This window comes from Microplitis mediator, chromosome 3, assembly GCF_029852145.1.
Source record: "Microplitis mediator isolate UGA2020A chromosome 3, iyMicMedi2.1, whole genome shotgun sequence".
NCBI lineage: Eukaryota > Metazoa > Arthropoda > Insecta > Hymenoptera > Braconidae > Microplitis > Microplitis mediator.
Window position 1 is genome coordinate 5,429,462 of NC_079971.1, and position 461,626 is coordinate 5,891,087.

Here is a 461,626-nt window from a genome sequence, read left to right on the forward strand (position 1 = left end):
CCACATTTTTCGTAGCTATATGTCATTATAAAAATTTGTCGGATGAGAAAAAAATTAATAACTTATGAAATAAAAATTTTAAAAATAATTTAAAAAAATTCATCTGTAGATTTTGATGAAATGAAGAGATGAATTTTTTTTTTTTTTCATTTTAGTCATTATTTAAATAGATACAGCTTAATATAAATTCTATAAATTTTATTGAAAAAAAAAAAAAAGTCATCTGTAGTTCGTTTAAAAAGAATGTAAATGGGTTAATTTGATATTTTTTTATTGATATATATTTCTGAAAATGTTCATTAAAGTTTTATTTTAAAAATTATAGCTCCAAAAAAGAAAGTAAGAAAAAAAGAATAAAATCCGTGTAAAGATAATTTGAAAACGAATACATTCCCGAGTCTTAAAATTTTTTAAATCGTTTTTTCGCAGAAATATCGATTGTTGAACTTTTCGATTGTCTGATGTCTGCTACATTCACACTCATGGCACCGCGATAAAACTGGTTGCTCATGCGCACTTGTAGTGTGTTCGGAGCCACTTTTAATTTTAATTTTAAATAAGCAAATAATTTTTTTTTCATTAATTTGACCCATTAATAAAAATACGTAGGATTAAATTTGATAAGCTTCGGAAAAATTTTTGACAAATTCTTTATTTACAAAATTTATAAAATCCCTATGGATGAATTTCGAAATGCGTTGCGAGCAGCTGTAGAGTAGCGCATTTTGGAATGCACCTTTATTAATTATTCTTATTACTTCCGTGGGAAATTTGAATATTTTAAAAATAAATTATTAGAAATTGGAGAAAACTTAAAATCGTATGTCAAAATAAAATGGCGGCAGAATATGATAGAAAAATATTTAAAAAATTAAAAAAAAAACACTTGAGTGTTTGAACAAACCTTGGTGGGGAAATAATATGCAGAAGGGTGTCCTAATACACTTGGAGATTTAATTTAATTTGCTCCAAGTGCATTGCAGCTAAAAAAACGTCACAACTGCTATTTCCCACCAGACGATGCCAGATGATTTTGCTCAGGAACTTGGAAGTTATCAGCATCAGCAATTCGCAACACTTTACACTAGCACTGAACACTCGACACTTAACGACACCATAGACACCTCGCACAATTTAAATTTTACAAACACTGCACATTTTAATTAAACAATGACTATGAGCAATTAATTTTATGAATAATTCCGCGAATTAACCGCAATACTGTTTCAATTTAAACGTAAAGAAGGATCTGGACTACTACTACCGTTGTTGATGATACTGACTGCTGCTATTGGACCGCTAGTTGATACAAAGCAATCGACTTTGCGATTCATTCTCTCACCCTCCACTTTAGCAAAAATTTGAACGTTGAATCCAGCAACACGCAGTAGCGCCATCTTGGCACGAAATTTCAAAATCATAATTTAATAATTTTATTAAAATTTATTTGTGTCAATAATTATATTGATTAAACTAAAAAGTATGCTCAAAATTTGGTATTGTCATCAATATTTTATTAACTGTTCTCATTACTTGCGCGGAAAATTTAAATATTTGAAAAATAACTTATTAGAAATGGGAGAAAAATTAAAAATCTTAAATAAAAAAAAAAATGGCTGTAGAATATGATAGAAATATTTAAAATTAAAAAAAAAAGAAAACACGCAAGTGATTCGCGCAAAAATCTTGCTGCTACTACGTTGCACTTGCACTGTCCGCTGCTGAGCTGCAGCGCATTTCGAAATGCACCCTATATCGCGTAAACGAAGGAATAAACAAAATATTCATTTTCGAATTTTTGGTAAAGGTGCAATCAAAAAACTCTGATTTTTACCAAAAATTGCTCCTTTTATTTAATTAAAAAATAAGTAGTTATTGAAAAAATAAAAAATCCTTCGTTTAATTCCAAGATAAACTTATGTACTCAAGAAATCTTCTTAGTTTTTTTACTTCAGATGAAGCAGTCATGAGTTATCCTGCCTACAGCATGAAGACTTTTTTTAAGGTGACTCGTCTCTCCCTACTACCACTGGCTTATTTTTCAATATTTTTTTATAAAAATTTAGCAAAATGTTTTTGGAATGCTGCTTAATAATGTCTCAAATTTTAAGAATTTTAATAAAGAAGATACTCTAAAAAAAAATCTAAAAATGTCTTCTTATTTTTGTACCTCAGCCCCCTTTCCCTCCTTAAATGGGAATATTTCAAAAGCAAATGTAAAGTAATTAAAATTAAGAGCTGAAACTTTCAATAAATTTCTCATTGTTTACAACAAAATTTTGAAGTGGGAGTGAAATAAAAAATAGTTGTTCCAAACGGACCACCATAATATATGTAAAAAAATATAAATGTATGTATTCAAATAAATAAATGAGGATAAGAGAACGTTAGTAAGTCATTTTTTTTATTTAGTTGCTTATTGCTCTATCATTTCAAATCCAATTGTATGATGTATATCACATACAAAAATGCAATAATGTAATTAAAAAAAAAATAATAATAAACATATAATTTAAAATAGTACATATCAAAAAGACTTAGAGACTAAGATTCAGCAGATGGTGGTCTGGCTAAAATACTATCAAGCTTTTTTACAAGAGCTTGCATAGAAACTTTTGATTGTTTTGACTGTAAATGACTTTTAGATCCAAAAATACGTTTTATCTTTAGGGTTCTTTTATTTAGTTTGGCGGGTGCGGCAGTCTTGTTTTTAAAATCGATAAATCTTCGGAATTTACGAGAACTCATGAGTGTCGTTGTTACATTCATATCATCGAATTCTTCGTATATTGTCTCCAACGTTTTATTTGGCAGGTTTTTAGTACTTTTATCTAAATAATAGGCTTTTCGTTGTGCGTCTGTTTCCGACGTCGAGTAGGAACGTTTTTTTGGACGTGAATTGCACCTGAAATTAAAAAAAAATATATATATATTTATTTATTTTACGAGACATCTATTTTTTATGATCCAGAAGTTAATAGACAATCGGAAATTTTTGAATTTTTTTTACCGGAGAGTGACAGAAAAAAATAAAAAATAAAAAAAATGCGAATGTAGAAAATTTTAAAAACTACAAGTGCAATTTTTTCAAATATTTTTTTTTTAATGATTTATTGCTTTAAAATAATCCAAAAGTTATCAGATGTCGGCCAACTTCCGTTTCATCTATTTTTTTAATATAAAATTAAATATTTATTTTACAAAAAAATTTATATATTTATTTATTTACATATATGCATAAAGACAGGGGGACAAAACGGGTCACTTAAAGAAATACAAAGTTTTCGTGGACTCAAATACGTCAAATCTTTTTTTTTTTATAATTTTTAAAGTAAATAAAAAACTTTTCGGTTATCATTAAAAAAAAGTTCATATCTTGCGGGGAAAATGGCGGACCTCCTAAAAAAATAGTAAATTAAATTTTCTTGTACGTAATCTACATTAAAAAAATTACATTTCATATAATTATTAGATACAAAGGAAGAAAAAAAATTGTAAATATGTTAAAGTTGATTATTGAAATACATCTGAACTAATTTGACATAGGGAGTTCTTTTATTGTAAATTGATAAGAAAAAAAATCAAATTTATTTCACACTTTTTTTTTACAGAAAAAATTTTTCGAAAACCGTGAAAACAAAATTCATAATAATGCTCACTTATATTTTATATGAAAAAATTTTTTATAAAATAGTTTTCGGATTATTTTTAAAACAATAAATTATAAAAAAAATTGCACTTGTAGTTTTTTAAATATTTTACACGCGCATATTTTTATATTTTAAATTTTTGTCATAGATTTGTTTAAAAAAACTCCGAAAATTTTTAACTGGCTATTAACTTTATGACCATAATTTTGAGAGTGCCCCGTTTTGCCCCCTTTCCCTTATAATCATTATAAATAATAATTAACCCTTCGCAATTACAACTTTTCAAAATTTCCAGTTGCGAATTTAAAAAACTTATCAATTATGTTTATGGCCAAAATTATCCTGGTACAGGATAATTTTAGAAACTTTCAAAAATTATAATTTACGTCATCACCTGTCCTGTGGTCTCTGGAATAAATAAATATTTCTTTATGAAATTTAAAAAATTTTAAACCTTCTATTCAGCGGTGAAGTTGGCGCAGGTGTTGGCATTGCAGCTACTCTAGTTCTCAATGAATATCGTGTTGAATTTGAACCCTTTGCCCCTTTGGCATCAACACTTAACTTTTTCATACTAGCAACAACTTCTGGCAAATTTTCATCACAATCCATACCTCCATTAACACTACAACAAGATTTTATTTAAAAATGAATCAAGATAAGAAATGACAGTAAAGTTGGCAGACATCTGACAATTTTTAAAATTTTTAAATAATCAAGTAAAATTTTTTAAACAAAAAAATTTTTAAATGGACTCTTGGAAAATTCTAAAATCAGTTCATGCATTTTTTTTTTTTATCAATTTGATTGTTTAATTTTTTTGTATGTAATTTAAAAATTATCTTATTTACATTCATAGATAAGAAAATTAACAAACATTTAATAATTATTTACGTAAATAAAAACTAACCTCTCAGTTTTAATTTCATCAGCCATAATACTGAATATTTATTTTGAATAAATAAATAAATAAATCACAAGTTCGTTGAATAAATAATATTACAGCAATTGAAAAGTAATTAATTTTTCATTACTAATAAAGAAAATAATCTTGACAAACAAAAAACTGACTTCCCCTATTCAATTGAATCAACCGTTAGGTTAACTTTTAACTTTTTTTCACCAAAAAAAATTAATTAATTGATAAATAACATAATTGTTATAAATGTTTATCTATAACCACTACCTAATTATCATTATGTATTAAATTAAAACATTTTAATTATTATTTACGTAATTTAGATTCTATGACATGAAAATTACAGTTAAAAAAAAAGTTGTTTACAATAACGACCGAAATGACACATGCGCAAAAGATACAAACTTTTTTTTTTATTTTAAAAATATTAGATTCTGAAAATATTAAAATATTTCGAAATATTTAATATTTAATACGCATGCAGAATTACTTTACTATGAGTGCATTCCGAAATGCGTGTTTTTTTTAAATATTTTAAATATTTCTATCATATTCTGCAGCCATTTTATTTTGATTTACGATTTTTAATCTTCCTCCCATTTCCAATAAGTTATTGTTCAAATATTTAAATTTACCGCGCAAGTAATGAGAATAGTTAATAAAATATTGATGACAATACCAAATTTTGAGTATATTTTTAGTCTAATTAATATAAATATTGACACAAATAAATTGTAATAAAATTATTAAATTATAATTTTGAAATTTCGTGCCAAGTTGGCGCTACTGCGTGTTGCTGGATTCAACGTTCAAATTTTTGCTAGAGTGGGGGGTAAGAGAATGAATCGCAAAGTCGATTGCTTTGTATCAACTAGCGGTCCAATAGCAGCAGTCAGTATCATCGACAATGGCAGTAGTAGTCCAGATTCTTCTTTATGTTTAAATTGAAACAGTATTGCGGTTAATTCGCGGAATCATTCATAAAATTAATTGCTCAGTCATTATTTAATTAAAATGTGCAGTGCTTGTAAAATTTAAATTGTGTAAAGTGTCTATGGTGTCGTTAAGTGTCGAGTGTTCAGTGCTAGTGTAAAGTCCTGCGAATTGCTGATGCTGATAACTTCCAAGTTCCTGAGCAAAATCATCTGGCATCGTCTGGTAGGAAATAGCAGTTAAGTGACGTTTTTTTAGCTGCAATGCACTTGGAGCAATTTAAATTAAACCTCTAAGTGTATTAGGACACCCTTCTGCGTATTATTTCCCCGCCAAGGTTTGTTCAAACACTTGCGTGTTTTTTTTTTGTTAATTTTTTAAATATTTTTCTATCATATTCTGCTGCCAATTTATTTTGACGTACGATTTTTAGTTTTCTCCAATTTCTAATAATTTATTTTTGAAATATTTAAATTACCTACGGAAGTAATAAGAATAATTAATAAGGGTGCATTCCGAAATGCGCTACTCTACAGCTGCTTGCAGCGCATTTTGAAATTCATCTTATGTTCTAGAAGTCCAGCAGAAAACAATTTTTTAGAATCCTGGATCCTTCACAGACACAAATCTCTAGGGATCGCGTCCATAGGTCAATTTTATTTTTAATTTTTCAGTTTAAAACGATGAAAAATTCCAGCAGGAAAAAATTTTTTGGTCTCAGAACCATCACAGTTACATGTCACTAAGCATCTTTATGAAAAGTCGATGGAAAGTCTCAGAAAAGTCTATGGGAATCTCCTCTGTGTGTCGATTGATCACTTCTAAAAATTTTTCGGTCCTTAGTCTTTGTAGATAATAGATAAGTTGTCAGGGAAAATAGTAGCATATAAAAGAATAGAAAAAATTTTTCTTATCATAAATTAGTGAGTCTGGACTTACCCCAATTTTTTTTACAGTGTAGATATAAAAGTAATTAAGTGATCGAGTACTGGTTCCCTGATCAGGTACTAGGTCTTTTACCTTAATTTAAAAACAGTACTTACAAGTTAAAAGACCCAGTATTCGATCACGTGTATTTGTATATCTATATTTACTACATTCTATAAAATATAGATATTCAAATACATTAGCGATCGGGTACTAGTTTCCTGATCGGGTACTGGTTCTCTTACCATGTAGACAAAGAATAATTTGATGAGTTTTAAACTATCAATAACACGTCGAAAGCTTTACCATGTAAAATAAATACTATTTTAGTTGTTTTTTCTTCTTTCCCATAGAAATCACATTAGACTTTTAAGGTTCTATAAATTTTATACTATAGTATAAAGGGCTAGCTATAGTCCTAGTAACACGTAAGCAAGACCCCTAGCTGCTAGTGTCTTTTTCTACGTATGTGTCTTTTGCAAGATCGTGTATGAAGAAACCTATGTCAAGATTTGTGTGTCTTGCTCATGGTATCCTACGCAAGAATATTAAAGATATCTTGAACACGGTGCAATGAAAAAGTGTCTGATGTATTTCTTGCACCAGTAACTTACAGTAGGTACTTACGCATGGCTCGCTCAAGATCTGCTCAAGACTCAAGGTCAATTTTGAGCCTTGAGCAGATCCTGAGCAAGCCATGCGCAACTATTTTCAACTATAGTCTTTCTCCAGAACTGAGTTATAATCTGGCACGAATTTCTCGTGTAAGGCTTGCACTAGACTTGCAATTTAAATTCGGTCACAAATATCTGTAGCAAGATACACACGTAGAAAAAGACACTAGCACCTATCGATCTTGAGAGCAGACTTGCTCAAGAATTTAAAAAGATTGTTATATGGGTACATCTCATCAATGGCTCGAGGCGAGTTTTCACCCGTCTTTTTATAAATAAAAAAACTACGTTGCAACTAGATTTATTTTTATACTATCATTATACTATTCCTTAACACGGTTAATTACTAAAAAACGATTGACGAGTGTACAAAATTATTGGTGATGTACCATTTCATAGCATATAAAATCATAAGACTACTTTTTTCAGGCAATCATAATGAACTATAACTAAAGACGAAAGTTTTATAAAAATAAGTTATATGTTATTGTTACATGGGAAACATAAGAAAAAAAATTATTCATTACTTTATATTTATGCATAGAAATAATATTTTCCTTGTGACCGTAATACCATATTTTTAGAATAGTACTAAGAGAAAGATCATTAATTATAACATTTCAGCTATCAACTTTAGACACTCAAGCACCCGAATTTTTTCTTTGTGTCAATTAAATTTTCCTATACAATAACTAGTCATGGCTACTGAAATTTTTTTTCATGACTTCGTCATTTTCAATTTTTTTTCTCTCTACAAGAAAATAAATTACTATAAATTTTACTTGATTATACACAAATTTAAATCAAACATATAAGAAGTATGTAAAATTAAAGTAAATAGTTTGCGCATCATGAAAAATGAAGTAAAATAGATCACTGTCTAAAATCAATAGCTGAAACTTTAGAAATGTTTGACTTATAAACTGATTTATTTTGACAAAATTAAAAATAGCATCTGATTTATTAATAGAATAGCATAAAAAATTTTTTTCAATAAAGGAATTTTTTTTAACTTATTCCATACGGATGCCAATAGAACCTGAAGCACGGGACAGAAAGGTGTATCAGGTTTTTCTTTTTAAATTTAATATGTATATAATTATTATTTATATTATCAATTATAATTAATATATAGTTATGTACAATATTGAATCTCATTCTTTAACAATAACATCAACAACATGATTAAACAACGTTCCTCATTGGTACACAAATTGTAAATTTACAGATAAAAAAGCATTAGATGAGGTCAATGAGGCATTGAAAATGGCGAACGCTCTGCGCCCCAACTTTGTTTTTTTTTTTTTTTTTTTTTTTTTTTTTTTTATACATCTATGGCAATCCCGAATAACATTGAGATTGATCGATTATTATTAGTTATATCCAGCCTTCATCGTAAATTTAATATCTTATTTTTTTTAATCATATTTTTTATATCAGGCTCAGACTTTTTTCACCCATACTCATACATCCACACAGATTACACAATAAGATGCACTCATAGCACGATAAATTGGTTACAATTAATATAACTTCTAATTAATGATTTTTATAATTTTTTAAGAATAAATAAATTCGAGTGCATGATTTCATTATTAAAAAGAGTGCGAATAATTTTTTTTATGATACGTGCGAACCACATCAACTTCAATACAAATTATAATTTTCATAAAAATCTTTAAATTTAAATTCAAATTGATATAATTTACTTTGTAAAAAATCTTCCTCATTAATTTCTTATATTTACGTTTACGATTAAAATTATAATATAAGTTATTAGAATGTTTGTGCACTTATTTAATTTATGTGTTTTTTCATGGGTAAAAAAAAATTATGTAGGGTAAAACGAAACTCGATTGGTTCACAGCTATACGAGATTACGGTTATTCTACAACTTTACACAAGGCGTTTGACATTTTTTTTTACGTAAAATTTATTTCGAATTAACGCATTAATTTAATATTTGAATTTTGATATGTCCCCTCGAGGTGAGGTAATAAAAAACTGTCGATGAATTATTAAATTCCTCGTCAATTATAATAATTATGTAGTTCTTATAATAATCTATGTTCAAGTTTCATTTCTCGAGGGGATCGTCACATGTGTCATTTTTTTTAAAACAAAAATTTAAGTCCAAACACTTTATCTTAACTGATAAAATTCAAAACATCCATTGCAATTCGTTTGAATTTTCCAAGCGGCTATTAGATTTGAATACAATTGATAATACACGTGATTAATTTCTTCGATTATTACTTTTTTAAATTTATTTCATAGTAGAAAATCATACTTAATAATATTTCTTCTTATGATTCACACAATAAATACTGTTAGCTCAAACAATTCTCACATAAATCTCACATCGTTACCATTATTATCATTTAAGTGGCCATATAATGGTATAAATAGAAATATTTTACTCGGGATAGCATTTTTTTCCTTAACTTTCAAAATTTCTTCAGAACTTATCATATTGGATTTAAATAAAAGACTAAAATAAAATTCCATATGATGATGATAAATTAAAGAGAAGATAAATAATTTCTACACTGTAAAAAGAGCGGTGTTAAAATGAAATAACACCGGTGTTGGTGGTGTAATTTGACGGTGTTTAATATTTTATATATAAAATAATATAAATATTTAATGAATATTATCTGGAGGAAATTTAAATTTTGCTATGCTCTCTAAACATGAATTAGTGAATACTCACTTAGTTCTCTTATTCATGTTTAGAGAGTGTACTTATTTAAATAAATATTTATGTCATACGTAATTTATTTAAAAATTATACAATTTCACCCCCACCATTTCAATTACCAATAATTTAATTAATTAATAAAAACACTAATTAACTGTAGTGATCGAGTAAGTAAATGAATTCACAATGTAAAATACATTCAACACCGAAAAATATTTTAACACCGGTAAAGAATATTTACACCTTCGGCGGTATTATTTTAACACCGCTTTCGGTATTGAAATTGTAGTTAAATTTCAACACATAAAATTTCAACACCTACACCGCCTGGACTTACCCCGGTTTTTTTTACAGTGTAGTCTTATATAAATATAAGTGATTCTCAATTATGCTTAAAGCTTCGTTTAAGCTATTTAATTTAACGCAAATCATTGTGTTGAAGGTAGAATTTTTGAAAGTTAAAGTAAACATCACAATATTTATATTCTCGATATATATATACATATATAGGCTAAGTCCTTACTTGAGGTATTTTCTAATTTTGAAGCTCACAGAGTCACTTCATGATATTAAATCAGATCTCTTATTTTACTAATTAGTCTAGAATTCCAAGAGTTAAAACCTATTTGAAAATTTTATTTTTTTTAAAGCATCTTTTTTCAACACGCAAAGAATTTTTGAGTAAAAATTACCCACAAGTAATTACAACATTATTTTTTAAAATAATTTTTGAAAGTATGAATAGAATTCTGCAAAAACAAAAGAAAGTTATTTATTTAAAAATTTTAAAGGTATGCAATCCATTAACCCTTGTTTATTACAAATCTAGTCTGCACATGACTCTACATAACTGCCAGCTACGCGTAGCATTTTATCGCGATAAAATAAAACATTTTAAGGTAAAATGTCGCATATTACTGTAAAAACAGTAAACGAAATCTGCTGGGGTAATAAAATACCGAAACGCGCATTCCTTTTTGAGGACATAAAAAATTTTATCTGTTAAACTAACCCAGAAAATAAGTTTATGAGAATGAATAAAATTCAAATAAGGTAACCTAGCTTTATTGGGCTCATAAAATTGCGCACCCCAGATGCGAAGCATTGAGTGTGCTTCAGTTACGCACATTCAGCGCCATTAATTCTTCCACAAGTCATCTCGTTGGCACTTTTAAAAACTTCAGAATTCCGAGTGCATTCAGATTTAAATAAAATCCGTAATCACTTCCGATTTTTTACGGTGTATTGTTTCAACTGGTTTAACTCTTACGTCAGTCACAATAAAAAATCTATTTTCTGCCACAAATTTCATGTTATTCCGATGGCAAAATTACATGCAGGCACATATCAAATCGAAATAAGAGACCCGAATTGCAGGAAATTTTTTTTTTAATTCCAAGTAGTTTGTGTCCGGATATCAGTGAAATTAAAAAAGACCTCAAGTAGGGACAGCCAATATTTATATACATACATATATATACATAACTCGTACTGCAGTGGCAGTGAACAGTGCACGTGAATATTTGCAACAGCAGCAGTAGCGGCTGTAACAGTAGCGGCAGCAGTTACAAACGGTATTATAGCTACATTTAATATACGAACATGGCAGAATTAACCACAGCTAGTTTATTCAATTCTTTTCATAACCTCACATATTTAATGTTTCTTTCTTCATTAATTTATGTTACTTAATTTTTTCATTTTTCATACTTTCAATGCATTATAATTTTTAATTCTTTCACACAACTCAATTTTTTATCCCCGATAAAGTGACCAGCTGATAGCCATCGCTCATAATTTACACACAATTTTTATAACACTCATTATGTTTTTAAATTTAAACTCATTATACTTCTTCGATCAAAAATATCATGTGTGTTTTTTAGAGTTCCTTAAATAATGTACACGGAGAGAAAAGAATAGTAATTATTACCATTTTACATAGTAACCAGACTTATTTTTTGTAAAATGGTAAATAATGCTACGTAGAATAGAAACCATTACCATTTTTCTAGTAATGATGACTATGTTACATTGAAACAAGTGAAATGGTAAAAATCGCTATCTAACGTGGGAATCAGGGCTATGTAGAATGCTACTCAGTCCCATGCTTGAATGGCTATAATTACAGTTTAATAAATATATATAAGACAACGAAGTAAACAAACCAGGTAAATAAATTGTTTATTACTAAACATTATAATTTTTTAAGGTAGTTGTCGGGTGATGGGCATAGTGTCAGAAAGTTATAAAATTTTTTATACTTATTAAGGGTATTAAGATACAATTACCATTAAAATTTGAAGTCAATTGACCATCTCTAATTTGAATTATTTATAATCATAGTTTTCGTATCATTAACATTGCGAGCAATGAGGAGTATGTGTTTCAAGTCGCGTTCGTGATTCTAATAAAAAAACTAACAGTCAGAAACTTTTGAAAAACTAACAGAAAATTAATGAATTTGTCCTGAATTTATTTAAAAAAAAAAAATTAAGTATTCACCATCTCATTGTTCAAATATAGCAACGCAAAGTTTAACAATAAATGAAAAAATATACATGTCGGTGAATTGGAAAATAACAATCTGACAACACTGCACGCGAGTATACATAGTATTATTTGAGCGGTAAATTTAAACATACTCAGTACACTATACAGCAACTGGCAGAGTATATGCGACGTTGTCAAATTTTAATTTATGAAAATGTTCAATAGTATTTGTGTATACGTATATATGAGTAGTGTGTAGGTAAACTTCTCACGGGTACAGTATCAAACAAAAGCGTGTCTCGTTTTAACTACCACCTAACCTACTCTTACCGCGTATATGACTCATAACTTTTTGACAATATTGTAGCAGGACAACTACCTTAAATTATTCTTTATCTTTTATCAAAAAATGATATTTCATTGTGAGCAATATTTTAATTATTCCAATAGATTAATTCAATTTCCACATATATTTAAAGTAACTTGAGTTATTTATTTTGTCATAACCTTATTTACTAAATATAAAATAAATAAAAGATCGTAAGTGTTGCTAGGTAACATTGTAGTCATGTCCATTTGCATAGTTCTCTCGTCAATGTAGAATGGTAATCATTCCTATGCTAGCATAGCCAACGTTACCATGTAGAATGGGGGAGATTACTCCGTCTCGTGACTCTCGACGCTAAATGTAACATAGTAATGGTTACCATTCTACATAGGATTTATAACTATTCTTTTCTCTCCGTGTAATTGTACGACATGTGTACGCACCCTCTGTATTTTATCAAATTATTTAAATTTAATTATATATATATTTATATATTGAAACTTATACTTATATAATATTATGTCCGCATATATACACGTGAGTTTCACAAAAATATATAAAAGAGACAGAAAAAGTGTTTATATACGCCTATATATCATAATTATTATTACGTATGGTTTTACGACATGTACAATTATAATTATAACCGATTTAACTTACGCATCATTGTGGAAAAGGGTTTTTTTTATTTCTATTTCTGTTATTAAATATTACTATAGTTTTTATGAAATTACGATTTACGTTGTTATGCTAATAAATTTAATTAGTGTTAATACGCAGAGACTCATAGGCTCTTGTGTAATTTTTTTAAATGTTCAATAAAATTATAATGATTTTAAATATTTATCTATTATTATTATTATTATTTTCGTCAGTCGCAAACAAGACACACGAGGTAAAAATACGACCCGCACTTTGCAATGCCGATTAAATATTTCAATTCGTGGTTATTCATTTTGTTGTTTATTTAATATTCACAGTTATCATTTTATTAAAAGAGAAATTTTATCTTCTCTTCGTGAAAATGTTCAAAGTTAATTGTGAAGAATTTATTTATTAATTTATTATGTTTATTTAATTACTTCGATTTTATCACTTGAGACTAAAATATAATCACTGGTGGATTTTCACACGTAAACACTTTCATCGAGGCCTATAATTTTTTTATATATTTTTGATTCACAGTTTCTGTGGTGACATTTCATTACTTTAGATTTTTATAATGAATCAGCTAGTAGGGATCATTACGCCCAATTAGAGTAATTGATTTTCGATTGTCAGCAGATTATGCAAAAAGGATTTTTATGAGTGGACGTAATTCCAGATAAAAAGAGTTTGTGCCTTTCAAACGTACATATTTTCTGTTTAAATACTTTTCAGTTGATGATTAATGAGCAATTTCCATAGTGAGTATAATTTAAAACGTTTAGATTAACTACTTTTGAAGTGTAGCAGCCCTCAGGATAGAATATTCCATAGTATCATTTCCCGATCATTAATCTTCAGTCTTTGTCATTTTTTTAATTGGAAAATAAATTAATAGTTGATGCTAACTCACAAATAAATTCTAACGTGTTTGATACTTTATTTTGAGTTGGATCTCAACTATTAATGTATTTTGGTGGAATTTTTTATTTGTATTAATTTATTAATGTCTGTGGTTCACTCGAGACAAAGATTATAGATGGTCGAGAAATGATAAATGTTGCTTGACAGTTCTTACATCGATTTAGATGTAAGAATACGGTCCATCAGTGAGGGCGCTACACAGCAACAGTCAGGAAGCGTCATCTTTTCCACGAGCTCCTCTGTTCGGTTTGTATTCGAGACCAGGGTCGAACTGCATTAACACGAAAACCTGCGAAAACAATTATTAGTATCAATATATTTATGGATTTCAAATTATACACTGACAAAAATTAACGGAGTGAACGCGGAGCCGATGACTGTTTATTTAATCTCGGTCTCTAATCTCTGAGTTAATGTAATATTGAAAATCCGGTTCGGAGAGAAATTCGCTACAATACAGAAAAAAATAGATGCTGCAGCAGGACGCAGTCCTGTGGAAGCAACAAGTCGAAATCCTGTTGTGGCAACGGGACTTTTCTTGTTGCAGCGACAGGATTTTTCCTGTGGATTCAATAGGATAAGGAACAAATTTCTCAACCGGTATTTTGTCAGTAGGGGAGACTGGGTATGGTTGTCTCACAGGTTGGTTGTCTCAGCGGTCATAACAGAAAACTAAAAGAACGAAATACGAACATTGATCGGAGTCGAAAAGGAGGTGATGCTGTCGCGATTCTTGGACGCCGACCGATGAATCGATCGCCACAAATGACCACTGTGACAACCAACCCTTAAGACAACCATACCCGGTCTCCCCTATAGGAAAAAATTCAAATTTAAAAAAAAAATTCAAATTCTGGATGTGTCCTATTGCTGTAACATGAAAATCTTATTGCTGCAACAGAATTTTGTCCTGTTGCAGCGCTTATTTTTTTTCCGTGAAAAAGAAGTTTATTTGATTATCAAAACTCTGAATCAGAGTGAATTTGGATTTAAATAAAATCAGTCATTAATAACATAATAAATTAGTCATTAACAGGGGTTATCAGATATTTTCGGCTGAGTTTTTTTCGGAAACATAATCTCTAAGTATAAAATACAGATCGTAGATTGATGCACTACTGTCTAATCTAGCGAAGTGCGCTTAAATTGTTTGAAAATATTCGTTTGTTTAAGAGAAAAACTCGGCCAAAGTTTCCATTTACTACACAAGTGCAACAAAGATAGAACCGTTCGTGGACTTGAGTGTAATAGAGAGAGAAGTAAGAACCCCTGTTAATAACAATCGATCAACTATTTTGATGTTTTTTTTATCCATACCTGATCAGTAGGTAATAATGTGAAATCATCAGGTGGATTAGTTATAACATAGCGTTTTGAAGAAGCGTCAGCCGATGAACTCGTATCTCGAAACCTAGAGTAACAATGAAGAAATATTAATCTAGATTTTTAAATTGCACACTACAACACATATTCAAGGCGACGAGCATGTAAAATATTTCAAACACAAATATCTGCGGCGTGGAAGAAGAAGATAGTACTTTTTTAAGCAACCGAATAATTGCGCATTCGTATGCAATTAATGATTATGAATCAAAATAATCTGGATATCAAGTAGGCGCAGTTAATCTATGGGACGTTTCACAACAAAGCCGCGTTTTTCAGTGACCCCTTCCCATTCGGTGAAAATTTTACATGTTAAGCACAATAAGATGCTCATTCATAGTTTTTTTCGGATTTTTTGAACTACTTCTTATTATTCTTTTACTGTTTTTTAACCGTGACCGCAAACCCGCCAGGGCCATTAAAAAATTATATTTAAGAAACCAATTTTATGAAATACTCTCATACAATTATTGCTTATAAAATAATTTACTAATTTTTAATACAATAAGCCCCTAGCGTGCACCAACAACAGAATTACTAATTGATTTAAATACTATACACATATTGTGTGCAAGCTAGAAACATAAAAAAGGAAGCATAACAATAACTATTGAATATAAATATCGCAGTCGACATACACAGAAAGTATAATATATCTACAGAATGCATTACAGCATGATAACAATATTTAACGCTATCTAAGAACTAGTTTGATATTAGATGAAATGGTACACCCAGAAAGGTAATTTTGAATATTCAATGAATTTTCAAGTTTACAAAAGCAACTAATTCTGTTCCCTCTAAAAATGAATTAGTTAAATTCACTGGATTTTAAACGTACTCTCTAAATCTAAAACAGTGAAAACCACTGAAAAACAGTGTATACACACTATTTCACAGCTATACCTAAGTAACACGTGTTTGAGCAAGATTCTAGAGTAAGTATCTTGAGCAAGACCCCCTAGTTGCTAGTGTTTTTTCTACGTATGTGTCTTTAGCAAGATCGTGTATCAAGAAACCTATGTCAAGATTTATGTGTCTTGCTCATGGTATCGTACGCAAGAATATTAAAGGTATCTTGAACACGGTGCAATGAAAAAGTGTCTGATGTATTTCTTGCACCAGTAACTTACAGTAGGTACTTACGCATGGCTCGCTCAAGATCTGCTCAAGGCTCAAAGTCAATTTTGAGCCTTGAGCAGATCCTGAGCAAGCCATGCGCAACTATTTTCAACTATAGTCTTTCTCCAGAACTGAGTTATAATCTGGCACGAATTTCTCGTGTAAGGCTTGCACTAGACTTGTAATTTAAATCTGGCCACAAGTATCTGTAGCAAGACACATACGTAGAAAAAGACACTAGCATCTATCGATCTTGAGAGCAGCCTTGCTCAAGAATTCAAAAAGATTGTTATATGGGTATATCTGATCAATGGCTCAAGGCGAGTTTTCACCCGTCTTTTTATAAATAAAAGAACTACGTTGTAACTAGATTTATTTTTATACTATCATTATACTATTCCTTAACATGGTTAATTACTAAAAAACGATTGACGAGTGTACTAAATTATTGGTGATGTACCATTTCATAGCATATAAGATCATAAGACTACTTTTTTCAGGCAATCATAATGAACTATAACTAAAGACGAAAGTTTTATAAAAAAAATTAGTTACTCTGATTAATCTGATCAACACTATTGAAGAAAAAAAAATTCCGGTACCTGTACCTGTACAATCCAATGCACAGCATTCCATACGATTTTAATGCAGCGACGAATAGGTCACCGTACTTGCCTCCTTCGCCATACTGAGCCAATGGTCCATCGAAAAGCGAGATCTGACCGACTCGACAGCGGTCTCGGTTAGCCAAACTATCCGTAGTACTGTTAAATACAATAGTCGATCATCGCAATGATTATTAGTCAAACATCAGTAGAGAAAACTCATAATTTTCGATCATTTTTAATCAATAATCCATCAATAACCAAATAACTTACCTATATCCACCTCTTAATCCTGCACCTTCAGCAAGAATCAATTCTAATTCAGGTGTAGCTCCACCGGTTATCAACGACCGGATTAAAGTCAATGCGTTCTGATTAAAGTAAGTCTGTAATTAAATCATTAGGATGATTTTTATTATCAATAAATAATAAATATTTATAATCATTTTGATTTAAAATATAAATAAAAGTATAACCGTTGACATGAGCGAGTCTAATACGCTGACAGCAAAGGCAGTGCCACAGGCAAACGGCTGTGTGAGGTAGAGTTCTGTATCGGGGTCATCGTCGTCATCTTGATCAAGGAATTGAACATTACTATCATTTACAAGTTCTGGAAAAACGAATTGGCCATCAACAAACTTTTCAAAACATAAATAATTGAAATAGTGATTTAATTATTTAAATTAACCTGTGATCATCGGCACATTAGCTCCGTAAACTGATCCTCGTCGCTGCAGTACTATAGGGCTTCCGACTGAAAAATTTTTTTTCAATGACTTACAATTTTGAAAATATAAAATACGATATGGTGTTACTTTATTAGTTTGCCCTAAGAATGGTTCTTAAGGAGGCTTCGCTAAAATGTTGATTTGCGTCGCCTTTGTAACATTTCTCGATGATTAATTGGAAAATGGTTTTGAACAATATCTATCATTAATCGAACTCAAACATCACACCGAAGAAATTCGTAAAAAATTTATAAGTTCGCGGTGTAGTGTCAATGATTTGGTGTTAAAATTTTGAAGACTGCCGGTGTGAAAATAACACGCGCATGGTATTAAATTTTGAACCGTGTGAATTAGAACGTTCATACCACCAGTGATATATAAGTATAAGTTCTTTATTAAAAACTTTCGATTACTTCGACACTAGGTATTTAATTTTTATTTAAAAATAATATACATCAATAACACGGCAGCTTATAGTCGTCCGAACGAAAGTTTGCGTTCTTGCCCTATCATAATTATTCCGCCTCTAAGGTAAAAGACCAAGTACCCGATCAGGAAGCTAGTACTCGATAATTGATATAATGTCTACATTTACGGTATCTTAGAGAATTCGATGAAATTTAACATACTGTAAACATAGCTGTGAAACCACTGTGGGAAAATTGTAAAAACTCCGTGAAAATGTGATTGAAATGCAGTAGAAACGTACATTCCCCGGTCAAAAATAAAACTTAGTTTAGACTTGGTCGTCGAACTCACGCAACTCGCCTTGGTTTCGACTTGACTGGTCTTACTCAGTCATGATTTAAGACGACTAAGTCTAAACCAAGTTTTATTTTTGACCCGGGTTGAACGGCACAAAGAAAGCACTGTTTTACAGTACTTTCACGATAGTATAAAGGTATCGCTAAAACTACAAAGTTAAAAGAAAAATTTTTGGAAATCCCTATTATTCTGTCATATGACTAGATATCATCCTTTAAGAACCGCTTTAGTCTGTAGTAACTGCTTTTACACTGAGAGTAAAGTGCATGGTTGTGGTAACTAGAAAGGGAAGGGAATGAAAAAATAGTCATCTTAACTAATATTTCTAGTTTCTTGAACTATATCATAGTGCCCGAAACTATTTGAAAGTAGTAGTTTTAACTAAACATTTGTTTTGTTGTGGTAACTATTTAATATTATTTCTCAGAACTTATACTTCAGCAGAATCACAAATGTTTCAGCAATCGTACGATTATAATTTCATTAATTTAGCATCATTTAAGTCGTCGACAAATATAATTAAGGATTTTAGTTCATTATTTTTTTGTAGTAAGAATACCATTTTTTACTTAGTTACGTTCGCTATTGATATTGTTCATTGAACTATGACACAGTTAAAACAACTACGATATAATCGTACATTTTCTCTCAGTGTATGGTGTAAAAAAAATAGATTTGCATTGCACACAAGAAATCAATTGTTTTATAATTTTCATATAAAATTAAAATCGCCCACCTTGACTTAATACTCCTATTGTATCGTCAAACGTCATCGCTTTAATGTTCAAGGACGCAAGTATTGCCTCTTTGTCGGCGAGGGTTGGATCGTCATTGCTAGGCACTTTTGCCGACAGAATGCAACACATGTCGCAAAGATTTACATTCACGGCACGTAAATCTGCTCTACTCAATGGTGAACCCTGAAAATAAATATTCAAATTAATTTTATTCTAGTATTAAAATTGATTGATCTTGTAACTGTAATTTATTTTTATTTTTCCAATTCGATGATTAAACATTTAAAACTAAAGAAAAGTCGTAATGTGAGGGATTTTTTTGTAGTAAGCAATGACTTTAGTACCAGTCGGAAGCGCACATGCACGAGCCGAAAAATGATACTAAAGACATTGTGTTTTACGAACAATGTTTTTTACTACCCATGTTATGCAATGTACTCTATTTAACTCATGTTAGATTAACCTGATTTATCAAACCTGTAAAACGAAGTTACAGCTGTCATTCAGTGATAAGATAAAGTCGCGCATATCAGATTACAAATTTGGCCGTAAAAATATTTTACAGAAACAATAAATTACTATCAAATATTAACAACCGATAAAAAATTCCGAAGTATGCTACTGTCTTTTATTCCAAAATTATTTCGCATCAAAACTTGTCTGCTTTAATGATAATAATAGAGGCCTTAAATAAAAAAGGCATGAGATGTATGAAGCCTCTTTTCCGATTACTTGATTGGTCGAAAGCAAAAAAATATATACAAACGACCCGAACATATACATTAAAATAAATATATGAAAAACGACATGCTCGCGCTTGCGCGCAAAATATTACGCTAGTACATCTAAGAAGGATGTTCTATAACGGCTTCAAAATAGTGTCATTATGATCTCATTACGTAACGCTTGTAGAAAACCTAAAAATCTGTACTAAATTTTCGTCGATTATAGAACACCGGTCAATAAACGGCCATTTATGGTTCGCTTTACAGTTACGATCGAAAAAATAACCGTACATGTGTTGAATAAAGTAGCATTAGCAACGAAAGTATACTTGAGAGAGTGAAATAGGTGATTTTCAAATGAACTGTTTCCATAGATAAAGATCCAAATCATTAATTAAAATATTTCATTCGATAAGTAAAGTTATTATTTATCGAATGAAATGCTTCTCGTTCGAAAATTTCAGTTTATATCCGAAAACGGCTCATTTGAAATTTCCATTTGCTAATGTAAGTGCAACAGGGGCCGTTTCGTTTATTCACATGTATGTGAGAAATAGAATGGATGGCATATCCTCTTATCTACAAATAACTTAGAAAATAAACTAATTACTATATTTTTACGATACGTACATTGAGTACTGATATTTTTGGTAAGTTTTGTAACATCTTCCACTCGCGTCTTATGTAGTCAACAGACCCAACTATTACTACATGTTTAAGCTCGTGGTAATGGAAATTGGAAGCTCGTAATGGCATAACCAGGTTTCTTAGTCCTATTAAAGGTGAATCAGGATCAGCAAATAGACAAACTACCACGTGACCATTAAGTACTGTCATTGCCGCCTGATTTCGGTCGAGTATACAGTCTTCAAGATTGCGTGAAGGACTCCAATGAAACATCCCTGTTGAGTCATATTTCATTTCCGTCTTCTCGAAATCAAAGTCCTTGGCCTGGTCATCGGCGATTCCGATCTGAAGGCCACCGTTATTGTTGACATTCGTACCTCCTGAGCCTCTACTCGTTGGCCTGTAAGATATTTTTGTAATAAAGGTCATTTATAAAAATCAAACTTAACTTATTCTAACATCATGCTTCAGAGTTTCATATTTCGAATATTTCGAAGCTTTAATGAAGGAATCGTTTCATGGAATTAATCTTTATGGAAAAGTATAAATGTTTTGTGAAATTGTGTTGATTATGGAAAAATAACATCAATCACAAAACTATATACAGAGATTTATTTGTTACTCATGCTAGAAATAAAAAAGTGATCGACTTAAACGAAAATTTTCCAGGATGGATATTATTATTATTTTTAACATAAAGCCCCAGCGGATCCAAATTACCGTATTTTACTGCAAATTTGCCGCAATTTGTGGCATTCTTAATGTAACACAGTAAAATACTTCACTTTACGGTAAAATGCCGTAAATTTTCAGTAATTCTGTAGGTTTACGATGAAATATCGCAATGTTACCGCAAATTTGCGGTAAAAGGCTGCACTTTTACTATAAAATACTGCGGTATCACAGCAAATTTACGGCGAATTAACCGTACTTTTATTGTAAATGACCAAATTTACCGCAATTTACTGCAAAATACGGCAATTTATCGTAATTGTTCCGAATACCGTAATTCGGATCCGCCAGAGAAATATGAAAATAGGTTCCATACCTAATGAACTTTGAAAATTGAACTTTACCAATTTGAACTTGAAAATTTGAACTTTGGCAATTTTAACTTCTGTAAATTTGAACTTTGGCGATTTGAACTTACCTTTTTTCTCAGGTTTTGTGTGGGTGGAAATATAAAGTATGTAAACCTATACGCTTGAAATAGTACGGTGCCTTTTTTTCAGGGGTTTTGTGTGCGTGGACATATAAAATATGTAAACCTATACGCTTGAAAATTAATTCGTTAAATATACTATTGTTATTTTCATAAAAGTTCAAATTTACCGAAGTTTAAATTGCCAAAGTTCAAATTGGTAAAGTTCAATTTTCAAAGTTCATTAGGTCGGTTACCATGAAAATATTCAATATGTTTTCTTTCGATTTCCTCGATTTTTGTGTCGGTCTAAAATTGAGCTGTTTAATTAACTCACAATTAATCCATGATACTTTTCCGTGAATATCAGTTGATATTCATAATATTCTTGCGAACATATTTCATGCAAAAAGCAAAGAGCAAGGATGAATATATCTACTATCTTAATTTTTAATTTTATTGAGAAAAAAAAATATTTTCCACACAGAAAAAAAGGATTTCTCGACGCAAGAAAAACTTTTCATTATGAAATGAAAACAAAAATTTTCTGACTAAAAAAAATTTTTTCTCGCCCCAAAAAAATTTTTAGTTTCAATTCATGATACGAAAAATTTATTAGGGCAAGTAAAAAATTTTCTTCGGGGGAGTAAAAATTGCTTGCGTCAAGAAATCCTTTTTTTTTGTGCAGATACATAAGCGAATGAAATTATATATATTAAAATAATATGAAAATATTTATGTAACACAATACGTGAGACATGTTAACAGCATAAGCGTACATGAGCTTTTTGACTTCGTAGGCGAGATGGTAGCCAGAGTATGCGGACTCCTCTTGTGATCTGCAATCAAAAGGTGACGTACGTCGGTCTTCAACTCGTTATCACCATAGCGATGTTTTGTCTTGTAACTTTATTTTAATCTTTACTTGCATTTAAATTATTTCAACGCCAAAAATTTTTAATGACAAGAAGTAATGAATTAGTCATGAATTGAATGAAAAGGTATCAGATTAAAAAACTGTACAATGAAATGTAGCGTAAAGCAAACTGTAATTTATAAAATACACTTCAATTCATATGATTAATTGAAAAGATGAAAGTAGTAGCTCTGATTGAATTTAATAACTACAAGTCACAAGACTGTTTTTTTGAATTTTAAAAATGAAGGATTCTTTTTATAGAAAAAAATGACAATAATGCGTAAAAACCTGTTACGTGATGCCTTTGGCTTCAGGAAAAAAATAATTTGTTTCATCAATTAACAGGTGATAATGTATAATATTATTTGGTTTCGCTATCTATATTAAATTTATTACTACACTGATGTTGATTAATTGTAACTAAACTACTCATCTGTTAATTCTTTAAAAAAAAAAGGAAGGAAATATCGCTATTATGAATGTAAAAATATGATTATAACTGGATAATCAATGAAGTACTGATAGGTCTATATAAATCATGTGAGACAAAATGGTACTATCCATACGATACCTCTGATTATACGGTTGGTTCGGACTTGACAAACTGTCGTTTGCTGTTCTATTCACGTTTGGCTTAACTTTATTCACTTGTTTCGTCGAATTTATCGTCGTCATTCCTACTGAATTTCGATGATTTCTCATAGCTATAATTTTATACAACAAAACATTTTACTATAATACTTTATTAGTTTCTTATACATCATGTGGAATCGGTATTACCCAAGGAACACATGCTTGAGCAAGATTCTGATGCCAGCACCTTGAGCAAAACCTCTGGTCACTAGTGTCTTTTTCTGCGTGTGGGTCTTACGCAAGATCATGTAGCAAGAAATCATCATCAAGACTTGTGCATGACTTGCTTAAGGCATTGTACACAAGAATATTGAAGAAATCTTAGAAACGGTGCAGTTAAAAAGTTTCTGGCGCATTTCTTGCACCAGTAACTTACGCATGACTTGCTCAAGATCTGCTCAAGATCCAAGGTCAATTTTGAGCCTTGAGCAGATCTTGAGCAAGTCATGCGCAACTGTTTTCAACTATAGTCTTCCTCCAGAATTGAGTTATAATCTGGCACGAATTTCTTGTGTAAGGCTTGCACTAGACTTGCTATTGAAATCTAGCCACGAGTATCTGCAGCAAGACACAAACGTAGAAAAAGACACTAACGTCTATCGAAATTTAGACTACCCAGACAGCATTTAAGTCGGAATGACTGCTTTACAACGTCTTTTCGAAGGCGTCTTCAAGAAGTCTTATAATGACTTCTTAAAGGTTTCATTTTTAAGAACTCTTAATTAAGAGTTCTTGAAGAATCCATAAATAAGGCGTCAGTTTTGTGACGTCTAAATATATTCTTTTTCGAACTTCTTTAGGAGCTCCTAAAAGACGTCATAGTAAATTCATACTGAAGTCTTATTTGCGAAGTCAGAAAAAAGAACTCTTTTTAAAGACGTCTTACTGAGTTCGCTAGGTGGCTCATTCGACATCTTGAGAACTTCTTAAAGACTTCTTTGAGATGTTGATGAGACGTCCAAATCATAAATAGGAACTCATTCAGAACTTATCAAGACGTCATTTTGCTATCTGGGTAGGCTTGCTCAAATCCTGAACAAGATTGTTATATGGGTATACTCGATGTCATTAGATGTTATACAATAGGTTATGTAATGAATGCACAAAGAAAAACGCCGTTGAATGTCCAAAGTACTTTATTACTAAAAAAAGGCTTATACTTTATGGAATTAGATACTTTGTTTAATACTTTTCATTTAACAAAACTTAACTCAATAAAAAAATTCTACTTTGGTGTTATATCATATCCATTAATAGAGATATGTGAGGTTATAAAATTCAGCTGACGTGCCATTGATCTACACATACGTGTGCTTATTAATTAGGTGCGCATATGCAGTCTAGAGACTTTGGTCATGTTAATAAGGCAGCTAAATTCAAGTAACGCCATTTTCCACAAGTTCAGTGGTTTATTGTCATCCTAACAAGAGATTGAACTTCGAGTGTCGTCGAGTTTTACTCCCACTCTGGATGTTCTAGTATTAAATATTCTCCCACTTTTTTGCGCATGCGCAGTTTATAAATGTGCGGTAGTGGGTATGATTTCCAAAGTTCATTCTCTTACTGGGACCACAATAGTATAAAAATGAGTGATTTAATATATATTGGACCACACTTTTGACCAATCAGAAAGGATAGTATTTTAATATAAAATTTTATCAGGCTGACTACTTGACTAGCCACTTAGCGGCGTATTCCTCGGCATGAGTTACACAAATTTTATAATCATACTATAATATTTTCAGTTCTATTATTACTATGATTGTGGAATATCGTTCATTTATTTCACTGGTTTAATTTGCATAATAACTTACCAGTAGGATCATCTCGTTCGCGGCTGATCTCACCTAAAATTCATAAAGGGCGATTAATCGATAATTACTCGAGTACTTATGAAAGCAATTCAATGAAGCACAAATAGTCGATTATGACGTGTGCCACATCACTTTTAGTGTGACATATATTACTCCCCCCGTGATTCGCGAATAAACCTACAGTCTCATGCTCACAGGCGCGCATACCCCATCTCAGACAATAAAAAAAAAACGTTTTACGCCAGAGATTCGCACTTTATTATTTTAAATAACAATAGGACATATTATAGGGAGACGGATATGAATAGAAGCAATTAGAAATTGATATCAATAAATATTGAATAGTTTATCACTTCATTTCGATTTGATCATTAGCGACTATAAAAAAATGAACAAAATATTATTCTTCGTAATCTACTTTCAGGCCACTTACTTTGAAAATTTTTCAACCTCAGGATATGAAGATTGTATTGTTCTTAATTACAGATCATGTTACTATTTTATAGTTAAGACAATAGAACTATATAATGGAAATGTGTTAGATGTGAAATAATTTAATACTGCCTAATTTCCGGAAACTCCCTGATTAAGGTAGTTGTCCTGCTACAATATTGTCAAAAAGTTATGAGCCATATACGCGGTAAGAGTAGGTTAGGTGGTATTTAAAACGAGACATTGCTTTTGTTTGATACTGTACCCGTAAGAAGCTTACCTACACACTACTCATATATACGTATACACAAATACTATTGAACATTTTCTTGAATTAAAATTTGACAACGTCGCATATACTCTGCCAGTTGCTGTATAGTGTACTGAGTATGTTTAAATTTACCGCTCAAATAATACTATGTATACTCGCGTGCAGCGTTGTCAGATTGTTTTTTTCCAATTCACCGACATGTGTATTTTTTCATTTATTGTTGAACTTTGCGGTGCTATATCTCAACAATGAGATGGTGAATACTTAATTTTTTTTCTTAAATAAATTCAGGACAAATTCATTAATTTTCTGTTAGTTTTTCAAAAGTTTCTGACTGTTAGTTTTTTTATTAGAATCACGAACGCGACTTGAAACACATACTCCTCATTGCTCGCAATGTTAATGATACGAACTTTGATTATAAATAATTCAAATTAGAGATGGCCAATCGACTTCAAATATTAATGGTAATTGTATCTTAATACCCTTAATAGGTATAAAAAATTTTATAACTTTCTGACAATATGCCCATCACCCGACAACTACCTTAAAGAAAACGATTTACTCAATGATGAATGTATATCTATACAGTATTAAAATTGAATTGTTTTGAGCTATTTCTTTTAATCAGGGCTGAGAATTATTAAGAAAAATCATAATATTTCGTTCATATTTTGATAGGTGCTGATGAAATGACAATAAAGTGACGAAATGATCAATATTCATCAATATCAACCCCAATTGTTATTATTCACATCCTTTAACCTATGATTAATCCTACGTTATATTTTATGGATACGATAGTAATAAAATCTATAGTTATAAATATTGCTTAGCAACTAATCCCAATAATGTGGCACTACATTTAAACCAATAAACATATTAAAAATAACATGATTTTTTGTAACAATAAAACTAAGTTTATCAAAAGCATGCATTTAAACTCATCTTTCAGCTACACTGTAAAAAATTTTGAGTCCACGGTGTGGTGTGAATGATTTGGTGTTCAAATTTTAGACACTGTCGGTATAAAAGTTATACGACGCACGGTGTTAAATTTTGGACCGTGTGGATTAGAGGGTTTACACCACCAATAGTACGAAAGTACATCGCTTAATATTTCACACCAAAAAAATTTGACACCGAGTAGACCGTTTATCCTCGGGGACCATTTTCACACCAAAAATTTTTTACAGTGTACTTGTAAAATAAAAATAAGAGTTATAAATCTACATAAATAACATAAAATCAATGAAAATAATGATAGAATGTTGTTAAATGATTGGTGTTAAAATATTTAACACAAGTGATGACAAGTGAGTAATGATTTAGTTAATAATAATGTGAGTTAGTGTAATGACAGTGATTTGCAATTAGATAAATAGCTTTTATAATTGCAATATAAATTCGTCAAAAGTTAAATTATTATAATTGATATTATAATAATTTTCGATAATTTATCATAGACATGAGTGCAGCTTGCGAGACTGTAGCATGACTTGACTGAGGTATAACTGTACCTCTCACGTGAACCATCTTGGGCAGTTCTGGCGGAGTGAATGTGGGGGGAGGATGATGGTCGTCTGTAACAAACCACTACACATGTTAGCTACCCTATCTAATAAATAGTATGTATCTAGGACCTATTCTATGTTCTACACTAGTTTGTTTTATTGCATCAAACTTATATATGAGATAGTTCCAGGCAAAAATGAATCGTTTTTACTGAAATTTATTATTTTTTTATTAAAATCTCAAAAGAAGTTAATATTCAATCAAATTGTTTAATTTGTTTGTTCAAGTTTCAATAAACGAGACACTAAATGTCCGAAAATTAGTTAATACTGAGACTATTAGTGGTAAACTGTATGTTTATTGTAAATAACCAATCAAAAATCTGGAACTATCTTCGTAAATATATATAGTTTTTAAATAATACTTGAATTTCGGATGTTATATTTTAATGACAATAATAATTTTTTTTTACGGCACAAAATTATCAGTTGAATTTATGAACTAACATTTTTGTTTATTTTGATAATTTTGACGACCATAATTATAATAAAGAATTTTTCAACGCCAAGTTGGTCAAAAGCAATATGTATTAAATTCACCAATATGAATAGAATAATATATATCTATTTTATCGAGAATATTTCGTCTCTTCGAAAATAGGCCTTCAGACTTGCTGAAGGTGTTAATACCACATATATGTTATTCCATACATATTGTTGAATTTAATATTATACATATTACTTTTGACCAACTTCCCACATAACAATTTTTTTAAATTCTTGAGCAAATCTGCTCTCAAGATCGATAGGTGCTAGTGTCTTTTTCTACGTATGTGTCTTGCTGCAGATACTTGTGACCAGATTTAAATTCCAAGCCTAGTGCAAGCCTTACACAAGAAATTCGTGCTAGATTATAACTCAGTTCTGGAAGAAGACTATAGTTGAAAATAATTGCACATGGCTTGCTCAATATCTGCTCAAGGCTCAAAATTGACCTTGAGCCTTGAGCGGATCTTGAGCGAGCCATGCGTAAGTACCTTCTGTAAGTTACTGGTGCAAGAAATGCGTCAGACACTTTTTCATTGCACCGTACTCAAGATATCTTTAATATTCTTGCGTACGATACCATGAGCAAGACACATAAATCTTGACATAGGTTTCTTGATACACGATCTTGAAAAAGACACTAGCCGCTAGGGGTCTTGCTCAAGATACTTACTCTAGAATCTTGCTCAAACACGTGTTACTAGGGTTGGCATTAAAAAATTTTTTATATTTTTGTTTATATTTGTAAAACTAATATATCTATTCATCAATATTATTGTCACTGTACAAAATATAATGTTTCAACCTGCCTTTTTTTTACTACATGCGCCATGCCGTCATACTTAGAAATTTTTTATTAAAATGAAAAGTTTTTTGATCTCTATTATATTAAATTATTTATTTTTTCTTCTGTTAATTAATTTCAAGTAATCAATTAATTTGCAATCTGCAAATTACTCGATTAAGTTCATTTTCATTTTAATAAAAAAATTAAACTATACGTTTGCATTAATACCTGCGTTTATAAGCTGAACATTAAATGAAAAATACTAATATAAAAAAAAAGTGTCTACACTACAATTACATAATAATCAAATACTACATTATTGAATAGTGTAGGTGTTGTTTACACAGAAAGAATAAAATTTAAAGAATGGAAAATTATTTAAGTTGAAAAAAAAGTCATGCTAATAAGAAAAAGTAGTTGCAGATATGGTGTAATTTCTTTATATTGATTAATTTATCAAATTTATTAATTTTGGAATAACAAAAGAAAAACAGGAAGATATAAGTAAGTAAAGTGAAGTAATGGAATGCATTTTTGTGCTTTTTCTGATGAACTACCAGTACGAAGTAACATTTAGCAGCTGGTGTTGGGTGAAATTTATACATAATTGAGGTTTTTTTTTTAAATTTACCAATTTTCATTTCTCAACTCCTAACTTAAAAATTTGGTAATGCAAATAAATGTATCACTTTTATGAATGAATTATTTTTTTATTAAAAGTTATAGAAATGATCTATAAATCATAAAAATACGGATGTTTACAAATGCACAAAATGAATAAGAAAATCTTTATATTGAGTAATAAAATAGTATGCGATAATTGAGATATCAGATTTACGATCATAAATAAGGAATTAATATAATTTTGTAGTTCTTATTTATGATGCAAAATCTAAATTATATCGGCTGTATGTAACGCGTAGTGCGTTGACAATATTAAATCCTAGTTATTCGTTATTATTATTAGTAATTCAATGTTGCAATTTATGGTAAATTACTAGCGATGATTGATTTCAATTTACGCTGTCTTAGCTTATTGTATTCATTTAGATAAAAAAATCTGATTATACTAACAAATGAGTATCCTTCAAGTTTAAACTTACTTGAGTACGAGAAGTCTTCACCTACGTAGTACATGGAAGACGAAAGGTTCAGGCACATAGACACATAGACGGTTAGTTTATGATAAGTTTTTGCGGCTAATACGTTTGTATTTATGGTTAATTTGTTATGCTGTGTATTACTAATAGTGAGTATTGATTATTAATTCGTGTGAAGGTATGAGAAGATAAAATGATTATTTATTTGTTATACATAAAAAGAAACTTGTTATGATAATGTACAATTATAGCTGACAGCTGTAACTTTAATTTTTTTTTAATATTTTAAAAATCTATACCATATTCAGAAGAATATTTAGTTTTAGGATTAGTATTATTTTTATTGTATTAAATATGTTCTGATGATTTTTTTATTGCCAAATATTTTTGATTTTTCAGAAATCTGTTATAAAATTCTTACAAGTACTGAATAATGCTTTTAACTATTGTTTCTGTTTTATAAATCTATCTGAAGATCGGAACGTTTTTCGCCCAACGAAAATGAAAAAAATTTATATAATTTGACTGCTAAGGGGTAGTTCCGGAAATTGGGTGTGGTCTAAGATTTTCGGCTGACACACCAGCATTCATATGCGAAGCATTTTAGAAATCTAGTTATTCAGTAGATTTTTTACTTTATAACCATACGAAAAAAGTATATATCCGTACATATTCGGGCAAATCTGAATATATGCCGCATATTTTCAATTTTGCCCGTATATATACTTTTTCCGTACGGGTAATTTTTTTTGTTGTTGCCCGAAAAACGTTCGGATCTTCAGGCACATTTTTTTAAAAGCTATTTATTGCCAATGATTATTCATTTATTATTAAAAAAAAATCGCTTTTATATAGAAAATTTAAGTTTCAATTAATAAAGATTTCGGTGTTTTAAAATTTATACTCAATTCATACCCAAAAAATGAGATATACACGGAGAGAAATGTCAAGTAAATATGCCTATGCAGCATAGTAATATAATCACATTACTCTATCGTGTGTGTCACGCCGAACCTATGGAGCTGCTCATACAATCTATAGAGTAATGTAATTATTACTATGCTGCATAGGCAAATTTACTTGAAATTTCTCTCCGTGTAGATCTCATAATTTGGGTATATTTTTGAATTTTTCACACTTAAATGATACTGATAAAATATCTATTCCAAGTTCGACTGGGTTATATATTTTTTAACTATCAATGTATATCAAAAAACTACAATTTATAGTCCTTGTGTTGATTCAATTATTCATTTTTTTCTTTTTTTGTTACATAAAACTACTCCGATATTATGATTTGAGTCCCGGGCTTTGAGTCGGGAGTCGGCCGACTTTTTAAATTTTTGAATGCATTTTTAGATACGAAATTTTTTTTTAATTTTTGTTGTTGTCATTTTTTATTTTACACCTCAGGAATCATAAAAGTAAAAAAAATTTAAGCTGTAAAATATCTGGCAAAGTATAATTCGAATTATATAATTATCGTTATGAACAATAGTTTTAATATCTATCAGTAATTGCATCACATTATCAATAAATTTCTCTTTATGTATAACGTATAGTAAGATATAATTAAATATTTTGTTATTCAATAAATTTTCTGATTACACACATCACTCATTATTAAACTATCTAATATCGTGTTCACTACAATTTATCTCTGCATACAAACACTCATAGCGATTTTTGTATAAAATATATATGTAGTATGAAGAATAGTAAGTACACGTTTTTTAAAATAAAATAATACAACATTTAAAATTGTTATTAAATTAATTCGTTGATAATCGAGCAAACAATTAATTTTAAAACATAATTTGAGGTCATTTCACAATCTTTCTTTTATTCACTACATTTTCCAACACGAAATCTAGAAATATTTAATCAAATTATTATTCGTAAAAACAATTAAAACCACATCACATATATAAAAGTCAAAAACACTAAGATATACTACGCACACGAATAATTTCTCACATCGACATTGCTGTATTTAGTTTGCAGTATTTCATTTATTTGTCAATCAATAGCTTTAATAGTTCGATTTTATTTTATAGTTCGTCGGTGGATTAATGTACTTTTGATGATTGAGTATATTTACAACCAAGATAAACATAAAATGATAGGTTAGGAAGAGTTTAGCTATAAACGAAAGTTAATAAACGTTATTTGCTTGAATGTATACACAAATAATTTGAATATTTGTCAATTTTGTAGTAAAATAAGAGACCCAGTACCCAATCACTCATGTATTTGTATGTCTATATTTTATCAAATTTAGTAAATATTGATATACATATGTATGAAATGATCGGGTACTAGTTCTCTGTCCGGATACTAGTTCCCTATCCAAAACATCCCATAGAATCCATTAGAATGGGTCAAAAGCCGCTTAAAAACCAATACAAGTCTATAGGATTCTATGCGGCTTTTGACCCATTCTAATGGATTCTATGGGATGTTTTGGATAGGGTTCCCTGATCGGGTAGGGGAGAGTGGGGTCAATTGAACCAAGAATACTTTAACATTTTTTTTAGATGAATAAAAGCAAAATGATAACTACTTTTTTTACGAAATTATACTTCATTATATAGACTATCACTTCTCATAAGCACATAACTTAAGGTAGTTCACTCGCAAACTGACTTTTTATAAGAATTTCATGATCAGAATTTTTGATCGTTTGTGAGACGAGATATTAATAATCAAAGTGCACACAGTTAACATGTAGTAGCTTGGACTAACCTAAAAAAAAGTCATATTTTCACGTATATTTCAATTTATTTTGCTTAAGAATTTTTCCAAAAACTAACAGATAGTAGAAAAAAAAAATTCGAATTTTAAAAAATTTAAAAATAATCATACTACCGATTAGTGAAAAAGTTGTAAATATTCAAAGAAATTTGTCTCACAATTTCAAATGAGAAAAAGCGAGTTAACGATATCATGTAAAAGAGGAAGCTATAGCGAGTGAAATAGTAAGCAATAGCACACACTATAGGTCGCGAGTGAACTACCTTAACAAATGATACAAATTTTTAATAAATACGAAATTGTACAACTGCATCAAATGGTTCAATCGTCTCTTCTGCGGGGGCAATTGAACCACTAGTCGGGGACAATTGAACCAAGAGTATTAGAACCACAAACGAATTTTAATGAATAATTTACTATTCATTACAGCTTAAAACTGAAATTACAATACTTCTAATAATATTGATTATTTTATATAACATTATATGTTATAACAATCACTTTTACAACTTCTGTCAATATAATTATTTTTTTTCTTGGTTAGTTTAGCTTTTTTCACATTCAGTCAAGATGCGCGCGCATGTCTGATGCTCACAGTGTGGTTCGTGTGGTTCAACCGTCCCCGAGAGTACTGGTTCACTTGACCCCATATTATTTTATTGAAATAATTAGTTTAAAAAAAAACATTCAAGAACTATTTTACTAGATGTAAAGTTAGAAATTTATGACTAATATATGAAAGAAGGTATTACAAAAAAAATTTTAAGGTTACGTTTGAAAATTAAAACTTATTAAACAATTTGTCAAGAGCTGAAAAAAAAGTTCAGATGCCTAAAAACACAAAAACTTGGATTTTTTAAAATTAATTTATCATATTGGTTCCAAATTTTGGTCAGACTAACGTTTAGTGTATTAAAATATAATTCCAAGAGGACGGCTCATTTATCTATTTTTTTTTTGATTTTTTAAGCTTACTGGTTCAATCGCCCCGTGGTCCAATTGACCCCACTCTCCCCTACTTATAAGTTAAAAGGCCTAGTTCCCGATCAGGGGACTAGTACTCGACCACTCCATGTATTTGTATATCTATATTTACTAAATTTGACTAAATATAGATATTCAAATACGAATATATGGAGTGATCGGATTCTAGTTCCCTGATCAGGTACTAGGTCTGTTACCTTATATTTGACTTTTAATAAAATTGTCAATATAAGATTTTATTTTTCAACCTTAACTCTGCTAGTTTAAAGATTTTTACAAAATCTTGTTAAAAATATTATCTAAAACAAATTTTGTTTTTTGTTCAATTAATGTGAATTACAAAGGATTTGAATAAGTAAAACATATTTTTTTGTTTCGATAGATTTTATAAGCATTTAGCTTTTTGTGTATTGATACTTAAATGATTGTGAAAAAGTTATATATATTTAATTTATATCAAAAATTAAATTTTTTGAAAACAAAAAAAAAACATATTAGCTAAACTTTTCCTAATAATGTAACATTAGATTTAGAAATGTCCGATAGAAAATAATAAATTTATTGTTGGTAACAATTTAATAATGGAGTTAAAGCTAATGACCGAGGAAATAATGAGTATTGTTCAGATTAGCCCGTGTTCATTCTATTGAAGTAGCTTTTGAATAATAAAATTAACAAAATAAGAAGTAATCGAACTAACATTAAATGAAAATAAAATAAATTTTATTAATTGAATTTCAATAATCTAATATTAGAATATATCAGTATTTAATATCTATTAAGATGTATAATAATGGAAAAATTAAAAAAAAACGATAAATGAAAAAACAATTCGAAGAAGAATATTCAGTGGCAGCAGTTGTGATATTCATCGAAACAAGTAGTTCAGACTTCAGCTATTTTCATTTAGGATTTCTGTTTTTTTTTTTTTATTATTTGTATCTGCTAGCCTAGTCTATCCTTATACACTGGTGACAAAAATTAAGGGATTATAAAAAAATTCTAAATTTTTAGGTGATTTTCAAAAGACTGTTAATTTAGAAAAAATGAAAGTATTGCAAAGAAACCTTAATAAAATCGAACCGTTTCAAATTTTTTTATTCAGTTCCGAGTGATTGAAATTGTCAATTTTGCTATAAATGAATTAAAGTATAATTTTTTTTCATTGTTCAGGGTTTGAAATGTTTTTCTTAGCAATAATCTGAATGATTGTCATTAAAAATTGTTAGTTTCTTAAAAAATAGAAAAAAAAACAGTTTTTAAAATTTTCAATTTGAGAACAAGTTTTTCGTTATTTTTCCAGAAAAAATGAACTCAAGATCGACGACTTTTTTTTGCAAAGTAACAGTCTTTTGAAAATCACCTAAAGATTTGGAATTTTTTAATATCCTTCAATTTTTGTGACCTGTGTATAATTATAATTAGAAAAAGAAAATGTACAGTACAACAAATAAACCTGTGAAAATAACAAATTAAAAATAAAGCAAAAGCTACTTCAATACTAGATAATTCAAAACTACACGTGAGACAATATATCACATTATAAGAAATCGAAGTAGGGCTTGAAATAAAACACTCTCACTTTTACATAAAAGAACCACCGATATGGTGTGTAACAGTAATATACAGATACGTGACACAAATTCTATTCTCGTGGGATACGTACTTGCTCTTCCGACCATTTGAACGGCCCGTACGCCTTTCCGGAATGTAGCCACTGCCCGAAGGGAGAAGAATCATAGCTATTAGTTTTCACATTTAAATCAAGTCGTCGTAGATAGTTAGGAATCAAGTTGTCAAAGGGTAGTGCACTACCCGCATGAAAAGAACATATAATTCTAAAATATATTGTCGACTATATAAAAAAATCAGATCATATATAGCGGCAAAATTGCATGTAATACTCAATATTAAGTTTAAATTGAAATATGTCTTCTACACTGTGAAAAATCGGGAGTAAATTCGAAGTAATTACGAATTTTATCTCAATCCGAATTCACTCCGTCACGTGGAGTTTCGGAATTCAATAAAAAATTATTTCGGAGTAAATAGGGAGTTTCTTTTCTCAGCGGAGTAATTTCGCAGTTATCTGGATTTTATTTAAGTCCGCATTCACTTCGATTCGGAGTTTTAATATTAAAATAAACTCCCCTTCAGAGTAAATTTCACTCTAAGGGGATTAAATAAATAGTCATCCGCTCCGCATTGACTCCGGATTTAATCCGCGGTCACTCCACAACTTTTTTACAGTGTATATTTCTTAAAAATATATGTTATTGTATTCTCAACAATATATTTTAGCTGATATGTTTTTGTCTAGAATGTTTATATATATTCCATTTCACATGGAAAATCACACTCCAAAATATATGTTTTTGTTGTATAATCACAAATATATTTAACCTAGTACATATTAATATAAATTTTTCATATGCGCTTGCTACTTATACACTGTAAAAAATTTTCGAACTCGGTGTACTCTACTGATTTGGTGTAAAAATTTTGGTGAGAAAATTACACCAAATATATACACCGTCCAGCTTGTAAATGTGTAATTTATGATAATTTTGCGTTCAAAAGAAATATTCAAAATATTTAAATTTTCAAAAGACTACTTAATATTTGACTAAAATTAATATAGTTATTGGTTAAGTATTTAAAAATATCCAATGATCATTTGTTTCTCATTAATCAAAATTACAACGAGTAACACGGAATGGTGTAAAAAAAAGTAGATTACACCGTTTAAAAATTACACGAATGAATAATTTACACCGAGGATTTTTTACACCATTATTTCACCCTACACGGCCGAGTAAAGTCCTCGGGGCCATTTTTACACGAAAATTTTTTACAGTGTAATCACCGTATGTTATTGACTTTCATAGGTACTATATATGATCCAACGTGACTTAAGACTCAATGACTTAAGACCCTACATAATTTTTTTATTCGTATTAGCAGAAATATCAATAGTACTTCCCAATACCAGAGATTGTTTGTAAAAGCCTCTTTTTTGGCATTTCTGATCAACTATTATATTGCTTTCCCATCGCACAATATATTCACAATACGCTAATTAGTTTTCAAATTCGAATTTTATGTCATTAAAACATGGAGTGATGCAGAGTTCTGAATTGAATTAATTGAAAAGAAGTGACCATCATCTAACCTTCTTAAAAAAGTACTATCAATATTCTTGAAAGAATACTTAAGGTAAAAATGTAATAGTATTTTGTGTAATTTTTCTGATCGGTGAATATAATGTTAATAAAATAATAAAATAATTTATTAGCTTATTCCGATCTTTTCAGTATCGACCCTGATTAAACAACTGAATTCGACCGAATTAAAAATTTTAATTCTGTTATATTCTGTCGAATTCTACAAAACAGAATTCAACTGAATTGAAAATTTGAATTTGAATTAAACAGAATAAAAACGATTTAAAAATTTCAAATTCGTTTCAATTCAGTTTAATTCGGATTCAGAACCAGAAATTGGAGAATTATTTTCGAATTAATCAGAATTAAATCGAACAGAATTATTTAAATTCGTTTTAATTTGGACGAATTCTGGTTTTCCTGCCGAATTAGATAGAATTCATTTTTAAGTTAGGTACTGAATTAACAGAATTTATCTGAATTAAATAGAATTAAAAATTTAATTCTGTTTAATTCGATCGAATTCAGTTGTTTAATCAGGAGATGTACTTTTAGAGATTACATTACAAATTTCAGCAATTACGTTCCATTAACAGTTGGTTAACATGATTTTAAGCAATCAATGACTACCCGAGTTGAAATATTAAACGTTTTTAACGTTTTGAATATAAATTGAACGTCCCGTACGGAAAAAGTATATATCTGTATATATTCGGGCAGATCTGAATATATGTCGCATATATAAGACATATATTCAATTTTCCCCATATATATCCCGGATATATACTTTTTCCGTACGGGATTTTGGACATTAAAATCTTAAACTGACCGCTTTTAACTTATTCAAAACATAGATTGGACTATCACGAATAGTTTAATATTGCTTACACTAAAAAATCGGGAATGAATCCAAAATGAATATGGATTCAAATTAAATCCAAAGCTGTTACCTTCGACCTTCAATTTCATCTCTCTTTACTATTTTTTCTGCATTTTAGCCTACGGCAAATCTCAAGCATACTGTTTTCCTAAACATTATCGTTATTAATCAATCGCTAGTCGCCAGGGCGTCCATCATTTTTCCCATGTACTATTGTCCTTTAGAAAGGACGGTCATGAACCTTTCACTTGTCTCTCTCGAACTATATACCGTCAACAAGAATATATGTTATTTTTATTTGGTAAACGTCGCATTCTTAATCATCACAAAATCTGATCAAAACCTCCAATTGGAAGTCAATCGAAATCAATCGGGCCAATCAAGGCACTTATAAGGTGCCCTCAAGTTCCATTCAGAATCGAATAGAATTTTCAATCAGGACGATTGTCTATCTTTCAAAATTGATAAGTTGATAAGTTAGGGCCCGTTTACAAAATGAATTAACTAAAAAAAATTACGAGAGGCGTTTTAATACGAATCATTGAGATAATTCGTAAGTATCAAAAAGCAATCATCGTTAGATGAAAGGAACAATTGGCAATTACTATTGTCAGATAAACGTTTCCTTCAAGGAAATGGATTCCTTGGGTCAATGTTTAAAACTGGTCTAAAAGTTTTTCTCAGGATACCAGCATCAAAACTTCAAGTTTTAGTGTATCTATAGCCAATCGAAACACGCTAATTTCAGTCCGATGCCGTGAACATGTTGGCGAACACGTGAATTGCGAATGCCTTCAGTTTGCGGGAAGAAACAACTCATGTTTCTGCCCGCTGACTGAAGGCATTCGTAATTTAAACTCTAATACTTATCATTTGTTTTATAGTAATTTCAGACCATGAATTTTAATTACGTAAATGACAGTTCTGGTTTTTTGATTATCCGGGTCAAAATATCTAACCTCAATCTAGCCTCATCGAACCCAAGTAAGCCTCAATCCAGCTTCACTGAGCAAAAAAAGCATTTTGAGCCTCAAATGATGTTCAAAAAGCATCAATGAGCCTCAAATAATGCTCAAAGAGCCTCAAATAATACTAATCGAGTTTAAATTACATAGTCGAGTAGTAGGTTCATTTGAGGCTCATCGAGGCTTCTTGAGGATCTTTGAGAGTCATTTGAGGCTCATTGAGGCTTTTTGAACATCATTTGAGGCTCAAAATGCTTTCTTTACTCAGTGAGGCTGGATTGAGGCTTACTTGGATTTGATCAGGCTAGATTGAGGCTAGATATTTTGACCCGGGTAAATTTTATAAAAATTAGTAGACATAATAAATAGTATCTATTGTTTCTGCTAATAATCAAATTTGCAAATGACAATTTACGCTTACGCTAATAGTTGATCACAACATTGGTCTTAAATTAACTTGTTTCTGACTGACTGCTGATCCTAAAACTTTAAGTTACAATGCAGGTAATCTTGAAAAATATTGTCTGTAACTCAGGATGAAACACAATTTTAGACTGCGGGTGATGTCAGTCCTCGCTTGCGGCTCGAGCAGCCAACTTCACCCTGGTCTGAAATCGTTTTGTTTCGTCCCTTGTTACACAATCGACTATTAATAGCAGTTTGGTTTTATTTTCTTATTCAAAAAGAAATAAAAATAGTAATAAACAAAGGTTTCAATATTATAAGCCGCAGTTATCTGAAAACAGCGCGAAAATTTACAATAACAAATATAATGATAATTTGGTTACGTAGATAATATATAAGAAGAAACATAATACAAAAATAAACTTATTTGAAGCAACATTGAATATATTATCACATAATGATGATTAATATCAAATAAAAGCGTGTATCTATTTTCAATATTATATATTAGTGACACGTAATAACAATAATGTGAACGTATAATACAACAACCAAACAACGTGCTTGACAATATGCACTCTCTGGGAATTAGTAGGCGTTAAATAAGCTTTAATTTTCTCAAACTTTCTTTACTTAGTAATTATTTAATTTAGTAATCAATTTGATACGTTTTTCACACAACTTCAATGATAGAAAACAAAAATTTTTTAGCCGAGCAAACAATGGTTTTTAATGCAACAGCAACCAAAAAATATTATTTATATTATGTTATTATTTTAATGAACGATTATACAGTTAGCACGATAAAATACATTTTGTAAGTAAAGAACCTGATTAATTTGAAAACAAAGAATAGAATCTTATAGCCAATAATTTTTCAACATCCCGAAAAAAGTTATTTTTACACTATTATGGAAGTTAATATAGAAATCGTAAATGTTTTTCGAAAAGATTGTAGATGTGTAAATAAAATTTTTTTTAATTATATCAGTAATTGAAAAATAAAATCATGCATTAATTAATAATGTATTTTCATTGCGAAAAAAGTAAATTTGAGTCAATTACTTATTTTCATCCGTTGATCAAAAAATTGAAAAATAATTTTTTTTCCACCAAAAAGTCACGAATTTTCTAAAAGCTGTATTTAGAATTGAAATTACCGTATTGAATTATAATAAAATGATATTTAGTGACTCATAGGAAGATTTTGAAAAGTAGTTTAATATTTATCGGAATATAGGCTATTACTTGAAAAATCGAGCCAAGCACTAATCGACATTTCTAAATGAGTCGACTGAAAACTTTTGTTATAGAAATGTATTTATATATATTTGGGCCATTTCACCAAGTAACATTTGTTATAAAAAGTGGCCCCGTCGATCGTTTCAAATTTTGTCGAGCTATTCTTTTCATTGAAATGATGATTCACTAAAGATTTGACTTCTTAGTTATAATTACTTTCGTAATATTCATTTTTTAAATTTTGGCATTTTTTTTTAACTGTTAGCATAAGCGTAAATTGTGATTTGTAATTCTTAATTAAGCAGAATAAACAAATTATTTATCATTTACACTCATTTTTGTAAAACTTAATCACCAAGTCATCGATGTCACCTGAATACATAAAATCAGTGATCTGAATTTACTAATAAACAAATAACAAGGATCTGAGCTAAAATCAAGAGTGAAATCAGTTTTCAACGGGCAGGAACATTATTTTGCGACCCTCGCCTTCGGCTTAGATAAGCAATTATACACGCGCGTTGTAATAAGCTCTTTTCTTCCCTTGGTATGTAGTATACTATATCTCTTCAGCATTGGGCTGTAATTACAGTGCTCCCCCCCTAAGATATCATTTTCCCTCATTTTACAACCATTTCCCCTCAATTCAGTTTCCCCACTACACAGTGGAATTTACTTGCGCATGCGCTTGTGCCACTACTATAAGTCAGCTGTTTAAATATACATAGATATACTTATAGATGGTAAGACTGCGCATGCTTCTATTTTTGATAGCTCCACCTTGTAAGAGTAGAAGGGGTACCTCTCTAAGATATTTTTCCTGGAATCAAAGCCCCTAGGCTCATATCTTAGGGGAGGGGGAGCACTGTAGTTTTATTTGATTGACTGTACAGATACTGAAACCTGAATTTTCGATATTGGTATCATGAAAAATATGAAAAGATCCATGGGGGTCACACTCTAAAAAAAATTTCACTTGGTGGAAAGACCCTTATATAAATATATATATCGAAATGATAAATGAACAAATTTTATCCTGATTCGGTTGAAGCTCATTTTAAATACTCAAAAATGAACTGAATGGAATGAAGTCATAGCTTCTTAAAATGAATGAATTTGATTCAAAATGATTTTCTTTAACTGGGATATGATAATTTCAACCCGAATTTGAATCTTTAGAAAATTCTTTGATAGAAAAAAATGATTATGCTTCAATTTTTTATATGATCATTCATGCTTTGTGGATTTTCAAACAAATTCGAATGTTTTGCCATCAAAATTAAAAGTTCCGTAACATTTAAATCAAAACATAAAATATGTTAACCATAACTACACCCTTTTTTCTGTTATAAGTGTTAGGACAAAATTTAGACGAAAGTTAATTTTCCGATAAAAGATCAAATCCTTCGCAAACTTCAAACGTGAAGGTTTGAGCAGAGCTTTATTATCGCATTTAAATTTCTATCCTTTTAAAGTGCAAAACGTGATTGAAATACTCGAATACATCGCACAGAATTTTAATAAATATCTTCCGATTTTTGATATATATATAATAGGCAGGGAAACAATGACTGGAAGGAATTTAGCGTACCATCAAGGTAATTTCTGAAGACAGTATTTCCTTTCACCATTCCAGTCTGCATCAACATCATTCCAACATCTGAAAAAATATAGTTGTCAATCCGCATCTGTGCACAATGTTTATTGAATTTATCCTGGCCTATATTTGGACAATTCAGCTGCAGAAAAGTTTTTATTACTATTCAATAACTTGAATTTTATAAACAATTTAGTTAATAATCCGTTTCTAAAGACTCCGACGATCAACCAGCCCTCTGCGACCAGCCCTGATACTTTCCGATTTTTTTGAGTTTTCCAAACTTACATAAATTTATAATCTTCGAATTAGTATTTTTTATTGAAATATCAAGTTTTCGTTGTTCGGAAACCATAAAGCAAATGAATATTGAGATAGAGTTTTCATTCTGTACAAAAATTTTTATTAGAAACTCCTATTTCTGAATAAAAAATGTGACTATTAACTGAACCCGTGAATCTTTCTGCTGTCTGCAACATTTTCAAGCTCGAAGACACTGTTAGGCGTGTGTTTGTTTGAGATTGACTATATTTCTTTTTCGATAGGTAATCAACTCAATATAATATTCGAAACAACGGAATCTCTCATAAAACCGTATACGGAGAAGAATGAAGTCAAGTAAATATTCCTATGCAGCATAGTATTGGTTACATTACTCTATAGTTTGTATAAGCAGTTACATAAGAGCGGCGTGACACAAACTATAGAGTAATGTAACCATTACTACGCTGCATAGGCATATTTACTTGACATTTCTCTCGGAGTAGGGATTATTTTGGCAACAGCAATAGCTAATTTTCCTCTTAACAATACGAACTGCCTCGAACTATAGAGAGTATTGTCGAGCAAACTATAGTAGAATCCCCCTAATGTGACTTTCCATAATGTTACACTCTAAATTTAACAAGATTCTCTCCCTAATGTTTACAATCCTGTCTCCTACTACGTTTTTTCGCACAACCAATAAAAAAAAACCTTAGTGGCGGGCAATTCAAATCTTCCAACTTGTACCTATACGATTAAATCCTAACCTAAAAATGATTTTTTTTTCGTACATCACGCATTTTCACCGCGCAGACCTGCGCACATAAGACTCGAGTATTGGTATGGTGGCGACGTAGGATTTGTTAACATTACGGAATGGTCCTGGACAGGAGTGTTAACATTACGGAGATTTTACTGCACTGTAAAAGCAATAATAGTTACTTTACTGGTATCTATTGTTAATCCTGTGGACTGTAACTACCATTTTTGGTACTGGACTCTTTTTACTTTACCACTACGTCATGTAGTGCGTTCTTTTCCGCTGAGGCCTCTGTCTAGCACACTAACTATTACTGTCCTAAGTCACTTGCAATTGCTGTTATTTTGATCTGAATGCGAAAAATACGTAACTCTTGTTATCAATTATTTCTTTTTATTGTCGAGAATATAAAAACTTTCATTGAAATATAGTTTGATATTCTGTGAAAAAAACACTTGAATTCTTGTTGAATGTTTATCAATTTTAATGTGAGTATGTGAAATTATTTCTGCAACCACATCAAATTCTCTCTCTGAGAAACTTGTCGGCAATTTAAGACGTTTGGTAGTACAGGAAACTTCTTTTATTTCATTGAAGCATATAAAGTTGTCGAACGAAGTGTTTCAAGAGTTTCTGTTAAATCTCTTAAAAATTAAAATTACGATGTCCCAATTCGCAAGATTGCTACCCTCACCTTCAGCTCGGGTAGGTAATTATACACTCGGTTTGGAATGTTCCACTTTCCTCCCTAGATGTGTAATATACTATTTTACTTCCAACTATTACTTTCTTAATCATATATATAGTTTTCCTCACACATACAAAAAGCTCTCTAATTTTGACAACGAAGGGACTGAAAGTTCTAGAGTTAGAATTACAAAATATACGGCAGTAGACGAATGCTCTTTTCACTTTTTTGTAAAAAATGAGAGGAGAGGATCCAAAGTTAGGGTGTGTAAAAATTATAAAGATTCCGGTGTATAAGAATTCGCCATTACTGATATTTTTTCGAAAATCAACTTTGAAGGGCGTTTCGGAGGCGTCAAAGACGAAAAGACTCCCATTATCTAACTAACAGACCTACACGGAAAGATTGGAACCCGACTGGTTACTGTTCTGCACCCGACTCAGTACGGTTCTGGAAAAAAATGCTCGATTGTGGTGCAGCACCACACTGATTACTGTGCAGGACCTGACTTAGTTGTGTGCGCATATCACTCAGTCAGGTTCCGCACAGTAATCAGTGTGGTGCTGCACCACAATCGAGCATTTTTTTTCAGAACCGTACTGAGTCGCGTGCAGAACAGTAACCAGTCGGGTTCCAATCTTTCCGTGTATAGAAATAAACTTTGGCACCAACGTTCCTGTTAGTTAGAAGAATCCGGCATTTCTTGAGAAGTGTTTTTTGTTCTCTTAGATCGATTTTGCGCTATCCGTTCTGAGTAGATGTTGAAATGAGTAAAGGAACCGTTTTACCAAAATTTCAAGTGTGTAGGATTTATAACTGCAAAATAAGTTTATCTATTTTCGACACCTTTTTTGCTCTTTCAGGAGTTTCTTTTTGCAATATTCGTTCTTTGTAAGCTTAAATGTAATCTAAGAAACATCTCGACCAAATTTTAAGTCAGCTGGATTTATAGTTGCAACCCATGAGTGTTTTCAAATTTGACGCCCCCTCTTTCCCTTTAGAAATTTATTTTCGCAATATCCGTTCTTAGTTAATATGAATGCAGCCTAAAAAACTTCCCTACCGAATTTCAAGTCAGTTGGACTTAATCAGAGTTAAAAAAAAATATTTGATGCCTGATAGGTAAGAAAACTCGTACATTCATAAACTTGTTTTAAACTCATAAACAGTTAACGCCTTTGAAACCCTTTAAAATTATTGTTATATTTCAAAATGAATAGATTTTCAACTTCATATTAAGTTATAAACTTTTTTGAATTTATACATGATATAATGATTTATTAATTTTCACTAATAATGTCAGTTGCCATTAGAGCGAATGAAAAAGGGTATACATCTGCTACTTTTTAAAAATGGCAAATTTATTGAGTACAAAAGAGGGACCCAACACACCCGAGCAGAGGTCATGCGATGCAAAAAAGGTGGTTGAGAGAGGAATCACACGCTAGAGTGCAGGCTAGTTATTTAATAAACTTTTTATATGGTTGGGTAGGTGGTTATACCTGACTGTTAATGAAATTCATACAAGTCATATATTTACAACTCTTTTCATACTTTATTGTATATTTGCTATGGAATTTGATAATTCTGGTTGGTCTTCAATAAATCTTCATTATGAATTTATAGGGAAATATATATTGCAATGTTTCTATTAAATATTAATGTGATACAAAATGGCGAGTGTCGTCCATTTGTATAATTTCATAACGCATCGAAATATTGAATTCGATTATGTATTTATACATATTTAGGGTTAGCAATAAAGCAGCATTGAAATTTTAGTAAAAATAATTTGTTTTTGCAATGTAATAAAACAAAAACGAATATTTAATGTAAATATTTTCATAAAATGAATACACAATAAATAGAAAAACTAAACGCCCTTTTCTGAATTGATAATTACATGGTTCCACTCCTCAAAATCTGGTTAATCTAAATCTGACATTGAAAGTGAATGAATCTTCTCGTTTGAAATCGTAGTGTTAATTGTTCATTTGATTGTGTTATCTCTTTATTTACTTCAATTTACTACTCTCTTAAAATGAATCAGTGAAAAATACTCCAATCAGTGAATATTCACTGCTCAAATAATCCCAAGTATATTACTAATTCAATCAGTGATATACTAGGGACTGATTCTCAGTAAATATTCACTGATTTGCAGCACTTTTCACTGATTCATTTTAAGAGAGTAAATATCATAACAATTTGAGTAAACTATATAGTTAAAATTTGAATTGAACAATTATTCATTAAAAAATTGAACTGTATTTAGTTAAAATCATATTTTACACGGAAAGATTAGAACCCGATTAGTTACTTTTCTGCACCCGACTCAGTCAGCCCTAATTAAAAATTCCGATTAAAACCGCTGAATTCCGATCGGTTCCGATCGAAATCTGATAGACTTTCAATCGGAATTCATTGGTTTCAATCGGAGTTTTTAATCAGAGAGGTCCCGCACAGTAATCAGTGTGGTGCTACACCATAATCGAGCATTTTCTTTCAGCACCGTACTGAGTTGGGTGCAGAACAGTAACCAGTCGGGTTCCAATCTTCCCGTGCAATTTGAAAATAATTTTCTATTGCTTCATTATATTTTTCGGAAACACACTAATATATAAAAGAAATTCATTTTTTCAAAGTGAAGTAATGATTTTAGAGTATGAATAGAGTTGTAATATATGTACATTTATATATATTGTGAGGGAATATGATAGATTAATTAATAATAATTATCGCATTGATAAATGCTCGAACAATTTTTTTGACAGCGATGGAAAGCGCGAATTAATTAGGCAAAGAGTCAAAAAAATGATTATTATTATCAAGATAGCATGAATTAGTAATATATATATATATAGATATATAAACATACATATGTATATATATATATATAAACCGTAATAAGAATGAAATATATAAATAGTAGAAAAAGTTAATAAAATTGTAAATGTATACAGTAGAATGTGTCAAATGAAGAGCGGATGAGGCCAGGCCGGATAATATAGGAATATAATTGAGCGAAAATACAGTGATAAAAAGTATATATACTCAGACGAAAGAAGATTTAAAAGTTTGAGAATAAGCGAGCGATTGAGAGACGTTACCTAAGTCACGGCCCCAGGAGCGCTGCTGCTGCCCCACTAGATCATATATATTAATCATTTTTATCGTTTGCAATTATGTTTTTTTCATTGGTAATTTTTTCATTTATTGCATGCATATATAACACTCAGTTATAATAAAGAAGAGATTAAAAAAATTGAGTCTAATGAATCATTAAATCAGTTTTTAATGACGACAGATTAATCGAGAATTATTGAAGATAATTAAGCAGCTAGAGATTTTTTTTTTTTTTTTCTGAAAATGACGATTTCCTGTATTTAATTAAATATGCTCGAAGATAATACATGATGTTTTGCGAGCCACATGAATCTTTTTTATTACTCCCAATAACAAGTATGCTTATGATTTTTTCATTATTTTTGAGAACTAGAGAATAACAGCATGAATAAATTATTTGCTATGTGAAATGTCTAAGACATGAATATTTCGATCAACGCAAATATTAATAATTTTATGATTATTTTTAAACTATTAACAATAATTTTTTATTATTCCAAAAACACTTTAGTCAAATAATTTATGGGTTTATTTACAATAATTTATACCTTCAGAATTTGAATATTTATTTTTAATTAACACAAAGTTTGAAAACTTTTATCTAACGCATGCCTGATTATCGCGCCTTATTATATCTGCAAAGCAAACCCAAGATGGCCGTTCACCGATTGGTGGTTAATAGTTTCTTAAAAAGCAAATGGCGTCCTGTGTTCCGCAAGAGCGTTTGATTATGGGGGTCATAACCAAACGCACTTGAATCCATATTCTGATAGCAAGACTTTCTGGTCAGAAAGTTGGTGTCAATTAGTTGCGATCAAGTTGACGACAGCTTTAGCTTTTCTAACTGTTGACTACAAGTTGTTACCAACTTTTCCAGAAAGTTGGCGGCAATTACTGCCGTAACCTGTCGCCAACTTTTTGAGAACACTGAAGGCAACCTCCGTCAACTAATGAAATACCAACTTTTGCCATCAGCTTTCTCAGAAAGTAGGCTACCAGTTGCCATCCACTCAGATGCTAATTTTTGCAGTTAACTTGGCGACAGTTCGCTGCCAACTTAGCTATCAGGGTACATTTCTCTAAAATCTCTATCGACCGTTCTTAAAAATAAACTCTACTATTATCACAAGAGCAAATAATTCCGACACTAAATATATTTGGAATGAGTACTACATCAATCTAACAATTTTCATCTCAGTATCTATGCATAAATACGTTCGTTATGTTTTATTAATTAAAATGAAATACAAAATGAGTGGTGAAAGCGGTCAAGAACTAGTATCATACATAACCCCACCTGATTTAGGGTTTACTTTGCTGATATACAAATTCGTAAAATCAGACATTTGTTGAATAAAGTAGTGCATAGCACATGGGCTGTCATTATCCGTCAAACACAATGGTCTTAGCACTCATCATCAGAGTACACTATTCACTAAGCACTCGCTAGCGCTCATGCTTGTGGACCTACGACTCATGTTAAAAACATTGTGCTTCCCGTATAAAGACTCACTTAGCCCACTCGTTATGCAATGTACTATTATTATACTTGAACAGTGATATTTACTTATTTTTTTATATTTTCAATAATAAAAAAAATTTTAAATGACACAACACTGATGTTGATGTAAGTTTGACAAAAGTTTACGCGAAGTGAATTATTTTGTATCTTAATAATTGATACATAACCTTATGATCACGTGACTCGCAAATTACATTATTATGAGAAATCTTTAAGAAATAGATTAAAATACAAATATTAGTTAGTAGAAGTTTGATTTACAAAAGTTATTATTTCATCTTATTAGCATTTTGTTATTTAATTAAATTAAATGACTTACAGTTTTTGCATTTGCATTTCTTGATAAGTGTTTCATCTTTGATGTCCTCGTGGCATGCTTTGCAGTAAAACCATGCCCTGGGTTGGAATGATTAAAAAACAATCGAAAATTAGTTAAGAAATTTAAATACAATACAGTAAGACCTCATCATAAGATTATTAGTTTCTCTCTCAAACTTTCGCGATACCTGGCTTATAAGAAAGACAGCAAATAGTCTTATAACGAGATCCGACTGTATTAATTTTTTTTAAAGCACTTCTAAATATTCAAACCGTTTAACTTCGTCAGCTGATTGAGCAATGAAAAATCCTTGAGTATTGGCAGCGATCTTGGCACCTCGTGGATTAATCGAGATCTTACTATCTGCACCCCCTTCTCCTTTGATCTCTATTGCTAGCAGCAGTAGCTTCAATTTAGTGAAGCACAACCTAGCATAAAGTTATGTATTAAGACTAATTTCTTTTTTTTTGTATTTAACATCTAAGCGTTATTTGAGTTCGTGTTTTACATAAACATAACAAAATTTAATGTAAGAGTAAGAAAATGAATACGGCTGTGTGTTGGTGAAAGAAAAAGAAGAAAAGATCAGAAAAAATTAGTTTAATAGTAAATAGTATTGCTAACTAAGCTTTAATACACAGTAATGTATTAGAATAGTATTATGTTAACAGCAGTATTGTAAACGCATATATATGTTAATACATACATTAACATCGTTTCTTTCTTAATTTTATAATAACGTATTTTTAAAATCAATGCAGAATAAAGTTCAAATTTAAAACTAAATCAAAATTCCATAATCAATCAAAAGACAATATTTAAAATGTAATTTTGAATCCAAAAATATGTATTTAAATAAATATGTTGACATATTACTATTCTATTAAGAAAAAGACCAAATTTATAACAAATCGTTCTATAATTAGAATTTGAATCATGACATCAAAATATAATTAAACACCAATCTACATATATAATGAATAAAATATATAATTCACATAATTTTTGCTCTAATTAAGTTACTGAATAACGAGTTGTAAATTTGTAAAGAACATGTGTACACGGAAAAAAACGGATCTCAAAATTTAGTACAATTACGATGTGGAAAGTAACCCGAAACCATTAATGGATCTGATAGATTTTACTTCTGGCATGAGTGAAAAATTACCATTCCATATGTAAAAGATAGAAACGCTTTGTAATTTTTAATTTTGGATAGCACATTTTACTTATGGAATAGTAATTTTTTACTTTTGTCAAAAATGAAAGCTATTGGATCCTAATAGTGGTTCTGGATTACTTTCGACAGTAATTTTTGCTTACTTTTATTCCGTGTACAAAGAAGATATTTACAATATGAAAATGATCAATGGTATTTTGACAGTGCAGTAGTAGTATTGTATCCAGTTTGGTATTATTATACTGCTGTTGCGGTGGCAGCGATAATTTGCTTTGTGTAAACACCGACTTTTTATTAAAAAAAAAAAATTATTGTATCACTTTTTTTTTATTATATCACTGAAAACTTTCAAATAGGTGCTATAACATTATCAGGGGCACGGTAGTATCTCGCGCCAAGCACGAGATACTACCGCCATATGAGTGTGTATAGCGTTTGCCTACGGTGTTACTTTACCGTAGGCCCAGTGATTGTTACAACAGCAATATAATACCAAGTCTGGACGTATCTACTACTACACAACTTTGTCTTTTAATTGTGGGGTTTGATGATCTTACTATACATGATAAATCACACAAACATCAATCACCATGCCATGCAGATTGAGCTGAAAAAATTTTGTTAAGCAAACAGTACTAGTCTAACATCAAGCTTAATAAATTCAATGCTATAAATATTTTCAATAGTTAATGTTAAGTACATCGTAAGTCACGGAAGGTTCAAAATATATTCCATTGTAAATATTAAATAATATTTTCCATTGTCTTTTTTTTTTCATTATTTAAGCGTTTGGCGGGACGATTTTAAATCCATGAAATATTTTTCAAGGTCTATTAATTATTGTTTGAAAAATAAAAAATAGTATATTACACACTAAGGAAAGAAAGTACTCTCTAAATCTAAAACAGTGACTATTCACTGTTTCACAGCTATGCTTCAGATTTATAAAATAGGACATCCCAATCTGCGTATTTGCCACTCTCGCCTCCGGCTCAAATAGGCAATTATATACGCGGCTTGGAATGTCCAATTTCTTCCCTTGGTGTGTAATATACTATTTTTTTTCATCAAGTAAATAATTTTATTTTCTATTAAAATCAATTATATGAATAATATAAATATAAATTGATATTTTTTTTAAACTCAAATAAAATAATTAATCATACATCGATATTGCAAAATTTAATTTTAGATTTCGTCCTCGAATGAATCCAGAAATTTGTTGTCACATCAGAATATCGAGAAAATTACACGTCTTGTCCTCGTCATTCAAATCGTTATCTTCGTCTACGTTTTCGTTTTCAGAATCATTATTATCTGATTTGAAATTTATAGAATTCCCGCCAAGCGCTCAAATGAAGAGAAGTGATCTCGAAATTTCTTTAAAAAATTTCAGTACAAAAAATTGATGCAGCACGCGTCATTTTTAAAAAATGGAATGATATTGTAGAAATTTTACTTTCCATACTTTTCTTATAATTTCTTAATAGTACGTCTAAAATAATTCCCAATGTAGCTTACGATATATTTCCCTTTAATTGACTACACAAATATAGGAGCTGAAAAACACAACTAAAAAGAGAAGCCAATAAAGCGACAGTTACTAACTCATATATTAGTAGCTCTACAAATTATTATAGTACGAATTCAACTATTTATATATCGTTAACGTAAATCACTATGGATATTTCAACGGCCATTCCAATATTTAATATTTGATGTAGAGGGATGTTCATCAACTACTCGTACTTCGAATAATATACAAACAAAGCTCGGAAATTCGAAGCTAAACGTGCTTAGGTATAATACGTATGCTAAGAAGTTTTATATGAAGGTTCTGAAAGAACTTATGTATTTATCGTAGAGTTCTCGATACAGGATTTTTTTTAAATACACGAAAAGTTATCATAGATATCGCTATTATTATTACTGATATGATAATAATAATAATATAAATAGGAAATGAAAATTCTAAAACTGCATATACATCTTGCAGTTTTTACGACCTTCAAAATAACTTGACCACTCAAAAAAATTGTGCTGTTTTTAGGATGAACAGCAGGCATGCTTGTGCATATAAACTTAAGAGAGGCTTAAATGATAGCTAATAATAATTCGAGACTGATAAATAAACGCTATAGTTTTATCTTGTTATAATTTATATATTTGAAAGATTGATTACTTATTAGTAAATTGAAGTTCATTCATTTTTATACAATTATAAATTTATTGAACAAACTAAACGACTCACGAAAAAACAGATCTGAATTTTACGAATGTATAATAAAGTGAAAATTTGATCTCAAGCAAATTTGAATTGATATTTCTTTAGAGTATATACTTGAGAGTATATACTTGAGAATTTTCTTCAACTGTAGAAAATCGAAATCGAAAAACGTATATAATTATGATACTGAAGTTAGCCGACGTCTAATAATTTTTGGATTTTATTTTAGACAGTAAATTATAAAAAAAATAGAATTTGAAAAAATTGCACCTGTAGTCTTTTAAATTTTCTACATGTGCATATTTTTAGTTTTTTTTTTCTTCAAATTTAATTGTTCAAAAAAAAATCCAAAAATTTATAATTGTCTGCTAACTTCAGGATCGTATATAATTACTTTTATCTCGTTAAATATAAGAAAATATTAAATTGTTTTATCGATTAAAATTGATGAATGTTTAATAACTTTTTAGAATTGCATAAAATTGAAATGTTTATTCTCATTATTTATTAATAAGTAAATATCATACATGGTATATTTATTCAATAAGTATTAATATTTGAAAATTTATGTTTCTTTTTTTTTGTACGTAAAAAAAAACAGTAACCGTTGCTGCAAGGAACAATAATCCAGTCAATATAATATTCGGAACAACGAAATCTTTCATAAAACCGTAAGGATTATTCTGACGATAGCAATAACTAATTGTATTCTATATGATAACAACGATCTCGAACAATAGTAGTAAATATACTGAAGATAGGATTTGTCGGCAATTAAAAGTATTTCTTAGTATTCAAGAAATCATTTATTAAAAATTTGATTTCCCTAGCGGATCTGAATTACCTTGCGACATTTTATGGTAATTTACGGCAAATTACAGTAAAATACCGCAATTTACGACAAACTCACGGCAAAAGTGCGGTATTTTACCGCAAAATGCCTTACTTTACGGTAAAGTGCTATAAAGTATTTTGCGGTAATTTACGGCAAATCACGACAATTTGCAGTATTTAGAAGCATCACCGTAAATTACCGTAATATGCCGTACGATAATTTAGATCCACTAGGGAAAACAAATTTGTAATAAATGATTTCTTGAATACTAAGAAATACATTTAATTGCTGACAAATCCTTCCATCAGTGTACTAACTACTATAGTTCGAGACCGTTCTTATTATAGAAAGGACAATTAGCTATCGCTGTCGTCAGAGTAATCCTTACGGTTTTATGAAAGATTTCGTTGTTCCGAATATTATATTGACTGGATTACTGTTCCACGCGCAATAGTAATTTTTTTTTTTCTTTGCGTAAAAGAATATATAATTGTATAAGATATTGTGCTAGTCATAAAATAGTGCATAACTTAATAAAGATGAATATCAATTAAGCCCATTCTCGAAATAATTTGAACTACTAGACTACTAAATATAAAAGTAAGTACATTAAATAAGACTATCTATAAAGATAAACAAGAAAAAATTGACCCTAGGAAAAATTTGACCACAAACTGAAATAATTTTATAACTGAAATAAACTAATAAATAGGTTTAACTGAACATGAAATTTCCTTTGAAATACACAATTCAAGCTACGGTAGTCACATAGGATCATCTTCTTAACTAAACGTGTTCGACGATACAATAGAATGTAACGATAAGATTTTTTTCCGTGTATGAGTTTCGAGTATAAAATCATACAATATAGGCAATATTCCGATAATATATGGGATTGAGACCCACAATATATAATCTTGATTTCTATGATGAATGTAAGTAACATTTGCATAAGAGATAATTTGGATCACTACCATGACGTGCTTTACTCATTCCTATAAATCTATTTCCGTGCATTAGAATATTTTTCACTCAAATCATGATAATCAAAGATTTCGAAATTTGTTGGATACTTAGTAACAAATCGATTTCAATTGAGTTTATGCTATTGTTAGTACAGAGTAACGGTTTTAAAAGTCTTACGAATGGAGTCGAATGTATGTTAGTCAAAAATTGAAATCATCTTTTTATTACATACATACATATTTAACTGTAAGATTACAAATTGTGACTTTTTTCTCTTTTTCATACCAAAAAAATAGACTTTTTTTTAAATTTTCCACTAAATTTTAAAGATTCCTTAGATCTAGATATCTCTAAATCTTAAAAGTAATAATTATCTTTTTTAGAAGTTACTTTCTTTCAAAACACAACACTGAAAAAAAATATTGCTGTAGAAGCAATACCGTTAGATTATAGTAACCATCTAAAATTTGGAAAATCGTAGATTGTTAATATAGCAATACTTTATTTGCGTAAAGGCTCAATAGCTATTTTATCCATACAATATTTTGTTAAATCAACTATCTGTATACACGGAAAGAAAATTATGGGATCTTTTTCTATGCATTATGGGAATAATTTCCATACCATTATGGGAACCATTCCCATAATAGTATTGGAATAGATCCTATATCAATATGGGAACCGTTCCCATAATATTATGGAAACCATTCCCATACCATTATAGGAACTATTCCAATAGCATTATGAGAACCATTCCTATGATATTATCGGAATAGTTCCCATACTATTATAGGAACCATTCCTATAATTATAGGAACCATTCCTATAATGTTATGGGTAGCATTCCCATAATTATAGGAAGTGTTCCTATAATTATGGGAAACATTCTTATAATTATATAGGAACTGCTCCCATAATTTATGGTCATAATTCCTATGTTGGTATAGGAAAAAATTTATAGAATTATGGGAACCGTTTCCACAATTTTCTTTCCGTGTAGATGGTTGCTACGGCAATACGCATTGATATATTTACAACCCGGATTGCTATATTAACAATTTAGGTTGCTATAATAGCAATCTATAAGAATCGTTAAAACAGCAATACCAAGTATGGGGAATATAACCAAAGAATATCGTTAAATTGACAATACTCTTAATTAAAATTGACGATAGCTAATGCAGTAATCTTGTATTGCCAAGTTAACGATACATTTTGTTATGAAAACTATCTACCACTAGCAATACTTCAGATGGTTACAATAACCACATATTTTTTCAGTGAATGAATATTTTTCAGTTTAAAAAAGAAAAAGAAGTTCAGATTTTTTAAAATACATCCTAACATACGTGTTTAATGTTTGAACGAATAATTAACCACCCACAAGAACAACAAGTTTTTTAGCATAGGTGCACACGACTTAATTTATAAATCGCGCCAATGCGTGAATGCTATTAAAACACGCGAAAATCACCTCTTGAATAAATTACAAATAGGGAACAAACTATACGTAAACTCGGTTAAACACAATTCGTGAGTACATTCAAGAGAACTTTACCTGATTCACGACTGATAGAAAGAACGGAAAAAATATAAATCAAGAGGTAATGAAAGACAAATAAAATAAAAAAGATCATTATAAAATTTTAATATATAAAGTAAAAAAAAATAATATAAATTTTATACAATGGCAATCTATGTATAGAGAATAACTTGAATAATTTTTAATACAATAATCCCAGGGTCTTAAACACAAAAAAAATTTTAGATTACACTACGGGTTCTAGAATAAATATAAAAAAAGTAGAAGAGAAAGGCCGTGTGTGTAATTTGTGAAAAAATAAATTGATAAAAATTATTTTTCTCATGGCAAAAAATGGGTAAGTGTAGTGTGAGTCAATATCTAAGTAGAAAATATTTGTACTAAAGAAAAGATAAAAGTATGAGTAAGTAATCAGTAAGTTGTTGTTGCATGTGTTGGCAGCTGTCAGCGAGAACTTACTCGCTAGCTTGGGGAAAAGTCATCCCTGTAAAGGACGGGGAGAGGGTTTCCGTGTACATCTCGCATCCTGTGCCCTGCAGGTAATCATTCTGCCACGCCTGAGTGTCCGGCGACTGAAACACCAACCAACCAACTCTACGTCATCAAAACTTTTCAGAGCCACGACTAACCACTTGCATTAGTTATTATTCTTATGTAATATAAAATTTTTAATTTATTTTAAAAGAAATTTTTTATATTCTCCATTGTGAGCATGGTGAACATTCGCACGTATTTGAAGATGTTAAGTTCAAACTACAGTGTCAGGGTTACCCTAATAGACCGAAAATTATCGATACAAATTAATCAGTGTAAATAAAATCGGACTGTAATTTATTCGAAAACATAACAAACTCAGTAGAATTTACAGTACAATTACAGTTTTAATGACTCTACAATCTTATTAAGTTCTACTGTAGTTTTTTATGTTTTTCAAGTCACTAAATTCAAAATTTGTTTATTTCTTTCCATGTTATTATATACTGCAATGAATTTATGCTCAAATTTTGGTTACTTTTATACACCAAATTTATATGTTTGATAGGCTTTATTTTATTCCAAGAACAAAATTTCTTTGTGAAACACATATGGGGTTGAAAGTTGAAGTCCATCAATAAAGTTAATAAGTAAGAAAGTGGAACTCGGTATTAAAGATAATACTTTTTAACCACATAATGATTTGCCACGTGATAATCCGAGTACGATAAATTGTACGCTGTCTATACTATACTCTATCAAGTTTACAACGGTAGGGTTAGTTATATCTACTAATCGACTGGAGTAAAAAAATCTATAGTATCGATAACCACACTTGTGATTCTAGCAAAAATACTGTATGCAACGATTACTACTCGTGTGGTCACTTGAACCATTTGAGATAAATTTTGAACCATGTGAGGCAAATTTTACAACATTTGGTGTAAAATAATTACTAGTAAGGTAAGAGACCCATTACACGATCAGGGAACTAGTACCCCATCACTTACGTATTTGTATATCTATATTTACTAAATTTTACTAAATAAAGATATAAAAACATGGAAAAAAATTGTGATTCTTTAAACCACATTATTGTAATAATAAAACGTTGTAGTAGCCAGTACTCCAATATGTGGTATATGATACTACATCAATAGTACTGACATTACTACACGTGTGGTTGAGGTTATTCCAAGTTGGAATTGGCATTTCTTTACTTCAACTTGTAGTTACTTCAACTACAGCTGCTGTTGTAGCAACTACAATTTTTTTCCATGAATACATGGAGTGATCAAGTATAATAGCTCCCTGATCGGGTACTAGGTCTTCTATCTTATGGGTTGGTTGAGATGTCTCTAATGGTAGTAGATTTGACTACTGCATGAACTATTTTTGATTTTCCGAATTTACAAAGTTCAATACGAAATTTAACTTTGTTTGAGCTGAAAGAGATCGAAAACACCGATGTACGTAAGGGTATTGTTCAGCTTGAATAGCTTGAGAATGTTGAGATTAATATTTTTGAGCTCAGAGAGCTGCAAGTTTTGGGCTGGCTCGCGGGGTCAATCGGATTCCAGTTTTTTTTTCTTATAATAACGGTTAGTATGAGCTCCCCAAATTTGAAAAGAAACAATACTTTACCCATTTAAATCCATAATTTAAGTAGTTTTTTTAATGAATATCACAGCTTTTCTTCTATAAAATTTTAATCTTTTATTTTATTCTCTTCAAGTATTTAGAAAGTCATAAATTAAAAGGGTCGGTCCAATATTAATTATGAGACAAGATTTGTAATGAATTTTCTTTTTTTTTTCTATTTTAATCGACAAATAATTCACCCGTTCCTTAAAAATTTTGTTCTATAAAATGATAGTAAATTTCACGTAAAATAAAATTCATAATTAATAAGTTGATATTCTTAAATATTGCTCATTGAAAAAAGTGAAACACGGAGTTACTGAAGCATTTAAGGAGTGGTTTACATCAATTAGGTGTAGCACATATACGACTTTTTTTTACAAAAATAAATAATTATACATATTAAGTTATATAATATAAACATCTTTATTTGATGAGTTTATATATATAATATTTAACAGCGAAGTGGAGCGTAGTGAAATAGACATAGACGAGGCAAAGCGTTTTATACCTTTATTTCCGATTCAAGAGACCAAGAAACGTACAAAAACGATTTCATCAATTTAAATAATTAATATTTTACCTATTATTTTAAAATTCAATATCGTCAATGAATTTATTTCAATGAACATAAATTATTCGGGAGTATCGCTGGAATTCATCGATAATTACACATTATTTTCTTATCGCGGATATGCTTTTTTCAATTTATTGTAATTTAATTTTTAATTTACGTGAGTCTTTTAATTAAATAATTAATACTGGCAAACAATCAAATCCATGGAAGCGACTAAATTAATAAAGCATTTTATAATTATCAAAATTTGCATAAGAATTATAGGATAACGAGACCGATTGCGGAACGCCGTCTGATAACGGAATAATGCGGACAGTAATTATTTTATTTTTTATGTGAAAAAGTATACTCACTATTTTTTATTTGTTTTTGAAAAATATATGAGGCATTTTAGATTGAATAGGAGGCTTGGAAAATTTTAATTTTTTATTTACCTGATTTATCAAAAGTTATTTGTACACGAAGAAATTATTCTTGTTTGAAATGCTATGGTGTTACAGTAAAGCCGGATCATGTTGGCCATCTGACGGAAATTGAAAGAAATACATGCGAAAATTACTTTGGCCACAGTAAAATCGACAATGGTTACAATAATTCGGTATGTAATCGTTGGAAATTTTACTGTGACCATAGTAATTTTCGCATGTGTTTCTTTCAATTTCCGTTAAGAATATTTTCTCCGGGTCCCTATTAAAAAATTTTTCCAGGCAAAGGCCATATTCGTATGAGATATGAGCCAAAGAATCTAAGCACCGATTGACTCAATTTTTTTTCTATAGGTTTACTTTGATGTGAACTATGTTCCCAAAAATTTAAGCTCTTAAAAAAAAAGTATTTTGCTTCGGCAAGACCGTATGTATTAGAGCTAATGGGCTAGAGATTATACAGGAAGCACAATGTTTTCAACACGAGTTGTAGGTGCGCACGCACGAGCGTCGAGTGCTTACTATGCACCGGAAATAAGTACAAAAAACATTGCACTTGACGGATAATGACTTTGTCCACGTGATATACACTACACTTTATTCAACAAGTGTCTGGTTTTTGCGACTCGTTACATTTGCAAAGTATAATCTTCACTACTGTTTGACGATACGGTGCAAGCTATCGGTTATTGGGTGAAAATTAGATTAAATAAAATTCTCCAGTTATCAAATGACTTATAGGCAAGCTCATACAACCTCTTCAATCGCGAATGGGCGCCATTTTTTAATTGTCTTAGAAAATTAGAGTGCCAAATGTTTAAATAGTAGATTATTACTTGAGGGCGGGACAAGTAGGTGTCCGCAGTTGAATATGATATAAATGAAGAGTCCATTTTAAGGTTATTAGGCTTTTCTTAAATTAGAGTAAGTTAAATACGTCAACATTTTAGAACCATATTCTTTATTAAAATTTGAAAATTATCTAAGCTGTCCCGCTATTGGTCTTGCTACCCTAATTGATACGCATTTATTTATTAGTTAAGCTTCTTTAAGTATTAGTTGTGACTCACTGACATTTTTAGTCTTTAATAAAAATTCTAACCAAAAAGTAAACTTTTACTCCATGTATTTTTAGTACATAAAAGCAATACACATGAATCATTTGATCGAATTACTTTGTAAAAAAAAAATAAAAATCCGTCAAACAAAAATGAATCACGAATATGGAATTAGGCCTCTAAAAGAAAATAATTATTGAGTATTAAAAGATGCTCATGTGAGGCAGCTTTTCTGAGCTGTAGGAATTTAAAGTATAGTAAGGTAGTAAAGGCATAGGTACAATGAATCTCGTCTCTTGAATCAGAGCGTTTACACGATTCTGTTAGGATGGTTTTGGTTTAGTCGAGAAAGCGACTTACTCGGTGGCTTTGGCAAAGGGCATTCCGATGAAGGTAGGGCTCAGTGTCTCGGTGTACATCTCCATCCCTGTTCCCCGGAGGTAGTCATTCTGCCAAGCCTGTATATATCGGGTGACTGGTTCCAATCAACCAACTACGTCTTAATTATACGCGTGACTATATATATTTATGTATATATCTATACATATATGTACAGGTGTGTGTATGTTGGTATTTTTCCACAGTGATTCATTAGTGTAACTAATATTTTAAAAGTTATTTTATTCAAGTAATTGTTAAATTATTCACTTTCATCAAAAATAAAAAATTTCTACACTGAAAATAAAATGTATTTTTGATTAAAAAATATATCGCTATCACCGTAAAAATAAAAACAATAATTGATTTGTAAATTCTAAAATCAAACATGAAAGATAGGTTTGTTTCGATTACACCATTGTTTTGAAATATAAAAATAGACTGTAAAACTGATTTCAACAGGAGTCGCATACAATAGTGAGGCGGCGTAAAAGTCAGACCTGAGTGTTCTTTAGATTCATTCTCAAATTTTCTTACAACTAATACAGTAACTAAAATAGTATAGAGCCTTCACTCTTTATAAAGATAACACTTTAATAATCGAGTCTAATTTACTTTAATATACTGTAAATTAAAGTATTTTAATTAAAAATACCCAAGTGTTCTATTGTCATTTAAATACATTGTAGTCAATTTCTAAACGTTTGCAAGTGTTTGATTTAATATTGTGCTTGTCATTAATTTGTTGTTGTGTTCGTCTGGTTTATTAATTGTATCTAGCTGTGTTCATTGGGACGTCATCGTCGTCTAAAAAGCTATATCGCCAGAAAGCCCTCAAGTCACATCATCAAGGTGCCCAGGTAATCACATATTGGCTAACTATCTATGCGTCTGTTGTAAGTGTCAGATCAAAATGGACAGACAATTTTAGTCAATAAAGTATATATATACGTATTTGTAAAGGGAAAAAATATTTGATCATAATCGCTTTTGCTGGAACGTGTCAACACCATGTTTCAAATATTAATTTATTTAATGCCGTAAGATGGATGGTGGAGTCGAATTTGAGATTTGCAACTTGCGATTCCCGACGTCGGGAAACGAGGACTAATCGTGGAAATGGATAGGAAAATCCATGATTATCCTCATCCATCTTCACCCATCTTCATTCATCCTGATTTATCCTAATTTATCCTCATACATTCTCAGTAAATTTCTAAACCGATTCAGTATAATACTTTTGTTTCGAGTACACACAAAACTCTTCTTCACTCAATTTTTGAGTTCTCTTTGAGAACTCAATCCCTAGACAACAATAGACTTTGCCCAAATCTTTTGTCTTGAAAGGTTTCGATGATAATTCCTTCATATCACTCAACCATTCATCATCGTTCGTAGCAATCAGACGTCATCGACATAAATTATAATTCACATCATACTTGTGGCAGTACTCGAAAACCTAATACGCAACTTTTCGACTATTTTATTGTACTACTGTACTCTCTAAAAAAGATATGATGAATTTACGTACAAGTACTTTTTAGTAAGCATACTACTAACAGTATACACAACGACGACCACAGTAACGATATTTGGTTCACACGTGACCTATTACAGTCTACACCTTTTAAAAAATTTTTGTAAAATTTTGAAACGCCGTTATTCGTTATGGACGTCGTCAAATAGTCTTTATATCGACAGGTGGTCAAAATTGTAAAAATAAACTAGATATATGTATGTTTTTTTGTCGCTTTTTTTTTATAAATAAAACTTATTTTCCGAAAAATAATTATGAACAATCAAACAAGAAAATTTATGAAAATATGATGAACTATTCTCGATCCTCTAATACTTTTATGATTGATTTAAGAATAACTTGTTTCTGTTACAAGAATGTTATAAAGCTTGATCGAAGAATTTTTTTAAAATTATAATCATATGATTAATTCAAGCATACAGTTTTTCAGTGTAGATTAACAATGATTTTAAATTGTATTATATGTATCTATATTATACTAAATTTTAATACTGTTTTATATGGCTTATTATTGTGTCTTGTTTGAGAATATTTTTTTGTTTCCACCAGAAAATCGTGTAGAATCTATTGGAAAAGAAAGTTTTCATAAAAGATTTCACTTTAAATTTAAATAGCTCAAAATGTTAGATACCTGCTGAATAGCTATGAAAAATTTTACTAATCCCAAGATTGTTGAGATTAAAAGGAAAGTTCTTATGAAAATAATAAAATTAGTAATGGAAAATGTTGTATTCACTCTCCAAAATTTGAAATAGTGAAAATAGTGACTATTCACTGTTTACTAGTAAGAAGTATGTCACTAATTCAAATACAGTAGAACCTTGATAACTCAAACATCGGTAAGTTCAAAACCTCTGTAATTTAAAATACAAAACCTCGATAACTTAAACAAATATTTTGAGCATTGCCCTCGATAACATTAAATAATATTTTGGTGACCTCCATAACTTAAAGTATTATCAGTGAGTCATCGTACTGAGTATGTATACAAACAAAAGATTTTGCTAAAAGCTTAAGGACGTTCATCCATGAGACTTGATAGTAGATAAAAATTTTTATTTATTAGTTTTGATAAGTTTAAGTATATACTAATTTTTCCTAAAAATTTGGAAGCTCGTTTGTTGCCAAACTTATTTAGCTGTTAAAATTGAGTCAAATCAGTCATCAATTTAAATTTACTGATATCTGCAAATCGCGTGCCAAATGCCAAAAGGGCTTATAAAAGTTATACGTCCTTTTGGCTTTGAAGAACCAAAAGGACGTTTAATTTTTTTTTTTTTTTTTTGGTGCCAATCGTTTTGTAAACATGTTCTAAGCCTCAAAATCAAAAAAAAATTTCCAAAGCCAAAAGGGCGTAAATCTTAAGATACAAAGATCTAAAGATATACGCCCTTTTGGCGATAGTACGTCAAAAATTTTTTTCTGCAGATCTTTACGTTTCGAGCGATTCTAAAAAGAATGCCAAAAAAAATTTTTTATACGCCCTTTTGGCATGGAACCCTATCTAACTGCTGTAATACGCCCTTTTGGCATTTGGCATGCGAAATAAATACTTGAAAAACATTTGATATACATTAATAAAATCGATAAATCATTGTAATATTTTTAATATATATTGGAAATTTTTTCAAGTGCTAAATAAATTTCATAAAAATTTAGTACTCATTTGACTCTAGCGTAGCGAATGAACGTCCTTAATTTATTTTCACTTTAGTCTTTCACTAAATCTCGTAACGTATAGTTGTACGCAAGAAAAATTAATTAACAAGTCCAAAGAAAATAAAATGAAACGGAAATTAAACACTTCAACATATTCTAATAAGTTGAGAGCGATTGAAGCTGTAAAAAGTGGTCATTGGAGAAAACCGTTGAAACTCAAGAAGATGATAATATCATTTGGAATAAATACATGGCTGAGTTCCAGCCTGTGGAATCTCAAAAATGCATGAAACAAAAGAAAATTACTGACTTTTTCTTGAAGAATTGAATTTACTTAAAGAAATAAATAAATAAATAAAAATACATGTCACTTCTATTGAATTAAATGTATCTTCTTTTACTCAAGTTTCCAAAATCGATAAACCTCGTTAAGTTAAAAATTTTGTTTCAATAACCTCTCTAACTTAAACTCTCGATAAGTAAAAAACTCGATAACTCAAATTTTTTAACGTTTCCCTTGAATTTTAACTTATCGAGGTTCTACTGTAGTACACAGAAAAAAACAGATATCTTGAGCCAAGAAAATATTTTTGAAGACAAACGTTTTCGGGAACCAAGTCAAGATTTTCTTGAGCCAAGAGAATTCGTCTTGGTTGGAGAAGATTTCTACTTTATCTGAGAAAATTTAGGTCTCCAAAAAAATTTTCTTGAATCAAGAATATTTACCTTCAGTCGAGAATTTTTTTTTTATGTGTAGTATACTTTTCACTGGCAATAAATTTCATGACTATTCATTGCCAAATAGTGATAGTCACGTAATTTTGATTAATTCGTTTTTAGAAAGCATTCTATTTCATTATCCTTGTAATAAAGTCGATGAAGAACAAAAAAAGATGAAGATGCTACAAGATTTGGAGGTGAAACAAAATACCCCAATTCGGACGTACAATGTCATATTGATGAGTATTACTCTTTAAAATCAAATTAGTAAAAATTCACTGTTTGTAGTGAATTGACACCAATTTACTTAATAAGAGTATGATTTAAAAAGAATAAACAAAAAAGTTTAAAAGTAATTGTAATTTTTCTGAAAGTTTAATAAATATCACTGTGGATTGAAAATGCAGTTTTTAATTTTCTACCGACGTCACGACGTTCACACATGCACAGATAATTATTTTTTTTATATTGACTAAAGGACGATTATACTGACCGTCTTAAAAGATCGCATGGCGAATAAATTGGCCATCATTGTACTAAATCCTGGTGCGAGGCATGACTGCGCTATAAAACCCAATTTGAGTTCCGCCAAACAGATGACATCATCCCCCTGTTTCCAGTCCCATGATGGAATGTTTAATAAGTAGGCCTGAAAAATGAAGAGAATTCATTTGATAAATCTACATATATTGGTTAACTACACGGAAAAAAAACTGTTGCTGCAACAAGATATGGCCCTGTAGCAGCTACAGGACTTAGTTATTTTATTGCTACAGGACTTGCCCTGTAACTGCAACAAGAAAGCCAGGTAGTATTCACAAGATTATTTCTGTTGCAGCCACCGGAATAGACCTGTTGCAGCTATAGGTCTATTCATGTTGTAGTCACAGGAATAGTCTTGGATTCGTAACAAGTATAATAATGTCAATTACTGGAGTTGAGAATAAACGCCGATGAAAAATATTTTTTTACTATATATATATATATATGTTTATAAAATTTTTTATAAAGACAATAACTGCCTAATGTAATTAAGAATACTGATATTTATTTGGTCAGGTAACATGAATAAGAATAATTAATATTACCTAACCAGTACTTGTGGTCGAGTGGATAACACTCTTGTCTTCGAACTTAAGTACTAGCCAGGCTCAGATTCGAATCCCACAGAGAGCAAATGAATTATTTTTCACAAGTTGATATAATACATTGACCTGTGGGATTCGTTTCATATAGCCGCCAGACTGCCACCTGTCTGCAATCTTGCCCACTAAAAACACTTCAATTGCAAAAAAAAAAAATGTTGGAAAATCCAAAAGTGCACACCTCAATCGCTCATTTTATTTTTAATTACTACTTTTATTATATAATATTAATGTTTTTTTTTTTTTTATTATGAACTTTTATTCAACTTAAAAATTATCAATTTGATTTTTTTATTTCTTATTTTCAGTTTAATATTTTTTTACTAACATTTTTTTTTAAATATCCCGCCTTTTGTCTTAGATGTCGTTTTTTTTTTTTCAAACATATTCATACGCTAGTGCTGCCACCATTAGTTGATAGAGAGAAACAATGAAAAAAATAATAACAACAGTAAAAAAATAGCAGCTAAATTTTTTACGAATAATCAATTTTACGTCGTTAATGAATTACAATTATACTAAAAGGATTCAGATAGTAATTTTCATAAGGGTTCTTGTGATAAAAAATACAAAGACAATAAAAAAATAGTTAGGCCGATTAATGGTGTCTATCGAGAGTTATCGTGTTTACGAAGTTTCATACGTAACAATTGACAGCACTGGTTTCTTGAGTTAAAATAATTTATTTTAAACGAATAAAATGATGAATCGACTTAATGTTGGGTTTAAATTGTTCCTTAATAAATTCTCTATATGCTAGTATACAATTTTACCTATCTTGGTAGAATACAAATAGTGTAGAAATATTTTTATATGAGTAAAATAGTCGAATAAAAAAAACCGTCCATAAAGCACACCTGCGCTTTCGCGCTTGAGGTGTGCAAAAATATGGAAACAAAAATGGGAACAGATAGCTAATAATGAGGTAATATTACCTTATTGTGATACTGCATTAATTGAATGATAACACGAATGTCATCAGAATAATTTTTAATGGAGATAACTCTCATAATATTAGCTGCATCTTCTGCATCGGGATCCTGGCAGTATTTATTAGCAAGAACCAGGCATGCATCTGCTTCGTGAACCTAAAAAATAGTTTTTTAATTATTTCATCAAATTCAATCATCAAATTCTCATAGAAATCATAAATAAAATTTTTTTATGGTATATGAGAGTGCTAAGAAATCTTAACTCGATGAATCGATTTTTACTCAGAACCCAAAGATTAAAACGTAATTTAAACTTAATGTATTAATAAAAAAATTTCAAATTTAGCCATTTACTAACTTAAAAAAAATGTCTGACCGACATCACTTATGTCACGCTTGACATTGTTTACCCCTGCGATAATAGATCTTGAGATTAGAAGCAGTGGCTCTATCGTATTGTCGAAGGCCAAACATATTTTGCGCTATTGTGTAAAATTGCGTCATTTAAAAAAATGTATGCGATAACTGAAAATAATATTTATGTGTAAATCTAACACTATGCAGGTTATGTTGACAACGAAGTGTGTGAGTGTATGTGTATGTGTATGATAAGCTTTACTTTATAATACTTGAAAATTGCTAATACATCAATAGTAGAATGAACGTCCTTGAAACGCGAGCACTATTATAGCATGCGGATGAAACTACTGAAAGTAAAGGGTAAACTAGAGACATCAAGGTGGTAAGGAAAAAATGAAACAAAACTAAGAAATAAATGAGTCTAAAGAAATTTTATCATTAACAAATAATTGTTTGTGTTATATTATAAATATTTTCATACACGGAAAAAAAGAAATAGTACTGGTTACTGTTCTGCGCAGTAATTGACGAAAAGTATAGGAGAAAATACATTTTAATATGACTGATTCATATTAGAACAGGAGTCAGTCATTGCTTAACACGTACTATTACTCTTTAAACATGAATAAGTAAAATAAGTGAATATTCACTAATTCGGAGTGCAAATCAAACCACTTTTTGGAATTAGTGGTTCGATTTGCACTTTGAATTAGTTAATATTCACTTGTTTCACTAATTTATGTTTACGGAGTACTTTTTAAACAGTATCCAATGCTGTGTTACACAGTACATGAAACATATGACTGGTTTCTGTTAAAATAGTCGTCGTTCATAGTTCAAGAGTATACAAACCTCTTAGCACAGCTCTTGTTGCACTATAGAATGTAAGAATTTACTATTTAGTGACAGAAATGGTGACTTAGATCTCGTAGTTCTCATTAACATCCAGAACAGTACTCAGTCTCGTTCTGACATGAACGGTTACTAACTTCATATGTGTCTTTACTATTCTTGACAGTGCTGTGCTAAGAAGTTTGTATACTCTTAAACTATGAACGACGACTATTTTAACAGTAACCAGTCATATGTTTCATGTACTGTGTAGTACAGAACTGGTTATTGTTTAAAAAGTAATAGTACGTGTTAAACAATGACTTACTTTTGCTCTAATATGAATCAGTTATATTAAACTGTATTTTTCGTCGATTACTGCGCAGAACAGTAACTAGTACTATCTGTTAATTTCCGTGTACCTTATTCATAATATATGACATCCAAATTCCCCCAAAAAATTTCAACTTCATTCTTAAATTACACTATACTTCTCTGTTGAAGATTAACCAACGTACACGGAGAAAAATGGAGACAAAAAATGTACGAATTTTTATTATATTGTACACTAATTCTTATTGTGAGCCTCTAAATGTTTCTAATTCTCTACTATTATTCCTAATTTAGATAAATACTTTTCATCACAATTTTTTAATAAGTTTAAAGTGCACAGAAAAAAACGTTATCTTGAATAAAGAAAATATTTTGGAAGACAAACGTTTTCGGAAACCAAGTCAAGATTTTCTTGAGCCAAGAATATTTTACCTTCATTCGAGAATTTTGTTTTCTGTGTGTATATTTTTTGTAGTGCAGGTAATAATTTTTTGGTGGCTCAACTTGCTGTTTCAAATTCTGTCGACAACATAATAAAAATTCTTACATTTTTGAAGTCAATTTTTCTCCGTGTATATTAAAACTAATTATTTTTGTAAGAAATATTTATCTGTTTTTCAAAAAAGTTTTTGTAACGGAAAAAATTGAATTTTACCCAAACTTTTTTTTTCTTTCTGTAGAATAATGAATAATAATTGTTTATAAAATATGTGAATATTCATAGGTTTATAGGAAAATAATCCCCAACAAAACAATTGGTATTGGTACATTCAGAAAGGAATAGGAAGGTTTTTAACAATAACTTATGAGTTTCTCATGTAAAGATATTACTTACTGTAACAAAATTTTATCTACATATTTATGTAATTTGACCAGGTGCATATCTATGCTAACAACTACGTATCTAATACGATCCTATTACATCAGGCTTAAAAATATAAGAAAAGAAATGAAAAAAAAATGATGAGAGACACGAACACTTACCCCCTCGGGTTGACAGCAGGCATGGATCCATAAGAACATACCTTAGGACTTTTTATTTTTACTACTGTTTTTTGTCTTACTTTAAGAGAAAAAAAAACAGTTCGAGTGTTTGTTCGTATTTTTTTAAGAAAATAAAATTGGGACATGGGTTGATGAGTACAGTAGACAATGATAAGGTAAAACTTTAAACAGGAAAAGCAAGTATGCGAAATTGATATCATAGTATCATAATAATAGATGTTTATACAGACGTTATGTGGAATTAAAATCAAACCCGAGAAAAAAAGTGAGATCTGCTTCGATCAAATTAGGTTCATGAATAAATATAGATTATTCTGAATCTGGAGGCACATCAGGTTAAATCTGACCCGATCTCACTAGATCTGATCACATAAAACATTCTACAAAAACGTGTAACGGTAAATCAAATCAAACTTGGGTAGATTCCTTTATATCCAATCTAATTTACTTAGATCTAATCAAGTATAAGACGTAGAACTCAAAATTAAATCTAATTGGATCAATTGATGGCTGGATATACTCGAATAAGTCCAATTGAATTGAATATACACTTTGCAAAGGTGTGAATCAGAAACAATGATATTAAATCATAGCAGGCTATATCTCGTAAAATCTCATTCGATATAACATAATTTATTCGTTTATTAGCAGACAAATGTATTAAGATTTAATGGCATCTAAAATGAGTATACTTAAATATGTTCATCGTTTTGTAATTGGTCACTTATGGTTTTTATTATTGGAAGATATCTGCACAAATATGAGAACCTTCTGTTGCAATGAAAATTTTTGAAGGAAACCCGATTTCTATTAACTCAAATTTCGATGCTGTAGTTGTTTTAATGGTTCTCCTAATGAATGATTCATTTAATTCAACGCGTACCTGATTACCGCATTTTTGTAACATTGCGTTATAGATTTTCATTTCAAAAATCGGGCGCGAAAATGAAGGATTTCCTATAGCCATCTCTTGTATCAAAATTTATCTTAAAAAAGGGACAGCAGGCAGTCACTCGAGGACTTAGGCCCTGGTTATCACCTGCAGTAGACCAGTAAAGTGGGGCTGAGGACGCATGGCGAGTTTCCTACTTTACACCCAAGTGAAAGTGATGTTTTTTAATTTTATGAAGGTGAAAAACTTTGGTTAAAAACAAGACAAATCCAGTTGGGTATAATTAGATTAGTTTACACACGGCCAAAATGCAAATTTGATTCAATCTGAGCAGATCTAAACTTTTTTTTTCCAGAAATAAAGTTGTAATGGTAATATGAAAAATATAGCATATATGAAATGAAAGTAAAACGATAATAGGGTATTTTGAGAAGGCTACGATGGGTGTACGTAGATAGCTAGGGATTGACGTCAATGATAGGTGCAACACTTGGTTTGATGTTGGAAGCATTCATCAAAAACATGTTGAGTGTAATACTGGAGTGACAAAGATTTCCCTAATTTTTTTAATTTATGAATCCCACCCAAAACAAGTAAATCAGGTCAAAAAAAAATTAAAGGAATATGAAAATAGTTCAAATTTTCGTAGGGCACAGGCACATTGGTCATTCTGAAGTTTATTTTATCCCAAAAAAAAAAAACGTTTACCCTCACATAAGTACCCGCATGGAAAAGCTATATACTATTAAAAGTATATAAAAAAATATATGGTGAATATGTGATAAATATATAGCGGCAAAAATATCTATATTGAAAAATATATGTTTCTTACATATATTGGATTATATATTTATCATAATATATTTACTTGTATATAATGTTTTGTATTTTTCTATATATATTATCTCATATAATGCTCAATATATTCTTATCATATATGGATAGTATATATATAATTTATAAGTATAATATAATAAACTTGATATATATATATCCATATATTTTGACTCATATAATTAGTGGTATATGGTCTCTATATAATTGATTATATATGAAAGAATTTATATGATTAAATTGGAAAACATATATAAAAAATATAAAAAATACTATATATTAATTAATATACTACTTTCAATATAATATATCAATATAAAAAAGATATATTAAAATATATATGTAAAACATACATAAAAAGTCATATATTGATAAATATATTGATAATATATTCTAGCAATATATTTTTTTTCAATATATTATCATATATTAATACGGCAAAAATATAAATATTATTTTATATATTGTACAATATATCACATTATAATATTCATATATTCTATCATATATGTTTTCACATATAAAGTTTTTTCATGCGGGTACATTTAATCACTTAATATATCTTTTACTAATACGCCAGAAATTCCAACTTTCTGGTCTTGGGCCATAATATACTATTTTTTTATATCTCGATAAACAAAGGCACATTTTTGTATGGTAACAGAATATATTTTCGATAAAGTATTAAAATGTTTTATATGCTTTAACTTGAAAAACAATCAATTGTTTTTTTTTTTTTTTATTATTTAAATTTCCTATTAATTGGTTGGATTTGGCAACGGTTTTAACCAAGAAAGTTTTATTAGATCTTGCAAAAAATAAAATAAATTTTTTTAGGTTACTTCATTACTTTTATGTTGTTTACTAATTAGATATATGTCCTCAGTTTTAAGTAATTGTTAAAATTGAATATAATGCTGTATAAACTAAGAATACCTGCAATCAAAATGACTAATAAAACTCACCTTGACCCGTTGCAGATCAATTGGGTTCATGATGGTTCCCTGAAAGAACTCGACGGTGGTGAAGTGCCGTTTGAAAAGACCCTCCAACTCAAGATCTGGTGGCTTCCTGTTTGGTTTGATATATTATAATTTATAGTGTAACCTTCACCTTTACTAATTGCACCTCACGGATCCATCCGGAGCGATTAATACTAATTATTAATAATAGTATTCATAAAAACATTTAAAATAATTACATAATAATAATAATATAAATTAGAAAATAGAAAGCTTTCATAACTTCTGCTCCTTTTACATCACTCCATAGCTTCAATAATTAAATATATCGTGCTACTAGTAACTATGGAAAAAATTTACGCTATTGCAAAATTAGAAGATAAATAAATAAATAGAAATGATTAGCAATAATATTGAAGAGTAACTATGCAAAAATAAAAATAATTAATTAATCAATTTTTTAGCGTTTCATGACTCTGAATTGCCTAGAATTATATATTTAAAAATATAATATTCAATAAAAATCTACCAGTACACGACAATTTGGCGCAATAATCTAATACAGCATACCATGCGTCATAGAGTCATCACGTGGCTACTTTTCTACATTATATGTAAGGTAAACTATCCAGTCTCCAGCCACCGTGAGAACATCCTTAAAAAATCATTTCGATTATTGAGTCTGTAGATGATTATTTTTGAGTCATCGAGGGAATGTCTTCAATAGAAAAATAAATCGACGGAGTCATAACGAAACGCGACTCGACTGTACATGGCAAGGAATACTGTTAAATAATATCTGCCGGGGGTCCGACCACAGAAACAACGATAATATACTATGGAATTCACCTTAATTTCCGTAGAATGTATACTGTAATTAGTAAAAAATTTAACGTAATGTCCCAAAAATTGCCGTACTGGTTTTTTTTTTTTATCGTATGGTAATATTCGGCAGTGAAATCATAAAGAATAGCCCGATGGCCCCGGTGGATCTAACTCTACAGTAGGATTACTCGGTGGAACACTAAGGCTGATTTCCGCCGTATTTTTGATCCACAGGAGTTGAAATTGCATTTACTTTTACTCTCTATATCTAAAACAGTGACCATTAACTGTTTCACAACTATCAGTATACCAAGTGGTATACTTATACCCATATAACAATTTTTTTCAATTCTTGAGCAAGTCTGCTCTCAAGATCGATAGGTGCTAGTGTCTTTTTCTACGTATGTGTCTTGCTACAGATACTTGTGTCCAGATTTAAATTCCAAGCCTTGTGCAAGCCTTACACAAGAAATTCATGCCAGATTATAACTCAATTCTGGAGGAAGACTATGGTTGAAAATATTTGCGCATGGCTTGCTCAAGATCTGCTCAAGGCTCAAAATTGATCTTGAGCTTTGAGCAGATCTTGAACAAGCCATGCGTAAGTACCTACTGTAAGTTATTGGTGCAAGAAATGCGTTAGACACTTTTTCATTGCACCGAGTTCAAGATATCTTTAATATTCTTGCGTACGATACCATGAGCAAGACATACCCAAATCTTGACATAGGTTTCTTGATACACGATTTTGCGAAAGACACATACATAGAAAAAAACACTACACGGAAAAAAAATAACTGTTGCTGCAACAGGAACGTTCCTGTAGCATGAGTTTGTGGCTGCAACAGGAATAACCTGTGGCTGCAACAGGACTGATCTTGTAGCTGTAACAGGAATATCTTGTAGCTGTACACGGAGAAAATTTAATGGTACTATTTACAATACAAAATTTGTAATTTTAACCATCTAAAATGGTAATAACATTTTATCACCGGTAAAATGATTAGTTTTACTATTAAAAATGATAACAGTTACAATTGATGATGGTAACGGTTACTATTGAAAATGCTAATTATAATTATTAAAGATTGTAATGATAACAATTGATGATGGTAACGGTTACTATCGAAAATGCTAATTTTAATTATTGAAAATTATAATTTTTACAATAGAAGATGGTAACACTTACCATTCCAAGTTGTAAAAATTCTTAACTAAGAATGTGTGTGTGCTCGCGTGAGTGTGTGCATGTGTACGTGTGGGGTATATGTGTGCACGTGTGTGTACATGTGGTCGTGCGGGTGTGTGCGCAACCGTGTGCATGTGTGTGCGCCATGTGTGCGGGTAAGTGTGCGCATGGATGCGCGTGTTTGGGGGTAAGTGTGCGCATGTGTGGAGGTAAGTGTGCGCAACCGTGTGCATGTGTGCGGGTAAGTGTGCGCATGTGTGGGGTAAATGTGCGCATGTGTGCGGGTAAGTGTGCGCATGTGTGGGGTAAGAGTGCGCATGTGTGCGCGTGCATGGGGGTAATGTGCGCATGTGTGCGGGTAAGTGTGCGACCCCGTATTTATGTACATGTGTGCGTGCATGTGCACAAGCGTAGATATATGTATGCATGTGCGTGCGTGTGTGTGTGTGTATGTGTGTGTGAAATTAATCACTTCCCCAGTGAATAAAATTACACATAGTCAAGCGTCAGACTATATAACGTTTATATTTTAATTTTTTATTAGCTTAGATGGTCATCATTATTTTGGCTGATAGTAACCATTACCATCAGGTTATTAAGAATTACGATTTTTTATAATAGTAGAAATTATTTTAGATATTAACAGTTATAATTTCTGATTATCATATATAATTGTAAACTTTACCATACAGATGGTAGACACTACCATTCAGATCGTTTATTTAATAATTTAAATGATATTATCAATCATATAATTCAGTTTAAAAATTGTACTATAACTTGATGGTAACTTTTACCATAAAATTTTCTCCGTGTAACAGAAATATCCTGTTACAGCCACAAACTCATGCTACAGGAACGTTCCTGTTGCAGCAACATTTCTTTTTTTTCCGTGTAGCAACTAGGGATCTTGCAAAAGATACTTCCTCCAGAATCTTGCTCAAACACGTGTTACTAGGGATATAGCTATGAAGTAGTGTATATACACTGTTTTTTAGTGGTTTTCACTGTTTCGGATTTGGAGAGTACGTTAAAAATCCACTCACGAATATTTTTACCGAAAGTACGTCTTTCTTTCCTACCAGATACTATGTATCAGTAAGTGGTTGAAAGTCTGATTTTGCTGTCCACTTGATCAGACCTCAAAAAGTATGAGCTACCGTATTTTAGGATCGCGAGTTCACATTGTGTAAGCAATATATCTTTTAATGGAAAGATCCTCAAAATCTTATAAAAAATTTAATCAACAAGAGGATATTTTACCAATCGAATATTTAGAACAAAATAATAACAATAATTTTAAAAAATGTATTGAATATATTTTAAATAAAATAAATTCATGTCGCTTCTTCATATGAATATTCACTATGCCATACTTAAAAAATTGCTAAAACATATAGAAGTGTCTGTAATTAAGTTAATGTTTCAATGAACAATGAATAATTTCATATCGATTTCAAAATTTTTGTTTTTCAAAAAAAAAATAATAATCGATCCATCAAGTTGTTCCAGATGCAAACTGTAGTATTCCTATAAAAAAAAATTGCACAGTTGTGGAAATGAGGATGAAAGTGATAATTTTGTTTTTGTTTTTTTTTTTTTTTTTTATGCTGCTCTTATCTTGAGAGGATACCTTAACGCGCTCTAGGTCCACAGCATTCATCATGGTACCCTGAAAAAACTCCACCGTGGTGTAATGCCTTTTTAGAAGACCTTCCAGTTCAAGATCTGGTTCTTTCCTGAAAGCACAGGCGACTCCTTATGATTCACCGATAAATTATTTTCATATTCCTTTTTCGGATGTCGTAAGAAAATGGAATTTTAATTAATTTTTTGCACTCAATGTGATATATATGGCATTGACCATTCCTATTGAATAAAATATCTCTGAGAAAATTATTATTATTTATGTACTTACTAAATCGCTAGGGAAGAAAAAATAATAATTATTCTTACGATACGACTGTCATTAATTATTTTTCATATCATTCCAAGTATAATTAATAGAAGAAAAGTGAAATTCGAAAATTTAAAAAAAAAAATAAATCATACCTATGCAGAAAGACGACTTCGACGTCGACATCTTCACGATCCTCGTGTAAAAAGTCCTTCAGGAAATGCGACACTGACTCGTAGGTGATATGGCCGCACACAACAATGTGTCTGCCAACACAATCAACATGTTAATTTTATTCAATAAAAAAAAAAAAGAAAAAAAAAATAGAAAAATGAAGAAAATTTTGTTGGTTTTTATCTACTTAATCTTTTACAAGCCACTACAACCAGATACTATAATATTGATATCTACCCGCTAGCAATTATGTGCTTAAACATACAAATGTGTTCAAAATGAATTATTATGACTTTTCAATTCAAATTCAAATTCGGGTTTATTAATCATAATCCACTTTAGTTTTGATTTTGGTATTAGTCAATTTTTTTCATAAAATCGTTAGACATAAAAAATGTATTATTTGATCAAGTAAAAAATAAATAACTTTCCGGGTCGAAAAATTTGATCGGTTTTCAATAAAATTAAAATGTAAGTTATTTCTATTCAATTTTACTTCTTATTTTTATTTAAATAACAAGGGAAATTTAATCGAATTTTACCCGTACTATTCCTTATTTAGACTATTTTCAGACTTGTTTTCAATCATTTTTAGTCTAGTTTTGGTCGCCTGTAGATCAAAATCATACTTTTTTCTCAAAATATTTTGCCTTCTTTTGTATTTATTCGGACCAAAATTAGACTTTTTCTACGTATTATTGTTTCTTTAGTCTTTTTGATTGTTTTTAGATCGAAAACAGCTTAGAATTTTCATAAAAATTTAAAAATAGATCAACTGTTCAAATATAGTCTAGTTATACTAAAATCAGATCTAATTTTTCGACCCGGGTTAAAAACTAAAACCAAATACTTTGAAACTGAACATAATTTTAGTATAAACAAAAAACTCTAATTATTGCCAGCGCGAGATAACAATCACGAAATAAATAGGGATTCATTAAACAAAAATAAAACCAAATAAATTTATAAAAATATATATGAATATTTTTATAAATTATTTTCGAAATATATGTATATTTAATCGTTTAGAATCCCATTCACAAGATGCAGGAGATATTACTCAAATGTCTAAAAACTTACCAGGATTTATTCTTTAGGAATTTTATGATGTTAGTCGCGAAAACTAGCTAATGTTAACTCGATAATATCTCACTAACTCTACGATGACTTAATTACAAGATCATCAAATCTAATTATACTTATACATATTCATTTAATTGAGGTTGTGTATATTATACATATTACAGTGAGCTTTATTGTGATTATCGTGTGTTAATTAGTGGTATCATGGTATGGTTATTCGTTATAGGCAATCAGGAATGATTAGTGAAGGTGCAGGCTTGTTTGTAATTTAAAAATATTACGTAACTATTAATAAATCACAAAAATTTCAAACATTTCTAGCTAAATTCGTTGCTTGATCTAGATCTACTTAATAATTTTAATCTTATAATTATGTGGTGAATATCAGTGTTATCATAATCATTGTATGTGTGTTATATGTTGGTTTCATTACGAAAATAAAAAAAACCGGGAGATAAAAATAGATCAATTGTAGAAAAAAAAATAATTTTTACTTAAAGTATAGTGATTTCGTACTAATCTAGTTATCATATATTATCATACGTTGAGGTTTTTAATTATTAGAAGTAAAAATTTAGTGAAGAAGAAATTTATTATCAATGTCATGATATTATGGATATGTCGTAACCGTCAGAATTTAGAATTTGACTCTTATAATTATAAAGCGATCGTATTTTATAAGAGTACTAGAAGCATTTAATTTAATAGTTTAAAAATAAATTTTTGGCTTTCATTATTTTATTATCCGGACATTTTTTTTTTTTACTTGTTCTAACATATGCCGACCCGGAGAAAAAGCTTGGGATTTTTCTCCACCATTATAGGGATTGAGAAAGTTGACCTTTATGCCATCTTCCGAGAAAAATTACAAACACAGTGATGGTAAACAGTATTAGTTTAGCTTTATCAGTGTCTTTAATTATTTATTTTTTTTTAATCAAAATAAATTTTCGAGATGTTTTCATCACAAGTATCGTGTTGTATTCGTGGCTGTTCAAATATGCCGTATAAAAATAATACACAGGTGAAATTATATCATTTCTCCGAAAGTTCACTGAACACCGCGAGGATAACCTTCAAACGTCAAAAATACTTACGATAATTGTAACACTGTAAACATTGGAAACACTGGATTGGGCGACAATTGTGCAGGTTATAACCGATTGCTTATTTGCATCTTAGGTTTCTATTACATTTAGAACATGACCAGATTCAAATAATTTTTGTCCTTTTTTATCGTTTTGACCTCTAACCCGATTATTTTTAATCGGTAAAAACCCAAATTTCATTTTTTTTTATTTTTTATAAAAAACTAATACTGTTTACTACAATGTTTACATCACTATGCTTTTTTTTATTTAACACTCGGGCCTTATTGTGATGAGGCAAAATTCCAAACTTTCTATGGGACGACTTTATAGTCGTCATAACAGAAATGCCATAACATGCAAAATCTAGTCGCAAATTGCTTAATTTTTATAAAAAAGAACCCGTAGACAATTCATATTTTTAAATGTTTTCGTAAAATTGAAATAAGATACAAAACTTAGCATGAAATTTATACTTTATTTGTAATCTATGGCAATTTTTCATGTTATGTCGCTTTTTTTCAAAGTTAAAACTTGTCTTAATTTTGTTGCAGCTAATTAATTTAAATATGTTCCTTGAAAAAAATTGATTTATTACAATTCATTAAAATAGTATAGCTGTGTTTTAATAATTATTTAATTTATGCAGCAATTAATATTTTAAAACACAATTTTTAATCTATTAAAGGTTGTAATTTAAATAAAATCAGTTAGTATCTAAAATTTTAATAATTTATATCTTATCAGAACTCTTTGAATATCTCTTACGACATATCTCCAATAAGACAACATTGAAATTATAAAGTATGATAAATAAAAAAAGGTATGAGTATTTTCTGAGTTGCACAAAAATGGTTGAGGTGCAAAGATAAAATTTGTTTGTTGTATCGATTTGAAGTTCGCGATCGACAAGACAATTATTTGTGAAAAAGAAAAGAGAATAAAATTTTATTAAAAAAACAGTGAATAATAGTATGTATGAGGTAAATATGAACGAAATAAAGAGGACAGCTATTCATTCGGTATTATTGAGAAAATTTATACGCGTCACTGTATATGATCAATTGACTATTGACAAGTCCTTTTCTTATTATATCTATCACAGGGTCTGTTTAATTATCAATGTATGCATGTGATTCAGCAATTTTGTAGATAAATTTTTACAACTTACACAAGAAAAATACGGCTTTCGTTACCAAACAATGGCACCACAATATAATAAATACGGTACATGAATTGTGACTGGTCTAGTTTACAAATACTCAAGGTTTTATTATGTTGAGTAAATAAATACTGTTATATATATTAGGGTGACCCAAAAAAAATTTTATTTATTTATTTTCACTCTCACCCTTCAAAAAATTAGTAAATTATATAAAAAAAAATTCTCATCATGTTTAAGTTTAGAAGTTTGAATGTTAGAGGTCGCTTAAGAATTTGGAAATTTTTTAAATATAACGATACTGTGTGTTTTTTTTTTTTTTTTTTTTTCAAATGTTTTCTTTCGTTTTTTTACTGTGACAAATGTTACTGCATAAATAAGAGAGTTTTCTGAAAATTTACCCTAAAATATAAATTTTGAGGCTGTTCAAAAATATCGAAAACTATTCATTGTCTATGCAGTAACATTTACTGACAAAAAAAAATTCGATTTTATCATATGATTTGAATTTACGTTTTTGAAATGAGAGTAAAAATACAAGATCAAATTTTTTTTTCAGGAACTCTAGAATTATACATTTATTTTAACTACTATTTTTTATGACGGCGAGATCCGTTGCAGTAAGGAAGTTAGTAACTTTTGATTAAGTGTAGAGAACTACTTAAAAGTAAATCATTTTAATAAAGTTATATACTAAATATCCAAAATTTTATATTAAGTAAATGAAGAATAAATGTAAACTTTTGACAAAAAAATACGATTTCTCAAAGCTAAATTTCAAAAATAATTTTCTTATTAATTAGATAAACGAACTAAATAATTCACTAGTATTTCGAAAAAAAAGGCATTAGTTAATTTTTTTTTTATTACCACTACTAAAACTAACATAAAAGTCGACAGCAGTATAACTATGATATGCCGTTTTAATATACATATACTATGCTAAAAACTATGCAAATACTGCCCCTATGCAAAAGTTCCCATAGAGTTTACTCAAATGGGTCAAAACCCGCATAGAAAACAATACGTCTATTGGATTCTCTGCGGTTTTTGACCCGTTCGCGTGGATTCTATAGAAACTTTCGGATAGGGGCAGTCCGAGTTGAATTCATTAGAGCTAATCCCGCATCATAATTACTGTTTATAAATTTTGAAAATCACCCTTACATTCGGTTTAATTGATCATACAAAAATAAAAAGTATTTGGATATTTATCTTATAACTAAACATTATTTTGATAATCATAGCATAGTTTTTTAAAAATTAGTCTTCTTAAAATTCGCAAACTAACCTCTTTAACCAAAATAAAATTCCTGTAGTATTCGTATAAATGCTTAAGCAATGAACTTCGTAAGCAAAAGTAACAAAAACATTGTGATGCCTTTTGTTGTTGAAAAAAAAAAACGTTATTTTCTTGGATTCGTTGCAAAAACTTTGATTAGTTACTGAGATAGAATGAGGATTTATTCGTGTGTTGGTGCCACTTGCCTGCGGCTCGCGATGCCAACTTATAGTCGTCCCATAAAAAGTTTGGAATTTTGCCCTACCACAGTTATACCTCCCCTGCCACAATATTTTGGTTTGCACATGCGCAGAATATCTTTTTTCGAATATTATAGTAGAGGGGGAAAGAATAATGCTGGAAAAAGTCCCAAGCTTTCTTCGAGACGACTATACTCAATGCTATAAATTCATCCTCACTTCGTAGCATAATGTACTATTATTATATATTATTAACTTGCATCATTCCGAAAAGTATGGAACGAATTCCGACGCGAGTTGTCAACGCTCTGTTGTTTTTTTTTACTTACAATTGTCTTTAGAAACTTCTAATAAATATAAATTAAAATAAAAAAGATCATATTTAATTGAGTTATGGCGGGAAAATGATAATTATCTCTGCATTTGTTGACAATGAAAACAATGATAAAAAACTCAAATTGATAAGACAAAAATAAAATTTACAGTTGAATTATTAATATTACATGAAATGAGATGAAATCGATAAAAAAACATTAATAGGTAATACTATTATTTTGTGAAATTGTGTAAATCGTAAATGCAATAGTTAGTACTTCTTTTGCTCATCAACTTTATATTTATGTAACAAAATTTGCGCACTGTTTTTTAATTATTTTAAATATATTCGAAAAATTTTAAATATGTATTTTTATTTTATTTATCATATAATTATGCTTCGAAAATAAATTTTTCGTGATACTTTAAAATGTTAAAGTTTACATATGATTATAAATTTTAGGTTAGGTATTTTTTTTCGAATATACTTAAGTACAATTATTAATTGTAATTTTGTTTGTTTATTTTCGACTATTTTAAAAGTAAAAATCACATTGAATAAAAGCTTGTGATTGTAAATTGTAATTGTTGTTAATGAGCTCCTTTATTCCTAATTATAATTAACGGCTTGTATAATTTCTTAACGATTACGGACTGAACTACAGACATTTAATTGTATAAATATACCCACATCCTACAATAAAGACCATATTCTGTATATTAATTTAGAATTTTTTTTTATTGTCAAATTAATTTTAACAGAAGTATTATTTATTATATTATATAACGAAGATGAAAACGATAATTAACATTTATTTATAATATACTGACTAAAATATCAAGATTATGAACATTTAAGTGATTTACAACACTGAGCTGATAGATGCATTCGATGCTGAAGAATACAAAGGTCATGCTAAACATAAAATGACGTTACTTGAAGATAAATACAGCTTATTTTTTTATTTATTCAGAAATTAATATTTTTACTTATCATTGTTAAGTATGATGTTTATTTTTAGCAGTTTTACCCACATGAAAATATATATAGATGCGAAAAATCTATGTAACATATTGTTTTTTCGTGTAAACATATATTTTGGATATATATTAGCATATATTAGCATATGCCAACATAAATATCACCGAATATATGTTAATATATATGTGAACATATACGAAAAACTTATCGAACATATTTGTTTTTCGCGCGCATATATGTAACATATGAAGCATAAAATTTTAGCATTTTTATTTTTCACGCGAGTTAGAAAATTTTACCAAGTGAATTACAATAGAGAAAAAAGTGATTTATTAAAAAAATTAAAATAGCTTCGTAGATAAACAAAATACTGTTTTTCCTTTAGTAAGGAAATAACTAAGTGTATAATTAACTAGTAACATCCTGTGGCAGCAAATTTCAAGACATATTTTAACTTGTTTGTTATACACAGTTGAAAATTTTGTGTTATTGTGTATAAAAATTCAATGGTTAAATATTTTGTGTAAATTATTTGACACCATCAAGTGTTAGTTTAACTACAGTTGGATGTGTTGTCTCCCTTCTTAAAAAATCCGATAGATTCTTATAGCTGTATGTATAAGGCCCTAATATACTTAACTACAGCACTTCTCATAGAACTCATACATTCTTATAAAATCTCTATGGGAAATTATAAAAATCTATTGGATCCTATGAGATTTCCTGAACAGGGCTGTTCTCAATAAGTTTTAAACCTGTATTATTGTTTGACACAAGTATAATGTGTTAAATTAATACAAATTTTTCAACTGTGTATTTTAAAATTAAACAATATTCAAAAGAATGTAAAAAAATTTTCTTATTTCACTAGATTATCCAATGAATTAATTAAAAATATTAACAAATAATAACCTATTCAACTTAAGACCATTCAGTTACTTGAGTGTGATCATTAAAATTTTTTTTCAATGCAATTTTTTTTTTCAAGTTTACTTGTTTCTACTAAAGAAGTAGTATAACAATAAATTTTCGCGGTTAAATTAATTTCTTTAGTGTATAATGTGTGAATGAATTTATAATTTTTTCTCATAGGTATGAGAATGACCCAATAGAAAATAGTTATAACAACCCATGGTATCATATTAAAGCTGTATTTATTCCAAGTGCAGTCTGTGTGAACAAACAAGCTAACACCAGTTGCTAGGTGTAGGTTAGTTTCTGTGGTAGTGATTGGAGCAAGGTTGTACACTCGTTGTAGAATAACATAGAGATCATAGAATCAACATGTGCAAAAGTAAATCAAAGATATATATACATATACATATATACCTATATATATCTTTATACATATAAGTGAAGATAATAAAGGAGTATAGGTTTAAAGAAGTAAAGGTCAAAGGTTATAGGTCAGCATACTAAAATAATTCAAAGTATCAGTTAATCAAAACACTATACGATGTAATAGTTCAGCTTTGAGACTATTTTGATATTTTTTTTATTATATGCTCCATTAGAACCGTTTAATTATTCTAGATTAAAAAACAAATGATAATAGAGAAATATGTTGAATAATTTCTGTAATAGTAAAATTTCATAGTTTTTATTTTAGAAATCAAACATTTTTATCATCTTAATTATGACTTTACGCTTATGATTCAAATTAACTTTACGGTAATGAATTTTGTTTTTTACGAAATTATTTATCGATACTTTTACACCATTTATTATAATTATCACAAAGTTTTAGAAATAATTAACTAGATCTGCGTATTAAATTTTATTTTTGGACAAATTTAATTTTGATATTAATTGTTATTTACAGCAATTTAATTTTCGTATACCTAAAGATAAATATGTATACATATATGTCAACTTTTTTGAAGAACTAGATCCACATTACTCATTTTCGAATAGCAATTAAAACTGTATAATATTAATATATTATAAAAAAAAAAGTCTTGTTATGAAATTCAACAATTATTCTAATCTTGTACACTTTTATACTCACTATATAAATTACGAAAATTAAAAACTTAGAATAAAGACATTTGATAACATATTTTCCATTAACTTGAATATTTTTTTCGATAAAGTGTATTTAGTATTAACTATTTTTTTCGTTAAATTCAGAGTATTCTTTTTCGGGATTTAAATTCGAAATTCAAATAATAATGAATAACAAATATTGTTATTCTATGCACATAAAATTATGACTCTACGTAAATGAAACAAAATCATGTAGTTCATTGCTTAAATAAATTTTCACGCCCCGCTATGCGATCGAATTATAAGGAACGGCTGTGATCCTTCTAAAATTTATTTTATCACTAGATCATTTTTTTGTTTGTTTCAAGTTTTTTTAAAAATTAGTTAAAAGGTGTTCCAAAATAAAAAGGGAGGTTTTGATAAAAAAGCGATTTTATGTTGAATAAAATTAAATGTGATCTCGCTTTCTAAATACGAATTAGCGAAAATCACTATTTGGTAGTGAATAGTCACTGTTTTTACTATTTCATATTTGAGAGACCAAGAGACATTTCCAGTGCTTTAACTTCTTTTTAATTACTAAACTCGTTAATAGAAAATAAAAATATTCTTTAAAAAAACAAACAAAATCATCAAAAGTTAATTCATTAGTATAAAAAAAAAATTAAGAAATTCAATACAAAAAAGAACTATTTGGATTAAACAACTCACAGGGCGTGATTTTGTGAATTTATGTATTTTTTCTTATTATTATATAAAATTTTCCATAAAAAATTTGATCTCATTATCGTAAGTCAATAATTCAGATGGTAAAAATTTTCAAAATAAACCGAAAACTAAAATTTTTTTCTGTAAAATTATCTATTCTTTGAAAAATAAAAAATAAATAAACGATTTATGGGAGGGTAATAAAATGGTTTTTTAAAGGATATTTGAAAGGATTAAACAACATTGTTGGTGTAGTGGTTACTCATTTTTTTACTTTTTTTTTTTTGTGGGAAGCTAATTGGTTTGTGTCTCACCTGCGACCTCGCTCGTTCTTCAAAGTGCCGCCGTACTTGTTTCGCGTCCCGATCAGGTCAATTATCTCGGGGATACAACTGGCGAATATGGCCTACACCACGTGATAGAACAAAACACAACACTCGCATCAATATACATTAGAGAGGATTTTTATTTATTTATTGTCAATAATGTCGAGTCATGTTAATCTGTCCTCAAATTGTTAAATATTAAATTCGTCATAATTATCATTATTATTATTATTTTTATTTTTTATTTTATATATGCTTACGTAAAAGGATTATATAGAGTTACAGATATAAAAAAAAATTATTAAGGGTTGTACAGGGATTAATTGAAATGTGAAGGGGTAAAAGAGATAGCTTAAACTAAATTTAACCAGAGTTAGTAGACACGATCATCTGCGTGCTATACTGTGACCCATTTTTATATTAATTTTATTAATAAATATTTCTTATCATTTTGCAATTTTTGTACTTTTTCAATACCTAGGACAAGGTTGCCTACTCCTAAACCTACTCACGCATCTAAACTTTAGACTACGTGTGCCGTCACGTCTAAAACTTCAATAAAACTAAGAAATCAGAGCTCAAAGTTTAAAACATCCACTGTAAAAAATTGGGAGTAATTACAGACTTTAATTCAATCCGAATTCACTCCGTTACTCGGAGTTCTGGAGTCTTAAAAATTCCTCTGAATACGGAGTAAATACGGAGTTGGTTTTTTCAGCGGAGTGATCTGGATTTTATTTGAATCCGCATTCACTGCGATTCGGAGTTTTAATATTAAAATGAACTCGTTTTAGAAGTGAATTTCACGCTGACCTGGAGTTTCAAAATTAAACTTTCCTTTGGATTTACTCCGCGTTCACTCCGCTAATTTTTTACAGTGTACATTTCATTAAAATTTTCTAATGATCCGGAAGTTAGTAGACAATTATAAATTTTCGGATTTTTTTTTCTAACTAATGAATTACAAAAAAAATCAAAATTAAAAATATGCACATGTAGAAAATTAAAAAAAACAATAGGTGCAATTTTTTAAAATATTTTTTTTATAATTTATCGTTTATAAAAAAATCCAAAAATTATTAGACGTCGCCTAACTTTCGAGGCTCAATAAAAAATTTTCTTTTTAATTAAAAAAAAAAAAACTTGAAACATTTTCAAAATTATTGAACTCACGTCAACTTTGATTTCAATAATTAAAAAGTTTGCAGCTCAAAAATATATCATAAGAGTTCTTGACATCTTTAATAATTATACGAATTCGTTAATTAGAAAAGACGTAGCTGAATGTAATCTTTGCGTTCTATGGGTTAAAAAAATAATAATTAGAGGGGGTATTAAAGTAATCTAATTACTAGACTCTGCGCTCTAATATTTAAATCATTTAACTATATAAATTTAATAAGTTGATATAAATAAATAAACGTCATTCTGGCGTTTGGTAACTTGTGCAGATCGCGCATTGCTGTTTGTTTTATATTTTTGTTTATTTATTTCCGACAAGTGGACTTACTAGTTTAATGATTGATTAATAGTAAATGTTCTATATGTTATTACTGAATATTTTAAAGTTAAAATAAAACATTTATCAATCAAGTCATGTCCGCTCTCGCTTACCTACGCACGCTCAAACTCGCATCGGCATTCAACTAAAATTTTAAATGGAATTAAATTTATTGAGTCGATATCATAACAGATCAACCTTCATTCAATATATAAATACATATATATAAGGGGTGTGTGAATCGGGTTCCAATCGAATATATCTATTCGATTCAAATTTTCAATCAAATCATTCAAATTTTTGAATTATTTGTAACTTTTGAAATTATTCGTCAACATTAGAACTATTCGAAAATTTTTAAATTATTCGTAACTTTTCGAATAATTCGAGTCTCGTATAATTCAAATCTTTTCAAATTATTCGTAACTTTTCAAATCATTCGTTAATATTAGAATTATCCGAAAGTTTTTGTATCTATTATAATTTTTAGTCGTTCAAAAAAAAATTTTGGGATTATTCGTAAATTTCCAAATAATTTGAGAACTTACGAATAATTCGGAAAGTTTCGATTCAATCGAAAAATTACGAATTATTCGAAAATTTACAAATATTCAAAAAATTCGAATTATTTGATTTGAAGTTGGAATCAAATAATTGGATTCGATGCAATACGAATAATTTGTAAGTTCGAACTATTCGCACACCCTTAATATATATGTGGGTATGTATGTATGTAGACATTTAGTCTCTGGATAGCAGTTAGTCATTGTATAATATCAGTGGGTCGAGTAATTTTATTCGATACGCCCGAAGAGTTCTGTAGTAAAGCTTGTAAAAATTGAGAGCAAATCGTTATCGCTAAATGACGTGAATTTAATCACTCGCTCTCCCATGTCACTATTTTCTATTTCATTATTTTATTAACTTCATTTTTATTACGAGCTCATAGCTTATATTTGAGATTTACGTTAACTTCTTTTTATGCACAAAGTACTTGATCATAAACTTCAATAAATATGAAATGAGCTATTGGAGATGAGATTATTTTTCAACATCAATTTACATTGAAATAATACTCCCTATTCGCTCCGTATGCGGAGTGTTTTTTTTCTAAAACTCCGGAACTTCGACTGACGGAGTGAATTCGGATATAAATAAAATCCGTGATCACCCGCATTCACTCCCGATTTTTCACAGTGTATAGAAAAAATGTAAAAAAAAAATTGTATCTGAAAATATATTTAAATTTTACTATTGTATATACATAAGTATATGCCCTTTTCAATAAACTGCAGATAATATAAATTAGGACTTGAAAATAAAGACAGAATGAATAGCAAATGAATGATTAATGAGTGTATGACACGCATATGTAAAATTGTTGAATACATAAATATAAATATTTTACAGAACGCTGTTCAAATAATAGGAAATTATCACTATTTCTTGGGACATATGTTAGTATCGAGTATATTGATATACTTTTAATTAAATATTATATTTGTGATTTTCCAAAACTGTTGAAAATTAATAATCATTTTCACTAAAGTTTGAGCCGGCAAATGTACATCGATGATCGATAACAATCCAATAATAGATAAATTGTTAAAATTTTCAGTGTATGAATGATAACTGTTGATATGACAGTATTCAAAAAATATGTGAGTAAGCATTTGATAAAATTGGGTGCGTGTACGCATTGTTTAATCTCATTTATATTGTTGATATATGATATGTATTCAAAAATGTAGTCAGATAAATCATAATTGTGACTATTTTACTAGACTACCAAGTGCGTCGCAGCCAATGGTAGGATTATTTAATTAATAAATACTTTACTTTTTTACAAAATGGCAAAAAAAAATCACAGGTACAACAGATCCGTAAAAAAATTGCGATTATAAAAAATGAGTATATAATTGACTGTTGTTATTTATGAAAACTATTACTGGTGGTGAAAAAAATTGTTCAAATTCAAATTTATTGTTTTTTTTTCATAAATTGCCATTTTGTTTTCTTTACTGATCTACATAAATAAATCGTAAATGTCATATAAATAATAACATAAAGACGTGCGTTTTCTACGAACCCTAATATTTATATATATATATACTGTAAAAAATTTGGGGTAAATTCGGAATGATTACGGATTTTATTTAAATTTGAATTCACTCCGTCACTCAGAGTTCCAGAATTTAAAAAAAATCACTCCGCAAATGGAGTAAATTGGGAGTTTGTCTTTTCAGAAGAATGATTTCGGAGTGAAGTGAATTTTATTTTCATCCGCATTCACTGCGATTCAGAGTTTTAATATTAAAATAAACTCCCCTTTGGAGTGAATTTTACTCTTAAGGGATTAAATGAATAAAAAGTCATCGACTCCGCATTCACTCCGCAAATTTTTTACTGTGTACATTCGGATGTATTAAGTAAATGACATTTGTTTTTCATCAGGTACCACTTAAAATTTTCAGAGTGATCTAAACAAAAATGTTCGGTGAGAATGAGTATAAGACTAAAAGATTCAGAGAAGTAATTAATCGATAGAAAATCTAACTTCTCTATAAAAAAATTTTTATGCAGCAATCTTGCCAATCTTACTGATGGAAAGTAATTAGCATTGTAATGTTTTAATTGGCTATATATTGGTATTTTTTATGATAAATCTTATTTTTTTTTTTTTATGGGAAATTCATTAATTCATTCATTATCTTAAGCAAAAATGATTGATAAGTTAATATTCCAAACTGAATGAAAGGTTTAGATCCATACAGATTAAAGACAGGAGAGATGCTGCGATTATAACAAAAAAATTCATTTTTCCTATCAATATCATAGTAGTGACAGACAAGTATCTACCCTATTGGGTAGAGGTAGTATTTTTGGCCACTGCTCCATTTTTGAACATTTAATACTTTATTTTAATTAATGAAAACGTATAAAACAAAATTTCTACAGCAATAGTGTGATAAAAGTATCTGTGTACACATTTTCAAAATTAATTATGATATTGCGCTTTTTACAAGATATTTTATTTAAATTTTTCAAGTGTCCAAAACTGGCCCTAAAGTGCACAGAATAAAAGGATTTTTTGTTCCAAGAAAATTTTTACTTGATCCAAGAAAATTTTTGTATTATAAATTACAAACAAAAGTTTTCTTGGGGTGAACAAAAATTTTCTTCGAACAAGAAAAAAATTTTTTAGGCGAGAAAAAAATTCTTGAGCCAAGAAAAATTTTTTTCTTCAATTCGTAATTCAAAATATTTCTTGCGCCAAGTAATTATTTTTTCTGTGTGGCCAATATAGTAAAAAAATACTTCGTACTCGACCAATGTCATTTTTTTCTCAAAAATTAATTACTTATAATAATGATATATAATTAGTTTTCAATTAGCAATGCAACAAATTTCTTAGGGCAAGTAAACATTTTCTTGGGGCGAGTAAAATTTTTTTGCACCAAGAAATCCTTTTTTTTTGTGTGGATAAATATTTCTAAAAGTCTAAACTTTGATAGCAGACCTATTGATTCATAAATCTGAGCTCATATTTTCCCAAACATCTTCTTATAGATAACTCGAAAAATTTTTAGTGGTACCTAGTGAAAAAAGTCGATTTCATTTAATGTGCTCTCATATATATAAGCAGCAATTTATCTACGCTTGTAGAGGGATTCTCTACCAACGCAACTACTTTATATTATTAACGTCATCTCACATATATGATGTAACTATAAAATCGAATTACTATTAATTGTTTAATCAAAAAATGTGCCCTTCAATTTATTTTAAATCACGCTTTATTTTTAATACACAACACTAACTCATGCCACCAAGAAATCCTATATATATTATTATAAAAAATCATTATTACTTCGAAATAAAATATATTACAAAATTATAAAAAATTTACACGGTACTGATATTTAAAATATAAACAAACTAACTCCTTGAAAAATATATTTGGTAATAATAAAAATCAAAAAATACTTTAATTGCTTTCGTTAAAATTTATACTAATGACTAATTTAAAATAAATACACATATCTTTCAGTTATTTGCTTAAATTGTATGAAGATAAAATACAAGAAAAACGTCCAACTACTGATGAATATAAAAAATGGGCACTTATGTCGAGTGCAAAATACTGTTTGCTTTTTAATTATAATTATAATTTAATGAGATGCAATTACAATTAGATAACTTGTGTAATCAATTTTGCCTACTCTATGATTTATTATTAGTGATAAATAAATAATAAATATATACGTATTTTTGGTTTTTTAACATAACTAAAATTTTAAATAAATTAAAATAATGATGACAAATTATTTTCCAAGCATATTTATCAGCAAGTGTAATATAAAAATAAATAAAATTTATCTAACTTTAGAAAAAATGGTTATAGAAGCAGTGAAATAGAAGCGAAGGTTTTAAAATAAGAATATTATTGTTTGGTAGTAAAATCTAAAAAAATTTTAAAAGAACAGATAGAAAAAATTATAATGTTATTTTTACATGACTTTATCCTAAAAGTTAATATCATTGATAACAACAGTGGTCTCAATAAAAAGTAAATAATCAAAAGAAGAAATTTTTAAGAAAGATAAATTTTATTGACAGTGATGTCCTTTTTAATTCAATTTTTATAGTCAAAAATGATAAAAATTACAAAAACATTAAAAAAATTAGTATGAAAAAGTTTGATACTGAGAGGGCATGTGGTAAATATATGAATTTTCCCGAGCACATTGTAAAATATAGTACTCGATACACTGAAAAATTCCCAATTAATTTTACTATGGGTGCATAGTAACACCGGACTATAAGAAAACTGATTCAAAATTTACAAGTGTCCCATAGTAAACGTCTGCGCAGACTACACGATTGTGGCCTATGCGCATACGTTTACTATGGGACACTTGTAAATTTGGACCAGTTTTCTTATAGTCCGGTGTTACTATGCACCGATATTAAAATTTGTTGGGAATTTTTCACAGTGTAGCATATATATGAAGTGCCATTTCTACAAACAACAGTAAAAATTTAGTTACTGGTTAGATGTCATCACAGTACCAAATTTAATGGGTAATTTTTACTACACGGAAAAAAATAGATAGTACTGGTTACTGTTCAGCGCAATACAAATAATGAAAAATACACGTTACTATGACTGATTGATATTAGAACAGAAGTGAGTCATTGCTTAACGTGTACTATGACTTTTTAAACAATAACCAGTGCGTACTACACAGCACATGAATCATTTGACGGGTTACTGTCATTATAGTCGCCGTTCATGGTAAAAGAGTATACGAACCTCTCAGCACAGATCTTGTCACTGTATAGAATGCGAACACTTACTATACATCGATATTATGAATGGTTACTTTGCCTTATATATCTCATTCTCATTAACATTCAGAACAGTACTCAGTGTCTAGTGTCAAGAATAGTAAAGACATATATGAATGTAATAACCGTTCATGTCAGAACCGAACTGAGTACTGTTTTGAATGTTAATCAGATCTACGAGACAAAATAACCATTCCTATCGCTGAATAGTTGTGGTGATAAATGCAATAACATTTCTTACCGTGTAAGTTCTCGCATTCTATACTGCAACAAGAGCTGTGCTGAGAGGTTCGTATACTCTTGAACTATGAATGACGACCATTTTAACACACTGAGAGAAAAGTGCATGGTTGTGGTAACCAGAAAAGGATAAGGATGAAAAAATAGTCATCTAAACTAATATTTATAGTTTCTTGAACTATATCATAGTGCCCGAAACTATTTGGAAGTAGTAGTTTTAGCTAAGCATTTGTTGTGTTGTGGTAACTACTTTATATTATTTCTCAGAACTTATAATTCAGCAGAATCACAAATGTTTCAGCAATTGTACGATTGTATTTTCATTAATTTAGCATCATTTAAGTCGTCAACGAATATAATTAAGGATTTTTCTTCATTATTTTGAACTTCCCGCTAAGAAAATTGTAAATTTTCAAAAATTCGGGAAGTTATTGGTTTCGGTCCGATTTGCAAAAACCGAATTTATATCAGATTTTGACGTTTTGAGGTTCTAGGAAGCTATCCTGACTAATTTCACGATGATGTCCGAGTGTATGTATGTGTGTACGTCATTGTCATTGTTCATTGAACTATAACACAGTTAAAACAACTATGATATCATCATACATTTTACAAGTATATATTAGTTATCTGAACTGAGGGTAATAGTGGAGGCTTCATTGAACTGTGTTTTTCATAGTTCAGAAAACCAATTTTTTCTCTCAGTGCAGTAACCAGTCATATGTTTCATGTGCTGTGTAGCACAGCACTGGTTACTATTTAAAAAGTTATAACTTTTTAAACATAGTGCGTGTTAAGCAATGACTTACTCCTGTTCTAATATGAATCATTCATAGTAAAGTGTATTTTTCTCTATATTTTTCGTCGATTACTGCGCAGAACAGTAACCAGTACTATTCATTTTTTTCCGTGTAAAAAATTTTGACGTGTATCATAAAAATTGATTATTTTTTCGACTCGATATTTTGTACAAAATAAATTATATACTTGAGGCTTAATTGCATTATACTTTCAAGAGACAATAATTATTATTTCTGATTTTTCCTAATACTCGTTCTTTATTTTGACTTAGAACTCATTAACTTTTTCATATTATTATTTACAGAACTTTACTTATAGATATTTGATTTCTCATAAAGTTGAACATTAAAAGCCATCATTTCGTCAATTATGAATATTATAAACAATGTTTTTTTTTTTTATATTCAACTTGACCACTTTATTATCTATGATCGTAATATATAACTTTATACATGTAATATAAAATAAATGAATATATAATTACTATTAATAGTAGTAAAAAAATTAAATTATCAAAACTAACAGGTTTTAAAAGTAAAGGATTACGAATTAAAAAAATAAATAAATAGAAAAATATTAAATTATTCGGAGCTAGTATAATAATAGGGTGTTAATTGTTAATTGCATTATTTTTAGATAAAAGGCTTGTGTCCACATTCAGGTGGATGTTTATTTATTATTGGGGTACCTGCGTCCACGCTCGCGCTTGTACTGGCCACCGTACTTGCAGCGGTTCGCGGCAAGCTCCGTGATCTCAGGGATCCAGCTGGCAAACACCGCCTACACCCACAATAATCCGTTGCCGTAAGATTTCAAAAAAACCTAACTACTATATTTTTTTAAATTATGTTTCATATTATCGAAGCTTATCTTGGATTATCAATCTTGCATTTCTATCTACAATATTAGTAATTAATTGTTCTGATCGTAATTAATCAGAAAATAATTGTATATTTTTAGTTTTCTGTGATTACACGTGATAACCATTTAGTAAATGTCAAAAACTATCGTAAAGGTAAAAAAACTTGTTTATTATATTTAGTAGTCGTCGTGCATATTTATTCTCTTATTCATTCATGTTCGAACAAGTCAATTAGATGTTATAACATAATATAATTTTTATGTGAAATCTAAAACAATTTGAACATTCAAAACAAAAAAAATTAAAATATAGGGCATTCTATAGCAAATTAATTCATCACGAAATTCAAATTTTAAATTTGACTAAAATTTTAGTTGTTTTCTTTCATTATTTTTCCAAAAAATCTTTCTCTATTTTATTAAAAATTTTTTTCTAAATCGGCTATCAAGAATTTTTCAAAAATTAGTTGGAATTCTTTAAAATTATAAATGAATCAATTGAGATTATTTTATATATTGAAAAGTATTTTTAGAAAAAGAAAAAGTGAAAAATATTTTCCCCATAATTTTTGTAAATTTGAAATTTGAAATACTTTTTCTTAAGTCGCGCTTATCTAAATCAATTTTATTCAAATTTGCAAAAATATTGCTATATTACTTCTAAAAATTTGGAACCCATTGCTATCATAGAAAAATTATTCCCTCAGTTTTTTCTAATTTTCGAAGCTTGTCAAATTTTATTTTATTAACAAATACTCAAAATATCAAATTAATAAATATTAACACAGATTGAAATAATGTTCATAACAACCTGCTGACATGATAAAAGAACTTGAAAGTGATAGAAGTAATCGTACTTTCTACTGAACGTAAATTTCTCGCTTAGTTTCGTAAAATTTTACAAATTTCATTATTAGTAATTATCAAATATTTTCGGCTGAGAATTTCTCGGAATCAAAATCTGTATATACAAGCTACAGACTGCAAATTGATGCACTGCTGTCTAATCTAGCGAAGTACGCTTTGATTTTTTGACAAAATTCGTTTGTTTAAGAAAAAAATTCGGCCAAAGTTCCTGATTACTGTATTAGAGCAACAAAGACAATACCCTCCGCCCACTTGGGTGCGAAAGAGAAAAAACTAAGAACTCATGTTAATTTACATTTATCTCAATATAGAACTTTGCATTCATTTTCGCATGTTTATTTATCCATGCGGACTAGATACTTAAAGTAAACAATTGTAGCCAAATCGCAATTTTCAAATTTAACATAAATTCTGTTTGGACTGTGATATATCTATAATGTTCTCTGATTTGAAAAAGTATCAAACACTTTCTCAAAATATCTATTCTATCTGTTGATAAATAAATTTCGCTAACCTTTGAATAGTTTTTCTATCTACGATGATAATAATAATTTTTTTTTTTTCTAAAATAATAATTATTTACTTTTTACTTCAAAGAATTAAATGTCACATTGCCAGTATTTAGTTGGTAAATTTGATACCTCTGGCGCTGGCTTTGTTCTGCACGGCGCGAATAATAACCCTCATAATTTTAAGTATAACTCAGTTTGGCACGTAGCCCTTATGGGACGATAGCCAATAAGGAGAAAAAAAAAACCAAACTCAGTAAGTTTGGCCAACGGATATCATTTACGAGGCCAGCCTACAAAGGCACAAACCAAAAAAAATAAAACTCAGTTAGTAGAATCTACCATAGGTGCCAATAAAATTATTACGAGAATAATAGAGGAACGTTTAGTTGATAAATTATTCAACTACTTAAGAACTTTAGATCTTTCCAGAACATTCTCGCATATTCCATAACCTTTTAAGGCGTAGAGAATTAATTGTAGAAAAAAGTACCATACGGCAGATCAATGCACTATTTCGATTAATAGAAAGAGATACAGATTGAGATAAATTAATTTGTCTGTTCAACCCTCAAGAGAAAAAGCACAATGGTCTTTTTTGCAGATCTTGAACAAGCATCTACACGGAAAAAAAATTATTGTGATTAGAAGTATCTAAAGTATCACTATGCAGGTTTTGTTAAGAGTGCAATCTGTAGCCGGGTCAAAAAATTTGATCTTTTTTGAATCAAATAAAAATTTTAAGGTATTTCTATTCAATTTTTCTTTTTACTAGTTTTTAATTAGCATGTGAACTTTAATTGTGTTTTGCCCGTACTATTCCTTAATTAGATTCTAGATCAAAATTATACTTTTTTCTCTTAATATATTGCCTTCTTTTGTTTTTATCCAGACCAAAATCAGGCTTTTTCGGCCTATTATTTTTATTAGTCTGTTTTTGATCGTTTTAAGATGAAAAACAGCTTAAAAGTTTTATAAAAATTTAAAGACAAACCTATTATTAGTCCAAATACAATCTAGTTAGAAATTACGATCAGATACAAAATTTTTGACCCTAGTATTGCCTTCCATTCATTTACCAGTATTAAAAAATAAAAAATTATTTAATTAGAATGCGAATACTATTTTCACGAAAAAATTGGAATTAGTGTGTTATAAATGTGCTTTTTCCGATCATTGTCCAACATAACAACACATAAATAATTTATTTTACATATATTGTACCCTGCCTGCTATCAATTATTACGGGAAAAGCCATATTTAACAGTGTTAGTGTCCAGCTCTATTGTCATTTTAAAAAAACTATAAAACCCGCGCAATGAAATTCCAATTTCTTGAATCTATTTTTTTTATTAATAATTTAAAAGTAACCCGACTAAAGTTTCTAGGCTACACATACCCATTAAGGCTGGACCATAGTAACTGAATTTTTTAATTTTACTTTTCGTTTGATTTATTAATTATTTGTTATTACACTAACTTTTGTAGCTTCTGAGAAAAAGCACAAGACAGGCTTTTTCGTAAGATTTTTATCATGTAAGTCATACTCATTCAACATGTAATCAGAAAAGTAAAATCCAAAAACTGGTCTAGAACGACTAAGCTTTAATTCAAAGATCTAAAGATCACTACGGGACCATTTTCTGCAAATTAATTGCGTTTTTCTTCTTGCATTCATTACATAAACGATGTTTTTTTTTAGTAACGCGGAATAGTTCAATCTTATCGTCTAGTGACATTGAGTATCACATTCTCGTGTATTGTCTACACCTCACAAGCCCACAATCTAATGTAATAACGTCACAACATATAAAGATATTAACAATCTATTAATATTATGTTTTAATAAAAGATTATTATTAGTTGGGTTTAACCATAAAATCGATCGAAAAATTTTTTAGTAGAAATATTTCCCATGTTAAAATTTCAGTTACTGAAATTTTTTTTTAATAGATAATTTTATCTTCCATAAAAAAATTTTGTGATTAAAAAAGTATCATTAATAAATTATTACTTTGGAATTTATTAAACTAAAATATTCGGTTTATTTAACCAAAGAATACTAAAAAACCGATTTTTAAAAAGTTTGTCCCTTATCATGTTTTGAAATTGGGCAGCCGATTATCGGTGACTATTTAATTTGAGTATTTTTATGACGGAAACATCCTTAATTTGAACTGTATTTTATTTCATCAATATATCCAAATTTCGAAACAATGTTCAATTCATTTATTACCAAATACAATAATAAGAACATCGTAAATCTCATATGTATATCATTTTTTCGATAAAACTATTATCCTTATTATAAAAGTTATTGTAGTATTAAACTCTCTAAACATGAATAAGTGAAATTAGTTAATATTCACTAATTCTGAGTGTCAACCGAACCACCTTTTGGAATTAGTGGTTCGGTTTGCACTTAGAATTAGTGAATATTCATTTACTTTCACTAATTCATGTTTAGAGAGAAGAATAATGAAAATCATCATTAACTAAAAATTCGCGTTTTATAGCTTTAAAATCATCGGAGAGATTGTTCCTTTCAATTCAGAAGAGAAAAAAGATGAAAGACTTTGAGATTGATGGATGTAATATTTGAATACCTCTTTCCGTGTTCCCGCTTGTACTCGCCGCTGTATTTGGACCTACTGCCTACGAGCTCTATTATCTCAGGTATGCTACTAGCAAAAATGGCCTGCAAATAGAAATAACTGAAGGATTCTATTGTTGATGTTATGTATTACACATACATGGTGGTAATTATTTGTAATGTATATGTTAACAGGTTTATCCAAAAAAATATAAATTATTAAGCTCAAAAATAGTAATTCCTTTAACTCGGACAACTTTTAAACAGCGGAAATTTTTCGGGTTTGGCCGTCAGAGTCAACCGTTTTTCAGATTTTTATTAGTTATTTCTTCGAGAACTATTTGAGTTTTGATATAATTTTTATTGCATTATGGGTTATTTGATCGTAGGTTATATTTAATAACTTTTTTTTACTTTTTCACGTTAAACAACTGCTATACATAAAAATAAAGTTAACGTGATTGATTTTAAGATTGACTTAAAAAATTCAATTTTTTGAAGTAAAAATAATGCTGTTATTGATTGTTATTTAGGTCACATCTTTTCTGAAGCAAATACCAAAAATAACTAATGCAATTAAAGATTCAAAATGTAGTTATTAATCCACTGGCGATCAATATAAGCACGTTTCTGAAAATAGATCCGTTTATTAAGAAATCCCCTATATCCGCTCAGTACCACCAGTCGCTCACTTTAACTGTTTAAGGCGTTTGTTTATAATTTTTATAAAAAAAAATTACAACTAAAAATATTATTATTGGTAAATAATTATTTATGAATCTAAATATATTAAAATATGATGTATAAAATTATTTTATAATAGATTATAAATTTAAATTAAATGACTGTTTTCAAAATCGCGCTCAGCCGGGCATTTTTTACTTTGACGTTCATTCGTTAGATTAAATTTAGGTTACGTCAAATTTTTTTTTTTAAGAATTGTTATAACTATATCTTATAAAATACATTTTTAAAATTCATGACATTTTATATTATGAAAGAATAAAGTAGTATAATTTATAAATTATTTGTCCAAATCAATAAACTTATCATAGTTTAATTGATATTGTCTTTGAGCGACTATAGGGCCATGTGTTGGTCGAGTAATGGTACATCACAACTTTTAGTGAGCGACTGTGGGTACACTCAAGGACCTTACTTAAAAAATTAATAATAATTAATTATCTCTATTATTCTTCAAACTTAAATTTTATTCTAATACTCGAAACTTCAAAAAATAACTATAAAAAAAAAATATGGATTTTGATTTTATTTATTAATTTATATTGAGTGATTTAATCTCGCTCCAATGAAAAGTGAGCGGGTATCGGGGCTTTTAACTTAGATCACTGTCGCAAAAAAAAGCATCAAAATTCATAATCATACTCCATTTTCAATCTTATGGAATGAGTTAATTGGCCAAATTTTTTTCTATTATAGTTAAATAATTAACACCATGATGTTGCATTAGTGGTGACAACTGAATTAAATGAAAAATAAAAAATCTTTGTGTGTATGTGTGTGTGTGTGTGTGTGTGTGTGTGTGTGTGTGTGTGTGTGTGTGTGTGTGTGTGTGTGTGTGTGTGTGTGTGTGTGTGTGTGTGTGTGTGTGTGTGTGTTTGAATACTCAAATTATAGTATCAAAAATATGTGTAATTAATTTAAAGTACATTTTATTTTCTTGAATGTTACAAATAATGCAAACAATCAATGCAAATGCTTTTTTTAAGCACGTCTATAAGATAAATAAGACACAATATAGATCGAAATACTGAAAAATTTATAGACAGAGCTAGAGTACAAGTGGTTACTGATAGTAAGCAGTTTAAGCAACGGCCGAATGTTCAATAAAAACAAATATAATATAGTTATAGTGTAATCATAAAATAATATATACAAATATACTTATAATATCTTAATTTCAATGTTCCTGTATATATATTTTTTTTATTTTACTTGACATCATATCCCAATTATTACTAACAAAAAATGGAAACTTCGCCATTTTTTTTTTAAATACAAGTTAACTGAGCTTAAAATATGTGGTTGTATTTGAACAAAGCTCGAAGAACAAATATAGCAAAGAGCTAAAAATATAGGACGAGAAAATTCAAGAAGTGATTTCGAATCAGGCGAGGCTAATTAACGAAGCGCACAAGTAGAGTAGAGTAAATCAGCATTTAGAAAAATTCTCACATCCTATTCATTTTCTCTCTATCTCTCTCTCTTTCTTCTTTCTTGTTATCTATATATATTATATGTAAAACGTTTATTTCGTTCCCTCTTCAAATTATTATTCATTTTCATCTCACAGAAATAAATAAAAAATAAGAGATTAATTAACCTCAGCTTTAAAATTCATTCAATTTCACACGTACTTACATTAGATCTTACGAGTTTGCTATAATAAATGTTATATTCTTAATTTTGACTCATTAGCTAATTCACGAAAAATTCAACTTCACCTCAATAAATTAAAATTTTGTCGCCACTGGTTTTAATTACAGTTTTTCGAAAAACGACAATACAGTAGAACATAAACGCTTTCATAAATACAGTTACTTCTAATGTACTAGTTGACAGCTGGTGCACAATATAATTTAAACAATTAATTATTAGTATTGTTTTGCTAATGATTAATTAAGGAACAAAGGTTGATTATGTTGCTACCTTTTGTTTAAGATATGAGTTGAGAATTGTGGACAATATCGAATGTATACTGAACTTATTGAAATTGTGGATTCGAGTTTTGCTTATAAATTTTGTGAGTCATTATTGTCTATTGCGTTGGAAGCCATTGTCGAGGTCAATTTCATTGAGAATCCAAAGTTTGTATTGTATTTGTTTTTTTGTTTTTATTCAAAATCTATTCTCATACAGCGAAGAATAGATTTTATTATAAAAAAAAAAATCTTTCAATATTTTGTTCCAAAAAAAAGGTGAGATAACGCGAATATTAGTCGTAGTTTTATTTTTATCTTGCCAAGATCCACCAGAATACAAACTAAGGAAAGATCGAAGCACTTTGGTAACCGTAAAACTACACGGAGAGAAAAGAATAGCAATGATTACTATTTTACATAGTAACCAGACTCATTTTTTGTAAAATGGTTAATAATGCTACGTAGAATAGGAATCATTACCATTTTTCTGCTAATGATTACTATGTTGCATTGAAACAAGTGAAATGGTAAAAATCGCTATCTAGCATGGGAATCAGGTCTATGTAGAATGCTACTCAGTCCCATGCTTGAATAGCTGTCATTACAGTTTAATAAATATATATAAGACAACGAAGTAAACAAACGAAGTAAATAAATTGTTTATTACTAAATATTCTAATTTTTTTAATTATTCTTTATCTTTTATCAAAAAATGATATTTCATTATGAGCAATATTTTAATTATTTCAATAGATTAATTCAATTTCTACATATATTTAAAGTAACTTGAGTTATTTATTTTGTCATAACTAGGGACAAGATTTTTGCCTTATTTTTTAAATGAGTAGTTCAAATTTTTGATATTACGGCGAAAATATTGGTCTTATTAAAAAAGTTTTCGAATAAAAGTTGTAGGAAATTTAATTTTATTAAAAAATTGTCTCCTATGATTTTCTTATACGACCAATATTTCCACCGTAATTTAAAAATTAAGATTCATAATGAATGATTCAAAATTTGATTAATTATGAAAATCTTAATTTTGAAATTACGGCTTTCTTATTAGTCCTAAGAAAAAATTATAAGAGACATTCGTTTTAGAAAATTAAATTGCCTACAACTTTTGTTTGAAAAATTTTTTAATAAGACCAATATTTTCCCCATAATGTAAAAAATTTCACACCACTGAGTATTAATTATTTTTAAATTAACGCAAAAATCCTGGCCTTAGTCATAACCTTATCTACTAAATATAAAATAAATAAAAGATCGTAAGTGTTGCTAGGTAACATTGTAGTCATGTCCATTTGCCTAGTTCTCTCGTCAATGTAGAATGCTAATCATTCCTATGCTAGCATAGCCAACGTTACCATGTAGAATGAGGGGATTACTCTGTCCCGTGACTCTCGACGCTAAGAAATCCTCGTTACTATTCAACATAGTAATGGTTACCATTCTACATAGGAATTAAAACTATTCTTTTTTCTCCGTGTACCCTTGCAAAATCTAATCTTTTTTTTTATATAAATTTAATCTAACGATCTTGTTCTTATATTAAAAATATAGGAGCGGTAATTTTAAGAATCTTTATAAGTATCTGTTACGCGTTACATAGTTTTTTTTCTCTCTCCTTTTTTTACTTCACACAATATTTACAATTAGACACTGCAAACTAATTAAAAGTTTAACTCACATCTACTGAAAAAATAAAATAAATATTCAAACTTTTATGTAAACACCCGGGCATTATTTAATTTGGAGTTTTAAAAGAATTTCAAATAAGCTTTGATTGGCTCCCGGCCAAGTTTGCTTCATTGAGCTATAGCTCGATCAATTCACATCGTGTCACAAATCAGAAATGACCTAGCTGGAAAATACTAACTAGGATTTGATCTACTTTTTAACGAGTTTTTCTAGCCAAATTTGGCCTGTCGTGTTCACTAAAGACTTGGCTGTAGAATAGTAATTGCAGTTTTTATTTATACCGAAATAGCTAAGTTACAAATATTATTTTTTATAAAGATCGATCCTACAAGCTGTCAATATAACTTTTCTAAATCAAAACGAATCACCCAATATTTTTTATTGACAAAAAAAAATCCTGGTGGCTGTTGGGCTCGAGCCCGGATCCTTCCGATTTAAAGTATTTGCTGCTATCCATTGCGCTGACCCTCGTGCATCGTCGCGTAATTATAAAAAGTATAATTATTTTCATACCATAGAATTGTGAATTTACGGCGAGTATAACAAGTTACGGGCAGTCTTGCAGTATTTATGGTAGTGTTGCCGTATAATGACCGTAAAGTTTCCCTTTGGCGGTAATTTCGCGCTACTACGGTGAATATACTCTAATTTTACCGTAACTTGAAGTTGTTAGGGGCATACATAGACCATTTTTAATTACTATAGATACTATAGTATAGAAAAAAAACTTAAATTTTGAATTTTTTAGTTTGTATGCATATATAATGAATCTCTAAGTCCATTATAGTAGTAACATAGGTTATTTTTTCTTAATTTTTATTTTTATTACATATAAAGTTATTATATATTCATAAAAAAATAATAATTAAAATTGCATTTATTGAAGCAATGAAATCGTTAAGACCATAAAGTTAAATGTACACTGTAAAAAATTTGCGGAGTGAATCCGGAGTGGATGATTTTTTACTGCAACCCTCTCGGAGTGAATCTCACTCCGATGGGGAGTTTTGGAAAATATTAATCATAAAAAAAATTAGTATTACAAAGGTTAAGTCTTTTATAACTCAGCTCCCTTTCCATATAATCACGAGAAATAATTTCTAAAAATTATAAGCTGCTGATAATTAAAACTTTCACGGTTATGAAGTTAAACAAATTAGATTTTTGATTTGCGATCATTAATTTCATTCCACTGAGTCATATGACATACATTAACCATCCCACGATACATCATTTCATACTGTACCGAATTAAAAAATTCCTACCCACACGGAAAAAGACATATCCGGGAACATATGCCGGCAAAATAGCATACATACGTCAATACTAAAGATGTAAGCCGGATATATACTATTTTGCCGGAATATATATTTTTCGTGCAGGCATAAAAACTACACGGAAAGAAACAGATAGGACTGGTTACAGTTCTGCGCAGTAATCGACGAAAAATATACGGAAAAATACAGTTTGATATGACTGATTCATATGAGAACAGGTGTAAGTCTTTGCTTACGCGTACTATCACTTTTTAAGCAATAACCAGTGCTGTGCTCCACAGTATATGAAACATATGACTGGTTACTGTTAAAATAGTCGTCATTTATAGTTCAAGAGCATAAAAACCTCTTAGCACAGCTCTTGTTGCAGTATAGAATGCGAGAACTTACTATTTAGTTACAGAAATGGTTACTTAGATCTCGTAGTTCTCATTGACATCCAGAACAGTAATCAATCCTGTTTTGACATGAACTATTACTAAATTCATATGTGTCTCTAGTGTCAAGAATAATAAAGACACATATGAAATTAATAACCGTTCATGTCAGAACAAGACTGAGTACTGTTCTGGATGTCAATGAGAACTACGAGATCTAAGTAACCATTTCTGTCACTAAATAGTAAATTATCGCATTCTATACTGCAACAAGAGTTGTGGTAAAAGGTTTGTATACTCTTGAACTATGAACAACGACTGTTTTAACAGTAGCCAGTCATATGTTTCATGTACTGTGAAGCACAGCACTGATTACTGTTTAAAAAGTAATAGTAGGTGTTAAGCAATGACTTACTCTTGTTCTAATATGAATCAGTCATATCAAAATGTATTTTTCCCTATATTCTTCGTCGATCACTGCGAAGATAAGTACCAGTACTGTTTATTGTTTCCGTGTGTGTTACTATAACTACTAAATAATTTAATGTTTCCACTATGTATTATATATATGATTTAATTACTAATACCTGAATCAATTATTTATTGAAATAATTATGTTCCTCATAAACAGTTATTTCTATTAAATAAAAATTTATTCAAATATTATAACTCCGAATTATAGTGAACGTGGATTGAAATAGAATCCGTGTTACTCCGGAATCGCTCAAAAAAATCCCTATTCACTCCGCATACGGATTGATTTTTTTAAAACTCCGGAACTCCGAGTGAATTCGGATTGAAATAAAATCCGTAATCACTCCCGATTTTCTACAGTGTAATTTAATAATTATAAGCAGAAACACCAGCATGACATTTTTAAGAAATCTCATTTAGTTTTTTTAATTTGCCAAAAGTTCAACCTTTTTAATATAACTAACAAAGTCAAGAAGAAGAGTTAGATATTCCCTAGTAGCTATCTTAGTCAAGATCTTGAAATCACAGTATATATCTATGTAATATTTCGCTGTATTCTCCTTAACTTGCTCAATATTTGCTCCAGAATTGAGCAATATTGCCACTATAATTATAGTTTGCATATGACGAATGTATATGTAACCCTATTTAACTTATGTCCTCACATAACTTTGGAATTATTTTCCTTAGAACAATATTACTTTATTTTACCAAACCACGGGTGCAAAAACATTTTAGACTGTTCTGCGATAAATTTTTGAGAATGTAAAAAAAATTAATAGTTGGACCCATAATCCCTACGAATTGATTTCTTCTAAACTGTCGCTTCGGTTTTTACTCATAAAATATAACTCTCATGGTAATAACAAAATTGTTAAAATAATAATATACTTTTAATTGTTTTATTTAAATTTACATCAATGTGTTAACTGTGACTATGCCTACAATTGAGACGCAATTATTCCTATCACTGTCTCAGACTACTATATCTTACACAAAGTTTATTCATAACTAGAAATTTAAAAACCATGACTACCAATTTATTAATTTTGGTCAGTGATTTTCAAACACTTGAGTGTACAGAGAATGAAATTGAATTTTTTTTTTATTTGCGGACAATGACAATGACAACCCTGGTGGATCCAAATAACGGGAATTTACTGCAATTTACGGTAACCTGCGGCGATTTACAGCAATTTAACGTAATCTGCGGTAATTGACGGTGAATTACTATAAAATACGGCAATTTATCGTAATTTGCGGCATTTTTACCGTAAGCGCGGTATGCTTTTTCACTTCTGCATTTTCTACAGTGTAATACTTCACTTTACGGTAAAATACTGCAAGCTTGCCGCAATTTAACGGTAAATTACATTTTTCGTTCTCTTACTGCCAATTTACGGTTAGAATACCATACTTTTGCCGTGAAATATCGTAGGTTCACCATAAAATACCGTATTTTACCGTAAACTATGTTATTTTACGGCAAAGAACCGTATATTGCCGTAAAATACCGTAATTCTTTCGAATACCGTAAATTATGGCAAATTACGGTCATTACCGTAATTGACGGTACTTCAAGCGCGCCAGGGAATCAAATCTCTGCTGTATGAAAAATTTAAATTATCACATTGTAAATTTAAGTTAGCTAATTAAAACGTCTAAGTGATTAAGAAATATCTCAATTAAAAACTCATTGATGATCTGAGTACCGACTGTAGATAACTTATTTTAGAAAATTGGTTATTATACTTATTAATACGGAAAGTATTACATGTTAAGTATTAGTATGTCAAAATAGATAATTAATGTCAGAAATGAAGGAAAATATTTTTGTCGGTATTAATACGATTATAAAATGGATCTATTTTTTGAACAAAACTTAGTGAATGTCAAAAATTCTAAATAAAAAGAACAGCCTAATTGGTCGACCTCTCATTTGTTTTGTGCTATCTGTATTATACTTTTCGATTGTGTACTATAATATCTATAAAAAAAAAAAATATTATTTCTTTATGTGTTTATTCTCATATATTGATTGTCTCCCGTGCTGCCTTGCTCCGCTCGAGGTGCAGGTCATGTTCGGTTAACCGGTTGGTCCATAAGTAAGAGAATGATCAGGAGATGATATATTTTTCAAACAATCGGGCGTCACACGTGAGCTGATCTTTGTGTTGACATTAGCAACCAAAAACAATTCTAAGTAATTGTTTTAATAATTATATTTTATTTTCATTCTATATAATGCACAGCAATCGACGCAAACCCTTTTTGACGAACAACTTCCCTCTCATTTGCAGACGATTTTTTGGATTGTGCGGTTTCATATGTAAACGAAACGAATTATATTTATATACGTTACTTTTTTTTTTTTAATGCGGCTTTCGAAACCGCGTCACGATATTTATCAACTTTATTTCTAATTAAATATATTGTCAACTAAAATTATATGCATCCAAATCAATTTTAAAAAGATGAGATACTGTTTTTTTCAATAGTTATTAAATACTACAAAACTTTCAGTCGGTAACTACACAGTCGGTAATCACGCAGTTGGTAATTACGCAGTCAGTAATTACGCAGTTGGTAATTATGCAGCAGTTGATAAATATCATGAAGATAATCCTCATTTGAACGGTGATACTAGGCGAATGAATTGTTCTTCTAAAAATATTTCAAAGTCTGATTATTTCCTTATCAACAATTTATTACAATATTAAACAACGATTTGTTTTCTTTCAACATAAATAACTTTAATTATTTTTATTCAATTAAATAGCTTTTGAATAAATTTACGCTGCTAGCTGTTATTATCTATTTTTCGGCAGTCATGCATACACCATGCATCACCATTCAAACAAAGCATTCATTTCTCGATATTAATTTATATATTTTCTAAAAATGTCCTGCGATATCACTGCAAAAATCATTGGATTAATGTTTTTCTAAATAAATCAATTTAAAAAAATATTAATATTAATTTCCTATTGATTATGAATATATAATAAAACAAAATATAAATCAATTAGCGCATGGGACATTTTTATACATTTATCAGAATCGGCAGTCTTGTATTGTCAGTTCATATGATTCATTTTATATATTTTAGTTCTAAGCGCGGGAGGGGCAAAATGGGTCAGAGGACAAAATGGCGTACCGTTAAAATTTTTTAAAAAAATTTTTTAGAGGGTACCTCATTTTGCCGCCAAATTTAAAATTTTCTTTTAACGGCAGCTAAAAATTTTTCTATTCACTTTGAAAATCATAAAAAAAAAAATACTTAACATTTTGAGTTCCCGACACTATTTCCTTAAGTACTCCGTTTTGCTCCTCCCGCTCTATATTATTTTTATTTTTACTAATCAAATTTTTTTTTAATTCATGATTAAAATTTTTTTATTTTCTGCTCATGATGAATTGACAAAACTCGTGTTAGCAAAGCATGTAAAACGAACGACCAACATGTATATAGTTTTTAAATTTAAATCGAAACTCTCGTTATCGACTATAAAATTCGCGGTAATCGTTGTATTGGTCCAGTGAATATTGATCCAATTAAATTAAATAATAATTAACAATAACTTTTGTAGTTAACTTTATTTCTGTAAGATGAAGACGAAGTCAAGGTTAACAGCTCACAGTTTTGGTATCTGTAGTAATAGCAGAGTGGTCTATACTATAGTGTGACTGAATTATCATACTGAACAGTCTATAAGCACGCTCTGGATTAAATCATTGCATTGTTATGAAACTTTGTGCGCATTATTTAGCTAAAATTAACTTAGTAACAGATAAAACACCTAATATCTGAATTGTAAATCATGTACATATTGTACAAGTACACTTTCAGATGGACCAATTTCAGGTGGATCGGTACAAAGATAACCAAAGAAACTATAATAAGTTTTTTCTTTATAAAGTATCGCTTAATAAGTAACATATTTTAAAAGAAGTCTACGAAAATTAAGGACTAGATCTAAAAATAAAAATAAAAAAAATTATAGACAAATAAAAAAAAATCGGAAAGTTTACACTGGAAATTTAAGTTTGAAAAAAATTACAACAAAAGTAAAAAAAAAAAAAAGGTTTTAAAAAGATCGTTCGTTCTGCAAGCTCACGAAAGAAATGAAGTTTTGAAAAAATTCCAGCTGTGATTATTAATAATTATTATTGTAAGGGCTGTAATTTTTTGGATAATAATATAAATTATAAAATTTTTTACAGTTGGAATTTTTTCTCCCACTACTCAAGTTTACGCCTAAAAATAATAATGAAAATAAAATAAAAAAAAAAATGTATGAAGAAGAAAAATAAGAAAAATAGAGATAGTAAATAGATTTAGGGAAGACATATATAATAGATTTACAGATATTTATTTATATATATATTTTGTATATATATATATAATAGTAGCGAATTTATTAGCATATAAATTATGATAAATTGAACTTACCAAACCGACAAGTAGAAAAAATACTAGGAATGTACGGCCAAGAATAGTCTGGCAGTAAACATCGCCGTATCCTACCGTTGACATTGTGACGATCAGGAAATAAACGCACGTCCAATAAGAAAGTGGTTGTGGGTTTGCGAACTCGAAAGGGTCTCCTGAGTTTTCAAGCTGTAATCATTGTAAGATAATAAGTATGAAGGAAAAAATTAAAGTAGACACAAAAAAAACTGAAAACAGAAACAGACATAAAATAATAGACCACAAGATTTACTCTGAAACACAAAACAATACAACACTTTTGTTGCTAAAGGGAAAAAGAAAGAAATGAAAAATAAAACAAGTCTCAGTTTTAGTCTTTTTTCTTTATTTTACCAAATGAATGATGCCAGCAGCGGTAAGCCAAACGGAAATGAATATGGAGACGAGTTGGGCGAGACGAATGGAACTCGATGTCTTTAGAATGTTGAGGTACTGGAGAATGTCCGGAACCGTCATCAGTCGTAGGGCTCGAAGAAACCGCAGCCCGATCCACGTTCGATCCAAATAGATCGATACGAAAGACGGTGGTATCGTAAAGTAGTCCACAAATGAGTACATCTCCAGCATGAACCACAGCTTGTCACTGGCGGCGATAAACTGAAGAAATTGTTTTAAAAGTTAATTTTTTATTGATAAACATTTTTAATTTATTTGAATGAATATATACCCAGTCAAAAAAATAAATTGATTTTGGCGTAATTTTAAAAATTGAAAAGAAAGTAAGTCAAGTTTAAGTTATTTTTTTAGTAAATGAAAAACACGTTTAAGATATGAAAACACTTTTGGTTTTGCTAAGTTGTCTAACTCAGTACCGATTTACGCAAAGTCAAAATAAAGTTAAGTTATCTTAGATTTGACTTAAATTTTTAAGTTAAAAAAGTCATATTGAAGTTAGAAAACAAAGTAAGTGTAAAAATCAAGTTAACTAAGTCAAAATCAAGTTATTTTTTTGACCCGGGTAGTGCACAGATCATCTAAAAAAAATGTCTAAATTTAAATCATGTAATAGAAAATTGAATGACAAGGGATAAAACAATATGAATCCAGCCCAAGGTGAAGTTGTCTATCTGAGCCGAAGGCCCTGTCGATATTCCCATAGAATCTATTGGTTTCTATACGGTTTTTAACCCATTCGAGTGAATTCTATGGTAACTTTTGGATAGAGAGGGCTCACATCACCCGTGTCTGTTTTATTTTTCCGAGAAACTGATAATTTTAATAACCTCAAAACCTTAATTTAAAAGTGTCAGTTTTTTCAAAGCCGCCATGTTTTTCTTGGATCTCTAGTCAAACTGGCCAGTTACTAGACAAAAACTCGATTTCATTTCTACTAGGGATGTGTCACTCATCATATTTTTTTTAACACATTATCGAAATTACGCCATTTAGTGCTTATAGTCAGCAGCTAAAAATATTAGATACGTTAAAAAAAAATTCAAGATAAAAAGTTTTTTTCAAACTGATAGTAAAGGGGCCCATCCAACTTACACTTAAACTTTTCGCAGTAATTTTGCTACCTAATTGCGTCAATAAATTTACATCAGCTTACTGTCAACTTTGTTATCCGGAATTCTGGGATATCATAGTGGTGATAAACCTGAAAATCTGCATTGCCCTTTCATTGATTATAGTAAACTGGTCGATAAATGGCCACTTAGGGCTCGCTTTACAGTCATGATAAAACAGGATAACCGTACATGTGTTGAATAAATAACATTTATTGACAACGTTTCGGTTTAAATTACCTAAACTATTGTCAGGTCACTAAAAACAAACATTACAATTCAAATAAGACTTACAGTTGATTTACAATTCAAATGCAAATTAATGACTAAAAGCTATTCACAAATATTTATACTAACACTTTGCATAATTACATTCAAACTCTACTTTACATTTTATGAACATCTTTGAAATTGTTTACAATTTTAAATTCATACGAAAAATTTTTCTCAAGGTATTCGTCTTTATTTGTCATTCATAATAAAAGTAATTATTCAAAGTCCGCCATTTCATTATTTTTCGATAAAATTTTATAATTGTAGTTCCGACCAGAATGACATATCTATAGAATTAATTAGCGTGACGAGACCGAAGTTCACCTCCGTCTTAGGGGAGGCCGTTATCTAACCCTTTGGGCATACACGCGTTACGGGGTCATTCCAATCTTCCGACCCAAATGACACTTTTAGCCGAAAAATATAATCGAGTGACGACTACGGTGGACATTAACCGGAGGTATGACCAAAAATTCTGATTGCGCGTGGTATCTAACCACAGCCACTACGAGCCCTACCTCTGTGGGCCAAACACTACTACACGGAAAGAAATTTTCTTTAAAAATTACCGTTAACTTCACTGTAATCGTGGGACGAATAGCACGACCTAATCGTTTGTTGGTAAATGAGATAAATTCTGATGTTTTTTTGAACAAATTTTGCCGTAGTCCACTGTAAATTTTATTCGGTTTTCGGTAAATTTTATGAAGTTTACCACAGAATAAATAAATATTTTCGTAATTTTTATTTCAAAAATGGTAATATATAAAAGCGCCGCATTATGTTCCACGATTACAGTGAATTTAACGGTAATTTTTAAAGAAAATTTCTTTCCGTGTACCATCTCAGGAAATAAAGAGACTCTGGTCAAAGTGGGCTTGGAAAGGCCCCCGTGGTACCAGTCTCCCAGCGCTGGTGAACATGGTTGCTTATGAATAAGTCGGACGCAACTTCTCCCCATACCCTATGGAAAGGGCTTCCTTCACTACATATCTATAGATTAAGAGTAATTAAGAATTTTTTATTTCAGATGTCCTCAAGAGTCAAAATCACCCGGGCTACCCACGCGCTTTTTTTTGAGGCGCCCACTTCAAGTGACCATAATAATAATAAAACAATATTTTCATGATATCAGCATCAAAACTTGAAGTTTCAGTGTCTCTACAGCCCGTCAAAACAAGCTAATTTCAAGCCGATGCTACAAACAACTGCTAGCGAATTCGTAATTCAAAAGCATCTTTATACAGTGGGCAGAAACATGCGTGTTTCTTCTCTTGGGAAGAAACAATTGTTTCTGCCCGATGTCAATTATATTTAATCTTCATTTGCAGCCTTATTACTCTCATTTGTTTACTTTTCACTTCAGTTAACTCATTTCATTTTTTAAGTGACAATTTTAATTAACCAAATAAAGTTAATAAAAAATCAGTGAAAATAATATTTTTGTCTTATTTACTCTTTAATAAGTGACTGTAAATCACATATTTCTCATTCTCTAACAGTCCTCCGCATCATCGGCTTGAAATTAACTTGTTTCTTACTGGCTGCTGATACAATCTTAAAGTTCCGATGCAGGTAATCATGAAAAATATAGTGTGTGACTCAGGATAAAATACGATTTCAGACTGCGGGTGATGTCAGCCCTCGCCTGTGGCTCGGGCAGCTAACCTCACCCTAGTCTGAAATCGTCTTGTTTCATCACTTGTCACACAATCTACTATTAATTTCTTCAAAAAATTTTTTCTTGTTACCTTAAGATGTAAATAAAAATACATTCAAAATTCAAAACTTTTCATTTGTTCTTTCTCAAAAAACGGCTCCTAAAAATAGGCATGAAAAACGGCGCGAGTTACCAGACTACTGCCTTAAAACTTTTATAAAAAATCGAAAACAGATCAACTTGTTCAAATCCAGACCAATTAGTCCAAATTCAGTTCAATTAGACTGAAATCAGATCAAATTTTTTGACCCGGAATGATCTCGCTAACTTAAAATGTCGACATTAAATTCTGTACCATAAGAGACCATTTGCTAATATTTTACATGGCACTTAATTTATTCATAGAAATGGAACTTCAGTGACCATATCTTCCATGAACGATCCCGAGTCAAAATTTAAATCGTAGATTGAACGTACAGACGTTGAAAACGTAAATTCAACCTTTGAAGACGTTAACAGTCGTAAAACGTATTTTAGACGTAGTTGACGTACGAAAACGTAAATAAGACTTGCGTAATCGTAAATCGTAGATAATACTCTTCAAAACTTGCAATAAAACAATTGAACTATGTCGGAAAAACAATGTCTAGCAGCTAGAAGACAAGAAATAAAAATTCTTAGCAGCTGTCGAAAAATATTTTGGGCCTTGTAGGAGGTAACTCTACTGATGCCCAGTTTCTCGAGCTTTTTTGGGTCTTACAGACTACCTAGAAGCTTGTAGACAAAAATGTTTCCGATATAGTTTAATTGTTTTATTGCCAGTCTTGAAAGGTTGTATCTACAATTTAAGATTACGCAAGTCTTATTTACGTTTTCGAACGTCAACTATACGTCTAAAATACGTTTTACGACTATTTACGTCTTCAAAGGTTGAATTTACGTTTTCAACGTCTTGTACGTTAAATTTCGACTCGGGATGACATTAAATTTATTTACGCTGTATAAAAATGAAAAACTTGCGCACAAAGACGATAATTTAGTATTATTTGTTGAAAGCAAAGATAACAAAGCGAATCGTCCGATCAATAGAGATGATATGATCGATTGTAGTTACGTTGAAGGTTAAACTACAGCGGTTACGTGAAAAGAAAAATGAACAAATTGAATAACATGTTTCATAAAGATACTTACGCGTATAAAAAAGTAGACCATAAAAAATATATTAAAAGCTAAGTCTATCTGCTGAGTAATGTTGTTGCTCCACTTCTGGCAACGTTCGACCTCTTCACTGCAACATAACAAAATGAAAAATAATAATATACAAAAATAGCATACAATTGATCAATACTTTTTTATTTGATACGACTGACATAGTAAAGGGCTGGAAACGATGCCAAGTGAGATGAACAGATAAGAGAAGAGCGAATGAGAATAACGGGAAGAAGGAAAGGAAAAGAGGTAGAAGAAGAGAGCCTCGCAAGGATATCCGAATGGGATATCGACTTTACCCCGTTGTCTGAATAATCATGATGCTTTCAACTATTGGATTCCCGATGAAATTACCCTTTTATTTGTTAGTTTTGCTTGCTACGTTTCTTTGGAATTTTTTTATCCAAGAAAACAAAACTATCAATTACGATTCTTTCTTGTTTTATTGAGATGAATATCATTTTTACTGGTTATTGTCTTCGGCCATAAAAAAGTCAATTAAATGTTAAGTAAAAAAAATTTTTATGGTTAAAGTTGTGTATCAGATTTTGACCTTACAGCTGTTTCAATTTTAGCGGGAAAAATTGAACTCTAGAGAGCAATTGATTCCTTTCATGATAAGAAAAACATTGCACTGAAAAAAATTAGTGGAGTGAACGCGGATTGAATCCGGAGTGAATGCGAAGCGGATGATTTTATTTATTTAATCCCCGCGGAGTGAAATTTACCCCAAAAGGGAGTTTATTTTAATAGTAAAACTCCGGATTGAAATAAAATCCAGACCATTTCGAAATCACGCTGAAAAAACAAATTCCCTATTTACCCGGTATGCCGAGTGATTTTTTTTTAAAACTCGAGTGACAGTGAATCCGGATTTTAATGGAATTCGTCATCACACCGAATTCACTCCCGATTTTTTAGTGTGATTATTTTGAAAATTTTCATTACTTTCACGTTCTAAGTGCCATAGATTTTAAAATAATGTCGATAGATTGACAACGAAATCGATAAACTTGAAATATTTTGAAGTATTGTTACACCGCGAAAAATTGGGAATGAATTCGGAGAGATTTAAAAATCTAAATTGACTCCGTCACTCGAATTTACGGAGTTCTAAGAAAAATTACCCCGCATACGGAGTAAATAGGGAGTTTTTTTCAGCGAAGTGATTTCGGAATGACTGTGAAAAGAAGTGGAATCATGTGGGGGAAGTGTGCGCTGTGGGTAAGTATACGCAAACCCATTGATTTCGGACTAAAATGCACGGGTTCGCGCACACTTGCCCCACATGACTCTTTGTTTTGTTCAATACATCGTCTATATTTTCGTCTTGTATTGGTCTGTTATTGTCATTTTCTAAGACTAATTCGCGATTTTTTACTGCTCGTATTTCATTCCAGGGATTTTGAAATTAATAATAAATTAATGCATAAAACTTTTCCTCGGAGTAAGGAATACTCTGGGGAGATTAAATGAATAAAAAAAAATTCACTCCAGATTTAATCCATGAGTACTTGGCAAATTTTTCACAGTGTAAGCAGTGAAAAGATTGACAATGACTATTTTCGTTATGATTTTAGAATATTATATTGTACTTACTTCGAGGCATCAATAAAATATATTATCAATGACGCGATACTGAGGATAAAGACGAGTACGACCTGAAACAGAAATAGAATTCAGAGTTATTAAATATATGTATTGGTTATGTCTTATTATTGAATATAGAATTTGAAAAATTTTTAATACAAGTGTACATCGAAAAATTTGAAAAATCTTTTATTTGGTCAAACATAGTTATAGAAAGGCATTAAAAATAAGTATAGTGACTTTCGTCAGCAGATAATTCGATCATATTTTTAGAACATGTGTAGATATTTTCAGAATAAAAGATCCTGTAAGTTTCAAAGCATTGATTTCGTGAGTTTTGAGTAACAAAATTTTAAGTTTTGAGCCTTTTAAACTCAAAAATATTTTTTCTATCTTCTAATCACAGAATTTAAAAAAATCTAATGATAATTTTTCAAAGCTTAGTGAAAATGACGAGCTGATGATAGAATTTCGGGTTCATTCGTACACGGTGAGAAATATTTTGCGGATATCACTATGCCAGTATGGGCGTAAACTAGGGATGGGCGATATCTGTTGATATTTCAACTATCGATGTTTTTTTTCTAAAGTATCGATGTTTTCTATCGATATTTTTTGGACAAGATATATCGATACTTGATAATAAAAAACTATCGATGTTACGATATCGATGTTTTTTTTTTCAATACCGCCCATCCCTAGCGTGAACGCTATACTGTATGGTATCGAAGATTTTTATAGGTTATAAAATTGTATGCATGGATTATTTAACCATTGCGGGAATAGTAACATCGGAAATAGTTGTCGCGGACGCCGCAATGTCAGTATGGCCGTCAGGCCTTTACTGCGTTGCCGTATCCACAATGCTTCTGGCCGATAAACCTAGTCTAAAAACATCTATATAGTTTTGGTGGTGATACGATAGTATGCATTGATTGACACGCCAAAAATTATGGCGGGAAAAACTAGTAGCATTGTGCCCTCGGCATTGTAGTATGGGTCTCAGGGCCATGCTGTTTCGTCGTGCCTGCTATGCATACGTGTGAGCAATACAATAGCTCCAGTACTATACAGTATAGTAAATAACGCCATACTTCTGGGACTCGTTACAATACTGTCTTGGAATATTTCACATACTGTTTTAGTATCTGTTTTGAGACCATACCAGCATGGTGTTGAACGCCATGCATTTCTTACCGTGTATGAACTATTGAAAGAAAACTTCAGAAATGAAGTTTAAATGAATTCTTCCAAGTTATAAGAAAAATTAATTTAAAAATTTTATTTTTTTTTATAATTCATATTTTTTCTTTGGATTTTTCACTGTCGTTTCCTGTTGATTGGAACACTAGTTGACTTAGAACTTTGAACCTTACAAAATATCGCTACTGGAATTACATCATCATATCCTAAATTGTATGAATACAATACATCATTGATGTTTTCAAAAATGATTTTATTAATACTACGGAAACCGTGAAAAGTTTAAGAACTTTAATAGATGTAGTTTTCGTGGCATGTTAAATTTATATAATGCAGAATAAATTTATATGAAAGATTAATTTAACAGATCAAGTCGAGCCACATGCCAAACATATATAAGAACGAGACGGTCGATTAAATTAATGAGCGACAAAGCAATTTGCCCGGAATATAGATAAAGCACACAAACGAACTCGATAACAGCAGGTATATCTAAATGGAGAGTCCGCGGATTTATGAAATCTAATCGTTGCTTGACACGAAGCTACAAATTCCGTATGACTTTACGATATGAGCCAAAGTAGACTTCAGATATTACAATGGTGATACCCACGTATTTGGACATGTGCCAGCGTAGTCTGAGGATCACGATCGTTCCAAAAAAATTGCTTTAATGATAACTACAAAATTTACTGACTGTAACTTAAACTGCAACTATAATAATATGATATTTTCATCATAGTATATACATGTAAAAAATTAAAAAAATGGTGCACTCTCTGAGCCATTGGCAAAAATTTTCGCTATTTACGAGCTTAGGACAGATGTTCTGGTGTTAAAAGTACACCGCTTGATATTTAACACCAAACAAATTTCACACCGTCGATTTACACTGAATTTTCGGGGATCATTTTCATACCGATTTTTTTTTTTACAGTGTAGCACTTCTACATATCGACATCTAAAGGAATCTCGATTTACGAAAATCGAACAAGGTCCATATTTGGACTGATACAAACCAACTTCAAACAAAACGACATGTAGATTGTGTAGTTGGTGGTAACTATCCAATTAATGGGGATCAGAAAAGCTAAACGACGTAGGTTAAGTCAACGCAGTGTTCAGAAAAGAAAAGCTAAAATAGATACAGTCGGTGAAATTATGAGAGAACTCAGATTTTATACACAATATTCAGTAATAAGTATTGATAATAAATAGCTTCAATCTAATGATGATCAAGTTGAAGTGAATATACTTGATAAAATTAAATGTATTAAAACTGAGTAAAAATATAAGAAATTTTTGATGATGTTCTGTTTTCGAAACATGTTGATAAAAGAGCAGTAAAAATTCTATTTTGCCAATTTAGTGTTAAAATTACACCCTTTCTACTGAAAAACGGATTTAAATTAAGCATATCTTGAAATAAAAATTGGATACCTAGTGTCGAAGTAATCGAGAATTTAAAATAAATATCTCATACATTTACACCACTGGTGGTGTGAACGTTCTGATTCACACGGTCCAAAATATAACACTGCGTCGTGTAACTTTCACACTGGCAGTGTTGAAAGTTTTATCATCAAATCATTCATACAACACCACGGGCTCAAAATTTTTTACAGTGTGGGGCATAACAATCATGCTTGTAAAGGGATGGCGATTACTTTTTAGGCTATTAATCTAATTGTTTTAAGTTATGATTTCATCTTATCAACTTATTAACGATAAATTACAACTATTCTTAATGTTTGTTTATAAAATTTTATATGTTTTTTTGTACCAAAGGTACAAAATTTGCTTATTTTTCAGGTTATCATTAACATTTTCTAGTTTCGTGCTGCACTGTACTATTTGACATATTTTTTTTTTCATTCTATGTGTTGACTCTTAAGTCAACCACCAAAACTTAAGGTATATGCCTATTTGCCATAATGTTCGTAGTTTCGTCCTGAGTACGTTAACGGACTTGTCAATAAGGCTATGTTAACGCACTCTTGCCTTAGACTACATCTTTTACTAGTACGCGCCGGCGTAAAACTGTGTTGTGGGCTTCAGCCAGACATTATACTAGCAAAGGGAGGCGGATACCATCCAAACTACTTGCAACGAAATGTTAGGTGAGCTGTTGTACACCTTAAAATTAATGAAATAACAAAAATATACCGATTTTCACCATAAAAAAATTCAAACAATTTTTAAACTCTTAGTTAGACCCATAGATCGCTACCATCCATCTTACGGTATTATATAAAATTTTAATTATATATTAGAAAAAATTTAATTTTGAAAATTAGCATGATTTACGTTATTTTTATCAATTTTGTACACTTTAGTTACAAGCTCCGGACAGGTATCTAGTGTTGGAGGCACAAACACATACAGAAAAATTAATCCGCCATGTAGCTGAACACGTGGAAAGAGTTTAATTATAGATATTTAAGGTGTGAGCACTTGGAACTTTGAAAAATGTGTGCAGCCCCACTTCTATACAAATATCATTTTTTTTTTTAAATCATAAATTTAAATATAGAAAGGTAATAAATCATATTTACTTTAGTAAAAACATTAATCAAAAGATGGCAGATTTACAAACTAAAAAAAGTTAATCTTGAAGTAAATTATTGTCAAATATTTCGTCGCGAGTATATTATCAATGGATATTTTTTGAGAACATTTTAGAATACAAGTACCCTGTCATCGGTTTATTTTTGTCGGATTATTATCTTGTAATGCGTAGATGTTTATTTTAAGACATCCGTGGGTCATTATAACGATATTTATAATACTGTTTTTTTTTCCAGTCGTATATTTTTTTCGATAAATAGACTTAAAATAAACGTTAACATGTCAATAACTTTAGCTTAATAGCTTTGGCAGTTAAAAATGAAAAAATTTGATTATAAAATTTAGAGTGTGAACATATCTTTACAATAAATGTGTCAATATATGTTCAATGTTTAACTGTATTAAATCAATAAAACAGTATAAACAGTATAAAACCAGTCGCTCTTAACTGAATTGATTATATAACTAATACTTTACTTAAAGTCCTAATAATATATAACTTATTGAGAACTTAAAAATGATCAAAAATATTGGAATATTATTTTTTATCACAATAATTATTAATGTAACATCAGGTAGAGTTAAAAAAAAAAATTATTTATAAATATCTTTCATGTGTAATTATTGATGAATTCTATTTTTTGAAACAGGATTTTTGATTCATAATAAAACCGTTTATGACATACTGGACAGACTAAGAAATCGATCAACATATGATTTTGGAACAGTAGTTCTTCTGGATGCGCAAAAATCAAAGATAAGTAAGTGTTTTACATTGTGAACTAATTCAAATTCATAATTACTTTAGTAAATAGTTCATTTCTGTAAAATAGTATCCATTATTATTTTTTGATTTATCGCTGAAAGAATTAAATCTTTCTAAACAATATTTTGTGTTAACTTTTCAAGTGTATATTGTTCTAAGTTTAAGAGGATTTGCATCTATTCTCTTTCTCACACACATGTAAAGAAACGAAACAGTCCTGGTTGCACTTACATTAGCAAATGGAAATTTCAAATGAGCCGTTCTCAGATATAAACTGAAATTTTCGAACCGGAAGCATTTAATTCGATAAATAATAGCTTGACGCATCAAATGAAATATTTTATTTAATTATTTGGGCCTTTATCTATTGAGACAATGTGAATTGTCATCTTCTCCCTCAGCCTTGCGGTTCCCATTTTTCCCCGTCTCGTTGCCGTCTGAAACCACCTAAAGCTAGTCATAGTGCCATGGTCACATGACTAGTTATCACCTCAACGCATAACCGTGAGGAGAAGTGGGGAGCGAGCCCAAAAACTCAGCCCTAAGACCCTACGGTTATTGAACTTCACTTCGATCCTGGATCAATTAGTGATAAGACGTATAAATTAGTTTTACTGTCATATACGAGCAATTTATTTGCGACCTTGTTAATACGGATAACTACTTTGTAAATCGGGAAATTAACTTGCGTTACAGTTGTGTTACTAGCAATTCTCTTGAGATATACTTTACTGTCCAAGTTTACTGATTACTATAAATAGAGTTAGTTCCATTAAATATTACTGTACGTTACCGGCGATATATTCGCGATAAAAAATTATACTGTGCCACGAATCTGTCTATATTATATCCAGCATTTTCCTGTAAGTAATTTTGATTATTATAATTGGCAATAAACTTGCAAAGTATTCTGATTAATTCCTTTTATTCCATCTATCACTGTTCATTCTACTTATTCCCTATTTTACTGATAATATTATTAAATAGTCTGATAAAATAAATATTAATTAAGTTACAAATAGTAATTTGACCATCAATAAGAATATTCTATAATTTTATAAGCCGTGAGGTAAGTTGATAAGTTTTCTCATACGTTGCCGAGTTTGAATAAGTGCGGGTCTTTGCTTTGCAAGAACCCCAGCCCACTGCTCTGTCCAAGTAAAATAAAATTTGTTAGAGGCCAGCCTAAGCCAGGGTTCAACCCGCGAATTCTGGTGGCTGCTGGTAAAAATCGCGAAGACAAAAAGCGATTTGTCTCACTATGAAAACGATTCATTTGAAAATCACCTGTTTCACTGTATAATACACTTTAGTCACATTAGCAAACTATTAGTATGGTTTTCTGTAATTTTTCTAAAAAAACCTGAGCTATGAATCATTCTCACGTGAAATGAGAATAAAAAAAATCATTGAACCTGATCACAAAAACATCAAAGCTATCGACGATTATAGTTAATTGTAAATCAATTATAATCTAAGCTTCCATGCCGACAATGCTGCTACAATGATTTGATTTTATGAAATGCTTGACCAAACAATACAAATTTTGTGTTAATTTTTGAATTGCACAAGAAATGTGTTTTATTCCGAAATTGCTGACCGTTTGACATAGAGAATTCATCACGGACCTTTTTGAACACAGATACGCAATATTTTTTATCATGTAAGATCGGAGTGAACAATAACATTCGGATTATCGAATCTCTGTATTACTTCACGATGAAAATTCAACTCACTTTTCAGCATAATTTTTGAATTTATCTAAATCTAGATCACTCTAAGCTATTTTTTTATTTTTATTACTTCCAGGTTATCTTTTTCTCATCAATGCACATCACACTAACTCTACTTTCTTATTTTACAGAAGACGAGGCTAACGATGAAATAGATTTTGGAACAATTTCTAGAATGCCTGGAGAGCGTCATGGACTCAATACAACCGAAAAACAACGTTTACTTAAAATCAAAGAATATTTAGTAAATGATTTCACTGGTATTAGTGGAACTAATAACGCAACAATGTCAGATGATTTCAAAAATATTTTACGACATTAACTTTAACTGATTAGAAAATCGTGTATTTTATTTGCGCAACAGTTTTGAACCACTATGGATACTTATAATTTTACAATCTGTTGTATTGAACTTTTTTTATATACAAATACACTTATCCAAAAAATTAAAGGAACAAGAAAATTTTATAAATTTTTTAGTGATTTTTGGAAGGCTGTATTTTCGTGAAAAATGATCGTATCGAAAAAATAAAAAAAGCAAATTGAAGCTTGAAATCTCTAGTTTGAAGATCTTTCAGCAAAATATTTTTTTGAGCCACGGTTTTTGCGGAATCAGAAGAAATAGGTCGAGACAAAATTTTTCTAAATTTTTTGGTTTCGTTTTTTAGGTCTACGGGGCCGGGAAAAATTTTTTCAAAAAAACGAATCCATAGCTTGTTTAGGAAATTTATTCAGCTACAATTTGCTTTTTTTTGTTTCTCTGTACGACAATTTGCTGCTGAGATATCAGCCTTCAAATGAAAAAGGATCCTTTTGTCTTTGATTATTGATATCTTAGCAAGAAATGGTCACACAGTAATTTAAAGGGCAGTTTAATAAACTTGAATAAATCCCCTACAAGCTCCATTTTTGATTTAAAAAAAAAAAAATTTTTTTTCATCCTTGACATCCATTTGAAAAACCTTTAAAAAATGGCCATTTTCTGGTTTTTTAGTCGACTCATCGCTACTCTGCAAATATTGATAAAAAAAATAATGTTGCCAGGTAATTTTACAGCTTAATGTACCCCCAAAAACCCTGGAAATTTTCAGATTGATCCATTGAACCGTTTGTCCGGTCCGATTGCTCAAAGTTTTACAAAACAATTAAAGGAACAAGTTTTGTTCCTTAATCTGTGTAATCGTTATCAAAATGAAAAAATCATTTTTTTTCGGATTTTCTTTCATTTTTGCGTTAGTTATTCAGTAAATGTAAGGTAAAGAGGAAAAAAAAAAAAATTTTCCAAAAAACGAGACCAAACAAGAATGTTTTCCAATTTTTTTTTTTTATGTTTTATTCGGGGGGTTATTTTTTTTTTCGTTTTTCGGAAAAAAATTTTTTTTTTTCCTCTTTACCTTACATTTACTGAATAACTAACGCAAAAATGAAAGAAAATCCGAAAAAAAATGATTTTTTCATTTTGATAACGATTACACAGATTAAGGAACAAAACTTGTTCCTTTAATTGTTTTGTAAAACTTTGAGCAATCGGACCGGACAAACGGTTCAATGGATCAATCTGAAAATTTCCAGGGTTTTTGGGGGTACATTAAGCTGTAAAATTACCTGGCAACATTATTTTTTTTATCAATATTTGCAGAGTAGCGATGAGTCGACTAAAAAACCAGAAAATGGCCATTTTTTAAAGGTTTTTCAAATGGATGTCAAGGATGAAAAAAAATTTTTTTTTTTTTAAATCAAAAATGGAGCTTGTAGGGGATTTATTCAAGTTTATTAAACTGCCCTTTAAATTACTGTGTGACCATTTCTTGCTAAGATATCAATAATCAAAGACAAAAGGATCCTTTTTCATTTGAAGGCTGATATCTCAGCAGCAAATTGTCGTACAGAGAAACAAAAAAAGCAAATTGTAGCTGAATAAATTTCCTAAATAAGCTATGGATTCGTTTTTTTGAAAAAATTTTTCCCGGCCCCGTAGACCTAAAAAACGAAACCAAAAAATTTAGAAAAATTTTGTCTCGACCTATTTCTTCTGATTCCGCAAAAACCGTGGCTCAAAAAAATATTTTGCTGAAAGATCTTCAAACTAGAGATTTCAAGCTTCAATTTGCTTTTTTTATTTTTTCGATACGATCATTTTTCACGAAAATACAGCCTTCCAAAAATCACTAAAAAATTTATAAAATTTTCTTGTTCCTTTAATTTTTTGGATAAGTGTAGATTTTATTCTAAATATTACATTAAAGTCATTTTTATGACAACGTTGTCAAAATTAAAGTGAGATATATTCTTTTCAAAATTAATCATCTTTTATGTTGTAATTATCAGAATTCGTCAGAATTTGAATGTAACGTCATAGTTTTCGAGATATTCAACAAAAATAAAATATTTGTAACCATTTCGACTGAACTTGTCAATGTTGTTTATTACTAGGAAAAAGTTTAGCTTCATACCCTAATCGTAAGATAAAACCTCCCTTGAATCCCTATAGTGCAGAAACAGAAATAAGTGCAGCACAAAGATTAAAATGAGGTTTTAGAATACGGCCATTAGCAGCCTACATGTGAGATCCAAAATGAGGTCCAATTTTTCGACTTGGATAGAAAAAAATCATCACAATACATCGATCCAGCATAATATGAGAAAACTAAGTGACAAGTACAATATTACAGAATAGGGATGGGCGGTATCTATCGATATTTCAACTATCGATGTTTTTATTCTAAGTATCGATGTTTTCTATGGATATTTGTTGGACACAATATATCGATACTCGATAATAAGAAACTAAAACTATCGATGTTACGATATCGATGTTATTTTTTTCAATATCCCCCAAACCCATTGCAGAATTTCTTGACCTTGAAAAACATAAAAAAGAATGTTTGAATACACTACATCAGTGACTTCACTGAACTCCAGATATATCTAAAAACACTTAAGTCTGATTTTTGAGCCTACAGAACCACTCATTAACATATTAGTTAACTCCTGAACATATTAAATCAGTGATTATTTCCTCGTAATTGCAGCTGATTCCATCCTCTTATTTTACGCTCGACATAACTAATTTGTTTCACGCTTGAAATCATCGACTGGCTAGTAGCCAAAGATTATCAACAACTTTCTACCAAATATGACATTATGGCCTTGGCAAATTTATCAAACTTATTTTGACAAAATTGTTGCCATTATCAATGGTCTCAGTTTATACTCTTTTTTAGCGTTTTGTTCGAATAATATAATAGTCATATGAGGATTTCTTGTTCTAGCGTAATTTGAACAATCAAAAGTCGATTTTGAAAATGATCGCTATTACATAACATAGGGTAAGAAGTACCATTTGTGGCCACTGCTCCATTTTGGAGATTTTAATAACTGGCCCTAACGTGGCCAAAAACGGTACCTTTATCCAATTCAAATTCTTTCGAACCCGTGCATTTCTTTCAAATAGGTAACATCAATTCAAAAAGTTTTGTATAATTTATATTGAATCAAAGAAAGACCTAATAAAATTTGCATAAAATTCCACAGTCAAAATTTACTAAGAATACCTAATACTGTTATATGCAATATAATCTAAGACCAATATAATAATTGATCGCTGAGTCAACAAGTAAAGAAAGAGGTCTCGGTCCCTGTGAGACCTTCATCTCCACATGCGTATTTTATTCCAACGACACAAAAAGAGAAAAATATACACAGAGATATATAGGAGACAGTATTTTAAAATTAGAAGCAACCACGCGGTAGCAAGGCTACAACTTTGGCAAACATACAGTTATAGAGCAACAGCTCTATACGAATACAAAACGTACACTGAAAAAAAATAAACTGTTTTCAAGTATCCGCGTGTTTATGTCCGCCCGAGAAAATTGTTTGTTTAATCTTAGTAAAAATGTACTCCAACCAAGAATATTTTCTTAAAATAAGTATACAAATTCTTAAATCAAAAAAACATCAGTCGGTTGGAGTATATTTATATAGTTAGTTAGTTATACAAACACGCAGATACTTGAAAAAAGTTTTTCTTTTTTTTCAAAAGTAGTTTCCTATCCCGATGAAAAAAGATTTTAGACAATTGTATAGAATTATATATCAATTATATATGGACTATATATAATTATATATAGACTATATATAACTGGATAGAAAAAATGGCCCGATCCAATTGTATACAATTTGTATAGAAAATTGTATACAATTCTATACAAATTGTATATAATTATATAGAATTGTATATAATTTGTATAAAATTGTATATAATTATATAGACTTGTATACAATTTGTGTAGAATCGTATACAATTTCTATACAGTTATATACAATTGGATCGGGCCATTTTTTGTATATAATTTTATACAATTGTATAAAATCTTTTTTCATCGGGATAATACCGAACGTGTTGTGTCAACTCATGGAGCTTGAAAACAGCGGGAAGTTTTAGAGCTGTTCCACAGAGTCAACTGTTTCCCAGATTTTTTTTTTTTTTTGTTCAATTGATGTTTTCATCAATTTTATCCTGTATATCTTCCCAGATCTGGTTTTATCTGGGCAGATGTAGATGAATAAAGAAAACATCATGATCCTGTTAATAGAAATACATGATAAGATTGAAGTAAGTTAAAGATCGAAAAAAATGGAACCTCATTCCTTGGTCATTTTGAAAAACAAAGCTCGATATTTGTTACTTAGCAACTTGAAGATGTTTATAGATCGATCACAAAACAGGACTAAACTATCAAATCCGATCATAAAATTATCAATGCGCGTGCGTATGCGCGCGCAGTGAACTTCTAGTAAGTAAAAATGGAGTTTATATTCTACGTCAGCAGACCGAAATCTATATGTATCATGTAAGGTTTTCAGAAAACTTTTATATCACAGACCGGCGTAATCGAATTCTACTGAGTCTCCATGTAATTCCAAACTCGGAGATAAATATTTAGAGAACTTTACTGCCAAATAGAAGTAAAATTACTAAATTTATAATTGCAATGTTGAAACACTATTGAAATTTTATATCTTTTACTGTCTTGGGAATTTAATTATTTACATTGTTACTTAGTTTATATTAGTACGAAAAAAAAATATGTAATCAGTATTAGTAAACTTGAAAATCTTTTTAATAAATTTTATTATATAGTATAGTACAGATTGTACTCATTTATATCAACTCTTCCCAACGAAAGAGTGTACCTAGAATAAATAATGATAATATAGGAAAGCAATATTGAGAACTGGTGGTGGGACATGTCCGCAGACACTCTCTTGTTGGGACAAAATAACACTTTTTACTCTATTAGAAAGAAATCTAATAAAATTGAATTTTTATTAATATTAGTATTATTTGTGACGTGAGGATTGGCGTTGGGATCAATTTTTATATGATGTCTAAAACTAGCCTCAGTACTGCTTTAAAAATTATTTGGCTTGGCCGAGATTCGAACCCTGACCTACTACAGTGTAAAAAATTTCGGTGTGAAAATATTCCCCGACTTCTCACGGACTGTTCGGTGTGAAATTTTCTTGGTGTGAAATATCAACATGGAGAAATTACTCCTGTTTAAAATTTTATGGTGTCATAGTAAAGTCGGACCATTTTGGCCGCCTGGCGGAAATTGAAATAAACTCATGAAAAAATTATTATGGTCGTAGTAAAATTTGCAACGATTATGCACAAATTAATGTGACCATTGTACATTTTACTGTGGCCATAGTAATTTTTTCATGAGTTTATTTCAATTTTCGCCAGGTGGCCAAAATGGTCCGGCTTTGCTATGACACCATAGCATTTTAAACGAGAATAATTTCTTAGTGAAGCGGTGTACTTTTAACACGGTGTGAGTGTTTTCTTTCACACCGTGTGGTGTTATTGCCTCAAACATTATCTAATAGCCCTTATTAAAAAAAACGATTTAAAACGATTAGAAAAACCAAAATTTTAAATACTTTTTAATGCTTTTGAATAATTTTGAATCGCCTTTCTTATGGGTATTTAGCATTGCAAATCATTTCGAATCATTTCTTTTAATCAGGGAGTATAATCTGTAGTTAAAAATTATCAAATAATATATAGGTTACAATACTAATATATCAAATCATTCATACCACACCGCGGGCTCAAAATTTTTTAGTGTACATATAGATCCTGTGCTCTGTTTATCAATCCAATGTCTCTTTTGGACATAGACCAGGGTTTCCAGATTGTGCTACTTATCGCGAATTAGGCTCATTTTACATGCATGTGCTACCATAAAATTTTTTGTGCGGTAAATCGCAAATTAGGCTATTTCTGAAGATTTATTAGGGGTCATAAATTTTTAAATAAGACAATCGAAATTTTAGTAACTCTACTTAAAGATTTGAATTAAAAAGATTAATACAGATCATTATTTTATTTTCAAGTAAATGAAAAAATACATAAACACTTTTGCGCCGTGTCATGTCAGTTTCACTGGTGGCCGCTTTAGTTTTTCAACGCTGAATACACAAACTACTTATATTTATACAAAGCCAGTTTTTATTTAAAAGTTGCGGTTCATGTGAATTTAAACCTTTGAAAATCAATTCAAAATTTGTCCCAAACAAATAGTAAGCAAAAAACCAAATCTAAATATAAAAATGCACAGTTTCTTTATTTTGAAAGCTTATTGATGACATTTTAATATATCTTTTATGAACTATCGCTACCAATTGTAAATTTTTCTTTATCTTCTTTCAAAAAAATACAAACTCGATAGTAATTTTTAATTTCTGCATAATACCTGATACTATTTATTCATATAATTTGCAGAAATTACGATATAGACAGTAATTTTTGCATTTTATGTAGGATATAATGCACACTTCAAATTAGTTTTTATATTTTTACAGAATGAAAATGGCTATCTAAACTTTTTGGCGAGAAACTTTGGCTATCAGGGATAACTCTACCATCGATGGAAGATAAAAACTAATAAAATAACATAATTACCGACTGAAGATGAAGATTTTAATGAAACTTCGAAAACAAACTTATTCAAATACCTATCCTTGATAGCAAGAGTTTTTCGTCAAAGGTTGACGTCAGCTGCGATCAACTTGACGGCAACTTCACATTTTGCAACTGTTGGCTACAATTTGACTTCAGCTTTCCCAGAAAGTTGGCGTTGATCTTCTGCTGCAACTTGTCGCCAGGTTGACAGAAAGTTTTCGATAAGTTGGCGTCAACTTATTGTGTTCAACTTGGCGATAAGTTGCGGCAATAGATTTAGGCCAACTTACTGTCCGACTTGGATATCAAGATATGATGTCACGGTTTACCCTAAATGGAAAAAAATATCTTCTAGTGAAGATACATTTATTTATGTAGAAAAAAAAAAAAGTAATTGCGCTCATCAACTAATAGATTCCACCCTTTGAAAATAATATATAGAATATAATATTTTTATCCACGGAAGCCGTATCCATTTCCACTGATATTTCACATCTACATATGCGCCATGACCTCTGCACTTATATTTTTCCTTCTATTTCTTTTCATAGCTTCGTCTTTTTCCTATTTCTGTCATCCTCAGCTTCACTCTTTTCGGTCTCCTTTTCGTTTATTATTTACTCTCTTATTTTCGTAGCACTCGAACACGATTGTAGATAGCCGCTACCGAAAGCACCCGAGGTGTAAACCACTTGCTCTCTCATGCACCACCCTAACGACAACCGGATGATCAGAATTTTTAGAGCGTGAACCGAAACCCAGTGCGCCACGAATAACTTTTCGTGATGAAAGATACAAGAAGTCAAGCTCTACTATCGATTTATCTCTATATATTTTTAAACGTCGTATACACGAGTATATTTGTACATTATTTATTATTATATGTCTAAAAAAAACGATAAAAGTATCTACTGTTGAAAAATAATAGCAATAGGAAAAGGTTTTTATGTTTTTATTGTTTTATGATTTTTATTATGATCGTGATCAGAGTATAGCTATTCCATGTTTACTAAACTTTACATATTTAGAAAAAGTATGTATGTAACTTGATACGCGAGTTGGAAGTCACGTTCTTTTGTTGTAGGACAGAATGTAATACAGTGAACGTTTTCAAAATTTTACATCATGTCATGCTCCTAATTTTGTATCACTAAAATAATATTTTTCAACCCTCAAAAATCCCACATAATTATTCAGTACTAATCCTGAAGTAATTCAATTAATGAAATAGATATCGCTCAAAAAAGTAGTTAACAGTAATTAAAAAACATCAATTAATATCCGGGTCGAAAAATTCGATCGGTTTTAAATAAAATAAAAATTTTAAGTTATCCCGAGTCGAAATATTAGACGTAAGTTGAACGTTCTTAACGTTTCAAACGTAAATTGAACGTTCTTAACGTTTTAAACGTAAAGTGAACGTTTTTAACGTTTTGAAAGTAAATTGAACGACTGTTCTGTATTTTGGTTCATAAAAAATTGGTAATTTCATGAGTTATGATTTTAGTTTAATGATAACATTAATTAATTTATTTCCATATTTGTAATCACAATTTTCATAACCTTGATATCATAATATATGAACAGGTATAAATATATAGTGTTATAGGTAGAAGTATGAAACTGAAAAAAATTTTTTTTTAAAATACGAATTTTTTATTTAAGAGCCAGAAAGGCAGACGACAAAATTTTACGGAATTGACGTGATTATAATCGAAGAGTACAAAATCGATGAAAAAAATTTTTTGGTATGCTTATGTTTTCTTATTGTATGTCTAAATAGGTTTTAGTTACGTTTTCGATTTATGATACTCCAATCTACGTTTTGAGTAGGTTGAAAGCTGTCAAATTGAGTTTTTAATGTCCAAAACGTTCAGTTTACGTTCAAAATGTTAAAAACGTTCAAAACGTTGCAAACGTTCAATTTACGTTTAAAACGTTACGAACGTTCAATTTACGTCTAATATTTCGACTCGGGTATTTCTATTCAATTTTACTTTTTATTTTTATTTAATTAACATGGGAAATTCAATCGAATTTTGCCCGTACTATTCCTTATTTAGACTATTTTCAGACTCGTTTTCAATAATTTTTAGTCTAATTTTGGTCGCCTGTAGATCAAAATCATACTTTTTTCTAAAAATATTTTGCCTTGTTTTATTTTTAATCAGACCAAAATTAGACTTTTTCTGCGCATTATTGTTTTTTTTAGTTCGTTTTTGATTGTCTTTAGATCAAAAAGAGCTCAGAATTGTCATAAAAATTTCAAAATAGATCAACTAGTTCAAATACTGACTAATTAGTCCAAATGCAGTCCAGTTACACTAAAATCAGATCAAATTGTACGACCAGGGCTACTATATGCAGGAAAAACAATTTATTTACGTTGGCACCCATCATGGTCCATTGAAATTAATTGGAAAGTAGATTTTATAAACTAATGTTCGTTTGAATATCAATAACTTCAATCTACTGGTGATTTCTTGAACTTTATTAAACATTTTGAAAAAGATTAAAAACGTTTTAAGAAAAATCAAAAAATTTGATTGTGACGTTCAATGATTTTCGAAAAATCGCGAAAGAAAATTAAAAAATTGCTTATTTGTTGATTATTTTTTTACTTTTTACTACAACATGATTGGACTCTACTCGAGATCCAAAGAGCTCAAAAAAATCCATTGTTCGTGAGAATAAATTCGAGCTAGAAGGAGCACAGATAAGAACGTTCTCGAACTCTGTCAAGTTTTGTGGCTGACCTGTGTAAGATCAACTAATTTCTAGATTTTTTTTTAAATTGTAACAAAACTATTAGATTTATGGGAAAACTTCAGAGAAGTTTTTTTCTAGATCGCTAGAATTACCATAAATTACTTCATTTACTACACGAAGAGAAATGTCATGCCGTTATTACTATGCTCGGCAGAAAGTTATGTAAATATTACTTTGCCGTACAGTATTTAATCCACGATAATGAAAACAACGTTCATTACTAGGCTCGTAAAGTAATATCAACTATACTTTTTAAATCACATAGAAATATGTACTTGAAATTTCTCTCCGTGTATTATGATGTCATTCTTATAGTCTTAATTATAATTACTGCAAGTTGTTACATTGGTTTTGAAGTTACTATCATCCAAACATTCAAATAGAGACGTAATTCCCTACTTTTATTGAACATTTCAAAGAGTACGAATCAAAATTGAAAAAACTAAAGCTATTAATTTCGTTAAATGGATTTTTAAGATGAAAAAGTGGTAGAATGAACATGTGACTTCAATTTGGAGAGCTCGAAAACAAAGACGAATTTATAATTGTGTTAACAGAGTTAACCGATACTCAATTTCATTGGTATGAACAAAAGTTTTTTGAGCTTTTCATTCTTAAAACACATGAGCAATTATTAAAATATTTTCTTGGAAACGGCTTTTCCCTACTAGTACACAGTTGACAATTTTGTGTTCTTGTGTATAAAAATTCAATGGTAAAATATTTTGTGTCAATTCCCTGCTTAAAAAATCCGAAAGATTCTTATAGCTGTATGTATAATAGGGTGTCCCAAAAAAACCAACTATTTTTTTTTTTCGAGTCTCTTATAAAAATTGGTTGGTTTAGATGTTTTAAGAAGCCTTTCCAAAAATCAGCTCGGTAAAAAATTTAGAAGAGGTCACTTACGAATTTTGAAAATATAAAAAATGATCGAAATTCGGACTTTTGTGTTCTTAATTTCTTTTTTCTCGTGGCAGTTATAGTTTATGTTTATGAAATCATAACTACGCTGAAAATTTTAGCCCAATATTAAAATATTTAACCGTCGCTCAAGACTTTTGAACGTTTCCAAGTACTGTCTCTTGGACGTTTTCGAGCGACCCTTAGATATTAATAGTAAAGCTTCTCAATTTTTTCACCATCAATTTGTATCATAATGAATAAAAATATAACCTGAGAAATAGAAATAATAAGTTATTATAAGTATGATTTTACAGATATAAAATATTGCTGCCACGAGGAAGAAAAAATTTAGAAACAAAAAATCCGAATTTCAATAATTTTTGATATTTTCAAAATTCGTGAGCGACCTTTTGTAAATTTTTTATCGAGCTGATTTTTGGAGAGGCTTCTTAAAACATCTTAAACCAACAAATTTTCATAAGAGTCTCCAAAAAAAATTGGTCTGTCAGTTGACCCTGCGGGCCAGCCCCAAAACTTCCCGCTGTTTTCGAGCTCAAGAATCTCGAAAACATTATTGTGAATACATTTTCGAGCTCTTCGAGCTTAAAAATACGTTTGTATGCTGTTGTTTTCGAAAAAAAACGTTTTTTACCATTTTTTCTCCAACGATATCTCTCAAACGAATAAACCGATTGAGGCGGTTGAGGTGGCAATCGATGCGTTTTATCAAGTTCTAAAGCTGATCAAATTTTGAAATTGATTTATCGAGTCGATATTGAGATATTTCAAAAAAACCAACAAAAAAAATTTTTTTTAATTCTTTCGACAACGGTTTCTCTTGAACGAATGAAGCGATTTTGATGGTTGAGGTGACATTCGACGCGGCTTATAAAGCTCTAGAGCCCAGTCTATTTTGGAATCAATCCATCGAACACATTAAAAGTTATCCAAAAAAAACATTTTTGAAAAAACTTTATTTTTGGAATATCTCTGAACGAGCCCTACCGATCAAGCTTAATTTTCTAACAGCTTCAAGGTATTGACAAGCCGCGTCGAATGACACCTTAAAGTTCAAAATCGGTTCATCCGTTCAAAAGATACAGGTATTTACATACGTACGGACGTACATACATGCATACATACACTCGGACATCATCTTGAAATTAGTCAGAATAGCTTCCTAGGACCTCAAAACGTCGACATCTGATGAAAATTCGATTTTCGTAAATCGGACCGAAACCAATAACTTCCCGAATTTTTGAAAATTTACAATTTTCTTAGCGGGAAGTTAAAAAAAATAGTCGGTTGTTTTGGGTCACCCTAATGTATAAGGCCCTATATTTAACTAGAGCACTTCTCATAGAACTCATTCATTCTTATAAAATTTCTATAGGAATTTATGAAAATCTATTGGATTCTATGATATTTTCTAAACAGGGTTATTTGACACCACACTGAAAAAAATAATCGCTAGCTGCTAGCGATTTTTTTCTTTAGCAGGTAGCGATTAAAAATCGTTAGCTGCAAGCGATTATTTACTTAGTTATTTGTTCCTTGTATAATAGTATTTGTTTTATTTTCGAGTTATACTGATGCTTAACTTTTTTTTATACAAGGAACCAATAAGTAAGTCTTAGCGAAAAAATCGCTTCCAGCAAGCGATTTTTAATCGCTACCTGCTAAAGGAAAAATCGCTTGCAGCTAACGATTAAAAATCGCTAACTGCTAAAGAAAAAAATCGCTAGCAGCTAGCGATTATTTTTTTCGGTGCATCAAGTGTAAATTTAACTAAAGTTGAATGTGTTATCTGATCTCACCAAGTTTTAAACCTGTATTATTGTTTGACACAAGTATAATGTGTTAAATTAACACAAAAAATTGAGTGGACCGTTTATTGGGACATGTGATTTGTGATCAATTTAACACAAATTTTCCATCTGTGTATCTTTTACTCGGCGATCGCTCAGTTTTTTGCGTGTGTGCGCAGTCAGCTTATAAGTTAGTTGACGTTTGTCATTTATCTACGTACATACTTGATTAACTTATGAAAGTACTGCCGAAACAATCTCCTTGAGGAACTGGAGTGGAGGTACGATTTCGAGATGAGCGAAAAAAAATAGATGGGAAGTAACTTATAACCAGGTTGTACTGTACTATAATTCTATATACGGCCGCTGTTAATTGTGTCTACGATCAAAACCTTGCCAAATTAAAATAAAATAATTGGGTCATATTTCGATCCACACACTGCAAGTCACCAAATTGAACAAGTGTTAAATTTTAAAGCATTGCAGTAACTTTTCCTCACATTAAAGTGTTTTCGTTTTTCCATAAGCGTCCATGTGAAATATAGCTTAATGAGTGTATAAACGATTGCCATACTTTATAACGCAGAGTATAACACTTTCAGTGCAATCTAATATCTAACATGTGCCAAAATTTAGTGGACGCATACAATTTATTCTCTTATGAATATGAATAATCTTCCATGGTTAAAAAACAAAAGATAATAATTATTCAGAACAGAATAATCCCATCGCACTGAAAGTAATAATTTATCATTCATAATCTCGATAAAACTATGCATTCAGGAACATGGATGACAACTGAATCAAAAATGCCTAGAGGCTAAAAACAGCATAGATTTGTCTAAATTTAGCAGTGAATCGAATGGCGTCATGAATACTTACACTGCCAGAGAAATTAAATTAGATTAGATAATTAAGCTCACTATTGAAAATTGTTTAACAAAATATAATAATGGACAAAATCACATATATGATTATTATTTGAATTATATTCATATTTAAAATAAGAATATTAGCTCTGAGATTCAGAATATAAATTCAAGAGAACTAAAATGATTGATTGGTTCACTTTTTGTAATGTCAGGGTATAAGTCGAATGGTAACTGAATATACAGTTGATAATATAACAAAGTACCAAATAATGATTTAGTTATATTTGAATTAGTATTGAATATTAGTTTTTTAAACTAGTGAACTCATATTTTCCTAAAATTGTAAATTGTACATAATTTCGACAATTAAAAATTTAATTACTAACAGCAATGAAAATTGAATCTTAGAAAAGAGATCCATTTGTACGAAACAATAAAACAGGTAATACATAAGGGTGCTAAATAAACTTTTTGATCTGGTGAATTACCGCCAATAGCGCGGAAAATAATAGAATCAGCGTTGCCCGAGAGACCTACTTTGCAACTTTGTATTTCTGTTTTTATCTAATCGAAATAACCAAGTGAGTCAAGTGTAACATATTCTACGTATTTCCATTTCAAAGGCACCTTATAGATAGGTACGTTGCGACAGTCATTAGCCCTGGCAACTGATGCTATTAGTGTTGCTAAACTCAGTCTCGACACTTCAGCTCGCTTTTACTTGGATCCTCGCGTCATATCACTTAAGATATAAGTTGTAAGGTTTAGTTATCACGATCATAATTTAATCATCACTTGAATCTATTAAATGTTGAAACAAATATTTGCTTAAATTGTAAACAATTTTATAGCCATAAAAAAAGTAATAAGCTATTGACAAACATTTAATGTAACTTCTGTTTATCGGAAATTAGTTGTTTAAAAAAACTAGTAGATTCTAAAAATAATATTCTCATATCTGATTCGTAATTTTTGAAAATATGTCCGAAATTTGAAATTTTTCTCGCTAATGTTTCTCGTAAATGAAAATGGGAAAATTCACAACAACGCATTTTTTTTTAGGAAATTTTTGTTACTATCCCGAGTCGAAATATTAGACGTAAATTGAACGTTCTTAACGTTTTGAAAGTAAATTGAACGATTGTTTAGTATTTTGGTTCATAAAAAATTGGTAATTTCATGAGTTATGATTTTAGTTTAATGGTAACATTAATTAATTTATTTTAATATTTGTAATTACAATTTTCATAACCTTGATATCATAATATATAAACAGGTATAAATATATAGTGTTAAAGATAGAAGTATGAAACTGAAAAAAATTTTTTTTCAAAATACGAATTTTTTATTTAAGAGCCAGAGAGATGGACGACAAAATTTTACGGAATTGACGTGATTATAATCCAGGAGTACAAAATCGATGAAAAAAATTTTTCGGTATGCTTATGTTTTCTTATTGTAATCTAAATAGGTTTTAGTTACGTTTTCGATTTATGATACTCCAATCTACGTTTTGAATAAGTTGAAAGCTGTTAAATTGAGTTTTTAATGTCCAAAATGTTCAATTTACGTTCAAAAGGTTCAATTTACGTCTATTATTTCGACTCGGGTAATTTTGGAATCTAAAAAAATTCAGTCCAATGGCCTTATGGCGTTACCCAGATCAAAAATAAAATTTGATTTAGACCTGGTTTAAAAGTCGAAATTTAGAGCTGTTTACCACAAGAAGAACTCGACTTTTCTACGGAAATATGAAATACATTGAGTTTTCGCTTTGGTTTAGACTTAACTGGCTTACTTAGTCACGATGTAAGACGGAAAAGTCGAAATCAAGTCAAAATTGACTTGGTTTAGACTTATTCGACTTAAATTATAGGACGAAGAACTTAAAACTACAGTCGAATAAAGGCGAATAAGTTGAAACTACCCTTATTAAGAAAAATGATTTGATCCCTGCTAAGTGTATATCTATATATTAGTCAATTCGAATTGTTTTAAATCATTCCAAATTGTTTCGAATCATTTCAAATCATTTTTCTTAATCAGGGTAAGATGAAAGAAGTTCTAAAAATTGACAAAAATTTAATTTGATTCAAAAAAGACGAGGTCTTATCGGAAAATCATCGGCAGATCGATAACTTCAAAGAAAATAAGGTGAAGCATGCCTGAATCAAGTTTTATTTTTGACCCGCGTATACTCTCTAAACATGAATTAGTAAAAATGAGTGAACATTCACTTATTTCACTTATTCATCTTTAGAGAGTATAAGATAGTAAAAAAACGCCGCAAGTACACGGAGAAAATGAGTCTCGAAAACATACTAATATTTGGTATACTTTAGTAAAAAATACTAATGTAAATCAACAAATGCATTACTTTTATTATTTATTACCAAATGTAAAGTAAAAATTATAAAATGATAATTAGCACTGTCGATTTTCGAAATTGATATATTATTATTTCGAGTACTGTTTCAAAAGTTTACCCACGAATATTTCCGAACTCAATAGTTTGATCAAATTTAAAGTTTTTTTGAAATGCTACAATATCTTTATTTAAAAATAGAAAAAGTCTTTCTTTTTTCTATGGCTACTTCAAGGTTACATGTTTTTATATAAGCGGATAAATTTATATGCTGCTACTCAATGAGTAGATATTATTGTAAAAAATGACAGGTTTTAATGTGGACAGCAGCCGTGGGGATATTCTGTCCAAGAGAACAAAAACGCGAGACGCGTCTATATGCGCGCACGTCAGATTTGCTCCAGTAAATGTGCATACAAGTTTAAATCGACTTGTTCTACTCCTCATTCCACTCACTTTCTTTTTCTCAATATATTCCAATCATTTCAATCCTATGCATTCTTCCAACTAATTCGTAAAAAACAAGATTATTTTTTATAATTTTCAAATAAATATGAAAGTAGTTTCATTAAGGTCATAATTAAATTATTACACAGAACAAATTGTTAGTAAAATTTACCCTATAATTTAGAATAAGCCTGGGCCAAAAACAAAATGAATACGGAAAAAATAAAAACTGATTCCTGTTGTTTTATTTTCTACTCTTCTTTATTTAAAAACTACTCAAAATTGGGTTTTTTTATTCCATAATTGAACACTATTTAGAAACGGAAAAGTAATTATTCACCCTGGCCCAGTTTTACTCACAATTAACCAGTAAAATTTATTATATAATCCTCCTCGTGTTGAAGTTTTATTATAAATAATTTTCTCACTCAAATAAAGAGTTTCGACTGTGTTCTGCTCGCATATTGAGGTTTTTTCACATACGGTCATGCGTAATTATTCACAGTTTTTTTATTATAAGGTAAAAGACCTAATACCCGATCAGGGAACTAGTACTCGATCACTCCATATATTTGTATATCTTTATTTAGTAAAATTTAGTAAATATAGATAGACAAATACAAGAGCGGGTTTCAATTTACGTTCAAAACGTTAAAAACGTTCAATTTACGTTTAAAACGTTGAAAACGTTCAATTTACGTTTAAAACGTTAAGAACGTTCAATTTACGTTTAAAACGTTAAGAACGTTTAATTTACGTCTAATATTTCGACTCGGGTAGTTCCCTGACCGGGTACTGGGTCTCTTACCTTATTAATGTTTTACTATCACGGAAAAAAAATTTTAGTTGCTACAACAGCATATGTAGTTGAGGTAACTACAAGTTGGAGTAAAGAAATGCCAACTTCAACTTGGAGTAATCTCAGCCACACATGCAGTAACGCTAACTACTATCATCAATATTTACTACAATATTTAGTTGTCAGTACTATTTATGTAGTATCTTTTACCACATATAAGGTAAGAGACCCAGTACTCGATCAGGGAACTACACGGCAAAAATGAACTATATAAATTGAGAACGAAGAATAATATAATGATAAAGTGATCAGTAAATACTATCATTCTAAATAGTAATTTTTTCATTTATGATTAAAACATGAATAATTGCAGTATAAGTATGAAAATTTATTGTCTGTGCAAGAAAAATTACTATTTGAACTTTAAAAATCGTAACTGATACTTAGAAAATTGACGACACGTATTATAAAATTTATTATTTGTAGTGTTAAAATTCCCCATATTGTCACCCGGGTTCCGGGTTATAATTTCAAACACTAATTTTAAAATTTTAATTTTTTCCGTGTTATACCCGATCACTCCATGTATTTCTATACTTATGTTTACTGAATTTTACTAATTATAGATATACAAATACATGGAGTGATCGAGTACTAGTTCCCTGATCGGGTACCATGTCGTATATCTTAGTAAAAAGAAATGATTTCTTAAATAGTAAGAAATCTTTTTGAATGTTAAAAGCCCTTCTATCCTTCTATTTGAAATTAAAAATCTCAGTTGTGAAAATTTCTCTCAGTTGTCACAACAATCATATAACTCACTTTATTTATTCGAGAGATAAAATATTTACACGCATCACTCACACACGCGTGCGTGCTCGCGCGCGCAACGCACATGCTCAGACAATCTTAAAAATAGTCAGAAATTTATTCTGAAACTTCGAAACGTCGATATCCACGAAAACTAACACTTGGACAGTAAAATTAAAATCAATACCTTCTGATGAACCTCACTCCGAAGGGGAGTTTTGGAAATCATTAATTATAAAAAAAATAATTAATGTTACATAGTAAAGTTGGGTCTTTTATGTTCAGACTATTATATTGAGTACGGAAATAACTACGAGCTCCCTTTCCATATATTTATGAGAAATAATTTTTAAAAATATAAGCAGATAATAATGAAAACTTTCACGTTAACGAAGGTAAAGAAATTAGATTCTTTATTTTCCCTTCCATCAGTAATATAATTTCACTGGGTCACAAACTGTCATATGACTTACATATATTATAACCATACCACGAAAAATTTTATATTATACCGAAATATTATGTACCTGAAGATCGAAACGTTTTTCACGCAACGAAAATAAAAAAAATTTATGTAATTTGACTTTAAGGGGTAGTTTGGGGGCTCTGCAATTTTCGGCTGACGTGCGAAACATTTCAAAAATCTAAATCCAGAAGATTTTTTACTTTTCATTTCGTTTTTTTATTTTTGTTCCGTGAAAAAAGTTCCGATCTTCGGGTACATGAGATATCAAAGATTCCCATCAAAACTATATAACATTTTTATAACTATTGAACAATTTAATGTTCTCACTATGTATTATATAACATTATAATTTAATGAGTTTCTACACTGTAAAAAATTTGCAGAGTGAACGCAAATCAACCCGAGTCGAAAAACAAATTCTAGTTTAGTTCTCAAAAGCCTCAATTCCTTTGATGTTTTATTTGCCGGCCAGAAAGTAACTCTACTTTAGTACTAATAATCCTCAATGAGAACTATGAGGTCTAAATGCGAATAATTTATCAATTTTAAAATATAAGTAAGACCTAAAAATCTTCAACGAATGAAAAGTTATGTTTCGGACTTTCAAAAATTTTATATAGAAAAGGGAGGGGAGAGAATACGTCGAATGAGACTTTTGAGGTTTAAATGTGGATAAAATTATTCCTGTATGTTTTGAGTATTTTGAGGCTCTAACCCGAATTATGTTATTCCAGTTTAGTCCTCAAAGTGGTTAAATTGGTGGTAACTACTACTTTGAAGACTAAATTAGGATAACTTTCTATACTGTTGTCAATCTTAAAATTCTAAATGATTCTCAAAAATCTCCTTGAGAACTTTAAGACTTAAATCCGAATTTGATTTTTGACTCGGGAAATCCGGAGTGAATGCGGAGTGGGTGATTGGGTATTTATTCAATTCCCTTGGAGTGAAATTCACTCCAAAGGGAAGTTAATTTAAAAATTTAAACTCCAAATCGTAGTGAGTGGGAATTTAAATAAAATCCGCGTTTCCGAAATCACTTCGCTCAAAAAATTCCTATTCACTTCGCGTGCGGATTTATTTTTTTTTAAGCTTCGGAACTCCAAGTTATTGAGTGAATTCGGATTAAAATAAAATCCGAATTCACTCCCGATTTTTTTCAATGTATGTTACCTCGTAATTGATAAACTATATTTGTCATTAGTAAAATTTACATTAAATTTATTGGTATCGGCTAATAAAATTTTGAACTGGAACACAACATTGATAAAAGAAAGTGAAAAAGCAACAGAAATAAATTTGTTTATCTCCAGCAAGTTTTTACTAAATACCATAAATCAAATCAACGTATTTTTAAATTTGCTATTAATTTATGAAATCCGTAGACTATACGTAAATGTATTTTTATTGACACACATTTATTGTGTGGTCATTAAAAGAGTAGATTATTTGATTATGCTTTAAAGAATTAATATAAATATCTAGACTCATGTCAATCATTCGAAGGGACTGAGGACAACAGAATTATGTTTTCTAGAAGCCAAAGTTACTCGACATGTAACCCAGTTACTAAACAAATACATTGTTATCTCAATTCTGCCGTCTATTTCCTCGGATTTTACTGAGCATAAAAACGTTTTTCGTTTCAACTTCAATACGAAAGCTACAAAAGAAAATAGTCTGACAATTTAGCTTTCGCAAAACTTTCTCTTTTTACTATTCCATGTTTTATTATAACTTTTTTTTATAAGCCTTATTTCTGTCCTCTTAGAAAATCCAACTAGATTCACCCTCTTGCTAAGTAAATTGAAAACTCAAAGTATCTCTTATAAACAAGACTCAAGAAAAAAAGTGATTCTTTTATATCAGAGGGAGAGGGAATAAAAAATTATTGTTCAAGCAACGGCGCACTGTAGTGCGTAGAAAAATCCACCCCTATTTCATAGCAAGAGCTTGTCTAACCTTCTCTCTTTATGTTTTTCCTGTCGTAACGAAAAGAGAAAGAGAATGAAAAAAAAGCCAGTAAAAGTGGGTCAACCAAATAAATTGCGCTAACTATTTTTCAACGGAAAATATACACGATGAGAAAAAAAAGTTTCGTTTACTTCATTAAAATATTTTAAAAAAATATATTTTTCAAGTGTTTATATAAACATAATAATTGCAACTGGAGAATCATTACAAAAAATTTTAAAAAAATCAATAATTTACCGCGTAATGTAAAAAAAAAAAAAATTTTCATAATATTAAATTAAAAAATACTAGGGTAATACTACTTTCTAACATATTTTACTAAATTTAAAAATATACAGAGTCCTAGTTGTGCTATTTTTTAATAATGCCAGAAAAACGCGTCAAGAAATTTCAATAAAAATAAAGGAATAAAGAATAATATTCTTTAGATTAAATTTAAAAAAACGGCAGTTGACCTATTTCTATAAGGAATATAATAATCAAAAGTATTAAAAATTTTTTTAATAACTTAACTCATACCCGAAGTGTCTGCTGATAATCTGACAATGTTACGCGCAAGAGAGCTCTATTGTGTAAGCAAAATAGCGTGGATTTGAATATTAAAAGGTAGATCAATCACTATTCAGCTAAATTTATTTTAAAATAAATTAGATAAAAATATATGTTGAATAAAGTATCAGATTAATAAAAATAAAAATATATTCTGCTTTGTATTACAATGAAAAAATTGGGAGTGATCATGGATTTTTTAAAAATCCGAATTCACTCCGTCACTGGGAATTCCGGAATTTTAGAAAACAGCTTTACGCATACGGAGTCAATAGGGAGTTGGTTTTTTCAGCGATTTCGGAGTGGTCTGGATTTTAATTATATACGCATTCACTCTTTCGTAGTTTTAATATTAAATAAATTCCCTTTAGGAATGAATTTCACTCCGAACCGGAATTTTAAGATTAAAATAAATTCCCTTTAAGAGGAAATTTCACTCCGATTCAGAGTTTTAATATTAAAATAAATTTCTTTTAGGAGTGAATTTCACTCTGAATCGGAGATTTAATATTAAACTAAATTCTCTTTAGAGTGAATTTCACTCCGAACCGGAATTTCAATATTAAAATAAATTCCCTTTAGGAATGAATTTCACTCCAAACTGAAGTTTCAATATTAAAATAAATTCCCTTTTAGAGAGAATTTCACTCCGATTCAGAGTTTTAGTATTAAAATAAAATTTTTTAGGAGTGAATTTCACTCTGAACCGGAGTTTCAATATTAAACTGAATTTCCTTTACAGTGAATTTCACTCCGAACTGAAGTTTCAATATTAAAATAAATTCCCTTTAAGAGGAAATTTCACTCCGATTCAGAGTTCTAATATTAAAATAAATTTCTTTTAGGAGTGAATTTCACTCTGAACCGGAGTTTTGATATTAAACTGAATTCCCTTCAGAGTGAATTTCACTCCGAACCGGAATTTCAATATTAAAATAAATTTCTTTTAAGAGTCAGTTCTATTGCGAACCGGAGTTTCGTTATTAAAATAAATTCTCTTTCCGAGTCAATTTTACTGCGAACCGTAATTTTAATATTAAAATAAATTTCCGTTTGAGAAAATTTCACTCCGAACCGGAATTTCAATTATAAAATAAATTCCCTATAGGAGTGAATTTCACTCTGAATCAGAGTTACAATATTGAAATAAATTCCCGTTAGAATGAATTTCACTCCGAACCGAAATTTTAATATCAAAATAAACTTCCCTTCGGAGTGAATTTTACTCCAAAGGGATTAAATAAATACGCAGTCATTCACTCTGTATTTACTCCGCATTTACTCCAGATTTAATCCGCGTTCACTCCGCAATTTTTTTACAGTGTATTGATTTTTTATAATTAATATACTTCATCAATTACACAATTTTCGACAATTATTAAGTCAATACTTCTTAAAATGAAAATCAAAGTATTTTACAATTTAAAAAATTTAATTCTTCGACAAATCATTTCTCTGTGATATTGACATTTTCCTAACATTTTTTTTTTTATTAAATTGAATTGAATATCACGAAAATACAATAATGTATATAAGTATTCCAAACTAAATAAATATATTAAAGTGTACGACTCTACATATACACAATATATACACCTACTCAGTGCGACGTTGCACGATTGCCACGAAAAACAATATTTGATTGTTGTGTGTTCTTACACAAAAATTCAAAACTTGTAGCATAACTAATGCCGGCATTCTGTGTATGCGCGGTAGAACTTTTTACAGGGATTACTACGATAGTACTACATGATACGATAGAACTAGTTTTTTGTTCGGAATTCGCAAAATTGAATTGAGAAACTGAAAACAAAATTTTTTTGTTTTCATAGTAAAACAATAAATAAAACGTTTTCTATAAAAAAAAAAAAATAACTAATAATAATAACAAAAAGTACAACTTTTTCTATGTATTGTAAATAATTTTATAGCTGGGTCTCACCCAGCGAATTCTCGAATTTTGAATTTCTATTAATTTACTAATTGATCATGACAGCGATTTTTTTATGATTCTGAAGTCAGCAGACAATTCAAAATTTTCGGATTTTTTTTTTCAACAAATCAATTACAAAAAAATAAAAACTAAAAATATGCACATGCAGAAAATTTAATAAACTACAGGTGCAATTTTTTCAAATTTTTTTTTTTTCAAATTTACCGTCTAAAAGAAAATCCAAAAATTATTAGGCGTCTGCTAGCTTTAGTATCGTATTTTTTTTAGCTTCTGGAAAAATGCATAAGACGAATTCCTTCTGACGATTTTCGTCATTCGAATCCCATAAATATTTAAAACGTAATTAAAAATCCGGAAACCGGAAATTCATTTCCTGCTGACTCTTAAGAGGCCAATAAAATTTCTAATAAGATTTTAGTCCAACCCTAACCCACAGAACTTTGAATTTGCAATAAAATACGACGAATGAGCACTAGGACTATAACGTTGACGTTAATTTCTCGTCCCATAGTTCCTGTGGGACCCGAGAGAATTTCCACACTGGATATTTCTCTTCCATAATGAATAGAACATGCCAGTAAAATTGAGAAAGCCGAAATGGGATATAACGAGTATTCCACTGACTCTTAAGCACTCATTCAATTGTCAAGCTTCCAGACTAAATGTCATTACATCCCAACGGAATTGATGTAATTATACACAACTAATGCATCGTCCATTTACTTCACTCAATCAAAAAATACCCTGATAAATTTTTTTATTAATTAAATTTCACTAACGAAAGAAAAAAAATTGATCATAGCAATGATCTGGAAGTTAACAGACAATCCAAAATTTTTGGATTTTTTTTTCACCAAATGAATTACACAAAAAAAAAAAACTAAAAATATGCACATGTAGAGAATTGAAAAAACTCTAAGTGGAATTTTTTAGAATATTTTTTTTTTTAATAATTTATTTTTTTTTTTTAAATCAAAAAGGTATCAGACGACGGCTAACTTCTGTAATGAATGATACTGAAGTTAGCAGACGTCTGACAGTTTTTGAATTTTTTTAAAAACGATTAACTATAAAAAAAAAATATTTTGAATAATTGCGCGTATAGTTTATTAAATTTTCTACATGTGTATTTTTTTAGTTTTTTTTTTTTTTTGTAATTTATTTTGTCGAAAAAAAAATTCAAAAATTTGTTACCGTCTGCTAACTTCAGGATCGTCTGTAATGATTGTGAATGCAGCAGACATTTATCAGTTTTTATAATTTTAAAATAAATCAACAAAATGTGAATAGACTGAAAATAAAAAAATTCACATTTGCAAAATTTAAAAATCGGTATGCGCATTTTTTCTTATTTTTATCTATTTAATTGTTTGATTCATTTATTAATATTTCAAAATCTGTCACATTAACGCTTGTCTTCAGAATCATATCATAGCAACTGTACAAAATAATAAGAATATATATATATATATATAAACTTACCAAGATTCGACCGGTGGTAGTTTGTCCAGAAATAAGTTCACCAGCCCAATCTTTAGCCTCTGTCATAAAGGTACCTTCGAACTCCTTGCTCTGGCGAGCAGCCTTCTGTTCTTTTTGCTTTGGGTCATTTGGAGCGAATTCCGGCTCCTTGCGACACCAAAGGAAGGCAAATGCTCGCCAGAGCAAGACGATCAACAGCCCGGCGAGAAATGTGAAGATGCTTGATAATATAAAGCACCACCATTTCCGTACCAGGAGGCATTCGTCTACCGGAGGCCGCTCGGTCGTCTCGTCGCACGTCATTCCAGCAGATCTCTGCCCCCGGGTCACACATTCACCGGCCCCTATCACCAGCCACTCTTATTATTATACGTTTGATACGATGATGCTTCATAATTTATTCCAGGTAGGTTAAATTATAACTACCACTGTTACCACACTACCACGACAATTACCGTACCTATGGGTGGACTGTCTTATTATATCTATTACTATTATTTCAAGGTTTTTTGTTAAGGCCTCAATAATTATTTATCGAGGTAAATGTCATGTAACTATCAAATAACGTCATCAGTGATGATACTGATGATAATAATGATATCAAAAGGCATAACCAGCGCCGCGTTTTACCCTGGTGCGGTGACCCGGAAGTTGACGAATGCGCGAAGACAATCACGACGACGAGTACGTCCACGTCGTGACTGTTGCGTGCACCACTTTACTCAACCAATAATTATATAAATAATAATAATAATAATTTATAACTCAATAGTAAAACACGTACAAAATCCTTTTATAACGCGAATCTCGTTATAAACGGGATTCTCTATCGCACTATCTATTATTATATTATTTATTTTTTATTTTAGAAACTAGATCATAGACCACCCGCGGATACATGTCGTGATAACTGAGAGCCTATACTGATGGCCTTCACGCGTGGACAAAGGAGGTCGCAAACGTGGATAGTAGGATCTGAGAGAAAAAACCTTACACTGGTCACCACCACCAACAGAACCAGCACAACCACCACCACCATCAACATCAGCACCACTACAACTCTACCACCACTTTTATTTAAGCACTAATAGCAAAGCACGACTGACACACTGCTGACATACACCACTGACGTACACCCTCGTCGACGGTGGTGCCGTTTTCTCCCACTACTTTAGCACGGCAACAAGGGTTTATTGTGGACGAGTATCAAGTAATCGTGTACCCAATGTGTGCGCTATCCTAAACCCAAAAGCGAACCTTTAACACTTTTTTCAAGTACACAGACGAATTACTGACGATTTTAAGGCAGACTAATTCACGATTTCGACTACTGTTCAATTTCGTTTTGCAACAAAAAAATAAACAAAAAAAAATTGAAAAAGTCTAATTTACGAAACTTTTTATTATTTATTAAGCTTTTTATTTTACTCAGCCGCTTTGTATCACGTTGACTTGACTCGTCGCCAGCACGCCATAACCGTCACCGACTACGACGACGACGACGATCAAGTGATTCCCTCGAACGACGACGATGACGATGACTACGACTACTATGACGAAAAGAAAATAGTACCACTACACGACTAACACACTCTGCGGCAATCAATACGTAACAATGCACCGGGACCAATAAGCATTGAGCTTTTCCTGACGTAGACTCCTCGGTGTCCTTGTCTTTCCAAAGCGCCCTCTTGTAAAAGCCCAAACGTAATTCCCACCACCAATACACGTTCAGTTCCACGCTGAGCAAACTCATTACCCATTTGCCCACCACGATTTTAATAACTACACCATCTACTGTCTACGCGTCGGCGCATCGCCAAAAACTATTACACGAGAACGTCTCCCGCGAGATAACTAATGATCGGAATGTTCGGAATTAAATTTTATTCTCTAACCCAACTAACGATTTATAATTTGGATACTCAGAGAATACTCGAATCAATAGGAGTTTAGAAATAGTCGCGGTAGGAAAAGAGTTTCGTCTATTCCCGATACTATAATTGGACACATTTTTTTTTATCACGTTTTTTAAAGTCACAATTTTAAATTTATAATCGTGGAAAAAAAAATTTCACCAAAAAAAGGTCTCTGCGCATTACAACTGATGACTAGAGTGAGTTTTCATGTCATTTTATACAAACTAAAGATAAATAACTGAGTTTGAGACAAACAAAAATAATTTATACAAAGCGCAGACTCCGACTGTTGTCATCTGGGTTACATCTTGAGCTTATAGATATCACAGTGTCTTCAACAAAAATAACATTGATTAATTAATGTTTTTACTGTTACTACATTTTAACATTTTCTGACAGAATTATTTTTTTTTTTGTTACTCTTGTACATTTGCCGGCTTGCGTACATAAGAAAAATGTAACGTGAAAATAACAATGAGCTAAATAAAAAAATTTCATGCCATCAGGTTAGCAGGCAATGAATACTTCCTGGGAATACATAAAATTTGAATGGGCATTTGGGCATGCGCAAAAAATTTAAAAATTACTAACGCATGCGTACATCGATAGAGACATTGGGGCCAAGCACAAATAAAAGCTTTTTAAAGGAGTTCACGATGTTAAATGCCCAGTTCGCGCAGTTCACCGACAGAAATGGCCGACTTTGACCATTTATATTTAAAATTAATTAAAAATTATTATTGTAGAATCACATTTTAGCTGAAAGTCCATTTTTTGTCATTTATTTGATGTTTCAAAAAAAAAAATTGATACCCCGAGACCTAACGAACATTAAGAAACAAATTTTATGAAATTAATTAAAATGTTCCTTGAGTATCATAATTCCTGCTAGAGGGCGAGTTTAGACCGTGGGGTAAAATCAGCCCCCTAAAGATTTTTATAAAACCATTTTGAGGGAGACAAAATTAATCCCCTGAGAATTTTTATGATAATTTTACGATACCAGAAGGATTAAGAGGTAATTTGGAAGCTAGATTATTTTGAAAGAAAAATTGAAAAATCTGAAAATAACTCAAAAATTAAATAGTAATTTCGCAGAAACGCTTTGACAATGACTTTCCCTTCTGACATTATTATTGATTGGTAATTAATGAAAAATTCATTAATTAAAATTCCATGTCTATGCTTCACACAAAAATTCAGAGACAAACAAACTTTTCAAAAATTCCCGGGTCAAAAATAAAACTTGATTCAGGCTCGCTTCACCTTATTTTCTTTTGAAGTTATCGATTTGCCGACGATTTTTCGATAAGATCTCGACTTTTTCGACTTAAATTGCATTTTTTTCAACTTTGTGAACTTTTTTCATCTTACTTTCGACTTATTCGTATTTTTTTTTATCTTAGTTTGAACTTATTCGTCTTTACTTCGAGCACGATAATCATTCGCCTTACTTTCGCCTTAATATATAAAAATTATTTCACCTTAGTTTTGACTTTTTCGCCTTATAATTCAAGTCGAATAAATCTAAACCAAGTCAATTTCGACTTGATTTAAACTTTTTCGTCTTAAATCGTGACTAAGTAAGCCGTGCAAGTCTAAACCAAGGCGAAACTCAATGTATTTTATATCTCCGTAAAAAAAAGTCGAGTTTGTCTTGTGAAAAACGGCTTCAAATTTCGATTTGTTAAGCCAAGTCTAAATCAAGTTTTATTTTTGACCCGGGTTGCGAATCATTTTAGAAATGTTTTGACCAAAAAAAATCTGGCAAACGGTTGATTTTGTAGGCCAGCCCCAAAACTTTCCATAGTTTCCGTTTTTGAGAGGTTCAAAAATATTATTGTATATTCGAGGTTTTTGAATTCTTCGAGCTCGGAAGCCTTTAGTTTTTTTGAACTCTTCAAACTCATGAATGGTTTTGTTTAGATCGATAAAATTAAAAAGCATTTGACGTCTAGTTATTCCAATCATGGATTTTCGAAGTTTAAAATAAAAATCATGTTCATGCCACCATTTTTGAGCTCATCAATACTCACATGTTTGCAAAGAAATGCATTTTTCTTTCCTTCCGACAATATTTCCGGCTCCTTAATTTTCTCCGAGCAAATTGTGATTGAGAGAGTTCTTTACTTTTTTCTCTATTACTCTTGAGTGGACGCACAGTACTATCTTTATTCACTGAGACAAAAAATACTTGTTTTTCTGTCAGCGTTGTATTTGTACAGTAAATGAAAACTTTGCTCACGATTTTCTCTTCGTCAAATAAAAATTTTCGGAAAATAAAAGCGTAGATAATTAAAATAATGCATCAAGCCGGTATCTTTAATTATATATTTTGGGTTTAAAGTTTTGGCTCGAAAGGAAAACGGATAAAAACTACTAAAGACCCAGAGTGAACTTATCTCATGTGAAATTTCTTAATTTTTTATTGTAAAAAAATCAATTTATTAATTTCATTAGGAATTCTGATATTAAGAAGAAAAAAAAACACACGACTGTGCACTTTTTATCTCCATTAGCTGTAAGAGCCAACTAAAAAACATGTTTACATGTCAGGAAATAATAACACCCACGGAGTAAAAATATTTTATCGATAAGACACGTCTTCATTGATTATCTTTTTTTAAACTGAATAGTCAAAAATTTCTACTTGATCGTTTCTCGTAAAGTTAAAAGCTATCAAACATGAAATCACGCTTTCAATTTACGAGATGAATATTTCATAAACCAAAAGTCACACAGTTATTTTACGTGTTTTTACGTCGAGTTAATCACAAGTATTTATCGTCTGAGTATTTCATGATTTTTGATATCAGAGGAGTAAAATCCTAGACTTTAATATCACTACGATTTATCGCATCGATAGATATCGCTGTGATGGAAAAAATACTCTCTGACAATCAGGGTAAGCTAATAAACTTTTATTCAGTGTACTCAACAGACGTATATCATATATCTAGATCGCAGAGACTACCATTGGCTTGATTATAAGAAGTACCCTTAGCTAAGCGAAGACTCTTAAGATCATGAACATCTAAACATGAACATTTAAAAAAGTTTATTTTTTAAATGTTTTTTGAACATTCCAAAATCACTTTTGTAAATATAATTGAGCATCATTTTGAATATTTTTTGTTAAACTTTTTCAAAAATCGAGTGTCAATCGAAAAATGTTAATAGCTTTTGTTTTATGATGAAAACCAAAAAAAATTTTTTTTTCTTTCTTTGCATTCAATAATTGTATAAAATCTAATTTTTCCTTATGTAAATTACTTACAAAAAATTTAATTTAATCAATTTTATTTAATATGCAGAAATTTTTTTTTTCACCAGTTCTAGGGGGCACCCCATTTTGCCCGCAAAAGTGATAACTAGTTTGTTTAAACGACAACTGAAATTTTTGTTTATTTACTTTGAATATCATTAAAAACAAAAAGATTTAGCGTATTTGAGTCCTCGAAATCTTAGTATTTCCTTAAGTACCCCGCTTTGCCCCCCCTCCCCCTATCTTATATTTTTCATCATTATATATATCTTACATATATGTAAATATCTATTTTTTTTTCTATCATTTATTGAAACCAATAAGGGTAAAAATGTTTCATGTGTAAAAACTTTTTACACAGAAAAAAAAGATTTTTTGGCGCGAAAAATTTTTACTTCCCAAGAAATTTTTTGCATTATGAATTGGAAACGAAAATTTTTCGGGGCGAGAACAAATTTTTTGCACCACAAATTCTTTCGTAAATGGATTAATAAACAAACTTTTTTTTTAAGCGAAAAACACCTGGTGCGACCCCAATTGGTATATTCTTGGGTTCGATACCCAAGGAAATTGCAATTTGAAGTATCCATTTTTTTCTTTTTTTGCAATTTACTTATAATCTATTCATCGAGAAGATCTTCTTCTTATCCAACTCAGCTCTTTCTTATTTTTTGTTGCCATAAAAAGTGTGGGAATGCTATTAAAAATTTAGTATACACGGAAAATGGAGACAAGAAACATACGAATTTTTATTATGCTGTCAGCCAAACTTGAAACAGGAAGTTGGGTCGTCAAGAAATTATTATGCTGCACTGTAATTATTATAATAAGCCTCGAAAAATTTTGTATTCTCTACGATAACTTCTAATTTATAGACAAATAATTTTATTACAATTTATCAGTGAGTTTTAAGTGTACAATATTTTTTGTAGTGCAGCATAAGAATTTTTTGGCGACTCAACTTCCTGTTTCAAGTTTGGTTGACAGCATAATAAAAATTCATAAATTTCTTAAGCCCATTTTTTACGTGTACAAGCGTATATTATATATAGAAACTTTATATGTATCGTCATAATTTTATGTCAGAAATATTCAGCGTTTATAAAATGCTTGCATGGGCTGAAAAGACCTAGTAATCATAATGTTTTACAAACAACTTTTACATAACTAGGGTAAATATGCGTATTATTGCGACTGAAAATCAATGGCTGTCTTAAAATCCATATTTTGAAGAGGATATGAGTCAGCTTTTGTTTTCTTCAATCAATATAAAACCTCATTTTAATTAATAACAAAAAAAGTTTTTAAAATATTAATTAACTATTCCCGGGAAAAAATCTTTTTTTAAAATTTCATAAAATTTAAGGAAATAGTTCAGAATTCTGTAATATTTTATATAATTTTATAAAATTTTATGTCATAAACTCAATAGAATTCTATAAATCTTTACAAAGTTCCTTAAAATTTCGTAAAACTGCTACTAAGTAGTAATCAATTTAAAATATTAATTTAATTTATTGGTAGTAATTATTCTTGTTACATTTCTCTAACTCAGGGCATGTTCAGAAATTTACTCTGGAAGAGAAAAATGCAATTTATACGTTCACAAATATTATCTAGTTGAACCAGAGGGACAACTCGAGTACCATAATGCGTTAATAAACTCTGTAGAGAAGGCAAATGCAGTATCTGGTATTCTTTCATTCCTCTAGTTTTAATTAAACCACGTGGCTTTTCATTCACTAACCATCTGGTTAGATACTTATCAATCTCCAGAGTGTTTTCTGAATACGTTATTAGATTAAGAGCCAATATTTAGCGGCTCGCGCCAAGTTCGCGTCTATTAGCTTGGCGCGAAAGCTACCGTCTCTTATATATGAGTTTGTTTACATTTCAATTTTGTTTATTTGAAACTTTAAATTTCAAGAGGTTCTTATCAAAATTTTTCTTAAGTACTTGATGCATATCGATGACTGAACTTATTAAAATTTAATTTTATCATTTAGAACAATGATTACAATGATCCGTCCCTATGTGGGTCACCCAGATTTTTACTAATTTAATTTTCTTGACCGGACAGTAAGGGTATAGATGTCAATGGGTGCCCATATAAATAAGCTCAGTTACACCCTTTATGAAAAATGATATTCGAATTATTTAAAAATTTTATGACAACGATAATTATTATTTAATTATTGCTGTTTATAAATCAATGAAAATACTTTGTTAAATGATTATCATTACTGTGAATTTTATATTGCATGATTTTTATAATTTAAATTATAAAAATTTAATTTTTTTTAATGTAAATTACTTGTAAAAAAAATTTAATTTTATCAAATTCATTTAATATCCAGAAAATTTTTTTTCGCCTTTTTTAGAAGGTGACCCATTTTGCCCGCAAAAAAGAATTTTTTTTTTAACAGCAACAGAAAATTTTTTTCTTTTTCCTTTGAATAATGTAAGTGACCCCTCTATTGGCCAGTTAAGTGTAATTTTTTTTCGAATTAAGAATTAAAATATAAAACACCAATTCATGTATAAAACAATAATAGAACCTCGAAGCTTATACATTTAAATTAAAATAAAAAAAAAAATATATGTAAAATTATTTACTAGAAATTAAACAATAAATGAAAATAACTTCAATTCCTGATGTCCCCTCTATCGGCCACCTTATAGATAAAATTTTAGCTGCTCGGATGTATATAATTTATTTATATATATTCTAAATATTTATATTTATTTTGAAATGTAACTCAATCACTTTGTTTATTTATTTTGACAATAATATAAATTAAATGTTTTGCATGTAAATACTAATAACCTCAAAAAAAATAAAAGTAAAGTGGCCGATAATGCATACAGAGGAATTTGTCTTGTATCTATTCTCAGCCACCCTATTTTTAATATAAATTAGGCAAAAATTATTACATTTTTAACTCCTAAAATTGCTATGAAACGAGTTAATAAGATTACAACAAAAAATCGGACTTTTATTATTATTTTTAATTAGTAATCAGTTATTGAAAAATCAAAAAACCTTAACCTACCTGATAAGAAATCTTAGAAATCACCAGAAATCACATCTGACGCACCACTATTTTTTTTTTAATTATAAAATGAATTTTTACAATAATCAAAGTACGTTTAATCTAAACTAGATTAATTTTACTTTTTTTGAAAAACTATTCACACATGAATCCGTACTTGCGATGAAAATATATCGATTTTTCGACGTAGTGCCCGATGAAGGGGGGCCTAGCCGACAGAGGGGTCACTTATCATTAAAAAAAAAAAAAAAAAAAGATTCAACGTATTTGCGTCCTCAAAAACTTATTCCCTTAAGTACCCGGTTTTGCCCCCCCCCCCCCCCCTCATAAATACATAAGATGTAAAAAATACTATAATAGTAAAAAATAGAATTTTTTTATAACAGGTAACATTTAAATTCAAATTTCTCATACCATCCCTATGGTCTTAAAATTAGCAGACAATTAACAATTTTTGAATTTTCTTTTCAACAGTTTAATTTAAAAAATAAATAAAGATAAAAATATGCACATGTAGAAAATTAAAAAGACTATAGGTACAATTTTTTCAAATATTTTTTTTTTATAATTTATCGTTTTTAAAAGAATTCAAAAATTTTTTGACGTCGGCTGACTTCAGTTTCACATGATCCCTCATATATATATGAATAAAGTATTTTGAATTTTCAGAATACATCTAAAGCAAAAATTAAAAAATACCTCACACGCCATCTGCTGGAAATGATTGTACGCGAGTTGATCGATAAAAAAGAAATAAATTTATAAACTCATAACAAAAAGATACTTGAGATCCAAACAAACAATAAGAAATTAATTTATAAACATGATGTCTGATGAAAAAATTAATTCGTAAGTTAATTATTTAATACTGTAGCGCAATTAGAATTTGTTGAGTAAAATAAACATTTGTCATATAAATAATGCCTGAGAGGTTAGTTCTAGATTTTGTAATTTAGTCATTAATTTCTAACAGTAAGTTTTTATTGTTTGCAGCATGACAGAAAAATTGGACGAAATTGTTCCGGTTATTTCTAATGAAAAATTACAAGAAGTTTCAGAAGATTCTGATAAAATGAAATTAAAAATTGAAGAAAATAATGATAAAGCAAATAGACTTACTAGTAATGGGAATGCCAACGACAACCCCAATTGCTACTGGTAATATTACGATTTTCTATTTTTTTTTTTTAAAGTTAATTGTTGCTGCAATATTTCATTATTTAATGAACACTATTTTTTCTAGCGGAAAAGATCGAAATCTCAATATCGCTGAACTTTTATGTGCCGGTTGTTCAAAATGGTTCCATGAATCTTGCGTTGGCTATCAATTAGGAAAACTGGTACCATTTATGATGAATTATGTGTTCATGTGCAAGAATTGTTCATCAAGTGGACTTGAAAGTTTTAAAAAAATTCAAGCACGTAAGTAATAAGTATCACTGTCACTTAAATATTTTTTAAACTTTTTAATCAAATGATTTTGAATGTGGCAGATATGAGACAATTTATATACTTTTGAAATAAAGGAACAAAATGTAAATAGAATAAAAATACATAAATGCGCATATATATAATTTAAAAATCGGTATGTGTATTTTTTTTTATTTTTATATTTTTGAATTTTTGATATGTTTGTTTATAATTTAAAACTTTTTTCATATCTGTTACATTCACACTCATTTTAATCAAATATTGAGACATGTCAAGTCACTAATTTTAAAAAGATTTATATTTTTATACGTTCTTTGGTTTTAGTCACAAAATTTAGAACTAAAAGGGCGTATAATTTTTTTTTAATTGCTAATCACATTGTAGACATTCTAAAGTAAAAAATGGGAAAAAAATTTTTAATTACAAAATAAGTCTTAAAATTAAAGTATTTTTATTAAAAATTCGTTATTGATTCCCAAATTCGACTATATAAATTCAAAATTATAATTATGCTGACTAATATAATTATTTTATATGATATATACTTTAAAAATTAGTGTTTGAAATTATAACCCGGAACCTGGGTGTCAACATAGGGAATTTTAACATTTCGAATAATATTTTTTTAAGTTCAAGTTACGGTTTTTAAAGTTTAAATATCAATTTTTCCTGCACAAGCAATAAATTTCAATGTTTATTTTATAATTATTTACGTTTTAACCCTAATCCGGTGGCGCTGTTTTTAGCACCCGTAAAACCTATCCAAAAATTTCCATAGAATCCACTCAACTGCGATAAAAACCGCATAGAATCCTATAATTGTATTGGTTTCTATGCGGTTTTTGTCGCATTTGATTGGATTCTATGGGAATTTTTGGACAGTAATCGTTGAATATCCCTGATTAAAAATATTGATTGAAAAGAATTAAGAAGCGGTCACTCCATGCACACTGCATATCTATATATACAAACAAAAAAATTGAAATTATTGAAAAGAATTCGAATTTCATCACTTTTAATTCTTTTCAATCAATATTTTTAAACAGGGATGGGTCATTAGCAGCCACTGCTTATTCAACTATGTTATTCTGTACGGAAAAATCTGAATAAATTCGTATATATCTTCTTTGGACTCCTAACTATGCGATAGAGTTGTTGCCAGTTCCGAAAATTCCTTTTTCATTAAACATTTTAATCAAAATTCGGATGTATGTAGGCTGTTTACAGTAGAATATTTGGACACAAACGACCGATGTTCAAACGATGAGGGTTCATTATAGATAAAAGAATTACTATTTAGAATGATAGCATTTACTGATCACTTTATCATTATATTATTTATTGTTTCTCAATTTGTATAGTTCATTTTTTCCGTGTAAATATTGAAATTTTTAACTTCCCGCCATGAAGATTGTAAATTTTGAAAAAGGGAAGTTATTGGTTTCGAAAATCGAGTTTTCATCAGATCTCATCGTTTTGAGATCCTAGGAAGCTATTCTGACTATTTCCGGATGGACATCCGTGTGTGTGTGTAAACTTTTTTTGTCTGATGATATTTTTGGAACGAATCAATCGATTGGCGGCAATCAAAAGTGCTCACCAAGACTTGAAATTGAAATTTATTAGATTTTGAAGTCGATCGGTCGACTAGTTTACAATTTACACGAAAAATTTTTATTGCATAACTCGTTGGGGGGTTGGCCCCCAGGGTTTTTTTTGTGTAAAAAATGATAACTATAAAAATTTTATATTTATTCATTTTTCTTTTAGAATTTCCTCAAATGTGTGTGACAGCAATAGCAAATCTCTCACAGCTTGCTCAAAAAGATCCTGAACAAAGAATGCTATTTCATAAAGACAGAGATATAATACCATTTATCGAGTGTCATTGGGAAAGTATGACAACAATGTCACGACGTGTAACACAATCCTGGCATGGAACAGTATGTGTATTATACTTATTCAATATCACAAAAAACAATACCTTTTTAATTGAATAATTAAATAATATCTTTATTTAAATTTTGTGTTATTAGATTCACAAAACATTATTAAAAGATGTTGGTACCCTTTTTACAATGGATGAAAATAATACAGACGGGCAATTATTCGGGTTAACAACGCCGGATTTAGTATTAATCAAACCAAACTACGAGGCGATGATTAAAGGCGGACAGATCAAGATTACCGAGATGGGAATACAACACATTGGTAAGCAGCCAAGAATTGCTCAATAATATAAAAATTATCATTATACTATAGATAAAATTAGTTTACCGGATCTTTGGTATAACAATAACTTTTCACGGCACAAGTTCATTAGTTTTTTTTCAATACAAATAAATAGTCGGCTATCTTATCAGTCAATACTTATATTACTTATATGTGTATATATATATGCATGTGTATTAATAGAAAATTATAATATGCTATAGAGATGACTAATATTTTAAGATCTATTCATAATGTATTAAGTCATGTACAAAGACGGTACGTAACTCTGATTGCCTTAATATCTTCTATTAAAAAAAGTTATTAATAAATTATATTAAATTTTCAATACTAATTTAAGTAAAATAAGTATCTAGGTGGCTGTATCGTCTTTACAAATAATCATTTTGAAAGATTTAATTAATGGATATTTTTTTGAATGATCTTAAATGTTGCAATAATTATTCACCTTTAGTTTTTACTCAGAAATTATGTAATACTGATGATAAAATTCTTGATCGATATTTAATAAAAACTATATTTATATATAATCTATTCGACCTCACCCGGAAGGAAAAGACACTTCTTATTCTAATACAGAAATCAATTTTTTTCATTGATTGAGAAATTGAATTTTAAAAAATTTATGAAAATGACATTTCAAAAAAAAGCGAGCAGTCATTAAAATGAGAATTCCAAAAGATAATTTTTACCATACCTGCGCTGAAAGTTTACATCTGCCATGTTTAGAGGGAAGAAAGTCGTTCTTTCCTTTTATGAGAAAATAAATGATAAAAATTAGCGCATGCGCCATTCTTCCCTCAAACAGAGGCCAAAATTTAAACTTTCAGGTGTAGATCTGGTGAAAAATTGTACTGTTGGACCCCGTTTTAAGACTATATTGCTGTCTTTTTTATAAACCAGGTATCGCGATAGTTAGAGAGAGAAAGTAATAGTCTTATAACGAGGTCCTACTGTACATAGTTGAGTCTGCAAAAGAATGGGCTTTTCTCCCACCATTTTTCTACAATTGAGTCTTTACTGCACATGTGCGTTAGTGCACAGGCATTGACTTCATCATTGTCAAATAGTGGAAGAAAAGCCCGTTCTTTTGCGGACTCTATACACACCACCGATGAAGGTGTGCGTCCCGATCCGCGTATTTTCCACCCTCGCCTTCGCCCCGGGTACGCAATTATACACGCGGATTAGAATGCCCGTGAATTTTTTTCATTTTCGTTGCGCGAAAAACGTTCCGATCTTCAGGTACATTTAAGAATTATACTGCTTATTTTCCACCAGATCTACACCTGAAGATTTTAATTTTTACCTCTGTTTGCGGGAAGAATCGCGCATGCGCTAATTTTTATCATTAGTTTTCTCATAAAGGGAAAGAACGACTTTCTTCTCTCTAAACAGGACAGAAATTTAAACTTTCAGGTGTAGCTCTGGTAAAAAATCATAAACATATCATAGAGGAAAGTAGGACGTTCCAATCCGTGTGTTTGTCACCCTCATATTCGGTCCGGGTACGCAATTATACACGCGGGTTAGAATGTCCTACTTTCCTTCCTTGGTGTGTAATATACTGAAATTGAATAATAGTATATTACATACCTAGAGCAGTAAAGTAAGAAATGTCTCAGATCACATGTAATTGTCAACAAACATGTGATCTGAGTCTTTCTTATTTACTACCCTAGGTGTGTAATATACTATTTTTCTCCTCGACGGAGGCGGAAAGCGGCAACTTCGTTTTGCACAGTGGGATGAAAGTTGACGCTTTCCGCCCGGAGACGAGAAAATGAATTTAGTTGATAGTTTTTATGAATACGCGCCATTATTAATGCATAGATAGTAAATAGTAACAAATCATAACTTTCAGCGCCAGTAAACCCTGGAATACGTGGTCGTAATGCAAAACGTAAGTTTCCGGGAGAAGGTACAGGAGCTGGTCCAGGAAAAAAAGGACGTGGTTCTGATTTATCTACACCAAAACTACCCGCCCATGGATACCCACTAGAACACCCTTTCAACAAAGATGGATACAGATATATCTTAGCTGAACCAGATCCCCACGCTCCTTTCCGACAAGTAATTACTTTAAGAAATAATTATTTAATTAAGTTGTAACCAGTGCAGCCAGATCATGCGATGTTTTTACCCCCTCCTCTCATTACACTCCATGCTATTTCACCACGGGAAGGGGTAAAAATATCGCATGATCTGGCTGCACTGGTTGTAACTATTGTCTAAATTAATATATCGCGATATCAAAAGACCTGGGTTCGATTCCCGGACTTAACCACCATTATTTTTTCTCGGTTTCTTTCTATTGTAACATTGAATTCACTCACAAAAAATTAATGTAGTTGTTGATTAAGCAGTTAAATATATTTAATGATCATTTGCTGCTCGTTGATCAAAATTATAACGAGTAACACGGAATGGTGTAAGAAAAGTAGATTACATGGTGTTAAAATTACACCGATAGATAATTTACACCGAGGATTTTTCACATCACACGATCATGTAGAGTTCTCGGGAGCTATTTTTACACAAAAATTTTTGTACATTTAATATAATTTTATAGGAATTCGATGAAAGTAGTGATTGGGCTGGGAAACCAATTCCTGGATGGCTTTATCGAGCTCTAAGTCCCAGTATTGTTTTGTTGGCTCTTCATGACCGTGCTCCGCAAATGAAAATTTCTGAAGATCGTCTGGCTGCAACTGGAGATAAGGGTTACTGTATGGTACGAAGTACACATTCCGTTAGTCGTGGTACTTGGTATTGGGAAGCTACTATTGAAGAAATGCCTGAAGGATCTGCTACAAGATTAGGCTGGGGACAAGAGTATGCTAATTTACAAGCTCCTCTAGGATATGATAAATTTGGTTACTCTTGGAGGTCAAGGTATTTTTAAAAATAATAAAAATAAACTATGATGTCTAAAATACTTATCATAGTGTCAATAATTTGCACTTTTACACGGAAAAAAAATTGAGGTTGCTACAACAGCAGCTGTAGTTGAAGTTATTTTACTACATATTCGAGTACTTGCTACGACAATGTTTTACTATAATATTGTGTTGAGAAGAACTATAATTTTTTTTTCTTTTCCTACAGAAAAGGCACAAAATTTTATGAAAGCCGGGGAAAACACTACAGTTCTGGATATGGGGAAGGAGATACTTTAGGTTTTTTAATTATTTTACCAGACACATATGATACTTCTCACATACCTAATCCCTATAAAGACAGAGTAAGTATTACTTTATATGGTTTATATACGATATTTCTCACAAGTCGTAAGTTATTTGCAATTAACTGAAAAATAAACATAATTAATTTTAAGCAACAAAATTTAGATTATTTAAGAAAATTTTCAGTTAATTGCAAATAACTTATGACTTGTGAGAAATATCGAAATCTTTCTCTGAGATAAGTTATAGGAAATAAAATGCTCTACAAAAAATGTCCTATAAAATTTTCCGATAAAGTTGATGGTTGCGTCAAAAAATTTAAAAAATGTAAAAATTTATCGTCAATCTAACTTTAACTTTGAATAACTTTTGAAGAAATAAAAATATCGAAAAATTATAAGAGACCTTTTTTGTAGAGCGTCAAATTTCCCATAAGAATATATCTTGAACTTTCAAAAGTATTGATCCCACCGTGAGCTACAAAATTCCAAAGCTTAAAAAATAAATTTTCCCATGTTATTTAAACGGGAAATAGAAAATTGCGATGCGGCAGCTGTTAATATTAATATTAAGAGCTCAAACTTTCACAGTATTTTTTTTCGTCATTTCCAATAATATTTTCGATATAATGAAGGAAAAAAAAATTAGTCGATTTTCTTTATACACCGTAATATACATACTATACAGTTTTATCGGAGTATTTGTACTGATAACGCCGACCGAGTTTTCGTTTAAAAATAAATTAATTTGTCGCTTAAAAAAATATGACAGATTTTGAATTCTGATATAAATTATTTTTGTAGAAATTAGTTGTTACATTTATATAATTAATTGGTGTCATTTGCAGACTTGAAAATAGTTTGTCACTTAAGGGGGGAAGCTGGTCTGAGATGCAAAAAAAGAGGATATTTTTGTGATTTTTTTTTCAGAGTACCTTCATTATGAAAATTTTTTTAATTTGTGACATTATTAAGCAACATTCCAAAAATATTCTGCTAAATTTTCATAAAAAAATATTGGAAAATAAGCCAGTGGTAGTGGGGAGAGACAAGTCGACTCCAAAAAAGTCTCCATGCCGTAGGCAGGATAGCTCATGACTGCTTTGTTTGAAATCAAAAAACCAAAAAAAAATTCTGTAGTACATAAGTTTATTTTGGATTTGAACGAAGGATTTTTTTTTTAATAACTACTTATTTTTTAATAAAACAAAAGGAGCAATTTTTGGGAAAAGTCAGAGTTTTTTGATTGCACCTTTACCAAAAATTCAAAAATGAATATTTTGTTTATTCCTTCGTTCAAATCCAAGATAAACTTATGTACTAAAGAAGTCTTTTTGGTTTTTTTATTTCAGATAAGGCAGTCCTGAGTTATCCTGCCTACGGCATGGATACTTTTTTTTAAGTGATTTGGTTCTCCCCACTACCACTGGCTCATTTTGAAATATTTTTTTATGAAAATTTAGCAGAATATTCTTGGAAAGTTGCTTAATAATGTCACAAATTTTAAAAATTTTAATAAAGAAGGTACGATGAAAAAAAAAATCACTAAAATATCCTCTTTTTTTTATTTCTCAGACCAGCTTCCCCCCTTGAATCAAAACGTTGTCTGTATTAATAGCATTGTACACACCTTCGAAGGAAAATAGGAGTGCAAATAATGATCGATCGTTTAGAAATTAATTATTTTTTTTCTCTTAACATACAATTTATCAAAAACTTCGTGGAAATGACACCGACTATTAAATCAGACATCATTATATTTTATTACGAATATTTTTTTTTATAAGTGGACGTTTTACTTCAAGTTTTCTCAATATCAAATTTAGTTAAAATTAATGAGAATTAAAGAATAAAATAAAATTCAAAATTCATTATACGGTTAAATTTAAAAAACGCTGGTGACCGAGATGACCCATTAGACAAAACGACCACGCTTCCCCCTACTATATATTGATAAATAGACAAAAACTGTTGTTTTTATTTTTTATTTCTGAAGAATTAAATTTTGTTTATATATTTCTAATAAAAAATTTTGTTTCATTCAGCCTCTTGTGAAATTCAAAAGTCATTTGTATTATGAAGAGAAAGATCAAGTGCCAGAAGCACTGAAAGCACTTAAACCACTTGAAGGCAGTAAAATTGTTTTTTATAAAAATGGTGAATGTCAAGGAGATGCTTTTATCGACATATGCAGAGGAGCTTATTATCCGACTATATCAATACACAAAAATGCAACAGTGTCTGTAAATTTTGGTCCTAATTTTAAATATCCACCTCAAGATATTAATTTTAGAGGAGTAAATACTTTACATTTATTTTATTTATTTAATTTTTTTGTCAAAATTATATCAATGTATAATTACTTTGAATTTTCAGATGTATGACAAAGCTGAAGAAACAATGATTGAACAATCAATGGCTGATATACTTTATTTGAATGAAAACGATGGAAAGTTAAGATTAGATACATTTACATTATGACATTAATGATTTTTTCAGTTCTATTATATTATTTTTTGCATTATTGTTAGTGTAAGTATGTGGAGAAAGAGTAATAACAACATAATGAACGTGTAATTACAATATTAAATAAAGTATCAATAAGTATAATCGGCGTATAATTAAATTTTTACAACACACAGTAAATTCCAATGAAAAAAAAATTAATAAGATATTCAATGAATTATTACGATAGCACGACTTGTCGCTCACGGGTAAAATATCCCCGATAAAATATCCGAATACGAATTATCAGATAAACAAAATATCCCCGGACTAAATATTCAATAGACAAGAAATTCGTGACAAAATATCCTGTCGATAAATCTTATTCAGAAAAATATATTTTAAGTGAAAAAATAATTAATAGTTTTCGATAAACGGGTACCGTACCGTTCCAAGCATGTGTTGATCTATTTTTAATATCACACTCAAAATTTATGTGCAAATATATTAAACATTTCTGATAAAAAGGTACCGTACTATTTATATTAAAAGTATTTATATTATAAGATATTTAGTCGAGGATATTTTATTTATCGAGTATTTAGTTCGGGGATATTTTGTCTTCGAATAAAAAGTGACAGTACCATTGTTACTGTGGATAATTATTGAATATTAGTGCGAGCATGGATCCAACTTTGATTTTTCTCATACAATCATAGTGATGTAAGTCTCAAAAAACAGAAAATTTATCGGGGACTGAAAAAATGGATAATAGCTTTTCCGAAACCGAATGTTAACCCGTCAGTACTCCCGTGATTTTTAGTATCTCGCTTGCGCGACAGCGACATCCTATAAGTTGAATAGTGTCCTGTGAGCAAAATGCTCATAACGGGAGTGCTGACGGGTTAAGAAGTACAGGCATGTGGTGGCTGTGATTCGACACCACGCGCAATGAGGATTTTTGATTATACCTTCGGTTAATGTCCACCCTTAGTCACTTGATTATATTTTTCGATCAAAAGTGTCGTCTAGGGGTGAAGAAGGGGCATCCGCGAGCATGAATACCTGAAAGAGGTGAGGAAATGGCCTCCCGTAAAACGGAAGTGGACTTAGGTACCGTTACATTAATTAATTATTGAATAATTAGCGACCATTGATTAGGTAAATAAAATAAAATAATTATGATTATTGGCATAATTTATATATTTTTTTATAGAATATTCCTTACAGTCCATCAAAAAATCATGAATTACATTGAGCTAGAATAAATTTTATAGTGAAAACTATAGTAGGCGTATGTACAACAGTCGAAGTTAAAAAATTTTCCTATGTATTTGATGATTATTTTCCAAATCCTCCTCTACATGTTGGACTAGGTGAAACAGTTTTAATACTTTCTTCCCATTGAGCTGGAGTTTTCGCCTAAAAATTAAGTAAATTAATTTTCATGATTAATTTTTTACTGAGTAAATGCAATAAAATAATATTTACGACAATCGACAACGCATGGACGCCGGTTTTTAATTCAGTTTCTAACAATTCATTGACCATTCGATGACGCTAAAAATTGATTTTTAAATAAAAATGTTAATGAAAAAAAAATGTAGTTATAATTAATGAGAAATTTGATTAAAAAATAATAATTACCTTAATCAGAGGTTCATTTTGAAATTTATCTGAAACTACTAAAACTTTAAAATGAGTCTCTGAACCTTTAGGTACATTATGCATATGAGACTCATTTAAAATTTCTAAATACGATGGCTCTAATCCTTTTTCCAATTTAGTTCTGATAGAACTTTCTATTGGTTTGTCACCCAATAAACTCATGTTTCTTTTTATTTGCTGATAAATGCTACATAAATCTTATAAAACAAAAAGTTATCTATTAAATTTTTAGTTTTTATGTTATTTTGAGTTGATTTGTTTAAATTTTATTAAAGTAAAAGACCCTAAGCCCAATAGTGCCATTAATCGCTCACTTTAATATGATACTGAAGTTAGCCGACGTCTAATAATTTTTGGATTTTTTTTCAAACGATAAATTATTAAAAAAAAATATTTGGAAAAATTTCACTTATAGTTTTTTAAATTTTATACCTATATATATTTTTAGTTTATTTTTTTTTTCAACAATTTATCGTTTTTCAGAAAATCTTAAAATTATTAGACGACTTTCAACTGTCATAAGCGTATCAAAATTTTATCAATGAACTGGAAAAAAATTAAAGAATTCATTGATAAAATTTTGATACTTGTAATTCTGTACTTGATATATTATACACAAAAATATATCTGAGTATGAGTGTGAATGTTGCAGACATCAGACAAATTTAAAATTACAAATCAAATAGAGTAAATGATAAAAATTAATATTTATAAAAAATGCTTTTATTAATTTTTGAATTTTTTAAATGCGCATTTTTTAAAAATTTAATTTGATTAATTATGTACTCTATATATTTATAATTTTAAATTTGTCTGATGTCTGCTACATTCACGCTCATAAAATATATTAGACCAAGTAAAAAAATGTTATAATTATTGCAGCATTAAAATATCAGTTATCAATGCTTACAAAAATGTATCTCCGTAAATCTTAGTAGATTTTTTTTATTTTCATTTAAATTTGAAATGGAAAAAAAATAAAAAAGTACAAGCACTATTGTGTAGTTTAGGCAATTATTATTACTTACTTTTGTTTCGTAAGTAAACCCTTTTAATCATTTGGTTTTACGAAATTACTAATATATTAATTGTATTTTTATTTATAAAATTATAGTTGAAAAACGCAACAATCAGCTGATTGTCAACAAATGAGTATATGTGTATATTTTTTTTTCAATAATACTCTTTACAACGCCGCGGTGTAAAAGGAAGACAAAAAAAAAGTAAAATCAACTGTCGATAACGTAGAGTTTTTCAAATGTGAACTGTGGATTTTTTAAAAATTAATTATGGCGCCCAAAAATTAATAAATTATAATAATTCCATGACAATTATTCTTGAAAATCGTAAAATTTTTTATGAGTGTGAATGTAACTGACAATTGTCAATTTTTGAATAAATAAATTAAATGCACCCTTATTAATTTTTGGATTTTTTTAAAGCAATAAATCGTTAAAATAAAAGTTTTTGAAAAAATTGCACCTATAGTTTTTAAAATTTACTACATGTGCATTTTTCAGTTTTTTTTTTTTTTTTTTTTTTTAATTGTCCAGTAAAAAAAAAAAAACCGAAAATTTCCGATTGTCTGTTAACTTCTGGATCATCCTTATTAATTATTCTTATTACTTGTGCGGTACATTTAAATATTTGAAAATTAAATTGGAGAAAATTAAAAATCGTATTTCAAAATAAAGCGGCAGCAGAATATGATAGAAAAATATTTAAAAAATTAAAAAAAAAACACGCAAGTGTTTGAACAAACCTTGGCGGGGAAATAATATGCAGAAGGGTGTCCTTATACACTTGGAGATTTAATTTAAATTGCTCCAAGTGCATTGCAGCTAAAAAAACGTCACTTAACTGCTATTTCCCCCCAGACGATGCCAGATGATTTTGCTCAGGAACTTGGAAGTTATCAGCATCAACAATTCGCAACACTTTACACTAGCACTGAACACTCAACACTTAACGACACCACAGACAATTTGCACAATTTAAATTTTACCAACACTGCACATTTTAATTAAACAATGACTATGAGCAATTAATTTTATGGATGATTCCGCGAATTAACCGCAATACTGTTTCAATTTAAACGTAAAGAAGGATCTGGACTACTACTGCCGTTGTCGATGATACTGACTGCCGCTATCGAACCGTCAGTTGACACAAAGCAATCGAATTTGCGATTCATCGACCGCCCCCACTTTAGCGAAAATTTGAACGTCGAATACAGCGACGCGCAGTAGCGCCAACTTGGCGCGAAATTTCAAAATTAAAATTTAACAATTTCATTAAAATTTACATGTATCAATAAATTATATCAATCAAACTACAAAATATACTCAAAAATTTATATTTTCATCAGTAATTTATTAATTATTCTCATTACTTACGCGGTAAATTTAAATATTTGAAAAATAAATAATTAGAAATTGGAGAAAACTAAAAATCCTGAATCAACATAAAATGGCGCCAGAATATTATATAAATATTTAAAATATTAAAATAAAAAACACTTATTTTGCGCAAAAATCGTGCTGCTTCTACGTTGCACCTTCATGGTTTGCTGCTGAGTTGCGTTTTTACATGACTATTAATAAATTAAATTAAATAAACTTTATTTCCCTCCGTACAACTTTGTAGTCTACTTAAATTACATATATTTATTCAAAAATTTTAAAAACTATCAATTGTCAGTGACATTCACACTCATATATAAAATCTAAAATATTGTCTGACGGTTTGCTGATTTTTCCATATAAAAAAAATACAAATAATAACAATAAATCATATCCTCTTCTTTTTAAATCACAGATTGCACCATCACTGCCATCTGTCAAGTAAAATTAAAATCACCTAAATTTTGTTTATTTCTCAGCCGTCATTTTTATTTATTTTTTTTCTTTTTTTTCTTTTTTTTTTTTTTTTTCAAATAAAAATAATAATCAAACCCGAATAGTTATCAACATTGATGTTGATACTTTTTTTTATTATAATTGACCTTTGACAGCTGCAGTTATGTAAACGCACTCACACTAAATAATTACAAAGAAAAAAAAAACCTATTAGATAACAAATTTAATAACTAAAAGAATAGTTTGAGGTTCTGTCGATGATAACAATCAATGTGTCATGTCAAAATGGCAAATACTGTACTGTTAATATTAACAAATTCATCACGAGTAGGAAAATTATTACCGGAAATAAAAAACCACATATTTAAGACACTTTACATTCAGTATTTTCCTGATAAAAATTTAGCACCAGGTAATTTATCATCCTCATTACTCCAATGGAAGTGTTTACCAAATCATTTTCAAATGATTGCCAATATCTACACATTGGCATCAACATTTCTGTCAAAAATAGACGTCAGAGTGTTAATTTCCAGCGTTAAAAAAAGTTCAAAAATTACCACAGTGCGTCCTATTGAACTGGTCATCTTTGACAAGGACTACAGCAAAGAAGATGCGAAAATTTTTATTGAAAACTGCATTACAAATTCATCAAAACCCTGCAATTATATCACGATTGCTGATGACCACCAAGAGCCGGACAAATGTTTGACTGAAAATTTTGACAGCAATGAAAAAATTTACCGCAATGTAGTTCTTGGCGGTACCTTTGATCGGCTGCATAATGGCCATAAAATTTTGCTCAGTAAAGCGATACTCAAATGCTCAGAGAAATTGACAATCGGAGTGACAGACAGCAGCATGATAACAAGCAAAATACTTTGGGAGTTGATTGAACCCTGTGAGAAAAGAATGACTGCATTGAGAGAATTTCTCAAGGATGTAAATCCAAATTTGATTTACGATATTGTACCGATCAGCGACGTTTATGGGCCTACGAAAGACGATCCGTCATTTGAAATGATCGTCGTTAGTGAAGAAACTAAACGAGGAGCAGCTAAAATAAATGAACTGCGGTGTCAAAAGGGGCTAAGTAGCTTAGATGTTGAGGTGGTTCATTTAATTGAAGATTCTCATCATGGTAAAAATGAAGAGACGAAAATTAGTTCAAGTAATCATAGGATACGACTGCTTGGTACTCGATTAAAAGAACCAGTAAGTCATTTAAATATTAAATAAATATGAGGTAATGATTTCAGCCCGATCAGTATCTTTGTCACTTGGTGTACCGTCAACTGATCCCAACAATTTTATACCACAAGTGATCCCTACAAATTGATCCCATCGACATTCGGTTGAAAATAATAAAGATAAAGGTTTTGAAGATGATAATGAAAGTTATGAAATCTTGATGAAACTGAGGAATTAGAAGATAAGTTGTCTAGTCAGTTGGATCTAGTCTGTGGAATCAGTTGTCTGGGATCAGTTGTCATGGAACCTTGTCGCTCACTTTAACTGATTAATGGGTTTTCAAAATCCTGGCTTCTCCCGCACTTATTTCTATACTTCAACTCCACTAAAAATTGTTCATTTAATTTTGTAATTTTTTATTCCATTAGAATATTAGTGGAAAACCTTTAAAGCCTTATATTATTGGCCTTACTGGTGGAATAGCCAGTGGTAAATCATCAGTAGCTGAGAAACTTAAGTCTCTTGGTGCAGGAATAGTTCATTGTGATAAACTAGCTCATGATTTGTACAATCCAGGTCAACGATGCTTTAATAGTGTCGTAGAGGTGTTTGGAAAAAAAATACTAACACCGGACGGTCAAATTGACCGTAAGGCTTTAGGAAATATTGTCTTCAATGATAAGGTAAATGAAGTCATATTCATTATTTTTATTGGAAAGGTAAAAGACCTAGTACTTGATCAGGGAACTATACATGGTGGCCATACTTCTGAAAAACCTAAAAATGTCAGGGAATTTCGTAACAAGCTGGAAAAATTTTTACTTTTTTTTTTTTTTTTTTTTTTTTGACTGAAAAAGTCCGATAAATTTTTTTTTTTTCTGTCAAAACTGTTCAAAAAGTGGCGCGGCGCGAATGCGATTTTAATATCATTTTGAAAAAAATTAGTAGAAATTGATTCCAATAGCGAAAAGATGAAGCAGTTTGAATTAAAAAGGCCATTAGAAAAAAAAAGTCTTAGTAGAAACTAATTGTCAGGAACTTGAAGCCATTAACATCCATATTGACAAGTTAAAAAACCAAAAACATTAAAAGTATACATAAGTATTGATCTAATAAGTTTCACTATATTCATTATTCGCGTATTTGATTAATATTCTATAAAACGTTCTTATTTATGAAATTTATTCTGGTGAAAATGAACAATTTATTTATATTTTATTATAGAGTAAGTTACATAAAAACAAAGATTTAAAATCAAAAATAAAAAAATGATTCATTTAATAAATAAAAAAAACTTATGAACATTGACAAATAATAAAATGAAGTTCCATTTAACGACAATGATTGATTATTTATTGAACTGACTTATACCATTTTATTTTGAATTAAATAAATATTTCCAATGACTTAATATTACTACATATGATCAGGGAATTTTTTAATTATTTCACTGGAATACCTGGAGAAGTCAGGAAATTTCAGTTTCAAAAATCTTTGGTCACCATGGGTAGTACTCGATCACTCCATGTATTTGTATATCTATATTTATTTAATTTTCTTAAGTATAGATATAAAAATATATGGAGTGATCGAGTACTAGTTCCCTGATCGAGTACTGGGTCTCTTAATAAACTTTTAATAAAAAATATTTTTTAAAATTATAATTATGAAGAAAGAGCTCGACAAATTAAATAAAATTGTGTGGCCAGCAATACTTGATGCTGCAATGGATAAAGTTAAACAATTACAAGCTCAAGGACTCGAGATAATTGTTATGGAAGCGGCTGTTCTTATTCAAGCTAAATGGCAATTTGTTTGCCATGAAATATGGACTTGTATTATTCCCCATGAAGAAGTAAATTATCTATTACTTATTAATTTACGATTAAGAAAAAATATATTAATTAATTTTAATTTATTAAATAGGCAGTGAAAAGACTAATGGAGCGAAATAATTTAAGTAGAGAAGAAGCTGAAATGAGGATCAAGGTCCAGCCGAGTAATGTCGAGCAGGTCAACGAAGCGACTGTCGTCCTATCAACTTTATGGAGTCATGAAATCACTCTTAGCCAAGTGCAAAAAGCTTGGGAATTATTAAAAGAATTTTTATCCAAGCAATAATTGAATGTATGTTAATGGAATTTTTTAATTAGAGAAAAGAGGAACAGGAGGTTGTTAATATAAATATATAATATTGTTACTGTTTTAAAATTGTTTATTTTGTTTTTATTTATCAAGTGTTTAATTGTCCTTTAAGATGATATTCTCTTCTTGGTCGACTTTCTCTTGGATCCTCGTCATCAGAGTACTCAGAAATGTTTGAAAGTCTGTTTTCAATTTATTTCTGTTCTCTTCTAAACTGCAATTTACTTGGGATATTTTAGCGAAGACATTGGCTGTAGAAAAATTTATTATTTTATTATATACCTTCTGATTTAATTTTAATTAGTTAATATACATAAGGTAAGAGACCCAGTACCCGATCACCCATGTATTTGTATATCTATCATTACTAAATATAGATATACAAAAAAATGATTGGGTACTAGGTCTCCTACTTTAAATAAAAAAAAATAAAAGTACTTTGAAAGTAAAAGACCTAGTACTCGATCAAGGAACTAGTACCCGACCATTCATGTATTTTTATATCTATATTTAGTAAAATTTAGTAAATATAGATATTCGAATACGTGGAGTGATCAGGTACTAGGTCTCTTACCATATTTACTAAATTTTACTAAATATAAATATACAAATACATGGAGTGATCGGATACTAGATCTTTTAACTTATAAGTACTTCTTTTTTTAAATCTAAGGTAAAAGACCCAGTACCTGATCAGGGATCTAGTACCCAGTCACTCATGCATTTGTATGTCTATGAGTTAAAATACCTAGACCCGATCACAGAACTAGTAACCGATCACCCCATGTATTCGTATATCTATCTTAACTGAATTTGACTAAATACAGATATACAAATTCCTGGAGTAATCGGGTACTAGGTCTTTTAATGATTCTGAAGTTAGCTGACGTTTAATAATTTTATGATTTTTTCCAAGCCGATAAATAATAAAAAAAAAATTGCACCTATAGATTTTCTATTCTTTTACATGTGCATTTTTGACCGTAATCGGTCGAGCATGGGTCGTTTGTGTCCACATATTCTACTGTAAACAGCCTACTACATGCCTCCGAGTTTTGATGAAAATGTTTATTGAAAAATGGATTTTCGGGGCTGACAACAAATCTATCGCATAGTTAGGAGTCCAAAGAAGATATATTCGAATTTTTCCTTACAAAATAATATAGTTAAATAAGCGGAGGACGCTAATGGCCCATGTTCAAGGTTTACAGATACTGAAAACAGCGACACCAGATTGGGGTTGATTCAATTTTATTTTTTGTAATTGATTTGTTGAAAAAAAAAATCCATAAGTTTTTAACTGTCTGCCAACTTTAGGATCATGGTCTTTTACCATACTTACATAAACGTTTAGGTGCATCGCCAGCTTGTTTATCAGATTCAAAGAAAAAAACGACACAGTCTTTTGGCTCTAATTGTGATTTTAGCACAAAATAGTTGTAAAACTTTTCAAGCTCTTGAATTTGTTCGTCTGTTTTTTTATTATACACAAATATTAGTCCCTGTATATCTTTTTTTATCGCTGACCAACAATCCTCAAATCTAAAAATATTTATTACCTTTAATCTAACTGTTTATTTTTATTTTATAAATAAATTATGAGGGTGAATGTAGCAGACATGAGACAATTTATACATTTTAAATAAATTAATTAAAATAATGAAATTTAAAAAAATGCGCATACGGATGAGTGTGAATGTAGCAGACAAATTTAAAACTATAAACAAATATAGTAATAATTTAAAAAATAAAATTTAAAAAAATGCGCATTTAAAAAATTTCGAAATTAATCAGTGCATTTTTTATAAATATTATTTTTTTAATTATTTATAGTTTTAAATTTGTCTGATGTCTGCTACATTCACACTCTTGAATACGGATCTTGCATTTATCTAAATATGCATTTTTAAATTTTTTCACTTCTTAGGTTTTATTTTAAAATTTAAAAAATTCCCAATTGTCAGCAATAATCACTGATATTAAATTTACTTGTCATCGCCACTGCAATCCCACAACTCAATATCGACTTTAACTTTTTTATTTTTAACATCAACATCCAAAACATCAAACTCTAGTATCCTGACTCCCTGTGTAGGCCGATAATCATAGGCCATTCCTGTCGCATCTGCGAGAAAATTTGCTATCGTTGTTTTCCCGCTCTATTTGTAATTTTAAATTATTAATTAATAATATATTTTTTTTAAACAATAGACAATTTAACTGCAACTTACCGCAACAGGACCAATAATAACTATTTTTACAGCTTTCATACTTATGTTATATTTAATGTTTGGATTGTGACAGGTTGCCATGGTAACAAATAATGATAACAACAATATTTCAATACCAACTGAATATTTTATAAAGTTCAAGTAATAAAACATAATTTTTATAATACTTTGTCATAAAAAAAAAATTTTAGCTACAGTAATTTATATAATGCAAACAAACATAAGTTACACTAGAGTTATTCGTCTATAAAAAAAATTCCAAATTCTACATAATCAGCAAAAAACATGATAGTGAGTCAATAAGAATACGTCTCCTAGTTGACGTAATAAATATTTTTTTTTGTTATTAATGATATGGATTAATATCAACTTATTGTGTAATTTCCTGGACTTGCATCTGGTTTGATTCCTCAGCTTCGGCAGGATAGTCTAGTCCAAAGAGTCCTTTTAGTGCAGCCTTTGCTGCAGCTTTCTTAGCGTCTTTTTTATTTTTAGCTGAAACAAATAAATTAATTTTTCAATTAAGGCCGTACTTACACAGTGCCCCCATTTTTAAAAATTTTTTAACGACAAATGTCATGAGTGAATTTAAATTTCATCAGTTAATTAAAAAAAAAGTTAAATCATTAATTGAAAAAAGGAAATTTTGCTGAGATAAATTTAAACAAAATTAATTAAAGTTGATATCAATTGGAAGTCAAACGAAATTTGAAAAATAGATTTTAATAAAATCTTTATTTCCATTTTGTAATTCGAATTTTGAATTCTATATCTCGGCGAAATTGCAATTACGTTGTCCTTTTTTCAATCAAGTTCCCCTACTTTTTTTAAATATTCAATGACTTTTCAATTTTAATGACCGATACAGAATTCTGATAGTTAGTTAGAAAAAAAAGTTAAAGCATTAATTGAAAAAGGGGCAACGCAGTTATAATTTTACTGAGAGATTTTTAAAAAATGATTTACAGTTGACATCAATTAGGAGTTGAAATTTGAAAAATAAATTTCAGTAAAATCTTCATGTCAATTTTTAAATTTCGTAGGCTAAAATTTATTCAGAAATTTTGTTCAACTCCTTATTGATAACGACTGTAAGTAATTTTTTATGATACCGAAGTTTGCTGACGTCTGATAATTTTTAGATTTTTTTCAAAACGATAAATTATAAAAAAAAAATTTTTTAATTGCATCTGTAGTTTTAAAAATTTTCTACAAATGCATATTTTTTTTTTTTTTTTTTTTTTTTTTTTATAATTCATTTAAAGAAAAAAAAAATCTGAAAATTACAATTATCTGCTAACTTCAACTGATATTTTTTTTAAAATCTATCCCCGCGAAATTGTTCTTTTTTCAATTAATGCTTCAATTTTTTTGAAATTAATTAAGAAAATTTCAATACGGTCATTGGATATTTTCAAAAAGTGGGGGGAGGTAAGGGGTTGGTTCAGAATGCTCTTAAATATAAAAACATTATTTGTTTATATGTAATTTTTTTTACCTTCACCAGTGAAAGATTTTCCATCAATATCAACGGCTAAAGTGAAATATGTATTAGGAGGATTGCCGCGACGACTGACTTCAGTGTAAACAATTCCTGGTTTCATTTGATTGAGCAGCATCACCGGATGAATTGTTTCAGCATTAGCCGGAAGTTTTTTCTCTGCCGGTGGTTTCGGTTCGGATTTAGCTTTGACTGGTTGTTGTAACCCGGGTCTGGGAATTGGTACCACAGAGCCTTGATTCTGCCATTCAACAAACAGTTTGTACAAAGCAAAGCTTGCCAATGAACTCCAGGGTATGTCATCAGACTCTTCATTTCCGGTTACTTCCATCGGAATCGTACCAGTTTCGGAAACATCATCAGCAATTTGAGTGTTGTCTTGAGTTCCTTGGTTGCCTTGACTAGGAGGCTGGCTTCCATCGATAACGTCTTCGAATTTAATTTTTTTAGCTGCTGCGTTCATTTTTTCAAGAAGTAAACTCTTAAGAGCATTTTCAGCAGCATTTTGACGAGCCAGTGGCTTGGAGAGACCTTGGCCGATATAAGTTTTACCTTCAAGCTGCAATAATTTAACATAAAATAATTATTTTTGTCTTTTTAATTTATTCATTTATTTAAAATAAATGAAAAAAAATATACCTCAGCATGAACAAGGAACATTGCGTTCGGTACGGCTTGATTTTCTACAAGATGAAATTTAACACCAGCTTTCATTTCATTCAAAACCATTATCGCATTCTTGGGCATCAAAGTCTTCCTCAAACGCTGATTCATACGTAAGCGCTTAAGCTTCCTGTTTACTTTAACTGTAAATTTTAAAATAATATCGAGTTAATAATCACCAATCGTTGTCAATAATACTTTTAAAGTATGTATTTAATTATCAGATCATCTGTTCACATTGACTCATTTATTAATCAACAATCTCGACAGTAAAGTAACTAATTGTATATAACAAGCTAGTAAGTAAACTATAAAAGAGCTTGGATATAAAGAATCTTCAAATTTGCGCAGTGAATTGTCATCATGATTTTTAAATAAATAGAAATATCATCACTAATTCCAAAAGGACATACTTCAATACGCGTATAATTTTTTTTTCATTGCCACTTTTTTTGTAGACTTTTTTATAGCTAAAAATTTCTTTTCAAAATTTTCAGCTTTAGAATAAGTCTACAATATGCCCCAATAGCCACCAGCTTGAAATTGACAGTAATTCGACGTTAAAATTACCCGAAACTTTCTGCCCGAATTTGCCGATAATTTGACAGCAAAAGTTGGAAAAAAAATTTGCGGTTAATTTTTCCTCAATTTAGAGGTAACTTTTGACTAGAAAAAAAGTCGGTAATTTTCATTCTTTCCATAACAGAAGGTAAGCAAATTGATACATAAAATTGTCTACAATTTGACGGTAAAAAAATACTTAACAATTTTTCAAGTCAAATTAACAATAAATTGATATGAAAATTTGCCTGAAAATTGACAACTTTTATCTTGCCAACTTTTTAAGTGAATTTGCATTCTAATTCGGGCAGTAAATTTACATCAAATTGTCGTCAAAAACGGAAAAGTCCGAAGTAAACTTTTGCTTTAGTAAACTGTGCTATTAGGGTGATTAAGAATTTAAAAAAAAAATTTCCCTTTTGGATTCAAACTTAGTGATCAAAGCCAGTGCGTATAAAATCATGTCCTTGTGAAATCAGTAACGCGATGTATTAATTCACAATAATAAATAATAATATAAAATATAAAAAAATAATAAAATTCACAATTTACCCAACTTACCGCCAGGAACCTTAATACGCTTCCATTTAGGCTGGTCAGTAGAAACTTGAGACATGGTTTCATCATTGGTGTCATTGGCCTCAACTGCCGGCATGGTCGCAGCAGGTTGTTGTTGAACTGCCGGAGTTTGCGGAGCTTGAGCTGGCGGAGCTGCCGGAGTTTGTTTAAGAATAGGCTTCAAACGTTGTGGCTGGCCGACTTGTTGCTGATTAGCCTGACTTTGTGCCTGAATAATATTCTGTTGTTGCTGCTGTAGGATTTGCTGCTGCGACTGCTGGTGTTGTTGCTGCTGTTGCTGCTGCGGCTGTCGTGGATGTTGTTGCTGCGCAGATCCTTTGAATGCCTGGTTCATCGAGTTCCCGGGAGGCTTCTGTGTGTTATTTTGTTGATAGTTACCCTGTTGAAGGTACTGAAAAATAGAGGGTGGGTCGCCGCTACACAAGAACCTCTACGGTTGTACTATCCCACCAGGGCCTAGCATCGCGTTAATTAATTACTGGCAACGTGGGTTTTTTTTTACTACACTTAGCTTAAACTCGCCAGTTATTTTCCCTCAGATTATCATGAAATTAATAGCAACATTGATATACTCAAGTAAAAGTATATGCAAGTTGTTTGTTTTCAAAAATAATCTATACTTAATCATTTTATAAAAATATAAGAACAATAATTTAGGAGTCATCGCTGGCAATTTACACTAGGTGAGTAAATAACGAACTTGCCCCTGGCGAAATGCACCTCCTTGATATTGTTGTATAGCTATTTTAACCTGCTTCAGCAGGATAGGGAAAGGTCGAAGTTGTCTAATTAGTTTTACATGCACAAATAATAATTGAATTAACCTTGCCAGTGTATTGTTTAATCGATTCAAAATCAAAGTACGACTGTTTGATGACATTTTATTTTATAGTTGTCTCGTATAAATTTTATTATAAGTTTAATGAAAAAAAAATAAATCTACCTGCGTTATTTTTACTCATTTTAAAAGTAAAAATTTTTTTAAAATTGAAGCGTTTGTTTGTGGGGTAATTTATTTAAATAATAACCTAGCAAAATTGCTATTAAAATAAAATTAAGTTAAGATTTTTTAAAACTTACGGAATTGTTTTGAGCACCATAAGAAGGATTCAACATCGATCCACGGCCTGAAATTTAAATTACCATAATTTATTAACTTGTTTTAAGTTTTTTTTTTTAACTTCCCGCTATGAAAATTTAAATTTTCAAAAAAAGGGAAGTTATTAATCCGGAAGTTAATCAATTTAAATTAAAAAAAAAAAAAAAAGCATGTGTAGAAAATTTTAAAAAAAACTATAAGTGCAATTTTTTTAAATATTTTTTTTCTGATAATTTGTTTTTAAAAAATTCCAAAAATTTTTAGATGACTGACTTCAGTATCAGAAGATTGGTTTCATTTCGATTTTCAAAAATCGAGTTTTCATCAGATCTCGAGGTTTTGAGGTTCTGGGAAACTAATCTAACTATTTCCGGGTCAACGTCCGACCACGTGCATGTGTAAACTAATTTTCGCCGTACGATAACTTTAAAATATATAGATCGGATAGATTTTAAAATCGATCAGTCCAGTAGTTTCCAAATAATTTAAAAAAAGTATTTTTTATTGTTTTTGTTGCATAACTCGAAATTCGTGTATCCGATTTGTTTGTAAATTTTTTCAAATCTAAGTCTCAAGCTCTTTCGATTGCTGCAGAGCACGTGGAAATTAATTGATTTTTTCCAAAGATGCCGTCAGACAAAAATGACTTTTTTTTTTAGCTAATTTGTATATTTTTTCAATCCAATTATTTTTTAACCTCGAAGGGGTCAAAGTTTAAGAACAATCACGTGTTCGAATTCTTTTTTTATTTTTTTAAATAAATATAGATATATAAATTTAAAATAAATATATCGTCCTGAAGTAGACAATTGACAATCTGTGGATATTTTTCCAAAAAATTATTTAAAAAAAAATAATAAAACAAAATATGCACGTAGAAAATTAAAAAAACTATAGATGCAATTTTTTTTAATCATTTATCGTTTTGAAAAAAATCTAAAAATTATAAAAGATCGGATAAATTCAGTATCATATAAATATTAATATTAAATAATAAATATTTCTAATTTACGTAGCTACAAAAAATGCAAATGTACCTCAATAATTACAAAAAATATCAAAGTATAAAAAAAAAAAATTATCAAAGTATTTGACTGCAGTGCAGTATTGATTTTCTGTGCCCGGTCCTGTAACACTGCGTCATTTTGCTTATCACCGAATTACAATATCAACTATTACTTAAATAATGCATCACTTTGATATAAATGAAGTTTTATATAAATATATAATGCTGATAAATAAAGTTACTTTTATTTATAATATGAAAATATATTTACCTGCACCGTAATTTGTTTTATTTTGGTTTTGATTTTGATTTGGGCCTCCGGTTCCTCTGCTCCTTGTGAACATTGCTTAGTAACTATTTATAACTTCTATTTTAATCTTATCAAAAGCTTATCGGATTATTTAAATTCAACTTTCAAGTTATTTATTTTATTACGTTCAATGAAACGTAGTAACGGATTTTATTTAATTGATCTATTTTAAATAAAATAATACTTTCTGTTAAATTATTTGTCTTGACTGGAATGTGCCGCAATCCACCATTTGCTAACGATGTTTGATCCCGGAATATTTCAGATAAAAGATGAAACACTAAACCGGAAGTGCGATTATTATTTCACTACCGACAGAGTTTCAAAATTTTATATTCAAGTTTAAATATTTTGTAATTGAAAAATTGTTTTAGTAAAATATTCAAATTTGATTTTATTTAAATATTTGATTACTACTTTATTTTATTAAAATATATTTGGTTTTATTGTTTGAATTAAATTTATTTTTTATTTAAATACTTTTTAGTTACCAAAATGGACGCGCGGGGTCAGGTCGTTTGTTTTGAAAACCGGATATGACGATGCATTATTTTTTATTATTTTATTTATTTGCTGTATTGATTGAGATTTTAGTAACTTGATTTGATTTTGTTAATTAAATATTTTAATTTATAATTTATTATTTCTATTAATTTATAAAATGGGAATAACATTTTATTATTAAGGGCAATGACCTTCATTTTAAACGTGATTCAAATTTGGCAACATTGCTTGTCTATTCATTACTATTATTATTGTTATTATTATATTTGTATATTTATATATCTATATTTGTTTTGTAAGAGCTTTTGTAGGGTAAAATGGGGTAAATTGTCTTTTCCTAGACCTTTGAAAAATCTACACTCATAAATCATGGGCGTGTTCAGAAATGCACTCTGGAGATGAAAAATTACCTATCCAGGTGTGATTAGTACCTTTGTAATGTTAAATCGCACCTCTGGTTGCACCAGAGGATATTTCTGAACGCAGGAGTTGAATATTTCTCTTCCAGAGTGTGTTTCTGAACACGCCCCATGATAGTAAAGTTAGCGGACATCTGATGGTTTTTAAAGCTTTGAAATAATAAATTAAAATGATTATAAAATATAAATAAAAAAATCGATGTTTAGAAAATTCAAAATTTAGTAAATGCATTTTTTAAAATTTTATTTTTTTATTTTAATGATTTAATTTTTTTATATGTAATTTAAAAATTTTCGTATGTCTGCTACATTTGCACTCATACATTAATTTCGTAATTAGCTGACGTGTCTAACAATTTTTAGATTTTTTTCAAAAGGATAAATTATAAATAAAAAATAGCACTTCTAGTTTTTTAAATTTTATACATGTGCAATTTTTCAGTATTTCTTTTTTTTTATTGATTTGTTAAAAATATAAATCAGAAAATTATTAATTGTCTGTTAACTTTAGGATCATACAAATTTTGAGATCCTGAAGTTAAAACAGACAATTAACAATTTTCGGGTTTTTTTTTCAACAAATCAATTACAAAAAAAATAACTAAAAATATGCACATGTAAAAAATTAAAAAAGCTATAGTGCAATTGTTTAAAATATTTTTTTTTTCATAGTTTGTGGTTTTTTATAAAAATTTGAGGGCCAGTTTTTCGAACCGAGTTTATTTTTATCCGGTTTTTAATTATCATTGCTTGTATATCTATGTATTATTAATATATAGATATACTAGCAATATTAATTGAAACCCGGATAAAAATAAACTCGGTTTGAAAAACTGGCCCTAATAATTAATAGACGTCGGCTATTTTCAGCATCATCAAATTTTTTTTTCAGATTCTGTGATAATTAAATTTCATCATATTTATAATTTTTGATAAATAATTATAATAAAAAATACAAAAATGTTATATTTCAATAAAATACCAGTGAATTATCATCTTACTTTTTTATTTAAATGGTCATTTAATGGCATGTTATTGGAATATTTTCATTACTTTATAAAAAAAAAAAAAAAATTACCATGGTGGAAATTTTTCGGACTTTTCTCTGAAAAACTCTAAAAAAAAGTCTTGAGAACTTTGAAAAAATCTTTAGAACTTTGGAACAGTTTTTCAGAGAAAATCACGGAAAATTTCCACTAGGGTGATGTTTACTCAAATGATTTATTAAAAAATGTTGAAAATTAGAAAGGTTTCAAGTCAAGGACTCTTCAATTTTTGATCTATGGAAGCTTTTCCAGATTTTATAATAAAAGTTTTGATGAATTTTTTTTGATAAATTAATCTGTTCAAAAGTAATTGGAGTTAGAAGTCAAATTTATAGTGAATTTCGAGATCTTTTTACTTTTCCAGCGAAACTATCAGACTTATCACAAAACGTCATAAGATCTTTTTTGTAGACAATTTTATTCCCTATAAATTATCTCTGATGAAGTTTTTAAAAATTCTGCACTGTTTTCTAGTTATTTTCATTTTAATGTCAAGATCTTTAAATCGATCAGAACACTATTTATTTAAGAGCTTGTCATTAAAATGGAATGATCGCAAGTTAAAAAAATCAATGTACATTTATTTGATCTTTAAAAATTTATTTCAATAGTTACCACATTCCAGATCGCATTTACTTGAGTGAACTTTTTTTCTTAATATGTATCCTAATTAACGATACGATAATCTCAATTCTAGAATAAATAATCAATAAAATCGAGGTTTTACAATAGTACAATTGACTAATTACTAATTAAGGTGATTAAGAATTTTTTTATTAATTTATTGTCTACAGTAAATTAGTAAACTATTTTCTACATTATTATAATCAAATGGCATAGTTTTAATTAATTATATCTTATTTGTGACACTAGTAATGATGACAACATAAATTATAAATATTTTACAAATTAACTTTATACACTATTAAATTTTTAAATCATTTAAATAACAAATTAAAATGAATTTTATAATATAAACTCAATATATCACAATCTCATGACAACCAATAGACTCAAGTATTCAACTAAACAAACAATAAAATTTCCTACATTAAATAATTAAAATGTTTTAACTTGATGGTATGACACTTTATAAGCTCGTGGATAATTATCTTAATAATTACAAATGTAGAAAAAAAAAACTTAGTAATTAAATGATAACTGTTTTGGCACAGGATAAAATAACATTAAATCTATTCTATACGATTGGTATTAAAAATTGCCGTGGAATTAATATCAAAGTTGAATCTTAATCATTACATGATATTTTAAAAGCAGTCTCTAAGGATTAAATCCAATGTATTCAGTCTCATGTGACAAACATAATCAACTATTTTATTTTTTATTCATTAAATTAAGTATATACTTAATGTCATGTAATATTTTATAATCATCATCATTATCCAGCGATGCGCTCATAAAATAAGAGATAAGGACTTGCACAAAGTACATCTGTTAATGATGTGTTTTCAACAATAGTATCCGATGTATAGAGCCATTGTCCTGGACGGTTACCTCGTCGGTAACATACAAAATGCCCGGCATCAACAGGTCCTCGATGTTCTACAACAGCTTGAAGTTTGTAACGATGCTTCCCTTGATTGCTATTGTTATTATTAATTAACATCATTGGTAATGTAGCCTAAAAAATATAATTATTTAAATTATTGTATCATGGAAAGAACAAGATGGCAATGGCTACTATCTCAGATTATACTCAGTTACATCTGAAGTAAAAAAAAATTTCAGATAGTAAACACTTACATCTGGATTATACTCAGTTATATTTCAAATTATACTGGTTGCAATCCTAGACCTTTTAATGCCAAGGCATAAACCGATTGGCAACAATTTTACATAAGATAAATATATTACATAAAAACTACAGAATCGTTATCAAATCGAATAATTGAAGTACACTAATTTATAGTTAATTTATTACTACCGTCTACCTCAAGTTTTAATATAAAATCAAATATTTTATTTTTAAAAACTTGTAAACTACACGAATTTGAAATATCAACTACATACATCTACACTGTAAAAAGAGGGGTGTTAAAATGAAATGACACCGGTATAGATAGTGCAATTTGGCGGTGTTAAATCGATGTAAAAAAAAATTCCACGTATAGAAATTAGAAAAAAAAATGTATTACATGTAAAAAAATATAGAAATTTAATGAATATTATCTGGAGGAAATTTAAATTTTGCTATGTACTTATTTAAATAATTATTTATATTATACGTAATTTATTTAAAAATTACACCATTTTACGCCCGTCATTTCAATCACCAATAATTTAATTAATTAATAAAAATACTGTGTGACTTGTAGTGATCAAGTAAGCAAAAATATTTGCAAAGTTAAATATTTTCAATACCAAAAAATATTTTAACACCGGGAAATTTTTCTAACACCGGTAAAGAATATTTACACATTCGGCTGTCTTATTTTAACACCAGTTTCAGTGTTGAAATTTAACACCGACAATTTTAACACCTACACCGCCTGAACTTTCCCCGTTTTTTTACAGTGTAGATTATACTCAGCTCTATTTCAGATTTAACTCAGTTACATCTAAGGTAGAACTGAGTATAATACAGACGTAAGTGTTTACTGTCTGAAATTTTTTTTTACCTCATATGTAACTGAGCATAATCCGGGATAGTACCCAGTACCATCTTGTTCATCCCGTGACGTTATTGTTGATAAATAAATAAATAGATAGATAAATAAATAAATTAAAACCTGACTACTACGTTTGTTGGACTCAGTAAATGTAAAAGGATCAAGTACAAAAATTTCCGGAAATATCACTGGGTCATCTCGTTTAATAGGAATCCCTGAATTACTCCATGTTGTCCGAGGAATGTGAAGACACAAACATCGAGGTAATTTGCCTAATGTAAGTGTTTTAATGGCTGCGCAACGTGACGTACATCCATTACACTCGACATTGTGTATTACTTCACTGGTGACAAGCCGTGAAAATAATTCAGCAAGTGTATGTCGTCTCCATGTGAGAGCTTCACTGGCTGGTGGTAACGGTAGAGAAATAGTTTCCAATTTATCGTAACGTACTGCCGATTTCCAGTGGCAATTAGTACACTTCAATTGACTTGTCAGTAGTCCAGAAAATGGATGGGTTTCGTGTGACAAAACACAGCTGCTTGTTTGAGGAATAACACAGAGGGAGTTCCAGTTTTTAGATGGACTCTGTATATCCATTGAATCACCCAGTGCTCGACTCAATATTTCTGATGAACGAGCGAGTATCACACCTGGTTTATTGAACAATGAGAAGTGTGGTATCGATCGGGTTGATAGAGTCAAAGGATGGTTTGAATTCTTGTCAAGACGATCTATGGTATGGGAATGCGCTTGGACTTGGGCGATGTCATTGCAAGAGACACTACGCAGCGCCACTGAATCACCTGATCCTTTTACGTCCGGAGCAACTTCTGGACCAGGAAGTGCGTCGGAAAGACAGCCCTTCTACAAGAATTTAAATGAATTGAATATAAAAAATATGTTTCCATCGAATTCATATTATTTATAAATTGAAATTTACTCGGTTGGGAGTTTGAATTTCATTTTGCAACGCGCTGAGAATAACATGAAACAATTCATGGGCGTCCTGGTGACCTGGATCGAAATTCCAAAGAGGTCCAAGGGATGTTATGACTTCTATTGGAGCAACATCGTCGTAAAAGTCTTCAGAGTATCCGTTGATTCCTTTGAAATTATAAATTATCATTAATTGGACAGACAGTGGCCACAAAGAAATGATTTGAAAATTCCGGGTATGATTGATGATTTAAAAAAGAGTTTAAAAAATAAGTAATGAACTTACTGTCAATAACTGAAATTAAATTACTAATAAAACTACTAGACTTCTTTTTCTTCCCTTGTTCATTGAGCCAGGCTGTGAAAGTCGAGCAAGCGGCCAGAGCTTGCAATAAAGAATTCAAAAAACACGTGTACCCTAAATTTGAAATACCAGAAACTTTTCCTAAAAAAATACACAGTATTGAAATTACAATACATCAATTAAGTATATTTATATATAAATATATAATCTCATAAATACCTCGTTTTCTGGGTCTTGGAGTCGGACCCCACAAAACAAAAGCACCAACTGCCAGTGCGAAACCTACACCAGCCACAATCGCCAGTCTCTCAACATCCATCATTAATTAATTAATTAATTAATCAGAAAATTAATTACTAAGCAATCATTAGCTTCAATTACAACAGTAATTACTACAATTTTTCCTTTAAAATTCACCTACAAAATTATCAGTTTTTTATTCACCAAAACATTTTGTCACCATTAAAACTTGTGGTGTCTTTTAAATACTTTTAAAAATAATTATCGATAGTAATTAGTACTTGTTATTGACAGTAATTAATTAATAAATTAATAAATTAAATTTACAAGTAAAATCATTAATTTGTTATCATTTTTTTTCTACGTAAATACCAACGATTTGAAGTGAGCGTTTTGTTTTACTTTGAATCACTTGACACTTCGATATATCGAAACATTGTGATCGATTAGTAGTAAATAAACAAGTGCGCAAGTGCGCATGTCATATTTTTTAGTTGCAATTCGAGTAGTTGGTAAATTCTTGTAGCTCGTAAATTATTTTCAATTTCAATTCATTTTCGTGTTTAATTTTGAGGAAAAAACAACCGGAAGTATTTTAAAATATTCAAATAAATTTATTTAAAATATATGAATCAATGAATATCAATAAAATATTTGTTTAGATAATAAAAGTTGTTGCTGTAACAAGTGGGTAAGAAAAATTAGGGCCGTGGAAAATATTGTCCATGAGAGAGCAATAGGGAGAGGATTGAAAGAGAGAGAGAGAGAGAGGGAGAGAATGAGAAGTGGATGAGGATGAGGATGATGAAAATGTTCCCACGCTCTTGGGGTTCTTAGGTTACAAGTGTATGTATCATGTGCGTGTGAAATTCCAGAGTAAAGATGAACGCATCATCCGGACAAGAACACGGTCACGCTGTCGTTGTGTGGGAGTGGGCGAATAGGCAGGGTCGTTGGAGACCATACAGTCCTGCTGTATCTCAACATCTTGAAAGGGCTCATTTCAAAAAATTAACTAGAGTTTTTCTCAATGATGCTGATCCTACTCTTGACAGGTAACACAATTTATCTGTCTTACTTTTCATTTGTCTAGTTATTGAAGATTTTATGTTTTATTAAATTTGAATTTTTGAATCAGGTACTACATAAATTTGAAAACAAACACTCAGTGCAGTGATGATGGGGAACAGATCCACAATGTGCGCAGACAATTTTATTTACCGAGTTCACCTGCTGGAAAAGGTGCCAAGTGGGAATGGGCAGGTGACACTGAGGATTGGCACACTTATGATATGGATGTTCAATGTTTGATTGAAGAAGCCTGGGCAATTGTAATTATTATTTTTTTTTTTAAATATTTAAGGGCATTCTCAGACAGTGTCCTCCTTTTTTTGAAATTTTCAATGACAACTGTCTTAAGAATGGGTCCCAAGTAGTACAGAGTCAACTTTAAAATGTCTTTTAAAAGAATGAAAACTTTTTTTTTGTCTCAAAGTCACCTTTTTTGGTATAAATGCGACCTACAAATGTTGGTTCTGAAGACAGAGAAAATTTGTGTTGTTTTTCCTGTCCTATGCCAATTGAAAAGTCATTTACATGATTTATTTTACAACTACTTGCAATTGACTTTTTATCGTCACCTGTGTTAAGTCTTTTAAGTAGATATTTTTTCGGTGACATAAATTTCTGATCGTTTTGTCAACATGTTGGTATGTTGTCTTATCGATGTCAAAAAGTAGCCCAAAAACTTCTACCCTGATAGCCACTTTAACCACAAAACTTCAAGCTGCTGCTGTATTCTGAAGCCAATTAAAAGGAAAGTGTTGGAGAACAAGCAGTTACCTTTAAGTTGACAGTAAATTGTCTGTAACTTGAATTTAATTTGACTACAAGTGTTACTGTCAGACAATGACGTTAAGTTTCACTTCAAATTGATGGCGTTTTTCTGTCAAATTACATGCATCAACTTGCACGCAAGTATTATCCAGCCGAGGCTAGCCAGAAACTTGTCGTTAAGTTAGCCGTAAATGTTTCACTGTAGAACTTGCTAAGCAATTATATTTAGAGTGTGGCTATCAGGGTATCTTATAGATGTCTCAAAGGCAAGTGTGCTACTTGGGTTATCAGATAAATTTGTCCAAGCTTTTCTCTGAAATAAAAGCCCTAAACGCAAAAGAAAGACAGACCTGATGCTTTATTCTGTGAATTAACGAAGTGCACTTTAATTTTTTGATAACTTCCATTTGTTTACGAGAAAAACGGACAAAGTTTCTATTTACTGTACAAATGCAACAAAGATTGTACCGTTCATCTACTTGAGAGCGAATAGAGAAACAAATTAAAACGCGTCATAAGCGTATTGAAGTTTTATCAATCAATTAAAATAAAATTAAATATTAATTGAAAAGAGGACAATTTCGCTGAGGTAGAGTTTAAAAAATTACTTAAAATATTTCAAATAACTTAATCTTGGGAATTTCACAATAGGTGAAGATGTTATATATTATAAAATTTTGCAACGCTTCGCTGATTTATTTCAGCTTCATCAGGCGAACTAAGAATAAAAAAATTCTCCTTGTTAATACAAATATTTGACATATGAAACAAAAATAAATAATAATAGTTACTCTTATGGTTAACATCCTCGTCTAGTTTTTACAGTCAATAGATGTAATAGAGTAAAACAGCATATTCATAATCTTAAACATTTCCTCAAATTACAATATCAACAACTTGCTTAGATTCCTCTCAAATACTATTCAAATTAATAAATGAATAAGAAAAAATAAAATTCAACAACGTTTGTCTGTCAAACTTGCAAAATTTTATAATTAACATCTTCACTTATTGTGAAATTCCCAAGATTAAGTTATTTGAAATATTTTGATCATGAACGAGAACTTAAATATTAATTACTTACAATTTTTATCGATTAGGAGTTGAACGAAATTTGGTAATAAGTCCTAATTGATGTCAATTGTAAATAATATTTTTAAAAATCTGTATCTCAGCAAAATTGCCATTTTTTCAATTAATGCTTTAACTTTTTTTTAAGGACATTCTCAGACAGTGCCCTCAATTTTTTAAAAATATTCAGTGACATTTAACTGTCATAACAGTATTAAAATTTTATTAATTAATTTTAAAAAATGAAAGCATTAATTTCAAACAGGATAATTTCGCCGATATAGATTTAAAAAAAAATACAGTTGTTATCAATTAGAAGTTAAAAATTAAACATTCCAAATTTTAATGTTGACATGAAGATTTAACTGAAATTTGTTTTCCAAATTTCGTTCAACTCCTAATTGATATCAACTGTAAATCACTTTTTTAAAAATCTATGTCTCGGTGAAATTGCGACTGCGTTGTCCTTTTTTCAATTAACGCTTAAACTTTTTTAAAATTAATTATCAAAATTTTTGAATATTTAAAACAAGTGGGGGATCTTGTCTCAGAATGTCCTTAAGGTTTTAATTTTTGAAAAATTAATTTACAAAGTATTAATAAAATTATGACAGTTGAGTCATTGCATATTTTTAAAAAGTGGGGTAGGGGAGACTGCCTGAGAATGTCCTTAATTTTTATTCCTTTTAATTGACTTATTTTATTTATTCATTTATCAGGGAGATAAAACTATCGATGTATCAAAAACATATTTGGGTTTTCCATATATTATTAATTTTTGTAATTTAACTCAAGTAAGATGTTGTACTGGATATGTAAGACCGATACGTCGGGTTCAGCAAGCTCCTTATCCTCTAGTCAAAGTAACTCTCGAAGAACTTCAGTCTGCTGTTGGAAGTGGACGGAGACCATTACCGCCGCTCAATGTTAAAAGTCAAAGTAAATCACCGCACAAGAAACAACCCTGTGGCAGTAGCGGTAGTAGTAACAAAAAAACCGCCAAAAAGGTAATCAATTTTTTTTTTTTGTTTCCTCTATCTAGAGAATAAAATAAATAACTTCATATTTATAATTTAAATAGAGTAAGAGCAGCGAAAACAGTCCATCGAATTTAGCTCGAGTGATTTTAAGCAACTTCAATATTTTTACCAGTAAAAATAATACAGAGAACAATCCTCCAGCTGCAGAAGACACCCAAAATAAGCGCAAAACATGGGAGGCTGTTCTTGACGTAGATTCAAGCAGTACAAAAAGTGGAAGACGTCCCAGTGTTGATACCGTGTCAACGTATTTGAGTCATGAGAATCCAGTTGATCTGTTGGACAGCAGCGTAGGAAGTGATGATGCTTTCAAAGACTCGGTGGTTAACGTCGAGCGTACGCCTGATGTCATTTCTCAGTATGTTAAAGTTGTGGAGAGCGATGGGACAGACTCATGTCCAGTTTGTTTGGGTACACCTGAGCCACTGACTGTTGAACTCACTCGTTGTCATCACAGACTTCACTTGGCTTGTTTGAATGCTATGCTCAATACTCAGCAACAACTTATGTATATACAGTGTCCAGTTTGCAGAATGATTTATGGTGAAAAGCGAGGCAATCAACCAGCTGGTACTATGAACTGGACAAGAATTCCTCGTGCTCTTCCTGGATTTCCGCACACCAATACTATTCAAATAACTTATGAGTAAGTTAACTAATTGTTAATTAACCCTTCGTCCTTTCAGTAATTTTTTTTAGAAGATTATTTGGAAAGGACAAATTTCCTAGCCTTTTGAAATTTTATGAGTTCTTCTATACTTTTTAGTATCGAATGAATTAATGATAATTATTTTTCCGATATTTTGAATATTACAAGAAAAATTTTTTTTTCTTGGAAAACCTGAGAAACGCGGCGATTTGCTGCTGACGTGAGTAAACTCGGACGTTGAATTTGTTGCGCAGTTGCCAGTTACCACCAGCGACTCATTTCATTCATCTCTTTCTTTAATATTTTTATTTAATACAAAATTTTTATTTTAGTAAAAAAATTACAATTGTCTAGTCGTATAAACTTGTGTGGTTTTAATTTTGAAAAATCAGAGTTATGATATTTGGCATCACCGCAATGTTAAATACATGGCCGCGGCACGACGAACGAAAAGTGGCAACCCTAGTAAATCCAAATTACGATAAATTACCGCATTTTACGGTAATTTGCGGCAATTTACCGAAATTTATGGCACTTTACCGTAACACAGTGAATACTTCACTGTACGGTAAAATGGCGTAATTTTGCAGTACAGTAGAATCTCGTAATAAGATTATTAGTTTCTCTCTCAAACGTTTCTATCTCTATCGCGATACCTGGTTTACCAAAAAGACAGAATAATATATAATATATAATAGTCTTATAACGAGGCCCGACTGTAAATCTGCACGTTTAAAGTGAAATACCGCAATGTTACCGCAAATTTGCGGTAAAATCCCGCAGAGTTGCCGTAAAATACCGAATTTTACTGCAGATTTGCCAAATTTTTAGGTAATTTGTGGCAATTTTTCCGTATCATAGCGAAATACTTCACTTAACGGTTAAATTCCGTAATTTTGCACGTTGGCTGTGAAATACCGCAATGTTGCCGTAAATTTTCGGTAAAATGCTTCAGAATTGTCGTGAAATTACGGTAATTTAACCGCACCTTTACCATTAAATGCCGTAACTTACCACAAAATACCATATTTTACCATAATTCTTCCGAATATCATAAATTACGGGAATTTGCCGTAATTCAGATCAGCCAGAGAGACCTCGGGACGGCTGGAGGGTTAACATTTTATTTAAAAAATTTATTGCAATATAAATTATTATTAATTACAGCATTCCATCGGGTATTCAAGGACCAGAGCATCCAAATCCTGGTCAAGCATTTTATGCAGTCGGTTTTCCTCGAGTCTGTTATCTACCAGACAATGATCTTGGTCGCAGAGTACTACGATTACTCCAAATCGCTTTCGAGAGACGTTTAATTTTCACCGTAGGCCGGTCAGTAACCACTGGCCGTGAAGATGTCGTTACCTGGAATGAAATTCATCATAAAACTGAACTGGGTCCATCTACGTCAGGTCATGGGTATCCAGATGTTAGTTATCTTGAAAGAACTTTGTATGAATTAGCTGCTCAAGGTGTTTCCGATGAACAATCTTCCAATAGCCTTTATCAAGAGTTACAATAATAGTATCAATAACTATTATTATTATTTCTAATATTATTAATTATTTTTCACTCATTATCGAACACTAATAATTACTTTTATTTTATTATTTATAATTACTTACTTATATTCTTTGGCAATATTAATTTTACTTCTGAAATGAACTGATAGATATTAAAAAATAGAGTTTAATATTATTTTTTTTTCCTCAGTTAGTTTATGAAGTTGAAAGTATAAAATTAGATATGAAGTATTTTATTCGCATGTTTTTACATTTATTAGTTTATTAATAAATAGAAAATCACAAATATATTTATATAGATATATAAACAACCATGCTCAGAATATTTATGATAGTATTATTCTTTAAAATTATTTGTATTCTACTGTAAAACTATGAAAATTATAAATTTATAAAAAAAAATCAACGAACAATTGTATACTATTATTTATTTATATACTCGCTCATTTAATTTAATATCAGGTGAGAAGAGTCAAAGAGAGCTGGCCTTGATACATTCAACACCACGATCATCATCAATAATTTTTACGTAGTGATTGGGGTAATGATGAAAAATTACTGTCATTCTTATGCTGTCAGATCACGAGAAATTGACTGTCTAGTCAAAAATTTTTTGGTCAATTTTTTTATGAAACAATTTTTTGGAAAATACTAAATGTACAAGTACTTGAAATTGTAAGCAAACTGCAAGTCGTATTTCTCAACATAATGTCCAATTTTTTCATTCAAAAAAATTCGTCAAAAACTTTGTCTTCACTTTTGTTGAGATACGAAATGATGGTCAAAATTTTGGGTAGACGTCTATCGCCCAGGATCCAATAGGGAAAGTTGTCGATTGTACAGATCCCAATTATACAGAATCCCGATTGCCTAGATTTTTAAATACCTGAAATACATTTTGTCCAGACTTTAGAGGCTGTAAATATTTTATGATAATAACAAAGACCGTTTTTATAGTACGACAGAATAATAATATTTATAGTTAGCTTCAATTTTGGCCAGAAGATCTTCAAACTAGAGATTTAAAGCTTCAAATTGCTTCTTTCAAATTTTCGATACGACGATTTTTCACAAATATACAGCCTTTCAAAAATCACTATAAAATTTCTAAAATTTTTTCGTTCCTTTAATTTTTTGGATAAGTGTATATGAATTGAAACTGACTACTAATATTGTTATTCTGCCGTCCTATGAAAACGGTCTTTGTTATTATCATAAATTTTTACAGCCTTTAAAGTCTGGATAAAAAGTATTTCGGGTATTTAAAAGTCTAGACAATCGGGATTCAGTATGATTGGGATTCTGGGAGATTGGGATTCTACGCTTTAGGGATTCTGGGTTATAAGATTCTGAGTGATTGGGATCTGTACAATCGGCAACTTTCCCTTTAGATCCTGGGCGATAGACGTCTACTAAAAATTTTTGTCAATTTTTTTTTATACTGAAGTTAATCGACGTCTAATAATTTTTGATTTTTTTAAAAACGATAAATTATAAAAAAAATTGCGTCTATAGCTTCTTTGAGTTTCTGCATGTGCATTTTTTTAGTTTTTTTTTTTTTTTTTATAATTGATTGGTTGACAAAAAATTATTAATTGTCTTCTAACTTCGGGATCATAACTTTTTTATAAAATAATTTTCTGACCAAATTCAAATTGACGCGGTAATCGCGATTAAATTCAAAAAGTAAAAATTGGTTAATTTTCTATTAGTCAATTGACGTCAAAAACAATTCGGTCAATTTTTTATAAAACAATTTCCTGGGAAATATTAAATGTACAAACACTTGTAATTGTAAATAATTATTATAGTTTAAACTACAAGTCGTATCGCTCAACCTAACGTCCGATTTGTTCATTCAAAAAAATTCGTCAAAATTTTATCTTAACTTTTATTCATTCGCGAAATGGTGATCAAAATTTCACAGTCAATTTTTGATAAAATAATTTTCTATGCAAAATTAAGTTTGCGCGGGAATCGCGATCAAATCCAAAAATTGACCGTTAGTCAAATTTCTCATTTCTCTGCCTTACCTATACTTCGGTGCATGCGTGAAAATTTATGACGTCATCATATCAGCTGTAGTAAACAATTTTCATACAAACCTTTTGGCGTCATATATATATGATTATTTTGTTACTTTGCGCGGGAAATTTATTAAAATATTAACATATGTTAATTAGGGACAAACAAAAAAGAGTTTTATAAAATCGTAGTTGTTGTTATATAGAGCGTTGCTAAATAAAAACAAATGCTTTCATAAAATAGTTTATGCGCAGTGGGTGTATATTATTGTAGGTATACATTCACACGTGTATATTTATGTAAACAACAACACATCAAATATATATTTTTTCTCAAAATCGGTAAGTAAAGTTGTTTTGATAAAATGAATAATTTTAATTCTACCTGACAGTGCGCTAACTAATAAAATTTTAAATAAGTAATTTTAATGTAAGGGGAAAAAAGCATAAAATGGATGATGATGATGAAATGATGGATCAAGATCAGGATTGTGATGAGACGCAGGACCGTCAGACAATCCAGTATCAGTATGGTGACCTTTTGCCCAAATTGGGTCGAAGACCTGGATCAAAACCCGCTAAAACTTCTGCTCAACGTCAACGAGAGTACAGGGAACGAAAAAAAAAGCGTGAGAAATGTGATTTAGAGAAAGATTGTTTGCCCAATAATGAAAATACAATTGGTTAGTATTAATGATTATATGATATTTAATTAATATCTATATAACTATTCTATTTGAAATTTAATATCAATTGTATCAAACCCAAATCATTATCTTATTTTTCATTAATATAATTTGAAATGGTATTGAAGTTAGCCGACGTCTAATAATTTTTTGATTTTTTTTAGCCAGTAAATTATAAAAAAAAAAATATTTAAAAAAATTACACCTGTAGCCTTTTAAATTTTCTACATGTGCATATTTTTATTTTTTATTTTTTTGTAATTGATTTGTTGAAAAAAAAAATCCGAAAATTGCTAATTGTCTGCTAACTTCAGGATCATAAATTTGAATTATTTATCGAAATGACAATGGTACTACACTTGTTATTACATAAGTAAATAATTCAGTATTGAACAATTTTATTTAAAAATATATTTTTTAGTGACACTCGGTCAGTCATGATCCTGAAGTCAGAAGACAATTTTCAAATTTTTTTTACTAACAAATCAAATACAAAAAAATAATAAATAAAAATATTCACATGCAGAAAATTTAAAAAGCTTCAGGTGCAATTTTTTTAAATATTTTTTTTTTATAATTTATCGTTTGGAAAAAAATCTTAAACTTACTAGACGTCTGCTAGCTGGAGTATCATCAGGCAGTCGTGAGTGTGAATGTAGTAGACATCAGACAAATTTAAAATTATTAATAAATAAAGTAAATAATTAATAAACTAAAATTTTTAAAACATGCGCACTTGAAAAATTTTGAATGTAATAAGTGCATTTTTTCAAATATTATTTTTTAAATTATTTCCTCTATTTATTTATAATTTTAAATTTGTTTGATGTCTACTACATTTACACTCATCGGGCAGTCACGTATGAAGGAACCGCAGGTTAATTTTCTTTAAAATATTAATTATTTTGATCATTTAAATCGACCGCGCATTTGCTTTACTGACACCTGACGTATCCCACATCTAAGACTCAGGTGATATCGGTTTCTACTGAACTACTCATATATTTTATTGACCTTGAATGATATATATAACCACACATGTTACGTGTTGCCCGCGTTACGACGTTACTTATGTTGTACAGTCGCAATAGCCGGTGTTTTTTAAACCACTTGTTTACAAAGACGTAGTAAAAAATAATAAACAACAAATTTATAATGAAATTACGATAATTAATTTTTGAAAATAAGAAATGGTTTAAATAATTAAATTTAAATAATTTCTTTGTATAAATAATCAAAGTTTATTGGAACTTTAAATTTAAATGAATTACCCTTGATTTAAATCAAGAGGTTATGATCAATACTCCAAAATAAAGTACACGTTTGACACAGATCTATATTCTATAAAATTCAATTTTTATAAAATCTGATTAAAGAAATTTAATTTTATAAGCCAATAAAATGAATAAGAATAATAATAAATACAATAAAAATATAAACAGAGATGTCATTTTTCTAAGTGACGATGAAAATGATTCTATTGATGATTTATTATTTATAAAAATACAAACTTTCAACGATACTTGTACGTATTTTTTTTCCAATTTATAATTATAATTAAATATATGCGATTTACTTATTGGCGAAGTAGAATTTTTTTTTATAATTTAAATAGTTTCTATAATGGGGAATTTTTATGATACTGAAGTTTGCAGACGTCTAATAATTTTTGAATTATTTTAAAATCCATCAATAAAAAAAAATGCACCTAGGGTAAGAGCACCAGTACCCAGCCCCAAACCAGTAGCTAGCCACCTCATGTTAAATTATATCTATATATATTTTGAGCCAATGTTAAAGTATATGACCGGCTGGCTACTGGTTAGGGGCTGGGTACTGGTACTCTTACCCTATAGCTTTTTTAATTTTCTACATACGCATTTTTTTTTTAATTGATTTGTTGAAAAAAAATCCGTAAATTTTTAATTGTCTGTTAATTTTAAGATTACTAATTTTTGTAAATTTTCATTGAATGAATTTTTGAAAATTCAATTTTATCATAATATAAATTTTATAAAAGCAAATTTAATATATAAGACTAAAAAACATATTTTTAGAACTTTCCTGTGACAACAGTAGAGCAATTTTTTTTTTTTTTTTTTTTCAATTCTACCATAATTTTATGAGTGCGAATGTAACAGACGTGAAAAAATTTATGAATTTTAAGTTAATAAATAAATTAATTAAAATAAATTTTGAAAAAAAATTTTTATCTATTTTATATATTTTTTTAAATAGACCCACTGATAAATTATTTGATTTATTCTAAAATGTTATCTAAAAAGTATTAATTTTTTTTATTGTGACATTTGCTGTTACAGGTATCGATAAAAATACTAAAGATGAAATAAGTACTCCGATAAAAAGTTTTCAAAGTTTTGTTGCTGATGAAAACTTACTTCCAAATAAAAAGCCAATTTATGATGACACTTACAACCCACTAAGTCAGATAAAAATAATAAATGTCGAATCATTGAGCGAAAAAAAAAATTGTTGGATGGAAAATGATAGCAGCATTAATACTTATACTACACAGCGGCCACCTTTAATTAGAGTAAAAAGCGAATTCAGTGAGAAGAAGATGATAGAAAGAAAATTTAGTATTGATGAAGATACAAATACTGATTATCAGACTAAAATATTATCGAGTGACACCATCTCTGTGAAAAATATTCCGAAAAAGTATCTTCCTATTGTTTTGCTCCACAGAATTGTCGTACCTAAAAAAAGTCTTGATCCTCCAGCTGTAGTTATCAAGACGGAAAAGGAAGAGCTCGAGAACTTTTCAATTAAAACTGAATATGACGAATCAAAACCTACAGAACGTAAGAATCCATCTGCTGCATTTTACTACCAGGGTGGCCATAAACCGGAAAAGCCGGGAATTTTGAAAAGTATCCAGGAATTAAATTGCGACAGTTCAAAATTTCAAAATAATTCAATAATACACTAGTCACAAAAACGGAGGGATATTAAAAAAATTTCAAATTTTTGAATGATTTTCACTAGATTGTTACTCGAAGAAAATTGGTCGTAAAACAAAAACCTAAAAGGCAAATTGTAGCTCGAGTCTCTAGTTTTCAGAACTGGTCTTTAAATTTTTTATTTGCACAGTTCCGGAGTAATCCCAAGAAAACCATCGAAAAAAAATTTTCAAAATTTTTGCTCGTCTAAAAAACGGTCTGCGGGCTTCAATAAGTTTTTTTCGATAATTATGATTGATTTTTTATTACTCCGGAACCGTGCAAAAAAAATTTAAAGACCAGATCAGAAAACTAGACACTTGGGGCTACAATTTGCCTTTTTTGTTTTTGTTGTACGACCATTTTCCTTCGAGTTACAACCTGGTGAAAATCACTTAAAAATTTTCAATTTTTTTAACATCCCTCCATTTTTATGACTAGTGTATTTTGAATTTATTTTAATCATACAATTTCTTATTAAATATTTTAACTTACATATTTTTAAAATCGAGTAATCAAAAGTAAGCCACATTAATTTAATTTACTGAATTTTTTGGTATCTCGCATGATTTAATCATCAGATTTAATTATTTACAATGAAAATAAAATAAAAACTTTGAATGTCTTAATGATATCAATAAAAATTCCCAATCAGGGAAAAATGTGAAAAACTTCACCGGAAAACCGGGAAATATCGGAATTTTAAAATCATTTCTTTGTGGCCACCCTGAATTATTAAAAAATATTTAGCAAATTATTTCCCGCGCATTTTTCAAACTACTTATTCAAATCATTTATTTCAAAAGAAAAAAATTCAAATTACATGCAAAATCTTACATGGATTTTTTTAAAACATGAAAAATTGAATAGAAGAATTCAAATTTTTAGTCACTAAAGAAATTAATTACTCTTAATATTTCAGAGCCGGTACAGCCGTCAAAAATCAGTAACTCTCATGGTCCAACGGCTTACAAATGTACTAAATGTAACTATACATTTGATGAATCATCTCATTTAATACAACATAAAATAAAGTATCACAATGGACGGCCTTACAGTTGTCATCTTTGTTCTTTTACTAGTTCATCAAGCAGAGGTCTGAAGAATCACATCAATTTTCACAGTAAAAAAGCCCATAAATGCAGTTTTTGTAAATACGCGACTACCAGACCCATACTTCTGAAGGAACACATGAGTAAGCACACTGGCGAAGCTCCATTCAAGTGTCCTCACTGTCCGTTTTCTACTGCCTACCAGAGGAGTCTTAAAACTCACGAACTCATACATGCCGACGAGCCGGGATATTCTTGCAGCGTTTGCCCAAGTAGTTTCTACCAGCCGCAAAATTTGAAACGGCACATCCTGACGCACACTAGAAACAGAGTATTCGAATGCGACTATTGTAAGAAAGTATTCTTCCGCAAATGTCATCTCAAAAATCATATATTTGCTCATATGAACATCAGACGATTTCAATGCGAGATTTGTCAGCTTAAATTCATACAATTGTATCACTTGCAACGTCACAGACGTACGCATTTCAGAGAAAAATTGTATCCGTGTGATGTTTGTCCTGAAAAATTTGATCGGCTGTACAGTTTAAAGCAACACGTTTTCAGTGCACACACTGATAAGAAACGTCAGTACGCATGTGATATCTGTGACTTGAAATTTAATCGCTCGGATTATTTTAAACGACACAATACTATTCATCATGCAGGTCCACGCGATATCGGTAAATACAGACGTTTGTACAGATGCAAAATTTGTCACTACGTTACGACGTCAGCAATTTTCTTTAACGAACACTTCAACAAACACATGGATCGTAACTTGGTAATTTGTAATGAGTGCGGCAGATCATTTGAACAAAGAAAAAATTTGAATGTACATTTGCGCCACCATAAAAAGTTGTCCCAAAATTCGTAGCGGTAATTCTGCTATAGAAATACTTATAAATGTTATGAAAATGTAACCAGTGCTATTATTTTTTTTGTTTTCGTTATGATAATTATTGATGTTAACATATGAGATCTATTTTGAGATGAAAAGATGCTATATTTTAATAATAATGTGGTAAATTTTTTGTAACAAACGTAATTGTTAATGAAACTTTATTGTCTATATTTTTTTTCTTACTATAATAAATATATTTTTATAAATCTTTAAATGACTTGACTATAAATACTTTCTCTGTTTAATTATTAAAGTTTTAACGTTAAGGAGCTTGGCATTAAAAAGGAAATAACTAGAAAACAATGCAGAATTTGGAAAAAATTTATTAACGATAATTTGTAGGAAATGAAATTGTCTACAAAAAAGTTTTAATGACATTTTATGATAAATCCGATAGTTTCGCCGAAAAAGAAAAAAGATCTCGAAATTTATTCTAACTTGACTTCGAGCTCTAATAACTTTTGAACAGATGGATTTATCGAAAAATGATAAGAGACTTTTTTTGTAGAGCGTAGAATTCCCTACAAAAATATATGCTGGGCTTATTTGTACAACGAGCCATTGCCGAGGTAGAAAATTCCAAACTAAAAAAATTTTTTTTTTCCATGTTATTTAAATGGGAAATCAAAAATCACGAAGCGTCACCTCTTAATATTAATATTAAGAGCTCAAACTTTACCAGAATTTTTTTTTATCATCCTTAACGATATTTTCACGGTAACTAAAGAAAAAAAAATTAGTTTTTTTTTTTTTGGCGCACCCTAATATACATACTTATAGTTATTTAAAATATAATTGAAATACTTACTAAGTATATTTTTTTCAACAAATCAATTACAAAAAAATAAAAAATAAAAATATGCACATGTAGAAAATTTTAAAAACTACAGGTGCAATTTTTTTAAATATTTTTTTTTTATCGTTTATCACCTAAAAAAAAATCCAAAAATTATTAGACGTCGGCTAACTTCAGTATTATTATTTAACATCAATTATACGTAGTAAAAAAATTCACGAAAATGACAGCTGGATATGGACTCTATATTATCTAACGACGTTTGCCGTTACTACACATTAACATTATGATACTGAAGTTAGCCGACGTCTAATAATTTTTGGTTTTTTTTTTAAACAATAAATTATAAAAAAAAAAATATTTTAAATAATTGCACTTGTAGTTTTTTAAATTTTCTACATGTGCATATGTTTAGTTTTTTATTTTTTAAAATTGATTTGATCAAAAAAAAAAATCCAAAAATTACTAAGGGTCTGTTAACTTCAGGATCATAGTTAGCAGGCGTCTAATAATTTTTGGATTTTTTTTAGACGATAAATCATAAAAAAAAAATATTTCAAAAAATTTCACTTATGGTTTTTTGAATTTTCTACATGTGCATATTTTTACTTTATTTTTTTGCAATTGATTTGTTGAGAAACAAAAATTGAAAAATTTTTAAATGTCTGATTTCAAGATCATATTAACATTACAAACCGAAAATTTCCGACTATTCCCGACGGCGATTTACTCTCTGTGAAGACTTTATGCCGGAAATAGTTAAAATAACTTCCTAGGATCTCAAAATCTCGAGGTTTAATAAAAACTTTTTAAAAATTTTTTAAAATCGGACTGAAATCAATAACTTCCCTTATTTTGAAAATCTTAAATTTTTATAGTGGGAAGTTAACAAGATGTTTATTGTTTTTTTTTATTGAAACAAAAAAAGATAAATTAAAATTGGAATATATTGATACTTGTTGTTGATCATAATTACTATAGAGAACTTCCTATAGAGAAGAAAGGGAAAAGGAAGCTAGTCGAATGCGATTAGTAGAGTTTCGGAAAACTGTAACCGCACCTAAGTATCCATTTTGAGTTAAGTTGGCATAGAGCTAAGAAATTCAGAGTGCGGTTGTTACACTGGCCAATTAATAATGGGAAGAAAACAATGTAAAAAAGCGCCTCGTGTACAAAATGCAGGTGGTATGAATCGTGATCGTTTGTGGAAAGTTTACAAGTGTTTTAAAGAAAGGCGTGAGCAGATCGATGACGTCAATAAAAGATTCGAATGTTCGGAGTTCGGGTATCCAACTCTTCTGCAACTTAGCATTTACAAGGATGACGAAGAATTTATTGATTATCTTCTGTCAAGAAAAGACATTCAAGTAAATATAACAAATAAAATTTGGGGTTCAACAGTGGATGTGGCTACAGAGCAGGAAAACTTACCAGTAGTCAAGAAGCTATTAGAAGCGGGCGCCGATCTTACTACAATGGTGCCTAAAAGTTCACTCAAGCGCACGCCATTTTGTCTTATCATTATGTTTGCAGATTTTAATGAAGAAATTTCTAATTTGCTGATAAATCACGGCGCTTCCGTTGATGATGTTTGTCTTCTAGTTCAAGGCAGCGATCCATGGACTCCAATAGAAGTTGCAATTCGGTTTAATATTGGTGCACTTGAATATCTTTTGAACCACTGTGCTGTTATACATCGTTCCTTTAAACTTTATAATGATTATTTGCCATTCCTTACATATGGCTTTGGGGTTTTTAAGTTTGAAAAAACCCAAGTAATGAAAAAAGCGTTTGAATCAGTATTTAAACGTTTCATTGTCATTTATCATGCTGCGAACTTTGATGTCGGTGATTTTCATTTGAATGCTGTGCAATTCGATCAAAGCTTTAATACTCTGCGCAGAGAATGTCATATTGAAGTTCAGTTAATGAAAAGACTTTTGGTTGATAATTCTAATATCAATTATTACGATTTGCTGCATAGCTCAACTGAACGTGCCGCTTTAGAACTCATGCATATTGATATTACCAAGGACGCAATGCTTGCAAATGCTGGAAAACTAAAAAACTATAAGACAATGATGACATTCAAAATTGATAAAATATGTTATCGGGTGAGAATGATAAAAAAATATAGTCCTTTGGTGGCTAACTATTTTCATGCCCTACCAACTACTTTAATTGATATAATGGTTCATTATTTGACCATTCCTGACATGGTCAATATCGCTATTGCCCTAAAGAAACTTGTATAAAATTAAATATCTTTATCTTGATCATCCAGTTGTTGGTCATCAATAATAAGGATTTGGATTAAATATTAATTTATAAAATTTCTTTGTGTTTACTGATTTACGTTTCCGTAAAATTTATTTTAGAATTATAAAGACTGCTTTTAAATTATTCTATTGATTGACACAACACTTAACAAGTGAAACAACTTTAAAAATTTTAAACAATTTTATTTAATTATTCAAATACTTGATATTACTACTATTATTATTATTAACAATATTCATTTTATTGGTACTGTCTCCGATCACACTATTGTTTTTACCTGGTGCTTATGGAGTGGTCACTATGCCGTTCAGTGATCGTGAAGGTATAAATATCTTCCTTGATGGTTTTGTGACAACTGAAAATTTACGTTACCATGAAGAATTACTTGTATTCAAAGTGGCTGAGAGTTCTAATGAAGAAGAAATAAAATGTATGAATCACTACAAGTATCAGGCGATGAAAAAACATACAATGAGATCATTTGAATTGAATGTTGAACAAAGACAATTTACGGATTCAGAAATTTTGGTGTTGCTTTGGGAAAATGGTACCGGAAAAACGACATTAATACGAATGTTAGCAGGTAATCTACCACCTGATGATGGATCGGGTAATATTCTAATGCTACATATCAGTTACAAACCGCAGAAAATTAGTCACAAGTTTCAAGGAGTTGTTAGACAGTTATTGTGACGCTTACACACATCCGCAGTTTATAACTGACGTCATGAAACCACTGAAGATCGATGACATTATAGACCGAGAAATACTAAATTTGTCTGGTGGTGAACTTCAACGTGTTGCTTTGGCTCTCTGTCTGGGTAAACCAGCTGACATTTCTTTTAATGCAAAAAAAAAAAAATGGATTAGTTGTTGAGCACGATTTTATAATGACAACTTATCTTGCTGATCGGGTAATCGTCTTCTCCGGCGTACCATCAATGAACACAACTGCTTACTTCCAAAAGTCTTTGCTCAACAGAATAAGCAATTTTCTGGATCTGCTAGGAATCACATTCGGGAGGAATCCTAATAATTTAATACCGTGTATTAATAAGAACCAGTCAGTTAAAGACTTCGATCGAAAGAGAGCGGAGAGTAGGAATATTGTAAACTTGGAATTGGAATATTAAAAATGATAATTGATAATGATCATGATACTAATGGATTACTTCAAGTATACAAGATCATAAATTGTAGTAATTTGAATATAAAAAAAATCAATTTAAAATAATGTTAATTATTGAAATATCTTTTAATAAAATCAATTGTTTCTATTAACAGTAATCATGATTTCATTTTTGGCAATTCATCTTTTTGAGTCTGTAAAAAAAAATTAAATCAATAAAATATAATTATACAATAAAAAATTTAATAAACAAAAATATATATATATATTTTCAGCTATTCATTTTTTTATTTATAAAGTTGTGTAGATCCTTACATATAGGAAACTACTATTTATTTTTGATATTTTAAACTTCCCGCTAAGAAAATTGAAAATTTTCAAAAATTCGGGAAGTTATTGGTTTCGGTCCGATTTTCAAGAAAAAATTTTTTAGAGCTTGGGCACAAATTTATAGTAAATTACGAGATCTTTTTACTTTTTCAGCGAAACTATCAGACTTATCATAAAATGGGCTTTGGCCCCGCTCATAGTCATAAATACGGGAGCCTCCGACTATAAATTTAAAAAAAAATTAACTTTTAATTAATTATAAATTTATGAATTTTTATTTAAAGTAAGAATTCGGGTGTTTTTGATCTTTCACAAAAAATACACGTTTAGAAAATTAAAAAATCTACACGAGTATTTTTTCAAAATTCAAAAATTTTTGTTTTTTTTTAAATTACAAGATATTTTATTTAAAAATAGCCGGTAATGGAAAAATAAAAAAATACTCGTCAAGATTTCGAAAAATTGTATATAAAAATCAAAAAGTAATGAGGTTTGTAAAAATTTTTAAACAAAAAATAAGTAATCTTAAAATTTAATTTCAAATTTTACCTCGAGTTTTTATTTTTTAATCTTTTTAAAAAAATACTCGTCTAGAAAATTGAAAAATCTACACGAGCATTTTTTTTAAATATAAGATTTTTTATTTTTAAAATGGCGGGTGTCCGCTAACTTCACGGTCATAAATTTTTTAGCTTCTTTCACGTAAGTGGAGCTGATTTTTACTTATAATTTTTAAATTATTCATCCTGTTTACTTATAATTTTAAATTTGTCTAATGTCCGCTACACTCATACTCGTTCAAATCAGTGTATGGAAGAATATACAAGTAGTGACATTTGTCGGTAAAAAAAAAAACACTACCCGAATTAAGATAAAAATAAATTTAAACTCCAAACCGCGTGTTCAGTGTCGTCAAATAATATATTTAATTATTTTTGTTATTTATTTATTGTTTTACAGTGATATAGATAAATAAATAATCTAATAATGGCTGGAATGAATTCTTCCAATGCACCACAAATCCAAATTAGATTTGTAACTAAACAAACGCAGTAAGTTATTTAATTTGTATGACCTAGTATAGATTTAGGTTATTATTAACTCTCACTTTATTGTTTTTAAAATGTTTCATTATTTTGAATATTTTATAATTAAATATGAGGGCAGGTATTTTATTTTTTTAAAATTAATTGTTTTTTTCAGGTTCGCTGTTCCAGATAATCCTTTTTCTGTGTCTGTAAATATTATATCAGATGAGCTGAATATTTTAGTAAATGAATTGTTAAAAGGTTTTGTAAAATTCATTGTTTATATAAATTTTTAATTATACTGTAAAAAATCGGGAGTTAATTCGGATTTTATTTAAATCCGGATTAATTCTGTCACTTGGATTTCCGGAGTTTTAGAAAATTACAAAGCGGAGTTTCAATATAAGAATAAATTCTACTTCGGAGTGAATTTTACTCCGTACTGGAATTTAAAATCAAAACAAATTTCCCTCCGAAGTGACTTTCACTTCGAACCGGAGTTTGAATATAAAAATAAATTCCCTTTCAAAATAAATTTCACTTCGAACCGGGGTTTAAATATTAAAATAAACTCCTCTTCGGAGTGAATTTAACTCCGAATCAGAATTTAAAATTAAAATAAATTTCCCTCTGGAGTGAATTTCACTACGAATCGGAGCTTAAAATTTAAATAAATTCCCTTTCAGAGTGAATTCCACTCCGAACCAGACATAATATTAAACCAAATTCCTTTTCGGAGTGAATTTCACTACAAACCGGAGCTTAAAATTCAAATAAATTCCCCTTCAGAATGAATTTCACTCCGGACCGGAGTTTCAAAATTAAAATAAATTCCTTCTCAGAGTGAATTTAACTCCGTACCAGACATAATATTAAACTAAATTCCTTTTCGGAGTGAATTTCACTCCGAACCGAAGTGGAAATATAAAAATAAATTCCCCTTCAGAATAAATTTCACTCCGGACCGGAGTTTAAATATTAAAATAAACTCCTCTTCGGAGTGAATTTTACTTTGAACCCGAGTTTCAATATAAAAATAAATTTCTCTCCAGGAAATTTTACTCCAAGGGGATTAAATAAAAACATAGTCCACTCCGGATTTAATCCGCGATCATTCCGTAAATTTTTTACAGTGTGCATGACATTCAATTAGATAATTTGCATATTAATTAATTTAGGTAGCGGAACTGAAAAGAATAAAGTCGAGTTTGATTTTCTGGTATGCTCCGAATTATTGAGAACTTCATTGTCAGAACACATCAGTGAACGCGGAGTATCCACAGAAGATGTGATTGATGTTGAATACTTAGAAAAACATCCCCCACCCGAACCACAAGATTGTTTGGTACACGATGACTGGGTATCTGCTGTTGCTGTGTCAGAAAAATGGTTAATAATTCATTTATTTTATTGACAGCGATGATACCAATCACTTGCTTTTTGTTCTCATATTTTTATCTCCCGACAGATCTTATTTAATTTTTTATTTTTATAACTGTAGGATTTTGACCGGTTGTTATGACAATACTGTGCAAATTTGGACATCTAAAGGACAACATAAGCTCACTATTCCTGGTCATAGTGCCCCAATAAAATCTGTGGCTTGGATATCAATGGATCTTGAGACAGGGACATTTGTCAGGTAACATAAACAATTAATGAGATCTTTGAAAATAATAATTTACTGATAAAATTTCTTAAAATTTTATTTAGTGCATCGCAGGATCAAACTGCTATCATATGGAAGTGGAATATCGCTAGAAATTCGGTTGATTGCATCCATGTATGTCGAGGTCATGAGCAATCTCTAGAGTCTGTTGGCGTTAACTCAGATGGTGGAGTCATGGCAACTGGATCCTGGGACACGATGCTGAAAATTTGGTCGACTTCTGATGAAGATGAGAATGATAACGATGATGGTGAATCGAGGAGCAAGAGAATGAAGACAGACCGTGGAAAAACTAAGGTATCATCTATATAGTTAAGAAAATCAGGAAAAAGTTTTGGTAGCTTAGGTAAAAGATTTAGTACCCGATCACTCTATGAATTTCTAGGTCTATGTTTAGTAAAATTTAGTAAATTTACTCGAGTAGCACAGTAACAACTTTAAGATGTCAAAAGGATGTCTTTTAAAAGAACAAGACAAATTTTTTTTGTTTCAAAGCCGAGATTTTTTCAGATAAATAAGACGTGCAGATGTTGATCCTTGGAATCATAGGAAATTTGTGCTCTTTTTCCCGTTTTGAAAAAGTCATTTCAATCGACAAGTCGTTCAGATGACACTCGATAAATATTTGTAATTAATTTTTTGCTGCCATTTGTGTCAAGTCTTCTACGCAGATATTTTTTTAGTGTCATAAATTTCTGATCGCTTAGAGTAATATCTTATAGATGTTATAAAGCCAAGTTTCTTACCCCAGTAGCACACTGACAACTTTAAGGTGTCAAAAGGATGTCTTTTTTTTTAACATAAATGTGACGTATAGAAGTTGGTCCTGGGAGTCATAGAAAGTTTGTGTTCTTTTTCCCGCCTTCAAAAAGTCATCAATTGACAGGTTGTTCAGATGACACTTGGTGATCATTTGTAATTTAAATTTTGTCGTCACTTGTGCCAAGTCTTTTACGCAGGTATTTGATGACAAATTTCTGATTTTTTTTTGGTCATCATGTCGGTGGCTTATTTAAAGGTCAAAAAACAGCCTCAAAACTGCTATCTTATAGATGTCATAAAGCCAAGTGTGCTACTTGAGTAGATTTGCAAAGACATGAATGATTGGGTACTAGTTCCCTGATTAGGTACTGGGTCACTTACCTTGTGACTATACCATAAAATCAGCTGATTAAATTCACTGCCATTAGAAAGACATTGGCTTGAATTTGTGTTTTTTAATTTTCTGTAAAATTCTAAATATATTTAAATTAGGCGCTAAAAGATACTCATTAATTTGAATTGAATCAAATTTCAAAAACTGACAAAAATTTTTAATGTGTTTTTTAAAATTGTTTATACATTTATTGACATTTACAGACACCAAAAAGAACATTGAAAGGACATAAAGAAGCAGTAAGCGGAGTTGTATGGTCGGATAAATCAGAAATAATAACTTGCTCTTGGGATCATACACTTAAAGTCTGGGATTCAGAATTAGGTGGAATAAAACACGAGATTCCTGGAAATAAAAGTTTTTTTGATCTTGATTATTCTCCTTTATCACGTGTCGTTATCACTGCTTCAGCTGATAGACACATCAGATTATACGATCCACGGACATCAGGTATGAATTTCATTTTTTAATGAAAAATCAATCGCTGAGTAATAAATATAAATACGACAATTAATGTTTCAGAGGGTTCTATTGTCAAATCAACCTTCAGTTCTCACACACAATGGGTTCAAGCAGTTCGTTGGTCAACAACCGACCAAAATCTTTTTATTTCTGGAGCTTGTGATAATAGTTTGAAATTATGGGATACTCGGAGGTAAAATTAAAATAATTTATAATTTAAAATAAAAGTAATATTATATTTTGATTTAAAGTAAGATACGGATAACAGTGGCTGATTACGGAATTAATACCCGATTATTCATGTATTTGTATATATATTTATATTTACTAAATGTAGATATACAAATACATGGAATGATCAAGTACTAGTTCCCTGATTAAGTACTAGTTCCCTAATTAGGTACTAAGTCCCTTATCGGATACTTGGCTCCTGATCGGATACTAGACCCATGATTAAGTACTAAGTCCCTGATTAAGTACTAAGTCCCTAATTAGGTATAAGTAGCTAAGTCAGGTACTAGTATCTAAGTTAGGTACTAGACTAAGTCCCTGATTAGGCACTAGGCCCCTGATTAAGTGCTAGATCCCTAATTAAGTACTGTCCCCGATCAGGTACTAGTTTTCTGATCGGGTACTAGGTCGTGTACTGTATATTTAAAAAAAAGTACTTACAAGTTAGAAGACCTAGTACCCGATCAAGGAACTAGTACTCGATTACTCCATGCATTTGTATACCGATACTTAGTAAAATTTATTAAATAAGGTGAGAGAACCAGTACCTGATCAGGGAACTAGTACCCGATCATTTATATATTTGTATATTTCCATTTACTAAATACAGATATACAAATAAATGAAGTGATCGTATACTAGATCTTTTACCTTGCGTTTAAAACATTAAAATAATTTTATTTTCAGTCCCAAAGCTCCATTGTACGAACTCTCAGGCCATGAAGACAAAGTTCTTGCTTGCAACTGGTCAAATCCAAAACTCATAGTCTCTGGTGGTGCTGATAATACAGTCAGAATATTTAAATCCTCTTATGCTCTACATTAATATCTATTTATATTTATGTAATTTTTTATGGCTGATAAAAAGAACTCACTCGAAAATAAATTTAACTGATTTGATATTTAAAATATTAAAAAAACGTATTTTAAATATGGCATAAATAAAAGTAATGAACATAAATATAAATAAAAATACCTGAGAAAGAAAAAAAACATTTTTATTTAAAATAAACGACTATAAGAACAAAAAATTTTTTTATAAGAACATTTTTTACAAACTCTATCCCGATAAATTAGAAAAAAAAATAAAATAAAACATAATATCTATAGTTAGGTTATTTATACTAAAGGATAAAACTTCTCTACCTATATGTAAAAAAAGGATAAAAGAAAAGACTTCTGTAAGTTTAATTTTTTTTTCTCTTGGCATTATTTTAATTACTCTTACTTTTAAAAAAATGATGAAAACTATCTATCAAAAAAAAAAATCCTTATGATATCGCTCTCGTTTTTTTTACTCTCTCACACTCTTATCAACGTCAAAAAAAAATTATCTCACACAAAGACTAGCTTTTTTTCTAATGACCCAAAATAAAATAAGGGCACTTTTTTAGTGGCTCATACCCTTTTCTTTCTTATGAAGACTCTAATTACGATAATTGCATAAAACACTTTTTTCATCATAAAATTTTTATAAATTACATTTTTATTTTTTTTTGTTTTTTTTTTCTTCATCAGTTTTTTCGTCATCAATTACAGCACCTATCGACCTCTAAAGATTTTCTAATTATTAACTATGACACACTTGTCTTAATTTATCTACTTTCTTTCACTCCATTCAGACATTCATCATTTCAATAATTTTTTTTTTTACTTAATATTTAAGGGGGAAAGGGGGTCTGAGATACAAAAAAAAGATGAAAAGGAAGTTGGCCGACATCTGATAATTTTTGGATTTTTTTTAAACAATAAATTATTAAAAAAAAAAATATTTCAAAAAATTGCACCTACAGTTTTTTAAATTTTCTACATGTGCATATTTTTAGTTTTTGTTTTTTTTTTGTAATTATCAAGTAAAAAAAAATCCGAAAATTTCCGATTGTCTGTAAACTTCTGGATCATAAAAAAATGATACTGAAGTTAGCCGACGTCTAATAATTTTTGGATTTTTTTTTAAACGATAAATTATAAAAAAAAAAATATTTCAAAAAATTGCACCTATAGTTTTTTAAATTTTCTACATGTGTATATTTTTACTTTTCTTTTTTTTTAAATTTAATTGTTGAAAAAAATAATCCAAAAATTGAGAATTGTCTTCTAACTTCAAAATCATTAAAAAAAAGAGGATATTTTTGAAATTTTTTTTTTCAGAGTACCTTCGTTATTAAAATTTTAAAAATTTGTGACAGTATTAAGCAACATTCCAATAAAGTTCTGCTAAATTTTCATAAAAAAATATTGAAAAATAAGCCGGTGGTAGTGGGGAGAGACGAGTCACTTAAAAAAAAATCTTCATGCCGTAGGCAGGATAACTCATGAGTGTCTCATCTGAAATCAAAAAACCAAAAAGATTTCTTTAGTACATAAGTTTATCTTAGATTTGAACGAAGGATTTTTTTTTTTCAATAACTACTTATTTTTTAATTAAACAAAAGGAGCAATTTTTGGTAAAAATCAGAGTTTTTTGATTGCACCTTTACCAAAAATTCAAAAATGAATATTTTGTTTATTCTTTCGTTCAAAGCCAAGATAAACTTATGTACTAAAGAAATCTTTTTGGTTTTTTGATTTCAGATGAGGCAGTCATGAGTTATCCTGCCTACGGCATGGAGATTTTTTTTTGTGACTCGTCTCTACCCACTACCACTGGCTCATTTTTTAATATTTTTTTATGAAAATTTAGGAGAACATTCTTGGAATGATGCTTAATGATGTCACAAATTTTAATAACGAAGGTACTCTGAAAAAAAGTCACAAAAACATCCTCTTTTTTTTGTCTCAGACCAACTTTCCCCCTTAATAAAATTTTTTTCCTCAGACAAAACTAAAAAAAACAAATTTTATTTCTTTAAATTTAAATAAAAAAAAAAAATTACAGAAAAAAATGCAAGAACGCAGTATGGGAAAAATTTGTTTTACTTAAAACTAAAAATATTAAATAAGAAAAGAAAATGGGAACGTAATTATCGTATAAAATTCACAAAATAAAACGCTCCTTATTTTTCATTTTCCTTCTCTTTTTTTTTTTTTTTTTTTTTTTTTTCTTTTTGCATTACTACAATTCTATATTTTTTAAAAACATTCACACACATTCTTATTTCATCACACTTTAGTTGAAATAATAATATAATTAACTCTCTCTATTAATCTTTCACACTTACACACATTTTTTAAAAATAATGTAAACAATTAATTACGCAAAAGGACTGTACAAAGAGTCTCTTATAGAGCCATTCCTCGTTTTCCCTCCAACAAATAAAATAAAAAATTAATAATCAATAAGAAAAAAAAAATTATAAAACAGAAACTTAAATCCTACATAGAGAATCTTAATATTCTCCCAATCATTTAAACTGATCTATAATAAATCTTAAGCCGTAATTTAAATTGGCCTCCTTCTCTCCCTCTTTTTTCCAACACAAATATCACACGCACATAAATCACTCACACCCACTTAACTTAGACATCTTAATTAACTTAATTCCTTATTAAATTTATCATTAACTTATGTCTTAGCCTAAGGACTACGTCACAACGGACTCTAAGAACTACAAAATGGGTTTTATATTTAAATCTATAATCTATAATTGTGTAATTTGTTCAGTGTCAATGTTTACAATTGTGTTTTGTGTATGTGTACATATGTTTTAATTCATAATTAACATTCACTCTCATTACAATAAACATTCTTAAGCTTTTTTATTCCGCTAAAAAAAAGCTGAAGCGTGAGTTCGGCATCGAGACATTTTATCTACTTCTTCTTCTTCTCTTTCTTCTTCTTCTTCGTTATTTTATTTCATTATTTAAATATAAACACTCATACATACAGTACCCGAATTGCCCAAGCACTTGACCCGCAGTTAAGCAGCAAGCAAAAATATTCTTGCTAAATTATAGATTTTTGTTTTATTTTTTTTAACAATTCTTTACTCGCAATTATTATATTACAGTTTGAATTAATGATGTAGAATAATTAATATATATTAATCATTCATATATATATAAATATATATATATGTAGCCAGTCAGTCTTAACGGGTACAAAGTGCGTAGACTAAACGGTCGTGTTTTTAAAATTCATTGTCAACTTATTTTATAAACTTAAATTATCTGTCTCTGTGTTAATGTCACATTCATATAATTAATATTTAATTTTATTTAAAACTCTCGTCTCTAATAAGTTTCCAGCAAAATATCGTGAGGGAGAGACATCTGAGAATTATCATTTATAATCTACAGTAAGAAGGAATAAAGAGGAGGCATTTATATCCTAACTATCATCTAATTACTATCTACTTAAAATTTATCTTAATCACTAGGCATTTTTTTAAATTTTATTTCTATAAAACCCACAGTTGGTTTTTTTTTTTAATATTTAATGTCTATTCTAAATCCGTAGATAAACGTCTCTACGATCAATATTTTTCGTGACAATTTTTCTCCTATACAATAAAATCATCTCTTCACTCCACCCCCATTATCACTTTATTTCTTCCTCATTTTGTTCATCGTTAGTTTTTTAAGCCAGCCGAAGTCTTTCTTATTCTCCGACGTGTTTGGTCTAGTCGCGTTTATTTATTTATATCAAAGTTCCTCAGTAAAATTATTGAAAAAATTTACTACTCATCACATGGTATCTTTGCCCTTATCATTATCATTTTTTTTTCTAGAGCTACCTGATGTAGTTCTCGATTTTTCAGTCTGAGAACTGATGTACGAAGTATAAAGTTGATTTATAATTATCATCATTTAATAATAATTACTATTATTTATGCTTATCAATTAATTCTTTCATGTTATCCCTCAAAAAATTATTTCTTTTTTTAAATTCCTACTGTTTTATTCATAAATCATTGACTCCTCTTTCGTTTCTCTTATCTTCTTTTAGCACAAACTCGAATCGAGTATAATAATTAGTATCTTAAAAAATAGTTTGACTTTTTTTTAATTTTCATATTTTTTTTTTTTTTTTTTTTTTTTTTTCCACTTTTTTTTATATTATCGCACATAATTTTCAGTCGAGCTTTCTACGCATGCACACAAACTCTCAAAAAAAATGATCAATCATCAGTAAATTAACACAGACAGTATTCATTCTTACGTCAATCAAATTGTGATGTACCAAAATAAACTAAATATATTATTTACTTCAAGTTTTAACAGTGTAAAAATCTTTCATACATTTAGATGACGCTTTTCATTGAACAAATCGTTAATTATTAATTTACGATTTTTTTTGGGATTTTAATTTTGACAGCTAAAATTTTCTGTCATTTACTTTAGTTTTTTTTATTGGTTTATTTAATTATCGAAGTTAGTATTTTTAAGAATCTACCTATCTATGAGTTCGCTCTTGTGTGCAAGGGAAAAGTGTGTGTGCTGCGTGTATACATGATCACACTGGTCGAGTCACCGAGCATCGAAAATTCGTCTTATATTTGGTAGAAAGCTTTGCATTTTTTTTTCATTTTTGCACTGTAGAAAATCGGGAGTAAATTCGGATTTTAATGCAATTCGAATTCACTTGGAGGTCTGGAGTTTTAGAAAAAATCACTCCGCATGCGGAGAAAACACGGAGTTTGTTTCTTTAGCGGAATGATCTGGATTTTATTAAAATCCGCATTCACTCCGATTCGGACTTTCGATAATAAAATAAACTCCGAAAAGGAGTTTATTGAATTCTGCACCGGAACTTAAAGATTTAAGTAAATTTCCCTTCGGAGTGAATTTTCTACTGAACCGGAGTTTCAATAGTAAAATTGACTCCCCTTTGGAGTAAATTTTTCTTGGAACCAGAGTTTCAATAGTAAAATAAACTTTCTTTCGTAGTGAATTTTACTCCCAGTCGGAGTTTGAATATCAAAACTAAATTCTCTTTGAAGTGAATTTAACTTGGAAACGGAGTTTCAATATTAAAATAAACTCCATTTCGCAGTGAATTTCATCCCGAACCGGAGTTTCAATATTTAAATTTACTCCCCTTCGCAGTGAATTTTACTCTGAACCGGAGTTTCAATAGTAAAATCGACTCCCTTTTGGAGTAAATTTTTCTTGGAACCGGAGTTTCAATACTAAAATAAACTCCCTTTCGTAGTGAATTTTACTCCGAGCCGGAATTTGAATATCAAAACTAATTTCTCTTTGAAGTGAATTTTACTGTGAACCGGAGTTTCAATAGTAAAATTGACTTCCCTTCGGAATAAATTTTTCTTGGAACCAGAGTTTCAATATTGAAATAAACTCTTCTTTGGAGTGAATTCTACTTTGAACCGGAGTATCAATATTGAAATAAACTCCCCTTCTAAGTGAATTTTACTACGTACTGGAGTTTAAAATCAAAATAAATTCCCCTTCGAAGAGAATTTCACTGCGAAACGGAGTTTAAATATTAAAATAAACTCCCTTTCAAAGTGAATTTTACTTGTAACTAGAGTGTCAATAGTAAAATAAACTCTTCTTCGGAGTGAATTTTACTCCAAGGGAATTAAATAAATACGCAGTCATCCGCTCCGCATTTACTCCGGATTTAACCCGCGTTCACTCCGTAAATTTTTTTCAGTGTATTTATTTATTTAAAATCTTTACCATCAATATGTTTCCTTCGACAATTATTAAGAAAACTTTATATCACACTAATTTACAAGGTTTTCTTTCCACATGTCTTCCAATTTTTGACTTCATTAGATACAACTCGATAGTTGAAAACTAGAGATAAAGAACGAAGAAGTTAGAGGAAGAAGGACAGGTTCAAAATTTCAAGTGTATTAGAAAATAATTATTTTTTTTTTCAATTACGCAAACTCAAGTAAAATCGTAATAAATAAATTAACTCTCTACAAAGCGCCTCAAATAATCACACGCACACACACTCGCACAATAAAAAAAACTTTTATCATCTATTTTATTTCTTTCCAGACTATTCCTTTTTTATTATGATTCATTTTGTTCATTTATTTATTCACGCTCTTGCATCGCCTCTAATCACTCTACAATATTTATTTTTTTTAACGCGTTTATTTATATTCCTTTCCAACGATCGTGTGACAAAAAGTCTATACGTACAAAATCTACGTCTTTTTTTTAGTTTAACATGAAGAAATAAATGTTTTTTTTTCTTTTCTTATTTATTTATTTTTCTTTGTATATTAGTAATAAATGACAATAAAAAAGTCATAATAAAAAATAATAAACCTCGTAGCAACTAGTGAAAATTTGAAAAATTTGCTCGAGTTATTTCTTATTTAATATCTTTTTTTTATGATTTCAACGACACTAAAAATATATTATTTTAATATGGTTCTTCTTTTATTAATTTTTTCTTCACTTTTTTTATTTTTATTTATTTACTCTCAGCTTTTTTTCATTTTAATAATAAAAATCCCCCCACCCTTGTCTCATTTGTCTAAGCGGATTTTTGTTCTGGAAAGGCACGATTCTAAACAAAAAAATTGTGTTATCTGTACATGAAAAAAAAAAATTAACTTTTAATTGTAAAAATTTTTTTCTGTTTCAACTAAAAAATTCATAAACTTTTGTTTCACTTCTCTTCCTCTTACTCATTCCTTTGAATTTTTTTCTCAATAAACCGTAAAAAAAAAAAATTGACTTTAAGGCAAAATGAAAATTAATTAATAAAAAAAAAAAGACGTGCTCAGCATGGAATGTCTGAACATGAAATGAAAAAAAAGTTGTGTTATTGCGTGCATCGTGTGAATATTTTTTTTTTTATACAATGATTTGATAAAGTGTAGAAAACATGTCAAGTATATTATCATTATCCACTTAACGTTCGGAAGTGTCTAACTACCCCTTTCTTTCTCCCCTCAATGGACTATTATTAATAATCATAATACAACGACTCGAGGCAATGACAATTCAACAGACAATAAAACGTCAAGAAATGAGTTGGTCGTTGCCCCTACGCTACATAAAATGTCTTGGGAAGAGTTCATCTTTGTAATAACTTCTGAGCAGCGTCAGTTATTTTTTTTTTACATTTTCTTTTTACATTTTTTTAAAATTTTTTAATTTTTTTTATAAGTTTTACAGAATTAATTTTTATTTCATTAAAAAAATTTGTTTTTTTTATTTTAAAAATTTCTTTCTTTCACACTTTGTCAGGTTCAGTCTCTCTTTTGTTCTTTCACTCGTGCGTTCTCTCTCTCGTATTCTCACTTTCACTCTTTTCTAGCTCGTGTTAATTTATATTTTATTTTTACCTTTAAAAATTTCTTTTATTTTTTTATAAATAAAATATTTATTCACACTTTCAAGCAGTTAAGCTTCGGCACCTCTCGCATGATCTTTTTGACTTCATAGTCAACTTTTTAAATATATTAATTAAACCTGGAAGCCTATCATCACCCTATGGCCGATTTTTATAAATCATTTTATATAAATAAAAAAAAATACAATTGGCCCATTGGAGATAAAAACCTCCGAGTGTTTTAATTTTTGAAAATTTATTTATTTATTTAGTTAGTTATTTTCTGTTACTATGCACGAATAGTAATTACAAATGATGACACAATCGCACCATTATAATTTATATCGTCAAACATTTATTTATTTTTTTTTTTGTTTCTTCTTATTATCATTTATCTACTTGTTGCAAAATATCAACTACTTTCACCCTATCTTAAATCTCGTTTTTTTTTTTATTTTATTTTGAATAAAATGTATAAAAGATGGCTGGCAAGTCAATTAATTTTAATAATTATTTTTTTTTGTTCATCTTTTTTGTCCATTTATTTTTTTTATGCAGTCCTACAGTCACACCCTGCTCCTCCATTTTATTAAACGTCATTTTTTAAAATCATGAGGAAGAATTTTTAATATAACAAAAAAAAAAGAACTTTTTTTTTATTATACTAAATGTCAATCAAATCAATTCATTTTTATTTATTTAATAAATTTTTTTTTTTCAAACTCAGTGATGAATATTTTCATACGTAATTTCAATAATAAAATTTTTAAATTATTAAACCTGTATGCTTACAAATTTAATGCTTTACATCGCCTCGTTATTCCTCTCTCTATATAATCTTCCTTTTCCTTAATATTTTTTAAATTTACTCTCCCACTTTCTTTTTACACTGTTCTTACGCTGCCCTAACTTATGTAACCTTCGGAATATTCGTACCTAAAACAAAAAAATAATAATAAAATAATAACTAAAAAATTTGAAAAATAATACTAAGAATTCTAATTATCTCCATACGAATATCAACTAATTACATGGCTAGGAAAACTTATTGACTGGAAAAATATTTTCGTTCGATTTATTTTTTTTTTCTTTTCCTTTTTTATCTAAGAAACTATATCCGATCTAACCTATATACTGTTGCCTACTTGGGCTGCTGAGCTTGGTACTGTTGATAAGATTCATCTGGTGACGCTGCGTTGCTCGTTTGTTCGGATTCACCCAAAGGCATGGTGTGGATAATGCTGGGAGGATAAGAGTAAGGATACGGATGCGGACTTGCCGCGATGTACTGTAATAAAAAAAAAAAGTAATTATTATAATATCAATAATGTTAGATAAATAATTGTAAGATAAAAGACTTGATACTAGATCAGGGAACTATTACCCGATCAATCCATGTATTTGTATACATATCATTGGTACTTAATCAGGGATCTAGTACCCAATCAGAGACTTGGTACTTAATCAGGGACCTAGTACCTAATCAGAGACTTGGTACTTAATCAGGGACCTAGTACCTAATCAGGGACTTGGTACTTAATCAGGGATCTAGTACCCAATCAGAGACTTGGTACTTAATCAGGGACCTGGTACCTAATCAGAGACTTGGTACTTAATCAGGGACCTAGTACCTAATCAGGGACTTGGTACTTAATCAGGGACCTAGTATCTGACCTGGGATCTAGTACCTAATTAGGGCACTAGTACCTAATCAGTGAACTAGTACCTAATCAGTAAACTAGTACCTAATCAGTGAACTAGTACCTAATCAGTGAACTAGTACCTAATCAGTGAACTAGTACCGAATCAGGGAATTGGTCCTTAATCAGGGAACTAGTACCTAATCAGGGAACGTATCCGATCAAGAAGTTAGTACCTCATCACTTCATGTATTTATATATCTATATTTAGTAAAAATTTAGTATATATAGAAATACAAATGCATGAAGTAATCGGGTACTAATTTCTGGATCGGGTACTAGGTCTTTTAACTTGGAAGTAATTTTGTTTTTCAATCTAAGGTAAAATACCTAGTACCCGATCAGAGAATTAGTACCCGATTACTCATATATTTGTATATCTATATTCATTAAATTTTACTAAATATAAATACATAAATCTATGAGTGATCAGGTACTAGTTCCTTGACCAGGTTCTAGATCTCGTACCTTAGAAAAAAAATCCATATAAGTTACAAGTAGTATTCGATCACTCATATATTTATATATCTATATTTAATTAATTTTACTCAACACAGATATAAAAACACATCGATTGATTCGGTACTGGGTCTTTTACCTTATAATAAAATTAACATTTATAAAACTCGATGTAAAAATTACACTGGAGTACATATCTAAATATCAGACAATTTTAAAACTATTAAAAAAATACTCAAAACCCTAGTCAATTATCATCATTGCAATGGACATATGTGATAAAATCAGTTAAAAAAATTCTTTTAAATTATCGTCATCATTTTTTGTTGATCAAAGTCCAAGACAAAAAAAACGTCTGTGAATTATTTAACATAATCTGAGTAATTTCTACAAGAAGTTTTACTATTTTTTAATAAACAAAATTACATACAGAACCAGTCCCGAGATGAAGTGTCGACATTTGAGTAGTTAATTGAGGAATCATGCTGTACTGTGGATTGCTGGGATCGGCTGAAGGCATCATCTAAAATATGAAAAATAACAATAATTAATAATTAAATTCAATGTTAGAGTTTTTATCGTTAGTAACTGATCTAGAGCCTCGTGTAGCTCAGGACTCACGTCAACCTGTTGCATATGTGGAGGTCCGGTTTGCAAGACGTAAGGAGTAACCCACGGTGTTCCTGGGACAGTATAACCAGGCACTGCTTGACCATAATGACGACTGTACTGAGCAAGAGTTGCTGCTGGAAGCATGTGTGCTGTTGGTACTCCGTTCTGACCTACTCCACTCGTGTCATAATTTAATGTGATATTCTAAAGATAAATGAATAAATTCATTAATTATAATTAATCGAAAGTATAAAAAAAAAACGATCCAGAAGTTAGTAGACAATTAACAATTTTTTGATTTTTTTTCAACAAATTTACAAAAAAAAAAAATATGCGCATTAGGGTGGTCGTTAAAAATTAAATTTTCTCAGGCGCCCCATAAAAAGCTTCTTTGTAGTGAAAAATACGTGGGCAATTTGGTTTTTTTCGTTTTAAGTAAAAAGAATACGTGCTTTAGGACGATCAAAGTTCATTGTTCGATACAATCGCGTTTTTTTTTAAATATCTCATGAAATATGCAGATTAAAGGAAAAAATCACGAGAACAATTTTGTAGGAAATTAAATTATTGACAAAAAAGGTCATGTTCATTTTTTTTTAAAAATGTGTATTTATGAAGATATTTTTAAAAAACTGTTTTAGATCTTATCAATTGAGCATTTTAAGGATAACGAATGTCAAAAATAACGTTTTTTCTTAAATATAGACAACTTCGTAACTCGTAACATATCAATCATTAATGCTTGTCGTAGTTTCTATATACTTAGAAAAATGTTATTTTCAAAATTTGTAATCCTTAAAACGCTCAATTCATTAGATCTAAAAAAAGTTTTTTTTAAATATTTTCATAAATACACATTTTATAAAAAAAATGAATAGGACCTTTTTTGTCAAGAATTTAATTTCCTACAAAAATGTTCCTATGATTTTTTCCTTTAATCTGCATATTTCATGAGATATTTAAAAAAAACCGCGAGTGTGTCGAAAAATGAACTTTGATTGTCCTGCGGCACGTGTTTTTTTTACTGAAAAAGAAAAAACCAAATTCCCCACGTATTTTTTTTACTAAAAATAAGTTTTTTATGGGGCGCCTGAGAAAATTTAATTTTTCACGACCACCCTAATGCGCTTGTAGACTGAAAAATCTACAGGCGCAATTTTTGAAATATTTTTTTTGTATAATTTATCATTTTTAAAAAAATCCAAAAATTATTAGATGTCTGCTGACTTCAATATCATAAATAAAATTACAAAAAAACTTGAATATTTATTTACATCGCCAGTTTCTCGCCATATTGAACTTTTGTATGGTTTCTTTTTATTACCACCGTCTGCAAATTTAACTAAAAGTGGATCTTTTGCACCCTGTAGAGCTTTGCCATTAAACATTTGAATTATTTGTTCACATTTTTCTTTTGATTCCATCCTAAATAAAATAAAATAAAATTACATTAATATTTAATAAATTTTATTGAATAAATAAATAAATAAATAGACAAAAATTACCGAGCAAAACCGACGCCTTTACTTTGTCCAAGTGTATCACGTAATATCCGTGTAGATATAACTTGACCATGTTGTGCAAGTAAGCCTTCGACATCATTTTCTTTGAAGTTTAGTGGCAAATTCGCAATATAAAGATTAGTAGGATCCTGCTCCTGTTGCTGAGGAATAAAAAAAAAACATCTATGCAAAACAATTGGTATTTAAATTAACATTTTTTTTCCTTAAATATCTTAAATTTTTTTTATTTCTCTACACATTAAAAAAATATATATGCGTTACTTCAATTCGCGTCTTCACTATACAAGTACGGTAGTAAAATTTAATCTTCAATTGATAGTAGAGCAAAGTTCAATTAAAAAAAAAACCTAAAGACGAATGGAAGCAACGCGTTTTTTTCTACAACCTCCATAAATAAATAAATTAAAAAAATAATAATAATAAATAATAAAATGATCAAAATTATTGACTGAATTTTTTTTTTCTATTCTCAAGAATGAATGAATATGAGTAATTTTAAATACTTTGTACATTTTTTTTCAATTTAAAAAAAGAAATGAATGAAAATTAAAAAATAAATAATCAGCAAATTTGAAAAATACTACCACTATAAATCTACGATATAAAACAATCAAATTAAACTATAATAAATAATTTAATTAATTAATTAATTAATTAAAACCAATTATAATCTATATATATGAGTTTTCTAATTTTTAAACGCACTCAGATAATTAGTAGACAGTTTAAATTTAATTTTATTATTAATCTATTTTTAAGTTCTGTTAAATTCTCAAATGGGACTCGATCAAGTATTTCAATAGATTTTGCATGCTTCATGGCATCAATTTACATCGTAACATTCTTGTCTCTACGATAAATCTTGACGTTTACTTTCACCTTAAATTATCATAAGTTAAAAAAAATTTTTTTTTTAAATATTCATGAATATTAGTGATGTGAAGCAGAGAAATTGTCGTCAATTTTTTAATTTAATCGCGATTCCCGCGCCAACTTAATTTTGACCAGAAAACTATTTTTAAAAAAATTGACTGTACAATTTTGATTATTATTTCGCTAAATAGAAGCGAGGAAAAATTTTTTGAATTTTTTGAATGAAAAAATTGGACGTCATGTTGAGTGAAACGACTTGCAGTTTACTTACAATTACAAGTACTTATACATTTAATATTTCCCAGGGAATTATTTTATAAAAAATTGACCGAATCATTTTTGAAGTCAATTGACCAGCAGAAAATTAACCAACGGTCAATATTTGAATTTAATCGCAACTCCCGCACCAACGATTTTGCCAAAAATATTAACGAATTTTCTTGAACGAACAAATCGGATGTTATGTTGAGTCCAGAGAATTATTTTTTAAAAAATTGACTGAATCATTTTTTATGTCAATTGACCAGCGGAAAATTAACTAATGGTCATTTTTTGAATTTAATCGCGATTCCCGCGTCAATTTGATTTTGCCCAAAAAATTGACCGAAAAATTTTTGACGTCAATTGACAGTTTCTCGTGATTTGACTGAACATAAAAATTTACAGTAATTTCGCATCACTAATATGTATCTACATTAGGGTGCTCCGTTTGAAACGAAGATTTTTTTTTTTTCGTTCCCCATCGAAAATCTTGTTCTACATGTAAAAATAAAAATTCAGTGAAATTTCGAGCTCTTAATAACAATTTTAAGAACTGGAACAACGTCGTTGAAGTTTTCCCATGCTAAAAGCATGTAAATTTTGATTTTTTTCATTTTATCGAATAAAACTCAGCCCCATATTCACTTATCTTATCGGTTCAAAGTTTTCTTGGAAGAGAATTGTATGCTCTTTGAAAAAGCCTGTATGTGCTTAGCAGTACCTCCAACTACAGCCCTCGTGGAAGCCTTGAAAGTCTAATTTCCTACGAAATTAGTGGTTTTTTGTTGTTAACTTGTAAACGGTTGACTTTTGGGAAAAAAAGTACATGACATTTTTTGTAGGAAATTTAGTCTTCTACAAAAAAGTTCTTCAAAGTCAAATCTCTGAAATCAATATTTGAAAAGATATGTGAACTTTAACTAAGTAAAATTCGAAATTTTAGCTAAATGTCAAGATTAACGGTTTTATAATTCAAAACCATTACATAAACCATGTTTTTTTTAACATAATCCATCTGTTAGGTCCCGAGGACATCGAAAATTCGAACGAGATTCTTCAATCCTGTGTTTTAATCATTCAATATTTCAAAAGAATTACAAATGAGGTTAGTACTTAAGAACAATTTCGATGAATAATTACGGGCATTTTATATTTTATATAAATATATATTAATTGATACTTACCGTAAGTTAATAACTGAATATATTGTATAGTATTGAACACTGACATTTAGCTAAAATTTCGAATTTTACTTAGTTAAAGTTCATATATCTTTTTAAATATTGATTTTAGAGATTTGACTTATGAGAACTTTTTTGTAGAAGACTGAATTTCCTACAAAAAACATCATGTACTTTTTTTCCCAAAAGTCAACCGTTTACAAGTTAACAACAAAAAACCACTAATTTCGTAGGAAATTAGACTTTCAAGGCTTCCATGAGGGCTGTAGTTGAAGGTACTGCTAAGCACATACAGGCTTTTTCAGAGAGCATACAATTCTCTTCCAAGAAAACTTTGAACCGATAAGATACGTGAATATGGGGCTGAGTTTTATTCGATAAAAAGAAAAGAATCAAAATTTACATGCTTTTAGCATGGGAAAACTTCAACGACGTTGTTCCAGTTCTTAAATTTGTTATTAAGAGCTCAAAATTTTACTGAATTTTTATTTTTACATGTAGAACAAGATTTTCGATGGGGAACGAAAAAAAAAAAATCTTCGTTTCAAACGGAGCACCCTAATCTACATATATATTAATTCAACATGAAGTAAAATATCAAGACTCATCGTCTTCATATACTTTCTCTCAAAATTTTTCCTTCATTATCAAATAAACTATGATAGTTTATAATAAATAATAAATAATATAAATAAAAATAATGATATTAACCATAATTATAATGATTAAATAAAATAAATTGATACGAGAGATAAATAAATCAACCAAATCTACTATTACTTGAATATACTTATACTTTACGACAATTTACTTCAATCTTGCGAATGCATTAACACAAAAACAGAATAAATAATGAAAACATTATGGTATAAGCCAAGCTGATGGCGTATTTTTTTTTTTTAATTATGTATATATTTATTTTTTTAGTATATGATTAGAAAGATAATAAAAGAGTAATGTTTCTTATATAAGTGATTATGTTATCGCGTACTCGGATGGTTAACGATTCATTTCATTTCCAACAAATTGATTAAATTTTTATTACTTACATTCAATTTAATGTTTTTTCAAATTTAATTTATCAAACTTTAATTAATTAATGAATCGTTACCATCCATAATTAATTACATTGTACATTAGCCGAAAACTGCATGTACACTGAAGAATATAAAAAAATAAAAAATAAAAAATTTCCTTAATAAAACTAATAAGAAAATTATTATATTTATATAAATATATATAAGTTAATTAATGTATACTGGTTCATTCAAAATTTTTAAATCATATCACATGCGATTTTATACATCATCACAGCCTGTCGTATAATATATGTATATATATTTATAAAATATATATACATATGTATGTAGATGGGTTACCCCGTGTGCTTTTGTTCACCGCGGGCCAGGTTAGAAGAACCATTCCGTGAAAAGTTAGTTAATATTTTTTAAATTTACCCGCGTAAAAAAAATTTGTTCCAAAAACGTCATGATAGTGAACTTCAAAAATTGAGACTGAACTTTGTTGAACATTTTTGGAACTTTGAAAAAATTTGAAAGTGAACAATTTTAAACTGGTGAAGGTTTTTCCTGCACCCGTTTTTATTTGTTTCGACTCTTACTAGAATTACTCAGGTGTGAATCAAAAAAATAAAAATATTTGAGAAATTTTTTTGACTTTCTTTAGAACTTTTTGGAAGGTCAGTTTTTTTTTCACTTTTTAATTTGTTAAAAAATAGTCCGAAAAAATGAGTGATTGGAACTAATAATGAACTCGTAAAATTATCAATTCAAATCAATTTTGTTTAAAAAATTTCAAAAAAAAGAAGTTAATTAGAAATTATGAACATTTTTTAATCTTACCAGAATTATTCAGGTATGAGTCAAAAAATAAAAATGAATTGAAAAAATATTTATGAAAATTTTTTGACTTTCATTAGAACTTTTTGAGAAGCTCAATTTTTTCACTTTTTGTTTGTTTGAAACATCGTCCAAAAAAATGAGTGACTGAAATTAATTATGAACTCATAAAATTATCAATTTTGCTTAAGAAATTAAAAAAAAAAAAAAAAAAAACCCGCATAAAAAGTCTACAGTAGTTGAAAATTTTTGACACTTCTAATTATTTTAAAATTCTACAAATGTTCAAAAGGTTCAAAATTGTCTCATTTTTTAAAGTTCACTGTGAGAAACATTTTTGGAACGAATTTTTTTTACATGGGCACGTTCTTGTTCTTGTATGTATTTTAATTTGTAGTAAAAAAAAAAAAAAAAAAGAATGATAAGATAATTATTTTTTAGATGACTAAAATGATAGGAAAAAAGACAAAGAATGATAAGAGTATTAAAAATTCGCGTCTCATAAATTTAGTTAATTAAAAAATTTTCATTATTCTAATTATTATTATTTCTTTTACTTATTTATTTATTTATTTTTTTAAAATTAATTTCAAAATGCAGAAAAAAAATACTTAAATACTTTATAAACTACATGTCTGAAAGATGCTGCCATACATCGTAATTTATTATTAAATAAAAAAAGAACAAATAATATTTTATTAAAAAAATAATTTTGTTTGTCGAAAAATAAAAATAGTAAAGGGTATGGCAGTCGTGAATGAAATAGAAGAATAAATTAAAAAATAAATAAATTTTAAACAAAGTCATAAGTTTATATTTTGTATAATAATTTGATGATTATGAAAAATGAAATGATACTGAAGTTAAACGTCTTGTAATTTTTGGATTTTTTTAAAAGCAACAAATTAAAAAAAAAAATATTTTAAAAAATTGCACCTGTAGTTTTTTAAATTTTCTACATGTGTATATTTTTAGTTTTTTTTTTTTTGTCACTGACTTGTTAAAAAAATAATTCCGAAAATTGTTAATTGTCTTTTAACTTCAAGATCACAAGAAAAAAGTGTTTTGGTGATGAGACGCGATAGAAAAAATGTCATTTAGACTTTAAAATACAGCAGTTATAATCAGCGTTTGTGTTTTTGGCCGAGGTATAGCAGCAAGCATCAACATAGGTATTAAGAGACAGTTTTACAGTTGGAGATGACGTTAAATGATAGGATTAATATATCAACTATATTAATTAATAGGTAATACAAAGAAAGGATTTATGGAATTACTTGGTCTTAAGAAGGTACAAATTTTCTCTTGCATTGAGGGAAGGGAAGAAAAAAAAATGGGAGAAATCAGGTAACAGGATACGATCACCATGACCGCGAAGTTGATGTTGGTACCCGGGAGCTGGTTTTGAGATTTAATAAAAAAAAATAAAATAAAATAAAATATTAATAAAAGTAAATAAACAAAATATACGTGATTAGAGGTTCGAGGATTGGAAAAAAGAAATGATAAATAGAGAAAGAGAGATAGAGGTTTACTGTTACTCTGGTATTACTGTACTTGCATGCACAACCAACGTACACTGGCCAGTCTACGATGCAACCAGATACCCACTTTCGCCATCTGTGCTTGGATGCCCTTGGCGACCAGTGCTTTCACAGCACCCTCAGCCGCCACCGGTGATTCAAAGTCTACAAAGCCATAACCTGTAACACAAATTAACAAAAATACATTTAATAATTACTCAGTATATTGATGATGTATTCCGATCTAATTAATTGTAATTTAAATTACTCTTACCCATTCAAAAAAATATATGTCCGAAAATATATGCCGGCAAAATGGCATACATACGACAATACTGAAGATATAAGCCGGATATGTACCATTTTGCCGGGATATATATTTTTTCGTGCGGGTAAGATTATCAGAGCTAAAGGATTCAATAGATTCGTGTATGGTAGCGACACATTTTTACCAAGCGACGTGTTGTGATCAGTTGCCACTTCGAGGCTCTCAAAAATTGTCACACGATCGTGTTCTTGAAGGTCGTAACGTTTTTCGTACAACGAAAATTTAAAAAATTTATGTGATTGGGGGTGGCTGCAATTTTCGGCTGACATCCAGTAGATTTTTTACTTTTAGTTTTTCTATTTTCGTTCCGTGAAAAATGTTCCGATTTACGGGTACATATACAATAAAACTTATCAATATCTTGCTTATAATTCTCATATATTATATGTAATATATTTATTTTACGTAATTTTTATTTAATTTATAGACACTATTGGCTTTGTTTGATTATTATAAGATGCAACTTTTGAGAAATAGATATATTATAATATAATATATATGATTTTTAAGCAAGATATTCATAAGTTTGATTGTGTGATGATTTTTGAAAGTCCGGAAGCGGCAATTAGTCACGAAATGTTTGTTAGTAAAAATGTGTAGCTAATATACGCGAATTTATTGGATCCTTTGCCTCTGATAATCATAAAAGTAACTCAGTAACATATATTTACGTAATACTACAAGACATAGATATTTTAATTTTTATAATATTTTAAAAGCTCCAATAAATTTATATATAAAATACTATTATATATAATAAGTATTTAATTAATTGAGTGCATAAATTAATATATTTTTAAAAATTGTACTTGTGAAAATGAATAATACTTTGGATGAAGTTAAAATAAAATAAAAGATATGGAGATGAATTTTAAAAATATCAAAAAAATAAAATAAATAGTACATATAATATAAACTAAAAAGTGTATAAATCAACTAAGTACCTTTACATTTATTTGTGTTTTTGTCCAGGATCGCTTTTGTAGAAGTTATTGTTCCGTATCTGCAAAGCAAAAAAAAGCATTACCAATATATTAGAACCAACAAATATATCAAAATATAGGATTTTTTTATATTTAACAGAATGCAAATTTTTATGATACTGAAGTTAGCAGACGTCTAATAAATTTTGGATTTTTTTTTAGACGATAAACTATAAAAAAAAAATATTTGAAAAAATTGCACCTGTAGTTTTTTAAATTTTCTATAAGTGCATATTTTTAATTTTTGTTTTTTTGTAAATGTTTTGTTGAAAAAATAGTTTTTGAATTTTTTTTAAATGATAAATTAAAAAAAAAAAATATTTAAAAAAATTGCACCTAGTTTTTAAAATTTTCTACACGTGCATATTTTTAGTTTTTGTTTTTTTAAATTAAATTGTTAATTGTCTGCTAAATTCAGGATCAAAATTATTTACAAAACAATTTTTTTTTAAATTATCACATCCTGCATTAATTCATTTAAGTTGCATAATTTTTTTTTATATTTATTCAATTCTATTTGTTTTACAAATGAATTATTACTTACTGAGAACACATATTAACAAGATCTTTGTCAGTTGTGTTTTGGTTGAGGCCACGGATATACAAATTTGTTTTAGACAGCTGCTCCGGCTGTTGGCCTTGCATTGCGTTATTACTCAAGTTTGTACTGATCGTACCACTTTGGCTGCCAGTCGCACTGCTAGAGCTACTACTCGTGTTAGCTGGCGAAGATGCCGTTGGTACTCTTTGTCCTCCATACTGTAAAATTTAAAAAAATTAAATTAAAGTCTCATACTAAAGATTTCATCAACTAATAAATAAATAGATAAAGATATCAATTAACAAATATAAAATTTATACAAAACCGACGTCTAATAATTTTAGGAGTTTTTTAAAAACGATAAATTATAAGGAAAAAAAAATTTCGAAAATTGAAACTATAGATTTTTAAATTTTCTACATGTGCATATTTTTAATTCTTTTTTTTTTTTTAATTGATTTGTTGGAAAAAAATCAAAATTGTTAATTGTTTATTAACTTTAATATTAGATGAAAAAGGATAAATTAAAAAAATGATATATGTACATATACATATGATATGAGTTAACTTACCGAAGCATGTTGCGCGTAAGCAGTCGCAGCGTAGGGATTCGCGGTTGGCGGTAGTTGCTGAGCTCCAACCGGCATCTGCGCGGCCGCGGTTGGGTACCTCGTGTACGGCGGATACGCGGCAGCAGCGGCCGCGTGGGACGGTGTAGCACCCCAAGCACCGGCACTTGCCCGGTATTGCACGGGATTACCACCGCGGGGAGCACCTCCCGTACCACCTTTTAGTCCGTGTCCTCCAGCAGTTGGTCCTACGCCCACACCAACACCGCCGGCTCCAGCACTACCCGCGCTACCGTTGTTAGCGCCTGCGTATGTTGGCCGAGGTCCGTTTGTACCCTGAAACAACATGTTTATTTTAATCATTCAATTCTTATTATTATCCCCCATGGAACAAATTTATTTAAAAAAAATATATATTTTTAATAGCTAACTCTTCGCCAATTTTCGTATATATTTTAAATGTAATTTCAGTATATTAATAATATATATTCCCTGGGAGAATATATAAAATATCAGTATGAAAATATAAAAAGCATTTTAAATATATATTTGATATATTTTTTTTATGTATTCATACATGTATTTTTTAACCATCCCGAAGTTAGCAGACAAAAATTTTTGGATTTCTTTTTCAACAATTAAATTTATGAGTGTGAGTGTAGCAGACATCAGACAAATTCAAAATTATAAATAAATAGAGTAAATAATTTAAAAAATAATATTTATAAAAAATGCACTTATTCATTTTAAAATTTTTTAAATGCAAATTTTTAAAATTTTATTTTATTAATTATTTACTCTATTAATTAATAATTTTAAATTTGTCTGATGTCTGTTACATTCACACTCATTTAAATTTGAAGAAAAAAAAAAAACTAAAAATATGCACATGTAGAAAATTTAAAAGACTATAAGTGCAATTTTTTAAATATTTTTTTTTTCATAATTTATTGTTTTTTAAAAAATCCAAAAATTATCAGATGTCGGCTAACTTCTGTATCATTATTTTTTATATATTCTAAGATATGTTTTTAATATATTTTAATTACATTTAAAATATAGGTGATGGGGGGAGGGGCAAAACGGGAACCCCTAAAATTTTATAAAAAAAAAAAATTATTTTTCTTTCTTTGTACCCAAATTATTATTATTATTATTATTATTATTATTATTATTATTATTATTATTATTATTATTATTATTATTATTATTATTGTCTGAGAATTCATACAATGATATCAAATTAACAATAAAAAAATTAGTCAACTTAGTTGACAAATTTTGCTTACGTTTGGTCTCCAAGGAATTTATTAATGTAATTCAATAGTTTGTTGATAGATTTAATTTCTTATTTTCTTTATTTCAACAGAGAATTATATTAGTGATAAATTTCATTTATACGTCACGATATTTATCTTTGACTTTATTATACATACTCATGAATTTAAAATTATGATTCATCAAGTACAAACTTTTTTCCTTCCAAACAAGACATAATATTTAAATGTAAACAATAAATAATTTAATACGTCTGTTAAATCTATGAATAATTTAGTAAATAAAAATTAATGCATCACAGAAAAAATAATATTTTTTTAATAATGCTTCCATAAATTACTCATGTTACACCAAAGATAAGACTGAAGTATAAATTTAAATGTTGATAATATTTTAATGTTAACAAAGTGAGGTCAGTAAGTCTGTAATTTTCACCTTGAGATAACATTAGTGAGGTCATTGATCAGGTAATTGATAAAATAAAATAACTTGTGAATATTATAACACAATTTTTTTATTACTTATATTATAGTTAAATAAAAGGACAACGATTATGATGATGGTAATGATGATAGGATAACGAAGGAAGTGGTACGAGTCTTTGAAAACCAGTCTCTGTACTCATCTCAGTACTTCTCTCGTCTCGTACTCGCATACCATAAATTCCCTGTGGCTTTTGCCTTGAGCAAATGCACGCACATATTTTTTATTTTCATTCTCTTCAATTCCAACTAAACTAAACGGAGTTAGATTTAAACCTCTAACAGCGTGGATGTAATCGTGTTGTTACATGTAATGATAAAATAGGGGATCGAAAGACCCTACTAAATAACGAGCATCATGTATAGCAACAAACCATGGTCTTGGTCACGTAAAAGATTCATCGAGAAACTCTTACAGAGAGCTGCTATTGACTCATTGATGAATCGTCTAGATGAATGGAAACTCATGTTAACGCTTGACATATTGGCCTTGTTTAACCTCTATCATATCACTTGGAAAATAAAATTAAAAAAAAACCATTGTCACGAGAGCTGATAAAGCTGCAGCGATATAGCTTTCAGTATATTATATATTGATTGTGTGGCTACAAGCTATCAATTAAGATAATATTACTTGAGAAAAGGAAGATGAAAGTTTTGGCTAGGATCCATCTGACTGACCCGACACCTTTTTTTATGCCAACCTAGGCATAGCAGTATTATTAGCTGTCCACTCCCGGGCTACAAAATAGCTTAAATTCTCTCAACATCAGAGCTAACTCATCCTATGAAACTCACTTAATTTCACACATGTTAATTACACAAAGATAATTTTATGGTTAAAATTACCCAAAGATTTTAAGGGGTAACATCAACCGACTTTCAATTCAATTTAATTAACGGAAAAACGTACACCTAAAATAGAGAGTCTTTGGCGTTTTTGAAGTAACAGAGGACTAAAAATTTCGTATTTTCAAAAATTTGAATTCGTCTTCGAGGAATTTTTTTTTAAATTATCATTTACTCGACGAGTGCAACAAAGACAGTCCTGGTTATTTTTCTGAGTGTGCGAAAGAGATCCAATGGCGTTTTCCTTTAAGAAAAGCCACTCTGATACCAAGTGTGTAGTCGAAATTAGCATTTTCCAAATGACATTAAGACGCCATGAGCTATTGATATTTAAGACACCGTTAAATTTTTTGTGACTACAAAAACTATAGTTTTGCTTATGACCTTAAACATGGAACACATTTAATGTGTGCGAAAATCAGACACTTGGTTTTAGTGTGAAATGACGGTGGGAATTATACTATTTGTTTCGGTACGTTGTAGTGAAATTTTATTAAAATATACTCTGGGAGATAACCATTTTTACTATGCCACAGAGTATAATATTTCTGACATCGAAAATTTAGAACTATTTAAATATTTACAATAAAAAATAGATAAAAAAATTGGGCTAGATACAATAGAAAATTTATTTGTTCAAATTTAAAGATTGCAACTTTTGGGAAACTTTGCACATGACATGATAATTTTATAAAAAATCTTGTAAATTCGATTTAATTCGGAAATATTCGGCTCTTTTCGTGGATTCTGGTACTGAGAGGTTTCTTTCTTAAAATGAATCAGTAACAAGTGCTGCGAATCAGTGAATATTCACTGCGAATTAGTCCCAAGTATATCACTGATTGAATCAGTGATATATATATGAGACTATTTATGAAGTGAATATCCACTGATTGAACTACTTCTCACTGATTCATTTTAAGAAAAATGAATCACGAGACATATTGAGGTGTAAGCGAGCATCTCTATGTAAAACATCATATGAATTTTCTTTTGTATTATAAAGTAAAATACCTAGTATCCGATCAATCCTATATAGTAAAATATAATAAACAGATATACAAATACCAGAGTGATCGAATACTAGTTCCTTGATCGGCTACTGGATCTTATCTTAATTCTATATATATATTAGGGTGCTCCGTTTGAAACGAAGATTTTTTTTTTTTCGTTCCCCATCGAAAATCTTGTTCTACATGTAAAAATAAAAATTCAGTAAAATTTTGAGCTCTTAATAACAAATTTAAGAACTGGAACAACGTCGTTGAAGTTTTCCCATGCTAAAAGCATGTAAATTTTGATTCTTTTCTTTTTATCGAATAAAACTCAGCCCCATATTCACGTATCTTATCGGTTCAAAGTTTTCTTGGAAGAGAATTGTATGCTCTCTGAAAAAGCCTGTATGTGCTTAGCAGTACCTTCAACTACAGCCCTCATGGAAGCCTTGAAAGTCTAATTTCCTACGAAATTAGTGGTTTTTTGTTGTTAACTTGTAAACGGTTGACTTTTGGGAAAAAAAGTACATGATGTTTTTTGTAGGAAATTCAGTCTTCTACAAAAAAGTTCTCATAAGTCAAATCTCTAAAATCAATATTTAAAAAGATATATGAACTTTAACTAAGTAAAATTCGAAATTTTAGCTAAATGTCAGTGTTCAATACTATACAATATATTCAGTTATTAACTTACGGTAAGTATCAATTAATATATATTTATATAAAATATAAAATGCCCGTAATTATTCATCGAAATTGTTCTTAAGTACTAACCTCATTTGTAATTCTTTTGAAATATTGAATGATTAAAACACAGGATTGAAGAATCTCGTTCGAATTTTCGATGTCCTCGGGACCTAACAGATGGATTATGTTAAAAAAAACATGGTTTATGTAATGGTTTTGAATTATAAAACCGTTAATCTTGACATTTAGCTAAAATTTCGAATTTTACTTAGTTAAAGTTCACATATCTTTTCAAATATTGATTTCAGAGATTTGACTTTGAAGAACTTTTTTGTAGAAGACTAAATTTCCTACAAAAAATGTCATGTACTTTTTTTCCCAAAAGTCAACCGTTTACAAGTTAACAACAAAAAACCACTAATTTCGTAGGAAATTAGACTTTCAAGGCTTCCACGAGGGCTGTAGTTGGAGGTACTGCTAAGCACATACAGGCTTTTTCAAAGAGCATACAATTCTCTTCCAAGAAAACTTTGAACCGATAAGATAAGTGAATATGGGGCTGAGTTTTATTCGATAAAATGAAAAAAATCAAAATTTACATGCTTTTAGCATGGGAAAACTTCAACGACGTTGTTCCAGTTCTTAAAATTGTTATTAAGAGCTCGAAATTTCACTGAATTTTTATTTTTACATGTAGAACAAGATTTTCGATGGGGAACGAAAAAAAAAAAATCTTCGTTTCAAACGGAGCACCCTAATATATATGTATTTTAATGCTTCTAAAATTTTTGATAAATTTAGTAGATGAACTGTTTTTATTGTTCTTAACGGGAATTTTTTTGAATATATGAATAATAATTTATTTTACAAAATTAACATGTTTATATTTTGTTGTTACTAAATAATTGTATGTATGTTAAGCTATTAAATGCATCTTAACAATTTTTTCAGCTGTTTTTTAATTTATTCCTTTTATTTTATTTTTTACGAATAATTTACCAAATATTATAATCTATTATCATGCAGCTGGTAAACATTTTTAAAATAAAATTTAATCTGTTACCTCGTGACAATTACAATGCACTGTAAATTCTGTTGGATGTATTTTCAAATTTTATGTTACCGGTAATTTTTACCCTAATTTCAAACTGTCCTCATGCTACTTCACTACACAGAAAAAAAGGATTTCTTGACACAAGAAATTTATTTTTGCCAAGAAAATTTTTGTTTTTAATTTATAATCCAAAAAATTTTTTGGCACAAGCAAACTTTTCTAGGAGCGAGTGAAAATTATTCGCACCAAGAAATCCGTTTTTTCTGTGTATTTTATCAGTAGAGCCAGGATTTTTACTTTTGATTTAAAAATAACAATTAATTATGAATGCTGTCAAATTTTTGATATTACGGCGGAAATATTGGTCGTGTAAAAAAATTATTCAAATAAAAGTTGTTCGAAATTTAATTTTATAAAAAAAAATGCTTCTTATAATTTTTTCTTAGGACTAATAACAAAGCCGTAACTTAAAAATTAAGATTTTCGTAATTAACACAAATTTGAATCACTCATTATGAATCTTAATTTTGGAATCACGGTGAAAATATTAGTCGTATCAAAAAATCATAAGAGAGAATTTTTTTATAAAATTAAATTTCCCACAACTTTTGTTTGAAAACTTTTATGATAAAACCAATATTTTCGCTGTAATATCAAACATTAGAACCATTCATTTCAAAATTAAGGCAAAAATCTTGTCCCTATTTATCAGTAATTTTTACCATAATTCCATATTGTCCTGCTACTATTACTATACTAATTTTTCTATAAACTTTCTACGTAAAAAATACAGTAACATTCCCAATGTATTATTCTCTCCTATATATTTATTAATACAACTCGTTTATATTTGCATTAACGTTGACACTTAAAAAGAATACACAATCACGTCCGGTTTTTTTTATTAAATTCATTAAATTAAATGCCAGTTAAATAATAAAAGTTTTGAAGGAATTTTGTTTTTTTCAAAAACATATAAAAAAATAAAATAAAACAACAATTATTCCAACAATTTATCTTGTATCCTCAACTTTTTAATACACATGCAACGACCAAATGATTTTTTTCAAATTTTTTTAACATGAAACCAACAGGTTAATGCAACTCAGGAAGTATGGAATAAATTACATACATACTCACGTGTGAGTGCGCTTGCGTCTATTTAATTTCAACTCAAAAGATATCTGTTAACTTTTATAAATTTTTATAAAAATAAAATAAACTATCATTGAAATCCTATATCATTAAAAAAAAAAAAAAAAAACATATCTTATAACTTTGTTTTATTTTTTTCTCAACCGGTTCAATAATATTTAAAAATTGAACACTAAATCTACTCAATAATTATGCATTCAATGAATGAAATCATTTATACGATTAATTAATGTAATTAAAATAAATATAAACAGTTATATCAATTAAAATGCTAAATATTTATCGGTGAAATGAAAAATTTACCGATATATATAAATAAATAATTTAATTTATAAGATTTAAATAGTTAATGAATTATTATCAGTTATTATTCTGTATGACTAAAGAAAGTTTCAACTTGACTTTTCCTCCTCACAATATATAGCAATACATGACTAGTTATTTAAAAAAGACACAAAAGATGTAGACTTTCTACGACCTGGTATCTATCTCGTTAATCACTAGGTCCTATCCCGTTTATCTTTATTTTATTTATAAACCCACTCCTTAAATATTTATCTGTAGTATTTTAAAATATTCATCGATAATATCGACATATTGATATTTTGAATTTTAAACAATTTATGAGTCAAAAATATAATTACACTGTAAAAAATTTGGGGAGAGATCGCGTAGTAAATGCAGACGGATGACTGTTTATTTATTTAATCTCCTTGGAGTGAAATTTACTCCAAAGGGGAGTTTATTGTAGTATTAAAACACCGGTTCAAAGTAAAATTTACTCCAAAGGAAAGTTTATTTTAATATTGAACTACGGTTTAAAATGAAATTTACTCCAAAGGGGAGTTTATTTTAATATTGAAACTCGGATTCGTAGTGGAATTAACTACGAAAAGGAGTTAATTTTAATATTGAACTGCGGTTCAAAGTAAAATTCAATCCGAAGGGGCGTTTATTTTAATTTTAAAACTCCGGTTCGGAGTGAAATTAACTTCGAAGGGAAGTTTATTTCAATATTTAACTCCGGTTCAAAGTAAAATTCACTACGATGAGGAGTTAATTGTGATATTAAAACATCGGTTCAAAGTAAAATTTACTCCGAAGGGGAGTTTATTTTAATATTGAAACTCGGGTTCGTAGTGAAATTAACTCCGAAAAGGAGTTAATTTTAATATTGAACTGCGGTTCAAAGTGAAATTTACTCCGAAGGGGAGTTTATTTTAATATTAAAAGTCCAAATCAGAGTGAATACGGATTTAAATAAAATGCAAATCACTCTGATGAAATAACAAACTTTCCATTTACTCCATATGCGAAGTGATTTTTAGTAAAAACTCCAGGACTCCAAGTGACTTCGGATTGAAATAAAATTCCCAGTCACTCCAAATTCACTCCCAATTTTTACAGTGTATAAATTCATATAAAATACAAATGATAAAATTAGGATTTCAGTAATAAGATAATTTTTTAAACAGCCGGTACGGAGGGTGCAGCAACGGCAGCATGCCGCAACCACAAATAATCGATATTCTTGCACCGCCTACGCCGGCTAACCTAACCCCTCTAGACTATATATTGAAGCGTCATTTTTCTCATTGCTTACTTTTTTATTCACCATCATATTATTTATATATATTCTCTATTTATAGAAAGAGTTGTCCCTCCAATTAATTACGATCCATTTTTTATATTCCATTGATTTAATAAAAGACTAGAGCAGATCTCTTCAGCTCAAATCTCAATACTTATTTTAAATAAATATCCAAACTGATTCATAATTTTTCTCTTATCAATTTCTACAGTGAATGCAAAAAAAAATGAAAAATTCGAACTTTAACTGGATAATTTTTTTATATCTAATAGATAATACAAAACATCCCCCTTTTTTCCGACGAGTTCAACAGCCCCACCCGAAAGTCCTTCGACCCCATCAACCAGGGCAGGTACGACTTTTCCTCTCCTCAATTCTCTCTCCCACTGTTCGCCTTGTTCTCCTCATCCTCTTATTCTATAGTCCCGAGACAATTTTCCCGCAAAGGGTATCGATCAAGGCCAACGTCCCTGCGATGTCGTCAAATGTATTACCTCTAGCTATTGGAAAATCTCAAGAGGACAGGGTTCCAAGTCAAGTGTCAACGTCTAACTCTCCTCTATGCCCGACAAAAACAACGAGACCGAATAAAAACGGGGTAATCTCTATGCTAGAGAGCGAGACGTTAAATCGTGGAGTAAAAGATACATATCCGGTATGGTATGAAAAGAAGAAATATCTAACCAGCACACATGCATACATACATATATATACGAGAGTCCATCTTGAAACGCGAGCAATCGAGCGAGCAAGACCGGCCGGCAAACTGCCTTGGCCTTCGAGAAATAGAGAGAGAGGGAGAGAGATAAACATACAGACTGACAAAGAAAGAGTATAAGTAAGAGAAGCTTCTTGTTAAACTTCTATCCTCATTGCCATGGAGTCAACATTCCTAAACAAACCACGCGTGCCTGTGGATCCTCATTGGACACCAACACTACAGTAACTCAACTTGATCAGATTATTTATCACTGTACCTTTATACTTATTAATCAATTAATTACTATCATTTACCTTTCATACATTTTATAAAATTTTCTAGTTCTAATAATAGTTCTGACCTATAATTTACTTTTTCTTTATGAATCATAAATAAAAATAAATTTTTAAGCAAATGAAATTTAAAAATTTATCTTTTACTCCGTTTTTTTTTTATCTGTGATAAAAAGAAAAAAATTTCCAGATGATCATCTACTAAATTGGACATGGTATCGGTAGTAAAAATGTGCAGTTACTCTTAGAAAACGTCAGCAGGTTAATCCAGACATCCCGTCGATTCGCACATCGCACACAACACGCCCGGCGAATTCTTTGATCACGTGACAACGCACGTCGAACGCCGCCATGGCTATTGGATCAATCCATGTGCCATCTCTCTTTTCCCCTCTTTGATGATAAAATATCTCAGTCCGTGCAAATTAAACCCCTACTGATATTATGCGATGGCACAACTAAACCTACAGTGTAAAAGAGAGATAATATAATAAAAAAAATATATAAATAGAGAGAAATTATGAAAAGAGAAGCGTCAATAGAGCACTTCCTCACACATCTAAACTCGTTTCGTGTGACCGGAAGCATGACCAGACTAGGACCCCTTGTCATTCAGATGAATTTTTTTAAATTACAATAAATATTATTAAAATATCGTCTGTCTGTCATATTATTTCTATTAAATAGTTTCCTAGTGTTAAATATAATATCAATGCTCAGTGAAATCTACAGATGAAGCAGAGATTAATTCGCACTTGTTTGCTCCGCGAGAAATTCTCATGTATGCAGTGAGCAAGTAAACCCAGCAGATTTACTTTAGTGTACATTTGCCTGCACGCACACATTTTAAAAAGACGGAGCAGTATTTTATATATATATATGTTCGCGCGAGTATCAACCAGACAAGGGGAGGTAGAATACTGTGGCATGGTAGGGATAGAATGAAAGATAGTACACCCATAGTGAGCAAATGGGACGCAAGAAAGAAGAGAAATACATCGGCGGGGTAAAGAGCTTGGGTGGGACAGTAAACGCCCCGCGGCATGCTGTCAAACTACGCCGGTTTCGTGACGATCTATCGGCCATCGCACGCCCCAATCAAAATATTCTCACTAAAATTCCCCAGTAAATTACACTAAAAATATGTCAAAAATAATATTTTACTCCAACTTAAATTCATCACTTTACGTATCAATTTTTATGCCTCTTTTATCTCTGGTTTAAATGATAATAATAATAATAATAATAATAAAATATTAAATTTAATATATAAATATAAATATAAATATGTAAATATAAATATCACTCACCATCATCTTGTAGTTAAGTTTTCTCGGGGCCGCGACATTTTCCATTCTCACGGACATTTTGGTTGTGGTTTTAATAACGCAGCTGGTTCACTTTAGGGTGCAGAAACTTGCCGACGATACGTCGGTGACGATCGCGACGACGTTGCGACGATTATTTAGAAAAAGAAGTGGGGATGTAAAACACGGGTGCACTTCACATACAAACCACACGCGCACTATTTCCCCGGTGAGAACACTTTGAATTAAAATCTTGATACGGGAAGCTCTCCTTTTTCCTCTCAATTTATTTAATACGTTGCTTTATTATTATTATTATTATTTATCTGTAAATAATAATAATTATACTGTAATTATTATATTGAGAGGAAGAATGTTGATATCAGACGATAAGGAAGGAAAGAGAGGAAGCTAAGACTGAGGGTGTGTCTCTCCGAATTATTTTCGGTATAATCTTGAAACTTTTATCTTCCTCTACACTTAATAATATTTAACTCACTCAATTAATCACTAGACACTAAGATTTTATGAGCTTTCTTACCACAGTAACACTGAGAATCACTAGCGCATAATCTCCACCGATTCTTGATTTACAAAAATATAATGTTCCGTTTTATTTATTATCAATAAATAATTTAAAATTTGTTACTTTGTTTCCTACTATTATTTACTTATTTATTTTCGTGCGTGTCAGAGATGATCTCAGTCAGTTACTTATTTATTTAAAATTATAAATAAATAATTATTTAAATTTAAATTTAAATTTACTCTCTCCACTCCTCTTAAATAAATTTCCACCGCGCTCGCCACCGTGTCGTTGATCGTTCCGTGTTCCTCCTCCGCCAACTTATCAATTCTCTTGCTCGTTTCTACTTCGTGTTCCTCCACCTTGCGCTCACGTCGACACACTGTCCGAATAGTAAAATTATAATTATAAATTCAAAAAAATAAAAACAAATATTTTTAATTTTTATAAATATTACAGTAATAAAGTATATAAATTTTACCCTCAATAAATAAATTTACCGGCAACCCGTCAGGTTGCTTGAGAATAAATAATAAAAAATATTATTTTCCCCTTTATACTTTTTCACTCTTCGACTCTACAGCCGTTCGTTTGAAGCCCGGCTTGCAAGACTGTTACCCGTTCGCGTTTTTTTTTTTTTTTTAAATAATCAATCGCTACTTATTTTTATCACTTGTTTAATATCACGTCACACATTTACACACACACACAGCACACACGGTTGCTTATTAAATAACGTGCGACAAAACTATATCACCCTTCAAACTTGCGAATAATTGGGAAACATCGGGTAGTGTGGTGTTGTCTTGTAGGTAGAGTCTAAGCTACTGCCCGGCGAGATGCGCCCATCTTTCCCGAAACTCGGTGTAATGACCGCACAGTGGCGCCACCGTCTGTTCTTTCAACTCTGTTCGCAAAAGCAACTTATTAGCCCACCAATACCAGAAGGTTTACGCAGCAATGAAAATACTCAGGGACCTAGAGACGGGAGAGACCGCCGTCATGTGGACGATGACCGCGCCCGTTATTTCAATTCGTACCACGAAATAATGCACCAGAAGAAGATGCAGTTACGCGGACCTGGTGAATGGAGGTGAGAAAAAATTACTGGTGGTAAAACGACTGCAGCGCCACGGGATTGTTATTTATGTTGGTAAGACTGACGGTAATAAAGAGGATCAGAGTACACTCACCCCCGCAAAATAATACAGCCGATGGTATTCTGTCTCACTTGTACTTTGATCTCGTTCTTTTTCTAGCTGATGCGGCATCACACTTTGGAGAAGTCGACTAAATTCTCTGGTTATCGATCTACAGTCAACCTTCCGTCCTTCCTTATTTTTTTACCAGAGTTATACCGGTTTAAAAAGACGGCCTAGGTGAATGTGATGAATGGAGCTCTTGCTGATTGAGCTAAAGAAAAATAGTGAGTAGAGTAAAAAAAAAAAATAATGATTGATTATTAAATTGTAGGTCTTGTAGTCGAAATCGCGGTTCCGTTCCCCTCCGCTCGTGTTCCTGATTCACCTCCTCTACGTCCTCATACTCTTACTCCTTAGACTCTTCGACACGACACGGCACTCACGGACAAGGTCAAGGCCGTTGGCCTCTTTATGCACTCCTTCCCCTCAGTATACATTCGTCACCTTCAAGTTTGTCCTCGATAATCAATTTGTCGCTTACATCATCATTCTTTTTTTCAGTATCAAATTTATTGGAGAAAAAAAATATATATAGCATAGTATAGTACATGGTCTAGACTAAATAATATACTAGACTCCCTTTGTCCTTGAAAATCCATTTAATTTATAAATTATTTCTCTTGAGTGGATCTGCTCTGGCTACAGTAGATTACAAGTTTTTAAACTTTTTGCCGGGACCGAAATTTTTTGGGATGAAAAAAAAAAGAGATAAAAAATATTGTAACGTTGAGAGTTTGTGGCTAGGTCAACGTTAAGTCAAGGATGGTCGGTCATTTGCCGAATCGTCTGTTTTTTTATAGATTTCAGATTCTGTATCTCTTTTTCATTCTGCTATTACACGGTCCTGCATTACTGATATTTCTGTTACTGAAGCAGATACGGATGGATTTAAAATTTATTAATACTTGTTATATTATGTAATTATTTAATCATTGTCTTCGTTCTCATACATTTATATCAGCTGAAATTTAATCTTGTGAAAAAAAGAAGCCGGATAAATGAGAGAAAAAATTTATGATCGATTTATCACTAACGTTACGTAGTTTTTTGTTAATTGTCAGTTGTAATATTGCAGAATATGTACGGAAAAAATGAACTGTATAAATTAAGAAACGACAAGTAATATAATGATTAAGTGATTAGTAGATACTATCATTCTAAATAGTAATTCTTTAATCTGTAATTAAGATAAGTAGAGGATAAATATTAAAATTTATTGTCTATGGAAGAAAAATTAATATTTGAATTTTAAAAATCGTAACAAACTTAGAAAATTTTTGTTTGGAATATTAAAATTTCCCGTACTGACACCCAGATTCTGGGTTATAATTCCAAATACTAATTATTTTTAGTCTCTTTTTTTCAGTGTAGATAAATTTACACTGTTAAAAAAACGGGGTAAGTCCATGCGGTGTAGGTGTTAAAATTTTCGGAGTTAAATTTCAATATCGAAAGCGGTTTTAAAATAACACCACCGAAAGTGTAAATATTCTTTACCGGTGTTAAAATATTTAACTTTGTGAATATTTTTACTTACTCTATCACTAAAGTTAATATGATCTTGAAGTTAGTAGACAGTTAAAAATTTCTGAATTTCTGTTTGAACGACTTAATTTAAAAAAAAAATAAAAATAAAAATATGCACATGTAGAAAATTTAATAAACTATGGGTGCAATTTTTTCAAATATTTTTTTAAAAATAATTTATTGTTTAAAAAAAATCCTAAAATTATTGGACGTCGGCTAACTTCAGTATCGTAAGTTAATTAGTATTTTTATTAATTAATTAAATTATTGGTGATTGAAATGGTGGGGGTAAAATTGTGTAATTTTTAAATAAATTACGTATAACATAAATAATTATTTAAATAAGTAGATAGCAAAGTTTAAATTTCCTCCAGATAATAATTATTAAATTTTTATATTTTTTTATGTGTAATACATTTTTTTTTTCTAATTTCTATACGTGGAATTTTTTTTTTACACCGATTTAACACCGCCAAATTACACCGCCTTCACCGGTGTTAAATTGACGTATTTTTAACACCGCTCTTTTCACAGTGTATATTTATTGATGTTAAATATATATTTATTGCAAATAATAATTGAGGTATTTTAAAAGTACTTGACTCTATAGTTAACTCCATTGTTTTTTTTTTTCAGCCAATAATTTACTATTCTCATCGACCCACATTGCATCGCTACTCGAATTTTATTGTATTTTTATTTTACCATTTACGCGTTTTTTTTTATTAGACGTCGTTTTCAACACAACAACGTCATTAACAAGAATAACAAGCATGTAATTGAACATCAGATAATATGATAGCGTGAAAATTACCATCGAGAAAAAAATAACTCGGTGTATAAAATTTTATTTTAATAACTCTGTATCTGCAAATTACACTTTTAATTTATTATTTAATAACCATTCGCGTACATTAATTATATTTAATTATACAAATATATGTACTTGTTTTACTTGAGAAAAGAAATGTATGAATTTGCTCAAAAAACTCGTACATTTATTTATAATAAATGACCGTCAAATATTTTTTGTTTTAAAAGTTTGTTATTACAATGATATATTTGATGATTTAAATATATATATAGAGTGATACAGAGTTATTAATAACAAATATATGATATTGAGTGATAAAAATCAGTGCGGAGGAAAAATGATAAAAATGAGAGCTGTGAATTCTGAACTTTGAGGTCATCGACCGAACGATCTTTGGACCCTCGCGTTCCTGCGCGAGGGTGAACTACCCCAGTCGACCACCACCATCCATTCTACCAGCAGCACTATGCTACATCCAATCCCATTTTAGCATCGTCGACGTCAGGCTCCTACGTCTCTTCTCTTTTCTCTCTTTTACACACTATGTCTTTCTCATTTTACTCGTATACATCGTGCAAACACAGCAGACAGGGCGGGCCTTTTTCACCCTCGGAGACGATCTTCCCTCTCTGCCAGACAGAAAAAATCCCGCGAGGTTGTCTAGGACGAGAGAGGACGTTTGGGATTCAATTGAAACAAAGAAAAATTTATTACTGTTTTTTTCCCTAATTTCTTCATTTTTACTTTTTTTGTTTTACTAAAAATTTTATTGTCATTTTACTATTAAATTAATCTAATTAATAACATAATTGTTTTTTTTTTCTAATGACTAAATTAGCTTTCAAAATTGAAGTATGATCGTTAGGGAAGATTGAGGTACATATAGAATACGAACATAAAATTTTGTGCTGCGCTCATGTTTCTCTGTTCCTACAACTCTTCGGGGTGGTTGCCCTCGTCTGCGCTTTGTAGAATATTATAGTCCGTTCAATAACGCGTAACTCTCCCATTTTCGCCCTTTTATATACTTATATATTTTTTGCCCGAAAAAAATATCCGACATGGAAAAAAATATTACGATTGCCACTCACTCGCTTACTTCAGGGACTCGTTAAATATTAATTACATTAATTGTTTAATATTAAATTAATCAGCTAATTAAATTTATCAAGGAGATCACTAAAAATGATATTTTTTTTGGTAATTTTTCAGTATGTAAAAAAGTTTTACGCTTCTTAAGCCTCAATCGATCGTTAGTAACTGATGTATATAGAAGAAGGTTGAATGTGTATATGTAGATAGTATATAGACATATGAAAGCGGAAAGAGAGGATGAGTAAAGGTGTAGTGAGCGAGAGGAATGGACGAACAAGATAGAAGGTGAGTGTATCGATTCTTCCCTTGGGAACTATGGATGTGGGCATCTAGAGGTAAATGGAGAAGGGTGGACATCATCCTCACATATCCTCTGATTACGTTTGACCGTCACTACTCTCTTGTCTAGTGACGCGATTCTATAATTAACAAGAAAATGTTCATAACTTTTTTTTTTTTTATTACTTCCCTGCTTGAAAAAACGATAGATTCTCAGTCAAATGTCTTAAGGTCTATAAAATTTCTCATAGAACTCATTAATTCTCATAAAATTTTTATAACTTATAAGAATCTTTTGGCTTTTATAAGATTTCTCAATGATAAAAGTAGCAGACGTTAAAAATTTTTATTATTTTCAATAAACAAAACAAATTGGCGGGAAAAAATTTTTTAAAATTCATGTGAAGAATTTTAAAAATTGTATTTTTAAAAAAATTTTTTGACAGTTAACTTGATAATTAAAAACTTAAAAATTGTCAGATGTCGGCTACTTTCAGTGTCGGAATTTCTCAAGCAGAATTTTTTTCTGCGTTGTTTTAATTCATTTTCACAGATTTATACTGAACTCAAATTTTATAATCATAACAAAAACGATTTTTTTTTTAATTTTAAGGTAATTCTCAGACAATACTCCCCTCACCCCTTTTTTTAAAATAATCAATGACTTTGTCACCACAAAACCAAAGAAAATATTTATTTGATAGACAACTTAATTATTTAATAGTGCCTACAAACCGAAATATTAAAGCTAAATTTCATTATATTAACTCTTATAAATATTACTTAGACACAAAAAAATATATTCATTTAGAATAAATATATATATTAGTTCGAAGTTAATAAATATTTACCATCAGAAAAGACAGTTGTCACTATACTAGCCAATAGCAACGGGAGTAGTTCGGTGCTCGCCACTAGATCGCGCCCACCCATTGCAGTGTCCCTGGTAAGAAACTTATTTCAGAGTTATTATATTCCGAATTTAAAGCACATTTGTCAAGACTTTGACGCTATTTGACGCAAAGAAATATTTAATTATGACAATTATGTTTAAGAATGATATTAACCACAACATTTTATATCATAATACAAACAAAGAATGTGTTAAGAAAATTTTTCTTTAAAACAACTAAATATATGATTAACAATAAATACGGAAATCATTTTGTGGCTATAACTAAAATTTAGTTGTCAGAAAAAAATGGTTTCTCAATGTACCTCCAAGACACCAGAGCCCCTAATATTGAGGTGGATTTCCCGCATCCACTTTGTTCATAATAAAACAGACATAGTAGCACCATTGGTTTCGATATGTTCGGCAGATTGCTCTTTAATTCTTTTTAAGTCTCCGTCAAATGATGAATATCAGTCATACCATCAAGTTTGATTTTGGTCTCGTGACCATCCGACTCATGATAGTATACAATTGTTTTTTCAGGACTTCTTCTTGGGCGTCAAATGCCCCGGGCCACGTGTTTTTCTTTTGTTTTCAACTGTTTTTCAGGCAAGTGAAGTTATTGCTATCAGGTGGCTTTGAATCACGTTTGCCCCGAAAATTCAGTAACACAAATCAATTCGTGCAAATGTTTGAGAAAGGCTTACCTGCACACATCTTGTGTGTGAAAGCCACATGAAAGAACTTCTTTGGTTTGCCACTTATATGTTGGATTATGTATTTATAATAAACTTTTAAAGAAATTAATCTTTTCAATATTTTTCTTCCTTATCATCTTCACAATTGATTTTCTTAACATAAAAAGTAAGAAAAAAAAGTGACCAGTGACCATTAACGTATAATTTATCTTTGCTAAATATTTTATAGTTTCTAATAATTTGTTGTTTTAGTGAATTATAAAATATTTAGTTAAAAAAACCAAATATATGATTGGCAATGGGCAATCAAATCATTTTGTTGTCATAACTAAAATTTAGTTGTCAGAAGAAAATTTTTTTCTCAGTGTACTATTTCGCTGAGACAGATTTTAAAAAAAATTATTAAAATAAACTTCAGGATAATCTTCATTTCAATTTTCAAATTTGAATTTTCAAATTTTTTATGCTCAAATCTATTTACCAAATTTCATTTAACTCCTAATTGATTACAACTGTGAGTAACTTTTTTTCATGATCCAGAAGTTAAGAGAAAAAAAAAAATTTTTGGATTTTTTTTCACTAAATTAATCACAAAAAAAAAAAACTAAAAATATGTTCATGTAGAAAATTGAAAAAACTCTAAGTGGAATTTTTTTGAATAATTTATTGTTTAAAAAATCCAAAAATTATCAGACGTCAACTTCAGTATCATTTTTTAAAATCTATATCTCAGCGAAATTGTAAATGCGTTTTTTTTTCAATGAACGCTTTAATTTTTTTTAAATTAATTAATAAAATTTGAATACTGCTATGACAGTTGTCATTGAAAGTTTTTAAAAAGTGGCGGGAACTGTCTGAGAATTGCCTCAATGTTTTGACAAAATGCAAATGAATTTACGTCGGTATTATTTGGTTCATGTCTTAACTAAATCGAATGGTTTTAAATATTTTTCAGGTGATACCGATAGAGTTCAAAGCTGATAAAGTCACAGCAACAGTAGCACGTGTACTTAGATATTTTGGAGTCCATATTTAATTAAAAGGCTAAATGGCATCAGAGAGTGAAAAAAATGAGCAAAAACGTCCGCAATTTGGAAACCGAACACTGAAAGAAGATGACAACGTATTTCAACACAATGCGTGGTATGATTCCATATAATCTGACTTATTATCTCGTAAATTATAAAAGTTTATCAACCGCACGTTGTTTCAAATCCTGGTTACGTTTTTGTCACACGCGTCACAGAAAAAAACCACCAGGAGGTTCACGTTATTTAATTGATCAGTCAAGAGTTTTTGAATTTAATGCCTGGTACGGGCTTGAAATATTTTATTTTACCCATTTTTAAAAATATAAAATAATAAATATGTTCATTTTTAGGGACAACGTTGAATGGGATGACGATCAACAAAAATTGGCCCAAGAAAAAGTATCTGAAAATTCAGTAGTCACTGCGTCAGAAGAAGAACTCGAGTTGTATGAAAAAAAGGCGAGCAACAATTGGAATAAATTTTATGGGATTCATCAGAACAGATTTTTCAAAGACAGGCATTGGCTGTTTACTGAATTTCCTGAGTTGGCTCCGTTTAAAGTCAGAGATGACTTGAACGTGCCCGAGAAAGTTTCCTCAGAGACAAAGGAACACAATGATGAGGATAAAGACTTTGAAAAAAATTCAGTTACTGAACAACGAATACTAGAAATTGGCTGTGGAGTTGGGAATACGATTTTTCCTATTCTTGCTTATAATTCAAATCCAAATTTATTTTTGTATGGCTGTGACTTTTCTTCTGTCGCTGTTGACATATCGAAGTCACACAAAGACTATGATGAGTCACGGTGCAAAGCATTTGTATTAGATATTACTCAAGATGACTGGGAAACGCCTTTTGAACCCAATAGTTTAGATATTGTCATGTTGATATTCGTCTTATCAGCAATAAAACCGGATAAGTATGTCCAGTTATTAGTTATTTACATACAATGAATAGAATAATTGTTTAAGATAATTTTTTATTTGTGGTTGTTTATTTTTTTAGACAAATTCATGTGATAAAACAAATCCATCGTTATTTGAAACCCGGGGGACTGGTTCTCTTACGGGACTATGGCAGATATGATTTGGCTCAGCTGAGATTTAAAAAAGGACGATGTCTTGGGGATAATTTTTACGCCAGAGGTGATGGTACTCAGGTGTATTTTTTTACTCAAAAAAATTTGAAAGATTTGTTTGAGGGGTGTGGTTTTAAAGAGGAACAAAATGTCGTTGATAGACGACTGCAAATTAATCGCGGTAAGCAACTGAAAATGTACCGAGTTTGGATTCAAGGAAAGTATCGGAAAATTGTATAGAAAATTTGAATTATAAAAAAATTTATTTTAAACTTGTGTTCAAAAATTTTAAATTGTAAATTGGAATAAGTTTTTTTTTATTAGCAATGAAAAATTAGGACATTAATTATTATAATTTTATCAATTGGATTAGTAATTAATTTTTTTTTATGAGATATTCATTTTGATTTTATGTAATATTAAAATTATTTTACACTGTAAAAAATTGAGGGTGTATTCGGATTGTATTTAAATTCGAATTCACTTGAAGTTCCGGAGTTATAGAAAAAATCACTTTGAATACGGAGTTTATTTTTTCAGCGGACTGATTTTGGGGTGATCTGGATTTTTTAAAATCTGCATTAATTCCAGTTCGGTTAATATTAAAATTAACTCCTTTTCAAGATTAATTTTACTGCGAACTATTTTCAATATTAAAATAAATTCCCCTTCGGAGTTAACGTCACTCCGAACCGGAGTTTTAATATTCAAATAAATTTCCTATAAGAGTTAATTTTACTGCGAACCAGAGTTTTAATACTAAAATAAATTTCCTTTAGGAGATAATTTTGATGTGAACTGGAGTTTAAAAATAGTAATAAACCCTTTCGGAATGAATTTCACTGCGAACCGGAGTTTCAATATAAAACTAAATTCCCCTTTGGAGTTGATTTCACTCCAAACCGGAGTTAGAATATTACAATAAATTCCCTTAGGAGTTCAGTTTACTACAAGCCGGAGTTTTAATGTCAAAATGGATTCTCTCTAGGAATTAATTTTACTCCGGACCAGAGTTTCAGGATTAAGGCCATTCTTAGACAGTGCCCCCCCCCCCCACTTTTTAAAAATTTTCAATAACTTTCAACTACCATAAGCGTATCAAATTTTTATCAATTAATTAAAAAAAAATTAAAGCATTAATTGAAAAAAGGACAACGTAGTCGTAATTTTACCGCTATATAAATTTTACAAAAATTATTTACACCTGATATCAATTAGGAGTTAAACAAAATTCATTAAATAAATTTCAGTAAAATCGTCATGTCAATTTTATAATTAGAATTTTTAAATTTTGTTGGCTAAAATTTAATCAACAAATTTCGTTTAACTCCAAATTGATATCAATTGTAAGTAATTTTTTTAAAATTCTATATCTCAACGAAATTACGACTACGTTGTCCTTTTTTCAATTACGGTTTTAATTTTTTTTTAATTAATTCATAAAATTTTAATACGGTTATGGCAGTTGAATCATTGCATATTTTTAAAATGTGGTGGACACTGTCTGAGAATGCCCTTAAAATAAACTCCTCTTCAGAGTAAATTTGACTCCAAAGAAATTAAATAAATAAACAGTCACCGCTTCGCATTCACTCCGGATTTAATCTGCTTTCACTCCTAAAATTTTTTGCAATGTACAAATATTTAATGTGTTTTTTATTTAATAACAATTAAATTTGTATTTTAAATTTTGTAATAAAATAAAATTATTAATAATAAATATATGGTTTCAAATTTTTTATCATTATAATTATTCAAAGAACTGAAATTACTCCAAAATTAATTTTATAATGACGTTCTAATTAATTTTATGTATGAATTTTCTCAAAATAAAAAATAAATGAATAATGAATTGCCAGGAACAAAAATAAAATGTCCTTATAAATTGACAGTCGCAAATGTCAATCATAATTGACAATCGTCAAGATAAATAATCTCATATTTTTTGAAGCAATAAATAATTAATCTTATTTAAAATTAAAATGAGCCAACTTTTTCAAATTTAGGTAAGTACAATTTAAAAATTCAAATTTCCCGGGCAATAAGTAACAGTTAGCTCAGCCTAGAAGAGACTTAGAAAATCATGAACCTCCTAATGGTCTCTTGTCTTTCCACGCGTGTGAGGGTTACTCATTTTTTTAGGAATTAAAATAATCTTATAAAATAAGACCAAGTCATTATTAAATAAATAATTAATTAAATATAATAATTAATAAGTGATTTTTTGTATATGGCGACTGTTGAAGAACTTGATCTTACGGACAGCGGAATGGAAAGCAGCGATATCCGTTCGCCAGAAGTTAAATCCATCCTTCCTGATGAAGAAGAGGAAGATGTAATTTTATTATTTTTATTTTAAATTTAAATATCAACATTTTCTTGCACTCAATCTTCAGTAACAAATTTTATTATTCTACAGTTTTCAAATTTAAGTAAAAAATGACATGCAAAAATTCATGTCGTTTTGCGACTCGTTTAAATTAACCTCCAAATTTACTGTGACCTAAAACTTGAATAAAAATATTATTTTAAAATTTAAATATTCAAATATTTATTTTATTTTTCCAGGATGAAAGTCTGGCAGAAAGACTTATCGGCTTGACAGAAATGTTTCCAGATGAAGTTCGCAATTTCGGGTATAATTTAGGATCTTACTTCACATCTCGTGTCAAAGGTACAAAAACTATTTAAAATTCTTATCATTTTATCAATTATCATTACGTCATTCCTAACAATTTATTAATTACTTATAACTGTCATTATTTTATTTGTCTTAATTTATAAGTATGAGTAATGAATGTCATTTTTTTAATTCAACAATTATTTTATTTTCGCAGCACTCTACAAGTTTTCCTGCTCGGCAACGTGGATTGTGTTCAGCACATCAGCAATTTTGTTTGCTCCGATAATTATTGAAATGGAAAGAGCGCAAATGGAGGAAATGCAACGTTCGGTACAGAAGCAAGTACTTCTAGGACCCAATACTGCAATGTCTCATATGGGACCTGGGATGGGAATGGGACCTCCAGTCCAACGATAAATTTTCTTTGCGTAAATAAAAAACAAAAAAAAATAAAATCGTGTTGAGAAATAACATCTCTTATGCCGTATGAACATAAACACAAACTTATTTATCAACATACTGTAAAACAAACAATTAAAATATAAATATTTCATTTCATTTTTAATTTCTCAATGATCCTGAAGTCAGCAGACAATTTAAAATTTCCGGATTTTTTTTTCCAACAAATCAACGACAAAAAAAAATCTAAAAATATGTACATGCAGAAAATTAAAAAAGCTATAGGTGCAATTTTTCAAAAATTCAAAATTTACTAAATGTCGGCTAACTTCGGTGTCATATTTCAAACACTTGATTTTTGTAATTACGCATATTTTTGAAATAAGACTTAGTAAATTTATTTACGTGCGGAAATAATCAAAGGCATTTTTCTTTTTTACTTTTTCTTTTTTAGATCTACTTGTTGACCTCAAAACTTTGAATACGCTTCAAATTTTTTAGGATTATGATACATTGTGCATTTTTTTTTATTAATTAACTATTTATATCATAATTTTTTTTTTTTTTGTTTTTTGGTGTAAATGTAGATTTTATCTTGTAAGTTTAATGCTTCTTAAAAATATAATAGTTTAGCGCCAGATGTATTAATCTTTTAATGAGCCAAATAAAAAAAATGTAAAACTGATTTGATAAATTTTTTTATTTTAAATTTATGACTCCAAACTGCGTACAAAAATTTTAAATAAGCGTTAAGAATAACAGCTATCATTCAAGAAACTCAACTTAGGCTTATTAAGTCCAAAAGCTTTTCATTAATTTATGTTCAAGTAAAAATTATCTGAGTGCTCATAAAAAATAATTTATAATTCATATAAAATAATATAATATTAAGTGTGAATAATTAATCACCAGCGTAACTTTAACAATAATAACCAAAACAAAAACAAAAAATCATAAATCATAACCAGAATCTCAATTTAAAATTGCCCTTCTAGCTTTCTTCTTACAACTGTCCGATGATGCTCCAAAAAAATCTACTTCTGTGGCATCTTCATTGATAATTTTGGAAATTCTGTATAGTGGAGAGCGTGTCGAAAAACGCGATCTTACTAAAGGAATCTCCAATGTCCTATTAGATCTCAAGTTTATATTTGGCACAGCAAAACCCAACATACCAAGCAGCTCTGAGGCATCAAGATACCCATTAATAATATTAAACCCACAGCACAATCTTGTTATTTAATATAATTTTACCGATGCTCATTTAAATATTTTTGAATTTGTAATAAAATAATTCTAATTTACATCAAGCAAAATTACAGCTCAAGATCTAGATCTATCACAATCTTTTTCCAAGGACCAAGGATATTTTTAAGCTCAAAATTTTACTTAATTGTCCTTATTTTCAATCGTATAATTGAAGTTATAATTCAAAATTATTTATTACTCATAAATTTTTCCCAGCATCTGTTTTTTCACATGGAAATTCTTCAAGAAATAAAAATAAATTATTAATTTATATTACAAATTGGATTTCAAAATTCACCCTATTGTGATCAAGGATTTATAAAAAAAATTTTCTAGATAGAATTAATTGGATTCCAATCGATCATTTTGAATTTAATTTATTCAGTAAACGACTTTCGAGGATTCGTTCCTTCGGTATCAAATTTTTTTAAAGTGAAACCCTAATTACAAACTCCGATTGGAAAATCCTAATCGGGCATTTCCGGTTGACTTTCAATCAGTTTCAATTGTAAAGTTTCGAATAAATCCGATTGAAAGTTAGTTAGAAATAAATAATCAGAAAAAAATCATCATTTTCCGATTGAATTTGATTATAAAATTTTAATCGAATTGAATTGGAAAATAAATGAAAAAAAAAAATATTATATACGATAAATTTCAATTCAAATATTTCAATCGGAAAATAAATTCATTATCCAATTAAATGCAATTGAAAAATTTCAATCAGATTTAATCAAAAAATAAATTTATGATCCAATTAAATCCAATTGAAAAATTGCAATCCGATTTAATCGGAAAATAATCAATATTTTTTCCGATTAAATTCGATTGAAATTCAATCAGATCCTTGGAACGCATCCGATCAATTCTAACTAAATGTTTGTTTCCGTTTAAATCCGATTAAGTTTCAATCAGATTCAATCGTAGTTTTTAATTAGAGAACTACCGTTTTTTATTCATAAAAAAAAAGTCTTGAATTTCCCGTTATATAAAAATTTCAAAACTTTTTACATACAATTCTATCAAACTTCTTATAAAAGTTCATTTATTTTTCCTTAATCAAAAAGTATATCAATAATCCATTTGAACCAAGACTTTATTTACCATAAATTACCACGAAGCAATTAATCATCATCATAATCATAATCATAATTCCTAAAAAATTCCAGACATTTCCAAACAACATTCATTATTCCAGAATGTTCTAACTTTCTCGAACAAAAAAATTTAAACATCATCTTAAATTCATTTTTCCTCCCATGTATTATTTTTAAAAATTCAAATAATTTCAAATTCAATTTATTTTGAATTACGTACAATTTTACTAATAGATTTTTATCATCAAAAATTAATAACAATAATTATAAATTATAATTATTTGTATACAAAAATATATGTACTAGACAATAAATTTAAAAAAATAACGAAAGTTAAAATTTAAAAACCTGCCTTTTCAAAAAATAATTTATCGCTTTGCTACAAATATTAAAAACAAAATACAATTAATTAGTAATTAGTGATAATTGATAACGCCTTTGCTTTACTATTACTAACAATAATTAATTTAAAATAATACCGTTAATTTTTCGGTTAAGGCGCGTCTATCGTCATCATTTTTAGTTCTTAGTAATTCTTAGTAGACATATTTTTTATATTGCAAATGGCAGACGTGTAATACGTGTTCTATTTGTTTTTTGTTATTTTTTATTGTGACATAACGTAACAAATAATAATCGATTATCAACAATTAATAAATTGTCAACTGTATTAACTAAAACTCTTTTGTAATTATTTATAAATAAATAATATAATTAATTAATTGATTAATTATTTGTTTATAATGGCTAAACTTGTGGATATATGGCGGTGTGACCAACCGGTCAATTTGACGCGACGACAAATGCCTTTGATTGTTGACGAAAATTTAACTGTAAGAATAAATATCACATTTTTTTTATTTTATTTTTATTATTATTTATAAATATATTTTTCATATATTTATTTACTCTATTATTTAATTATTACAAGTGACATAACCTACTGATTTTTCAAACCCATAATGGCGTAGAAAATAATTTTCATATTTTTAAATTTATTTACTCTAAAAATTTATTCCCTTTAATTTAAATTTGAGAAAAATTTAAATGCTCAATAATTTATCGTCAATTAAATTTATCAATACTCGTATTTTAAATTGGAGTCAAAGTTGAATTTTTTTGGTAATTAATTAGTGACTAATTGTTTGAGTATGAGTAATAATGAGTATTTAATATTTTAGATGATCATGGATTTGAATAATTTGGGTTACATTAACGAGAGCCCACTGGTTAAGGGAAAACAACTGGAAGAATTTATGAGAAAATTAGAAATGTTGACTAAAGAAGAAGTTAAAGCTTCATTTGAGGTTACGCATAAAGATATTTTGTCTATTTTGAGTCAGACTGTGCCCTGTGTTGGTTGCAGACGAAGGTTTGTTTTGTCAAAATTTATTAAATTTATATTGTTTCTTATAATTTATTTTTTAAATTATTTGTTTAGTGTTGAGAGATTATTTTTCGAACTTATGGGATCAGGACATCAGGCATTGGATCCATTGATCGTCACTCCAGAAGGGATACTCACTATCTCTGAAGAAAGTTTACAATCTCCGAGATTACTTTGTACTATGCTCCAAGGTCATAGGTAATTATTTTTTATTTACCAGCAATGGTTCAAGTATTCATTTTTTTTATGCTCATAATAATACGGCTGCGCAACCGGTGTAAAAAAAAATTTTGTTCATAATGAATTTAGATCTGAATTTCATCAAAACTCAGATCGTGACACGAATACGACTTTGATCATAAATTTGCTCCAACTCTTCGTCTAGTAAATTCGTATCAATTATAAAATTATTACGTCTTTGAATTGGACGGAATGACTTCGATAAAAACGACTGAATTTTTAATCTGTTAGACATTTTGTCAAATTTGTCGATTCTAAAATTACTAATAAATTTCTTCTATCAAGTCCTGATTTACGTAAATCAGCTTCGGTTGTAAAATTAATTTATGAATGAACTTCGGATCATGAGGATGCAAATTTTACTCATAACTTTGTCGTGATTAAAATTGTTGTACAAATTCATGATGAAAGTCATATTTGTCGGGATCTGAGTTTCGTGACAAAATTTAGATCTAAATTCCTTACGGTACTGAAGTTAGCTGACGTCTGATAATTTTTGTTTTTTTTTTAAAACGATAAATTATTAATGATACTGAAGTTAGCAGACGTCTAAAAATTTTTGGATTTTTTTTTAGACGATAAACCATAAAAAAAAAATATTTGAAAAAATTGCACCTGTAGTTTTTTAAATTTTCTACATGTGTATTTTTTTATTTTATTTTTTTGCCATTGATTTGTTGGAAAACGAAAATTCAAAAATTTTTAAATGTCTGCTAACTTCAGGATCATAATTATTAATAAAAAAATATTTTAAAAAATTCCACTTGGAATTTTTTCAATTTTTTACATGTGCATATTTTTAGTTTTTTTTTTTTTTTGTAATTCATTTGGTAAATAAAAATTTTTTTACAAATATTTCAAAACACAGTAACTGACAAAAATAAAATTTTTGAATCATGTGCATAAAAGTACTGGAACTAAAAATACTAAAAAATCAATTTTTAAAAATTTTTCCTTACTGTGTTTTGAAATTTGCCCGAATAATGAGAAATAATTTTAATTATTAAAAAATACGCATTTTATTTTGTTTACATTCAAAAATTTTTAATTTTAATGAATAAATTCAACTGCTGCAGTATAAAGATTTTAAAAATTATATTTGCAGTAATTTATTGGTTCAAAGTTCAATTATTTACTGAAAAAATTTAAGTTCTATTTTTTTTTCTTTTTTTAAGATAATATTCACTAGCATGTAAATTTAATTGCGCTTTGATTATTACTAACAATAATAACAGTTGATTTATTATAAGGAAACATTTTTTTTATTTATTTTTCTTATCACATAAATATATTTTTTTTATTACGATAATTAAATATAGTTAAATTTGCTTGTAATTAGATTGTAATATATGTAATTTTATAAATAGATAACAATATCACGATAAGTGAAAACGGCGGGTAACTGCAGTGATTACACGATGATTAAATTTTTTTAATATTTTAAAGTAATTAAATAAACTTTAAATTATCAGATATAATTATAATATAAATTAAATTATTTTTTTTTAGTGCTCGATTACATAATTTAGTTGAACGACAACCACGAAGTAAAAAATCACTCCGCTGTGCTTTACATTCAATGGATATTCAACGAATGAGGCCACCAATAAACGCATGGAGAGAAGCCTGGGATGCTATGAAATCATCGTGTCGTCAAGAAGTAACACTCGTCGAAACAGATACTCTCGAAAGTACCTTAGAAACTTATCTGCGTAAGCACAGGTTTTGTGGAGAATGCCGTACAAAAGTTTTGTTAGCTTCAACCTTACTTACCTCAGAACCAAATCCTTCGAAAGAGAAAGGATACGTAGCAGCTTTATATAAAGATATTAAACGTTGTACGCCTGATAATCATGTTCACTTACCTACTAATACCGATTACATTAGTAAGTTAATTGGTCGCGCACAACCAGAAATTATGGGCAGGTAAAAGTTTTTATTGATTAAAGTAATTTATGGTTATTACGCTGTAAAAAATTCGGAGTGATAACGGATTTTATTTCAATTTGAATTCACCCGGAGCTCGGACTTTTAGTAGTCAAATAAACTCCCTTTAAGAATTAATTTCACTCCGGACTGGAGTTTTGATAATTAAAAAACTCCCTTTAGAAGTTAATGTCACTCCAGACCGGAATTTCAATATTTAAATAAATTCCTTTTAGGAGTCAATTTCACTGCGAATCCGAGTTTTAATATTCAAACAAATTCCCTTTGAGTTGATTTTACTCTAAACCAGAGTTTCAATACTAAAATAAACTTTCTTTCGGAGTCAATTCCACTATGAACCAGAGATTCGATATTGAAATAAACTCCCCTTCAAAGTAAATTTTACTTCAAGGGGATTAAATAAATACACGGGGTTTACTTGGCAATTTTTTTACAGTGTATCATTAACATTACACTGTAAAAAATTGCGAGTGAATTTTTAATTTTTAAATCACTTTTTAATTCACTTCGTCACTGGGAGTTATTTTTTTTAGTGGAGTGATTTCGGAGTAATCTGGATTTTATTTGAATCCGTAGTCACTCCGATTCGGACTTTTAATACTAATATAAACTCGCCTTCGGAATGAATTTTACTGAAAGGAGATCAAATAAATGAAGTCATCCGCTCCGCATTTACTCCAGATTTAATCCGGGTTCACTCTGCAATTTTTTTACAGTGTAATATTAATATTAGTATTTTTATTAAATAATAAATTATTTCCTTAGAGAACGTCATGCAAAAACTTTAGAAATAGCCCAAGAAGAAGTGCTTACTTGTCTGGGAATCTGCGTTGCCAATAGACTCCACCGTATCCACCGGCGTTTAAAAGAAGAAGAAACAATTTGCCGGGTATTTGCTGCCGTTGCCGTTGATGCATTGTCGCGTAATTTCCAAATGGCCGTTGAAGAGAAACAGGGAATTTCTCAATTAGAGCTTTTGTATGAAGAACTTACTCGAGAGGAAATAGTAAAACAACAACGACGGGAAAAATTACGTCTCAAGAGGAAGAAAAAGAAGGAACGTAAATATGAAAATCCTGACGAAAAGGAAAATAATTGTGAAGTAAGTTTCTAATTAATTAAAATTTTTTTTATTTAGAAAAGTATTAAAATACAAATCAATATTTAATTTAATTAATTTTTTTAATGGTCTAGTGTTCGAAAGAAAAAAAAGAAGGGGATGATGGTTGCATTTGTACAGAATCTAAACCGACGACTCAAAATAACGATCGGCATAAGGTAAAATATTTTTTTTTTTATTAGCAATAATTTGTTTAAAAATAATTAATTTTTTTTATACATATTTATATTTATTTTAAATTTAATTTAAGCTTCAAATTTTGGATCCAAAGAACAAAGGACAGCCGACGTGTAAATGTCCGGATTGTCTAAAAAAAACTAAAAATAGTGACAATAAAAAACAAACTCAGACTCAGTCATCGACATTCCGAAGTAAAAATTCAGCGCGCAAAGTAATACAGCCAAAGGTGGAACAAAATAAAAATGTAGTTAATAATATAAGTGATAAAAAAGATAAGGATGAAAATCCAGGTAAATTTTGTGAAGAAGATCCGCATGACATGTGTTCTTGTTACGAAGAATTTTTTGAAAAACGCGAAGATGGTAAATGGTATTTACGTGAGGGTGGAAAAACTCCACCAGAAGCAGAGTTACTGAAGTGGGTAGACTTTAATAAACGTTACGAAATAAAATTACGTGAAATTATGAGCCGTGCATCAAGTGAGCCATCTCAAGACTGTGGTTACTCGTCTGAGCATAACGTCAGTAGTTCCTCTTTACTGAGTACACCAGAGGGATCTGAAGTTGCGTGTAGCGAGGGTTGTTGCAGCCATGAAGGAGACTGTCCGGACAATAGACCCTGGGATAAATTGGATCATTCCAGATTAGGCGTTTCGTTATTGGGAGAGCAAGGATTGACGCTCACTCAAATGTTGGAGGTAAGAATTTATTTTTTAAGTTGAGGGTCCCGAGGAATTTGCTGGGCCCAGGTGGTCAGTGAATACAGGGTGGCTACAAACCGGGAATTTAATGCAACGGAAATTTTATGTACCTGAAGATCGGAACATTTCTTGCGGAACAAAAATGAAAAGTAAAAAATCTAATGGATCTAGATTTCTGAAATGTTTCGCATAAGTGCTGGTATGTCAGCTGAAAATTGCAGGCCAGCCCAACTACCTCTTGAGTAGACAAATTACGTACATTTTTTAAATTTTTGTTCCGATCTTCAGGTACATAAAATGTCAGTGACGTCATAGATTTTTTAGATTTACACTGTAAAAAAACGGGAGTAAATTCTTAATAATTACGGAATTTATTTCAATTCAAATTCACTCGAAGTTCCGGAGTTTTAAAAAAAATTACTCCGCACTCAGAGTAAATACGGAGTTTGTTTTTCCAGCGGAGTGATCTGGATTTTATTTAAATCCGCATTCACTCCGATTTAAAATTTTAATGTTAAAATAAACTCCTGTTTGGAGTAAATTTTACTCCAAAGGCATTAAATAAATACACAGTTCGCTCCGTCATTAGAAGTTCCGGAGTTTTAGAGAAAATCCCTTCGCATATGGAGTAAATACGGAGTTCCTTTTTCCATTAGAGTAATCTGGATTTTATTTAAATCCGCATTCACTCTGACTCAGAGTTTCAATATTAAAATAAATTCCCCTTCGGAGTGAATTTTACCCCAAGGGCATAAAATGAATACACAGTCATCCGCTCCACATTTACTCCCGATTTAATCTGCGTTCACTCCACAAATTTTCTACAGTGTAATCGAACTTGTAAAACTAAATATTTATATCGATTTTTTTTTCTAACTGTTAATTTATTTATAGGATTCGTATTCGTCAGATGAGGAAGGCACTGAAAGTTATATTCCCGCAGAAGAAGTGCAAGAATTTAAAGCCCGTATGTGCCAATTAGACGAACAACGATTGGAGCTTAGAAAAAATCTACGACAACGTTTCGCAATGTTGTGTAGCCATTATAAACCTTTTGGCATTCCTCATTGAGTATTTAAACATTTTTTTTTTTTTTTTTTTTTTTTACACCAACGTTTTTATTCTATTTTATTGTTTTTTAATTTATTTTTATTTCGTACATTGACATTATCATGGAAATGAAATAATGAGACCAGGTATATGCTGCGCATGAATAACGAAAACTTAAATGACGATAAAAAATGTATTTTGGATAATTGTTATTGTCAGGGAGACATGTTATGGAAGAAATTTAATTAATTGACTACTAAATGTTGATAATCATTTGAATTATAAATTAGATAGGCGCGGATTTAAATAAAAATTTTAATAATTAAATTTCTTCTTACTCTATTTTTATGAATTTTTTTATTTTAACGCTTTGTATTGAAACACTTTGTAATTTTTTGTTGTGTTTTTTTTTTACGTGTAAACTGCCGTAATATTTAATAAAAAATAGGATATTTTGATTTATATATAAATAATTGTATAATAAAATGAATAAGTACGAAGCAAATTAAAAAAAAAATAATGGCCAATTATTGATGGTTAAATAAAGTACATTCCAGTCTATCTGTATTTCTTTTAATTTTAGTAATTAATGTTAATTTTATAAAGTTATTAAATATCTAGTATTACACTGTAAAGAATCGAGAGTGAATCCAGAGTAATTATGGATTTTATTTGAATCCGAAGTCAATCAGAATTCTGGAGTTTTAGAAAAAATCACTCCGCATACAGAGTAAATAAGAAGTTTGTTTTTTCAGATGAGTGATTTCGGAGTGATCTGGATTTTATTTAAATTCCCGTTTACTCCGATTCGGAATTTTAATACTAAAATAAAATCTTCTTCGGAATAAATTCCACTGCGAACCAGAGTTTTAATATTAAAGTAATTCCCCTTCAGAATGAATTTTACTCCAATTCATAATTTTAATATTAAAATATTCTCTGTTTAGGAGTAAATTCCACTGCGAACCAGAGTTTTAATATTGAAAGAAATTCCCCTTTGGAGTGAATTACACTGCAAACCGAAGCTTCAATATTCAAATAAATTCCTTTTAAGAGTCAATTCCACTTCGAACCGGAGTTTCAATATTAAAATAAACTTTTCAGAAGTAAATTTCACTGCGAACCGGAGCTTCAATATTCAAATAAATTCCCTATAGGCGTCAATTCCACTGCGAACCGGAGTTTCATTCAAATAAATTCCCTTTAGGAATCAATTCTACAGCAAACCGCAGTTTCAATAGCAAAATAAACTCCCTTTAGAAGTCAATTTCACTTCGAACCGGAGTTTCAATATTCGAATAAATTTCTTATAGAAGTCAATTTCACTACAATCCGGAATTTCTACATTCAAATAAATTCCCTTTAAGAGTCAATCCCACTGCGAACCGGAGTTTCATTCAAATCAATTCCCTTTAAGAGTTAATTTCACTCCGAGTCGGAGTTTCATTCAAATATATTTCCTTTAGGAATCAATTTCACAGCAAACCGCAGTTTCAATAGTAAAATCAACTTCCTTCAGAAGTCAATTTCACTACGAACCGGAGTTTCAATATTCAAATAAATTCCCTATAGGAGTTAATTTCGCTCCAAGCTGGAGTTTCAATACTAAAATAAACTCCCCTTCGGATTGAATTTTACTCTAAGAGGATTAAATAAATACACTGTCATCTACTCAGGACTTAATTCGGGTTCACTCTGAAATTATTTTACAGTACAGATTAAAAAAATATTTCATTATTTAACTAAAAAATTTTTAAAAACTATCTAACAAATTCGGTAAAACATAACGATGCATTGGTACCACCAAATCCAAATGCATTTTTCAATGCAGTTCTCCTGGACATTGAACTCCACTTTTTTTTCACAAGTGGAACAAATTGCAATGGACCTGAGTAATCTAAATTATGTAGATTGAGTGTGGGTGGAATAACTGAATTTTTAATAGCGAGAATCGTGAAAGCGATTTCCAGATTTCCTGCAGCTCCTAACAAGTGTCCATGTGCTCCCTTGGTACTCGATACTGTTACATTTTTACTGTAAGCTCCAAATAGAGTATCAATAGCCTTCAGTTCAACAGCGTCACCAATCGGCGTTGAAGTTGCATGAGCATTAACATAAGTTATGTCTGCAAGATCAACTTGAGCGCTTTTGCAAGCTCTATCCATTGCTAGAATAGCACCAACACCATCCTCACTTGGTGCTGTCAGGTGCGCAGCATCACCAGACAATCCGTATCCCAATATTTCGGCATATATATTTGCATTCCTACCAAGTGCGTGCTCTAATTCTTCAATAATCAAAACAGCCGAACCCTCACCCATCACAAATCCATCGCGGTCTTTATCAAATGGCCGTGATGCTTCTGTGGGTTGATCATTTTTCGATGTACTGAGAGCTCGTAGTCGACAGAAAGCTGCGATGGCCAGTGGACTGATGCAAGCTTCAGCACCACCGCAAACCATCACACTCGTTTCTCCTCCTTTTACAAAACGAAAAGCGTCACCTGGAAAAATGAAATAAAAAACAAATTATTTATAATTAAATATAGGAGAGGGGGAGGAAAAACTGAGTACTTGAAGAAATTCTAAGTTTTCGGGGACTCGAAAACAGTAAATTTTTTTTTTTTTTTTTAATTTTAAATATTTTCAAGTTGATTATTGAAGTGGATCTGAAGTAATTTGATACTGGGAGTTCTTTTATTGTAAATTTATGAGGAAGAAAATCAAATTGATTTCATACTATTTTTTTACAAAAACAAAATTTTCCAAAAATGGTGAAGAAAAATTTCAAAACAATGCTCAATTACACTCATGCCATAAATTAAAGGAACAGAAAAATTTTAGAAATTTTTTAGTGATTTTTGGAAGGCTGTAACTTTGTGAAAAATAATTGTATCGAGATTTTAAATAAATCATTTTATAGATTGAAATCTCTAGTTTCGGTGCATTCTTATCAAAATTTTTTAAGAGCTCCGGCTATTGCGCAAACATGAGAAATACCGCGAGACAAAAATTTTCGAAATTTTTTCTTTTCTTTGAGAGTCCACGGGCTACGAAAAATCTCAAAAAGAAATTTCGAATACAAAAGAAACAAGTCTGAATTTTTTTTTGCATGAGTGTATATTTACATAAGTGATTTTGAAATGTTTAAAGAATTTATGGAACTGAAATTAGCCAACGTCTAATAATTTTTTTTGAAAACGATACATTTAAAAAAAAAATATTTTAAAAAATTGCACCGATAGTTTTTTTAATTTTCTACATGTGCATATTTTTGGATTTTTTTTGTTTTTTTAAATTAAATTGTTAAAAAAAACCTGCAAAATTTTAATTGTCTGCTAACTTCAGGATCATAAAAATATTTTTTAAAAATTTTTTTCAATAAAATTCTGGGGGTACTCCGTTTTGCGCGTCTCTCCCTTAATTTATTGTATTATTTAAAATAATTTACTCGTTAAATCACCTATAGCATGAGCTCCAGTAGCGCATGCAGTGGAAACCGAATGATTGGGACCTCGAAATCCATATTTTATACTTATTTGTCCTGCTGCCATATTCGGGAGGATCCTCGGTATAAAGTAAGGGCTGACTTTGCTGTAACTTTTTTTCATAGCTTCGTGCATGGCACAAACATCAACTAAATCAACCATTCCAATACCTACAGCGACTCCAGTATCTCTTTTATCTGATTCTTCAGTTGGTTTCCACTGTGCATCTTCGAGAGCTTCTTCAGCAGCAATCAATGCGTACGCTGTTGCCGGGCACATGGATCTCAGTTCACTTTTAGAAAATTTTTCATCCAAATTTAATGAACCCGCATCATTCCCTCTAGGTATTTGTGCAGCTAAATATATTTAATAATAATAATAATAATTAAATTATTTATCATTTATTTTAATGTTTATGAGTGTGAATGTACCCCCTATCAAAAAATCCATGGAGGATTATATGGGAATCCATATAGGAAACTATGGATTTACATAAAGATCCATGGGGATCAACATAGAAAAGTATGGATAAGATTTTCATACAGGAAATCTATAAGGGAAACTATAGATACCTGGATTCCTATGTAAGGATTTCACATAGAAAACTGAGGGCACATGGATTTCTATACAAAAAATACATATAAAAATTTGGAAATCTACGTCCCCATGTAATAAATACATAAACTAGATTTCCATATAAATTTTTGCATGGTTTGGATCCCCATGGATAATCATTGTAAAAATCCACAAAGGAATCTAAACAGGGTTCGCATTTGGATTTTCACATTGTTTGGATTCCTATGGAAATCCACGTAAGAATCTATATAGGAATCTAAGCTGGGTTTCCATGTGAATTTTTTTGATAGAATACCCTGATTAAACAACTGAATTCGATCGAATTAAACAGAATTGAATTTTTAATTCTATATAATTCAGACAAATTCTGTAAATTCAGTATCTAACTTAAAAAATAATTCTGTCTAATTCGGCAGAAAAAGCAGAATTTATCCAAATTGAAACGAATTTAAATAATTCTATTCGGTTTAATTCGAAAATAATTTTTAAATTTTTGGTTCTGACTTCAAATTAAACCGAATTAAAACCAATTCAAACATTTTAAATCGGGTTTAACTGTTTAATTCGAAAATAATATTTGAATTCTTTTAAATTCTGTCTTACCGAATTTAACAGAATATAGCAGAATTGAAATTTTCAATTGTTGAATTCTATTTGCAGAATTCGATAGAATTGAACAGAATTAAAATTTTTAATTCGGTCGAATTCAGTTGTTTAATCAGGTACCTGACAGCTAGCAGTTTTGAAAATTTTGAAACAAATAATGTGTGAATGTAGCAGACATGAGACTATTTATAAATTTTAAATGAACAAATACATTAATTAAAATAATGAAAATGAAAAAAATGCGTGTTCGAATTTTTTATCTATTTAAATACGGATTTTAAAAATTTAATTCTACTTAGCTTTTATTCATTTCTTCGAAATGTAAAAAATTGCAAATTGTCAGCTACATTCATACTCATGTTTAAATTAATACTGCTAGTATATCTATACATTAAAAATATATACCAGCAAATTAAAATCCGGATTGAAAATAAACCCGGTTTCAAAACTGGCCCTTAGATTAATGAAAAATCAGTACGCGCATTTTTTTCAATTTCATTATTGTAATTAATTCATTTATTTAAAATTTATAAATTGTCATCATACTGAAGTTAGTCGACCTTTTATAATTTTTTGTTTTTTTTTCAAAACGATAAATTATAAAAAAATTTCATCTAGAGTTTTTTTGATTCTCTACTCATGCATATTTTTTTGCACTTTTGTTGAAAAAAAAATCAGAAAATTGTTAATTGTTTACTAACTTCAGTATCATTAATTTTTTGAATTTTTTCAAAACGATCAATTATGAGAAAAGTATTTTAAAAAATTTCACATTCTTTACTTTTTCTACTCATGCAAATTTTTATTTCTTTTTTTTTTTAAACTAAATTGTTTAAAAAAAAATTCGGAAATTGTCAATTGTCTGTCAACTTCATGATCGTAAAATACTGAAGTTAGCAGATGTCTAATAAATTTTGGATTTTTTTTTAGACGATAAATTATAAAAAAAAAAATTTGAAGAAATTGCACCTGTAGTTTTTAAAATTTTCTATACGTGCATATTTTTATTTTTTTGTCTTTTTGTAATTAATTTGTTGAAAAAAAAATCCAAAAATTACTAATTGTTTGCTAACTTCAGATGATACTGAAGTTAGCCCGCGTCTAAAAATCTTTTGATTTTTCTTAACAATAAATTATAAAAAAAAAATATCTGAAAAAATTATGATTCTGAAGTTAGCAGACAGTTCACAATTTTTGTATTTTCTTTTTTCAAAAATTCAATTTAAAAAAAAAAAAAACTAACAATATACACATGTAGAAAATTTAAAAAACTATAAGTGCAATTTTTTGAAATATGTTTTTTTTTATAATTTATCGGTTTTCAAAAATCCAAAAATTATTAGAGTTCGGCTAATTTCAGTATCGTAAAATTTGCACCTGTCGGTTTTTAAATTTTCTACACATGCATTTTTTAGTTTTCGTTTTTTTGTAACTGATTTGCTGAAAAAAAAAATGTGAATATTACTAATTGTCTGTTAACTTCAGGATGATAACTTCAGGATCATATCATAAACTGTCTCATTCTCTCACTAATATTTAAAAATTATTAAAGAGGTTATATTACCAACTCGACAGGGTAAAGTCTTATATTCTGGAGTCTCTAATTTTATTACTCCACTTTTTCCAGTCAACAAAGCATTCCATGCATTTTTTACACCAACTCCTAGAGGACAGACAATTCCTAATCCCGTTACCACAACTCTTCGCCCACATTTATTTACTTGCATCCTTTATATTTTGCCGGTCTCTCTACACTGACAGCGTAATTACAATAACAAATCACGCGTAATACTAGTATATACTATAAATATCTCTATATATATAAGTACTTGTAATATAAATATAAATATATAAAATTGTAATTAAAGTACATTGACATAATTGTTTTGATAATGAAAGCATTTGTTTATTGAATTTCGCAGTAATTACATGGACGTTTATTTGAATCTATTTTATAAATTAAAAATTTTACAACTTAAACAAATTCTTAAATGTAATTATAATTAAAATGAATGTTTTTAATTATTTGTATATTTTTGTTAATAATTAGATTATTAAATTTAAGTATAAAAAGAATAAATGAAATTTGGATGACATTGAATAAATATGTAATTAATAATTATCACAGAAATTATTTTGCGCTCAATTTGATAATTATTAAGTTTTTAAAAAGATAATAAAATAAATTAATAATTGCGTGTTAGTTAAATAGCTCCAGGCTACAAAGCTCGAGTTTGAATTATCAGAACTTAAGTCCTTTAGCTTTAATTTAAAATTTAATTTCTTTGCTTATTCAACGTTTTTTTTTAGCGTAATGTTAACAGGCACTACGGTGATATCAACGATGGTATAAAATTTTGTACTGGAATTAATATTGTGACTTAGTTATTTGTTGACACTAAGGCACACAATGCTAATTATCGCCAGGGTTTGCGGACGGCACCAGCACTTGTGCTGCGTTTTATACCTTGATCTGAAATATAATTTTTTATGTTAGTTAATAATTAAGAAAATTTTAATTATTAAAAGAGTTTATTGTATGGCAAGAGATGAAACAAGTAAATTTAAAACAAGGATGAGGTTGACTGCCTTCATACAAAGTCGTGTTCGTGTTTTATCTCATGCTAGACAAAATATTCTTCAGGAACTTTGAAATTTTAATGTCAAGCTCTGATAAAAAATAATGTTCTGGTTGATTTTGAGAGCTTGACATTAAAATGAAAATAACTAGAAAACAATGCGGAATTTTGGAAAACTTTATCAGAGATAATTTGTAGGGAATAAAATTGTCTGCAAAAAAGATCTTATGACATTTTGTGATAAGTCTGATAGTTTCGCCGGAAAAGTATAAAGATCTTGAAATTTACTGTAAATTTGACTTCAAGCTCAAATAACTTTTGAACTGATGGATTTGTCAAAAAATTATAGGAGTGCTTTTTTGTAGAGCATCCAATTTCCTACAAAAACATGTCTGCAGATTTTTCTTACGACGCATCGTTAGCTAGTTATAAAAATCTGAAGACGAAAAAAAAATTTTCCATATTAGTCTTATGGAAAATAGAAAAGTCCCCATGTTTATTATATTAATATATTTATCTTTTTATATTCCTCTGTAAATTTATCCAAATAGGGTAAGAGCACCAGTACCCAGCGCCAAACTAGTAGCAAGCCACCTCATGTTAAATTAAATCTATATATATTTTGAGCCAATGTTAAAGTATATGACCGGCTGGCTACTGGTTAGGGAGTTGGGTACTGGTGCTCTTACCCTCCATCTATATTAAGCTGTAGGGTAGAAGTACCATTTTTGGACACTTACTACTTTACTTTTAAAAATGAAAAAGTATAACTTAAAAATTCCATTTTAACAGGGTGATAAAAGTATCTTCGTATACATTTTTAAAATTAATTGTCATTGCATCTTTTACAAATTATTTTATTTTAATTTTTTAAGTGTCCAAAACTGGCCCTAAAGTGCCCGAAAATGGTACCTCTACCCTATATTATTTTGTAAACTCCAGATGTGCGTTATAATTAAATAAACAGGCATTGAAACTCATAATTTCAATGCAGCTGAAAAAAACAAACTTTTATTTACATACTCATTAATCCTGGAGAACGTTTTTCTCTTGAATTAGACGTCCATGTTTGACATCGCGTTCTTGCAGTACAAGGATGTCTGGGAGCTGGCTCTGGCATTGTAATTATTCCCATTCTAAAATTATATTAAAAATTTAACTACTAATAAAAATAAATTTATAAATAATAATATATAAATATCAGTAAAAAATAATTAATGAGACAAAAAATAAATCTGACAGAATATATAATTTTGAGTTTACAATAAATAAATATATTAACAAATATAAATATATATTATGTTTGATCGTACTCTTTGAATTTTTTTCTTGCTAACGTTCGCTGAGTTGCAAAAGAGTACGACGATTTAGCAGAAGTTGGTCGTTGTTGACGTGCTTGTTTAATTTGCCGATCTTGTGAAATGATGATCATTTTTTTAGATGGACTTTGAGAAAATAATTCTACGATACTCATTGACGCTGCATCGCACTAATGAAAAAAACAAAAATGTATAAGGAAATACTAAATTGATTTGTTATATTTTTATTAGAAGTGTGCGAATAGTTCGAATTTTTGAATAATTCAAATTTTTCGAATTTTCATTGATTGAAAAATGGAAATTTCTCAGATATAGATTTTTTAAAAAATTACTGACAGTTGTTATCAATTAGGAGTTAAAAGAAATTCAGTAAATAAATTTGAGCCTACAAAATTTGAAAATTTGAATTATAAAATCGGCATGAAGATTTTTTATTGATATTTATTTACCAAATTTCATTTAACTCTTAATTGATATCAACTGTAAATAATTTTTTTTTAAATCTGTCTCGGTGAAGTTGTACCTGCGTTGCCCTCTTTTCAATTAATTTTAAAAATGCTCTCACTTTCGTTTAAAATTTTTTTATATTAAATATCAAAATTTTAATCCGGTCATTAGAATTGAAAGTCATTGAATATTTTTAATAAGTGTGAGGAGGGGGGGGGGGGGCTATTTAAGAATGGCCTTGAATAAAAATTGAATATTAGAATTCTGATTGGAATTTTCTCGATTCGAATCGATGAATTTGAAAAGTTACCCAGGTAGCACACTTGCCTTTGTGACATCTATCAGATATCAATTTTTAGGCTACTTTTTGACTTGTCGATAAGGCATCGATGTGTTGACAAAACGAGCACAGAAATTTATGTCACCGAAAAAATACCTACTTAAAAGACTTGACACAAGTGACGACAAAAAGTAAATTACAAATAGTGGTCAAATAAGTCATCTAAACGACTTTCCAATTGACAAAAGACAGGAAAAACAACACATCTCTGTCTCCGGAACCAACATTTGCATGTCGTATTCATACCAAAAAAGATGACTTTGAGACAAAAAAATTTGTCTTGTCCTTTTAAAAGACATCTTAAAGTTGACTCTGTGCTACTTGGGTACAAATAATTCGAAAATTGAGGAATAAATCGAAAAGTTTTGAATAATTCGATTCAAACACGATTCGCATACTCTAATTTTTATGATACTGAAGTTAGCCGACGTCTAATAATTTTTGAATTATTTTTCAAAATGATAAATTATAAAAAAAAATATTTTGAAAAATTGCCTACAGCTTTTTTAATTTTCTACATGTGCATATTTTTGGTTTATTTTTTTTTTTGCAATCGACATTGAAAAAAAAAATCCGAAAAATGTTAACTGTCCGCTAACTTCGGGATCATTAATTTTTATATAAAAAATAAACCTGATGCTGTAAACGTTTATGAAAATTTAATTCAGCCAACTCCCACGGAGCATCAACATGTAATTTTAACATACAGTGCAATGCTTCTCTGTAGGTATTTTTTAAAGTCATAATTCTCTCAGTCTTCATTAATCTCCTCACTAAGTAACCACGTGCATAAGCGTTTATAATTGTCGCAGCTTTTACCTAAAACGATAAACGTCAATTAATAATTATATGATAAATTTCAATCAAATTATTTTAAACTTACATGTCGGTCATGATAAACCGCGCCATTGGCGATAGGAATATGAGTAGTTTTACTTTCCAGCGGAAAAAGTTGTCGACTTACACTAGATATTTTTTTATCACGACTTATTTTACACTCCGACAACGAAGCATCATGAGAAACATTCAAATTAATAGACAAACTTCCTTCAGAACCGAAAGAACTTCCATTCAATGGACTACTTTCGGTATCCGACCGATTCTGACTGTCCCTTGGCAGTGACACTGAACCACGTGGTGAATTTTTAGCTTTCAATTTATCTACCGGCGTTGTAATTTTTTTAATTATCGCAGGCAGAGAAATACCAGGGCAAGTTTTTTCCAGCTGCTCAAGAAGCATCAGCTGTTGCTTCTCAAACTCTTGCTGCATAATTATCTGTTCTCTCTGCTGACGAGCAATAAGATGAGCCATTTGCTGGTGGTGAGTCTTTTGAATCTCTTTGAACACTTGGAGTAATTTTTCCGACGTGATAACTGGTTTTGTTGTTTTATCTGAAGTGCAACTGCCGTCATACTGTTCATTTGCCGAGGCATCAAAGCTCTGGGTCATTCTATTATTACTTATATTTTTTTTTCTAAAACTCGGTGAGCTTCCATTGCTCAATGACTTGTGATATCCGCCGTAGATTTTAGCTGCGTTACTTACAGAAACGTCTCTACTATTTTTACAATTTAAATTTCCGTAATTTTTTACTGCATTGCTGGACTTGGATCTTGTAACCGGAATGTTACTTTTTTTATTGGAAGCACCGTAAATTAATTCCTTAGACAGCATCGACTGAATGCAGTCAACAGATTTAGCAGCATGATGGCTCACACCGACTAATTGTTTATCAGTCTTGTCTTCCGTTACTTTATCACTTCTGTCATTACTTCCGCTTACAGAAATACTGTTTCGTCTTGCTGCTGAATTGACTCCACTGTCACTGGGATTATTTTTAATTTCATCAATTCCTTGCTGGTCTTTAAGCGTCCACTCAGTCTTGGAACAATTTACGCTCCATTCTTTTTGCCCGAGACCATTTACCGGAGTAGGGACATAGTCATCTTGCGAGTGCTGCAAGTGCGCTAATAACATCGGACTTGGCGAATCCAATGTATAGGATCCTTGTCTTACTAATTTAGGAGTCTCTGCATCAGTGTCCTCAACATCTGAAGATGATTTTTGTTTGTAAAAACGCGGAGGGTCAACAGTAATTGGTACGATATCCAGAGTTTTAGGAACACGGGGTTTTCCTGCCTCGGAAATTGTTTCTGTCACGTCTGTCTTTGAAGAATCTGATATATTCATATATCTGTTGATGTCTGTGCTGTTGGTTATCGTCTCGTCATCATCGGAAACTGTTTTCCGAGTGACATCTGTCAGTTTACTATTTATTTTATCACTATGGACTTTTGACCGATGATCTGGACTATCAGCAGTAGAACTGACAGCACTTTCTTGGTTACAATAATTTGAAATTTTATAATCCAGGGCTTTATCTTCTTCAGATGAATTTACTGTCTGTTCTACGGATTCTTCGTCACTGACCATTTCCATTCTTGATAATTTTTCTTCAACATCTAGAGCTAGTTGTTTGTAGTAATTCATCTCCGCTCTGAGTTCATCTGTCATCTGTCAAATAATAGATAGTAATTATTTAAATAAATTTATTTTTGAACAAATGGTAGGATTTTAAGAAAACTTACGAAAGGGGGAAGGATCCGAACCCCTCGAACTTTAATACAACTCGTGTATGAATCCATTGTGTACTTGGGATCTTTAGCTAAACTGTCAACAAAAAAAAATAAATAAACACGCCTATGATACAAAAATTTTTCATAATAATTTTTGGTTTAGTTGTAAACTTACGTGTTTTTTTCTCCACATTACTGTTGGGTAAAAACAAAAGTGTCTTTTAAAATCATCGAATTATTAATAAATCTACTGGATAATTCTTTAAATTATTTAGAGGCCTTGGAAAATAATAAACAGAGTTAAAGTTGAGGTTAAAAAATAAACACTACTCGCACACCAGACAAACGACTGACAATGTTTGGCGCGAAGTTGGTCGTTAAGTTTAAAATTATAAGCGCGCGCATGAAGGTGGCGCTGCAAGTCTGCCCACAATGGCACTGGGTTTAAAAATTTTTAATATCTTGAAGCTTTTTGCGTTCGCAAATTTCTCACATTTTCAAGTCAAATTTTTTCTAGTTCAAGTTTTAACTTATACTGGCAACTTGCTGTCAGAAAAATACTCATAAACTTTTGACGGAAAGTTGTGCACTATTTTTTGACCGAAATTGACTACAACTTTCCATCAACTTTTGCTGATCTTTTTTTGCCCTCGCAGATTTGAATCACGGTGGAAACACGGTGGGTTTGTTCCATTTTACCACTGTGATTACGCGGTGGATACAGCGTGGAACCACGGTGGTGAAATAGCACAAAGCCACCGTGGAAACACGGTGGATACACCGCGTAATCACAGTGGATACACTGTGTATACCCGGTGGTGAAATGGAACAAACCCACCGTATAACCACTGTGGATCCACGGTGTTTACACTTCCACGGTGTTTCCACCGTGATTCAAATGTGCGAGGGTGACTGTAGTTTACCTTCAGATTTCCATTTTTTGCGGGCAGCAAAACGGGGTACCTTGTAAAAAAAGGTGAAAAAAAAAATTTCTGGAAATAAAATTAAATTATCTTATAAGTAATTTACCTAAAGAAAAACATTTCATATAATTATTGGATGAAAAGGAAGAAAAAAACTTTTTAATAGTTTTTATCATAAAAGAAAAGTCACAGAGTAATAGATCTAAAAATGTTTTTTATCCGTCTTTTCCTAGACCAAACTTTGCGCAATCCTCTCCACTATATAGACTATTAACTATTTGTAATAACATTAATAGACATGCTGTGGAATCAATTGATTTTCTATGTACGAGCTCTCCAATAACTGCAAATATTATAGCACCCCTGGCGGTTTTGAATCACCCTGGAAACACCCTGGGAGTGGAAACACGGTGGTTACACGGTAGATTTGTGCCATTTTATTAGCGTGTATACACCGTGGAATCTGGGTGGGTACACCGTGTACCCAGCCTGATTCCACGGTGGTTACACGATGTACCCACCCTGATTCCACGGTGTATCCACGGTGATTACGCGGTGTACGTGGAATCGCGGTGGGTACACCGTGTAACCACCATGGAATCAGGGTAGTTACACGGTGTACCCACCCTGATTCCACGGTGATAAAATGAAAAAAAGCCCACCGTGTAACCACCGTGGATCCACCGTGATTCCACCGTGTTTCCAGGGTGATTCAAAACCGCCAAGGACGTATTATATCTAACGCCTCTGAGGAAACTTAGTTTAAGTACATCATAGATACTATATTTTATTTTTTTTTTTTATTCTGAATCTTTGTACAACTTATGGCCCTATCATTGGCATTTGCTGTTGGACCTTGTTAAATAAAAATAAAATAAAATAAAAATTAATATTTTTCGGCTGACACTTGATTTTTGATAAAGTTTTTAACTATCTATACTTAAAATTGTTAATTTTTTATTTGTTAATCATTATTTATTATTAACTTCAAAGTAAAAGATCTAAGTTTGTTTTATTTTTAAAGAATATATTTTAACAAAGGTAATTATATATTTTTCAAAGTAAATAGGTTAAAAAATTATTAAAAGTTAATTGAATTTCAAAATTATGAAATTTGTAAATATTTTCAAGTTGATTATTGAAATCCATCTGAAGTAATTTGACACTGGGATTCCTTTTATCGTCAGTTAATAAGAAAAAAAATGAAGTTGATTTCACACTATTTTTTTACAAAAACAAAATTTTTTGAAACAGTAAAAAAAAAATTCAAAATAATGCTCAATTATATTTACAAAAATAATTTTTGAATGTTTAAAAAAACATTTATACTTTTTTATAAAATTTTGGCGGGACCTCATTCTGTCTTTTTTTTTTGCTATATAGACTAGATTTCAAAAATAAATTTTTTTCTGATTCCAGAAAAACAAAGAGACCGATGACATGGTCTTGTTTGTGGATATGCCCGGGACGGAATGCGTGACTGCAATTAATGTTCCGGACATGAGTCCGCAGGCCCAACGAACTAACATCGAAATTAAAAGAGCATTTATGAACGAGCTTATCATGTTCACTGAATCTCTTCTAATAATAGTAGAGCGCTTGCGGAGTGCAAGTTATTAAAGAGTGTATTCAGTAACATGTACTTCCACAATAAATCGCTTGTTGGGACCCTGTCTCAGGTTGGCCACCAACAGCCTAAGTCTAGTGTAGTCCACGAGTGGCTGCGACTTGAAGAAAAGAATAATTGCCGAAATTATATTTTGTGAATTTCTCACACCTGGATAAAGGTAAAGGTGAGCTCTCGTTTGCTGTCATCAATTGGGCCAACGAGGTACAATAACTCCCAGGATCGAACGACTTCAGATGCCTACGATGTTGCGAAGTTTTTCGATCCCAGACTATTAAAGTTGACATAACAAGTCTAGAAATTAATCACCATTAGTATCGTATAATAGTGACCAAGATAACAACGATCAAATCCTAAATGATCATTTTGACTTCCCTGTGCCTATAATGTGCCGAGGAGTTTAGTTTGCTTCCAAGGATATTTTTGTCCACGTTTGGAGACAGCACTTTGATGGAGAGTTCAAGTACGATTTTTGTCATAGGTTCTATGCGTATCCAACAGCGTGTGAAAAATACTAACGCTGAAAAGTGGTGGAAATGGAGTCGAAAATTTACTAAAAGTCTATTTCCAATCATATATTTGGTTGTTGTCCAAAGATATTTTACAACCTCATAATTCGTTGGTAATATGAGAAAAATCATTGTAGATAAAATCAGATTTAAACATTAATGTCATCAGATAATGAATTTCTGCCAAATATCAGCAGCTACTTCGTTCTATGAATGCTTCAAGTTCGGAATATAAAACTTCTGAAATAAGTATCTTACCAGGGACACTACAAATGGTGGGCGCGATCTAGTGGCGAGCACTGAACTACTCCCGTTGCTGTTGGCTAGCATAGTCAAAAATAAATAAAATTATTTAATTTTTTAAATTTCAATATTTTCGCGCCATAGTTACATCTAGTAAATTGAAAATGGCGCGCATGTTGGTCAGTTTTTGTTATTAAGTATTTAAAGGTTATTACCCACGTGTTTGTGACAATCTTTCGAGATTTATAATACATTTGAATTATTAATGATAATTAATAAATTTATTGACAATGGATGCTTTTGATTTATTCAAAAAATTGTCAGCTGGCACTAAATTTGATAAAAAACGTTTCCGTTCAGATGTTGAAAAATTCCAAGTAAGATATTGCTCGCATAACCTATTTTTAAATATTTATTATATATTTGTATATTTATTTATGAATTTATTCATCAACATTATTAACTATTTTTAATTATAGAATGTCTCGAAAGTGGCGAAAAATGAAGAAAAAATAATAAAAATTGAGCCAGTTGATCCAGTGCCTTCAGTTAAACGAAAACATGATCAAGTTTCAGATGATGAAGAAATTTATCAAATACCGAGAAATGAATTTCAGGAAAATGAAAATACTCTGGTTTTATTGAATGGTATGTCTGTACCAGTCGATGGAACTAAAGTTAAAAAGAATAAGAAACAAAAAGTGTCGACTGAAGAACAAAAAATTAAATTAGAAAAAGAAAGGGTATATTTTATATTTTTTATTGAAAATCATTTTGGTAACGGTCTATTTATATTGACAATATTAATTATTTTTTTTTAGATAAATCATTTTAGAAATAAAAATCGTATATCTGTAATTGGCAGACATGTTCCAAAGCCAATAGAGTCTTTTGATGAGCTTGAAGCAGCCTACGATATTCCTCAAGATCTTTTAAAAAATATAAAAGAATGTAATTACTCTTCTCCAACGCCGATTCAAATGCAAGCATTACCAATAATGCTTGAGGTAAAAAAAATATATAATCTTCTATATTATTAAGAGAATAAGGAAAATTTTGTTCCCGCCATATCTATATGATAGAATTAGTTAATGTTATTGAAATTGGTATCATTAGATAAGTCTTGACTTGAATTTGTGCCTTTTCATAGTTTAAACTCTTCTTAATTGCCAAGTATTTAGATAAATAGATTTATCTATATCATTCAAATTACATTTAAATTACGCGGGAAAAAAGACGATCGTATTTATTTTCTTTAAATAAATTAATACTTTAATTATTCTGTCACTAAATATGACTGGATGGCACTGAATATATAGCTATATTATATATATCGCGTTACTTATTCCAAAATGACGGATTTTTATACTCCCTTTTGGTTTTAGGAAGCTTCTCAAAGCCACAAAAGTGTGCATAGAAAAAAAAAGGATTCGTTGACACAAAAAATCTTTACTCGCCTAAAGAAAATTTTTACTTACCTCAAGAAATTTTTTGCATTGTGAATTGAAAACAAAAATTTATTTAGAACTAGAAAAAATTAGTTGGTGCAAGAAATTATTTCTTGACCAAAAAAATCTTTTCTCGCCCCAAGACAATTTTTGTATTTAATTGATAATGCATAAAATTTCTTGGTGCAAATTAAAATTTTGTTGCTGCAAGAAATCCTTTTTTTCTGCGTATTTTATAAATTTAGTTGGGATATTTGGGCAGTCACGTAATGACTGCAAATTGTTCGTCTATTCTATATTATTAAGAGAATAAGGAAAATTTTGTCCCAGCCATATTTAGATGATAGAATAAATTAACGTTATTAAATTTGGTATCGTTAGATAGGTCTTGATTTGAATTTGTGCCTTTTCATGGTTTAAACTTTTTTTTATTGCCAAGTATTGAGATAAATCAATTATTTGAATTACGCGGGAAAAAAACAATCGTATTTATTATCTTTAAATAAATTAATATTTTAATTATTCTGTCACTAAATATGACTGAATAATTAGATAACTATTATATATATAATTAAGAGAAAGTAAAAAAAGTTTAGTCTGTGTCATGTCTTCTATGATAATACAAATTAAAAAAAGTTAATTTGGTATCAGTTAAAAAATAATATGTTCGATGACTAATAAAAAAAATATATTTTTTTTTAAATCTCATGATTACCCAGTCATTGAAACCAATAAATTTTCAAGTTAATGATGAGATGTTTTATTAAATTTCAATGATAATTAAAATAAACAAAAGATTCTAGAGTAAATTTTCGAGTAAAAACTTTAATAAATAGTTAAATTCAAATCATAGGTAATAAATTTGGTAGTAATACTTGGGTAGTCTTCAGTATTGGCTGTAGGTTGCTCAATTATTATTATCTTATTAATAATTAATTATTTATTAAATATTTATTAATTATTTTAATTAAATATTCATTATAGAAAAGACAATTACTAGCGTGCGCTCCAACTGGTTCTGGTAAAACAGCTGCATTTTTACTTCCAATAATCCATCATCTGAAAGGTCCAGCAAAAAAAGGTTTCCGAGCGGTCATTTTGAATCCAACAAGAGAATTAGCAAAGCAAACTTATAGAGAATGTATGCGATTAAGTGAAGGTCGAGGTTTCCGAATTCACATTATCAGTAAATTGGAGCAAGCGTTAGATAAATATGGACCTAAAAGTTCGCAAAAATTTGACATTCTCATCACGACACCCAAGAGATTGTTGTGTTTAATAAATCACGAGCCACCAGCGATTTCTTTAAAAAATGTCGAGTGGTTGGTCATCGACGAAGCAGACAAATTATTTGAAGCTGGGACTCGGGGTTTCCGTAGTCAATTGAAACAGATATCAACAGCTTGCAGTAATGAAAAACTCCGCACTGCCATGTTTAGTGCAACCAACACACCAATTGTTAATAAATGGTGTAACCGTAACTTAAAAGGTTTTATTGGTGTCACTATTGGACACAGAAATGCTGCGACTGATCTTGTGGATCAAGAACTTTTATTCGTTGGAAGTGAGAGAGGAAAACTCGTTGCATTCAGAAATATTATTAGCAAAGGAATGGCTCCGCCTGTTCTAGTCTTTGTTCAGAGTAAAGAGAGAGCCCAAGAATTGTTCAGTGAACTCATTTATGACGGAATTAATGTTGATGTTATCCATGCAGACAGAACACAAACACAAGTAAAGCCTTGATACTTATTTTGGTTAAATGTATTATTTTATTTGTTGATTGTTAAATTTTTTGTTTATGTTTTACAGAGGGACAATGTTGTGAGATGCTTTAGGGAAGGAAAAATATGGGTACTTATTTGTACCGAGCTTATGAGTCGTGGTATTGATTTCAAAGGAGTCAATCTTGTTATCAATTATGACTTTCCGCCGTCAGCTATTTCTTATGTTCATCGAATCGGTAGAACAGGACGTGCGGGACATAAAGGAAAAGCTATTACGTTTTTTACTGAATCAGATACTACTAATTTGCGAAGGTATTATTATTTTTTATATGACTTCACTAAGTAAAAAATTTTCTTTAAACAAAAAATTTTTTTTTAAATATTTTGGGGCAGTAAAAATATTTTGCGTCAAGAAATTCATTTTTTTCTGTGAGGGCCGTTCATAAAATACGTCACCCAAAATTTTACAAATGATAAGAGATAGTATAGTGCCGGATAGCTCAACTGGTAGAGCACTCGGCGCGATACCGAATTGGTCTGGGTTCGATTCCCAGTTCGGGCTATCTATATTGTTCTCAATTTATCTATAAATTGTCTTATTGAGAAGGTTTGCAAGTTTAGGTTTCCACTATATTTAAATGGTGGTTAAAATAAAACACCCCCCCCCCCCCCTTATGAAAAAAATATATACATATTTATATATTTACAAATATGAAACGAATGACTTTCTGTCGTAACGAAAAAATAAATTAAAAAAAAACGAGAAAAATATTTAAAAAATTATTTGATGAGCTGCGAACGTCACGTTTCCTTAAACCCCCCGACCCCCTTGTCGCATCTAGTCACAGTGAGTGAGACCTCCAAAGTGCGCACTAATTTTATGAACGGCCCCGTGTAATATCAAGCTGATACTTTATTGCAAATTTGAAATAAAAAAATTCATCAGCGCAAGAATGTTTAATTTTTTTTTAATATTTTTTTTATCTCAGTGTAATATGACAACAATTAACATTAATTGTCATTATTTTTATAGTATTGCAGTAGTTATGCGCGCATCTGGATGTGAAGTTCCGGATTATATGTTCAGTATGAAAAAACACGACAAACGTGAGAGAAAAAAATTAGAACGCGTGGCACCAAAACGCGATTCAATATCAACATCACTTAAGAAACGGAGAAAACAAAAAAAAATCACAAGGTATATTTTAATTTTATTGCTTATATTTTATTAGAGTTTATTATCATTAACAATTAATTGAAGAAAAAAAAAAATTAAGGAATAAGTGCGTGGATTCTAATAAAATTTTTATTACTTACAGTGAACAGACTCAAAAACCCTCCGATTCAAAAAAGTTACAAAAAAGTAAAGAGACTGATAAAAGTGATAAAGAAATAACTAATAAAAAACAAAGCGCAGTTAACGGTAAGGAAAAAAATAATAAGTTTTCAAAAACTTTGAAAAAAAAAAAAGTAACAAGTCCACAAAAAAAAAATTGTGAAACTTCACCGAAGAAATTGAAGAAAAAACAAAAATCTGTTGAAAAAGTATAGTAATTATAATTTAATATATATAATTAATTTTATACAAATGTATATGATTTTGTAAAAATAATTGATATTGATTAAAAATTTGATACATTAATCGTGTGTTACATGAGTTTGCAAATAAAACATATTTTTTTTTTATTGAGTAACTATTGTGGGAGAGCTACAAAAATACTTAATAGTATATTCATGGTGGCCACATTTTTGGAAAACCTGGAAAATCTGGAAATGTCAGGGAATTATAAATATACTGGAAAAGTCAGGGAAATGTCAGGGAATTTCGTCACAAAGCTGGAAAAATTTTCACTTTCTTTCTTTTGACTGAAAAAATCCGACAAATTTAGTTTTCTGTCAAAACTGTTCAAAAAGTGACGCGGCGCAAATGCGGTTGTAAAACCATCTTGAAAAAAATTTGGTAGAAATTGATTCCAATAGCGAAAAAATAAAGCAGTTTGAATTATCAAGGCTGTTAGAAAAAAAAAAGTCTTAGTAGAAACCAATCGCCAGGATCTTCAAGCTATTAACATCCATATTGACAAGTTAAAAAACTAAGAACATTAAATGTATGCATAAGTAATGAACTAACAAGTTTCACTATATTTATTATTCGCGTACTTAATTAATACTTTATTAATATTCTATGAAATATTCTTATTTATGAAATTTATTCTAGTGAAAATGAAAAATTTATTTATATTTTATTATAGAGTAAATTATATAAAAACATGGATTTCAAATCAAAAATCAAAAATTATTCATTTAATAAATAAAAAAAAAAAAAAATGAACACTGATAAATAATAAAAAAAAGTTTCATTTAACAACAATGATTAATTATTGATTAAACTGATTTATATCATTTTATTTTAAATTACATAAATATTTCCAATGATTTAATATTACTACACATTAGGGTGAGTCAAAAAAACCAAGCTATCGAATTTACGTCTTAAAAAGGACCTATATATCGGGAAAAAAATTCTGCCATTGGGCAAAATTTTTAGCTCACTTTTAAAAGGTGTCGGTAGCCATTTCAAATTTCCCATTTAAATAACATGCAAAAAAATTTTTTTTGATTAAAAATAATATAACTTTTGAACCGTGTGAGATAAAAATTCGGCTCTAGAATATTCTTGTAGGGCATTAAATTTCTTTGAAAAAAGTCCTGGGAGTCGAATTTGTAAACTTGATATTTCGTATACTAACAGGCCATCAAAGTCTAGAGTAAACAGAATCATACAAATTTGAGGCTTTATTATTAAAAATGTCAATACTATGAGAAAATTTGTTCTACATGTAGTGCAATGAAATCACCAACAATATCCACAATGTTACAAATAATATTCTGTTATCGATCACAATAAAAGAAAAGTATTTGGAAAATCCAAATAAAGCCTTAAACTTGTATGATTCTGTTTACTCTAGACTTTGATAGCCTGTTAGTATACGAAATACCAAGTTTACAAATTCGACTCCCAGGACTTTCTTTTAAGAAATTTAATGCCCTACAAGAATATTCTAGAGCCGAATTTTCGTCTCACATGGTTCTGAAGTTATAATATTTTTAATCAAAAAAAATTTTTTTGCATGTTATTTAAATGGGAAATTTGAAATGGCTACCGACACCTTTTAAAATTGAGCTAAAAATTTTGCCCAATGGGAGAATTTTTTTCTCGATATATAGGTCCTTTTTGAGACGTAAATTCGATAGGTTGGTTTCTTTGGCTCACCCTACTACACATAGTCAGGGAAATTTTAAATTGTTTGACTGGAATACCTGGAAAAGTCAGGGAATTTCAATCTCAAAAATCTGTGGCCACCATGATATTGTGTGACCAGGGATGTAAAAAGACGGTTTCAGACCAGGGTAGTTGGCTGTCTCGAGTCGTAGGCAAGGGCTGACATCACCCGCAGTCTGAAATCTGTTTCTTCCTGAGTTACACACAATATTTTTCATGATTACCTGCATTGAAACTTAGTTTCACTATCAGCAGCCAGTCAAAATAGTATATTACACACCATGGAAGGAAAGTAAGACATTTCAATCCGCGTGTCTGATTGTTTATTCGAGCAGAAGGCGAGGTGGCAAAAAGGCGGTGGCAGCAAGCAGTTCAAAATATTTATAAAGTTCTCAGTAATAATTAAAATAAACTACAAATGAATTTCAAAAAACCAGTCGAAACGTGATTTCGGTATTACTTTTGAAAACCAAGGAAGTTTACCTTCTTTTTTGTAGTACCAATAATCGAAAAAAAACTTAGTCAATACAGTTACCAGTAAAATTACTTCAATTGTGATAATGCAATAAATATAATCAGTCAGATCATTATTAAATTTGCACATTTGCTTTACATTCAAATCGACTACTCGGTCTAGACAATTTTTGCAATAAACTTGATCGTCATCGATGACATTTAATAGAAGCCAATCCTTGAGATATCTTGCTGCATAACAGTCACAAAAAACTTCATTTCCTCCGAGTTTTATAAAACTATTCACTTCATCTGAGTCATTGTATTGTTTCGGTACCAAAATATACGTCGGGATCTGTAACAAATAAATATATTAGGGTGGCCGTTAAAAATTAAATTTTCTCAGACGCCTCATGAAAAGCTTCTTTTTCGTGAAAAAATACGTGGGGAATTTGGTTTTTTCTTTTTAAGTAAAAAGAACACGTGCCGCAGGACGATCAAAGTTCATTTTTGATACAATCGCGGTTTTTTTTAAATATCTCATGAAATATGCAGATTAAAGGAAAAAATCACAGGAACAATTTTGTAGGAAATTAAATTTTTGACAAAAAAGGTCATGTTCATTTTTTTTATAAAATGTGTATTTATGAAGATATTTTTAGAAAACTTTTTTTAGATCTGATGAATTGAGCGTTTTAAGGATTACAAATTTTGAAAATAACATTTTTCTAAGTATATAGAAAATATAACAAGCATTAATGATTGATATGTTACGAGTTACGAAGTTGTCTATATTTAAGAAGAAACGTTATTTTTAACACTCGTAATCCTTAAATGCTCAATTGATAAGATCTAAAAAAGTTTTTTTAAAATATCTTCATAAATACACATTTTATAAAAAAAATGAACATGACCTTTTTTGTCAAAAATTTAATTTCCTACAAAATTGTTCCTATGATTTTTTCCTTTAATCTGCATATTTCATGAGATATTTAAAAAAAAACCGCGATTGTATCGAAAAATGAACTTTGATCGTCCTAAGGCACGTATTCTTTTTACTTAAAAAGAAAAAACCAAATTCCCCACGTATTTTTTCACTAAAAAGAAGCTTTTTATGGGGCGCCTGAGAAAATTTAATTTTTAACGACCACCCTAAAATATATATTATAATATATATGATAATTTATTTATTTAAAATCCAGTAGTGTGATAAATATTTTCTTACTGATTTAAGTTTATTGAAGCGGAGAGAAAGAGAATAAAAAGTGTTGGCAAATTTCGATCCTTCGAGAATATTTATTGATGATATTTCGTTATAATCAGCGTATAAGTTTTGCAGGTAATGATAGGATGGATTGGTAATAATTTCATCTAATTTTTCAATCTACAATGGAATAAATATTAATATAATTGAAGCAAGACATTTTCAGAGGGTGAAGTTGACTACCAGAGCGCTGACGTCACCCGGAGTCTGAGATTGTGTTTTATCCCGTAATGAAAATGAAAAAATAATTAATACATACCCTATTATTAGTGACAGTGAGAGTAACTGTATAAGGAGGAAGTTCTTTAGGTAATTCAGTCAAATTGTTATTGCTGCAATCAACATCAACAGTTCTTACTGATACGTTATTTGCGAATAATACCATTCTGTTAAAATTACATTTGCAGTGCCAATTTTCACCTCTTGGACATTTTGAAAGGAGCTGTATAAAAGTAGTTTCATTTATTAAATTTATATGCACTGTACACTGTAAAAAATTTTTGGGACCCGGTGTAGTGTAAATGACTCGGTGTATAAATTACATTAACTATCGTGTTAAATTTAGACGGTTTTGAATTCCAAATTTTTACAGCGTCAAGCGTGTAAATGTGTAATTTATGATAATTTTGCATTAAAGAAAAATAATCATGAAAATATTTAAATGTTCAAAATACTATTTAATATCTAAATAATATTAATGAACTTAATGATTAATTAGTTAAAGATGTTCAATGATCGTTTGTTGCTCGTTAATCAAAATTACGAGTAACACGGAATGGTGTAAAAAAGTAGATTACACCGTGGAAAAATTACACGGATGGAAAATTTACACCGAGAGAATTTTACACCGTTATTTAATACTACGGCCGGCTAAAGTTCTCCGGGTCCATTTTTACACCGAAATTTTTTACAGTGTAGAAAATTGGAAATGATTTCGGAGTAGTTACTGATTTTATTTCAATTCAAATTCTCTCCATTACTCGAAGTTCCGGAGTTTAAAAAAAAATCACTCCGCATACGGAGTTTGTTTTTTTAGCTGATTTCGGAGTGATTTGGATATTATGTAAATCCGCATTCACTCAGATTGGAAATTTCAATATTAAAATTAACTCCCTTTCGGAGTTAATTTCACTACGAAACGGAGTTTCAGTATTGAAAAAAACTCCCCTTCGGAATTAATTTCACTCTTAACCGGAGTTTTAATATTAAAATAAATTTCCTTTAGGAGTTAATTTCTCTGCGAACCGGAGTTTCAATATTCGAATAAATTCCCTTTGAGAGTGAATTTTATTTTAAGAGGAATAAATAAATACCCAGACAGCATTCAAGTCGGAATAACTGCTTTACGACGTCTTTTTGAAGGTGTCCTCAAGAAGTCTTATAATCATTTCTTAAAGGTATCATTTTTAAGAATTCTTAATTAAGAGTTCTTTAAGACTCTATAAATAAGACGTCAGTTTTGAGACGGCCAAATGTATTCTTTTTTTTAACTTCTTTGAAGTCAAAATTAGGAGCTCCTTAAGACGTTATGTTAAGTTCATACTGAAGTCTTATTTGCGAAGTCAAAAAAAATAACTCTTTTTAAAGACGTCTTACTGAGTTCGCTAGGTGGCTCATTCGACATCTTGAGAACTTCTTAAAGACTTCATTAAGATGTTGATAAGACGTCCAAATCATAAATAGGAACTCATTTAGAACGCATCAAAACGTCATTTTGCTATCTGGGTACGCAGCCATCCGCTTCAATTCACTCCGGATTTAATCCGCGTTCACTCCGAAAAATTTTTATAGTCTATTAAGGTAAAAGACCTAGTACCCGATCAGGGAACTAGTACTTGATTACTCCATGTATTTGTATATCTATATTTAGTAAAATTTCGTAAATATAGATATACAAATACATGAGTGATCGCGTACTAGTTCCCTGATCGGGTACTAGGTCTCTTACCTTACACATTTATAAATAATGATTTTTAAAAATTAATTACATTTCCAATATTACGAAGTTCTTCGAGTGATAATTGCTCAGTTTCATTAAACCAGACATAGTTACTGTAAGCTGAGCAAACACTTTTATTTCTATGAATAAACGATAACCATCGTGAATAATTTTTATTTGTATCTATAGTACTTGCAATTTCCGTACATGAAATTGTATTTATTCCTGAATTAATGAACAAAAAAAAAATGATTAATTGTGTTGAAGAAATGAAATTTAAACAAAAGTCATTACCCGAAATATCCAATGTATGAAGTTTTTCATTTAATGCTGGTAAATGAGTGATATTATTGTAAGACAAATCAAGATGCTTTAAATAATTTAATTGACTCATAAAATTATTCTCAATGTCTGTAAGAGCATTGTTTGATAAATTCAAACAAGAAATTTTAGTATCATTAAGAAATTGACCTTCAACACGATTTATTTGTCCATCAGTTATTGATAAGGATTTTAGATTTTTCCATTTAACTTCACTTACATCTAATATGTCAATAGTTGCATTTCTAATATGGAGATCATAAATATTTGATGAAAAATCTATTTTAAATAAATATATTAAAAATAATTAATTGATTTAACTAAAATTAAATAAGCCCGATAAAATAGTATATTACACACTAAGGGAGGAAAGTAGGACGGTAACATGACTTTATCTCTCTGGACAAAATCTCTCCAGGATAAAATTTCTAAAATTATTTTTATCAGTCCAATCCCTGATGGCTATACTATTACTTCAAAAAGGTGACACGACCGATGACCCAAAGACAACTGATCCCCGACAATTGGTCTCCGACAATTGATCCTTGCGACGATTGATCCGCCGATAAAATATACTCACACACATATAAATGTGAAAAATTTGTGTGTGAGTATATTTTTTATGTTACACGCACACAAAATTAGTGAAAAAAGGGCGTAATTTTTCACATTTATATGTTTGTGAGTATATTTTGTCGGCGGATCAATCGTCGCAAGGATCAATTGTCGAGGATCAATTGTCGAGGATCAATCGTCTTTGGATCAACGGTCAGGTAACCCTTCAAAAATTTGACTTTCAGTGATTTTGATTAACTTCACACTAAGTTTACGTCAAGTTCTTGCGATTGACGATAATGTTAAATTTGGGCTGGGAATTTACCATGATTTCACACATATATGTGTAACACATTCTACTTATTTATGATATACACATAAAATGTAAAAAAAAAACCTGAATACGATTCCAGTCGTAAGTGTAGAAATTATTATAATTACATAGATTATTATAAGATCTCGTATATAGATCTATATATCTCGAGATCGTGTTCAACAGATTTTCTCGTGGAGAGATTTTGTCATGAGGAGATTTTGTCGTGGGGAGAATTTGTCGGGGTGATTTTGTCTGGGAGATATCATAGTGGAACCAAGTCGGACATTCCGACCCACGTGTGTTATCATCTACCCAAGCCGAAGGCGAGTCCTATAAATTTTTCGTGGTGTGTATAAAATTTTTCTCCATAACCGCACCGAAAGTTTAAATTTCTGCCCTGTTTAGAAGGAACAAAATTTTTTTTTTTTGTTCAGGAAACAAAGGATAAAAATTAGCGCATGTCCCATATTTCCTTTTAACAGAAGCAAAAATTTAAACTTTCAGGTGCAGATCTGATAAAAAATTAATTATTCATTAAATGCAAAACTACAGTCTGTCTAGTGACAGTAAATAATTGCGATGATGGAGCACAACATGGAGATTAGGGCTTTACCCATTGGCAAAATACTCTCGTGCGGATAGAATATTGGAAGCGCTGTGGAAGATCCAGGTTTTTGATACGTTTAAGACGTGTGGGTTCACTTCTAGACACTAGAAAGTTTTTCACTGGGGATTCGGATGTTTGTGGAGTCTGGCTTAGTATTTTGTGTTGTAACGCGAGATTTCCTCTTTGACTGTGGCAACATGTAAATCCTTGTGGTGTTTTGTTGGATACCAACCACGGTGCGGTGATGATGGCTCTGAGTCGGATTGAAGTCGCTGAAAGATTTCGACGTTCTAGTGCCTGCGGTGCTCCAATTTAAAAATTTAAATAAAACATTTGACATCTCGATGACGTCTAACACACATGAACAATTCCATTAAATTTTTTGCTCTCTCCCACGCGTAAAATTACATGTAAACTTTATGTAAAATGGCAGCTTTAATTTTACGTAAAATTTATATGCTACTTTACGGTGACACGCTTAGATATCCTTGGACAAAATATCCGCGACAAAATATCCATCAGACAAAATATACGCAGACAAAAAATCTGTAGACAAAATATCCGTAAAAAAATTCAATTGATTAAATATTTGTCGATAAAAATTCAATTGATCAAATATATGTCGATAAAATGATTTTCCCTCAGTTAAAATTCACAAGTTATTTTACTTATGAAAAGTTTGATGTCATGAATTCATCCCTTTGTTACGTCAGTTTTCAGGATATTCTGTCCGTAGATATTTCATTGCACACAAAAAAAATTCATGAAAAAAAGGTGTTATGTTTCACACCTATTTATGTATGTATCAATCATATGTATTTTCGCATGAAGTATTTAATGATTTAAATGATAAATGTTTGTAAAATATAATTTTAATAACATTCTTCTACTGTTGTTTTAACTATGAAAATTTTGATCTGATGAATTCATATCTTTGGTATGTTCATTTTCAGGATATTCTATCCGTAGATATTTTATTCATCGGATATTATTTCCGCGGATATGTTGTTACGCAATCTACCTTGCGTATACGAGAGCTAAAAAGGTGAATTGAATTTTTTTATCTATACTGTACGTCATCGAGATGTCAAAAATTTAATTTCAATTTCTGAAGTAAAACTTAGTTTTTTTGGGAAATTATACCCGCGGGTTAAAAGTCCTACATTCCTCCCTTGGTGTGTAGTATACTAAATTTTGCTGGGTAATGTTTAATATTCTTCATTTACTTGCACAATCGAGGGAAGTATAAAGCATTTCTAAATTCAAATTGCAGCAATAAATTGCATCCTTTTGTTCAGTTTCATTTGATAAAAATCTTATTTTTTTACAATGACAATTATTTGAATTTATGATATCAGAACAGTCTATATATTCTTGATAAAAGCATTTTGATTGCGACGAATGATCTACTGTCGAATTTGAATGATTAAACTGTTGCAAATGTACTCGTGTAATAATATTGAGTAAATAAATAATTATCATTAAATATTTCATCTGTAAATAATCAAAAGCTATAAATATTTTTATAACAAACTAAAAATTAAAAAATAAATAAATTTACCTTTTATGTATCTTCGAATTTTAATAAGAACACAAATACCAAAACACTTAATTTTATTTAATGACAATAATTAATTACTTTAATTATTTTACTGGTTTATAATGAAGTAAAGAAATTTAAAAGTCTAGTGTATTTGGATTTCATTTATTGTATTTTCTAAAAATTTAGGTCTATTAGAAGTAACGACTACGACAAAGTAGCCGATAAAAAAATCATGAAATAAATCGAAGGCCAATTAAAAGATAAAAAAATAGTTCATTAATGTAATTACTATATTTTTATTTAAGTCATTACACTTTTTTTTTCTTAATCAAAAATTATCTGAATGGTTAGAAAATTTAGTTTTTAATTATTTCTCAATCATTTACGGCAGTGATATTTTTTTATTATTTCATCTTTTAAATTCACAATATAAATTAAAAAATTTATTTAAAAATTATAATCTGATGCAGGTAAACTCTTACTTTTATTTTAGGATTCAGTTTTTTTTCTTTTTTTAAAAATATCAAGAGTTACTTTAATAAATAATTATTCTTAAAATAATAATCCCTAATTTTTATAAATAATTTGAACAAATAATTGTTTCATATATAATAATTTTTAATTAAATTAAAATCTTTTTGCAGATTTATATCTAATTGAACTGTAGCTTTTTTTTTATTTTAAAAATTTGAACATTGGAAGTTCGTCGCGCGCTTTTTGATTTCTCTAAAAAATCATGACGTTGAAATTTAAGACATCTTTAAAAACTCACCTCGAGTTTTATTTTTGTCAGTCAAAATTTCAACCTTTTCTTTTTTATTTTCGCGGGTTAAATCATTAAACTCTGTCTTTTTGATGCTAAACTTGCACTTGTCAAATATTGAGATTCTTGTTTTTAAATAATCAAATGTTAATTACCAATAAATTGCTTGATATTTCGAAAGTGATTACCAGAGCCTGTGAAATTTTTGATATTATGGCGGAAATATTGGTTGTATAAAAAAATTTTTCAAACAAAAGTTGTTCAATATTTAATTTAAAAAAAAAATGTCTCTTACAATTTTTTTGTAGAACTAATAAGAAAGCCGCAATTTCAAAATTCAAATTTCCATAATTATCAAAAATCTAAATCATTCATTATGAATCTTAATTTTGTAATTACGGTAAAAATATTGGTCGTATAAAAAAATCATAAGAGACATTTTTTTTGTATAATTAAATTCCCTGTAACTTTTGTTTCAAACGTTTTTTTATAAGACCAATATTTTCGGCGTAATATCAAATATATGAACCATTCATTTCGAAATTGAAGCAAAAATCTTTTCCCTAGTTATTACCATAAAAAATTTGAATACGAACAGTTTTTTAAATTCTTTATAATTCCCCTTAATTTATTTTTTTACTGAAAAAAGTTTACCTGAAAATTTTCGTTTAAAAAAATTTTTAATTTAAGTTTAAAGATTTTAAATTTAAAAAAAAATTGCTTAGAAAAACGGGCGGAAAATATTGTGATGTTTCAAATTAACAGACCGCTTAATTTTTCTTTACCAGAATAATAAATACTAGTATAAAAAAAAAAAAAAAATTACAAAAGTAATATCAGTCTTCAAAACTTAATCACTAGTAGTGAGAAATTATTTGTAGCTTATCAACTATCACTTACAAAAATAAGTCTAATAAGTTTATAAGAAGGCACGAGTTGGAAGAAAAACGATATTACTTTTATCCTTAAAAATAGTAATTAATTTGATATAAAAATATATATATTTTAAAAATATTCTAAACTAAGAACACTTTCAGTGACGGCAACTTGATCATTTGGAATTTTTTTTTCTGGAATATTTTCTGCAGCCACTAGATCCACTTGTTTGATACAAATACTTGATTCTTGTTTATTATTATCATTAACTTTAAAATTAATATCAGTCTTTTTATACGAATCGTTACTACTTAAGTCATCATCATTAATTGTATCATTTATAGCACTCATTGGTTTTGCATTAAAACGTTTTACAATAAGATTTTGGTTACTCGGATTTGATAAAAAGATCTCACATTTTTTTGTATGCAGTTTCATGTTATCGTGACGATTAAATCCTTTTTTACATCCAGGGCAGAAAAATCTAAACAATAAACATGAGATCTCAATAATTAATTGTTATTACACTAATAAATCATGATACTGAAGTTAGTCGGCGTCTTGTAATTTTTGGATTTTTTTCAAAACGATAAATTATAAAATGAAAAATATTTAAAAAATTACACCTGTAGTTTTTTTAATTTCGAACATGTGCATATTTTTAATTTTTTGTTATTGATTTGGTAAAAAAAACTCAAAAAATTTTTAGTTATCTACTAACTTCAGGATCATTAACAAAACAATTTAAATAATAATTTTTCAACAATTTAATTTAAAAAATAAATAAATCAATAAAAGAAAACACATATAGAAAATTTAAAAAACCATAAGTGCAATTTTTAAAATGTTTTTCTTCTAAATTTATCATTTATGAAAAAAATTTAAAAATTATTAGACGTCAGATAATTTCAGTATCATTAATTTAAATGACACTGAAATTAACCAATTAATTAAACAATTAATAATTTTGAGAATTTACTCAAAATGATGAATTATAAAAAAAATTGCACTTGTAGTTTTTTTAATTTTCTGCATGTGCATATTTTTAGTTTTTTTTTTTTTTTTTTCAATTGATTTGTTGTCTGTTAACTTCAGAATTATTTAATTTAATACCTTTTTCCGCTATGAACAGCTCGATGTGCTGCCAAATGTGATTGCTGAGCAAAATCTTTGTTACAAATATCGCATTTATATTTTCTGATTCCCTCGTGTTTAAGCAAATGTTCTTTTAGAATATGACTACTTTTATAAACATTTGGACAAATAGGACACTTAAATTTTCCTTCTGAATGAACCTGAACACAAAAATTAAATAAATAATGAATTAATTAATTAACTAATTAATCGTAGAAACGAAAAATAATTCATTACATTTTGATGATTATGCAGAGCTTTCCGTGACTTAGTATGTTTTCCACATATATCACAAATATAATCTTTTGAATGAATATTTTCATAGTGTCGTTCGAGTGTTTTTTTTGAACTAAAATGATGGGAACAATACTTGCACATCAATGATTTGTTTTTATTGTGAGTAAGCATATGGGTTCGCATACGTCCTTTGCAGTAAAAAGTTTTTTTGCATATATCACATGTAATATCCTGAAAAAAAAATTTTATTAAACTCTAAATTAGTTTGTAATTTCCCACCATACCCACACCGAAAGTTTAAATTCCCGCCCTGACAGGAATTTGAATTTCTTCACTATCAGGCTGTTTAGGGGAAATAAAATCATTCTTTTCTTTTATGACTGAACCTTCAGTAGATCTGGGTCGTGTTCAGAAAAACACTCTGGAGATAGATAAATATCTAACCAGATGGTTAGTAAATGCAAAGTCACGTGGTTTAATTAAAACTAGAGGAACGAATGATACTGAAGTTAGTCGACGTCTAATAATTTTTGGATTTTTATTTAGGCGATAAATTTACAAAAAAAAAAAATTTGAAAAAATTGCACTTGTAGTTTTTTAAATTTTCTACATGTGCATATTTTTCGTTTTTTTTTTCTTCAAATTTAATTGTTCAAAAAAAAACCCAAAAATTTGTAATTGTCTGCTAATTTCAGGATCGTGAGGAACGAAAGAAAACCAGATACTGCATTTGCCTTCTCCACAGAGCTTATGAACGCATTGTGGTACTCGGATTGTTCCCGCTTTAACCAGATAATATTTATGAACGCAGAAGTTGCATCTTTCTCTTCCAGAGAGAATTTCTGAACATACCCCTGGTGAAAAACAGTTTACACAGCACCGAGGAAGGCAGAACATCCCAATCCGCATGTTTGCAACCCTCGCCTTTGACTGGGGTTGACAATTACACACACGGGTTGGAATGTTCTGGCGGGAAATTTTGGGGTTTCCCGCAGGGTCTTTCAGATTTAAAGTAATTAATTAATTAAATTCTAATACGGTTCTGACAGTTCAAAATCATTGAATACTTCAATTATTCAATAAAAAATTGTTAAATCAATAAAAAATAAATATTTTCCTGGTTAAATTACTAATATTTGCATCTTTTATATACAAACAAAACTCTCAGTATCAAAGCAAATAGAAGAAAAAAAGTGCGAGGCCCGGAATAAAACACAATCTCAGATTTCGGCTGACGTCGGCCCTCAGTTATTCGGCTTCACCCTCGTCTGAAATTGTCTTGTTTTATCCCTTGCCACGTACTACCATAAATTAAAAAAAAAAAAATTACCTTAGCTGGTTTATGAATCGCACTGTGATAAAGCAAAACTTGACGAGCGGCACTCGAAAAGTCGCAAACTTTACACTGATAAGGCTTAGCACCGGTATGAATATTTAAATGTTCCTCCAATAAAATCGCAGTACCAAAATTTTTGTGACAAACGTCGCATTTAAATGGTTTTATATTCAAATGACTTTTTCTTATGTGACTGCGTATGTTCGTGACAGTGACGGTAGCAAAATCGCAAGCATTGCAGCGGTATGGTTTCATATCTAAATGGCTCCAAATATGCACCCGACATTTGTCAACCCGCGGATAGCTGGCATTGCAAATCAAACATACAAAATTTTTCTTATCATTAATGTAATATTTGCTATTGACAGCACTTTCATCAATGACAGTCATGTCAATACTATAATACTTTTCTATTTCTTCTTTCTGTTCTTTACTTATGAGATCTGACAATTTACCAAAACTCCCACTCGTGCGGCGTTTTTTTATACTCAAGCCATCATCGTCGTATTCATCTTCATCCTCATCATCTTCTTCTTCATCAAAATTTTCTTCAGTTTTTTTGTTAAAACCGGAATCAATAATCGAATTTCTCAAGCGTTCAATTGTCAAATTGCAGAGTTGGTTAGCATTTGCATCGGGTATTGATGCTGGTATCGATAAACTTGAAGAATTTATGTGACTTTCAGCTTCATCTCCAGTTGCCAATCCAACGTCATCTTGCGGCTCACTATTTTTTTCATTTTCCGACTTTGGTTTGTCGGGTTCTGGAAGTACTGAGGTAGAAATCCATGTCAATTCGTCAGACTTTTTCTCTTGTTTTACGACAACGAGTAGAGAATTATTGGAAATGTTTTTTTCAAAATCTGTACTGTCGATGGAATCATTTTTTATGTCAATGTCAGAATTTTTTAGCTTTGTTTTATTACTTTCTTTCTCTTCCATGCGCTTGGATTTGCGCACTGGGCTGTGAGATTTTGAATTCAAAGATTTTCGCGGTCTTTTCAAGGCTCGACCTGGAGGAAATAATTCTTTGCAGAGGTTCGACTTCGGACGTTGCTGATGTAAGCTAGTGATGTCCGCAAGAACGTTATCATAAGACTTTTCGGGCACTTGATTAACTGTCGCGGTGGGAAGATCCGTGGCAGTAGATACTGATGGTAAATTGGTCATAGTAGAAGCTGGTTCAGGTTTTGGTGGAGACGTGGATTTTTGACATTGTGAAGAAAGGGGAGATTTTTTTTTTAAATTAGCAGGAGGATCAGGATAATCTGGAGGGAGTTCATTTTCTTTATCTGATTCTTCGTTTTCATCAGATGATTCAGATTCTTCATTATCTTCATTATTTTCAGGTAATTCCTATAAATATCAATTTTATATGAATATACTTTTTATTTTTGATATTCAAAGAAAATGTTGGGTAATTGCACTGTAAAAAATTGAGAGTGAAGTCGGAGTAATTATGGACTTTATTTCAGTTCAAATTCACTTTGAGTTCAGGAATTTTTTTTAAATTCACTCCGCATACGGAGTAAATTCGGAGTTTGATTTTCAGCGGAGTGATCTGGATTTTTATAAAATCCGCATTCACTGCGATTCGGAGTTTCAATATTCAAATAAACTCCTTTTCGAAGTGAATTTTATTTTAAACCGAAGTTTGACATTAAAATAAATTCCCTTTTGGAGTGAATTTCACTCTGAACCGGAGTTTCAATATTAAAATAAATTCCCATTAGAGGTCAATTTACTGCGAACCGAAGTTTTAGTATTCAAATAAACTCCTTTCGAAGTGAATTTTATTTTGAACCGGAGTTTGAAATGGAAATTAACTCCCTTTCGGAGTTAATTTCACTTCAAACTGGAGTTTTGATATTAAAATAGACTCTCTTCAGTGAATCCACTCCAAGGGGATTAAATAAATAAACAGTAATACGCTCCGTATTCACTCCGAATTTAATCCGCGTTCACTCCCCAAATTTTTTACAATTAAAAAAATAAAATTATCGTAAGAAAAAAAAATTTTTTACTTTTTCCTTTAAATTACATTGAGTTTTATGACACTGGTCATAAAAATCACATAAAAATTCAAGAGTTCCAAGACATCGCATACAAACAGTCTGAGGTAAGCCGTCATTTTCTTTCACCTAAAACGCAATTTTTGAAATTATACATAAAAAAAAAAAAAGCTCGTAAATTGATAGAAGATAAATCAAAAAAATTAATTTTCAACTTAAATTGACAAAGGGAGAGGGTAAAATAATAAAGTTGGTTAAGAAATCAATAGATAAAAAATTTTGATAAATTTATTTTAAAAATCACTTTGTCGAGACATAAGAAATTTTGGAGATGTTTTATATATTAAAAGAATAAAAATACAATATTACAATCATGCAGAAAGTTTTAAAAATACATGGAAGTCAGAAAAAAAAAAATAATAAACGATTGAAACAACAAGCGCTCGAAAAATATTATAATTTTTATTTAATGTAAATAATGGAATTGGTAAATGAGCATATTATTTTAAATATTTAGACATATGTATATGTATATATAATATTTAAAAAAGAAAATTAACTCTACAGAATTACAGTAATATATTCAGCGTAAATAATTACCAATTTAAATTGGAATATCATCTTAAATAACTATATTTTTATAATTATACAATGGTACAAGACTTATTACATTACAATTAATCGAATATACGAGTGTAAAAATTATTGCTTTACTTTTAGAGATGTCGTCAGTCTTAAGACCACGGACGGTGGAAATACAATTTTTGTTTTTATTTTTTTTTTATGATTTTTTACTGTAATATATCGCATTACTAATTTCAAAAAGACACATTTTTATACGCTTTTTTGGATTTATACTGCAAAAAATTCGCGCAGTAAACCCGGTTTAAATCCAGAATTTATGTGAAACGGATGACTGGTTAGTTATTTAATTCCCTTAGAGTAAAATTCACTCCGGTGGAATTTATTTTTATATTTAACGCTGGTTGGCAGTGAAATTTACTCCTGAAGGGAATTTTCTGATATTAAAACTCCAGTTCGGAGTGAAATTGACTTTTGAAGGGAATTTATTTTAATATTAAAACTATGAGTCAGAGTACATGCAGATTTAAATAAAATCCTGATCACTCCCAAATTACCCGCTGAAAAACAAACTCCGAATTTACTCCGTATGCTGAGTAAATTTTTTTAAAACTCTGGAACTTCGGATTTAAATAAAATCCGTAATCACTTCAATTTCACTTCCAATTGTTTTATATGTACGGAGTTCCCTACACTAAAAATTGGGAGTAAATTCAGAGTAATTATGGATTTTATTTAAATTCACTACGTCACTAGTAATTTTAAAGTTTTCAAAAAAATCACTTCTTATACGGAGTAAATAGAGAACTTGTTTTTCCAGAGTGATCTGGATTTTATTTAATTCTGTATGAGTCCGATTCGGAGTTTTAATATTCAAATAAATTCCCCTTTGGAGTAAATTTTACTCTAGGGGAATTAAATAAATATACATCCGCTCTGCATTTACTCCGGATTCTATGCGCGTTTACTCTGAAAATTTTTTTACAGTGTAAAGCCAAAAGAGTATAAAAATATAAGACCTTTCGGAATTAATAACGCGATATATTTATTTAATTATCATTTAAATCTTTTTATTTCGCTTTCACGACAATTTAAAAAGGCACTCTTATTTCAATGTTATCACTTTATCACACAATCAATAAAAAATAGATATTTTACATTACTTTTATATATATATATAAATATGTATAACATCGTAATATACGTATGGGTTGTATTTTATCATTAAGTGTCTTTATACGTCAAGTATAAACTAACAACCTTTCTATTTTTTTTTTAAATATCTTTTGTATCAAATATAAATTTTTCACATATACGTAACTCGTTTTATAATTTTTTTTCATATGTTCAATATCGAAAAAATTTTCCCAGAAAATGTATATAAAATAGTTGGTTTATCGAATCCAAAAAACAAAAATATTTATATAATTTTGGAAGACACTACAAAATATTACTAATTTTAATTGATGATTGAGCTTTTAATTACTACACAATTAATTTATTAATTCAATCTTCCTAAAGTCCGTACAAAATAGAGCTTAAATTACTAACCAGGAAGATTAAAAAAATATATATAAATATATATAATGACATAATGTAATAGAAAAAAAAAGTAAATAAATAAAATGTAATTATTTTTACGATACTGAATTTAACCGACGTCAAATAATTTTTGGATTTTTTTTCTCAACGATAAATTATAAAAAAAAAATTTTTCAAAAAATTGCACCTTTAGATTTTTAAATTTTCTACCCGTGCATATTTTTTTTTTTTTGTTATTTATCGTTGAGAAAAAAAATTCAAAAATTTTTGTCTTCTAACTTCAGGATCAAAATTATTCCGATACTGAATTTAGACGTCAAATAATTTTTGATTTTTTTTTTCTCATCGATAAATAAAAAAAAAATTTTTCAAAAAATTGCACCTATAGATTTTTTAATTTTCTACCCGTGCATACTTTTTTCTTTTATTATTTATTGTTGAGAAAAAAAATTTTTGTCTTCTAACTTCAGGATCAAAATTATTCCGATCCTGAATTTAGCCGTCAAATAATTTTTGAATTTCTTTTCTCAACGATAAATAATAAAAAAAAAAAATTTTCAAAAAATTGCACCTATAGATTTTTTAATTTTCTACCCGTGCATACTTTTTTCTTTTATTATTTATTGTTGAGAAAAAAAATTTTTGTCTTCTAACTTCAGGATCAAAATTATTCCGATCCTGAATTTAGCCGTCAAATAATTTTTGAATTTTTTTTCTCAACGATAAATAATAAAAAAAAAAATTTTCAAAAAATTGCACCTATAGATTTTAAAATTTTCTACCCATGCATATTTTTATTTTTTTTTTATCATCAATTCGTTGAAAAAAAAAGTCCAATAATAAATTGTCTGTTAATTTCAGGATCGTTTATTTTTCATTAGAATCCGAAGTGTCAACTGATGCTGGCGAAGGCGCTGATTTATCACTAACTCCCGTTTGGTTTTTAGTATCAGTCGTAACAATTCTTCCCGATTCAGCAAAGTGCCTTTTTCTGTGTACTTTCATATTATCACGTCTATTAAATTTACGTCCGCACTCAGGACACGCATGAGTTTTTTCACCATGAACATGACGATGTGCTGCCAGATGACTGGCTTGAGCAAAACTGGCTCCACACTTTTGGCACACATGCTTTCTCAACCCTTCATGTTTAAGCAGATGTTCATTCAAAAATGCTTTCGATGCATATCGATTATTACAAACATTGCAAACAAACGGTTTTGGATTCGAATGCTGCAGTACATGCGCTTTATATTTCGATGCAACTTTAAATGTTTTAGAACAAATTTCACACGTGTAAGTTGTCGCGTGTCGTGTTTTTATGTGATCATTCAATACCGCTAAACTTGAATAAAGATTATAACAAAATCGGCAACGAAAATTACGTCTATTTTTCAAATGTACACTTCCAATATGACTGAGCAGTCGTGTGCGAAATGGAAATATTTTACCGCAATATTCGCAAGCTAAATTTTGCGGAGGAAGATGTGACTTTACATGCATCTGCAGTGAAACTTTATGATGATAACTCTGCCCACAGTCGGAACATTGGTAGGGTTTGATGCCCTTGTGAACGTTATCGTGTTCAGTCAAATCGAACTTCGATCTAAATCGCTTCGGACACTTGGGACATTGCATCGGCCGTGGGTTTGTATGTGAACATCTTATATGTTTCATAACATCTGACTTACATACAAATTTAGCGACACAAAGTGTACAGGCGTACTGTTTTATACCAAGATGTGTTTTTACATGGACAGTACACTTGTCCCGACGTTCATAAAATTTACGGCATAATTTACACGAGTATCCTGACTGACCGTCGACTGTTGTGCTTTCGACGTTATCGTCAACGCGAATTTCTTCCCCGTCAATACGGAAAAGTTCTTCGGGATTTCTGGTCGATACGAGACCACCACCGCCGCTGTCGCTGATACTAGACAGCCGTTTTTCCAGTTCCTCTAACTCAGCAGTTCTCGTAGCACCCGAGTCTTTGTCTTTTCCAACTTTTCCCTTGACGATTGTGTTTATTATCTGACTCAATTCCGAATTGTTTTCATCTTCCAATAGATTGACTATTTCAGAACCGACAAGACATGAGCCTTGATCAGGAAATACGCGAGCTAACACAGTGACAAATGATTCTGTTTCTTGTTTTTTTCTCAGTTCTAATGTAAAACTGATGTCCTCGATGTCACCATTGCGATTATTTGATTCTTTGACCGACACTTCAACGTCCGGTGATGATGATACGGCTGTCAAAACTTTATTCAAAGCCGAAGTTGGTATTTGAATCATTCGTTTTTCATCACTGCTCTTTTCTTGTGTCTTAGATCCTGTTGTATTGTCATTCGTTTTATTGTTAATAGCCTCGGAATTCAAACTAGCTCGGTTCTGATTTTGATTTTGACTCCGCAGTCGCGTTACAATAGACACTCCTTCTTTGACAGCTGATTTTGTTCTCGTGGTGACTTTATTGAGTGACAAATTTTTCGACTTAGTTTTTTTCCGCGTTTTCATACGAGACTCAGGCGTATTGCGACTTCTCAGCCATCTTCGGTTGGGTGTTTCGTCAACCACACGTTCATTGGCATCCTTATCATTACTTTTAGACCGCGTTTTAGGTGAAGTTCGTGTTCTTTTAGGTTTCGTTGTAATTTCAAGCGGCTCAGTGACATCTTTGCACTTTTCTTCACGTGTTGGATCGACGTTTTCTATGTCAGCTGTTGAATTATGATTTTTATCGGTACTGTTGTTGTTGGTAGACGTGCTAGCTGGTTCTGCAATCACTACTGACTCTTCCACGACATTCGTTTCCTCGGTTACTATTTTTTCTCCCTACGGTAAAACGAAATAGATGTACCAGATAAATATAAAACCTTTTTTTAGATCTCTCTCTATTTTTATTGTCAATTATTTAATTATTTAAATAATTATCAGAAATTTTTTTTGAAATTGTTATGGAAAAATTAAAAATAAAGAGAAATCTATTGAGTTGTGGTTAATAAATTGCATCGTAAAAGAGCGGTAGAGTATTTATATTATTTAGGAAAAAAAAAAACAAAAGTAGACTTACGACGTCTGGTATGGAAGGTACATCATACTGATCGCGTAACAGTTGTTGAGTACGTAGACATTCCTCTTGAAAGTCACAAACAAATTCAAGTTTTCCCAGACACTGAACGCAGATCGTCTTCGGTAGAGGATCCGTCTCATCTATCTGTGATTTAAACACAATTCATACATCTCATTTTAATTAATTAAACTCATCATCATCATTGTTATTGTTATCATTATCACCACTAATTAACGTTTAATTATTTTTTATTTTACATTAAATTAATAATAATAGTTAACTCCCATTACTTTAAAACCCTACCGCTCCAAGATACATTAATAGTTAATAGGTTTTATATTTAAATTATTTTATTATAAAGCAATTTTCTGGTTCATCTATTCGTTTGTTATGTAATTATTCTATTACCAAAGCATAGTATTCCTCAGTTACTAATTTTATGTTAATGTTAAGTCTTAAGTTTAAAATTTAATAATTGTTTTAAAATGTTCGATTTATTTTTAATAAACTGACATTTTTTTTTTTAATTTACCAATTCGTTTTATACTGAAATTATCTGAGGTCTAATAATTTTTGGATTTTTTTTAAAACGATAAATTATAAAAAAAAATTAAGAAAATTGCACCTACAGTTTTTAAATTTTCTATACAGTAAAAATTATTGTGTTATAATTGATCTGTGTTAGGAACGGACACAATATTTGTGTTAAATTTAAACATGGAATTTGTGTTAAAATCTCAAGACAAAATTCGGATAATACGAGAAGAGTTAATTAGACACTTTTTAAATGTTGGTGGCGACAAAAAAAATGTTAACTTTTACATTCTATTTTTGTATCATGGAAATTCAGTAAATATAATTAATATATTATGAAGAGATTATCAACAGCGACGACAATTATTATTTATCAATCAACTATTTTTTGATAGTAAATAATTTTTTTATTAGAGTCAAGGTTTTAAAAAATCACGTGATATTTAATACCAGTTGCAAATAGTAAATCAATTAATTTCTTTTAAAAAAACAAAACCACATTTTTATTTGGCGAAAAAATAATTTTAACACTACATTAAATAATTCGAAATTGTAACTAAATATTTTTTTTTTGGTATGATAAAAATTCCAGGTTTTAGTAAATGGTAAATTTAATATATTAATATTTAAAATTTTTAAGTTAAATTGACATTTATAAAATGTCCATTTCACTTTGATTTTTCTAATAATTCTTCCGTGACTATCGATTGGCTTTTTAACATAAATTTTGTGTTAATTTTAAAGTAACTCTTAATAAATGTTGATAATTACAATTTTTGTTAACACAGTGAAATGTGTTGATTTAACACAAAATAATCAACACAAAAAATTTAACGGACCGTTTTTTCTAGATACACAATATTTTTTACTGTGTCCATGTGCATATTTTTTTTTTTTTTTAAATTAAGTAGAAAAAAAAATCCAAAAATGAATTCTCTGCTTACTTCAGAATTTAATTTTATTAATAAGCACAAGAAAAAATTTGCAACAAAGAAAATAAAGTGAGCAAGTAAACAAGAGATTTAAAATACTAGACAGAATAGAATTCCAAAAACTAATAAACTGAATAGTAATAAATAAAAGTGTCATGCATTCAACAAAATATACATCAAATAAAAGCATGATAGCAGTAGGAATAAAAAAAATGATGAATAGTGCAAGCGTCCCGACGCGTCTCCATCGGCATCGCCATTTTCCTAACCCTCTTTCCCTTTGTCTTTCTACATAAATATATAAAAAACTAAATGATATAAAATAAATAAAAACTCACCACAATATTTATTTTGTTAAATATTTTCAATCCAAGTAATCTTTTAGTACCTTCTTCGCCAAAAATATCAATATATATGCTTTCAAATTGCCCACATAATCTGCAAACTTGATGCACTTGCTCAGGTAACTTCATCTCCATTTTTGTTTTAAATTAAACAACAATATCGCAACGGACATACAATTATATTAATAAATATGAAATTTTATATTTTTAAATATCATTCCCAAATCAACGTCATGCCAATATATCATATTATTATTTATTTTCGTTTTCATAAAACGGGGGATAATTGCGCGAAAAAAATTAAGTAAACGAAAAAAAAAGTAACATGGTAATGGTTACCCGCATCTAGGCATTCTTACATATTTATATATTGTTTGTTTTCGTAAATAAATTTATAATAATTATTTTTTTTTTATATATATTTATCACACTTGTTTGATAATATTAATTTATTGTACTAATTTATAACTTTACTTAGGATAATAAACGGTTATTGAGGCACTATGTTGACACTAAAATTGTCCTTGGCCCTCTAAGTTAAAGTTTCTACGAGCTATGGTTCTCTTTTTCTATAATCTATAGGCTCTCTCTTTTCCTCTCTTTGTCACTCTTATTCTCATCTTTATTGCCATGGTAGCGTCGGTGGTTCATTAGTTTTTTTAAGTTGAGAATTGGCAATGAAATTGCAACACCACGACACCTGGCGGCCATTTGAAAAAGTATTCTTTGATATGGCGGGAAATATTTAAAATGTAACAATGTCATAAGTGAATGTAGCAGACGTCAAACAATTTATAAGTTTTAAATAAATAAATAAATAAATAAATTTTAATAAATTTTAAAAAATGCGCGCGCTGATTTTCAATTTGAATACGCACTTTCCTCTTTTTTGTCTACTCACTTTTTATTTGTCTATTCAAAAATTTATAATCCTGAAGTTGGCAGATAATTAACAATTTTTGAATTTTTTTTTCTACTTATTAATTACAAAAAAAAAAAATCTAAAAATATGCACATGTAGAAAATTAAAATGAGTGTGAATGTATCAGACATCAGACAAATTTAAAATTATAAATACACAGAGTAAATAATTAAAAAAATAATATTTACAAAAAATGCACTTATTAATTTCAAAATTTCTTAAATGCGCATTTTTTAAAAATTTAATTTCATTAATTATTTACTCTATTTATTAATAATTTTAAATTTGTCTGATGTCTGGTACATTCACACTCATAAAATTAAAAAAACTATAAGTGCGATTATTTGAAAATTTTTTTTTTTATAATTTATCGTTTTTTAAGAATTTAAAAATTAGTAGACGGCTGCCAAATTCAGTATCATCATAAATTTTTTAAATTCTCAACTGACGTTACATTCACATAACAATGTCATGTGTAAATAAATATGATGCTAAAAGTGCAGTCATCAGACAATTTGTAATTTTTATGAACAAGTTATTTGTAAATGAGATATAATTTTTATAACAGCCCTAATTAATATAATTATTGACACAAATAATTTTAAATAAAATTATTAAATTTTAATTTTGAAATTTCGCGCTGTATCCGACGTTCAAATTTTTACTAAAGTGGGGGCGGTCGATGAATCGCAAAGTCGATTGCTTTGTATCAACTGACGGTTCGATAGCGACAGTCAGTATCATCGACAACGGCAGTAGTAGTCCAGATTTTTCTTTATGTTTAAATTGAAACACAGTATTGAGGTTAATTTGCGGAATCATCCATAAAATTCATTGCTCATAGTCATTGTTTAATTAATATGTGAAGTTTAATTAATATCGCCTACAGAAATAAAAGATATATATTCTAATTGCAAATAAAAGTTATTGCACTGTTCTATTGCCTACTAAAAAAATATTTTATGATGTCCAATTGATTACTATTCAACTGTGCACCCATCAGAGAAATACCTGATTAATGTAGATAAGCTGTTGATTTATTTGCTAAGAAAACCAAGTATTTATTGATGAGAAATGATGAATGTTCAGGACCGATCATTTAAAAAAAAAAAAAAACTCAGATGATCTGAAAAATATCAGAACCACGGTGGTTGTCACAACAGTAACTGGAAACTTTATTAAGTTTCCTATAAGATTAGAAATTAACTAACATTGTTAATGATTAAAAATATATTCATTTATATGTTCATCTTCGAATTCAAGAAAAAAAAAATCGGCCTATCGGTTGTCCCTGCGGGCCAGCCCCAAAACTTCCCGCTGTTTTCGAGCTCAAGGAGCTTGATGTAAATTAATTATAATTTGGTTGGACTCTAAAATTGTAATTAAATTTTATAAATAGGTGTATATTAAAAAAAAAAGTATATTTAAAAAAAATAATCAATAACAAATATAAAATTTTTTCAAGAAATGTTTGTTAATAAATAAATATAAATTTTAATCTCAGCCCCGCGAAGCGGGTGGGCGACAGCTAGTTTTTAATATATACATATATAGAAGAGGGGGAGGAGATACAATAGGGTGCTTAAAGAACTACTGTTTTCAAGGACTCAAATACGCTAAATCTTTTTTTTTCAATGATATTCAAAGTAAATAGAAAAAATTTTCAGTTGCTCTTAAAAAAAAACATTTCATTTTTGCGGACAACGATATATTTTAATTTAACTCAAGTCTATTGTAGATACGAAAATTTTCCCCGGACCGTAATTAAATCGCTCATTAGGACTCAGGTAAAAATTTAACAGTGTAATTATTTCCAGAAAACATTCATGCTTCAAATATGAATTATTGTAATCACACTCATTTACAGTATTACAATAGTACAATACATAAGTATTTAATGACTCGCATTTTCGTAAAAGTCATTAATAGTTAGTTTTAGTATGAATATTTCTATAACATACAATCGTCATTAGCTCATAATGTATTTAAATTTTAAGATAAGAAAGATAAAGTTATTGAAAATCCTGTACCTTATTAAGAATCCCGTATTGTCAAATATTTAATTTTAGTAGAAAGAAATTAATTTTAAGAACAACTTAAGAACTATTATTGTCCTGTATGGGTTTACTTTTGAGTAATTATATCTTTGTTGTAATTATGACGATAGATTTTGAAGAGTGGGGCAAGAAAAATCATTATCGGGGGTGTTTTTGCTAAAGTCGGGGGTACCATAGACATCATCATTTAAACTCAGTTTTGATCTTGAGACTGCCAGTCGTACAGTTACTCTCGTCTTAAGACTACATCAGTACAACCAACTTTTACCAATAATATAACGTTGAATTAGTACAAAGTGAACAGTAACTCTAACAGTAAAGTGCTCAAGTTCGTTTATTTAAAAGTTCATTTGTTAAAAATAAACAATTATCAACTATATCAAATTCATTACAATGAAATTAAACCGTTCAAAGCTTACCTACAAGTACATTTCCAAGTCAATAGAAAAAGGTGTGATCAAAGATATCAATGCAGTGGTTCCAGTCTTGAGTGGTTTAACGTTGCTTCAAATAGCAACTGTTAATAATGATAAACAATTAGTGGACTATCTGCTCCACAAAGGAGCTGATATAAATTCAGAAAGTGAATGCTGGGGTAAAGTTTTTATCATTGCTGTTATGACTAATAACCTGACAACAATTCAAAGTCTAATAAGCTATGGAGCCGACGTTATCAGTAATATTAATCATCAAATTGAAATCTATGAAGCGGAAAGTCTCGTGGAGGCAGTTATCAAATATTATGAAGAAGATTATACTCCTAATCCTAAGTTATTACTATCATCCCTTAACAGTCTGGGTATGATAATGCATTGTTATGAATTAGGTTTTGCCATTCTACCATTAAATATCGCTATTAGTTTAGTGAATGTAAAAATGGTAGAGCTACTTTTAAAAAATAATGCTAATCCGAATGCTGATGCTGATATCGATAAATCCCGATCACCACTAATCTATGCTGCTATTAGAGGAAATGTACCAATCATAAAACTTCTTCTGGCCTACGGTTTAGATGTTAATATCAGAAAGAAACATTTAGGAGAAAGTCTTCTGCATATTGTTGTCCAAATGCGAAACTCGGAAGCAGTAGAATTTTTCTTAAATCATGATATGTTTGATATAAATATGGTGACAAATTGTAAAGATTCAGCACTTCATTACGGAATTATGTATGCGACCGACGATAATATCATAAGGCAACTCCTTAATGCTGGTATTAATATTAATTTGAAAAACACTGGCGGTAAAACAGCATTTACTTCTCAATCAAGTCTAGATAATTCAAAAAAAGTTAATGATGCAATTACGGAACATATTGCGAAATGTAGTGCGGCGAATTTTTATGTCAATCAAGAAAATTTAGCGGTCGTAAATAGTGAAAAATTCGGTGAATTACGTGTCCAGTGCATAAGCGAAATTGAAAAAATGAAGATAACATTTGTTGGTACAAGTAATGTAACGTACCATTATGTATTGTATAATAAATGTGTACACAAATTAGCTTCAAGTTTAAAATATGTTAATGATAGTACTATTTTAGATTTGGACATTCAATCAAGTTTTCCACTATATGCTGGAATAATAAATTACCGCTTAAAAAAAGCATTGAGAAGAAAAAAAATCTTATTCAATGCTATTAATTTAACTAATGATATTTTCCAAGAACTGGAACTCCCAAGTACTTTTACGAGGGATATTTTTAAATTTCTAATAAATGAAGATTTGAAAAAATTACAATGAAATATTTATACAAATATTTTTACTTAGTATTATTTAGATTGTAACAAATCAGGAGTTATTAGTAAGTTAATTAATTGAATTTGTTTTTATAAGATGTATCATTATTATTACTGTATGAAATAAAATACTTCATTTTTCAAAATTTGTGTGCAACTAAACCTCATTCTGTATATAAAAATAAAATAAATTGTGATTTAATGTTACAAGATTTTTCAATTTTCTAGACGAGTATTTTTATAAAAAAGATCAAAAAATAAATACTCGAGGTACAATTTGAAATTAAATTTTAAGATTACTTATTTTGTATTCAAAAGGTTTTACAAGCCTCATTACTTTTTGATTTTTATATATAATTTTTCGAAATCCAGACGAGTATTTTTTTTATTTTTCACTTTTCCAATTTTTTAATCTGGAAATTAACCGTTTTCGAATAAAATGTCTTGTAATTTAAAAGAAAACAAAAATTTTGAAATTTCGAAAAAATACTCGTGTAGAGTTTTCAATTTTCTAAACGAGTATTTTTTTTAAACAATCAAAAATACTCGAATTGTTATTTTAAATAAAAAATAATTAATAAAAATATCAATTATAATTTTTTTTTTATATTATATTTTTCAAATTATTAAAATGATTATAACTCGGACTTTAGCGACTTGACTCGTAGGACTTTTTTCGAAGGGAATAAAATTTCCTATAAAATTTCTATCAACATTTTTGATGTACTTTCATTGGTTTATGTTCTGCAGGCCAATAAAGGTCAATTTCAGAGGAAAAATGAGTTCCGCAACGGACACAAGTGAAACAGCTGGAATTACAGCTAAGTAACTATGGGCACTTTTGAAGAACACCAAATGCCCTACAATTTGCGACCAAAACCGCCTTGATCTCATGAAACGCAGCTGAGTATTAGAAAGTTAAAAAAAAAGTAATTTAATTTACGTGTATTTTAAATGGGAAATCTTTGAAATCTAATGGCAAGTACTTAGCATTGGAATTAAGAGCCCATATTTGGTGAGAAATTTTTTTTTTCGATGAAGATTGCTCAATCTAGGACTCTAATATTTTTTTTCCTCCGGTACTATCTGTTACTTTCGATTGAAAGAGTCTCAGAAATCGCCAGTTAAATTCTCTGGAAATCCCAGAGAAATCGTATAGAAATCCCATAGTAAAATTATCTGGAAATCCCAGAGACATCCCATAGAAAATATAGACCCAGCACTCGGAGTTTAAAAAAAAATAGAATTATCGCAAGTTAAATTCTCTGGAAATCCCAGAGAAATCGTATAGAAATCCCATAGTAAAATTATCTGGAAATCCCAGAGACATCCCATAGAAAATATAGACCCAGCACTCGGAGTTGTAAAAACAAATAGAATTATCGCAAGTTAAATTCTCTGGAAATCCCAGAGACATCCCATAGAAATCCCATAGAAAATATAGACCTAGCAGTCGGAGTTTAAAAAAAAATAGAATTATCGCAAGTTAAATTCTCTGGAAATCCCAGAGAAATCCCATTATATCCCATAGAAAATATAGACCTAGCAGTCGGAGTTAAAAAAAAAATAAAATTATCGCAAGTTAAATTCTCTGGAAATCCCAGAGAAATCCCATAGAAAATATAGACCCAGCACTCGGAGTTTTAAAAAAAATAGAATTATCGCAAGTTAAATTCTCTGGAAATCCCAGAGAAATCCCATTATATCCCATAGAAAATATAGACCTAGCAGTCGGAGTTAAAAAAAAAATAAAATTATCGCAAGTTAAATTCTCTGGAAATCCCAGAGAAATCCCATAGAAAATATAGACCCAGCACTCGGAGTTTAAAAAAAAAATAGAATTATCGCAAGTTAAATTCTCTGGAAATCCCAGAGAAATCCCATAGAAATCCCATAGAAAATATAGACCCAGCACTCGGAGTTTTAAAAAAAAATAGAATTATCGCAAGTTAAATTCTCTGGAAATCCCAGAGAAATCCCATAGAAATCCCATAGAAAATATAGACCTAGCACTTGGAGTTTAAAAGAATTAGTAATTTACTTTTTGTCGTCACTTCTGTCAAGTCTTTTAAGTAGAAATTTTTTCGGTGACATAAATTTCTGATCATTTTGTCAACTTAGCGCCTTTGATGCCTTATCGACAAGTCAAAAAGTAGCCTAAAAACTAAGATCTTATAGATGTCACACAGGCAAGTGTGCTACCTGGGTAATTCATTCTTCAAATATTTTAATTTGCCGCGCAAGTAATGAGAATAATTAATGAAAATAAAACACTTCGATATTTTTTAGTTTGGGTGCATTTCCAAATGCTCCCTATATTTTTATCAACTTTAATTTCTCATCAAAATTACAATTATAACTTTTCAAACGACAATTTTTAAATAACATGAACTCTAACAATTTTTTTAATTTCTCAATCACAATCATGAAAAATAATAATTTTAGACGTATATATATAACAATTACAAAGAAAAATAATCAATTTTTGCTCGCCCTGCAAGACTTCAATACAAAAATTCAAATACATTAACGGAGTTATCGAAGCGATTCAATTTCCTAAATGCCCCCGAAAATTTAAATAATTTCTGTTAATATAAATAATTTACCATCTTAATCAATTCTCAACAATTAAAAACATTAACTTTAAATTTAACTGTTACTGTACACTATAAACAAAGTTAATTAATTTTTTACAATTAATAATTGAACCCAATCAATAACTAATTAAATAATTCCCTGTACACCATAAATTACGAAAGTATAAAAAGAGAATCATTTTTTTTTACGCAAATGACGCAAAGGTATTTTCTCGCTGTCACTTAACGCCTGATCTGAAATAATTTTCAAACGTTTCCCCAGTATTTTTCCAGAATTATCAGAATTCGTGTTCTCACTTCTTGAGGTTGATGCTGAATTTATTTCGTTTGATTCACTTGTTATGTTCTTCCTTGAATCATATAATTTTTTATAACTGCTCCCCCGCCTGATTGTAACATTCCGTTCATCTAATATTTTCAACGGAGTTTGAATATTCGCGCCCGGTTCAGATGTTGGGTCTGATACTTTTTTCCTTGCGCGTTTTTTTGGACTGCAAGTTAACTCTGGGCCATTACTCTGAGAATTGGAGTTTATTTTATTTTGAACATCTAGTGAATCATGATCAGAATTTGAATCATTTCGTGATGACGTATCAGCATTTTCTTGCGTAGACTCATTGTCAGTCGTAGATGACAAAATTATCTTTCGTTTACGTCTTGTAGTATTGGGAAATGTTTCTTCTTCTGATATAAGTGATTGATTAGAAATATTCGAATTGTTTTCAATATTTCTAGCTCTCAGACCACCAGCATTTTTGGTTTCATACATTTCGAGCAAATCAAAATTGCAATTATAAAGTTTATCACGAATTTCTTGACCCAGACCTACAAAAAAATATATCATTATTTATTTTTATTATTAATAATTATTCATTTATTTAAAAATAGTAAAATATTTTACCGTGAATTGACATAAAACCTAATGGATAATATGCTGAATAAATTTTTGTTTTTTTTGACTTCTTCGTTGCATTTTTAAGATTTTTTATGGATGTTTCGGTTGGAATATTTGAAGGTGACGATTGCAGTCCTATTATTTTTTTTTAAAATTAAAAATATTATTATTGTAAAAAAATTAATATTCAAAAATTGTTACCTTTGCTTTTGAAATATTTGTAATCTTTTTTAGTGGTGTATTGGGTTTTTTGTTTTCGAATTGATTCAGTTTTATTACTGCGACTGTATGTTCTAGGCTGATCAATTCCTGAAAAAATATACAATACAATTATATTCTTTTTTGATATAATTTATAAAAATTGAAAATGAGCTCCGTTGATTTAAAAAAATAATGAACATTCGGCATCCGAAATGGACGTAGATATCCAATTATTTATTATTTATTTTGAATTTTTCAAATGAAGTTGAATTAAAAATCAATTTCTGATTTCCCGCCATGAAAGTTAAAAATTTTCGAAAAAGGGGAATGTTATTGGTTTCGGTTCGATTTTCAAAACTCGAGTTTTCATCAGATCTCGTTTTGAGATCCTAGGAAGCCATTCCGACTTTTCCGGGTGGACGTCTGACCGTGTAGGTGTGGGTGTAAACTTTTTTTGTCCGACGATATCTTTGGAACGAATCAATCGATTGGCGGCAATTGGAAAATTTCACCAAGACTTATAACTGATTAGATTTTGAAGTTGATCGATCAGGCAGTTTACGAGTCATAAAAAAAATAAAAATTCGGTTCATTCGTTCCAAAGATATCGTCGGGAAAAATTACTTTTTCCGTAAAATGTTCTGTCGTGTCTAACAGTTGAGCTCGAAGAGAAGAATTTTTTTCTTCATTCGCTTCTATGTACCCTGATATTCACACCTTGCTCAGAAAGTTCTGGCTGGATAATACTTTCCTTTAAGGCCATTCTCAGACAGTGTCTCCCACTTTTTAAAAATTTTCAATGATTTTCAATTATCATAAGCGTATCAAATTTTTATCAATTAATTAAAAAAAAATTAAAGCATTAATTGAAAAAAGGACAACGTAGTCGTAATTTCGCCGATATACAGATTAAAAAAAAAAATTATTTACATTCGATATCAATTAAGAGTTAAACAAAATTCGTTAAATAAATTTCAGTAAAATCGTCCTGTCAATTTTATAATTAGAATTTTTAAATGTTGTTGGCTAAAATTTATTCAACAAATTTCGTTCAACTCCCAATTGTTATCAATTGTAAGTAATTTTTTTTAAATTCTGTATCTCAACGAAATTACGACTACGTTGTCCTGTTTTCAATTAAGATTTTAATTTTTTTTAATTAATTAATAAAATTCTAATACGGTTACGACAGTTGAAAGTCATTGCATATTTTTAAAAAGTGGGCTGCACTGTCTGAGAATGCCCTTAAGTTGACTTCAGAATACGGCAGTAGCTTGTAGTTAATTTACGGTTAGTGGCTATCACATTGTTTTTTGTTGACATCACATTACACCGACTCAAAATTTTTTAGAGTAAAGAACTTCCAAAATATAGATAAAAAAAATATTTTACGTACTTAAAACCGTCAATTCAGAAGATTGTTTTGATGACGACGTAGCTTGTGAAAGAATACTTGTAGTTGCAGTTGATTCACTATTTGTATGGTCATCACACGGAGTATTTTTTTCACTAACGGGTGTTCCGGCTGCACAATAATAAATATAACAAACATAATTTCTCTGTTCAAGAAAAAAAAAACTTAAAAACATGTTAAAGTAAATAATTATTACATGAATTAAGTTCTGGATGATGTTGATCGTATCGAACAGTAGGTCCAGTAGACGAAGATTCTTCGTTTTGTATCTCAGCATCAATATGATGATCATCTCGACACTCACGTTTGCTGCTCGGTGTTTGTCGATAGATGTAAGTTAAAGATCTTCCTATTTCATCGCTGAATTTAACTTTTCGAGGTTTGTCAGAGTCATCACTTGATGACCGCGATCCATAATCCGTTGTCCAACCGTCATCATAGTTTCCAAAGACTTGGAACCGGGAGTTACTTCTGCTTTTTAATAAACTTTTGATTCGTTCTTCTGAAGAGGGGTGAGAAATAGTAGATATCGATAATTCTGGGATCTCGTGCTTTAACTTTTCAGGTGTACTGTAAGGTGGAAGGGTTTTTTTGCCGGTTTTTTTCTGACCCGGTTGAGACTCTTTTTCACTCATAATTATAATTTATTGTTCACTATTAATATATATAAATATATCAAATAACCAATACTTATTTTATAACAAAAAATGATTGAATACATTCACGTTCTTTGCACGTCGGCGATTAAATCAAAACTGAATGAATTCTAGTATTTTCTATTGTACGAGTAATTTTATTTACATTCAAATTCTTGGAAAAATTACTAAGCAAAAAAAATTTTAATCTCTAAGCTCGAGTTCTTGTACATTCAGTTCCTAAATCCAGTGAAAATATGTAGGAAATTAATTACAAATATTAAAATGTCATTGAATGTAATCCATTTACTAAAACTTTTTTTTATTTACAAGAGTTTAATTTTAATTAAAGCGACAGACAAAAAAAAGCCATTACTATTTTTTTTTTAATTTTTTACTAGAGTTATCATTGACGTCATTCTCAGTCTTTTTTTTACGCGAGTTGTCTTTTATTCTCGTGCAGAAAACTACAGCTTGTGCCCAACCAGCCAATGGGCCCCACGTGGTTCGTAAGTGACGACTGACGTCATGATAAATCGCTGGAGTTACTGACGAAACTTGTTTTAGATTCGGCAAATAAGTTTCTCGAGCAACTTGATAGATATGCGTGTCAACTGGAATAGATTCCAAGTGCCCTAATGACATCAGACAAATGCAGTCAGCGACTTTAGGTCCCACTCCCGGTAAAACTTGAATCGCTTGTCTTGCAGTTTCATACTCGGCTCCATGCTGCTTGTGGAGACTCTCCAGCCACTTCCGGCCTCCGAGCTCGACTAATTTCTTAGCTGTATTATGAATATATGGAGCGCGGTAGCCAAATCCTTCAGTTGATAATAATGACTGAACATTGTCCTGTGCAAGAGATTCGATTGTTGGGAAATCGTGGTACCATTCTTTGTTTAATTGACAAATTTTCTTGCCGAAATGCCGACACATTTTTTCTACCATTCCAGTTATACGGACAATATTATTATTCGCGCTACAAATAAATGAGAAAGTATTTTCTACTACATCTTGGTTTAATATCCGGACACCATCGACGATATTTGAAAATTTTTCAAAGTTTTTGTCGTTAGACGACCAATTTTCTAAATTTTCTTTCAAGGATACGTGAAGATTAAAATATTTTGTTAATTCGTTTTCACAATCTAGTGAATTTTTTAGCTTTGATCCGTGGGTTTTATAATAAATTTGATGGTCATCTTGATGAAGTGTCCAAACTTCTCCGGCGAAAACTCCTCGGTATTTTTTTCCATTTTCTATTGCTGTCCATCTGTTAAAATAAATGATGTTTGTAAATGACCTATATTTATTATTATTAACATTTGCTACAAGGAATTTTTTTATCTCGTCTATGAAATTTAAATATTAAGAGAAATTTAATGATACTGAAATTATGAGCGGGAATATAACAAACATGAGATGGATTTTAAATTATGAATAAGAATTCAATTTAAAAGATGAAAATGAAAAAATGTAGATACGGACTTTAAAATTTTATGAATTCGTGTTTTATTAGTTTTATTCGATTTATTCTTTCATTATTTCAAAATTATAATAATTAAATATCTGCTACATTTACAATCATAGTGAAATTAGTCATGAGTGTGAATGTAGCAGACATCAGACAAATTTAAAATAATTTATAAATAGAGTAAATAATTAATAAAATAAAATTTTTTTAAAATGCGCATTTAAAAAATTAAAAAATTAATAAATGCATTTAATTTACCTGAAACTCTGACCACCTTTCAAAGTTATTCCAAGATCTAGTTCACGTTTATCACAAACTATTTTTCCAGTTATTTTTGTTTTGTTGATAATTTTAGCCATTGAAAAATATTTATTGAGGTTATAATCATATAAAACTGTTTTTTTGAATAAATTACAACAAACTTTGTGACATTTATGCATAAAATAATTCAATAAAATTCTATTTATTTATTTAGAATCATTACAATTATTAATCTCTTTACAAATATTATATTTCTTACAATAATAAAATAAAACTGATAAAAGCGGCCACTGCCAATAACGGCGCGAGTTTCGTTGAGGCGGAAAATTTTTAAGCTTTAAAAATTAGAATTTTTTAAAATAAAAAATCATTATTTATTAAAGAAAAGAAAATACAAGAATCTTAAATTCATTTATAGACAAATCATATATTAATTAATTTTATATTTAATAATAATGATAATGTAAAAAGTACTTGAATTAATAATTTATTGCTTGACTTTATGGACGCCTGCTTTTACCCCATGATAATTTATGATATGTAATATTAATTACTAATTATTGTTATGATCATTAAAGGTATTTAGACAATAGCTCACACTATTTAAAAAGATTCAATGACAACTGTCAGTATTAAAATTTTACTAATTAATTGAAAAAAAAGTTATTCATTAATTGAAAAAAGAATAACGAAGTTGCAGTTTCGCCGAAAGGTAGATTTTAAAAAAAATTACGTCCAGTTGATATCAATTAGGAAATTTAGAAAATAAATTCCAGTAAAATCTTCATGTCCTCTGTAATTCCAATTTTCAAATTTCGTTTGACTCCCAATTGATAACAACTGTAACTAATTTTGTTTAAATTTATATATCGACGAAATTATAATTACGTTATCCTTTTTTCAATTAATGCTTTAATTTTTTCAATATTAAAGCCATTGAATATTTTTAAAAAGTGGAGGCCATTTTCTAAAAACGGTAACGCGCGTTTTGATCCCCGAACAAAATATTCTGACAATTAAAACGTTTAATTTTGTGGTTGCCAACGTCCTTTAGATACTTCGGCTGTTTCTGTTAAATTATTAATATATTTTATCGTGCATCTGATAACAAGCAAATACATTGATATATTTTTGTGATAACATACACATAAAATTTGTGAAAAAAAGGCACATAACGATTGCAAGCGTAATGTTCCTTGGTGGAAATTTTTTTAATTTTTTTATTTAACACTTTCCCTTCACTCTATTTTCCATTTCCACTCAAATTGACTTCTTGAATGCTTTTAGAGACCCACCAAAAAAAATAACCAATTTTGAGTAGTCATTAACTAATTAAAAAATTATATTTTTGGGGTCATTTTGTATAAATGACTTATTGGAGTTTGGAAATTCTATTCTAAAAGTCTACTGTCCCTTAGACTCTTCTTCAGGATATTGAACTTGATATCTGACAAAATTTCTAGAGAATCAATCACATTATTTACTGCCTCATACATAAATGTGTAAAAAAGGGCATATTCGAATTTCAACCATGTGCATGTGTTGACTTGTTTTAAATTATTCTTGTAAAAAAGATTTTATAACATTTTCATAAAAAGTTATAAAAATAATAAAAAGTTATAGTGTTCAGAGAATTGATCGGAGATATTTGGTTCGGAGATCAAAAGGCGCGAAATCTTAAAAATATCTTTAACTTGTTAATATAATTATAGACTACAAATAATTCAATTTAATCATACAAATACTGTCATTAATATATCTAATGATAGTTTCCCATGATATTTTTGCTTTGTAATTTTTATATTTATCTCAAAAAGAAAACCATTATTTAAAATTTTTATTAACTATCTTTTATAATTTAAATGGAAAAAATATTTTACATATTATCAAACAATATATGACGATTGCTTCATTATTATTTATTTGGGAAGACATCAGTTGCCTACAATTTTTTTGCCGACTGTATCAAATGTCTACAATATTTTTTCGTACATAATAAATACATACTGCTCAGTTTCTTACTGCTCAGTTGCCTACCAAACTTTATTGCCTACAAAAATAAAAAATATATATTCTAATTGCATACAAAAGTTATTGCAGAGTGTTCTATTGCCTACTAAAAAAATATTTTATGATGTCCAATTGATTACTATTCAACTGTGTACCCATCAGAGAAATACCTGATCAATGTAGATAAGCTTCTGATTTAAATCAAGTACTTATTGATGAGAAATGATGAATGTTCAGGACCGATCATTTAAAAAAAAAAAAAAAAAAAAAAAACTCAGATGATCTGAAAAATATCAGAACCACGGTAGTTTTCACAATAGCAACTGGAAACTTCAGTAAGTTTTCTATCAGATAATAATGCACTATAAAGTTTGGTAGGCAACTGAGCAGTATGTATTTATTATGTACGAAAAAATATTGTAGGCATTTGATACAATTGGCAAAAAAATTGTAGGCAACTGATGCCTTCCCATTTATTTTAGTTAAAAAAAAAAAAAATAAATAATTGAAAAGACTAAAGTTTTTGTTAGTATTTATATACACATCTATAAAATATTTATCATGATAAATACACTACAAAATATTTCATTTTTTGTACGCTAATAATTCTTTTATCTGATTTTAAAAATTTAAAACATTTATATATAAACTACTGAGTCTCCTAAAGAAGACGATATGTCTCTATTGATGAACAATATAATTATTCATATTTCATAGTTATTACACTAGTATAAATAATGAAATCAATACGTATTGTCATATATATGGAACCGGATAATCAGCCTCCTTAATTGTGCGTGCAAAGATGTACAACATCCCTGAGATCTTACTTACTATTAAAAAAATTTAAATAAAGAAATTCTCAATTTTTACAATTTTCGAATAATTTTAAAATTAATTATTTTTTTTATTTTATATATAAAATAAAAAAAAATTATTAATACGATATATTATTACGTAAATGTGCTTGCTTTCGGTACTCATATTTTTCACATTTTCCCCACCATGATGATTTTTTACAAACTTTCTGAGGTTTTAAAACAAAACATTTTGTTTGCACGACATTAAAAAATATTCTTCCAATAAAATTCGCAGATGATGTTCGCGCCATTTTCAAACACGTTCGAAAGCTGTAAGTAAAAAGTAAAAATAAATTAGAATAATTATCTATATTTATATTTTTTATTTTGCTACGCAATTCTGACAATTAATAATTCAAAAAAAATTCTAAATACAATTTTGAAAAATGCCATCCGATCGTACCCGGAATGGAAGGTATATTTCTTTTCTAAATAAATATAAAATAAACGACAACATGCATTTCAAAATTATTTCCATTTTAATGTCAAGCTCTGAAAAAAATAGTGTTCTGATCGATTTCAAGACCTCGACATTAAAATAAAAATAACTAGAAAACAATGCGGAATTTTAAAAAACTTTATCAGACATAATTTGTAGGGAATAAAATTGTCTACAAAAAATGTCCCATGACATTTTGTGATAAGTCTGATAGTTTCACTGGAAAAGTAAAAAGATCTCGAAATTTACTGCAAATTTGACTTCAAGCTCAAAAAACTTTTGAACTGATTAAATTTTTCGGCATTTCTCAGAAAAATAAAATATAATACAGTAAAATAAATGAATACAGTAAGAAATATACCACATGATAGAATAAAATATCATCCAAATCATGCATACAGTAAAATAATTATAGTCAAACACCTAAAACAATTTCTATTTACAATTCTACAAAGTCCAGACCACGTTTGTTTGCTCGAGGTAACAGAGTGTGACATTGTCCTACGGACAATAATCGATTATGATGAATATAAAAATATTATTGAATTATATAATCATGCTGCATCGTACAGATCCAGCTTACCGCTCGTCGCAAGTGCAATGCATGAGCGTAGAAATGCCCCAATTGAAGAGGCCATAGCGTGTTTCAAAAGCAGGAATATAAAACGGACAAGCAGTATCGTGTCTTCGGCAACAAGAATCAGCTTTACCAAAACCACCAAGATTTGTATATTTAGTGGCACGATTTCCTCGTCCACACCATTGAGTACCGGGCATCAGAAAAAGTTCACGTCTATTTCTACGTCTTTGACGTCCATGTCGTCTTAATCTTAGTGTCTTGGTAAAATTCCCACCGTGCCTGTTTTACATTATTTCTTTAAATCCCAGATTTACCATAAAAAAACCACAACCTTTTTCTTTCATCAATCGACAAAATTAAATAAATTTTTTAATAATAATAATTTTACCTCTGATCACATCCGCAGTGACTCAGTGTAAACGGCATGTAGTTCCAGAAATTATAACGTTCAGAAAAAGGTGGAATAGCTCGGTAACAGTGATCATGACGTCTGCAGCATCTGTCGACACTGTCCAAGCCGCCAAGATCTTTGTAAGAAGAAGCTGTTCGATGTGGGCCACACCATTTTGTTCCTGGTGCTATTACCATTTGTTGAAGACTTCTCTCTACTATCCTAACAGTTTAAAAAAATACATTTTTTTTTTTATCAATAATTAAGCTGTTAGTTAATGGTATCTTATACATCGTGAAATCGGTATTATACTCGATGTCACAGATGTAAACAATATTTGGTGTAACTCATGCCGAAGAATACGCCGCTAATTAGCTAAAGTTAGCCTCATAAAATTTTATATCAAAATACAGTCCTTTCTGATTGGTCGAAAAAGTGGTTTAATATATATTAAAACACTCATTTTTATATTAAACCACTGAATTTTAGTGAAATGGGCGGAGTATATCTCTACCCAATAATTCAAGCCAATTACATCTATCACTTTTCTCTCTTATGATGTCACTTTTAATTTAGCTGCCTTATTAACATGACCAAAATTTCTAGACTGCACATGCGCATCTCATTAATCAGCACACGCATGCGAAGATCACGGCAACGTCAGCTGAATTTTATAACCTTACATATCTCTATTAATTGAATTGACATGACTTTTTTTTATTGAGTTAAGATTTTTGAGTGAATACTACTAAACAAAGTATTCAATTTCTGGAAGTATAAATCTTTTTTAATAAAGATGAAGTAAATTATTTTCATAACTCTGACTGCATAACGCGGACTTCAGACGTTTACCTGCGTTTTTCTTCGTGCATTAATTTCATACATGGAGAAATCATTGTCGTTTGAAATACTATGGTGTCATAGTAATGCCAGACCACGTTGACCACCTGTCGGAAGTTGAGATAAACCCATGCAGAAATTACTACGAACGTAGTAAAAATTCCGGAATATGATCGTTGTTAAGATTTAAAAGTTTGTAAAATTCAGCTGACGTTGCCGTGATCTTCACATGCGTGTGCTGATTAATTAAATGCGCATGTGCAGTCTAGAGATTTTGGTCATGTTAATAAGGCAGCTAAATTCAAAGTGAAGTCATAAGAGACAAAAGTGATAGATAATTGGCTTGAATTATTGAGTGGGGATATACTCCGCCAATTTCACTAAAAGTCAGTGGTTTAATATAAATATGAGTGTTTTAATATATATTATACCACTCTTTTGACCAATCAGAAAGGATTGTATTTTAATATAAAATTTTATGAGTCTGACTTTAGCCAATTAGCGGCTTGTTCTTCGGCATGAGTTACATAAAAAAATTTCCGGTTTATTAATTAATGAAAACCATGATGATGATAGATTTGTACCTGTGTTTAATATGCTGTCGTAGAACTTGACTTCTTGCTTGAGATTTGACGAGATGACAACGACGATGAAGATCATCGTATGATTTGATCCACTCGATTTCACGTGGCGGTACAGTTTCCTCGATAACTTTAAATTTCTCTTCAATGTCATCCGTCCTGATATTATCATCATCATAACAAATATCCTTGTCAATCGATCTCTCGTCTACGCAGTCAGTTAAACTATCTCCCTCGTAAATCAACTGTAGCTTCTTCCCGTTTACCTCAATCTCTCTCAACGCAACATTTATATCTCTGAAAATAATCACCAGAAAATAATAAACTTAAATAGGATATTATCATTGACTTCTCTCTTTTTTTATATTGTCACTTGCAGCAAAGACATTATCAGCAGGACTTTCTACCCAACTTTCCCTTTCTTTTACCCCTATCCTATCTTTTTCTTTTATTGGTAGTTTTTTTTTTAACTTACTACAGCGTAACTTATATTCTCTTTCCTTGTACTCTTTGCTTTAATCCCCACGCGGATTCTCTGACGGAGGGTCAAAGTTACGAGATAATAATTTACACTAGATTTAATGTGACTTGGCTAATTTGATTGATGATGTCCAAGTTTGTCGTGACACAAGCCTTTACATATATATAGTCATATATTTTAACATATATACATAAGTATAAAAACACCTGTCGCGATTTTTTAAGTTAAAAAAAAATAATAATTTAAAAATCATTGATGTCAATATAAATTTTACTTGCAAATATATCACGTGTTCACGTCAAATCGGATGGTTTGAAAAATTTCAATTTTTTGATGTTTTTTTCTACCCCTCCAAGAAGCCTTTCTGGTAAATTTTGACATTTCTTTGATTACTTGTTAAAAAAAATACAAAATTTTCAAAAAATCGAAAGATCAATTTGAAAAACACGATTTCAAATTCAAACTCCAAAATTAATCAAAAACACTTTGAATATTTTTTTTGCAAAGACCATCAAAAAAAGCTTTAATTTGAACCATTATTAAGAAATTTATGAACATAAACCAAGAGCGATTTTTTGAAAATTTGATATTTTTTTAACAAGTAAAAAAAAAATTTCAAAATTTACCAGAAAGCCTTTTTTGACGGGTAGTAAAAAATTAAGGAAATCAAAAATCAAAATTTTTCAAACCGTTCGATTTAATGCTGAAGTTAGCAGACGTCTAATAATTTTTGGATTTTTTTTTTAGACGACAAACCATAAAGAAAAAATATTTGAAAAAATTGCAGCTGTAGTTTTTAAAATTCTCTATATGTGCAAATTTTTAGTTTTTGTTCTTTTGTAATTGATTTGGTGAAAAAAAAATCCGAAAATTACTAATTGTCTGCTAACTTCAGGATCATTTGATTTAACGTGGAACGCTCCATACATATACATATATCTATATATATAGGATTGCTTAGTCAGCCCCGTGAGAATATAAACAGATGAAAAAGAGCAAGTGTAAAAACATTAACGGATATTCAAATCCTTGCACTTAACTCGCCACTTTAAGGATTTAAACAGCAAAAGCAGATTTGCGGTCAAATCTTCTATTGAAAACAAAAAAAAACCAAAATAATTTTTTTATTTTCATTTCAATTCTGATTCTGAATAAATTTAAATAAAAATAGGCTACGGTAAATGTTAAACAGACTTGACAATCACTAAATGGATGTACTTAAAAGGCTTCATAAAGACGTCATTGTTACGTCTCTTAAGGCTAAAATAAAAGTTTATAAAAGAAACATTGTGTTAATTAGCATACCCCCAATCAACTATTGTCTCCTTCGCGCAAATTCCATTCCACCTCACAGTTCTTTGTATTTGACCGTCTGTTAAAATCCGTGTTATTACAAAATTACCCTGGGAGTCCGTTGAATTTATTATCGAATTAATGGATCCTTGATGATCAAACGCACTGACTAACTGCAGCAACAGGAGATATAATGAAAAAACCATAAGTTTTATTAATTTTTTTTCATCACGCACTATTGGTTTGAATAGAAACAGTATCAAGATCCTCCAGCACATCGTACAATCTTTATAAAATTTATGATGATGTATGTAAACATGAAATAAATTTATAGTACTATAAATAACAATATTATGAGTAAACACGTCAGAGTAGATTGATCACTGATGGTGAAGAAAAATCATTTTAAAACCCAATGTCATTAATCTTTCAATACACCCATGACTTTATTGTACTGAACTGTCAGTTTGACTGAAAACTCAATGAAAATATCATGAGCATTTTAAAAGCCGCTTTCTTATTCACGTCATTCAAATTTAACTTTTCATGTTTAAAAAAATTTTACTCATTCAAATCGGCGGTAGCGGCACGTGGCAGACGCGATATGTTTTAAATCCCAAGGAATAACTCGCGGCTTGACAAAAACTAGTATAACTGGCGCGCGTCGGCGTTGAGCCTCCCTTAAATACTCGTCGTCCTGGTAGCTGTCCAGTTCACCTACTATACCACCACCCTCTCCTGGACCTCGAGGAACATTCGACGGCTCCGCTTTCTTCTCCCCCACCTTTGTCATCAATGTATCTCTCATGAGCCACGTCTGCCAAATCCAATTCTCCATATTCTCACCCCGGATCTAATTCCCCTCTTTTACTTTTTCTCTCATCATTTCTCTTCCGTTCATTCATTGCGTTACATTTCTACAAGCGACACATATCTATGTAATATGACTCTTTTATACAAATATATATAATATTTATATTTATTAATATACTATACGGATGCATCATCGCACTTTGACATGTGTGATTTAAAAGTCTGAAAAAAATTTAAACGAAATAAATAAAAATAGTATGAAATTTTTTTGATAAATAGCTTCATTAATTACTCGCCCTTGCTTTGTAGATCATACATCAGTCTATGATCTGTCACCGAGTCTCTCGAGAATACGTTGAGATTTATTACCAGAAAGGATGAATCGCTCGACATATATATGTATGGATACACAGGATTCAACGATGGGTTCTCTTGCTCTATGGCTTTTATTCTCTGGCTCTCTTACTCTTATTCACCCTAACATATCTGCTTTTGATGAGCTGAAATATCATATGTGATGTATACACAATCAGATAACGTAAAACATTACATTTGGCATTCATACTAAAGTCATTCCCCTCCACGTGGTTTGTTCGACATCATTGTAGTTTGTTAGTATCCTTATGTAATTTATAATAATGTGATACCAAAAAAAAAACTGTAAAAAATTTCGGTGTAAAAATGGACCCGGAGAACTTTACACGGCCGTGTAATTTTAACAGTGTAATTTACTTTTTTTACACCATTCCGTATTACTCGTTATGATTTTAATTAATGAGCAACAAATGATCATTGGTCATCTTTAACTAATTAATCATTGAGTTCATTAAAATAATTTAGATATTAAATAGTATTTTGAAAATTTAAATATTTTTATGATTATTTTTCCTTAATGCAAAATTATCATAAATTACACACTTACACGCTTGACGGTGTAAAAATTTTAAATTCACACCGCCTAAATTTAACACGATAGTTAGTGTAATTTTTACGATCCTGAAGTTAGCAGACAATTAAAAATTTTTGGATTTTTTGAACAATTAAATTTGAAGAAAAAAAAAAACTAAAAATATGCACATGTAGAAAATTTAAAAAACTACAGGTGCAATTTTTTCAAATTTTTTTTTTTTAATAATTTACTGTCTAAAATAAAATCAAAAAATTATTAGACGTCGGCTAACTTCAGTATCATTAATTTTTACACTGAGTCATTTACACTACACCGGGTCCAAAAAAATTTTACAATGCATGGATATGAATACACTGTAAAAAGAGCGGTGTTAAAATACCGGTGTTGAATCGGTGTAAAGAAAAATTCCACGTATAGAAATTAGAAAAAAGAATGTATTACATACACGGTAAAAAGAACGGTGTTAAAAATGGACTCATTTTAATTCCACCCGATGTTAAAATGAAATTACACCGGTGGCGCCGTTATTTTAACACCGGGGAATTTTTTTTAACACCGGTACAGAATATTTACACCGGCGGCGACGTTATTTTCACACCGCTTTGGGCGTTGAAATTTAACACCGCCGATTTTAACACCTACACCGCTTGGACTTACCCCGGTGATTTTTTAAAGTGATAAAAAAATATAAAAATTTAATGAATACTATCTGGAGGAAATTTAAATTTTGCTATGTACTTATATACTGTAAAAAATCACCGGGGTAAGTCCAAGCGGTGTAGGTGTTAAAATTATCGGTGTTAAATTTACCCCCGAAAGCGGTGTGAAAATAACGCCGCCACCGGTGTAAATATTCTAAACCGGTGTTAAAATATTTTACTTTGTGAATATTTTTACTTACTCGATCACTATACTTGTTAAAAAATAATATTCTTTATTAATTTTCATAAAGAACTGACATTTTTTGTGTTTTATAAACTTTAAAGTTAATATTCCAAGCGGACGCAGTTTACCCCGCTTTTACACCGGTATCACTCCGCTTTTACACCGGTTCCCCGCTTTTACAACGGTGTTTTTAACACCGGTGTATTACTCCTCCTACACCGGTGTAATTTCATTTTTACACCGGGCGGAGTTAAAACGAGTCCATTTTTAACACCGCTCTTTTTACAGTATTTAAATAATTATTTCTGTTATACGTAATTTATTTAAAAATTACACAATTTTACGCCCACTATTTTAATCACCGATAATTTAATTAATTAATAAAAATACTGTCTAACTTTCGTGATCGAGTAAGTAAAAATATTCACAAAGTTAAATATTTTTTCAACATCGAAAAATACTTTAACACCGGGAAATTTTTTTAATACCGGTAAAGAATATTTTTACATACATTTTTACAACGGTAAAGAATAATTTACACCTTCGGCGGTGTTAAAATTTAACACCGAAAATTTTAACACCGCCCCGACTTACTCCGATTTTTTTGTAGTGTATGAATAATTTATCAAAAAAAAAAGTGAAGTTATCATCAGTAATAATAAAATCCTAATCTAATGAATACAAATCAGTCGATTTTATCATTTTTCACAAAATCACGTCATAAGATAAAATATACAAGTATTCGTTGTTTATTGTGAATTTATACTACGGTGATAAAATATTTATCGGAATTTTTTTACTCTCCTTGGGTGGTTTCTATTCGCCTGATGCCGATATCTCGTAACTAAAATACACGTGAAAAATTATTGGTATAATATAATATTCATACATTAATAACTTACAGTATGGGTCACTGCGGTCGAAGATAATGGGTAATATAAATATTATTATTATAAAGAATAGTAGTCATGTATATGATTGTGGTGGAAAAATTATGAAAAAGTTTTGGTTAAAGTTGTCGTCCCTATTCTCCTAACTTGGACTGAATTTAACGCACTAGAAAAATCGCGAGCCGATTGGCAAAGATCCAAAAGCTCGCGGTTTTATTCGCGCTAGAATCTCTCTAAAACTAGAGATAAACTTTTATATATCTATATAAAGTGCCTATACCTTTTCTGAGCTATGTAGTGTAAAAAGCAAAACCTCATTCTCTATACACCCACATATATACACACATATATACCTATATATTTAAACTATATACTTACATATTAGTCTTCTTTGGCTTATTCTCATTGCCTGAGAGTAATTGATTACTTCCCATGGGGCCAAGTTGGCTAAAAAATTTTTCCTCTTTTCACGGTTTAGTTCTCTTTACTTTATTCGTTAATAGTCAAAGCTTCAATGAAAGATATATATAAGAGATTTAAACCAGAAGAAAGACACCAAAGACGTAAAACTAAAAGAATAAAAATAAAATTATGATAAAAAGTAAATGAAAGAAAAAGAGGAAGGGGAAAAAAAAGTTTTACGAAAGAGAGTAAGAGCAGAAGTAAACTTTTGCGGGCAGGCAGTTTTGCTACCGTTATTCCTTTCACCCCTTCGTTTTATTTTTTCTCTACCAAATCCATGAGTGGTAGGAATTAATAGCAGGAAGGAAGAATAGATGTGGTGAAAATGGCGTGCGGTCTATTGTATTCACTCTGGTTATGACTCCAGGGTTACATCGTAAGAGCGAGAACATTATTTTTTATAAGGATAGAAAAAACATAACAGTCTTCTGTAAGAAGTGAGAGTGAGAAGAAATGAAACTCAAGTCCTTCTTCGTATACTCAATTGTTCAACCCTCAATACAAGACTCTTCTCTCGCTGCATGATACTAAGTTACTACGACACCCTCTTAAAAAACCTGTGCTTCTTCATTCTTATATATATATGTATACATGTACGAATAGAACGCGAGCCTCTTACACTTTTCAAGATGAAAAAAAAATAATAAAATGCGTTTCATAAAGAAGAAAAATTCTATTGAATTGTTTACTTCTTCTCAATATTCTACTCAATTCCAATTCCATTGTAATGCTTAAATTTGTCGGACCGGACACTGTGTAAAAGCCGACAGTCAAGTATCCCGGTATTAAATATCAATAGACAAGATATTTGTCGTAGAATATCATTGAAAAATATATCTTTTGATCTCTCGACATGGGCCAAGTGTTAAAAAAAAAATTACCTGGCACTATTCTACCTCAAATGTTTTGAGTTTTATAAGAAAATTTTCTTCCTCACTGCTACGCGTTTTCTTAAAAAATAATAACACGATGGTTTCATTTAAAATGAAATAAAATAAAAAAGAAGATATCAACCGCACTTGGGACATTGATGATGACAGAGCAGTTGATTATAAACGTAGATATGAAAAAAAATAAATAAAAATTGGAAGGCCCGACCCGCGTCTAATTAATTTTTATAGCTTTTAGTTTCTCCTTCTTCATCTCTTGTTCCCTCTCTCTCTTTCCTTCCCATGCTTTCTTTTTTTACTCGGCATTTAAGAGTAGCAGCAGGAGATCCAATGCATTCCTTTATTATTTTAGGCCAACAAGTTTGGTCAATTCTCTACTAACTATACGTGTGTTCCAAGCGCCTTCTATTTTAACTCATCATATTCCTTTTATAAAGGGGGCAAAACGGAGTATTTGAAGAAATGTTAAGTTTTGGGAATTCAAATACGTTGAAATTTTTTTTAATGATATTCAAAGTAAATAGAAAAAATTTAAGCTGCAAAGAACAAAATTTTCATTTTTTCCGGGCAAAATTTGGTACCCCCTAGAAAAATGATACTGAAGTTAGCCGACGTCTAATAGTTTTTGGACTTTTTTTTAAACAATAAATTATAAAAAAAAAAATATTTGAAAAAATTGCACCTGTAGTTTTTAAAATTTTCTATATGTGCATTTTTTTAGTTTTTCGTTTTTCGTAATTGAATTTCTGAAAAAAAAAATCCGAAAATTACTAGTTGTCTGCTAACTTCATACTCATACTAGAAAAGGTGAAAAAAAATAATTTTTGGATATTAAATAAATTTGATTAAATTAAATTTTCTTGTAGATCACTTTAGATTTTTTTAAAAGTTTAACCACCGACTTTAAATTGTTAATTTTTTATTTGCTAATCATTGTTTATTATGATTTTGAAGTTGACGGACAATCGACAATTTTCGAATTTTTTTTTCAACAACTAAATTACATAAAAAAAAAAAAAACTGAAAATATGCACATGTAGAAAATTCAAAAATCTGTATGTGCAATTTTTTCAAATATTCTTTTTTTTATAATTTATTGTTTTGAAAAAGATTTCAAAAATTATTCGACGTCTATTAACTTCAGTACCATTTATTATTAACTTCAAAGTAAAAAATTTAAGTTACTTTTGAATCCAAGGAAGATATTTTTAAAAAAACAATTTTATATATTGTGAAGTAACAGATTCAAAAATTATTAAAAGAGTCATAAAATTTAAAAATTGTAAATATTTCTAAGTTGATTAAAGAAATCCATCTGAAATAATTTGACACTGGGAGTTCTTTTATTGTAAATTGATAAAAAAAAAAATCAAATTTTTTTCATACCATTTTTTACATAAGCAAAATTTTTCGAACACGGGGAAAAAAAATTCAAAATAATGCTCATTTATATTTACAAGTGATTTTGGAATGATTCTTAAATTAGAACAGAATTTACAATGTTCGGTTTTTTTTCGAAGAAATCAATTACAAAAAAAAAAAAAAAAAAAAATATGCACATGTAGAAAATCAAAAAAGCTTTAGGTGCAATTTTTGAAAATATATTTTTTTTTTAATTTATCGTTTCTAATAAAATCCAAAAATTATTAGACATCAGCTGGTTCCCACACAGAAAAATATATATGTGACATATATGCATCAATGTATCGGCTTTATGGGACATATATGTTATTTATATATTTTTTTGTGCGGGTTATATGATGCTGAAGTTAACAGACAATCAGCAATTTTGGGATTTTTATTTTCAATAGGTCGATTATAAAAAAAAAAAACACAACAAAAAAATGCACATGTAGAAAATTTAAAGAACTATAAGTGCAATTTTTTTGAATATTTTTTTTTATATAATTTATTTTTAAAAAAACAATCAAAAAATTATTAGACGTCGGCTGTCTTCAGTATCATAGCTGCGGTTTCGGTATCGTATTGTGAAATGATTAAAAAACATTTAAAAAAAAAATTTCAAAGTTTTGGCGGTAGCCCGTTTTGCCTCTCTCCCTTATTAGCTTTTATTGTTATCACGGAAAAACCTGCAACGATTGTCACACAGGTCATATCACATCCCATCCTTGTTTTTTTTTTTTTTATTTTATTTATTCACTGATGCAAATCCTCTGTATCTATTTGCGCTTACTCAGCACTATTCACCGAAGCATTACAACTTTAAAAATTCGATACATCAGTTGTCAAAAAAAAAAATATTGTAAAATATTTCTAAAAACGTTCCATTTAAATGCAATTTATAAAATATGAAACTGTTATTTCATATCGTTAAAAATAATGAGGTCATCTACTGCTTCTGAACAATATTCAATGACCTGGCAAAGCATTTTTTTTTTTTCACTTCGCTGTGTTGTAACTCGTTTAAATTGCAATTGAAACAAGTCACAACTATATATAGCGTAGCTTAACAGTCAAAATTCGTTGATTAACTTTTAGGCCCTAGATTCGCTAAAATTTCTCGGTATTCGAAATTCGCCAATTGTTACGATTAACTTGTGCTACATCTTATATTACCGAATTGTTAGTCATGTGTTTTGAGAAATTATTTATCGTAATTATCTTCTTGACCCTCGTCATTTCATCTACTTGACTTGAATAATTTACGAGGCAATTTATTTTGATCTGATTCACTTATGAATTTTTTACGAAGACAAAAAAAAATCGTTAAGAAGAGTTTTATACATTTTTTTTCTTTGTGCTTTTTTTTTAAATTTCTTTTCTCTTGCCATTCAGCACTTTGCGCGATAATTGTCGGGTGCAGTGCAACATAATTGCGTAATTCTCGTGACGAAGACATTAGCGAGCCCAGGAGGGAACGAATGAATTCATGAAGTAAAGATGTCGGGGGGCGTAGTTTTAACAAGTGTACTTTTCTTCTATTCTTATTGTACTCTTGTTCAACATAATCTTCAGACATTAAAACGTTTTAACACTTTTAATAGTCACTATATAATATATAATAGAAATAAATTAATTATGGAAACAATAATCGGCTTTTGCAGATAATTTTAATGGGAAGTATTAAATTACCCATAAAAATCAAATATTACGTAAAAAGAAATTATTAGTTTTATGAAATAAAAATAATTTAATTTCGTGCCTGTAGAAAATTGATTTTTAAAAAATAAAAGTTTTTTTTACCGATTCACTGTAGGAAATCGTGAATGAATTTGGAGTGATTATAGATTTTACTTAAATTCAAATTCACTCAGAGTTCCGGAGTTTAAAAACAAATCTTCTGCATGCGGAGTAGGGTGGTCGTTAAAAATTAAATTTTCTTAGGCGCTTCATAAAAAGCTTTTTTTTAGTGAAAAAATACGTAGGGAATATGGTTTTTTCTTTTTAAGTAAAAAGAACGGTTCCATGCGTTTTGAGCACCTGACAAAATATCCCCGACAAAATATCTCTGGACAAAATATCCCCAGTTTTGTGTCAGTTTTTTTGGCTTTTTTCACTATTTTTGCTTTCTTTTCATGGGGATATTTTGTCCGGAGATATTTTGTCGGGGATATTTGGTCAGGTGCTCAAAACGCCTGATACCAAAAAGAACACGTGCCGCAGAACGATCAAAGTTCATTTTTCGATACAATCGCGGTTTTTTTTTAAATATCTCATGAAATATGGAGATTAAAGGAAAAAATCATAGGTACAATTTTGTAGGAAATTAAATTCTTGACAAAAAAGGTCATATTCATTTTTTTTTATAAAATGTGTATTTATGACGATATTTTTAAAAAACTTCTTTTAGATCTGATGTATTAAAATGCTCAATTGATAAGATCTAAAAAAGTTTTTTTTAAATATCTTCATAAATACACATTTTATAAAAAAAAATGAATATGACCTTTTTTGTCAAAAATTTAATTTCCTACAAAATTATTCCTATGATTTTTTCCTTTAATCTGCATATTTCATGAGATATTTAAAAGAAACCGCGATTGTATCGAAAAATGAACTTTGATCGTCCTGAGGCACGTGCTCTTTTTACTTAAACAGAAAAAACCAAATCCCCCACGTATTTTTTCACTAAAAAGATGCTTTTTATGGGGCGCCTTAGAAAATTTAATTTTTAACAACCACCCTAATGCGGAGTAAATAGGGAGTTTTTTTCCGGTGAAAGATTTCGAAGTGATCTAGATTTTATTTAAATCCTCATTCACTCCGATTTGGAATTTTAATATTAAAATAAATTCCCTTAGAAATGAATTTGACTTCGAATTGGAGTTTAAAAATTATAATAAACTTCCTTTCGGAGTAAATTTTACTCCGAGGGCATTAATTAAATACACAGTTATCCAGTCTGCATTTACTCCGCAAATTTTTCACAGTATATCGGTTTTTTTTGCCAATATTTACGCCTATTTAATTCAACAAATAATCTATCAGTATTTTTCGGTTCAATGTTGAATTGAAGTACATGAAATTATCAACCGAAAATTTAGCTCAATTGTGTATCGGATTTAATGTATTGTCAGTTGAATGTGTATCTAAAGTATCCATCAATAAACTAGTGTGTCCAACATGGCAATTCAATACTAATTTTGGTTGAGAATTATATTGACCATGAAGATCGTAATGTGCTTGCATTACCAGCGGAATAACGTACAGGATGATGCGACGAGCCATGCATGACACCCTCTTCTACTTGCCCTGATGTTCATCAGCTCATGGCTTCTATTCTGCCTATTATCCATATTAATCCAGATCAATAACAAAAAAAAAAAAAAAAAAAAAAAAAATGAAGAAAGAAAATATCACATAGAAAATCAAGATGCGTTACATCTGAAATTATCAAGTGACAAGGGGACGTAATGTAAAAAAAAAACTGCGTATAAATTATTTACATAGGCATCAAAGTTACTCCTAAGTGTTCTAGATCAAAGCGCGTTGAATTCATCAGAATTATTAACGTTATGAAATGTATATACTTATTATACTTTTAATAATTCAACTATGATTTATACAGTAAAAAATCGGGAGTGAATTCGGAGTAATTACGGATTTGATTTAAACCCGAAATCACTCCGTCACTCGGAATTCCGGAGTTTAAAAAAATCAACCTGCATGCGGAGTAAATACGAAGTGTTTTTCTCCAGCTGAGTGATTTCGAAGTGATTTGGATTTTATTTAAATCCGCATTCACTCTGACTCGGAGTTCCGGAGTTTTATAAAAAATCACTTCGCATTTGGAATAAATACGGAGTTTTTTTAGCGGAGTGATTTCGGAGTGATCTGAATTTTATTTAAATCCGCATTCACTCCAATTCGGAGTGTCACATTTATAATAAACTCCCCTTCGGAGTGAATTTTATTCCAAAGGCATTAAATAAATACACAGACATTCGGTCCGCATTTACTCCGAATTCAGTCCGTCACTCGGAGTTCCAGAGTTAAAAAAAAATCAATTTGCACGCGGAGTAAATACGGAGTTTTTCTCCAGCGGAGTTATTTCGGAGTAATCTAGATTTTATTTGAATCCGCATTCACTCCGATTCGAAATTTTAATATTAAACTAAAATCCCCTTCGGAGTGAATTTTACTCCGGGGTATGAAATAAATAAACAGTCAACCGCTCCAAATTTACTCTGCTAATTTTACAGTGTTATAAATGTGTGCATAAAAAAAGTAACAGTAATAAGAGAAATAAATGAGAGAAGGGAGAAATAGAAAAAAGGATAAATAATTGACGATGAACAGGTAGTTCAGGACATATCCGTCGTTATCTCAAGCTTTCTCATCACAATAGCTCCGTTCTGCAACTTTTTTCAATAGTACGCTCAATATTCAATATACACCTAAAACAAAAAAAATATCAGACAGTTTAAAATCATAAAGTACAGTTATTTTTTTCGAATCTATTGACTTTACCCACATAACTACAGACATTTTTTATTTTCTTGACAAAATAAATAAGTTATTTTAGGTCTTAAGAGAGGCATAGTGAATAAAGTTTATTTTAATATTTGATGATGACTTACTCTCACCTTCGCACCATCGCTATAACAGTTAACTGACATTCCTCATCATTATATAATCATCTTTTAATTAAAGTCGCCGAATGATTACATTCATTTCGTCTCTTTTTTTATTTACATGTACAATCTAATGATTACCAATGCGTTTAAAACTTTCAAAATTTAAATACGACTACAGTCAAACTCGAGTTCAGCTTCTTCTTTTTTTTTTTTTTTTATTTACAGGTACGACAACGAGGTCTATCCAAGGTCAGACGTTACCTTATATCATTCATACCACCCGCGGATTTTTTATTACCAGTATCTGAACCTAAGACGATAAATAATACATGTTTTATGACCGTAAATATATACACGGTTGTAATAAAATGAAAAATTTTTTTAATTCTTTTTACAAGTATTTGAAATCAATCATTAAAGCCGTGAGTCATTTAAAAATTTGAGTATCACACAATATTTGATATATTCAACTGATACTTTTTAAACCCGCAGGGTAATTGATACATACAAATCGTCCCATCGGGATTGGAGAAATACGAGGGGCAAGTTTATAGTATTATTGTGCTCTATAGTTGTAGGGTAGAGACTATTTCTGTCGTTGCCGTTGCTGATGCTGATGCTGTTTGATGCCCATGACGACCCGGTATCGCCTTCACGGTTCGCTGAATCAGTTTTCTCCCCCCGGACTTTATGTCGCGGCCACCTTGATGAAAAAAACAGTTATATAATACTAGAAAAGTTTATTATTTGGCGAATCATTGATTCATTTGCTCATCGCATACATTTTTTTTTAACTTCCCGCGGTGAAAATTCAAAATTTTCAAAAAAGAAAAGTTACACTGCGAAAAACCGGGAGTGAGTTCGGAGTAATTACAGATTATATTTCCCCATCAATTCAAATTCACTCAGAGTTCCCGCATTTTAAAAATATGTACTCCACATACGGAGTAAATTCGAAGTTTATTTTTCAACGGAGTGATTTCGGAGTGATCTGGATTTTATTTAAATCCACATTCATTTCAATTTGGACTTTCAATATTAAAATAAACTCACCTTCGGAGTAAATTTTACTCCAAGGGGATTAAATAAACACACAATCATTCGCTCCGCAGTCACTCCGCATTCACTCCGGATTTAATCCGCATTCACTCCGCAAATTTTTTACGTTTTGAGGTCCTAGGAAATTATTCTGACTATTTCTGAATGGACGTTCATGTGTGTGAATGTATGTATGTATGTGTGTGTATAAACTTTTTTTATCTGACGATATCTTTGGAACGAATCAACCGATTGGCGGCAATCGAGCGGGCTCACTAAGACTTAAAACTGATTAGATTTTGAAGTCAATCACCGAAGTAGTTTACGAGTTATAAAAAAAATAAAAATTAGTTTTTAAGTTTTTCTTACATAACTCGTGAACCGCTGGACTGACATACTTCCAAGTTCAATAAAATCTAAGTCTGAACAAGATCCTTTGATTGCCGCAGAAAATATCCAAGTCGGTCGATTTGTTCCGAAGATATCGTCAGATAAAAAGTACTTTTTTTAAACTCGAAGAACTCAAAAGTTCTTTGAGCTCGAAAACAGCGGGAAGTTATAATGAAGTTGGCCCACAGAGTCAACCGTTTTTCAATTTTTTTTTTATTACTTGATTGAATTTAAAAAATAATATTGGTTTCCATCAGTAAAAAGTTTTACATTCGATTTAAATTTGAAATAATAAATGGATATACATTTGAATTTATTTGCAGGAAGTGATTGTACTCCATCAGCCAACCATTGAGTTCGGGATAATTCTTACAAAGGTCAAACTGGTTATAGAAGATTTATTACACGCGTTAATTAAATAAATTAATTTTTAATAAACAGTTAAATATATTTATTTTAATGCTTAAAATTATTTTATAAAATAGTATGTTATCTAATTGTCGAATCTCTAACAATTTAATTAAGAATGATATTAAAATAATAATTTATGATAATTAATTCAAAAATTTAAGCGAATAGTGAAATTTTGTTTGACAAGGCGATAAGATAAATAAAAGATTAATTATTTTTAACATTTAAAAAAAAAAAAGATTTATTTTTTGTGAGTGTGAATGCAGCAGACATGAGATCATATATAAATTTTAAACAAATTAATTAATTAATTAATTAATGAAAATAATGAAATTTTAAAAAATGCGCGTACTGATTTTTTCGAATATTTGAATACGAATTTTTCAATTTTCATTTTATTTATTTATTCAAAAATTTAAAAAATTGCTAACTGTCAGCTGCATTCACACTCATATTTTTTAAATAATTTTCATATAAAAAATATCATTATTGATTTTTAATTTTAAAAAAAAATAAAAGTTTCAAATTACCAGTAGATAAGTGAAAATTTTATTAACCATCAGAGCAACTTTTTATATTTAAAATTAAAACTGCAGAGGTCCTCACGGCTCGACTAAGGAAATTGCGAGTGTGAATGTAGCAGACATGAGACAATTGATAAATTTTAAATAAATAAATAAATTTTTAAAAAATGCGCTTACGGATCTTGTATTTTTCTAAATACGCATTTTTAAATTTTTACTTTGCTTACATTTCATTCTTTATTCTAAAATTTAAAAAATTACCGTCAGCTACGTTCACACACATAGATAATTTCTAATTTCAGTTGAATAATTTTTCCATTACATAATTATTCATTACTAATTAAAAAAAAAATAATCGTATGTTAATCTCAAAGTTTTAAATCTATTTTTATAATCACGTCATAAAAAAATATCATACTTAAGTTAGCCGTCTAATAATTTTTGAATTTCTTTTCAAAACGTTAAATTATAAAAAAAAAAATATTTTTAAAAATTGCACCTGTAGTTTTTTAAATTTCCTACCCGTGCATTTTTTTTCTTTTTTTCCTGTAATTGATTAATTTAAAAAAAAAACTTCAAACTTTAAATTGTCTTAACTTCAGTCATTTATTTTAATAATTCAAAATTTACCGCTCAAACTAGTCAGCGCTTAGAACTGGAAATTTTTCAATTCTTTATCACAAACAAAACAAAAAAATCAAATTAAAATTAAAACTCCATAAATATTAGATATCGCGAAAAAAAAATTAAACAAACGGTTGAACAAAAAAAAGTTGAGCCTTCGATCCAAGATGTCGCTGGGTGACAAAGGCGGAATAAAAACATGGAGAGGGTAAAAGAGAAAGAGCGAAAGGGAAGTGCCCCAGTAGAGCCACTGCTAAAGTATTAGATGACGTTACCTAAAGCCACACTGCTCCCTCCAAAAATGTTGTTATATTGGTAATATTGTTTTTTAGTAGTTTACAAATAAAATGGCCGATATATGAGGCTATTTTATATGGAGATATAAAATATGCAATTTAAGTTAAATTAATGACCAGCATAATTACGCGTAATAGTATTTGCGGGAAATATAAGTCGCGCAAAGTGTCGTGATATTAAATATAATATAAGTTGTGGTGTTTTATTCCCGTGTAAAGAAGGTGGAGGTTGTCTTTTACCGTCGGTTGCCGTCGTGAGACGCCGCGGGGCCCTCGCAATACCGAAACGAAGAATCACTCACACTGTGTGCTGTGGTGTTGGCTCCAATACACTCAAGTAAAATATAACGTGGGTAAACGAACAAATATATATCCTTTTTTTTTGTGTATCATTGGCGCGCACGGTGGCGCGGCAAATATACAAATAAACTCTATATTCTCATCATTAATAATAATATTATTTCCCAGGGGGAGTAACAATTAACGACCAGTGGCAGGAGAGACGAGGCAGCGGCAGAGGCAGAGTCAGAGTCACCGCGGACAAGAGAGACAAGGAGACACCACTCGAGGTGAACACGAGTGTCGAGATTCCAAGCTTCCTGTGGCACCCGTCTGGCGGGCAAATATAACAACAGCATCTAGAGAGAACCAACTGCATTATTTTTTAATAAAATTAATCATAACCATCTCCGGGATACCAGAACACGAATTGGTACAGGAATCAGGTCAACAGCAGCGTCCCAACTGGGACACAGATATGATACTCACGAGCAATTACTACAGCTGAGATACTGGAGTGTGACGGGTACGTCTACCTGGAGCCGCTCAAGATATTTCCCGCCGACCAATTCGTCGTTGTGGAACGAGTCGGCGCGGATGATGCGTTGACAGATAGTGAGGTGCCAACAAACAGCACAGTGGCCAGTGAAAGTGATCCCGATCACGCTACCCTTGCCAATATGTGCACGACACCAGGCAACGCGGGCAATGGTTTTGGGTATGCGTGGTCGCTAGGTGGTCCTGGTACTGAATCACGTGATAATCCTCAGGGAGAGCTAACCGCAAATATAAGCTACGCTTTTAACAATAATCAAGATCAGAGCACCAGTCAAAAAATTCAGGTTGACATAAAACCTACAAAGATTGTCAACAGTACAGCCAGACGCCCGGTGTTTACGATGAACGATAATTGTCAGCCGACACCAACAACTCATGGTCATACCGGAGCTCATAATCAAACTCACGTGACCCATGCACGTATTAAAAAACACTCGGATGTTTTTACCCTCACCTGCGACAAGGGTGGCTGTAATTGTGATGCTGCGCACACAACACCAGCACCAACTATTTTTCCTAATGCATTAGTTTTTACAACTGGTGATAAACATGCGATGAGCAAACACTTTATGACACCTATCGGGCCACTTCAACTTACCGCTGAAGAGTGCAATGAAATATTGATGAAGAGAGCTGCTGCTGCTTCGACACAGGCCACAACCAATAACGTCTCTACCAGCCAAGCCGACACTGCAACACATTTTGGTCACGTGCTTACCCACGTTAACGCAACCCAGATTGAGACAAAGGTAAAAACGCAACAGGACATGGGGAGCCAAGTCCGTGTACCCAAGGAGAGACCGTACTCGTGCTCTGAATGTGGAAAGTCATTTCTTCTGAAGCATCATCTTACCACCCATGCTCGGGTACATACAGGCGAGCGGCCTCATATTTGCGTGCACTGTGGCAAGAGTTTTGCGCACAAACACTGTCTTCATACCCATCTTCTGCTGCACAGCGCGGAGAGACCTTATCAGTGTCGCGAATGTAAAAAATCATTTACTTTGAAGCATCATTTGGTTACACATACACGTGTACATACAAGGGAGCGGCCGTTTGTCTGTCCAGAGTGTGGTAGAGCATTCCCGCTAAAACGTCACTTGGTGACACACAGCAAATTTCATTCGGGCGAACGACCATACGTTTGTTCCGAGTGCGGTGAGTCATTTTCCCAGAAGGACCATCTCACCATGCACTCGCGCTTCCACGGCAGCCTCCATCCATTTGTTTGTCCCGACTGCGGGGCAACCTTCCAACGTAAATTTGAACTTGTCAATCACGGTCGTCTTCATGGTCGAGTCCCGCACTCGTGCACCGTGTGCGGTAAAGAGTTTTTACAGAAGAGAACTTTGCTTGCTCATATGCGTCTTCACACTGGTGAGACACCATTTGCGTGTACTGTATGCGGTGAAGCATTTGCTCGTAAGGTTGATTTGGTTTCTCACTCAAAGATGCACAATAACATTACCGATGAAAAAACACTTACCTGCAGGTATTGATATATTTTTTATTATTATTTTATTCACTGACTTTTTTTTTTTTGACAAAATTATTTGTGGCGGAGAATAAAAAAAAATTCCCCTCTGTTTCTTATCACAGAGAATGTGGATTGGAATTCACCAATCGAGAAGCACTTACTCTGCATCTGAGGTTACACACGGGTGATAGAAATATTGTGACTGACTTGTGTGGACTAGCAGCTGCTTTTCAACAAACACCCGGACATTTTCTAACGCAAAATACTACTGGAGGTCATCAGGTAGATATCATAATACCATAATATTTAATATATCAATACTTAACACCGTTTTACAATTAAAGTATTTGCAGATAAACGGACCCATCAGCACTCCTGGAGTGAGTCACATGCAGTGTGCAACTCAAACATCTCCACCGGCTGGTCCTAAACCTAAACCACACTTGTGTCCTGATTGTGGACGTGGCTTTGCTCAAAAGCACGGACTCTCCCAGCATCAGCGACGTCATACTGACGGTAGTTGTCATATACGATCGCACGTCTGTGACAAATGCGGAAAAGCATTTTTCCAAAAGAACCATCTCTTGCTTCACCAACGTCAGCACATGGATCCACCTCCTAGCATATTAAGACAACAGCAGAGATTAGCAGCCCAAGCTGCTGCTCAAGCTCAGCAAGGACCGCAAAGTGCTCAGCAACAGAATCAGGGACAGCAACAAAATCAACAAACACAACAAACCCAGCAGACAACACAGCAGCAACAGGTTCAGCAAGCCCAGCAACAGGCCCAGCAGCAGGCCCAGCAACAGGCTCAGCAGCAGACCCAGCAACAAAATCAACAAGTGCAACAACAACAGTCACAACAACCACAGCAGACCTGTACTGTTGATACGAAGACCATACAGTTGCAGGCAATACAGCAACAAGTACAGCAGCAGGTTCAACAACAAGTGCAGCAACACCAGCAGCAGCAGCAGCAGCAACAACAACAACAACAACAACAGCAGCAAGCGCAACAGCAACCACAGCAACAACAACAACCACAGCAGCAGCAACAACAACAACAACAACAACAACAGGTGTGCCCAGTGGACAATAAAGCAATACAGTTGAATGTCACCATGTGAGATGACTTTAAAAAAAGTGACGAATGGATTTCATCTTCCATGAATAAGAATAATAATAAAGTTAATAATATTAATAATAATAATAATGATAATAATGATAATGATAATAATATCATGAATGGTAGTGATGACAATGACTGTGACTCGGACGATGACGATGAACGAGACCAAGACGATGATGACAATGACGCAGATGCACTACTGAATGCGCACCCTGCTGCTACCCATTGCACCCACTTTTCTTGTACTAACATAACACATTAGTTATATATTTATTATAAATATATAAATATACATATATAAATATATATATTTAGAGAAGAGATAATAAAAATAAATAACGAGGAAATAAGGCATCAAGTAATCGATTTTATTACAAGAGTTATATATAAATATATAAATATATATATATAAACAAATTATAAATATTCTATTCTAATTATATGTAAGGCTTGTAACAAGGAAAAAAAATAAAAATAACCATATATTAGTGTTTTACATATACTTTTATCTATCATTTAATTTTTTAGATTCTATGTAATTAAAGTACTAAAAATCATAAAGGTGAAATAATAATAATAATAATAATAATAATAATAATAATAAAACAAAGTTAGTTGCCTTATCGAAGATATAAAATTTTAAACAAATATATATTATTAACTATTTTCTTTTGGATGCGATAAATTTAATAATAATTTAAAAAACAAAAAAAAATAATACGCGCAAATAAAAAATAAATGCATCACGTTATTTTTTTCATTTTTAACTTTAATTTGTAGGATATAAATTTATAAATAAATAAAAATTAAAAAAAAAATAAAACAAAATATTACACATTGAATAAATAACAAAGTAAAAATCAAAATGTTGAATTTTCTCCTGTTTCCCGCCAATCCTCATTTCCAAGATTAATCACTTTTAAATTAATTACATTATTGTTGGGTAATTAATAAGATTTTAAATATACTTTCTTAGAAAGTGCACATAGACATGTGTGACAATCAGTGAATGTTGACACGCACGTGGAATTTGGACATGTGTGTGTTAACGATAGAGAAAGGATTTTCAATAAGTCAGCGTGGATATGATACAAGTATATATATTTATATATATATATGTATGTATATGGAGTAATGCTAAGTGTAGAAGGTCGAGATTTATATGTATATATGTACAGTAGAGAGTGAGATCCGTAATAAGAAAGGACGAGATCATTGCGCACTTGCCGCGCGAGTTTCCACGCAGCTCTAACTCTTGGTCTATGAGTGTATGACCCTCACGCGAATCTATTGGAGTTTTTGCGTCATTCGATATATATCGTTTATCATATATGTATATAGAGCTTCTATACTTCCTATTGTTGTATTATTTATCTAGAAATCGTATCACGAAATTAAAATATCCCATACTACAAACCAATGATTCATAATTTTTACTAAAAATGTCATGAATTTGAAGTTTGCTGACGTCTAATTTTTTTTAACAAATCAATTATGGGAAAATAAAAATATGCACATGGTGAAAATTTTAAAAACTATAGATGCAATTTTTTGTAATTTATAATTTTAAAAAAATTTTAACATTTTTAATTGTCTACTAAGTTCAGGATCATGAAAAAAATGATCCAGAAGTTAACAGACAATCGGAAATTTTCGGATTTTTTTTTACCAGAAAAATTACAAAAAAAAAAAAAACTAAAAATATGCACATGTAGAAAATTTTAAAAACTATAGGTGCAATTTTTTGAAATATTTTATTTTAATAGATTTTGTTGTTTAAAAAAAATCTAAAAATTATCAGATGTCGGCCAAATTCCGTTTCATAAAAAAAAAACGAGTGCAAATGTAGCAGACATGAAATTTAAAATTATAAATAAATAGAGTAAATAATTTAAAAATTAATATTTGTAAAAAATGCACTTATTCATTTCAAAATTTAAATGTGCATTTTTATTTAATTTAATTTTATTAATTATTTACTGCCACATCCGCACTCATACAAAAAATATGATCCTGAAATTGACAGACTATCAATTTTTAGATTTTTTTCAACAACTCAATAACACATTTAGAAAATTAAAAAAACTACAAGTGCAATTTTTTAGAATATTTGTTTTTTATAATTCATCATTTTGAAATAATTCCAAAAATTATTAGACATTGGCTAACTTCAGAAACAAAAAAATATGATACTGAATTTAGCTAATAATTTTTTGATTTTTTCAAATTTAATTATAAAAAATTGCACCTATAGTTTTTTTAATTTTCTACAGGTGCATTTTTTTAGTTTTTTTGTGCAATTGATTTTTGAAAAAAAAAAATCCCAAAATTTTTAATTGTCTTCGAACTTCAGAATCATAAAATATCACATGATACTGAAGTTAACAGACGTCTGACAGTTTTTGAATTTTTTTAAAAACGATTAACTATAAAAAAAAATATTTTGAAAAATTGCACCTATAGTTTATTAAAGTTTCTACATGTGCATTTTTATAGTTTTTTTTTTTTTTTTTGTATAATTGATTTTTGAAAAAAAAAATCCCAAAATTTTTAATTGTCTTCGAACTTCAAAATCATAAAATATCACATATATAATAATCTATCAGTATTTAACTTATATGAAAAAAAAAATATATATCTCAAAATAGAAAGTTAAAACAACAAATAATATAAGTAATGTAAATATACCCTATCCATACTGTTTGATAATAAAAACCAATCAAATAAATTTTTAATTTATCATCTTTTACTCCATTGTAAAAAAAAAGATCCCGAAGTTAGCAGACAATTAAAAGTTTTCGGATTTTTTTACAATGAAATTAAAAAAAAAAAAATGCACATTTAGGAAATTAAAAAAACTACAAGTTTCATTTTTTAAAATATTTTTTTTTTAATTAATTATTTCTAAAAGCAATCCAAAAATGATTAGAAGTCGGCTAACTTCAGTCTCTAAAAAAAAACAATTATAAAATTTAAAAAAAAACCAATGGCTAAAATTTGCATTGAAAAATTCAAATATCCCATACCCCAAAAAAACTACAAATAATAATTTAAAAACAATTAAAATTTTTCTCAATTACTCTGCCATTAATTAACAAAATAAATATCCCAGTAATTTTCTTTGTTCTCAACAAAAAAAAAAAAAAAATAAAATAAATAAAAAAAAGCGTCTTGGTCGTTCCTCATGGGGTTACAAAGCGCCAGCTATCATCGATGTCCGGAAGCACTCGGAGCTTAACACGCATGCGCACAAGTAAGTTCGTGCGAACCAAAATAAATCGAAACGTCCGTGTTGGTACCTCACATACACGCAGACCACAAGAGGAAGCAAGCAAGACAGAACCCAGTATACATATAAAGAAGAAATATATATATATATATATATATACATATATATGTATAGTGGTAGCTGCGTCGTAGTGTTGGATTATAGACTGAGCACTGACACTGGTACTGGTTTTTGCGCTTGGAACTGTCGCTGGCCAGAGCAATAACAGGCACAGAGAGAGCAGTTTAGTTTTGTGCTGTTTAAAGTTAAGGCATAAGTAGAAGCTGAACTGGAGACTGCGCTACTGCGGCTTGTAGTGTAGTGATGATAAAAACGAGTTGTTGTTATTCTTTATGTTCAATGCGAAATAAAAGCCGTGATTCGCGTTGAAGTTAAGTTTTAAACAATAACTATTTACTGTCTTTATTGCTGTAGCCACGTATGCATATGGAGGTGTGTAATATATATTTTTTAAATTTAATTTATAGATTATATATATATATGTATATAATAAATATATGCACGCGTCTTTGTTTGGATTTTTGACAACACGCGTTACGCGCAGTGTCCTAGAGACAGCTGAGTACTGAGCCATTTTTCTATTATTTTATTTACATTACGTCTTATATATTTCATATACTTTATTTTTCAGTTTTTACTTCATTTTATTATTAAATAATAGCTGAGTATTTGCGTAATCGGAGTTGTGGGAAAAATCGAAACGCAATTAGCAAGTGAACACTCGTGTGTAAAACTGCGCATCAGTTAGTTTTTATTTTTATTTATTTTTTATTTTCAAAACTTCCCGCTTTATTTTTTTATAATTAATAGCTGATATTTAAATAATTATTTAAAATAATTATTCGGTATTTCTTTGTCTTGTTGGTTTAACTTTTAAAAGTTAATCGATGTGGGAGAGATCATCTGACCTCGTCTTTCTTTAGCCATAACTATCGTTTCTCTCTTTATCGCTCTCTCGTTACAGTTTTGTATACATTCTCAGCTGATAGGAAACTTGTGTCAGCTGCCCTAGCGACAGGAAAAAAAATGAGTACGGGTAAAATGTGCGCAGCCAAGTAAAGAAGCATAGAAAATTTATTTATTATTTTTCATGACAGGCATTTTCGCTTTTTTATCTTTACTTATTTTTTTTTTTATATTCCATAGGGCAGAAGTTGCATTTGACCACTGCTCCATTTTAGACCTTTAATACTTTATTTAAATAAAATATTAATGCAGAAGCATAAAATTGTCATTGCGTATTTTGAAAATTATTAAGTGTCCGAAAACGGGACCTGTAATTTGTCTCGAAAAAATAATTTAAAAACTGAAAGCTGTCAGTGGACTTCCCCTTTTTATTTAACCTGTTTGCTGGGTGTTATCTATTCCAGCTGTCAGGTTTTATTTAGCTTTAGCTCATTCTGCTTACATTATATTAGCTTTTCCGTACGCTTTCATACCATCAATTGACATTAATGTCCACGTTGTACTTGTTCTCTTCATAACAACTCGAGTCCTACTCTAGATTCACGACCTACATCTACCCGAAATTCATTCACTGAAAATTACCCACGTTCTCCTTTCTGACTATCTAATCTTTGAAGATCAAACAAAACATTTGTGTTTATAAACATATGTATGTGTATATATATGTAAATATATAGACGTAGATGTTGTTGAATGTAAAGTATACATCATAATATTAAAATAATGATAACAGTATTAGTAATGATGATTACAATTAAGAAACAATGAGAAGTCTTGATATAAATTTGTGTGTATGTATGTTTTGTATACATCAACAGCTGATATGACTTAAACTTATGGCGCTTGTATCACGACCCACGACCTTATCAGTACGTATTACCAAGATCAAATCTCTTGTACGATCAATACAGCTTATATATGAATTACTTGGTGATAATCGACATGCGCGATTTTACCCAACTCGGAACATACACAGTAAAAATTATTGTTAAAATTAAGAGAATCTGAGGAGAAATGGACACACAATATTTGTGGAATTTAAACATGAAATTTGTGTTAAAATCTCAAGATGAAATTCGGGTAATACGAGAAGTTAATTAAACACTTTTTAAATGTCAGTGGCGACAAAAAAAATGTTAACTTTTACATTTTGTTTTTGTACCATGGAAATTCAGTAAATATAATTAATATATTATGAAGAGATTATCAACAGAGACGACAATTATTATTTAACAATCAACTATTTTTTGATAGTAAATAATTTTTTTATTAGAGTCAAGGTTTTAAAAAAATCACGTGATATTTAATACCAGTTGCAAATAGTAAATCAATTAATTTCTTTTAAAAAAACAAAACCACATTGTTATTTGGCGAAAAAATAATTTTAACATTACATTAAGCAATTCGAAATTGTAACTAAATATTTTTTACTGGTATGATAAAAATTCCAGGTTTTAGTAAATGGTAAATTTAATATATTAATAATCATAATTTTTAAGTTAAATTGACATTTATAAAGTGTCCATTTCACTTTCATTTTTCTAATAATTCTTCCGTGACTATCGATTGGCTTTTTAACATAAATTTTGTGTTAATTTTAAAGTAACTCTTAATAAATGTTGATAATTACAATTTTTGTAGCAAGCAACACTTTTAAAGTGTTAAATAGTAGATCGATTCAAAATTTTTAAGTAACACAGTGAAATGTTTTGATTTAACACAAAAAATTATAATGGACCGTTTTTCCCAGATACACAATATTTTTTACTGTGTAACACATCTTCAAGCCAACATCACATTATTCTTTGATATTTTTTTTACCCTCTACTCGTCATGTGATGGTTGCTAGGTCGTTAATAAAATTAATGGCTATATATACAATAGCTGTTATTTTATGTCGTCACTGACTGATGAAATTAGATACCAAAGACAGTTACATTATTATTATTATTCTTCTTTTTTTTTTAATTTTCATTAAAGCTTTTGTTTCTTAGCTGAATTGTTATGAAATTACTTCCACTGTTGAAGTATAAGACTCATCGCATATCATTTGTTATTATAAATATCATGAGAACATAATAATTCTATGCTCGTGACTCACTTATCAGCAAACGTGCGGTTCATGTACCTCACATTAGCTTTTTAATATTAACATTGATTTTTAATTCTGCTTCTAATTTTAATTTCAATTTCAACTTCAATTTCAATGTTTTTTTTTGTTGACTAGTCTGAGTTTTCTTTGTTGTTAAAAATCTAATCGCAGTTGTAAATATATGAGATAGCAGATGATAATCATTGATAAGATAATGTCTGTTTATTTCCTGAATGATTTTTACTTTTTTTAATTAGAAATTTTTTACGATGGATTTGCTGTCACTTAATAAATCTACGGACTTATTAAATTTATTTTTATTCAACAAACATTTATTATTTGTTGGTGTCCTGATATATTTATGAATTTTTTTTTGTTTTATTGGATAATTGATTTTACTAGTACTTACTCTCGGTTAATTTTTTCCCACTCGAATAGGAGAAATCGATGGAAAATACAATAGACAACCTTGAGGTGCCAGTCACATTTGCAGCATAGATAAAAATAGATTTTTAAAAAAAGTCTTTAAATAAATTTAATTAAAAAATTATTGAAAAGTATACATATATTTTTTTTTATGTAGGATTTAAGGGAAGAGCAAAACGGAGTACCCGTAAAATTTTACAAAAAAAATTTTTTTAAATTCCAAAATCACTTGTGAATATAATTGAGCTTTATTTTGAATTTTTTTTTACTCTGTTGAACTCCCGGTCAAATTACTTGAGATGTATTTCAATAATCAACTTCAAAATATTAGCAATTGTTGGATTCTCTGTACAAAAATCAATCTTTATTCTTATATATACTTTATTTAATTATTTCTCTTTACTAAATATTCTGTTCGAAATAATATTTCGAACAGTGTTGCATTTAAGTCGTAGTATATATATTTAAGTTCAAAATATGTATATGTTTACTTAAGGAAAAGAAAGCTAGCATGGATCAAATTTTATGACCTTAGGTACTTGGGTCGTAGTAAAGTAAATGCAAGACAATATGATTTTCTTCATTTGCACTCATATATATATATATTTTGAACTTAGAGATCTTTGTTATACAAAAAGAGGAGAGGTTGTTGGACCTCAGTGTTAAATAATATTAAAAGAATAAGTTAGTCTAAGCTAAATCTCTTACGAGTGAAGACATACCCAAGAGCGCGTATTTTAATAAAAGATATAATATTCATTTGTTTAATAAATTGATTTGATTCATTCACGATTACCATACCTAAATTCCCAACAACAATCTTTCAAATTTTCAAATTTAATTAATAAATAAAAAATTAACAATCTTAAGTCGGTAGTTATACTTTTTCAAAAATCGAAAGTTAGTCGGAAAATCCCGTGTAAAAAAAATTCTTTCCAAAAAAGTTTGAAACGAGGATTTTCTAAACTTGAAACAGATTAGAATTTTGAGTGGAACTTCTAGGACTTTATATGAGAAAATTTTGGATATTAAAAGAACGTTTTCAAAACGAATTTTCACTGCATTTTACCCGCGTTCCGAAAAAATTCCTATTGAAAACTAAATCAAAACGAGGGGAAAATGTAATAAAAATACGTTTTCAAAAATATGCTTTAAAAACCGTCTTTTTTGACTCAAAATTCGCTTGTATAAAATTTTAGATAAACTTTTTTTTACTATCAAAATTACAAAAGTTCGAAAAAAGTTTCACTCAAATTTCTAGTCTGTCTCAAATTTAAAAATTCCACATGTCGGACTTTTTTGAAGTCTTTTTGGAACGCATTTTTTTTACAGGATGTTAATGACTTCTGTTTTATAATAAAAACTATTCAAATTTTTTTACTTCCTTTGCATTCAATAAATATATGAAATGAAAATTTTTTTTTTGAGCGACTTACAATTTTCCTATTTATTTTGAATGTAAAAAAAAAAAATTCACCATATTTGAGTCCCGAAAACTTAATATTTCCTTCAGTCTCTCCCTTTGCCCCCTCCCCCATATATTTATTTTTTAACAAATAAACTTTTTTATCTGCGAACCCACGTCCAGAAGTATATTTTTTTTCTCTCCGTCCGTTAAGTCTGTATTCGTGTCTCGTATATTTTATTTGCTAGCGCAGGTGTCGGCATGTGTTATGATCAAGTTATTGTCCATCAAAAAGTGATTTAATACTCAATAAAAAATAATAAAAAAATGAATAACGTTACTTATGATACTTATTATCTTCCTGGTGATACTAAATGCCGTCTATATCGCAGTACTTACCATAAATTTTTTTCCCTCGCTCCGAACGATTCAATGAACTTAAATTTGTTCATTGACCTTGAAGCCGGTCTGGCTGGAAGTGTCTGCGTTTATTTATTTTTATTTTTTTAAGAAGGAGATAACATGAAATGAAAGAAAGAGATGAATGTACTAATAATGTTTAAGAATTTGAATAAATCTCACGTTGACTTGCCAATACTACAAACAATTTTTTTTCTTTTTCTCTATTTCTAATAAATTATGATAATTGATAATTTACTCAGGGTTACATTCAATATTTGAATATTTAATTTTAAAAAATTAGTGGCGGTTGTAATAAATTTAGTATAAATTTTATTACTTAACAATTTTTATTTTTATGAGAAATATTTTTTTTTTAAATGTTTGGTGCAATTACTCAGTTACGTAATTTTTTAATTACGTACTTTTATCGTTGTATAATTACAAAATTAAATATAATTAGTAATTAACATAAATTATTTACATTAATTGTAACACTTTTGTTCAGTACATTTTTGAATAATTCAGTGTAAAAAAAAAGCCGATATAAAATTTTATTTTAATAAATGTATTTTAGTTTTATTTTTAAGACAGTAAAAAATATTGTGTATCTGGGAAAAACGGTCCGTTAAATTTTTTGTGTCGATTATTTTGTGTTAAATCAACACATTTCACTGTGTTACTTCAAAATTTTAAATCGATCTACTATTTAACACTTTAAAAGTGTTGCTTGGTATAAAAATTGTAATTATCAACATTTATTAAGAGTCACTTTAAAGTTAACACAAAATTTATGTTAAAAAGCCAATCGAAAGTCACGGAAGAATTATTAGAACAATGAAAGTGAAATGGACATTTTATAAATGTCAATTTAACTTAAAAATTTTAATTATTAATATATTAAGTTTACCATCTACTAAAGCTTGGAATTTTTATCATACCAATAAAAAATATTTAGTTACAATTTCGAATTATTTAATGTAATGTTAAAAATATTTTTTCGCTAAGGAAAAATGTGGTTTTGTTTTTTTTAAAGAAATTAATTGATTTACTATTTGCAACTGGTATTAAATATCACGTGATCTTTTAAAACCTTGACTCTAATAAAAAAATTATTTACTATCAAAAAATAGTTGATTGCTAAATAATAATTGTCGTTACTGTTGATAATCTCTTCATAATATATTAATTATATTTACTGAATTTCCATGGTACAAAAATAAAATATAAAAGTCAACATTTTTTTGAAATGTATATTAGTTTTATTTTTAAGTGACACAGTAAGAAATATTGTGTATCTGGGAAAAACGGTCCGTTAAATTTTTTGTGTTGATTATTTTGTGTTAAATCAACACATTGCACTGTGTTACTTGAAAATTTTAAATCGATCTACTATTTAACACTTTAAAAGTGTTGCTTGCTACAAAAATTGTAATTATCAACATTTATTAAGAGTTACTTTGAAATTAACACAAAACATATGGTAAAAAGCCAATTGATAGTCGCGGAAGAATTATTAGAAAAATAAAAGTGAAATGGACATTTTATAAATGTCAATTTAACTTAAAAATTTTAATTATTAATATATTAAATTTCCCATTTACTAAAACCTGGAATTTTTATCATACCAATAAAAAATATTTAGTTACAATTTCGAATTATTTAATGTAATGTTAAAATTATTTTTCCGCCAAATAAAAATGTGGTTTTGTTTTTTTAAAAGAAATTAATTGATTTACTATTTGCAACTGGTATTAAATATCACGTGATCTTTTAAAACCTTGACTCTAATAAAAAAATTATTTACTATCAAAAAATAGTTGATTGCTAAATAATAATTGTCGTTACTGTTGATAATCTCTTCATAATATATTAATTATATTTACTGAATTTCCATGGTACAAAAATAAAATGTAAAAGTTTAACATTTTTTTGTCGCCACTGACATTTAAAAAGTGTTTAATGAACTTCTCGTATTACCCGAATTTTGCGTTGAGATTTTAACACAAATTTCGTGTTTAAATTCCCCACACATATTGTGTGTCCGTTTCTAACACACGTGTTAATTTTACCAATAATTTTTACTGTGTAAGATAAAGATGTATTATTTTTTTTAGTAATTTTTGTTTATTTATTTTAAAATATGTTAAAAAAATCATTTTAAATTACTCACTAATCATCACCTCAATTAATTATTTTAATCAAATCAATTTAAATTTCCGAATGGATTATTTTTTTTTTTTTTTACCCAATATGTTCCATGTATATTTAAATTCAACAAAAATACTTAAATGGATATTAATTAAATAAAACTGTTGTTTATTTTTAAAAACAGGTGTCCCCGAACCGGCGCTGCCTGAACCAGCTTAACAGCTGATCGGAGTATGAGGCGGCGGTGAACGGGGCCACAATTGCACCACCACCCCCGCGAATAAAGGAAAAAAAATTACTAAAATAAAAATAATCAATAACAGTAGAAAAAATAAATGCTATTGACTATTGTTGCAATTGATTCATAGATCAAGTGGAACTTGGAGGAAAAATAAATAAAAAAACTAAATAAAAGAAAACTATACAAATCCTAGGTTTTAAATCGAGGAAATAAAGTAACAAAAAGCTAAATCTTTGTATATCAATATAAAATATAACCGAGGGAGCACTGAAAGAAGACAACAATTGTTAGCTTGACGTCAATTTGATCAAAGATGGTCAAAACTTTTCAAGCTTATCTACCCTCCTGCCATCGCACTTATTCGTGCATACACTGCCGTGCTCACCTCGCTAATCATGACGAACTCATCTCAAAGGTAAATACACTAACTAATATTTCACTTGATTTTAATCAGAAATTTAATAAGTTAATTATTTTATTAATTTATCTTTGTGTTGCAGTCCTTCCAAGGCAGCCAAGGTCGTGCCTATCTCTTCAATTCCGTGTAAGAGAAATAAATTATATCATCAAAAATTCTTTATAATTTTATTGTACAATTTAATCAGATTTTTATTATTAAAAACCATGTGGTCTTTTTAATTTTAAAACAGAGTTAATGTTGGTTGCGGTCCTGCGGAAGAGCGAGTTCTCTTAACTGGACTTCATGCTGTCGCTGACATTTATTGCGAGTGTTGTAAAACTACTCTCGGTTGGAAATATGTAAGTTTGTTATTGTTATTGTTGTAATTAATAGAATATGGTGCGACAAGGGATGAAACAAAACGATTCTAGACCAGGGTGAAGTTGGGTGATGACACCCGCAGTCTGAATTGCCTGCATTGGGACTTAAAGTTTTAGTATCAGCAGCCAGGAATATAATAAGTTAATTTGAGCAATGGTGTGATTAATTATTAGCGTAAGCGTTAGTTGTCATTTGCAATTTATAATTGAGCAGAAACTATAAATACTAATTATTAGGGCCAGGATTTTTGCGTTAATTTAAAAATAATTAATAATTAGTGGTGTGAAATTTTTTATATTACGGGGAAAATATTGGTCTTATTAAAAAAGTTTTCAAACAAAAGTTGTAGGAAATTTAATCTTCTAAAAAAAATGTCTCTTATAATTTTTTCTTAGGACTGATAAAAAAGCCGTAATTTCAAAATTAAGATTTTCATAATTAATTAAATTTTGAATCATTCCTTATGAATCTTAATTTTTGAATTATGGTGAAAATATTGATCGTATAAGAAAATCATAAGAGATATTTTTTTGATAAAATTAAATTTCCAACAACTTTTGTTCGAAAACTTTTTTACTAAGACCGATATTTTCACCGTAATATCAAAAATTTGAACTATTCATTTAAAAAACAAGGCAAAAATCTTGTCCTACTGATTATTATTCACACTAATTTTTATAATTATAATGTTTAATCGCAGTCAGAACTGTCGTTTAAGTAAATAAAATTAATGGTCCAAAATGACTATCAAGGGTGTGCTCAGACAGTGCCTCTACTTTTGAAAATTTTCAATTACTTTCAACTGTCATACACGTATCAAAATTTTGTCAATTAATTAACACAAATTAGAGAATTAATTGAAAAAATGACAACGGATTTACAATTTCGCTCAGATGTAAATTTAAAAAAAAATTAGCTGAAATTTTAATACACTAATGACAGTTGAAAGTCATTGCATATTTTTTAATAGTGGATACTGTCTAAGAATGTCCTTAAATGACAAGCATCAGAGTTTTCACCATATCTGCACCGAAAGTTTAAATTCCGGTCTTGTTTAGAGAGAAGGAAGTCCTTCACTTTTATGAGAAAACAAATTATAAAAATTAGCGCATGCGCCATTCTTCTCATAAACAGAGGTAGAAGTTCAAACTTTCAGGTAAAAAATTTTATACACACCACGGAAGAAGGAGAGGCATCACAATCCACGTGTTTGCCTTCGGCTCGGGTACACAAAAAAAAATCTTGAGTCAAGAAAATATTTTAGAAGACAAACTTTTCAGGAAGTCATGATTTTCTTGAGCCAAGACGTTGTCTCGGTTAAAAAAATTTCGTCTTGGTCAGAGATTTCTACTTGACCCGAGAAAATTGAGGTTTTCAAAATAATTTTGAATCAAGAATATTTATCTTCAGTCCGGAATTTTTTTCCTGTCTAGGCAATTAAACACGTGGGTTAAAATGTCCTACTTCCCTCCCTTTATGTGTAATTTTAATTTACTAATTAAATTGCGACAGCTTTCAGCCCGCGGGCAGAATCATTATTCGTTTCTTCCCAAGGATCAAAACGTCTGTCTCTGCCCGCTGACTGGGCCTTCAATTTACGTATACGTTAATATTAAATCACACATGGATTGAAATGAACTTTTCCAACTGGCTGTAGAAACACTTTAAGTTCCGATGCTGATAAAAATTTAATTTTAAACTCTTCACCATTAAATTTACAGGAGCACGCGTTTGAGTCAAGTCAAAAATACAAGGAGGGTAAGTTTATAATAGAGCTGGCCCACATGATCAAGGAAAATGGATGGGAATGAACACGTAGACAGGGGGGTGGGTCATGACACACCACCCCTGCTTACCTGAATCCCGTAAACTAAATCCTTAAAATAAATTTTTTAAAAATAATCAACTAAACTCAAAAAACTGAAAACATAAGTACATGCCTACAATGTTGTTCTCGAGTTGCAATGTGCGGCGCCCTATCCTCAATACAAAAAGATGAAGAAAAAACAATAATAATAAATAATACAACAAGAAACAAAAAAAACAACAGCCCTCCTTTGACAAACCACCAACGAAAGTCTGTGATTTCATTTGTGATTTGTAATCTTAGTAATGTTTTTCCGTTCTGGACAATTCACAAAAAAAAAATATAAATCGTTTTTTAATTCTCCAATTATGTGGACTAGGGAGAAGAAAAAACGTATTTTATTAAAATCAATATAAATATACTAATGGATTTAAAAGAATGGAAGGACAAAGTAAAGATAATGCGATTATTTGCCGCTTAAAGATGAATATTGTATGTAAAGAAATTATTTTTGAGAATGGTAGAGTCGCGATTTAAGTAAAGATTTAAAGTTAATAAAAATTAAGTAGATTAATCGCGAGGATTGATGTGAAGAAATGTTTATTTTAAAAAAAAGTGTTGGCGATGCTACGAAGGTAAAAATTATGCGCAGATAAAGACAAGTAAATAAAATTCAGAACAAGTTTTAAAAATAATAATAAGACGACGGCGATGACGATGATGATTATTGTTATTATTATCAACATTTACGTGAACAGTTGAGTGCCCCTTTATCTCTCTTTCATCTCTCCCTCTCTCTTTCCCTCTTTTTTTCAGTGTTTGTTAGTCTCAATGAATATCAACACCCGCCGAGTTGCGACGACAACGACGTCGACTACTCTGGCATATAAATAAGCGCGGGCACTCAGATTGTTTTTTTATTTTGAAAAATACGATATATTTCAGGATTTAAATAAACGATACTGAAGAATATTAACAAACAAATAATTAATCAATGGAAAATAAAATATTTATTGTAAGCAGTGCGACTACAGACTGCTAGATTGACTGCCCTGCCTGTCGCATCTATCGTTGGAATTTCACTGCCGATATTCCTAAAATATAATTAACAAAAAATGAAAATAAATTAAATTAAATTAACAAAAAATAAAATAAAACAATTGGATGAAAATAAAACTTGCCATCGTTAAGGCAAAGTTATAGCTCCAGCGTAGCCTACATTGATTAGCGTATTAAAGCCTATATTATATTTACTATAGAACTTATGATATAGTTGGTAATTTTAAGTGTGTGATTGGATGAATGAATTAACTAAATTTATATATAACATTCATTTTGAAAAACAAAAAAAATAAAGGTAAGAGATCTAGTTCCCGATCACTCATTTATTTATTTATCTATATTTAGTAGTTATAGATATACAAATATATGAGTTATCGAGTATTAGTTCCCTGATCAGGTACTGAATCTTTTAACTTATTAATTTTTTTTTAAATCTAAGGTAAAAGACCTAGTACCTGATCAGGAAAATAGAACCCGATCACTTCATGTATTTGTATGTCTATATTTAGCAAAATTTAATAAATATAGATATAGAAATACATGAGTGATTGGACACTAGTTCTTTGATCGGGTACTGGGCCTCTTACTTTACCACGAAAATTCATAATGATACTGAAGTTAGCCGACGTCTGATAGTTTTTAGATTTTTTTTAAATCGATAAACTCATTAAAAAAAAATATTCAAAAAAAATTGCATTTATAGTTCTTTAAATTTTCTACATCTGCATATTTTTTTTTTTTTTTTTTAAATCGACTTGTTGAAAATAAAAATAAAAAAATTTCTGATTGTCTGTTAACTTCAGTCATAAATTCATATCACAATTTTATTATAGTTTTTGAATGAATCTTTTGTAACTGTAAAGGAAGTTTGAATCGAATATATATAAATTTTGAAAGTTCCAACATAATTTCTTAGAGGAACAAATTCTACAAAAATCCATAGAAAATTAGTAATATGATTTTCATATGGTACTGAAGTTAGCAAATGTCTAATAATTTTTGGATTTTTTTTTAGACGATAAACTACAAAAAAAAAATATTTGAAAAAATTGCACTTGTAATTTTTCAAATTTTCTTCATGTGTATTTTTTTTTTTTTTTTTTTTTTTAAATTAATTGAGTGAAAAAAAAATCCGAAAATTACTAATTGTCTGCTAACTTCAGGATCATGATTTTCATAAGTATCGCAACATAAAAAATCATATTACAAATTTTCTAAGGGTTCTTGTATAATTTGTACCTCTAAGGAATTATGTAGGAGCTTTCAAATTTTATACATTCGATTCTAATTCTCCTGACAATCACAAAATATCAATTTTTAAATTATAATAAAACTGTGATTAAACTGATATGATTTTTCGTGGTAAGGTAAGAAGTCTAGTACCTGATCAGAGAACTAGTACTTGATCACTCCATGTATTGCACACCTCGGAGGGGTAGTGCTCTATTGTCACCAAATCAATTTGTATTCTATATTAGTAAATATAGATATACAAATACATGAGTAATCAGATACTAGTTCTCTGATCGGGCACTGAGTTACTCTATACAAATACATGAAGTGGTCAAGTACTAATTCCCTGATCGGGTACTAGGTCATTTACCTAATAGACATACAAGTACATGAAGTGATCGGGTACTGGGTGTCTTACCTTACTGGAGATAATGGATTGTATTAAAGTTTTGGCTTTAGGAAACATAAAAGTGATCGTGTACACTCACTTGATTTTTTACGTTTTACCGTAGTCACAAGTGGTTACAAAAGCCGAACTCATTTGTTTGTCTACCAGATATGGAATAATTTAAATATCAAACAAATAATTTTATTATTAGATTGTTAAAATAAAAAGTATTATAATTATTGTTAATTCTGCAGGATACAGAGGATAAAGGTCTTTCAGCGTTTCTTATTTTTTTTTTATTCACAATTTAATTTATACCTAAAAAAAAACAGTAATACATTTGTGTACTCGTTTAATTTGCGCTTTTTTATGCACGACATAAAATTAAATTTAAAAAAACATGTTAATTAAGGCGATTGCTCATTATTCTTAACGTCGATCTCATTTTTAAAATTAAATCATTAAAAAAAGGAAAAAATTGTGTTTTTTAATTTTTATAATAAAAAATAAAATAAATAATTTTTTTTTGCGTGATAGTTTACAACTAGACAATTAAAATAAATTTTAGTAGCGATTATTAATGATTGTGTTTAAATTAATTTAAAAAATTATTATTATTGATTACTAGTTGCAATTTATGTATTTGTATTTTTTGTATGTAAGATAAAATGATCCTGAAGTTAGACAACTAAAAATTTTTGGAGTTTTATTTCAACTAATCAATTACGAAAGATAAAAAACAATTACAAGTACACGGTAAAAAATATTGTGAATCTGGGAAAAACGGTCTGTTAAATTTTTTGTGTTGATTATGTTGTGTTAAATCAACACATTGCACTGTGTTACTTAAAAATTTTAAATCGATCTACTATTTAACACTTTAAAAGTGTTACTTGGTACACAAATTGTAATTATCAACATTTATTAAGAATTACTTTAAAATTAACACAAAATTTATGTTAAAAAGTCAATCGATAGTCACGGAAGAATTATTAGAAAAATGAAAGTGAAATGGACATTTTATAAATTTCAATTTAACTTAAAAATTTTAATTATTAATATATTAAATTTACCATTTACTAATACCTGGAATTTTTATCATACCAATTAAAAAGATTTAGTTACAATTTCGAATTATTTAATGTAATGTTAAAATTATTTTTTCGCCGAATAAAAATGTGGTTTTGTTTTTTTAAAAGAAATTAATTGATGTACTATTTGCAACTGGTATTAAATATCACGTGATCTTTTAAAACCTTGACTCTAATAAAAAAATTATTTACTATCAAAAAATAGTTGATTGTTAAATAATAATTGTCGTCACTGTTGATAATCTCTTCATAATATATTAATTATATTTACTAAATTTCCACGGTACAAAAATAAAATGTAAAAGTTAACATTTTTTTTGTCGCCACTGACATTTAAAAAGTGTTTAATTAACTTCTCGTATTACCCGAATTTCGCGTTGAGATTTTAACACAAATTTCGTGTTTCAATTCCACAAATATTGTGTGTCCGTTTCCAACACAATAATTTTTACTGTGTATGCACATCTAGGCAATTAAAAAAACTACAAGTGCAATTTTTAAAAATATTTTTCTTCCCATAATTCATTATTTTGAAAAAAATTCTAAAATTACAAGCCGTCTAACTTCACTATCATAAATTATTAAGGGCATGTAATTCGACCCGTAATGATATTACACAATAATATCATAGATAAAAGTAAAATGTAATTAAAAAAATTTTTTTTTACGATGATATCTTAGTATTGAATGTACGTCAATGCCCTTGTGTCCGTCACATGTGACAAAAAATAGATGAAAACTGTGTCACTCGATATTGTGCCAATGGCATGAGGACATTGAGATTCTGATTGGCTAATCATTCATACAAAACGAGTTTGATCTAAGCACGGATGATTGAATAATCTCAATCGTCGGTACTCAAAAATTATGTTATTTAATTTAAATAAATTATTATGACTTATTGTATTCTTTATATTTTTAATTGTAACTTTAATAATTTAAAATTTTATATGCTACAAAAAGTACAGAGCATTATCGTCACTGTAATTTATTTAATAGAAAGAGAGAGTGAGTGAATATTTGTGGCGGCCTAATCTTCGCTAGGTCTCTCGAGAGTACTTTTGATATTAATGTGCTAAACATATAAAAAAAAAAAAAACAGTAATCCTACACAGAAAAAAAGTATTTTTTGGCGCGAAAAATTTTACTGGCCCCAAGAAAATTTTACCTGCCCTAAGAAATTTTTTTTGGGTATGGATTGAAAACGAAAATTTTCTTGAGGGAAGAAAAGGTTTTTTTGAATAAAAAATTTAACGCGCCAATAAATTTTTTCTTATCTTAAGAAAAATTTTCTTTTCATTTTGTAATGGAAAATTTTTCTTAAGGCAAGAAATTATTTTTTTCTGTGTAATATCCAATTATTTTTCTGTAATTTCCTTCTTTGTATAAAAAACAAAAAGAAAAAAAATGAAAAAAAAATATATATATATATATATGTATGAAAATAAAATATCGAGTTCACTGACCACAAATTAACTCAAAAGAAAAAAAATATTCTTTAGTCATTCACTGATGTTTCTATCCACCAAATTCACTGAATTTGCTTTACAACAATTTGTTCATAATAAAAAAAAAGTAAAACAATTATATTTGTGTAATACCGATAACTTTTCGTGAATAATAAATTTATTTTTAACGTAATTAAATTTTATTAATTTAGTATTGAAAATAGTTTTAAATTATCATTTAATCTTCTTTTGCAATAAATTTATTTAAAAATATAAACGTGTTTCTTTATTTATGTTTAATTCCTTTAATAAAAAAGTAAAAAAAAAAAAAATACTGAAAGTGGCAGACACGAAAAATTTTTCTTTTAAATTAACAAAGAAAATACTTTTAAAAATTTCATGTCAGAAACTTTACAAAATACTTTTGTGTATGTTTTGAAAATTTTAATTTACTTACAAGTAATTTGTTTATTAAAACGAGTTACCTGCGTGATTGCCCGAGTATTACTAAAAAATTTATTGAATATGACTTGAATTTAACTGTTTATTAAAATCTGTACTCTAGAATCGTTTGTTTATTTCCGTTATCATTAAAATTTAATGAGACAAATCTTATCATTGATCCGCAAACATTGATTTCAATGATTGTATAATCATGTGATTCTTCAAAAAAAATTTACACATGGTCAAATTTTTTTTTATTAGTCTAATACATTTTTTTTTTACTGACACCATATTAAATCTGTTCAATTTTTATTATCATAGAAGACATATGGCTTAGACTAAATATTTTTTAATTTCTCTTAATTATATATATAATAGTTATATATTTTCAGTCATATTTGATGACAGAATAGTTAAAATATTAATTTAGGTATTTCGAGAAAATAAATCTAAATAAGTCTTTTTTCCCGCGTAATTTAAATGTAATTCGAATAACATCGATAAATTGATTTATCCCGAAACTCAGCTATAAAAAAGAGTTTAAACTTTGAAAAGGCACAAATTCAATTCAAGACCTTCCTAATGATACCAAATTTAATAAAAATAACATATTTTGTTATATAGATATAACGGGAACAAAATTTTCCTTATTCTCTTATTAATATAGATTACAAAATTGTCTGTCTGCTATTTTGAGTATAAAAAAAAATATTTTGGAAATTTGAAATTAAATTATTAATTAAGTTTTTTGAATATAAAAACTGATTTTGAAATAAGTGTAAATGCAACAGATATGACAATTTATAAATTTAAAATAAATAAAATTTTAAAAAAATGCGCCAATTAATTTTTCAAATATCTAAACACGCATTTTTAAATTTTTATTCTTACATTTTATTTATGTACTCAAAAATTTTAAAAGCCGCCAATTGTCAGCCAAATTCACGCTCATATTTTAAAATACAAATAAATTAAAATTACTTATGAATTATTTTTAAAATTGCACTTTCAGTTTATTTAATTGTCTACATGTGCATATTTTTTTTTATAAATGATTTCTTGAAAAAAAAAAAAACAAAAATTTTCGATTGTCTACTAACTAACGAGTCTGAATGTAGCAGATGTCAGACAATTTATAAATTTTAAATAAATAAAAATAATGAAATTTTAAAAAATGCGCGCACTAATTTTCGAATATTTAAATACGCATTTTAAAATTTTTCATACTGACATTTTATTTATTCATTCAAAAATTACAAAATTCCCGTCAGCCAAATTCACGCTCCGATTCCAAAATACAAATAAATTTAAATCACTTATTTCGATATATATTTTTTCCCCTTTTTATTTCAAACTTGGATTGTCTACTGTCTACTCCATTGCATTGTTATCCACGTGCTGTAGAGTTTTCAATAAATTTATAACCTCTTTTTACAAAATGGTGCGATATTTATTTTATATGGGATATATCGGCACTCGTTACAGGTAAATATATTTTCCTAATAAAATAATACAAATTTTATTTATATATTCCTATACATTTAAATATCAGATATATTCATAACACAACAATATATTTTTTGATGAGTGTGAATGTATCAGACATGGGACATTTTATAAATTTTAAACATAAATAAATAAATTGAAACAATGAAATTTAAAAAAATGCGCGCACTAATTTTTCAAATATTTAAATCCGCAATTTTTAACTTTCATTCCACTTAAGTTTTATTTATTTATTCAAAAATTTAAAAAATTCCACTTGTCAGTTACATTCACACTCATCATTATTTTTTTTTTATCAGAGGAGCAGCAAAACAAATAGGTTGTGAAAGATTAATAGACATAGATTCAGTTCAAGGTGCAATTGAAGCTGGATTGTCTTGCGTATTGAAACCTAGGAGTAGATGTTACCCGAAAGTACAAATTTCAAGCCGGTAATTAATTTAAACCATGAAATTGCTGATCTATAAATCATTTTAACAAAAATAGATTGACGTTTTATGTAAAAAAATTTAACAGGACAGATGCTGGTGTTCATGCTCTTATAAATACTGCTCAAGTTGAACTAGAGCATCCAACAGATGAATTTTATGATACGGACACAGCCATCCGAAGACTCAATTCATGGTTTGCTCGCTGTGGCCACGAGATAAGAATAACGTCAATTTATCCGGTTACAGATGAATTTGATCCTCGCAGAAATGCCAAGTCAAGAAGTTATTTTTATCGTATAATGATTGCTAAAGATTTCAATGAACATAAAGTACCAATTGCTGAATTACAACGCGCTTGGCACATCAGGTATTTATATATTTTTTATATCACCTGCATTGAAACTGAGAGTTTTCCTGGGTGAATATTTATCCGGGTGATTAGGGAGTGGAAATTTATGGGGTTCAATTAAAACCAGAGAAACGAAAGAACACCTGACTGCATTTACCTTCTCCGCAGAGTTTATGAACGCGTTATGGTACAGGAAAAATTGTTCTTTGAAATGCTACGGTGTCATAGAAAATCCTGACCATGTTGGCCTTCGGAAATTGAAATAAACCCATGGAAAAATTACTGTGACCGTAGTAAAATTTACAGTAGTTACAGTAAATCGTAATATAACCATTGAAAATTTTACTATGACCATAATAATTTTTCCATGGGTTTATTTCAATTCCCATCAGGAGGCCAAGATGATCCGGCTTTGCTATGAGACCGTACGATTTCAAACAAGAATAATTTTTCCGTGTACTGCCGAATTCCTCTGGATTAACCAGATATTATTTGTATTTGTGAACACAGAAGTATCTTTCCCTTCCAGAGTGAATTTCCCTAGAGAAGAATTCTTATTTTTTGTCCGGTAATAGTATATTGGAACCTGGATGACACTTAAATCACCACCGTCCATCTTACGGTATTAAATAAATATTTTAAACAATGAATAAGAAATTAGGATAAATCAGGATGGGTGGAAATGGATGAGAATAATCATGGATTTTTTCTATCCATTTTCACGATTAGTCCTCGTATTCCGACTTCGGAAATCGCAAATTGCAAATCTCAAATTCGACTCCACCCTCCATCTTACGGCATTAAATAAATTAATTATTACATACCAAGGGATAGAAATAGGACATTCCGACCTGCAGAAATAGTAAATTGCATATTTAGGAAAGAAAGTTGGACATTCCAACCCGCGTGTATAATTGCCTACTCGCTCCGAAGATAAACGGGGATTGAAATGTCTTACTTTCCTCCATAGGTGTGTAAAATACTATTTTTCACCACATCTGCATCTGAAAGCTTCAACTTTTGCCACTCAGGTAAGAATGGCGCATGCGCTAATTCTAATCATTTATTTTCTCATAAAAGGAAATGATGAAAATTAGCACATACGCCATTCTTCCCTCAAACAGAGGCGAAAATTTAAACTTTCAGGTGCAGATCTGGTGAAAAAAATGTATATATACCGCCGAGGAAAGTAGGATATCCCAATCCGCGTGTTTGCCATTGTCGCCTTCGACTCGGGTAGGCAATTACACATGCGGGCCGGAATGTCCTACTTTTCTCTTTAGGTATGTAATATACTAATTCTGTTTTAATTTGATTCCTATCAGAATCAAATTTGTTTATTGCGAATATTTTTTATTTCATTCCAATAACCAACCAAACTGACAAGTGTATGTTGGAAAATTTTTAAAATAGTACGAGTTCCAAATTAAAAAATCTGTCTATCGGTTGACCCTGCGGGCCAGCCCCGAAACTTCCCGCTGTTTTCGAGCTCCTTGAGCCCAAATCCCAGACAAATCCCAGAGAAATCTCAGAGGAAATGTAGACCCAGCACTCGGTGTTGTGAAAAAACAAATAGAATTGTCGCCAGTTAAATTCTCTGGAAATCCCAGAGAAATCCCATAGGAAATGTAGACCCAGCACTCGGTGTTGTAAAAAAAAAAAATAGAATTGTCGCCAGTTGAATTCTCTGGAAATCCCAGACAAATCCCAGAGAAATCCCATAGGAAATGTAGACCTAGCACTCGGTGTTGTAAAAAAAAAATAGAATTGTCGCCAGTTAAATTCTCTGGAAATCCCAGAGACATCCCATAGAAATCCCATAGGAAATATAGACCCAGCACTCGGTGTTGTAAAAAAAAAAAAAAATAGAATTGTCGCCAGTTAAATTCTCTGGAAATCCCAGAGAAATCCCAGAGAAAATGTAGACCCAGCACTCGGTCTTGTAAAAAAAAAAATAGAATTGTCGCCAGTTGAATTCTCTGGAAATCCCAGACAAATCCCATAGAAAATGTAGACCTAGCACTTGGTGTTGTGAAAAGAAAATAGAATTGTCGCCAGTTAAATCCTTGGAAATCCCAGAGAAATCTCAGAGGAAATGTAGACCCAGCACTCGGTGTCGTAAAAAAAAAAAAATTGAACTGTCGCCAGTTAAATTCTCTAGAAATCCCAGAGACATCCCATAGAAATCCCATAGGAAATGTAGACCCAGCACTCGGTGTCGTAAAAAAAAAAAATCGGTCTGTCAGTTGACCCTGCGGGCCAGCCCCAAAACTTTCCGCTGTTTTCGAGCTCAAGAACCTCGAAAAAGCTCAAGAAGCTCGAAAATACGTTTGTATGCTGTTGTTTTCGAAAAAAAAAACGTTTTTTACCATTTTCTCTCCAACGATATCTCTCAAACGAATAAACCGATTGAGACGGTTGAGGTGGCAATCGACGCGTTTTATCAAGTTCTAAAGCTGATCAAATTTTGGAATTGATTTATTGAGTCGATTTTGAGATATTTCAAAAAAACTAAAAAAAAAAAAAATTTTTTTAATTCTTTCGACAACGGTTTCTCTTGAACGAATGAAGCGATTTTGATGGTTGAGGCGGCATTCGACGCGGCTTATAAAGCTCTAGAGCCCAGTCCATTTTGGAATCAATCCATCGAGCACATTAAAAGTTATCCAAAAAAAACATTTTTGAAAAAACTTTATTTTTGGAATATCTCTGAACGAGCCGTACCGATCAAGCTCAATTTTCTTTCAGCTTCAAGGTATTGACAAGCCGCGTCGAATGACACCTTAAAGTTCAAAATCGGTTCATCCGTTCAAAAGATACACGTATTTACATACGTACGTACGTACGTACATACATACATACATACACTCGGACATCATCTTGAAATTAGTCAGAATAGCTTCCTAGGACCTCAAAACGTCGACATCTGATGGGAATTCGATTTTCGTGAATCGGACCGAAACCAATAACTTCCCGAATTTTTGAAAATTTACAATTTTCTTAGCGGGAAGTTAAAAATTGTTAACTTGATAAACTGCTATTGCTTTCTTTGTTAAAATATTTAAATTTGAATATTTAAAATACAATGATACTGAAGTTAGCCAACGTCTGACAGTTTTTGAATTTTTTTTAAAAACCATTAGCTATAAAAAAAAATATTTTGAAAAATTGCACCTGTAGTTTATTTAATTTTCTACATGTGCATATTTTAAGTTTTTTTTTTTTTTTATTTGTTGAAAAAAAATCCAAAAATTTGTAATTTGTTTGCTAACTTCAGGATCGTGAAAATACAAAATTTTTTTTTGCCGCCCATCGACTAGAAATTAGTCTGTTCCGACCCACTTCAGACTGTAACTCCAGTATCAATGCAGGTAACATAAAAAATACAGTGCGAGACAGGGATAAAACACGATTTCACACTTCGGGTAACGTCAGCCAACTTCACCCTAGTCTGGAATCGTCTCGTTTAATTCCTTGTTGCACAATGTACTATTACTTGTTATTTACTTATATTTATTTCCTATTACAGGGGTGACAATATTGATATCGACGCATTAAGAGCCGCAACAAGACTTTTTATAGGCAAAAAAAATTTTGAAACCTTCGCTGGTAAAAATCGTACTCTCAAAGACATAAGATACGTAAGAGAGTTAAATAATGTATCAATAGAACCGGCAGCTCCATTTATGCCATTTGATCCTCTGTCAGAATTATTTAATTTCTGGCATATAAATATTTGCGCGCGTGCGTTTCTTTATAATCAAGTGCGAAAAATAGTCGGAGCACTTGTTGGTATTGCGTCGGGAGTAATCACAGAACGAGATGTTACGATAATGTTACAAGTACCGTCACATTTAAATTGGGATGTGAGGATACAAATGGCACCGCCCCAAGGATTATTTCTTAAACATATTGAGTACGACAAAGAAGAATTAGCTAAGCATATTTTGAAGCCTACTAACGTCGAAGAACGCCCTCGTAAATTACTAGCAATCATTAGTTAATTAACGATTGACTTTGTAAATTTTATTTGGATAATTAGTAAATAAATATATGATATTGTTTAGTTTTTAAAAAATCGTAAGATGGATTTTCAGAGTCTCATTGAAAACCGAAAAAAAATATTGAAACCTACGACGACAGTTGTTACAAATACGTCAGGTGAAAAATATGAAATCTCTGACGGAGTTGTTCGTAATTTAGGAATAAAAGTCACGCCATTTGTTGTTGATAATAAACCAAATTTAAAAATAGACTTAATTATTCCTGGATTATTCATCAGCTCGCAGGATCCAGTTTATAATTTAGATATTTTAGAATCACACGGAATAAAAAATATTTTGAGTTTGGGAATAAATCCGGAAGTTAAATTTCCTGATATAAATTATTATTACGTTGATATTCTTGATTTGCCGGAATTTGATTTGTTTAAAGTTTTAAATGAGTGTATTAAAATAATCCATGAAAATATAAGTGAAAATATTTTAGTTCATTGTAATGCTGGGGTATCAAGATCACCGACGATAGTACTTGGATATTTGATGGCATGTAAAAAATTGTCATACACTCAAGCTTATGATTTTGTTAAAAATATTCGATACATTCGGCCGAATGATGGATTTGTAAATAAATTGAAAAATATCAAACCCAAAGATTTACCTCAGCTTAATTAAGAGTTTGAAATTTTGAATTATTCGTAAGTTTTCTAATTAGTAAATTTTCGAATAATTTGTAAATTTTCTTGTGAACTTGAAATTGTAATTTTTTTTTTTTTTTTCAATAATTCAAATTGTTGTCTGTCATAAATGAATAGAAATAAATATCTCGGACACAAATCTACGAAAAATTATTTTTAAATATTTGAATACTTCAAAGCTGATCAGAATTTTCTTGATTCGAATCGAGTAATTTGAAAAGTTACTAATAATTTGAAAAAAAAATTTTAAATTACTCTCGATTTTATCGAATTATTCGATTCGCAAAATTTTATTAATAGTATATTGAGTGGCGAGGGATGAAACGAAACGATTTCAGACCAGGGTGGAGTTGGCTGACATCACCCGCAGTCTGAAGTCGTATTTCATTCTGTGTTACACAATATATTTATATTTTACGAATGTGAATGTACCAGATATGAGACAATTTGTAGATTTTAAATGAATAAATAAATTAATTTAAAAAATGCGCGTACTGACTTTTCAATTATTTAAATATGCATTTTAAAATTTTTATTCTACTTAAATTTATGAGTGTGATTAAAATTATTAAATTTATTTATTCAAAAATTGAGATAATTGCCAATTGTCAGCTACATTCACACTCATTAGATTTTTAATGATTACCTGCATTAAAACTTGAAGTTTCAGTGTCAGCAGCAAATTAATTTAAGTCCAATGGTGTAATCATATTAGCGTACGCGTAAATTGTCACTTGCACTTTTATAATTAAGGAGAAACTATGAATACATATATTATTATGAATGTGAATGTAGCAGACATCAGATAAATTTAAAATTATAAATAAATAGAGTAAATAATTAACAAAATTGAATTTTAAAAAAATGCACTTATTAATTTCAAAATTTTCTAAATGCGCATTTTTTTAAATTTAATTTTATTAATTATTTACTCTATTTATTTATAATTTTACATTTGTCTGATGTCTGCTAAATTCACACTCATATATTATTCACAGTAATTTTTAAAAAACTTAATCACAAACTCAGAACCGTCATTTACGTGAATAAATTTAATGGTCGGAAAATAATGTCTTCAATTAACGAACAGAGATAATACTGAAGTTAGCCGCCGTCTAATAATTTTTTGATTTTTTTTTAAACGACAAATTATAAAAAAAAATATATTTTAAAAAATTGCACCTATAGTTTTTTTAATTTTCTACATGTGCATATTTTTAGTTTTTTTTTTTTTATAATTAATTTGTTGAAAAAAAAATCCGAAAATTATTAATTTTCTACTCACTTCAGGGTCATGGAATGAGTGTGAATTTCGTAGACATCAGACAAATTTAAAATTATTAATAAATAGAGTAAATAATTTTGAATTTGTCTGATGTCTGCTATATTCACACTCATGGTCATGGGTAAAAACTTTTGTTCCTTCCCAAGGGTCAAAATAGTATTACACACCTAGGGAAGTAAGTAAGAAATGTCTCAGATCACATGTTTGTTGAAAAATTTTTATGTCCGCACGCTGAATTTTCTTCGAGTTGGACTAAAGTTTTGACTGAATATAGAGGCACTGAAACTTTGATTTTCGTTACTGGTATCATAAAAAAGTAATTAAATTTAAAAATAAAACATGATACTGAAGTTATCCGACATCTAATAATTTTAAGATTTTTGTAAAAAAACATAAATTTTCTACAAGTGGATATTTTTATTTTTTTTGTTAATTGTCTGTAAACTTCAGGATCATAAATTTCATATTTGAGTAAACAGTAAAAGGGAAAAAAAAATAAAGATAAATTATTCTTTAACAATTCATTTTATACGACATACCATAATGTTCTTTTTATCATATTGTTTACTTAATATTTCATGCATATATTTGTAATTACATCTTTTTACCATTTCCTGAAACTTATAAAAATTTTAAAATCCTTTCATGCAACTACAGTTTTAATAGTGGATCGAATTCAAGCGTTTGACAAATTTTCTTCTTCGTTCGCTCATTTCTTATGCTTGGCAATCATATTTTTTAATATATAATATAATAATATTAATTAATCAATAATAATTACATGTATAATATTTATATAAGGAGACAATGATAACATGTAGGTCGATCGTAGGCTTATAAAAATGGCTGTAATTCTAAAAAATATAAGTGAATTTTTCTGTATCCCCGATATCTATTGTAATAATTAATTAATTAATTTTTTTTCTTACATTCATTCGTATTTTTTTCTCTTCATACATGAAACATACAAGCGTATATGAGATTATTTTCTACATTTATTATTATAGTCAATGTTAGTTTACTTTAGATTTTATTTTTGTTAATGTATATTTTTTTTGTAGTCTTATTGTTATTTTTTTTTTATTACTAATCTATTTTTTTTGCATTTTAAACTTCCCGCTAAGAAAATTGTAGATTTTCAAAAAAATTCGGGAAGTTATTGTTTAAATTTATTTTAATTTTACTCAGCATATGACGCTACTTACTCACATGTAAACCTCGTACTTTTTTTTTTTTTTCTTTTTTTTTGTTCATATACAGTTACTATATTAGAATATTTATTATATATCATTCATAGTCATATACATAATTATATTCACAATCATCATCTACTAAAATAGTTTAAAATGAGCTGTCTCGAAGAAAATAGACAAGGCACTTTTAACAGAATAAGTATGTTTATTATTATTATTATTATTATTATTATTATTATTATTATTATTATTATTATTATTATTATTATTATTGTATTTATCTTTAGTTAGTTATTTATTCAATTTTTTTTTCAATTTATTATTACTTTTTTAAACTTATTAACTAATTGGCCTCATACGGGTTATATGCACGAGTTACTTATTTTTTTTTTTAAATTAAGGATATTCTCAGACAGTGTCACTGACTTTTTAAAAATATTCAATGATTTTGAATTGTAATGACGGTATTTAAATTTATGATACTAAATTTGGCAGACGTCTATTAATTTTTAAACTTTAAAAAAACGATAAATTATAAAGAAAAAAAAATTTTCAAATAATTGCACTTATAAATGTTTTAATTTTCTACATGTGCATATTTTTAGATTTTTTTTTTTTGTAATTAATTAGTTGAAAAAAAATTTTAAAATTGTTATCAATTAGGAGCTCAAAGAAATTTGAATAAATTTTAGCATACAAAATTTGAAAGTTCGAATTCGAAATTGGAAATAAAGATTTTACTGAAATTTATTTGACAAATTTAACTTCCAATTGATGTCAACTGTAAGTAATTTTTTTTTTAAATCTCCATCTCAGCGAAACTGTCATATTTTCAATTAGTGATTTAATTATTTTTTAATTAATTGATAAAATTTTGATACGCTTATGACAGTTAGGTCATTGAAAATTTTTAAAAAGTGGGAGGAACTGTGCAAATTGCCTTAAGGACATTCTCAGACAGTACCCGCCACTTTTTAAAAATATTCAATGACCCAACTGTCATAAGCGTATCAAAATTTTATTAATTAATTTCAAAAAAATTAAAGTCAATTGAAAAAAAGGCAATTGAGCTGATATAGATTTTTAAAAAAATTACTTACACTTTTTTATCAATCAATTAAACGAAATTTGGGAAATAAATTTCAGTCTAAAAAATTTGACATTCAAAATTATAATGAAGATTTTACTGAAATTTATTTTCCAAATTTCGTTTGACTCCTAATTGATCTCAATTAATGCTTAATTTTTTTTTAATTAATTATCAAAATTTTAATACGGTCATTAGAATTAAGTTATTAAATATTTTTAAAAAGTGGGAGGGGCAGGGTCTGAAATCAGCCTTAATTTAATGTGTAGAAAAAAATAAAATTGATAAAAATTTTTAAAATAAAATCATGAAATAATTGTGACGTAATTTAATGAATCACGATTGATTTAAAAAAATTTTTTTTTAAATTTTTGATGGATTCTTTTTTGCACTCTTGCCTTAATGGTATATAATTTTTCTATATTTAATATGAAGATACTAATTTTAAATATTTTTTTAAAAAAATTTATTTTTGGTCTTGTAAATATTTTTTGAAATCAATCAGTTTAATTAGAGAGACTTCTTAAAATATAATGATAAGACATTTTTTTTTTTTTTAATTCAATTAGTCAATTAATTGTTTTTTTTTTATAAATAATTTAATATACTCCATATGTGACGTTGCATTTGATAATAATTTACAATTTATCACTTGCTCTATTTAAATAAAACAAGAAAAAAAAAGACAAACAAAGAAACAAAGTGAAATTTATATACAATTATAAATAAATAGACAATAATTCTCGAGTATTAGAAGTCATTCAATAAAATATAAAAATTTATCCGCAAATGATTGAAAGAAAATTAAAAAAAAAAAAAAAAGAAGAAAAAAAACGTCATAATAACTTGAAGAATAAAAACAATTTCAATTTTTTAAGGGACATAGAAATTTCTATGAAGCCCCAGTCTTAAGTACGACATATCTGTATCTGATAGGCATTTATATGATAATTTGATTATTTTTTTTTTACCTTTGATAAATTTTGAAAATGATATATTTTTAAATTCATAAATTCTACTGTGTAATTAATGCATTGCAGTTACAGATACATGACATGATACTGAAGTTAGCCGACCTACTAACTTTTGAATTTTTTTACCCACGATAAAGTAAAAAAAAAAAATATTTTAAAAAATTGCACCTGTAGCTTTTTTAATTTTCTACATGTGCATTTTTTCAGTTTTTTTTTTTCGTAATTGATTTGATTAAAAAAAAAATCCAATTTTTAATTGTCTTCCAATTGTTCGATTCTGAAGTAACGAACAATTAACAATTTTTGAATTTTTTTTCTATACATCGAATGACAAAAAAAAAAAAAAAAAAAAAAAAAAATGCACATGTAGAAAATTAAAAAAACTATAAGTGCAATTTTTCAAAATATTTTTTTTTTACAATTTATCGCTCGAAAAAAGAATCCAAAATTTAATAGATGTCCAACTTCAGTATCACTCCAACTTTAGAATCGTCATAAAACACGAAAAAAAAAAAAAAAAAAAAATTATTAAAATTGTATTAATTAAAGAAAAACTTTGCAATAATTAGCGGTATCAGTGAAACCAGTTTCAAAGTCCAAGAGAGTGGCCAAGGTCATTTGTAATGCAGCAGCGTCAGCAATGGATTAGGGAAGCAACGATCAACTTCAATATTACATTGAAGTTTATTATTTTTTGTTAATTATTTAAAAATTTTACTTTTATATTTTCGATACTAATTTATGTTAAAGAATTTAATTATGCTTAAGGTAACAATGTTACCAAAGTAATCCGCTTTACTTGAGCGAATTTGCGAGGACATCTCGGCGTTTACCCCAAGGTCCTTCTGGCGTAGCAACAGATACTTGATTTGAATCGTGACCTACAAATGTCGGAAAGTCCGCGACACTGGCGGTATCCGGAGCACTTTTTGGCTGCTGTGATTGTTGTTGCTCCCACGGTCCTCCTTTTACTACAAACCCTGAATCGCTTTCACTGCTGCCAAGAGGTCGATCTGATTCATGTTTGCCACCACGAATTGACTTAGTACGTTCACGATCCTCGAGATCTTGTAGCTTTAAATAGAAATTTAATGAATAATTAATAAATATTTGTCTATACAAAATTAAATGTCAATTATGATCCTGAAGTTAGCAGACAATAATTTTCGGATTTTTTTTTCCATCAAATTAATTACAAAAATAAAAAAACTAAAAATATGCACATGTAGAAAATTTAAAAAACTACAGGTGCGATTTTTGAAAATATTTTTTTTTTTTTATAATTTACCCTTTTTTAAAAAAATCTAAAAATTATTAGACGTCAGCCAACTTCAGTATCATCAATTATTAGGTGTCAAAAAAAAGTAACTCTTTTTTCAGATGTCAGTCTCGAAAGTTTTTTTGAAACCTAAAAAAAGTCCTCACAAAAAGTCAGCTTGATATCGCGAAATTTAAGCTGGCGCTCGAAAAATTTGAATGATCAAAGCTAGTAGACAATTAACAATTTTCGGATTTTTGTTCCAACAAATCGATTGCAAAAAAAAAAAACTAAAAATATGCACGTGTAGGAAATTTAAAAAGCTATAGGTGCAATTTTTCAAATATTTCTTTTTTTTACAATTTGTCATTTTTAAAAGAATTCAAAAATTATTAGACGTCGGTTAATTTTCGTATCATAAATTTTTACCATTCAAAATACGAATAAAAATTTTTTTTATCAATTTGAGTTATGGGAAATTTGATTTTCTACTAAAATATAAAAGTAAAAATTTTTTTACTGAGCTGATTTTTTTCGGGCTCCAAAGAAACTTTTGAGACTGAGACCTAAAATAAAAAAAATAATTTTTTTTGACTCCCTATTAATTATATACTTACATATTCATATTCTAAATTCAAAAGATGTTCACGAGCATCAGCAACATTTTCTTCACTGCCAATAATGACAACAAGATCTGGATCAGAGTCCGTTTTCCGTGGGAATTTAATTTCAACTTTATAATCTTCCATTATCCTACGTATATTTTTACCACGTGCACCAATAAGCCGTGAGTGAACAGCGGAATCAATTTTAATTTCTTCTTTAGTAAGACCATTGACTATCTTCAAAATTTCTTCTTTAGCCTCATGAGTATTTTTTTCAAATCCCGTAACGGTGATGATATTTTCCTCAGGGTCACCTTTTTTAGGAAAATCAACTTGAACATCAAAATCAGTGCGAATTTTTTTGATAACAACGCCGCCACGTCCTATTATTTTAGGATGAAATTCCGGACTGACTTCGAACTTTAATTCGTACGACTTAAGAGCACGTTCTTGTCGTTTAGCCTCCAAGTCTTCAACACGTTCAAAAATAGCCTGTTTAGCCTCTTCAATATTTGCAGGAGCACCACAAATTTCAATGTAATCTCGTTTTTGATCAGCCGGTGACATATTTATATGAACGTCATATTTAGACATGAGTACTCTTACATCTCGACCGGATTTCCCGATAATCAGACGGTGGAGATCAAATGCTACGGGAACTTGTACAGTAATTGGCACTAAATCCAGCAAAGCTTTCTTAGCTTTTTCAACATTTTCTGGTTGTCCAGTAATACGAATAATATCACAAGCCGGCGGGCCATGATCTTGTACCTCAGTCTCGCCATTTTCTTGACCATTGACCTGCTGCTGTTCCTGTTGCTGCTGCTCTTGCGGTGGCTGCTCGTCGTGATTTATTTGCTCACGTTCTGGAAATTTAATTTGCACGTCAAATTCCGACGTGACCATCTGTACTTTGCAACCCTTAGCACCCATCACAGTGCGGTGATGTATCTGGGGAATTATGCACTCAATTGTTATTTTAGATTCCAGTTCATGAACGATTTCTCGCATGCGTTGCTTAGCAGCTTCTATGCACTCCCTCGAGCCCTTGAGCACAACTCGGTCGCTGTCAACTCCAGCACGTGGGAATGAAATTTGTAACCCACCGCATTCATCAGCAATACGCGCCAATACACCGCCACGACGTGCGACAAAATACTTGTGATGTTTTGGGTCAATGGTTATTTCATCCTCGACAATATTTCCAATTTCTTTTATTATCGATTCTAACTCTGTCTTAGCCTTCTCTACAGCTTCTTTCTTACCAATAATCGTTATAATTTCTTGGTCTTCATCTTTATCAGTCGGGAATACAACACGAGCACCAGTTGATTCTCTTATTTTTTTAATATTAGCTCCTTGACGTCCAATAATAAACCTATGGTATATTGCCTTAGCACGTACAGTATCTGAAAAACTCATCAATTGTTTTTCATTTGTTTGTTCAAGTAATTGTTGTTTAGCTTTTTCAACATCTTCTTTAACCCCACGTATTATAACTTTGTCACTTTTACTTTCGGCACTAGGAAATTTAATTGTCACACCGCCGCAATCTTCCATTATCGAGTGAATTATTTTACCGCCAGTTCCAATAAGAAAATTATAGTATTTTGGGGGTATGACGACCTCTTCCTCAACGATATTACTCATTTCATTTTGAATTTTCTTAATCATATCGCGCGCCATTTCTACGTTGTCTTTTTTACCAGTGATGACAATGACTTCGTCAGTTGAACCCTCTGCTGGCAATTCAATTTTAGTCTGAGTCTCTTCCCGAATTTTACGGATGTTCATTCCACCCCGACCGATAATAAATTTATGAAATTGTTTATAAATAGGTACTTCTATTGTGTAACTATTTTCATCAAGTTCTTTAGCCAATTTCATTAAATATTTATGGCACCTATCAACATCTAATTTAGGACCGCGTATTTTAACGACGTCGTCTTTTTCATTTGGCCCGGGTATTGTTATCTGTACATTATTAAATTTCTCTCTAATTTCCTTAATATTAAACCCTCTTTTCCCGATAACACTCGCGTAGTGACGGTGATCAATAATAACATCCTTCTCCTTTTCATTTTCTAATTTATTAACAGTCTTCATTAATTTAGATTCAGCTTCACTCACGCCGGCTTGATTGCCCTCAATACGTATGATATTTTGCCCGTCTTTCTCATATATATTTATAAACACATTTGTTTCTTCTTTTAGCCGATTAACTTTGCTGCCATTTTTACCGATAATATGCTTGAAGTATCGGGGATCGACTTTTAGCTCAACAAATGTCAGTTTAGTTACAAGATCTTGGGCATGAGCCTCGACTTGTTCTCTTACTTTTTCAACTTCTTCTGGCGGGCCTTCTATTTTTATTTTGTTATCATTTTCAGCAAAATCAACATTTACTTTTGGCAATTCCTCGGTTATTTTTTTAATATTAATACCCTTGCGACCGATAATATATTTGTGGATCCAGGACGGAGCTTCGACGGTTACTGTGCGCACGCTGTTTGCTTTTTCGTAAACTTTGTCGAGAGCTTGTCCCAATTTTTCCTGTGGCCCGCGTAAAGTTATGGTACCTGTTGGCGAATCAGGACTTGGCATCTCAACACTGACTCCGGTTAATTGTAAAATTTCAGTAATTGTCGTATTACGAGGTCCCATTACATATTTATGCTGTGACTTTGGCACTTCAACGGACACCGAACTGTATCGTTCCTCTACATCTCTGTAAATACTTTCTATTTTTTTTTTGGCCGCAACTACGCTTTCTTTTTCACCGGCAATCGTTATCTCGTCGTTTTGAACTGATGCCGGTGGTATATTTATTCGTAAACTTGCATTAGCATTTAAACTGATGGTATTATCTTTGAAAGCGCGAATAAATGGATGATAAATTTTAGGAACGCTGATACGTTCAAATGCCTTTCGCGATTGTTCGTCAGAAATGACTTTTATTTCGTGCTCAGCTTTTTCAATTCCTTCTTTAGTACCAGTTATTGTTATTGTGTCGGACTGTACGTCGACTGAGGGTACGTTTATTTTAGTTGCTGTATTTTTTTCTAATTCGTTTAATCGCTGGCGCTGTTTACCCAAAATCCAACGGTGATGTTCTTTCGGAATATTTATCTGTTTGCTTGCTTGGGTTTGAAAGGTCGCGAGTATTCTACGACGCGCTTCTAATACTTCACTTTGTTTGCCGCTCAGTACAAACGAAAGTGTTTGGCTTTTAGATGAGGATATTTCAATGCGGGCATTGGTTTCTTTCATTATTGCTTGGCATGTACGCATCGACTCACCCTCGCCGAATTTGTCGCTGTGATCAAACTTACGCTCTTCCAGGGGTACGTGGAAAACGGTTGTTATTGTTGATGAACCAACTCTCATACTGTTGTTGACCGGCAGTGGGTTCGAAATGGTCGTATGGTTACACGAGCCCGGAAGCTCTGGGAATGTTTCATCGTAAGTTGGAGGCTCGTAGGCCGTTCCCTCTTCCATCACTGGTTGCTGCTGCATCTTTAGATTGTCCTGGATTGTGCCGAGTCCTTACAGTAGCACTGAAAAAAAATATAACGTAAGAAAATTGTTTTAATAATTTGAGTTATGGTAAAAAAATTTCATCTCAAAGTTGGCAGACAGTTAACAATTTTCGGATTTTTTTTTCAACCAATCAATTACAGGACAAAAACTAAAAATATGCACATGTGGAAAATTAAAAAAGCTACAGGTGGAATTTTTTAGTATTTTTTTTTTATAATTTATTGTTTTTAAAAATATTCAAAAATTATTAGGCGGGTAGAATTTGCGGAGTGGATGACTGTATGCTTATTTAATGCCTTTGGATTAAAATTCACTCTGGGAAGTTTATTGAAATTTCGAAACTCCGGTTCGGAGTTAAATTCACTTCGAAAGAGAGTTTATTTTAATACTAAAAGTACAAATCGGAGTGAATGCGGATGGAAATAAAATTCAGGTGACTCTAAAATTACTCCGCTGAGAAATTTCGTATGCGGAGTGATTTTTTTTTAAACGGAACTCCGAGTAACGGAGTGAATATGAAAAAGATGACAGTGTATTCAATGCCCTTGGAGTAAAATTTACTCCAAAGGGAAGTTCATTATAATTTTCAAACTCCGGATCAAAATGAAATTAACTTCTAAAGGTAGTTTATTTTAATATTAAAACTCTGAATTGAATTCGGATTTAAATAAAATCCAGATCACTCCGAAATCAGTCCGCTGTCAAAACAAACTCCGTATTTACTCCGTATACGAAGTGATTTTTTTTTAAACTTCGGAGTTACAAGTAGGAGTGAATACAAAGCGGATGACTGTGTATTTATTTAATTCCTTTGGAGTAAAATTCACTCCGGAGTTTATTATCATTTTTAAACTCCGGTTCGCAGTAAAATTAACTACGAAGAAAAGTTTATTTTAATATTAAAACTCTGATTTGAAGTGAATGCGTATTTAAATAAATTCCAGATCACTCCGCTGTCAAAATTCCATATTTACTCCGTATTCGGAGTGATTTTTTAAAACTCCAAAACTCTGAGTGCCGGAGTAAATTCGAATTTAAATAAATCCCACAATCATCCCAAATTCACTCCCGTATTTTTGCAGTGCATCAGTTTAAAAAAATATTTAACTAAATAAATTACTAATTTTATTTACAATCATATTAAAATATTTTTAAATTATAAATTTATGATTGTAAAAGCAAAGCAAACATTTTAACAGATGATTAAAACATACTAAATATATCAACTTAACCCGAACCAATAATCACATAAAATTATTATGTAAATAATTTATGATAATGATTACATATTTGCTTTTTTCTTTATTTTTACTGATACAAATTTAAAAAAAAATGACTTCAAAATTAAAATAAAAAAAAATCTCGACACACCCAATGATGGAAGTCCGTTCAAAAGTTCTCATAATGATAAGAAAAATAAAAAAATAATTAATTGAAGTAAAAAAAATCTATTGATAATAACGGAGCCGATCATGATGTAAATTTTTGTTCTCATAAAAGTTTTCGAAAAAATAAATTTAAATCCATACGTCACAAAACGTACGATAATTTCCATCCGCATGAAATAAAAAAAAACGTAAGTAAAATAAAAAAGAAAATAATTATTTATTGTAATAAAATGCCAGCATGTCAATGACCAGCGGAAGCCGACCACCATATGGAATCGAGTGTAATCATGTTTTTTTAGCTTTCGCACTTGACACGTCACGAGAACGGTAACCTCATCAGCAGCATGACCTTCTCGACATTAAATAAATAAAATAAATATTTAAATATTTAAAAAAAATTTTAAACTGACCGCTGATAATAATTATTTATAAATAAATGTATTAATTATATAATTTATTAATCTATCAACTGTAAATTAGTAACATAAGTTAAGTCATGGAGACATCGTGTGTCTGACGGGTCAGAGATGACGAGTAAAAAAAAATGAATTAAAGTACTTACTCTACCGTATTTTAAGAGTCCGGTGAAGTAACGAGTGTTTTTTTACGACGCCAGTTTACTAGTAATATACCTGAAATATTTTAACAATTAATTATTATAGAAATTTTGACTTAATTATTTTATTAATTATATTATTTTTTATTACTATATTGTATATTTATATATATATTAGCACAGACTGCACTACTTTCCTTACCAGTAACGGATTCAATGTGAAGAGAGTACAGACACGAAAGAAATCCAAAGCCTCTCCAATCTCTTAAATTGTAATCTCTCTGACGGGTTCGGTGTCAATTGTCTGGAGTCACGGAATTTTATACCGCGATGGCGACCTTAGATTTTAAATAAATTATTTTTTTTATTTTAGAGAAAAATTTATATTTATTTTTGTTTTGCTTGTTAATTTGAATTATTTTTTTACGATATTTTAAAAATTATTTATTTTACTGGCGGTAATTTTAATTTTTTGAATGAAAGAATTTAAAAATTTTATTTTTCATTCGTTATATTTTTGGTGATTAATTTATTTGGTTGGTTGTTAATTTTTATGTATTAATTAAAGGTTTTAATGCTGGTTGATGTGAAACTTTTTTTATGTAACGCATTGTACTTTTTTTTCTAGGCCGCACACTGTCGATTTTCATTCAAGATTTTATAAATTATGAATCAGTATTGATGACATACATTTTAGTATATATTATATATGATATATGTTACGTGATTTTAGATCATTAAAAATCACGGTATTCAAGACAATATGAGCGATATTAATTTTTATTGTATTTGTAATTAATAAATTTTTTTGCTATTGAAAATTTGACAAATTTTTAATTAGAATTTAAATTTGAAATTTTGTTTTTGAAATTTTAAATTCCTGAGTAATTCTGTAGAGGAACGAAAATTTGTTTGAAAAACTCGGAATATGAAATATTATTACTTTTATTTTAATCAGTTTTTTTTTTAAATTATTTCGGTAGTTAAATTTTTTTTCCTCATTATCGGTAATTTAATAAGAGTGACAAAATATTTATGATACTGAATTTAGCAGCCGTCTAATAGTTTTTGGATTTTTTAAAAAATGATAAATTATAAAAATAAAAATATTTCAAAAAATTGCGCCTGTAGTCTTTTCAATTTTCTACATGTGCATATTTTTAGTTTTTTTTTTTTGCCTCTGATTGGTTGAAAAAAATTCAAAAATTTCAAATTGTCTGCTACTTTCAAGACCACAAATATTTTGATACTCAAGTTAGCCGACGTTTAATAATTTTTGAATTTTTATAAAAGCGAGAAATTATAAAAACAAAATATTTAAAAAATTGCACTGATAGACTTTTTAATTTTCTGCATGCGCATTTTTGTTTTTTTTAGTTTTTTTTTCTTTTTGTATTGATTTGTTAAAAAAAAAACGAAAATTATTAATTGACTGCTAATTTCTGGATTATTTTGATACAGAAATTAGTCGACGTCTAATAATTTTTGAATTTTAAAAAATAATAAATAAAAAAAAACAAAATTGCACATGTAGTTTTTTAAATTTTCTATAAAATTGCAAATAAAAAAAAAACTAAAACTATGCACATGTAGAAAATTAACAAATCTACGGGTGCAATTTTTCAAATATTTTTTTTTCTTACTATCTGTCATTTTTAACAAAATTCAAAAATTATTAAACGTCAGCTAACTTCAGTATCATTGAAATTTTGATAATGATATGAATAATAAAAAATTTTATGGAATGTAAAGAATTTAATTTTACAAAAAAATATAATTTTTTTATTATGGGACATTCCAGTCTAAAGCGATCACATTTCATTCATTTATTCAAAAATTAAAAAAATCATCAGCCGAATTTACGCTCGTAATTTTTTCAGCCATCGTAAGAATCAATGAAATTTTTGAACTGTACAATAGGACTTTAATTTCGAATTGTTTAATTTGTTTATTATTGTGTTCATTGTATTAAAAAACAACAGATATTTAATTCAAAATAAAAATCAATGTAAAATTGACCTTGTAATGGTTACATAAAAAATAAATATAAATTATTTAGCAAAACGTGACATCATTTTTTTTAAAGAAATTCCAAAAAGTCTCTAGATAAACCGGAAACACGTGACGTCAAGTATCCACACAAACACCACACAAGGTCATACATGTAAATATGTATAAGAAATATATAGATTACATATCAATTAAATCTAATCGAAAATTTATTTAATCGTAAATTACAATCTCATGGAAACTTTACCACAATTTTGTTAAATTACACAAATTTTTGTCAATATCCGTAATTATTAAACAATTTAATTACTGTTATTTATATTAATTGTCATAAATTAAATTTATTTAAGTACAGTAATGATAGATGTGGTTTATTGAAAGGTTATAGTTTATTAAAATGCTAACAATAATTTACTCTTTATAGGTATCGATAATTATCGAAACTTTAAAATGTCAGTAATACAAAATATCTCCCTAGAAAATGAAATTGATGAGCTGACATTTAAATTGCAGCTCTTGTTTTATTATACTCAGCTGCTTATGAAAAGTTTGGATGAACAGGCTCAATTATTATATCAAATAGAAGTTCAAAAGAGCGAATTAGAAGAGCTGGAGGTATTTAATTAAATATAATATTTATATTTAATAGCGAGATAACTCTATTCATTACTTCTTTATTCGTAAATATCTCTATACTAAATGGGTCTATTTTATAATAAATCTATTGATAAATATGACTATTTCTGAGAAATATTTAGTCTTAATTTTATCAATTCTTATGTATTTTTATTTTTAAATAATTCTATAGTCAACTTCACTATGCTTAAAATTTCGTAATTTTTTAATTTTTTAAGGAAAAAAATCTGGAGCTGACCATCTTAGACGTCCATGACAGCTGGATCACTTGGTAGTCCAGCCTGGACAGCTCCAATAATTTTTTCCTGTTTCCTGTGTCAAAAAAATTTCTGAAAGTGTTGACTATTCAAAACTTCAAAATGTGACGCAACGACGAACGTTTTTTAAACTTTTAAAAATTCAAGAGAAAAATAAATAAGTATCCTGATATGCTGAAAGAAAAAACGTTCAAAAATAGTTCAAAATCAGTTTTTTCTGAACGTATTTTTTATTTACTTATTAATTTACGCTTTCAGCAATTTACAAATTTTACAATTACACTTGCGTTATCACAGTGCGAATAAAACAAAAAAAGCAACTACAATAAATGACAGATGATCTTGAGGAATAAATTACTAAAAAAAATAAAAAAGTATTTGAATATTCTAATTATTCTTAATTGTTGGGCTCAGCTTTCACTCTGGTTCCCACAAATTTCCACTTGAATTGACTTTTTGAATGAATTAAGAGACCTACCAAAGAATTTTACAGTTTTTGAGTATTCATTGACTAGTCCAAATATTTTGTTTCTGGGTTCGATTTTGCACTGAAAAAAATTTTGAAACCTGGCATTTTTAATGGAGCGTCAAAAAAAGTTTAAAAATGAGTCAAAAATGATAATTTGTAGTACTAATTGTTTTTTTCTTTGTATTTTTAGAAGTTTAAAAAAAAATTTGTCATTGTGTCATGTTTTGAAGTTTTGAAGTCAACACTTTTTCAAAGATTTTTTTTTACACGGGTCCACAATTTTTTTTTTAAGCAAAAATAGTTAAGGTGGCCATCTTAGACGTCAATGACAATTGGATCACTTGGAACTCCAGCCTGAACAAAGTGGACGGCTCAAATAATTTTTTTTTGTTTCAGTTCTTGTAATATGAAGAAAAAATTTTTTATATATATTTTACATACGTTTTTATTGCAACTTGTTATATATATTTGCTGATATTAAGGAATGGAGATATTTAGGAATAGATATATTTACAAATAAAGGAGTAAAGAATAGAGTTAATATCTTGCCTTAATTATATATATTATGAATTTTCTTTTATAGAAATCTATGGCAGTTGCTGAGGCTCAAAACGATGTTGATAATAATGCTAATTAAAACAATTTTATTTTTCTATTAAGTATTTAATTTTTTATCGCTTAAATGTACAGTATAATTATTAATTGTGATATTAAGTAAGATGTTCCATTAAGTACGATAACTAAGTATTGTAATTAATATAGTGATGTACAAAAAAATATAACAAATATTTTACTCTTACTTTTATTTATTTTATTTACATCATAACAATTTTAATTAAATCATTTCAAATGTTTGTTTCTAATAAAAATAATTATCTTACATTCTCTATTGTCTAAAATGTATTTAAATTAATATTTTTAATTATTTAATTATTATCTGGTAAAACGTTTCGTAAATGCATACAATAAAATTTGGAATAAAAAAGTACAGATTAAATAAATAATAAAATTTAGTTTGAAATTATTTAAAAAAATATTTTCGTATTGTTACCCAACATTTAACTTCAATTCTAAAATTTAATCTATTAAAAAAATAAAAGAATTTTAATAATTTTTTAAATTTTAACAATGAAAAAAAAAATCACAAGATCTACTTTGCGTATAAATGAACACACTGTAGAAAATCGGGAGTAGATTCGGAGTAATTATGGATTTTATTTAAATCCGTATTCACTCAGACTTCCGGAGTTTTAGAAAAAATCACCGAATTCGGAGTTTGTTTTTTAGATGAGTGATTTCAGAGTGATCTGGATTTGATTTCCATCCGCATTTACTCCGATTAGGAGTTTTATTATTTAAATAAACTCCCCTTCAGAGTTAATTCCACTTCGAACTGGAGTTCAAGGAGGGAAGCCGGTCTGAGAGACAAAAAAAAGAGGATATTTTTGTGATTTTTTTTTTAGAGTACCGTCTTTATTAAAATTCTTAAAATTAGTGACATTATTAAGCAACATTCCAAGAATATTCTGCTAAATTTTCATAAAAAAATATTGAAAAATAAGTCGGTGGTAGTGGGGAGAGACGAGTCACTTAAAAAAAAAGTCTCCATGCCGTAGGCAGGATAACTCATGACTGCTTCATGTGAAATCAAAAAACCAAAAAGATTTCTTTAGTACATAAGTTTATCTTAGATTTGAACGAAGGAATAAACAAAATATGCTTTTTTGAATTTTTGGTAAAGGCCCGAGTCAAAAAACAAGTTCTAGTTTAATCCTCAAAAGCCTCAATTTCTTTGGTGTTCTATTTGTCGCCCAGAAAGTAACTCTAGTTCTCAAAATCCTCAATGAGAACTATGAGGTCTAAATGCCAATAATTTATCGATTTTAAATTATAAGTAAGACCTCAAAATCCTCAATGAATGAAAAGTTATACTTCGGACTTTTAAAAATTTTAGATAGAAAAGGGAGGGGAGAGAATGCGTCGAATGAGACTTTTGAGGTTCAAATGTGGATAAAATTATTCCTGTATGTTTTGAGTATTTTGAGGCTCCATCCAGATTATGTTATTCCAGTTTAGTCTTCGAAGTGGTAAAATTGGTCGTAACTACTACTTTGAGGACTAAACTAGGATAACTTTTTATCCTGTTGTCAATCTTAAAATTCTAAATTGATCCTCAAAAACCTCATTGAGAACTTTGAGACTTAAATCCGAATTTGTTTTTTGACTCGGGGGTGCAATCAAAAAACTCTGATTTTTCCCAAAAATTCTTCCTTTTGTTTAATTAAAAAATAAGTAGTTATTGAAAAAAAAATCCTTTGTTCAAATCTAAGATAAACTTATGTACTAAAGAAATCTTTTTGGTTTTTTTATTTCAGATGAAGCAGTCATGAGTTATCCTGCCTACGGCATGGAGACTTTTTTTTTAAGTGACTCGTCTCTCCCCACTACCACCGGCTTATTTTTCAATATTTTTTTATGAAAATTTAGTAGAATATTCTTGGAATGTTGCTTAATAATGTCACTAATTTTAAGAATTTTAATAAAGACGGTACTCTAAAAAAAAAAATCACCAAAATATCCTCTTTCTTTTGTATCTCAGACCAGCTTCCCCCTTAAAAATTACAATGAACTTCCCTTCGGAATGAATTTACTCCACGGGCATTAAATACACATTCCGCAAATTTTCTACAGCGTAATTCAATACTTTTTAAACTGAAACTCAGAAGGAAGTAAACATGTTAATCAACTACCGGCGTTAATTTGATGAGACATTTTTTTCTATGCGCAAATAAACTACCAGAGTTACCGTAAGCCATTCCACAATTGTTGCGACAAACAAAAGGTTTTTCTTTAGTATGAGTATACAGATGTTCTCTCAAACACTTATACATCCTAAAAGTTTTTCCACATTTATCACACAAGTATTTATTTTCCCCAGTATGTTTCGTGATATGAAGTTTCAATAAATGCATCTGAGGATAATTCGCGTCACAGAGATCGCAAGTATACGGTCGCTCAAGTGTATGACTTCTCTCGTGATATATACATTTGCGTTTCGTTATAAATCTTCGATCGCAATAATTGCATTTATGTGGTTTTTCTTCTTCATGAGTCAAATAGTGAAGTTTAAGAGATCCATTGCATCCCAACTGTTTATTACAAATCCTACACTGCAATTTATTTTCTCTCGATGATATCTTGTGGTGTTTAATATGTTTTAAGAAAGCCGATTTTCTGACAAACATTTTATCACACAGATGACACTGGATTTGTTTTACATCAGCTGACTCACTTGATTTCTTATTTACTTTTTCTGATTCGTCATTATCCAAATTTACTGGCCGTTTTTCCCTCGCTGACTTTCTTATCGCGGGCTTTACAAAACTTGTATAACAGTGATCATTTTCAATGACGTCATTTATTTCTTTCAGTTGCCTCAGTGGAATAGTTTTAGGATTTGACTTCTCTGTCATCAACTCATCAGAATTATTCTCTATATTTTCATTTTGATTTTCACTGTCATCACCCAAAGTCGAGTCAATTTTTTGTGACTCCAACTTCTTTTTTTTACAGAAATTGTTATTAGTTGTCTTAGCATTTGACTTTACTGTCATTAAATCATCAGAATTATTCTCTATATTTTCATTTTGATTTTCACTGCCATCGTTCAGAGTCAAGTCAATTTTTTGTGACTCCAACTTCTTTTTTTTACAGAAATTATTATTAGATGTCTTAGTATTTGACTTCGTCGTCATCAACTCATCAGAATTATTCTCGATATTTTCATTTTGATTTTCGCTGTCTTCATTCAGTGTCAATTCATTTTTTTGTGACTCCAATTTCTTTTTTTTACAGAAATTATTATTTGACTTCACTGCCATCAACTCATCAGATTTATTCTCAACTTCTCCGTCTTTATTTTCGCTGTCATCACTCAGAGTTAAATCAATTTTTTCTGAGTCCAACTTTTTTTTCGTACAGAAATTATTAACAGTCTTAGTATTTGACTTCACTATCATCTGCTCATCAGAATTATTGTCAACATTTACGTCTGTATTTTCACTGTCATCACTCAGAGTTAAATCAATTTTTTCCGACTCTAAATTTTTTTTTTCACACGAATTATTATTATTTTTTAGCGTCGATTCAAATTTGATTATTTTTTTCTGAGGAAATATACAGTTTACGAATTTAAATGAATTATTATATTTATAATCTATTATTTTATCACTTGGTAAATTTATTAATTTAAAGTTTCGCAGCTTTAGCTTCGACTCTGTTCTACTTTCATTTAAATTTGTATCCTTACTGTTATTTACTTCGCAGGTAGAATTTTTTTTATTATTCTGTAATTTATTTAATGCAATCGTTTCTTTTAACGAAGACAACGTATTTGTGTGGTATAATTTTTTTTCGTCTTCATGTTCGGTTATTTCTAGTGTTGATGAATCTCCGGTTTGACTAGATTTATTCTAAATATAAACAAGTAAATAAATTAATAATTATTTTATCATAATAAATAACTTAATTAATTAATTAAGGGCATACTCAGACAATGACCACCATTTTTCATGTACCTAAAGATCCGAACGTTTTTTACGTAACGAAAATGAAAAAATTTATGTAATTTGACTCGTTAAAAGTGACTTCAGGGGTAACTAGTGGTGACTGCAATTGCCGGCTGACATGCGAAATATTTTAGAAATCTAGATCCAGTAGATTTTTTATTTTCGTTCTGCGAAAAACGTTCCGATCTTCAGGTACATATTTTTTTTTAATTTTCAATTAACTCGAGCTGTGATGACAGTATTCAAATTTTATTAATTAATCAAAAAAAGTTAAAGAATTAATTGAAAAAAAAGAAGGTGGGTACAATTTCGCCGAAATAAATTTAAAAAAAAATTACTTATGTTTTTATTAATTAGAAGTTAAATTAAATATGGAAAATAAAATTCAGTAAAATCTTCTTGTCAATATTATGATTCGAAATGTCAAATTTTGTAGAATAAAATTTACTTACAAAATTTCGTTTAATTCCTGATTGAGAACAACTGTAAGTAATATTTTTTAAATCTATACTTTTGCAAAATTTCAATTACGTTGTTCTTTTTCAATTAATGCTTTTATTTTATCGTCTGAGGATGGTCTTAATTAATAAAATTTTAATACGGTAATGACAGTTTAGTAATTAAATTTTTTTTAAATGTGTGTGGGGGGGGGGGGTAATGTCTGAGAACATCCTCAATAACACGTGTTATTATATTTACTTTTAAAGTAACGCAATTGATTACTTTTCCATTAGTTCTATTGTAAAATTCCTTTAGTTTTTTATCTGTTACTTGACATCGTTTCCATAAATCATGAGCACCATTAATCCTTGCTATGCAATCAATGCATATATTGCTCGGTAATCCATCATTCTTATCAATCTAAATAATTAATTCAAAAAACAATTATCAACAACAACTAATGCGTAATTAATCACAACATAAAAAAATAAAATTCCAAATAAAACAAAAACTTAAAAACAAAAATTTCTTGTTTTTTTTAATTTTAAAAAAATTTTTATTTTGGAAAACTAAAATTTCAAATAAATAAATCACATAATTACAAAACTAACCTCAATCCCACAGTGGATTTCAATTTTTTGTTTAAATTCAAATATCAGTCCATTGTAATCATCGTAGTTAGAAATCGAAAAAATATTTTCAACTTTTTTATTCGGTAGTAAACAAATTCTGCACGTGTTATTTGTTATTTTAAAACTCATTATTTATTTCAAATATTTTTTTACGTTCAACTCCACACATAACATGAGACAATAATAACAACTACCAACTATTTTATTTTTAAATTCAAAATCCCTAAATTATAGTAATTTTACATTTCTTTAAATTCCCGCGCTTTTTTAAATTTCAATGCTTGTTAATTAGCTTATAATTTCCTGATTAATTGCATGCAATTGATGATCGGTAATTAAAATTACTCTTTACAATTGAAGTACAAGTAATTGAATTTTATTATTTTCAATTACAATTAAATTACAAGACATTTTTATAAAATTAAATTTTTTTTTCAACAGGATGGTCAAGGTCTGTTTCCAAAATGTCCCTATTTCGCACACGTCTGTTTATTTTAGTATAAATTTTTTAGTCCCTCGCAAATTGATCTGCAAAATCTACATATATATAAGTGTATATATTTATATTTTTATGTAATTTGTTACATTGAGTTTTGTGAACAATTGCAATGATTGACATATTTTATTGTTTTACTTTTTAAAAAAAACGTCAAAGCTACCAAAGTTATTGAACTGCGCTGTCATTAATCAATTATAAATTACTATTTGTATGTATATAAATATAAATATATAAATAAATTTATTAATTATCATATATATTTATTAAAGATTTTTTTTTTAACGGCGCACTGAATTTTTACTCGACACCGATTTCCTCAAGTTATTTAAAATTTTTTAATTACTTATGTAATTTGAATTACTGATATATTTTTATCGTAATTTTTATCAGATCGTTAACTATTAGTACTTACTGTGAATTTATTTAAGATAATTAATTGAATAATAATATTTGAAAATTCAAATTATTATTTGGTACTACGATGCCTGATACTAAAAAAGGCCCCTGTTACATTGGGTCTATTGATGAAGGAACCAGCAGTGCTAGATTTTTAGTGAGTTCATTATTTTATTATTCAAATATTTATTAATTTTTTTATGATACTGAAAGTAGCAGACAATAAAAAAATTTGTTTTAATTAAAAAACTAAAATACTGAGAGAAAAAAATTAAAAGTTGCATCAGAAACTTGAAAAATGTTTTTTTGTATGAGATAAAAATTTTGTTTTACTTACGATTAATTTATTTATAAAAAAAAAAAATTTCTGTTTGCTACTTTCTTTAGAATTTTTTATGATAAAGGAAGTGGCAGACAATAACAAAATTTATTTATTTTAAAAAAACAACTAAAAAGTTTTTTTAAATTGCATCAAAAAATGATCTAGAAGTCAGCAGACAATTGTAACATTCTGACTAAATGTTAATTCTTATTATTTATTATTTAATTAAATAAGAATTAAATATTTCCCAGGTAGACATCATTGGAAAATCTATAGACCTCCTGTGATGTCACTGTTCGACTCTCATAGTTTTTTAATTTTGGTTGAAGGGTTTAAATTTAAATAATACAAACTTTAAAATGAATTTAAGTATATTCTTCAATAAAACATTCAATTTCAAGTCAGTCGGTCACCGGACAGAGGTCCGGGGCCTTAGATGTTCGTCGGCTAACTGCCTGTTCTGTTTCCGCTGATCCAGTACAAAAAAATTACAAAATTATAAATTATCCAACGTCGCATCTCAGGTTACCCTAGAGAACGTCGTCGAGGCCCGGGTCTCATGTCTCGTCATGAGTTTAGACTACGGGCCACGACAGTGTTCGCGGAAATCGCTTATCTGCTTTAGTTACTAAGAATTTTTCTTCATTAGAGTGACCAAATTTTTATTATATATTGCCGAAAAAAAATTCGAAAATTTATATTTAAATATAATTGAAGCCAGAACGTAACACAATTGACAATTTTAGGATTTTTTTTCACCAATTTAATTAAAAAAAAAAAAAAAAATATGCAGTAGGGTGGTCATTAAAAATTAAATTTTCTCAGGCGCCCCTTAAAAAGATTCTTTTTAGTGAAAAAATGCGTGGGGAATTTGTTTTTTTCTTTTTAAGTAAAAAGAACACGTGCCGCAGGACGATCAAAGTTTATTTTTCGATGCAACCGCAGTTTTTTTTAAATATCTCATGAAATATGCAGATTAAAGGAAAAAATCATAGGAACAATTTTGTAGGAAATTAAATTCTTGACAAAAAAGATCATATTCATTTTTTTAATAAAATGTGTATTTATGAAGATATTTTAAAAAAACTTTTTTTAGGTCTGATGAATTGAGCGTTTTAAGGATTACAAATTTTAAAAATAACATTTTTCTAAGTATATAGAAACTACGACAAGCATTAATGATTGATATGTTACGAGTTACGAAGTTGTCTATATCTAAGAAAAAACGTTACTTTTAAACATTCGTAATCCTTAAAATGCTCAATTGATAAGATCTGAAAAAGTTTTTTTAAAATATCTTCATAAATACACATTTTATAAAAAAAATGAACATGACGTTTTTTGTCAAGAATTTAATTTCCTACAAAATTGTTCTTATGATTTTTTTTTTTAATCTGCATATTTCATGAGATATTTAACAAAAAACCGCAATTGTATCGAAAAATGAACTTTGATCATCTTGAGGCACGTGTTTTTTTTTTTACTTAAAAAGAAAAAACCAAATTCCCCACGTATTTTATCACTAAAAAGAAGCTCTTTATGCGACGCCTGAGAAAATTTAATTTTTAGCGACCACCCTAATATGTACATTTAGAAAATTAAAAAAACTATAGGTGCAATTTTCTTGAATATATTTTTTTTAAGTTTATTATTTTTAAAAGAAATTCAAAAATTATTAGACGTTGGCTAATTTTAGTATCATATAAAAATTTTTTTTTGCATAATCGAAAAATTTTATTTTACTTACGAGTAATTTATTTGAAAAAAGTATCTGATGTCTGCTACTTTCATTATCATATTTTTTCATGCTCTATTAAATAAACTAAATAAATGAATACATGAATCCACTTTTTTTTTTAGGTATTTGATGTAACAAAACGGAAAGTAATAACATCGCATCAAATAGAAATAAAACAGAAATATCCTCAGGAAGGATGGGTCGAACAGGACCCAAAAGAAATCCTTTCAGCCGTTTTAAACTGTATTTCAAAAGTGGTAGAGAACTTGGAAGATCTTGGTATTGAAGCTTCAGCTATAAAAGCCATTGGTATTACAAATCAACGAGAAACAACTGTCGTCTGGGATAAAAAAACTGGAGAACCTCTTCACAATGCAATTGGTTATTTTCTTATATTTAAATATTTCTTGAGTATATTTTGAGTACATTCAAGGAGGGTCTGTGATAATTTTTGTTCAAACTTTCCTCTCAAACAAATCCTCTAAACGCTAAATTGAGAACGAGGCTCGACGCATTACTCTGTAATCTAGCAATCTACGTTTTCATTTTTAAAAAATGTTCCTTTGTTGAAATGATAAAGTTTCCATTTACTGCGCAAGTGCAACAAGGATAAAACTGTTCTTCGACTTGAGTGTGATAAAGAAAAAAGATCAGACCCCTCTTAATAAAATTATAAATTCATAGAGAGGTGGACAGTAAAGTTAAATTTTAAGGCTCTCCCTCATTTTATTTCAGAAATTACGTCTTGAAAAAAAAAATTTCAGTAAAAACATCTTATTTTGACATTGAGAAATTAGTGACTGATATATTTTATCTGATATATTTTGACTGAGATGTAAAGAGAGGTCATCAAATTTTACTGCCCACCTCCCGTATACCTGAAGATTGGAACGTTTTTTGCGGAACGAAAAAAACGAAATGAAAAAGAAAAAATCCACTGGATCTAGATTTTTTTGATGTTTCTCATAAGTACTCATAGGTGTGCCAGTAGCTGATCCCAACAATTTTATACTCCGATAAGTGATTCCTAAAAATTGATTCCACTGACATCTGATCCCATCGTCAATTGATTTTTATCAACAACTAATTTACATAATTTAACTTCTTATATTTATGACAGTGAATTTTAATTACTCATGTCATTGTAATTTATTATTTTATGAAATCGTCTGTGGGATTAGTTGTCATCAAACCGTACTAGTATGCCAGCCGAAAATTGCAGCCACCCCCCAATCCCCTTGTCCCTTTTAAGCAGTCAAATTACATAAATATTTTTCCTTTTCGTTGTGCGAAAAACGTTACGATCTTCAGGTACATCGCCTCCCTATGAACGTATTAATTTATTGTTAAACAAATTTGTTATTTATTTTATTAGTTTGGTTGGACATGAGAACAACAACGACAATGGAAGATGTCCTAGAGACAATACCAAATAAAACCAGAAATAAAAATTATTTAAAACCACTGTGTGGACTTCCCATGTCGCCATATTTCAGTGCTCTGAAAATTCGTTGGCTTATTGACAACGTTCCTAAAGTAAAACAAGCTGTCGAAGCCGGTACCTGTGCATTTGGTACAATTGACACCTGGCTTATTTATGTAAGTCATTTATTTTGCATACATAATTGATAAAATAACATTTATTGTATGTAATATTTTTTGTTCCCTTGAAAAATTATTTTTTTGTAAAGTCCAAGAAATGTTGATGATAAAATCAGACTGGAAAGTTAAAAATGTATTTTAAAATTTTTTATCTTCGTTGCAGAATAAACTCTTAGGGTAAAGTACACGATTGCCAGCCCCCTTTGTATATTTTGTTGATAAAATTATTTTAGTCAGTGAATCATTTATTTTTCTTACTGATTAGAGGAATTTCTCGTTGGCCTCAGCATTTTTGACAGTAGATTATTATTTTAGTAGAAGGCAGTGAGAGTTTGATACTAGTGTTTTTTCTGCTTAAAAAAACATTACAGTCGAAGTCCATTAAGTCGGATTCTATTATCTCGGAACTTCCCCTCAATCTTTACCTCCACTACAAGCTACGCTCTCCCACCCAATGCTACACATTTGTATGCCTCTGTATATTTATCTATGCATCAGCATGTAGATTAAGAGCGCAGGCGTCATAGCTTACTTTTTTGGGAAGAAGGGGCATCCGTTAACTCGGGAATTCAAAGAAATTTTCGCTCCTCCGTAGACTAACTCCGAGTTGATGGAGTTCGACTGTAGATTCTTAGCTATAGGTATAAAAAGCACGGAAATTCTCAAAGAATTAATTCCTGATTTAAAAAAATGATTTGGGAGAATTAAAAAGAAAATTTTTGAATACTTCCTTCACTTCTATATGCTAGCGTTTTTCTAGAAGACTTGTCTGATACCCCCGAGGCCTTCAAACATCCATCGGGTGCCTTCATTTTTATCAGGATCACCATCTAAGAAATTTTATAGAAAATCTAGACTCAGCTTCCTGAGTTCGAAAACGGCGGGAAGTTTTGGGGTTTACCCGTAGGGTCAACCGTTTTTCAGATTTTTTTGGATTAAAAAATTTTCAAATCCAAATTTTCAATAGAAATTTAAAAATGAATAAAAATATATTTTTTTTTTTACGCCCTTGTGGCTCTCGGGGTTGGTACCGAAAACCGTAAGGGCGTAAAATAAAAAAATTTACATCTTTAATTAATAAATCTATAGTTGGGAAGAAATGAAATTTTTTACGTGCCCTTATCTCCTGACAGCGGCATTTTTTGTTAGGATACGCCCTTATGACACCTGCGATGCTCATATTAATTAATAATAAGATAAGATTTTTAATATTCGATTAATTATTGTTATTTAAAATATTTCAGAATCTTACGAAAGGTGAATTGCACATAACTGATGTTTCAAATGCATCACGAACGATGTTGATGAACATCGAAACCCTCAAATGGGATCCGCTGCTTTTGCGTTTTTTCAATATTCCTCAATCGATGCTACCGGAAATAAAATCGAGCTCTGAAGTTTATGGCCACGTGTCAAACCCTAGTTCTCTTGCTGGTATTCCAATCTCCGGAGTAAGTAATAATTGATAATTATAAATAATAATGGAATTTTGAATCGTAAAATCATTAAAAAATACTTATTTTTTTTATTTAAAGTGTGTAGGTGATCAACAAGGAGCTTTACTAGGACAGTTGTGTTTAAAACCTGGTCAAGCAAAAGCTACATACGGAACTGGATGTTTTCTACTTTACAATACAGGCAATGTCGTATGTTACAAATTTTAATTTTTAGTAAAATTATGATACTGAAATTACCTGACGTTTAATAATTTATGGATTTTTAAAAAATGATAAATTTTTAAAAATTACACCTGTAGTTTTTTAAATTTTCTGAGGTGCATTTTTTTTTTTAATTAAATTTTTGAATAAATATTTCAAAAATTTCTAATTGTTCGCTAATTTCAGGATCATAAAATTTTATCTTAATACTGAAGTTGGTCGACGTCTAATAATGTTTGGATTTTTTAAAAAATGATAAATTTTTAAAAATTGCACCTGTGGTTTTTAAAATTTTCTACATGTGCATTTTTTTTTAAATTAAATTTTTGAATAAATAATTCAAAAATTGTTAATTGTCTGCTAATTTCAGGATCATAAAATTTTATCATGATACTGAAGTTGGCCGGCATCTAATAATTTTTGGAATTTTTTAAAAATGATAAATTTAAAAAAACTTAACCAATAGTTTTTAAAATTTTCTACACGTGCATTTTTTAGTTTTTTTTTTTTTTTTAAATTAAATTCCTGGAAAAAAAATTTGTAAATTATTTTGTCTGTTAACTTCAGGATTATAAAATTTAATCAAGAGCTAAATGATTAATATAAAATATTTTAAACTCAGAAAGTCGATTCGCACCAAGGACTTATCACTACTGTCGCTTACAAATTCGGTAAATCACCAGCTACTTACGCTCTTGAAGGTTCTGTTGCTGTAGCAGGAGCAGCGTTATCATGGCTGCGAGATAACATGCAACTACTGGACTCTATAACACAAACTCAGGATCTTGCTGAGCGTGTTCGTACTTCAGGAGATGTTTACTTTGTTCCAGCTTTCTCTGGACTCTATGCTCCATATTGGCAACAGGATGCACGTGGGTAAGATTCATAATTTATTTATACAATTAGTAATTTTTATTAATAAAAATATATTTTTTTTCATAGAGTTATTTGTGGTATTACGGAAGACACGCAGCAGTATCATATTATTCGAGCAGCACTAGAAGCTGTTTGTTTCCAAACTCGAGATATTCTTGAAGCCATGGTAAAAGATTCAGGAACGAAACTCTCAACGTTGCTTGTTGATGGGGGCATGACTGTTAATAATTTACTTATGCAATTGCAGGCGGATATTACTGGCATAAATGTTGGTGAGTATTTGAAATTTACTTGTAAATTAAACAGCTTAAATAATTATTTAATTATTTCTTTAAGTGAGACCACATATGGTAGAATCAACTGCACTTGGTGCTGCTATTCTGGCCGGTGTCGGCGCAGGTCTATTTGAAGTCAGTGATGTTGATGCATCACAAATGACTAAATTTTCACCGGAAGTTGGTGAAGATGGTAATTACTATTAATCTATTTTCCCGTGTAAAAAAAATTTTTACCGCTGAATTCATAAGTTGTTGCAACATAAGAAAAAGGCCATTCGGCATCCGGAATGGAAGTAGATTTCTATATATATATATATAATTTAATAATCACCCATCGAAAATTTTCAAAGATATAAACAAAGGCATTATCACCATAACACATGAGTCAATAATGTGACTTTGAACCTTTATTAAAAGTGGAACAATTATCGAAAAACAAAAAATTAAAAAAGAGAAATATATCTTTTTCTATCGGCTATCAAGTTCTTTTTACATAATAAGGATAGATTTTTCGTTATTTTTGGAATTTTAAATGTCCATCATTTCTAAACTAGTTGACCGATTTTGCTCATCTTCGAACTTAACCATGATAATCGTTTATAGAATGAGTGTGCCAAGTTTCATTAAGATCCGTTAAAAATTGTGGCCGCTATCGTCGTAACAAGGCGCGTTATATTACATATATATACATACATGTATAAACTTTTGAACCAATGGTATTTTTGGACCCTACTCGATGAATTATGATAGATTATGGCAAAATTCTTTGAAAATTCCACCATGAGGACAAATGCAAAAGATAGATTTCTATAAAATCTACTAAAAATCATATTACTAATTTTCTATGGGTTTTTGTAGAATTTCTCCCTCTAAAGAATTATTTAGGAACTTTCAAGTTTAGTATATATTTGATTCTAATTCCCCTTACAGTCACGAAAGATTCATTTTTAAATTATAATGAAATTGTGGTATGAATTTTCGTGGTGAAGTTAGAGACCTAATACCCGATCACTCATGTATTTGTATATCTATATTTACTAATCATACATATATAAATATATGGAGTGATCGGGTACTACTTCCCTGATCATGTACTAGGTCTTTTACCCTTTATACCTCCAAAGTGGAGATTCTGCTTATGTATATCATAAGCAGAATCTCCACTTGCTATAAATGCGATATGATATTCTCAGAATTTTCGAAAATATTATTTTTCATCTAAAATTAATGTGTCCCTCAAAGAGACCAATCCATGTTCCTGATTGGCTCACAAGAAAAACGCTTATGCAGAACAATTTATGAAATCTGCAGTAAAATTTTTTTACGCGGCTTATAAATTTACTCTTGAGTAAAAAAAATATTAATTTATTATCATGTAAATTATTTTGACTATTTTAGAAAGAGATTTTCGATACTCAAAGTGGAAAATGGCTGTGGAAAGATCAATGAAATGGGATTTATCATCAAGCCTCGATGCTTAAAGAGATTCTCTTTTTTTTTTTTTTTATTTAAAATAGAGTATTTAGAAAAATAATTTTTTTTCCTAAAGAAATAAAAAGACAGTTGCTTGGTTTTATTAGTTTATTAAAGTTGGTGATATTTGTTAATTAATGATTACAAAATATTTTAATTAAAGAAAAAGTCGTAAAAATATTTAATTTATGAACAAAATGAATATTAATTCACTACTGCAATTAATTACGATAGATAATTATAAATTCTTATTTAAATTAGTGTTTTAGTGATATGGTACTTAAGATAAATTGTTACTTATATTTAAAAACAAAGATATTTTAATGAATTGAAAAATTATAAAATTATAAGAGTTTAAGAAATGCTGCGATTTTTAAAAAATTTTCTCTGGGTCGGCGTTCCCTAGATTGGAAATAATTTATAATTAAATTAAATTTTAATAAATATTTAAAGTGTTGCAATTGAAGGTTCGTAATTTTTATTTTTGCTCAAACTTACCGGTGATGCTGGCATTGAATGACTTCCTTGTGATCCTGGTGACTGAACGTTTGATGCGCTCGTTAATTTTTCAAATAATTTATCAAATTTTTCACTAGATGATAAAGCCTACAAAAGGACAAAGCTTATAAATAAGAATTTTTTTTTTTTACAGTCAATTACTTACAGAAGCGGGAGGATAATCTTCAGTTAATCCCAAGTTGTCATCGGAGTCGGATGAAGGAACGTTGAATTTTAATTTTCTTCCAGGGGATTTCGGTGGTTTTGGACTTGGGTGAGGTTTCAGAATTGGCTTTATTTTTTTATTTCCCAGAATCTGTAAATTGAAACGAGTGTAAATAATTGATGATTTTAATTATTTAAAAATAACTAAATCATACCTTGTCTTCTGTAATTCGAATATTTTTCCCACCCTACAAACATAAAATACCAGAAAGTTTATAAATACAGAGTAAAAAATATTGTGTATCTGGGAAAAACGGTCTGTTAAATTTTTTGTGTTGATTATTTTGTGTTAAATCAACACATTTCACTGTGTTACTTAAAAATTTAAAATCGATATACTATTTAACACTTTTTAAGTGTTGCTTGCTACAAAAATTGTAATTATCAACAATTATTAAGAGTTACTTTAAAATTAACACAAAATTTATGTTAAAAAGCCACTCGATAGTCGCGGAAGAATTATTAGAGAAATGAAAGTGAAATGGACATTTTATAAATGTCAATTTAACTTGAAAATTTTAATTATTAATATATTAAATTTACCATTTACTAAAACTTGGAATTTTTATCATACCAATAAAAAATATTTAGTTACAATTTCGAATTATTTACTGTAATGTTAAAATTATTTTTTCGCTAAATAAAAATGTGGTTTTGTTTTTTTAAAAGAAATTAATTGATTTACTATTTGCAACTGGTATTAAATATCACGTGATTTTTTTAAAACCTTGACTCTAATAAAAAAATTATTTACTATCAAAAAATAGTTGATTGTTAAATGATAATTGTCGTCACTGTTGATAGTCTCTTCATAATATATTAATTATATTTACTGAATTTTCATGGTACAAAAATAAAATGTAAAAGTTAACATTTTTTTTGTCGCCACTGACATTTAAAAAGTGTTTAATTAACTTCTCGTATTACCCGAATTTCATCGTGAGATTTTAACACAAATTTCGTGTTTAAATTCCCTTCAAATATTGTGTGTCCGTTTTTAACACAGATTCTCTTAATTTTAACAATAATTTTTACTGTGTATTCCCAAGTGTGATACGGAGAGAAATGTCAAGTAAATATGCCTATGCAGCATAGTAATGGTGACATCTCTGATTAAAAACTCCGATTGAAACCACTGAATTCCGATTGAAAGTCTATCATATTTTAATCGGATTTGAGCGGTTTCAATCAAGGTTTTTAATCAGGGATTACTCTATAGTTTGTATAAGCAGTCACATAAGAGTGGCGTGACACAAACTATAGAGCAATGTAATTATTACTATGCTGCATAGGCATATTTACTTGACATTTCTCTCCGTGTATATAAATGATAAATTTTACCTTAGTCGGCTGTTTTCGTGTTTGCGAAGAAGTAATTGCTGGTTTCTCAAGTGTCCGAACTTCGGGTTCAATATTCGACAGACTTTTTTTGAATTCCGTACCTCTAAGATTATTCGCCTCCAATTCTTGACATTTTTTGTTGACTTCTTCCAAATTAGCTTCCAATTTAGATATTTCTTCTTTTAGTTGTTTCTCGGAATCATTTTTCTCAGCCAAAAGTTCTTCAGTTTTTTTCAATTTCGTTTCTATTTCTCTCTTATCTTTCGCGTGTTTCTGTTTTAATTTTTCATGATCAGTTTCAAGAGTAGAAAGAGCATTTTTCGAAGCAGCCATTTCTTCAGAAGCGTCATCTTTCGAGCTCAAAACTTGATTCAAATTTGCCAAACACTCTGCATACTTACCAGCTTGCGCTGTCGACTCCTTTTTATATTCTCTCTCGAGTTTCTTCTTGTCCGCCTTGACTTCTTTATTTTCAATTAATACTTTCTCCATTTTTTTCTTTAAATCTTCCATTTCTTTTTGTAGCTCTGTCATTTTTGATTCTTTTCTTTTCTGGTAATGCTGATAATCTGCGTCAATATTTTCACTTAATTGTATCGCTTCTTTAAGCTGTAACTTTTTTTTTTCCAACTCTTGTAAAATTTCTTTTTTCTCTTCATTTGCTTTGGCCAATTTGCCATTTAAAATTTTTAACTCATCTGCTAAATTACTTTTTTCACGAGTCATCGAATCTAATTTGTCTGATATCAATAAATTGTCTTGTTGTTTTTCGTTTAGTTTTTTTTCAAAATTCATTTTTTCTTCTTTGATTTCTGCTTCTTCTTTAATTAATTTATTATTCAACATTTTTATTTCATTTTCTAAATTACGCTTTTCGCGAGTAATTAAATCTAATTTATCTGATGTCATTAAACTGTCATTTTGTTTTTCATTAAGTTTTTTTTCAAGATTTACTTTTTCTTCTTCAGATCGTTGCAATGCTAAATTAACTCTATGTAATTCAGCTTTCAAATGTCCTAGCTGCGTTCTAAATAATTTTTTAAATTTAAATTTAAATTCAAATTCAAATAATAAAAGACAAGCAAAAGAATTTAAAATAATAATTAAAATTACTTACGAATATTCTTCAACTTTTTTCTCTAAACTGTCAACAAGTTTCTCTTTTTCTTCATAATTCTTAAGTATTTCTTCTTTCTGTTCATTAATACTTTTAATTTGTACTTTAGTATCATTAAGTTCTTCCCGAGCTAAAGATAACTCTTTTTCATAATATTCTCTTATCTAATTAAACAGAAAAAAAATATCAAATATAAAAGAAAAAAATGGAAAACCCAAAAGTGCACACCTCAATAGTTCATTTTATTTTTAATCATTACTTTTATTTTGTAGTTTTAATTTATTCTTTGTTACGAATTTTTATTCAACTTATAAATTATCAATGTGATTTTTTTATTTCTTAATTTTAGTTTAATATTTTTAAAAAATATTCTCCTTTTTTTCTTGGGTGTCGCTCTTTGTTTCAAACCTATACAGTTACAAATTACAAGAATATACGGTAATTTACTATAGACTACGGCAAATTACCGTAATTTGTGGCATTTTTACCGTAAACGCAGCACAATATTTGACTTTACGGTAAAATACTGTAATTTTGCAGTAAATCCGCACGTTCACGATGAAATACTGCAATTTTCATGCACTTAAGGTAAAACACCGGACGGTTATAAAATTTCCCTGGATTGCCGCAAACTTGCGTAAAATACCGCAACACTGTAATTATTCCCAGTACCGTAAATTGCAGTAATTTGCGGTCTTTGTACCGTAACCGTGGTACAATACTTCATTTAATGGTAAGATACCGCAATTTTACTGCACTACTATGGTAAAATATTGCACTTCTACCGTAAAATATCCCAGGATTGCAGTTTGCAGTAAATTAGCATGTTTATGATGAAATATCCCTGTATTGCCACAAACTTGTGTAAAATACCGCAAACCGTAATTCTCCCTAACACCGTAAATTACGGTAATTTGCGGCCTTTTTACCGTAAGCGTGATACAATACTCCATTTAACGATAAAATACCTCAATTTTACTGCACTACTATGGTAAAATATTGCACTTCTACTGTAAAATACCCCAGGATTGCAGCAAATTTGCGATGAAATACCGCAATTTACCGACTACTGTATAATAGAATAATTTACCGTAATTTCATACATTGACAGTACTGGTTTCTTGAGTTAAAATAATTTGTTTAAAACTATTAAAATAACGACCCGTTTTAATATTAGGTTCAAATTGTTCCTTAATAAATTCTGTATATGCTAATATACAATTAGACTGATTTTGGTGTAATTAAAAAAGCGTATAAATATTATTATGTTAAAAAAATAGTCGGAAATGAAAAACCTTTCATAAACTTTCGCGCTTGAGGTGTGCAAAATCTAAATAAAAATTTGTTTACCTCCTTAATTTTGTTCCCCTCAATAAAATTAATTTGGTCAATCTTCTTCTTCTCTTCCTCAATCAGACTATTCTCCAATTCTCTAATTGTAGTTTCCAATTTATCCTCAACAATTTTCATTCTCGAAATTGTTTCCGTACTTATTTTTAAACTTTCAATAACTTTGCGAGTTTCTTCTTTCTGCTGAGATAATTCATCATCTATCGCTTTGTATTTTATTTTAAATTCCGACAATTCCAAGTCTTTTTGTTCCAAAGATTCTTTGTATTCTTCTTCTATTTAATTATAAGATGATGAATTACATTAATAATTAATTTAAAAAGAAAACAATTTAAAATTTTAATTAAACTAAAGAATAATCTTACCTTTACCTAAGATAGCTTGATTCAATTCATCAATTCTTTTTGATAAAAGTTTTTTGTCATCTCGTAATTTAACGATAACATCATTGTACATTCCTTCCAAAATTTTAGCATGATCTTTGCATCGACTCAGTGTGTCATTGATATAACTTACATGTTGAGTAAATGACTCTGATAATTCCAAAGCTGCTACGGATCTAAATAAAATCAAAATAATTAGGATAAATGTACCATTTGTGATCACTGATCTGTTTTTGGACATTTAATACACAGTTAAAAATTTTGTGTTTTTGTGTATGAAAATTCAATGGTTCAATATTTTGTATCAATTATTTTACACCATCAAGTGTAATTTTAACTAAAGTTGAATGTGTTGTCTGATGTCAACAATTTTTAAACCGGTATTATTGTTTGACACAAGTATAATGTGTTAAATTAACACAACAAATTGAGTGGACCGTTTGGGACATGTGATTTGTGTCAAATTTAACACAAATTTTTAAACTGAACTTTATTGTAATTAATGAAAAAGAGTAGAATAAAATTTCTATTTTGATAGTGGGGCAAAAGTATCTCTAAACATATTTAAAAAATTAGTTATGTTATTAGGTCTTTGATGAATTGATTTATTTAAATTTTTCGTGTCCAAAACTGGCCCTAAGTGACCAAAAACGGTACCTCTACCCTAATATCCTTTTCAAAATTTTTTATACAATCTTGCAAAAATACCAACTTTCCCACTGATTTTTAATAAATTTAAATCAGAATCAATCGAAAATTTATCGTTTTTATATAAATTAATCAGATCTTTTAACCAGGGTAATTTCCAAAAAATAATTAAAATCTAATGATATCTGATGTAATTGTTTCAAATTTTGGATTCATATCGAGATCAAAAAATCTATTGAGATCTACTAGGATTTATTTAGATCTCTTTGAATCGAAATTTTTCTAATCTTTTTTTTAATGCCCCATTTTTTTATAAATTGAAATTTTGAATTTTTATAGTTTGATAATTTGCTTTTTTTTTTTTTTAGCTCTGATCTTAATAAATCTACAACGATCCAATTAATACAAAAATTAGATCTAGGAAATCTTTGTTATAACAAATACGAATTTTTTATTTAATCTTATAAGAATACCAAATTTCCAATTAATTTTTATTAAATTTCAATCAAAATCGATTGAAAACTTATTGTTTTTATATAAATTAATCGTATCTTCTAAACAGGATGATTTCCAAAAAATAATAAAAATCTAATGATATCTGATGTAATTTTTTCAAATTTTGGATTCATATCAATATCCAAAAATCTATTGAGATCTTCTAGAATTCATTTAGATCTCTTTGAATTAAAAATTTCCAAATCTTATTTTAATGTCTCCTTTGTTTATAAATTGAAATTTTGAAATTTTATAGTTTGATAATTTGCTTTTTTTTAGCTCTGATCTTAATACAACTACAAGTGTCCAATTAATACAAAAATTAGATTGAGGAAATCTATAATATATTTTTTTTTTATATAAATCACTCATATCTTTTAAAGAGGACAATTTCCAAAAATCAATTCAAATCTAATGATATCTGATTCAATTTTTTAAATTTTCAGATTCATATCGATATCAAAAAATCTATTGAGATCTACTCTGATTCATTTAGAATTCTTTGAATTACAAAATTTTCAAAACTTCTTTTAATGTCCCGATTTTTTAAAACCAAAATTTAAATTTTTACAGTCCGATAATTTGCCTTTTAATTTTTTCAACTTCGATCTAAATAAATTTACATAAATCTATAAAATCTATTTCTTTTTTTCCGGTATCTTTTGTTTTTTTGTCTAGTATAATTTAAAAAAAAAACTAATGATCAATAATAAATATCGAATTTTTTCGTCATAATCGACCTCGATCTCCCTAAAATATCAACTAATTAATTCTATCGCTAAAGATAAAAATAATTAACGATTAGATATATTATTTATATAGGTTATAAATTAATGAGTGTGAATGCAGCAGACATCAGTCAAATTTAAAATTATAAATAAGTAGAGTAAATAATTAATAAAATAAAATTTTTAAAAAATGCGCATTTTAAAAATTTTAAAATTAATAAGTGCATTTTTTATAAACATTATTTTTTAAATTATTTACTCTATTTATTTATACTTTTAAATTTGTCTGATGTCTGCTACATTCACACTCATATAAATTAATAAATTACTTTTCCTTCAAACATTGATTTTCCGCAGTTTCTTTTTGTAGAGCGATACTCAATTCCGTAACATGATTTTCAGAGGACAATAATTTTTTTTGAATCGAGTGAACGACTTTGGTAGCATGTATGTATTTTTCTTCTGCTTCTTTTATTACAACATTGATGTCTTGACCCTGAAAAAAAAAAGTAATGTTACCGGATGGCGACTTATCGTAAATATTTGTCAAGATAACGGAAGATTGTCAGTTATGAAATCCTACCTCATAAGCTTGTGAGTTTTTGGCACTCGACGAGGTCGATTTCCAAATAGCTGTTATTTTTTCTACTAACTGACTATTTAGCATTGCAAAATTTAAAGAACCTGATTCTCGAGATGTTGTACGACGTATTTTATTATCCGGAGCTTCTTTAGTCATCTCTGAAGATCCTTTACGTTTATTTGCTTCCTGATCCATTTTTATTTATTGCGTAAGTATACGGATTTTATGGCTTAATAATTTTATTATGATTTATTTAAATAGAATTCTATAAAAAATTTATTTATTTATTTAAAGAAGAGATCGTAGAGAGCTAGAGATTTAATTTCCAAGTGATTGCCTCAGCTTCTTTGTCAAGAATGAATGCAGTGATGCCGTTGTTTTTGCTAACTACTGGAGCATTCAAATCTGACCAATTGAAAATTTTTTATAGTTCACGTGATCGTATACTTTGTTCTTATTGGCTGTTGCAAAAAAAGGGTCAAGTTCTTGAAGAATCAAAATATTTTAGATGAGCATAAATAATTTTTTTATTTGTTCGATAATAAATATAATCACAGTGAAATAAATTTTCTTTTTTTATTAAAACATGGAATTTTAAATTATGCAAATTAAAAATTTGAGGTAAAACTTTTTATTTTAAAGCTGTCAAAATTTTTTTTTAAATAACACAGTGTAAAAAATTTGCGGATTAAACCCGGAGTGAATATGGAGCGGATGACATGATTCTGAAGTTAGCAGACAATTAACAAATTTTGAATTTTTTTTTTCGACAATTTAATTTAAAAAAAAAGAAAACCAAAAAAATGCACACTAAGAAAATTTTAAAAACTATCGGTGCAATTTTTTCAAATACTTTTTTTTTTATAATTTATCGTTTTAAAAAAAATTCAAAAATTATTAGACGTCGGCTAACTTCAGTCTCATGCGGATGACTGTATATTTATTACGATCCTGAAGTTAACAGACAATTAAAAATTTTTGGATTTTTTTTTGAAAAATTAAATTTGAAGAAAAAAAAACTAAAAATATGCACATGTAGAAAATTTAAAAGACTACAAGTGCAATTTCTTTAAATATTTTTTTTTTTCATAATTTATCGTTTTTTAAAAAATCCAAAAATTAGTAGACGTTGGCTAATTTCAGTATCATATATTTATTTAATGTCTTTGGAGTTAAATTCACTCCGAAGGAACGTTTATTATAATTTTCAAAATCCATTTTGAAGTGGAATTGACTGCTAAAGGGAATTTATTTTACTATTAAAATTCTGAATCGCAGTGAGTGCGGATTTAAATAAAATTCAGACCACTCTAAAATAACTCCGCTGGAAAGACAAACTCCTTATTTATTCGTTATACGGAGTCATTTTTTTTAAACTCCTGAACCGAGTGACGGAATGAATGCAAATTGGGTGACTGGGTATTTATTTAATGCTCTCGGAGTAAAATTTACTCCCAAGGAAAGTTTATTATTCTGTCCGGAGTAAAATTTACTCCGAAGGGAGTTTATTATAATTTTGAAACTCCGATTCGAAGTGAAATCAACTCCTGAAGAAAGTTTATTTTAATTCTAAAACTCCGAATCGAAGTGAATGCGAATTTAAATAAAATTCAAATCAGTCCGGAATCATTCATTTAAAAACCAAACTCCATATTTATGCCTATGCGGAGTGATTTTTTTGTAAACTCCGGAACTCCGAGTGATTGTGTGGATTCAAATTTAAATAAAATCTGTAATCACTTTGAATTCACTCCCGCTTTCTTACAGTGCAATAATTTATGGGAATAAAATTCCAAGTATTCGTAAAATTTTAAATTATTTTGAAATTTTTTAATTATTCTTTAGATTTCGTGTTATTCGATTCGAATACAGATTTAGCTTAAACTCAAAATACAAAATTTTTATTTCACTGGTAATAAATTACAATAAATTTTTACAACAATAAAACTTTTGAATTAAAATTAACCAACTACTTCATTACTTTAATTGAACTAGTTCATTTACTTTAATTCAATCCTAGTAAAAATAAACAAGACTTCGAATACGTGTCATAAAATTACAGTTATTTTTTGTCAACAAATTCTATAAAATTTTTCAAATTTCTAAAAGTATTTTTACTTATAAAAAAATTATTTTCAAGTCCTCAAAGTTCATAATCATCAGGATTCCTCGAAGCAGCTCCCAGTTTATCTACACCCTAATTTTTAATTCAGCGATTCAAAATTTTTCATTCCAAGTCTTCGTGAATTTCCAGCAAAAAACGTTTGAATTTCCAATAATTTAATCCATAAAAAAAAATTCGCACATATAAAAGCAAATCAATGAAAATTTGATGTCGGCAGTGCGCTGCCGAGGTCAGGTCATTCACAGATTTTAAAAATCAATATCATCTTTAAAATTTCTCATAATTATAAAAGAAAAATTCAAATAATTAAACTTTACTATCTACAAAACTTTCTATTATCATCTATATCTATTTAATAATTACTTTGTATATCTATATATTTTTTTTACAAACAATTATGATAAAAAGTGTATAATAAATTATAATAAATGTATTATGTACAGATAATTAATTTTATATCCTCTAGTAATAGGTCATGATCGAATAAATAAATCATGATAGTTGATAGGTAATTGTAATAGATTCGTAATATTATATCTCATAAATCAATGGCGATGCTGTAGCGCATGTGAGATATTCGCCCGGGATAATTTTCCTCCTTTCCTTCTTCATTTTCCTCCTTATTTTCTCTTTACTTTTATTCTTCATCAATTGTAAATCACATGACCCCTGTGTTGTTTTTATCGTATACGTATAAATATATATATACATAACACACACATATATAAATTATATCACGCATGCGGTTTAAAATTCTTGCGCATGTGTATTTAATTATTTATTGTTAATTTTTAAAATTCCCGCTATAAGTTTTTTATAAAATTTTAAATGCGCATGCGTATGATTTGAATTGCGCAGGCCCAGATATTATGGGTATTCCCCTTTCAAAAGAATACGAGTACGCTGGATCAAGAGCTCCAGGTACACACGCTAACGCGCAGTGATGAACTGATGTTCCTTGATGGCGGTTCTATTCTTAGTGCGTTGACCTGAGCAACTGGTACACTAAAAAAATAAATATATTCGTTAAATAGCGCAATTAAAAATTTTATTGTAACTGAAAAAATATCACATCGGCAAAAATGAAAGACCAGCCCGAAACTGGAGGCCAAAAAAAATCTACGAAGCTCAGGAATCTCACGCAGAAAACAGAAGCCTTTGATTTACTTCATCCCAAAGGGATGGTGGTATGTTATAATTATTTTACTTTTGTTACTTGTTTATTTAACAATTATTTAACTTTTTATTAGAAAACATTATGCTCGGGGCAAGTGTGTCTAGGAAGTGTAATGAGTCTTCCGTTTCATGGAACCGAACCAAGGAAGAAAGAAGAACTTTTAATTCATGCTAAAGACTTTTTAGAACAGTACTTTGCATCCATAAGAAGGTAAAGTTATAATTTGTTTTTAAATTTAATTTTAGTTTATGGTTTTATTGCACAACTCAATTGCGAAGCAATGAGATGTTCTGCTAACGCTTACGCGGTCCCAGTAAATTCACTCACGTAAAAATGATATTTACACATTAGAATATGATCAACTAGAAAAAAACTCGTACTATTTTAAAGAAAATTTAAAACGAACTCGATTTTAAGTCACTTTTTTTTAAAATAATGATGGAAAAAAAATTTTTGATGTCCGTCAGTATGTACGGATGTTGGTAAACACAATAACTTAAAAAATACACAACCGATCGATCTATTTTTTATTACACTTTAATTCTTAAATAGAAGAAATCTTGTAAAAATCACTATGCCAATTTTTTTGATTTAATTGTAATTAATGAAAAATTAAAACTGGCGATTCATGAAAAAATTTAGCTGCCATTTTTTTTATAATTATTAATATTTCAATACTTTTTTGCATATACACAGAAACAAATTTTCGGAGAGAACACAGATTAAATCTAGAGTGAATGCGAAGCGGATGACTATTTATTTAATCCCCTTGAGGTGAAATTTACTCCGGGGAATTTATTTTAATTTTAAATCGGAGTGAATGCGGATTGAAATAAAGTTCAGGTCACTCCGAAATCACTCCGCTGAAAAGACAAACTCTCTATTTACTGCGTATGCAGAGTGATTTTTTTTTTACTCCGGAACTCTGGGTAACGGAGTCAATTCGCAGTGAATGAAGGGTAGATGATTGTGTATTTATTTAATGCCTGTGGAGTAAAATTTACTCCAAAGGGGAGTTTATTATAATTTTCAAACTCTGGTTCGAAGTGGTATCAACTCCCAAAGGAGTTTATTTTAATACTGACTCGGAATTAAAGTGAATGCGGATTTAAGGAAGTCTACGGTTTCCGAGGCGCGACCGAATGATCACAAATTCTTGTAGAACTCGACGAAATAAAACTTTTTTTCAAATATCTATAACTTCTTCAAAAATGGACTAATTCAGACGTGTTTTTTTCAAAATTTTCGTCTTCAAAGGAACTTTCTGGAAAAAAATACAAAAAAATTGAAGATGTTAAAATCTATGAAACGTTTCATTTTTTTGAAAAAATCGCATGTTTCTCGAAACTCATTTTTCTCAAAAACTAAGCGAGATATCGAAATTTTTATTCTTTAAGAAAGTCTTATTTCGTCAAGTTCTACAAGAATTCACGGTCATTTAGCGGCGCCACGGAAACCGTAGAATCCCCCGAATTTAAATAAAATCCGTAATCACTCTGGATTCTCTCGATTTTTTTTCTGTAAGGCGCGTAATCTATTGATCACTTTTTGAATGAGCAAGTGAATTTAGTACGTTTGGATTATAAAACTTTTTTGATTACTAATTTTGAATTTTTGAATTAGATCTAACAGCGAGGCTTATCGTTCACGACTAGAAAGTGTCCAAAGAGAAATATTATCAACTGGAACTTATCAATTAAGTGAAACAGAGCTTGTTTTTGGTGCTAAACTAGCTTGGAGAAATGCTGCGCGATGTATTGGTCGTATTCAGTGGTCCAAATTACAAGTTTTTGATTGCCGTTATGTTACAACGACTAGTGGAATGTTTGAAGCAATATGTAATCATATTAAATATGGAACTAACAAAGGAAATATAAGGTTTTATTTAATTACCATTCAGAAAAAAACGACTCACAGATAATTTATCAATTATTTTTATTATTATTATAATTATTTATTTCACAGATCAGCAATAACTGTTTTTCCTCAACGAACAGACGGTAAACATGACTACAGAGTTTGGAATTCGCAATTAATCAGCTATGCGGGTTATAAAAATAAAGATGGGACTATTCTTGGTGATCCAGCCAATGCAGAATTTACTGACGTAAGACTTTCATTTATGGGGGATCGCCGCTGGGACGGCAAAAAATAAGCAATTTTTTGGCTGAGATAATTAAGGAATATGGGGATCGCAGTTTTTTTATTTTTTAAGTGTATAGTCAATATAGTTTTTATAAATTTCTATTAAAAATTATTCAATTTTAACGAAGTTATCAGCGTTGCTGTAGAGCCGTAAAAAAATTCCCCTTTCACGGTTGCATCGATTTCTCAAAATCGAATATCTTAAAAAAAAAAAAATTCATTATAATCTGCATGAATGTAATTATCTTCGCAGCCGGTTTTTAAAATTTTGATTTTTTACAACATGGCGACCGATTGAAAATTTTTTCATTTTTTCTCTCTTTTTTTTGTACTCAAACAGTCTGAAGAAATAAAAAAAATCGGCTACGCTTAATCTTAGTTATTGCAAAGACGAATAAAGCAAAAGAAATTGAAAATCGATTGATAATTTCTCGAGTTATCGATGCGAGTTTGAAAAAAATCGTTTTGAGAAAAACGCGGTTAGTTTTTAGTCTATTTTTCTTACTATAAAATCGTGTATCATAACAAATATTGATACTTACATCAAACTATCGAATCCTGGACCGTATGATGATTCTTAATCTCCAGTGATGTACTTGAATTTTTAAATTTTTTCATTCACCCTTTCCCAGTGAATACTGTCAATACTCTCACTGAAATAACTGTAACTCAGTCGATTATTGTAATTTTGACTTCCGAAAAATATTTTTTTTTATTCATCGCAGTGACTATCCCTCGTTAATCTCCATTATTTTTTTATAAAACATATTAATAACTTTTTAAATAAAAAAATGTCCAAAACAAACTAAAAATTGTCTTTGTTTAGCTCTGTTTCAAACTCGGCTGGCGCGGACCACGGTCAGGAATTCGTACCCGCTTTGATATTCTACCATTGGTACTTTCAGCAAATGGACATGATCCAGATTATTTTGATATTCCATCGGAGCTTGTTCTGGAAATCCCAATCAGACATCCGACGTAAATAAAAATGATAAATTAAAAATTACGAGTCATTAGTAATAATTTTTTTCTTATTTATCAAAAATAGATATGAGTGGTTTGAAGAATTACAATTAAAATGGTATGCTCTGCCTGCTGTTTCATCAATGGTATTTGATTGTGGCGGTCTAGAATTTACCGCCGCACCATTTAACGGCTGGTACATGAGCACCGAAATTGGAGCACGGGACCTTTGTGACACAACTCGTTATAATCTTCTTGAAGTATTTGTCATCATATTTATATTATTTATAAATTTAATTTGTCCGTATGATTGTTTTTAAAAAAATTTAATTATAATCTTCACAATTTTTAAATTCTTTAGACAATCGCAGTACATATGGGATTAGATACAAGGACTCCAATCACTCTTTGGAAAGATAAAGCGATGATTGAGGCCAATGTGGCAGTAATCTACAGTTTCCAGGTAAATTCCATCACGTATAATTAATTACCCTCATTATTATTATCACCAGTTTCGTAAATATTTATGTTGTTTTTTAAGATAAATTATACACGGTAAAAAATATTGTGTATCTGAGGAAAAAATGGTCTGTTAAATTTTTTGTGTTGATTATTTTGTGTTAAATAAACACATTTCACTGTACTACTTAAAAATTTTAAATCGATCTACTATTTAACACTTTAAAAGCGTTGCTTGGTACAAAAATTGTAATTATCAACATTTATTAAGAGTTACTTTAAAATTAACACAAAATTTATGTTAAAAAGCCAATCGATAGTCGCGGAAGAATTATTAGAAAATTGAAAGTAAAATGGACATTTTATAAATGTCAATTTAACTTAAAAATTTTAATTATTAATATATTAAATTTACCATTTACTAAAACCCGGAATTTTTATCATACCAATAAAAAATATTTAGTTACAATTTCGAATTATTTAATGTAATGTTAGAATTATTTTTTCGCCAAATAAAAATGTGATTTTGTTTTTTTAAAAGAAATTAATTGATTTACTATTTGCAACTGGTATTAAATATCACCTGATTTTTTTAAAACCTTAACTCTAATAAAAAAATTATTTACCATCAAAAAATAGTTGATTGTTAAATAATAATTGTCGTCACTGTTGATAATCTCTTCATAATATATTAATTATATTTACTGAATATCCATAGTACAATAATAAAATGTAAAAGTTAACATTTTTTTTGTCGCCACTGACATTTAAAAAGTATTTAATTAACTTCTTGTATTACCCGAACTTTGTCTTGAGATTTTAACACAAATTTCGTGTTTAAATTCCCCACAAATATGTGTCCGTTTTTAACACACGTGTTCATTTTAACAATAATTTTTACTGCGTATCATAAATATTCGAATTTACTGTTTACAGGTAAAAAATGTAACGATAGTAGACCATCACACTGCATCAGAATCATTTATGAAACATTACGAAAATGAAATGCGACTTAGAAAAGGCTGTCCAGCTGATTGGCTGTGGATTGTGCCACCACTGTCTGGTTCTATCACACCAGTATTTCATCAAGAAATGGCTCTATATCATTTAAAACCTTCATATGACGCACAAGATCCTGCTTGGAAAACTCATGTGTGGAAAAAGGGACGTGATAAAAAAGCGACATCTAAAAAACCGCGTCGTAAATTTCATTTCAAACAAATCGCTAGGTATTGTTATTATTTTTTTTACTGATATCATAATTAATTGATTAATTAATTAATGAACAATAATTTTTATCTAAAATAAATTAATTTTATCAGAGCTGTGAAGTTTACGTCAAAACTTTTTGGACGTGCTTTATCACGACGTATCAAAGCGACAGTTCTCTTCGCAACTGAGACAGGCACATCACAAATGTATGCTGAAAAACTTGGGGAATTGTTGGGGCATGCATTTCATTCACAAGTTCTTAGTATGGCTGAATATGATATCAGTAATATTGAACACGAAGCATTACTTCTTGTTATTACATCGACATTTGGTAATGGAGATCCACCGGAAAACGGTGAAGCTTTTGCGCAAAATTTATATGCCATGAAAATGAATGAAACTTATAATAATAATAATGAATCAAAAATAACGTAAATTAATTTTCTATGATTACTAAATTTTCTGGGCCGATAAATTTGATCTGATTTTACTCTGACTTGACTGTATTTGGATTAATTGGTCTATTTTTAAAATTTTATGAAAATTTTAAGCTGTTTTTGATCTAAAGAGGATCAAAAACAGGCTAAAAAATCTGAAAAACAGTTGACCCTGCGGACCAACTCAAAACTTCCAGCTGTTTTTGAGCTCAGAGAGTTAAGTACTTGCTAATTTTTGAGCTCGAAAAGCTCAAAAAACCGTTGGATCAAAAGAACATTCATTTCGCTGAAAAAAAATAATTTTTGTCGTACGATATCTTTGTAATTAATCAACCGACTCGATTGTACTTGGTGGCAATCGAAAGGGTTCATTAAGACTTAGGACTGAATAAATTTTGAGGCAAATCGGGCAACTGGTTTATGAGTTATACGAAAAAAACCTCAAAAAACAAAAATTTGAATTTGAATCTGTGATTTAAAACAAATCAAATTTTTCGACCCGGGTTAATATTAATTTATTTTATTATGCATTTTATTAATATAATTATGTGATTTTCTTTGTATAGATTAGCGACTTCAAAGTCATTTATAAAAGCTAATAGTCAAACTGAAGTAGGTAGTGTCAAAAAATTAGATAGATTAGATTCTCTTCGTGGCTCTACTACAGAATCACAAAATGAAGATACTTTTGGACCTCTCAGCAATGTCAGGTACACTGTTCAAAATTTTTATTTGCTTTATCAATTACTTCCTTAGTGGAAATTTTTCGTAATTTTCTCTGAATAACACACCCATAAAAAAACGAAGAATCGGCCCATTACTGGGTTGTGAATGGCTGCCAATTTTCAAGCATCGGCCGAATATCGGCTAAATATTGGATGATAACGGTATGCCAAGCATTGACCAGTTGTGGCAATCAATCATCGGCCAAAGCTTGGTATCAAGAGCACTCGATTAAACCGTTGGCCAACGAACGGCGGTTAATTGTGCGCCGTTTTTATAAGCAAAAAGACGGCTTCCAATGATTCACCATGCACGGGCCAGTATATAGTTAGCGATTTATTGGCCAATCATTGCAAACCAGGCATCGGCCGATCTATGGGAAAATTTCGAAGCTCGGTGACTTTTTCAAAGTTCTAAAGACTTTTTCAGAGTTATTCAGAGAAAAGTCCGAAAAATTTCCACCAGGGTTGAAATTATTAACAAGTTCAATTGTCTATTCTCAGACAGTGCCCCCCCCCCATTTTAAAAAAATTTTCAATGACTTCTAACTGTCATAAGCGTATAAAAATTTTATCAATTAATTTTAAAAAATCTGGGCAACGGTTGGCCTTGCGGGCCAGCCCCAAAACTTCCTGCTGTTTTCGAGCTCTTCGATGCTCTTAAGAGAACTAATTATTATTAATCTATTTAATTGGCTAACTTTTAATATTTATAGATTCGCTGTATTTGCTCTCGGTTCGTCAGCTTACCCAAATTTCTGTGCATTTGGCCGTTATGTTGATAATTTACTTGGAGAACTTGGTGGCGAACGATTACATAAATTGTCTCAGGGTGATGAAATGTGTGGTCAAGAGCAGGCATTCCGAAAATGGGCTGCTGATACTTTTGCTGTTGCCTGTGAAACTTTTTGTCTTGATGATGACGACACGTTGCTAGAAGTTGCACTATCACTTGGGTCTGAAGCTCTGTCTAGATCAACTGTACGATTCATTGAAGCCGATCCTCAACCAATTGCTAAATGTATAATTATATTTTTTTAATCATATCCTTGGATGTAAAAAAATTACTTAATAATTATAATGATATTTATTTTCAGCTCTGAGTAAATGCCACAATAGAAATGTGACGACTTGCAATATGTTGAGGAAAACAAATTTAAGCGGAAATGATTCTGGGTAAATTTATTAAATTAATTATTCACTGAAAAAAATTTATTTGAGCCAAAGATATCGTATATTAGAATACACTGTAAAAAATCGGGAGTGAATCTGAATTTTATTGCAATCCGAATTCATTCTCTCACTCGGAGTTCCGGAGTTCAAAAAAAAATCACTTCGCATGTGGAGTGAATAGGAATTTTTTTGTGGGAATTTTATTTAAATCTGCATTCACTCCGGTCCGGAGTATTAATACTTAAATAAATTTATATTCAATAGAAACAACTGCTAATTAGAATCATAATTATTTCAATAAATAATTAATTCAGAGATTAATAATTAAACTTAAAATATTGTGTTTTTAATTTATAAAATGTTTTAGTAACTCACTAAATTATAATTTCATATATATAATACATAGTGAAGATTAGACTGGGCCAAAAAAATTGACTATTTTTTTTTTTCTTAGCTATATCGAAAATATTATTCAGAATGACAAAAAAAAATTTTCATGAAAGTTTGAGCTCTTAATATTAATTTTAAGAGGTCTATCATCGCTATTTTTAAATTTAATTTATAATTTGATGTTTTACGTCAGAATTGCTAAAACATTGCAGTAAAAAAAATTCATTTCCACTTATTCTTATGTAAAATTAAATTCCCTACAAAAAAGGTCTGATTGAAAATTTTTGTCAGACAAGCCGTTTCCGATTAATTAAGTTTAATAAATTGATATATTTTTTCGATTTAACATTTTTACTTTTGAATTTTGTAACTGACAAATCAATAAATATGTAATAAAGACCATGACAGATTTTCGAAGGAAATTTAATGCTCTACAAAAAAGGTCTCTTAACATTATTTGCTAAATTCACTCCTTCGAAAGTTATTCAAGGTTGAATTTGAGTCAAAACGATTTCAATAACGTGAATAACTTTCGAAGGAGTGAATTTAGCAAAAAATGTTAAGAGACCTTTTTTGTAGAGCATTAAATTTCCTTCAAAAGTCTGTCCTGATCTTTTTTAGATATTTATTGATTCGTCAGTTACAAAATTCAAAAGTAAAAATGTTAAATCGAAAAAATATATCAATTTATTAAGCTTAATTAATCGGAAACGGCTTGTCTGACGAAAATTTTCAATCAGACCTTTTTTGTAGGGAATTTAATTTTACATAAGAATAAGTGGAAATGAATTTTTTTTACTCCAATATTTTAGCAGTTCCGACGTAAAACATCAAATTAGGAATTAAAATTAAAAATAGCGATGATAGACCTCTTAAAATTAATATTAAGGGCTCAAACTTTCATGAAATTTTTTTTTTGTCATTCTGAATAATATTTTCGATATAGCTATGAAAAAAAAAAATAGTCATTTTTTTTGGCCCAGTCTAGTGAAGATATTAAATTATTGAATAGCTGTAGCGACATAGTTTTTATGGGAATATTTTATATTTCGGTACAATGTGAAATGTTATCTCGTGGTAAGGTTGGTGTCAGTCATACGACAGTTTGTGACTCACTGTAATTATTAGGGCGTTTTAGGAATGTAGTTATTGGAGCTGGAAGTCAAATTTACAGTAAATTTCGAGATTTTTTTACTTTCCCAGCAAAACTATCAGACTTAGCAAAAAATGTCATAGGACCTTTTTTGTAGACAATTTTATTCCCTACAAATTATTTTTTGCAAAGTTCATTCAAATTCCGCATTGTTTTCTAGTTATTTTCATTTTAACGTTAAGTTTTCAAAATTGATTTGAATACTATTATTTTTACGAGCTTGGCATTAAAATGAAAGTAACTAGAAAACAATGCGGAATTTGAATGAACTTCGCAAAAAATAATTTGTAGGGAATAAAATTGCCTACAAAAAAGATCCTATGACATTTTTTGATAAGTCTGATAGTTTTGCTGGAAAAGTAAAAAGATCTCGAAATTTACTATAGATTTGACTTCCAGCTCCAATAACTTTCGAACAGATGGATTTATCAAAAAATGATAAGAGACTTTTTTTGTAGAGCGTTCAATTCTCTACAAAAAATTGATGGACATTACAATGCAATTTATGGTTCATTAGTTTCAAAAATCAGAAGAAAAAAAAATTTTTTTCCTGTGTTATTCTTATGGGAAATCGAAAAGTGCGATGCGGACAACCTTGATATTAATATTAAGGGCTCATATTTTCAGAGGCCTATTTTGGCATCTAATCGAAACTTTTGACCCTGGTTCCGAGAAAAAAAAAAATTTGTTTTTTTTGTAACGCCCTAGTAATTATATTTGTTCAAATTTTATTATCAGCTGCTTATAATTTTTAAAAATCATTTCGCGCGAATATATAGAAAGGGAGCTCGTAATTATTTCCGTACTCAATATAAATGTCAAAATATCAAAGACCTAAGCTTACTATGTATTAGTAATTTTTTTGGAAAGTCACTCCGAGGGAATTAAAGAAATAAAAAATCATCTACTCCGCGATAACTCCCATTCGGAGTGAATTTCCCTCCGAAGGGGAGTGAATAAATAAAGTCATCCACTCCTCATTCACTCCGAAAATTTTTTACAGTGTATTTATTTTTTGCCAGTGAATTTAAATAATTAATTAGTTATTTTTAATAATTATTTATTTTATTAGTGCGACTACGTTACTATTAGAACTAGATGATTTAGCAAGCATGGAAATCGCTTACAAGCCAGGGGATCATCTAGGAGTATTTGCATGTAATAAGAGTGAACTGGTTGAGGGAATTCTTGCTCGTATTGAACCAACTATAGATTTTGATACTCCTATGGAGCTTCAAACGCAAAAACAATCTCATACGCCAAATGGTTTATTATTTTTTTACGCCTTACAATTGATTCCTTTATAAAAAATATATGACTTCTTTTTTTTAAATTAGGAGTCGTCAAAACCTGGATACCTCATGAAAGGTTTTCACCGAATTCTTTAAGAATGTTACTCACACGATTTTTGGATATCACGACCCCGCCGACGCCTAATCTTCTAAGATATTTTGCATCAATTGCTGAAAATCCTAAAGAAAAAGCTCAGCTCAATCTCTTAGCTACCGTACGTTGGTATTTATCATGAGTATTTGTTATGTTTAGACAGCATATTTTAATGAAAGATCAATTTATTTTAAATATAAAAGGACTCGGCAGCTTACGAAGATTGGAAACACTGGAAGTATCCGAATTTATTTGAAGTTTTGGAAGAGTTTCCTTCAGTGAAACCTTACGCTCCACTTTTTGTTCTTCATTTGACTCCACTACAGCCTAGATTTTATAGTATTTCTTCTTCACCGCTTGTTCATAAGGGACAAATTCACTTGACGGTTGCTATCGTGCAATACAAATCTCAGGGTAATTTAAAATATTAATTAATTTTATTAGTTAGATTAAGGGGGAAGGGTGACCGACCTAATGAACTTGAAAATTTAACTTTACCAATTTTAACTTTTGTAAATTTGAACTTTTATGAATGAATTGATGATGATGATGAAAAAAAATCATTTTTGATGAAAGAAATACTAAATTATTCAAAGTTCAAATTTACAAAAGTTCAAATTGCCAAAGTTAAAATTTCCAATTTCAAAGTGTAAACGTTCAAATTTTCGAAGTTCATTAGGTATGGAACGGGGCAGAGGAGTCCGAGATACAAAAAAAAAGAGGATATTTTTGTGATTTTTTTTTTCAGAGTACCTTCTTTATTAACATTCTTGAAATTTGCGACATTATTAAGCAACATTCCAAGAATGTTCTGCTAAATTTTCATTAAAAAATATTGAAAAATGTGCCAGTGGTAGTGGGGGGAGCCGAGTTACTTAAAAAAGTCTCCATGCCGTAGGCAGGATAACTCATGACTGCTTCATTTGAAATCAAAAAACCAAAAAAATTGCTTTAGTACATAAGTTTATCTTGGATTTGAAGGAAGGAATAATCAAAATATTCATTTTTGAATTTTTGGTAAAGGTGCAATCGAAAAACTCTGATTTTTCCCAAAAATTGCTCCTTTTGTTTAATTGACAAATAAGTAGTGATTGATAAAAAAAAATCCTTGGTTCAAATCTAAGATAAACTTATGTACCAAAGAAATCTTTTTGGTTTTTTGATTCAGATGAAGCAGTCACGAATTATCCTGCCTACGGCATGGAGACTTTTTTTAAGTGACTCGTCTCTCCCCACTACCACTGGCACATTTTTCAATATTTTTTTATGAAAATTTAGCAGAATATTCTTGGAATGTCGCTAATAATGTCACTAATTTTAAGAATTTTAATACAGAAGCTCCTCTGAAAAAAAAAATCACTAAAATATCCTCTTCTTTTTTATTTCGCAGACCTACTTCCTCCCTTAATTAATAACAATATTTATATTTCATATTTATGACCATTTTGTACTTGTAAATAATTTCAAATAATCTGATTTAAATTTCAAGGAAAATTTTTAAGTCATTTCGTGAATAATTAATTTTGATATTAATTATTATAATCACTTTTAGGAGGAACTGGACCTATTCATTACGGTGTGTGTTCTAATTATCTCAATGAAATAAATGACGGCGAGCCTTTATACGTATTTGTGCGCAGGTAAAATTTAATAATACTAATAATAAAAAAGAAATATGACATCGATAATTATTTAATATTTATTTTAAAAAATTTACAGTGCGCCGAACTTTTATATGCCTCCGGATGTTAGTTCTCCAATGATTCTAGTAGGTCCAGGAACAGGAATAGCTCCATTTAGAGGATTCTGGCACCATCGTTATGCTCAAATGCAGCTCGAACCCCGTAAGTAAACTTCACTATTAAATTTTCCGCGATTATTTCTTATACATTTTCACTTATTATTAAAAATTTTTAATAAATTAAAGAACAAGAGTTCGGTAAAATTTGGCTATTTTTCGGCTGTCGTCAAAAAAATATAAATCTTTACTGTGATGAGAAACGAGAAATGCTGGAAGCAGGAGTACTAGATAAAGTTTTTCTCGCTTTGTCTCGTGAACAAGAGATTAAGAAAACTTATGTCCAGGATTTGATTCAAGCTGAAGCTTTACTAATTTTTAATATGCTGGTGCATGAAAATGGACATTTTTATGTTTGCGGCGACTGCACTATGGCTGAAGATGTTTATCAGACGTTGAAACAAATTATTCAAACGAATGGACAAATGTCGGACAAAGAAGTTGAAGCTTACATGCTTTCTTTAAGGGTAAATTAGTTGTTTAAAAAAACAAAATAAAAATAAATTAGGGGCCGTTTATAAAATACGTCACGCAAAATTTTACCCTCTAAGACCCGCCTCCCACCCCCTCTTCGTCACTCTACCACATTTTATATGACCCATACATACATAAGTATATTTATATATTTGTATAAAAATATAAAAGACATATATGTATACATACTACACATTTATTCATATATATATACGCATATATGCGTACATATATACACATATGCGTACATATATACACATATGCGTACATATATACACATATATGCATGCATGTATACTCATAAATATATAAAATACATAAAAATATATTTAAATATGAATATATAAAAAAATAGTCTTAAAAAAAGCACCCTAATGTCTACATATGTGTTTACATATATGTCTTCATTTATGTGAAATTTATTTATAATGTATGTTTGATATATTATTAATTTTATGTAAGCATTTATGTTTTGATCTGTACATACATTTTTCTAAAAATTTAGTTGATATATTTTTTTTTTTGCACATATATGTTATATATGTCACATATACGTATATAATTTTCACATATATATTTTTCCATGCGGGCCCCTATCAATATTGTGTTGCACACAATAGACCCTCCCCCCGTATATGATAATTAATAGTATACACATTTTTATATTTTTAAATATTTATAGGAGTGGGGGGGGCAAAACGGGGTACGAGGAAAAAAATAAAATAGAAAAAAACCGATTGAAAAATTTTCAAAATTATTTGATGGCCTGCAAACGTCACGTTTTCTTAGACCTCTTAAGTGCGAACGTATTTTATGAACGGACACTAAATAATTATTTAAATTACTCTGTACTTATTAAAATGAAATATTATTTAAATTTCTAGGATCAAAACAGATATCATGAAGATATTTTTGGAATAACTTTCCGTACAGCGGAAGTACACAATCGATCTCGCGAAACCGCGAGAATTCGATTGGCAACAGAGCCGGCATCAAATTAATATGATATTTAAAAGAACATTTTAAAATAAATAAAACAATTAAAAATTTTGAACTCAAGACAAAACGAAAAAAAAAATAAGTAAAAATCTTAAAACATTTAAAAATTTGTCTTCTCGAATTGCATGCTAGTAATATTTTATTCACAAGTAAATTTTGATCTATATTTTTGGTGATATACAGACATTATGTACACATACGTATACATTTACATACGATAGACACACGCAAATAAATAAAAATATACATTTACAGACAAACAAAATTACAAACTATTAAGGGGAGGGTAGCGTTAATTCGTACAAAAAAAGACATCTTCGAAGAATATTTTGTAAAATTTTCACGAAGAAATATTGAAAAATACGGCAACGGCAGCAATTACTCGGACGCGCCTCAGAAAAAAGTAGGATCGCGGTGATCATCATAACTTAGTGCTGGCTCATCTGAAATCAAGGGTTCAAAGTTTTTTCATTAGATAATAGTTTTCCCTAGGTAACGCTGGGAGGGTTTTTCTAAATTTGAATTTTTCACTTCTTTGGAACACTTTAAGGGAAAAACACGATTTTTTAGCGAAATGGAGCTTTTTATTTTTGTATATATAGAGGATAAGTATTCATCTTCAAGAAAACATTAATGTCTTGACGTAATACAAGATGTATTACCATCAAAAAAGACTAGTCACTCTGTCGAATAACAGAGGAGTAGCCGTTCCATAAATGCTTCAATTTGAGAATATAAAAACTCTGAAATAAGGGTCTTACCAGGGACACTACAAACTGTGGGCGCGATTTAGTGGTGAGCACCGAACTACTCCCGCTGCTGTTGGCTTGCATCAAGACTTCAGCTAAGAGAAAAATTTTTTGGGAGAAAAGATAAATATGATGGAGAGAAAGTTATAGTGTTAGGTAGCAGCAGCAGCAGGAGTAGTTCGGTGCTCGCCACTAGATCGCGCCCACAGTTTGTAGTGTCCCTGGTAAGAAACTTATTTCAGAGTTATTATATTCCCACTAATATATCTCATAATGATTACTTTGTAAGCTCTACAGTCGATCAATTTATTTTGTTGGTGGATTATAAAATATTTTATACGGAATTTAATGAAATTTTACGACCGCTTTGACTTCTACTTGAAAAGTCGTATCGGTTATAATAAATGGTACATAGGTGCAAATAAACGGTACATACAGTACTAAATCAAATACTTTATTGTTGCCTTGTCACAATCCATCTTACCTGAACAAGCAAGAATTGTTTTGTATGGTATAATTATGCGAACGATGCAATTTCGGGTTGAGGGATATTCTGTGGATTGGTATAACTCGGCACATTAACTTAAAACTTTGAATTGCAGGCCTTTGGAAATTTTTCTATTAATTATAAAAAAATAAGTTGGTCATTCACACGTATCCTTCGAAAAATATATTTCCATTTGAGTTTAACCATGGCGTTTGTATATAAAATATAGGTTTTCAGAAATGTTGAAAAATTTGTTTTTAAAATAGAACTATTTTTCTATGAATTGATTCAATGATTTACAAAGATTTGATGGTACTTTAAAGATCGTAGTTTTTGTATTATAGCACATGTTTTATTTGTATTTTACTTTTTATGTTTATTTTCGTGTCGTTTGCATATGTTTTATTGCTTCTGACAAACCACGTTACAAATAGTTTAGCTTTACATATATTTAATGTATACCCTGATAGATAAATTTTAAAAAAGCTCTCCAGCGTTACCTCGTAAATTATGTACAGAAATAGTATTCAAAATTTCAAAAGGATCAGTGCAGTAGTTTTTAAGTTATGATGGTCACCGGACTTTGAAAACGTGAGTTGTAGAAAAATCGCTTTAAAGTTTTGAACACTAAAAATTCTGGTATCAAACATCTATAAGCGAATTTTATCGACTTGCATCACACTGAATCATCAATGCCAGGTCCATAAAGGATGTTGCTATCATCCGTGATGTCTAATGAGGTATAAAAATACTGATAACTTCGTCAATTTTGCTCCAATCAACTTGAAATTTTGACACAATATTCTTGAGATTATTATACATTCAGTTAAAAAAAATTTAATACGCTACCCCTCCCCCCCTTAATTAATACTAGTAATTTTTGAATATCATCAGTTCATATCAATCGCACAAATTTCGCAAGTAATCGTAGAAGTATTGTGATATCGCGTAATAAATTTATCGATATAAATATGTAATTTATGAATGATAAATGTAAATCTTCATTTATTAAAAAAATAAATAATTATATTAAGTTATTGTTTGACTTTTTTTTTCGTTTGCGTCATTTTGAATAAACATTTTTTTTTATTCACTCCCATTATAAAACTCCATGTATTTGTATAAATATAAAGTTAAAGACCCAGTATCCGATCAGGGAACTAGTACTCAAGCACTCCATGTATTTGTAAGTATGTCTATAAGCTAAAAGACCTAGTACCCGATCACTCATGTATTTATGCACCTGTATTTACTAAATTTTACTAAATATAGAAACACAAAGGCTGGAAACTTTTTAAATCGTATTTTTAATGATCACCAATAGTTTATATGTGTATAAGGTAAAAGACCTAGTATCCCATCAGGAAACTAGTACCGGATCATTCATATATTTATACATCTATATTTGCTAAATTTTACTAAATATAGATATATAAATATATGAGTGATTGGTAGGGTACAGAAGTTTGTGCTTAACAATAAGAATAAAGGAAAAGAATTCGCCCAAATTTCTCTATATCAAAATTACGATCGCGAGCAAATTCACGTGAATTAAATTATAAGATATATTCAAATATCGAATGCCATAAAAGAATGTTGAAATTGAGGTTGTGAAAAAAATATGTCAATAAGACAATCAGCAAGATAATTAGCAAGACCATCAGCAAGAGAATTAGCAAGACCACCAGTAAGACAAGCAGCAAGACCGCCAGTAAGAAAACGAGCAAGACAATTGTCTTGCTGATGGTCTTGCTAATTATCTTGCTGATTGTTTTATTGACATATTTTTTCACAACCTTAATTTCGACAGCTTTAATGACACTCGACATTTGAATATATCTTTTAGAAATTTCTTTGAGAAATTAGCGTGAATTTTTTTTTCTTTTATTCTTATTGTTGAGCACAAACTTCCGTACCCTGGTGATTGGGTACTAGTTTTTTGATCGGGAACTGGCTTAATTTATATACATACTTATATATGAAGCAATATGCATACTTATATATGAAGTGATCGGGTATTAATTTCCTGATCGGGTACTTAAGTCTTTTTTTTTCCTTATAAACAAACTATTGGTCATTTTAAAAGTTTCCCGCCAAATTGTTTGTTTCACTGTTTCGTCATGCGCACAAATAATTTTCCATCTGGGTGTCGTTTATATACTACACTATACAAAAATCAAATTACATTTGGTATAGGTAGACATATGTTTTGTATACTTATTTAATTTATTTTTATATTTACCTGCAACATGTTCATGCCAGTTCATGCCTTTTTTTAATTACTTCCATCACATGGGAAAAGTAAATATTCAATAATTCAAATTATAAATAATAATAAGTATTTAAAATGGATGAAGACGATGAGACAGCGAACGATGACAAAGTCAATGATTTCAAAGAGGTAAAATATTTTTTTTTAAATTTACTATTCAGTTTAAAAAGATTTAATTTTTTTTAGATCATAAAAATCCGCAGTGAAGAAAGTATCCATCAAGAATTATCGCATCACATAGAAGTAAATTCAAAATCTTTAGCATCATCTGTTACGTCATCAGATAAAGCAGAAGAAAAAGAAACAAATTTAGAAAATGATGAATTAGATCGGCGTGTAAAAGTGGGAGAGATCACACCTTTTGAAGCTGAGTTAAAAAAGAAAACTGATTCCTCTGGTTCATTAAATGCCAGCACTGGACTACTGGACTTGGAAAAATATCTTAAGAGACAAGCAGAGTTTGCTGCTAAGAAGAAGAATCTCCAGAAGCCAAAGCTTTCCAAGTTGCATCAGGCCAAAGAAAATTTAACTGCCGGCAAAAAGCGTAAGACAAAAAACAGAAAAAGTTCAGAATCTTCAAACTCGTCTTCTGTTAATCCGGTTGAAGAAGAAGCGCCTCCAGTTACTGTCGAACCTCCGAAACCATCTGGGTCTTGGAAAAACACCCAAGACAATCAGGATGACAGCGGCAGCGAATACGTCCCCAGTGATGAGGGTTCAGAGGACGAAGTCAGCAAAGTTCCTAAAGCGAAAAAAAAACGGCTGTCAATCGACTCGTCAAAGAAGAGAAGCAGAATTCTTGATGACGGGGACGAATCTCTGTACAAAAAAAGAGTCGACGAAAGAATAAAATCCACTAGGTCTGATGACAGTCTTCGGACAGTCGATAATTTATTCAAAGTTCCGCGGTCACTGTGGAAAAAATTGTACGAGTATCAAAAGGTGTCAGTTCGCTGGCTCTGGGAGTTACACGGCCGTAACTTGGGAGGTTTACTCGGTGATGAAATGGGTCTAGGTAAAACGGTCCAGGTGATAGCATTTTTTGCTGGGCTTGATTGCAGCGAACTGCTGTCCGATGGCGGCAGATTTCGGGGACTCGGTCCCACTCTGATCGTGTGCCCAGCGACGTTACTAGAGCAGTGGGTCCACCACTTCCACGACTGGTGGCCTTCCCTGCGAGTCGTTACCCTGCATCACTCGGGAACCCATCAAGGCGACCCTGAAGAATTACTCGAAAGTCTGAAGACCGGCGGAGTTTTGCTGACTTCGTACTCCGGTGTCCTAAATCACGCGGACTTACTCGTACCCTACAAGTGGCACTACGTCGTCTTGGACGAAGGTCACAAGATCCGCAACCCCCAGGCTAAAGTTACTAAAGTCGTAAAAAAATTTTGTACTCCCCACCGGCTTTTGCTGACCGGCAGCCCAATGCAGAACTCACTCAAAGAATTGTGGTCTCTGTTCGACTTCATTTTGCCAGGAAAACTTGGGACCATCGATGCATTTATCGAGCACTGCGCTACGCCAATCACCAGAGGCGGATACGCCAACGCTTCTTTACTACAAGAAGCGACGGCTCTACAAGTCGCCACGATGCTGAAGGAAGCAATCAGTCCCTACATGTTAAGGCGAACTAAAAATGATGTCAGACATCACATTAATTTGCCGGAAAAAAATGAACAAGTTTTATTTTGCAGTCTTACTAAAGAGCAGACTGATTTGTACAAAGAGTTTTTGAAGTCTGACTGCGTTAGCTCAGTATTACATGAAAAATCAGCCACTGGTGACAACAGATATCGTGCAAAACTTTTAGTCGCACTGACAACATTGAGAAAATTATGCAATCATCCTGATTTGTATATTTATACTAAAGACGACCAGGGTTCGGATGAAGAAATGGATGCCAGTGAGAATATTGATCTAGAGAAGTTCGGATTCTGGAAGCGCTCGGGAAAGATGACGGTGGTGAGATCGCTTCTGAAAATTTGGAAACGTCAGGGGCATCGGGTGGTCATTTTTACCCAGAGCAGGCAAATGCTCCATATACTGGAGGCTTTGATCCAGCAGGAAAACTACACGTACCTGAGACTTGATGGCTCGACGGCCATGTCCGAGCGCCAGAGAACGATTCGTAAATTTAATGAGGATAATTCTTATCTTGTTTTCATTTCAACAACAAGAGTTGGAGGCTTAGGAATCAACTTAACTGGAGCCAATCGTGTCATCATTTATGACCCTGACTGGAACCCGGCCACTGATGCCCAGGCACGTGAACGCTCGTGGCGAATTGGGCAGGACAAACAAGTGACCATTTACCGATTGATCACTGCGGGTACCATTGAAGAAAAAATTTATCATCGGCAGATTTTTAAACTGTTGCTGTCAAACAGAGTACTGGATGATCCGCGTCAGCGAAGGCTGTTTCAAACGTCTGATTTGACTGAACTGTTCAATTTGAATGAACCGATCGATGGCACTGCTACTGAGTCTGATCGGCTTTTTGGAGATAACAATTCTAAGGATAATAAAAAAAAATACAAATCCAAGGAACTGACTCGGAAAAAAGAAAGTAAAGTGTCGGCATTGTTCGATGGGGAACAGGTGTCTTGCTTGATTGGTCGCAGGCTCGGCCATTCTGATTCTGAAGGATCGTCATCGAAGGCGACAGTCGTTGATGATGATAACTATGTACTTAATAAATTGTTTTCTAAAACGAGTAAGTACTCTTGCTATTTTAAGAGACCCAGTACCTGGACACTCACGTATTTGTATATCTATATTTAGTAAAAATAGAAATTTAAATACGTGGAGTGATCGGGTACTAGTTCCCTGATTGGATACTGGGTCTCTTACCTTAACTCATAAACTACTTGCCCGATTTGCCTCGAAATTTAATTAGTTCTAAATCTTGGTGAGCTCTTTCGATTGATTCATTCCAAAGATATCGTACAACATAAATTACCCTGATAGCCACCATAGCCGCAAGTTAACTTCAAGCTACGGCCGGAATCTAAAGTCAACTTAACAGCAAAAAGTTGCGGTTGACAGTAGATTGTCTGTAACTTTAAAAGCCATTCTCAGACAGTGTCTCCCACTTTTAAAAAATTTTCAATGACTCAACTGTCATAAGCGTATCAAATTGTTATCAATTAATTAAAAAAAAATTGAAGCATTAATTGAAAAAGGACAACGTAGTCGTAATTTCGCCGATATATAGATTTTAAAAAAAATTATTTACACTTGATATCAATTAGGAGTTACACAAAATTCGTTAAATAAATTTCAGTAAAATCGTCATGTCAATTTTATAATTCGAATTTGTAAATTTTGTTGGCTAAAATTTATTCAACAAATTTCGTTTAACTCCCAATTGATGTCAATGGTAAGTAATTTTTTTTAAATTCTATATCTCAACAAAATTACGACTACGTTGTCCTTTTTTTAATTAAGGTTTTAATTTTTTTTTAATTAATTATATAATAAAATTTTGATACAGTTATGACAGTTGAAAGTCATTGCATATTTTTAAAAAGTGGGGGGCACTGTCTGAGAATGCCTTTGAAATGTTACTGTCAGACAATGACGTTAAGTTGATTGAAAGTTTAATTTGAAATTGACGACAAGTTTTTCTGTAAAATTACATTCAGTTTACGGTCGCAAATTTACATCAACTTGCACGCAAGTATTATCCAGCCAAGACTTGTCGTTTAGCCGAAAATGTTGCCCCAGGAAAAAATGATCAGACCTGACTATGCCTGTTTATGTATGATCAGGCCTGAAATTAGACCTGATCATGCCTGTTCATGTCTGATCATTTTTTCCCGGGTCACTGCAAAAACTTTCTGAGCAAGCTGTGGATATCAGGGTCATTTTTTTTTTACCTAAATGATTTTTTCTTTTGATTGAACAACAAAATATCCATGATTTGACTTTTGAAATTCGAAAATAGCGGGAATTTTTGTGATTGGCCAACAGGGTCAATAATTATTCATATTTTTTTGTTGTTACAGATGTAAGTTCAACGTTGGAGCACGAAAAAGTTTTGTCAAGTGCTAAAATAGATTCAAATACAGCAACGCCGATGCAGCGATTAGCTCGCGAAACAGCTCAAGAGAGTATGGACTTTGTGCGTCAATCTCGGAAATGGTGTTGGAGACCATCCTGGGATCCAGTATAAATTTTTTCACATAAATTTTTTATATAAATACATATTATTATTTATTTTGAATATTTATACTTGAAACAGAAACAGAACATGTACATACAAAACACGTAATAATTTTTTTAATATTTAAAAAAAGAAATAAAAATTTTATTATAATTTAAAAATATGTCTTCTTCGTAAAGCGAGAAAAAAAATGTTTATACATACATTAAATAAATAATAAAATATTTAATCAATTACAAATTAAGCAGCATTTACAGAATCAATGCCTCAGAAATTCATACAGCGACGGACCACCTCTACCTAACGGATCATCTGGAAACATGACGTACTCACCGACGAACGTCGGTGCTAGTAATCTATTTTCGATTGTTTCCCGCCATTCAGGTTTTTCTTTCCACAAATCGCGGTACTGATCTGAGGAAATTATGATGCCTTTGCATTTCGTTGCGTATTCTACAATAAATCTGTAAAAATAAGTCGGAAAAAAAATAAGAGGTAAAAAAAGTTAACAACTTAATGACTACTCTTTAATTTTAAATTCGTTTACCGCGAAAAATTTTAAAAACTACTTGCGAAATTTAGAAAAATGGAAAATAGTTTGGATTAATAGAGAAAAATAAATTTTTGAATTTTAAAACTGGGTTAAGACTGGGTTTAAAATTTGTGGGAAGATTGAAATTTGTTTTGCTTTGAAAAAAAAGATTTGAAGTTTAAAACTCGATTGAAAAATAAAAATTTCAAAAAGAAGGTTTTGATTTGGACCATTATCGAAGAAGTTATGGCGACAAACAAAAAAAAAAGCAATTTTTGAACAGGTAGAAAAAATTTCAAAATTTAACAGGAAGAGTTTTTTTTATGGGTACTAGAAAATATAAAAAAATGAAGAAAATCAAAATTAAAATTTTTCAAACTGTACGATTTGGCATGGAATACCCTATATATATATATATGAATGAAAAATAGTAACAATAATTACCTGTCGTCATAAGGTACTATTTTTTTACCACCAACATTTCTGCTAGGTGTGAAAACAACTAAACCTTCACGATACCATTGTTCAAGAAATTCACGATTTCGATTTCGTTGATTTTGTGGTAAGAATATTTTAATTGTGTGTCCACGGTCTTGGAAGTAATCCAATATTAACTGCAAGCCATTTTTTTGGAAAAGTCTTTTTCCAAGTGAGTATCTAAAAATTAATTATCAGTTTCAAATTTATTATTATTGGCATTACGATTTACTTTTATTAGACTCCGCTCACACACACTTTTTAAAAATATTCATTGACTTCGAACTGTCATAACAGCACTAGAATTTAATTAATTAATTAATTATAGTTATCAGTTTGGGGCCAAGAGTGATTTGATAAATTCCAATAAAATTTTCATAAGATTATAATTAAAAACTTCAATGTTTTCAGGCTAAAATTCATTTACACGGAAAAAAATAAACTTTAAAAAGTAGTATTTGAAATTAAAACCTGGAACCCGGGTGTCAATATAGGAAATTTTAACATTCCAAATAATAATTTTATTACACGTGTCGTCTATTTTCTAAGTATCAGTTACGATTTTTAAAGTTCAAATAGTAATTTTTCTTGCATAGACAATAAATTTTCATACTTATCCTGTAATTATTCACGTTTTAATCATAAATGCAAAAATTACTATTTAGAATGATAGTATTTACTGATCACTCTATCATTATATTACTTGTCATTCTAAATTTGTACAGTTCATTTTTTTCCGTTAGCAAATTTCGTTAAATATTTAATTTAAAACTGAGGTAAGAGACTCAGTATCCGATCAGTGAACTAGTACATGATCACCCATGTATTTGTATTTTCATATTTACTAAATTTGACTAAATAGATCTATACAAATATATGAAGTGATTGGGTCCTGGGTAAGAGACCTCAAAAGTACTTTTTTAAAAATCTATATCCTAGTAAAATTATAATTACTTTCCTTTTTTCAACGAGTGCTTCAATTTTTTTAATTAATCAAATTTTACTCTAGTTACGACAGTCGAGTTATTGAATATTTTTAAAAACTGGGAGGGATCACTGCCCCAAGTAGCACAGAGACAACGTTGCTGTCAAAAAGATGTCCTCTAAAAGGACGACAAATTTTTTTTGTCTCAAACCCAAGTTCTTTTACATAAATAAGACATACAAGTCTCGGTCCTAGGAGTCAGGACTTGTGTTCTTTTTTCCGTCAAAAAATTTTTTAGATGACTTACTTAGCCATCATTTGTAATTTACTTTAAAGAATTTGAAATAAACCGAACATACCCGAATGCAACATTAAGACCATCGACAATAATTTCTCGTAATTTACGAGTTTTATTACAAGTATCATCTGTTGCTTCATTATTATCATTATTATTATTATTATTATTGACTTTTTCCGATGTTATTGTTGTGGTAGCAGTCGTAGGAACTGTTTCAAATTTCGAAAACGAGTTTGTTGTATACAAAACTTTCAAAGGTGGCAGCAAAGAAATTTTTTTTAAATTTCTGTCATCTCCTATCGTATCAACGAAAAATAAGGCTTCAGTTTTTTTTTCAGTATTATCTGGACTAATTGTTTCTTCATTCTTTTTATCTACTCGAGTATTGTCTCCGTTTTCTGAGGACCAGATCACAGCGATTTCATCTTCATCATTATTCTTTTTACTGTCACCTATAACTATAAAATATACATATATAAATATATAACTTTTTACCGAGGGTTATTATTATAAATATTCATAAAAATTTCTTAATAAATAAAAGTATTACCAGCTTTTTTACGAGCACGATTTTGCGTCCGCTTGAGATTTTCCATTCTCCTCATATTTTTTCTTTCCAAAATTTTCTCCTCCATTCTTTTCTTTCTCTTTATCTCCGCATTACTTTTATTGTCATCACAAGATTTTAATCTTTTATTGTTTATCTTAGAAGAGCTGCAATTGTCTACGACAATAACTTCAGGATTTTTTTTAAACCTCCTACCGATGACTTTATTTTTATCATTATCATCATCATCATCATCACTGATGACTATCGTCTCACTGAGACTAGCTTTCTGTCTTTTTTTAATTGGTAATATTTCAATTTCTTCTAAACGCTTTTTTTTTATTATTGACAGCGGTGACTTTTTCAAGCTATTTTATTACAATTATAAAATAATCATTTTAAAAAAATAAATAGATAAATAAACAATTAAATAGTATATTACATACCTAGGCCAGTAAAATAAGAAAAGTCTCAGAGCACATGTAATTGTTGGCCGAGGCGAGGCCGAGGCTGACAAACATGTGGTCTGAGGCTTTCTTTTTTACTGGCCAAGGTGCGTATACTATTTTTCTGCTCGACGAAGCCGGAAAGTTGCAACTTCGTTTAGGGCAGCGGCCCGAAAGTTGCCACTTTCCGGCCGGAGGGCAGAAAAATTATTTAAGTAAAAAAAAAAAGTTTTAATGTAACACGTTTTTAAAACGGACCAAAAAGTATAAAATAATTTTTCTAAGCCTCAGGAAGATTTAAAAATTCATAGAGACTCTGAACTTCTTAGAGATAGTCCTGAAATTTTTGATTGTCAATTTTTAATAGTCATGAAAAAGTTCCATGACAACTGATTCCTGATACATGATCAGGGAACTAGTACATGATCAGGGAATTAGTTTATGATCAGAGAACTAGTACATGATCAGAGAACGAGTACCTGATCAGGGAACTAGTACATGATCAGAGAACGAGTACCTGATCAGGGAACTAGTACATGACCTGGGAACTAGTACATGGTCAGAGAACTAGTACTCGACCACTCCACGGATTTGTATATCTATATTTAGTAAATATTACTGGTTCAATGACAAATGATCCCAGAAAACTGATCCCCGACAAGTGAACACACGACAATTGATCCCACAGACTAGATCCAACTGACAACTGATTTTCTAATTCATCAGTTTCATCAAGATTTTCATAACTTTTATTATCATGAACATCATCTTCAAAACCTTTATGGTGATCCCGTCGGGATCACTTGTCGTAATATAAAATTTTTGGGATCAGTTGACAGCACACAATAAGAAAACTTACACATCAGTTCATATCATTTACAGTGCATCAAATTATTAATTGAACTATTAATGCATCACTAATCTCCTGCATGTACCGCACATTTTTCATTTAAAATCTTACAAGTATTTCCATAGCTATTAAAAATTCACAATCACTAATTTTCAGGACTATCTCTAAGTTCCAGGGTGACCACAAAGAAATGTCAAAATTTCGATATTTCCCGGTTTTCTAGTCATTTTTCAAATTTTTTCCTGATTCGAAATTTTTATTCGTATCATTAAGATATTCAAAGTTTTTATTATATCTTCATTATCAATAATTAAATCTGATGATTAAATCATTCGATGATCAAAAGAAGTAATAAAATAAATTAACATGGCCTACTTTTGATAAGAAATTTTGTGTGTAAATTAAATTCAAAATACACTAGTCGCAAAAATTTCAAATTTTCAAGTGCATATCAACAGGTTGTAACTCGAAGGAAAGTGGTCATACAAAAGACAAATTGTAGCTTCGAATGTCCAGTTTTCAGATCTGCTCTTTACAATTTTTTTATCATCCAGCTCCAGAGTAAAAAATCAAACATCACAATAATAATAATAAAAAGTAAATAATAGTTACCACGTGTTGCGACTCAACGGACTTTTATGTACAGGATGTAGCGGTTTTCTGTTATTTAAATTCGATCGTGTTCTCATGCTAGATATACTCTGTCTCCTAGATGAATCTTTCAAATTAATCGACGCTTTTTTATTTATTTTAGAACTGACATCACACAAAATAACTGAATCATCTAGTGAATTCATCTTGTAACTTTTTCTACGGCCGCTCGTTCGCACAGACAATTTCCGTCGTTTCATTTAATTTCTTAAATAAATTTATCAGCTATTCAATTTTTCCTTAATAATTTATCAACTTTTCATACCTTCAATAAATAAATTTATTTTTAAAAATAATTACATCATGCTGAGTATAACCTATGAAAAAAAACTTGTTAATTATTTTAAAAATTACTTACGACTGTAATTTTTTTTAACCAGCATTCAATTTCTGGTCATCAGATAAAATATCAAAATTAATAATGACAATATCGATAATAATCGATAGAATAATTGAGAATATTGTCTTATTTTCTAGATTATTTTTTGTTTTCTAACACAAATCAACTTGTCTACACTAGCATAGAAAATAATTACAATTTCTACCGACAGTTGGCGCGAATTTTTGTGATTCTCCCTCTCGCTCCCACTTGCTGACGGAAATTAAAATTTTACAGAAGAGTGAGAAGGAAAAAAAATAATTTGTTTGTTGTGATTCAACTTCAGATCACAAAAAACTTCAACTGCATCATCTGCTTGCTTGGCATTCGCATATGAATTGAGTTGACTCTGAATTTGAGTTACAAATAATTATTTAAAATTAAAAATTTAATTTTTATATTTTAAAGTTGATATAAATATATATAAACTAATGGTAATTATATAGATTTAATAAAATAATAAATATGAAAATATATATGTAATTTAAGTGATTAATTTTAATTTATTGTTGGAAAAGTTGGAAAAAATGTCGTATCAAGGATCTCCTTTCTCGGCTGTCTATGGTCCTGATGATTTTGATCTTGATGATGATAACGAGGAATATATGGATGATGATCGGGACGTTGATGATCCAGATGAGAGTGATGAAGGTTAGTATTTATTTGTTTATATTATTTATTTTTATCAAATTGTTTTGATGTTAATGAGGTTAGAATTCAGTGACAGGTTAAGTGTCAATTATTAGACGTCTAATAATTATTCTTTTTTTTAAAAACGATAAATTTAAAAAAAATGCACTCATAGTTTTTTTAATTTTCTACATGTGTATATTTTAAGTTTTTTTTTTTTAGGACCATTTTCAGACAGAGTCCGCTTTTTTTTTTAATTTTCAATGACAACTGTCATCAATTGGGAGATAAATGAAATTTTGAAAATAAATTTCTGTAGAATCTTTATGTCAATTTTGTAATTCGAATTTTAAAATTTCGTATGCAAAAATTTAGTCAACAAATTTCGTTTTACTCGAAATTGATAACTGAGTAATTTTTTATGAGCGGGAATGTAGCAGATGTGTGACGATTTATAAATTTCAAAAAAATAAAATAATGAAATTTAAAACAACGCGCGTACTTATTTTTAAATTTTCTAAATTTTGATTCTTCTTAACATTCTATTCATTTATTCAAAAAAATTTTTTAATTTCCAATTGTCAGTTACATTCAGACCCATTTTTTATGAGCGGGAATGTAGCAGATGTGTGCCAATTTATAATTTTTAATAAATAAAATAATAAAATTTCAAAAAATGCGCGTACTGATTTTTCAATTTTCTAAATACGCATTTTTTAAATTTTTATTTTACTTAATATTCTATTGATTTATTCAAAAATTTGAAAATTTCCAATTGTCAGTTACATTTACACTCATATTTTTTTTAGATTCTAGTTCTCGGTAAAAATTGCGACATTGTCTTTGTTTTAATTAAAGTTTTAACTTTTTTTTTTAATTAATAAATAAAATTTCATCATCAAAATCAATTCATTCGTCAAAAATCATTTTTAAAAAGAGGGAGAGACTGTCTGAGAATTATTTTAAGTTTAATTGTTGATAAAAGAATCAAAAAATTGTTGATTGTTCGCAAACTTCAAGACCACGATTTAAAAAAAAATAACAATTATTTTAAATAATTACTTTTAGATACTGAAGAAGCGAGCGAAACTGACATGGGAAAATCTGAAGAGTTGACAGAAATAAAAGAGCAGTAAGTTTTAAATTATTTATTTATGTTGTAAATTAAAATAATGAATAATGATAATAATTTATTATCGTAGAGTTTATCAAGATAAATTAGGAAATTTTAAAAAACAACTTCAACAATTAAATGATGGGAGTCATCCTGAATTTATTCGTAAATTAAAACGTTTGGAGTCACAGTATCATGAACGGTATGATTTATTTATTTAATTTATGGCGCTTAAAATCATCTTATTAATCAAATATAAAGAGGAAGAGGCGACTGGATATAATAAATAAAATTTCAAATAATAAATTTATCTATTTATAGATTACGTCTGAATATAATTCATCGTGATTATCTTATTGAGTGGGCAGAGAGAGATTATATATGTGAAAAAAAAGCTGCTGGAAAAGAATTTGAAGAAAAAAAAATCGATCTCAAAGAAAATTTATTGACTGACATGGAAGAGAAAAGAAAAATGATTGAATCCGATCGGCAAACGATGGAATTGACCGGTGATTCAACAGAGGTAAATTACAAATAATAATAATAATCGACATACGCATGGTATCAATAAGACACCAGCGCTGCCTTATCTACCAGGAGATATTCCGCGTTGTTGAGAATTACCGTTGCCGTATTTATTGGACCGCAGGATTCACAACAACTCGAAAAATTGATCACAATAGATCTGATATTGTGCTCTTCGATAAAACCACTCGTGATATTTCTCGAGTTCTCAGTACTTGCTGTGTATAAGATCCCGGTTAAAGAAGAGCACAAAAACCAGAGGCGTGTTCAGAAACCCACTCTGGAAGAGAAAATATTCAACTCCTGTGTTCAGAAATATCCTCTAGTTGAACCAGAGTGCGATTTAACATTACAAAGGTACTAATCACACCTAGGTAGGTAATTGTTCACCTCCAGAGTGTATTTCTGAACACGCCCCAGATATATCAGGATCTCCTGTTTAAAATTTGAAAACTTTACCTAGACTACCGTGCCAGGCTCGTACTCATTGTTGGTATCCTTGGAGGAATGAGTCTTTTGTATCTGCCTTGGCTAGAAACTCAACTTGTTCGTTGCAAGTTGAGTTTCTGGCATCACGGATGCAGATCCTCGGATCTCTCCGTCGATTTAGGCAACGAAACTTGTCCTGCTGCGGTTGCTAACCTTGTTGATGTCTACCGGGGAAAAATAAATAATAATAATTCACTAAATGATTAAATATTTAAGGTAAAGCCAGTGATGACACGAAAACTACGCCGACGACCAAATGACCCAGTCCCTGAAAAAGTTGAGAAACGTCGAAAGCCACCTCCAGCTCAATTGAATTATTTACTAGATGAAAAAGAAATAGAAAATGATCTCAAGGCAATAAGTCGAGGAAAAGTCGTCCCGACAGTACGGAAACAAGGTACCTAAATGACTTTAGTTTTTCTAATGATTATAATATAAAAAAATAAGTAAAAGTGTGGATTGACAATTATTTCAGTGGTAATACCACACTACAACAATCCCGTAAATATTTCAACCTCTCATGTACCACCTTCTCCAGAAGCAAATTTAGTTGAGACGCGAATCGAAGACGGTAAGCTGTGGTACGAACGAAGATGGTACCATAGAGGACAGCCTGTTTACGTCGAGGGAATGGAAATGTCGAGATTCGGTGCTAATATAGCAGCCATCGGAACGGAAGTCGTGAGTATAATAAAGTAACAGTAAGGTAAAAGCGCCTATACCTGCTCAGTACCATTAGTCGCTCACTTTAATTGTTTAAGGCGTTTTTTTATAATTTTTATAAAAAAAAATTACAACTAAAAATATCGCGTCCCTGATGCCAAAAAGGCATATGCTGTATATAGATCTACCATAAAGCTAAAAAGGCATATAAAAAAAAAGTATATTACCATGAAGTTTAACCCGTGAATTCAAATTTAAATATACTAAGGGAAAAAATTAAAGTAAAAAAAAATTTCGAAATTTTTCAGTGAGTTTTGAGTAGCTGTATTTATGTGGATAATCGTCGTATCGTGAATTTAAAAAAATTAAAAAAATCATTTTGAACCTCGACGATTCTAATTTTCAGATTTTTCGGTCAAAACTTTTTAGGAGCCACTTATCGCTTTAGAATCACGAAATTGATCAAAAAACAAAATTTTAAATATTAATGCCAAAATGGCCTATAGCAGCAAGCATGTGCCTTTTTGGCATTAATTTTATTTTTTATTTTTTAGTTAATGCTAAAAAGGCGCATGAATAAAAAATCATTAAAATATTAAATTCATTCATTTTTTGTTAATAAATATTCAATTAAACCAATTCATTGATTTTATTGATTTTTTATTTATACGCCTTTTCGGCATTAGCTAAAAAATTAAAAATAAAATTGATGCCAAAAAGGCATATGCTTGCTGTTATAAGCCATTTTGGCATTAATATTTTAATTTTTGTTTTTTGATCAATTTCGTCACTCTGAAGCGATAGGTGAATTAAAAAAAAATTATATGCCTTTTTGATATTAGGGACGCGATATTATTATTGATAAATAATTATTTGTCAATCTAAACATATTAAAATATGATGTATCAAATTATTTTATAATAGATTATATATTTAAATTAAATGACTGTTTTCAAAATCGCGCTCAGCCGGGAATTTTTTACTTTAACGTTCATTCGTTAGATTAAATTTAGTTTACGTCAAATTTTTTAAGAATTGTTACAACTATATCTTATTAAATATATTTTTAAAATTCATGAAATTTTATATTATGAAAGAATAAAGTAGTATAATTTATAAATTATTTGTCCAAATCAATAAACTTATCATAGTTTAATTGAAATTGTCTTTGAGCGACTATAGAGCCATGTGTTGATCAAGTAATGGTACATCACAACTTTTAGTGAGCGACTATGGGTTCACTCAAGGACCTTATTTTAAAAATTAATAATTAATTATCTTTATTATTCTTCAAACTTAAATTTTATTCTAATACTCGAAACTTCAAAAAATAACTATAAAAAAAAATCTGGTTTTTCATTTTATTTATTAATTTATATTGAGTGATTTAATCTCACTCGAATGAAAAGTGAGCGGATATAGGGGCTTTTACCTTATAGATTTGAATAAACAGTTAAATTTAAATAATATTTATTACTAATAAATATTTAAAATAAAATTTAGATTTGGGTTAAAAAAGTATCCGATGGAAGTAAAGTACGTATATATATATCACAATTAAGCCGTGGTAAAATATCATTGAAACGACGGGCGTCATAACAGTCACAGCCGCGGATCGTCCTCAGACTGGCAAGATCCCGTGGCTCATCCTCGAGCGGTACATCGTCAGACTTTTATTTACGTCTTCCATCGACGTGTGATGATGCCTCAACTTAACAACACTTGTTTTTTGCCACCAATAAAACCACACTCTCTGATGATACTGCAACGCCATATACATCCATGCGAAATATGAAAACACAACGAGCAGCATCATCGCAACAAGTGAATAAGTTGTCCATCGTGCAGGCGGGAAATTGTCGTAATTATTTGTTGAATAAAAATCCGCGGCTACGATACATACGTAAGTTGAGCCCAATGTCAGTGGAGTCGCGATCATGCATCGTATCAAATCGACGCGTATATTGCGCACAAATAATTGTTGGTCTGGTTGTTTTGTGCAAATCCATATTATTATTGAATGCAATGCGCTGTAACGCGGCGTGCGTTCTATGTCAAATTGGTAACCACACAATTCACAACTGTTTCTGTTGCTCTCCTCCAGCCAACGTTCTAAACAAAACAAGTGGATTGCGCCCATCGTACCCTTTAAATAAATTTATAATTGTAATTATTGTTATTGTGTCAAATATAATTATTATATATTGTCTATTAATAAAACTTAAATAATAATAAATAATTAATTAATTAAATTATGGGATTCAAAATATTTTAACTTCCCGCTGAGAAAAAATCGATTTGTTACCAAGATATCGTCGGACTTTGAGCTCAGAAGTTTATCAATGATAAAGTTTTCGAGTTCTCTGAGCTTTAAAACCGCGGGAGTAGTTCAGGGTCAACCGCTTTTTTTCAAATTTTTAAATTCCCTGTATGAAATTTGAAAATTTTCAAAAAAAAGGAAGTTATCAAATGGAGTTTTCATCAGATCTTGATGTTTTGAGGCCCTAGGAAATTATTCTGACTATTTCTGGATGAACGTCCGTGGGCGTGGGTGTAAACTTTTTTTGTTCGATAAAATCTTTGGAACGAATAAATCGATTTGGCGAAAATCGAAAGGGCTCATCAAGATTACAAAAAATTATGATCCTGAATTTAGAATTAACAATATTCGGATTTTTTTTAACAAATCAATTACAAAAAAAAAAATAAACTAAAAATATGCACATGTAGAAAATTTAAAAAACTACAGGTGCAATTTTTTAAAATATTTTTTTTTATAATTGATCTCTTCCAAAAAAAATTTTAAAATTATTAAACGTCAGCTAACTTGAGTTTAATTTTTTTTTAGGTTTTTGTTGCATAACTCGTAAATCGCTCGACTCTTATTTCTAATTTTGATGAAATTTATACCGTTTTTTGATCTCAAAGTTCTCAAAAGTTCATTAACAGAAACGTCTTCATGTTCTCCGAGTTTAAGGGGTAACGGTAACCGATTTTTAATTAAATTTAATTCACGGGCAAACACTGGAAACCTAAAATAGTCTTTAGCGTTTTTTGAAACCTTAATAGAAGACTAGAAATTTCGTATTTTCAAAAATCAGGGTGGCCACATAGAAATGATTTCAAAATTCCCTGATATTTCCCGGTTTTCCAGTAAAGTTTTTCACATTTTTCCCTGATTTATAAATTTTATTCGTATCATTTAGATATTCAAAGTTTTTAGTATATTTTAATTTTTAATAATTAAATTTGATAATTAAATCATGTGAGAAACCATCAAAAATAGCAATAAAATAAATGAATATTGCCTACTTTTGATTATTCGATGTTAAAAATGTATAAGTTAAAATATTTAATAAGAAATTTTATAATTTAAATAAATTCAAAATACACTGGTTACAAAAATTAAGGGAAATTAAAAAAATTTCAAATTTTTTAGTAATTTTCAACAGTTTGTAACTCGAAGGAAAATGTTCGTAAAATAAAAACAAAGAGTCAAACTGTAGCTTCAAGTGTCTAGTTTTCTGATCTGGGTATTTTAATTTTTTTATTATGCACGGTTTCGGAGCAATCAAAAATCAATCATAATTATCGAAAAAAATTTATTGACAAGCAAAAATTTGGTAAATTTTTTTTTTCGATAGTTTTCTTAGGATTACTCCGGAACCGCACATAATAAAAAAATTTTAAGACCAAATCAGAAAACTAGACACTTGAAGCTACAATTTGCCTTTTTTTTGTCGTTTGACGATTTTCCTTCGAGTTACAACCTGTTAAAAATCACTTAAAAATTTTCAATTTTCTTAACATCCCTTAATTTTTATAATTAGTGTATAATTGAAAATTTTTTAAATTTTGAACTGTTACAATTTAATTCCCGGATACTTTTTGAAATTCCCTGACATTTCCATGATATTTCCCGGTTGCATTGAATTCCCTGATAATTCCCGGTTCGTGGCCACCTTGAAAATTCTAATTCGTCTGCAAGAAAAATTGTTTTAAAATTCTCATTTACTCTACGAGTGCAACAAAAAAAGTTCCGTTCATTTTTCTGAGTGCAAGAAAGAGGTCCGGTAGCGTATCCCCTGAAAAACAGCGGGAAGTTTTGGAGTTGGCCCACAGAGTCAACCGTATTTCAAATTTTTTTTCATTACCTTACACCGACATGGATAGATGATGGGTACTAGCGTTAAATCATAGCAAATACGACAAGATCTTTCTTCATTTGAGTCATCGCTACTTGTAATTAAGTCGCACTGACTTATTTCTTCAATTTTATTATTTTCTAAATCATTTGACACCTTGTCAATTATCCAATCGAGCGTGACTGCTATTTCATCTTCCCCATCCATTGCTTTTATTCCTTAAAAAAAAATGATTTTAATTTTCGATAATTTTTTTCTTGTCAATATTAAAAAAAATTCCAATGATGATGATTTAAAAAATTTCAATTGTGGTTATATGTCAGTATCAAAGCTTTAAAAAACAAGTGAATTTATATATGAAAAATTTTAATTTATTTGCAAGTACATTATCTATTAATAAGAAAAACATTTTAATTTATTAACTGATTTATAATTTAAATAATAAAAAAAAAAAAAAATAAGAGTTTATTCAGCCATCATGTCAGCACTGAGACAATCTTCCCCCATATTACTCGGCGAGGTTTCAAGTTCACCGATTTCATTAGACTCACTGTCTAAAGACGGGTCGTTACTGAACATTTCGGTTGGGACAGTCGGTGGCGCTTTTTCGGGCACCAGTTCCAGGTACGTCTGACGCGACTCTAAATGTCGCTCGACCTCTTCGGGGGTCATATGTCCATCGGAAATCATTGACACCATTGATATTACGTTGTTCGAGGTCTGAATAGGCGGGATAGCCTGAGCTTTCGGAGCTGATTTGGGAGCTGATTTTTTCTTCTTAGTTGTACTTGAAGGTTTGACTGGCGATGGACCATGGGGAGTGTGATTATTTATATTTACTTCTACTTTCTTTTTCTTATTTGAGGTTTCTAATCGTGACACGTCATCGTCGGACGATTCTGTTTCATCACTTTCACTGAATGATGCGTCGACCTTTTCGTACTGAAGCAAACGATCCAGTAAGAAACTCTTGTCCCGATTTACTTTTAATAATTTACGTTGGGTTGATCTCAAGGCTTCTTGGAAACATTCATTTTCCTGCAATAAATAGAGTAGTACATTTATTTATGCTCGTAATCTGACAATTTTTTATACACAGTAAAAATTATAGGTAAAATCAACGCGATCTGTGTTGGAAACGGATATTTGTGGGGAATTTAAACACGAAATTTGTGTTAAAATCTTAAGATGGAATTCGGGTAATACGAGAAGTTAATTAAACACTTTTTAAATGTCAGTGGCGACAAAAAAAATGTTAACTTTTACATTTTATTTTTGTACCATGGAAATTCAGTAAATATAATTAATATATTATGAAGAGATTATCAACAGTGACGACAATTATTATTTAACAATCAACTATTTTTTGATAGTAAATAATATTTTTATTAGAGTCAAGGTTTTAAAAAAATCACGTGATATTTAATACCAGTTGCAAATACTAAATCAATTAATTTCTTTTAAAAAAACAAAACCACATTTTTATTTGGCGAAAAAATAATTTTAACATTACATTAAATAATTCGAAATTGTAACTAAATATTTTTTATTGGTATGATAAAAATTCCAGGTTTTAGTAAATGGTAAATTTAATATATTAATAATTAAAATTTTTAAGTTAAATTGACATTTATAAAATGTCCATTTCACTTTCATTTCTCTAATAATTCTTCCGCGACTATCGAGTGGCTTTTTAACATAAATTTTGTGTTAATTTTAAAGTAATTCTTAATAAATGTTGATAATTACAATTTGTGTACCAAGTAACACTTTTAAAGTGTTAAATAGTAGATCGATTTAAAATTTTTAAGTAACACAGTGCAATGTGTTGATTTAACACAAAATAATCAGCACAAAAAATTTAACAAACCGTTTTTCCCAGATACACAATATTTTTTCCTGCGTAGAAAACAAAAATTAGTTTCAAATTTGTAATTAAAATATTAAAAATAAATCTATGAAAGCTTGGTCTCATTTATGAACTTAACTTTCAATTTATTTATATATTTTTTTTTAATACAAAAGAAATGGGTTTAAGTAATGAAATTCTCTACTGCTTTACTTTGAATAAAAAATAACTGATTCTGTATGCATCGGTACAGATGCCAGACCAGATGGGAGAATAAAATTCGTTTGAAATTACGTGTTCAAAAATTTAACTTTTAAGTTATTGATTTAGCAAGTATTTCCATCTAAAAAGTTATTGAACTTTGTGGTGAATTTAATTATTGTCAAATTAAAATCCTTCTTGTGTGACCTCATCTCTTTTATAATTTAAAAGACGTTTGCCATAAAAGTTTCACGAGCTTGAAAAAAAAAAATTACCAAAAACTAAAACCATTGTCGATAATTACAATTTTTGTAGCAAGTAACACTTTTAGTGTTAAATAGTAAATCGATTTAAAATTTTCAAGTAACACAGTGCACTGTGTTGATTTAACACAAAATGATCAACACAAAAAATTTAACAAACCGTTTTTCCCAGATGATACTCAAGTTAGCAGACGTCTGACAGTTTTTAAATTTTTTTAAAAACGATTAACTAAAAAAAAATATTTTGAAAAATTGCACCTGTAGTTTATTAAATTTTCTACACGTCCATATTTTTAGTTTTTTTTTTCTGTAATTTATTTGTTGAAAAAAAAATCCGACAATTTGTAACTGTCTGCTAACTTCCGGATCGTTTTTCCCAGACACAATATTTTTTACTGTGAAAATTAAAACTGAAGCCTGATAATTTTTTAACCGCAGAAAAATTACCAATTAAAAAAAATTCTCTTTAAATTACGTAAATATTACGTTTGTTTTTTTTTTTAATTTTCAATTGTCTCCAACTTTTACTGTCATACATAAAAATAAATATTAAAAGCCAGTGAACTTACGTAAATTAAAAACTTAAGTTTCCGTTTTAAATTACGGTATTGATCTTTATAATTAGGAACTTCTTCCTCAGGACTGTCTTCCTCGTCATCCTCGACTTCTGCATTGTTGTTTGCAATTGACCGGCAGTACCATCCTTCCAACATTGATCATCTGTGTCTAAATATAAATAGCAATTAATGTATCACACATTTAACACTGGGTAAAAAAAAGTAATTAATTTTACTAGTGACAGTAATTATTATCTCTGTTACCAAATATTAATAATTAACAAAAATGTTTATGATAAAATGATTACACGGAATGTAAACATAAATATTTAAAAAAATAATATTTAATATAAATGAGTTGATAAAATATATGAAATATATTCATTAGATAGTTAAATATATTTACGCTTACATGTTGATCCCAAAAGTTTTTTTTAACTCGGCAAATATTTGCGTCGATTGATTATTGTGAGAATAAATGAACTCACGGCCACTTTTATGAGATGCTTCCATATCGTATCGTTTGATTTATAAATCGATTCTTAGATAACTTCAGATATATCGAAATTTACACTCAGTGTCATCATGCGTTAAAACTTTTTACTAAATTGCTACTGTAGATTTCTGTAGAAAAAAAAAATAAAAAAACTAGACAAGAGAGCGCACATATTTTTGTTCTCTGAATAAAATCTTCCGTTTCTTTATTAGTCTGATAAATTTATTAATTAGAAAATTGTTACGACTTACAAATAAATTTTCTGTTGATAATTTTGAAAATTACGTAACTGTATTTTGTTAATCAAATATAAGACAAATTTTTATAGACGTTTACATTTTCAGTAAAATATTTACTTTTGAGACGATCAATTTTACGATTGTTATTAATTTTTAATTAAAGTTTAATTAGTGATAAAAGTTTTTTTTTAAATTTATTGTTGCAACAAAATAATAATGAGTATTAATAATTCATTGGACAATACTGTAAGTACTTTTTTTTTTACTGTTAATTACTTATTTTTTAGGTTATGTCATAAAATTTATTATTTATTTAAAAAATTTTTATTTAAATAAAATTTATTATGGCGCTAAAAGTAGCGATCATGGAAAAAATTTATTTATTTTTAATAAACAAAATTAATACTCAGGTAAAAATTTTAAAAAATTTATGTGAAGAATTTTAGAAAATTTTTCTCATCAACTGTTACAGTGAAGTTGGTGGACATCAGACAGTTTGAAAAATTTAAGTTTTTTAAATAAAAAAATTAAAAAATGGGCTTGTAGAAAATTCTAACCTCAGTACATGCTTTTTTTTTATCATATCAATTTAATTGTTTAATTTTTTCAAATGTAATTCGAAAATTGTCTTATGTCTGCTACATTTACATTCACTCATTAACTCGGTAATTAAAAACACTAAAATTTTATGAGTGTGAATGTAGAAGACATCAGACAGATTTCAAATTATAACTAATAGAGTAAAAAATAATGATTATAAAAAATACACTTATTAATTTCAAAATTTTTTAAATTTTATTTTATTAATTGGTCTATTTATGAATAATTTAAAATTTATCTGATGTCTGCTACATTCAACCTCATTAAAATTTTCAGATGTCAGTTACTTCCAGCATCATAATTTATTTACTATTTATTCAAAAAGGCGGTAATTTGAATAAAATTTATGATGCTGCTGAAAGTCATTAAAAAAATTTATTTATTTTCAATAAACAAAATTAATACTGACAGGTAAAAGAATTTTAGAAATTTTCACAAGGAAGTTTTTTAAAAATTTATGAGTGTGAATGCAACTGACGAATTTTTTAAATTTTTGAATAAATGAATAAAATGTAAGTAGAATAAAAATTTTAAAACGCGTATTTAGATCAATGAAAAATCCGTACATGCATTTTTTTAATTCACTTATTTATTTTGTTAAAATTCATATAATGTCTCATGTCTGCTACATTCACACTCACTAAAAATTTTCATGTGGAAATTTTTGACAAATTTTTGATGATCACTAACTTGGTAATTTAAAAACATTAAAATTGTTAGATGTCAGTTACTTTCAGTTGCATAATTTATTTACTATTTAATTAAGAGACCGTAATTTGAACAAAATTTATCATGATATTGAGAGTCACTCAAAAAATTTATATGAAGAATTTTATAAAATTTTCTTATGTATATTTTTTAAAAATTTTTTTGAATGATCCTGAAGTTTGAAGACAATTAATAATTTTCGTTTCTCTTTTAAAAAATCAATTATAAAAAAAAAACTAAAAATATGCACATGTAGAAAATTAAACAAACTACAAGTGCAATTTTTAAAAATATTTTTTAAAATAATTTATCGTTTAAAAAAAATCCAAAAACTATTAGACGTCGGTTAACTTCAGTATCATTTTTTCTGATGATCATTAACTCGGTAATTAAAAACACAAAAATTATCAGATGTCGGCTACTCTCAGCTTCATAATTTATTTACCATTTAATTAAAAAGACCGTAATTTGAATAAAATTTATTTACAGAGCTACAGTATACTAGATATAACGAACGCTTTTGAAAATGTAAAATTATCGGCATTGAAAAAGGCAATAAAAGTCTCTGGATCTATAAATAGCGTGACGATTGGTCCCAATGCTGTCATTGAATCATCATGTAAAGAAAACATTGAAAATGTTTCCAATAATACCAATAATAATAATAATAAAATCAATGAATCAAAATCGAACGAATCATCGCCTGCTACTGAATCATCCCGAGGATCAATAAGATTTTCAATAAAAAAAATTCTTGTCGAAAATGAACTCCAGCGCAAAGAAGAAGTCAGAAAATCCGTGGAGAAAAGAAAAGAAGAAATGGAACGAGCATCAAAAGCATTTCGGGAGGAAATGCTTTTGCTCAGAGAAATTTTGACAGCAAAAAAAGAACAAGAGCGAGCCGCTGAATTGGCGAGACTTGAAGCTGATGAGGAGAGACTGGCACAGCAGGATGAGATTAAGCGAAGACATGCGCAGCAGCTTCACGCTCAAAGACTCCAGGAACGTAAAGAAAGATTTGAACGCGAAGCTCAGCAGCATCAGGCATTGTCTGAAAGAAAGGCTTTAATTACTTCTCTGGATGAAATGTTTAAAGAAAAAATAAAATCTCTCTGCGTACTTTCTAGTGGTTCGAAAGATCACACCGCAGTCGCTCAAGCCCTCGCTCCCTTTGTTGCTAAATTTCGTGAGCTGCACAAACAGATCGAAAGCGTCAATGAAAAAGCGCGACGAGGTGAATTGAATTCCGCTGACGTCACTTACGCCGAAAATATTGTCCAGCAAGCAGACGAAATTTTCAATCTTTCAAAAATTGAAATCAACAGAATCGACGCTCTCTATGATGAAGAAGTAGCCAGACGCGAGCAAGATGTGAAACAAGCGGAAGCTCACGCTTACGCTCAAGCAGAAGCTGAAGCTGCAAACATTCAAGCAATCACTCAGGCCCAGGCTCAGGTTTCCGAGCAACAAAAACAAGCAGGGCCTCAAGAGACTCTGACTGAACAATTGCCAGATACTCCGCCAAGCGAATCAAATTTTTATGAGGACCAGGAGTCACTTCAAATTCTGATAAACGCGACAACTTTTTTAAATCGATATGCTGAGTGCTATCAAAACTTTTTACTGTCTCCTGAAACAAAAAGATTCAGGTTCGAGTGCCAAAAAGCCATTAATATTCCAGTCAACACGATATCCGCTGCCAGTGGATCAGATTTGATGGACAAATACAATAAACTTCGATTATTGTTGCAAGGAAACACTAATCTCAATATAAATCAATACCCAGAAAGTGTTGCGTTCTGTAAAAATTTACTTGCCAAAAATATTGTGGTAAATATTTTAAAAAATCATTTTTTTTTACTGATTTGTGAAACCGAACTAATTAATTTAATTTAATTTAATTATTTTAGAATCAAGGGGAGACTCTGGTTTCCAGTAAACCGGAAATGGCGTTCGGAGTTGCAGCAGTTACTGTGGCGCTGTGCTGTGACTTTCCAGATTTGATGGCACTGCTGTTAGCTCACTTTCGCACGATTTGTCCTTATATCTGTCCTGTATATTTATCTCAATTACCGGGACAAAGTAACGAGGACTACTACAAGTCTATAGGATATAAATACACTGATGGTGTGATCGAGAGACAGGACAAATTTCTGTGTCGGATTTCTGGAATCATGCGATTATACTCTGCGATTATTGTGACAAATTTAAGACGTGGTGTCAACTGTCCACATCCTCACGGGCTTCAGAATGCATGGAGATGGCTTGCAGCCACTTTGAATATAGGTAAGCTCTTTTCTATCTATTCAAATAAAAATAAGTGGCTAAATATGTTCCTAAGCGCGAAACTTGGGAACGTCTGGATCAATTCGATTAAAAACTCTGAAAACCGCCGACTCTGCAGGCTAGCCCTGAAACTTCCCGCTAGTTTGAGCTCAAAAATACTATTGTCAATACATTTTTGAGCTCTTCAAGCTCAAAAATAGTAATCCCGCAGCTTCCATTGTGAAAATTCAAGTAATAAACAATGACAAAAAAATAATGAAGTAAATTGTTGATTTTTTTATTTTATATCAGCAGTATCTTTGGAAATAATTAACCGATTTTGACGTTCAAAAATGCATTTAATGCAGTTTTTTTGTCCTCTAACATTAAAAAAATTTTTTTTTGTTTAAATTACACATTTGTGACTGTTTAGTATCACTAACTTATCTGTTCTGGTGACCATTACTAAAAATTAAAAATGTCATGTAAAGTTTATAAGCGACGCCATCACTAGAGCTTGACCAGAAAAGTATAAGTTTGTGGGACTGGGACAGTCCAATAGCTTCTGACAGAAAGACGTCTCTAGGGTCTGCTAGTATTTTAATATAATTTATTTATTTAAATTTACATTACTTTTTTAGCGCCAAAACCAAAACATGTTGATGCCATAGCAACGTTAATTTACGACATACTTCAAGTTTGTGGAAACGCGATGTTTAATGCATACCCGACGCAATTTTTAAAGCTTCTAAGAACTCTTAATGATCAGTACTATCCACTTCTCCAACAAAGTGGTGTCATTGGTGGTCCCATAAGTCGTCTAGAAGCTTTTCTAAGAAATACTTTGGCAACAAATAGCATACCAGCACCTGAAGGACAGCTTCCATTGAATATGTGGTAGATAATTAAATTTAAAAACTTATAATTAAATGGGAATGTAAATATATTTATTATTGCGGTTTATTATGTAACTATTTAAAATATTGTGTAAATAAAATTATTATACATTAAATTTTGTTTCTTTATTTCGCTTATTTATAAAATAAATTAGAGATTGATCTCTAAAATAAATCGAGTGTTTTTTCATCATACCTGCGCTGAAAGTTTAAATTCCTGCCTTTTTTTAAAGGGAAGAATGTCGTCCTTTTTTTTCAATGAGATAAATGATAAAAATTAGCGCATGCGTCATTTTTTCCACAAACAGAGGCAAAAATTTAAACTTTCAGGTGCAGGTCGGGTGAAAAAATGGCTTGGGATTGCAATTACGTGGCTTAGAATATCCTACTTTCCTCCCTAGGTTCAAATTTACTAATTAATAAATTACTCTGCATGCATCAGAGCTAGCGATGCAAAATTTCCGTCATTTTATGTTTAATCAGATCACGAGAAATTGACTGACGATTGCATGGAAATTGACGTCAGAAATTTTGCGGTATATTTTTGGTAAAACAATTTCCTGGACAATATCAAATGTACAAATATTTGGAATTGAGATTGTAAGTAAACTGCAAGTGGGAAAAAATTTCCTATCACTTGTATTTGGATGCGAAATGACAGGAAAAATTTGTTGGTAAATTTTTTTTTGAGCCTACTTGAAGTTTTGAATATTTGTAATACTAATAATGCTTGAAAAATTAATATTTTAAATTAATTTAAATATGTAGTGACGTTAAAAAAATCTTAACTCGCCTTTGATGAGTTACTGCTTTGTTTTTTGTCTGTTTACCTGAAACGGCATATTGACTGTCTCTTAAATCTATAATCTAAATAAATTATATGTTTTGAACTTTTAAAAGTTTTATAAGTATTTGTAATCACAACTTAAATGATCATAAAAATGATAATTACCGAATTTTAATTTTAAATACTACTCATAAATTTTTACATTTAAATTTAATGAAATATGATATTCATCTAAGTATACATTTAAAAATACTAAATAAAAAAAAAACAAGACTCAATGTTTTTTTGTACATTAACTATATATATAGTCTTTATTTTTATTAAAAAATAAATTAACATATTACTCTTTAATTTTATGTGAAAGTACCAGTGGTGTGTCCGTTGTTTGATAAATTTCTAAATTTTTTTTCATAAATCCAAACAAATTGTCAGATTTAGTAGATATTTATTAGAGGTGTGAATTTAGTAGAGATTCGAATTACTCGTAATATTTTGAATAAATCAAAACTTTCCGAATTATTCGAAAATTTACGACTAATTCAAAAATTTTCTTTTGAACGACTCAAACTTTTCATAATTTTTCCAATAATTCAAATTTCCGTCTGAGGTAATAAGAGCTAAAAAAAAAATTATTTTTGGTTTCTTAAGAAACTAAGCGCTCTATTAAACCAAAATCGAATTTTTGAAAGCTGACTAGAATTTATAGATTTGAATCGAGTAATTTGAAATGCTACAAATAATTCAAAAATTTTCGCAGATTTTTAAGTTGACGAATAATTCGAAAAGTTACGAATAATTACAAAATTTTATTTTGAACGTCTTAGAATTTTAATCGTTTTTCCAAGAATTCAAATTTATGTCAGGGGTAATTAGAGCTCGGACACGAATATACAAAAAAATAATTACTGATGACTTCGAAAACTAAGCGCTCCATTAAACCAAAAGTGAATATTTGAAAGCTGATAAGAATTTTCTCTATTTGAATCGAGTAATTTGAAGTTACAAATAATTCAAAAACTTTCGGATGATTCTAAAGTGGACGAATAATTACAAAATTTTGTTTTGAACGTCTTAAAATTTTAATCGTTTTTCCAATAATTCAAATTTATGTCAGCTGTAATTAGAGCTCAGACACGAATCTACAAAAAAATTATTATTGGTTACTTTAAAAACTAAGCCCTCCATCAAACCAAAATTGAATTTTTGAAAGCTGATCAGAATTTTCTTCATTTGAATCGCGTAATTTGAAGTTACAAATAATTCAAAAACTTTCAGATAATTCGAAAAGTTACGAATCATTCGAATTATTCAATTCGCACACCCCTAGTATTTATTTACTGATACACCAGTCAGTATAAATTCTGTAATAACGTTAAAAAAAAAAAAAAAATAGAATTGATATTTATTACCCTTAACTCCAGACTGAATGACTCACCGATAGCTGGATCAAGAATGTGGATCTTTTCAGTTACTACAGGAAGTATTGGAATGCTGGAATTTAATGACTCACTAATTTTTATCGTTTCACCTTTCATTTACTTTATTTTTTTTCTTCTTCTTCTTCCACTGGATTGAATCATCTGCATCCTCTTTAATCAACACTGCAATTATTCAAAAGATATTTTCGCTGAGCCAGTAACTGCACCAGTAGTGGAAACGAACTCTACTACCAAGGACCTTGACCTCGTTCTTCAAGACGTCTGCTGATACTGATAGCGTTATTTTTCTAGTTGCAATTTTTCCTCAAAGTAACATCAGGAAAATGCATTAAATTTTTTTTTTATTAACGAAACATGACTTGAAAATTTTATTATTTTATTACAGACTTTAGTTAATAAATTATAGGAATTTAAATGTATAATTTATTAGATAAAGAAATATTATATATATGTATATATGTATATAATAGATAAGTTGTTTTGTACATTGACAGAAGCGTGCCACTTTTCTTGTGATAATCAATTCCTAAACTCACTCCGTTATGTTTACGAAACAAGTATCGGTCTTGGACTTGGTAAGACATTCCAAGTTTTACTTACCGGTTCTACAGAATATGAGTATGGGTTTTGCTTTAAAAAATCCTTTATGTTAATAAGAACAAAAGTACAACCAGAAAAATTTTTAAATAATATTCTCTATCAATAAAAAAATAAAAATACTATTTTTACCTGTAGCTTAAACGTGTAGGCGGTCAAAAAAGCTGAACTGACGGTTGTTACTCGGCATATAATTGGATACTGTAATGTCTTCTCAGAGTGTGTTGAAGCCTGCACTTTTTTTCTTAATCATCCGACACACGTGATGACTGCGTGAGAGATGACTGTGTGATGATGTCACTTTGGACCATTGGATTAAAAAATTATTTAATAAAAATAAAAAAAGACTATAAATTATTATGATACTCAAGTCAGCCGACGTTTAATAATTTTTGAAGCGATAAATTATTAAAAAAAAAATATTTTGAAAAATTGCACCTGTAGCTTTTTTTATTTTCTACACATGCATATTTTTAGTTTTTTTTTTTTTTGTAATTTATTTGTTGAAGGAAAATCCAAAAATTTTTCATTGTCTTCTAACTTCAGGATCATTGATAAGAGAGTGAGAAGAAAATTATGCACAGAAAAAATGAATTCTTGGTACAAAAAATATTTTGCAGTATGAATTGAAGTCAACAAATTTCTTGACTCAAAAAAATTTTTTTTTGCCCCAAGTGTTTTCTTGAAGTGAGTGAAAATTTTTTCCGCCAAGAAATTCTTTTTCTGTGTGAATTCTTCAGTGATTTTATCAGCTCGCGATGGATCAGGTTCCTTACCCACCATCGAAATTAAAAATCATTTATAGCCAATGAACAGTAATAAATAATTTTTATAATCACTATTTCTTCTTTAAATCGTTGAATACTTAGAGCTTTACAAACGGACGAAAGTCCCACCGACCACTTGATTAAGAAGAAACGGCCGATGAAGACATCGCCCGGGCGCATAGCTCAGTAATTTTATCATGTTTTCATTCATTTCATTTATTAATTATCTATCTAATAATAATTACACTCTTTATACTTAGAAAAAAAAACATTATTACGGTAACATATATGACATTTTTATAAAATAAGGCATAATTAATTTTTTTTTACTTTGAAATAATTCAAAAAATTGATGATCCAGAAGTCAGCAGACATTTCACAATTTTCGGATTTTTTTTTCAACAGATCAATTAAAAAAAAAAAAAAAAACTAAAATTATGCACATGTAGAAATTTTCAAAAACTATAGGTGCAATTTTTTGAAATATTTTTTTTTTTTAAATCTATTGTTTAAAAAAAAATCCAAAAATTATTGGACGTCGGCTAACTTCAGTATCATACAAAAATTTCAAAAAAAAAAAATAAATAAATACTTTTCTTATTTAAAATAATAATAAAAAAAATTTAATCACCATATTGATACTCAGTGTTCTCAAGTGTAATAATTTAAAACAAATTACTTATTAAATCAACAATAGCGATAAATCAACGGTAAATTTTTATTGAAGAATAGGTTCCGCGAATAAAGTCGCGACATCGTTACTTGGAATTAAAACGAAATGTCGTAATTTTTCATACGCAAATGATAAATAAATAAAACTGCTGTAGGCCTCAAGACGGCGATAAAAAAATTTAACTGTTCCAAATGTATATAATTAATACAGTTAAGTAATAAGCGATATTGCACGTAATATATGTGAGTAATGAATCTTGAACAATCATGGTAGGACAGTAATGTATCTTATCTAAACATAAACGGATATACAACCGAGAATGGAAGCTTGGAAGCTGTTGGTTCTCGGGTGGCCGGTTTCGCCGGTTTCCGCGTTCCAGACGAACGCGCGCCGGTTTCTCGACGCGCGCATGACCGAAGAGAACGTCCGCTGTCAGGAAATAACGGCTGGGGATTCCCCATTAACCTGTCGATATACAAGAGATCGAAAAAAACAGCCGATCATTTTTTATATTAACTCTTTACTAAATTTTTCAATTAGTTATTAATTATTATGTTTAATTAATTTTAAACAGCTAAGTCACTGGTTTTTAAAAAATGTTTTTATCCTTTATAATTAATCCGCATACTGTAAAAAATTTGCGGTGCGAACGCGGATTAAATTCCAAGCGATCGCAGAGCGCATGATTTTTTTTCTGAATTCTCCCGGAATAAATTAACTCCGGGATTTAGAAAAACAAACTCAGTATGGAGTTATTTTTTCAAAAACTTGAACTCCGATTCACGAAATCAATTCGAATTTAAATAAAATTCAAATTACTCCGAATTAACTCCCGGTTTTTTATGATAATGAAATTATTCAACGTCAAATTTTTGAATTTTTTTAAAAACCGTAAATTTAAATAAAAAAATTACACCTGTAGTTTTTGAAATTTTCTACATGTGCATTTTTTTATTTTTTAAAATTAAATTGTTAAAAAAATAAATTTGAAAATTGTCAATTGTCTGGTAACTTCAGATGAGTTTTTACATTGAGTTGATAAATTACAATACATTTATATATTTATATATTTTATAATTCACAGCAATAAATTGTTAATTAATTAATTACAATAATCACTAAAACACTTGGATATATTATATTAGTATCACTGATTTAATGATATATGTTACAGGTGTTTTGAGTATGCGGTCCATAGTAAGAACCGGAACCGGCAAGTAGGTCACTGTCAAGCGGCATTCTTTAGTGTAATCACCCGCGATTACGTCTGCGGTGTCAAAATTATCATCAGCGTTCGCTGATCACAATAATCTCATACTTGTACGTCAGGTGAAAAAATTAAATTTAAAAAAAAATACGTAATCTATAGAGTTAAATTATTTAAAATCACATTTGAAAGTATTGACAGTAAAATAAAATGTTGAGTGACTAAGTCGCGACAAGAGACCTGGAAGAACTGATGGGCCACTACTTGGCGGGGCCCGATGTGCCACCGCTGAGATTCCACAGCAAAACTCCTTCCTCCTACTCGAGCGTTTACGGCAGCCGGTTGCGTGGCTCGATGAGCTTCGTGTCCGCGAGTTATAGAGTGAGAGAAGGCAACAACTCCTTCTACATCGGACTCGTCGCCTTGCTGAGCCATCACCAACGCGTTCGTACACCTCGTCATAATGATAATAATAATAATAATTATAATAATTATGATAATGATCAGCATCAACATCAACGTCACCAGAGCAACATCAGTTGGATAGAAACAGCATCAACATGATTATCAACTACACTAGTTACTAGTATAGGCTGCAAAGCGTTGGCGAACTAACAATGACGGCGATGACGTCACTGGTCCAGTAGTTTTTATGACTCAACAATACATGGCATTTTAAAATAAAATATTACCATTTTACCCGGTCTTAATGCTGTGCAGTTTCGTTATTTTGTTCTGAGACAAGAAATAACTGTCGAGTTTTTTTTACTTTTAGTGCTTCATCATCGACAATTCGACCTGAACGTATGTTCATCGTTGACGTCATCGTTTTACGCTCACGAGACACTACCATACACAATACGTTAAACTACACGACACTAGGAGTGTCGTAAAGATGGATTATGGATTAATGTAGACTGATATATTATTAATATGTGTATATATAGATATGTAACTCATTCATAATTCGCGGAAAAATATATTTTTTACTGTCGTTATTTATATTTTTTATGCTGGATTTTTATAATTTAGTAATACTGTAAAAAATTAGTGGAGTAAATCGGGAGCCGATGACTGTTTATTTATTTAATTCTCTCGGAGTGAAATTTGGAGTTTATTTTAATACTAAAACTCTGAATCGAAGTGAATGCAGATTTAAATAAAATAAAGATCGCTGGGGAAAAACAAACTCTGTATTCGAAGTAATTTTTTTAAAAAGTGAAGTTTGATTAAAATAAACTCCGTAATCACTCCCGATTTTTTATAGTGTAATTTTTAAGCTTATGGATGACAAAAATTAAAAAAATATTAGTGAATATGGATTTCATTTCAATTCAAATTCACTCTGTCACTTGGAGTTCCGGATTTAAAAAAAAAATTCCCTCTGTATACGGAGTTAATTGGGAGTTTGTTTTTCCACATGAGTGATTTTGGAGTGATGTGGATTTAATTTTGATCCGGAGTTTTAATGTTAAAAGAAACTCCTTTCTGGAGTTCGATTTCCCTTTAGGTTTCCACTATATAAATCCACTATATAGTGAAAACCTAAACATGCAAACCTTCTCCATAAGACAATTTATAGATAAATTGAGAAACATTTAGATAGCCCGAACTGGGAATCGAACCCAGACCATGTCGGTATTGCGCCGGGTGCTCTACCAGTTGAGCTATCCGGCACTATACTATATTCCGTTCATTTTGATCTATAACTTATTGAGCTACACCGTCCATCGTACGGTAATACACCAATTTTTTAAATATAGTGTAAACCTAAACATGCAAACTTTCTCAATAAGACAATTTATAGATAAATTGAGAAAAATATAGATAGCCCGAACTGGGAATCGAACCCAGACCATGATAAAAAAACGGATAGAATCCGCATTTTCGGCTGTTTTAGCCCATTTTCGAGGCTAATAGCTCTCTTGCTAAGGCTTAATGGCTTTCCTTAATTACTGTTATCATTTTTCTTGTGCAGGGGGTCGTCCTGAACGCGACTGAGTAGATGTCGCCCTATAACTTTATAATTTGATATTTTTTTCTACGATTAAATTTCCAAAATCGGCATTTTTGCCCATTTTCGAGGCCAATAGCTCTCCTGGTAAGACTCCATGGCTTCCCTTACTTGCTATCATAATTTTTGTAGTGCAGGGGGTCGTATTTAACACACCTGATCAGTTATCGCCCTATAACTTAATTTTTACGATCTTGTTTCTTACGACTAAATCGCCGGAATTAGTGGCCTGCTAACCAATCGACTACTCAATTACTTCACAATTTTATTTGTCATCATAGCAATACCATTTGTTACCGTAAGGTTATCATATTTTTCACTACAGAGAAATTGTTCGTTATCACGTCTGTTTGTTATGAGGACGAAACTCTTTTTCTCCGGGAGTGATTGGAGTGACATGAATTAAATTTTAATCCCATCTGCTCCTTTCTGGAGTTAATTGCACTTCGAAGTGGATTGTAATAAAAATAAATCCGCTTCCCGTTCACTCCAAAAATTTTTCAGCAAAAAATTTCGAGAAAATAATTGTAATTAAAGTATTTTAATTAGTAGTTTATGTACAAATCAAAATAATATTTTTATTATTTTTCTCAGCAAACTTCTGTACTAGTCAATTTACCTGTGAGAATATGAACGAATTTTTTTTCCATCCACGTTATTAACATAAAACAAAGTCGGCTTAGTATCTAGTAATTAGTCTGTATAATAAAAGCGTACGCTACTTTGTTTCTCTTAACTCTTAATTTATAATTATCGCAGAATATCCCGCTAGTAAAATTTATGTTGTTTTGCGAAGCTTTACATACGCATGACTGAGACTGAGACTTAGACTTAAACATCCTCTCATTGATTAGCGTTTTACAAAGACATGTACTAGCGAAGAATAATGGAATCCATATACACGAGCTACCATACCCGGATTGTGTTAAGGATTTAATAAAAGTAGACTTGTTCCGCATGAAAATATCATATATGGTAAATATATATTAAAAAATATATGTTACAGATATAAATATATATGTGACAATACATGAAATCTTATATAGAACTATATATAGATTTTGGCCGATTTTATTATATTTCTATACATGTTTTCTCTTATATGATTTCATATATTTCCGTATAACTTCAATATACTATTTATATATTTGAAAACTTATAATTTTAATATATTCAAAAATAAATGTTATTTATATATGGAAACAAATAAGAATACATATATAATTGATCGTTATATGGCATGATATATGTACCATGTATTCAACTTTATAAATTTTTATATATTTTTCGATATATAGAACCATATAAGTCTCCCCATATATGTAAGAATAAATAAAATCTATTCTTTTCTGACTTCCTTTCTCTGTTATAAGATTCAAACATTGTGTTCAGAATATATATATATATATATATATATATATATGTGCTAGCTTACAAATTTACAACTATAATTATCAATATATCTAATACATATATGTGCTAACTTATAAGTTTACATATATAATTATAAATATATATAATACATGTATTAACTTATAAACTTACGTATATAATTAATTATATTAAAATTTACTATATTAGGGGAGACCGGGGCAAGACGGCCCACCTCAAAAATTAACCAAACATTTTTTTTTCTTGTTTTCTTTTGATTATCACAAATTTAGATTATTTACTCATTTTTAGCCCGATACGTGAAACTTGGGGCAAAACGAACCACTCAAAAATTCTAAAAGAAAATGTATTTCATAGTATTATAACCTAGTCATGATTAATTTAATAGAAATATCATTTTTTGGTTAATTATATGGATTTGGATTAAAATAGAACATTTGAAAAAGTTAAAAAAACTAATAATCAATTTTTTATTCAATACAAAAATAATTATTAATCAATTGTTATTTTTTATTAAATAACTTTTAATTTGTTCATATAATTGGGGCAATTTTCGGCTGGAAAAATCAGTATCTAAGATAGCAATTCTGAATGTGACCAATCATTACTTTTTAATAGATTATGCCATAAATTAATTAACTTTCACTAATAAGTCACGTAGTATACAAAAATCAAATTTGAAATCGAAATTCATTAAAAATGTCAAATGAAGTTTATTTTCAATTCACCAAAACACTCAATTTTTTTCTACAGAAGTGAAAAAATTACTCGTATTATATCAAAAAAGGTTATTTCGAGTAATATTAAAGTAAATACAGTTGTTAAAGAGAAAAATATAAACATTTGTTACGCGAGAAATTTTTTTACAATTAAAAAAAAAAAATTTTTTTTTTCATTTTTTTTCGGAGGGGGCCGTCTTGCCCCAAAAAAAAAAAAAATTTTTTTTCAGGAGCTTCACCAAAATTTTGGTGAATTGAGTTCAAGTTGGACAAGAGTAAATCGACTTGATGGTTAAAAGCCACAAATAATAATAACCGGCTTAGGTGGGCCGTCTTGCCCCGGTCTCCCCTATATACAAGAAAATATATATCGTTTTTGGCCATTTATATGGTCCCATATTGATTATATATTTTTTCGTATATATTTATCATATATGGTATTTTTATGCGGGAAAGTAAGAAGAATGGAGTAAAGGCGATGGAATAAAGTATAAGTTGGCGTCTGTACTGAGTGGGTATAAAGTCGATAATTATTTATTTTATAATCGTGTTTGCAAATCTTAAGATAACGTTCACTGATAATTGTTTACGAGTCATTCCGTCACAAACGTCATATACATGTGATTATTTTTTATCTTATTTTGGATATATTTAAACTCTATGATTTTTTTTTTTTTTATTTAACTATTGGAAAATTTTATTAGAAAGGCATAGAAGAAAAAAAATTACCGGTGAATGATGAGGATATTAAATGCTGCCTTTTGATTAATAAATTTATGGTAATTATAGGATACGCATGAGAGAGAAAAATAGAATGGAAGAGGAAGAATGAATGAAAATAAAATAGTGGCGCAAGTTATGTACGCTATGAAGAATCGAGTTAATTTAAAATAACTGCAGCTTGGAGTAGAAATTTTATTTTAATAAACTTTTTTTATTGTTTGGTAAAAAAAAATTATTGATTTATAATTTGATAATAAATGTATACATAAAAAAAAAATTTTTACTCGCATGGGAAATAAAAGTTTTCTTGGGGAGAGAAAAATTTTTTTAGTCATAGGGAAATTTTTGATTTCAATTTGTAATGCATAATATTTTTTGCGTCAAGAAATTTTTGTACAGAAAAAATAATACTGTCACTAATAAATGTTTTTTTAATTAAAGAAAATAAGAAATTACTGATCTTTTGGAGCTTGAAGTCAAATTTAAAGTAAATGTCGCGATGTTTTGACTATTTCGACGAAACTATCAGACTTATCACAAAATGTCAAAGGATCTTTTCTGTAGACAATTTTATTTTGTACAAATTACTTCTGATAAAGTTTTTTAAAATTCCGCATAATTTTCTAATTATTTCTATTTTAATGTCAAGCTGAAATCAATTAGAACACTACTTTTTTAAGAGCTTGACATTAAAATGGAAATAACTAGAAAATTATGCGGAATTTGAAAAAATTTTATCAGAGATAATTTGTAGTGAATAACATTGTCTACAAAAAAGATCTTGTGATATTTTGTGATAAGTCTGATAGTTTCGCTGGAAAAGTAAAAAGATCTCAAAATTTACTATAAATTTGAGTATAAATAAATTCCTGTCTAAAAGAAAGTTTGAAATAATTATTGAGTCAAAAAAATTTTTTTGAACAATAATTTATATTTGTACCTATCAATAATTACTATTAAAATTTTTTTTGTTAACAGAATTTTTTACCAACAATGATATTAATTATTAATAAAAAATAGTGTAATAATAATTTTGGATTTTGATATTGATTTAAAATTTTATTAAAAATTATGTTAACCCTGACGCAGCCTTGACCGAGACTGGATCCGGATGAAGTATCATGTGTATCGTACATCGTATGTATACATTACATATATGTATAATGTACCATACATAAAGAACAAGTCCATAGATACACGTAATAAGTATACATGTGTTGATACATAACTGCGTTTTATCCACGTACGCGAGTTTAACGCCTTCGCGGTTCATCTTACTACTTCTTATCTACTTCTATTCTCAACATCGCAATGGTTAGCGAACACTACAATCTTTGCATGAAGAAGGAATCAAGTTTTATTTGCGTAATTATTTCTACATACTATTTTATTTATTAAATGACGTATACTACACTGTAAAAAGAACGGTGTTAAAAATGGACTCAATTTAACACCACGCGGTGTTAAAATTAAATAACACTGACGTAGGCGGTGTAATTTGACGGTGTTAAAATGTCGGTGTTAAATCGGTGTAAAAAAAATTCCACGTATAGAAATTAGAAAAAAAATGTATGACGTATAAATAAATATAAAAATTTAATGAATATTATCTGGAGAAAATTTCAATTTTTCTGTGTACTTATTTACAAATTATTTATGTGACATGTAATTTATTTAAAAATTGCATAATTTTACACTCGCCATTTCAATCACCAGTAATTTAATTAATTAATAAAAACACACGGAAAAAACAGAATATTAAAAATTAATAAATAATAGTAAAGAGTGGAATCTGTTATCAATAATTAGTACTATTATGTACTTTATGCAAAGTAGTTTACTAATTTTTGTAGATTCCTAAAAACTACTATCAATTATTTCAAAAATTAAGTAAATATTATTTCTTTTGGGTATAATACGTGACTTATTAGTGAAATTTAATTAATTTATGGCATAATCTATTAAAAAGTAATGATTGGTCAAATTAAGAATTGCTATCTTAGATACTGATTTTTCCAGCCGAAAAATTGCAAAAGTTAGTAACTTTTATTTTATAAATTCGATATCACTGATCAATTATTAGCTTAGTATATCATTTATTCATCATTATAAATTAATTTACAATATACATAAATCGAATAAGTGGTAAATAATAAAATGAAAAATTATTATACTAGATACTGATTTTTTGCTCATAAAAATACCGAAAACTTTTAACTCTTATTTTATAAATTCTATCCCATTGACTAATAATTAATATAAAATGTTATTTATTCGTTATTATAAATTAATTTATTATATACATAAATCAAATAAGTGTTAAATTTTTAAAATTTTTCTATGTTTATTTGAATAGTAATAAATAACTGTAGATAGCAATTTATCGATTCTTTTTCATATTAATTTTAAGATACGAAATTACAAATTTTGCTCTTCTATGTGTATCAAATTCTAATATAAATAATAGCCATTTTGTAATATATAATTATCCTGGTTTGATATTAGTATACAAATATACTAATTTTAAGTCAAAAATAAACTACAAACTATTAAAATTTTGAGCATCATTTTTTTCCGTGTACTGTCTAGCTTTCGTGATCGCGTAAGTAAAAATATTCACAAAGTTAAATATTTTTAACACCAAAAAATATTTTAACACCGGTAAAGAATATTTACACCTTCGGCGGTGTTATTTTAACACCGAAAATTTCAACACCTGCACCGCCTGGATTTACCCCGTTTTTTTACAGTATATGTACATAAAATGTATGTACAATTTAAAAAAAAAATATATAGAAATTATTTATGAAAAATAATAATGTTTTTTCAGGAATGTAAAGTATAAGATTATTATTTTAATGAAGTTGGTATCAGGATGAAGCGGAGAAAAAAGAAGATAGTAAAGTAAGAATTCCAGTGTATTTACCAGGTGGTACGTCGGCTCGTCGCCTCGCGACGGTTAACCTGGCCCAGAAACCGAGCCGGAACTGTTGGAGGAATCAATGACCTTGGCACGAGTAGATACCCGCTACCCGGTGAACATCGGGGGGAATGCTGCGTTCACGTTCACGTTCACGTTTAGTTACGTTTCTTACTTCTTTAGTAAATTCTATCCTATCCTATCTTTTAACTATTAAATATATATATATATATATATATATATATATTTTTTTTTTTTTCTTATACTTTTTATCTTTACTTCTTTCTTGGCTTTGACTCTCTCGGGAAATTCCGTGCGCCGGGTGCTGGCGATTTAAACCTGCCACGCGCACACCCGCCACGAGGTCGTTTGCCCGTCATATTAAAATAACGATACGAAATATATATATATATATTTTAATATCTTTTACTCAGTACACTTTAAAGAGATGATTTAATAGTTGTTAAATATTATGTTTCAAAAAGTGAGATTTTGTTTAATTTTATTTATTTTTTTATTTTTTTACTCAGAAAAAAAAATTTTACAACTTTAATAGTAGCGATAAAATATGTATACTATTAATGTCATTTTTTATGTAAAGAATTTTGGTAAAAATACATTTGCCATTAAACATTTAATGACAATTATAAATATCAAAAATATAAAATATCAGTACAAAAAATATGATCCTGAAGTTCGACGACGTTCAATAATTTTTGGATTTTTTTAAAAATGATAAGAAATATGAAAAAAAAAAATTACAGAAAATTGCACCTGTAGCTTTTGAAATTTTCTACATGTGCATTTTTTTAGTTTTTTTTTTTTGTAATTTGTTGTAAAAAAAAATTCAAAAATTTCTAATAGTCATCTAACTTTAGGATCGTAATAAAATTATTAATTAATTTAATTAATTGATTGGTAATTTCACTGCAACAATTTTTTTTTTTAATTAATTAATAGATAAAATTTTTTAATTAATTAATCCATTAATGCATTAACAGGAAATTATAATTATTAGATTTAAAAGTTTAAGAATACTAATTTTCTATGTGAATTTGAAATTGCGCGAAAGTTAACGGTATTGATATAAATTTGTATTGGAATGTTGAATTTCGGATTTAACGTAGATCACATACATGGTTTTAAAGATGAGACACATATATGCGACTCTCGTTCGAGCTGTTTTACGTCGATTTCACTAGTGGGGCCGGATACGGGCGATCTTATTGGAACGCGTCAGACTTATATGCGCCCGTATGGAATTTTAAAATGACACCGGCATTCTTTACCCACTGGACTTTTACCTTTAACAGCCAATGACGCACCTCAGTGCTATATCATTTCCAGAGCATTCTTTACATTTACAAATAAAAATATAAATCCGCTGTGAAAGTTACAGTTCACTAGTTATTCCGATCATTCACACTTAGATCCTCGTTATTTGTCATTCTCTCCGTAAATATAT

General features: G+C 29.6%; 40 protein-coding genes, 4 long non-coding RNA genes and 1 pseudogene across 79 annotated transcripts; 23 read left to right on the top strand and 22 right to left on the bottom strand.

The window, feature by feature from the left end:
- Window positions 1-2,380: 2,380 nt before the first annotated feature.
- LOC130665734 (uncharacterized) lies at window positions 2,381-4,913 on the bottom strand. Its single transcript, XM_057466278.1, has 3 exons — window positions 4,561-4,913; window positions 4,105-4,275; window positions 2,381-2,905 (listed from the first exon to the last, which is right to left on the bottom strand). The coding sequence occupies exons 1-3, from the start codon at window positions 4,584-4,586 to the stop codon at window positions 2,545-2,547; spliced, it is 558 nt and encodes a 185-aa protein (XP_057322261.1). The 5' UTR covers window positions 4,587-4,913; the 3' UTR covers window positions 2,381-2,544.
- A 3,480-nt stretch (window positions 4,914-8,393) lies between these two features.
- LOC130665736 (calcium-activated potassium channel slowpoke) lies at window positions 8,394-146,967 on the bottom strand. Its single transcript, XM_057466282.1, is given in 28 exon segments — window positions 8,394-14,483; window positions 15,512-15,605; window positions 17,308-17,463; window positions 17,578-17,690; window positions 17,781-17,917; window positions 17,996-18,061; window positions 19,537-19,720; window positions 20,893-21,289; window positions 22,810-22,869; window positions 23,521-23,653; window positions 25,397-25,429; window positions 27,620-27,682; window positions 30,050-30,070; window positions 35,451-35,501; window positions 48,717-48,793; window positions 48,989-49,144; window positions 60,003-60,106; window positions 60,109-60,117; window positions 64,430-64,585; window positions 66,017-66,169; window positions 71,234-71,339; window positions 75,297-75,407; window positions 84,436-84,527; window positions 108,120-108,287; window positions 108,492-108,755; window positions 112,788-112,884; window positions 114,405-114,466; window positions 144,840-146,967. Coding segments are annotated over 28 exon segments (3,447 nt in total). The 5' UTR covers window positions 145,143-146,967; the 3' UTR covers window positions 8,394-14,402.
- Window positions 78,333-111,640, top strand: LOC130665737 (uncharacterized). Its single transcript, XR_008989575.1, has 5 exons — window positions 78,333-78,469; window positions 92,978-93,145; window positions 93,302-93,356; window positions 97,095-97,254; window positions 110,967-111,640. It is a non-coding gene; the product is annotated as an uncharacterized LOC130665737 (long non-coding RNA).
- On the top strand, window positions 117,605-121,290 carry LOC130665735 (uncharacterized). Of its 2 annotated transcripts, none has more exons than XM_057466281.1 (3): window positions 117,605-117,718; window positions 118,817-118,927; window positions 120,797-121,290. In XM_057466281.1, exons 1-3 carry the CDS (start codon window positions 117,712-117,714, stop codon window positions 120,985-120,987), a joined length of 309 nt encoding a protein of 102 aa, XP_057322264.1. In that variant the 5' UTR covers window positions 117,605-117,711; the 3' UTR covers window positions 120,988-121,290. The 2 variants fall into 2 exon arrangements, with proteins under 2 accessions (XP_057322264.1, XP_057322262.1); XM_057466279.1 differs by lacking the exon at window positions 117,605-117,718 and adding an exon at window positions 118,645-118,741.
- A 6,804-nt stretch (window positions 146,968-153,771) lies between the features above and the next one.
- Window positions 153,772-162,524, top strand: LOC130665733 (set1/Ash2 histone methyltransferase complex subunit ASH2). 3 transcript variants are annotated; one of them, XM_057466275.1, is made up of 10 exons: window positions 153,772-153,925; window positions 154,070-154,234; window positions 154,320-154,498; window positions 156,278-156,450; window positions 156,544-156,718; window positions 158,604-158,812; window positions 159,312-159,634; window positions 159,848-159,983; window positions 161,969-162,220; window positions 162,300-162,524. In XM_057466275.1, the coding sequence occupies exons 1-10, from the start codon at window positions 153,900-153,902 to the stop codon at window positions 162,402-162,404; spliced, it is 1,743 nt and encodes a 580-aa protein (XP_057322258.1). In that variant the 5' UTR covers window positions 153,772-153,899; the 3' UTR covers window positions 162,405-162,524. The 3 variants fall into 3 exon arrangements, with proteins under 3 accessions (XP_057322258.1, XP_057322259.1, XP_057322260.1); XM_057466276.1 differs by having other exon boundaries at window positions 153,866-154,007; XM_057466277.1 differs by lacking the exons at window positions 153,772-153,925; window positions 154,070-154,234; window positions 154,320-154,498; window positions 156,278-156,450; window positions 156,544-156,718 and adding an exon at window positions 156,819-156,997.
- A 1,029-nt stretch (window positions 162,525-163,553) lies between these two features.
- Window positions 163,554-165,220, bottom strand: LOC130665738 (bolA-like protein DDB_G0274169). Its single transcript, XM_057466283.1, has 4 exons — window positions 165,065-165,220; window positions 164,016-164,233; window positions 163,860-163,928; window positions 163,554-163,790 (listed from the first exon to the last, which is right to left on the bottom strand). Exons 1-4 carry the CDS (start codon window positions 165,093-165,095, stop codon window positions 163,710-163,712), a joined length of 399 nt encoding a protein of 132 aa, XP_057322266.1. The 5' UTR covers window positions 165,096-165,220; the 3' UTR covers window positions 163,554-163,709.
- A 1,743-nt stretch (window positions 165,221-166,963) lies between these two features.
- LOC130664710 (bifunctional coenzyme A synthase) lies at window positions 166,964-170,206 on the top strand. Its single transcript, XM_057464772.1, has 4 exons — window positions 166,964-168,109; window positions 168,514-168,768; window positions 169,758-169,940; window positions 170,012-170,206. Exons 1-4 carry the CDS (start codon window positions 167,165-167,167, stop codon window positions 170,204-170,206), a joined length of 1,578 nt encoding a protein of 525 aa, XP_057320755.1. The 5' UTR covers window positions 166,964-167,164.
- A 120-nt stretch (window positions 170,207-170,326) lies between these two features.
- LOC130664712 (intraflagellar transport protein 22 homolog) lies at window positions 170,327-172,614 on the bottom strand. The gene is made up of 4 exons (XM_057464780.1): window positions 172,462-172,614; window positions 172,220-172,389; window positions 171,573-171,772; window positions 170,327-170,481 (listed from the first exon to the last, which is right to left on the bottom strand). The coding sequence occupies exons 1-4, from the start codon at window positions 172,612-172,614 to the stop codon at window positions 170,327-170,329; spliced, it is 678 nt and encodes a 225-aa protein (XP_057320763.1).
- Window positions 172,569-178,449, bottom strand: LOC130664711 (interleukin enhancer-binding factor 3 homolog). 6 transcript variants are annotated; one of them, XM_057464776.1, is made up of 6 exons: window positions 178,142-178,449; window positions 176,846-176,892; window positions 175,739-176,117; window positions 174,602-174,768; window positions 173,960-174,521; window positions 172,569-172,956 (listed from the first exon to the last, which is right to left on the bottom strand). In XM_057464776.1, the coding sequence occupies exons 1-6, from the start codon at window positions 178,212-178,214 to the stop codon at window positions 172,832-172,834; spliced, it is 1,353 nt and encodes a 450-aa protein (XP_057320759.1). In that variant the 5' UTR covers window positions 178,215-178,449; the 3' UTR covers window positions 172,569-172,831. The 6 variants fall into 6 exon arrangements, with proteins under 6 accessions (XP_057320759.1, XP_057320758.1, XP_057320757.1 ...); XM_057464775.1 differs by having other exon boundaries at window positions 175,739-176,144; XM_057464774.1 differs by having other exon boundaries at window positions 175,748-176,156.
- A 3,092-nt stretch (window positions 178,450-181,541) lies between these two features.
- Window positions 181,542-184,662, bottom strand: LOC130664893 (ubiquitin carboxyl-terminal hydrolase 30 homolog). The gene is made up of 5 exons (XM_057465072.1): window positions 184,242-184,662; window positions 184,005-184,163; window positions 183,723-183,886; window positions 182,900-183,646; window positions 181,542-181,791 (listed from the first exon to the last, which is right to left on the bottom strand). Exons 1-5 carry the CDS (start codon window positions 184,342-184,344, stop codon window positions 181,549-181,551), a joined length of 1,416 nt encoding a protein of 471 aa, XP_057321055.1. The 5' UTR covers window positions 184,345-184,662; the 3' UTR covers window positions 181,542-181,548.
- Window positions 184,663-184,747: 85 nt separating this feature from the next.
- LOC130664892 (protein deltex) lies at window positions 184,748-190,705 on the top strand. Its single transcript, XM_057465070.1, has 6 exons — window positions 184,748-184,953; window positions 185,138-185,317; window positions 185,401-185,593; window positions 187,889-188,176; window positions 188,251-188,855; window positions 190,026-190,705. The coding sequence occupies exons 2-6, from the start codon at window positions 185,145-185,147 to the stop codon at window positions 190,378-190,380; spliced, it is 1,614 nt and encodes a 537-aa protein (XP_057321053.1). The 5' UTR covers window positions 184,748-184,953; window positions 185,138-185,144; the 3' UTR covers window positions 190,381-190,705.
- A 1,747-nt stretch (window positions 190,706-192,452) lies between these two features.
- On the top strand, window positions 192,453-198,184 carry LOC130665442 (zinc finger protein 883-like). Of its 4 annotated transcripts, XM_057465838.1 has the most exons (5): window positions 192,453-192,747; window positions 192,826-193,088; window positions 195,413-195,916; window positions 196,977-197,039; window positions 197,137-197,291. In XM_057465838.1, the coding sequence occupies exons 2-5, from the start codon at window positions 192,857-192,859 to the stop codon at window positions 197,154-197,156; spliced, it is 819 nt and encodes a 272-aa protein (XP_057321821.1). In that variant the 5' UTR covers window positions 192,453-192,747; window positions 192,826-192,856; the 3' UTR covers window positions 197,157-197,291. The 4 variants fall into 4 exon arrangements, with proteins under 4 accessions (XP_057321821.1, XP_057321819.1, XP_057321818.1 ...); XM_057465836.1 differs by having other exon boundaries at window positions 192,455-192,747; window positions 192,841-193,088; window positions 196,977-198,183; XM_057465835.1 differs by having other exon boundaries at window positions 192,455-192,747; window positions 196,977-198,182.
- Window positions 198,185-201,278: 3,094 nt separating this feature from the next.
- On the top strand, window positions 201,279-202,439 carry LOC130664732 (protein Pixie-like; annotated as a pseudogene).
- Window positions 202,440-203,425: 986 nt separating this feature from the next.
- Window positions 203,426-208,103, top strand: LOC130665229 (ribosome biogenesis protein WDR12 homolog). The gene is made up of 8 exons (XM_057465548.1): window positions 203,426-203,597; window positions 203,749-203,834; window positions 204,752-204,962; window positions 205,075-205,215; window positions 205,287-205,539; window positions 206,602-206,848; window positions 206,921-207,053; window positions 207,779-208,103. Exons 1-8 carry the CDS (start codon window positions 203,533-203,535, stop codon window positions 207,915-207,917), a joined length of 1,275 nt encoding a protein of 424 aa, XP_057321531.1. The 5' UTR covers window positions 203,426-203,532; the 3' UTR covers window positions 207,918-208,103.
- A 173-nt stretch (window positions 208,104-208,276) lies between these two features.
- LOC130665226 (protein alan shepard) lies at window positions 208,277-239,592 on the bottom strand. Of its 11 annotated transcripts, none has more exons than XM_057465542.1 (13): window positions 239,108-239,585; window positions 238,104-239,008; window positions 227,713-228,045; window positions 227,144-227,358; window positions 226,567-226,619; window positions 225,377-225,468; window positions 222,703-222,723; window positions 219,574-219,731; window positions 219,343-219,493; window positions 218,078-218,272; window positions 217,887-217,979; window positions 216,443-216,585; window positions 208,277-216,233 (listed from the first exon to the last, which is right to left on the bottom strand). In XM_057465542.1, exons 2-13 carry the CDS (start codon window positions 238,158-238,160, stop codon window positions 216,203-216,205), a joined length of 1,542 nt encoding a protein of 513 aa, XP_057321525.1. In that variant the 5' UTR covers window positions 238,161-239,008; window positions 239,108-239,585; the 3' UTR covers window positions 208,277-216,202. The 11 variants fall into 11 exon arrangements, with proteins under 11 accessions (XP_057321525.1, XP_057321524.1, XP_057321519.1 ...); XM_057465541.1 differs by having other exon boundaries at window positions 226,561-226,619; window positions 239,108-239,579; XM_057465536.1 differs by lacking the exon at window positions 222,703-222,723 and having other exon boundaries at window positions 218,084-218,272; window positions 225,323-225,468; window positions 226,561-226,619; window positions 239,108-239,592.
- Window positions 239,593-239,844: 252 nt separating this feature from the next.
- On the top strand, window positions 239,845-248,966 carry LOC130665230 (tRNA N(3)-methylcytidine methyltransferase METTL2). Of its 3 annotated transcripts, XM_057465550.1 has the most exons (5): window positions 239,845-240,052; window positions 243,382-243,549; window positions 246,092-246,279; window positions 246,518-247,090; window positions 247,177-248,966. In XM_057465550.1, the coding sequence occupies exons 3-5, from the start codon at window positions 246,185-246,187 to the stop codon at window positions 247,487-247,489; spliced, it is 981 nt and encodes a 326-aa protein (XP_057321533.1). In that variant the 5' UTR covers window positions 239,845-240,052; window positions 243,382-243,549; window positions 246,092-246,184; the 3' UTR covers window positions 247,490-248,966. The 3 variants fall into 3 exon arrangements, with proteins under 3 accessions (XP_057321533.1, XP_057321534.1, XP_057321532.1); XM_057465551.1 differs by lacking the exon at window positions 243,382-243,549 and having other exon boundaries at window positions 240,038-240,052; XM_057465549.1 differs by lacking the exons at window positions 239,845-240,052; window positions 243,382-243,549 and having other exon boundaries at window positions 246,134-246,448.
- A 163-nt stretch (window positions 248,967-249,129) lies between these two features.
- On the top strand, window positions 249,130-250,437 carry LOC130665231 (mitochondrial import receptor subunit TOM22 homolog). Of its 2 annotated transcripts, XM_057465553.1 has the most exons (4): window positions 249,130-249,255; window positions 249,496-249,584; window positions 249,818-249,923; window positions 250,087-250,437. In XM_057465553.1, the coding sequence occupies exons 2-4, from the start codon at window positions 249,519-249,521 to the stop codon at window positions 250,287-250,289; spliced, it is 375 nt and encodes a 124-aa protein (XP_057321536.1). In that variant the 5' UTR covers window positions 249,130-249,255; window positions 249,496-249,518; the 3' UTR covers window positions 250,290-250,437. The 2 variants fall into 2 exon arrangements, with proteins under 2 accessions (XP_057321536.1, XP_057321535.1); XM_057465552.1 differs by lacking the exon at window positions 249,130-249,255 and having other exon boundaries at window positions 249,344-249,584.
- Window positions 250,438-253,090: 2,653 nt separating this feature from the next.
- Window positions 253,091-259,295, top strand: LOC130665225 (gametogenetin-binding protein 2-like). Its single transcript, XM_057465533.1, has 8 exons — window positions 253,091-253,449; window positions 253,798-253,988; window positions 254,058-254,201; window positions 255,753-256,169; window positions 256,956-257,292; window positions 257,385-257,468; window positions 257,561-258,187; window positions 259,085-259,295. Exons 1-8 carry the CDS (start codon window positions 253,360-253,362, stop codon window positions 259,259-259,261), a joined length of 2,067 nt encoding a protein of 688 aa, XP_057321516.1. The 5' UTR covers window positions 253,091-253,359; the 3' UTR covers window positions 259,262-259,295.
- An 81-nt stretch (window positions 259,296-259,376) lies between these two features.
- On the bottom strand, window positions 259,377-265,680 carry LOC130665228 (3-oxoacyl-[acyl-carrier-protein] synthase, mitochondrial). Of its 2 annotated transcripts, none has more exons than XM_057465547.1 (3): window positions 265,474-265,680; window positions 262,703-263,083; window positions 259,377-261,743 (listed from the first exon to the last, which is right to left on the bottom strand). In XM_057465547.1, the coding sequence occupies exons 1-3, from the start codon at window positions 265,634-265,636 to the stop codon at window positions 261,001-261,003; spliced, it is 1,287 nt and encodes a 428-aa protein (XP_057321530.1). In that variant the 5' UTR covers window positions 265,637-265,680; the 3' UTR covers window positions 259,377-261,000. The 2 variants fall into 2 exon arrangements, with proteins under 2 accessions (XP_057321530.1, XP_057321529.1); XM_057465546.1 differs by having other exon boundaries at window positions 262,691-263,083.
- A 143-nt stretch (window positions 265,681-265,823) lies between these two features.
- On the bottom strand, window positions 265,824-271,511 carry LOC130665224 (uncharacterized). Its single transcript, XM_057465532.1, has 7 exons — window positions 271,347-271,511; window positions 271,184-271,265; window positions 269,478-271,109; window positions 269,228-269,413; window positions 267,802-267,977; window positions 267,512-267,624; window positions 265,824-266,382 (listed from the first exon to the last, which is right to left on the bottom strand). Exons 2-7 carry the CDS (start codon window positions 271,238-271,240, stop codon window positions 266,327-266,329), a joined length of 2,220 nt encoding a protein of 739 aa, XP_057321515.1. The 5' UTR covers window positions 271,241-271,265; window positions 271,347-271,511; the 3' UTR covers window positions 265,824-266,326.
- Window positions 271,512-274,654: 3,143 nt separating this feature from the next.
- LOC130665376 (probable ATP-dependent RNA helicase DDX52) lies at window positions 274,655-279,288 on the top strand. Its single transcript, XM_057465718.1, has 7 exons — window positions 274,655-274,850; window positions 274,953-275,216; window positions 275,295-275,480; window positions 276,906-277,652; window positions 277,731-277,957; window positions 278,679-278,843; window positions 278,965-279,288. The coding sequence occupies exons 1-7, from the start codon at window positions 274,764-274,766 to the stop codon at window positions 279,194-279,196; spliced, it is 1,908 nt and encodes a 635-aa protein (XP_057321701.1). The 5' UTR covers window positions 274,655-274,763; the 3' UTR covers window positions 279,197-279,288.
- A 2,052-nt stretch (window positions 279,289-281,340) lies between these two features.
- On the bottom strand, window positions 281,341-287,637 carry LOC130665235 (protein halfway-like). Its single transcript, XM_057465556.1, has 6 exons — window positions 287,610-287,637; window positions 284,879-285,184; window positions 284,634-284,809; window positions 282,905-283,087; window positions 282,613-282,765; window positions 281,341-281,736 (listed from the first exon to the last, which is right to left on the bottom strand). The coding sequence occupies exons 1-6, from the start codon at window positions 287,635-287,637 to the stop codon at window positions 281,341-281,343; spliced, it is 1,242 nt and encodes a 413-aa protein (XP_057321539.1).
- Window positions 287,638-289,117: 1,480 nt separating this feature from the next.
- LOC130665236 (zinc finger protein 236-like) lies at window positions 289,118-301,867 on the bottom strand. The gene is made up of 8 exons (XM_057465558.1): window positions 301,289-301,867; window positions 299,485-299,628; window positions 297,279-299,246; window positions 294,297-294,413; window positions 292,267-293,628; window positions 290,937-291,167; window positions 290,679-290,860; window positions 289,118-290,049 (listed from the first exon to the last, which is right to left on the bottom strand). Exons 1-8 carry the CDS (start codon window positions 301,427-301,429, stop codon window positions 289,695-289,697), a joined length of 4,500 nt encoding a protein of 1,499 aa, XP_057321541.1. The 5' UTR covers window positions 301,430-301,867; the 3' UTR covers window positions 289,118-289,694.
- A 1,159-nt stretch (window positions 301,868-303,026) lies between these two features.
- Window positions 303,027-306,100, top strand: LOC130664924 (putative ankyrin repeat protein RF_0381). The gene is made up of 2 exons (XM_057465124.1): window positions 303,027-305,728; window positions 305,814-306,100. Exons 1-2 carry the CDS (start codon window positions 304,667-304,669, stop codon window positions 305,853-305,855), a joined length of 1,104 nt encoding a protein of 367 aa, XP_057321107.1. The 5' UTR covers window positions 303,027-304,666; the 3' UTR covers window positions 305,856-306,100.
- A 2,201-nt stretch (window positions 306,101-308,301) lies between these two features.
- Window positions 308,302-311,751, bottom strand: LOC130664383 (uncharacterized). The gene is made up of 5 exons (XM_057464195.1): window positions 311,313-311,751; window positions 311,099-311,227; window positions 309,703-309,810; window positions 309,508-309,636; window positions 308,302-309,431 (listed from the first exon to the last, which is right to left on the bottom strand). Exons 1-5 carry the CDS (start codon window positions 311,749-311,751, stop codon window positions 308,782-308,784), a joined length of 1,455 nt encoding a protein of 484 aa, XP_057320178.1. The 3' UTR covers window positions 308,302-308,781.
- A 370-nt stretch (window positions 311,752-312,121) lies between these two features.
- On the bottom strand, window positions 312,122-315,833 carry LOC130664385 (N-glycosylase/DNA lyase). Its single transcript, XM_057464201.1, has 2 exons — window positions 313,484-315,833; window positions 312,122-313,024 (listed from the first exon to the last, which is right to left on the bottom strand). Exons 1-2 carry the CDS (start codon window positions 313,663-313,665, stop codon window positions 312,127-312,129), a joined length of 1,080 nt encoding a protein of 359 aa, XP_057320184.1. The 5' UTR covers window positions 313,666-315,833; the 3' UTR covers window positions 312,122-312,126.
- A 149-nt stretch (window positions 315,834-315,982) lies between these two features.
- On the bottom strand, window positions 315,983-326,555 carry LOC130664384 (uncharacterized). Of its 5 annotated transcripts, none has more exons than XM_057464197.1 (7): window positions 325,102-326,554; window positions 324,838-325,028; window positions 320,974-322,274; window positions 319,191-319,484; window positions 317,764-317,988; window positions 317,379-317,654; window positions 315,983-316,626 (listed from the first exon to the last, which is right to left on the bottom strand). In XM_057464197.1, exons 3-7 carry the CDS (start codon window positions 321,237-321,239, stop codon window positions 316,434-316,436), a joined length of 1,254 nt encoding a protein of 417 aa, XP_057320180.1. In that variant the 5' UTR covers window positions 321,240-322,274; window positions 324,838-325,028; window positions 325,102-326,554; the 3' UTR covers window positions 315,983-316,433. The 5 variants fall into 5 exon arrangements, with proteins under 5 accessions (XP_057320180.1, XP_057320181.1, XP_057320179.1 ...); XM_057464198.1 differs by having other exon boundaries at window positions 320,974-321,878; window positions 321,958-322,274; window positions 324,838-326,554; XM_057464199.1 differs by adding an exon at window positions 317,239-317,296 and having other exon boundaries at window positions 316,434-316,626; window positions 324,838-326,555.
- A 3,589-nt stretch (window positions 326,556-330,144) lies between these two features.
- Window positions 330,145-335,504, bottom strand: LOC130664386 (uncharacterized). Of its 3 annotated transcripts, none has more exons than XR_008989391.1 (4): window positions 335,112-335,504; window positions 332,245-332,552; window positions 331,853-332,159; window positions 330,145-331,669 (listed from the first exon to the last, which is right to left on the bottom strand). It is a non-coding gene; the product is annotated as an uncharacterized LOC130664386 (long non-coding RNA). The 3 variants fall into 3 exon arrangements; XR_008989392.1 differs by lacking the exon at window positions 335,112-335,504 and adding an exon at window positions 334,843-334,930; XR_008989393.1 differs by lacking the exon at window positions 335,112-335,504 and adding an exon at window positions 334,219-334,288.
- A 392-nt stretch (window positions 335,505-335,896) lies between these two features.
- LOC130664382 (zinc finger protein 256-like) lies at window positions 335,897-339,311 on the top strand. Its single transcript, XM_057464193.1, has 3 exons — window positions 335,897-337,461; window positions 337,569-337,728; window positions 337,791-339,311. Exons 1-3 carry the CDS (start codon window positions 336,092-336,094, stop codon window positions 338,571-338,573), a joined length of 2,313 nt encoding a protein of 770 aa, XP_057320176.1. The 5' UTR covers window positions 335,897-336,091; the 3' UTR covers window positions 338,574-339,311.
- Window positions 339,312-342,021: 2,710 nt separating this feature from the next.
- LOC130664703 (protein yippee-like 1) lies at window positions 342,022-353,267 on the top strand. The gene is made up of 5 exons (XM_057464762.1): window positions 342,022-342,296; window positions 349,488-349,959; window positions 350,045-350,088; window positions 350,195-350,303; window positions 352,047-353,267. Exons 2-5 carry the CDS (start codon window positions 349,858-349,860, stop codon window positions 352,134-352,136), a joined length of 345 nt encoding a protein of 114 aa, XP_057320745.1. The 5' UTR covers window positions 342,022-342,296; window positions 349,488-349,857; the 3' UTR covers window positions 352,137-353,267.
- A 5,862-nt stretch (window positions 353,268-359,129) lies between these two features.
- On the top strand, window positions 359,130-364,088 carry LOC130664419 (tRNA pseudouridine synthase-like 1). The gene is made up of 4 exons (XM_057464271.1): window positions 359,130-359,283; window positions 359,604-359,735; window positions 359,821-360,102; window positions 363,614-364,088. Exons 1-4 carry the CDS (start codon window positions 359,237-359,239, stop codon window positions 364,086-364,088), a joined length of 936 nt encoding a protein of 311 aa, XP_057320254.1. The 5' UTR covers window positions 359,130-359,236.
- An 81-nt stretch (window positions 364,089-364,169) lies between these two features.
- Window positions 364,170-367,393, top strand: LOC130664420 (dual specificity protein phosphatase 19). Its single transcript, XM_057464272.1, has one exon. The coding sequence runs from the start codon at window positions 364,170-364,172 to the stop codon at window positions 364,755-364,757; it is 588 nt and encodes a 195-aa protein (XP_057320255.1). The 3' UTR covers window positions 364,758-367,393.
- Window positions 367,132-376,982, bottom strand: LOC130664418 (vigilin). The gene is made up of 4 exons (XM_057464270.1): window positions 376,869-376,982; window positions 376,673-376,742; window positions 371,195-374,739; window positions 367,132-370,393 (listed from the first exon to the last, which is right to left on the bottom strand). Exons 3-4 carry the CDS (start codon window positions 374,696-374,698, stop codon window positions 370,115-370,117), a joined length of 3,783 nt encoding a protein of 1,260 aa, XP_057320253.1. The 5' UTR covers window positions 374,699-374,739; window positions 376,673-376,742; window positions 376,869-376,982; the 3' UTR covers window positions 367,132-370,114.
- A 1,845-nt stretch (window positions 376,983-378,827) lies between these two features.
- LOC130664715 (uncharacterized) lies at window positions 378,828-380,837 on the top strand. The gene is made up of 3 exons (XR_008989450.1): window positions 378,828-378,962; window positions 379,101-379,291; window positions 380,622-380,837. It is a non-coding gene; the product is annotated as an uncharacterized LOC130664715 (long non-coding RNA).
- Window positions 380,838-380,947: 110 nt separating this feature from the next.
- Window positions 380,948-385,869, bottom strand: LOC130665399 (zinc finger protein 782-like). The gene is made up of 3 exons (XM_057465748.1): window positions 385,659-385,869; window positions 385,306-385,467; window positions 380,948-384,510 (listed from the first exon to the last, which is right to left on the bottom strand). The coding sequence occupies exons 1-3, from the start codon at window positions 385,806-385,808 to the stop codon at window positions 382,777-382,779; spliced, it is 2,046 nt and encodes a 681-aa protein (XP_057321731.1). The 5' UTR covers window positions 385,809-385,869; the 3' UTR covers window positions 380,948-382,776.
- Window positions 385,870-386,279: 410 nt separating this feature from the next.
- LOC130665183 (glycerol kinase) lies at window positions 386,280-394,553 on the top strand. Its single transcript, XM_057465482.1, has 9 exons — window positions 386,280-386,731; window positions 388,757-389,015; window positions 390,010-390,233; window positions 391,481-391,687; window positions 391,772-391,882; window positions 392,517-392,770; window positions 392,837-393,042; window positions 393,107-393,238; window positions 394,447-394,553. The coding sequence occupies exons 1-9, from the start codon at window positions 386,660-386,662 to the stop codon at window positions 394,527-394,529; spliced, it is 1,548 nt and encodes a 515-aa protein (XP_057321465.1). The 5' UTR covers window positions 386,280-386,659; the 3' UTR covers window positions 394,530-394,553.
- A 147-nt stretch (window positions 394,554-394,700) lies between these two features.
- Window positions 394,701-402,084, bottom strand: LOC130665182 (desmoplakin-like). Of its 3 annotated transcripts, none has more exons than XM_057465480.1 (10): window positions 401,890-402,084; window positions 401,636-401,802; window positions 399,424-399,611; window positions 399,053-399,327; window positions 397,703-397,866; window positions 396,586-397,612; window positions 395,400-395,432; window positions 395,186-395,335; window positions 395,020-395,127; window positions 394,701-394,923 (listed from the first exon to the last, which is right to left on the bottom strand). In XM_057465480.1, exons 1-10 carry the CDS (start codon window positions 402,082-402,084, stop codon window positions 394,876-394,878), a joined length of 2,355 nt encoding a protein of 784 aa, XP_057321463.1. In that variant the 3' UTR covers window positions 394,701-394,875. The 3 variants fall into 3 exon arrangements, with proteins under 3 accessions (XP_057321463.1, XP_057321462.1, XP_057321464.1); XM_057465479.1 differs by having other exon boundaries at window positions 399,418-399,611; XM_057465481.1 differs by lacking the exon at window positions 395,400-395,432 and having other exon boundaries at window positions 399,418-399,611.
- A 2,832-nt stretch (window positions 402,085-404,916) lies between these two features.
- Window positions 404,917-419,682, top strand: LOC130665127 (nitric oxide synthase, salivary gland). The gene is made up of 19 exons (XM_057465409.1): window positions 404,917-405,201; window positions 405,265-405,401; window positions 406,815-407,069; window positions 407,157-407,298; window positions 408,163-408,314; window positions 408,385-408,559; window positions 408,661-408,762; window positions 409,695-409,987; window positions 410,081-410,401; window positions 410,974-411,117; window positions 411,846-412,150; window positions 412,227-412,305; window positions 414,918-415,111; window positions 415,183-415,352; window positions 415,435-415,645; window positions 416,784-416,871; window positions 416,951-417,075; window positions 417,159-417,496; window positions 418,388-419,682. Exons 1-19 carry the CDS (start codon window positions 405,097-405,099, stop codon window positions 418,502-418,504), a joined length of 3,453 nt encoding a protein of 1,150 aa, XP_057321392.1. The 5' UTR covers window positions 404,917-405,096; the 3' UTR covers window positions 418,505-419,682.
- A 2,237-nt stretch (window positions 419,683-421,919) lies between these two features.
- Window positions 421,920-426,326, top strand: LOC130664562 (DNA excision repair protein ERCC-6-like). Its single transcript, XM_057464524.1, has 3 exons — window positions 421,920-422,139; window positions 422,197-424,726; window positions 426,021-426,326. The coding sequence occupies exons 1-3, from the start codon at window positions 422,086-422,088 to the stop codon at window positions 426,185-426,187; spliced, it is 2,751 nt and encodes a 916-aa protein (XP_057320507.1). The 5' UTR covers window positions 421,920-422,085; the 3' UTR covers window positions 426,188-426,326.
- Window positions 426,327-426,437: 111 nt separating this feature from the next.
- Window positions 426,438-431,428, bottom strand: LOC130664563 (NEDD4-binding protein 1-like). 2 transcript variants are annotated; one of them, XM_057464526.1, is made up of 6 exons: window positions 431,263-431,428; window positions 430,866-431,169; window positions 428,961-429,325; window positions 428,472-428,862; window positions 427,155-427,367; window positions 426,438-426,642 (listed from the first exon to the last, which is right to left on the bottom strand). In XM_057464526.1, exons 2-6 carry the CDS (start codon window positions 431,102-431,104, stop codon window positions 426,438-426,440), a joined length of 1,413 nt encoding a protein of 470 aa, XP_057320509.1. In that variant the 5' UTR covers window positions 431,105-431,169; window positions 431,263-431,428. The 2 variants fall into 2 exon arrangements, with proteins under 2 accessions (XP_057320509.1, XP_057320508.1); XM_057464525.1 differs by having other exon boundaries at window positions 428,472-428,868.
- A 133-nt stretch (window positions 431,429-431,561) lies between these two features.
- LOC130664564 (sin3 histone deacetylase corepressor complex component SDS3) lies at window positions 431,562-436,349 on the top strand. Of its 2 annotated transcripts, none has more exons than XM_057464528.1 (8): window positions 431,562-431,717; window positions 431,802-431,934; window positions 432,982-433,045; window positions 433,116-433,229; window positions 433,349-433,550; window positions 434,258-434,438; window positions 434,580-434,722; window positions 436,208-436,349. In XM_057464528.1, exons 1-8 carry the CDS (start codon window positions 431,715-431,717, stop codon window positions 436,301-436,303), a joined length of 936 nt encoding a protein of 311 aa, XP_057320511.1. In that variant the 5' UTR covers window positions 431,562-431,714; the 3' UTR covers window positions 436,304-436,349. The 2 variants fall into 2 exon arrangements, with proteins under 2 accessions (XP_057320511.1, XP_057320510.1); XM_057464527.1 differs by having other exon boundaries at window positions 431,563-431,717; window positions 434,517-434,722.
- LOC130664565 (E3 ubiquitin-protein ligase MARCHF2-like) lies at window positions 436,326-436,844 on the bottom strand. The gene has a single exon (XM_057464529.1). The coding sequence runs from the start codon at window positions 436,842-436,844 to the stop codon at window positions 436,326-436,328; it is 519 nt and encodes a 172-aa protein (XP_057320512.1).
- Window positions 436,845-439,207: 2,363 nt separating this feature from the next.
- On the bottom strand, window positions 439,208-442,312 carry LOC130664955 (INO80 complex subunit E). Its single transcript, XM_057465161.1, has 3 exons — window positions 442,132-442,312; window positions 441,732-441,888; window positions 439,208-439,887 (listed from the first exon to the last, which is right to left on the bottom strand). Exons 2-3 carry the CDS (start codon window positions 441,873-441,875, stop codon window positions 439,315-439,317), a joined length of 717 nt encoding a protein of 238 aa, XP_057321144.1. The 5' UTR covers window positions 441,876-441,888; window positions 442,132-442,312; the 3' UTR covers window positions 439,208-439,314.
- A 148-nt stretch (window positions 442,313-442,460) lies between these two features.
- On the top strand, window positions 442,461-447,022 carry LOC130664954 (mRNA export factor GLE1-like). The gene is made up of 4 exons (XM_057465160.1): window positions 442,461-442,700; window positions 444,252-445,592; window positions 445,673-446,048; window positions 446,669-447,022. Exons 1-4 carry the CDS (start codon window positions 442,671-442,673, stop codon window positions 446,926-446,928), a joined length of 2,007 nt encoding a protein of 668 aa, XP_057321143.1. The 5' UTR covers window positions 442,461-442,670; the 3' UTR covers window positions 446,929-447,022.
- Window positions 447,023-448,078: 1,056 nt separating this feature from the next.
- LOC130664956 (uncharacterized) lies at window positions 448,079-452,023 on the bottom strand. The gene is made up of 3 exons (XR_008989491.1): window positions 451,145-452,023; window positions 449,146-450,046; window positions 448,079-449,071 (listed from the first exon to the last, which is right to left on the bottom strand). It is a non-coding gene; the product is annotated as an uncharacterized LOC130664956 (long non-coding RNA).
- Window positions 452,024-461,626: the final 9,603 nt, after the last annotated feature.

Bases quoted from the DNA above. Each gene is read 5' to 3' on its own strand.
- LOC130665734 (XM_057466278.1), bottom strand. From the start codon at position 4,586: ATGGCTGATGAAATTAAAACTGAGAG. The intron at 4,276-4,560 runs GTTAGTTTTTAT...ATCTTGTTGTAG, and splicing joins GATGAAATTAAAACTGAGAG to TGTTAATGGAGGTATGGATT. The intron at 2,906-4,104 runs GTTTAAAATTTT...TTTTAATTTCAG, and splicing joins ACTTCACCGCTGAATAGAAG to GTGCAATTCACGTCCAAAAA.
- LOC130665735 (XM_057466279.1), top strand. From the start codon at position 118,684: ATGATCAAAAATATTGGAATATTATTTTTTATCACAATAATTATTAAT. The intron at 118,742-118,816 runs GTAGAGTTAAAA...TTTTTGAAACAG, and splicing joins AATTATTAATGTAACATCAG to GATTTTTGATTCATAATAAA. The intron at 118,928-120,796 runs GTAAGTGTTTTA...CTTATTTTACAG, and splicing joins TGCGCAAAAATCAAAGATAA to AAGACGAGGCTAACGATGAA.
- LOC130665733 (XM_057466275.1), top strand. From the start codon at position 153,900: ATGATGTCTGATGAAAAAATTAATTC. The intron at 153,926-154,069 runs GTAAGTTAATTA...TATTGTTTGCAG, and splicing joins TCTGATGAAAAAATTAATTC to CATGACAGAAAAATTGGACG. The intron at 154,235-154,319 runs GTAATATTACGA...TATTTTTTCTAG, and splicing joins GACAACCCCAATTGCTACTG to CGGAAAAGATCGAAATCTCA.
- LOC130665738 (XM_057466283.1), bottom strand. From the start codon at position 165,095: ATGATTAAAAGGGTTTACTTACGAAACAAAA. The intron at 163,929-164,015 runs GTAATTATTATT...ATCAATTTTTAG, and splicing joins AAAATGAACCTCTGATTAAG to CGTCATCGAATGGTCAATGA. The intron at 163,791-163,859 runs GTAAATATTATT...CTTAATTTTTAG, and splicing joins TCCATGCGTTGTCGATTGTC to GCGAAAACTCCAGCTCAATG.
- LOC130664710 (XM_057464772.1), top strand. From the start codon at position 167,165: ATGTGTCATGTCAAAATGGCAAATACTGTACTGTTAATATTAACAAAT. The intron at 168,110-168,513 runs GTAAGTCATTTA...TTATTCCATTAG, and splicing joins GTACTCGATTAAAAGAACCA to AATATTAGTGGAAAACCTTT. The intron at 168,769-169,757 runs GTAAATGAAGTC...ATAATTATGAAG, and splicing joins ATATTGTCTTCAATGATAAG to AAAGAGCTCGACAAATTAAA.
- LOC130664712 (XM_057464780.1), bottom strand. From the start codon at position 172,614: ATGTTTTATTACTTGAACTTTATAAAATATTCAGTTGGTATTGAAATA. The intron at 172,390-172,461 runs GTAAGTTGCAGT...AATTACAAATAG, and splicing joins TTATTATTGGTCCTGTTGCG to AGCGGGAAAACAACGATAGC. The intron at 170,482-171,572 runs GTAAGTATGGTA...ATTTTTCTACAG, and splicing joins CGATGCACCTAAACGTTTAT to CCAATGTCTTCGCTAAAATA.
- LOC130664711 (XM_057464773.1), bottom strand. From the start codon at position 178,214: ATGTTCACAAGGAGCAGAGGAACCGGAGGCCCAAATCAAAATCAAAAC. The intron at 176,157-176,845 runs GTAAGTTTTAAA...TCTATTTTTCAG, and splicing joins ATGGTGCTCAAAACAATTCC to TACCTTCAACAGGGTAACTA. The intron at 172,957-173,959 runs GTAAAAAAAATT...TATTTGTTTCAG, and splicing joins AAAATCTTTCACTGGTGAAG to CTAAAAATAAAAAAGACGCT.
- LOC130664893 (XM_057465072.1), bottom strand. From the start codon at position 184,344: ATGATGGATGTTGAGAGACTGGCGATTGTGGCTGGTGTAGGTTTCGCA. The intron at 184,164-184,241 runs GTATTTATGAGA...GTATTTTTTTAG, and splicing joins TCCAAGACCCAGAAAACGAG to GAAAAGTTTCTGGTATTTCA. The intron at 181,792-182,899 runs GTTTTAATTTAT...TATATTTTTTAG, and splicing joins CCAACAAACGTAGTAGTCAG to GCTACATTACCAATGATGTT.
- LOC130664892 (XM_057465070.1), top strand. From the start codon at position 185,145: ATGAACGCATCATCCGGACAAGAACACGGTCACGCTGTCGTTGTGTGG. The intron at 185,318-185,400 runs GTAACACAATTT...TTTTTGAATCAG, and splicing joins GCTGATCCTACTCTTGACAG to GTACTACATAAATTTGAAAA. The intron at 185,594-187,888 runs GTAATTATTATT...TTCATTTATCAG, and splicing joins TTGAAGAAGCCTGGGCAATT to GGAGATAAAACTATCGATGT.
- LOC130665442 (XM_057465836.1), top strand. From the start codon at position 192,857: ATGGATGATGATGATGAAATGATGGATCAAGATCAGGATTGTGATGAG. The intron at 193,089-195,412 runs GTTAGTATTAAT...TTGCTGTTACAG, and splicing joins CAATAATGAAAATACAATTG to GTATCGATAAAAATACTAAA. The intron at 195,917-196,976 runs GTAAGAATCCAT...TTAATATTTCAG, and splicing joins CGAATCAAAACCTACAGAAC to AGCCGGTACAGCCGTCAAAA.
- LOC130665229 (XM_057465548.1), top strand. From the start codon at position 203,533: ATGGCTGGAATGAATTCTTCCAATGCACCACAAATCCAAATTAGATTT. The intron at 203,598-203,748 runs GTAAGTTATTTA...TGTTTTTTTCAG, and splicing joins TTTGTAACTAAACAAACGCA to GTTCGCTGTTCCAGATAATC. The intron at 205,216-205,286 runs GTAACATAAACA...AATTTTATTTAG, and splicing joins GAGACAGGGACATTTGTCAG to TGCATCGCAGGATCAAACTG.
- LOC130665226 (XM_057465534.1), bottom strand. From the start codon at position 238,160: ATGTCCGTGAGAATGGAAAATGTCGCGGCCCCGAGAAAACTTAACTAC. The intron at 226,620-227,143 runs GTAAGTAATAAT...TTTGCTTTGCAG, and splicing joins CTTGTTAATATGTGTTCTCA to ATACGGAACAATAACTTCTA. The intron at 219,494-219,573 runs GTAATTTTTGTC...TATTTTATTTAG, and splicing joins AAAGGCGTCGGTTTTGCTCG to GATGGAATCAAAAGAAAAAT.
- LOC130665230 (XM_057465549.1), top strand. From the start codon at position 246,252: ATGACAACGTATTTCAACACAATGCGTGGTATGATTCCATATAATCTG. The intron at 246,449-246,517 runs GTACGGGCTTGA...GTTCATTTTTAG, and splicing joins GTTTTTGAATTTAATGCCTG to GGACAACGTTGAATGGGATG. The intron at 247,091-247,176 runs GTATGTCCAGTT...TTATTTTTTTAG, and splicing joins TCAGCAATAAAACCGGATAA to ACAAATTCATGTGATAAAAC.
- LOC130665231 (XM_057465552.1), top strand. From the start codon at position 249,480: ATGGCGACTGTTGAAGAACTTGATCTTACGGACAGCGGAATGGAAAGC. The intron at 249,585-249,817 runs GTAATTTTATTA...TTATTTTTCCAG, and splicing joins CTGATGAAGAAGAGGAAGAT to GATGAAAGTCTGGCAGAAAG. The intron at 249,924-250,086 runs GTACAAAAACTA...TTATTTTCGCAG, and splicing joins CTTCACATCTCGTGTCAAAG to CACTCTACAAGTTTTCCTGC.
- LOC130665225 (XM_057465533.1), top strand. From the start codon at position 253,360: ATGGCTAAACTTGTGGATATATGGCGGTGTGACCAACCGGTCAATTTG. The intron at 254,202-255,752 runs GTAATTATTTTT...ATTTTTTTTTAG, and splicing joins ACTATGCTCCAAGGTCATAG to TGCTCGATTACATAATTTAG. The intron at 258,188-259,084 runs GTAAGAATTTAT...ATTTATTTATAG, and splicing joins CGCTCACTCAAATGTTGGAG to GATTCGTATTCGTCAGATGA.
- LOC130665228 (XM_057465546.1), bottom strand. From the start codon at position 265,636: ATGCAAGTAAATAAATGTGGGCGAAGAGTTGTGGTAACGGGATTAGGA. The intron at 263,084-265,473 runs GTAATATAACCT...AAATATATTTAG, and splicing joins GACTTTACCCTGTCGAGTTG to CTGCACAAATACCTAGAGGG. The intron at 261,744-262,690 runs GTAAATTATTTT...TCATTTTTCCAG, and splicing joins TGCTATAGGTGATTTAACGA to GTGACGCTTTTCGTTTTGTA.
- LOC130665224 (XM_057465532.1), bottom strand. From the start codon at position 271,240: ATGGATTCATACACGAGTTGTATTAAAGTTCGAGGGGTTCGGATCCTT. The intron at 269,414-269,477 runs GTAAGTTTAAAA...TTATCGTTTTAG, and splicing joins CGGTTTATCATGACCGACAT to GTAAAAGCTGCGACAATTAT. The intron at 267,978-269,227 runs GTTTATTTTTTA...TTTTTTCATTAG, and splicing joins ATAAACGTTTACAGCATCAG to TGCGATGCAGCGTCAATGAG.
- LOC130665376 (XM_057465718.1), top strand. From the start codon at position 274,764: ATGGATGCTTTTGATTTATTCAAAAAATTGTCAGCTGGCACTAAATTT. The intron at 274,851-274,952 runs GTAAGATATTGC...TTTTAATTATAG, and splicing joins CAGATGTTGAAAAATTCCAA to AATGTCTCGAAAGTGGCGAA. The intron at 275,481-276,905 runs GTAAAAAAAATA...TATTCATTATAG, and splicing joins CATTACCAATAATGCTTGAG to AAAAGACAATTACTAGCGTG.
- LOC130665235 (XM_057465556.1), bottom strand. From the start codon at position 287,637: ATGCTTTATACTTCCCTCGATTGTGCAA. The intron at 283,088-284,633 runs GTAATTAATTTT...ACTTTTATACAG, and splicing joins AACTTCGTAATATTGGAAAT to CTCCTTTCAAAATGTCCAAG. The intron at 281,737-282,612 runs AAATCAGTAAGA...TATTTGTTACAG, and splicing joins CTCTCCGCTTCAATAAACTT to ATCCCGACGTATATTTTGGT.
- LOC130665236 (XM_057465558.1), bottom strand. From the start codon at position 301,429: ATGGAGATGAAGTTACCTGAGCAAGTGCATCAAGTTTGCAGATTATGT. The intron at 299,629-301,288 runs GTGAGTTTTTAT...TTTAAATCACAG, and splicing joins TTAACAAAATAAATATTGTG to ATAGATGAGACGGATCCTCT. The intron at 290,050-290,678 runs GTATTAAATTAA...TTTATTGTTTAG, and splicing joins GCTGTTCATAGCGGAAAAAG to ATTTTTCTGCCCTGGATGTA.
- LOC130664924 (XM_057465124.1), top strand. From the start codon at position 304,667: ATGAAATTAAACCGTTCAAAGCTTACCTACAAGTACATTTCCAAGTCA. The intron at 305,729-305,813 runs GTAACGTACCAT...GTACTATTTTAG, and splicing joins CATTTGTTGGTACAAGTAAT to ATTTGGACATTCAATCAAGT.
- LOC130664383 (XM_057464195.1), bottom strand. From the start codon at position 311,751: ATGAGTGAAAAAGAGTCTCAACCGGGTCAGAAAAAAACCGGCAAAAAA. The intron at 309,811-311,098 runs GTACGTAAAATA...ATATTTTTTCAG, and splicing joins TTCTGAATTGACGGTTTTAA to GAATTGATCAGCCTAGAACA. The intron at 309,432-309,507 runs GTAAAATATTTT...ATTTTTTTGTAG, and splicing joins AGGTTTTATGTCAATTCACG to GTCTGGGTCAAGAAATTCGT.
- LOC130664385 (XM_057464201.1), bottom strand. From the start codon at position 313,665: ATGCATAAATGTCACAAAGTTTGTTGTAATTTATTCAAAAAAACAGTT. The intron at 313,025-313,483 runs GTAAATTAAATG...TTATTTTAACAG, and splicing joins AAAGGTGGTCAGAGTTTCAG to ATGGACAGCAATAGAAAATG.
- LOC130664384 (XM_057464197.1), bottom strand. From the start codon at position 321,239: ATGTGCTGGAGGATCTTGATACTGTTTCTATTCAAACCAATAGTGCGT. The intron at 317,989-319,190 runs GTACAAATCTAT...TTAAACTGTTAG, and splicing joins CGACAGCATATTAAACACAG to GATAGTAGAGAGAAGTCTTC. The intron at 317,655-317,763 runs GTAAAATTATTA...AATGTAAAACAG, and splicing joins CACTGCGGATGTGATCAGAG to GCACGGTGGGAATTTTACCA.
- LOC130664382 (XM_057464193.1), top strand. From the start codon at position 336,092: ATGTGCACGACACCAGGCAACGCGGGCAATGGTTTTGGGTATGCGTGG. The intron at 337,462-337,568 runs GTATTGATATAT...TTCTTATCACAG, and splicing joins GAAAAAACACTTACCTGCAG to AGAATGTGGATTGGAATTCA. The intron at 337,729-337,790 runs GTAGATATCATA...TTACAATTAAAG, and splicing joins ATACTACTGGAGGTCATCAG to TATTTGCAGATAAACGGACC.
- LOC130664703 (XM_057464762.1), top strand. From the start codon at position 349,858: ATGGTCAAAACTTTTCAAGCTTATCTACCCTCCTGCCATCGCACTTAT. The intron at 350,089-350,194 runs GTAAGAGAAATA...ATTTTAAAACAG, and splicing joins GCCTATCTCTTCAATTCCGT to AGTTAATGTTGGTTGCGGTC. The intron at 350,304-352,046 runs GTAAGTTTGTTA...TTAAATTTACAG, and splicing joins CTACTCTCGGTTGGAAATAT to GAGCACGCGTTTGAGTCAAG.
- LOC130664419 (XM_057464271.1), top strand. From the start codon at position 359,237: ATGGTGCGATATTTATTTTATATGGGATATATCGGCACTCGTTACAG. The intron at 359,736-359,820 runs GTAATTAATTTA...AAAATTTAACAG, and splicing joins AAAGTACAAATTTCAAGCCG to GACAGATGCTGGTGTTCATG. The intron at 360,103-363,613 runs GTATTTATATAT...TTCCTATTACAG, and splicing joins CAACGCGCTTGGCACATCAG to GGGTGACAATATTGATATCG.
- LOC130664420 (XM_057464272.1), top strand. From the start codon at position 364,170: ATGGATTTTCAGAGTCTCATTGAAAACCGAAAAAAAATATTGAAACCT.
- LOC130664418 (XM_057464270.1), bottom strand. From the start codon at position 374,698: ATGCAGCAGCAACCAGTGATGGAAGAGGGAACGGCCTACGAGCCTCCA. The intron at 370,394-371,194 runs GTAAGTATATAA...TTCTATTTAAAG, and splicing joins TGAATTTAGAATATGAATAT to CTACAAGATCTCGAGGATCG.
- LOC130665399 (XM_057465748.1), bottom strand. From the start codon at position 385,808: ATGAGTTTTAAAATAACAAATAACACGTGCAGAATTTGTTTACTACCG. The intron at 385,468-385,658 runs GTTAGTTTTGTA...TTAATTATTTAG, and splicing joins AAATCCACTGTGGGATTGAG to ATTGATAAGAATGATGGATT. The intron at 384,511-385,305 runs GTAAATATAATA...GTTTATATTTAG, and splicing joins TCAATTGCGTTACTTTAAAA to AATAAATCTAGTCAAACCGG.
- LOC130665183 (XM_057465482.1), top strand. From the start codon at position 386,660: ATGCCTGATACTAAAAAAGGCCCCTGTTACATTGGGTCTATTGATGAA. The intron at 391,883-392,516 runs GTATGTTACAAA...TTTTAAACTCAG, and splicing joins TTTACAATACAGGCAATGTC to AAAGTCGATTCGCACCAAGG. The intron at 393,239-394,446 runs GTAATTACTATT...TGACTATTTTAG, and splicing joins ACCGGAAGTTGGTGAAGATG to AAAGAGATTTTCGATACTCA.
- LOC130665182 (XM_057465479.1), bottom strand. From the start codon at position 402,084: ATGGATCAGGAAGCAAATAAACGTAAAGGATCTTCAGAGATGACTAAA. The intron at 401,803-401,889 runs GTAGGATTTCAT...TTTTTTTTTCAG, and splicing joins AAAACTCACAAGCTTATGAG to GGTCAAGACATCAATGTTGT. The intron at 395,433-396,585 runs GTAAAATTTATC...TTATGTTTGTAG, and splicing joins CACGAAAACAGCCGACTAAG to GGTGGGAAAAATATTCGAAT.
- LOC130665127 (XM_057465409.1), top strand. From the start codon at position 405,097: ATGAAAGACCAGCCCGAAACTGGAGGCCAAAAAAAATCTACGAAGCTC. The intron at 416,872-416,950 runs GTAAAATTTAAT...AAAAATTTACAG, and splicing joins TTATACGTATTTGTGCGCAG to TGCGCCGAACTTTTATATGC. The intron at 417,497-418,387 runs GTAAATTAGTTG...TTAAATTTCTAG, and splicing joins CTTACATGCTTTCTTTAAGG to GATCAAAACAGATATCATGA.
- LOC130664562 (XM_057464524.1), top strand. From the start codon at position 422,086: ATGGATGAAGACGATGAGACAGCGAACGATGACAAAGTCAATGATTTC. The intron at 422,140-422,196 runs GTAAAATATTTT...AATTTTTTTTAG, and splicing joins AAGTCAATGATTTCAAAGAG to ATCATAAAAATCCGCAGTGA. The intron at 424,727-426,020 runs GTAAGTACTCTT...TTGTTGTTACAG, and splicing joins TAAATTGTTTTCTAAAACGA to ATGTAAGTTCAACGTTGGAG.
- LOC130664563 (XM_057464525.1), bottom strand. From the start codon at position 431,104: ATGAAACGACGGAAATTGTCTGTGCGAACGAGCGGCCGTAGAAAAAGT. The intron at 429,326-430,865 runs GTAACTATTATT...GTAATAAAATAG, and splicing joins CCGTTGAGTCGCAACACGTG to CTTGAAAAAGTCACCGCTGT. The intron at 426,643-427,154 runs GTAATTATTGTT...TTATTTTTACAG, and splicing joins ATAGTACCTTATGACGACAG to ATTTATTGTAGAATACGCAA.
- LOC130664564 (XM_057464527.1), top strand. The intron at 433,046-433,115 runs GTAAGTTTTAAA...TTATTATCGTAG, and splicing joins TTGACAGAAATAAAAGAGCA to AGTTTATCAAGATAAATTAG. The intron at 433,230-433,348 runs GTATGATTTATT...ATCTATTTATAG, and splicing joins GAGTCACAGTATCATGAACG to ATTACGTCTGAATATAATTC.
- LOC130664565 (XM_057464529.1), bottom strand. From the start codon at position 436,844: ATGGGCGCAATCCACTTGTTTTGTTTAGAACGTTGGCTGGAGGAGAGC.
- LOC130664955 (XM_057465161.1), bottom strand. From the start codon at position 441,875: ATGTTGGAAGGATGGTACTGCCGGTCAATTGCAAACAACAATGCAGAA. The intron at 439,888-441,731 runs GTAAGTTCACTG...TATTTATTGCAG, and splicing joins AACTTAAGTTTTTAATTTAC to GAAAATGAATGTTTCCAAGA.
- LOC130664954 (XM_057465160.1), top strand. From the start codon at position 442,671: ATGAGTATTAATAATTCATTGGACAATACT. The intron at 442,701-444,251 runs GTAAGTACTTTT...ATTTATTTACAG, and splicing joins ATAATTCATTGGACAATACT to AGCTACAGTATACTAGATAT. The intron at 445,593-445,672 runs GTAAATATTTTA...TAATTATTTTAG, and splicing joins TACTTGCCAAAAATATTGTG to AATCAAGGGGAGACTCTGGT.